Here is a 576,716-nt window from a genome sequence, read left to right on the forward strand (position 1 = left end):
ACATATTTTCCACGCATAGCACCTGTGTGCCAGGTCTCCAGCAACGCCATAAGAAGCCGAGGCTGTGTGTTCGGAAATCGACGCATCGCTTCTCCTCGCAGTAAGGAATCGACGCTACACTTCTCCTACGTGCTGCAGAACTGACACTTTCATTCCCCAGGGACTCAAGAATCGGCACATCGCTTGTGTTTTCCGACGATTCCCTCCTCTGCGACTGTTTTTTCATCCCGGATTTTGCCACATTAAAGGTACTTTGTGCTAAAATCGACACATCCATAGAGTTCTATAGACAAATGTTCCTAAACCTTTAAAAAGTGATATCTTTGCTTGTGTATTTTTGGATTTTTGTCATTTTTATCTTGCTTGGTTTAGATGAAGCTGGTGTGGTGTCTATGTGTAGTGTTTTCAGTGTGTTACTGGGTGTTTTATGTACAAATACTTTACACATTGCCTCTGATATAGGCCTGACTGCTTGTGTCAAGCTACCAAGGGGGTGAGCAGGGGTTATCTTGGGTGTGTAACTCCCTGACTAAAAGGAAGTGTCCCTACTTGGACAGGGTTCCAACCACTGCCAACTAGGGACTCCCATTTCTAACAGTTACATAATGCATCTCGGCAAATCTCCAAACGTCTTCTCTCCCCAGCCTATGGCAGCACAGGACAATAAACTTTAAACAAAATATTTCATATTAAACAACCCAGTGTAGTAACCAGCAAAGTGGGCTATAATCATAAGAAATACCATAATGGGACATGCAGAGCTGCTGAAATCCATAAACAGTTTGCCTGTTTCTCACACCTCTTCATACACCACAGTGCTAAGCACTGCCTCCCATAATATCATAATCGCACCTTGTGGTCATCACGCATACATGGAAAGTTACCACATTGGATAAAAAACAAAATCACCCTTCCAACCACACACCCTACACAGCGTAGCATGCTGCCCGGGTAGGCAAGTGCTTCAGTGCTCCACATAAGGATAGCAAGCGCTATATAAATGTTGCAATACAATATACTGTTAAGCTCTGCATCCCATAACAAGGTAACCGCAACGGATCATGCCCAACATGGAAATACTTCCTACGTCGGGTCAAAACGAGAACAAAACCCTTTTAACCACCCGCAAACGCTTCTGCACCCCAAAGAGGAGTACAGTGCGCTATGTAATACACCACAGAAGTACATATCACATTGTGCAAAGCACCATCAAAGTGTTGAAAGTAAGAGTTATCAAATTCGAGTCCAATTGAAAAGCATCAGAGACAGTTTGCACAATATTCAGACAGATTGTGGTACAGGGCTACAACATGGTTTTATATATCATTTATAATAATTTCATGTCAGAGTTACAATAAAAATCTTTATTTTTACACAGTTATATATCGAGTGTGACAGCTTGAACATAAATCACAAGGAAAAACATATACTATCAAACTCTGTTTAAAGTAGTTCCCCCAAACGCTTTGGAGCTGTCTGTCACTGGCGGATTATTAGCTCTTCGATAAACAAATAAATAGGTGATGTTCCCCCCTACAGACCGGAGACTCTCGACATCGAGACACACACACTCTCCTCCCGTGGGCCTTAGCTCTACCCACATGTCTGGGCTCTGCCTCCTCGGTGCTCTGCCCCTCTTCTCGCTCCCCTCCCATTGCCCCTCCCTCCTCTCAGCCCACCCCTTCCCCTGCCCGGGGGGCTCAGGTTGGCATGCCAATCAGCGCCCGAAGCCTGAACAGGCTTCCCTCCAGTGGACAGGTTGTAAAGGCCGGGCCGCTCACCATGCGGCCTCTCATTGAACTGGTGCTGGGCGCTGCTGCTGCTGCTGGCGCGCGCGCTGCTCCGAGCCCGGACCATGCCCGGGGGTGCCCGCCTCCTGCCCCCACTGCTGCTTCTGTCGCTGTGGCCGCTTCCGCTGCACCTTAAGGTAAGGCTGGACTCTGCCTCTCGACTCGCTGGCTCTCCTTGGGCGGGCAATAGCGGCGGCCTGGTCTGTGTTCATATGGGGGATTTCGGGACAAGGCGGGAACCTATGAAAGGCCGGTAGGGCTGGGGTGAGTGCGTCATATATGGCGCGGTACATCAGCCCTGCCTACCAGCTCATGCTGGCTGCCCAGAAATCACAACACAATGCATGCCGAATTTTTATTGGGCATACTACTTTTTATTTGTGAATCTAAACCTTAATAAACGCCCCATAGCGTACCTGCTGACTATGTGCAATGTTTATATGGTTCCTCCTCCCTACCTTTAGCGATATATATATATATCTCAAACTGCTTACTTTATTTGCTGCCTTTCATGAAAAATTCCTATCCCAGAATTAAGGTGCACAAGTCCAGTTACGCCTCTATATCTCACTAAAGGAAGGTGGTTCACCTAAATGAAGGATGTGTCTGGGCCTCACTCAGGGACCTTTGCCATCCCCCTGAGAGGGACTCCGTATCCCTCAGCGGGGAGTTTTTGCATCTCATGAAAGGAACATGCATATCCCACTGAGAGGAGCTTGTACATTCTGTTAAAGTGAGCTTGTACATCCCACCATATTCATCCCCCTGAAGGGAGTTGGTGCATCACTAGGGCATTTATGCATCCCTCTGAGGGAGATTTCGTATCCCACTGACAGGAGCTTGCATAGCTCACTGACAGGAGTTTGTGCATTTGACTGAGATGAATTTACACATCCCATGGGGCAATCTTTCACATCATAATATGGGAAGCCTACACACCCTTCTGAGGAGACCTTGCACTTGACACTGAGTGGAGCTTGCACATCCCACTGAGGTAAGGTTGCGCATCCCAACAGTGGGGCTTTTTGAACATTCCTTAATCACCCTTCTGAGTGAAGTATGCACATCCCTTAAGAGGGAGCTGGGAAATCTGGCTGACGGAAGCTTGCACATCCCAATGAGGGAAGCTTTTGCTTTCCACAAAGACGAGTGTGAAAATCCTACTGAGGAGCTAACGAATACTATTTATGGGAGCTTGTACATCCAGCTGGGAGAAGCTTATGCTTCCCAGTGAGGTGACATTATTCATTACTCATAGGCAACAAAGGTAGCTTGCACATCCAAATGAGGTGAGCTTACACATCCCTCTGAGGGGACCTTGAACGTTCAACTGAAGGGAGCTTGCACATTTCACTATTCTTTTCACTAATAAGAATCTGTGCATATGACTGAGGGGGACTTGTTCATCTGATTGAATGGAACTTATTATTTGAACTAGAGGAAGCTTGCAATATCCATTTAGGGGAGCTTGTACATCCCACTGAATGGAGTTGGATTACACTAAGCAGAGTTTTCACATACCCTTGAAGAGACCTTGCACTTCCCACTGAGGTACGCAAGCATACGCAGAGGAGGGGAGCTTGACTCAACCCATTGAGGATATTGCACATCCCACAGAGGGAAGCTTGCACATCCCACAGAGGGAAGATTGCACATCCCACAGAGGGAAGCTTGCACATCCCACAGAGGGAAGCTTGCACATCCCACAGAGGGAAGCTTGCACATCTGATAGAGGGGAGCTTGCACAACATCCCACAGAGGGAAGATTGCACATCTCACAGAGGGAAGATTGCACATCCCACAGAGGGAAGATTGCACATCCCACAGAGGGAAGCTTGCACATCTCACAGAGGGGAGCTTGCACACCACAGGGAAGGGATTTGTACATCCACTCCCTAGAGAGTAGTTTGTTCCTCCCACTTCAGGAAGCTTACACATCCAGCTGAGATGGGTTTGGGCATTGCACCATGGTAATTGTACACATCCCTCGAATCAGGATCTTGCACGTCCCAATGATGGAGCTTGTAAACGCAGAGTAAGCTTGTAGATCTCAGTGAGGGTACATTTCTTGCTTGTCACTGAAGGGGCTCTTTTGCCAAAACCCTCCTTCTTACTCTTTCTAGGATACAGCCTGATCCCAGACTCCAGATCCCCCCATTCTCCCCCCTGTTCAAATATACTTTGGGAGACTTCCATTCTCGGCCCTTTGACTTTTTAGATCAAAGCATCTGCCTGGGGGAGGAGGGTTGTGTTCCTCCAGCTGCTGTCGCCCCCTGGCCCCCGCCCTTCACCACCTCCCACCTTCTCTCCACTGCTGGTGCCTACCCCAGCTGCTGGTGATGACAGAGGGGATGAAGGCGCCATATGTGCATTCACAGCTGGGAAGGACTAACCCGTACATTCTGCACTGCTACTACAGAGGAAACCTGCGTAGTGCACCCCCAGCCACATCATGGCGGTGACGCATCCGGGATGGAGGGGAGGCAGGGGCACAATTACACTCTAACGTCGGGAATGGACTGAAGGGGGCTCACACTTAAAGCAATGGAGTTGCCTTCTAGTCAAACTTACTTGTGGGGGGGTCCTTTCCCTGTCATTGCCTGAGACAATATGTGATGAATATTTCGTTTAAAACTAGCCAGTAACATGGGTCTCAACATAAAAAGACTTAACAGCTTTTACACAGAATCCATAGAAACGGTTAGATTTTAATCAGGGCTCCCGGTTTATGATATTTATTTTTTTGGCATTTCCGACTGTATTTATCCATATTTATTTTTTGCTAATTTTATCTGTGTTTATCTATAATTATTTGGGGTTTTCTGAAAAACATGAATATGAAACTAGTATATTTCCACATTTATTAAACCAGTGAATGTACCCTCACGGCTGAATGCCTGATAGGGTTTAATAATATAAATACCCATAGTTGATACATATTTAAACTTGTATGAGCGCATGCATATTTTAGTATAAGCCTTGTCCACATGTATAGCTTTTTAAGCCTCATTAGGAAACAGTCTCTCTATTTTAACTCCCATACCTGTCAATCTGCACAGCTATTTACTTGTCAGCCATGACTGGCAGCATTTAGAACCACTCAAAAACAACATAATTTCCGTTTAAAAAAAATCCATATTTAAAAGTACAAACAGACAGGAAGATAGATGGTTTCTGTCAGTATTTATCTGTAAAAATCAGTAAAAACGAAAAACTGGAAATCTGAATTATAATGCACATTGGGTCAATAGACCAGGTAGGATGTGGAATTTCAGGTGTCTAGCCTTAGAGACTAGTAGTGGCAAAGGGTCCATTGTACTTTTATCTTCATAACAAATTTCCTACCCTTTGTGAAGCCTAAACACTTCCTTTGTGTTCTAAATGTATTATTTTTAAAATGTTTCATACCTGTGAAGAAGTCATGAAGTGTCCCGAAATGCATCAGGTATGAAGGACACAATCCGTTGGAGGCAGTTTGAAACCCCAAATGGAGAATTATTTAGAGTATATTCAGGAGCGTCATAGAACTATCACACTGGAGACACTTTTAAAGCAGTACCAGGAGGTACTGCCGCCCTTCATCAGTAGTAACAAGAGCCCACCATCAGATGCTGTTGCCCTTTACAAACACGAATTGACAAAGCCAGTAGGTCTCGCCTATGTTAGAGCTATTTGCTTTGCTAATGTAGTTTAGCCATATTGTACAGCAGCATGGCTATAAGTTAGTGGTGTGGCGTAGAGTGGAGGTGCGTAGTGTGGAGTGGTCTACAGTAGAGTTGCATAGACTAGAGTGGCGTAGAGCAGAGGGGCGAAGAGTGATGTAGATTGGAATGAAGTGGCGTATAGTGGAATGCCATAGAGTAGAGTGGCGCAGAATAGAATGGTATGGACTGCCGTTAAGTGGCATTGTGTGATGTGGAGTGATGTGGAGTGACATAGAGTGGAGTTTCATAGAATAGTGTGGCGTAGACTGGAGTGGGGTGGTATGAAGTGGAATGCCGTAGAGTAGATTGGTATAGAGTAGAGTGGCATAGACTAGAGTGGAGTGGCATTGTGGGGAATTTATTTTCTGTTTTCAATGATTCACGTGCACAACCAAAGACCAAAAAATACCCAGTCGATGGGTGTGATAAGCCTACTACGTGCTTGAAACGCCCCTCCTAATGACCTGCATTCATGTGCAGACACTTCCTAATGCATTCCCTTCCATGTGAAAACTGTTCTATTCCAGGGGCATGGATAGTAAATGAATTCAGAAGCTGAAATGCCTTAAACGTAGTTATTTATTTATCCGGTGACCATTTGCAACATGCTACATTTTGGCTCTCATAATGTTGTTTATCAGTGGTGTCCAACGTAGGTCCCGTCCACTTCTGACTTTCATGATAATGACTAAGCAAATGAGTTCGGTTGGAACTAATTGTATTTGAATGTATATTATATGGCTAAACGGAGTGTTTGGCATAGATTGGACCGTCCTGGACTTTGTTTGGAAACCATTAGTATAAATGATGGACTGTTCTTGAAATGCACTTAAAATGTGAGCCTGCCTTTCCCAGCATCGACACATACATTCAAAGCAGTGAGTTTACAAGCAAAACTAAGCAGCCTATAAGGAAAAGCAGATTAGCCTATGAAAGTGGTCTACTCGCTTGTAATTGTGTGCAGCAATGGTGTCATTTGAGCACATGGTACTTTTAAGCAAGCTTTAAAAACTGAGCCACCTCTATGTGAATGTACATATGAATTTAGCACATGAGAAGGGTGGCAAGTAGAGAAAGAGCAGATAGTACCGTCAAGGTAATATTGGCAATCGTTTGTGGAGGGTCAAATTAGTTATCTGTTCAACCATCAACATTATTAAAGGATAAAATCCGTGCAAGGGTGTATCATTTGCAAATAATCAGCCAACACCTATTTAGCTAGCGCAAAGGCCTGAAAGTGTCTTTAAAGTTTTGCTGCATCTAGTTGAATTGTTGAATGCCATTGTATGGATGAGCTATGGTTACATCCATAAGTCCTCTACTAATTGATATCACTACAAGTGATGTATAAAGAATGAATAGCTAACTACTTTCCTTTGAAATCCCCTGTATTGTGCTGTCGGTGCAGGCACCACTTGCAGCAATGTAGTGCATGGTAGGAGGGACAAACCCAGCAGAGCCATCAGTCAGCCCTTCCCATCCAACTCTCCCAAAAAAGCTCTTTATCAACTCAGATGGCCTGGCGCTGAAGCACTCTTTAACACTGTAACCTCTCATGCCCTTCCTTAATCCCTGTAAAGCCAAGCAGGGCTGAAGGATTTTTAGCATTTGTAATCAAAGTACTGTGAGAACAGCTATGAAGATGGTGGCGCAGACCAACAACAACAAGCATTGGCAAAGCCAATAGGTCTCACCTATGCAAGAGCTATTTTTTTGGCGTACTTTTTTATTGGCATTTGAGATAAACCAGAATACATCTTATTGTATTTATATACTTTCCCAGAATATTCCCCCTTGTGCTCTACTTCAACAACCGCATAGGACAAGTCGATGACTTTATTGTGGCTATCCAGGAGAGCCTGCCCAAACTCGGGCCCCTAATTGATCCCTCGGCTCACAGAACAGTCCCTATGTTGCCACCCAGTTTGGGGTTCAATCCTTATTCACACCTTCCTGTCCAGGTTCTCATCTATGCGGCTGTCTCCCATCTTCGCTACCCTCTCCTTACATGATCCTCAAGGGGGCATAGCATCTGGGGGAGCCAGTAGCTCAGCAAGCATCGCTGTCCAAGCCTGCAGGTCATCTGCCAGCTTATTATCCCGAATTTACGAATGTGGCTCTCTTTTGCCACCACCCATTTGGTCATATCTCTAATCCAGTCATTCCCTCACGGGGTGCTCAGGGACATCCAATGAATTGCCACCCTACGCTTAACTGGCCCCAGCAGTATATATTTCCCAATAAGGGTTTTCTTCTTCCGGACGGGGACCATCCTCAATAGGCACAGTTTAATCTCTCTGGGAGCAGCCCAACCCGAGGCTCTGCCCCACTCAAAGAACAGCATGGTCAGGGAGATGCCTGATCGGGGTAAATAGCATGTAATGTAATCGATGGTGAGGTACACCTAATGTACTATATTGTATTGTAGTAGTTTGAATCGTGCATTGATAGAGGTCCTCTTCACCACCTCATGAATAACCTCCCAGTCCTTATCCGAGACTGGCTCGCCCATCACCCCCTGCCACCTAACTTGAACCGGTAGGGTAGGCAACGGTATGTCTTCCTGTAATGCCCTATAAACATGTGAAATTAGTTTTCTACCCACCACCATACCGAGCCGAGTCACCAGTGTCTGTGATTCCAGGGGCTTGTCTGGAAACGAGGGCCAGATGCCCCACGCAGTGGCTGCTAATTTGGCAAATTGCAAGAACTGCCCTGTTCCCTGATTGAAGATCTCTACCGCATCTGCCAGAAAGATAAATCTGTTATTTGGATACAAGTTCCATAATGTGTCATCTGCCATCTGTCCACAGACATCGTTTGTAAGAGCCATTGGCTTTGCCAATATGTTTTAGCAATGTGGTACACCAGAGGAGCTGCTGTTCAGCACGGCAAAAAGTTAGTAGGGTAAAGGAGAGTGAAGTGGAGTGTCGTAAAGTGGAATACAGTGGAGTGTTAAGGAGTGGCGTACAGTAGAGTTGAGTGGCGTGGAGAGGAATGAAGTGGAGTGTCATGGAGTAACGTACACTGTTGTGGAGTGTCATGGAGGGAGCAGAGTGTCATGGGGTGTAAGGGCGTAGAGTGGAGTAGATTGGCATAGAGTAGAGTGGCATAGAGGTTTGTGGAGTGGTGTAGAGCAGAGTGGAGTGGTGTAGAGGGTTTTGCGTAGAGTGGAGTAGAGTGTTGTAGAGTAGCGTGGCATAAAGCGGAGAAGATTGTCATAGAGTGGAGTGGCATAAAGTGGAGTGGAGTAGTGTGTCATAGAATAGAGTGTAGTAAAGTGGCATAGAGGGAGTTGTGTAGCATGGAGTAGTGTCATAGAATGGCATAGAGTGGAGTAGAGTGCTGTGGAGTAGAATTTAGTGGAATAGAGTCATAGAGTCGAGTATGGTGGAGTATCATGGAGTGGAGTGTCGTAGAACAGTGTAGTAGAGTGACCAAGAGTGTAGGGACATAAAGTACAGTGGTGCAGAGTAGATTGATGTAGAGCACAGTGGCTTAAGAGTGCATTGGTTTTGAGTAAAGTGGTGTAGAGTGCATTGGCATAGAGTGCAGTGATGTAGAATAGTGTACAGTGCAGTGGCATAGAGTAGAACGGTGCAGAGTAGATTGCAGTGGCGTAGAGTACAATGGTATAAAGTGCGGTACAGTGAAGAGGCATAGAGTGCATTGATGCAGAGTAGAGTGGAGTAGTACAGGGCAGAGGTGTAGAGTGCAGAGGTATAGAGCGCAGTGGGGTAGAGTGCATTAGAGTGGCATCGAGTTGAGTGGTGCAGAGTAGAGTGCAGTGGCATGCAGTGTAGTTATGCAGAGTAGAGTTGTAGCATGCCGGGTCATAGATTGGTGCAGAGTAGAGTGGTGCAGAGAGGAGTGAAATAGAGTAGAGCGTCACAGAGTGCAGTGACTTAGAGTACAGTGGTGCAGAGTAGACTAGAATGGCGTAGAGTGCAGTTACGTAGAGTGCAGTGGCATAGAGTAGAATCTTGTAAAATATAGTGGCATAAAGTGCAGTGGTGCAAAGTAGTTGGCATAGGTGCAGTGGCGTAGGGTGCATTGGTTTTGAGTAAGGTGGTGGAGAGTAGTAGTAGTATACGTTATAGTGTGAGTAACTCTTTCGAAATTTCCTAGTTTTTGAGAAAATATTTTTGGACATTTCTATAGAATACTCTGTGTATTAGTGTTTAAAATGTTCTTGTCACACTGATGTGATGATTAGAAAATGGAGGTAGTATACACATTTTATTTTGTTCAATTGAGGCCAGGCCATATACTTGTGCACCAGGTTCGAATGTGAGTTTAAATGTATTATTGTGAAGGCAGCCAAAATGTCTATACCCTTCTCTGCAATATATAATTTACCTTCTATTAATTTTCCTTAATAGTTTTTTTGGAAACAAAGTATCCTAGAATGTTCAGTTTATGACCACCATAAGCACTTGGATGTACATCACTTTGAAAAGGTTTGATACCTTTTGGCCATTTGTGATAAAATGTGAGATCAGACAAAATAGTAATTTATGAGCCTGAATCCAGAAAGACTTGAAACTGTATGACATCTATTATCATATTTAATTGCATCATCTAGATGTGAAATATCTAAATTGGAACTCTTAATATCATTATCTAAATGTTCTTTCTTTATGAGAGTTACTTTTGTGCCTGTCTCTGCAAGAACTTCAACTCCTCATGAAGAGTAGTAAGCGCTATATAAATTTCAGTTTCTACTAAACATGTTCTTTCAAATCTTCATTCTTTTCTTCATTGACAATAGCTCTAACAACATTGTTCCTATTAGATTTGCAAACCCTTGCAAAACGCCTTTCTTTTCATAGTGTTTATACTACACTTAAAAAAAAATAAAAACATTATTTATTAAGTTTTAATAATAACCCCCCGCCCCAGTCCAAGCAGACAGTTCTTATTACAATTAATTCAAATCCAATAGGGCATAAAAAGATATGAATTCCCATGATTACAACGATACAATAGCTCAGTCCAGAAAAATACTAAAACAATAAATAATTAATCAAGTAAAGTGCAGATAGATCAGTTAAGCCAAGCGGCAGCCGACTCCCCGTTCTCCTCCCATTACAATCACTCTAACATCGTAGTGATCCAGTCATAAATAGGAGCCCACACCATTTGCCCTTTTTTCCTGGCTAATTTACTTTTCCGTGCAAAACTGCCATTTCGATATGATACATGGCTAACCATTGGTGGAGCTTAGGAGGAAAGTTATCCAACCAAGCCGTCGCTAAGCAAAATCTAAAAACTGTCATTGCGATTAACATTAATGCCTGTGCATAGCTTGGAACCACTTATGAACCCCAAATATAAGCTGGGGAGTAATGTAAATGTTAAGGCTATAATTTTCTCCAGAAAGTCAGTTATATCCCCTTTAAAAACCCCCAAAGCATGACATTCTTCAAACATATGTACCAAATCGGCACTATGAAGAGGACATCGGGGGTCCATTTCGCGATTCTTCCCGGGGTATTGTATACCTTAAACATTGTTTAAAAAATGCTGGGCTTACAGGTTCGCTGAAACCAAAAAAGACTTGGCAAGATCTAGACATTCACAAAAGACTCCCTTTCCTATATGCAGTTTCTCTTGCCACTCACTGTCTGTCGTGTTTATCCATATAGTCTGGCATTAAACTATTAAGAACCCAATACAATGACCCTATAGAGGTCTGCATTCCTGTTATCGCTTCCACAAGCTCTTCCCTAGAGGACCCTGTAACCCCTCCCCATTTCTTCCTGAGGAAATCACAAATCTGCAGATTCTTAAAGAATTCATTATGCTCCAGGTTAAAATTAAGGTGGAGGGTCTCAATTGTAATAAATTCAATCACATGGAAGAAATCCTCCAGCCTAAAAGGACCTTGCTCCTTCCAGCGTCCCACATGAGAATCCCAGAAGATATCTGGTAAAATACTTTTTTTTAGTAGAGGGATATAAAAATTTCACCGACTAATACCCATTTTTCTCCGGACCGCTGACCAGGTTTTATATGCACATCAAAGAGTCTTGAATCTCACCCCTTTGAAATAAACAAATTCTAGCTGCCGTAACTGGCCTCTCCATGCCTCTTCCCCAATCAACAGCTAATATGGTGTAGGGGAGTAAATTTCATTGACCACCGCCTCTTCTTTAATCCTAAAAAAGATAGCAATCTGTTGTTGGGCGGTAGCCCAGTAATAAAGTCTAAGGTTGGGAACTGCCCACTCCTCTATGTCTCTAGGAAGAGTCAGATGCTTCAACGCCCTTCTGGGCCAGGTGTAGGCCCATAAGAATCTTGAGATCATCCTGTTAATTGCTTTAAACCATTGATTTCCTACCTTGAGAGGGATGGCCCTGAAAAAGTAAAGAATTTTGGGTAAAAAATCATTTTAACTACATTACTCCTCCCTATCATACAACACTTTTTGTACTAGACTTTTTAAAAATTTAGCCTGATGTGAAATAATTCCACATCTATAACAAGTAGGTTCTTTTGTATTTGTTGCTTGAAGTAGATAGTTTAGTCATCTTCAACATGGGCGAAGTTTTTAGTCAATTCACTTTACTTGAACTTTTTTGTCGATGCATCTGGTGGTAATTTGATCCCATATGAGTCGACCTCTAATGATGCAATGTATGGATCTATGGATTCACTTGCTTGTTCTTCATGTGAAAATAACCTGTATCTGTGTAAAACCAAACGTGGTTGAGTATCAAATTGACTTTCTAATCTTTTGATTGTGTCTTGAAATTCATCCAAGGTATCATTTCCAAATGTTGCCTTGGATCCTTCTTGTTTTAAAGGAAGAGGCGGTAGATGTTCAAATACTGCTTGACTTTCAAATTTTAGATGATGCACCAACAAGTATTTTTTTCTTTCTGGATAGAATCTTAAGCCAGCAATAAATCCCAAATAGTTGTTAAATACATGGATCTAGACACTCCATTTTAACAATAGCTCGCCTGGTTCAGCTAAAAAGCGTGGAGGGCGATTTACATTTCCTTGCATTATGCTTGTTTTATTTGCTGTAGAGAAATGTGTTTAAAATGAATGAAAGCAACACAACTTGAAGGAATAGTCAATGGAGCTATTTCAAGGTGCCTGAAAAATGCTGTTAATTAAAGGCTGCTACACCATAAAAGGCAAACGTTTTTTGCATCAATTGCGGAGTATATGTAGAATTAAATTACTGCACACAGACATGACGCTCCTAATAAATGATAGTCAAAAGTAAATTTATACACTGTTTTTTAAAATTGTATTTTTATTGATCACAAATGCAGCAGATATGGCATTCCTCACTTCATAAATAAGACTTCAGATTACCAATTGATCAATTTACATACATTCAAATGCAATAATCGTGAAAATTAATAGTGATTAAATGAATCATATTTGTGAATGACGTTGCATCTAACCGGTATCTGGCTGGCTAAGAATTTGAGAAAAAATAGCAATTCATTTACAAAAGAAATCGAATACAATAATCACAAAGGTTGATAGGATACTTGTCACCAATGATTGAAAGTTGCGCCTCCTTTGTTCCACATTGGCTAGCGAAATCAAAGGTCTAATAGAATTGCCGCTTCCAACTCTTTCCCAATCTGACCAAATTGTATTAAAGCACTTATTGGCCCGACTCTCTTTGTTTACAGATTCTCATGATTCTTCACCCTAGACATTTTAACATTCCATTAGGTCATAGTGGGTATGTTTGTTGACTTCCACCTTGCTAGTATTAAGGACTTTGCCACTAATGTGGCTATGAAACATAGTTGAATGAGTTTGGTAGGGAGATTGTTTACACTCTACGGGGTGCCAAAAATGCCCGCAGTGGATCGGGGCCAATTATTCATCTCGTCTGGACTCCTATTTCATTAAAATTAGTAGACCAAAACACCCTCAGTTTAGGGCAATAAAAATTAATTGAAGCCAATCCCCAGCATCCGATCAACATCTAAAACATCTGGCGTCTTCTTTTTTGGGGGTTTAAATTTGTTAATTAATTTCTGAGTAATTAACATTATACATGTGCACATATCAGCAATATATACAGTCAGAATGCATCTGCATTTTAGGTTAAAATTATGTTGAGTAACAATACATATCATGTCTTCAGTGATGGTCTGATTACTGCATGTGATGAAGTGTCAATTGTTCATTGGTGTGTCCAACAAGATTGCACATATCTACGTGCAGCATGTATGGGGCAAGCAAGGAGGGCTAGGTGGGGGGGTGAAGTGTCAGGGGGAATGAAGGCAGGGTCAGGGTGTGAACAATATTAACTTTTGTCCAACTTGGTTATCTATTACTCCCCAGCGCTTATAGTTTGTGTTAGTGATCGGATCAGATTTATGTCCCTCCTGTTCCATCAGATGTTGTGTACTCTGGACATATATGTGTGATGTTGAGTTATTAGGTCTAGTGATGGTTTGTCTAGTGGGTCGTACTTGTGTTTCTACTATGTTTCATGGTTCGTGGTGGCTAGTGTATCACCATTGTACATGATGAGTGCCTTGGGTTCTGCATTTGCCTGCCAAGCAGTGCGGAAGTCAAGGATAATTGTGTCCCATGCAGTCGCCATCGGGTGTTTACCAATCCCCATGGTATTTTCACGATGAAGAGCAACGCTCTCTGCTTGCCTCCAAGTGGTCAATGAGTGAAACGAGGCTATCTTGGGCGGGGGCTCCGGGCGTTTCCAGCGTTTAGTGATATCTGGCTTCTACTCCATTATACATATTTTTAATCTTTAAAAATAAATAAATATTTATTAAGGTTTTAATTGTCATGACACACATATGTCATACAGTGCAGGAATATTTCCGTAATTACCGATCAGCGTGAACAGTTGTAATGATCATTGCACATTCTGTCGACATGTTACAATTCGAAACACAGTCCATGACTCTTTGAACATAACTACACAAAATAGCACCCCCTCCCTCCCCATGAACCCTCATGAAATTGCATATAGCTAGTATAAAGATACAACACACTCAGACAAAGTTCGGACTAGCAGCAACTATTTTGCATATAAAACATTTCTTATATGACCTACTTATCACGTCTTAGACACCTCCTACACAGCTAATGCCCTTTTCCAGTATATTATTGCCACCTTCAGTAATGTGGAAACGGATGGCGCGAGCACTCGACGGGCAGCAGCAGCGCATGCAGGTAGCCTCCATTCCATTCTCTCTGTCACATTTCTATTTCCTGGAGGTTGCGCCCCACTATCCAATATGCCAACCACTGCAGCTGTCCCGCGTAACAGTATGCCCTGAAATCCGGTGCGCTCATACCCCTACCCTTGCTGGACAGTTGCAGTTTGGCTAGGCCTACTCTGCGCCGACCCGGACCCCAGGTCAGCTCCACCAGTAGTGTATCCAGCAACTTGAACACGCTCATCGGAAGCACAATTGGTAGGTTCGTGAAGTAATAAAGTAACCGTGGGAGCATCACCATTTTGGTAATAGGCACTCTACCAGGCACCGAGAGGGGAAGAGACGTCCAGAACTTTATTTGACCTCTCAGTGAGTTTATCGCACGGGTTACATTGCCATCTATTACATCTACTGGTTCCCTATACATGTTGATACCCAAATACTTAATCGTAGTCGGCGCTACCCGGAATGACCACTGCCCGAATTGTATAGTGTCCTGCAGCAACCCCTCCGTAAACGCGAAGGCATCTGACTTAGTTTAATTGATAGCAAGCCCTGACAATGAGCAAAATGTTTGAAATAGGACAGGGAGGGACGAGGAGACACCACCAAGGTTTGTGAGATATAGGATAATATCGTCCGCATAGGCGGAGACAACATGCGTATCATAGCCAGTTGTAATACCCTTATGGAGCGCCAGTCTACGAGTTTTCTCCAGTAGGGGTTCCAGAGCTAACACAAAAATTAAGGGGGAGAGCGGACAGCCCTGTCTTGTGCCTCTCGCCACTGCATATTGTCACGAAATATATTGTCCTGTACGAGCTCTAGCAGTGGGATTAGTGTATAAAAGGGAGACCCATTGTATAAACACATCCGGTATCCCGAATTTCGGTAGAGTTCGGAACATGTAGTCCCACCGGAGAGAGTCAAAAGCCTGACGCATGTCTAATGAGATACACCCCTGATGTTGAGGGTGCATTCTGGAGTGCGACATAAGGTGATGCAACCATCGGATGTTATGGGCTGTACTGCGGCCCGGTACGAACCCGCACTGATCAGTGTGAATCAGTCGGGGTATGTGGCCTTGGAGCCTATTAGCTAACAATTAACTTAAAATTTTATAGTCTGTATTGAGTAATGAAAGGAGTCGATAACTTGCAATATCCTTACTGTCCCTACCCGGTTTGGGCAAAGAGACCACCAGTGCCTGAAGTGTGGTAAGTGGCAGAGAGCCAAGTTCCAGAGACTCCTGATACATTTGGCGTAGGTGCAGGACTAGCAAGGGCATATAAGTCACATAAAACTCAGCTGGCAGGCCATCCAGCCCCGGAGTCTTATTCCTGGGAAGTGCCCGGATAGCCGTTCTAATCTCTGCCTCCGTCACTGGGCTCTCGAGCTCCTTCCTGATCTCATCTGATACCTGCGGGAGGGGGAGTTCCTCGAAGAAGGAGTCAGACTTGTTCTGATCAGGCTCTGCTGGGGCGGCATATAACGTCTCATAGTATGATTGAAAGGCCACATTTATTTCTAGTTGTGTGGTTGCAAGAACACCCTCTTGTGTATTAATTTCAAGTATCGGGGCCGTCTGTGGGACGTCGCGTATTATCCTGGCCAACAATGGTCCTGTCCTATCAACCTCAGCATGCTGTTTTTGGGTATATAAGGTGTAATCTAGCACTTGTAAGTCTTCCAGCAGTTCTGCATATTGAATATTTGCGTCCTGTAATTCCTCGTTCCCCGAAGCACTCTGTACAACCTCCTGTTCTAACTCCCCGAGTTTATTCTCAACGGCTTTGAGCCGATTAAGTACAGCAGCATGGGCCCCCACCTGTGTACTAATTGCAACTCCCCGCAGCACTGTCTTAAATGCGTCCCACTCAAGCTGCCGCGTGCCGGCAGTATGTACATTCACATCAAAATAGTTAGTTATTGCTGTGGATAGCGCATCCCTGAACACCGAATCCTCTAGCAGAGTGGGCTGCAGTTTCCATGTCGGAATGGGTGTAGGCACCCTCCCCCATTTCACAACTACTTCCAACGGGTTATGATCGGAGAGGGTTTTACCTAAATATGTAGTGTCCAACACATTAGCTACCAGGGACAGCGAGCAAAAAATCCTGTCAATACGGGTGTAAAGGATACATCTTTTTAATCTTATCCGCAGTATACTATAACATCCATTTACAATAGAATGCCATGCGCTTAAAGTTAGCCGCTCGGGTGGCTTTTCCACTCATCTGGTTATAATACTTCCAATGCGCTCTACTGATATCTCTGCCTGTAATAGTTGCTATTTTACTAATATGGTCAGATACTAACTTCGGTCCTTCGTGCAGAAGTAAAAATCAATACCAATTTTCAGTCCCAGATAGGCGAGAAATTAAAAAACCCTGACATATTTTCTCTACAGCTTCATTCATTTCTGTCGAGTTACTACATTATTAATGCTGTATTTGAGTAAAACTAAAAAAAGGGTTGGCCTGATTAATGTGTTCTGCTTAATGATTCTTTGCTCTGAATTAAATTGATTGTTACGATAAAAATCTCTGAGCTGCTGAAAAACCCCAAACCTGCCCAACAACTAAGCGCGGACCGGTCAAAGCTTAGGCCAAACCCTGAACAGGAGTTAAGTTTTAACTCAGGATGAAAATACGGGACTTTATATTCATACCGGATGCAATTAAAGTGATCTACCATAATGCGGGGAGTCTTATAACTGGTTCTTTTTGGTAGTCTAGTGATCTATAAAAGAGAGACAGGATCAATTTTGGCAGCTTTTAACATATTGTTCAAATAATATTTATTCTTGCTGGATGCTTTTTTAGAGGTGAAGGTCAACCAGTTTAATAGGGTGGCTTGGTAGTAGTTTTTAAAACATGAAAGAGCCAGCCCCCCTTCCTCTTGAGTTAAGTGAAGAACTGAGAGCTTAATCCTTGGTTGGTTCTTTTGCCAGATAAATGTACATATGTCTGCATCAATAGCTTCAAAAAATGATTTAGGAATTTTGATCAAGACATTAGAAAAGGATGAGCAAATTCTTTTTTATAAGCAAAATGCGCCCTATGATTGTGAGGGGAAGTCTATCCCATTGTTGAATTCGCGGACAAGTTTTGACTAGTAGGGATCCATAATTAAGAGTGTGTAAATCGCCGTGGTTTGGGGTCACCTTCATACCCACATAGCTAATAGGTCACCCTGCTTGAAACGTCGTGCTCACGGCTGCTAGGAGTATCTCAGGGGAGCTTGTGAACAATAATCCTTCAATCTGTCTGATTGATTTTGTAGCCGCAGATAGCAACAAATTCTGCAGTTTTTTCAAAAGCACACTGGACGTTTGTCTTATTTGCAGCTAAGACTGATTCTATGTCATCAGCATACAGTTTAAGCTTAAAAGCTCCAGCAATGGGTGGACTAATGGTTTGATCCTGACGAATGGCTCAAGCTAATGGTTCTGTAAATAGTGCAAATAGAATGGGAGGCATAGGGCACCCTTGACGAGTACCACATTTGATGCATATCTCCCCAGCCAGGGAATTAATAATAATTATGGATGCTTTTGTAAAGTCCAATAACCCTGGATAAAGCACACGGAGACTGCAGCTTGAAGGTTCCACGTCTTTATTGGAGAGGGAGAGCGGAGCGCTGTGACAGGCTGCTCTCGCTAACTGTAATTCAGAGCATCCTCCATATCCACAATGCATTGCGGATGTATGACGTGGGAGGAGAACTAGAATGCAACACCTCAGCTTTGGCCCCAGAACACAATGTTTTCAGCAGGTGCAGAAAGTTTGTCGGAAATGCAAATGTATGCAGAATTGCCAATAGCTCTTCCCCTTCGACTAAATTGAATTATTTTTCTGTGACAAGCTATATAGCAGCAGCTTTAACATTCTGGTTGGAAAAAAATGTATCGCTTGCACCATATTTGTATTTGAGGAAATAAACCTCCAGGGTAAAAACCGCTATGAATGATTGACAATGTTACTAATGAGATCCTTTTAGCCAAGATCTTAGTAAATAGCTTGTAATCACTGTTGACAGTGCTTATGGGGTGGTATGAATTCGGGTGGAGCTCTGATTTATCCTTTTAGGTCTCGGCTAGCGAAGGCTGCGCTTGCGCAGTCTCGCTCGCGAGGTTTAATGATTTCAGTACGGGGCTTGAATCCGCCCCTCTTCTCCATTGGCTGGCTTCTGTGGTAAATAAATTAATTACCAGGTCTGAATTTCTATAAATTATCAATATAAATGAAATAATGAACTGAGTAGTCCGTGGTGTAAGAGTTAAATGGGCCTTTATTCATTAACTTGAGTTAAGGGAGAGCTCCTTCACCTCAGCAGGTTCAGGAGTGGTCTGACACTTTATTCACTGAATACAGTTTTTATACATTTCACATTATACATTTCACAATATATTGCAAGTCATTGGGAAGAGCCCTCCTAGTTCGTAGCAGAAAGATGTTGCAATTCAGCATTGCTCAAGGCACATAAGCAAAACACAGATAGACACGTACTTTTCAAGGAAACAGCTTGGGTTTTTGTTTATCAGAGGGTGGGGGAGCTGGTGCTTAGGTTATGAACAGACAACCTTGGAGGGAGCTGAAATATCTGACAATCTGCGGGCCTCAGTGAATGTTAGGCCAGCTGGCTTCGAAGAGATACTAGATAAGCCTTTTTTCTCTGAAAAGAGAAGGCTGGTGGGCCCTTTTTCAGAATCGGCTTAACCACAAAAATGTGTGGGTGTAACTGACCAAGAACTTGTGCAACCTGAGGAGAAACGTGAACTGGCTGATCCTGGGCAAGCTGAAGTGAATTCTAAAATGGATGCTGTATCTAAAACGGATGCTGTATAGAATTGTTTTGGAGCAGCAGAGAAAGGAAAGTGTGCGAGGGGACAGAACCGGTTAATGTGATCTTTTAATTTTTATTTTCTCACTTCCTAAACGGAGGCCAGCCATTGAAGGAGAGGGGCGTCTGTCCGTTTAAGCCCCGTCTTTTTTGGATTCGGGGGCGTGGTTTTTCGATTCTTTCTCTCCTCTGGAATGTAAACATTCCAGCCAATGGCAAGAGGAGAGAAACAAAAACACGCCCCCCCAATCCGAAAATGACACGCTGTTTCTGGGTTACAAAGTCGGCGAGCTACCTTTGCACCACGGGTCACCCACTCTTGCCCTCGCCCTCACTCGCCGTCAGGGTGTCCTCGATGAAAATCCTATAGTTCATCTCTTTTTAAGGTTCAATATTGGATTAAAAAATCGAGTCTCCAGCCCAATCGGGGCTATTGGCATGCATGACATACATATTTGTGTATGCACTCTTGCTAGTTTTCAATTTCTGTGACTCTAAGGTTTAATTGACTTGCGAATAGTACAGTTAAATCGCATCTTGACGAACGATGAGAAAAATGCGTTTTCACAGTGTTTTCCTTTCCACCTTTAGTTACCCGACTGAATGGCGTACGAATCACATTATATTTGCACAACAAAGATGGCATCTTCTTGTAGGCGAGATTAGATAAAGGGAGTGTTCTAGTGCTCGCCCCTGCGACTCGTTCCTTCACCAATATGTCCTCAAACTGTCGAGGCAGTGCGACACCAAAGTACCGTAACTAGTGCTCTGCAAAAGTGTGCGGGCTCTAAAGCCAAGACGGCGGCGCTCAGAGGCCTCTGGAAGTTGCAGGCACATTCAGGACTCCTCCAGGGGGTGCGTCCGAAGCCCCAGTTGCAGCACAGCAGGTGAAAAGCAACGGGGTGGAGAAAGTCAGGGCTACCAGAAAGGGGGATGTGGGTATCTGTAACCGAAGCGAAGCTTGCGATAAATCCGTTCCCTCACTGCAGCCAGTGTTGTGGCTAGAAGAGCTACCCATAGTGAGAGGGATGTGTGACATCTGTCATGAATGCCTCCACCAAATAAACAGTGCTGCAGGTGGTGGTTGTGAGTTTACAGGTTGTCGTACGTAGATCGTAACTGCTAAATGGTCACATGTAATGTTTGACACCATCAGCCAGACCTTACTTTTCAGCCACCATCGTTTTGCTTCCTTTTAATATTGTAAGCAAAAGCTTAAAAATCCGACGTTTAAAGTGCAATTGATTGAACTGTCAAGAATGAGCTACGGTGTCGCATATCACATGGGGCCATCTAGTGCTCTCTCCACCGTTGCAGAATCCGGGATAGGTATATCAACCACCATAGCTGTCAAGTTTCAGATTGCTTATGTGTGACATTATCATGGTTTAAGTGCTATTGTGTGTGAGATTCAAAACTTTGTGTCACACTCGCACTATGTGTGAGACTTAATTGCGATTCAAACCTTGCAGAAAATACTCTGTAAAGATAAACATCAGAAATGGCCCCACTTGGTGTCATGTGACAAGCTAGAAGTGTCTCCTTTCTTTTTAGGTCTCGGCTAGCGAAGGCTGCGCTTGCGCAGTCTCGCTCGCGAGATTTAACGATTTCAGTACGGGGCTTGAACCCGCCCCTCTTCTCCATTGGCTGGCTTCCTAAACGGAGGCCAGCCATTGGAGGAGAGGGGCGTCTGTCCGTTTAAGCCCCGTCTTTTTCGGATTCGGGGGCGTGGTTTTTTCGATTCTTTCTCTCCTCTGGAATATAAACATTCCAGCCAATGGCAAGAGGAGAGAAACAAAAACACGCCCCCCAATCCGAAAATGACACGCTGTTTCTTGGTTACAAAGTCGGCGAGCTACCTTTGCACCACGGGTCACCCACTCTTGCCCTCGCCCTCACTCGCCGTCAGGGTGTCCTCGATGAACAGCGGGAACTTCTCCTCGCTGTCCCTGCAGACTGCGACCAGGCGCGCCATCTCTCCTGCTTATTGCTGCTGCTCATCCGTTGGCAAGGAGGGGGCGGGGCCGCACTCTTGGGGAGGGTTGTATCGCCTGGGTGTCCATGCCGTGTGCCGGATGTATGCACATTGGCAGGAGGCAGCGAGGAGCAGACACAACAACATCACCCCGGTGCCTGCAGGGAGCAGCCTTCCCGCCCTGTGCTCGCTGCCAGCGAACGGCGTCATTGCAAACCAAGGGTCGGCGCCCAGACCCGGCTGGCCAGCCTCGGTGTGAGTAGCGCTTTGTGTGCATTCTTGTGTCTCAGAGCTGCCCTCTGCCATGGTTCAGGGTTGGATAGGGTGTTATTGACGGGCGGAGACAGTGGAAAAAGAGAGCGCAGCCCGTCATAGTATTCGCGGGCAGTGTCCTAACAGATTAGAGAGGTCAGATTTATGGCTGGGATGATGTAACAATCCATAGACGCCTTCTTTCGACATGAAGGCATTCAAGCGCTTTACGTGAGCTCCAGTTCGTTCCGTTACACAAGGACACATTCACTTTTGGAAGGCACGGGGAGATTTAGTGATTTGGCCAGAATCACAGGAAGTTGAGCTCACGCTGTAGCTTGAACCTGGCTCCCCAGCGCCAAGGTCAGCAGCTCTGGCCTTTACGCCACATTCCTCCAATGTTTGCAAAATACTCTCATATAGCGAGGATCAGGTCTACCAGCTGTCCGTGCAGTGATTCCGGTCATGTTGCGGCGCTCGTCGGCGGATGACGGATCTCTCTCTCATGTGAAGCGTGAATATTAAGCTGCTCATAGGACGGACTGCGGACTCGGCCCTGCTCTTATCTTGACAGCAAACAGCGGGATCATTTCTGAACACACCTCACAATGATAACACTCGCACTTCAATATTTGCGGCAGAAGTCGAATGCAGCTTTGTGTGTTCGGGGACGTGTAATGGTCGCAGTGTTTAGTTGTGTAGTTTGTAGGGCGTGGTTGATTTTGCCAACTGTAACGATATCTGCGTAAAATAAAAGAGTAAATAAGCGTACCTTTTTAGAGGTGAGCCATGAAGTTCATCGGGCGAGCAGGTCTGGCTTGTGTCTAGGAGCCAGAGCAAGCGTCGTTTATCAAAATATTCGTCATGTTAATAATGCAGCAAACGTCACGTAAAATATGCTAAAGAGTATTTCAGATTAAACCAGGTTCATTCTTGAATGCTTGTGTTTTAGATTAGTATCACTGCATTAACATCTGTTAAGTCAATGTCAAAGCAATGTCATGAGCAATACCAATAGCTCTAACTTTGACAATGCCGAGACCATTGCATTGTAAATGCTTGTTTAGTAATATAACCACTACAGAGTCGGTAAAGGTACTAGGTATAGGACACTCCTGAAGTATATGATTAAAAAGGCGGGCAAGGATGGGTGCCAGTTGCTGCGAAAACACCTTATATATTTCTGCAGGTAATCCGTCCCTTCTGCAAGCTTTAGCGTTGGGTAGTGACTTAATTGCTAGTTGTACTTCAATAGTGTTCCTGGCGTTGTTATGGAGTCAGCCTGCTCCAAGGGTAAGTTCGGAACTTGGACACCACCTAGCCATCCATTAATAACCGTGATGGAGCTATCATCGGATTCAGAATATATTCTAGCGTAATTTTGAAGAAACGTCTGAGTGACCTCAAAAGGTTGTGTACGAATTTTTCACTCAAAGGGTCGTGAGTTTTGTAATGATTTTGGCATTAGCTCTGCTCTTCGAAAACCAGGCTAATTATTTTTCCAAAAATTCATTTTCCTTGTATCTTTTCTGGAGATAAGAAGTGTGGCTCGCAATTTCTTTGGCGGTAAACAATTTCCGGGAGTTATACTTAGCTTCAGCTAACGTCATCTGTGTAGTTTTATTGGGTGCCTGTGTGTATGCTTTTGTGGCTTCCTCTAAATTCTTACATAATTTAACTCGCTGTATTTTCTCCTCCTGTTTTAGAGCAACCTGGGAGCAAATGACCTCTAAAAAACACCTTTAATGTCTACATTAAAATTCAAACATTCCTCTAGATTATTCATCATATGCATGACCCAAGAGTCATCTGTGAGGAGTACTTTATTGAAGCTCCATCTTGGTCCCTGTGCTAATGGTATAGCCAACGGTATGACTAAGTTAATCAGTGAGTGATCAGAAAATGCATTATTCAATATTACAGCATCCTCCCATGAGACTAGATGTGATATTAAATAGAAAACTAAACGTGAGGCTGTACCGTACCGTTTTGAGTTACATATATATTGACGTGTAGACCCATTTTGAGCCCGGCAAGTATCGACAAGAGCAAAGTCTTGTGTAAGATTTTGTAGAGCACGTATGGATTTGGGCTTGTTTTGATACTTATTTACGTGTGAAGTGTCTAGTAGCAAATCCTGATTTAAATTGAAATCCCCACCTACTATTAGATGACCTGTCTTTTATTGCAAAAGGGAATGAAGATCGTGTTGGAGGGAAGGGAATAGGTACTTCCCTATTTGCATTGTAACCAAACTCGATCTAGCCCCCAGATTGCGATCTACCTTGAGGACCACAGACTGGGCTGCTCGTGTGATCAGCACTGCAACTCCTCGAAGTGAAGCCTATGATGAGGCAAAGTATGCATGTTAGATATGCATAGGAATACGCGTCTGACAGCCTTTATCTTTTAGGTGCATCTCCTACAAAAGTATTATATCTGCATTTAGAGAACCAAATCAGGCTAGCATACGCTGACATTTCAATTTTTCATTTAGGCCATTCACTTTGCATGATTCAATGCTTAATTTATTACGAGACAGTGCAAAATATAGATCTGTGGCCAACTGCCTGCCGCATATTTTCCCTCTATTTTAGTCCCCAAAGCACACCAAGCGTGTGCCCCCCTTCCACCCACAGTCTGGTCCCCCACCCCTGCCCCCTTTGACCCTGGAGCCCGACCCATCCTTAGCTCCCTCCTACCCCACCTCCCCTCCCGTGAACTTCCCCTGTGCCCAACCCCCCCCATCCTCCATGCCCCCCCAAACATTGGAGTGGTGCCTTGACATGGCACCAGGAGATTGTCTAAGGCCGCCTAGAGCATCGCGCAAAAGGAAAGAAAAAAAGAGAGTAGCAAGAAATAACCAAATTCACCCTCCTAAAGAAAAGACAATATCAATACAACATGGGAAGTGACATGAGGTGCATACAATCTGAATAGGTTATTACGTTGAAATATGCATTTAGTGTTTCTGTAGTATCACAGCAGTACATTCCGTATTACTAGAGTAACTTTTACTGATACTTTAATGATTGCTTTCCCCAGTGTCGGCTCTAGTACTGACATACATGTCACCCCTTCCAAACTGACTGATAAATTAACCACAGAAAATCTCCTGCTTGTTCTACTGAATGAAACATTTGGGAACAGCCTTTAAAAAGGACTTTTAGCTAATCAAACTCTTGAATTCTTTACTACAACTCTTCAAGGAAATTCTCCTGGAATCTGATAAAGCGTTTCTTTTATGGCATTGAAGAGAGTATGCTCCTTGATCCGATAGTCCCCAGCATTTGCAAGTATCGTCCGCAGATATTACGCGATGGGAGACTGAGCTAAAGGGACACGTGTGCCCGCGCGATGGGTAAAGTCGAGTTTGTGAGTCTTTGCTTCTTGATAGACATATCTTTGCACTAGATCGGAGATGAGGCTAAGAGCTGTTTGTCCATTTTTGCGCCCTTCCGGTATGCCAATAAACCTTAGATTTGTGTGGCAGAAACTGTTTTCAGCATCATCAATTTTCATCTGTAAGCCAGCTAGCTTGGTTTAAAGTTTAACAAAAGGGAAAAACCTGCTGAGTACTTTCATCCTCTAAATCTGACACCCGCTGCCTGACCGCAGCAATATGTGTGCTTAGATTCTGCATATTATGGTTAATGAGATTCAGCTGCTGTTCTGTTTCCTTGTTAGCCTCATCCTGAAAGATCTTCATTGTTTCAAGTTTGATTAGAATTAGAAGACGTTTGGTCTATGTTGAAGTAGTACTTCTTTCTTCTACTTTGTCAGCTTGAGTTGTGTGGAGGCAGAAGAGATCGTGAAAAGAAGTCTTTGTTAGTGGAATTGCTATGTTAATACCTTGCTGATTCTCCAACACCTTTGCTGATGGTGGAGTTTGATCTGCAGTTAACACCTGCAAAGATTTAGTGTCAACGCTAAGAATATGAGGTTCAGAGTTGTTTCTGGTCTGGTCTGGTCATGCTTAAAAGTTTTATCTTTAAGTCCCAAATGAACTGCATTTTTGGGGTCTCCTTCAGCCTGGACATTGCAAACAGGGGGTGTTTGTTATACCAGTGCCTGCTGATTTGGTTGCTGACTGGAAGGCGGAACTGGGGCTGGGCTGTTTTATAGCAAAGATAAGCGATGCATTTTCTTTTACTTCCACCTCCACCGGAGTTAGGTCCGTCATTCCAAGACCGGTAGATTCACACAAAAGCCCTGCTTTTCCCTCCCCTGCTGGAGAGCAAATTGAGAATCGAGCGAGTGAGAGGGTGCTTGCATTCCAGTTGCCATGGGTGGAAACCACTGTTACTTTACTGTTTACTTGTCGATTTAGTAGATACTTCAGTAGAAGTGGAAATGTGTGATTTAATCTGGGAGTCACAAGAGATCTGCTCCATCGTATATGTTCACCCTGGTAGCCGCAAGCCGCACCCGTGACTACACCGACCGCTTCTGTAGCAACAGAGTCCTCCCTACCCTGTAGAAGCCTAGTGCGTTCCCCTGAAGGCATGCTTCAACAAGCGTTTCCCTGCAACCCACTGCCATGGCTAGTGCCAGAGGAAAGTTTCTCTCTCTCTCTCCTCTCAGTAGTAATTATTAGGCTGATTGCTTCGATGGATAGTGCCAGAGGAAAGTTTATCTCTCCCTCTCAATAGTAATTATTAGGCTGCTTTCAGCTTCCAACTTAAGATTCCAGAGTTTGTGTTTTCATAGAGCCCATTCACAGCGCTAGCAGACTACTGCCTCTTGTGAACTGACTTTGACTCACCCAGCCTTGCTTATCCTTGTCTTTGTCCGATGGTATGCAGCCTGCACTTGACAGCATGTCTGTGGTCGTCGGCAATATGGCCAGGCAAAGTTTGGCAAGGCTGGGAGGGGGAGAGGCGGGGGGGCTATTTCGGCACGGCTGCTGGTCCCGGTTTGACATGCAGAGGAATCAATATGTCCTGCAGTGGCCTGCCACTGCAGGAGTCCCTCACCAGTTAGGGAGTGCCACCGGCTCCTACTCAATCCTGTGGCGGCCAAGCGCTGCAGCACCCGCCATCTTGGATGCCTTTGGTTGCCGTCAGACATCTGAGCTGTGGAGCATGATGGGAGCTTTGTACAAGGCCTAGAAAATCTTTTTTTAATGATAAGGTGATGTGATAGCTGTGCGTGTTTGTCTAAATTGGTGACTCAAAATGCTTCCTAAATCTTTAAAGCATGGCCATGAGAGGGGTGCTGTTGATCTATATTGTTCCTGTGTGTTCTAAGACTATCAGGAAAGCGCACTGGTTTGCTGAAAACAATGTACAAAATGCTACTAGGTTTGCCGTGGGCATTCCATTCTACAATGATATAGCTGGCACAGCCTTTCTGGAGCTGCAAAGACAGTCCAGGACGCGCTGATAATGTCAGGAAGCAATATACAGGTGGGAAATAGTGCGTTCCTTTCTGTGAATGTTATGTTGATTGAGGTAGCAGAGAGGCATGTCTCTTGGCGCCATGTATATCAGTGAAAGAGAGGAGCCGCAAAGTAATTTAGCATCAGAAAAAGCAAGTAGGTAAATGCTTGATCCACCTTGATATATTCAGGTTTATAATGCGGTGCCCACGTGAACAGTTCTGTAACCTCAAAGATGATGGTAGACTTGTTAGAAATGTAAACATTGATTGGTCAAACTGAATGTCGCAAGACTGCAGGTCATCACTTTTGCATTAGAATCTTAACTAGGTGTGGTTCAGGAGATCCTCATCACCAATTTATGTTGTAAGTCAAGGAGGAGACTCCAGGAAAAGTGAAGCAGTAAATCTTTATTAAACCCCTAACTCATATGTTCTCTCTCGCCGCTCTCTTGACAGGATTCTTCAAACCTTCAATTCTTGAGAGTGAGGGTGTTATTATGACAAAGGAGCAATACAGAGAGTCCCTTGTACTGGGCAACAGACCAAAGAGCGAGGGGAAATATAACAAGCTTCCCTGGAAGGATTGAAAATTAATTTATGAAATCCCACTTGAAACTTCTACAGAACACCCCCATTACCCAGTTACAGATTGACCTTGGTTTAAAATGCATAGCCCATACTGCAAATCTAAGACCTCTTTTGTATTGGCTACACATTTGGCTAATGGACAAGTTGGATCTGTTCAGAAGTACTCTCTTACATGTAAAAGAGAAGCCTAAAGTTCTAAAGATTCTGTGGAAGAAACATGTTTTAACCTGGTTAAATATTTTGGACCTTAGGGAATTTTGGTAGAACCCAGTGTTGATTTCCTCCAATGGTGTTAGAATTGTAAAATCTAGATACTGGGAGTTTGTGTTAGAAAAAGGACTATCTAATGTACCCAGTGGGAGACTCACTGATCATTTTCTAACAATCAAAGACGACATAACATTTTAGGATTTGTGGACTATATTAATCCACCACTAGCAAGAGTCTTATATATAACATTAAGGCTTGGTGTTTTCTCAGTCGCTGATTTTGCCCATCAGTGGTCCAGTTCAATTCTTAAATCGAACTTTTGCCCTTTGTGCAATTTTAGTAAAGAAAATAATGAGCATGAATTGTTCTTCTGCAGGGAATACCAGAGACCAAAAAGTAATTGGATTGTTCCGGTATGTCTGATTATGAAATTTAATCATTATTAGCCCATGCTAGGGGTATGGAAAACTGATACAAGCTGGTCTTTGCTAGCTCATGTTTTTTATAGTCAATTTGGTAGTTAAGAGTAAAACAAATTGTTTTGAATCATGTATCTATTAACCTGGTGCACATTCTTTTAGACTGGAAATTGTAATACTAAATCAACGCTGAGGATTAAGTTATAACTATACATAGTTTTGTTTCCTTTCAGGTTTTTAAATCGTATTCTATTGTAAGTAATTTTTGAATGCGCTGAGGGATATTTAACCTGATCCAACAATAAAATTGAATTGGATTGAATGGGGTTTTATGCTTGAGGGTTTGGACATCGGCTTCCGTCAATCCCAGAGGAAGAAGGTCAGATTTATTTTATTTCATTTTATACCCTGTTGCGTTCCCTTAGTCCATCAGGACTTGGTGCAACGATGTTATGATTGCTCTAGCTCCATATTGAGAGAAGCACGTTGTTAGCAAAAAGAAGTATCTTGTGGTTTATTATACTAATGAAAGGTATGCCTCTGATTTGATTTGTTGGGAATGGGTTTCCCAGCCTGAATCTACCCATCATCCAGTGACGGCTGCTACCTGGAAGCAGCAGTGGGGCGGGGGGGATCAGGTTAAAAATAAAATCACTTACCTCCCGACCGGCCAGCTGGCCGGCCGCTGTGGTCTCCCCTGCGTCTTTTTCCTGGCTTCTTGGGGGAAACAGGAAGCACCAGGGCTCCCACGTTCCCCGCAGCCAATTACAAAGCTGTAATGCAGCCTGCATGGAGAACATGTATGTGCGCATGACAAATCACTCATGCTCACATAGGGAGTGCAAACCACTCCTTCCCCTGCTCTGAGAGCAGCCCCGTCCCACAAAGATGCAGTTACGGGAAAAAATAAAATGATAATAACCTTAAGTTATTATTTTATTTTTCCTTGTTTTACACTGCAATAAAGAGGGGGCAGCGCTCCTCCGCCTTAGCGAAGGCGCCGCCACTGCCATCACCTCCTTCATAAATAGCCAGTCCACACTGTCAGAGGCTTCATCTGAATCAAGCGCCAAAAGGGCAGGCTTCGGTTTCCAATGCTTTACCTTTTCGACATGGTGTGCTATCCGTCATAAGTTATCAAAAGTCTCTATGGCTGTCATGAAGCGTGATTGGTCTTCGTGTAGCAATGATGGGAGAATGGGGACCAGCCTTATTACTAATACCTACATGTTAGTTATCACATCCAGGTTCAGTAGTATGATCGGCCTGTAGGCTGATCATTTTGAGTGGTCTTTACCCAGTTTTGAAATTACCACGATTGTGGCAATATCCATCGTAGGAGTGACTCTACCGGTGTCTCTAAAGGACTGGAGCATTTCTTTCGGTATTGGACATAGTTTAACTGCATATAGTTCGTAGAATTCGCAACTGAAGCTATTGGGGCTGGGAGCTTTGTTTGATTTGGGTGGCGTTATATATAGCACCTTTAATTTCAGGCTCCTCAATAGGTGCCTGTAGCTGATTCTGTGCTATTTTAAAGAAAGGGCATTCCGATCAGAAATTAACTAATTGTAGCTTAAGCAGATTGCTTTGGCCCGCATAGCCTGGTGTAATAAGTTTACTTTTTCCTGTAAGTCACAAGAAATGTGGCCCTGGGAATTTTTCAGCCCTAACTAGCTGTCTTTGTTAACCTTAGCTCTAAGCCTATTGTCTAATATAGGGTGAGCCTTGTCTCTGCCTCGTACATTTTTCCTTTCAGGGTCAAAAGAGTCTTTTCTGCATTATTAATGTACAGAGTTTGACCTCTTATTGTTGTAACAAGGGACCTTAAGTCTAGTTTAGTGCTTCATTGTTTGTGATTTTCTTTAGCTGCTTTTAGATTGCTTCAAGTCGACTCTGTAGCAGTATTTTTCCCTTTTGGTCATTGCAACTAGGGCTATCAGTTTGCCTCTAATGACCATTTTAGTACCTCCTAATACATATTTGAAGAAGTATGTGTTATTTTATTTGTATCAGTGTAGAACATCTATAGCAGCAGAGATCTCTGCTCTGTTAGCTGTGTCCTGCATCAGATATTTCCCCAACCTCCATGTCCAGTCCCTGCATTTTATGTGCGCAAGACTTAAATTCTAACTATATGTGTGTGTGGTAAGAGATTGTTATGACACCTATAACAGCATCTGACACCGAGTGCATTGCTGTACTCACGATGAGGATCATTTCAATTCTGGAGTCGGATTGGTGGCCATGGGAGTAAATAGTATAAACACAGTTCCCTGGGTGCAGCACTCTCCAGGTATCAACCAGCCCCAAATCCTGGATTTGCTCTTGAACCTCTTTGGACATTTCCCTGTCAGTAAACCGAGGTGGTGCAGACCTCTCTGAAGCGCTTTGCGAGACTTTGTTGTAGTCACCTCTGAGTATTAGCAGCCCTTCTTAAAATCCCCAAAGCTTCTCTAATACCTTCCCCAGGAATCTGTTGTGTTGTTGATTTGGAGCTTATAGGGTTTCTATTGTGATCATTTCCCCTTAAAAAGTGCCTTTTATCACTGCTTACCTCCCATCTTATTCTACAAGTGCATCAAACACTATCATATCGAAAGGCTTCACCGATATTATATCCACTCCCCTTGTCGTGGTGGGCGTGTTCAAGTAGTATTGATGTTGGAATTTATTTGAATTGCCCTCTTTAATGTGTCTCTTGCAATGTCACAATTTGTGAATTATTTTCCTTTTAGAAGGGGAGTTAAGCTTTTTCTCGTTTAGCAGGAAGACCCAGAATTGTGTCCATACTGATGACTCTTCTTCTGTGGATGTGATGTGGTCTAAAACATTCCTGCCTGTGTTACCACTCATATTTTTCCCTCCTCCACCCCCAAATCTTTGCTGTCCTATATAAACAACTTGGATAAATATGTCTAATTTGTTCAGTTTCAACTAACAGCAAGAACATGGGAAGAAAAATAATGGTGGTCTCATGAGCCAGTCTGGAGATTGTAACCATTATGTTCATTTTGTTGAAGGTGTTCTGCTTTTAAGTTCTTGAATTGGTCTCCTCATGAGCCGCATGTCCTTAATTGGTTCAGGTTGGCTCTGCTGACTGGATAGAGATTATTCTGTGTTAAAAGGGCAAGTCTCTTAACCAGCTTCATTTCCTATTGTCATGTCCGTTAATCTTCACTTCACTTTGGTGTTTCTCTCCTCAGTTCACCGTCCTTGCTGTCTGCCCACTTTTCTGCTTTCCATCCAATAGCTTGAGTCCTTTGTTTGCTGTGTTAACATGGTGTTTCCTGCCAGTAGTTTGGAGGCACACCCAAAAAGATAATGTCCTATCTTCTCTCCATGTGGGGCATCTGTGAGGAGTTTCAGCATTCTTGGTTTCTTGAGTATTTGCTTGAAGCGGTCTTGCAGCAGTATAATCTTGTCTGTTCTGTAGTGAAGAGGCAAAGATTTCTGTGCTCTTTTTAGTATGGGCTCTTTAGCTGGAATGACTATGTCTTTGGGTCTGGTGTTAGCATTGGTAGTCTTTGGCCCCATCTGTGTGCTCTCAATGCCAGCAGTCACTCCCTCTTTCATTTGCAATATGAGCTGAACAGTGAGTGAACATAGGCGATTGTGTCTGTGTCTTCCGCTTCATCTGTCACATTTTTGTCTTTAATGTTGTCCCTTCGTTCCCTGCAGGTTCCTGTGTTGCCGATATCTTAATTTTGTTAGTGCTCTCTGTCTTTCCATGTGAGAGCTCTTGTATATATGTTACCACTTCAACCACTCTTGTACCAATTATTTTAATGTCTTTACTAAGACTTGGGAGTTAGCAATTGATACTCTTTTTGATGGCGCATGCGCTGTTGCTTGCAAGGCATTTTGTTTACTTTCGGAGGCTTTTAACCATTGCTTACCATGGTTGGCTTCATTATCACTCCCATTTACTTTCTTTTCTTTAGTCAGTGCATTCCAGCTTCACTTCCTCTTCTTATGTTTGGCCCTCTCCTGGAGTATGGCCCTTGTATGGCTTACTTGTCGTATCCTTCCACTGCTCATGCTTTTGACACTACTGTTTTCTTTTGGTGGCAGCACTTCATGAGTCCATGTGTTTGCACTTTCTGTTGTGTTGCTTGCTCCTCCTGGGTGGTAGTGGGGAGAGCTTACCTCAGAGTTACAGGAGTGACCTGGAAAGCTAACACAGAGACCCCAAGGGGGTGTACTCATGGTAGCGCTGATCACTGTGGACCCTGATACCTGCCGTCTGCTGTCTAGGCCACACAAGTTTGAAGGCTTCGGCCACCACCGCTCACGCTTGTTCCCTGCGGCTTGCCTGGACGGTGCTCATCTCTCCTCTTTCCACTCACAGACCTCTGGAGTAGCGCCATTTACCTGAGGTGGCCTCTCGTCTGTAGTTCCAGTCTTCCAGAGCTAAACGCAACCTCGCCTTTTGTGGGAGCTGCCATCATGTTTCCACCAGGTAGCTCCTCTCTTTGTATTTGTACTCCTGGTGGCAGTTGCCACTGTCTCATGATCATTGAAAATCGAGTATGTTCGATCTGTGGCACTTCAGCTGCCCTTTGTGAGCTTATTTTTGGAATTCAGCACCTGCTGATATCCGGGTAGTGGCAAAAGCTCCGAAGCTCACCTACCCCATATTGGCTCGCTAGCCCCCCTTTTGAAGAGCCTTTTAAATACTCTGTGCCTTTTACAAGGATTCTGGTGAATGGACATCAAAACCATCTTTGGTCTCTCAATGGTAGCTTTTCGGGTAGTACATTCTTGTGCCTCTCATAGCAATCACAAGGCACCAGATGCTGACCTTGCACCCCCCCTTTGAGGGACTGTTTGCTTGTCAGGCTTTTAGGTGGGTACTCTATGTCATGTTCGGGAGGTGGCTCCATGTGTAACTCCGTGGATCTGAAGACGATTTATAGAAAGTAAATTGAAAACTTGTAAAACATTTACAAATGTTCACAACAGTAACACAGAACACATTGGGGACTGACATAAATATGCATAATACTTTGAAGTGTAGCAACCTTGGCTGATGGCTGCTAGTTGGTAGCAAGAGAAAGACAGCTGTAGGCAAAAGCTTCAGCATGCAGAAGATCAGCAGAAGTGTCTCCTCTAATTATGTTAGGAAACAAAAGGATATATATAGAAAATGGCATCCTTGCCTTGGGCCAAGATTGTGATCAGGAAACCATTGTTGGTGTCTGCAGATAGCTGTGTCGCCATATGGATGTAATAATAAGCACATTTGTATTACGCATGTGAGAGGCCTTGCACTAATGCCAAGGCAGTGTAATATTTTTCTCAAGAAGTGTTCTGTGTCAGCAAGGCCGGTGTTTCTGCGAAATCAGTCCAAGCATCACAAATGCAAAATGTGTGTCAAACGTTAATGTGGCAAAGAGAAGGCGACTTTAGGCGTGTACATGCAAGAATTATACTATTTCCTACCGGGCCTATCTTGAGCACATCACAGATGCTTTATTTTCAAATGCTCCAAGAAATCTTTCAACTTTCAACTATTTAAAGGTGGGCCATTGCCAGATTTCACTATGGCTGTAACACCCCATGCAGCAAAGATGCCACCTTGGCTTTGAGTTGTAGACAAAAGATCTTTAATTAGTGGCAATCGTGAATATTCATCCATAATCACCAATAGATGATATCCATTGTCAAGTGGACCGAAAAAGTCAATGACTATTCACTCCCATGCATGTTTCAGGAGTTCTGACATGTTCAAGGGGTGGTGAATAGTTTTTGTAAAATGGCAGTTACAGAAATGACAGACCTTTAATTCCTTTTTAACCCTGTCATCAAGGTAAGGAAACCAAACTAGTCTTGGCGAGTTAGTTTTGTGGCAATAATTCCACGATGTCCTTAATGGGCTACCTCAATTATTTTCTGTCTCAGACTCTCTGGAATCAGGATTCTTGACTCTTGTAATATAACCCCTTCCTGATTTATGGACAGTTCATCCTTCACATTTTTGTACTTTTGATTTTCACTATCACTGGTGAGTGGTTGAGTGTGTTGGTTCCATGTCTGATGTGTAATTATATCCTTCAGCTTTAACATGTTACGTGGCAGTGACAATCTGAGCTAATGAAATGGCAGCTGGCGTATTTGATTTTACAATGATGTTGATATAGGCCTCAGCCATCTTGTAGGGAGTACCATGACCTTTTATAGGCACTCTGGAAAAGTAGTCCATAGGGTTCTGATCCTTCCCTGGATGATGAACAATGGTATTTATGATGCTCTTGTAACCGTAGTCTCCATCGTTCAATGCGAGGATGCATTTTGGACTTTGGATTTCCAAATATAGTAAATGAAGCTTCATGATCAGTTACCATCATAAAAGGTTTCCCGAAACAGGAATACATGAAAATGTTCACAAGCCCATACCAATCCTAAGCTTTCTTTCTGAGGCTGGGAGTAGGCGCGTTCTGTTTATGACAAGCTTCTACTTGCATAGGTCACAATCTTCCTTCGAGCATTTAGGTGTCCACTGTTCTTTGCATGGATAGCGCTTAACCCGAATGGGCTAGTGTCAACAACAACCTCTGTATGAAGCTTCGGATTGAAATATGCCATTTCTGTAGCATTCTAAAGGGCTTGTTTTATTTTCTTGAAGCTTTTCTCATATTCATGTGACCAATGGAATGAAACATTCTTTCTCGTAAAGTCTCTCAATGGAGCACTTATAGAGGCAAAGTCTTGTATGTATCTAGAAGAATAACTGGCCATGCCAAGAAATGAACGCACCATGGAAACATCTAGCGTGGATTCAGCATTTGACAGCACTTGTACTTTAGCAGGATCTGGTGTCATACCCCAATCAGAAAAGATATGGCCAAAGAATTTTAGCTTTGTCATATGAAACTCACACTTATCTGCATCCAAAGTGAAACCTGCTTTAGCAAGTAAATTACATACTTGTGTAGGAGCTTTAGCGTGTTCTTTTTGTGTAGCTCCGAAAAACAATATGTCATCACTGTAATTGAACGCATTCATGACAGGCTGTATTATACTCTGATTGACGTCTTAAAACACTTCTGCCTCGGATGACACACCAAAACATAGGGACTGATTTAGATCTTGGCAGATGGGTTACTCCGTCACAACGGTGACAGATATCCAGTCCACCGAAAAAGCAATTCCATAGGTAATAATGGGATTTATATTTTGGCGGATGGGATATCCGTCACTTTTGTGACTGAGTAAGCCGTCTGACAAGATCCAAATCAGGCCCTTAGTCTTTTGTATCGAAACAGACCAACATGTGTAGAAAAGGTTATAATGTACCTGCAATCTTCTTCAAGTTCTTATTTAAATCAAGTCAAGAGAATACATTTGCACCATTTAATTGCGGTATCATGTCAGCAATGTGTGGACCTGGATATCATTCTCCTTCAATTTCCTTGTTAGCTTGATGTATACCCACACATATGTTTACAGCTCCTTCACCGTCCTTTTTGGGCATTACTACTATGGAAGAAATGAAAAGCAATTTGTCTATGTCTTTGAGCAACAGGTCGGACGTCCTTATTAATATACAACTTCACTTTCATAGTCTTAAGTTTTCCCCAAACCATGAAATAACAAAGGGAACTGACTTACAATTTCTTGGTTAGCATTCATGCTGTAATTCACAAAAATCAGTCCCATATCAGCGGCTGTGCTGAAACTAAGTAGACAGGCACTGGACGCTGTGCCTTGAAGTACATGGATGGGTGCTCGTACCTTTGTTTTCTTGTGTCACTGGCGCTGGAAGTGAACCTTGACTTTTTAAGTTTAACAAAACAACAATGTCTCAACTGGATGTCATTAAAAAGACAAATTTCAAAGCAATGATGAAATCACAAGGGGAAGGAAGGGAGACCACAAAGAAATTCATGAAAAAAGTATATTGTAAGTAGTTAGAACAGCACTACGGTACAATAAAAGTACAAATGACCAAAACACACAAGTGAGCACTGGGCGTGCTAGTGATGGTGAACGGCGCAGTGAACACAATAGGTGAAGACAGCGTGAACGGCGATGAAATAATAATGACAATGTGGTCATAAGAATATAATTATATACAATCTAATTTGAACAAATTTACAAGTGACCACAGAAAAGCCAAAGTTCTTTGCTGAGGGTTGTCGACGGCGTTTCAGCCTGATTGATTTCAGGCCATCATCAGGACAATGGTCATAAATAAACGTGTGCTGTGAGGAAAGGAAAAAGAAGAGGGAGGATTTTGAGTTATCTCAAAGAGAAAGGCCCAAATAGAAACGTAACCCCAAGAATGAGGGAAAAAAGAGAAAATTACCTGGATGTAGTACAGGTAAATACGGAGAATCCAATAAAGATAAATCTGGATGCAAATCAGCGTATAATCTAAGGGGGAACAGAAGGGCGAAGGGAGCGGGATTAGTAACCAAAATCATAAGTATAATGGGAGGGGGGGGGGGGAAGGGAAAGGGGGGGGGGAAAGGGGGGGTTTGTACTTGTAGTTACCAGTAGATTAGTAATCAGGGGTAAACATCACTGGGGTCTGCAACCGGAAACCACTCGAAGTCCGGGAGCCAGGTGTAGGCATCAAAAAAGTACGTGCCTGAAGGGACGGAAGGGGAGAGAGGAATGAAGCAGAGTTTGTCTAAGATAATAAGGAGCGGAATCATAAACGGCTCCTACATTGTATAATCTTACCTCGGGGGAAGAATCAAAACTGACTTGATCGAAGGGCTGGAACAAATCTTCAAAGAATGCGGGACGGAGCGGGCGAATCAAGCGTCCATGCCGGTAGCAGCAAAACCCTTCGCAACACTATTAAGCGTCAGTTACAGCGTGTCACATGATCGGGACAAACCGGGTAGAAAGCTAGAGCTATGACTGGCGTGAGTTGAATAGTGCCCCAGGGGGTCAGTTTAGAAGAGGAGAAGAGTTGGAATGAGAAACGGGCAGGCGGGGAAAAAAACACCGAGGGTGAGCGGTTCGAGGCTGGTATTAACCGCATTGGGAGAAATAAATAGTAATGATTATTTATTTATATTGCAAGTCACAGTTAAATAAAAATTAAAATTACATTTATTAGAAAGGAGGAAGGACAAAGGAGTGGGGGTGGGGTTTGGGTGTGCTGGAAGGGGCACCAGGAACAATTTGAGAAAGGATAAGAAGGGGATGCGGGGAGGACGGGGTGGAGTGGAGGGGTTGTGTTAGTGGTGGGTTGGTAGGGAGGGGGGGGGGGAAAGAGGGTGAAAAAGGGGGGGGGGACATAGGTTTTTTTTTTGGGGTTGTTAAAAGGGGGGGGGGGAGCGGGGACAGGAAAAACAGGGTATAAATCAATTTAGGACATGATTACATCAATCTGAGATTGGATAACCAATTCAACCATAGTGACACGTTTAGAAATCATGTGTTCGGATTAATCACATACACATTAACAATCGAAATACAATAACGTCATATAATAGTAATCAAAACCAATTCTATATATGATAGAGAGAGGGGGGGGGAAAGAAGGGGCGGGGGGAAGAACAGGGAAGGGGGAGGGGGAAGAAAGAAAAATTACAACGTAAGTGAACCAGTGGGTAATTCGGAGGGCAATGGGTCATATGTTAAAAAACATGTCAGAACAAGTAATCAAAGGGGAAGTTAGGATGTGTTGGTGACTGTATTCCATTCATCCAAAGTATTCAATCCATGATTGACTGAGTCACAGCGTGCGATCCATCGGCATTCGCATTTGTTCAGCAAGAGTTGAAGATTACCCCCTCGTAGTGGGAGTATTGGGCGATCAATAACTTGCCAGGTCAAGTCGGTTTCTGAATGGTTTTTTTCTCTGGAATGTGCAACAAGAGGTGCCGTTTCGACATTGCATCGTATGCGGCTTTGATGTTGAAAAATCCGTTGTTTTACCATCTGTGTGGTTTGGCCGATGTAAAGAAGATTACACGGACAACGGATGGCATAGATAACATTGTTGGTACGACAATTGGAGAAAGTTTTCAGTTGGTATGTGTGGTCTGATGTAACAAAGTTCTTGGTGTTGTGCGTAAGATTACAGGCAGCACATGTTTGGCATTTGTAATGGCCTATAACTGGAGGAAGACCCCAGAGGGTAGTTACAGATTGGTTCTTCTTTTCTTTTATGGGCCATGTGATGGCATGGACCAATTTGTCTGACAGATTGATACCCCTTTTGTATGAAAACAGGGGGGGTTCTTTGAATTGAGCATGAGTACGAAGGGTCAACCAGTTTTTTCTTATCACTTTGCTAACCAGATTGCTTGAAGGGCTATAGTTAGAAACAAAGGGGATGCACAAATTGGTTTTTTTCTCTGAGGGGGCAAGTAGGATCTCCCTGTGGCAATACCAAGCTCGTTTTTGAGCACGAGAGACGATGCGTTTTGGATAACCTCTTGAGACCAATTTTTCAGATAGAATCGCAGCTTTCCTGAAATAGTCCTTTCGCCATTTGCAATTTCTTCGAATTCGAAGGAACTGGCCATAAGGTAAACCATCTCTTAGGCCTCTTGGGTGATAGCTGGAATACATCAAAAGGGTGTTGCGTTCTGTAGGCTTGCGATAGAGATTAGTACCTATGGAGCCTTCTTCTGCATGCAACGTAAGGTCAAGGAAGGGAAGGTCATTAGTCCTAACATCACTGGTGAATTTGAGAGGTTTTTGAGAATTATTCAGCCAAGTCATAAAGGATACAAGATGTTCATATGTACCCCGCCAAAGTAGGAGAATGTCGTCTATATAACGACGCCATAGATTGATCCTACTGAGGAAAGGATTCAAGGAAGTGAGAAAAATAGTGGTTTCCAAATGATGAACATATAGTATCGCAAAATTTGGAGCAAAACAAGCTCCCATTGCTACACCTTTAATCTGTAGAAAAAAGGTTTCTTTGTACAAAAAATAATTGTTGGTAAGTGCAATGTGTAGCAAGTCCATGAGAAAGTCTGTCGGGATGCGAGTAGGTCTAGGACGGGTGTCTAAAAGTGACCTTATGACAGTGAGGCCCTCTAAGTGGGGTATGTTGGTGTATAAAGATTCAATATCTAGACCTACCATTAGATCATGATCGCTGTCAAAGGAAAGATTCTCAATAATGTTGATTAAGTGTGTACTGTCCTTGACAAAAGTATCTGTCAAAGGAACAAAGGTTTTTAAAAAGGAATCGATATATTTTCCTAATGGCTCCAGTATGGAGCCACAATCAGACACTATTGGGCGTCCTGGGGGATTGGCAGAGTCTTTATGGACTTTGGGTAGTACATAAATGACTGGGGTGCGAGGATGTGTGTTATTTAGGAAAAGAAATTCTTTTTTGGAGATGATATCTAAGAGTAAGGCTTTTTAAGGGCATTGATGCAGCCCATGTATATACACTTTGGTTTTCTATGGCATAAGTTGTGGTCATAGAGATAATTCATTGTATTTCTCCTCAGGCATAATGTTTATCGATGCACCTCTGTCGATAATGAAAGGTGCTCTTCGAACATTGCTTCTGGAACATTTCGATGGCCATTTTGTTTTCACACTGTGACACACTTTAATTTCTCTTAGCTTTCTAAACTGTCACAAAATAGTTCTCCTCCCCAGAGGCTTTACAAATCTGTCCAAGAGTGAGACATTTACCTTCTTGTAGAAGCAAAAATCCACATCGAAAACACAACTTCTTTTTATGGGCAGACATAACCATGTGTCTTTCAGTCTTTGGCTTCATCTTACTTTTTACACTCATGACTGATTCATTATGGGCACCTCCAGTCTCCATGTTGGCAGCTTGTCTATCGGCACACTCTTCAACTCTGGCATCCATTAACACTCGCTCCAGACTAAGAGTTTCTCTCAGCATTCGTCGTCTGAATGAATCTGACAAGCATCCATCAGTAACTCTCAGATGCATAGCTTCTTCATCATTAAATTAATTGAATTTACAGTGTCTGATGAGTGTGTCAAGTCACTTCATTAATGGTTTCACCAGCTTTCTGTCTTTCCTGGTTGAAGATGTATCTTTGGTAATCAATAGCGGGCATTGGATTCAACTTGAGATTCAACACTTCTTTAATCTGAATGTATGTGACTTCTTTATCGGTTTGTGGCATTCTCTTTTTGACTTCTTTTACTCGTTCTCCAGCAAGGTTTTTGAGATATATTTGATGATCTTTTTGTTATCAGTCTTGCACTTTGTGATGTATCAAAAGCTGCTCTTTGAGAACCTGGCTGTATCTGCCTTTAGCGTTCATAATCCAGACATATGACTGTATCTTGCATAGCAGTGTGGTACCTTTAAGTATGATCTGACCAGCAAGTTCCCGGTCATCGATACGAAGATTTCTTTGCAATGCTTTCATAATTTTTAACTTCTTTACGGCAACTGGAGTTGCGCTTTGACTCCACATGCTTAAGTGTTGACTCCTCACTTCGACTGCAACCCACATGGCACGCATGAACAGTTTGCGTCGACCACAGCAAACTCTTGGAGAGCACTGTCGATCTTGGGTTTCCCCTAACTTGCCACCAATTGTAGCGTCCTCCGCAGCCTGGTACCTTCAAAAGACTACGCCACACATCGAGATTAGTAGTACACGTTTTTATTCTTCTCAGCATTATAAACAAACCTTCAGTGCATTCAACTCTAACACTTACGTCACAGTTATTACGGAGTCCATCTGGAGTCAAAAAGGTTCCATCATTTCTAATTCGTTATACACTACAGGAAGGAGCTTGATAGAGTTTGATTTATTTGTTTATCCCTATTTTCTGAATAGTATGTTGTCATATATGTACTCTGATACTTTTCATTTTGCAAACGAAAGCACCGACTGAAGTAGGAGCCTTTTTGACATAAATGTTGTATATACATGTTATGTTTTGGTTTGAATGTTTTGGTTCACGGCGCGATCATGATGTTGTAGAATAGAACATCTGATCGAGGCTGTGAGTCAAGACAAACAGTTGTGGGGAGACGACCGGAGCTCGAAGACGCGTATCCGGTGGTGCTTTCAAATTATGGAATAAACCTGCTTTTCATTCATTTTACTGGCTACTTTCCTACTTAACAGTTTGCGACAAGCTGGGGAAAGCACCACCGAACGGAACTACACGCATGAGGGATTTGTTGTTTTGTTTAAGGAATTTACTCGAGCTCGCTGCAGTTTCTGGATGTTCATTTGAGGATGCCTATTACTTGTGGTTTGTACGATTCTGCCCTGACCTAGGGAACTAGAGGAGCGGTGATCCTGCCCTGACCTAAGGAAACTGGAGGAGTGGTGTCACTAAAGTGGCGGAGTGTTTTCGACTTTTCTACCATTACGTTTTGTGGTCTACACAGTTTCCAGACCTTCCACTTCAACTACCAGCACTTTTAAAAGTATACTTCTTACTGGCGTTTGTCTTCAAGGTTCTAGGCTGCCCTGCCGTCATCTTCTGTGTGCGAAGTTGCCGACAGCGAAGTTCCATGTCCTTGTCTTGTCATCCCGCAGCCCAGTAGGATTTGTGACGTTACACGTTGCTGCGTGAGCGTGCTGCGGAAAAGAAGACATCACGTGTTAACGCTGCGTCCACGAGTCATTACGCATCAATCTGTTTTCCGTTTCCATAGCAACATTTCTCTAAGCCTTTCGTCGGGCTTGCATGTATGTGTGCTAGATTTGTGAAGGTTTTTTGCACTTGTCAACTACCGGTGAAAGCTTACTTTCGGAAATTCATTGCTGCAGTTGTCAATCATTGGTGAGATGTCACTTTCGGGAATTCATTGTACTTAACACTGTGTTTGCTGCATTTGGCAATGAATTCTATTACCAATGCTAGTTCTTTTGTTTACCTCTGGAGTTTACATGTGAAAGGATTCTTCATGAGGAAAAGATTTCATCATATTTTTACAGGGCTAAGAATGGACACTGATTTAAACTTTCTGCAACAGTGAACAATTCCCTGTTTTTGCAATCCTTTGTATCTAGACTGGAATTATTATCCAAGTAACCGTTTTTTTTGTCAGTCTTTATTGCATTTTGTTTCTTCCGTTATTTTCTTTCTTTCTCTCTTTCTTTCTCTCATTCTTTTCTCTTCATCTTCTACTGTTTTTTTCCTTTTCTTCTTCTCTATACTTCCTTCCACTATGTGCTCTCAAAGCTATTCGTTGGCTCCGCCGCAGTCTTTTTGGGCAGCGGGTAGCTCACCTTGTATGCGTTGGGCAGAATGGAAGGCATACTTCTTAAATCACATAGAAACATTAGATGTTCAAGGTAAAATGTCAGCAAGTCAAAAGAATAATATTTTCTTACATTCATTAGGTCCTGAAGGACTTAAAGCTTTCAACCATTTGCCTAGAGTAGAGAATGAAGGTGATTGGAATGTGTTTAAGAAAGCTATTTCTGATTTTGATCGCTATTTTACACCAAAAGTGTGCATTGGCATTTCTAGAAATAAATTCTTTCAGAGGAAGCAACGAATGGATGAAACTGTAGATAGTTATGTTTCTGCTCTTAAGTCTTTATCTCTTGATTGCAAATTTGGTACTCTTCAAGAAGATCTTATTAGGGACCAGGTATGCGTCTTAACAATTCCACCATTCAAGAAAGGCTTTGGGTGAATGGCGACTCGAATCTTGAGAGCATTTTAGCCATTGTAAGAAAATCGGAGCAGCGCAAAAGAAGTTAAAAGTGATACAAGTAGTCGTGGTAGTGAAACTATAGCTAAAGTGGGTAGCAAGTACATGAACAAGAGTGATGAGTTCAAAAGGAAAAGACAGTTTGACTCTAGTAAAGGGAAATTTACAGAGGCCAATAAAGAAGATTTAAGATGTTATAGATATGATAGCAGGTCACACCTCGCTAACAGCAAACTGTGCCCAGCTACTAAGCAGAAATGTGCTAATTGCGGTGTTACTGGACATTTCGCAAAGGTGTGCAAGAAAAGTAAAAATAATAAGGTGAAATGCATAGATGATAGCGATGGTAGTGAAAGTGAACAGTCTAATACTGAGTAGAAAAAAAGTAGTTCTTTTGTACTTAATATAAAAGATACCAGTCTTGCAATTCTGAACATTGTAGTATCATAGTATGATAAGAAAAAAACCTGTTTGTAACATGGTCATTGGCGGGGTGTAGATTCTGATGTAAGCTGACTCCGGATCGCCCTATTCTATTGTAACTGAGTGTGTATGGAAATCTCAATTTGCTGGAAGATTAGGAGATGATGTGGAGGTTTCAGACTCAATCCTGAGGGTTAGTCCGATGAGAGAATAGAAATTACTGGTTTTAGAACATTTAATTTTCAGATTCAAAAATGGTCAGTGTACACCCAAATTATATGTATCTAAGAAAGGTCCTTCTCCAAATTATATGTATCTAAGAAAGGTCCTTCTGTTCTGAGTTGGTTCGAGTAAGGAAAACTTGACATTATACTAAACCCAAACAGTCCTGAGCCTGTCATGGTCATGGTGACCAAAATGGTATAGGAGATCTTATGTTTAGAAAATTCCCTAGTGTTTTCAGAAGTGAAATTGGGAAGTTGGAAAGTTTCAAACATGAAATACATCTGAAAGAAAATGCATCCCCAAGATTCACAAGGCGCGCAACATTCCTATTGCAGTACGAGATAAAGTTGAAAAGGAACTTGATACTTTGGTTAGTGAAGGCATCATTAAAAAGATTGAGTCATCTGAATGGGTTTCACCCATCGTGGTGGCTAGACGTGCCATTGGCAAGATCAGACTTTGCAAGTACACCAGTTCCGTTTACCTTGCATTTCAGAAATGTTAGATACTGTTGGTGGCAAAGTTTTTTTCAACTATTGATCTGTCGGCGGCCTACCACAAGATTGAGCTACATGAAAAGAGTAAGGACCTAACAGCGTTCATTACGCCTTTTGGCTGTTTCAGATACAACAGGACCTCTTTCGGACTAGCGTCTGCTGCAGCAATTTTTCAACGCATTATGCATGATCTGTTGGGTAATTACAAAAATGCGGTGTGTTTCCAGGATGACATCCTGGTATTTAGGTGCAGCGAACAGGAGCACAACAAAGCTTTAGAGGACATCGTTAGAGTGCTTAGTGATAATGGGTTGACTATTAAGTATTCAAACTACAGGTTTGCTGTGAAATCTGTGACCTATTTGGGGTATGAGTTGTGTGAGGAAGGCATAAAACCTAAAACTGATTTAGTGGAAGCGATATGAGCTGCCCCACATCCCAAATCTAAGGATGATGTGAGATCCTTCCTAGGGTTATGTGAATTCTATTCAATATGTTCAAAAAATGTCTTGTAGGATATTTAATATTAGGCAGTTAGTGAAGAACAAGAATACGTTTGCATGGACTGATGAATGAGAGAAAGAATTCCAAGATGTTAAAAAAGCTATTTGTGAAGCCACTGCATTGTGTGGATTTGATCCATTACTCACATGCATCATAACCACAGATGCCAGCTCAAAGGGTTTGGGTGCTGTGTTGACACAAAAATCTAAATCAGGAAGGGAATTTATTATTGCGCAGGCATCCAGAGCACTCACACCTTCAGTGGACAAATATTCTACTATTGAAAGAGAGACGCTAGCATGTGTTTGGGCGCTTGAACATTTTAGAATTTTTTGTTTGGGGCAAAGAATACTTTATAAGAAGTGATCACAAACCTCTAGTGCGTTTGTTGACCACAGAAGGTATGCTCAAAGTGTCTACGTGCATAGCTCTAATGTCAATGAGGCTCCAAGATTTTGTCTACAATATTGTGTACATCCCTGGAAAAGACAATGTTACGGCTGATTTTTTATCCAGGATGCCTTTACCTATCAAAGAAGATGTCCGCAATAAATGGGATGAGTTTCAAATTGCTTTGGTGCATGATGAGGGCACTATGCCTATTGACAAAGCTGCATGGAGTGAAGGTTTTACCAAAATTGAGGTGATACAAAAGTGGAAAATAAATTTTGTGTGGATGGACTAGAAAAAATATTATTGAACCCGATCTTAAGTGTTTTTGGGAGGTAAAAGATGAGTTATCTTGCTTTGAAGGAGTGATGAGAAGAGGTGACCGGGCTATTCCCCCCAGTAGTTTGAGACACAGTATAGTTCTACATGGACATGAGGGCCACAGAGGTATCGTGAGAACTAAACAGACTGTTAAAAGAGGATTTTGGTGCCCAGGTGTTAACATTTTTGTTGAACGTGTGGTTAGGAATTGCATCACGTGTGCTAATTCTGATAAATCTCTTAAAACACTCAAGCTCAACATGGGAGAACATGTCAATCCAGAGAATCCATGGGACACCATTGCTATGGATATCATGGGTCCAGTAGGGCCTAGTTCCAAGTTTATCCTTGCTGCCATTGATATTTTGTCAATGTGGCCAGTGATCAAAATTGTAGAAAAGGTTGACACTGATGCTGTATTAATGTTTTTGGATGGGACTTTCACAGAAGAAGGTTTACCTGTGCGTCTCATCACTGACAATTGTGTTCAGTTCTTATCTGGCAAAGCTAAAAGTTATTTCAAAAGATTTGGAGTCACTCATTGTACTAAGTCCATGTACAATCCGAGTGGGAACAGGGTTATTGAGAGATTTAATAGGGTGCTTAAAAGTGCCATACAAATTGCAGATTTAGACGGTGACAAGTGGGAGTTACAAGTTTTTAAAACAGTTTGGATGTACAGAACCACTACCAATGATATGACTGGCTGTTCTCCTTATGAGGTTATGAGAGGTAGATTACCTAGGACTAAATGTAATCCCTCGTGGTTAGTGCAATCTACTTCTTCTAACTTGAATTTGGAAGTAGTTAAGGATAGGATTACTAGATCTCATGCTATTAACAAGGAGAATTTTGATAAAAAAAGGGTTCAAAATATGATCCTATTGTCAATGTGGGTATGTTGGTGAAAGTTAAAAAACCATGGAGGGTGAGAAAAGGAGAAAGTCAATAAATGGGTCTGTTTGAAGTCAAGGAGGTGCTAAAAAACTAATTGAGATTAACTGATGGCAGGGTGTGGAATTTGAGCAGAATAGCAGACAAGGATGTCTATGAGACCAATGATCAAAACATGTCTGAGGAAGATGAGCGTGGAACCGTTGATGCAAATAATTTAGTTTCACAGGATCGGTTTCGCGAGGATGAAATAGTGGGAATCCTGTTCTAGTTCCTGATGTTGGTAATGAATCTATTGATAATAAGTGTAATGAGCAAATGGGCAAACGTCCTCGGAGGAAACTAGGATGGATGTCTGAATTTGTTTCTCTTATCAAATACAAGTTTGTAAAGTGAATTTTTTGTTTTTTGTTTTATTTTTATTAAAGGGGAAGATGTGTTGTATATACATGTTATGTTTTGGTTTGAATGTTTTGGTTCACGGCATGATCATGATGTTCTAGAATAGACGTTCTGATCGAGGCTGTGAGTCAAGACAAACAGTTGTGGGGAGCCGACCGGAACTGGAAGACATTTATCTGGTGGTGCTTCCAAATGATGGAATAAATCTGCTTTTCATTCATTTTACTGGCTACTTTCCTACTCATATATATACTCCGATACTTTTCAATTTGCAAACGAAAGCACTGACTGAAGTGGGAGCCTTTTTTACATATATTACGGTTTTTGGTTCTGTTGTGAGTGTCTAGCCCACATCACCTCTTTGAGTAAGCCTTGAACTACTCTGCTGCATTGTCCTTGGGTTCAGGGACTAAAGGGGAGCACATGGTAATCCAGTTTGGAGTTCAATTGTTTGGTGAACCCAACTGTATTGTAGTAAATATCTTTCACTTGTTACAGCTGGAAACAATAGCCCATGTCTGTCGTGGCACCCATCCGAACCCAGTCTCAGTTATGTAATAGGAGGCTTTAAATCAATAAAGAAGTATGCAGCATAAAAACATAACAGTATAGTTTTATCTAACAGCATTAAAGAGGTCTCGTAATAGCATAAAATCTTAATAATAACTGCAATAACAGACTCGGGTATTTCTGAAAGATCAGTAGTTATAACCTGGTTGTTACTCTTCAACCCAGACCCAAGAGTGTTTTTATTTCATAAAATAAGAGTCTGTGATCTTAAAAGGTAGTAACAAAAAAATATGTTAGGTTCATAAAGGTCTCTTGCAAGCAAAAGCACAGGTTGGTATACAAGGCAGTTCCTAATCAGGGAAGCATCTTATTGTGGGCTAAATTTTCCATAATTTTTAGGTCTCATCTATAGATAGCTTTTAGCTATTGTAAATGTGAGGTGATGCCTATGCTCATGCGTGATGATGCTCACGCCACTGTCGCATTATGGCACATACACAGGCATGAGTGATAACACATGAGCTTATGCCTCTTCAAGCTTGTATTTATTTTTCTTTTGCCGATGGTGTTTCGCTTCAGCAAACAAGATTTTTTTTCTTTTGGTGGATGCAGAATAGCTTTGATGAAAAGCATTGATGAAGCCAAAAGGTCAGGAAACAACCTTGAAAGGCAAAAACTATTGGCTTTGCCAATACTTGTTGTAAAAGCATGCATCAGGCCCCTAAGAGCTGACCGGGTACTTTTATGTCTCACTGGCAGAGGATGTGCCCTTTTCAGAAATCTGCATATTTACCCAGTGTCTCAAAGTTTGGTAGGTGAGTCATATTTCATTTCAGCCTGTGGTAGACCTGGGCAGATTCGGTCACCCCAGGCACCCTAATATGTCACACGCTCTGCCATTACATTGTATATTGAAAATTAAGTATGCAAGAATTTTGGGAAATTAAAAAACACATTTTGGAAATTCAGAGCAAGTGTAGATGCCTAAAATAAATTTGTTTGGCTTTATTAATTAATTTATTTAGCAAAAAAATACATTTGGACCGGAAAAGACATTTTACAAGCCAAAATAGTGGTGCATACTTAAATAAGGGTTGGATAATTAACATGAAAAGATAATAAAATGCACCAGTTGTATGACTATATTTGGGAAAGACCTACAGACAGGCCTCTATAACCAATAATAACTTAATGGGTGTGAAATATAATTTTTCAACTTTTCAGAGTGAGTGTAGCAGTAATCACTCTTATCTTCTGGTTGCAAAGGATGACATTTGATTTGTTTGTTTTCGAGAGAAGGATTAGATCGCGTTATTCCGCACTTTATTCAATAGTCACCACACACCAGGCTTGGTAAAATTGTTTAAAGATCACCAGAGTGTAATACCACCTATACCAAATTTACTAATGAATCTCGTTATATGGGGCACAACATCCAGCTTTATTTACTGTCGACCATATACTTTCCTATAGTCCTTCATTTATCAGGCCATTGAAGTCCTTCATCCACTGCCCTTTGTAATGCATTTTCTGTTTTCTGGTAGTTGCCTATAAACTGTAGTATCAGCCTTTTAGTTCTAATTGTTGCCTCTATTATTTAATGTCGGTTGTCTTTCTTTCTCTTAAGTAATGTATTTAAATTACAGCAGTACATGCTGCCAGTTTATTCGAAAAGGAGACACACACAAACCAAATGTTGTCCATTCTTTGATGTTGATATAAGCAGATGATTGTTTGGCTCTACTGAAATTGAAAGAGATTGACCATGGGTGACCTTTGCCAGAAATTGCCATGCAGGAACTTATGAATGTATGTAATAAGCTCAGAAAGTTGTAGCACTCTTGCTGTCCACCAAATCCCATTGAACGCTGTAGAAGAGCAATATGAAACGTTAATAACTCATTATTAAAACTAAACAACTTACGTTACGAGAGGTGTAATTTCACACATAAGTATAACCCTGGGTGAGATTATGTCACCCACAATTACAAGTGTCTGCTGGCCCGGAATGATCACTTCTGTAAACTCCAGACACGATAATTCTGTGCCCGGAGACACCCAACCTGACTTTGATGCAGATAATGCTCCCTCCCTCCAGACAGAACCTGCCATGAAACCCCAGACCCTCATTCCAGGCACCTTCAAGCATGCCACCGTGACCCTCCTATTGACACGTCCCACCTAGTCAGAGCAGGAGGAAAATGTGACTGTTTTTTTCTCTGAGTAGAGAAAAATGTACAGTAAACGACACCAGATTTTTGGGTATTTACATAAAGTTATTCAAAAATTTGGGGAGAAATTAAAGAATAGGTGTAATATGATACAGGGCTACCCCCGCTTTCCCGCACTAAATTTGGGCCAACTCATAATGAGAGCCTTAGTGTACAGTGCATGTCTATAAGGCCACAAATAATATTAAAGTTGGTTTCTCAGTGACTGATGATATTTAGTACTCAAGAGCGTGTAATTTTATATGTGTGCTTGTCAAAGGGACTGGATGCTTCAACAATCTACTTGTCCTGTTAAAAAATCACCTTGTCCCTTTTTGGTGCCATACAGTGAGATGAGAACTTATGGCAGCATTCTTGTAATACCAGAGCTCTGATGTTAGCCTTCCTCATTACTCCAGGGCTCCTTTTAGGGTTGGGATTCTAGCAAGGATTTGATTTTGCCACATTTGTGCAAATTAACATGGTGGGACTGGAAGTAGGCAGGAGCGTTAGTTGCAGGACTAGAATGTACTTGAGTTTGTGCTCATACACTTAAACATACATGTTTAAGCTATTCAACTCTTCTCCAAAAGATTTAAATGTACTCCTGATAAGGGCAGGAGTAAAACTTCTTCCATGGTGGGAAAAAGGTAGGAGTGCACGGAAAGGGGTTTCTTCATTTTCTCTCTGGAGAAAAAGAAAAAAATAAGTCAATTTTCAATTGGTCAGCAGAGTTTTGCACAAGGAAATATCCATGTGTTTACGTGCACATGCAAAATAGAAAGTTTGAAAGGAGTACATTTTCAAAGCCTACTTCTATACATTTTTGTGAATTCCTGAAAGTCACATATGTCCACCAATGTAAGATCATAGACCTGCACATGCACTTTGTTCTAACTTTCTTTAATAAAAAGGTTCCCTAATTTATTGCCAAGTTACCCATAATGCTGCTTATAACAGTTGTGCACTGAGTCTCCATTACAAATCCTTTTCTTTCAGAATATTGCCATGCATTTCCTTAGATCACTCACTCCAATAGTAAAGGTTTAGTATTAATGAATTTTGTCATATTTTTTAATCATGCCTTAGTGGCAGGCAGTAAGTACTCTCATAGATTCATACTGTGGTACAGTAAACTGGCAGTTAAAGGAGTTGGGCCTGGCCTTCTTGCCTACTGGACAAAGTAAAGTTATTGACCCCAATCAATATGTATTTGGTGTTGGGCTAAAAGACTCCCACACCCCTGGGTCTTCGTCAGCAATAGCTCACCCTACTAGTGCCTCTCATGAATTGTGCACTAGTTTGGCAATTGATTAAGCTAACAAAATCAAAGACATTGGTAACCCTAGTTGCACCTTGCCTAGTTCGGAGCTCATGCAAAACAATTTTCAGCTCACATCATCTATAGAGAATGTAAGCCTGTGAAAACTGAAGAGCCACACGTGCCTCTAAAGACTTGTGCCCCCTAAATTATTGAAGGATGTAGTGTTTCCTTTTTATACCCACCTGAGCACCATTGTCAACTCGTTGTTTACAAATGCATGTTCCCATCAAAGTGAGGTACTAGGCTGTGGTCCTTCTGCTAATTTATAAAAACACCTCGCAGTGGCTTGGACACTGCGAACTGTTGGCCACTCTCTCAACTGCTATTGCCACTAAAAATCATGGAATGAGCATCTGGTGCCCAGCTGCAGCAGTTTGTGGAAACATGCAGCATCCTTGGTGATTTTAAGGTTAGTTGTCGCCTGGACAGTGGAACTGAGTTGGCATGTCAGTCCACAGTTCTTTCAGTGTGATACCTCCCAATACAGGAGATGTCACGGGGAAGCAGGCTCTGTGACATGGCACAGAGCCAACTCCTTAAGAGGACATGCAATACCTCTTCTTTACAGGACTTTTGAGAACTATGTTGATGTGACTTATTTTTTATCAGTGCGTGGTAAGTGTTGTCACTGAAAATGCTAGGTACTTTTCAAAGTGACACGGTCTTACAGTGCTGTTATGCTAATATTCCCCACATCATATTGCTAAGAAAGAAGTCATGGTATGCCAAGATTTTCAGACCTAGTGAAACTCATTTTGACAGTCTCAATAGCAGGGTTGGACTGGGAACAGCAACCAGCCCTGGCAGATTGCTACTCAACCGACCTTGATTGCAGGGGTTGGGGGTGTGGGGGTTAGCAAGAAGCACCACTCCCATTTTTAGGTCTCGCCTGGCGTAGACTGCGCAGACATGCACAGTCTCGCTGGCGAGATTTAATGATTTAGAGTAGCTTTCACTAGCGGGGTTTAAGCCCCGCCCCTCTTTTCCATTGGCTCACATCACCGTTTATGCTAAATGGTGGCCATTGGAAAAGAGCGTCCAGTGACGTACACTTTTCTCTTTTAGAGCCGTCCCAGTTGGACTGGCTCGGTTGACTTACGTGTGTGGTAAAAGCTTTCTTATCTTTATGGGGCCATGTGTTTCAAACACATGGCCCCATAAAGACAAGAAACCTTTCATGGCAGAAGGAAAGCAGGCCTCATGTTTATTTTTGCATCGCGCTTAAAGTGACAGCGCGATGCAAAAATAAACAGTGGCTGACTGGCGAGCGCTTTTTTTTGCGTGCGTTTTTTCCTTGTTCTCATCTAGATCTGCGTTTCTCTCATGGACTGTGTGCGCCACTCAGCCTGTTACAGGGCTCAGCACGTGCATGCAGCCTTTGCATTAATCAGAGGAACCGTGGTGTGGGAACACTTGTGAGACCAAGGATGTAAAATTAAAGACACTTTGTTTGACACGCCTGTCCTTAATGAGAATCTCGAATACTGAATTCAGGAGATGACTGTTGGCAACGCTGCATTCACTGATCGTTTCCTTACTGGCGGGGCGAATTCAGGGAGAGTTTCACAGCTGGTGGAGCTGCATTCAGTGAGTGTTTATCAGCTGATGGAACTGCGTCCGGTGTGGGTTTATCAGCTGGTGGAGCTGCATTTAGTGTGCGTATCAGTTGGTGGAGTTGCATAGGGTTGAAGTTGCCCAGTTCGAAGAGATACGTTCAGTTTCAATGTATACGTTGGGAGAGCTGTATTCAATGCATGTTTGTTATTGCAGCCCCATATACCTGGTGCTATCCACTTCCTAGAGCCGCATCCAGTGACCTTGTCCCAGTTGGTTGAGCTAAATACAGTTGGATTGACCGGATTGCCCGGTTGGCGGAGATGCATTTGATGGATGGTGCAGCCTATTCATGCTCTTGGGGTTTTCCAGTTGGTAGAGCTACAAGCTTGCTAGTTGACATGCAGAATTCGTCTGGAATTGCCCAGTTGTGGAATTGAACGTCCATTTGGGTTGGGTTGCCTAGTAGTGGAATGGTACATCCTGTTCGGCTGGGTTGTGGGGTTGTGGGGTGTGGGTGTGTGAGTGTGTGTGTGTGGGGGGGATATGCTCAGTTGCTATGATGCATTCAGTCTGTGGGAATCCCCCTTTGCGCCTCCTCTGCCAGCAGCTGGCTGCTGTACTTTCGGTGTCACTCGAGTAATCTCCGGCCCCCTCCTTGAGCCTCGCCGCTCAAGCAGGGCTGCCTCTTCTCCGAGGTAATGGCGCGCTCCTCTCCTCTATTACTGAAGCGCTGAGGAGCGCAGCCTGCAGCTGGCCCCGCTCCTGCTCACAGTTCTGTGGGCACGGGGCAGTTGCGGGCTCCACCAAGTGCTGATGGTGAAGCTGTGACAAGCCTAATTGCCTCTCCCTGCGAGGTCAGATAGGAATAAAGGGAGCCGTAGAGCGCTCAACACATCATCGGCGCCAAGATGGCATTGGATGGGCAGACGAGGCCGCCTCAGATGGTCTTGGAAAAGATCATACTGTGTGCACTGCCGCAGGGGCATGTGCTCAGCAAGACACGTCATAGGGACTGATGACTGCCCTCTGAACAGTGAGCATGTCTTGGGCCCCTCCGCAGCCAGTAGTGTAGGGATGTTCATATGTCGTTTCCACGCCAGTGGTGCAGTGTGGTACTGGGCCTACAGGCTAGCCAGCACGTGGCGTTCAGAACAGAGGCACATGGAAACATGGAGTGTACTTTACTCCATCTGGCGTGCAACTGCCAGGCAGCAGCGTCAGACGCCTTTTATTGCAATTGCGTCATAGCGCGCAAGACTAAACTATTGGCTGGACGTCGGCGGGGAAGTCTGCTTACCCCATGCGCTGGCGAGCCAATGAACATTTTTACAGTCGTCCTTAACTTTAATTAAACAATTTTTAAATATTTTTTTTACACTAAATCACAATTACTTCAGGTTTGCAAAACAGTTATGCTGATGTCTTTTAGCCCAAACAGAGCTTTTAGACAAGATAGTTATTTAGAGGGGTGGATGGCACTGGATTGCTTCGTAAAAAGGTATCTCGTGCTACAACCCTGTCCTTCAGAGTCCTGGCGAGGCAAGCTAGGTATGGCCTTCGTCGGAGGCTCAGCATGGGATGACATGGGAGGTTCCTGCCAGACTGGGGGCTTTAGGGTTCTCTGCAAAGGACAGGAAGCCACGGGGCAAGGGTGTTCATCATTAAAGTCTCTTGTAGCCCATTTAAACAAGCATTGGCATAGCCAATCGGTCTCGCCTTTGGGACCTTATAAGTGTTTAATTATCCAGCACATTATACTTGGTGCAACAACATCAACTGTTGCATGGCTAAACACTTATAAGGTCCCAAAGGCGAGACCTATTGGCTATGCACATGCTTGTTCTTACAGGGAACCAATATTGCAGCACTGCTGCAAAACCAGCCCGAGTGTCAAACCCTCCGGCCCACTGGAAAAATGCCCAGTGCCCGCTATGGCCCATCAGACCTTGCTAAATAGATGAAGTTTAAGTGGTGACTGTACATGACACCTCCAACTCCGTCAGGACAGTGAGTAGGTTAAGATAGTAACAGAGTCAGTTTACATGTCCTTATAAACCTGCTATGATTTATGCTATGCAGTGGAATATATCTACTTTCTTAGTGTAACTTCGACATGTAATTTCTTATAAACTGTGCAGGATCTCAAATAACAAATAATGGGGCACATGCAACACTGTTTTCTGCGAATCTGCCCCTTTGCGGCCGCAATTTTTAGGTCTAGGCTAGCGTGGCTGCACACATGCGCAGTTCACTCGGCGAGATTTAATGTTTTGGAGGAGTTTCAGTAAAGGGCTTTAAGGCCCGCCCCTCTTTTCTATTGGCTGGCGTCACCGTTTATGCTAAACGGTGGCCAGCCATTGGAAAAGAGCTGTGTGTGTTACCTCCCTTTGGCTTTTTCTGCCGTCCCACTTGGACGGGCTCGCCTGCTTTCCGTTCGTTGCAAACGATTTCTTATCTTTATGGGGCCATGTGTTTAAACACATGGCCCCATAAAGATCGGTGCTTGGGGGTCGGTGGGGGTGGTGTGTGTGTGGGGGGGAAGGGGGCGATGCCCATCCGTTCAGGGTCTGACAGTTTTTCTACTAATTAGGCCGATGAGATAGCTGGCGTGTTCAAGCGCCAGGTATACATCTCTCCCCCTGGAGACACGCCAATCTGGGCCTTTTCTCTGCTTAAACACTCGCCCATCCATTTCTTCTCCACTGACTCTTCCACCCGTCCCTTTAATCTCTGCTGACACTTCCACCCGTCCCTTTACGCTCCGCTGACACTTCCACCCGTTCCTTTAATCTCTGCTGACACTTCCACCCGTCCCTTTAATCTCTGCTGACACTTCCACCCGTCCCTTTACGCTCCGCTGACACTTCCACCCGTCCCTTTAAACTCTGCTGACACTTCCACCCGTCCCTTTACTCTCCCCTGACACTTCCACCCGTCCCTTTACTCTCCCCTGACACTTCCACCCGACCCTTTACTCTCCGCTGACACGACCACCCATTCCTTTAATCTCTGCTGACACTTCCACCCGTCCCTTTACTCTCTGCTGACACTTCCACAATCCCTTTTCTCTCTGCTGACACTTCCACCCATCCCTTTTATCTCTGCTGACACTTCCGCCTGTTACTTTACTCTTTGCTGACACTTCCACCAGTCCCTTTATGCTCTGCTGACACTTCCACAATCTCTTTCCTCTCTGCTGACACTTCCACCCGTCCCTTTAATCTCTGCTGACACTTCCGCCTGCTGACACTTCCGCCCGTTACTTTACAATTTGCTGACACTTCCACCCATTCCTTTACTGTCTGCTGACACTTCCACAATCCCTTTTCTCTCTGCTGACACTTTCACCCGTCCCTTTAATCTCTGCTGACACTTCCACCCGTTCCTTTACTCTCTGCTGACACTTCCACAATCCCTTTTCTCTCTGCCGACACTTACACCTGTCCGTTTAATCTCTGCTGACACTTACACCTGCCTCTTTAATCTTTGCTGACATTTCCACCCGTTCCTTTACTCTCTGCTGACACTTTCACCCTTCCCTTTACTCTCTGCTGACACTTCCACCCATCCCTTTACTCTCCGCTGACACTTCCACCCGTCACTTTGATCTCTGCTGACACTTTTACCCTTCCTTTTACTCTCCACTGACACTTCCACCCATCCCTTTAATCTCCGCTGACACTTCCACCCTTCCCTTTACTCTCTGCTGACACTTCCACCCATCCCTTTACTCTCCACTGATACTTCCACCCATCCCTTTACTCTCCGCTGACACTTCCACCTGTCACTTTAATCTCTGCTGACACTTTCACCCTTCCCTTTACTCTCTGCTGACACTTCCACCCGTCCCTTTACTCTCCGCTGACACTACCACCCGTCCCTTTATTCTCTGCTGACACTTCCACCCATCCCTTTACTCTCCGCTGACACTTCCACCCATCCCTTTACTCTCTGCTGACACTTCCACCCATCCCTTAACTCTCCGCTGACTTTTCCACCCATCCCTTTACTCTCCGCTGACACTTCCACCCGTCACTTTAATCTCTGCTGACACTTTTACCCTTCCCTTTACTTTCCGGAAGTGATACCCGGTAGATAAACTGAGGCCAGCAGGTTCGACTTATTTTATTAATTATTAATGTCGTGATGTAAGGTGTACGCTCTTGCAGTCACCCCCATAAAGTCCTTCTCTTCTTCTGTAGGCCTTCCAAAGAGGGTGTTTTTCAACTATCAATCCAATTCTTAGGTCTCATGTTACCCTAAATCTCTTGATTCTACTAAAAGTATACATATATATATATATTATACCTCCTTATAGGAGTTTTGAAGTGGATATCTATATTTATAGGTCTCTTATTGTGTCCTTCACATTTGTTCCCGCCCACCACAGCATACAGCAAGGGGCAGTGGGTCAGCCCTCTTCCGCCATTGGCTGACTTCCCTGTGAATGACTGTGTGCGGCCCTTTCAAAGGACACACCAACACACAACATAGTCCTCCAAAGTTCCACAGACAATAGCTATGAGTACTTTTTAAGAGAGTTTTTTAGGTCTCGCTGAGTCAGCGCGCATGCGCCGATCGGAGAGACTTTAGTAGGTGAGTTTTCAAAGTGCTGCTAGCTGGCGACAAGCTTGCGTTCACGCGAGCGTGCATGCGTGAACTGCCAGCCTTCAGCGCCATCTGTCTTTCCTCTTGCTTGCTCCCTGCCTCCGCCCCTCCCCCCGCTGCTGCGCGCGCATCCCTAGCGTGCTTTACCGCGTCATCGCGATTGTGATCACTTTCGCTTTCAGAGTGATCGCGATGACTTTCGCTTTTACGGCCGCGCGGCGTTACTTTTACCAATGCTTGTTAATAATGACGTGACAGCTCTGCCCGCGCAGGCGGCAGCGCCCATTGTCTGGAAGAGTCCATTATGTGCTCTGCCAGGGAAGGGCGACAGCCAGGTCAAGCCAATAGTGCTTTGGTAGTGCGCTGGGATAATGTGCCTGTTGCAGCGATCTTTGGACACACATTCAAGGTAGCTGATGGTGTTGATGCACCTGCTGCAAAATCTACCTGACTTCTACAAACCTTGGTTTAAGGCCCCTGTTGCACTGATCTAGGTGCAGCCGAGGTCACAGATACTTTCAAATTTTATTAAAACAGATTGATAAATTACAGGTCCTGGCCCTTAACCTGCCGATCGTTGTGTTTAATCCCAGTCATATAGTTAAGTGGGGTAATGCTAATGCCCCTGCTGCGGTTCGTCCATAGTTCTACTGCCATGGTATTGACTTGGCTTACTTTGTTTCAAAGGTCCATAAAGTGAGAACCATTAACTCTGGTAACATTACCGGCTATTTTCAGTGATCAGCAGAAGGGCTGTGGTGATAAATGCTACAGTTAAAAAATAAAAAGTGTTGTTTTATTTTTAGCTACTGGTCTGCAAAGTAGCCCAGTGCCATTTTTGGGGCCAGTTGAGACCCGCTTCTAAATTTGGTGACACGGAAGTTGAATCGTGTGCTTTAAATAATCTTAATGTACACTTTCCGCGTGGCAACAGGATGGACGTAAACACCAACCCGGATGTTATGAATGAAAGCAGCCATCATGCTTTGGCTCGAGCACTGCCCTTGGGCAGCATCCCTCCCTCTTACCCTCTACCCCACCCCCACTAGCCGAGTCTTGGTGCCTCAAGTAGTGGTGTAACACTCAATGTTGCCCCTCTCAACCCCGCAGAATATGGTGGTGGGGCTCCCTGAGCCTCCCACAACTCAGTGCTCTCGGGGAAACACAAGGCCAGGCTTCCTCGTGATCTGGCTGGCATCCTCATGGTCTGGTTGGCATCCTCGTGATCTGGTTGCTGGACCTCGTCCACCCACCAGCCTTGCTTGGCGAAGACGGGAGTGCACAGGGAGCGGGCGGGGGCCGGATGACAAAGCATTATTTCACCGGCACCAATAAAACACGTCCTTCGCTGTAACGCCTTTTATCCCGGTAGAAAATTTGTGGGGGTGGTAATGTGTGACCAGTGTGTGTGTGCATATTTGTTGTGCTGCATTTTATTGCGATGGAGATCGTTTATGTTGTTTTTGAGCTTTGTGGTATTTTTGTGCTCCATTATTGCAGTGTATTGTTGATGTCCTTTTTATTGTAGTTATTGTGTTACATTGTGTTTTGACTTTTGTTCTGTCGTGCCCTGCCATATTTCTGTTGTCTTGTGTTTTATGACCTTGCACTGTGTTCTGTTTTTTACTTTAGTGATGACAAAAATGCTGCTGCATTTCCAGTCAAAAGTTGCATTTTATTTTAAAGTTCCAGTAACAACAAGCATTGGCATAGCCAATAGGTCTCGCTTTTGGGACCTTATAAGTATTTAGTTATGCAGCACAATAGCCTTGGTGCAACAACATCAACTGTTGCATGGCTAAACACTTCTAAGATCCCAAAGGCGAGACCTATTGGCTATGTCAATGCTTGTTTCTTTTAGATAAAGTTTCTGCAGCTTCTCCAACAATAACGTTTTTCAAAAACCATTTCAAAACAAAACAAGCATTGGAAATTCAATAGGTCTCGCCTTTGATTAAGTTAAAGCCATTTGCTTTGCTAATGGTATTGTATAGCAAAGCAAATGGCTTTAACTTAATGAAAGGCGAGACCTATTGCATTTTTAATGCTTGTTGCATTTGGGATGCATCATCCCAAATGCAAAAATCGCTATTTAAGTAATTGCAAAATGTGCAATTACTTAAATTGCGATTGCATTTAGGGAATCGCAAATTGCGATTCCCTAAATGCAATTCAACAAAAAAAGAAATAGCGATTTCTATTTTAAGAAACGCAAATTACCATCAACTTCAAGTTGATGGTAATTTGTGAAAACTTTGAAAAATGAAAAAAAGAGCATTTTTCAAAGTCACATTTTACACACACACATGCCATTGGGGCATGTGTGTGCGCAACATGTGTGGAAATTGGAATTTCAGGGGTGAAACAGGGTATCATTTTGGAACCCTTTGCAATTTGCGAGTCACAGTTAAGGAATCACATTTTTTTTTGTGATTCCTACATGAATTGCATTTTGCGATTTCTAAATAGCGAATCGGTAAAATTCACAGCACAATGCGGGCTTGATGTATGTGCCCCAAAATATTTATTCTTTTTGCAATACATTATTTTAGCTCTCACCAATTTATAACTTATTTTTTGTTTTAGACTCTAATCTTGCATCACATTTTGAGGAATATGTAAGTCAGGGACATGAGTGTTCAGGAGGTAAACCAGCAACTCTTTAGACAGATAAAGACAAGCAAAAAAAGTATATCCATGCCAATTTTGTTAGAAGGAAACAGAAATGAGAAGCCTGGGAATTACTTTGGAGCTATCTAACCCCTCACCCCCCTCTTTTGGTGTTCTTGTGTGGTGTCTCCTTTTATATTTTTCTCCATCTGGGGTGAGTTTAGCTGATTCTTCCACTTAAAATAGGTTTTTTGACTATCTTGCATATAGCAATACACAACCTAAAAATTGTGAGTGTGTAACGTTTCCCCCTTTATTTAAGGACAAAACCGCAATTATATTAGAATTTGTTCCACCCTCTCAATATTATTTTTTGTGATAATGGACAACAGATGAAGCTATTAAATGAGTGACTGGTCTCAAAAATTAAATTATGGGATAAAATGCCAGGATCTGTCGTGAAAAGACAACAAGCATTGGCAAGGCCAATAGGTCTCGCCTATGCAAAGGTTATTGGCTTTGCCAATATGCTTTAGCCATGTTGTACAACAGCATGGCTGCTGTTCAGCAGGGCAATAAGTTAATGGATTAAAGGAGAGTGGTGTGGACAGGAGTGTTGTAGAGGGCATGCTAAAGGACAGTAGAATCACATAGAGTGGGGTAGTGTGTCATAGAATAGAGTGAAGTAAAGTGGCATAGAGTGAGAGAGTGAGTTGTGTAGAACTCCTTTAGCCTGACACACAGGACACATTGTTTAGGTTCAAGGACAACAGGTTTCATGTTTATTTTTTCCCTGAACAAAAAAGCCAAACCACCTGCAGCACAATTCTTTTGGCTGCTGGTGTACAGTACCATATTATGGATCAGAGAAAGGTGTTGTTTGTAGTTAAGTTTAATGCTTTGGTCCATAGGCTCATGCTGTTCAAACCTGTATTTATGATTCATTAATGCAAAGCCTTTATTAATAGGGTGAGTGCTCTAAGAACATGCTGTAAGCTCAGAATGCTCTACCGACAGTGGTTCCAGTATAAAAATGTGTACATACATTTGCAAAGTTTAACAATATGATACTCCGTATAACGCTCCCATAATGCAGTCTGATTAGATGGAAATATTTGCAGAAGCTTCAAAGCAATATTGATGATTATTTGCTTTTGAATTAAAACGTTCACAAAATAATGCAACGTGAAGTTTTCTGTACCATTTTTCTGAAGCTTCATTGGGTAAAATATGTTAATGCATGCTAGTATTTCCCAAAAATATTCATAATGGAAAATCAGTGTAACCACTTCCAACAAGATTATGGAAAACATAAAAATAAACAAGCACTGGCAAAGCATATAGTCCTGACGTTGGTGGTCAGCCTTTTGATTTTGTCAATGCGTGTCTTGTTTTGTCATACTGTTTGTAAATCTTTATTTTTGATTGAGCTCCTGGGCCTTCACCATTATAACAACATTCTTATAACAATATTGGCAAAAAGTAAAACTATTTTTTGGTCTCAAAAAGCACACATTGCCACAGTAGTTCCTGGCAATTAACAAAACAAAGTTGTGTGCCAATATGCTCCTTGTGAAAGAGCAGAATGCTGTCACTCGCAGTGAAATCAGCTGATAGATAAATAGACAGACAAAGTAACAGATATATAGATAGATAGATAGATTAGATAGATTAGATAGATTAGATAGATAGATAGATAGATCTTTAGTAAAAACAAAAGGTCTTGGTTAACACCGACCTAATTAGTGGCCCAATTCTTAAAGAAAGCCACAAAAGTGTACCCCACTGTACATGTCATTGCATTAGTGCAGATTTAGGACTTTCATGAATTCACAAGAATTTACAGAAGTAGGGTAGGAAATCGTACTCTTATAAAATACTTGTGAATTGCAATTTAGCACGAGTAAATATGCCCATGTAAATTGGCTCATGCGAGAATCTGTTGAGCCTTTACAAGTTTGCTTTCCCTCAAACCACTTTTGTCCCAATTTACAGAAACTGGGTATACCACGGCAATCATAACATTGGAAACTAAAATATGTGACACTGTTTAGTCAAGACTATTGAGGCAAAAAATTACTCTTAACATAGGACGAACGTTCTTTCAGAGCCTTGAGGAAGTCTGGGATGTGACGAATCACGTGTTGGCTGTTTCGTGTTCTGTATTAAGGACTGGACCACTGTCTTACAATTATAGAAACTTTAATGTTAGACTGTATCATTGATAGTCAAGTGTTTCAGTCTCTACAAATTTTATAACATTTGTTCTGCTCATTTCTGATACCAATGAAATAAATTAGTGAATGTTTTGTTAAATGAAATCTTGTGTTTCCTGTGCTAAGAGCAATTGTTTGCCTTACTAGTCTTGACTAAACAGTGTCACATAATTTAGTTTCAAATGTTATGAGTGCAGGGGTATACCCTGTTTCTGTAAACTAGCTTCACAGGTCACTTTTGGTTACCTGTGTCATTTGCACCCAAAGTAGTGGGGTGTTTTCTACCCTAAGTGGCACTACCTAGACTTTTCCATATCATTCGATTTCACCTTGTACTTGACAGTTTCTGTTATTGATGTGCGATCCCTTTATCAACCACTACCGTCTCTTCATCTGTACACTTTTGTCCCAACCATGGAAGAAGTTTTACTTCTGTACTTAAAGAAGCAAATGTCCAACCTTTCTCAACATGCGAAAAGATTAAAGAAGAACTGGTGAAAACCCCTAAAACATGCAAGTAAATATGTTCGCACAAACTCAAAAGGGCATTCCAACCATGGAACTATTGCTTATCACTACATTCAGCCCCAGTATGTAGATGTGCGGAAAGCTGGCAAAATAATAAGGGAATTGTTGGTGTTCAGACCCTACTGTAGTATGAGCCCTGGCATAATCGGAAAGGCTATTATCAGAGCTCTTTTATAATGAGATTGCTGTCATAATTTGTTGCCGCACTATGTAGCACCAAAGCAACACATGGATTTTTTTACAGGGCAAGTAGATTTATGATTCAACCTTCCCCATGGACAAGTAGATATTTTATTTTATTACACATCCCTGAGAGTTGCAAAGAGTGGAGTAGAGTGTTGCCAGAGTGTGGTGTGGCATAGAGTGAAGTAGGGTGTCATAGAGTGGTGTAGAGTTTAATGGAGTGGAACGTCATAGAGAGGAACATTGTAGAGCAAAATGGAGGTCCGTAGAGTGGAGTGACATAGAGTAGTGTGGCGTTGAGTGCAGTGGCATAAAGTGCATTGGCGCAGAGTACAGTGGTGCAGAGTATAGTGGTGCAGAGTAGAGTGCAGTGGCATAGAGTAGAGTGGTGCAAAGTAGATTGTAGTGGCACAGAGTACAGTGGCGTGGAATCAATGGTTTCAGATTAGAGTGAAGTGTTGTGGACTGGTGCAGGGTAGAGTGGAGTGGTGCAGGGTAGAGTGCAGAGATGTACAGTAGAGTGGTGTAGTGTCGTGTAGAGTGCAGTGGCATTGAATGTAATGGTGCAGAATAGATTGGAGTGGCGTGTAGATGCATAGAGTGCAGTGGCACAGAGGAGTCTGTGTGGCGCAGTGTAGAGAGCAGTATAGTAGAGTGGCGTAGAGTAGAGTGGTGCAGAGTAGAGTAAGGTGGAGCAGGGTGGAGTAGAGTAAAGTTGTGCAGAGTAGAGTAGAGCGGCGCAGAGTAGAGTAGAGCGGCGCAGAGTAGAGTAGAGCGGCGCAGAGTAGAGTAGAGCGGCGTAGAGTAGAGCAGAGCGGCGCAGAGTAGCACAGAATAGAGGGGAGTAGAGTAGAGTAAAGTAGGGTAGAGTGGCACAGAGTAGAGTAGAGCTGCAAATGGTAGAGTAGAGCAACGCAGAGTAGAGAAGAGTAGAGTGGCACAGAGTAGAGCAGTGGAGCAGAGTGGTGAAGAGTAGAGTGGCGCAGAGTAGAGTGGCTCAGAGTGGCTCAAAGTGGCTCAGAGTAGAGTTGCTCAGAGCAGAGTGGCACAGTTTATAGTGCTGCAGAGTAGAGTGGTGAGGAGTAGAGTGCAGTGGTGCAGCGAAGGATGCAGTGGTGCAGAGTAGAGCTCAGTGTTTCAGAGTAGAGTTCCAGAGTAGAGTGTTGCAGAGTAGTGCTCAATGACAATGCAAAAACAGTTTCTACTGTCTGCCTCTTGTTGTTTACCAGATAGAAATGTTGTGACCTTATCTGTGACATCCATACTAATGATTGATGTCCTGTCAAGTTTGTATCTGCAAAGAAATATAATCTATTTATGTGTTTCAGCGCAGCTGAATTGGACTAAAAACATTTTATGTTTATTTCCTGAAACTAATGTGTACTATGACCTATGTATTTCTGCAGAACCCAAAGTTTTTTTAATTTGCATTTTTAACCAATACAAAAACAACTGGCATGCCACAAATAGTCATCCACGCGTCCGAAAAACCACCCACCCCCCCACCCACCACCCACGGTAACAGCACCATGTCAATCAACCTATCGAAATCCGGCTCTGTCATAAATGACACTGTTGACAGTCCTTTTATACCCTCCCACAAGCTCCCCCCGGGTCTAGGGCCCATGTCCAGCCAAATACCTTCACGTATTACAGCCGTACCCAATAGGACCCACAGCGTACCAATCAGATCCCAGACCCCCATCAAGACCATGATACCTTCTCCATTTACCCCATACGCTGCGAAATTTCCAGGGGCAGCCTCTCGCTTTGTAGGTGACCCTTTCCGCTGCCATATACATGTCCATCCCCCTCCTCCATTCTCCCAATTGAGGGGGTGATGACGCCCCCCACACCCGTGCCATGTCCCTCTTTGCCACCCCCAGGGCCAACAGTGCGAATATCAGATGTGGGCGGCTCAGGTCTATATCATTGGTTATCCCCAGTAATACAAATTTAGGTTCCCTAGGAAGTGTTGCCTCCAGCGCCTTACTCATCTCTCCCAATATTTGTGCCCAGTAAGTGTGGATGATGGGGCAGTCCCAGATGATATGATAGAAGTCCCCCTGCGGGTGCCTACAGCGGAGACAACTGGAGTCACTGGCTAGGCCCATACGGTGTAGTCGAACCCTATCATAATATACCCTGTGTAGTATTTTGTATTGGATGAGCCGGAGGCGGGATTTAATCGCAACTTCTCTATGGTGCATCAGGGCACCCTCCCAATCTATGGTGTCCATCGTCCCCAGGTTCTGTTCCCAGGTTTCTCTCAGTTTCCCCAGGCTATCTGGCATGTTATTGTTCATGGTCTTATACGTAAAGGATACTACCTTGTTGGTTATCTGTTCTTGCAATAGGCAACCCTCTAACGGGGCATATTCTGGCAGGGGAGAGGAGATCGAGCTCTCCGCCCTCCATGCATGTCGCAATTGCGCGTATTTAAAAAACTGGGTGGGGTGCAACCCATACTCCGTTGCCAGGGTCCTAAAGGGTTTAAGATCCCCCTTCGCCACCAGATCCCCCAAAGTAGAGATTCCGATGTCATCCCCACCCTCTAAAGCCCCTGAGTTTGTCGAGCTCCTTCAACCAGGTACAGTTCCATATCAGCGTCTGTTTTGTCGGTTTATGTGTCCATCCCATTATCTTTGTTGCCCTATCCCAAACGTCTATGGTTATCTGCGTGACCGGGAGTAGTCGTCTCCTACCTGCGCCCCCATATAAATAGAACAAACAGGTACGGCGTGCCATGGTGTCCCTTTCTAACCTGTAAGTGGGATGATCAACTGGTGTATGGAGCCATTCATTCACCGGCGCCAAATGCTCTGCCCAGTAGTATGCCTCAATGTCTAGCAAAGAGATCCCTCCATTATATTGGTTTCTCTGTAACGTGTCCAGGGCTATCCTCGGTTGCTTTCCCAACCACAACAGGGAGCGCACTTCCTCATCTATCACCCTAAACGTCTGTCTAGGAAGAGGGAAGTATTCATTTTGCAGGGCACACAAGAAACGGGGCAATGTAATCATTTTGAACATTGCAGCCCGGCCAAGTATCGGTAGGGGGAGGGCTTTCCATCGGAGAGCATCGTCTGCAAAGTTTGTAACAACTAGCTGGATGTTTCTTTGATAGGAGAGGTTTCTATCTATAGTCAAATAGATCCCCAAGTACGTGAATCCTGTCTGCGTTACCTGGAGGGCCCCAGGGAGAGTGGGCCCCATCTCCTCCGGTCTTGGGCTGTACGGGATCGATTTATGCCAGTTTATCTTATAACCCGAGAAGGAGCCATATCTGCCCAGGAGCCTGAACAGTGCGGGAACCGTAATAGCCGGCTGGGCAACGTACAACAGGATATCATCCGCATAGAGTGAAAAATGTTCTTCCCCTGTGTCAGTCTGCGATATTTGGAACCCCCGTATCTCCCCTGTGTGTCTGACATCACAGGCCACTATTTCAATGGTAAGGGCGAATAATAGTGGGGATAGAGGGCAGCCCTGTCGGGTCCCCCTTTTAATAGGAAAGTAGTCAGATAACATCCCGTTCACCTTAACCCGGGCTCTGGGGTCTGCATATAGGAGTCCCACCCATTTCCTGAATTTGGGGCCATGCCAAACTTGACCAGAGCTGCCTTCAAGAAGGGACAGTGTACAGCGTCGAACGCTTTTTCAGCATCAAGGGAGAGAAACATGTGTGGGTCCTCCCGTCCCTGTACCGCCATAAGCCAGTTGTGGGTCCGTCGTAGATTCTGTCTAGTCGCCCTGTCTGGTAAGAATCCTGTCTGGTCCTGATGTACCAGGCCTGAGATTACTTGGCGCAAGCGGAGGGCCAAGATCATCGCTAGTAGCTTAACCTCCACGTTGAGGAGAGAGATTGGACGATAGGACGCGCAGTCCTCGGGGGTTTTTCCTTGTTTATATATAGGTATGATCGTGGCCATTCGAAGATCGAGCCGGAGGATACCCTCTTGGGCCGCGTCCCTAAACAGCGCTAGCAAGTGGACCGTCAGGAGATCTGCCCCCTTTTTAAAAAATTCGGCTGGGAGTCCATTCGGGCCTGGGGACTTCCCAGGGCGCTGTCTAGTTATTGCCTCTTTAATTTCAGTGACCGATATGTCGGCTTCGAGGGTCTCCTTGTCCTCGTCCGTTAAAATCAGGGTTTGAATAGTGTCCAAGTAAACCATAATCTCTTCCGGTTCACCCAAATTTCTGGCCTCGTAGAATTCCTGAAAATAGGAGGCAAACGTCAGGACTATCTGGGCATCTCCCCTCTGCGGCTGCCCCCGTCGGTCCACTATGTTTTCTATCCATCGGGTGTCCATTTCCTTACGGCTTAGCCAGACTAGGAGTTTACCAGATTTATCCCCAACGTCATATAATCTATGTAGGGTCGCCTGCACCTGTGTCTTAGCCTCATCCGTTGCTAGGGCTCTATAGTGCTGTTGTGTGTCAGTCAGACGTCGGAGGACCTGTGGGTCACGTCCCGACAGATAGCATCGTTCTAGTTTGGGTTTCCAGGGCAGTAAGTTCCTCTTGTGCTTTCCGCTTCTCCCACGATATTCGATTTTGGGCCCTATCACAGAGCACTGTCTTGTAAGCCTCCCACACTACAACGCCCGACTGCACCGATCCTACATTTTCCGCAAAATACACTTTCGTGTCAGCCCTGAGACCTCGCACTATCTCGGTATTCTGCAGATCCCAAGCCGTCAACCTCCAGTTCCCACCAATAGCCATAGGCCTCCCCCCGGACCTAACCAGAAGGGGAGAGTGGTTCGAAATCCCCCGTGCCAGGTATTCAGCCTCGCAGTCAGTCCCCGTTGCGCGCCGCGGGAGAAAGACGTAGTCCAGTCATGAGTGCACCTTATGTGCACCTGAGTTGTATGAATAGCTTCTGGTGTCCGGGTGGAGATGCTGCCACATATCTATCAGGCCCAATGTGTTCATAACCCTGACCAAATGCGTAGTCGTGGGGCCGTCAGTTCGGTTCCCTGATCGGTCCATGCTGACGGACATGACGTCGTTGAAGTCACCCCCTATAATGGGGAATGTGTCTGGTGTATCTAATAGAATATCAGTCAGTCCAGACAGGGTTCTGGCCTGTAGCTTCGGGGGGCATAAACTGAGACTATTGTGACCCTCTGCCTTCCCCATGTCCCTGACTCTCCCACATATGTCCCTTGGGGGTCCGTCCAGGTCCGTATCGCCGTAAAAGTTTTTTTTTTTATCAGAATAGCCACCCCCGTGAGCCCGTTGTGTATCCCGCATGTGCCAGTACTTTATATGCTCCTCTCGCCAGAAACCCACACTTCGTACCCTTGAGGTGGGTCTCCTGCAACAGGATGACGTCAGGGCGTACCCGTTTTATGTATGCTGACACCAGCCCTCTCTTAATTTTATCCCCTAGGCCTTTTACATTCCATGTGAGAATCCTATAGTGGTCCGTTTCCTGCCCGCCTGCGTGGGGTCTCTGTTCATTTAATGGAGCTATAGAGTGGTGTGTTCCGAGGGGGGGCAGCAGGCGAACACGTATACCTGAGCGACTATGTGACCATTATGCCAGCCACACATGAAACCCCCCCCCCCAACTGTAGAACTGGTGCAACCCTCCCAAATCCCCTCCCACCCAACCTCCCTCCCCCCCATGTCTCATCCCGGCCAGTCGCTGGGGAGTAAACCTTAGGGTGGTGGAGGTCTGTCGTCCTCCCTTACCCAACTCACGCCACAAGTTCCGACTCCTGCAGCAGCCCCAAAGTCTTTGAGTAAAAGAAGAAGATGGAGATTGAAGGAGAAAATCCAGAAAGTCAATAAAGAACACAGCTTCCAGATTGGGAGAACCGCCAAGAGTCCAAGACTTCAGCCCCTATGGGGCTATCACCTACGGCTGTGCAGGCGTCCTCTAGGTCTCCGTAGATGTCGGCAACCTGACCAAAGAAAGGAAGAGAAAGAGAGGAGTAGAGAAGGAAAAGCAAGAAAGAAAAGGGGAGATGCGTGTCCAGCATGCATGCTCCGGAATGTCAATTCAGTCCACAGCCAACCTCGCGGGCCCTTGTTCACGAGTGGGAATGCGGGGGTTCGCCCTGAGAGGCCACCGGCCTCTGTCAATGTTTCTTGTTCCATCGCCAGTATTTCAGCAGCCAAGGGGTGCATAGAGGGGCCCACCACCTCCTCTTCCCCGGAGGAAGAGATTCTGTCTTCATTTTAATTTTCGGTGTCTGGTTGGGGCAATCCAAGGGGACGGAGCGTGCGCGTGCCCGCCGAGAGTCGAGAGTCCAGTGAGCCACCACTTCGTCTTCTAAATCTGCCCATATCCTTTGGGGTATAAGGAGTCGCTTCCAGGAGGCCACCCCTACGCGTCTGCCGGGGTCTTAGTGATCTTTGCGAGTCCGGGGGCCGTCCGACTACCTCTCCCGAGGGCACCGCGCTGCGTGCCGGTGCGTCCGATCTTCCCAGTGTGGGGCGTTCCTCCAACCATTGCCAGGCCTCCTCCGGCGTCTGAAAGAAGTGGGATTTGCCCAGAAATAGCACCTTCAATTTTGCGGGGAAGAGTAACATGTCCTGAATTTTATGCTCTCGCTTTTATGGAGTCAAAAGTACGTCTCTGCTTTTGCACTTCCCGAATATAGTCCGGGAAAATCATTATGCGTGTATTCTCATGTCGGATCTCCCCAAGCTCTCTAGCTTTCCTAAGTATCAAATCTCTGACCAGAAAATTCAGAAAGCGCGCTATCACGGGCCGCGGCTGTGCCCCCGCAGGGTTCGGGCCATCAACGCCTTGTGGGCCCTCTCTATGACGAAGCAGGTAGAGAATTTGTCCGTCGGGAAGGTGCGCAGGAGGCATGAGTGCAGGAACTCAGGCATGTTCGTCCCCTCAATTCCCTCTCTAAAGCCCACAAAGTGGAGGTTGTTGCGTCGTGCTCTATTTTCCGCATCGTCCACCCACCATAGCAGGTCCTTGTGAGAGGATTGGAGTTCCTTCATACCTTTCTGCAGGTCTTATACTGAATCCTCTGCCTCGCCTAGCCGAGCCTCCGTCTCCGTGACCCTGTCCGCCAAATTCCTGAGGTCCTGTCGTAGGAGCGATACCTCTCTGCCCACTGCATCAATCTTACCCTCCAATGCCGTCCTGGATGCCTGGATCGCCTGGAGGAGGGTGTGTGTATCCGAGCTGTGGGTCGGGCGTTCCTCAGGGGGGAGGGCGATGACCTTCACATACTGGTCCATCTTGCCCTGCCGTGGCGGTTTCGGTTCTCTATCTTTACCCATAGTGGATGGCGTTGGGACCAGTGGTTGTGACTTAGCTGGGGGTGTGCAGCCTGGTCCGGCCGACCCACCCTATGGTGAATACCCCGCTCCTGATGCACAGGTGGCCCACCGTACAGGCCCGTATACAGGCGGTTTGCCTCTCCAGGGTAGTGTGTAGCGGGCGGTGCCCCGAGAGGGTCTCTCAAGGCCCGTCCCTAATTGGCACCTCGTCTGGTCCGGCTCATCACCTCAGAGGCCTACGCCCCACCAACAGTTAAGTTGCGGCCCTCTTCAGCCCTCGACCCCAGCCAGAGCCGTCCGCTCCTCCGTGACCCTCACCACCAGGCCTCCCTTGTGCACAGGCCAGGGGTCCCTGTTCCTCCCCGGCCGTCTCCTCTTGTTGCCTCCAGGGGGTAAAGAAAGAGCAAGCAGGGAGCCGGGGGGGGGGGGGACCCACCACAGCGGTGCACCGCTGGGTCTCACCACCCTGGCCCAGACACCCGGTCACCAGGCGCAGCCGATCACCATTGCTCTGTGCTTATCACTCCTCACGGAGCAGCGCTCCCCCAGAGAGTGCTCCACCGGCTGTTCCCGCACACCCGCTCTCCCAACTCCACAGCCAGATTGCCTCATGTAGCTCCGCCGCTCAGCTTGAGAGCAGTCCCCCTCGAAGGCGCACCACACGTCAGCTCTGCAGCCTCGGGCGTCTCTATAGGCCCGCGAGCTCACTCCCGGGACGTCGGATCTCCGCCGTAGCTCCTTTCACTCCCTGAGGGGAGCCCTTTCGTCCGCGGCACACTTTAGGCACAGGCAGCGCCCTCAGGGACCTTGATCCATTCAGACAGACTCTGATGGGGTACGAGGGGAACAGCCCACCTCGCCGGCTCTTGTCCTACGCAGCTCCGCCGGTGCAGCCTCGATTTCTCGGGTCCGCTCTCCGCCCCCTCAACTCCTCCGTGGCGCCATCTTGGGTCCCACTCTCGGCGGCGGAGCAGGCCAGGAGATTAGCTGCTGCAGCTCCTCCTGGGGATGTATTTTCACCGCCTCCAACTCCAGGGGTCATCCAGGACTCGACTGCAGGTGCGTGCAAAATTCTCCGGGTCGGCAGGTCACCGGAATCAATGTCGGATCAAGCTTTCAGCCAGAGCTCGGCGAAAGCACGTCTCAAACGGCCATGCTGCTGGCCACGCCCTGCAGAACCCACAATTATCTTTTTCAGCACGTCCATGTATTAGCCTAACCCGGTTCACTACTTACACAGTTCTAAAACTATCCCTTACCTGAAATGTTTGTATTGGATGTTGAAATATTTATACTTGTGTGTATGTGTCTATGAAATGTATTCCTATTATTTCCGTACATCAATAAATATATACAATGGAAATAATTAAATTTTAAGAATTTCAAACGGGTGTTCCTAGAGATTTCTCTACATAGTTGAGCAAGTTTGCCCATTTAACATCTGAGCAGTCTATTACTAAGACCTGTTTCCTGCCAGCCCTAAGACAAGAGAGATTCCCGTAACGGAGCGATTTATAAAGGTAGCGACCGGGGCTCCACCCTAAGTTAAAAGTATTTGCAATGTACCGTCTGCTTCAGGTTCTTTATGAGAAGGACCCCAAATGGATTTAACAATTTGGGCCAGAGCTGCATGTGTTAAAGATTGATCTGGGGGTATGGGTGTTTCTTGTTGTAAGTTTCTAAAAGTCATAAGGAGCTCAGTCATAAAGTTTTCTGACCTGTGTGATGGCTCCATTAAACCTTACAGAAGTTTTAGGTATTGCAATGTATGGTTACAGGTACACAATAATTATATCATAACTTTCTGGTTTTCAGTAGCTTCACTAACAAGCATAGTATCAGCCTGAAAACAGTTAAAACAAATAGTGCAGGAAAAAGGGTTTTGTTGCATTAATTTTTTTCTGGATTCACATGCTGTACAATACCCTGCCATCTAGTTGTTGGGCCCACAATCTTCTTGTTAGTCTTCTTTTTTTGTCTTTTTGGCATCGTCTGTATCCATTTGGTGCTTTGCCCGTCCTCCTATGACATTAGACGTGCACCCTGGAAGCCCCTGTGTGTGGTCGCCATCTTCAGATTTTTTTTTCTGCCTTTGGGTCTGGAAGCAAAAGCTGAAGCTCTACCTACGTCAAAGTAATCACCGAAGATAATGCGTTAGATCGTTGAAGGAATGACAGAAAAATAATAAAGAACACACGGTGAAAAATCAAAGATCACCGAAAACTTGACTAAGGATCACCGAAACAAGGAACCGGATCCTGTAAGTCGTCGACCACGCAGTTGGAGAAGGCATGGAAGGGATGGGGGAGCTACCAAGGAAAATGGAAAACAGTATCTTGAGATTCTGCCCTCAGTGCCCCCAAAAGTTTGCCCAAAAGGAAAACCATGAGGTCTTCGATCTCTGCGTACCAGAGGAACATGACACAGAGAACTATGTGCGCCCAGTGTAGACCAAAAACCCTGAAAGCAAAGGAGAGGCAGAAGCGTGAACACCAAATAACCAAGCAGAGGCAAAAGACAGTGGGCCCATCGCTGAGGGACCTCACAATGATACCTCGGCAAAAAGCACTCTGCGACCAAAGGGACTTTAAAACAAAAAGAACCCCACGGGGCCCAAAAGAGAGACACCAATGACGGATGCCCCATAGGACAACACCTTCGACATTGAAAGGCAATCGAGAGAAGGAGAGGACCAGGGAAGGCTTGGAGGTAAAAGCACGTCTTAGCCTCTGGACGCTGAAGAGCGGGCACTCTAAATTCGTGAGAAAGAAGAGAAGGCACGAGGCTGAAATGGCAGCAAACCTGCAGACAACAAAAGATTTCGAGGCTTCGATGAAAGAATTCATAATTCCCTTGAAACAACCTGGGGAAACGGGTGGGGAGGAAGATGAGCACTGAGAGATTGAGCCACCAACAACCCCTGAACCGCAAGAAGAGGAGCAGGAAATGTTTCTCTATGAGGAGGGCACGGCGGTCCAGGGGTTCTTCCAGGAGGAAAGTGGCGACGAGCAATGGCAGGACATCGAAACGGACTTACTGTAGGAGGTCGTTGATTCATATCCCTCTAGAGTAACCTTGGGGCCCGACAACATCACAATGTACAGTGCCGTGGCGCAGAGAGCAGCAGAGATGTACCCAGTACAATTAGACGAAGAGAGGACAAAGGCCTGTTTCCTCATAGAAGCACTTCTACCATCCCAGAACAAAAGCCAATACCTCCCCATGCTGCCAAGCATCCTAGGTCAAGGGAGGTAAGCCTTTAGGGAGCCAGAGTCTTGGAAGGCGGTAACACTGAGGATAGAAAAGAAGGACCCTGTCTGCTTCAAGGACAATGCAGTGGCAGACTCCGTCATTGTTGCCAAGGCAAGAAAAGGCCAAATGTTCCAACATCCACAGGATCCTGGCCGGAGAGGGAAAGCAAGAGAGCGGAAATGGTAGGCCGAAAAGTAGAAAAGGGGGCACAATGGAGGCGCGCAAACTTGAACACGCTCCTCAACTGTTATGCCCACTGCCACTGGAAAGAGGTCGGAGATTTGCTGAGACATCTCCCAGAACAGTACCTAAAGAGGGGTGGCGCACTAGTAGCAGAAGGCAGCTCAATAGCCAACACATGCATGAAGTCAGATTTAGATGCAGCACACACAGCCAGCTGACAACTGATAACAGGAACATCTATGAAAAGCCACGCCTGGCTATGTGTGTCTGGATTAAAAAAATGAGGTTCAGGCGAACATAATAAACACACCCATCTCAGGGGAGTGCCTGTTTGGACCAGCTGTGGACACTAAGTCAAATAAAAAAGGGTAATGATACCGCAAAGGCCATTGGGGCATTCCAGTTCCGTGGTCAACCAAGGAGGGGAACAACACCAGTGGGAAGGCACGCGGACCGAGTAAGCTTTCAAGGCGCAACACCACAGTCGCCTTTCCAGCATCCAGCTCCACACCAGGAAGTGCAGCACAAGTGGCAGTTCTCAATACAACAATGCCAAACCTTTAGGGGAGGGACAAAAGGAGGGGGCAACCTTCCATTGGAGCCAGCTTCTCTAACTAGTGATTCAGCTTACTAGCCACCCCTCCACATAACACCAGTGGGGGGCAGGATAAAGGCCTTCCTTAAGGAGTGGATGCGGGTCACGACAGACAAATGAATCCTCAACATCATTCAACATTCCTACTGCATAGAACTAGTAAAGATGCCACCCGGAGTCAAACCAAAGAAAAGGTCACATCAGGAGGAGTAGTGGTGTTGCAGTAAAACCAAGTGCATGAGCTACAGCAAAATAGAGAGTGTGCCCACTACAGAAATCAATTAAGGAAGCTACTCAGCATACTTCCTCGTCTCAAATCCGTAAAAAGACTAAGACCAGTCCTGGAATTTCACTTCCTAAATAAGTTCATAAAGACCCCAAAGTTGAAAATGACAAAACTGCAAGATGATATCCCACGACTGCGGGAAAATGACAATATTGCAACCATAGACCTAAAAGATGCTTACCTACACATTCCCATAAACAGCAAATTCAACGTTTATTTGCGGTTCATAATTAACAAGACACACTACCAATTCAGGGCACTCCAGTTCGGAATCAAGTCAGCACCTAGCTAGGGTATTAACAAAATGCCTAGTTGCAGTGACAGTCCACGTAGGACAGAAGGTAATACATGTTTACCTGTACCTAGACGGCTGGCTAATCAAAGCAAGCTCGTAGGTGCAGTGTGAAGAGAATCATGGACATGCTCCAAAGGCTAGGTTTAACAATTAACATTCAAAAATCCTCTGCTAAAAGAGAGAGAAAATATTTTCTTGGTACCCTCAAGAAGATTTAGGCAATCACAGACCAGGCTCGCTGCTACTCAAGGGTCAGTTTCTGACAGTGAGAACTGTGGGGAAGATGATGGGCATGATGGCTTCACGCATTCTGCTGATCCCACATGCAAGGCTACACATGAGACCACTGCAGGAGTGGATCTAGAATCAATGGTCACAGGTGATGGGGAGTTGAGACGATCTAGTGGTTGTAATGCAAAGAGTACAGGAAGACATGGTGGAATGTAGACAACATAACTGTGAGCAGGCCTTCCAAACAACCAACCCCAACAGTGACCCTCACTACAAATGTGTCCCACGTGGGGTGGGTAGCGCACATGGGAAAACATGGAGAGTCAGAGGGTTATGAAGAGTGGAAGAAGCGAACCAGCACATCACTGTCCTGGAATTATAGACAGTCTTTCTGGCCCTAAAGGATTTTCAGACACAAGAGAAGCGGAAGACAGTGCAAATCCAGATGGACAACACAACTTTGATGTTCTATCAGAACAAACAAGGAGGGACAAGATCACACACCGGATCGCAATATACCTACCTGGCATAGAGAAATGGACTTGCAGACAAACTAAGCTAACAACCATCCTTATCACTCAAATGAAATCTAAACGACACAGTGCTCCAAGAGGATTTTCGGCAGTGTGGCACAACCTGTTCGCCACCCTAGAAAATGCAAAATGCCAAGACTTTACATCCAGGCACCCACACCGCCTCTGTCATTGTAATGCCCTGTCGATAGATGGTCAGGCAAATTTCCGTTTGCTTTTCCACTGTTTTCCCTCATTCCTTTATTGATAAGTGAAAACAGTCTCAAATTACACTGCTCCTGATTGCCCACAATGGGCAAGGCAAACTTGGTTGTCAGACCTGGGGGAGATGGCACTGGGGAATGTAAAAATGGTACAAAGGAAGCACAACCTTCTCTGTATGCCGGGAGGCAAGGTCCATCATCCAGAAGCAAAAGAGCCAGAGTCAAGACACCTTGCTCCTGAAGACATAGAGTTCGAACACCTGAACCTTCCAAAGCATTTACAGGAAGTTCTAAAGGAAACACGGAGGCTAGCTTAAGGAAATGCTACATGGCACAATGGGAGAGATTTGTCCCGTGGTGCAGAGACAAGGACGGCTCCTCATCCGAATTGAACACACTACAGTGATCAGGTACCTTACTCACTGGCAGGGCAACAGCCTGATGTACGCCTCTTTAAAGGTACACTTAGCTGCAATTGTAGCCTGCACACAAGGCCACATAGGAAGGAGCATTTACCCAATGGCGGTTATCAAAAGGTTCCCGGAAGTAGCAAAAAGAATAGCTCCAACCAGATTGGCACCAACGCCAAGTTGGAAACTCAGTCTGGTACTAACCCAACTTATGAAGGAACCATTTGAACTGCTGCATAAGGTAGAACTACGGTTCCTGACTTTACAGCATGCCTTCCTAATGGCAATCACATTGCTGTGCATGGTTAACGAACTGCAGGCACTAACCACCATATATCCCTACATACAAATATGCAAGATCTCCGAAAGATCATACAGAACCAGACTATCCAACTGCTGGAATTCTTCCATCAAACAAAAACACAAGCCAAGAGAACGCTACACACGCTAAACGTGTACAGATCAGTGAGGTACTGCCTAGAACGGACGAAGGAGTTCAGAAAGGGAAACCAGCTCTTTGTATCATTTGCTATCTCGAACAGGGCTCACCAGTAACAAAGGGCTCCATTGCAAGGTGGATAGTAAAAACAATCCAATTATACTACCACAAAGCAGGTGTTCGCTTGGAGGAAAGACCCAACGAACACTCCACAAGGAAGAAAGGAGTCACTCTGGCCTTTCTAGCAAACAGTCCCATAAATGACATATTTATGGCAGCCAGAAGGTCATCAATCCACATCTTCATTAAAAACTATTGTGTGGACATCCAAACAAACTAAGAGCTGAAAGTGAGACAGAAAGTTCTGAAGTATCTGCTTCCAAGCTTAACCTCTTTTTAACACCACCTCCAAGAGAGACCTGTGAAACTGTTACAAAATCAATGCAGAGCATGCAAATCCAGAAAAGGATTGATGCTGCAAAACAAAATGATTACTTTGCAGCTTTTAGAATTTTCTGGATTCACATGCGACTCTCCACCTTCTTAGGAAATGAGGTGAGAAAAGTACCTAAAACAGAAATGAAACCAGCAAGGACAGAAGGAGTCGCCAAAAAAGGGGGGAAAAGAATCTGAAGATGGTGACCACACACACAGGCTTCTGGGGTGCACTTCTGGCATCATTAGAAGGCAGACAAAGCACCCAATGGCTACAGACGATGTCCAAAAGGGTAAACAAGCATTGGCATAGCCAATAGGTCTCGCCTTTGGGACCTTATAAGTGTTTAGCCATGCAACGGTTGATGTTGTTGCACCAAGGATATTGTGCTGCATAACTAAATACTTATAGGGTACAAAAGCGAGACCTATTGGCTATGCCAATGCTTATTGAACATTGTATCTTTCAGGAAGACTCCAGTGGCATAACAAGGATGCCATGCAAGGGTCGTGGTGCAAGCATGAGGTTAATCTGTAAAATACAGACTTCCTTTGGGTGCATTGGACCCCTCATGCCCCTTTGCCCGGGTACCACTGCGCCTGTTGCACTACTGATCGCTACTTCCCTTGAAAAATCCTCCCTTTTTTAGTATTTAGAATTTTACTCAGAGGTGGGTTCTGCCTCTGTGTACTCGGAAAACTTTCTTCACTTGTATCCCTTGAGACCAAGTTGCAAGAGATCCTTCACAAACTTCTCGGCATGGGAGTTACAGTCCTACTACAGCTCCTGCTGGCCAATATGCTAAGTCTTATCGAAGATGCCCCACGCGACACGGGTACCCTACGTGCCTGCGCAGACCCTCTGCACTGTTCACTGCTTCCATGGGGCGTACAGTGCAGGTTGCCATCTGTTGGTGCATAATTTTGAAAGTGCGCGCCGGGCCCGACTGGTACGGGGGGGGGGGGGGCAGAGAGGCTCTCTGAGACCACAACACCAGGTGTCAAGGCCCGAGAAAACCCGGGAAAAAAACTAGCATGGATGCCGAGGAGCGGCGGGTGACTATTTTCCCTTTTAATGAGCAACATTCAGTTATTTTTGCCTGAGCACGATTAGGAAAGCTAACATTTTGCACGGCAGATTACTGTTTACATACAGCTGGGGAGGGCTGCGGGCGCACCCCTCCCCCACGCAGCGGAAAAGGGAGGTCGGGCCATGGTGAGGGTAGGAAGAGACGGTAGCGAGGCCAGGGAGAGTGACCAAAGGGGGGTCGACTGGAAGAAGCACGTCAAAAAAAAGCCAGATAAGAGAGCAGGATAAAGAGAACGGACATATATGAGGAAGAGAAAAGTAGGTTGGAAGAGAAACTGCAAGGAACCCAAGACTGTAGCAGATAGGGGTGGGGGAATTCTAACAGAGAGGTTTCAGATTGCTTATGTGTGACATTTTCAGAATTTCACTGTAATAAGGAGTGACATTCAACGACTATGAGTGACACTTTCTCGCAAGCAGAATCAAGCAGTGAAGACTGTAAACAAGCGCGCGCGGCCACGCTAATTGGAAACAGATGGCCCTTGCGTGCCGCTGCTCGCTCCTGCAATGTGGATGCCGCCACAAGCACGAGTGCTTAAAAGTGCAGACCCATTCCAAAAGGTCATCTCCTAGTCAGCGCAAGCACGCTGCACTCGGCTCAACCTTAAAAAGGAAAAGAGGACCAACAAGAAGATTCTGGGCCCAGCCACTAGATGGCGAGATAATGCACAGCATGTTAATCAAGAAAATTATTCAAGCTACTCTTACTGGTAAGTATTCATTTCGTTTTTTGTGGCATTCACTGAATGCATTTTATAAAGTGGTATGGGTTGATCATATTTTAGCCAAAATGTATACAAAGAATATTCATCAAAGGCCTTTAATAAAGCCATGTGCTCAGTTGAGATAGAGCAGTATGTTCATAGAGCATTCCACACCACTAAAATACTATCAGTAACATGCCCTTTTTAAATATCTTTGACTTAACTGGTTTAGTTACTACTGATATACCAGTCTGAGATATTGGTGCTGTGATGACTTAATGGCATGATGGAACTGAGTGTTACATTGACAATGCATCCACAACAGTATCCCAAACTGAAGAACCGTTTCTGAAAAAGTCACATAAATTGCTAGCAAGGACTTTTGGATCGAATGGATGATCACTTGGTATTAAAAAACATTTTTTAACTGTAAATTCCTTTCTGCTGTTTCAAAATGGAGTGAATTCCTGACACTTGGAGGGAGCCATATTAGTGCCATGGTGTAATAAAGAAAACATTATTGCTCTTCTAATTATCACCCTTTTCCTTTCCTCTGAGATCTTTGGTAAAGAGCATGCTTGACGGAGTTGTTATGCCAGAGTTTGAACATTCCTATGACTTAAATGGGCTTTCAGCTAAGAATCTGTGAAACTGTGCAGTGTCTCTTGTATTGCACTTTTTTCAACTAATAAACAGCTTTGATAAGGTCAATCACACCCAATTATGGGCCAGATCTTGATCGAGTTCTACTGTGGGACCTGGGGACACAGCATGTATCCTGGTCGTAGAATAACATTGAAGTCCACCCATAGTAGCACGGGCATGAGATAGGGCTGTGTACTCTTCACCCTCCTGTTTATCTGTATTATATTGATTTGTAGAAAGATGGAGGAATGGAGTGTTTTCCTCCCATATTGGGGGGCAAAACCATCCAGCATTTGTTTGTCTCAGATGACATGCTGCTACTTGATGTGACATGGACTGAACTACTCAGGAATTGTGCCTCATGGAACAACTTGTCCTTAAACGGATAGATAACCAAAGCCATACAATTTGGATTTGTCAGGGTGAAATATAAATAGGTCATTGGAAGATAAGCTAGAGCCAATTGATTTAGGGCTGAATGATTGCTGTTAACAAGCGTAGTATCATTTCAGTGTAATAAGCAGCATAGTGTGAACCAGGGGGTGATTTAGAGCTTAACGGGCAAGATATTCTGTTGCAAAGGGCCGGCGTACCCTGTCCACCAATCCCCCAGTCTGTCCTCCCAATTTAGAGTCTGAATGACAGTCAGTATTCCGTCAGTGGAGCTCCTGTTGGCTATATCTATGTAATACGTTCACATATTGTCCGATGGAGTAGGGGCCGTCAGAGGAAGCACATAACACCATCACCTTATTTAGGTTGAACAGCGTTATGTGTTCTTTTCCTGCCCTGGTATTGAGCTGCAGGAAAACATAATGGCTTACATGCCTTAGGAGGAAACTCCCAAGGTGTGAGGGTCATTATTTTTTTTATTTTTTAAAACAAACTCCTGCTTAGGGCATTTGTTTTTAAAACACAAAACACCTTAGAAATGTTTGACAGTCAGCTGTCACGTTTGAAGGTACAGTCCATCAATCTTTTCCTACATTGACAGGAACCGCCATGACAGATTCTTTACCAGTCCATTTATTAGCCCATCTAATGTTAATGTGAGGTTGTGAACCTGAACCACCACTAGGGACATTGACACTTGGTTCATACCTTAAAATATAATCATAAAACTTGGATTTTTACTTATATCCTCCCAGGCCATATCTAAACCACACATCAACTGAGATTTCCCTTACGACTTGAGAGCATTGTCTCCTTTAATGTACAATTTCCAAACTCATGCCCACAATATCTTAGTAAAATTCAGCAAATGTGTTTGCCTCCATGCGATTGTCCTTTTTCCCGTCTTACTTAACTACAGCTACCCACTATGAACTAGCTTTGAAAATCCACTGCCTCTGGTCTGAACGGAGGGAAGAGGCACTCGTGGGCACGCCTAACCTGATTTGCTCAGACATTTTCATGTGATACAGATCTCTTAATGAACACATTTTTCTTCTGCTCTCTTTATTGTTGGAAGATTTGTCCAGCAAAATGTGTAGTATGAATATTTTCTTCACACGTTTAGAAAACCCTTGCACATACTTTCAAACTGGGTGGACGTGTGCTGGAGTTTTGAAAGGGCTAGGCTCCTGTCCTCTGGGAAAATGCTGTAAGTCTCTTTTTCCATTTGTAGGGATTGCCCCTTTTTGAAAGTAAAGACGTTGTTAGTTTTAAAACTTAGAACTGTAAAATGTTGTTATAGCTTCACAACAGATAATTGGTGTCTGAAATAGAGATTCATGCACAAAAGAGTTTTGTAATCACAAGGCTTGCGATTTGTAAAAATCGGTGGGTTTTTGAAGCACAGCAGAATACTTTTTTGTGATGTACACCACCACATATGCGAGTGGGAAAAACCTTTCACAAATGGAGTTCTGTGACTTACACTGACTCGCAGTTAGGAGGAGGCTAGAATCAGCAGCTCCCTCCTAATTGCAGTTCACAATATGTTTCTGTGGTTTTTGACTACTGTGTGCTCTCCCCCATCTCTTCCCAAATGGAAAATATTTTTAAAAGCAGAACCTGTCTCATTAAACAACACAGGCTGCTTAAAAATAAATATTTAAGTTAAAGCATAGCCAGAGGCCTGCTGTTCTTCATTGCAGGCTCTTAAGTTGAGGAAAGACAATAACGTCTTTGTGGTTCTACAAACTAAAGAAGGCGATACTGAAGGTCTGCTGGAGACAGTCTTGGTTAAGTATTTTATGAGTGCAAACTGAATGGCTAAGTGACGTTATTGAAACCTGACATAAGGGCCAGAGGGTATGGGGTGAACCTATTAAACTTTTGGGGGTCAACTGAATTAAAGGATCGCATTGTACCCTGAAAAGTTCATGTGTCTGTGAAGGGGGACTCACTTATAAGTTAGTTCTATCATGTTTATCTGGATCCTAATGAGTCTCCTACTGTTAAAAGCAGGGACATGGCTGTTATTTGTAATGTCTCTGGTGGCTGTAATGTGTTGCTTAAAGAATTTCCTGATGTTTTTAAGAAAGAGTTAGGATGTTTGAAAAACTATGTGCATTTGATCAGGCTCTAAGACAGAGCGGCACCGAAGGTTGCCAGAGTCAGAAATCTGCCTTTGTCGGTCAGAGAAAGTCTGAAAAAGGACCTGGGGAAGCTGTTGGATAATGGTATCATACATGAGCTTGAGGTGTCTGAAAGGGTTGTGCCCATGGTGTTGGCTCGTAAATCCAATGGGGAGGCCAGACTTTGTGTGGACTTGAGGGAGCTTAATAAGTCTGTGCTGGTGGACCATTACCCCTTACCAAACATCAATGAGAGAAAACATGTCCTTAAGGGGGCCAAGCGTTTCCCCACGTTGGATTTAAGCTCTGAGTACCACCAAATAAAATTGGATCCAACATTTGACGAGCTTACCACCTTTATCAAACTGTTTGGCACGTATAAATTCTTGAGGATGCCTTTCGGTTTAATATCTGCTGCCTCTGTGTTTCAGAGGGCAATGGAAAGACTGCTAAAGGAACCAGAATGAGTCAAATTATATCAAGACGATGTGCTCATAGTTGGTGCCGACTTGTAGGAGCATAACAGGAGATTGCATGAGGTATTGGTGAGACTGCAGAAAATGTGGGCAAGGAATTTTCCTGGTGTAATGGATGTCAAGAGGAATTTGATGATGTTAAGTCTAGTTTGGAGAACGCTGTGGATCTCGGCAGTTGATACTAATGATGAGAATATAGCAATGACTGACACCAGCTCTAAAGGTCTTGGAACTGTCTTGTTGCAGAAATCAGGCAGCAAATATAGGGCCGTTTTATTTGCCTCACAGGGTTTGACGAGAGCAGAACCCAACTATTCTGTAATAGAAAAGGAGGCTCTTGGTGATTTTTGGGCCATTAGGAAGTTAAGGAAATTTCTGTTGGGGTGCAAGTGGATTGTTTCTCTTTGAGAATTTGACTTTGTTGTGTCCTATGTACCAGGGGCTGATAATCTGCAGGCTGATTGTGTCTCACAATTGCGTTTGCAAAATAAGGATGATGAGGGAATAGATTAATATTTTGGGGGCGAAGAATTTGAGGAAGAAGGGAACGTTTGGTTGATTACAGAAGGTGTGATACAGGAGAATGAGTGGAAAAGGGAGCTTGAAAGTGACGAGTGTATGCAGAAGGTTATGAAGTCAGTGAACAATAGGTGGAGTGGTAAGGACAAAAATTATGAAAATTTTTCTGGATTCTGGCAAAATGAGTTGTCAGTAGTTGATGGTTTATTTTTGAGGGGAAGTAAGTTGGTTCCACCACAACAATTAAGGAAGAAGCTGGTAGTCTGTGCCCATACAAACCATATGGGTATCTCCAAAACTAAGGAGAGTCTTAGAGAAGCGTACCAGTGGCCGCACAACATAGCGCTTCCTCATCGACACCTCTGGGGCTTCGGAGGAGAGCTGCAGCGAACGCTCGAGCGGAGAAACAAATTAAGCTCACAGGCGCAATCACATATATTACCTTGCAACTGCTAAAATAAACGTTTTGCTTTCCTTTTATACTGTCGCTGTGCCTCTCACAAGAGTTGCCTCTCCGCTTCTTTTGCTGGGAAACTGTTCCATTTGGGCGCTTCCATCCTTCATTACCACTTGACACGATGATCGGAAGTATTCTCTCAGTAAGCCGTAGAGGGTTGTACCAGCTCGTTGCCAGTTTCAAGTTGTGGAAGGACACAAATATTTAGCGTTTCATGGATCTTCTTTAGTCAAGCATCATGGTATTGGGAGACCCCATCCACAGCGTCTGCCTCAGTCCAGCTAGGGCTTTCAACTGTCCACCCAGGCAATTCCAATAATAACATTCAGGGATGATGCACGTGTTACAGAGAAGTGCATCATCCCTTACAGAACTTTGGTAATGAATACAGGATACCACACATGCCTCCATCCCTGTGTTCGATTTTATGGCACGATATTGAAGAAAAAATATAGGGGGACCAAATCATTGAGGCCTATATATAGCGAAGAAAAATATTGTGAAGGAAAGTGTATATAGGTAGGTATTGATTGACTATTCTTGATTCCACATACCATGAAGTTATATATCTTCAAGGTTACATATATGTGAAATTAAGCATCTTAATTTTGGCCCCACAAAATTGTTTCTTCAATATTGTGGTGGTAAAACCTGTGTTTGTTGCCGATGACAGGTGGTCTCAAATAGCGGCCCGTCTAATTAACATTCATTAGGCAGGCCATTTTGCAAGTCTGTCTGAATTGACATTTTGCCATGCCAGGTAGCAAAAAGTAGGTGATCACTTTGCTACACTAATTGTGACCTGTCTGTCTGTACGTTGGGCCATTGTTTTCTGTTCATTCATCTTCAAGGATCTCATGGCTGGTTCCTGATCAGGAGAACTCTTCTCATTCTCACTGTCCCTTGGATGGATTGTTTTGACCAACTCTCAAAATGTTATAGGGTTGTCTTTTTTTCTCCTGCATGCAAAAATGTAGCATAAGTAGTTTATGTTTTGGTCCACTTCTTATGCATAGTGTGTGACTGAACCTTTCCCCATGCAATTCTACACCAATTCCCTGAAGGGTCCAAGTGGTTCTTCCAGGCCAGTCTTCAAGAACTGTCTTTGGGCTCCACCATGTGGGAGCAAAGGCACAGTCAGCTCAGAGTGGAGTCTGCTAGAGCAAGATTACACCACGCTACATTGGAACTATGTGGGGAAATGGGGGTGAAATAACCAAGGAAGAGCCACTTATGTACTACAGTGAATATTAAGGTACCTGACATCACACATTTTAACTTTAAGACTTGGACTTGAATAGGTTTCACACTTGTGTGGGCAGGGAACACTATCAAATGTCTCCAATTTGTTCTCAGTTTACTTATTTGTTTGCAGCTCAAATGATGTTCACAGCTCAAGTCTTAGCACTCTTGTCACTCATGCAACAGGCCGTACATCTAAGAGAGACAACGAAAACATGAAAAGGCCCCTCCTTAGTCAAACTATATACACGTTTTTTCCATTCACTAACCTGTGTTCACATTGTGCTTGTGCAGTCTTTTGCTTTTTTTATGTGTATGAACATTGCTACTGTTTTGTGTTCTTATTGTGTAAGGTGTCCCCTTCATGCTTGCCCTGGTGAGAACAGTTCCATGGGGTATTTTGTGTGGGTCTGCATAGTTGTTTCCAACTTCGTGTTGCATTGTAGGTCTGTGCATTGTGGTCTCCTCCTCTAATAATGATCTGGCCTTGTCAAGACAGTGGTGAGGCGTACCTTGTTGTGTATGCTGATGTGTGTATATGTGTTGCTGCTATGCACCATGTTGTGCATGGGTGTGACATGGTCGAATCTTTGATTGCTCTGTGTTCTTCTCAGGTAAGTAGTATTTTATTTTTAACTTACTTATAAATAGCTTTTGCTACTGCAGTTTGACTATTTACTATAACTGTAAATACCTGGTGAATGTTTAGCCATATAATTATACTCAGTTTATTAACCCAAACCTAAATTAGACCTGCCTTGATACAAAACTATGACCTGCAGGTTATGCACAGTGAGGTCTTCATTTGCTCCGCTAATGAACTAGATGTTATATTGAAAGAACCTTTTGCATATCACTTGGTGTGTTACATTGACATGTGTTTTCTATGGACTTTGTTGTATGGCTGTGCTTGGTGTGGGTCCCCTCACTGACCGCTCTCTGGTTTTGTCAGGACAGTAGTGAGGTGTCAGAAGATGCCGCTGCTTTGGAAGATGCTGTCTCTCCCTGGTGGTGGGGTGAATGGAGCTCATGGTCCACCTGCTCGCGAACGTGTGGCGGAGGTGTCATGTCTCAGGAGAGGCACTGCCTGCGGCAAAGGTGAGCTGGCTGGTCTGGCTTTGAAGTCATTGCGGCCTGAGCTTGGAGGGATCTGATATCAGTGTGACCTGATTCAGTCTCTCACTGTGTCCCTCATCAACCAGTCAATCTAACAAGAATGATCTCTTTCATAATTTTTTTACTCTTGAAGTCACTGTTTTCAATCGTTACCAAGCAATTCTTCCAATTGTTCTCCTGTAATAATTCCATTCATTGTCTTCCACATCACTCTGCTTCTTCCAATTACTGTCTTCCACAACACCTTCTTGTACTTCAGGCAGTCTCCCACATCACTCTGTGATTCTGTCAATCACCGCGTCCATCACCATCCTATAACTTGGCCTGTCACTGCGTCCCTTGTTAGTCCTTGATTCTATAAGTTGGTGTAACTCATCAGATAGGGATTCTGTTTGTTACTGTTTCCCTAATCATCAGGTGGATCTTCCAGTCTTTTTCATACTCACCATTGCATGTGTCTGACTTTGTTTTTCTCTGTATGTAGTGTGTGTAGGTGCACATGATTGCCTGTGTCTATTTACATATATAGTTTCCACTTAGTAGAAGTGTAGTTAAGAATAATAAAGCTATACTTTCACAGCATGAATCTTTTCTGGAGTCATATGCTGTGCATTATTCCGCAATCTAGCATTTGAGTCAGGAATGTGTCTTTCCTTCCCTTTTTTGTTTTTGTTTGTGTGTATGGGAGTTATCGATGTCGACCCCCATTTGATACCAAGTCCATCCTCCAGTGATGTCAGATGTATGCCCTGGAAGGACCTGCGGGTGGTCGCCATCTTCAGATATTTTTCCACCTTTAGATCTGGAAGCACAATTGGGATCTCTAAAAATGAAGCAAGAAAATCGAATTTTCTAGCAAAATATCGATGGAAAACGAGGATGAGTTTAAAAAAATGGTGAGATTGTCAAGTGAATTTAAAAGTACTGAAGAAAAACTAAAGTTTAGTAGGATTACATTGAATATTTGATCTAATCTATCGACCGGATGGTTTGAGAATGAGTAAAGGATATGGTGCATACATCTTTTAGATTTTGCCCAAGCTATAGACTCAGTAGCAGCTGTCCAGACTCCAAGCAACACTCTTGTGGCAGATGGGAGAGTCTTTGGTACAACACTGCCATAGAGAAGATGTGGAAGGCTCTGACGGCCCATCTCTGACCCCCTCCAATGCTTATGTCAGATCATCAGATCCCCTAAGCCTCCAATCGTTCACCACAAGCAGGTGTGCCGCCCAGTAATACCTTCTACCGGAGTCAAGCTAGCCTGGCTGATGAGGAGTGAAATCCCGAAACCGGTCCTAGGATGCTAGTTTCTAGTCCAGGGGGTACCTGGCCTGGCAGTTCAGGCTGGACTGTTCCCATAGGGAGCAGGGTCAAGACTGATTTGCATATGGCTGGGTTCAACTGGAATGGCATGGTAAGCAAAAAAAACGATGGATTTAGGCCCAGATATCTGTACTGGGGTGAATGTATGACATTGTTCTACATTCTGTCCATCAATTCTTCGTTTTGCATTTGTCACCCCGAGTGGGATGGGTATGCCCAGACGTGGGTCCTGTGCTCTCCATGCCACTGGAGTCAAGCTAGCTTGGCTGATGAGGGGTGAAACCCTGAAACCGGTCCTAGGATGTTTGTTTTCCAGTCCAGGGAGTACCTGGCCTTACAGTTCGGGCTGGACTGATTCCATAGGGAGCAGGGTCAAGACTGGTTTGCATATGGCTGGGTTCAAACTGGAATGGCATTGGGAGCAAAAATACTATGGATTTAGGCCCAGATCTCTGTACTGGGGTGAATGTTTATCCCTCCCTCGTAAACTGGTCAACAGCATTTCCCAACAGCCATATGAGGTGGCCCACCTCCCCAAAGCAGCGTATGTGTAGAGCATATTATCAAGCCCATTATCGCAATTTTAGCGGCGATAACTTTATCGCCTGTCTTGATAATATGCCCCCGAGAGCGGTGTACTCCTTACTCTGGTTAGACTTGGCTAAGTTTTTTAATAGCATATGCCAGTTTTGTGACCTGTAGCATACGGTTACTTTTCCAGGTACGGTCACATACAGCGTATTTATTCCCTGACTCATTCCAGACCACCGAGGAGCGGTGAGTTTATTTCTTTGCAATTTTGGTATTTTCGCACCGCGTATATCGTTTGAGTGCCAACGTGGGACACGCATTTTGGGAGTGGACCAGGTAATTGTGGTACCATATGTTGACTTACTATGAGGTGGCTGATCTCCACCGCTTATAGATTTGGGTTGTGACACGGTCATTTGTAATTCTGGTTGGTGTATTTTTGATCCTTGGTTGTTATTAGTATATTCTTTATACATTGGCCCCAGCTGATGGTCAGGGCTGTTATGAATTATATGGCCCGGATGGGACATGTTCAGATTGTTTCTAATAAGTGTAAGTGTATTACTTGCCACTACCTTAGATAATACCTGTTTAATTGTAAGTTTGTTGTCCATTTACCATGCATGCTAGATTGTCTCTTACAAGTTTAAGCGTATCAAGTGCCAGTACCTTATATAATATCTGGTGAATTATAGGTATGTTGCCCTTTCTCCATTTATGCAAGAGACTCATACACAAACAACATCTTACTTTTGCTGATGCAGTTACCAAGCTCTCCTCTCAATGAGCCACAGTGCCTGTTTTCTTCATGATGTGGTCTGTTAGGGTAAATTAGAGGAACTCTTTTCCCATTAGTTTTATGTTTTTAAGTCTCTTTGTCTCTGTGGAGACTACCATCCTTAACACGTTTTTAATTGTACCTTAGGTGCCCAAATCCCCCCACACAGTCCTGAGGAAGACCCCCCTGTAAGGTGGACATTTACCTACACATCTCTGGGGTTGAAACGTCAACACTTCTCTTTACGCCAGCTTTAAAACAACGGATATTTCTGTACTGCGTTTTACCAAACAGCTTGGCCAATGTTAACCATGGAATTTCTTATGCTACAGTGGCTCAAAAATAAGCCCACCTTGTATGTTCAATATGAATCATTGAATTGCACCAATTCTTTTGTCCTTCCACAACACTATAGCCCCACACAATTCACCAATTTCCCCCTACCCCTGTCCTTCCTTTCTGGGCACATTGCTAATAATAAGTGTATTCTGCATACAAATTGTGAAAATGAGGGTGTGATTAAATAACACTACTCAGTTAAATCTTTGTATGTACTGTCTTTTGATGTTGTGTTAGTTTTTCTTTATATTATTTTCCTGTGTAAATAGTGCTTACTGGGACCATCCCTTACTGTACTGTACAATACCCAGGTCCCAGTACCATTGGGTTTACCCTTTATGTAACGTTGTCAGTAGACTGGTCAGGGAAATTAGCATACCCTTTCCCACCATTCTCGCTGATATTGCTAGGACTGGACAGATGCAAAGAAGCTCAGGTGACAGTACGTATGATAGCTCCCCAATGGGCCAGACAGACATGGTTTTCAAACCTAGTGGAAACGGCACAGAGCAGAATGATGAGACTCCAAGCCCATTAGGACCTGCTCACAACACAGAGGGCTGAAGTGTACCATGCAGAACTGAGTACCTTCAGGCTAGCATGGCTCCTGAAGATATAGAGTTTGGACATCTTAGGTTGCTACAAAGGACAATGAAAGTCCTTAAAGAAGCCAAAAGGGTTTCCACAAGAAAGTGTTACATGGTCAAATAGAGCAGGTTCATTCACTAGCGCAATACAAATGGTGACACAAAGACACCTGGGTACAGGAGACTACTTTTGCCACGTAACTTACATACCTTCTAGATGAGGGACTATCCAATACCTTGCTTAAGGTACATCTCTCGGCCATGGTGGCATATTTAAAGGGTATCACAGGCAGACGTTTTTTCAGTTCACCAGTAATCAAATGGTTTCTGGAAGGGGTAAAAAGAATAACCCCTCCAAGGACAGCACTCATACCTTTATGGAACTTAAATCTGGTACTCGAACAGTTGATGAAGCCGCCCTAGTGCCATGGATAAGGCGGGACTCAAATGCTTGAGGTTTAAGACGTATTTACTCATAGCCATCTGTTGTAATGTTACTTACTGACAGTCAGCTGTGCTTAAGGTTGGTGCTGACATCCCTGTGTTCTAGAATGTGAGAGCTCTTGTGGCTCAGGCAAGAATCTAGTGGGTGAGGTACTGAAGGAGTGAGAGGCAGTTGGGTGGCTGAGCTGTTGAATCTACCTACATGTGAATAAACATCCTTGGAAGATCTACCTGCTGTCCACACTTCATTCAAGGAAGATTATACCATTTAACACTGGCGATGACTGGGAAAACAGCTCAACTCCAAATCTTCAAATATAATTGGAAGCTGCAACACGTCATCTACGAGCGGAAGTTTTGCTTGCATACCAAAATCTTGGAAGACGACTACAAGAATACATGTTTTAAATGGAATCTACGGAACGTATTCTTTCCCAAGAGTTAAAAGACTTCCCAGTAAGATTTTTTTATTCGTTGATAACGTGCGAGGCAAAACGAGCAGATGACGCGTATCTGATACTTTGACTTTCATTTCTGGGACACTCATCTGTGATGTTAAAACAAATCCTTAATTTGTTTTGATGTGGAGCGCACGGCGTATAACTTTATTTTGATTTAAAATACTTGCCGCTTTCACGCGCGTTGCCGTTGCTCCGTGAGACTCTGTGACGTGTCTTCATAATTCTGCTGCCGGCGTCACTGAAACGCAACGTAGATGAGGCGTATCACCAATCTATCACGCATGCTCACGCTCTAAACACTCAACCCTCATTGGCTGATAACCTTTTTGTTCAGTGTTCTACACGGCTTGCTACGTTTCCTGTCAACGCTGAAAGCTTCTTTATTCGCCGATCCACACGGCCTGCTACGTTTCCTAGCTACGCTGACACGCACAGTTTGTGCTTCGTTTGCGTAAATTATCCAGTTTTGAGCCGGGTGACGTCTCTTTCCTTCTATCAACATAACGCTCTAAATCTTGCTTGGCTGCCTATTTCCTAACACAGAAATGAATCATCACTCTTTGGAATGCGAAGTCATAAAGCACGATCTGTGACCACAGTTTTACGCTGACACGCACAGCTGCTCTTATTCATTGTGTGTCAACATTGTCTTCACACAGCAGTTTTAAGATTCACAGCGCTATTCATTATTGCTGTGGTATTAATTATTTTAGCGCTGACACACACAGTTATTTTTTTTTTATCTTTCCTTCCTTGTGTGTCCAGCTGATTCATCGTGACAGTGTTAGGTTCCACGTGGAGTGGGGTGGACGTCTCTTTCCTGCTACTCTTTAAGAGTTATTGTGCTATTTGTTTTAATTTTGATATTCAGTCTATTGGTGGTCATATATTGTATGTTTCAACACCACACTGACAATCGCACAGTTACTTCTCTCCATCGTGTATCAACGTGAACTCTGCAACTGCGCAAGGATTTAAGGCGCTATCTACGATTCTTGTGCTACATTTATTTTAGCGTTAGTACACATAAATCATTATTGGTCATACCTGTGTCAACACCACGTTGTTACGCATAGTTTCTGGTGATATTGTGTGTCAGTATTACATCGAAGCCTCATTGTTTCACACTGTCTATATCTTAAATGCATGTTTTACTTGTATCTTTTTAGCTATTATACTCTTCATACAGGTACAGTTATAACAAGTTTTAAATGTATTAGTTAAAACGGTCTACAGTCAAGTGGGTAATTGATTTGTTTTCAACGTTAGTTCTTAGACATGCAAAATGTTACAGCAGCCCCATTTTTCTTACAGTCTCCAGGAGATCCACCCATAAAATGGTCCAAATGGAAAAAAGTTTTCGAAAGATACGCCCGGGTTTGTGGTACTTCTCTCAGTGTAGAGAGGAAAACGGCGCTACTCATGCACTGTCTGGGATCAGAAGGCCAAGATGTGTTTGACCATCTTCCTGATGTCCCCAGCAGTGCTGCAGCCGGTTTAAATGAGTTCGAGATATGCATTTATAAACTGGATGCTCATTACTTGCAAAAGTCAGTACAATATTAGAACGTTACCATTTTGGTAGAAGGATGCAAAAGGATGGGGAAAGTATTGAGAATTATATCACTGATCTGAGACGGTTGGCGTCGACTTGCAAATTTAATACATTAATTGATGAGAGAATAAGGGACCAATTTATGTTGGGGTGTATCTCAGAAAAGGTTTGTGACAAATTGTGGCTCAAAGATGAGCCATCTCTTGACGAAGTCTTAGTAATAGCTAAAAGAATTGAACACTCTATTGAGTGTGTTAAAGAGATCAAAAAAGATCTCAATAAAGATGTGTCTTTGGTTGATACTGACACGACTTTAAATTCAAAGTCTAAGGAAACACAAATGAAAGCTCAAGTAAGAGAGAAAAAGGAAGTTAAGTCTCGTATCAAATTCAATAAGGAAAATAAATGTTACAGATGTAACAATACAGGTCATTGGGCCAATGATAAATCCTGTCCTGCGTTGAATGCTATATGCTCTTACTGTAAGAAAAAGGGACATTTTGTGATTGCTTGTAGAATCAAATCGTCTAGACAGTCTGTGAATGAGATTGGCCATGATGATCCTAATGATCAACATGATTTTGAATGTGGTCAAATCATTGTCCAAGTTGGTTGTGATGGACCGTTAGATCACATTTTTATTGAAGGTCAGAAAACCAAAGTGTTGTTTGACTCTGGTGCGAAGATTACTATTATATCTAGCAAGTTTTTCAATGATTGTCTAGTATCAAAAGTCAAGCTTCTTAAGGCTGACATTCGCCCCACAGCTTATGGTGGAGATCCCATTGAATTAAGAGGGTATTTCATGGGTTTAATTGAATATGAGGGTCGTTTCACGTCTGGCAAAGTCTATGTTTCCAAGAAGGGGGACAGTATCATCAGCTGGTGGCATCAGAAAGATCTGGGTGTCATGCTGGATCCTAACAGCATTCCTCCCATCATTCTCAAAAACAGGGAAAAAATTGAGTCTATAAATCATCACTCTTTACTTCAAACCCAATTGATAGAAGAATATCCACAAGTTTTTGGGGACAAACTGGGCTGTTTGAAAGGGTATTGTCATAAAATAAAATTGTCTCCTGGGTCTGTTCCTGTTTCGAGTAAGGTGCGTAATGTGCCGTTCGCTGTTAAGGACGAGATACTGAAAGAATTAGAGAAGCTTAAGTCACAGGGCATTATTGAGGAGGTGGAAGGAACATCCTGGTTGGCTCCGGTGGTGGCTGCAAGGAAGGCGGATGGATCTTTGAGATTATGTGTGGATCTCAGACAGCTTAACAAATGTGTGCTGGTAGATAAATACCCTCTTCCAAATATCACAGAACTGTTGAGCATGGTGAGTGGTGCCAAAATGTTTAGCACAATTGATTTAACTTCTGCGTACCATCAGATTTTGCTTGACCAGTCCTCCAGAGACCTGACGGCTTTTGTTACACCTTTTGGTACTTTTAGATTTAAAGACTTCCTTTTGGGCTTGTTTCTGCCGCTTTTGTTTTCCAATGAGTCATGGAAAGGGTTTTGGTCAATGTACCTGGTGTTGTGTCTACCAGGACGATATTTTAATCTATGGGTGTGATGAATTAGAACATGGGAAGAGAGTCCGACAGGTGTTGGACAGACTTTCTGCTCACAATCTCACAATTAAACGTGAGAAGTGTAAATTTGGACATGATAAGATTGACTATTTAGGTCACTCAATAACGGCTGAGGGTGTTGTTCCCAAGGCTGAATTGGTAAACACCATAAGAGATCTGATTTCTCCCTCTTCCAAGGAAGAACTTATGCGCTTCTTGGGGATGGCAGAATATTATAACAAATTTATCAAGAACTTTGCTGAAGCTACCTACAACATGAGAAATTTACTTAAAAAAGGGGTAAAGTTTGTGTGGGATGAGTTGTGTGAAAAAGAGTTTGAAGAAATAAAGCTCAGGTTGCAGAGTGCTCCTAATCTTCGAAACTTTGATCCCACTAAATGTTCAATCATCTCCACTGACGCAAGTCTTAGGGGTATTGGTGCTGTTTTATATCAAGGTGGTATTGAACCTGACAACATCATCATGTTTATATCAAGGTGTTTGAAGGGTGCTGAAACAAGGTATTCGGTTATTGAGGGGGAAGCCCTTGCTGTATACTGGGCAATAAAGAAATAAAAAAAAAAATCTTTGGGGAACCTCTTTTGTAGTTAGAACGGACCACAAACCTTTGTGTGAGGTGTTAACATGTAAGGGTGTTGATTCAATTTCACCAAGAATCTCCAGGTGGATTGTTGGGCTACAGGGTTTTAATTTCTCTGTCAAGCATGTTCCAGGTTCAGATAACTTTGTTGCTGATGCGCTGTCAAGACTTGTCCCAGTTAATCAACCTGGTAGTGATGTTGATTCAGAGTTTAGTCATTCTCATGATTTTGTTTGTGGTATTGATTACAAAGTAATTTCACAGGAATCTTGGTTAGACGCTTGTCGTCGAGATGAGGTTATTCAAAATGTCTTGAATCTTATTCATGATAGTTGGCATAACAAAGAACAAGGTGGCCTTTCTACAAAAGATTTTTGGTCTGTGAGAGATCAGTTGTCTTGTTGTGAAGGCATGTTGTGGAGAGGTCACAGATTGGTTCCTCCTGTGTCGTTAAGGAAAGATCTGTTGGATTTGGCTCATGAGGCACATTTGGGGATCTCTAAGACTAAGGAGAGAGTGCGTGCGACTTACTGGTGGCCTGGCATGGATATTCAGATTGAGCGTCTGGTTAGAGAATGTGTGCAGTGTTCTCTTAGTGAGAAGAGTTTGAAGATCAGGACTCAGCCTATGGAGAAAAGATCTCGTCCTTGTGGTCCTTGGAAGGACATAGCTCTTGACATTTTAGGACCCGTGCATGGCGATGGATGTGATACCTTTATTATTGTAGTGATGTACTTGTACTCCAGGTGGCCAGAAATTTCTTTTGCTAGAAACACAAATACAAATACTGTTATTGATTTTCTAAAGGGACTTATCTCTAGGGAAGGTTTACCGTTAACTATACTGACAGACAATGGTGTTCAACATGTCTCGAAAGAAATGGAAGATTTTCTTGATAATTGTGGGATTGTCCATAAGAAGTGTGCTTTATATCACCCTGAATCTAATGGCACTATCGAGAGGTTTAATAGGGTTCTTAAGGAAACTATCTCTCTGGCAAAACAGAATTGTCTTGATTGGAAAGAAGAGGTTTCCAGGTTTGTTAGTGTGTATCGTTTTGCACCTCATACCACGACTGGGAAATCTCCTTTTCATTTGTTTCGTGGGAGACAACCTGATACTTTCTTGGAACCACCTTGAGTTAACAAATTTCTCTCCGCCAAGGGTGGATTTGTTGATGAAAACTCATGGATGGAGAGGGAAGATTATAAGTGCCAGAAAAGTAAAGAAAATTATGATATGAGACATGCTGTTAAATCTACTAAGGTCTCGGTCGGTGATTTTGTGATGATTAAAAGACCTGGTTTCTGTGTTTTTGGTGCTAAATTTTCGAAACCTTTGAAAGTAATTAAGGTTTTTGACAACGCGGTGAGAACTTCAGATCATAGAATATGGAACTTAAGTCGTGTTGCTGTTTGTGATATGACTGTTCAATTTGGTGATCTTCCCCAGAATGCTGGTGACAAAAATGTCCCAGGTGTTTTAAAGAGATCTAATAGAATTTCTCGTACCCCTGCTTATTTAAGTGATTATGTAGTATAATAATGTTATGGTGTTCTTATGGGTACTTTCTGTTTTTGAATTTTTTTTTTTTGTAAAAGAGGGAGATGTGTTGTAATGTTACTTACTGACAGTCAGCTGTGCTTAAGGTTGGTGCTGACATCCCTGTGTTCTAGAATGTGAGAGCTCTTGTGGCTCAGGAAAGAATCTAGTGGGTGAGGTACTGAAGGAGTGAGAGGCAGTTGGGTGGCTGAGCTGTTGAATCTACCTACTTGTGAATAAACATCCTTGGAAGATCTACCTGCTGTCCGCACTTCATTCAAGGAAGATTATACCATTTAACACCATCACATCCTTATGAAGAGTGAGAGAGGTACAAACTTTCACCAGGCAAGAAGACACATGGACAGAGTAGTGATGAGGACAGATCCAACATTTGTTCTGAAACTAATATCAAACATCCATCTTAACCAGTCTATAGAGCTGTTCTTCCAACCCGTATTGTAAGAAGAAAGAGCACTTCATACACTGGACGTGAAGAGGGCAGTGATGTGCTACTTACAAGAAATAAAGCTATACAGAAAGGGAAGTGCTTTCTTTGTAGCAGCTAGCAAAGGTTTGCTGTTAAACAAGGGAACTGCTGCAAGGTGGTTATTCAAAAGAATCTAGATATGCTGTAAGAGAGTAAAAGTAGCTTTGCAAGAGAAACCAAGCGCGCACTCAACATGGAAGAAGGCAGCAACTTTGGCTTTCATTGTCAATGTGTCGATAATAATGTTAGCAAGGTAGCCACATGGTTGTCTGTACACTCGTTTTTCAAGCACTACTGTGCGGATGTTCAAGGTAACAAAGAAGCGCAAGTGGACAACAAGTACTCTAACATCTGTTCACAAACACACACTCAGTTTAAACCAACCTCCCGAAGGAAGGGAACACTGCTGAAAACTCTATGCGCAGCATGTGAATCCACAAAAGATTCACGCTAAAAAACGAAATGGTTCCTTACCTCAGGACGTAGTTTTGAAGCTTGAAAATGTTTCTGGATTCACATTTGACCTTCCCACGAAATGAGGTTGATTTGAAACATATATGAAGACAATAGAGACTCATCTCTGGGAAGCCAAACAACACTAGTAAATCGCAGGGGAAAAAATAAGAATCTGAAGATGGTGACCACTTGCAGGGGCTTTCATGGCAAATGTGTGACTCCATTGAAAGATGGTCACGGCACCAAATGGTGGTCGACATCAACAACACCCACACATTAACAAAAAGAAATGAACACTTGAGACCCAACCTCTAGGTGGCTGAATAATGCACAGTATGTAAATTCAGAAAGTTCTTCAAGATGCAAAACTACACCTGCAGTAGGGCAACCATTTTGTTCCATATAGATACATTCAACATTGTGGTAAGCAATATTTGGACTATAGTATTTTCGTTGGGTTGATCTATGGGGTACTCTTTAGTCTCAGTGGAAAATATGTGGGATCTAACATTGAAGCAGTTCTTTGAATTGACTGTATACCTTCTGTGAGCTTTGTCATCTGATGTCTTGCTGTTGCAGTTGCTTTTTGTTTAATGTGAGAAGTGAATTCTGTCCCCTTGTTGATAACAGTGATACTCCTCCCTGAGCTCTCAGTAGGAGGTGTGTGAGCACATTTGCGTTGTCTCGAGGTAGAAGTTTATCCTGGACGTCCGTGGATGGTGAAGAATATCCTACCCTTTCTCTTGTCTTCCCCTAGGCTTGGCGTGTCTCCAGGGTTGGACAGCTCGGTGTGCCTGGGTCAAACCAAACAGTACCAGCTGTGCCAGGAGCAGGTAAAACTGTATCTTGTACATGCATGTATTGTGGGCCACTGGCCAAAGACTGTGGTTCCTTCACCATGGGTGAAGGTGGTCTCTATATTCTTTGGGTCTGGGGCCACATGTCGTTCTCCTTGAGAGAGAGCGGACCTCCATGTTCTGGTATGCTTGTGTCTTCATTTTGTTCTGTGAAAAGGTTATTTTCTTCTCCTGTTATGGGAGGGTCATTATATAGTTTTTAGATCATGCTTTGTGATATAAGAAAACAATGCTTGATTTAAGCAAGGTATGGGTTCATTCACACCTCCAGTGATGCAGCGGGCAGCATCCTTCTGGCAAATATCCCCACCTCTTTGAGATATACGCTGAAGAGGAGGTCAGGATCAAAGAGCATTCAACTGAAAGCTTGCATTTTATTGTTGCTGTACCTGTGCCATACGAAGATGCAAAGCACCTTGGTTGAATATTATCGAGAAGTTAATTTCCATCCTTGTTATTTTTCAAGGCAAGACCTCTGGGTATCTTAGGAAGGCCCATCCTAGGCCTGCCTTACTTAAAGGATGCTTGTTACCAATACCTTTCCAAGGCCTACGGAAGGGACTATAGGCTTTATAGAATTGGTTACCTGGAAATCTGACATCAAAATTGCAGTGGGAAATCCTCCAACTCGGCAATATCAACCTCTGTAAGTAAGATTCAATTACCTTCAACCAGATAACATGCTCATCTACACTGAACCTAACCATAATACTGCCCTTTGCTTCAAATCAAGTAACCGTGATCTGATATTGCTTATCCTGAACCTGAATTAAATTAAATTATACTAAAATACAAATACATCAAATTGTATTAAATTAAATAGTATTATATTTAATTAAATAGTTTTATATTTGGTTCAGTTAGTAACCTTCACCTGTTCTCAAGGCTAAACCTTACCCAAATGATGTATTAAATGCCATTAAAATTAAATAAATACCGTTATATTAAATGAGATAATCATATTGTTACCCCAACCACCATACTAAATTAGAGCAATTGCAATAATTAACCTAAACCTCACTGCAATTCTAACTCTAACCAAAACCCTCAATAAAGTTAAATCAAAGAATAATAATTATATTAATTAAATTAGATTAAGTAATTTTAGCTTAATGCTTATGCTAACGCTAGAACATACCTTAGTCGATGTAGAGCACTCTCAGTACAAGTAGTGGTTATTCTAATGTAGTGATTCTGTGTTACGAATGAATCAGGTCTAGGTGCCCGCTCTCATCATGCTCTGTCATGCCCCCATTTGGGAGTTCAGGACATGGTCCCATCCCACTCCTTATTTCCCCACCCCTCCTCTTCTCAGTTTGCCCCCTTTTCTCCTTTCCCCCCTTAATTAATCCCATTGTCTTTTTTAATATATTTTCCATGAAAGGCTGAGGATGTTGGAATCCGTAGCAGGGCGCACACAGGCGCCCCGTTATGTAGTAGGAAGGGTAGCTGGTGGATGGGGGTCCCATCTCACCTGGGAGCATAGACTATTTGATGGACTTCATCTGATGTCAGAGAGATTGACTGGTGAGCTGTACATATAGCCAACATGAGCAAGTCCATTATGATAAAACTGACCTACAGAGAGAGTCACTAATATCAGGTATTAAGTTTACATCAAATAATAAAACATGACACAGTGCCAGACATACCGAACCCTGTTTTTGTTACAGTGCATCGAGGTAAAAATCAGCTTCATTTCAGTTTCTGTTGAAAACCCCCCAATTTAGTATTGTTTCAGTATTGTTGTCCTTCTATTTTTTAATATGTGAGGTGTAAAAACACTAATATCTCTATAACAGCCCCTTATGTTATGTTTTGAGCCTCACAACTATGTGGCTAGGTCCGTGCTACATAAATACATAAATAAAAATAGACCCGAAGATGTTGATCAACTGAGATCCATCTCGTTTCTGGCAGTTCACCTTCTTAACTCTGCCCTTCAGCACCAGGAGACTCTGAGGGGGAAAAGTTGTGTTGTGTAAATATCAACACTGATAGATACAGAAATGCATCAGTTGGAGGAGCATTGTGGCCCGGAGGTCAGCATCGTTTTGAAAAGTTACCAGCTGTTTTCCAGGTGTTAAAGAAGCAGTGGTTAGTTATGACGCTGCTCTTACCGGCCTCCTATCCACCTTTCTAGACACATATGAATCCATATTCATGATCAACAGATGTTGTGTGGATTCTGCTCAAAACATTTTTTCCCTCCAGAGAGGAGCCACTATTTCTGGGGAAGTCTCAACAGTAACCATTCTTTGTCCTTGAAAAGACGTAATTGGTTTAACAAGTTAAACCGTTTTCTATGTATGCTTAACGTGAAGATGTCCGTCACAGCAATTTCTGCTCATATCACTCACTGATTCTTCCTAATAAGTTCCTTAACACCCTGCTAGACTCATCTGTGTTCCCCAACAAATGAATCCCCACTTACCAACAATCTCTTGCATTCTGGCACACTTATCATCACTCGCTCTTCTTAGAGCTCACACACTATTTCTTTTGTTGAGTTCCAGGTCAAGACTTCTACCATGAATGAGAGGCCCCGATCCCTGTGTGAGAAATGCAGTCTATGTGAGAGGGCTGAAGCCCTGAGGGCATTAAGTGCGAGATCTTGAGTCTTAATTAAGGGGCCCAGTGGTGCGCCGGCTGAGAGGTCCTGATTTACCCCTTCAGTGAAAAGCCTCATTTTTGATTGAGAGCTCAGGAGGTGCCATACTCTATTCACTTCTAGCACCCTTGTTCTTCGGATTTTGGCCAGCGTTCTTATTGCTTGGCCCTCAACAGTGAGTAGGATGTTCTCAGTCTCCTTGTAAGAGACCCAACGCGTGTGAGCCTAGCCTCTCATTTGGCAGCCTTGCCTCTACGCTCTGACAGTGGATGTATGTGTGTTTGTTTTCTTGCAGGCATGTCCAGCGGATGCCATCAGCTTTAAGCAGCAGCAGTGTGCCTCCTTCAATGGCAAGGCCTTCGGGAAACACTACTACATCTGGACACCTCTCTATCCAGGTCAGTGCATAGCGTAGCTGTCTTTCAAGTAACCTTCTGCCCAATGCTTGATGCATGCAAGGGATCAGATGCGCAACTAGAGCCAAATTGTGTGTCTGTGTGTGTGTGTGGGGGCAGAGTGGAGATGCAGGGGCTCTTAGAAGGGGTGAAAAACAACAAAGCCTCGTTAACAAGTAAATGGTCTTTTAAAGAACTGTGAAGTACTCGGGTGCGGCTGTAATAAGACAAACGCCAGACCAGCCAGCCTACAGCAGCTCAAAAACTGTGTGTGTGCCTGGGGAGCTGTCTCAGTCCGGGCGGACACACACGACGGGGTGGGGGTGATGTAGCTCTTTTAACCCAGTGGGCGTTGCGCGCCTGCATGTGAGTGTGTGCCTGATGTGTGAATCCATGAAAGTACTAAGCGTGAATTGTGTGTATGAGTGTGTGTGCATGTCTTTTTGGATCCATGGCAGTTGAGATGACAGGATTAGAGTAGGATGTAAGTGGGGCCGCCGAGTTCACTGCTAGTCGGCCATCTTGCTGGCCACGCCCTCAACTCAAACCATTCTTGAACGACAGTTGCTTTCAGTTAAAAGCCAAATGAGCAGCACTTGCGGGATGTCTGTAAATCTAATGCTGACAACAATGCTAAACGTCATTAAGAAACTGAATATAACCAATTGGCATCCTCAATCTAAAGAGAGGACAAACGCTAAACTGAGCATTAAAAATATTGTTTTCTTCCACTAGTAATCTTGGGGTTCATCCCAGCTCACAACAGTGGCTGTTATGTCTGCGGCTGTAGGTGAGGCATCTGGAACTAGGGCTGCGAGGTCTAGGACTGTGTATGTGTGTAGTTGTTTGTGTGTGTGTGTGTGTGAGAGAGAGAGAGAGAGAGAGATAGCAATGCATCCTCTGCCTGTAACTAAGATGTCTAGGACTATGCATGTAGGGTCCAGAGCTATGGGTGTGAGTCGAGGGCTATGGCTGTGAGATCTTTGCTCCTGGAATTGAGGTGTAGGTGCCAGACCGCCAGTTTTTGCTCCTCTAAGTTCATGAATTGTGTTTCGTGACCCAGTACAGATGATTACACCAGTATCTCCAACAAGCCCTGCGACCTGCAGTGCACCACTGTGGGGGGAGAGAGGCAGCTGATGGTGCCGGCACAGGATGGCACCTCCTGCAAAGACCGTGCCTACCAAGGAGTCTGCATCAGCGGCAAGTGCGAGGTATTCAATAAGTATCCCATATGAGTGATGTCTGATTGGGAAAAAGGAAACACGCTTACTGTGGCATTAGCTCCATATTATCCAAGTAATACAGATGCTTTTTGTGGTGGTCCTCGCCAGCTGGGTTGCAAGGTCCTCATGGCTCTCAGGCATCTCACACCCTCGTAAAACCATGAAGGTACATTGTCTGTGTTTTACTTACCACCCTATTATCACCCTACATGCTGCATCTACTATCCTGGCAGCTGGATCATACCATTGTCTCAGCCTAAGGGACATGTTTACCCACTTTCCTGACTCATTTTCCATATTTCACGTGTTGCCTGGCATAATACCCAGCCTTAATTAGAACGCTGGAATGTTGAGCGCTCCATTGAAGACAACAGATTTCTCCGGGCTTCTAATGGCTGGTAGAAGCCCAGAGCATCACCATTCCAGTGGTTGTTCAAAGCAACAGCTGTTAACTAAGGCCTCACGGAGCCCAAGGGAATTTCAACCCCCTCGGGCTCCACGAGGCCTTTGTTTTACAAATTAGAACATTCTGCACTCTAGGGGCGGAATGTTCTAATAGCCTTAAAACCTTCGGCTCGGGCCTTTACACTGGAGCGGGTCTTTAATGGCCGGTAGAGCCAGAGGTCTATAAGGATATATTAATATCCTCATAAAATATCTATGCCCCACCAGCTGTTCTGGTACATTGCCCATGCCCTTATACCTCTTTTACTCTCTTTTTTCTCTCTTTTTCTTGTTACTAGCCTGTGGGATGCGATGGGAGGCTTCATTCCTCCAGGACGATGGATCGCTGTAGAGTGTGCGGCGGGGATGGCAGTGCCTGTTTCCGGGTCTCTGGCAGCTTCAGAAAGGGCATCTCACAGTTAGGTACTCAGGTTTCTATCATGGAATATGTCTGACTCCAGCATCTCCTTCTTGTCCTGTGCACACTGTTAGGAGTGGACGAGAGGAAAGAGGAAAGGTAGACACAGAGAAGGAGAAAGATAGGAGAAAGAGAAGAAAGAAAGTGAGAAAAAATTAACAGGGCCTGATGTACAAAGCCATTCCGCAGACGCAAAGCCACTGGGTTTGAAACCGCAAAATGGCTTTTTGTTTCCCAAACCCATTTTGCGATTCAGTAAGATGTTATTGAATTGTAAAATGTGCTCAGAAGCCTATAACAAATTGCTATTTAGAAGCGTCATGTTTAGGGCGTCCCACCAAATAGTGATTTATAATGCAACGTAACAGTGTTTTGTGACCAGAATCCGGTTGCAAAACATTGAAAAGTCACTGGTTCCCAAGTCGGGGGTAGTAGCTCATTCATGAATGTAAAGTAAAAGTTTGTTTGGGAATGGGCAGTGGTCCAGGGGACTACTACCAACTATTACACCCACTTTTTTTTTAAAGATACATTTTTTGTTAAATGCAGACACGTTTCATTTAAGGAAAACAGGTGGCATTTAAAGAAAAAAAGTACTTTATTGAAATGTTATCACAGACATGGTGGGCTGCTGACCTCAGCGGGACAAACGTTGAGATGATGATCTCCAGTCTTAGTGAGTACCATATATTCATGAGGTAGGAATTTTAAGAACTGACCAATTAATACTCCTGCCTGTTCTTAAAATTATATTCTCTGGTCGTAAATTGTGACCAGCATTTCGCGAAAAGTAAATTATACATCTGGCCCTAAGAGTGGGAGAGGATTGGGGGAAGGAGAAAGAGGTGGACTTAAGAGGAATGGAGAGATGAGTAAGGGTTAGGTATCGAAAGGGGATATTGAATCACTCTCTGATTGCATCATTAGTTGTGTAGGTGTGTGACTGAATGTTGTCAGTCTGTGGAAGTGTTGGGGGTGGGGAGGTTTTGGAAGCAATGGTGGTATCGTGACAGCAGTCGAGGTGTTGAAGACTGTGAAAAAGTCCTTCCATGATGTTCTGATATATGTTCCTCTCTTTGTAGGCTACGCACTGATCACCCACATCCCTGCTGGAGCGCTGGACATTCTGATCATTGAGCGCAGAAAGACCGAAAACATCTTAGGTAACCCATTGAGTGCTATGTACATGTTCTATGAAGATATTTACACTTTTAGCCATGTAACTACGCTCAGACCCCAAGATCCACACAGGCTTAGGTCTAAAGGATATAGGTAGGAGACGATTGGATAGGTTCACTAAAGGAGTAAATCGGACCTGGGGCGGATTCTCCATTAGGGCTCTGGGGCTGCGTACCCCCCCTGAAATTCATTCATATTCCAGTACAAATATTAAATAGATCGATTTATTTAGCAATACAATTGTATTTCTAAACAAATCGATGTATTTAATTCTGGGCTGTCTGTCCCAGGCTGTCTGCCCTGCCTCGCTCTGAAGCAGGAGACTGAAGCCAGGCAGTAAATCAACTTTCTGATCTGTGACGCATGAAGCAGGGCTTGTCCTAAAGCCCTTCATTGCCATTGTAGTCTATGGCAGTATCCTCTATAGGCCAGTGATGCTTTCAGTGTCATGGTTTCGGGCGTTGGAGTTCCGTCCCTGCGTGAGAGCAGCCGTCTGTCATTCACACGCATAGATCACACCTTTTCCCATTCGTCACACCTAGGACGTGTGTTTTGGTGCCTTGTTCTCAGTCATGGTAAGTTTTAGAATGGTAATCATCTGTTTTGTATATTGTGCTGAGACCCTTTGCCACGATAACCTCCCCCACTGTTACAGCCCAGGTTCTGGTTGCACAGCGCTAGCCTCCGTTAGAAGTTGAGCTGATTCATTTGTTCAAAAGATGAGCAGGCCATGGTTCTTGTTCCCTTGTGAAGTTGTTCTAGTATCCGAGGCAAGCGCAAAATGGGAGATATGTGCTTACAGTATACAGTTTTCTTCATGCCCTTAAGAACATTAATGCTAAAAACAGGGCTTGATATACAAACAATTAGTGTTAAAAACGTTAAGGCAATGCATGTCAGCGATTTAGTTTATCTCTTATTTCAAGTTTTACTTAATCTTGCCTTCCTCAAGAGTTAGCTATTTAATCATGTTGTGTTTCTGTATTTTTTTTCTGTGCATACTTTGAGTCGTTTTGGGAAAAAGGGGGTGGTGATGGACAGAGTTTCTGAATGATGCAGAATACTCTTACCAAGTCAAGAGATCATGGTTTTAATCCATCACCGTTTTTTAGCTCACTGCACCATCCCAGCTCAGAACCTGGCTACATGCAAATTAGTCTGTACCTGTCCCAGTGCATGATGGGAACAGGGCAAACCAAACTACCAAGCCAATTCTTATACTGGGAAGGAAACAAGCTTCCGGGGACCGGTTTCTGGCATCACAGCCTTCGTCGGCACGGCTTGCCTGAATCCTGATGGTGCAATGAGCAAGGGACTCGCGTCTGAGCATACCCTCCCACACTGAGTGTGGATAAAATCGATTTGGGAAAAAGGGGGTGGTGATGGACAGAGTTTCTGAATGATGCAGAATACTCTTACCAAGTCAAGAGATCATGGTTTTAATCCATCACCGTTTTTTAGCTCACTGCACCATCCCAGCTCAGAACCTGGCTACATGCAAATTAGTCTGTACCTGTCCCAGTGCATGATGGGAACAGGGCAAACCAAACTACCAAGCCAATTCTTATACTGGGAAGGAAACAAGCTTCCGGGGACCGGTTTCTGCCATCACAGCCTTCGTCGGCACGGCTTGCCTGAATCCTGATGGTGCAATGAGCAAGGGACTCACGTCTGAGCATACCCTCCCACACTGAGTGTGGATAAAATCGATTTGGGAAAAAGGGGGTGGTGATGGACAGAGTTTCTGAATGATGCAGAATACTCTTACCAAGTCAAGAGATCATGGTTTTAATCCATCACCGTTTTTTAGCTCACTGCACCATCCCAGCTCAGAACCTGGCTACATGCAAATTAGTCTGTACCTGTCCCAGTGCATGATGGGAACAGGGCAAACCAAACTACCAAGCCAATTCTTATACTGGGAAGGAAACAAGCTTCCGGGGACCGGTTTCTGGCATCACAGCCTTCGTCGGCACGGCTTGCCTGAATCCTGATGGTGCAATGAGCAAGGGACTCACGTCTGAGCATACCCTCCCACACTGAGTGTGGATAAAATCGATTTGGGAAAAAGGGGGTGGTGATGGACAGAGTTTCTGAATGATGCAGAATACTCTTACCAAGTCAAGAGATCATGGTTTTAATCCATCACCGTTTTTTAGCTCACTGCACCATCCCAGCTCAGAACCTGGCTACATGCAAATTAGTCTGTACCTGTCCCAGTGCATGATGGGAACAGGGCAAACCAAACTACCAAGCCAATTCTTATACTGGGAAGGAAACAAGCTTCCGGGGACCGGTTTCTGGCATCACAGCCTTCGTCGGCACGGCTTGCCTGAATCCTGATGGTGCAATGAGCAAGGGACTCACGTCTGAGCATACCCTCCCACACTGAGTGTGGATAAAATCGATTTGGGAAAAAGGGGGTGGTGATGGACAGAGTTTCTGAATGATGCAGAATACTCTTACCAAGTCAAGAGATCATGGTTTTAATCCATCACCGTTTTTTAGCTCACTGCACCATCCCAGCTCAGAACCTGGCTACATGCAAATTAGTCTGTACCTGTCCCAGTGCATGATGGGAACAGGGCAAACCAAACTACTAAGCCAATTCTTATACTGGGAAGGAAACAAGCTTCCGGGGACCGGTTTCTGGCATCACAGCCTTCGTCGGCACGGCTTGCATGAATCCTGATGGTGCAATGAGCAAGGGACTCACGTCTGAGCATACCCTCCCACACTGAGTGTGGATAAAATCGATTTGGGAAAAAGGGGGTGGTGATGGACAGAGTTTCTGAATGATGCAGAATACTCTTACCAAGTCAAGAGATCATGGTTTTAATCCATCACCGTTTTTTAGCTCACTGCACCATCCCAGCTCAGAACCTGGCTACATGCAAATTAGTCTGTACCTGTCCCAGTGCATGATGGGAACAGGGCAGTGTGGGAGGGTATGCTCAGACGTGAGTCCCTTGCTCATTGCACCATCAGGATTCAGGCAAGCCGGGCCGACGAAGGCTGTGATGCCAGAAACCGGTCCCCGGAAGCTTGTTTCCTTCCCAGTATAAGAATTGGCTTGGTAGTTTGGTTTGCCCTGTTCCCATCATGCACTGGGACAGGTACAGACTAATTTGCATGTAGCCAGGTTCTGAGCTGGGATGGTGCAGTGAGCTAAAAAACGGTGATGGATTAAAACCATGATCTCTTGACTTGGTAAGAGTATTCTGCATCATTCAGAAACTCTGTCCATCACCACCCCCTTTTTCCCAAATCGATTTTATCCACACTCAGTGTGGGAGGGTATGCTCAGACGTGAGTCCCTTGCTCATTGCACCATCAGGATTCAGGCAAGCCGGGCCGACGAAGGCTGTGATGCCAGAAACCGGTCCCCGGAAGCTTGTTTCCTTCCCAGTATAAGAATTGGCTTGGTAGTTTGGTTTGCCCTGTTCCCATCATGCACTGGGACAGGTACAGACTAATTTGCATGTAGCCAGGTTCTGAGCTGGGATGGTGCAGTGAGCTAAAAAACGGTGATGGATTAAAACCATGATCTCTTGACTTGGTAAGCGTATTCTGCATCATTCAGAAACTCTGTCCATCACCACCCCCTTTTTCCCAAATCGATTTTATCCAGCTCAGTGTGGGAGGGTATGCTCAGACGTGAGTCCCTTGCTCATTGCACCATCAGGATTCAGGCAAGCCGGGCCGACGAAGGCTGTGATGCCAGAAACCGGTCCCCGGAAGCTTGTTTCCTTCCCAATATAAGAATTGGCTTGGTAGTTTGGTTTGCCCTGTTCCCATCATGCACTGGGACAGGTACAGACTAATTTGCATGTAGCCAGGTTCTGAGCTGGGATGGTGCAGTGAGCTAAAAAACGGTGATGGATTAAAACCATGATCTCTTGACTTGGTAAGAGTATTCTGCATCATTCAGAAACTCTGTCCATCACCACCCCCTTTTTCCCAAATCGATTTTATCCACACTCAGTGTGGGAGGGTATGCTCAGACGTGAGTCCCGTGCTCATTGCACCATCAGGATTCAGGCAAGCCGGGCCGACGAAGGCTGTGATGCCAGAAACCGGTCCCCGGAAGCTTGTTTCCTTCCCAGTATAAGAATTGGCTTGGTAGTTTGGTTTGCCCTGTTCCCATCATGCACTGGGATAGGTACAGACTAATTTGCATGTAGCCAGGTTCTGAGCTGGGATGGTGCAGTGAGCTAAAAAACGGTGATGGATTAAAACCATGATCTCTTGACTTGGTAAGAGTATTCTGCATCATTCAGAAACTCTGTCCATCACCACCCCCTTTTTCCCAAATCGATTTTATCCACACTCAGTGTGGGAGGGTATGCTCAGACGTGAGTCCCTTGCTCATTGCACCATCAGGATTCAGGCAAGGCGGGCCGACGAAGGCTGTGATGCCAGAAACCGGTCCCCGGAAGCTTGTTTCCTTCCCAGTATAATAATTGGCTTGGTAGTTTGGTTTGCCCTGTTCCCATCATGCACTGGGACAGGTACAGACTAATTTGCATGTAGCCAGGTTCTGAGCTGGGATGGTGCAGTGAGCTAAAAAACGCTGATGGATTAAAACCATGATCTCTTGACTTGGTAAGAGTATTCTGCATCATTCAGAAACTCTGTCCATCACCACCCCCTTTTTCCCAAATCGATTTTATCCACACTCAGTGTGGGAGGGTATGCTCAGACGTGAGTCCCTTGCTCATTGCACCATCAGGATTCAGGCAAGCCGGGCCGACGAAGGCTGTGATGCCAGAAACCGGTCCCCGGAAGCTTGTTTCCTTCCCAGTATAAGAATTGGCTTGGTAGTTTGGTTTGCCCTGTTCCCATCATGCACTGGGACAGGTACAGACTAATTTGCATGTAGCCAGGTTCTGAGCTGGGATGGTGCAGTGAGCTAAAAAACGGTGATGGATTAAAACCATGATCTCTTGACTTGGTAAGAGTATTCTGCATCATTCAGAAACTCTGTCCATCACCACCCCCTTTTTCCCAAATCCATACTTTGAGTCGTGCCAGGTGTTTATGAGGGGCTTTGTTTGAGAGCTCTGAGGCTGAAGCCAGAGCAACGTGCCTGTCAGTGGGTTGGCCTCTCTGCAGAGCACACAGAACAATGGTCATGCATTCCAGTTGTAATTGCAATTCTGTGAACATGTGTGTGAAGGGGTGTACAAATGGCAAAATATTTACAGGGCAAAAGGAAATAAATTGCTCAAATGTGAGTGAGTGCAGTGTATGTTTGGAAGTGGTGAAGTGAGCGATATGCGAGGAAGTGCATTCGGGGAAGAGTGAAAATAAGTTGCTGAAGAGGAAAGCGAGGTAGTTAAACATGTGCAGATGGATGAGATGTGCATAGAAAAAAGACATACATATCTAACATAAAGCGCATATAACTGAAGGCCAAAACTCCGTCCACAGGCCTCACTACTATTAAAATTTCATAATTGAAACATTTTGAAGGTTAATTATTTATAACAAATCCTTGTTGTTACTCATTTATCTTAAACAGCTAACAACCATAGACAGAATGTGGTAAATGAAGATGAAGGGTAGCCAGTAGTAAGGTTTATTCTCAAAGTAGGAGTCTCAGGTTACAGGTAAAGAGGGTAGAAGGAAGCTACACCGGGAGCAGCATCCTTGCTGCTCAGCTCACGCACTCAACCAACACTCTCTCAAACCATGCACAAACCAGCAATCTAATTACATTACAGTTACTCTGGCTGAGCAGCAGGGGACATAACACTAAGGGGAGAATGCGTAGCATAGAAATGAAGATACCAGCCAAAGCCAATCGTACTGACAAGTTTTAGGTTAGGTCAGTTCTTGTGTTATATATCTGGATGCAATTTCATCTCAGAGAGAAACCAAACTAGCGGTTGGGTAGCACACTATGGCAATCCCCAAAATATATTTTACATGTTCCCTTTTAGAGAGCACCCACATTTTTCATCCCACTTAAAGACCTGTCTTCACATATTTCTATATGACTGATCAGCAACTGTGGATATTTGCCGGAGCCTAGTTAGAGCATTTTTTCCAAAGTTGATGCCACATGCAGTGCAAGACATGGGTAAGCACTCACTTCAACAGGCTGAAGTTGTCGCGTTGTACAATCTGCACTTACAGTAACTGTTGAACATATTAATGCAGTAAAATATAGCGCAGTTTTTAATGTGTTTAATCATTCAAGTCTATGCACCATTTGCCTGGACCCCACGTTTGTCCATTAAGCTTGCTCGTGTCGCTCACTACATAAAAGTCATACCAAACGTTTACGCCCAACAACTTTCAAATGTCACCAGCCAGCACTGGCTGTGACACTCGAGTTGTCTTGTTCTTATCCCACGCACTCTCTATGGCTTCCCTGGCGCTTACAATATCAGGAAATGGGGCCCAATATTGTAGGTGCATATCTGCTAATGCAGGTATGCCCTCACCTGTAGTATAGTGCACCCTGCCTTAGGGCTGTGAGGCCTGCTTAGAGGGCTGACATACCTATGCTATTAGGCAGTGGTAGCTGGCATGGCACCCAGGCAGGGTGCTATGTCGACTTTGTCGTTTTCTCCCTCACAGGGTCATGCAGGCTGCAAGGGCAGTGGCATTGTCCCAGTAAAGGGGGTCTCAATGGACCCTCTTCAGCCCCCAGGTCCTAGATACCATTTACTAGGGACTTACAGTGGGCAGAATTACCAATTGGGGGTTTGTTTTAGGGAAGGAGCACTGACACAGGGACCTGGTTGGCAGGGACCCTATGCACTACATTTGAAACCACATCAAAACAGGGTAAAACGTGTGGAGGGGCTAACCACGAAAAAGAGGCACTTTCTCACACTCGATGCCCACGCCGCTCATTAGAAAAGAAGAGCTAACAATGAAAGAGCGAGCTGTGACAGGAGAGCCGAGGAACTCACACTGTGAGTGGGTGATCGAGTGGTCATCAAAGATCGCCACCCAGGGTGAAAGTTTTGCACCCCTTTTGAGAAAGAGGCATGGGAAGTGGTGAAAATAAACGGGACCATGGTGTCGATGACGGAATGACAGTGATAATGGTGATCCCACATGGGAATAGGCCACAAGTGTGAATGGCCAGAGTCAGGAAGATGCTGGAGCTCACGCATGGGAGGATTCCTGCCGGAGTGATGGCTACACTCCAAGAATAGGGATTCCAGAAGACAGCCAGCCAAGGTCTAGTTGAGCACCTGTGGCCGCCCTTACCCCCTGTGAGCTAATCCCAGACATAGCCAGAGGCTGAGAGACTTTGTGTGTTGAAGACCTGTGCAGCATGCGACCGTGTGCTGAGACGACTGTATGTACCCAGAACCATGGTCATGGATGTCATCTTGTTTTATCAATTTCATATTTAGCTATTCAATGTTCCTGTCTTTCTTTTGTGAAAGGGTATAAGGGATGTAGTGAACCAGTCGGCCACTATGGTACGTTGGTTGTCGCACGCATCATGGAGGCCGGACAGAATAAATGAAGAGGCACTTGGCCACTCAAGGTCATGGTGCATGTACAGAATCCAGAGTGTGACTGTGTTTCATTGGGGGTGCGGTCAGGTATGGTAGGGGCCTAACAGAGTGTGGCACCCTGGCTTCTAACACTCCACTGACTACCATGAGACCAACTGGGTTTTTCGCCTCGCCTTTGACTACAAGAAGAACTTGAGGTATCTACGGTAAAGGCGCTGAACGTATATGAAGAAGGAGCAGCAATCTTTCTCAGAGGCAGACCCCTGACATTTTTGGAAAACGTGACCCTCTTGACATCGAAGAGGAGGAGGCAGGTCCTGCCAGGATTCTAGGGCCCAACCAGCACCTGTCTAATTGGGACACTGTCCTTGAACGTCTCTAGGGGAGTGTATCAAGATGGGGCATCCTCAGCATCGAAAAGAGCAGGGCCTCAAACAACGAAAGATCCGAGAGACCTGAGTATAATTCCAGTGAGGCAAAACCAGGGAGCAAAACCAGCATCACTAAATGCCTCCATACAGAGTCAAAGCACCGTTTTGGCTGGAGATGTGCATTAAGCCTCTTGGCGTTACTGGGAGAAGGCTTCAGAGTAGAGCAGGCCTCCGAAGAATGTCGTCAAGTCCCGTCAGTCGATGGCTCCCCCTTTACCGAAGGGTGGCAAACAACCTCAGTTGGAGCACCCATACTGCAGAAACTGGCGGGAGCTCTGAGCCTGCCAGAATTGGCTCTTTATTCACCGATAGACTGACAAAATCACTGCCAATCTACTCCCTTGGCGGCTGTTAACCACGTTTCCCCCGATTCTGAAGAATAGTAGGCTCATTTTGGAAGAAACATTTGTCTGTGACGCACCTTGACATCCCATGCCCAAGACGTATAGGAACCAACGCACAAGCCCACTACTCCGACCAAATACACCCAAGCAGTTTCCCCCACCCCTCTTCCTCCGCCCACCACTGCCATACCCATACAACCCGCCTCCTCCACCACTTCCCGAGTCACCAGAGAGATCAGGGGTCCCGTTATCAGACCCAGGAAGCCCTTATAGTCATGTAGAACTTGTTGACTCGCCCCTAGGTAATAGAGATGGGGATAACAACTGGGAGGATAATAATGTCAACCCTACCCAAACCTAGAGCCATACCAGCAAATTCTTCCCCATCAGATAATACCACAGCATATCATGCTGTGATTCAGAAGGTAGCTCACCACCATAAGGTGAATATACATATCCCACAGGAGGAGGAGGATTTTCTTGTGGAGACCCTCTCCACAACAGACTGCACAGTCCAGGTCTCCCTATGCTCAAGGGCATACTAAAATTGGCCAGGGACAACTTTAATAATACTTACATAATAATCCTTGGATTTGTATAGCGCAGCTAATCACCCGTGAGGGTCTCTAGGCTCTGTCCATAGACATGGGGATAATAAGGGGCCGATTCCGATCCGGGTCGGAAGGGCACCGAACGTGATCTGGACGGAAAAACTAAGAGCCGTACGCGTGCCGTACGTGTGTTTTCCGGCCGACTCGTACAGCTGTACGAGCGAGCAAGTACGATGCAAGCTACATGAAATTCCCCGACCGAGTCGTTTTCGGGTCCAAACCGCTCCGTACCTCTCGGTCGTAAGCTAATCGTACCATGCAATGGATGCGATTCACGACTGAGCCAGTACGATGCATGCGTCGGACAGCCTGTGCGAGCCGGAGTGTCCGGCTCGCAAATTGTCTGGGCGGTTGCCTTTGGGGGTCCGCGTCAGACCCCCTGTCACACGCAGCCCTACGACTCGGACACAGTGGGAGACCCATGGGTCCAACACAGGCATGTACGGTGCGGATGGCACCGACGCGTACCCACTGTAGGGGGTGCACTTGTCCGTGACGTACCCATTCAGTCAATGGGAGCCCATGTATGCGTTGTACGACCGGCTCCCATTGACTACTATGGGAGTCCGAACGAACCGAGTCCGGCAGCATACGGCCGCATCGCACTCGCTCGGTCGGACTGCAGGACTCCGGCTCGGTTGGAAAACAATCCGGATCTGGCTCGGTCGGAGTGCTTTCCGACCCAGATCAGAATCGGCCCCTAAGTGATCTTCACAAAATCACAGGATGTTGATCCGATGCCGAGACTCGAACCTGGATCCCCAGATTCGAAGTCGCAGCTAAAGAGGCTGTTAAATCAAGGGGTATCTCACCACAGGTTGAGAAGAAGTTCAAAGCTTTCCCCCATGACCCACTCTATATCGATTACCAGGTCCACCCATACTCCTTAGTGGTGCATACAGCACAGAATCCTGCCTCTGCACAATTCACTGGGGATGCTCCCCTGCCAGGCAAGTAAAGCAGGAGCCTTGATGCTGCTGGTAATTGTCAAATGTAAAAAGAACAATTGATGGACAGAATATTGTACAATGTCAAACATTCACCCCAGTACAGAGATCTGGGCCTAAATGCATATTTTTTTGCTGCCCATGCCATTCCAGTTTAAACCCAGCCATAAGCAAATCAGTCGTGATCATGCTCCCTAGGGGAACCGTTTAGCCCGAACTGCCAGGCCATGTGCACCCTGGACCAGAAACAAGTATCCTGGGACCGGTTTCGGGGTTTTACCCCTCATCAGCCAGGCTAGATTGACTCCAGTGGTATGGAGAGCATGGACCCACGTACAGAGATCTGGGCCTAAATCCATATTTTTTTGCTCCCCATGCCATTCCAGTTTAAACTCATCCATATGCAAATCAGTCGTGACCCTGCTTATTTCCAGTCTAGGGAGGACCTGGCTTGGCAGTTTGGGCTGGACTGTTCCCATAGGGAGCAGGGTCAAGACTGATTGTTAATATCGTTGTTAATATAATTTTCAGTAATATAGTTGTAAAATATATTGTTTTTTAATTATCTTAATGTGTTTTATCTCATATAATAATGTTATTATTCATATAGTTGTTAATAATATTTGTAAATGTAGTTTGTAATTTTAACTGATATATAATTTTTAATTGCTGAAGTGATTTATAGTGTTGTAGCGACTTGCTAGGTTTGTAGGGGTATAGGGTGGGTAGTTAATTTAGTAATAATTATTTAACAATTCATTATTACTTTATTATTAATAATGTAATTGATTATTAATTATGTAAATTTGTGTAATAATTATTTTTTGTTATATTTTAGGTACCGGATCCTGTGTTTGTAGGGGTATAGGATGGGAAGTTAATGAAGTAATATCTAATTACAAATTTATTATGAATTAATTAATTGATTATTAATTATGGAAATTGGCTAATAATTATATTTTTTGGTTATGTTTTAGGTGCAGGATGCTGGATTTGTAGGGGTATAGGGTGGGAAGTTAATTAAGTAGAAGCTAATTAATAATTAATTGTTAAATATTTAATTGACTATTAATTATGTAAATTGTGTAATAATTATATTTTAGTTGTATTTTAGGTGAGGGCTGCTCGGTTTGTAGCAGTATAGGGTTGGAAGTTAATTAGTAATTATTGATTACCAGTAGGAATAGTAAATCTTGCTCCTCCAAAGCCCAACGCTTTTCTACTGTTGCACAGAATGGTGTGGAAATAGTAATCTTACCCCTCCGAAGTCTAACGAGTTCCCTACTGTTTTTAATCGATTATTAATTATGTAAATTGTGTGATAATTATATATTTTTTATATTTTAGATGCGGCTGCTGGGTTTGTTGCAGTGTAGGGTGGGAAGTTAATTAAGCAATAATTAACAATTATTGATTTCTTAATTATTTAATTGGTCATTAATTATGTAAATTGTGTAATAACTATATTTTAGGTGTGGGCTATTGGCCTTTGTAGGGATAGTAATCAATAATTATGCAATAATTAATTAGGAAATAATTATTCATGTATTATTATTTAATTGATAATTATGTACATTACGTAATACTGATTCATTTTAGTTGCGGGTTGCTTGGATTTGTAGGGGCACAGGGTGGGATGTTAATTAAGTACAAGTTAATTAACAAATAATTATTAATTGGTTAATTAATTAGTTAATTGATTAGCTAGTATGTAAATTGTGCTATACTTTTTTATTTTACTTGTATTTTAAGTAGGTGCTGCTAGGTTTGTAAGTCTATAGTATGGGAGGTTAAGTAAGAAATTAAAAATAATAATCAATAATTAATTATTACATTGTTTATTAATCATATAAATTGTTTCATTGTTTTTTATTTTTTATATATATAATTGTTTTTCAGTTAATTTATAATGTTCATATTAAGAGTTTTTTATTTGTACTAAATTAATAGGGATATTCAAATATGTAATGTGTTTGAAGTAAAGTACTTTCCCTACTGTTGCTTAGACTAGAGTGGGAATAGTAAATTTACCCTGTTTTGTGTGGGAATAGTAAATGTAACCCCTCTGAAAGCCCATGATTTCACTACTGTTCAATTAACTGGAGTGGGAATAGTATATCTATTATCCTCAGACTCCAATACATTTCCTAATATTGGTTAACTATAACTAGTATTGTGATTTGTTTATTTTTTAAATATTATATTATTTGTTTATAGAGTGAGATAGAGTGGCGTACACTGGTACATTAAAATAAAAAAATAATTGTAACAATATTTTTTGTAACTATCTTTTTGGATTGAATTTGTTTTATGTTATATTAATATGTTAATTTGTTTAATGGTTTGCAGTTGATTGTTAGTATCTTTTTATATTTCATATATATATACATATTCACTGAAAAAACTATGGGGCAGATTTATGTTCCCTGGCGCATCCCTGCAAATCAGCATGGATACGCCAGGGAAGATGCGTCACGCGAGTTTGCCCTTGCGCCACCGCAGATGCGCCGCATTTACAATGCGGTGCATCGTGGCGCAGGGACAAGCAGATACGTGGCTCATCTGCCGGCGTAAGGTTGGCGCTGTGCTGAAGTTGCGTCGCAAGCGCGACGCAACTCCATTACTGTTCCAACCTTTCCTATCCCTAACATGGTGCGTCAAGCCTTACGCCTGCTTCAAGCAGGCGCAGGGTTTTGACGCATCAGCGTTGGGAAAGTGACTCAGTGAAATCTTATAGATTTCACTGAGTCACTTTTCAGGGGCGTTCCTGCAACGGAACGCCCCCCTTGAGTAGAAATGCCCACATGAAACCTGACGCAGGTTTCATGTGGCGCAGGGCTTTACACCGTGACGCATCTCCATAGATGCGTCACGATGTAAATGGGGCGCAACATGGCGCAGGGTTTACGCCACCGCTGCGTCACAAAAGTGACGCAATGGCGGCGTAAAAGTGGCGCAAGTCTGATATAAATCTGCCCCAATAGGTTTTAGGGGTGTTATAGTTAGCTGGACATTTCACGTGTACAAAACCATTGAAATTCCTCCGTTATAGTTAGTTCAGATAACTATAACTTGCGCGCCCGCAATGTTCGCTTACAGCATTTAATTGATGCAGGTAAAGTCCAAATGCTGTCTATTATCAGCCACTCAAATGTGCCTTACGCGTTTCGAAATGTTTTCCTCCTCAGAGGCAAAGAAGGTGGATCAAGGATCAATTAAATGCTGTAAGTGAACATTGTGGTCCGAGTGCTTCTTAAACTGGAAGGGCAACCTTGGAGCTGGATATACGTACGCGGCCGTCCTGCCTCGAAGAAGCACCACCCCGGGGTCAAAGGGGGCCACATGGTGAGATGATTATCGAACCTGGATGTGGGACCGCAGTGATGAATTGAGGTGAACTCTGAAAGCTGGGGCTTATTCAAAGTCTTAATTAATTTATTATTGTGTGCAACCATCATGGATTTAATTAGGCACTACGATTCTCAGCAAGCACTGCACAGCTCTATATAGACAGCCCATTAGGGGCGTGCGATCATTTATTTAATTGCTGGGATGAGCCGCTTTGCACACAACACCCGTGATGCCTCTGAGGAAGAAAACATTTTGAAACGCGAAAGGCAGATTCGAGTGGCTGATAATAGACAGCATTTGGACTTTACCTGCATCAATTAAATGCTGTAAGCGAACATTGTGGTCCGAGTGCTTCTTAAACTGGAAGGGCAACCTTGGAGCTGGATATATACATATATATATATATATATATATTTATTTTTTTCTGAATATATGCTTTTCATAGTAGTGAATGTAAAAAAATACCCCAAAAATGTAATATAATGTAAAATATATATTTTCTATAATAGTGTTGCATATGTGTTTGTGCGTATATTCGGATATTTTTATACATAGTTTTAAATATTATGTAAATGTATTTAATTTACATTGTATTAATGTTACATATTCAAATATTTAAGATTTCTTATTTTAAACTAAGTATGAGTATGTGTATATATATATATATATATATATATATATTAAAAATTATATTTTTGTAAGTTTTTTTAACAATATTAGTGTGAAACAATACTTTTCCTGTTCATATTTTTGTACTTTCCATTATAAGTATAGGGACACGATATTTTTGTAAACGATATTTTTGACACAATATTTTTGCCTCACTATATTGTTGTTTTTTAGGTCTCACCTACGCAGCGCGCATGCACCGCATAGGAGGGGACCTCTTGGAATCGATCAGCTTTTTTGCCCAAAAACGTGCACGCTTTGCATTGCTTTCAATTGCAACGCATGCACATTTGGCGTTTCCCTTGCGGGAGCGAGCGGCGCCATCTTTTAGCAATTGTCGCGCTCGCTCCCACAAGGTAAACGCTGTGCGGCCCTGCTCTCGTTCACACTTCCCCCACCCTTCCCACTTGTTTACCGAGCGTCAGTTAACCCGCGGGCTACGCCGAGAGTGAGACGCATTTGTTGTACTTGTTTAACAATGAGATTGACACGCTTCAATTTGCCAATCGTTAAAATCCTATGACTTGTAAATACCTGTAACATATATCTTTTTCTAAAAGCGCTATTTAAAAAAAAAAAGAAAAACCTTTTGCATCCCTATTACACTGGCTATTAAATCAGTAGCACGGAAAGGTTGCATAGTCTGTCTTCTGTTTCTATTACCATTGACAGTCACCTCGTTTGTGTCGATGATCCTCGACTACATTTATGCGCAAAGCTCTTGTTTTTCTGACCAACTTTTGTGAAAACCCTGATCCCATGATCCGAATGTTGTTATATTTCGGGAAGCAGAACTCTACATGCTACAAAATCAAGTTAAAGAGCAACTACTAATGTCCGTAAAGCATGGTAACAGGACTTGTGACATGTTAGACGGCAGCATTTTGCATTTAGTTATGTGTTTTTATATAGCGCGAACTTTACCCGAAGGTGTCAGAGCGCTTTACAATAGGACCAGTTGCATTACAAAAGGACGTGCTTAGTTAAAAAAGAAAAGTTAAATAGGCTGGTAGAAGTATGTGTTATAACGTAAAGCGCATGTACAGCTTCGGGTGTCTTGGTGTTAAATTAAATAACAGACATTGCCAATTACCCAACTCAATGCACTAAGTTTGTCAGACCTCTGAAGGATAAATGGTTAAGTGGACCCACTAGGATTCAAGCCTGTCACCATGAAGCCAAACACATTGCTCTTTGCAAGTTTAGAAAATATTCAGGTCTCTGAAGTCTCGTGTCTTAGTGTCTAGACGCACCGAAAGGTCTAACTTGCTCTCACTTATTATACATGTGCATTCTCTAAAACAACAGCCACACTCATGCCTATGTGCAGCATCCCCCGCGAATCATTTGTTAAAACACTGGTCTCAAAGGCACATATCTAATGAAGACCTGGAGTGATAAATGGACTCGGAGAGTAGACAGTTTCTGCCATAAACTGTGTTTTTCTTCACTACTACGCACAGCAGCAGACAACAGTAAACTTGGTGCAAACGGATTTCTGTGCAGGTGTCAATATAAACATTAGAATCCCGGGTACTGTGATAATATGAGTTTAATTTCCAAACGCCAGGCGAATCTGAAAAAATTATACAATGGAAGCCAAAGAGACGGCATATAAATTAAACAGAAATTGGGCTCAAAGAAGAACGAGCTATAGGATGCCACATTTCAGGACTCTGGAGGGAATACTAGGGCCTTGATTTTTCTTTTTTGTTATATCATGACTATGTTAATATTGAATTTATGAAACTATATAAGATTTCATTGCGCCAACAAATGCGACAATGAGAGCTCAGGATTTATAGTATTTCATTTTTTGTCATATTAATTGTGGAGCTGACTTGTTAAAAATCATATAAATGGCTATTATCGCCTAATGTCATTCGGATATTCAGGTTAAAAGAAGTTCCAGACGCTTTCATATCTGTAACTCAATCCGTAATCTTCGAACATGATCGCCTACACACGTTTGACACCTCAGAGGAGACTTTCCAACCCAGATCACGAAAGAGATACTGTGCCCAAGAAAGCTAAATTAAAAGAAAACAAGCATTGGCATAGCCAGTAGGTCTCGCCTTTGGAACCTTATAAGTATTTAGTTATGCAGTACAATATCCTTGGTGCAACAACATCAACTGTTGCATGTCTAAACACTTATAAGGTCCCAAAGGCAAGACCTATTGGCTATGCCAATGCTTGTGATATCATGTCAGTGATCCAAATAGAGGATGCTTGAGAAACAAGGATGCACTAAAATAGTGCTAGCTCATAAATCAGGGATATCCTATTGTCCCTTGTCTCTTTTAAACTTGGATTCCAAGTTGGCGCCGAGTAATGTAGTCGCCAATCGCCTGGTTGTGGTAGTTGATGGTTTGGCACAACCCGACCAGAATGGTTTTATTCCGGGGTATAACACATTCCTTAACCTGCATCTTTTGTTTCACATCTTGGACTGGGCGCTGTACCTGGTGACAGCTGGCTGGGTTGCATCCTTCGACGTTGAAAAAGAATTCGACACGCTTCAGTGGCCATATCTCATGGCGGTTAAAGCGAATGGGTATCAGACCGACTTTCCTTAAGTGGGTGAATCTTCTATATACCACGCCAGTCGCCTGGGGGCACACCGGAGGAGTAGTCTGACCCTCTTCTGGTTGGTAGGGGAACACAACAAGGATGCCCACTGTCCCCCATACTCATTGCCATCGTGATGGAGCCGCTGGCTTGCTTGCTTAGGGAACAAACGCCACAATGAGGCCTTACCGTACTGGGGCTCTCACAGGTTATATCACTTTACGCAGATAATGTGCTTATTTACCTGAGGGCAGAACCAGGAGTACTCCCAGAGGTAATGGCGGAGTTTGAGAACTTTGAGTGGGGATTAAGACTTTGTATTAACTGGGACTATCTTGCTTATTTTCCTTGGTGCCGCTGATGGAAACTAACAAGTGGTTCTGCCAAGAACAGGCTTGCCATCAGAATTTTATACCATTAAATATCTGGGGATCTAGGTGTATCAAAGAGAGGCTGACCTATTTGAGCGTAAACCTCAGCAAGGCAATACCTTTGATTTGCCTCTCACTCTCCTTCTGGACTGGATAGCCACTATCATCAATGGGCAGGGTTGCCATCTCTAAAATGTTAGTGCTACCCAGGCTCCTTTATTTCTTCACGGCCATTCCGAAGGTCATAGGGAAGCCCTTCTTTAGGGATCTGCAGCGTTTGTTGATGGCCTTAATATGGGGAGATAGCAGGCTTTGGGTTGCCTTGGGTAAGCTATACCCCCCCTTGGAAGAGGGTGGTTTCTGAGCTCCCAGTTATGAGCTGTATTATACGCCAGGTCAGCTGCAGTGGCCGATGCGATGGCTGGCTCGAGCCCCGCAATTGGAATACTCAGGGGTAGTGAGCAAACTTGGGGTCACCCTCTCCAGCAGGTACTGCTGGATGTCACCCCGCCCACGGTCTTTGACTGTGTGTATTACTTCTTGTAGCCCTTCAGGCTTGGGAGCAGTTTATCTGCGAAGGTGCGAAGACCCCACCATATGCCCTCAGCCCCCCTTATGGGCGGTGCCGGAATGTACCATTCTCTGTGTGATGTATCGGACCACAAACTGGGAGGCTTCAGGGATCCAGACATGGGCAGATGTGACATCGGATGGAGGGTTGCACCCCTTCGAAGAATTGGCAGATGTATATGGGCTAGGACCGGAGCAGTATGTGCGGCCCTCATAGGGGTGATGTGGAATACGTGGGGCACAAATCGCGGTATCCCGCCCACAAGGGTCTCACTGGAGACGCTGTTGATTGGAGAGAGATGTGGCAGAGCCATTACTCGTCTATATGTAGACTTGAGGCGGCACTCCGCTGGGGAGACAGGGGTGCTTAGGGACTGGTGGAGGGCTGCAGTACGCACCAATATAACGGACAAGTTATGGCTTGGCTTCCTTTAATCGGTTTAGCAGGTGGCGCGCATTGCTTAGTTTTGCCTTGTTAAACTCAGTTACCTTCACCATACCTACCTGACAGCAAAAAAAATTGGGATGATGTACAAGGGGGCGAGCAGGGAGTGTCCCAGGTGTGGGACGGCCGATGCAGTTTTTGTGCACATGGTGCGGTCGTGTTCAGTGATCTTTCACTTCTGGCTGCAAGTGACAGGGTATAACAAAGGTGACAGGGGCAAAGACAAAGGGTCTACTGCGCTTCCAGAATGTGCCCCTGGTTCTTGTGCAATGATGCATAGCTATGGAGTGGAAGTCGCCTGGGGCCCCTCTGCTGCAAGTGACACAAGGTGTAATGAAGGTGACGGGGTGTGTGTCTGCCCTCACTAGACCCCGTCCGGTGCCTGCTGGACATGGGTTATATCACTTGGAAGACAGGGTCTACTGCGCTTCCAGAATGTGGCCCGGGTTCTTGAGAATCAATGCATAGCTATGACATGGGAGCCAACCGGTGCCTCTCTTCTGCCCCGCTGTCGAACAGAGGTGAGGAAATGGGTCATGGCTGAGTTGCCTGTACACAGGGCGATGCGCGTAAGGGAAAGGGGGGTGGATCTGGTAGACCGCTGAGACATTTACCTGGAACGGTTGGAGGCGGGCTCTGATAAACGTCCCCCGTGAACACAATTATAATCCTCCTAATATTGCGTGGCTGTGGGAAGGCGCTCAGAAAACCCGATCATCTGGCCAGCACAGAGGCGCAATTAGAGCCAAATTTCGGGGGGGGGGGGGGGAGGGGCGGCTAAGACATTTTTTCAAGGGGAGGGGGCTAATTTTTCCAGCAACAGGCAGAGTTGAGCTGCAGGGGCTCTAAGAAGGGGGTGAAAAAACAACAACGCCTCATTACCAAGTAAATGGTCTTTTAAAGACCTGTGAAGTACTCGGGTGCGGCTTATGTGGAGTGGAATGGGATATTTTATTGATACAATTTATCATCTTTCTCTTTTGCTTCTGAGCTAAGTTTACAATGAACACATACGACTGTCAGCAAATTTCCTTTCTCTCTACAGCCCTGTCTGATGTAGTAGGAAACTTTTTCATCAATGGGAACACAGCTATTGATAACCCCCAGAATTTCCGTATTGCTGGAACTTTGATCAAGTACAGGCGTCCTAGTACACAGCACGCAGAAGGACTGGAGTACATCATGGCACAAGGCCCTATCAATCAGTCACTCAACGTCATGGTATGTATTTATTGTAAAGGTGCACTGAGCAAATTAATGAATACCCGTGCCTAACCTCTGATGACTATTTTTCACAGTAGTTCTTGTCTCACTTCTACACCAACTATAATGTCACTTTAATCTTTGTTTTATTCCAGTGAATTTCTAGTTTTAAAAAAAAACATAAGTTAAGGTATTAGCACCTAACCTAACTGTAACTTCATTTTAAGGTTTGGAATTTTCAGTGAATTTCTGTTTGTTTTTATCATGTTCTAAATTGTCCCAGCCCCCAACCCTGAGCAGGTGTCCATCCCCTGCTGCGCATATAGTTTGTGTACCAAAATGGTACAATTTTTAAATTAGGGAGCTGTTAACTGACTCTAAAGATATATAAGAGAGTAAACATGTGTAAAGAGGCTGCTGTACTTACACAGACGCCTCTCTCTTAAACTATTTTTAGCCCTTTTAAAAATACATTATGCTTCAAATGACTAAAAACCCATATCTCCCCTCACCTTTTAGCCGGCTGGTTTCATACCTGCATTAACATCTCTATGCTCATTCACGTCAACCTGCCCCTCAAAAAAGTCTTTAAATTGAACAGCCTTGATTTAATCAAGATGGCATTCAGGTGTGCCACACTTTTTGTACTGTATTTTGACACTATTTCTTCATTAGACCACGGTGGTGAAGTTGCAGTAGAAAACTGAGGAATCGAATGACAGAATGCTGCTGCTGTTGGAAGCACATGCTTTACTTGGAATATCAGACTTTCTTCTCACGTGGCTGAGGACGATAATGTGAGGGTATAGAAAATGTGTTCTCATTTTGGCTTCTGGAACATTTTCCTTATACTTCATGAGAAAATCATGTGAGAAAACTGTTTTCCCTCTGTTTTTCCTCAACCGTGGTTCATCAAATCCAAGAAATCACAGTAGAACAAACCACAATTCGCAAAATTAGTATGGTACCACCAACAAACAATTCATATTCTGACTAAACACTGTTATCACCCTTCATTTGTGTTCTTTTTTGTGACCCTCAAAAACAGGCTTTCACTGCAATGCATTTTAAGTCCTGTAATGGAACCTACCACATGTTACCCATGTTGCGGCCAGCCAATCAGGTGAGATCGCTCGAGACCCCCCCACACATGACCATGGGTGTCAGGATGTGACCAAACAGCCACTTAAATTTTTTTAATTCAATTTCAGGACTCAGGGACCATGTCTCTGAGTCCTGTAATGACTTTCTCAACATATTGTTCATGCTGTGGCCAGCCAATCAGGATTGACAAATCACCTTTACATTGCCAATCAGAGCCTATTTGGACACCACCCGTCAAGATATTGCTAACTATTTCTGGAGGTTAAAATCTTTATGCCCAACACGAGCACTGCATTAAATGCAATTTCTCGAAAAGGGAACAGATTTACACCAAATAATAACAAGCATTGGCATAGCCAATAGGTCTCGCATTTGGGACCTTATAAGTGTTTAGCCATGCAACAGTTGATGTTGTTGCACCAAGGATATTGTGCTGCATAATGAACTACTTATAAGGTCCCAAAAGCGAGACCTTTTGGCTATGCCAATGCTTGTTTTATGGAGGAAGAGAGTGCGATTGAGAGTGCAGCCCATGTGTTATACAAAAACAATAAGATTTTGTGCATGATACCACCGTAAACATACCACTGCCCTATTCCATTGCCCTGGCAGCTCCGATGTATTTGGAGGGGAAAAAAACGAGCAACTATAAATTAAATCACTTCAAAGCTGCCCTTGATGTGCATTGCAAAGTGAAACAGCATAAGATAAATAGACACACTCAAGTGTGACTTAGAGGCAAAAGAAAGGGAGAGACATAGGAAGGCTGACGAAGAGAGAAATTAAATCAGCCAGAAAGACCAGATGAGACAGGGAAAGACAAAAAGCATTGGCATAGCGAATAGGTCTCGCCTTTGGGACCTTATAAGTGTTTAGCCATGCAACAGTTGCATAACTAAATACTTATAAGGTCCCAAAAGCGAGACCTATTGGCTATGCAAAGCGACCATGCGGCCGCGAAAGTGATCGCGATCAAACATCAAAGCAGCCGCGCGGCCGCAAAACCGAAAGTAATCGCGGCGCGTGCGCCCGCGCACATGCACTGTGGCTCTAGGCTGGCCTGGTAGCACTTTTTGGAGCCCTCTCAATAAGTCTCGCCAGACCAGCGCATGCGCTGGGTCAGGCGAGACCTAAAAAGCAACTCCTTCTGAGTAAAGTTCTAACTTTGTGCCAAATTTGCTGTAATTCTGTTCTGCTGTTTTTCTGTATTGGAGAGCAAACTCTCCTATTGGAATTACAAAGGCAAATTGAAGTTTTGCCACCCACTCCCCCCTTATTCTTGGCCCCACTTGTAAGTGCCAAAGTGCATGAATTTGTGTTGTTTTTGGAGAGTTATTAAGAAAAGAACAATCCCTTTCCCAAGAAAATCTAACAACATTAACTATGCTGGCACTACCACCCCCATATATATACTGTGTAATTATAGTTGGTTCACACTTTGTTTTCCACAGGAAATTCTGGACAGTGCTACAGCCAAAATGGCTGAAAGGAGTTACACCAAATTCGGCAAAAAGCTAGGGGGCTTATTTATGAGCAAATACGTCACTTTTGCACCGCTGGTGCGTCACTTTTTGTGACGCACCGACGGAGTAATAAATGCACCATGTTGCGTCATATTTACAAAGTGACGCATCTAGGTAGATGTGTCACTTTGCAAACCCCTGCGCCACATTATACCTGAGACAGGTATAATGTATGCAGGGTGGGCGTTCCGATGCAAGTAAGCCTCATAGAACGCAAGTAAGCCTTCTAGAATGCACATGCGTCAATATCTTACGCCTGCCTCACAGCAGGCGTAAGACTGACGCAGGCACCTTTGAAATGGGACTTGCCCACGTTAAATGACTTTTGTGACACACTCCAGCAATGCGTCATTTTTGCGCCTACAGATACGTCAGAAATACTGACGTATCTGTAACTCCTTGTGACATGATGCGTCATACTGTAAATGTGACGCATTCAACATGTCGCAAGGTGGGCGCAATGAAAAGTGACGCATCGCTGTTTTCACGCAGCGATGCGTCACTTTTCATAAATGAGGCCCTAGATCTGTACCCGGAAAGCATACTTTTTCTGATTTGGTGTAAATCATTTCAGTAGTTTTGAAGATATTAAGGTTCGAAATGTATCTATAGTGACAGTTTGACTGAAATTCAAAAATGCAAGACTAATTGACTGAAGAGACTTTTTTGGATCAAGTGCTTTGATTGACTGGTTGCAAAATGAACAGAAATGTTGTGGCAGCCATTACAGGACTCTTGGACATGGTCCCCTATCCAGAAAATGTTTAACAAAATTCCATATCAGTGGCCATCGGGTACCCTGGCCCTTGAGGGGAGGTTCTGAGGCTTCCAGAGGGACTCGAGGACCCAAGATTAAAAATTTTTTGGGGGAGGTCTGTCAATGCAAGACCTGAGGGAGTCCCAAGGCACTCTGAGGGACCAGGAAAATAAATTACAAAAACAAAATGTGTGGTGAGAGTTTGTGGGGTGGGCACCCACAGGGGAATGGATGCAGGGCCTGGACGCAGGCGGTGGTTGTGCTCCTACGGGGGTTGGGTATCTTAATTAGATTTTGCATTAGGTTAAAACAACCTTAGAAATTCACAGAAAAAAACAAAGGTTGAAGTGATGTTTTCGTTGGGTATGGTAATAATATCTTGCATTACATAAAAACAAATAACTCAGAAATTCAGTGAAAAAAACAAAGGTTAAAGTGACATAATAGTTGAAAATATGAGTTAAAATGTAACATTGAAACACAAAAAAAACACTGAAAATCACCAGTTGAAGCTTACTGAGCTAACTAGAGCTTGTGCCCCCACCATTCTCTGCTTATGACCTCACAGGTTACATCATGCATCGCATGTTCAATGATATCATTTGTGACATCACTGATAACATCTCAAATTACATTGTTAATGCCAACATTGAGCATGGTGGGGGCACTAACAACCACCTGTACTACTAATCTGTACATCATCTATCAGCCTACTACTCACTCTACAGCAGTGCCTTGTACATCCTCTGCCAGCCCACCTGCATCTCTGCTCCAAAGGTCTGCACACTGTGTGCAAACATCCTGCGGTCCACCAACATTCTGCTCACAGATTGACAGTGTTCTCCACACCACATAGCCTACTTCTGCAGACCTCTTGCCAATTGTCTCCTCAGTGTCTTTACTTAGTGGAAATGATCTGAAAATGTGCTGCTAACATTTTGCCAATCTATGACTAGTCCTCATGCAAACTCTACAATTGCCCCACACTCACTAGTCCAAGCCATGCTCAGACACTGCCATCTTTCTTCTATACACTGTCAGCATTCTGTAAACTGCCTGCAAACCACAGCATACTCTTTGCCAGCCTCCTGTGCACCATCCTCCTCCTGTATACCGTCTGTCACACCGTTATACCTACTACCATAATTCTACACACAGTCAATCAGCATCCTTTTCACCATCTGTAGTCCTCCTACAATCCTCCTCCTCCTACAATCTACCTCTGTTTGCAAACCTTCCACACACCATTAGCATCCTCCTGCTCAGCCGCAACTACATTTCTGTGTTGTCTCTGTCAATCTGCTGCTCACCCTCTTTCACCATGACATTTCCACATCATGTGCTCTTGTAGTATTCTCTCCAGCGTTACCAGGCCTACTGTTCTGCAGAGAGCTGTGTTATGAGAGCTAGGCAGTAATGAAATAAATTGTTGCTTAGAATCACAACCACGCCATAAAATATTATGTTCTTCTGTGTCTTCCTTTTAATTTGCTATGCTTATTGATTTTTTATTTCAATAAAATATATGTTTGTGGTTTACTCTCAGTATTACAACTTCAATGGCAAATTGCCCCATATCACATATGAGTACACAGTACCTCGGATGCCAGCATCAGCGTACAACTTGGATGTACCGCAATACTCCCACCACTCAACCTCTCACCTCAATGCTGTTGACCTCGACTCGCCAGATTCTGCCAGTAGCCACAACTCCACATGGCTGTCACAGGCTGAAGCATCCCGTGGCTTCACGCAGAACGGCGACGAAGACTTCAACAGCAGGCAGTTCAACTTGGCCAACAACTCTGGAGCCACTGGAGATTGGAAATGGATAGCAGGGGAGGAGGTATTCAACAGCCGAGGCAGGAACTATCATACAAATCAAGTGGGCGAACAGGAAAAGGAGGAAGATGATCAAGAGGCAGAGGGTGGAGATGAGGATGAAGGACATTTGGGTGAGTAGCTCCTCTGAGAGTGAGGTCTGCCTTACAGAACGCGAGATGGTCTTGTGAAGTGTGCAAGCTGAATCTCTCATTTTATCGCATTTGATACTTTATTCATTGTTTTATATATTGCTCACTCTGCAGGGGGAGCAAAAAAATAAGGAACACATGGCTGAGACAGTTTGTTTACCTTCGAAAAGTTGTTAAATCAAAGTTGGTCCAAGCATGCAGAGGAAGAGTTGTGCTTTTTCAGCCTTTGTGCTGCAAGTCAGTTTTGAGGACCAACAGAAGGAAGATCTGGGGGAAGAGCATTGGCCGTGAAGGGATCTCCCTGAAATGTGAACCACATTGGCCTGTTGAAACTCCTAATTATGGGAGATCGACCTGAAGCATGTAGTATGGGAACAACAGTTTTGCTCGACAGCCAAGGCTCTGTTTTGAGCACAACATTCTGCTTGACTGGCAACCAATGGAGTGACTTTAGTGCATTTCCTGCCATTTCCGGCTTGCTTCACAAAGGAATGCTCTTTGGATCTTATTGTTGCTTTTATTTGGTAGGTCGCTATTGGCCCGACTGTAGAGTCCATCCTGGAGATGATGTGTATAAGGACCAAGTTGATCAGCTGTGACAGCATGATCCAACGTCCTTGCAAGAAAGGGAAAATATGTTTTAGTTGTATTGTTAATCTACAATACAAAAACCAAAGGAAATGATGGACGGAGTGTTGAACATTGCAAGCACTCACCCCCAGTCAACTGATCTGGGTTTAATCCATCACCGTTCTTTAGCCCACTCTGCCACCCTAGTTCAGACATGGCCAAGCTTCCTAGGACCGGTTTCTGGCATTTCAGCCGTCTTCAGCCAGGCTTGCTTGAATCCAGTGGCAAAGTGAGCAAGGGACTCACGTCTGAGAATACCCTGCCAACTTATGGCGAACAAAGCAAAAACCAAAGGAAATGATGGACAGAGTGTTGAACATTGCAAGCACTCACCTTTGATTTTGCTTTGTTCGCCATAAGTTGGCAGGGTATGCTCAGACGGGAGTCCCTTGCTCACTTTGCCACTGGATTCAAGCAAGCCTGGCTGAAGACGGCTGAAATGCCAGAAACCGGTCCTAGGAAGCTTGTTTCCGTTCCAGGGAAGACATGGCTTGGCAGTTCGGGCTGGACTGTTCCCATGAGGCACAGGGTCAGACTGATTTGCATATGGCCATGTCTGAACTGGGGTGGCAGAGTGGGCTAAAGAACGGTGATGGATTAAACCCAGATCAGTTGACTGGGGGTGAGTGCTTGCAATGTTCAACACTCCGTCCATCATTTCTTTGGTTTTGCTTTAATCTACAATACAGACAGCTGCTCATCATCAAAAGTGATTTCTAGGTTGGGAATCCATAGTAATGGCATGAAGAGTTTCTTAAAGGACAGCCAGTTGAACGAAGGGATGGTGGGATTTCCACAGTCTCAGAAACGACCTCTATTGCAGCTGCATTAAGGCATACCCAGTTATATTTCATTGTTCATTGGACATAGTGGGTCAGTACATGACATGGTACTGGTTGTCTTGTTCCTCAGCTGTACAGATGCAGATCTGATTATTGTCCATATACATGCAATAGTTGATCAGAGAAAGCAGATTCTTGGGGGATGTCGCACAGAATATTAGCAGGCTCTGTAAACAGGTCCTTATGAGTCTGACTTGAGAAGAATGAACTGAAACACAGCAGATATTTCCCCCCTGTTACTCTGTCATGCAAGGGCACGAAAATGGTGGTAGATAGTTCACTTTTTCTTGCCAGATATGAGATGTATTTTATGCAGGTTGTGAACTGATTCTCTCATGAAGATATTAGACGAGTTTCTAGTTAGCTTTTGGGTTTGTCACCTCAGTTGTGATGATAGATGGGAAAGCGGTGTCTATGGTAAAGTGTGAGGTAGATCTCTTGTTCATGGTCCGAGATGGATTTCTGGAGTGCAGTGGCATGAGATAGGTCGTTCATACAGGGAGGGATTTCGGTTCCTTGTGTAAGTTGCTTCATTAGTCTCCCATGGGATGTGTGTAATGCATCTCACATTTGGGTTTTTCATTCAAAGTGTGAAATAGTGTCTGTTATGCAGGACAAGAGACTAGTAATTTTTTCTGAAAGTATGTGATATGCCTCTAATGAATGATTCACAATAATATCTTGCAAGTCATCAAACTAGTCAGTGGTGAGCTGTGACATTGGTTAATTGTGCGTATTGAAAGATATATCTCTCTGTCTGTATAGTGCCTTGTCTTATTATTCACCTCTGACCATATTCTTGCAGAACTCCAGGTAAACCACATCCCAATGAGCACAGCCCGCCCCATGGGGCCACTGAGGTCAAGAAAGGTGGGAAGTAGCAGGATTCGGGCATCCAGACTGCGATACTTTTGGAGATTGTGTCACCGTGGTGATCGTGTTGAACTGGCTCTGTGCCGAGGTATCCAACATTTGGCATCTATTCTAGCGCGCAGGAACAGCACTGGTGGCTTTTGGGGGGCTCTTTTGGCAGGCTTGGCAGAGGAGGGAGACCTTCGTAATAGACCTGAGAAAATTAATGCCTTGGGAATGACTGGCACGGAAGACCATATTATGACTGGTGCCAAGCTGGCAGACGAAGACCATGTACCAGAGGTGTCTGAGGATATCGCCCTGATGGTGGCTGTCTCACAAGATCCAGCAGTCTCCAATGCAACGTCGAAGGTGCAGCCCTTGCAAGCCACAGATACGGACAGGTACTCATTTACAAAGTTGTATAGATATTGATGGACAAAGAGGGCTGCCAACTCCACTCTAGTGTTAATTATTGTCCTGGGTTACAGCTCAGGACGCTCACAGCCAGTTTGAAAATCTTACTTATTGACCCCTCTACTGTCCCTCCATCCTACAACAACACCACTGTAATATGTGTAACTCATCATATTTCTCACTTCTTACCCTCTTGTATGTAATGCAGACTTAAACCATAACATCCCTCTTGATATGATTTCTGAAAAAGAGTTGACAACACCTTTGTAACTCTGTTCCAGACTGCCTGTAATGTGTCTTTACCTTCTTGGGGACATGGCATCTACCACTGGACACAGTAGTATAGATGTTGTCTGCAGACTGGCATTTCAAACAGTGGCCTCCAGAACTGGGTACAGTTCTCAAGGGGAAAACTTAGGGTGAGCGTTAAAGTTTAAATTGAACTTCCCTGATTCTGCTGGTCATATGTCTCCCTTTGTATCCCAACGTTCTCCTCAGTTTCCTTTCTTCTGGTGCCATGAAATATTAAGTTCGAGGCATGTGGGCTGCTGAATTCATATCTGTGCATAGATCGCCGCCTAGTGTTGGGTCCGGATGATTGCACATTGTTGTCCTGGAAGAGTCTTCGAAGTATCACGAGATAGGTGGCTCCTCCCCTGGACTACAGTGCGCATGGGCATCCTCTCCATCCTTAGATTGTTTTTTTCCGCCATTGGGTTCGGATGTGCTTATCTTAGCTCAAGTTAGGAAACTTTAGTTTAAGGCCAAAAGGCCTTTAGATCTCGTCGGTACTGTTCCCGTTCGGTATCGACCAGTTTCTTTAGTGTTTTAGCACCTTCTTCATGCTTTTCGGATCCGCTTTGGTCCGAACATCGAACTTCGATCGACGATGGAATCGAGGACTCCCTTCAAGAATTGTCCTTTATGCCACGCGAAATACCCACACATCGACGTCCATCCGGTATGCAACAAATGTCTCTCACCGGATCACGATGAGTCGAAATGTATGGCCTGCGCCCGGTTCCGCTCGAAGAAGACTCTCCGGAATCGACGGGCAGCGAGATTGGAGGCACAGCAATCGGCGCCTGCCCCGGCCAACATCTTTAGCACCGAGGACGAAGACGCCGAGAGCGTAGAAGACGTAGACTCCAGCCACGCTTCCGAACACGACTCCCAATCGGAAGATGACGATGAGGTGATCTTTGAGGGCGAAGACGTCGTCGAAGAGGTAGGAGACTACAATGAGGCCCTTGGGGCCGAGGAAGATAGCTCCAGCGAAGAGCTAGGCCAACCCGTCGATACGGAGGCCGAGAGACTAAGTCGTCATAAGGCTCAGGTCGAGGGATCGCCTGCGGGCCTTACCCAAGATCAATCACACGGTTCTTCGGCCCCGCCTCAAGGCCCGGCCTCGGACATTTCACAGGAGCCATTATTATCGAAGACGACTGGATTCCCTTCAGTGAAACCGAAACCGTCCGTCGCACCGGTTACATCGAAACCGAAAGTGAAACAGGTTGCGATCGGATCGAAGGCCTCGAAGCCCTCCACTCCTTCGACGCCGGCAAAGGTCATCAGCACCGACCGCGCCAAAAGAGATTTCGGTGCCGAGCTCACCGCGACGGGTCCGGGCGCCGAGCCAAAGAAGAAGGCCCTCGGTCCCCACAAGGCGCCTCGGCCTATGGCACCGAAGATTACGGCCCAACCCACCAAGGTCAAGGTGGCCGACCCGTCTGCGTCGACGTCGAAGACGGCGGCGCCTGCCAAATCATCGACTCCGACGAGCGTCGATACCTCCCTTCGGATCGACGACCCAAAGACTGGAAATAAGCCGGATGCCTCTTCGACGCCTACCTCCAAGGTGCCGATCGGTTCCAAGGCGCCATCTGCGTTCACCTTGCAACAGGTCTCAGCATCGTTGCAACGCATCAGAGACCGGGCAACCCTGCACTCTACGTCGGGTCCCGAAATGCACAAGGCCGCAAAATCACACTCGGCGCCGGCGGACATCACATTTGGATTGCCGCCACCCACGGCACCGAAAATGTTTGAAATTCGGACACGTGTCCGCCAAACACAGTCCCTATCCACTGGACAAACCGATATCGAGCCTTCACAGGCACACTTTATCGACGCCGACACTGGTAGGTTGATGCTCCGCAAGCGGAAAATCACGCCAGAGAAGGGCTTGGACTCATACAAAATTCCTCTGAAACACAAATTGCCGGCAGGTTCCGAACCAGTGCTTCATGAACACTTTCAACCCTTCCATCAGGATCCTCCGTCCTTTTCTCCTACGCATTCAGAGGCAGACGCAGGAGAGGACTATATAAGGGATGATACCACCTACCCTTGGGATATCGATCCTGATGATCACTTGCAAGACCCAGATCAGGCATGGGATGACCCCACCGACCAGGGTAACGCACCAGATACTCCTGACACGCAGCTTTACAATATAAAGACATCTCCCACAGAGGACACTGCTGCCTTTAATGCCCTCATAGAACGGGCTGCTGGCAATCATGGAGTGGAACTCCATTCTGACACTGTAGAAGAAGACTTCTTAGTGGACACTTTCTCCTCCTCTGAGAAAACCGTCAAAACTCTGCCAATGTTGAAGGGAGTTCTAAAACCTGCAAAAGACATTTTTAAAGAAACAACCAGGGCACGGGTGTTGAACCCCAGAATCGAAAAGAAATACAAGCCTGCACCCGGAGACCCTATGTACATTAGGGGTCAGTTACCTTTAGACTCCATGATTGTTGCTAATGCTCGCAAACGAGCCCATTCACAAACAACGGGTGATGCTCCTCCCCCGACAAGGAGTCCAAAGTGCTGGAGACATCAGGCAAAAGGATAGCAGCGCAAGCGGCAAACATCTGGCGCATTGCCAACACACAGGCACTCCTGGCCCGTTATGATAGGTCCCACTACGACACACTAGAATCACTGCTACAACATTTGCCAGATGAATACAAAGAGGCAGCGGAGCTCCTTATCAGAGAGGGACAACTCCTTACCAATGCGTCCATCAAGTGCGCACTGGATGCAGCCGACACTGCAGCAAGGGCGATCAACACAAGCGTCATGTTGGGGAGGCACGCATGGTTGAGAATCTCAGGCTTCAAGCCTGAGATTCAGAACAATATCTTAAATCAACCGGTCAACCCGGACTATTTATTTGGCCCTGAAGTTGACACTACCCTCGAAAAAATTAAGAAAGACACTGAAACTGCAAAATCAATGGGGGCTCTGCAGTCGCAGCAGTTTCGTAGTGGCTCCTTTCGTCGCCCCGGGAATAGAGGAGCAGCTAGAGGTCAGGGGTCCCAGCAGCAGTACAATAAAGGGGGCACACAAAGTAACTATGATAAAACCACCAGAGGTGGATATCGTGGATCCAGCACCAAAGCAGAGGACAGGGGTACGGCAACACCAGGTCCTCCCCCAAAAACAAACAGTGACGCCTTCTCCCTGCCCCCTGACCACATAACACCTGTCGGGGGGAGACTCCAGTAGTTCCTGTCAGTCTGGAAAACCATCACCACAGACAGGTGGGTCAGGGACATTATCCAGTACGGTTACTGTCTAGAATTAACGTCCACTCCACCCAACATACCGCCAAAGCACCGTCCTATGTCCGTAGAGCACTTGTCATTATTGCAGCAGGAGGTACTAAGTATGCTGCAAAAAGGTGCAATAGAAGTCGTGCCTGTCAACCAACAGGGGACAGGGGTGTACTCTCTGTACTTCTTAATCCCAGAAAAGGACGGTTCTCTCAGACCTATACTAGACCTGAGACCCCTCAACCACTACATTCTATCAGAGCATTTCCATATGCTCACCCTACAGCAGGTTCTACCGCTCAGTCAGGGAGACTTCCTAGCCACACTGGACTTGAAAGATGCGTATTTCCACATACCCATACACCCATCGCACAGAAAATATCTCAGGTTCACTATTCAGGGGCATCACTATCAGTTCAAAGTTCTCCCCTTCGGAGTAACAACGGCACCCAGGGTCTTTACCAAGTGCCTAGCAACAGTGGCTGCACATCTACGGAGACAGCACATTCACGTCTTCCCTTACCTGGACGACTGGCTTGTTCAGGCAAAGCCAGCCCAGCAATGTGCCAGCCACATGTCCCTCACCATTCACCTTCTTCACAGTCTGGGATTCTCACTAAATTACCCAAAATCACATCTTCAACCCGCACACGTACGACAGTACCTGGGCGCGACCATAAACACTCTGACAGCCACAGCTCAGCCAAATTTAGTGAGGATCAACAGCATGCAACTGCTGATCACAAAGTTCAAACCTCAACCCTCCCTTCCTGCGCGCGTGTTCATGCAGTTGATAGGCATGATGGCCTCCTGCATTTTCATAGTCCCGCACGCGAGACTACATATGCGCCCGCTTCAGGAGTGCTTAGCACATCAATGGAATCAGGCTCACGGACAATTAAAAGACCTAGTGTTGGTGAGCGTTCGGGCATACAACTCTCTGCATTGGTGGAATCCACAAAACCTTTGCAAGGGCCGACCGTTCCAAGAGCCTGTTCCGCAAATAATACTGACAGCGGACGCCTCTCTCCAGGGATGGGGAGCTCATGTACTCAATTACACAGTGCAGGGACTATGGACGACACAGCAAAAGAAGATGCACATCAACATTCTGGAACTGATGGCAATCTTCCTAGCCATGAAGGCATTCAAAGTACACTTGTGCAACAAGTCGTGTTGATCCGGACGGACAACATGACTGCCATGTACTACATACAGAAGCAGGGAGGAACACACTCTCCACAGTTGTCTCATCTGGCTCAGAGCATGTGGAAATGGGCCATTCAGAGGAACATATTCCTCATGGCGGAACACCTCCCGGGCTAGGACAACCAGATGGCGGATCTGCTCAGCAGACACAGCCACCAGATGCACGAGTGGGAGCTACATCCGTCAGTACTCCAACCGTACTTCCAACAGTGGGGTCATCCAGAGATAGACCTATTCGCCACAAACGAAAATGCAAAATGCCAAAGCTTTGCTCCAGGTTCCCACATCCGCAGTCACAGGGCAATGCGATATGGATGAACTGGTCCGGCAGATTTGCGTACGCTTTTCCCCCAGCGCCATTAATACCGCTAGTGGCACACAAACTGCAACAACACTCACTGACACTCATCCTAGTTGCTCCCACATGGGCACGCCAACCATGGTACACCACCTTTCTAGAACTTTCCGTGGTGCTGCATCAAAGGCTGCGAATCAAACCCGCACTTTTAACGCAGAACCATGGCGAAATTCAGCACCCAGATCCGCAACAGCTGAACCTGGCAATCTGGCTCCTGAAGTCTTAGAGTTTGGCTACCTAAACCTGCCACCTGAATGTATGGATATCATCAAGGAGGCCAGAAGACCCACTACCAGAGCTTGCTATGCGGCTAAATGGAAGAGGTTTGTCATTTACTGCAACAACAATGACATTAACCCGCTGGACGCATCCATTCAAAACATCATCTGTTACCTCTTACACTTATACCGATGCAATCTGGCATACAACTCCATACGTATACATTTAACCGCGATAGCAGCCTATCTTCAAAACAGGCAGCACCTCTCTTTATTCAGAGTGCCTGGCATCAAAGCCTTCTTAGAGGGACTCAAACGAGTAATTCCCTCAAGACACCCACCGGCACCAGTGTGGAACCTCAATGTGGTCCTCACCAGATTAATGGGTCCACCTTTTGAACCTCTCCATTCATGTGAGATTCAATTCCTCACCTGGAAAGTAGCTTTCTTAGTGGCAATCACTTCATTAAGAAGAGTTAGTGAACTCCAGGCACTAACCATTCAAGAGCCATTCATACAGGTTCACGCAAACAGAGTTGTACTACGTACCAACCCCAAATTCATGCCTAAAGTGATATCGCAGTTCCACATGAATCAGACTATTGAACTGCCTGTTTTCTTTCCAAGTCCACAAAATGTCGCAGAGAGAATGCTCCATGCACTAGATGTAAAGAGGGCCCTCATGTACTATATCGACAGAACAAAGGATTTTAGGAAAACAAAACAACTTTTCGTTGCCTTTTCTCCACAACACAAGGGCAACGCCATTTCCAAAGCAGGGATAGCCAGATGGATCGTTAAATGTATTCAAATTTGCTATCAAAAAGCTAAACGCACATTAACGATTCCCCCACGAGCCCACTCAACACGAAAGTTAGGGGCGTCCATGGCATTCCTAGGAAACATTCCTTTACAGGAAAAATGTAGAGCAGCCACATGGTCCACTATACATACATTTACCAAACACTACTGTGTAGATGTACACTCAAAACAGCAGGCAGCTGTAGGACAGGCTGTTCTCAAAACTCTTTTTCAGACTGCTGCAGCTGGCACGGGCAGCCGCCGCTAATGGAGGGACTGCTATATAATCTATGCACAGATATGAATTCAGCAGCCCACATGCCTCGAACTGAATATGCTACTTACCAGTATGCATCTGTTCTTGGCATGTAGGGCTGCTGACATTCATATCGCCCACCCTCCTCCCCGGCGCCTGTAGCGGCTGCAGCACTCAGAATTACTGTATAGCATGGTCATCACTTACTGTATCTACTCCATCACTGCCACAATGGCGAAAAACAATCTAAGGATGGAGAGGATGCCCATGCGCACTGTAGTCCAGGGGAGGAGCCACCTATCTCGTGATACTTCGAAGACTCTTCCAGGACAACAATGTGCAATCATCCGGACCCAACACTAGGCGGCGATCTATGCACAGATATGAATGTCAGCAGCCCTACATGCCAAGAACAGATGCATACTGGTAAGTAGCATATTCAACACAATGAAGATACTATCCCCGGTCCCTTCTCCATAGTCTTCTATGTCTACCGGAGATCACCTGCACAACTGTATGACATTGCATTTGCCTAAGCTCTTTCCTAAGTATAACCTGCTGAACATATTGGGCCGGATTTACAAAGGTAAACTGAGATGAAAGTTTATCTTGATGACTTTCAGTATTCACAAAGGGCATTTTCGAGTAGTAATGTTGGTCCTTTGTGTCAGTTTAACTTAAGTTTTGGTCTCAAGTTTCACTGAGACAAAAAGTCTCGTCTCAGTTAAACTTAAGACCAAAACTTAAGTTAAACAAAGCTCTAACTTTACTACTTGTACCATAATGCAGCTCACTGAAACTTGTCTCAGCAGTGCCAAACATGATGTGCCACTGCTTCTTTTTCCTGATTCCCATTGTTGTCACTGTCACTATCTTTCATAACTCATTTAAGTGCCACATGTTCTGTGCCTGCTCTTTAGGTGTGACAAATGCAAAAACAACAGTTGATGGACAGAATGCAGAACAATGTCATACATTCACCCCAGTAAAGAGATCTGGGCCTAAATCCATCATGTTTTTTGCTCACCATGCTATTCCAGTTTGAACCCAGCCATATGCAAATCAGTCTTGACCCTGTGCCTCATGGGAACAGTCCAGCCCAAACTGCCAAGCAAGGTCCTCCCTGGACTGGAACTAAGCATCCTAGGACCGGTTTCGGGGTTTCACCCCTCTTCAGCCAGGATAGCTTGATTCCAGTGGCATGGAGAGCACGGGACTCACGTCTGAGCATACCCATCGCACTCGGGGTGACAAATGCAAAAACAACAGTTGATGGACAGAATGCAGAACAGTGTCATACATTCACCCCAGTAAAGAGATCTGGGCCTAAATCCATCGTGTTTTTTGCTCACCATGCTATTCCAGTTTGAACCCAGCCATATGCAAATCAGTCTTGACCCTGTGCCTCATGGGAACAGTCCAGCCCGAACTGCCAAGCCAGGTCCTCCCTGGACTGGAACCAAGCATCCTAGGACCGGTTTCGGGGTTTCACCCCTCTTCCGCCAGGATAGCTTGATTCCAGTGGCATAGAGAGCACGGGACTCACGTCTGAGCATACCCGTCCCACTCGGGGTGACAAATGCAAAAACAACAAAATAACAATGGATTAAACCCAGATCTGTGACTGGGGGTGAATGTTTGCCAATGTGCAACATTCCGTCCATCATCTTGTGTGTTTTGCTGTTCGCCCTATGTGGGAAGGGTATGCCCAGACGTGGGTCCCGTGCTCACTACGCCACTGGAGTCAAGCTATCCTGGCTGAAGAGGGGTGAAACCCCGAAACCGGTCCTAGGATGCTTGATTCTGGTCCAGGGAAGACATGGCTTGGCAGTTCGGGCTGGACTGTTCCCATGAGGCACAGGGTCAAGACTGATTTGCACAGGGTCAAGACTGATTTGCATATGGCCATGTCTGAACTGGGGTGGCGTGGTGAGCAAAATAACGATGGATTAAACCCAGATCTGTGACAGGGGGTGAATGTTTTGCCAATGTGCAACATTCCGTCCATCATCTTGTGTGTTTTGCTGTTTGCCCTATGTGGGAAGGGTATGCCCAGACGTGGGTCCCGTGCTCACTACGCCAATGGAGTCAAGCTATCCTGGCTGAAGAGGGGTGAAACCCCGAAACCGGTCCTAGGAGGCTTGATTCCGGTCCAGGGAAGACATGGCTTGGCAGTTCGGGCTGGATTGTTCCCATGAGGCACAGGGTCAAGACTGATTTGCATATGGCCATGTCTGAACTGGGGTGGCGTGGTGAGCAAAATAACGATGGATTAAACCCAGATCTGTGACTGGGGGTGAATGTTTTCCCAATGTACAACATTCCGTCCATCATCTTGTGTGTTTTTTCTGTTCGCCCTATGTGGGAAGGGTATGCCCAGACGTGGGTCCCGTGCTCACTACGCCACTGAAGTCAAGCTATCCTGGCTGAAGAGGGGTGAAACCCAGAAACCGGTCCTAGGATGCTTGATTCCGGTCCAGGGAAGACATGGCTTGGCAGTTCGGGCTGGACTGTTCCCATGAGGCACAGGGTCAAGACTGATTTGCATATGGCCATGTCTGAACTGGGGTGGCGTGGTGAGCAAAATAACAATGGATTAAACCCGATCTGTGACTGGGGGTGAATGTTTTGCCAATGTGCAACATTCCGTCCATCATCTTGTGTGTTTTGCTGTTCGCCCTATGTGGGAAGGGTATGCCCAGACGTGGGTCCCGTGCTCACTACGCCATTGAAGTCAAGCTATCCTGGCTGAAGAGGGGTGAAACCCCGAAACCGGTCCTAGGATGCTTGATTCCGGTGCATGGAAGACATGGCTTGGCAGTTCGGGCTGGACTGTTCCCATGAGGCACAGGGTCAAGACTGATTTGCATATGGCCATGTCTGAACTGGGGTGGCGTGGTGAGCAAAATAACGATGGATTAAACCCAGATCTGTGACTGGGGGTGAGTGTTTTGCCAATGTGCAACATTCCGTCCATCATCTTGTGTGTTTTGCTGTTCGTCCTATGTGGGAAGGGTATGCCCAGACGTGGGTCCCGTGCTCACTACGCCACTGGAGTAAAGCTTTCCTGGCTGAAGAGGGGTGAAACCCGGAAACCGGTCCTAGGATGCTTGATTCCGGTCCAGGGAAGACATGGCTTGGCAGTTCGGGCTGGACTGTTCCCATGAGGCACAGGGTCAAGACTGATTTGCATATGGCCATGTCTGAACTAGGGTGGCGTGGTGAGCAAAATAACGATGGATTAAACCCAGATCTGTGACTGGGGGTGAGTGTTTTGCCAATGTGCAACATTCCGTCCATCATCTTGTGTGTTTTGCTGTTCGTCCTATGTGGGAAGGGTATGCCCAGACGTGGGTCCCGTGCTCACTACGCCACTGGAGTAAAGCTTTCCTGGCTGAAGAGGGGTGAAACCCGGAAACCGGTCCTAGGATGCTTGATTCCGGTCCAGGGAAGACATGGCTTGGCAGTTCGGGCTGGACTGGTCCCATGAGGCACAAGGTCAAGACTGATTTGCATATGGCCATGTCTGAACTGGGGTGGCGTGGTAAGCAAAATAACGATGGATTAAACCCAGATCTGTGACTAGGGGTGAATGTTTTGCCAATGTCCAGCATTCCGTCCTTCATCTTGTGTGTTTTGCTGCTCTTTAGGTGTAGCACCCCTCGCCTGTGGTGTGCAGGTGTACTTAGTATCTTTTGCCTCACCTTTAAAAGACATCTCAGCACATTGCCGCTCTCTCTGTGCAGCAAAAGGTGTCTTAAGTGCCAGTGTTGTTACAGTTGGAGATATCTTCCTTTTCTTACCTGCCTGACCACATAATCCTACTTTAACAAGATTGCTCCAGTCATTCTTTTCTGGTAACAAGAAAAAATGTGGTAGTGCTATTTCCCTTTGTAATACCTCTTTTGTGTGAACACTTCAGTATGCCTTTCACGTTTATCGTCCTGTACTTGTTACTGTCCTCTCCTAGGTTCTGTGTGGCTGGATGTTATGTTTGATTGGCAGGGGCTTGAGGTATGGTTGTTGCGGTTTATCTATGCATTATCTTCACCACCATAGGTTCAGTTTACTGTTGCCCTGAAGTGGACCCTTATCTTTATGCCTTATAAAGGGACTATTTATCACATTTGTTAATTAGGACGTTTTTGATAAAGCCACGGCATCACTTTATGGTCTCTTCAGATCACTATTGTTACAGCTGAATTTGAGGAAGCTGAAGGTTGTGCAGTTAATGTCCACCTGAGTTGGGAACCCGTGTACAGTACCTTTCAGTCACCGCCCTCTGTCAAAATGCCAGCTTGTACTGCTCTGTTTTTTAGGAGTTCTCTGAAGTGCAGGTGGTTGTGTTCTTCCATCAGTTTAGGGATTAGGGCAGTTTTTCCCAAACCTTTTAGAACCACAAACTCCTTTTCAGAATGACAGACGTTTGTGATCCACCTAGCTTTAATGGAGATGAGGCAGGTGATTTTTTAATGTAACTAAAGCGTTGTGTGGTAGTGCACTGCCATTTACAGACAAGAGTATGTTCTATTGAAATGGTCACTAAATTTGCATGGAAATACATTTGTACTGATAAAACTATATCATGTTATGCGATCGTATGGATAAGCCTAGACCAAGATATGCAATTGATTGGGAGCAATCTATGCCTGTTGATACCCAGTGTGAAATGAATTGTAATTATAGAATCGTGAGGTTAAGCTGAGGAATCCACACTGCCATGTTCGGGCCCAGTGTATTTAATGTTATCATGGTAGACCAAATAAGAGGTTTTGTTGACTGTTACACACTGGGTGAAGCTGTCCCCTTAAAGCCTATCTCCAATTCACATGATAAAATAATAAGCAGCAATTTGTCAGAAAACATATCCTGAAATGTGACCTCTGTCTTTGACGTGCTGCAAACCTAACAAGATAAAGACATAATATAAAGGCATCTTTATTATTGCCTGGACATTCACGACCAACTAAAATCGCCTCACGACCTACCAGTGGGTTGCAGCCAACAGTTTGGGATCCACTGGATTAAGGTATTATCAAGACTTTAACCTAGAAAACACAGGGATTTGACCCTGTGGTTCTATCATTTGAAGCCTGATCATTGAATCACATTAAAGGTGTTGGATTGAAGACGTCAGGCAGGAATATTGTGGAATATCTGTTTCTGTAATTAGCATGTGCTTGCCTTAGGAGGCCTAGCGTATGGTCCACTTATTTTGAGTTTAATTCAAGCATCTTTCTGGAGCCAGTGAAGTGATCTCTAAGCCAGCTCATGTAGTCTTGCAATTGTAGGTTCAGACTAATTGTGGCTTCCCGGTTTGCAGTCTTTCACTAAGTTTCTTCTGTCGTCTTGAAAAGAGGCAGCCATAATAAAGTGGGGCAACGTACCCATGAAGGTATTTTGCTAAAGTCCCTCAAAAACCTTTACCTGTTAGTCTGAGGATTGGAATCTGTGCTGTGATGTACATCTTATGACAAACTGATGTTTGGGGACCAAATGAGTATTTACCAAAATGAAAATGAAAAAACAAAACCTGCTATTTTAGGACAATTTAGTGTGTTCTTGTGAAAACAAGCTTTCATTTAGAGGAATTTGGTTTAATTATGAAAAAAAGAAAGGCTTATATTTTAGTAAAATGCATATATATCCAGAAACTGACACACACGTGTTTAGAGAAGTTTATTTTACTTTTCCAAAATATATTTAACACTGGTATGTGAGTGATAGTTCACACTGAGTTTGGGAAACTCATTGGTGATCTTGTTTCTTTGGACTCAAACTGCACTTGCAGCTGTGGCTGTAATTTTGTGACATGTGTGGCTGCATTTCATCATCTACATTGAGAAAGATTTGCATTATTTGATGACATTATCACTACTGCTGTCGGAGCCTGGGCTTATATGATTAATGGAACTTGTCACTGCAATGTTTCTGTAACCTGAGTGATTACTCTGTGGCTTGACCCTGTAAGGTCTATGTAGCTCTGCTGTCGGCACATTGAGATTTGGTTGATTTGATTTTTTTACAGAGAGCTTGTTTGCTAACATAGGAATCTTGGTGCTAAGGAACAAGTAAAAAAGATGTTCAACCACAGAGATAGTTGTTTAGAACCTTTCTGATAGCTAAAAAGGACTGAATGTTATTAAGGTGTAGTGAGAGACTATTGCAGAAATGGGGTCCCAATAGGTAAAGAGCACGACCACTATGGCACCACTGTTTAAAAGGGGGAACAAGCTTAGGAGCTTCTTAGTGGCTCTAAGTTTTCTCTTTGGGATGTTACGAGTAAAATGTGCTGGCCAATGGGATCTTTCAGTTTGAGAAAAAATCTTATGCATCATGCGGCAAAGCCTTTGGAAAACAATTCTTTGCTTGATAGGCAACATCGTTTTAAGGAATTGGGCAAAGTGGGCACTTGCCCAGGGCCCCCACCTTCCAAGGTGCCCCATGGGAAAGTAAACTTTCACTTTATTTCACAATTGTCTATGTTCGTGGTATGTGTAGCTGTAGATACATATTCTTTGCATACTCCTGCCATCTAATTTTGGGCTCGGAAGTGTGCAACTTGTATTTCTCCAAAGAGGTCTTTCAAGTCACACGGTACAGTGACTCCTCTTAATACTGGTAGCGTGCATGGGCATTGTTTCCACTGTTAGATAGTTTTTCTCCGCTGTTGGGTTCAAACATGTCTCCACCACACCCTGGGTCGATGCCTGGCGGTATTCATTCTCTGTCCTGTTCAGTTACTCCAGACCATTATGTTAACAATTCGTGCACAGCACTCTCATCAACATTGTTGCAGTCCTTGTCAGGTTCGACGACCGGGATCTACTCGACGCCTCTCCTAGTCCTGCTCCCCCCTTCGGGGCCTGGCCCGTTGTTTTCTTCTCTGATATTGTACGGTTCATGATGGAAAGGATTCCATTACGGAACTCCCAACAGTTTCAAGCGAGGTTCCTCTGGACAGACCATCACCAAGTTTGCAACCTCTGTCTGTTTCCAGAGTACAACGAGGTCTCCTATGCTTGCCAGCCTCACTTTCTGCTGGAGGAAATCTCTGCTTTATCATCCCAATCAATGCCTTGCTCAATGACCCATTGCACACCGGCAGGGAGACTATACCCCTGACCTCTTCAGGGGTCAATATGTCAAGGGGGGAACCACGCCCTGGGCCCTCAGCCTACCAGCCCCACCTGTTCAGTCCAGAGCCCAGCTCCCACTCACACCGAAGAACCCCAGGCCCTCAAGTTCCAGCTAAGGACATCGATCATGAGTACAACATTCCTCCCTCTTCTGCCTGTTCGTCACTGAGCCGAGGCTGAGCACTGCCCTTGAGAAGGTTGGGCATCGACTCTCGAAGCCTAGAAATCAAGCTTTCGGTCCACCACTACCTGACGGTCATAGTTGGCACCGAAAACAGTCTTGAATCTGACGTCAAGCCAGCCTCTGGTACCGAAACAGCTGCTGAAGACCTGGCTCCCAGGGCCGACGACACTTGAGCGCCAGCATCCAAGGCGCCCTCAAGACTAACTTTGGCTCCGAAGTCTCCATCGGAACCCAACACTTCCTCGGCGGCGATGAACCAGAATTAGCTTTGGTGGCCGGTGCCGAAAGCTCCGTCCCCCACTGCATTCGAGGACCAAGAGCAGTCCACTCTGCAATGCCTTCAAGACGAGCTTGACGCCCAGCAGAAACGGATTCAACTCCACCCACAAACTGGAAGGATCCAAACCCAGTCTTGAAAGACTCAAACTCCCATTCCTCCCAAAATAAAGTTGACTTTTGAAGAGGCTGTTGGCCTGTCGCCTGAACTACACAGGCCAAGACCAAGAGGCACTGGGGCACCAGCCCTATACCTCGTCTACCACATCCTCCTTTTCTTTTACCTCCTCCATCCTCTTCCCCTTCTCCCCTCCTGGCATTACCGTGGCCCGAGAAGCCCCTCTACCTGAATCACCAGAGGGTTTCTCTCATTCTTCCTTTGGGGGAAGGGTAGTCCACATTACTCACTGAATCACTATGATGCTGCTTAGGATCCTCAACTACAGGGTGACCCGTGGGATAACTATGATGTCAACTTACCTGCAGATACCTATCCTGATGTTTACCCTGCCAAAACATCCCGGCATCAGGCTGCTGCCTTCCACTAGGTGATAATGCACAAGATTCAGAAGGATCAGGACTTTTTTGTGGAGACACTGTCCTCCACCCAGCGCTCCTTACAGTTCTTCTCTATAAATAATGGAATGCTTAAAACAGCTCCTGATGTGTTTAAGGAGCAGGTTAAAGTCAGAGTGATCACCTCTAGGGTGGATAAGAAATAATGCCCAGGGCACTGGAGACACACCCCACCAGATAAGGAGAGCAGGAAGATAGATGTGGCATTTAAAGGAGTGGCTGCTCAGTCTGTGACCCATTGATGCTTCGCCAACTCTGTCGGCCTGCTCTCCAGGTATGGTAGGGCACACTTGGACGAGATGGAGGAACATCTCTAACACGTCCCAGACTAGTACAAGAAATGTGGTCACAAGCTCGTTCTTAAAGGGAAACTGATTTCTAACATCACCATTTGTAGTGTCCTTAACACTGCTAACACTGCAGCGTGTGGTATAAATTACAGCGTCACACCAGGCTGTGTGTCTCAGGCTTCAAGTCAGAGGAACGGAAGGATTTGTTCAACCTGCCCTTCAATGGGGAGCACCTCTTCGGACCACAGGTTGACCAGATGCTGGAAAAAATCAAAAAGGACACGTATACCGCAGGGGTTGCATTCGGAGGTTCCAGTACAGAAGGGTGCCAAGACCACCTCGCCCAAAGCTACCACCTCCTGTCAGAGGTTGCAGCTACAGCAGAAGCCTTCACAGGGTTATTTGAGGGGAGGTTGTAGGGGAAAATACTCTTGGGGTAGAGGGAAAGATGGAGTGGCTACGGGAGCTGCCTCTGCCAAACAGTGACTCACTTTCCAATCCCCTGATCACACTACGCCTATCGGGGGAAGACTCCAGGGGTTTCTGGCAGGGTGGCAAGAGGTCACCTTAGATCAGTTGGTCCTCTGCATCATAGGGCATGGTTACTGCATGAAGTCACTGCAACCCATCAAACATCCCTGTACGAAAAACACACCTTCTCCCGTGAACATCAGTGCCTCCTCCAAGAAGAAGAAAAGGCCCTCATTCGCAAGGGAGCCATAGAGCCTGAGCTGCCACACCAAAGCAGCAAAGTAGGGTACTCCCTGTACTTCCTTATCCCAAAGAAGAACAGATCCCTATGGCTTATACGTGACCTCAGGCCTCTTAACGCATACATCCTGTCAGAGCACTTCCACATCGTCACGCTCCAGTATGTCATCCCTATACTGTAGCAAGCCGATTTTATGACTTGAAGGACGCCAACTTTCGCATCTCCATCCACCCTTCACATCGCTGGTATCTCCAGTATGTGGTACATGGCCAGCATTTTCAGTTCTAAGTGCTGCCTTTTGAAGTCACCACATGCCACAGGATATTCACAGTGTCTTCCCTTGGTAGCCACTCATCTCAGGAGGTCCGGCATCCCCGTGTTACTTAACTTGGACGACTGGCTGACGAACAACAGTGCCTGGCCCATGCTCAGGCCGCCATAGCCCTGCTGCACAATTTAGGATTTACCGTAAACAAAGTAAAGACCAACCTTTAGCCCCTCCAGGTTCAGCCATTCTTAAAGGGAGTCCTCAAGTCAGTCACAGGGAAAGCTTAACCCAGGCAAGCAAGGGCCCTAGCTTTATAGTTGTTACTGGCCCTTTTTCACTCAGCTCGCCAAATAACAGTAAGGGCGGTCATGTGCCTCCTCAGCACAATAGCCTTCTATATTACCATAGGTCTCCACTCCAGTTTACACATGCCCCTAGCTGCACGGTGGTGAGAAGCGGAGGGTCACTGGGAGGATCTAGTGTTGATTTGGGCCTTCACACATAGCCCTCTGCAGTGGTGGAACAGCAACAATCTGTTGCAAGGCCGGTCATTTCTCAAACCAGTACCGCAGGTGCCCATCACAATGGACGCTTCCCTCACCAGGTGGTGAGTGCATTTACAGGGCTTCACTGTTCAGGGTATGTGGACATTCCACCAACTGGTCTCCCACATCAACTATCTAGAGCTACTGACCATCCAGTTAGCACTCAAAGCTTTTTCCAGCCACATTCAGCACAGTGTCCTCATCTGCACAGACAAAATGATCTCCATGTATTACATTTAATAACAGGGCAGCACACACTCACCGCAGTTGTCAGTGTTAGCTCAGAACATTTGGCAGTGGGAAATTCACCACAAAGTCCATTTACTCATAGAATACTTGCCAGGAGCAGACAGCGACTTTGCAGGCCTGCTCAGCAGGATATGGAAACAAGTCTACAAGTGGGAATGCCACCTGCTAGTCCTGTTCCTGTACTTCAGTTGTTGGGGATTTTCTGACAAATCTTTTCGTCACCGCTGAAAATGCCAAATGTCCAAGCTTCATCTCCAGGCTCCCTCACCCACAGTTTAAGGGCAATGCACTATGGATGACCTGGTTGGGGCTATTTGCCAAAACTTTACCACCTCTCCCACTCCTTCCATTCATGGCTCGCAAGCTTTGGCAAACATGCCTCACTCTAATCCTAGTGGCTCCCATGTGGTGAACCAGACAACCCTGGTTCACCACTCTTCTCGAACAATCCCTCATGCCCCACGAGAGGCTGCCCAACAGCCAGACTTTCTGAACCAGAGCCCAGCCTGGCATCCGAACCCCAGGCATCTCAACCTTGTGATTCGGCATAGAAGTCCTAGAATTTGGTTACCTCAGTCTCCCTTCTGAGTGCATAATCATCCTCAAGGAGGGCACAGACCCACCATGCGGGCCTGCTATGCAGCCAAATGGAAAACATTTGTCCGTTACTGTCTCCCGAAATGGATCGACCCTTTCAAGCCGACTATTCAGAACTTAGGGCCAGATTTATATGTTGGCGGGAAGAGAACTCAGTCGCAACATCAGGTCTTGCCTACAATTCATGTTCAACTGCACTTAGCTGCAGTTGCTGCCTAACTCAAGAATGGAGAACACACTTCACTATTTAGTGTCCCTGTCATCAAGGCTTTCATGGAAGGACTTAAATGAGTCCTCCCAACCAGGGAACCTCCGCCCCCTGTCTCCAACCTCAACATTGTTCTCAGGCAACTCATGGTGGCTCTCTCTGAACACCTCCTTTCATGCCCTCTATAGTTTCTCTCCTGGAAGGTAGCTTCCCTAGTAGCCATAAACGTACTCAGGCGTGTAAGTGAGCTTCAAGCTCTTACCCTCCAGGATCCTTTCTTTCAGGTCCACAATGACAGGGTCGTCCTTTGGACAAATCCCAAATTTCTCCCTAAGGTGGTGTCTTCTTTCCACCTAAATCAAACAATTGAACTCCCTGTGTTCTTTCCACATCCCTTTCTGTTCATGGCGTAATCTTAAGGATTTTTTTTACCACTGGGCAAGACATATTTTAACTATTTTTGTGTGACCATGTTTCTGAAAGCTTTACTATAACTTAGTATTGTTTGGCACCATTTGGGTTGAAGTACCAGAAAATGAGTAATAAAAGTATTCATAGTTGTACCAAACAGGGCCCACCGAAATATGTCTTGCCCGGGGCCCATAAAATCCTTAAGATGACAATATTGACAGACAGCCAGTGCAAATGTACCATTGCCTGTGTTACAAGATGCGATTTGCACAGGTAGCTAAGTAGCTGCCCAGTGTAGTTCTGGATCCTCTGGAATTAGACAAGTGAGGTTTCCAGTGGGCTGAGGTATGGAAGGTTGCAAAAGTCAATCCTGGAAATATGTGCAAATCTTCAAAAACAGACTACAAATACAGGTTGAGGAACCTGAGTTGGTCTGGACTTTCAAGGAGTGTAAGAAAGTGCCCTCTTTCTGCATGGTTTCCCCCAAGTTTTGCTGAACTGCTGATGTACTTTGACTAGGTGTGCCCTGGGCTCCTGCCAATCAGGTATCCAGGGCCTATGTTCTTTCCCTAAAACTGCTTTGAAGACAAAACCCAATTGGCACTCTTGCCACAAGTCAACCCCTGCTAAATGGTACCACAGGTACACAGAGCCCTGTGACCAGGGAAGACTTCTAAGGGCGGCAGCACTTATTGTGCCTCACTTAGAGGCCCTGTACCTTTACACTCACACACTGCCTTTGCAGGCTGCGTGTTTTCGTGCCGAACAAAGTGAAGAGTCGACATAGGACACATCCCTGTGTGCTATGCCTACAACCCACTGCCCTGACATAGATCAGCCACCCCTCTGGCTGGGTACACAATACCAGTGGTGAGGGTACAGGTGCATGAGCCCTGTACCCCTACAGTGTCTAAGCCCATTCTTAGACATTGTAAATGCAGTAGTGCCATTAAGAGTATATGGTGCTAGGAGTTCGTCATTACAACTCCACAGTACCATAATGGCTTTACTGAAAACTGATCAGCACATTAAACCCACACTGATGCCAGTGTGGAATTTAATGAAAATGCACACAAGCTGGATCTTAGAGATGCCCCCTGAAAAAAGACCTAACACTAGTGTCCAGACTGAGTGGCTGCTCCCTAGCTGCAACCACCAGACATGTTTCTGGACCCCTGGGTCAAGAGCCTGCTGCTCTCGGGGTTCTGAAACAATGCACATCCTGGGACGAGGTGCCAAGCCTCCTCCCCCAGGAGGTGTGCCCACCTTTGCCAACCCCACCCCTCAGGTGGGGGAGGCGAGGTGAAGCACAACTCTCAGTCCCTGCCGTCTTGCAGATGGGGAGACCCAGCCAACCAGAGTGAGGCATATAACCCCTCCCCCCACTGGAGGGTGGCATAATAGGGAGTGTACCCACCCCAAGGAAGGGACCAATTGGTTCAAATCTTTTACTTACCTGTAACGCTTCTCAATTTAGTATTTAGGGGCTTACCTGAACCTTGCCTCCTCAGACAAGCAACAACAAAAAAAAAGAAGAAGAAGGACCGAACAGCCCTGCTGAAGCTGAAAAGAGGAGGATACCCACTGACTTGGCCCCAGCCCTACCGGCCTGTCCCCACCTCGAACCTGCAGAAGCGAAACTCCAGTGTGTCCTGCAGCCAGCAACCTCAAGAACCCCGAGGACCTGCCCTGCCTTCCAAAGAAAATACTTTATCTCCTGTGAACACCGGATTTGTTCACCCACAGACTCCAGCTCTGGCCAAATCCGCCAGTCTGCACCACTCTGCACCTGTCACCCACGGCCCGAGTGGCCCAACACCATGAGGAGGTCTTCTCGGCGATTCTGACCCGAGATCTGGTGATCTCTGACCTGCCTCGAATCTCACAGTGAAGCCTGCAGCCTCTTTCTGGGGGATCCCCCGACTGCGACCAGAGCTGGTAAGAGAAACCCAACGTCTAAAGACACCACTGCACCCGAAGCCCCACGGCCTTGGGTGGCCCCACTGATGGTGTCCCAGCATCCCCAGGCATCCCAACTTACCTCTCCAACCGGTGGTCACCTCCAGAAGATCTCCGTCCCCGATCCTGCAGTCTTTGTTGAAACCGGAGAATCCCCATTTCAGTCAACAGGGCGCCCGAGGCCAAAACATAACCCTGCACCCAGCCGCCCCTGCGCCACTGCAGGTGTACTTTGGGTGCTAACTCGGATCCCCCTTTGCCCTGAGCCTAACACCAGGAGCTGTGCTCCCACAACCCTGTGGCCTGCTCGTAAGCAGCCACCAACCGGACGCCCCCTATCCCCCATTGGATAACATTGGGCCTCAGCACTCTGCACGCGGCCGCCCTAGTGCTGCTGAGGGTGTAACAAGAGTGCATCCTTGACCCTGGGGAAACCCTTGTTCTAATCCCAGAAACTCAACTTCAAAGACCGAGTACTTACCTGGTAACCGTTAACTTCATTTCTCTTGTTAGGAACCTATTGACTGTTTTTTTTCTCTGAAACATTTTGTGTGGAGCTGATTTGTATGGAAACCTGAAAAATTACAATTGTGCAAAACTGATTTTACTTACCTTTCCTCCAGGAAATGTCCCAATGTGATATCTAGGCTTATCACACTGAGTAGAAAAAGTAACTTAAAAAGTAATCGAAAAAGTAACAAAAAAGTAATCTGTACAGTAATTTCACTACCTTGACTCTATTTCAAACATCTACACTTGAACTTGCATTCACTTGTAAACAATGCATAATATTTTGGTGCAAAGCAATTATTTCACTTACCTGTGCCAGGCTTGGCTTGTTTCTAGTAATAAAATACCTTAACAATATACAAACAAAATTGGTCTGAGTTCAGTCTTTGAGTGTGTGACATCATTTGCTGATTTAGTGTGTACAACAAATGCTTAACATTACCCTCTGATACAGCCTTACTGCTCGCCCACACTACCACAAATAGAGAGTAATGTGCTATCCACTTTTACCTCTGCCTACCTTTGGGGTTCCACTGGACTCTGTGCGCACTATATCTCAGTATGTACTGAGCCAGCTTCATACAGGGAGAGCTCTTTATTCAAAATAACTCCTAGGGTTTTCACTTTGGTTTACAGGGTATGGGTCTGTGCTCAGTTTGAGAGATCAAAGCAAATGGTGCTATCTCTTGCTGGTGTTTCCAAACAATAGGATCACCATTTTACTGATGTTGAGCCTGAACACTTTTTGTGGCAACCGCAGTTAAACTTCAAGCAGACAGGAAGTAAGTTTAGTGTTTTAGCCACACAATCAACTGAGTATTGGCTGCTCAAGAGATTGAGCATATTGTGCAAATCTTGCTACATAATGTTGTACTGTTGCCCCTTTCAATGTGGAGGAAGCAGAGATGAAAGAAAGTGAAATCTAGAAGTGAAGAAAAGTGCTATATATATTTTGCAAAGTGATAGGCTATTTACAATTACATCAAGAGATTTTTTGTGCTACGTGCAATCCCAGAGAGTTAGATTGACAAAATCCTGCAGATCAGCAAACGAAATGTGTGGGCTTAAATTACTTTCTTAATTTTAGTACTTTTATTGATATTTATTTATTATCTTCACAAGTGCTTTCTTTCTACCATGTTCTTGTTTTCTGTCCCTTTTCTTTCTCCCTCATGATTTGTTTTATTGTTTTTCCTTATTCACTTTCTTTTTTATTTCAAATGTTAGTAGTTTAGTAGGGATTACATAAAACATATGTAAAGACTAGGTCCATATAAATCATGTATTCATTATCCAAAATACAAATCACACAGTTATCATTTACAATATAAACAATGTAAAAGTTAGCAATTACATATCAGTCGAAATAATGTATTTTCTTTTTTCCTTTCTTTTGTTCCTTCTTTCTTTCTCTCGCCTATTTTACTATCACCCTTTATTATTGCCTTCCTTTCAGTTTTCTTTGCCTAGCATTCTATTTCTTTGCTCTTACTTTCCATCTCATATTCACCCTTTCAATTTTGCCTTCTCGCCCTACTTCGCTTCCTTTTCTGCTTCTTTTTCCTTTTAAATGATAGCCTTCCCATGTCCTCAACTACCTTTTCCCACATTGTTTGTTTTTCTTCCAGTACAACTGTCTCCCATTCAACTCTTTCTCTCATTTGTTGTCTTACTTTTCCTTTTCTGCTATTTTCTAGCTAGCTGACTAACATTATTCTCTGTCTTCATCTGTTTGTCTGTGTTTCTCTTGCTCTTTCTTTTTTTGCCTATTATCTTTCGCTGCTACCTGTTCCTTTCCTGTTTTCCTCTTTCCATCTATCTAAGATACAGTCTCCCCTTCATTCTCTGCTCCCTTTACTATACTGTCCCCCCTCCTACTCAATTTTCTCCTTCTGTATACTCTTTTGCCCACTTTCACATTCATACTTATTAAATGTAACTCGCCTGTCTCTCCAGCAATGACTTTGATGTGAATCCGCTAGGCCAAGACATCAGTGTGGCTGACATGTACCGCTGGAAAGTATCCGCATATGCTCCCTGCAGCTCTAGCTGTGCCTCAGGTAAGATTCACAGATAAGTTCCATTGCATGCCGGTGGCTTAAAACAAGGGGAGCTTCCCACCTCAGAGAAAGTGAAATACCTGCAGTTTGAGAAAGGTTGGGCTTCCTGTAAGAGCCACACCTGAGTCCCATCAAACACAAACAGCTATAGTGAGTGGACTGTCTGCATTATCTAAAGTCAACATACAAGGCCATCACACACCAACATCTCTACAGAGGGCGGTTTCTGTAATCATATAAAATCATACCAAGTCCATAGTCTGCCTGCTATAAGGACTCATACCAGTGCTCTAAAGACGGTTAGCTTCCCACTTATCCTAGGTCTACATATGGCCCCCGTCGCTCACCCACATATGTAATTGGGTGGTTATGCCAACCATCCAAGGGAGCTTCCTGTCTCAATTAAGAACATACCCCAAGTGTTCCAGAGAGGGTGGGAACTTACTCAGAGTAAGGTCAAATGCCTCCTGCTCTGAAATGGTTGGTATTCCTTCTTGTTAAGATACCTGAGAGGAACCCTATTACACCATTACTATTACTTCTCAGTTAAAGTCACACACTCCCAGTTCTGGAGGAGATGGATGTCTCACCCCAGAAAAGGTTATACCTGTGGCTAATGAAGACAACATTTCTGCCTCATGTAAGGGCACACACCTAAGCTTCCAAAGTGGGTGGTTGGAGTTTGATCATTGCTAATGTGTATTTGTTTATGTGATTTGCAGCACGCCCGCTACAAGCTGATTTGTCTCAAGGCACCTTACTGAATCCAGACGCGCTGTATCAGAGATTTTCCTCTGGGCTCTCTATGTCACTTTACCCTTGCTGCACAAGTGATTCTGGCACTCATTCAGACCATAGGCTTTGTTCCATGCCAAAACCTTTGTAGCCAAATACCTAACGCTAGCACCAGCATGGGTCCAAGTGTTTGCAGCTTTATCAAACACATTACCTTTTACCTTCTCTCACTTAATTCAAAGCTCATACTTGAGTTCACATTCAGAAGTCCCTTATGAGTTTCACTCTTGGTACTCCTCATTACCTAGATGTCTTGCATTATTACTAGTGTAGTCCAAGGCAGTGGGTAATTTTGTGGAGTATGGGCGAGTTTACCTAATACTTGATTTTCACCTGCATTTGCTACAAGAGAGAGAAAGATACTACTCAGTCAGTCAGTCAAATCACTTTATTTGATTAATTAAAATCATAAAAGTACAGTACACATTGCACAATATAATAAAATCATGTAACCCAATAAGACATATAAGCGTTTAAAAAAATAAATAAAAAAAAATAATACAACAGGATCAATTTTCTAGTGCAAAAGAGCTTAAAACACAATTAAGAATAATTTCATAAGAAATGAAGCAGAGGTTATCTATATGCTACAAAGTCATACAGATTTTAACATAGGTTTCCTTTTTTTATTAAGACGAACCGCTGCCACTAGAAAACTGGCAATGTTAAAAATCTTCCAAGGATCGTTAAGCAGTTGAAGATAAAATAAGGCTGGTCTGACCTGTAAGAAACCCTTTCCCTTTAACAGAGGAACTAAAAACCTCCTACAAATCTCACTATAATAGTCACAACACATTATGAAATGCATTGTGTCCTGTGATGAAAAATTATCACAAGGACATGGGCCTATATCCTCTGGTTTGCACCAGCCTTGCAGATTACCTAAGGAGAAATGGATTAAGTTAAAACGGAACCTTGTTAAAAGCCAACGATGAAAGGGCTTGGTAACAATTCTTAGGTAGGGCTCAATCAATGGGGAGGTTTTTAACAGAAAGTGAGCCCTAACTGAGGGTTTCAATAACTCCCTCTCCTCACGCTCCATCCTCAATAAATTCAAAAGTTGGGATTTAACCAATTTAACATCCTCTTTTTTAATCCTATCCGGGTAATCAAAAAGATCCGGGCGCCCCAATTTAGAAAACATATGCTTGACGTAGTGCAGCCATGGGATACTACTGGCTTTCTCCAGGGTAACACAGTCCCGAATGATCTGACGTTTCAGTGTTAAGTCAGCATACTACCGGGGCCAACCTCATTGAGTCTGACACTTATCCGAGCCCCAATTCCTGATGAATAGCAAAAGTTGGGGTTGATTGGGGGACCAACAAAAGGGTACGCAGACATTTATTTCCAGCTATCTGCACCCCTTCCAAGTGCTTGTAGCCCCAGATGTCAGAGCCATAGAGAGCAATAGCCAAGCATTTAGATCTATAAATATTAAGCATGGCTTCGAAAGGCCTAGTCCCCCAGACGCTGTGCGAACCCTTGAATAGCAGCCGTTGATCTTGCCACTGCATTTCTTTTGATTTTCTGTTGGGGGACCCAGGAACCTCTCTCATCAAATAGAACCCCCAGATAGGTAAAAGAGGACACACTAGACACCTCAGCTCCATTGCAATAAAAGGATTTTACTTTTCTATTTCTTCGACCCATAGACATAACGTGGGATTTTGCTATGTTTACTATTAAGTCCTAAGACTTCATATAGGCCCCAAAGGCATCCAATAGCCTCTGAAGGCCTATGGCTGTACGGGCTACTAATACAGCATCATCCGCGTATACGAGAACAGGAATACCCCTGTTCGAGGCATGTGGGCTGCTGAATTCATATCTGTGCATAGATCGCCGCCTAGTGTTGGGTCCGGATGTTTGCACGTTGTTGTCCTGGAAGAGTCTTCGAAGTATCCTGAGATAGGTGACTCCTCCCCTGGACCATAGTGCGCATGGGCATCCTCTCCATCCTCAGATTGTTTTTTTCCGCCATTGGGTTCGGATGTGCTTATCTTGACTCAAGTTAGGAAAAACTTTTTTCAGGCCAAAAGGCCTTTAGTTTGCGTCGGTACTGTTCCCGATCGGTATCGACAGTTACTTGTTAGTTTATTAACTTCAAAAACAACTTTTTCGCATCGACCATCGACGATGGAATCGAGGACACCATTCAAGCGGTGTCCTGTTTGCAATGCGAAATATCCCCATATCGACGTCCACCCGGTGTGCAACAAATGCCTTTCACCAGATCACGACGAATCCACATGTATGGCCTGTGCCCGATTCCGATCCAAGAAGACCCTTCGGAATCGAAGAGCGGCGAGACTTGAAGCGCAGCAAGCGGCACCGGTCCCGACCAACATCTTCAGCGCCGAGGACGAAGATGTAGAAGGCGTGGAGAACCTGCCCTCCAGCCCCGCTTCCGAACACGATTCCGGATCGGAAGACATCGAAGAACAACTCTTTCACAGAGATGAAGACGACACCGAGGTAGGAGACTACGATGAGGCCTTAGGGGCCGAAGAAAGTGGCTCCGGTGACGAGCAAGGCCTACCCGTACAGACGGAGGATATCCCAGTGCGTCAGTCTATGGCTCCGGTCGAGGGATCACCTTCGGGCCTTACCCAAGACCTATCTCGCGGTTCTTCGGCCCCGCCCTCGGGCCCGGCCTCGGACATTCAGCGACAGCCATTAGGACCCAAACCGGCAGGTTTTCCTTCATCGAAACCGAAACCAAAAGTCGTGTCGGTTCCACAGAAACCGAAACTGAAAGTGGTACTGGTCGGATCGAAGCCCACTACACCTTCGACGCCAGCAAAACCCGTTGGCACCGACCGCACCAAACGGGACTTCGGTGCCGAACTCGCAGCAGCAGACGTCGGCGCCGACACACGGAAAAAGGCCATCGGCACCGACAAACCGCCTCGGCACCAGGCACCGAAACAATCAGCTCCGGCCACGAAGGTCAAAATGGCCGCTGCGTCTCACACCCCTTCGAAAGCAGCACCTAAGGCACAGTCATCGACGCCGTCAACGGCTACCGCCTCTCCTCGACTCGATGACCCCGTGGCCCCGAAGAAGCCCACGCCTGCCTCTACTGAACCGCTCGGCGCCAAACAACCGTCGGCGCTCCAGGTGCGACAAGTTGCAGAATCCTTGCAACGCATCAAAGAAAAGGCAGCCCTCCAGGACACGTCGGGCCCAGAGCCGAAAAAAGCTCAAAAAGCTTCTCCAGCGACACCTCATATCACTTTTGGCCTGCCGCCATCCACGGCGCCAAAAATGTTTGAAATAAGAACTCGTGTCACCCAAACTAGGATCACACCTGCCGAACGCTCTCCTACGGAGACGTCACCATCTCACATCATCGATGCCGACACCGGCAGAATTATGCTCCACAAGCGGAGAATATCTTCCGAACACGCTTTGGACTCCTACTGGATCCCGCTGAAGAAAAAGCTGCCAGCGGATTCGGAGCCAGTTCTTTACGAACGTCTCCATACCTCCTACCCAGATCCACAGTCCTTCTCCCCGACACACTCCGACACTGACGTTTTGGAGGACTATATGGGTGACGACGTCCCCTACCCAAGAGGGATGGACCCTGAGGGCCAACAGGACCCTGACCAGGCTTGGGATGACCATGTAGACACAGGTGCACCTATGGATACACAGGACACAGGACACGCAGCTCTATGGCGCAAAAACGTCTCCCACAGAGGACACTGCCGCATTCAACGCCCTAATTGAACGTGCTGCGGAAAATCATGGTGTGCAACTCCACTCTGACACAATCGAGGACGATTTTCTAATGGATACTTTCGCATCCTCAGAAAGGAATATCAAAACTCTACCCATGCTAAAAGGTGTCCTCAAACCAGCAAAGGACATTTTCAAAGAACCCACCAGGGCAAGAGTGATAAACCCCAGGATCGACAAAAAATATAGGTCGGCGCCTGGGGACCCTACGTACATTAGAGGCCAGTTGCCTCTAGATTCCATCGTAGTCGCAAATGCTCGCAAACGGGCACACTCGCAAACAACTGGGGATGCTCCTCCCCCGGACAAAGAGTCCAAGGTGCTAGAGACCTCCGGCAAACGGGTGGCAGCCCAGGCAGCTAACATATGGCGTATTGCCAATACACAGGCGCTCCTAGCTCGCTACGATCGCGCACACTATGACACATTAGAAACCCTACTCCAACATCTCCCTGACCAATACAAAGAGGGAGCAGAGATCCTCATCAGGGAGGGACAACTCCTCACAAACGCATCCATTAAGTGTGCACTGGATGCCGCAGATACAGCTGCCAGAGCAATAAACACCAGCGTCATGCTACGACGACACGCCTGGTTACGAATCTCCGGATTCAAACCTGAGGTTCAAAATAACATTCTCAATCAGTCGGTCAACCCCGACTACTTATTCGGGCCGGAAGTTGACGCCACCCTAGAGAAAATAAAAAAGGACACAGACACTGCAAAGTCCATGGGGGCTCTCCAAACACAGACCTTTCGGAGTGGCTCCTTTCGTCGCCCCGGGAATAGAGGAGCAGGCAGAGGACAGGGGTCACAGCAAACCTACAACAAGGGCAACACACAAAGTACCTACGATAAGAACACCCGGGGTGGGTATCGTGGCTCCAGCACAAAGGGCAGAGGACGCGGATACGGCAATACCAGGTCCTCCCCCAAGAACAAACAGTGACGCCCTCTCCCTTCCTCCCGACCACATAACACCTGTCGGGGGAAGGCTACAACGGTTCCTGTCCACGTGGAACTCCATCACCACGGACAGGTGGGTCAAAGATATTATCAAACACGGTTACTGCCTAGAATTAACCTCCACTCCACCCATAATACCGCCAAAACACCGTCCTATGTCCTCAGAGCACTTAGCGCTCTTACAGCAGGAAGTACTAAGTATGCTGGAAAAATGCGCAATAGAGGTCGTACCCGTCCACGAGCAAAGCATGGGGATATACTCCCTGTACTTCTTAATACCAAAAAAGGACAGGTCACTCAGACCTATACTAGACCTGAGACCCCTCAACCGCTACATTCTGTCAGAGCATTTCCACATGCTCACCCTACAACAAGTCCTCCCGCTGCTCAAACAGGGAGACTTCCTAGCCACGCTAGATCTCAAAGACGCATATTTCCACATACCCATTCACCCCTCACACAGAAAATATCTCAGGTTCACTATTCAAGGGCAGCACTACCAATTCAAGGTTCTCCCCTTCGGCGTGACAACAGCACCCAGAGTTTTCACAAAGTGCCTAGCTACTGTGGCTGCACATCTACGGAGGCAACACATTCACGTCTACCCTTACCTGGACGACTGGCTTGTTCAGGCAAAGTCAGCCCAGCAATGTGCCAGCCACATGTCCCACACCATTCACCTTCTTCACAGTCTGGGGTTCTCACTAAATTACCCAAAATCACATCTCCAACCCGCACACGTACAACAGTACCTAGGTGCGACCATAGACACTCTGGCAGCCACAGCTCAGCCAAATTTAGTGAGGATCAACAGCATACAAATGCTGATTTCCAAGTTCAAACCACAACACTCCCTTCCTGCGCGAGTGTTCATGCAGTTGATAGGCATGATGGCCTCCTGCATCTTCATAGTCCCACACGCGAGACTACATATGCGCCCGCTTCAGGAGTGCTTAGCACGTCAATGGAATCAGGCTCACGGGCAACTGAAAGACCTAGTGTTGGTGAGCGGTCGGGCATACAACTCTCTGCATTGGTGGAACCCACAAAACCTTTGCAAGGGCCGACCGTTCCGAGAGCCTGTTCCACAAATAATACTGACAGCGGACGCGTCTCTCCAGGGATGGGGAGCTCATGTACTCAATTACACAGTGCAGGGACTATGGACAACACAACAAAAGAAGATGCACATCAACCTTCTGGAACTGATGGCAATCTTCCTAGCCATGAAGGCATTCAAAGTACATCTGTGCAACAAGGTCGTGTTGATCCGGACGGACAACATGACCGCCATGTACTACATACAAAAGCAGGGAGGAACACACTCTCCACAGTTGTCTCATCTGGCTCAGAGCATGTGGAAGTGGGCCATTCAGAGGAACATGTTCCTCATGGCGGAACACCTCCCCGGCAAGGACAACCAGATGGCGGATCTGCTCAGCAGACACAGCCACCAGATGCACGAGTGGGAGTTACACCCATCAGTACTCCAACCGTACTTCCAGCAGTGGGGTCATCCAGACATAGACCTATTCGCCACAAGCGAAAACGCAAAATGCCAAAGCTTTGCCGCCAGGTTCCCACATCCGCAGTCGCAGTGCAATGCGATATGGATGAACTGGTCCGGCAGATTTGCGTACGCTTTTCCCCCAGCACCATTGATACCGCTGGTGGCGCGCAAACTCAGACAACACTCACTGACACTCGTCCTGGTTGCTCCAACGTGGGCACGCCAACCATGGTACACCACCTTTCTCGAACTTTCCGTGGTGCCGCATCAAAGGCTGCGGATCAAACCCGCGCATTTGACGCAGAACCATGGAGAGATTCAGCACCCAGATCCGCAACAGCTGAACCTGGCAATCTGGCTCCTGAAGTCCTAGAGTTTGGCTACCTGAATCTGCCACCTGACTGTATGGACATCATTAAGGAAGCTAGAAGACCCACTACCAGAGCTTGCTATGCAGCCAAATGGAAAAGGTTCGTAATTTATTGCAATAACAATGACATAAACCCGCTAGATGCATCCATCCAAAACATAATTTGTTACCTCTTACACCTATACCGATGCAATCTGGCATACACCTCAATACGTGTCCATTTGACCGCAATATCAGCCTATCTCCAGACCAGGCAGCACCTCTCTCTATTCAGAGTGCCTGCCATCAAAGCATTCTTGGAAGGACTCAAACGAGTAATTCCTCCAAGCCACCCACCAGCTCCAATGTGGAACCTCAACTTGGTCCTCACACGCCTGATGGGTCCACCCTTCGAACCTCTACACTCATGCGAGATTCAGTTCCTCACCTGGAAAGTAGCTTTCCTAGTAGCGATCACTTCTTTGAGGAGAGTTAGTGAACTCCAGGCACTAACCATTCAAGAGCCATTCATACAGGTTCACGCAAACAGGGTTGTACTACGTACCAACCCAAAATTCATGCCCAAAGTGATCTCACAGTTCCACATGACTCAAACTATTGAACTGCCTGTTTTCTTTCAAAACCCACAAACTGTCGCAGAAAGAGCACTCCATACACTGGGTGTAAAGAGAGCCCTCATGTACTATATAGACAGGACTAAAGTCTTCAGGAAAACAAAACAACTTTTCGTTGCCTTTACCCCACACCACAAAGGTAACGCCATCTCCAAAGCAGGTATAGCCAGATGGATCGTTAAATGTATTCAAATTTGCTATCAAAAGGCTAAACGCACATTAACGATTCCCCCACGAGCCCACTCAACACGTAAGTTAGGGGCCTCCATGGCTTTCCTGGGAAACATTCCTTTGCATGATATATGTAGAGCAGCCACCTGGTCCACTACACATACATTTACCAAACACTACTGTGTAGATGTGCAATCAAAACAGCAGGCAGCTGTAGGACAGGCTGTTCTCAAAACTCTTTTTCAGACCGCTGCAGCTGGCACTGGTAGCCGCCGCTAATAGAGGGTACTGCTATATATTCTATGCACAGATATGAATTCAGCAGCCCACATGCCTCGAACTGAATATGCTACTTACCAGTATGCATCTGTTCTTGGCATGTAGGGCTGCTGACATTCATATCGCCCACCCTCTTCCCCGGCGCCTGTAGCAGCTGCAGCTCTCAGAATTACTGTATAGCATGGTCATCACTTTCTGTATCTACTCCATCACTGCCACAATGGCGAAAAACAATCTGAGGATGGAGAGGATGCCCATGCGCACTATGGTCCAGGGGAGGAGTCACCTATCTCAGGATACTTCGAAGACTCTTCCAGGACAACAACGTGCAAACATCCGGACCCAACACTAGGCGGCGATCTATGCACAGATATGAATGTCAGCAGCCCTACATGCCAAGAACAGATGCATACTGGTAAGTAGCATATTCATTCTCCTACTTGCGAGATGTCCAAACTTGCCAAGTCTAAAAACTTTTCTAAATTATTAATATAAAGGGTAAAAAGTAGTGGAACCAAAATACATCCTTGACGGACACCTCTGCCAGATTTAAAGTGCCTTGTGCATTTCCCTTCCTGGGTAACCCTAACTGTAGCCTGTGTAAATCCGCCAGGAAATATACTAAACTTGGGTCAATGCTCATACCCAGCAGAATGGACCACAACTTTGATCTGTTAACCAGATCAAAAGCCGAGGAGAGGTCCATAGAGGCCGACTGTAAAGTTCCTTCTTTAGCTATAGTATGTTTACCTATTAATAAATGTAAATTAAGGCACTGATCCATAGTACTCTTACCTTGTCTAAAACTATATTGTAGGTTCGATAAAACCTCATTTTCGTTCACCCAGTCCGTGACTTTGGCTAGGATCACTCTACCTAGGATTTTCACAGCAGAATCAGTTAGAGATATCGGTCAATAACACCGTGGATCCACTCTTGGGCCCTTTTTAAAAACTGGGATGATCGTGGCTAAAGACCATGATGTAGGGAAACCCTGGGAACTTTAGACATTAAAAACATTAGTTAATATTTTGGCCCAAAATTTTGGATTGCGTTTATACAGATCAGCAGGGACGGCATCAGGGCCAGGAGCTTTATTGCTAGACATCTGTATTATCTCCCTTTCTACATCATCCTCTACAAAGACCACAGGAGAAAAAACCCTATCAGTTTCTACACTATCGGGGGCAACCACAGTAACATTAGACCCATAAATTGTTTCAAAATGGGAAAGCCACTGGTCTTCTGTAATGTTACATTCTAGAGAGCCATTCTCTGTACCAGAGAAAAAAGGTTTATTGACAATGACCCAAAATCTAGAACTGTCCTTAAGAACTTCAACTGTTAATAGTGCGTTCCAAGCCTCCTCTTTAATCTAGTTTTTCCGTGTAGAAACAGCAATCTTATACTGTTTCCTTAACATAGCTATCTGGCCCTTTTCTCGTGGGATGTTTTTTAAGGCTTGAACCAGATTACGATGGGCCCGTGAACAGTTGTTATCAAACCACCTTTCAGCCCTAATTAATCTGGGTTTAGTTGTCATTGCCAGATCAGAGGCCACTTGACCACAAATACCTTCAAAAGCTCTAAGAACATTTACCTCTTGACTATTATCATCAAGGCATATTGCAATATTGTGTTTAGCCTTCTCACATCGGTTCGAAAAAAAGAGGTAATTTGTTAACACGCTATTAGCTCCCTCTTTCTTTCCCGTATTTCCCAGGAGGCCACATTCTTTATCTAACACAAGAATAACCGGATTGTGATCATTAAAAGGCGACAGCTTGGCATTATAAAACAGCACCTGGGATAGCATGGAGGAGGAGATAAATATATAATCTATGAGAGTGTCCCGCTCCCGCGCTTTAAAGGTAGGGATCCGGTCTGTAGAATCACTGAAACTAGGTTAAAAAAGATCTGTCCCAGCCAAAAGATCCTCCAGGGCTTCCCCCTGTTGTGTATGTTCAAAATGGGGGATCGAGGAATAGGCTGGCCCTAGATGATCATCAACCTGACAGTTCAGGTCGCACACATGAATATTAAAATCGCCCATGAGTACAATAAGATAAGAAGAAGTTTGCTTCAGCCTATATTCTTCCAGGAAAGATTTCAAATACATTAAATAATGATTTATAAAACAGCTCTCTCCTAAATTATAACAATTAACAAATAACATTTTAGGGAGGTTAGGAGTTATCAGTAGTTCTATAGCCAAGCAGTTATGAGACTCCACCTCCAACCTCCTTTGGGTCCCTATCAATTTTAACAAAAATAACATTAAAAGGCCACCCTATGCTCTACCTGCCGGAGTGGGACGTGCTGGGGAACAATACGATTTATACCTATCCATCCAGAAGTTATCTGCCTTGTCCCAGGTCTCCTGAAAACTAATTATATCATATTTTTTTTATAAAACCCAACCAATTGGGATCATCTTTCTTGCTTCTGAGACCCGCTATATTCCAGCTAATGATCTTACAATTGGGGGCTGCATCTACATCTGTTATCTGGCCATTATGGCTGTCCCCAGGAAAGCTCTCTTGACGCTGTGACATCTCCTGTGAGTCATTCGTATCTAATTGGGACAGTGGGAGGAATGTATATTTTAAGCCTAAACCACCTACTTCTTCATTCCGCACAGTGGGCAGGGATAATGATTGTGGGGCTGTTACTGGTCTCCAACTAGGCCTATCTAAGCGGTTCTCCACCTCATTATTTAAAAAGGACCGGTTACCGCCCTGATTATCCATCATCATTGGGCCGGCCCCACTTGGGGTTCTAGCATAAGTCTGTGTTCTTTTGCTGGTGGGTAGAAGAAGCCCAGGGGCAAAGCCCTGATGCCCCCTTTCCCCACCATAGAGCTGTCCCAGAACAGCCGGCCCGCTATATCCTTTTTATCAAAGTTAACGACGATACAATCGCCTTCAGCCTGTTTGGGACAGTTGCCAACCCACCCCACACATCTAGCCATTATGATATGAGATGAAACCTTGGAGTTGCCACTACAATGCTGGTCACACCAGTATTTGGTTTTTCATAACAGGTCCAGGGTAGATTCATGTTCACACTCTCTAAGTGGGGGCACCCCTATAAGGACAGCTACCAAGGGAGTGGCTTCTGGAGAGAGATTAAGTCTACTGCTGTTTAATCTAATATTCCTCTCTTGAGTACTTTGGTTCCCTCTATTAGCCGAAATCATGCCATTAGACAAAGGGCTTAAGGGTCTCTGAAGTAAGGGGAAACGTGAAGACTTCGTTGCTTGTAAGTTTCTTTATTTCGTAAAACGCAACACACCCACAACCAGGTGCCGGCGCCGCATACCAGGATCTCCGACAACTGAATAACGTTGTCAGAATCCTGGCATGTGACGTTCGGCTCCCGAACATGGAACAACACTTGTATAATTACATGTCACGCAACCAGCATCCTCGAGCCACACTACAGACACGAGGACGCTCGAGGATGCCACCACGAGCACATATTACAACTTCTCCCTCCCCACAAGGAACTAAACACAAATCAAAACTTAAACAACTATATAGAATCCATTGCAGCATAAAAGTACATGAATACGATATAACAAGGCCTACAAGAAGCTATAACTTCCAGCATCAAGACAAAATATAGTCATTCAATTTCGTGGGTAATCTCCTACAACGAACCCCCAATTCTGAAGAAGAAACACTTGCATCCGAGTTTGTAACAACGGAGTGATCGTCCACACAATGTTCCAAACTAGGAAGAATAACAGGAGATTGGATGGAAGAACTTCTAACATCAGAAGGCAAATCATGTAGTAAATGAACCCAATCAGACTCCTCTAATTCTTGACTGGATAATTTACGTAATGAATAAGCTTGAGAATCAGAAAGATGAACCAATGATCTTTTATTCCACCACCCTCTACGACCAAGTAAGGCAGATGCCTTATTGACACCAGTGACTTTCACTGGATGAGAAAATCTTGAGATTCCCTTTGGCACTTTTTTGGGATTCTTAATGAGAACCCACCCACCAACTTCTAGTTGTGAAGAATTGAAAACTTTACCTTCATCATGAACACTTTTCATAAGACTCTGTTTTTGAGCAACTCTAGCAGCTACCTCACTGTTGCAAGAATCTTTTTTATTTCTGTTAACCAACCACTTTGGACACAAGTTGGTATGTGCAGCTCTACCGCTTAGAAGCGAAAAAGGTGACACCCCAGTGGTACAATGAGGAGAGATATTGTAAGCCCATGGCTTTGCTTCAAGAATATCTTGAGTATCCTGTTGGGAGGATAGAGCTGTTTGAATGGCATCTTTAACTAACCTGTTCGCTCTTTCAACCAGACCGTTTGACGTCGGTGAGTAGAGAGCAACTTTAAAATGTGTAACATCACAATCAGTAAGAAAGGAACTGAATTTTTGAGAAATAAAATGGGTACCATTGTCTGACACTAAAACAGAAGGCGAACCTTCAAGAGAAAACACCTTCTTCAAAAATTTTATAGCATTATGAGAACTAGGAGAGTCACAAAACATGTGATAAATCCACTTAGAGTGATAATCAATCAACAATATGATGTATTTTAGATCATGTTGCAACAACTCATAAGGGCCAGAGAAATCTAAACCAACTTTTTCCCAAGGTTTAGTGGGATAAGGTACAGGATGCAGCGGAGTGTTCATGACTTTCCATTTTTTGTCTGATAATAAACACTCTGGGCATGAGTCAATGAAATGTTTAACTTGTGATTCTAAGGATGGCCACCAATAGTATAACTTGATGAGTTGAGAAGAGACATTTTTGGCTTAATACCCTCAGGGGAAAGTGTATGACCCAAATATTCTAACTGTTGTGTTGCAAATTTACATTTCTCTGTCCTGATAGTCATGCCTGCCTGTTCTAACTTGCTTAACACCGAGGATAATTTGCTCAAATGAGTATCCCAATCCTTAGCATAGACCAGAATGTCGTCTTGATAGGCTTGTACCCCAGTAATGTTCTTAAATAGATTGTCCATAATTTTTTTAAATACACTGGCTGCAGAAGCCAAACCAAAAAGTAACTTAAGATATTTAAATACACCAAACGGTGTAACGAAAGTTGTGAGTTCCTGGGAATCAGCTGTTAAGGGAACCTGATGATAAGCTGAGCGCAAATCAATGAGTGAAAAGAACTTGGCCCCTCCCAAATTTGCCAGAAGTTCATGAATCTTGGGAAGGGGATGACAGTCAATTAGAATGTTGTTATTCAAAGTGCGCAAGTCCGCACATAATCTGACCTCACCGGATTTTTTCCGGACGATAACTATGGGAGAAACCCATTCAGAGGATTCACAAGGAGCGATGACGCCATCATCACACAGTTTTTCAAGGACAGCTTTAAGTTCATCCTTAGCACTAAGAGGCAAGGGACGTACTTTATGCACAAAAGGTTGGGCATCTGACTTCAATCTAATTTGGTGTTGATACCCTTTAACGGTTCCTAACTTCTCGGAAAACAACTTTGGAAATGTATCCAACAGTTTTTTGATGTCAGAATTGTGATCAACAAGACCTAAACAATCAGTAATGGGTTGCAAATCGCTCCTAGATCCCGCAGGACTATAACCCTGAGGGGGATCTCCAAGAGCAATTGGATTGTCTGAACCTGGAATAAGATGCAAACCCATTTTGGCCAAATCTTGCCAGCCAATGATGTTACGTCCTCTAACTGCAACGTAAACTTTAGTAAAAATGGATCTTCCTAAGCATTCCAATCTGTAATTGAAATATCCCAACATGTCTATGTCAAACTCCCCGAAAGCTTTCGGATTGATGTCAGTTTGACATAGAATGATAGAACCTTTCCATTTATCATGAAACATGACATCCGATAAAATTGTTATAGGAGAACCAGAGTCTGCCATTATGGGAATTTCCACGGTACCAAAGTATGCAGTTCCTAAAGGACCTCTCACAGCGTGAGAAGTATGAATGGAATTGCATTCAATAGAAACTACTCCATTGTGCTATGCACGCGTGGGTTCGTATCCCACCCTCGTCGCCAGATGAAGTAAGGGGAAACGTGAAGACTTCGTTGCTTGTAAGTTTCTTTATTTCGTAAAACGCAACACACCCACAACCAGGTGCCGGCGCCGCATACCAGGATCTCCGACAACTGAATAACGTTGTCAGAATCCTGGCATGTGACGTTCGGCTCCCGAACATGGAACAACACTTGTATAATTACATGTCACGCAACCAGCATCCTCGAGCCACACTACAGACACGAGGACGCTCGAGGATGCCACCACGAGCACATATTACAGTCTCTCATCCCGGCTGGAGGTCCTCCCCCTGCTTGTCTCCCTGTGGTTGCATCTATAATGACCAAAAGGCTAGGTTTTATCCTATCAATTGATTGACTACCGGGGCAATCCACATTAGTATGGGAATTAGGCTGTACTTGCACTTGGGGTATTGTAGTTGAATTAGAACCCTCACATGAGATATTCGAGACCCTTAGAAAAGTTTCAATACGCTCACATTTCCTCAAAATACCCTCCACACAAGTGTTCAATGTATCAGTTATATCTTTGGCAATGCTCGTAAGTATAGATTCCAGCCGAGAACTAAATATCTCCTCCACGAATTTTTGTAGTGTCAGTTGGATGTTCATGTCCAGACCTTCAGCCTGGGTGAAAATACCCTTATTGTGTGCTTTGTCACATTTGTTTGCCTTTTTTTTCCCCTCTTTTTCCCTGGGGGACCTATACGAGCCCCTTTCACTGTCTTATCCATGGGTGGCATTTTTTCCTTATCTTCCCTATTTTCACCAACCTTACCCCTTGTCAAAGTGTCATCATGTGTTAGGTCTTCCCTCCCCATTGATGCTCTTGTTATCAGTACAGTAGGCTCCAAGGGAACAGAGATACTAGGGCTGTTGTCGATTACAGTTCGCCCCTCCTCTGAGTCTTGGCTCGCACCCAGTCCCAATTCTTTCTCTGCGTTAGCTATTTCTTTATTCAAGGCTCCCACCGCCGAAGTCAGATAGGATATAATGGAGGCAGAGTTCCTTGATATTTTTGCTTTTACACCCCCCTGGTCCCCACCAAAAGGTTGTTTCCGCGTACCCATTGCTGTTGTAGGAGATTTCAATGTTAGAGGGGTGGCCCAGCCCAGCCTTTTCCAGTCTCAGATGGGCGCAGACGGGCCCGTTCTTGGCCCGGGCTTTGCCTGCATGTGTCCCACGCTGCGGGAGCCCGGCCGTGCCTTTATGCGCCGGCTTTCGACCAGAACTGCCGCGGCTCCTGCCGCGGTGTGGCCTGGACGCTGTATTCCTCCCTGCTCCTTGGTGTGGCCAAAAGATCAAGGGTTCCCCGTGCAGCGGGAGCCCGGCCGTGCCTTTATGCTCCGGCTGGCGCCCGGAACTGATGCGGCTCCTGCCGTGGTGTGGCCTGAACGCTGTAGTCCTCCCTGCTCCTCGGTGTGGCCAAAAGATCAAGGGTTCAATGGCTTCCCGCACTGCAGGAGCCCGGCCGTGCCTTTATGCGCTGGCTGGCGTCCGGAACTGACGCGGCTCCTGCCGCGGTGTGGCCTGGACGCTGTAGTCCTCCCTGCTCCTCGGTGTGGCCAAAAGATCAAGGGTTCAAGGGCTTCCTCGTAAAATTGTTTTGTGTACTGCAAAAAATTGAAAACTTACACTAAAATGTAGGTTTGCCTTTGTAAATCAAGCCATCATCTGTGGAGCTGTTGTTTCTGTAATTCAGTCTCAAAAGCATGAGGGACCAGACCAAGTAGTCTCACTGATGGGTGGACGTGAACTTTGTGATGTATGTGGTTAGTCTCGGGTTGTGAATATATGACTTCATGAACATTTGATCTAACTGAGAGTTAGGTACTTTTTTCTCATAGATTGCAGATTGGGGCTTTGTAAACGTTAAATGATGTTCCCAGTCACACTGACCCATCAAACAGGACCTGGTTGAGAAGGCAATGGCTTGTCACAAGATCCTCTGTTTTCCCTGTATTAAAGGCCAGTTGACTGTATTTCATACAACATTGTACAATGTGATATGTTTTTTATAGGTATCTCCTGCAATCTGTCCTGCTCCATCCATGCCTTTTCTATGCAGCACAGCCACCATTGGGGTTTCATCTGAATGCAGTCCAGGTCCAGAGCCAATAGATCTTTAACAGTGGGGACAGGGCTGAGCTCTGAGGAACGTAACTGATCTGCAGGTTTCACAGAGGCGAGATGGGTTCCAGCCTACATCTATTTCTCAATTGTGATCCAGAAATCCGTCTGCAAGACAGCTGAAAACCCTCCTCAAAATCCATACACCACACAGCCCATATTACTTTTAGAATAATCAGTGGCATTGAGTTTCTAAATAAAGACTAGTCTTTAACATAAATCCAAAACTCCATGCCCATTAATATCGTCAGTTGCACCCAGTATCAGGGTGGGCTAGTCCAGTCACCAACTAGTAAAATATGGGCAGTTATTTTAGATAGATCTACACATATGGAAATAATATCCAGTAAATATAATTTTGAAGCATGAATCTTTTCTTTAATTTGATCCCGAATGCTTTTCTTTTTCCACTTTTCTTCTTTTTTTTCTTTTGCTAGGCATCAACTGTTATCATTTGGTGTTATGTCCATCCCCTTGTGACATCAGACGTGCGCCCCAGTGCCTGGTCGCCACCTTTAGATTCTTTTTTCTGCAGCTCTGTTGACTCAGAAAAAAAAGATCAATGATTTCCACCGATTGTCGAGGAAAACAGAAAAGACAGAGTATAAAGAACATCCGTCGAGGGATAAGAAAGAAAAAAATCGAAAACCACCAAAGATCACCAAACAATAGGTGGACCACGTGAACTGACCATGTGGAGGCAGAATGCACAGGCATGGGTCTAGAACCGCTGAAGGAAATGGAGAACACGTGCTCCAGCGCTGAATACCACAAATCCCCTCGCTACAGACCGGACCACTTTTCATTCACTCATTCACTGGTGGGGCCCATAACACCAAACATTCATCAATGGTCCTCGAGAGAGGGGAGTCTTTTCTTTATTCCATGCGCTGGAAGTGGGAGGAAGAGTGCACCAATCACCTGATGAGTATCGACAAGTTTATTTATACCTCCCTACCTCACCAGGATCTCAATACATGATAACCTAGCAGTTCCTCCCATACTATTGGCCATGGATCAGCCAGTTGCTGGGAATAGCAACCCTTAATTCTTCTAAACAATATACATTGAAATACTTCAAATAATAACCCGACACAGTTCTTTAAATGCAAACCATATGTTTATCTAATTTTAAGCATAAGGAAATCATATAGCATTCAATATTTAGTTCGCATATTTACCTAATCTGGCTAAATGTCGTCCTCTATGTCAATTTTGAATCTTTCGTCTCTATGCCCATAAATCAAAGGAACAGTTCATAAATTAATTGGGCATCTGATCAGTCCATCAGAGTCTCTGGCAGCAGCTGTCCAGCAGTGTCACCGTCCTCTCCGTCAGCATAACGTCAGGCTATCTGGTAAAGCGATGTGGTGCGAAGAAGTAAGCTCAAAGAGTGAAAGAGTGAAAGAGCAATGTCCTACCCTCTCTAGTCTACTTTTATAATAATTTTTTATCGGCAAATGTTTCAATATATGTTACAAAACAATTTTAATTGGTTAACCATGATCATTCTTCCTGCTTCTCATATATCAAATGTTGCATTAGATGCAGCTTCTCAAATTTTGGGTTCATTTGCAACAGTTTCTAATTCATTCAAGGCATGTTGATTCCCATGCAGGGTCGTGTCCTTTGTGTCATCAAATATAATAGTTCATAGTTTAAGTAAATCCTTTGTTTGGTGCTTGGCGCTCCTCCCAGGACGACCTTCACGGATACAGTCTGCCTGGGGTCAGGACGAGGTTATTGTTGCTCATCTTTTAGCGCAGGCGCACTTCACTCAGTGACTTTTCAGTCATGTCGGGGCATCAGAATAGGGATGGCAGCCATTTTGTGGCCACTCCAGTAAGGTCAACTTAAGCAAAGAAACACAAAACGTAATTAATACATAGAAATGACTATTAAAATGTTATTCCCTCACTAAACCCACTATGTGTATGTATTTATCTAGCCAAAAGCAACACGCATTGCAATTTATACTCACAATTTAAAGCACGACTCACAAAACACATCACAAAAGCAACATTAAACAGGCAAATTCTAAATATCTGATATTAGTATGCGTACGAAATTAGTTTACGTATCAATCAAGCCATGCAAATGCGATTCCCACGTGTATTTTCTAATTAGTAATGTTGATTAATTAAACACAGCAAACAATTAATACCATTTAATGTTAATCAGTTATTCATGTTAATTCAAAATGATGAAATGGAGGAGGTATACGTTTCTTAAGGAAAACCTCGCTCCAGCAATCCCCCCTTTGGTGATTTTATCACCACAAAACACCCAAATTTAGTACCCTTTTTCGAAGATTTGAAATGACTTCTTATTCATAGCTCAAAATTCAGTTTCTTCATATTCATCTCTTTTTACCTTCTTATACATTTTGTCTTTCCACTCATCTAAGGCTATCTCTTCAAAATCCTTTTCTGGATCTTTTCCTTTTCTCTTAAGTTTATCTCTTTTTATTGTATTATTTGTTTTCTTTTTCCTGCAACACATACACCCTAATCTTATCACTAATACTGCAACTATCACACATGTTAATGGAAACAGAATTTTACCTATAACAGTACTACCTATTTTAGTTAAGAAATGTTTAATAGCAGCCATTTTCTTTCCCATTCTTGTCCATACATTTTCAACCTCCAGTGGTACAAGTTCATCGTGCAATTCAGTAATATTTTTAATGTAAACTTTTAAATCTTTACTTTCATCTGGAATGTAAGTGCAACAATGTTGAACTTTCAGCATTCCACAGACTCCACCCTCTTTTGCCAAAAGAATGTCAAGGGCAAGTCGATTTTGCATCACCATAGGACGCATGGCAACCATTTCAGTATTAACCAATAAGAATCCATGAGCAGTGCTTGTTGACAAGCGATCCACTACTGTAGATAATCTTCTAATTTTATTTGCATTCAGAGTTATTCCCACTGCCGGTATCAATGCACAAAGGGTGTCACCCACAATTTCTGCCCTAGATTCTCTCTTTCTTCACGCTAAATGACTATTTAAACTATTTACACCTTCTTCTCTGTCCATGTGAAAGATTTTTGGAAATTCCAGGCCTACATAACATGTGCCATACCAATGGTCTGGCAAACGATAATATGCCCTGTTCCCACAGATAAAATATATTCCAGGAAATACTGGATCTCTTCCACCTTTGAATCCCCATCCACCCATGATTCGGTGTGTATCATGGCACTCACTGAAATAAGTTATCATATGCAGTTTGATTCCTTCTTATACAAAGTTTTCCTTTCTGAGGCCTGTCTAAAGCTATCGTTGGTGTTGACTCTCCTTTTGTCAGGTGTTTCTCCATTTCTATGTCCCAAGCTGTTTTCTCAACCTTTCCTTCTGTTGCCTTTTTGTGCATCTTATGCCTTCTTTCCTCAACCATGTTCAAAAATGTCTTTTCTTCTTTCTGCAAACTGCATGTCAAATTATATTTAAACACAGCTTCTGATGTTAGTTCACTAGTCTCTAGGAAAAATTCACCTAAAACCTTTGCAGGTCTTACCTTATTCAACTTATTATTAGCAGGCACTAATGCAAAAATGTTATCTACATCTGAAAAATAATACTCTAATTTCCCTATTTCATAAAATAAACTAGCTATTACACTACAGGTTATTCCATAAGTAGCTGGAAGGTGATGGTGAGTCACTCCCTCTGCCACAGAAGCAGGTAACTGCATGCAGACGTAGCAGTCCCTTACATCCATAGTCTTTACATATTCATACAATAATTTTGAAAATACATTATTAGAGAAATCATTAATAGACCTATCTTTATGCAAATGAATGTTTGTTGCTACAGTCGGTACTACCTTTGAAATTTTACCTATGTTAGTTTTGTTTTGACCATTTCCTTCTATTGTATCTATTGTGACTTTAAATGATATTACAAGAGCTAGGATGCTCCATAAAAGCATTAATAATCCTGTACAACAGCAACATGTTATACACCATCTTTTCATGAATGTACATCTACTTTTACTACCATCTGTGTTAGCCATTTTTCTAAAATAGACCGTGTCTTTTGACTTAGCCTCTTCTACTTTGTGACCAGTTTCTACCCCAAAGCTTCTAAGCTTCTACTTGGTTCTACTAATTTTCTACTTTTTCTCTTTTATTATAGTTCTCCACATCAACAGCTTCTTTGATTATTCAGTTTGGCATCTCATTGTCCTTTGCCTCCTTCACCCAATCAGGATACAGAATTTCCTGAATCTCCGCTTCTTCTTCTCCAATGTCGGACAAGAGAACTCTCAGGATTTCTGATTCTTCTTCTTCTTTAACCACTTTCAGTAAAGCCTCCTCTGGATTTCCTTGATTATCTGCCTCTTGGGATTCTTCAGGCAGGGCCACATACGTCCATTCCGGCGACTTATACTTCTGGTTAGGTTTTCTTGTTCTTCCAGATTCTTTTGTTACAACTGTTTCTTTCTCCTTTGATTTTTCCTGACTTGTGACTTCATTCACCTGTTCAGCTCTGGGTGATTTCACTCGAGACAGTCGATATCTCAGTCTTTTTATTTTGTTTGGCCAAACTTCTGGTTTTACAGTTTTTCTTACTTTACTTTCTTTAACATTCTTTTCATTATTTTCTTCTCTCCAAGCTCTCTTTCTCAGAACTCGACCTTCAGGTATTTCGTTCCCACTCTCTTCTGATTCTGTCCCAACTTGCTTTTCCTTTTCACCAGTTTCTTTATCCACCACTTGTTCTGGTTTCCCTACTTCTTTCCCTCCTCAGATCTCCGGCACGCAATCTTCCTGCTGACTACTTGTCCCTTCACCTAGCTGGATGTTGCAATTCCCTACACCTCCTCGGGGTCTTCCGCAATCTGTCCCTCTCTCTCTGTAACTGTCCCTTCCTCATTCAAATCTATTAGTTCAGGTGGAATTTATCTCAAGATTTCATCTGGGATCTGTTCCCTTTGACTTTCTTTTACTACTTCTTCTTTGTCTCTTCCTTCTTTCTTTTTAGGTTCTTTACTGGGACCTTTCTTTCTCTGCTCGTCTTCACAATCTGAGCTGTCAGAAATCTGCAATCTTCTTCTCAGAGAGACACTTCTGGGGACCAGAATCTGTTTTGGTTCGTTTTCCCCCCTTTCAGGATTTTCACGTGTTTTTGGATCTTCGTGATCTGATTCAGTACTTGACTCTGATTCGTCATAGTACTCTTTCTCCTTGCAATCCACTGGATTTGGTATTCTCAGGGTGTGGCTGGCATGGATCCAGTTTTTCAGTCCAGCACACTTCACAGCTGTCGTCGTGGTCAGAATGACTTGTCTTGGTTTTCCCAACATGGGAACCAAACAGTTTCTTCTTCTGTGGACCTTTATCCTCACCCAATCTCCTGGGCTTAGATCATGGGCTTGCTTCTTTTCAAGGGTGGTGGCATCCGCTCCAACCTGATGAAACACAGAATGAACTGCGTCAGCCAGGCCTTTACAGTACTCTAACACCATGTCATCAGAAATTGTCATCAGCTTGTTGACTGGTATATAAGCATGCCTCATCGCACGTCCCATGATTATTTCATGAGGACTGAACCCTGTAGTTCTATCTGGGGTTGCACGTATGGTCATCAAAACTAGAGGCAAGACATCAGGCCATTTCATTCCTGTGGCTAAACACATTTTCCCAATTCTGTTCTTGATTGTACCATTCATTTGTTCAACCACACCAGAAGCCTCTGGTTGGTAGGCACAGTGCAGTTTCTGTTGTACATTTAATGCTTCACTGACCAATTTCACAATCTCATTATAAAAGTGCCCTCCTCTGTCTGATTCAAGGGTCACTGGGAACCCGAACCTGGGGATGAATTCCCTCAATAGCAGCTTTGCTACTGTCAATACATCATTTCTCCTTGTCGGGTATGCTTCTACCCACCTGGAGAATAGGCAGACTATGACCAGAACGTACCTCAATCTGTTACATGTTGGCATCTCAATGAAATCTATTTGCATTCTGGTAAAAGGCCCTCCTTCTCGGCCTATAGTTCCTAGACTCACCACTGTCTTTCTCCCAGGATTGTACTGCTGACAAATTAAGCATCTCTGACATAGGCTTTCTGATATGATTCTGAATTTTGGGTTGTACCAGGTCTGCTTAAATGACCTGATCATAGCATCTCTCCCTATGTGTCCCTGGCCATGATACATCCGTGCCATGGTAGACAACATGATATCAGGCATGACTGGTCTTCCATCTCGATAGACCCACACATGATCCTTTTCTCTTGGTGCACATCCTGCTTTTACCCACTGCCTTGTTTCCTCATCTCCTGCTTTCTCCTGCAATTGTCTTACTTCTTCCCATGTCCCTACAACGTTAGTAAACATTAAGGAACAAGAAGTAATTTCCTTCTCTTTGGCTCGATTGACTGAATAATAATTTCTAGCACAGTACTGTGCCATGTCATTGGCATAACAGTTGCCGACAGTAACATAATCCTCCCCTTGGTTATGGGCAGCACATTTCACCACAGCCAATTGTTTAGGCAGCTGTATCGCCTCAATCAATTTTCCAACCACTTCAGCATTCTTTATAGGAGTTCCACTTGAGGTCAGGAAACCTCTTTGCAGCGACAACTGGCCAAAATCGTGGACAACTCCGAAGCCATACTGGCTGTCAGTTATCACAGTCACTCTTACACCTTTCCCAATTTTGCAAGCTCGAGTCAGAGCCACTAACTCTGCTACTTGGGCAGATTTTACTGCTTTCAGATAGGATGCTTCCATTACTGTGGAAACCGTACACACTGCATATGCTGCACTCAACACTCCTTCTTCTGTTCTCAAACATGACCCATCAACAAACATTACATACTCATTTTCTGCCAAAGGTACATCTTTTATGTCTGGTCGTGGTTTCGTACAATACTCAAGCACATTCAAACAATCATGATCTGCTTCATCTCTCACTTCCACATTCTCACCATCAGGTAACAACGTTGCTAGATTCACATTCACACATCTTGCAAGGCTCACATTCGTTGCACCTAATATGACTTTCTCATACTTAGTCAGCCGACTATGTGTCATATACTGAGTACGACTTCTTGTTAAAAGAATCGCCACATCATGAGGTACAAACACTTTCAAAGGATATCCCATCACGATTCCTTCACTCTGTTTCAAACTTCGACATGTTGCAGCCACTGCTTTCAGACATCCAGGTAAGCCTACAGCTACTGGGTCAAGCATCAATGAGTAATATGCAATCGGTCTCCTCAATCTTCCATGCTTCTGGATTAACACAGAAAGTGCACATCCATTTCTTTCACTGCAATATAACTCAAATTCTTTTTCATAATCGGGCATACCCAATGCTGGGGCTTCACACAATCCATCTTTCAATCGTTTGAATGCTGCCAATTCTTCCTTGTTCAATTCAAGGGGATCCTTTACATCACTCCTTGTTAGCCGTACCAGAGGTTTTGCAATCAGCGAAAAGTTGCTGATCCACTGGTGGCAGTACCCTACCATTCCCAGAAACTTTCTCAAATCTCTTTGAGTCATGGGGGCTCTCATTCCTTTTATGATTCTGATTCTGTCTTATCGTCATTTTCCTCAATCCCTTTTCAATATTATGTCCCAAATACTGTACTTCCTTCTTACAGTACTGCAGTTTGACTGGGGACACTTTTAATCCTCCATCTGCCAAGTGATTTAGTAAGGCTATAGTGTCTACCTCACAAGCTTCACGAGTTTTCGACGCCACAAGGAGGTCGTCGATGTACTGCACTAGTACTGAACTCTCGGGCATTTGCAGACTTTCTAATGACTTTTTCAACAATTGATTAAATATTGAGGGGCTTTCGGTATACCCCTGTGGGATTCGGCACCATGCCAAAATACGGTCTCCAAACCGAAATGCTAAAATTTGCTGACTGTCGTGATGCAATGGAATGGAAAAGAACGCATGGCACAAATCAATTACTGTATACCATTCTGCGTCATGGGGAATCTGATACAAAATCACTGATGGATTTGGCACAATGGGACAGCATGGTACAACAATTTTGTTTACCTTTCTCAGGTCTTGCACTATTCTGAATTTCCCATTTGGCTTTTTCAGGCCCATTATGGGTGAATTACATGGACTGCTCAATATTTCTCTCAGAATTCCTTGCTTGATCATTTTCTCAATTATTGGAGTTACTCCTTCAATTATTTCAGGTGTCAATCTGTACTGAGGAATGTTTGGATAACTCACTCCATCTTTGACAGTAATTTTCACTGGGTCTACGTTTCTCATTAGCCCTACATCTTCTCCGGTAAAATCCCAAACCTCTGCTTTTACAGACAGTTTCAATTCTCTGGGCAATTCATCTGGATTAAATACTGCATATGTTCCAATAGTTTCACATTCTCTGTTAGCTATGGTCATTTTGTACAATACATCCTCATCTGCTGTTTCAAAGGCTATTCCATCTGGAGTACAAAATATAGTGCAGTTCATCTTGCACAGTAGGTCCCTACCTAGCAAGTTCACAGGACTGGTGTCACACACCACAAAACGGTGCATGTCAGAAAATTTCCCTATACTAACCTTTACAGGTTCTGTAAGATGTGTTTTTAGCTGTTGGTTGGATACACCAACTACTTGGATTGTTTCATCCGAAAGAGGAAGGTTCTTAACATCTGCTGATCTAACAGTAGATCGAGTAGCGCCAGTGTCCACTAGGAAAATAATGTTGTCATCATTAATCTTCCCATCTACAAATGGTCCTGTCTGGTCTACTTCTAGAGTTGCGCCAAGTACGCACTCTTCTTCCTCCCTTCGGCACCGTCAATAATCCATTTCCGAATCAGTCTCATCATGTTGCAGCCAATACTGCGAAACAGTGCGAGCGCGTGATGGTTTATTTACCTGTTCTTCATTGTAGAATCCCGATTCTTTACTATACTTCTGCGAGTTTCTGTTCTGTGGTAAAGGTGGTTTTGGCACCTGGTTCTGGGAAGTAACCACCTGCTGCTGTTGCTGCAGTTGACCACCCACCTCTTTCCGCACCTGTGGATTCAACGATCGATTTTCAATATTAGTATTTGGAGGGTTCTTACACTCGGATTTCCAATGCCCTAACTCACCGCAATTGTGACATGGGAATTTCTTTTTGGCTTCCTCTATATTACCTCTCCCTTTCCCTGTACCAAATCGGGGTTTCACTCCTGGATTGTTCGCCTGTTCTACCAATTGAGCTTCCTGTCGTTCGGCTACCTTTACCTGTGCCCACATTGCATTTTCCTTCAGCTTTCGTTGTTTTGCCTCAATCTCATCACTGAAATATTTTGCATGTCTCAAAACTTCATCTATTTTCTTATTTTGCCAATCAACTGTATGCTGCTTTATCATATCACCAATTTCTGGGCGTAAACCATATACAAACCTGTATACGAAATGGCTCAAGTCTTTATCACTTAGGTTCTCGTCTCCACTGAACTGTTTAAATGCCTGAATAAGTCTCTCATAATATGCATGTACTGACTCCTTGCTTTCCTGTTGGGTCCTGTCAATTTTTACCCAATCGGTTTCTTTAGGGGGTACCTTATTTTTCAGGATCGGGAGCTCCTGTCTTAGGGTCCCTAGGATACTCTTGAGTGGGCCAATTTATCATTAGCTTACACTCTGTCCACAAATCTGCTGGTACTATTATATCGAATAGACTATTCAAATCTATCCATAATACCTTTGCCAATTTTACAAATCAGTCTACCTGCCGGTACCACTCGACGGGCTTTTCGCGTAGTCGAGGGAAATCATTTGTGAAAGACAAAATGTCCTGCCTTGTCCATGGAACATGGACATACCCTCCCCTGGAATCTCTCTCATGGGGTATTCTGTCGTCACTTTTTCTTTCTCTCTAACCGGAAATGCTGGAAATGTCTTTTCTGTGATATTATCACGTCTTTTACACCACTTGCTTCTCCATCTGTCAACATCTCCCCATTTTCTCAACAAACCAATTATGTCCTTAATTTGACCTATCCTACCTGCGGTATTCATGTTCTCTATATCCTTCTCAGGGAAATCAACTCGATAGGATTTTTGCAGTGTTTTTACTTTATCAAAATCTATTCCCATCTCATTTTCAATTTCTTCTAATCTTTCATGCAGGTTTTTCGCTCTCCAGGTTTCACTCTTGCAAAGGAACAACAATTCCTCATCCTGGTAATTTTTCAATTTCTCAGTAGGGATGGTTCCTACTATTAATTCTTCCAATACCATTCGTAAATTTGCCACATCTATTGACTGTGATTCTTGATCCTTTTTCTGTAACTCTCTGATCCATTCATTTAACTCATCTACAGAAGGTCCCACAGAATTATTTACATTATTTTGTTCTGGGGCCTTTTGTGGTTCTAATAATGTTTCCATTGTCATTCTGCTCATTTCTGCGTAAATCTGATTTACAAATGGATTAGTTGAAACATTTGGTTCAAACATATTCATTGTCGGTCCCCACGGATTGTCAATTTGACTCCGTTCAGTATTCTCAATTGTATTTTGGCCTCTGTATGGCACTGTCAAACAATGTTCAGTATCTTTCTGTTTCTCAAATATGGGCATTACCGGACCTATCGTTACTGGAACTGTTACAGCTTCTAGATTCTTGGTCAATTCTCTTATTTTCTCAGTTAATTCTAGGGTAGTTTTGGCCAGTTCTACTGAATTCTCATCATTTACCCTACTTCCTGTCTGTTTTTCTGTCTCTCTTGTAGAGTTACTTTTCCCTAGTTCTGGTGACATGGTCTCTGTTTTAATTATTCGTAACGTTTCTCTCATTGGGGCACTTGGTGTCAATGCCTCTGGTTCTGGTCGATACGGTGGTGGGTTTTTGTAAAACACTTCCTCAAGAACATCATCTTCTGATTCATTCACTTCATACCCACTCAAATCCGTATTCCGCCTTTTCTCAGTACATTTTCTCCCTTCATTCTCTCCTATCATTCTCACGGGATACATACCATCAGTCATACTTGCATTCCGCCACCTTTTCATCCTATCGTCATGTGTCTCATGTCCATATGATCTACCAAACATATATCTATAACCCCTACCACTTCTCTGTTTCTCTCGTTCATGCATCTCGTCTTCCCATTCCGTCAATGCCTCAAACTGCGTCGGTCTAGGTCTTGGTTCTAAGTTCATCATCTTGTCTCGGAGGTTTCTCAAGACAGCCAAATTAAAGGAACCATGTTCTGGAAACGCCAGGACTCCATCGTCCTTGGTGTATTTTACCCAATTGTCTAACCATATACAAGTATGGTACCCATATTTCACAATCATTGCAGATGCGGGGGTTTTCGGTGGAGGAAGTAACTGTCCTTCCCTAGTCTCAACTACTTTATCTTTCTTGAACCATCTTTGAATTTTCCCAAACCACGATTTCTTCTTCTCCGGTGGTTGGTAAAACATTTTCTCGTTTTCCGTATACCGTTTAGTCCTCTTACAATGGTACCGCTATTCTGTCCACTCACAGCGCGACTCTTACTAACACACCAATCAGGAGTGTCTACGTCACTTTTCCAATCCTCCAATCTCAGCTCGACTCTTACTAACGCACCAATCAGGGAGCGTTTACGTCACTCTGTATTCTTCCACTCCTAGCGCGGCTTTACACTAACGCACCAATCCGGAACATTTTATGCCTCCAATCTACTGTCCAATCCCAGCGCGGTCGTTCTGACGTCAGCAGCCGCTGCAGCAGCTCGCTCTGCTCTGCTCTCGTCTACCCCTCCTTTACAAGACCGCTTCGTGAACTCTCACTGTAACTTTTACGACTCGATTAGTAACAACACTAAAACATCTCCATTGTCTGCTTCGCTAACCAAAGAACAGCAAAGGACCTTTCTCACAGTATTCCGTCTGTCCCGAGAGCAGTGCTTACCTCTGCCCTACTACGGAATCGTTACTTCCGTTGATAAAGTAGAACATCCCTCTACTTCACCCTTCTAGCAAGCATTAGCTAATTGTTTCTCTGGTATTTTAGAAATAACCTAGAGTTTCGCAATCAACTCGAATGCCTTTTACATTCACACTCATTCATACAAGAAAATGTAGTACATATGCACAGAATCCTGTCTTTCCCGAGAACAGCGAACAGTCTGTCCTACTACAGAATTATAACACTCGTTAACAAAGCAGCGCTTCCTTCTACTTTGTTCTTCTAACAAGCTCAGAGAACACCTGCTACCTTTTCAGTGATAAGCGTTATCTGTATGCAAATTGGTTTCCTGGTTCTTAAAGACCAAAATTTCACAGGTAACCTTTGCTATCATACACACTTCTCCCACACAGAAAATGTCTCTAATGGCAACACACGACGATATCACCGAATCGAACCCAGACAATGCGCCGTGCAACTTCCCTTGTCACACGTTTCCCCTGTGTGCCTACAGGGCTATAACAATCCCGTTTTTCTCGAGAGCAGCATCTGCCTCTGCTCTACTACGGAACTGTTACAAACTTCCGACTCCCTACATCCCAGAAGCCGTGCAAACAACATATAACTCGACGCGACTCAACATAGAGTGTTAGTACATAAATCAATACCAATCAATAATCAATAAGCTATTTACAAGCAATCGTCGCTAAACCCAAAACAATAGCTAACCATCCTCTGCTACCAAGAAAACTGCTCCAGCGCTGAATACCACAAATCCCCTCGCTACAGACCGGACCACTTTTCAGTCACTGGTGGGGCCCATAACACCAAACATTCATCAATGGTCCTCGAGAGAGGGGAGTCTTTTCTTTATTCCGTGCGCTGGAAATGGGAGGAAGAGTGCACCTATCACCTGATGAGTATCGACAAGTTTACTTATACCTCCCTACCTCACCAGGATCTTAATACATGATAACCTAGCAGTTCCTCCCATACTATTGGCCATGGATCAGCCAGTTGCTGGGAATAGCAACCCTTAATTCTTCTAAACAATATACATTGAAATACTTCAAATAATAACCCGACACAGTTCTTTAAATGCAACCCATATGTTTATCTAATTTTAAGCATAAGGAAATCATATAGCATTCAATATTTAGTTCGCATATTTACCTAATCTGGCTAAATGTCGTCCTCTATGTCAATTTTGGATCTTTCGTCTTTATGCCCATAAATCAAAGGAACAGTTCGTAAATTAACTGGGCATCCGATCAGTCCATCAGAGTCTCTGGCAGCAGCTGTCCAGCAGTGTCACCGTCCTCTCCGTCAGCATAACGTCAGGCTATCTGGTAAAGCAATGGGGTGCGAAGAAGTAAGCTCAAAGAGTGAAAGAGTGAAAGAGCAATGTCCTACCCTCTCTAGTCTACTTTTATAAAAAAAAAATATCGGCAAATGTTTCAATACATGTTACAAAACAATTTTAATTGGTTAACCAGGATCATTCTTCATGCTTCTCATACATCAAATGTTGCATTAGATGCAGCTTCTCAAATTTTGGGTTCATTTGCAACAGTTTCTAATTAATTCAAGGCATGTTGATTCCCATGCAGGGTCGTGTCCTTTGTGCCATCAAATATAATAGTTCATAGTTTAAGTAAATCCTTTGTTTGGTGCTTGGCGCTCCTCCCAGGACGACCTTCACGGATACAGTCTGCCTGGGGTCAGGACGAGGTTATTGTTGCTCATCTTTTAGCACAGGCGCACTTCACTCAGTGACTTCTCTGTCATGTCGGGGCATCAGAATAGGGACGGCAGCCATTTTGTGGCCACTCCAGTAAGGTCAACTTAAGCAAAGAAACACAAAACGTAATTAATACATAGAAATGACTATTAAAATGTTATTCCCTCACTAAACCCACTATGTGTATGTATTTATCTAGCCAAAAGTAACACGCATTGCAATTTATACTCACAATTTAAAGCACGACTCACAAAACACATCACAAAAGCAACATTAAACAGGCAAATTCAAAATATCTGATATTAGTATGCGTACGAAATTAGTTTACGTATCAATCAAGCCATGCAAATGCGATTCCCACGTGTATTTTCTAATTAGTAATTTTGATTAATTAAACACAGCAAACAATTAATACCATTTAATGTTAATCAGTTATTCATGTTAATTCAAAATGATGAAATGGAGGAGGTACACGTTTCTTAAGGAAAACCTCGCTCCAGCACACGTCTCTAGGTTGTGCCCCAAGCACCCTGGGACAAAAGGTGAACCACGTGTGTACACCCTCTGCTTGCCAAAAGACCACAGCGCAGAGGGCTGCGAAGTGTGCACCGAGTTCCTACTGAAGATGCTAAGGACCAGGACAATGCAGAGACATGCACACTATGCCACTATTCAGGTGCAGAAGAAGAGAATCTCGTCATTGAGGGAACTCTGGTTGTCAAGCAAAGAAAAGACAACGTGAGCACCGAGGTGGTGAAGGTGGATGGATCAGATGCAGAGGGAGAGGTCATCAAGATGGAGCCAGATGTATCATTGAAAAAAGACACAAGGAGGGAGAACACTGAAAACGTCCTCAGGTAACAGTAAAAGACAGGGAGTCTCAGAGCTGAAGCCTTCAGACTCAATGTCCAACAAGACTGCCTTTGCACCAAATCCGTCTTGGACCGAAGGAAAGTCAAAACAGGAGAAGCGTCACAGGTCCCATCACAAGGACACTAGTGGAGGATGTCCCTCTGAGAAACTTTTGATGTCGAAGAATGATCGATAGCGTGAGAGGATAAAGGAGGCGGCCATTGATGCACCAGTCCAAAGAAGAGGCTGCCATTGGAGGTAGACTCCGAAGAAAGGGCACTCGAAGTGAAGCGAAAAAAAAGGAATTTCAATGTATCCCTCTGAGAAGAGGAAGAAAAGGGTGAACTCTGCTACCCTTACTTAACCAGAGCTGTTACCTCCCAATGTTGTCCTGCATCCTAGATCAGGGAAGAGAGGCCTTCAGATAACCGGCAAAATGCAAGTCTGTTTCGCCAAGGGTCAAGAACAAATACAAACACTCATCCAAGGGCCCTTGAACATCAGGAACATCAGGGTAAGGCAGCGACACATTCCATCATAGTTGCCACTGCAAGGAAAAGAGAAAGCCAATGCCCCCTCATCCACTCCACCCACTGAGAAGGAGAGCAAAAGAGTAGAGATGGTAAGCAAAAGGTGAAACCAGGAACAGCAACCCAGTGGAGGATTGGCAACTCAGATGCCTTTCTAAACCTCTAGGCTCTCTAACATTGAGAGGAATTGGGGGAGCTGATGAAGCACCTCCTGGAGCAGTCCCACTAAGAAGGGAAAACCATCCCCAGCCCATGTCTAAACTCTGCACTAAATGCCGCAGATATGCCACACAGGGACAAACCTGAGGAGAGACACCTGCCTGCAGGTGTGAGGAGAACATTATTAACACACCCTTCACAGGACAACGCCTGTTTGGTGCAGCTGCAGTAAATAAAGAAGGACAATGGTCATAGGGGCATTGCAGTTTTGAGGGCATCAGTGAGGAGGAGGAACCTCCAGGTGAAGACTAACAGGAAGAGAACGCTCCCAAGATGTACCATCACAGTTGCCTTACCAACATACAGGCCAGCAACAAGCCACAACACAGCAGTGCCTCTTCCAAACAGCCCAGAGCCAGCCTTTCGAGGTAGCGCAAGAGGAAGGGGATAACCTCTTCAAACAAGTAACTCCACACAGCAACAGCCCCACCACAAAACACCAGTCGGGCAGAGAATAGAGAGCTTCCTCTAGGAGAAGAAGAGAGTTGCATCAGAAAAGTGGATTCTAAACATCAAAGCAAAACCAAAGGGGATGATGGACGGAGTGTTGAACATTGCAAGCACTCACCCCCAGTCAACTGATCTAGGTTTAATCCATCATCATTCTTTATCTCACTCCGCCACCCCAGTTCAGACATGGCCATATGCAAATCAGTCTGACCCTGTGCCTCATGGGAACAGTCCAGTCCAAACTGCCAAGCCATGTCTTCCCTGGACCGGAAACAAGCATCCTGGGACCGGTGACTGGTGACTGGGGGTGAGTGTTTGCAATGTTCAACACTCCGTCCATCATCCCCTTTGGTTTTGCTTTGATTCTCAACATCATCCAGAACTTATAAAGATGCCCTAGACCTGAGGTCAGGCCAAAGAAAAGATCACACCAAAGAAATAATGAGATGCCTGCAACACGAGGTAGAGGAACTGTTACAGAAATGCCCACTATAAAGACCTCCCCTGCAGAAATCAGTTGGGAAAACTATTCAGCGTACTTTCTAGACCCAAAACCCCCAAAAATCACTGCAGCCAATTCTACACCTTCCTTTCCCAAACAAATTCATAAAGACACAGAATTGTAAAATGACTTCAATCGGTTTCTACCAATTCAAGGTGCTTCATTTTTGGGTCATCAGCACCCAGTGTGTTTACAAAATGTTGAGCCACCGTAGCAGCATGCCTGGGAAGAAAATGGATACACTTATATCCTTATCTAATGAAATGCCTGATGTAAGCGAGTTTGTTCTCAAAGGGTAAGAGGAGTATCAAGATGGTTATGAGCACCTTTTACCAGCTAAGGTTCACGATAAATCTAGAAAGATCATCAACACAGCCAGACAGGGACAAAAATCCTCCCAGGAGCAAGAATCAACACAGTAGAAGTGTGAGCCTTCCCTATCATCAAGAGAATCCAAGCGATAACAATACAGGTGAGCTGCTACCTCTAGGCTCAGTTTCTGACTGAGGACTGTGGGGAAAGTGATGGGCATGATGGCCTCCTGCATTCCACTGATTCCCTTTGTAAGACTGCATATTAGACTGAATCAGGAATGGATCCAAAATCAATGGTCAGAAGCAATGGGGAGTTGGAAAGATCTAGTGGTTGTAACACAAAGGGTACAGGAAGAGGTGACATGGTGGAACATGGACAACTAATAGTGGGCAGACCTTTCATACAACCAACTTGAACTGTGTCTGTCACCATGGGTGCATCCCACACGAGAATGGGAACACGCTTGGGAGAGCTCAACATCAGGGGACTATGGAAAGCAGAAGTTGTCCTGGACATGAATGTCCTGGAACTCAAGATGGTTAGCCTAGCCTTAAAGGCCTTCCAAACGCAGGTGTGAGGAGAGATGGTGCAAGTCCAAATGGACAACACAACCACAATGTCTTACCTCAGCAAATAAGGAGGGACACGATCATATGCATTGTGAAAGCTAGCCCAAGAGATTTGGAGATGTAGAAGCAGACAGACTAAGCAGATAAGCGTGTGTCTCACGAATGAGAACTAAACCTACAAGTACTTCAAAGGGTCTTCCCAAGAGTGAGGCACTTCAAAGTTAGACTTGTTTGCAACAGCAGAAAAAGCCAAATGCAAAGTCTTCGTATACAGACACCACAGCACTGCTCCCTGGGAAATGCCCTGTCGCTATGCGGGTTGAGAAAATGTGCATGCACCTTCATACTTCTGGTGATAAACAATTGCAAACAGTCACAAATTATGCTAATTTAATTGCCCCATAGTGGGCAAGGTAGACATGGTTCTCCGACATTTTGGAAACAGTGAAAGAAAACATAAAAAGACTGTCAGCTACACACAATCTGTTCTCCATGCAGGGAGGACGAGTCCACCACCTGGAACTTAACAGTTTGAGCCTAGTAGCCTGGTTCCTAAGGACATAAACATGGACAGCAAAATCTCCCAACACGATCAATGGCCATCTTAAGTGTTACAATCGTATTGCGTTTTTATAGTGGAACATGAATAAGTTACATATATCGCCCGTCCATATACCAGAACCAAACAAAATCTGTAGAACCAAGGGAATATCCCCGTTACGCTGCAGAACTGGTCAAGGAAATATTTCCCCTGTGCATCCATCAATAAATGTTAACTCATTAAACGTAAACAACCAATCTATCAATCAAGGGACATCCTAAAGGAAGCTCAAAGGCCAAGCTCAAGAACACGGTACACAGCAAAATGGAGGAGATATGTCCTGTGATGCAGAGAAAAAGAACTGTTTCAAAACAGGACAAAAGATACCACAGTGGTCAGGTACCCAATATACCTACTGGGTAAGAGTTTAACTTACTCTTCAGTAAAAGTCCACTTGATAGCAATTGTAGCCTAAACAAGTGGGCAAATGGGGAGACGTTTCTTCACAGCTACCGTGAGAGAAAGGTTTCTAGAAGGAGCAGAGAAAGTAGCACCACAGTAGTAGACCAGTTACAACACCCATGTGGAACCTCAACATGGTCCTGACTTGGCTAGTGAAGGAGCCTTTTGAACCACTCCACAAGACAGAACTCAGGTTCCTAACCTTAAAGTCGACCTTCTTAATTACTATCACATTGATGTGCTGGGTGAGTGAATTGCAAGTGCTAACCAACCAGCAACCTTATCTGCAAATATACAAGTTAAGTGTAGTAATTCGAACCAACCAACACTTCCAACCAAACGTTGATTAGCAATTTTGCGTGAATCAGACAATTCAGCTACTTACAACCTAAAGTGATAGCCCTTCATATGCTGGATGTGCACAGGGCAGTAATGAACATCCTAGAAAGTACAAAGGAAGTCAGGAAAGTATTTCTTTGTATCCTTTACACGTTCAAACCGGGCATCACCAGTAACAAAAGGTACCGTTACATGATGGATAGTCCACACAATTCAGTTATGCCACCAAAAGGGCAGTGTGCAACTAGAGAAAACACCTGAAGCACATTTCACAAGGAAAGAGAGAGCCACACCAGACTTTATAGCAAAGATTCCATAAACGACCAACTGGTCATACAATCATACATTCACAGAACACTACGGTGTGGACATTCAAGAGAAAAAAGAGCCAAAGGTGGGACAGAGAGTACCTCCAGGGGTGACCAAGGATACAACTACCAAATATGTGCACAGCATGAGAATCCAGAAAAGATTCATGCTTCAAAACAAAATGGTTACTTACCGATATGAGTAAAAATAAGGTGCAACAAAATACAACAAAAAACACAATACCCTTTCAAACACAGTAGGAAGCCAATTAGAACAAGACAAGTTGCCAAGGAGAAAAAAGAATCAGAACTTGTGACGATGCTTGTGGGTTTCCATAGCGCGGATCTGACATCACAAGGGGATTGATATATCACCAAATGGTAACATACGACACCCAGCAAAAAAGAAGAGGACTAAGAAGAATATTCCAGACCAAGCGACTAGATGACAGAATAATGCACAGTCGAACACAAAGTGCTAGGCCCAGTCCTCGAACACAAGCACCCAGGAACGGTTTCGCCCTTGTTATGGGATCTTTAGTCGGGTATAGCTTGGTTCCAGTAGCACAGGTCCAAACTGAGGTGGCATGGTGGGAGAAAAACTATGGATTGGTATGCGGCTGAAGTGATTGCCACTGGCTGAGATGAATTCAAGCATTCCATCCATCACCACGTTGTTTTTGCATTCAAGCATTCTATGTATCACCGAGTTGTTTCTGCATGCAAAAATAGACTGGCATCACTGGTGTTTGTTGAGCTCTGTGTTTCCTTTCTAATGTATGGTAGCATCGGTTTATAGATCATGTTATAATGAGGTGCATTTTCCAATTTGTAATTTTGCATTTCATGAGAAAAAAATACCAGTGTTGTGTGTCGGGGACAAATGAGCTGGTATGTTAAAATAAACGGTGTATAACCCTTTCTGTTGAGTTTTGTGTGCCCATGAAGAGAGGCACTCATTATTCTTAAAGCACTGCCTGTCTTGGCCCTCATCTTTTCCTGGCAGAGAGAGGGAGAGTGGAAGCCATCTTTGCCTCCCCTACACAAGTATCCTCGTCTTAGACTGGAACACACTCTAGAGTGATTTGTGTGGGTTTGACTTCTCACAAAAAAACAACTGCATACCATGTCCTGATGGCTCTGTGATTTGTTTCCCTGGCAGGAATCAGCTCTTCCTATGCAATGTGTGTGCGCTATGATGGCGTGGAAGTGGATGAGGCACACTGTGATTCCGTCACCCGTCCGGAGCCCACCCATGAATTCTGTTCAGGGAGAGAATGTCAGCCCAGGTGAGTGTGGAAGGAGCAGGAGTGCAAGCCTAAGTGAATGTGTAACCGGGCAGTGTTTCCGCCTAGGTGACTGTGCACGAATAGGGAGGGTTTACATGTCAGCCCACATCAGTGTGTAAGGGCAGGAGTTACATCCCAGGTGGGATTAGGAGTTGGACGTATCAGCCCCAGTGAGTGTGAGAAATAGAGATGTCAGGTCATTCAGGTATGCCAGGTAAAGCTGGGTCAGCCTTAATGGGTGAGCAAGAGTTGGGAGTGTCAACTCTGAAGAGTAGAAGTATAAGTGTAAGTGAGTGTGCACGGGACCGGTGTCGGCCACGGTGGTAACAGATTGTCAAAACACATGTTACAACCTAGGTAAGTGATTGAGAGCCTAGGTGAGAGTATTAGCTATGTGAGAGTTAGATTAGGTGACTGTGCAAGGCATGGGAGTGTCAATCAAGGTGAGATTACAAGGAGTGGGAGTGTAAGTCACTAGGTGGTGGGCATAGGAGCCTTTGTGAGAATGCAAGTAGTGGGAATGTCAGCCCAGCTAAAGATGCGAGATGTGCAGAAGCGAAAAGGGAAAAGCTATCAGATACAGTACAGCATCACCTGGTGTGATTTCCTCAAGGTAGCTGCTGGGAGAGGAGATTAGAGGCACAAAGGAGACTTTGTTTCAAGTGTTAGTGGGTTGCCTGGAGCAATGGTTGTGGAGGGGAGGAGAGACTGCAAACAGATGGAACAGGAAGGGTGGAAGTCGCAGTCAATGATGGGAAAATTGTGAGAAGATCAAGGCTTAACGAAGGGGGGACATATAAAGGAACACAGGAATAGAAAGTAGGTGCTGTTGATGTACGGAGTCAAATAGTTAATGAATTAGAAATAAATAAAGGAAAGCAGTTGGAGTAGTAAAGGATTGTTAATGGAATGAAGAAAAGAGTGACAGAACAATGGAAGTAAGGAAAGAGCAGGGTGACGAAGTGACAGATTGGCTGAGAGGGTTTAGTGCTTGCCAGTGAGGTTTCCATGAAGTTGCTGGTCAAATCCCAGTACGGGCAACTCAGCCAGTCTTAGTCCCATACTTGTTAAATTAATATCAGTTAGTTGGGTAATAATTACACTTAAATAATTATGATAGCAAGCCCTATATAAAAAAGTTATTATTACTATCTCTATTAATAAAGAAAGGGGGAATTGGGGAGACAGAAAAGTAAGAAGTGGCTTAAAGAGCAAAGTAACTGAATGAATTTGGGAGAAGGGAACACTATGGTCGTAGGAGGTAGAGTTAACTGATGTGTATCTGTACGAGGGAGGGAGGCAAAAAAGGTAGCAGGACCTGAAGGAGTGAGAGAAGTGGTGAATGGAGGAGAGATAACAGAATAAGGAAAGGAAGAAGGATGTACAGGAGAAATAATTGACAGAATCAGGGAAGGAGTGACAAGTCCATTTAGGTAACTGAATCTGGTGTTATGGAGACTATACTATACTGTAGAGGCAGCATTGGAATGAGAGGGAAGCAACAGAAACAGTATGAGAGGAGAGAATTATAGATGAAAAGGGCAAAGAAAGAGAGAAAGTGAAAGTGAAAGTGAAGAAGGAAAGGAGTGAAGAAGATATGAGCAAGGCTGCTAGATGGCCCTTTGGATGTGAGTCACTAGGGGTTATATTATGTTGCCCACACCACTGAATCCATTCCACAAGACTTCCTTTTACTAAGGAGTGTGGAAATAATTCCTGGTAGTCAGTTCCTTCGATTTCAGGACTCAAATGACCTGTCTGTTTCCTATGACAGTGGTGTTTTCTTATAGCGCTGTGGTTTCTGGAGAGTGCTTTGCCTGCAGTTCACATGGTCAATGACCCAGAGTGTTCGGGTATAGACTCGAGAATGTTTGTCTATAGATTTGGCGACATGTTGTTAGACAATCTTCTCACAAATGCACTTTTCCTTAGTGTTGGGTATGCAAAGAAATAAAGTGGACAGATTGAGTGAGTGCTGTCACTTGTGTGATTTGCACCGGGGATGTGAATCCTTCTAGTGCAGGACATTGTAGTATGCCTGCTCTTTCTGTAGTGGGGGACAAGTAAAAGTACTTGCACAAGCCTGACTCAATCACTTCTCTATGTTCGCTGGATGTGACCAGGGAGAAGAAGGAGTGTTGGTCCTCAGATATGAATGCTTTCTGTCACTTGTGGATGTGTATTCTCAGATATACTTTTTTCTCGGTCCTACTACTTCTCTTGAAGGTAATAGCTTAGATTCTAGAGGGATCATTCAGGCAGATGCATAATTTCATTGTCTTTTCTCTTCTCCCTGAAGGTGACGGATAAGATAGTGCGTGTTTTCTCAAACATATATGGCTTGTGTGACTTGGCTATTCTCCCCAGAGATGATAGCTAAGAGTGATAGTTTTCATACATGTGTTCCCCAAGTTCACTCTATCCCTGCAGATGATATTTGAGATGTTCGAGTGACATTTCTCAAACTTGCATGATTTTGCTATTGTGTCTCTTCTCTTTGGAGATGGGAGACGAGTCGTTGGAGTGAGTGCTCACGTACCTGTGGTGAAGGTGTGCAGGTCCGCAGTGTCCGCTGCTGGAAGATGATGGCGCCTGGTTTTGACAGCTCTGTCTACAATCAAGTGTGTGAAGCAGAGGACCTAGTGAGGCCCATGGAAAGGAAAGTGTGTAAGAGCAAGGCATGTGGGCCACAGTGGGAGCTCTCTGAGTGGTCAGAGGTAGGTTATTTGGCAAATTATTTTTGTGCTAGGATTCGATAAGAATCGTCCCAGGACATGTGGGTTTCACATACTTGACGTTTAATGAAGGAGACACAGTGCCTATTGCTTACAAGTCACATTTGTACACAACAGCAGAATTGAGGTTTTCCAACAATGAAAAAGATTTGACAGCTGTCCAGATGGCGATCCTAAAGGAACGTGCACTGGCGCAAGGGAAACGAGTTTGGTTGGAACACCATGTCCGGCGCTTGAAGCGGTGACAAAGGCAAGTGTACCGAACTCAAAGGCATTGCATCCATGTTGGATACAATGGGCCACATCGTTGACCTTTCCAGATATCACCTTTATTTTTGACTCTTCTTTGAGAACGCAGGACTTTTTACAGTATGAGTTTATTCATCCTCCTCCTTTGGCGATGCGCCCACTTGAGCAGTACCAATGTATCATATACACTGACGGTTCAGCGCAACTGGGTCTAAACATTCTTACTCGGCGGCCTGCGCTATAGTGGCGGGTACCATAGTGAACGGAGAGTTCAAGTCCAATGTTGTCCATACACAGGGACTAGGTGACTGTACCACCCAATTAGTCGAATTGCGCACTTTGGTACTGGCACTGGAGTTTGCAGATCCAAAAGTGACTACTCTAATTGTAAGCAATTCTTATTACTGTGTTCAGTCTTTCAATGACAACTTATTCTTTTGATCTCAAAATGACTATCGTTATTCTAAAGGCAGTGCAATTAAACATAAAATGCTTTGGGTTCGAGTTGCAGATCTTAAAGACCGTTGCCTCTCACACAAGTAATTCATCAGCGCGTAGGAGTACACGCTGTTGGCAACAGTTTGGCAGATGAAGCTGCCAAATCAGCAGTAGCCACATGTTCAGTCGCAGCAGTTACAAGATCCATGAATAAGATTGATAATGACATTTTGGCAGCAATAGCTGCTACAGAGAAGGGTGATAATTATCCGCAGGGTTTCCCTTCCAAATACTTTTATCATTCAAGTCCTGATAATGTTCCTTGCGTGAGAATTAACGACATTGGTGACAGGTTGATTCCCAACACGGACCGCAGGCCTGCACTGATAACAGCTGCACACAAAGGCCTCGGCACATGCTGGAGTGTCTGCGAGTATTTTTATTTTGCAGCAGCGTTACTGGTTGCGCGGTTTATATTATCAAACCCGTAATTACGTGCTTTCTTGTGACATTTGTCAGCATTAAACCGTCAACGGCAGCGCACCCACCACAAACACAGCTATGCATTTCTAATAAACCCTGCGGTTGTGTTTATTTTGATCACTGCGGTCCTTTTTCTTCAGATACTGCTTATAAGTTCATCTTAGTTGCAATTGATTCGTGCACACGCTTTCTTTGGGTTTGGCCACAACGTAGTACTGACGCCCGAACTGTCATCAGGGATTTGCGTGTCTTTGTGGGAATTTTTGCATGTGGCACTTTCCATTCGTACCAGGGTCCCGCGTTTGCCTCTAAGGCGTACAAGGATACCATGAGGTCTTTGGGGGTGCAGGTCAAATTTTCATCTCCATACAGGCCTGAGGGCAATTCAGTTGTGGAACGAATGAACCGTGACTTAAAGCAATACTTGACAGCTAGTGTCATTGGGACTACAACAACAGTATCTAGAGATCCAGGTTTAACCGCATCTAACACCGTGCAGGATGACACCGCCATTTAGATGGATTCTGTTAACAATACCTTGTTGTTTCCGACTGCTTCAACACAAACTGAGGAAACCGAATATGCATATCCCAATTCCATTTCATTGCCTGGCGTGCGACCTGAAGCCACTAATGAATCACGTTTTTCCTTTGACTCACATTCCATAGCATCACAGGCCCCTTCTAAATTTTGCATTTTTGTTGCCTGGTTTAAACGAACTTACTTGATTCCACCTTGGACTTACATCTGTTTGGTGCTAATCGCAATCTTTTTGTTCATGTCCATTGGTTTTGTGACTTTCTTTTTCCTTCTGATCAATGGCCACTATCTCCTGGAACGCTTTGCTGTTAAACTGGTTCATGGAACTTTGGCTCCGCACTCTTCTTCACACATCATGAAAAGAGACCAGACTTTTGTCAACATCACTGCCTGGCCAGTCATCGACGGCATTCTTTGGGATGCTGTAGATTTCCAAATCCATGCCCCTAAAGAGATAATTAATGTCCCTAATGTACTTCGTGTTTCTATGGGTGATGTCGTGAAACATAACATAAGATCTGATGATTGGGACGTACAGGCCGTGCAATCCTTGTTCGCTGATTTGAAATATTATGCTGCTTTTGATGCTGAAGATTTGTTTTTGAATACTGCAAATTATGCTGATTTGTTTTGTTTCCAACACTATGGTCATCATTATCTGCATAAAGCCAATACGTTTAGAAATGTTTTTAACTATACACAATGGGAACATTGCCCAGCTCCTTTGAAAGGCAGCTCTAATACGTTTTTGAAAAAATTCACCTATTTTACAGATTTTGACACATCTAACCCTGGTTCGTTCCATTTTAAATTGAATGTTTCCTCTAATTCTAAGGTGATGCTCACCCATACTAAATTATTATATTCTAAATCTTTATAGACGATTTAACAGTTGGGGGCTATGAGCTTTGGAAATCATCGATTGATCTTAAATCTGTCTGGGGTTCTAAATCTTGGCACGTGCAAGGCACAGAGGCATTACACCGTGCCTGCCTCATCCCAACACAGATTTTATTTCTAAATGACTCAATTTATAAAACTACCAGTTTTGGTTTGGCAACTTCTAAACAAATGAATGCCCCTGCTACCCCTGCTCTGGCTGCTTATGAGAACTGGAGCAGTTTAACTAATTATTCCATGGTCGAATTACAATCACTTTTTAAAAACAAGCATTGGCATAGCCAATAGGTCTCGCCTTTGGGACCTTATAAGTGTTTAGCCATGCAACAGTTGCATAACTAAATACTTATAAGGTCCCAAAAGCGAGACCTATTGGCTATGCAAAGCGGCGGTGCGCCCGCGAAAGTGATCGCGATCACGATCAAACATCAAAGCGAACGCGAAAGTGAAAGTAATTGCGGTAAAGCGCGGCGCGCGCTCCCGCGCACATGCACTGTAGCTCTAGGCTGGCCTGGTAGCACTTTTTGGAGCCCTCTCAATAAGTCTCGCCAGACCAGCGCATGCGCTGGGTCAGGCGAGACCTAATGACACCTTTGATCTGTCTTGTCTGGACCCCATAGGTTGGTTGGTTTGGCAGACTAGTTCAGATGCTTGTCAACTTCGTTTCCTAGCCAGGGCTCCTGGTTACACACAGGATAGGAATGATCCTCGTTTTTCAAACACCCATTCTGTTACCACATATTCGGTGGGGAAACTTTGTCAAAACCGGTTAAAACACTCGTCATTGGCTTAAGTTAAACAACATTTGTCGTTATTATCAGGTGACATTGATTTAACAGATTTTATAAAGGGACCTGCTGGTCCTAGATCAAAAAGATTTATCAATGCTACTTACAATGAAATCTGGAAACTATCCCAAATTGAAGCAGCTTCGCGTTTAAGGGCAATAGATCAGGCTGATCTTGAAAAAGTGCTTGCTGTTGTTTATAATAGTATTAACACCCTTTCTTCCCACATTTATACATTGGACCATATTGTTTCATCTGTTGTTGACATCGTACAAGAGGATGTTTCTGTTTTGTATCGTGGTCAGAATCAATTGCGTTCAGTTATGCAATTTGCCTGAACTTTACAGACTCTTAAGATGAATAAAGTTCCATGGGATTACCTGAACGCGTCATCATTATTTTTGCCATTTAACTTGACAACAAAACAACAGTTTATGTTCATGAAAGATGCTACATATTTTCTTTTGCATATTGAAAGGTTGGACCTGTTACCATTCTCTATGGCGGAAACAGACTCTGCTGTCTGGCTCCCATTTTCTTTGTTTAAATTTACCTTGTGTATGAAACACTACCCACTGGGCTGCTGTGAACCATTGGGAGGTGTGTTCTTGCACGAAGTATGGTCTCTGCCTTTCACATACAGATGCCTTAGGGATGACAAAGAACTATACCTTACTGGGGAATCATATGAAAACACATTAGGTCATTCCCTAGTATGTAAGAACATCAAATTACACAGCGCGTGTAACCTAACGGTCCCGAATCAGGCATGTGTTTTGAAGGGTACACCCGTGCCGTCTATAACCCCGACGTTCACTCTGCTTGCCAATGGTAGTTATTTGCTTTTAAATAATGAGGACTGCTGCGGCATGTTAGCCGGCATCCCTTACATAGTAACTGTTTCACAGCGTGTAGTTAGCTGTAAAAAAAGTATTTTCCCACCCCCACACGGGAGACTCAATAACTCGATTTGGCCTTCCATTCCGACCTTGAAGGCAGATTTCAATAAGTTGAGCAGAATAAGAGCATTGTTATCCCAAAAGGAAGTTTCTCTCACATCTGCCTGTGAAACTTTCGCCCTTCACGTGGCTAATACTCGTACAGAGGTCCAATCACTTCTTAATACTGACCTCCCACTACATTTCGGTGCGTTAATTCACACTATCTTCAATGCTTCTAATTCTACTAGCATTACCCATTTTCTTAAAGTTGTGGGCTCTGGGCTTGTGACCTCTTTCCAAACTATATTTGGTGTGATACCAGCTTTTATTCATTCTATTTTTTTCGGCGGCTTCCCCTTAGCTGCTGGATTCTTGCTGTTGATTTGCCTGTTACGAAATGGATGCACTTCCTGTGGTTCTGCAAGGCGAACTCTGGCTGCAGATACTCCATAGCAGCATGCTTGAATACTATGGTGCTGTGCCCTTGGCCACACTAAGCGTGGCTTATGGATTGTCTTTTCGTACTGCCTATTTCACTTGCATGCAACCTGTCTTCCACTGCTTGGATTGTCCCTTTGAATGGGCATTGGATCTTTGCCTCTCCAATCCGGCATTTCCTCCACCTAATTTTGAATTGCTGATGAGTCCCTTAGTGGCCCATGAGAAGGAATGTTCCGGTGTTGGGATTATGGCCTGCGCAGCAGCGCTGGGAGTTCTGGCTGAATGGGATGTCTTTGCAGCAGCAGATGATTTCCTACAACGTAGTTACTTTGAGTATCACGCAAGCTGTCCTTTAGTGGTGCTGGAAGCACCCGTAATTGAAGAACATATATGTTTATTCACTCTACTTAATTGGATGGCAACGCTTTTTTCTGCTGAAAACAATGACTTCCTCTTGGAGGCTATTGCAACATACTGTTCGTACACCCTGCTACATTGAATCAGCCACAGTATCCATGTTGGATTTTTTATTTTTTTTGTGTGCGCCTTTTGGGACACAAACTATTTGTTCTTCCACTTTCTTTCTCTTTCCGAATATTCCTCACAAATCAAAGGTATCACTGATACAAATGCTCTTGATTCTTGCTCAGACTTTTGAAAGCTGTGTTCTCTCTAAGACCACTGTCCCAGGGGAGGGTGTAGTGAGGATAATGACTCACCTACAGACATTGCTAAGTTAGCATAAGTTGGACGTAATTTTGCCGCTTTTGCTCACGTTACTACATGGCCCATTTCTGGTAAACACTTTGCTCGCTTGTTTTCACATGAGAACTGTCTGTATTTCATGTATTTGGTTGAACACTCTGCCCCTTGTCTGTATAGCGTGTTCATGGTACAAAAACAATGAGCTCTGTTGAATTGCTTTGGTCAGTCACACGTCCCTAGCCATAACATTTAACATGTTAACATTCAGGTTTGTCAGAGTTGGTTCAAGTCGGGAATTCCAGAGGCTAAAGATATGTTTAAAAAACTGTATGTCTGTAAATGAAATCTATCGTTTTCCATGTACTTGGTTATCAAGGGAGCTCAAATCTCAATGTATGGAAAAATGCATGACCAGCATCTGATTGCGGAGAAATTTTTGTCACTCAGGATGAATACTTGTGCTATCTCTCAAATAACTTTCAATGCCTAGACAAAGATGCCAATACAATTAGGAAGTGTTAGATATAAGAAGAGCGGTGCCTTTTGGGGCCAAAGGTCAATGTTCCAGTGCAGGCAACAATGGACAATACCAATGCTTTGTTTTCTCATGAATCAGGTTGTATCTCATTGCCTGAACCTGCTTTTTCTCATTTCCTATATATGCATCATACAACAAAATATTTGTGGACACCAGATCAGTTGATGGAAAAGAAATAATTTCTATTACTTATGGCATGAATAAGACTATCACTCTGAATTTGCACCAGACACATTAATGGCCTTTTTTATTCACAGTTGGAATGCATGTTGATTGGCAGATTGTTTCACCACAATGATTAGTGTGTGCATGAAATATTGTCTCTGGATGTTCCATTTTGTCCAGCCAACCTCAAACCAGTCAGTCAGGGATTCCTGACTCTGCCATGCTATTTCTTCACTTAAGTCTGCAGCTCATGCTAGTAATTGTCACGAAGTTTGATGCCATAACCTACCTCCTCCCAAGTTTTACTTACTTTCATGCAGTGAAACTAAGTGACATATTTACAATAGTTTGGCATAGGGCAGCGCCACAAGCCTTCTAGCTGCACTGCTCTACGTCAAAAGAAAAGGGCAGGAATGTGCTGTATATACACGATACGGAGCATTCCTGTCCTTTCTGCCCACGCAAAAACTGCAGCCGAGCACCAACGCAGGCACCCATGCACAATGGTGCAAGGGTGTCTGTCTTGTTGCATTGATTGTTTTTGTGCAGGAAGACACCATCCTGTACAAAAACAATCAAAGGAGGCGTTCTCCTCGTTCTTTGTGTGCTGCAGGATGCAGCATCTGTGGAAAGAGGGAAAAATGAGAAGAAATGTAGACATTTCTCCTCGTTACACCTGCTTTTGGAAGGCGTTAGTTTTAGCGCTGCCCCAGATTTACTCTGTTATAAATCTGGGGCAGTGTCAAAAACCATGGGTGTGGCATGGGAACAGCCACAGCAACACCCATGGAATACCCCTTCCAGGCAGGCATTGCTTTACTCCATAAATACAAGTCCATGAAAAGCCACGCAGGGTGACTTTGGGTGGCCTTGTAAATATGGGCCGGCACTTGGACTCCGGAGCGTCACAAAAGTGGCACTTGGGCGGCGTAAAAGTAACTCAGGGGCTTTGTAAATATGCCCCTAAGTTATTTCCTTTGCATCCTGCTGTCTGCCTTAAATTGTTAAGAATCCACCTATTCTCACCTTCACATCTCTTGCTACATTAATCTTCCCTTGCTTTGTGCTAGTGCTCAGCTGCTTGTGGCTCAACAGGTGCCATGAGACGGGAGGTTCGCTGCTCGGTAGAGTCCCACCTGTGTGATGAGGAGGCAAGGCCCATCAGCGAGAAGGAGTGCACAGGTCCTCCTTGCGACTGGCAGTGGACAGCATCCGACTGGGGACCGGTAAGGCTTTTTCTCTCTTAAATCTTTGTTCCTCTTTCACACAGAACAAGATGTGTATTCTCAGCAGATTATGGCTCCGCTCCGCTGATGCCAACATATAGACTTAAGAGAGGAGGCCTCTAGAACACAGCTGATCACCGCTGCGTGCATGTGTGCATGTGTGTGTGTGTATAGCTATATGTATATCCATGAACAAAATTGCAACCTAGTGGGCAGTATGGGCTAGTCAAAATTAATAAAGTTACATTGCAATCTACGCTTCATTTAATGTGTAGAAGCACAACGAAAAGTCCATGATCGTAACTTTTTGTCTATGTGATACTGCCCACTAGGGTGCAGTTGTGTATATGAATTTACTATTGATTTTAGTGTTCACTGAGCACTTTATGTTTAGGACTATTAATACCATGATTGAATTATTAATCATGGGATGAAATATGGTGCATTGGTAAATATTTGGTGCCACTACATTGATTATTATTTTTGTCGATAATTTTGCGTACTATTTTTTGTTAAATTACAAGCTCTATGTGCATATGTAGATTTAAGTATTTTTAATGTTTGTTTGAAGCAGCAAGTGGTGTTTAAAAAGCACACTTGCTATTGGTGTTGTGATTAGACACCGTTTCACTATCGCCCGTGTGAGAGCATTACTTGTCTGGTGGATCTGTGAAAATTATATATATATGTTATATATTTAGATGCTTTTACAGACAATCACTAAGAGGAAGCCTGCTACCTAAATCCTGTTAGACCCCCTCGGTCAGATAAGTAGGAACCCCTACTTGGATTTTAAAAGAACCCTAATACTCTATCACTAGTTAGTTGCTCGCTTCATCATAGGGTTCCCACCTTAGACACCTAGTGCATCTGAGTGAGCTTCGATGCCTGATTTACAGCAGAGCAGGTTATTGATATTTTTGTCAGGGATCTGGATAGTTAAAATTGCCTCAAGAATCCCTTTTAATGGAGGCGATATTTAATATTGGGAACCGTAGGTAAGGTTAAAAAAGCATTAGATGCAAAATAAGACTGTTATGGTCTCCCACATATCTGGTCTACAGGGTTCAGCTATGGTCTCAGCTGCCCCCAGGGGTCAAATGGCTTTCTTCAGAACTGAGTGATCCCTAATATCATGTGCCTCACCTATATTAGTGTACACATGTGCACTATAAATCATGAATCCGCGCAAAAATATCTTAACTTACAGTCTCTGTTATGATTCAGTACAGGATGAATGTCCTGTAAATGTAAATTGCATGTGCTTGTCCTTAGCAGCATAGAACTTCAGAAGCGGGAGGACCCTGTAGTCAAACATTCGTCAAGTTGTCTTGACCGCAATCTACTTATTTGGTATCCTCCAAGTTCTGCATGTTTTATAGCCCAGAATGCAGTAGTGTAAAGACTAGTATTTTACTGTGACGTATGGAAATTATTTCACTGGTTCTTGTAAAATATGTGTTCAAACATCCTAATTACAGCCCCATAAACAGTTTGCAAAACTTTAGCATTGCCAGGGCCACTAGGGTCACGCCACAATAAAGCACCAAATTATCTGGCAAGAAAAGACATATTATGCTAAACTATATATATGGAACATTTTCAGGCAGTATTATTTAATTCTATTTGAGCTACAAACAACATTGTTGTTGACTTCTGAAGTTTGTTCAGCACATTATGTGGCAGGTGTTATAAATCCACATTTGTGCAGGAAAGGCATCAGCTATAGAAGTTCATAATGTCGCTAGAACCATCATATCGTCAATACCCGACATCTTTCTCCTTTTAATATCCCCAACAACTCCGTCAATAAACGGATACCTTGGAGTAGTTTGGAGGACTTTTAATCTTTATGCCACCTGATCTTCTCTTAAGTGCTCCCTGAAATCCGGTCGAGCCCACCCTGGCCGTTATGAGTCAGGGTGAACCCAATGATGAAGCAAGACACTATTAGAGTGTGTGTGAGGGTTATATAAAGAAAATTAATTCTTTCCTTTCCTGCCTTTGAACAGACGGTGTAACACCTGAAGAGACATATACAGGGTGGGATACTCTTTGTACATAATGTCACTAGCCCTGATTCTTGTTTAATCAACAATCTATTAATGAAAAGTAAACAAAACCTAACCATTCTAATTCAAACAGTGGTGATTGTTTACTGCAGTGTGAATAGAACATCTGCAACAGTCTCTCCTGTCTACAGAAGAATGTGTTTTTAACAACACAGTCTTTATTATAATATTGTACATTTTTAACTACATAACTTAGATCTCAGCAGATGGGTTACTCAGTCACAACGGTGACGGATATCCCGTCCACCAAAATATAAATCCAATTCTATCTTCTGGGACTTATATTTTGGCGGACGGGATATCCGTCACCGTTTTGACAGAGTAACATGTCCGCCGAGATCTAAATCAGGCCCTTAGTATTGCTTAGTTATTTAGTTAAGAAGTCAATCAAACATTATAGTCCATTACTTCAGTTATTATTTTTGTTAACCATGGTTTAAGGGCATTCCTTCATAAAGCCACATAAAAGTGACATTGAAGTTCGTACACACCAATATTTATTAACTTCATCACTGGTGAGATCATAAAACCCAGAAGAGAACGGGCAGCACAATACTATTCTATCTTTGCTCACATATAACGCCATTCTTCTACATGGCTTCATGTCAATTCTAAAGGCTCTTTCATATTTTTACCTGAATGGGTTTGACACGCTACTGGTTCTACTTCTTAGACATATGTGTTCCCCGCAGAGAGAGCTAGGCTTTTTGTATAAGCCTTCCAGACACAATTGTACATTGTCAGCTTGTGGCTCACTCTGTGAGGGCAAAGTCTGCTACTGTTGCTTTTATCAGTAACATTTTTTGCTTGAGAGCTACAGTTCTCTGTGAGGGTCTCTGTGAACACTCTTAGCCACCATTATTGTGTGGATGTTAGTGGTAAAAACATTGGGTTTCTTTGAGTAAGCTACTAAAGTCGGTGAAGGTATGAATGCAGGGACCTTTACTGGGTAGAGAAACTAAATAAATGTACTTTTTAGTCGATCCCACTTCTAGGCACTAGAAATGTTCATTAAGTAGCGACGGTAATAATTAAGGTTGGGAGACACAGAGTTACAGTTAAGTAACTTATTCTTCTCACCAAATCAAATGGGTCACTTCTTTGTGTCCTTTTCTTGATCTGTGATGTCACCACTTATTTTCACAAATATAGTCAATAGTACAGCTCAGTAACTCCTCCTACCCTGTTTTGAGTTTTAGTATGTGCCTCTCTGACTTGACCATGTACGACCCTATGTGTTCACACTGACATCAAAGTAGTCTTGGTCTCAGATTTTCTCCCCATCTCTAGTTTTATAGCCAACTTAAAAGTAATGCATTAAAATTGTTTGGATTTACCTGCCTCATGTCTTACAAAATGCAATTTACAAACCTGTGGCGGGATACCCCGCTGTAGAAAGCTGGCCTTATATGCAGTGTACCAAGAAGAGGTACACTATGTAGAAAGTCCAGACGTCCTTTCTTGGTTTACAGGGCTTAAATCAATATACTCAAATGCTCTCCTTTGTGGTAGTGTGGGTGAGCAGTTTAGGCTTATCAGAGGGTAGTGCTAAGCATTTGTTGTACACACAGAGTCAATAAATGAGACACATACTCAAGAAGAAACTCAAGACAAATTTAGAAACACAATAGGTATTTTTATATATATTTTAACACCAAGAACTTCGTAGTTGGGTAAGTACTTTTCAAGATATGTACAGGTAAGTAAAATTGTAGCACAAAATGCTTTTTTACGTGGTAATGCTTTCCTATGGAGGAAGAAACATATACTGCATACATATTGCAAACATATTCTGGGACCCTACACCATAGGCAAAGATGGGGCTGCAGAGGAGAACTTGGGGACAAGTCCAGGAGCTCCCAACAGGGGGCTCGGTTCTTGAGTGTCCTGGGAGCAGGGGTCACACAGTTTGTTGTCATGGACCCGGGCTGAGGTGCTCGGGTACAGAGGGTTTGGTTGGCTAGGCCCCTGCTTCAATGGCACTCTTGGTTCCTGTAAGAAAGTGGCTCTGTATATACTGTATCAAAGTAGGTACAGGGTGTACAGAGTCCACAGTCCCCAGAGGTTTGGCAGAGGTTAAAGTTAGATATAACCTTACTCTCTAAAGTGGTAGCTTGGTCGAGCAGTTAGGCAGTATCAGAGGACAGTGTAAAGCATTTGTTGTACACACTCAGTCAGCAAATGGTCACACACACTCAAGAACTGAACTCTAGGCCAATTGTTTTGTATATAAAAATATATAGTTGTTTTATTTTAGAACCACAAGTAGGTATCAAAATACTTTCTCAGAATTAAATGCTCTAGTTGAATACTTTCAATTAGCAATAGACTTTTAAATGCAGTAGTTACAGTTGTTGCAATAGGCAACACAAGTTAAACACAATTATAACATTGAGCTCAATGGGGATTTTTAAGTAAAGGCAATATCAATTACTTTGCATACGTTTTTCTTACTCCGGGCTGGATCCTGGATTCAGCCCTGGTGCATCTCCTGTAAACAGTTGAAAGAAATCGTTTTTGTTACACAGGCGATTTTTAAGGAATATTTGTATGTTTGCAAAATCGACACAGAAGAGTTTCTGGTAAAAACCAGGCAATGTTATCCTATGGAGGAAAGTTTGGTTATCAGAAAATTGCAGTTATAATTGCTTTTCAGGGTCAGTGCTGGGCACCAAGATCCAGCACTGGGATCTCTCCTGGTAACAGGTGAGTAATTTCGTTTTCGTTGATCGGCTGATTTTTAGTGAATATTTTAAAGTTTCAAAACTCAACACTTAGAAGAATTTCCAAGTGAAACCAGTCAATGTTACCCTATGGAGAAAATGTAGGTTATCGGCTTTCAGGTAAGTACCCGGCTGGCAGAGTTTAGGTTCTGGGCATAGACTCGGGGGTCTCCCAGGTTCAGGTAGGTACAGTTGTTACACCCTCAGCGGCACAGGGGCAGCCGGGTGCAGAGAGAGTTAGGCCCAATGATAGCCTAAGGCAGGCAGGGGGCCTTTGGTTAGTGGCTGCTAGCAGGCAGGCAACGGGGTTGCGGGAGCTGGGCTCCTGGTCACCTACACAGGGCAAGTGGGGAAGTAGAATAGGATAGATGCTGCACTTCCAGGGGCACTCGGGCGGCTGGTTGCAGGGTGCTTTTGAGCCGTCGGGCGCTCAATGTATTTCAATGGAGAAACTGCAAGATGAACAAAGGCTGCAAGCTCGGGGATGAGATTCTTCAGGTGCGACCACCACTTCGAGAGGTAAGTTGGGAAGCTGTAGCTTAGGTAGGCACCTAGGAGTTGGGCACAGGGGGCCGCAGGGCGCCGGGTGCAGGGGTGCCTTTTGGCGTCGGGAAATCTTACCCTCTGCTGGTCGCGGTTGGAGGGGTCCCTGGTTGTGAGACTGCAGGAGTCGTCAGGAGCGTCGGGGAGGGTCCTTGGGTGCTGGATTTTTGGTCACAGTCGCCGGGGGGACGTCCTTGTGGTCTTTGCTCGGCGGGTGCAGTGTGCGCTGGATTCGCGGTTCCTGGCTGGCACCAGGGGTTGTTGCTGTTTGAACAGAATCACTGCTCATGGGAGTCCCAGTCTTTAGATGAGCAAGGCAGTCAGGTCCTCTGGGGTTTTCGAGGTTGCTGACCACTGGAGACGCCGGGGTTTAGCAGGAGCAGGTTCGAGGGTCGACAGGCCTGTAGGGCTGGAGCCAAGTCAGTTGGTGTCGTACTCTTGTTAGCGTTTTCACGGCAGGTCTTCTTTCTTCTTGTTCTTTTCTTGTTCTTCTTCTTGTTTCAAAATCGGGATCTGAGGAAGGAAGGTTCAGCGTGCCCCTAAATACTAAATTTAGGGGCGTTACAGGTATGTAGAGGTCAGGGAACAATGGGTCCCTTCCCTGGGGTGGGTACACCCCCTAGCCTGCCACTCTCCAGTGGGAGGGGGGCAGGAGCCCAGTCCTGACTGGGTAGGGCTCCCCATCCTCAAGATGGCGAGAGCTCGGAGTTGTGCTTCACCTCGCCTCCCCCACCTGAGGGGTGGGGTTGGCAGAGGCTGGCACACCCCTTTCCTCACTTGGGTTTTCCCGCCGATCTTCCCGCCAGAGTGGGGGTCAGAACCGGTGGGGCCAGTTGCTGAGTACAGCAAGTGGCCTGGAGAAGCTCACAAAGGCGGCATGCCTTTGAAGCTTCCCCTGCCCATCCTGGGGGAGGAGACCTAGCACCTCGCCCAGGATGTGCATTGTTGCAGGCCCACGAGAGCGGATGGCTCTCTACCCAGGGGTCCAGCAACATGTCTGCTGGTTGGCAGCCTAGGCAGCCTCTCAGTCAGGATGCTGGTTGTTGGTTAGGTTCAAGGGGCATCTCTACCAAACTTCTCAGTCTTCAGTGTAGCCATCATGGTGCTGTTGAGTTTGTGATGATGGCCTCCCAGCACCATATACTCTTAATGGCAGCACTGCACTTACAGTGCCCAGGAATGGACCTGGGTACTGTAGGGGTACATGGCTCATGCACCTGTACCTTCACCACTGGCATAGTGCACTCAGCTAGAGGGGTGACTGAGGTATGCCAGGGCAGTGTGTTTGTGGGCATGGCACACAGGGATGTGTGCCATGTCGACTCTCTGTTTTGTTCTGCACCAAGACACTCTGCCTGCAAAGGCAGTGTGTGTGTGTCAGGGTACAGATGTTCTTGCAGACATTGCTGCCCTGGCGCATGGAGGTCGCGCTACACGCCACCGCACCCATAGCTTGCTGGACTGGGCCTGTTTATACTCCTCATCTGTGCTCTATCTGGCGCGGCTGCCTGTGTGGTGCATTATAGCTGCATTCCTGCGGAGTTTTCTCTCTTCGGCTTGGCCTGGCAGCATTGCACTCTGCTCGACCCAGTTTGGCCCTCTATGCCGCATTTAAGGGCTGCGTAGGTGGCGAACGCTCCTATCCTGCGACTGCTGGTTCTCTTCACTTGTGTGCCACGTGTTGGAGGCGGCCTACGGTTGGTGGTTGTGGCACGGCAACACACTATCTGCTGGAGCGGTCCTCCCTCTGCGTGCCGCGGGGGTGGCATTAGTACATTTGCAGGCGAGTGCGGGTAGCACCTATTGTATTGTGGACAAATCGTGCTAGCTGTTCAGGGCCCAAAGTGTCTACTCGTGGCAGTTGAGTAATAGTGGAGGTGGCATAGGTGTCACTGCCCTGAGCTGGTCTACTGTACATTCCGCCTCTCCTCACTGGCCTGCCTCTTACTCACTATGGGGAGGGTGGATAAAACTCAGCCTCGCCTCACGTTCGAGGCACGTAAGCCCAGCAAAACACACCAAAAAGCAGCCTCTGATTCTGAGGCGGACGTCCAGGGGGATGGCCCGTCCACGCTAGATGTGACTCTTTTAGCAATGCAGAAAAAGCCTCCAATCTATAGAGGGCACTATGGCTGCCGTGAACCACAGGCTAGACCAACTCGAGAAGCAGAATACCAGAATGGGGGAGATTGAGCAGCGGGTCTCCACTCCTGAGGATGGTTTAAGTGAGGTAGCTGGCAAGGCCCTTAACATGGAGAAAGTGTTGGCGCTAATCCAGGCAAAGAACGAGGACTTAGATGCCCGGTCTCGCCGAAATAACCTTCGAATTACCAGCCTGCCGGAATCGACAAACACAGAGACGATGGAGACCTACATTGAGAACCTGATCAAAGATATCTTTGGGCCTGAGAACTTGTCCACCATGTTTATAGTAGAATGTGCACATCGCTCCCTGGCGGCGAGGCTGGTGCCAGACGCCCTCCTTTGCCCCATAATTGCCCACTTACTAAATTATAGAGACTGTGATTTTGTCTTGAGGATGGCCAGGGAGAAGGGCCCTAAGGAGCATCAAGGGAACTCTTTATCATTCTTTCCAAGACTTCACGGTCGCTGTCCAGGCTGCACGGCGGGAGTATGGAGCAGTTAAGAAATTTCTCCAATCTGAGGGTATTTCCTATGCCATGCTGTACCCTGCCCGCCTACGCATAGGCCAGGAGGGGGAGTCAAAAATCTTCTCTAAGGCAGTAATGGAACACGCTAAAAAACTGAAGCGACGGGGGTGAGAGGGCAAGTAGACACACTGGGCTCTTCTGTACATATTGCTGTCTGGTCACACCTTGCTAGCTATTATCTGTTGTTTTTATCTGCAATGCCTGTGCACTGCATGCTCACTCTTCTCTGTTGCGGTATCCGATTCCGGCGGGGATGGAGAACTCCACCCCGGATTCTGGTCCTTTAGACGGTCAGGTCCCAAATTCACATACAGTGTTGTGTCCTTCTCCCTTCTACTTTGGCACTGAGAACTTTGGGGCAGGTGGATGGTTATTGCCGTCTTCCTGTGCCTCTCCAGGTACCCGTGCTCCAGTGTTGGCTGCATATATGGCTATGGCTAGGCATTGTAATGCTTACTCGCTCTCCCTCCGGAGGGGTTCACGCTACCCGCATTCATTGTGGTCCTCGACAACCCAAACTCGCTGCCTCGTAGGGTCGGCACCAAACTTTAGAATGACTGCGTTTGATGCAATGTCTATTGATGTCTGTTCATATATCCTCGCACATCTCTTCTACCTGATCAGCCACCTCCTGCCATGTGGGAGGTTAGTAGCACTCTGGTGTTCCCCTATGGGTACTCCCCAAAGTTCTGCATATTTTGTTCTCCATGTTGGGGATTGTTACGTTCGGGACGGGATGGTTTCGGCAATGTTGGGTCGCTGAAGTGGGTGGGGGGTGGGTTGGGTGGGTTAGCAGACGTTTTCATACCGCAATTTCATTGTACCACTTCGGCCTGGTTCCAACATTATCTCTCACACTACTGATTACATCTGACTCTGCAAGTCCATGGGCAGTAACATAAAGTTCCTTACCTGGAACGTGTACGGCTTGAATAGTCCCAAGAAGATACGGTCTGTGCTAGCGCAGTTAGACAGACTGGACGTCCAGGTGGCGTTCTTGCAAGAGACGCATCTTACGCAGCATTCGGAGAAGAATGTGGGCAACCGTTGGGCTGGGCTGAGGGTTGCCTCCTCTTACTCTTCTTACGCTCTGGGAGTGATGATATTGGTGAAGAGAGGGATCCCACACACTGTGCTACACACAGAAACGGATACACAAGGCAGGGTGGCATTGGTCCATGACTACAAAACAACGAAGTCAGTGTAATATAAACAAGGCACTTTTCATCAAAAAAGGGGCACGGGTCTACGGGCTCGGAACCAACCAATATGTTGTAGAGAGGAACGCAGACCTATGAAGATGATACAAGTTATGTATAAAGCCCTCACTCACCAACCTGGTTGGTGACATGCTTCATCATCGGGCTCCACTGGGTATGGCCGAGTGCCATCCCAGTGTGCTGCAACGCCAGGTTACTGCGGAGCGGGGTTCATGTGAAGTGATAGTGAATTTAAAATTTCCAATTAAGTCAAAAAGGTCAATTTAATAATTTTGCTAATTGGAAGAATTAAAAAGGAGTGAAGGTCAAAAAATAAAAGACCTGGTTCACTCCATGGCGGTCAACATGTTTCTGCCTTAATGTGTGTTCAACAGGCTTTCATCAGGACCAGAGTGGGAGTGCAAAAGCCCCGGTGGTATGAACGCGCTAAGGTTCACCCTACCGTGGGCTACTGTGTGAAAAATATATACAGTGCAAAATCCGCCAAGTAATACCGTGGTGGAGAGGAACGAGTTTATTCTTTAATTGGAAAGACACACAAACAAAAGACAAAACATAAAAGAATTGTAAATGTAAATGGTCAACTCGTAATGAAGCGCCACTAAGTCAGGCTCAAACATAGTACTCAGATGGGAAAGTGCCAATAACAAGTACCTCAGGTGCAGTAATTGTCAGGCAAGTAACATAGGACTTCACCTGAATAGCGTGACTAATACTGTATATCGGAACATACGTGGAACGTAGACGCTATGTGAGAATCTAAAGCAAATATGGGCCGGGACACGACAATGCGTGTCCCTGTGTAATTCATAATAGACCAGAATTGCAGGGAGAATGGAGAATGAATCTTACTACGAGGCATGACCGTTCGTAGCCTCAGGGATCCCGGGGTGGGGGTGAGAGCAATATGGCACACCCTACAAAGAAGATAGAAAAAAGAGAAGACAAAACGGCCTCGAGCGGCTGAGTATAAAGCACGCTTACCGTAAAAGGCAGAAAAAACGAAGGGAAGGGGGAAGTATGTACACTCACGCCCTCGCTGCTCGGCACCCGTTTGGAACCTGCAACGCCTCAAGCCACCGGGTCCAGGAAGTGAGGAGCCCTGGCGCGGGGCACGTATAAAGGAAGTTGAGTTAACCCGATAGGCAGGCAGTGAAAAGTAAGCAGTAAGGTGATAGGGCAGACCGTCCCATGCTGTAATGTGATTAGCTGTAAAAGCCAAACACCAGCCAATGATGTAAAGGGAGAGTGAAAGTCGTCCAGGGATACTCGGCGACTCGTTTTTGGAAAAAATAGTTGCAAGAAACTTTATTAAGCGTGGGAAAAACAGACGCGGGGCTCACAAAAGTCACTAGGACCGTGGACCTAAATAAAGGGGACACACAAAAGGAAAACACAGACGGGAAGGATATGGAACATACGCTGTGTGCTCCATTGAAACTGGGGTGCCAGTAGAAAAGGGGAGACAGGAAAAACTGATGTATTGAAACTGCAGACATCAGCACCTGGAAAAAAGCAATCCAACTCAATCAGGTACAGAACGACTAAGGATTTCATTATCCAATGTGCCACCCTGGCCCTGAAAAGGAACTTCTTCGAATATCAGGGACATCTATATCTACAATCCACGGGTACTTCCATTTGGAGTACCTTTGCTCCCAGTGTGGCGGGATTGTATGTGTACAATTTCGAACAAAAATTCATTCTCCCTGATTCCAATCCACATCTATCCTCCATAGGTCTATGGAGACGATATATAGATGATGTGCTTCTTATCTGGCAAGGCGATACCAACGCCCTGAAAACCTTTCTTTGTTGGGTTAACACCTTGGATCCCAACTTGAGATTCACGTATACTTACGACCATTTTGAAGTAGTATTTCTTGATGTTCTAATCACTAAGAAACACGGATCTCTTCACACTAAGACATACTACAAACCTACCTCCAGAAATAACCTTCTTGATTTTACGAGCTTTCATCCTCGTACACTGAGGGAGAATCTACCTTATGGGCGATTTCTCCGTCTCCGGCGGAATTGCACCTCCCTGGTTGACTTCAAAAACCAATCCAGTGATTTGACTTCCAAACTGACAGCCAGAGGGTATCCCCTCCCTCTCCTCTCCAGAAGCTATAAACGGGCAAGAAACCAACCCAGAGAAGTTCTTCTGGAGGACTTTGTCAAAGATGCTACGCCCATACCACTTACATGCGTCACCACTTACAGTACCCTATCCAATGTTATGAAAAAAGCCATCAATAAACATTGGCGCATTATCAACAGCAATAATCGTAGATGGGAGAAACCGTTGTTCTCCTTTAAACGAGCACAGAGCTTGCGCAGTAGCCTGGTGCAGACACGCCCCATTACACAACCCAACACCATTCAAAGATCTATTACAGAAGCTTGGGGTCTACCAAAGATTACTGGACATTTCCCTTGCTCGGATTGCAGCATATGTCACCTGACCTCTCATACAAACAGTTTGAATCTGGAACCAGGCAGGGTCTGGACCCAAAGAGGACATACCAACTGCAATATGCCGAATGTCATCTACCTAATCACTTGCCCGTGTGGTCTACGATATGTAGGGATGACCACTAGGAAAGTTAAACTCCGAATTTGTGAACATCGGAGTAACATTAGGTGTAAGCGTATCACTACCAAACTGAGTGAACACTTCTTGTCTGTCAACCACACCACGAATGACTTAAACTGGACTGTCATTGAGGAGATCACAGCACGCAAAAACATTCAAAAAATCCTTTTTGAAAAGGAACAAAGATGGGTGTACCGTTTGGGAACCAACCTCGTGGGCCTTAATGACAATATACCATGGGTCACCATACTTTAAGTATCTACTGGCTAGTGTGTCTGTCATAGCGAGCTATCTACATCCACGCTCTCCCCGACTACTTCCGGAATTGAGTTTGACTATATTCGGTCATATGGTTTGGTTCCACTTTATATCCACTGAGTATACATCCCATACACCTGTATACCTGATTGAGTTGGATTGCTTTTTTCCAGGTGCTGATGTCTGCAGTTTCAATACATCAGTTTTTCCTGTCTCCCCTTTTCTACTGGCACCCCAGTTTCAATGGAGCACACAGCGTATGTTCCATATCCTTCCCGTCTGTGTTTTCCTTTTGTGTGTCCCCTTTATTTAGGTCCACGGTCCTAGTGACTTTTGTGAGCCCCGCGTCTGTTTTTCCCACGCTTAATAAAGTTTCTTGCAACTATTTTTTCCAAAAACGAGTCGCCGAGTATCCCTGGACGACTTTCACTCTCCCTTTACATCATTGGCTGGTGTTTGGCTTTTCCAGCCAATCACATTACAGCATGGGACGGTCTGCCCTATCACCTTACTGCTTACTTTTCATTGCCTGCCTATCGGGTTAACTCAACTTCCTTTATACGTGCCCCGCGCCAGGGCTCCTCACTTCCTGGACCCGGTGGCTTGAGGCGTTGCAGGTTCCAAACGGGTGCCGAGCAGCGAGGGCGTGAGTGTACATACTTCCCCCTTCCCTTCGTTTTTTCTGCCTTTTACGGTAAGCGTGCTTTATACTCAGCCGCTCGAGGCCGTTTTGTCTTCTCTTTTTTCTATCTTCTTTGTAGGGTGTGCCATATTGCTCTCACCCCCACCCCGGGATCCCTGAGGCTACGAACGGTCATGCCTCGTAGTAAGATTCATTCTCCATTCTCCCTGCAATTCTGGTCTATTATGAATTACACAGGGACACGCATTGTCGTGTCCCGTCCCATATTTGCTTTAGATTCTCACATAGCGTCTACGTTCCATGTATGTTCCGATATACAGTATTAGTCACGCTATTCAGGTGAAGTCCTATGTTACTTGCCTGACACCGGTATCCGGTTAATCTTAGGTGCACTGTCTTCACAATTACTGCACCTGAGGTACTTGTTATTGGCACTTTCCCATCTGAGCACTATGTTTGAGCCTGACTTAGTGGCGCTTCATTACGAGTTGACCATTTACAATTACAATTCTTTTATGTTTTGTCTTTTGTTTGTGTGTCTTTCCAATTAAAGAATAAACTCGTTCCTCTCCACCACGGTATTACTTGGCGGATTTTGCACTGTATATATTTTTCACACAGTAGCCCACGGTAGGGTGAACCTTAGCGCGTTCATACCACCGGGGCTTTTGCACTCCCACTCTGGTCCTGATGAAAGCCTGTTGAACACACATTAAGGCAGAAACATGTTGACCGCCATGGAGTGAACCAGGTCTTTTATTTTTTGACCTTCACTCCTTTTTAATTCTTCCAATTAGCAAAATTATTAAATTGACCTTTTTGACTTAATTGGAAATTTGAAATTCACTATCACTTCACATGAACCCCGCTCCGCAGTAACCTGGCTTTGCAGCACACTGGGATGGCACTCGGCCATACCCAGTGGAGCCCGATGATGAAGCATGTCACCAACCAGGTTGGTGAGTGAGGGCTTTATACATAACTTGTATCATCTTCATAGGTCTGCATTCCTCTCTACAACATATTGGTTGGTTTCGAGCCCGTAGACCCGTGCCCCTTTTTTGATGAAAAGTGCCTTGTTTATATTACACTGACTTCATTGTTTTGTAGTCTTTCCCTTGAGGGGACTGGTCGTGTTATTACCCTTCCTCTCCTGTTGTTGATTGGCATTGGTCCATGGTCACCTTGAGGGTGTGGGAGTCCTTCTGGTGAATGTCTACGGCCTAAACGTTGATGACCCCTCCTTTTTCACAGATGTTTGGCGCCGCATCTCAAAATTTCCTCTGGCTGAATTGCTCTGGGGCGGAGACTTTAACGCCTGCCTGGACGAGCAGCTCGACATGCAGGGAAGCGGGGCGACGCGACATAGCCAGGCAACTGAGGCGTGATCGGGTTTTCTAGATGCAGGGGCTATACAGGACATTTGGTGCAAGCGGCACCCGGGTATCTGCGAAAGTACATTTATATCCACGATACATGTCACATGGTCCCGCTTGGACTATTGGCTCCTTTCAGAGATTGCATGCACTTGGGTTGTGTATGTTCGCCAACTGGCCAAAACATTATCGGATCACTCCCCCGTGCTCTTGGAGATGCAGGCTCCCACCTTCGAGCGCCCCCCGTTTCAATGGGGATCGCAGCCCTCCTCACTTACAGACCAGGTGTTCAAGTGCACAGTCGGCGCGGCCATTAGTAACTAGAAAACGCTGGATAGGTAGACAGTCCTGGGGTACTGTGGGAGGCATTTAAAGTAACCATCAGAGGCGTTTGCATGGGTGCGCAGGCGGGGGTTTTGAAAGACCTCCGACGTCGAATGCAACAGTATCTCTGCTTTAGAGCGCGAGTATGCCCAAAACCCTGCCTCAACTATACTAGCTACCATACGGGAGTTGGTAACGGAATATAATGATACAGTAGACCAGGAGCTCGCACATAGGTTACAGCACTTCACTGCGCGTTAAATGATTGCCAATAGGTCGCAACCCCTCATTCCTAACCTGGTCCTCCCGAATCATTCAGGTGTTGTCCCTGCCCAGTCCACGGCGCACAATTTGCGTACTGTCTTCTCCACCCTGCATTACTTTGAGGCCGATTTTCAAGCTGGTGCTGTGTTGCTGGACGCAGCAAAAGCATTTGATTCCCTGCAATGGGAGTTTATGTTCACATTCCTACTCAGACTGGGGCTACCACCCTTTTTTCTGAAGTGGATACACCTACTATATGAGGCGCCGGCAGCGCGTGTACGGGTCAATGGATGGGTATCTACTGCGTTCCCCATTCGGCAGGGTACTCGGCAGGGCTGCCCTCTGTCACCCATGCTTTTCGCACTAGCTTTGGAGCCACTGGCTTGTAAGCTCCGCCAAAGTCACACACAGGCAGCACTCGGCTTTAGACAGCGTCCATTGGCAGTATCGATGTACGCCGATGAAATTCTTCTGTATGTCCGAGAAACCGCAACGTTTCTCCCAGGACTGCTTTGTGAATAAATCAAATTTGAACGCTTTTCAGGGCTTGGCATAGACTGGGCAAAATCGATGGTGTTCTCCCTAACGGCTGGTACACAGAGCGTCGAGCTAGACTTCCCACTAGCATGGTCACACTGACCCAGTAAAATATCTAGGGGTATGGCTTCACAGGTACCCTGAAGTTAAAATGCCAATCTTGCCCAAACTTCTTTACTTGTTCATTAATATCCCCATCCGTCGCACTCTTTCCTTCGTGTGGGGTGGCAAGAAACCTCGATGCAGCTGGGAGGTGCTGATATTACCGTTCGAGTGGGAGGCTTTGTAGCCCCAGATATGCGCTTATACTATCTCTGTGCACAGGCCCAGTTTGCACATTATTGGTTCTTCCCGCACGTAGCTATGGAAGCTGACGCTGTCCTTCCGATGGCCCTTGCTGCGACCACCTTGTCTGGTGGGGGTGGTGGACCTAGAACAGAAATCAACCCCGCACTTTGCACAGCATGGGTGTGGAAGATGCTTGCGACGTGTGCACAATTGCAGTACCTATACGCCCCAAGGTTACCGCTCGCTGCGCACCCGGATATTTCTGATGCAAAAGTGGCGGCTGCCCTTAAGATATTAGGCACGGTAGGAATAACACAATTAGGGGACCTTTATAAACAAGGCCAGTTCAGAGCGCTCTCTGACATACAGGGTGGTAGGGACCGGGGGTTGATGCTTGGGTTCACTTATGTGCGCGTGCGGCATGCGATACGGCCCATGTACCCCGATTACCCGGCAGAGCCCAAGCCGTTGTTAGCACTGCAGGCGGTGTTAGCAGGTGCGGATCGCACAGGTCTGATCACAAAATTGTATACTGCATCCCTTAGGGAAAGAGAACAGCTCGATTGCCCTTCATATAACAAATGGGTGGCGCTACTGGGGACTTCACTGTCGCCAGATATGTGGAAGTTCTGCTGTGTCCTAACTGGCCCACTAACTGCAAATTGTAACCTCCGCATCATCCATTTTAAATACCTGCACCAGATGTACTACACCCCGATGCAATTGATGCGTTTTGGTCTGCGGGAGAGCTCCTGCTGTGTTCGTTGTGGACAGGGGGATGCAGGCTTCTTGCATCTTGCATGGAATTGTAAAGCTAAATACAGTTTTTAGGGTAAGGTTACAAACATGCTTAGGAATATGGTGTCAGAACCCGTGCTACATACTCCTGAGGTTTGCCTATTAGGCTGGGTAAAGAATCTTAAACCTTGCAACCACAGACTGGTAGCTGTTTCGACCTTATTAGCTAAGGAGGCGGTGGCACAGTGCTGGGGCTCTAGACTCACCCCAACACTGAAAAAGTGGGTCCGAGATTTACTGTATTGCAAAGAGCAACTTGAGATCTATGCCGAGGAATTGCCTGAAACTTCACACCCTAAAGATTTTTGGGCTCCGCTCTCTGTGTATCTTCTTACAAACCCTGATTTACAATAGATGCTGTAATCTGATGCTCTAGATGAGCTTACTCTTGGGACAGCCATATGTTGTAATACTGCCGAATGTGATGAGCTGCTTAGTTGGGGTCACAGTATTTTTCTTTTAAGTGCCACAGGGGACAATGGGTAAGAGGGTGGTGGGGAGTTCTGAGGGCTGTTATTTTGTTCCATGGGAAACAAAAATAAACGCTTATACTATTAGTGATCATTGATGTTCGTTCTGGCCCCTTGCAGTGGACCTACTGTGTATTATACAGGCTGTTCAATAAACGAATATAAAAATAAAAAAAGAACCACTCATTGCCAACCACTGCTTGAGCAAAAACACTCCCATCGCAAACAACAGGGGCAGAGAATTAAAATAACACCACATGGGAGCCTATGTTATGTAAATTAAAATAGAAAAATAATGCGCTCCAGCACACACAGTCCAGGATATGGCATTAAGGCCTTTCTTGATAAGAGTATGTTGAAATGATCAGATCCAGTTCGCAGGCGTCAGAGTCTTCCCAAATGTTTTTACTTCGAAGATAAATTGTTCATACAGTATTTGCCCAAAACAATGCAGCTGACACGTGGAAACACATAAGTTGTGCATGTTATGGCTTCCTCAGGACCACAAGTGCGAAAGGTGTTGAACCTTTGCTAAATCCCAACCAAAACAGTGTTTGTCACACTACAGTACACTATTGTACAATTCAAAAGAATAATCCCTGAAGGATTTTTTCAAAACTCTTTGTTTAAGTCATGTGAGCTGTAGATCACAAGCTTTGCATACTCTTGCCATCTAGTGTTGGGTCCGGATGTTTGCAAGTTGTTTTTCTTCAAAGAAGTCTTTCCAGTCATGAGGTATGTGCTCCTCCTTTCGGTGATAAAGTGTATGGGCATCAACTCCATTGTTAGATTTCTCATGTTTCCTCTCGGTGCGCAATCCACTTACCCTCGATGGTATTGTTTTCGATCGCGTATTCCCTTTCTCCGCGAATCATATTTAATACAAAAAACTCTTTTCGATAGGGAAACTCGTGGAAGGCCGTCGGACCTACCCGCGTCGGTCCACCTTGCTGTCGAGGGAACTGACTCCATTCTGCCCTCGGTGCCACGCGAAGTTCCCGCACACAGACTCGCATGAAGTGTGCAACCTGTGCTTATCTCCGAAGCACAACAAACAAGACTGTGACGCATGTAAATCTTTCCGCTCCAAAAAACCACTCCGCGACCGTCCGGCTCGATGTTGCAACATGCAGAGTCAGAACACCAGCTCCATCCCGGACCTCTTCGGAGAAGATTCCGAACAAGAAACCGGCTGTGCCATAGGGGTCGAGGAAGAACTAGAGGACCCTGTCTCCGTCTCCGAGTCCTGCTCCAATGTGGATGAAGATATTCCGCAAGCTCAGTGTATCGTGGGTACCGATCCTCCTTTGCCCCAAAGTCCAACTCAGCTGAAGAAAAAGGCTCCAGTTCCACCTCTGTCTTCAGGCCCTGGTCGGCACCGAGAACATGTTTCCAATGCCCGCCTTCGGGCTCGGCACCGAAACATATGTCAAAGCCTTCCGGCTAGGGGTTGAGTCGTCCACACACAGGCACTGAGCCAAACCTTCGGGTCGAAGCCAAAACCCGTCTCGAGCCCACCTCCTTCAACTCCAAAATCGTCTTCGGGACCAAAATCCTCGGCCCCTAAGACACTGGCACCGAAAACTTTGGCGCCAAAACATAAAGATGCTCCATTACCATAGAAGGAACGCCATTTCGATGTCCTGCCTCCAAATCTGAATCCGAAACAAAAGGAACTGTACATCAATCCAAAAACTGGACATATTGCGACGAAATTGCCACTCAAACGCAAATCTGACTTAGAGGAAGCCTATCACATTCCTTTAAAGAAGAAACATGTGGGTACTAACCCTTCTCCTCCTCCTCCTCCTCCCTTACCTCTTTCCCCAGAAACACATCACTTGTTAATTACCCCTACTGATACACCACCACCATACACACCTGATGATCAGGATGACGGGGATGGGGACAATGATCCTGCAGATCCCTGAAAGGATTACAACACAGATTCTCCCACAGGTAACGATCCTGATCTTTACCCTACTAAACCTTCTCCACCAGATGACAATGTAGGCTATATAGAACTATTACGCAGAGCTGCTGATTATCAAGGGGTTTAATTACACAAAAACTCTTTAGAAGAGGATTTCTTTTTTGAAACACTTAGCAGTTCCCAACGATCCACTCACACACTCCCCATGCTCGAAGGTATGCTAAGACATGTGGATGACATATTTAAGGATCCTGTTCGGGCACGTATTCTCATCCCCAGGATAGACAAAAAGTGTAAATCTGCACCATCAGACCCAGTTTACATCAAGGGCCAGTTACCCTTAGATTCGTTAGTAGTTTCTAATGCCCGTAAACGGACCAATTCTCAAAACATCAGGAGTTGCTCCACCTCCAGACAAAAAGTCTAAGTTGATAGTCGCCTCTGGGAAAAGAATAGCCTCCCAAGCTGCATTTCCAACACCCAAGCCCTTTTAGCCAGGTACGATAGGGCGCATTGGGACGAAATGAAGCAATTGCTCCAATTCCTGCCTGATGAGCACAAGTCCAAAGCTCACGACCTAGTGCAGGAGGGAAAGCTCATCTCTAACAATTCCATTAGGTACACATTCGATGGGACAGACTCTGCAGCTAGCGCCGTCAACACCAGCGTGCTACTAAAAAGGCATGCATGGTTAAGAATTTCTGGCTTTAAACCAGAAGTTCAAGCTTCTATTCTTAACATGCCGTTTGACAAACAACACCTCTTTGGTCCTGTTGTAGACACGTCCTTAGAAAAGATGAAAAAGGACACAGACATGTCAAAATCTATGGGAGCCTTACAGTCCTCTTCTGGCCAGGGTTCTTTTCGGCACTCCTTCTAGCGTGGGGGTCCAGAAATGCCTCCTCAGACACTGCATCCACACTGCACAAGGGCAACAATCAGCCCTCTGCTTCCAAGGGTTTCTGTAGAAGTGCTATTGAGGCAACAATGGCATAGGTAGAGGTAGCACCTTCGCCACCAATGCCAAACAGTGACTTGCCTACACTCCCCCCCCAATCATTTAACATCTGTCAGGCGTCTTTAACAATTCCTACCAGTCTGGCAATCAATAACTAATGGGTGCTAGGAATTATCTGTTCTGGTTATTGCCTGGAGCTTACAGACAATCCTCCAAACATCCCTCCATGTTCACACAAAATGTCACCAGACCATTTACACCTCCTAAATAAGAGGTTCAATCTCTCCTTTTGAAGAGAGCCATAGAGCCCGTACCATTACAATATCAGGGGTCAGGCGTATACTCTGTACTTTCTCATACCCAAAAGGGACGGTTTTCTGAAACCTATTTTAGACCTCAGAGAATTAAACCTTTACATATGATCAGACCACTTTCACATGGTGATGCTTCAACAAGTGCTCCTACTGTTACAACAGGGCGACTTTATGTCTACTCTAGACTTAAAGGGCGCATATCTCCACATTCCAATACATCCCGCTCATCGCAAATTTCTCAGATATGTGGTAGCGGGGCAGCATCACCAGTTCAAAGTACTCCAATTTGGAGCCACCACTGCTCCCAGAGTCTTTACAAAATGTCTGGCAGTAGTCGCTGCTCACCTACGAAGACCACACATTCATGTCTTCCCATACTTGGACGACTGGCTCATCAAAGCCAATACGTTCCCATAGTGTCTCCAGCACACGGACATAACACTGCAGTTACTGCACCAGCTGGGGTTCACAGTCAATGTGTTGAAATCGAATCTTCAACCTTACAACACTCAAAACTATCTAGGAGCCACTTTAGATAGTCAGAAAGCTCTGGCTTTCCCCAATGCAGCCAAAATTCGCAATATCTAGGCTTTCATTCTTCACTTTCAGCCCACTCACTCACTACCAGCTCAGGTGTATATGCAGCTGCTGGAAATGATGGCCTCTTGCATCACGATTGTTCCCCATGCCAAGTTTCACATGCGTCCCCTTCAGGAGTGCTTAGCAAGTCAGTGGAGCCAGTCGCAGGGTCTCTTAACCGATCTAGTGTTGGTAAACTGCAGTATTCATCACTCTTCGCTTCTTCCTAGAGGGTCGTCTCTTTCAGGTCTTCGAAGGAGATGTGAGCTCACTACCCCAGCCCCTGGTATGCGGCGTCCCCCAGGGCTCATCATTAAGTCTGACTCTTTTTAATATATATATGGCCCCTTTGGCAGCAATCATTGCCCCATTTGGAATCCAAATGGTAACCTACGCCGACGACACCCAATTGGTCGTGACTCTTAATCAAGCAACACATCAGACTTAGGCCCTTTATTTATGCCTAACTGAGGTCTCTAAGTGGGTGAGTGCTTCCCTGTTGAAGCTCAACTGGGATAAGACTGAGATCATGATTTTGGGTAACCCCGCCCAGTGATACTGGAGTCCCTGTGGCCAGCATGCATGGGCCCACTCCCAGTTCCTAAAACTGAAATAAAGAGCCTGGGCATCTGGCTTGACCAGAACCTGTCATTCAAGGTGCAGGCATGAAAGACAGTTGCCACCTGTTTCGGCCTGCTCAGAATGGCTAGGTAAGTGCTTCCCCTTCTTCCTCCACTAGCCAAGAAAGTCCTAGTTCAATCTTTGATACTTTCAAGGATTGACTATGGCAATGCACTTTACCTAGGAGCCCCGACAGCAGTCACAACCTAACTACAAACGGTCCAAAACTGTGCAGCGAGACTGCTGCTGGGTGTATCTAATCGCACCTCAGCTAAACCTGCCATTCGCTCACTTCACTGGTTGCCGGTGAAGGAAAGAGTACATTTTAAAGCCCTCTGTATTGTTCATAAGTCCCTTCAGGGGAAAGGACCTCCATTATTTTCGTCTATGATTTTCCCATACAAAGCTAACAGGAAACTCCGTTCGGACGACCTCCACTTTCTGGCGGTCCCTAGAGTTAAGAGGGCCAGAAGCGGTGGTCGTCTTTTTTCTCTTAATGCTGCCAAACTATGGAACGCATTGCCACTCCAGCTCCGGAGGGAACCCAACCACTTAGTCTTCCAAAGACAATTAAAAACTATTCTGTTCCCCTAAGTTACCTTAGCTCCATCTGATTTGGAATGCTCAGCGCTTGGAGGACTCCGGGTAGCCATGCGCTATACAAGTGCCCTTTAATTCAGTTCAATTCAATTCTCTGCAGTGGTGGAACCCACAAAATTTGTCAAAATGACGCCCCTTCTTAGACCCTGTTCCACTGACAATACTAACAACAGATGCGTCGCTCACTGGTTGGGGAGCTAATCTCCAGAAACACACAATTCAAGGCTTGTGGAGTCAAAAGAAAAAAGCTCCCCACATAAATTATCTAGAGCTGCTAGCAGTGTTTCTAGCGCTCAAAGCCTTTCAAATTCACCTTGTAGGCAAAGCTGTCCTAGTTCACACCGACAACATGACAGCTATGTATTATATACAAAACATACACGCTCTCTCCAACTGTCACACCTAGCAAATGGGCCATACACCACAAAATCTCAGGAGTAAACAATCAGATTGCCGACCTTCTCAGCAGACAGAGGCAGCAAATCCATGAGTGGGAACTTCACCCTCAAGTTCTCCTCCTCTACTTTCAAAGTTGGGGGTTTCCTCAAATAGATCTTTTCGCCACAAACAAAAATGCAAAATGCCCAAGCTTCGCATCCAGATATCCACACCCGCTCTCCAAAGGCAATGCACTATGGATGAACTGATCAGGGATATTCGCCTATGCTTTTCCGCCTCTCCCACTCATTCCATTAGTGGTTCAGAAACTCAGGCAAGCATCCCTCACACTGATTTCAGTAGCTCCCACATGGGCCCGTCTACCTTGGTTCATGACCCTGCTGGACCTGTCAGTAGTTCCACATCAAAAGCTGCATCTCATACCAACCTCCTCACATAGAGCCATGGAGAAATCAAACACCCAGATCCCAAAGAACTGAATCTTACGATCTGGCTCCTGAAGTCATAGAGTTTGGTTATTTGAATCTTCCACCAGACTGTATGAACATTATTAGAGAGGCCAGAAGACCTACTACAAGAGCTTGTTATGCAGCTAAATGGAAGCGTTTTGTTATCTATTGTAATAATACCATCTATCCTCACGATGCTTCCGTACAAAATATCATATGTTATTTGTTACACTTGCAGCGGTCAGAATTAGCTTCCACTTCAATCCGTTTACATCTCGCTGCGATAGTGTGGAATCTGTTATGAGAGACAGTGGTCCCTACCAAGGAAACATGAAGTAATACACACAGAATTACAATCAGAGCTGTGGGGGTGTGTGTTCAAATGGAAAGAATTGTATTTAATTAAACATTCAATAAGCGCAGAAAGCATATAATATAATGCAGTGGCCAAGAAGTGGCGGGGTTGGTTAATCAACAGATTTCCAGACCTCAAGCATTTGCTTCCAAAGTGACTTTCAGTGATACATTTATTTACAACAGTCACAATGAGGAAAACATCTTATGCTCCATATAAAACATAAGCAAATGGTTGGAGTCAAGATGTAGTTGTCGATGACGTTTCGATCCCCAACAACGGTCGGGGGATCATCATCAGGACAGAAGAATCTGAATGCCTGAGAAGTAGCCTCGCCAGCACAAGAAGTGGACCGCGAGGTCAGAAGGGTCAAGGAGCAGTGTCCTGCCCATGGCGTCCGAGTGCCAGGGCTCGGGGTCATGCGGTAATATGAAGAATTCTAAAAGGGTTCAGAGTTATGCACAGTCAAGAGGGTCAAGGATCAAACTCCTACCCATGACATCCAGGTGCCGAAGCTGGGAGTCGAGCAGGATTAAGGAGAAGCCTCAAGGATCCAGAGATGCGTGGAGATAATTGCCGGTAGTCAGGGAGCGGGAGCCCAAGACCAGAAGGACAGAAAGTCAAAGCTGGGTCATCATATTCTAGGGATAAAAAAGCTCATGTGACGCTAAGTTAAAAAGAATCAGAAGCTGAATGAAGCATAAAGAAGCAAGCCTTGGCAAAGCCAGTAGTGTTCGCCTTTGGGAGCTACTGGTTTTAAGCAGGGGTGTACAGCATCCCTGGTGTTGTGCAGCATGGCTAAAGTAGAACCCCAAAAAAGGCACTATAACCCTGCAACTGTGTGATTTTGTAGACAAGCACACAGTTGCAGTGCATGCATGTGCTTGCCTGCAAGCTGAGTTGGGCCCTTTTTTTTAGTTGGATGGATAAATGTAAAAAAGTATCAGAAAAGTTTGTTTTTTTATATAAAGAAGCAGGGAAACTACATGAAGGGTTGGGAGGGGGAGAAGCAACATGGAGGGATGGAGTAGGGGGAACTACCCGGAGGGGGGCTGAAACAATACAGAGAATGCTGGTCGAGAGAAGGAACACAGAGGGTGGAGGAAGAAGTACACAACATGGTCTAGAGAGAGCAGCATGTAGTACTGGGAGTGAGAGGATAGAAGCCCAAGTACGATAAAACAACTGGAGGAGAATGACATGAGGACGAGCGCCTCACAGAGGGGGCCGAGGAGAAGCACATGTGTGAGATAGAGCAAAGCAAAGTGGATAGGGAAGAGAAACACACCAGGGAGACAGCTGGAAAGCTCATGCACTCTCATGTAGTGCTTAACCAAAAAGAAAAAAGTGCGCCTGAAAAGTAAGCAGTGGAAGGACACAGATAATAAGTACATTCTCCAGTGGAGGGATAAACACAAGAAGAGGAAGGAAAGTCCAAACAAGCTAAGGGATAAAAAGCAAGCAATTGAGAGTGGCAATAAAGCCAACCATTGGAAAGCAAGGGGCGGGAACTAAGCCCACTGTAAGCTCATAATAGGTCTTTTCGCAAACAGACAGCTTGCACTGTCCTGTAAGTGAGACCTAAAAAAGACCCCTAGGATGAAAGAAAAATACACCATATAGTATAAACCTTCAAACTCAGACTTGACTTTGAAAGGAGATTGAAATTAGAAGAAGACAAAAGATAAAGATACTCCACTACCCCTTAAGAAGAAGAATGTGTTGATGTCAACGCCAAGGAAAAGGCAGTTGACATCAAAAAATGGAAACAATGCCTTGAAGCCGAAGTAGTTCCTTTGCATTAGTTGGCATCCATGCTAAAGGTGAAATAAAACCAGAGTGGAATTGCGTCACTCTTGGGTGAGGGAGTGGCCTGGTGAGGGAGGTAGAGTTTCTGGACAGGGTCAAAACGTTCTACCAGGACCACTATAATACCAACCTATCACATCCAGAGGGAGGCGCGGATTAGTTGAAACATGCGGACTTGGATAAATTTACACTGGATTACATATAGAAGCTAGATCATCCTATAACAAAGAAGGAAATCATGAAGATGATTAAATCTCTTAAGGTCTCGAAGGCATCTGACCCTGATGGGTATACACCACTTTAAAGCATTCTGACCTAAGATTATAGACTTAATGTCCAGGTAGTTTAACTCTTTTGCTAAGTCGTCTGCAGTGATGTCAACCTGGCATCGAGATTGACTGGGGACCTTCTAAGTTAATACACCCAAACCAATCACGTTTGTTTGTAGGGTTGAGAGTGAGTAATAACATGACGAAGGTGGCAGAGGCCTAAAATGAAGGAGGTGCATTTATGCTTAGTTGTAAAAAAAAATGCCTGCAATTGGGGCTTTCCCAAAGAAGCAGTGAGGATGAGATGAGCGATGTGGGTAATTTCATTCCTGAACAAGATTCACAACCTCAACTGCGAGAGGTTAGGATTGATGCACAAGATTCTAGCTTTAAACTGATAGGTGGGGATACAAGCTTTCTCCTCTCTTCTTTGCTCTGTACATTGAGACATTGGCCCAGAGGATTCTGAACAAGCCTGGGATTGATGGGATAAACCTGGGATCCTACCTGAATATGCTCACTAAATTTGCTGATGACCTATAGTTCTAAGTGATAGGCCCCACTTTATCCCACCCGAGACTGTCGGAGAATCCTGAGAGGTTCAGTACAATCGCAGGCTTCAAGAAAAATCTGTGTAAGTCTGAAGAATCTGAACACATCCTCAGACAATCCCCATTGCTTGCGAAGAGATACAGTTTCCGCCGGGTCAAGAAATCCGTAAAGTACCCAGATATTAATATCACTTTGCATACTGGAGACTACTTCGTAGCTAATTAGCCACCTCTGTTTCAAATGATTAAAAGATGGCATGCTTAGCACCTGTCATGACTTGGGGCCCATATCAACGGTCAAGATGATGACCCTGCCAATGATTCTCTTCCTCTTCCAGGCCCTAGACATCCCTGTTCCTAGAGAATACCTGCAACTGGTTCAAAAAGCATGTTTCAAGTTATTTTGGGGGGACGGAGGAGGATGAAGTTGGGTATCAGACAGTGCTTTCTGTCCACTAAACAGGGTGGGTTTGATGGTTCAGACCTAGTTACATTCCTCAAAGTGGCTCATCTGTGATATATGTGAGAGTTATCGAGAGCTAGCAGGGAGAGACATTGGTGCCTCCTGTGCCATGTTTTGACTGCCCATTTGAATGGGGAGGTCCCATGGATCAAGTGAGAGGATAAGGACATTACTGTACAAAGTTGTGATTTTAAGAGCTAGCATACAGGTCTAGGACATAGTAAAGGATAAGTTAGTGCTGATAAGTTATCCACCCCAATTAACACCCTTATAAGTAACTCTGACTATACACCAGGGCTAGGCAGGTGAGCTTTCTGGAAATGGGAGACTAGCAGGTGCCTGAAATTGGTTGATTTATTCAGAGGATGTATGATTAAAACCTGTGAATATACACAAGAAGACTGTCTCTTAAAAGAGGGGAAGTGTTACCATTGCGCTCAGTTGAGACATTGAGATATGCACAGCACAGTAAAGCCTAGGGCATTACAGGGACTGATTCATTGTAAGAAACTCCTACAGACACATATAGACACTTGACCTCAGGTATTTACAGCATCTTGCAAGAGGTCCCTTGCAAGATGCTGAATGGTTGCAGAAGTGGATTCAATACTGCATGGGAGCGGGAATTGGGTACAACCCACTCAGATAAGGATTGGGATCACATTCTATTCGCGTAGGAGATAAAAGCATGAGAGGGAAGTAAACCAGAATCTCTGAGTGGCATTACACTCTTATCAAATTGCACACACTAACTAGGCAAAAGGCAACCTGATACTATTTTACATATTTTGTGTGAATGTTTAAAGATCTGTGCATTTTGGGCCCAGGTTTTGAACCATGCATTTCAGGTAACCGAAGTAAGATATCCAGCTCCTGCTACTCTTAGGTTGGGCACAGGAAATCATCTGTGTGGTGATTTAGCGGTACATGTAATTTGGTGATGCTGTCCTTGCTGTCAGCCAAACTCTTGCTATTATCAAGACGAAAGTAAGCTAAGCCCCCAGTGATGTTAGATTGGATTGATAGGCTGTGGTACCTGGGTAGTGACGAAAAAGGTCTCCCATGAGAGGGCTGGAACTGAGAGCATGTTCTCCAAAATCTGGTCACCATAGCTAGGATTTATTTCTAAGGAACCCTCTTGAAATATCTGACCTAGATCTTAAAGGGACTCCAAATGGGGCAGAGTCTTGTGGTTTCCAGAGGTTTACATGGTAGGGCAGTTAGCGGTGGGCTTCATTTATTGCTTGGGACTGGCAGGCAAAACTGTGTTCTTTATTTCTTATGACTATTTCGGAGAGCATCAATCTCGGGATGCGGGATGGAAAAGGGGACAGGGTATGGTTGGTTGTCTTGTCCTTTGCTGTCTCAAATATCAATAAAGGTTGTTTTGAATTGTAAAGTGCTCTTTGGGTGCTAAATATAATGCTAGATGACAAATCTGCACTGATGCTGCCCCATGGAGGCATGCATGGCTAGGAATCTCCCAAAAAAGGTCAGTGACACTCTTAGAGCTGCCCCAACATCCATAGGGGCTTTCAGCAAGGGAGCACCTCATAACCGGAAAGGTCTGGCATGCCCTCCTGACCAACAAACTTTTCAATCAAGAGAAGCCACAGGACGTCAGCACGCAGCAGCATGATGGCAGCAGGCAGCTCTGAGCTGGATGCCCTTTTTAGGTAGCAAAAGGAGCCAGGCCCCTAGAGTTTCTGGGTGGGCCAATGAATAAACCAACCCGAGATGACCCCCATTACAAAGCTTCAGTTGGGGTCAGATAGTGTGGTTTTCTGCAAGAATGGTAAAAAATAACATCCAGCAGTTTGGGTCTAAATATTGTACGTTATGGATACTGCACAGAATTAAGAGACCAGACCTCCCAATATTCAACCACAGAGACAGTCATACAAAAATGAATACTAATTTGTTTTCCATTAAGTGGAAGGACCTCTAACAAAAAGAGCAATAGAAACGGTACCAAAGGAGGAACACAATACAGGCACCCAATTTATCTCCTTGAATCCAAGCAAGACATTTTCTTTTTTTTTTTTTTTTTTTTTTTTTGAAACCGTTTATTGCAGTTTATAGAAGTTACAGGTATGGGCCTACAACCACACGGCCGGCCGCTAGAGCATCAAAAGCATATTACATACATACAACAAAAAGCTTTCTCAGCGGTGCACAGTAGGAAGACAGGAGTGATCAATGGTGCAGGCCTCACAGCTCCATGCCCACAGTACGGTTCCATTTTCTTAACGCAAAACAACGTAAACAAACCACAACCGCAAGGCAACCCTCGATCCAAAGTGACAACACGCGCTCCATAAGTGGGGGATCCAAACCAGCAGCAAAATTCTGAAGAGGGGGACGGGAGTAGATCAGGGACTGGGGGACCGCGCGCCCGCGGCCAAGGGAGGGGCGCCATCTAGGGAGACGGAGCCGGCGAGGCCGCCGGTAGCAGCGGCGGCTCACAAATACCCCCGCGGTAGGCGTTCCAGGGGCCCCAGAGTTTCATCCACGCCCCAGGCTTACCCCTCGCCACATACACCACCTTTTCACGAAACATACACCAATCCATATGCTCTTTCCAGGCCGACACCGCAGGGGGCCTCTGGGATCCCCACAATTGGGCAATATCACGCTTGGCTATCATGTATCCCAGAGTCACCCACCGCGCCTGCGGGACCGAGTAGTCATTTGGTTCCCAGACATTCAGCAAGCATCTCCTCGCTTCAGGCAGCAGCGCGACACGCGTAACCATCCGTAGAACCTCATGCACACCACGCCAGAATCGCTCCACCTTCGGGCACTCCCACAGTATATGCATGAAAGTCGCCAACGCACCACAGCCACGCTTACACATTCCATCACCGGCAAAACCCATACGTAAAAGCCTTGGCCCCGTCACGTAGACCCGGTGAAGGATCTTGAGCTGGACGAAACGAAGGCGAGCCGGGATGGCCACCTCTTTCGGAGAGGCCACCGCGGAGATCCAATCCTCGTCGTCCAGCTCCAGCCCGTCGGCAACCCAAGCCTCGCGGAGACTAGTCAGCAGACACGATCTATCGTTAATCAATTTTTTGTATATGAGGGAGATCGTGCTGTCCGGGACATGGCCATCTAGCACTCTGTCCTCCAGGGGGGAAGACTCCGGAATGGATGCAACATCCGGGAAGACGGAGCCCAGCGCATGGCGGACCTGTAGGTACCGAAAGTACTCACTGCCCTGCAGCTGAAACTCCGCCTGCAGCGTCTCAAAAGTTTTGAATCCCCCCCTCGTCCAGAGATCTCCCACCGTGCTGATTCCGATCGTGTCCCACTTCTCGAAGCCCTTCGACGTCCACAGGGAGCCCAACCTCTCAGATGCATACAGCGGAGACGCTCGGGTCAAACGGTCCTTCCACCCCATAGCTGCATTAGCCGCGTGCCAGACACGCACCATGACACGCGTCGGTCCCGTCAAACGGGAGTCGGGCGCGCCAGAGTAGAGCGCTCGATTATAATCGCCACCGGGCAGAAGCGTCCTGTCCATCTCAAATGCCGGGTTCAAGGCGGGCCCGTAAAGGCCATGATTAATTGCAGCTAGTTGGGAGGCCCAGTAATACCGTTTGATGTCCGGGAGGGCGACCCCTCCATCGTACCACGGGAGCATCAATTTAGCCAGAGCAATACGCGGCCTCCCGTCCCAGAACAGGCGCCGCTGGAGGCCCTCCACCTCGCGAAAGTAGCGTGCCGGGACCAGGTCCATGGTATTCTGGAGGGCGTAGAGGAAGCGCGGCAGGGACATCATTTTAAATAAGGCCGCTCGGCCGAGCGGCGAGAGCGGCAGACGCCGCCAGCGCACCACGTCCTCCCTCAGACGCTGGAGGGGGGGCAACAAGTTCTGCTCATAGCGGGCCTCCGGGTCAAGAGTGATATATATACCCAGGTACCGGAAACCCTGGGAGGCAATCTGGATCGGACAGTCCCGTGGCAAGACCGGGGCCTCCCCGGAAAGCACATAGACACAGGATTTCGCCCAGTTGATGACCAGGCCTGAGTTGCGACCGAAGGAGCGCAAAACATCAACCAGGACGATCAGTGACTTGCGCGGGGAGGCGAGATACAAAAGGATATCGTCAGCATAGAGGGACACGCGGTCCTCATGCTCGGGGGTCCAGCGGAGACCACGGATAGAAGGGTGCCACCGCAACCACTCCGCCAGGGGCTCCATGGCCAGGGCGAACAGGAGAGGCGACAGGGGACAACCCTGTCGCGTGCCCCGCCCCAGCGCGAATGGGGCAGATACTCGCCCATTCACCACCACCTGCGCCAACGGGCCCGAATATAGCAATTTGACCCAGCTGACGAAACCCGGGCCGAACCCAAACTTCGCCAGCATCGCCCAAATATATGGCCATTCGAGCGTATCAAACGCCATGGTGGCGTCCAAGGACGCCAGGATGGCCGGCTCCCGCACAAATGGGACACGCGCGAGCACCCCGTGTAGGCGCCGCAGATTAAGCGCCGTGTTGCGGTGTGGTATAAAGCCCGATTGGTCTTGGTGGACCAAATCGCCCACCACGCCAACCAACCGGTTGGCCAACACCTTGGCGAGGATTTTGGGCTCCGCGTTCAGAAGCGAAATCGGCCTATAGGATGTGACCCGCTCACGGGGCTTCCCCTCCTTATGGATCACCACAATTGTAGCCAGACGCTGGTCCGGCGGGAGGGAGCCCTGCGAGTGGGCCGCAAGGAACATCGCGCGCAGGTGGGGCGCCAACACATCCGGGCGTAGCTTGTATAGCTCAATGGGAATACCATTGGGGCCCATGGCCTTGCCGGATGCAACCGAGCGAATAGCCGAGGCAATTTCGTCCGAGGTGGGCGGGGCATCCAGCGAATCCCTGTCCTCCACCGTAAGGGAGGGCAGTGCGATGTCCCGAAGCAAGGCATGGGAATCTTCCTCCGAGCAGGGAGAAACCGGGGAGTAGACTTCGCGGAAATAATCCGCGAAGCAGGAGACAATGGCTTCCGGCTCAGTGACGCACACACCATCCACGCACTCAATCAGAGGCACCACGCGGCTCGCTCTTTCCCTCTTGTCCAACCACGCAATCAATTTGCCAGCCTTGTCACCCACATCATACAATCGCCCCTGCTGCTCTCTACTGAGGCCCCTGGCCGCCTCCGTGACGAGGGCCCGATAGGCCGCCTGCTTTAAGTGCAAAGCATGCAACTTGGCGTCTGTTACCCCGCTCCCCAGGTCACCCTCCAGTTCTGCAATCTCGGCCTCAACCCGGGTCACCTCCTCCCGCTCGCGCCGCCGGGCATTGGAAATAAAGGAGAGGGCCTCCCCTCTAAGAACCACCTTGAAAGCCTCCCACAGGGAGATGGCAGACGGGACCGACCCCACATTCTCATCGAAATAGCGCTGTAAGGATTTGATCAAGTCGGCACGAATGGTGGGGTCGCGCAAATACCATGCATTGATCGGGGCCACTCTGCCATCCCCCCTCGGGAAGACATCGAAATGCAACAACAATGGGGAGTGGTCTGAGATACCCCGTGCCAAATGGCGCACCTCCCCCACCCTCCCTGCCTGGGCCGCCGGGACAAGGATGTAATCAAGCCGCGAGAGGCTACCATGGGCCCCCGAGTGGAAGGTGTACTGTTGCAATACGGGATGCTTTAAGCGCCAGCAATCCACCAGGCCCAGCGTGTCTAAAAGGCCGGGCAGCCACGCCTGTGCCCGGGGGAGGTCCCTAGGGGGATGGCGATCCATAGACCCAGAGGCAACCGCGTTAAAGTCCCCTCCAACCACCAACAGGCCACCCGGAAGGTCCAGAAGGAGGCGCCCCAGGTCCGCAAATGTAGTGGCTTGTAACCCAGGCGGGACGTACACTGATATAAAGATAAACACTCTACCCTCCATTCGCCCCACCAGAACAGTGTAGCGTCCCCTCTCATCATGGCGCACCTCGTCAATCTCCAACGGGAGCGAGTTCTTGACCATAATACCCACCCCCCGCGAGCCCGAAGTGAAGCCGGAGTGGGCCGCCAAACGATATCCCCGCCGATTCATTGCATGAAAGGTGTTACCTATAAGGTGTGTCTCCTGCAGGAAGACAACATCTGGAGAAATACGTTTTAAATACTGCAGGACCACACCACGCTTAATCCTATCCCCCAGGCCGTTAACATTCCATGACAACACAATCAAATCCCTACCCCCCATCATACGTCAAAACAATCGGTCGCCCCCCACCGAGCATCTTAAAAACAACAAAACAGTTGCGGGTTTGCCTTGCGGTGCTAACAAACAACACACCCCCCCCCACCCCCCGGTCCCAACAGAACTCCCCCCTCCCTGCACCCCTGCATGAGCCCAGATAGCCCCCCCAAAGTGCAGTGTGCCTGTCGCCCCATAGCTAAGTACTAACTAGTCCCCCCGAGGAGGAGGGAAGCCCCCAGCAGACCCCACCCGACCTCCATGCAAGACATTTTCTAGATCAGTTTTTGATCTAAGAATCCTAAACAGATCATAACTCGAAATTCAAAATGACGGGCTTAGTAGAGGATATCCTGATTTTGGAAGAAGGAGACTACCTGGCATCAATAGACATCAAGGATGCCTAATTCCACCACAAAATGAACAAGGAGCACCCCTTATACCCCAGCTTTGTAATTGGGGACCCACATTATCCCAAAACTACTAACGTTTGGGATAGAGTCAGCAACATGGGTGTTCACAAAATGCCAGTGATAAATGTGCACTCAAACTTAGATTACTGGCTGATAAAGGGAATCCCTTTCCAACTGTGCCAGAACAGTACAAATGAGATTGTTCTCACCTTGTTCTTTTTAGATATCCGATTCATTACGCAAAGGTCTTCACCTTTATCTTCAACGTTTTTCTGGGGCTAAGCTCAACAAACTCAAATCAATGGGCTTTGCCATTCAGAAAAGAGTTCTGGGGTAACAGAGACAGGTTCCCCACTACTCCATATCATAGTCTGTGACAGTGAGGATGGGCATGATGCATCATGCATTCTTCTAATAGCCTTGGCGAGGTAACACAAGAGGCTTATAGAGGAGTGGCTCTTGAATCAGTGGTGACAGTCATTTGGGATTGGGAAAAGCTACTGGTTATTATGAGCAAATTACAACAGGAACTGAAATAGTGGTCAAAAGGAAAATATGAGATCCAGTCCCAGATCTGGTGTCTTCTGTGCCCCTTAGCTTCTGGCGACATTGCGTTTGGCGGCTATCAAGCCTATGCCTAACCATAGCTTTGTGTGTTTGGGTAACCCATATCCCCCCCATATATTTAATGCAAATTATTTTGGGGAGAAGGCGATCCCATGTCCAGTGACAAGTCCAGTGACTTGTATCAAACATTCCTTTACTCCCTCCAGGTTCTGCTGTATTTCTGGGCATGAATACAGTATATGGAAGAAGTACCCAGCCTGCATTTACCCTCTAAGACATTCCTGTGGTTGTTTGAGCACCATAAGAAAGTTAAAAAAAAACATTTCCTCCATAGCTTTAGGGTTACCTGTGGGGAAACGTTTTTGAGAGGCAGTTCCACAGTTCGAGATTAAATTTCAGCATTGCGGCGGCTACAATTTTAGGGGTGGCCTGTTCTAGGAAGATTTTTCTCCAAAACAATTTGGGATTTTGAAATGGTTCTGAACTTTTTGGACTTCCAGACTTTCACCAGGACCAATGCACTTGTATCCGACCAGGGCTCCATTGCGGTCGGCCTCCAGTTGTGCCTAGGTCCGGTGTACCCCTTCCACAGACTACCATTGATGCTTTGTGATTTTTTTGGGGCTGTTTTCACTTAAATCTTCATATCTCTAATGGATTTTTGTCATGTTGGTCTTATTTACCCATAACATTTGTCTCTTTAATTCTAAATTGGTTGTGGAGTTTTATTGTGGTTTGTGTGACTTTTTCTATTTTGTATGCACTGCTTAAATACTTTACACATTTCCTTTGATTTAAGCCTTTGTGCTTTGTTTCACATTATTAGGAATTGAGCACAGGTTTATTTAATTATATTTATGTGACATCCAGCAAGTGGTGGACTTATCTTTGAGGTGAACATTTGTCCAACCCAAATTAATTCACATTCCTACACTGGTCATTAGTAGACAACTTAACAAACAAACACTAATGTGTGTGGATGTTCACTCAAGAAGGGAGGACAGGAGGTGTAAACCGGTTATTTTCAATAACCAGCACTCCCCTTTTTCCACTAACACTCAGAACTGCTATGTAATCTATTCACAGTACGTGACGCTAGAGGAGATTGACATTACAAAAGAAAAATGTTAGTTGTGACTTCCCTATCCCCCCAGAGCAGAAGGGGACTTAATTAAAAAAATAACTCCGTATCATTCTGAGTCATATGGTCGACACCTTAGAAGAGCTTGAAACTAGGGGTGAGCATAACTTACTTGGATAATTACCACACTAGTTCCTTTGGGCTTAACCCATGGATAAATCTAATGCAACAGTGCCTTGAGGGGGCACGTCCGACATTAGGAGATCTGCACCTAGATGGTGCATTTGTTACTTGGTAGGAGGCACAACATCTTGTGTTTTTAGGTGTTCGCCCTATGTGGGAAGGGTATGCCCAGACGTGGGTCCCGTGCTCACTACGCCACTGGAGTCAAGCTATCCTGGCTGAAGAGGGGTGAAACCCCGAAACCGGTCCTAGGAAGCTTGTTTACGGTCCAGGGAAGACATGGCTTGACAGTTCGGGCTGGACTGTTCCCATGAGGCACAGGGTCAAGACTGATTTGCATATGGCCATGTCTGAACTGGGGTGGCGTGGTGAGCAAAATAACGATGGATTAAACCCAGATCTGTGACTGGGGGTGAATGTTTTGCCAATGTGCAAAATTCCATCCATCATCTTGTGTGTTTTACAACAGATATTGCAGCTGGGGCTGGGTAGTTTCTTTAGTAAGGAAAAGGTAACAGAATTGTGTAAGAGATTTCGACTGATTTTCCTTCTGAACCAACGGAGTCACATTCACTGGACTGATGCTAGATGCAGGGTCCAGCAAGAATATGATCATGCGCCTCAATGCAGCATTCAAGAAGGACAAAAAAAGTCAGCCGCTTAATACATGAAGCCTGTGGGATATCGATCTTTTAGATCCCCTCACAGACGGTGAGTGGACCACGACCAATGCAGGATATGACCAGCAATGGCAGATTCAAACTGGCTTACTTTTTATTATCTACATTGACTTATCTCATGCCTCAGAGAATGCATAGAATTTTCCCTGCCATACCTGACGCGTGCCCAATGTGTGGCACAAAGCAAGCAACTTTTCTTCATCTGACTTAGAGATGTAAAAGGTTGAAAAATTATTGGACAGAAGTGGTAGAGCGAATGACGGGGTAGTGACTGCGCTGCAGCTGGAGGGGGTGGGGGTGGCTACGCTGCAGTTGGAGGTGCCTCTTGGGGGTAATACCCAGGCCAAAAAAAGATTGCAAACTGTAGAATAGTTTTGCAGCCTTGGGGAAACTGCTAGCTAAGAGATGCATAGCCATACACTAGCTTTCTACAATTGCCCCAGACCCCAATCTAATAGTGCAGGCCCAGATCAGTGGGCTGTGGCAGAGGAATATAGACTGCGTCAGGTGAGAGTGGATGAGAATGCAGATCGAGACCTGAGGTTAGGGGAGGAAAAGGTCATAAGGCTGATGGCCCCTCCGTCGGACCAAAATATAATAAAGAATACCCAAGCAGATAGCTCATCAGAAGGTGGGGTCCGACCTGAGAAATGTAAGAGGAGGTGTAGATGAGTGGGGCCTTTGGAGGTAGAAGAAAGGGGATGGTATGTATTGATTTTTTTAATGGAGACTGGTAAATGTACATACACTAATCTAAGTCTTCCCCCTTCCCACTGAATAAGTTGTAATGTCAATCTACCTGGTTTAATGTTGTACACTGATGGATCTATGAGATGCTATTGAAGCTGGGTTCTGCTGTATGTTATGTATTATATTGTTATTTGAAGACAAAATAATAAATACATATTTTTTTAAAAAACATGGATGACTCTAAATCTCCCTGCTGATATTATCACCAGTGTGGCATACTCAGTTCACAGCATTGTCCTTTTGGTACAGCCTTTTGGTGGTCTCTCCCCACTTTTTCTCTTCAGCACTCATTTTCTCTTAAACTGTTGTCCTTCCTCTGCTGCTTTCTCAGGCAGCTTTACATCTGCCTGTCCATCAACTGTTGTTTTTGCATTTGTCACCCCGAGTGGGAAGGGTATGCCCAGACGTGGGTCTGGTGCTCTCCATGCCACTGGAGTCAAGCTATCCTGGCTGAAGAGGGGTGAAACCCCGAAACCGGTCCTAGGATGCTTGTTTTCAGTCCAGGGAGGACCTGGCTTGGCAGTTCGGGCTGGACTGTACCCATGAGGCACAGGGTGAAGACTGATTTACATATGGCTGGGTTCCAACTGGAACGGCATGGTGATCAAAAAAACGATGGATTTAGGCCCAGATCTCTGTACTGGGGTGAATGTATGACATTGTTCTGCATTCTGTCCATCAACTGTTGTTTTTGCATGTGTCACCCCGAGTGGGAAGAGTATGCCCGGACGTGGGTCCCGTGCTCTCCATGCCACTGAAATCAAGCTATCCTGGCTGAAGAGGGGTGAAACCCCGAAACCGGTCCTAGGATGCTTTTTTTCAGTCCAGGGAGGACATGGCTTGGCAGTTCGGGCTGGACTGTTCCCATTGGGCACAGGGTCAAGACTGATTTGCATATGGCTGGGTTCAAACTGGAACGGCATGGTGAGCAAAAAACGCTGGATTTAGGCCCAAATCTCTGTACTGGGGTGAATGTATGACATTGTTCTGCATTCTGTCCATCAACTGTTGTTTTTGCAGCCTTACGTCCCCTCCAGTTTCTAGTGGACCTCAACTTTCTTCTTCTCTCCATCCCTCTTCTTGTACGCCCGTCTCACTCTCTCTGTCAGTCCATCTCATTTCCTTTTTCTCTCTTTTGAGCCCATTCTTTGTAATCTATCTTTCTGTCTGTCTCACTTTCCCCTTGTTGTGTCACTAAGATCTCTTTTGTTTTTCTCTCTGTTCCTGGTCAGTCCATCTTTTTTAACTGTCTTAGGGCCAGATAGATGTACGATGCATTTTTGCATGCGCAAACGGGTTAGCGACCCGTTTGCGCATGCAAAAACTGTTGGGGCCATGTACAAACCCTATTTAGCGAGTCGCAATTTATTTGCGACACGCTAAATAGGAATTGCGTCTTGCAATTAGGAAGGGGCGTTCCAAGGGTGTCCCTTCCTAACTGCGACTCGCAACCCTATGTAAGAATGTTTTGCGGCCGCAAAACACTCGCAATTTACTGCCCTATATAAGAGGGTGGTAATGAAGTTGCAAATAGGAAGGGATCTCCAGGGGACCCCTTCCCCTTTGCAAATTCAGGGTGAAATATTTTTTGGGGGAAAGAAGTGGTCCCAGGGACCACAAACTGCCCTTAAAAAATGAAACTAAAACGTTTCATTTTTCTTTTTTAAAATGCATCCCGAAAATGAGCTGCATTTAAAAAAAACTGCTTTATTTAAAAGCAGTCCCAGACATTGAGGTCTGCTGAGCCCAGCAGACCACCATACCTGGGAGGGCCAGCCATTCCCAATGGGGTCGCAAATTGCATGTGCCTTATTAATATGCATGAGGCATGCAATTTGTGCCCCATTGGGCATCGCAGTCAGTGTCGCAGGCACTATTGTACATACCAATTTGCGACTCGCAAATTCTTTGGACATACATCTGGCCCTTACTCCTTTGCGTCCTGCCACCTCTCTAGTTGCCTACATGTTTCTCTCCTTCTTACTCTTTTTTAGTGCCTCATCTCTTTTCACCTCTCTCTCTCTCTCTCTCTCTCTCTCTCTCTCTCTCTCTCTCTCTCTCTCTCTCTCACACACACACACACTCATTTTCTCTCTCTCCCTCTGTCTCTCTCACTTTGTCAATTCTTTTGTCTTCGACTCTAACGCTGGTTCACATATCTCTTTTTGGCTTCTGTAGACCCTTCCAATGTCCAGTTGGTAGATGTTCCTTAAGTCAGGAGCCTGATTCTCTTTTGACATTCCAATTTTGAAGCAACAGAAAGATATTTTATTACGGAATCTATCTGAGTAAGTGGCTGGGGATAGCCAGACAAGTTGGGTGTAGATCTGTAATTTAACTTAAACTTATTTACAGTTTACTGTGTTTTTATGTGATTTAAAGGCATTGGGTTTGGTGTGAATATAATCTAAAATACTGTTTTTTGTCTTCCCAGTGCTCAGGTCCGTGTGGAGAGGGACGGATGATCCGGCATATCGATTGCAAAAATATGGAAGGAGAGGTGATTGCGAACTCTCAGTGTGACCGAGACAACAAACCACTGGCAGTTCACCCATGTGGAGGCAAACACTGCCCTGCACATTGGGTAGAGCAAGAATGGGAACAGGTAATACAAGTGATTTAGAGGCATGTAATGCACATCGAGAGAGAAGCATGTAATATAGATAGTAGATGTGTGAATGTGTCGAAGAGATAGTAAATTTTTTGGCGGAGGGATGCTCATTGAAGTTCATTCAAACTAGGATATCACTATAGACCTAGCCGCCACCAATGACAATCCATAAGATTCAGGTGTTCACTGTTCAGAAGACTTCCAAAGATGCCTTGTTTTGCTAGTGTTGGTATCCTACAGTGATACATGGCTCTTTTCTGAATTTCTCATGCGGGATATCACAAATGTATCCCTGCACACTGTGATCATCTGTTGCGCAGAGGTGACAGGGAGGAGCCGGCATCTGTTTACATGGTGGGTGACAGAAGGGAGGGGAAGCAGCACAGATGCCCTGAAAAATGCAGCTTTAGAAGTGCATTTTACTTTTAGATAAGAGGAATGTGAAGAAATGCAGAGCAGAGGCCCTATGCCAGCAAAAAGAAGCACTCTTGCCTTTAATTCAGCCTGGCCCATTGTTTCATTGCCAGATTGAGTTGTTGGTCAGCCTATCCCTTTAATAGTATTTTAAAGTAATCTTAGCATCAATATCCAAGTCCTGTCATGCCTTTGCCATTTGTGTACCACATATCCTGCTTCTGTCTTACATCCTTGTCTAGTCCACACCTTTAAATATACCCACCCAAACTGATATAGTTCTTCTGTAATGGATGTTTACTGTGTGCAGAAAATCTGTGAGACGTGTTAATATTTACATTAGACATCTGGACTCTAAAACGCAAGATGGCAGCCCTCACAGGCAAAAGGCGTGATCATACGACCCTAGAGAAGCTTGGCAGCTATACAGTTGCCTTGAGTACACTTTTTCAAACTTTCCACAGCACCAAATCCAGGTCCTTTCAAAACATCCTCTCTTTACTGCGGCCACATTCACAGTGTCACTGTTGGAACCGTATTGTCCCCTGCATGGAACCCGAATGTCCCCGGTGTGTTAAACAGTTATGTTCTCCTGCCCCGAGTACCTTATTTAATGTGAAACTGGTATCCTGACTTTTATTTTTGGCCCTAGCGTCACCCTAATTTAACGTTTGTGCAGTGGCCTAAGCCTGTACTGTCCCCGACAAGGCAAGGTGCAGGACCTGTCCTGTGACTTGAAGGGGCGCATCCAGTGTTCCCTCATAGAAGACAATTGACTACGATCCCTGTTCTGGGCTAAAAGAATATTCCGCCACTAGAGGGTAGAGTATTCTAACAAATAAAACAAAGGCCTCAGTGAGCCCGAGGCCTCCGTGAGGCCTTTGATCACAGCAACAGCTGTGAACAACCAACATTGGAATGTTGGCGTTCCGGACTTTTACCAGCCTTTAGTAGGCCTGGGCGGTAAATTTCGTTCCGCTCGCGGAATTTGCGATTTTTTGACATTTTCGCGTTCCGCAGTGAGCACGAAAATGTCAAAACTTTTGCAATCTGCCGTGAAACGGAAGTATTTTTCTTGTTTGCGCTTTAAAAATGCGTTCTCACGCGCGCGGTCACGACTTACCGGGTCTCTGCGTTCGGCAACGAGTTTTCCTATCCGTTCGCGTGCGCCACGAGATGTTGGATTGTTGGTAGCCGCTATCCCGCGAGAGTTTGCGATCGCGAACACGTCATTCGACCCGGAACAGGAAATAAGCATCGCGAGCAAGATGGCCACGCCCATTAGTGACCGCATGGGCAAGTTGGAGATATATTTCCCCGCAGGCACGCAAAAACACATCGCGAACGGGCGGGAAAAGCAATTTTCGCATGTTTGCGAAAGTTCCGTGTGCTCACAAAGATTTTGAGCAAATTCTCGATAATTTGCAAAAGTCAGTTTTGCAAATTCCGCCCACCCCTAGCCTTTAGAAGCCCGGAGCACTCCTTTGTCTTCAGTGGAGCTCCCAACATTCCAACGGTCTCATTAGTTTTCTAGTACTAGTATTTTCTAGTACTTATTATTTTCGGCAAGTGCAACAGCCTGCTTGTGGACATCTGTTAATATCCCTTTTCCTCGCCAGATAAGGCTCATAGTCTATAGGACCTCCTTCACTTTTGCAACAAAGCTTGGCGGCTCTCAGCTGAAACCAGGCGCTTGCAAGCTGTTAATAGTGTTCAAAACGGTTTATAGTGTTACCCTGCACTATCTTGTCGCCATTCTAACCTGCGACACACTCACAAGGAACTTGCGCACCTCCAGACCATCTTGTACGGCTTCCAGCGTCAAATCTCTCCCACACAGCAAGTTTGAAACCAGAGTGAAGAGCCAACTCGTGAGATCAGAGAAAAAGTGGAGCTAAAGCACTCGTTAACTTGACCACTCAGCACTCACCAACATCCTTGCACGTTGCCTCGGTTGACTAATCTGGTTTGTGTTCCACCGCCCATCATGAGATTTTCAGACGCATTCCTTTTCTGTTGCATATCTACTCAACATCTAAACCTCCTCGTGTAAAAAAGTATATATATATTCATTTGAACCAATACATACAAATACACAGTGTCCCTTTTAGTGGTGCGTAAAGAACTCCCAAAAAGTGTTGTGACTTGGGTGAATCTTTCCCCTTATGGACACAAGAGGGCAGCAGACTCTCAATTATATCTCTAAAGCGGCAAGCCTGTCCTATTCTTGTCGCTAAATGTGCTGCCCTCTCGACCTCTTCATTTTCCTCCCTTCGCTCCAGGCGCTACCCTTCTTGTTTTCCATCCCATCTCACCATGTGTTGATCACTTCTTACTTTCTCTACCCCATGGACTTATCCACAGTCTTGAACATAAACTCACTCCCCCGGTGTTTTGTAAATTCTTGTGGCGGCAACATGGCGGACCGCGGGTCTGCCCCATCCCTTCTAACCTTCACTTAACAGCTGGACATTCTTCTGTTTTGTTTCCGACCGCACCATCAGACAAGGATATCTTAAGGTTTTTGGGGCCTAGGCACACTTTTTAAACGTGTTTACATCTAATATTCAGGGATAGGGATGTGTGTTTTCAATAGTGTAAGGCAGCAGCAGCAGCTCACTGATATTACTGCAAATAATCTCTGTGACCCTCCCATTTCTCATATGTAAGGTCCTGTTTGTTCTAAAAAAATCTTTTGTATGGCGGTTGCATGAAACATAAACACATTTCTCTGCAAAATGTCTGTAATAGATTCTCGCTCATCACTCACATTAAATAAAAAGGTATTTAAATGCATCTGTTTAAGAATTATTCAAGGTCATGAGTGCAAGACTCTGCAAAACGTGAAAGGCTGGGGCTCTGGGAAGCCAGAGCCCACTTTGCCCATGCCTTAACACGTATCTGCCTTCAGGTACATTAATACTTTACAATATAGTGCATGTGTAGGTGGCGTAGATACAGCATACCATGTGTTTGTCTGCTACTAAACAAAAACATTGATTACCAAAAAATGGCTCTGTGAGTTAAATGCTGAATGCTGACATCTGGTGGGATTTGCATGTCACAAGTTTGAATCGTAACAAGGCCAAGTCGGCTTTCCATCGTTCCAAGGTCAATATGTTGGCTGCTATTAAATAGGATTATATAACGGATAAAGGACCACTTGCCGTACATTATAAGGATATTGCAAGTCACCTAGGAGTTCAATAGCCATGTAGAGGAACAACATCGAAGGTCGAGTTCCTTTACAGGGTTATGGACGCCGAAGGGTACTTTATCCCATATAATTAGGGCTCCTGGTGTTATGGTATTATTTTTTTTGACATTTCTGTCTATATTTATCTGTATTTATCCAGATTTCTTTAAAATTTTGTGTAAAATTGAAGCTGAAATTAGAATATTTACACATTTATTTAATCAATAAACATGCACTCATTCTTGAATGCCCGCCAGGTTTCAAAGCTGTGAACACTCGCAGAAAATAAAGCAATGCACTTATATGAAAATATGCAAATTTCATTATCATCCTTGTGCATATCTATTGCTGTTAAAGCCTCTTTACTAAAATTCCTTACTTTTTTAACCCCCTTACCTATCAACACAGCTTTTAGCCTGGTAGTCATGGTAGACAGTATCTAGAATTACTCAAAAAGGAACCCAATTTCCATTTTTAGCCTCATTTAAAAATGAATGCAGACAAGAAAATACATGTTTTCTGTTGTATTTATCTGTCAAAATCAGTAAAAACCACTCGCTACATACCCTCCTCTATTCCGCTCCGCTGCGACTGCTACTACCTAGTGTGACGCAACTGGTCTTTCAGATTTGGAGGCAGGCGCTGCGGAAGATGGGTTGGTGGAATCGCCTCACGGGGGAGACTCCGCTCTGGAGAAACGGGGGTCTGCCGCAGCTGGCGGCCCTCCCCGGATTTCGGGACTGGGATGCGATAGGGATTTCCACCCTGGGTGACGTTATGAGGGGGCCCATTCTGAAATCCTTCCAGGAGCTCCAGAAGGACTTTCATATGCCGCGTACCCAATTCTTTAAATACTTGCAGTTCCGGCATGCTCTTTCCCCCAGTCTGGTGGGTCTTGAGGAGTTGGACGATTTTAGTCCAATTGAGGCAAAGGTGTTCATGGGGGACCTACGAGACCACAAGATTTCGAGAATATATCAGTCCCTGGTAACTCACTGCTCCCCGTCGTTGCAGCATCTCCGTGAGGTTTGGGAGGGGGATGTGGGTCAGCTGGAGGAGGAGGACTGGACGGAGGCTCTGGCCTCGCCGCGCGGGGCGGCTGTCGCTGTGAGCCTTCGGCTCATCCAGTTTAAGTATCTGTACAGAGTCTATTTCACTAGAGTTAGGTTGTATAAGGCGGGCCTGGCGGCCTCTCCGCATTGCCTCCGTTGCCTGAATGCAGAGGGGACGCTGCTACACACGATATGGGACTGCCCTGTGTTAACTAGGTTTTGGCGGGGGGTCTTGACCTGTCTGTCAGAGGTGCTGGGTTGGGATCTCCCACGGTCCCCCAAACTGATGCTCTTGCATGTGATGGAGGATATAGGGGGCAATGTCTATAAGCGCCATCTGATGCTCCTGGGTTTTACTCTAGCCAAGCGAGATATAGCGAGGGCGTGGAAGGCGACAGCCGCACCTTCACTATCTGTCTGGAAGACCGGTCTCGATTTTTGTATGGGACTGGAGGCCCCCATCTATGTGGCACGGGGCTGCCCCCGTAAACATTATAAAATATGGAAGCGCTGGGCGGACTACAGGGGACTGGACTTAAAGCCCATATTGGAGGAATAGTTGGGTGGGTGGTGGACCATCTCCCTCTAGCTTTAAAGAGGCATGGCACACTGGAGTACCAGGCACAGCCGGGTCTGGGGGGTATGGGTCATGGACGGAACAGAATAGTAGTCGTGCATAGATCTGCTGCCTTGACTGGATGGACAGTGCGATGGGTGGGGGAGTGGGGTGGGGGGTGGTGTTATGTTTTTTTAAGGGAGGGGATTGCTTTGGTTCTGCATGTCTCTTTTGTAGTCTGTATACGATACTTCATGAGAAAAATGTCAAAACTGGTATGTTGTCTTTTGATATTGGGTGAAGTCTCTGGGTCACAGAGCTTCGCTGGATGTGTCTTTGACGAATAAAATTTGTTTACAAAAAAAAAAATCAGTAAAAACGGAAAATAGCGAGCCTTACATATAATACCTGGCACACCATCTCCTTTCCCACAAATCACCTACAACTTTGGCGCGTATCTCTTTCATATGAAAGAATGAGCATGTTTGCAAATATGACGAATACAAATAAAACCCCTAGTGCAAAATTAAACACATCAAAAACCTGGTGTATAGTTGTGGCACAGAGATATTGCAAACAGTTCAATACAAGTCAGTTAAAACAAAAGCTGCAGTAGCTTGGAATGTGTGAAACATACAGAAAGATTCTAGCTTTTCTCTAAGGAGTGCAAAAAATAAACATATTCTCTCTGCTTGTCATTGTAAGCTATTAAAATAGAGCTGGGGAAAGAAACCCATGTTCCGTTTTTGTTTCTTTAAACTGCTTTTTCAGTTATACTCAGCGACCTGACCTGCCTTTCACTCCACCACTAGCTCTGGCAGCAGGCATTGTGACGTCAGATCTCGACTGTAATAATTTATAATAGTTTAGTTATCACGCCTTTTCTTTATAATCGGCGTCTGGGTGCGTCACAAGTCGCCTATTATAAAAAGAAATCACAGACTGCCATTTATACAGGGATTACAGAATCCCATGTATTCTAGTCACTCCTATCATTAACAGCATTCCATAATGGCAGAACGGGCTAAATACCCCTATGTACCTCTTTGCCCCATTCCTCTCTGTCTCCGTTGCTAACCATGCTCTCTCTCTTTCAGTGCAATGCCAGTTGTGGACGTGGAGAGAAAACTCGCCGTGTTGTGTGTGCAGGCCTGGATCACGGGGCGTATAAAGAGTACCCCGAAGCCCGCTGTGACCTCTCCAGCAAGCCGGAGGTGCTGACTGCCTGCTTCCAGAGGCCTTGCTCCACTTGGTTTACCACCTCTTGGTCTCAGGTACTAGGCCTCGCCTATGCGTGGTGGCTGCAGGCCACTCCAAAGCTTATTAAGTTTTTTTAATGTTGTTGTAATACGCTCAGGGGACAAGTGTGTGCTACACGACAACAGGAATATTGAGGAAAGGTGGAAGGCAAGAAGGGGGGAGGGGGTGCTTAATGTCACTGGAGAGTAAATACTCAGTGGTAAAACCGGATGTTCGGATGATTCCCAAAGGATCAGGTGTGGGAGTTGTTCCAGAGATGGAATATGAGGGAGTTCCAGAGCGACGACCCTTAATGGCGTACAGCTTTCCCCCAAGCTAGTTCAGCTTCGACAGGAGCCATGTGGGCCAGTTGAAGGAGGCCACGGTCAGGCGCCTGGTCCAGTGATATGGAGGGAATAGACCTGAGATGTAGCGCTTGGTTATGGCACGCAAACGTTTGTGTAGTAGGCACAGAGTTTTGAAGGCAGCCCTTTATTCTACGGACAGCCAATGGAGCGAAGAGCAGGAGTGAAGTGGTCCAAGCCTTTAATCTAAGGATAAGGCGAGAAGCAAAGTCCTGAACTCTTGTGGCCTAGTGATTGGGCTGGATGACCCCGATGGCTGGCATAGAAGCAGTCAATATATGACAAGGCTGCTGCTTTAACATACGATCTTCAGACTGAAGTAATGGGAGAAGCGCTTGGAGGTGGAAAAACACCCGAGGGACAAAGGAATAATCTGCGTAGAAGATGACTCCCAGATTTCTGACTGAGTAAACTAGAAGGCAGGGATGAAGACCAAAGAGAGGCATCATTTGAGGCATCTTAAGGCTCTCGTGTCATTACGACTGCCTTGCTCTTTGGTGTAATAAATATTGCTCCCGATAAAAATCGACAAGATTGTCTTCAGAATTTACCAAGTGCAATAATTAGCATCTACGACAAGTTTTTTCCCCTCAAATTGGGCCATAACATGGATGTTGGTGCTTGCTGCACCAAAAGCCGCATGTCGGTGTATTTTTTCACGGCCATTTCTCCCTCTTTAAATTCCGGCCGGTGTGACCTGCCAAAATTTGACAAGAGGTGCGATTGATTAATATTGCAATTTGACTGGACCTCTTGTAATGAGGGCTTAACTGCCGAATTTGAGGGGATGTGCCTCAAATTGTGTGTGTCTGGATTTGTCACACTTGCCAAGTATTCCCCCATCTACAGCATAATTTGCAGATTTCAACAAAAAAAAGTCTTTAGCGCAGACAGCTAGAAAGTCATTTTTTAAAAACCAGCACAGAGGGCGCAAAGCGGTGGTAGACAGTCGATGAAAGCCAGCTTTCAGTGCTTGGCTGTGGTACTTAGGTGCTAAACTAGTACTAATGGGGTGAAACATTGGCCCAGACTGTGTTAATATCCAGAATTTATAGACTGGGGAAGGGCTTTTGGCTGCCGTTTGGAACAAATCCATGAATATGAATGTAATTCATACAGAGTGGAAATAATGCTTGTGACTTTTTAATTTAAAATGTTTGAATTGGTTGTTTGTGCATATTCATGTTACACCACTGGTAGTGTTCCTGGTCTTCAATTGCGTCAAGATAGCCGCCAGGGCAATGAAAAGAGTTTACTTCTCTTTTTAGGACTAATGTCTTGAATCTTTTAAAGTGTCTCTCAGTGAGATACTTGCGTTTTACATGTGTAATGTACAATGCTGCCCTGCAAGGCTGTTTCTTGATGGGAAGAGGTACTTCCAGAGGCCCAATGTCTGGACACGGAGTAAACCCACTACTAAAGAACAGTTCAGAAACCTAAGTGGAATGCGCGGAATAAAAGTGGCACAACTTTTATTTCAAGGAGTGTGCACATGTCGGCGTTTTTTCCCGGCTGAGTGAAGAAGCTATTTTACTGGGGGATTAAAAAGGAATATTGTTACTACATGTTAGTCCTGTGCTTTCATGCAAGGCAGCATCGTTATTTGTTGGTGAATACCATTTCCAATGGGACCTGGTAAATCTGTATAATTATATTTCATAAGAAACCTTTGTATGTGACAAAATAGTTAAATAATACTGCCACTGGCTGTACCGCATAATTGGCCTTTTGTTGTCACATAATGTAGGCATCCTTGCAATATAATTTGGTCTCACATTGGTGCATAACTCCAGTGGCCCTGCTTATAATTAGCCCACAATCCTCAAATCTCATACTGCTTTGTAGAGAGGTTATATATACATTATGCAGCAACCTCGAACGTCGGATTTCACAGTGCTTAGAGGTTACATACTATATATTCCGTCTGGCCTCAGACCTCATTACACTGAGAGGCCGCACATTAAACGTCATCACTTCTAAAAAAAACAGCACTTCATGAAGAGGTAGCACGTTTTATCCTCACAAATGTCATGCGTGCTGTGCCTTTTTCCTAACTTCCTGTTGCCTGATGTTCATCTCCCAACTTTATCACTCTTTCCTCGTTGCTTGTCATTCGTCACCATTCCTCATCGCTTCCCTCTCTCTCTCTTTTTCGTTCCCCACAGTGCAGTGCCACATGCGGCACTGGGCAACAGGTGCGCGAGGTCAAGTGCTACCAAGGTGAGCAGCTGGGGCAAGGCTGTGACCCGGAATCCAAACCCGAGGCGAGGCAGACGTGCGAGCTTCAGCCATGCCCAACCGAGGCACCAGGTGAGGCCATGCTTCCTTCACGGAGATGCAAGACAGGACTGGAACACCGTGTCAGGGTACCGCTGCAGGGACAGTGACGTCACTGCAAAGGGTGACACTGGGGAAGTGACATCACAGCAGAATCATGGACAAGGGTGGCGGGGCAGAAGGCAACACTGGGGACGACTGAGATCACTACTGGGGCATTAAGTAACAGACACATAGGGTCTCATTTACAATCGAATGGCGCAGCGCAGTGCCGCAAGCAATTTTGCAGTGCTGCGTCATTCTAAAAGTGCAGGAATGCGCGGTGTTTACAAGAATACGGTGCATTCCTGTTCTGACCCCTTCGCTAATAAAGCAGCCTAGCGCTAACGCAGGCTCCCTTGCACCATGTTGCCATGTAGCCTGCATTGTGGGGATGATTGATTTTGTGCAGGAAGGGACTCCTTTCTGCATAAAATCAATCAATGGAGGGGATTTCCTCCAATATGTGATGCAGAACGCCCTTTTCACGCAGTTTTCTGCATGAAAGGGGCACATTTACAAGGCCATGAAATGCCACGTAAAATGGCTTTGTGTTGCCTTGTAAATATGCTGCACACTTTGCGTCACCGGAATGTAAAAAATTGCCACTAGGGCCTCGTAAATGAGGCCAATACAGGGTTATCACTGCAGGAACACAGGTAACACTGCAGGAGCAGGTGGCGACAGTGACAGTGCTGAAGGAAAGGGGTGCTACTACAGCTTTAGTGACACCTCTGCAGGAACCCCGTTCCTCTCCAGCTTCTATATGTTGCTTAAATATTTTAGTGGGTACATGTTGATTGAGAGCCCACCTTAAGAGTTGTTGTCAGAATTTAGACTTTGAGGTTAATTTTGTATGCTAGTCTCTCTAAAGTGACAGAGGCACATAGGGCCCATGGAAAACTATGTGATTCTCGCCGTCACGATCAACAATTCTCTTTCCAATACTTTGAGCTATCGAGCTGCTGCCATTAGAATATGTTTAACCACTATGGATAATACACAAAACTGTGATGCTTCTACACTAACAGTAATTCTATATAAGCAGAAGTCAACAGGATGAACAGAGGGAAGCAACAATACTTTAAAACTGATGGATGGAATGCCTTCTTTCTCAACCACTGAGGCATAACCTATGTAAACTATAGGTATTTGTAAGAAAGTGGCTCTGTAGATACTGCACCAAAGAAAGGTTCAGTGTGCACAGAGTCCACAGTCCCCAGAGGTTTGGCAGAGGCTAAAGTTAGATATAACCTTACTCTCTAAAGTGGTAGCTTGGTCGAGCAGTAAGGCAGTATCAGAGGACAGTGTAAAGCATTTGTTGTACACACTCAGTCAGCAAATGGTCTCACACACTCAAGAACTGAACTCTAGGCCAATAGTTTTGTATATAAAAATATATAGTTGTTTTATTTTAGAACCACAAGTAGGTATCAAAATACTTTCTCAGAATGAGATGCTTTAGTTAAATACTTTCAATAAGCAACAGACTTTTAAATGCAATAGTTACAGTTGTTGCAATAGGCAATACAAGTTAAACACAATTATAACATTGAGCTCAATGGGAATTTTAAAGTAAAAGCAATACCAATTACTTTGCATAGGTTTTTCTTACTCAGGGCTGGATCCTGGATTCAGCCCTGGTGCATCTCCTGTAAACAGTTGAAAGAAATCGTTTTTGTTACACAGGCGATTTTTAAGGACTATTTGTATGTTTCAAAAATCGACACTTGGAAGAATTTCTGGCAAAAACCAGGCAATGTTATCCTATGCAGGAAAGTTTGATTATCGGATAATCACAGTTGTAATTGCTTTGTAGGGTCAGTGCTGGGCACAAAGATCCAGCACTGGGATATCTCCTGATAACAGGTGAGTAATTTCGTTTTCGTTGATCGGGTGATTTTTAGTGAATATTTCAAAGTTTCAAAACTCGACACTTAGAAGAAATTCCAAGTGAAAACCAGTCAATGTTACCCTATGGAGAAAAAGTGAGTTATCGGCTCTCAGATAAGTACTCGACTGGCAGAGTTAAGGTTCTGGGCATAGACTCAGGGGTCTCCCTGGGTCAGGTAGGTACAGTTGTTACACCCTCAGCGGCACAGGGGCAGTCGGGTGTAGCGAGAGTAGGCCCTATGTTAGCCTATGGCGGGCAGGGGGCCTTTGGTTGGTGGCTGCTTGCAGGCAGGCCACGCGGCTGTGGGAGTTGAGCTCCTGATCACTTACACAGGGCAAGTGGGGAAGTAGAATAGGATAGATGCTGCACTTCCAGGGGCACTCGGGCAGCTGGGTGCAGGGTGCTCTTGAGCCGTCGGGCGCTCAATGTATTTCAATGGGAAAGCTACAAGATGAACAAAGGCTGCAAGCTCGGGGACGGAGATTCTTCAGGTGCGACAACCACTTCGAGAGGTAAGTTGGGGAGCTGTAGGTTAGGTAGGCACCCAGGAGTTGGGCACAGGGGGCCGCAGGGCGCCAGGTGCAGGGGTGTCTTTTGGCGTTGGGAAATCTTACCCTCAGCTGGTCGCGGTTGGGATAGGTCCCTGGTTGTGAGGCTGCAGGTGTCGTCAGGCGTGTCGAGGTGGGTCCTTGGGTGCTGGATTCTTGGTCACAGTCGCCGGGGGGACGTCCTCATGGTCTTTGTTCACTCAGGCACAGGCCGGGCTCGGCAGGTGCAGAGTGTGCTGGATTCGCGGTTCCTGGCTTGGCACCAGGGGTTGTTGCTTGTTTGAGCAGAACCACTGCTCGTGGGTGTCCCAGTCTTTTAGAGGAGCAAGGCAGTCGGGTCATCTGGGGTTTTCGAGGTTGCTGACCACTGGAGACGCCGGGATTGAGCAGGATCGAGGGTCGACATGCCTGTAGGGCTGGGGCCAAGTCAGTTTGTGTCGTCCTCTTGTTAGCAGCTGCACGGCAGGTCTTCTTTCTTCTTGGTAGTTTCGGAATCGCGATCTGAGGAAGGAAGGTTCAGGGTGCCCCTAAATACTAAATTTAGGGGCGTTACAGGTAGGTAAAGGGCAGGGACCAATGGGTCCCTTCCCTGGGGTGGGTACACCCCCTATCCTGCCACTCTCCAGTGGGAGGGGGTCAGGAACCTAGTCCTGATTGGGTAGGGCCCCCATCCTCAAGATGGCGAGAGTCCTGAGTTGTGCTTCACCTCACGTCCCCACCTGAGGGGTGGGGTTGGCAGAGGCTGGCACACCCCCTTTCCTCACTTGGGTTTTCCCACCAGTCGTCCCGCCAGAGTGGGGGTCAGAACCGGTGGGGACCAGTTGCTGAGTACAGCAAGTGGTCTGAGGAGGCTCACAAAGGCAACATGCCTTTGAAGCTTCCTCTGCCCATCCTGGGGTAGGAGGCTTGGCACCTCGCCCCAGGATGTGCATTCTTGCAGGCCCACGAGAGCGGATGGCTCTCTACCCAGGGGGACCATCAACCTGTCTGCTGGGTGGCAGCCTAGGCAGCCCCTCAGTCAGGACACTGGTTGTGGGTTCGTTTCTGGGGGCAACTCTAAGTTGCCCTCTGTCATGCATTTTACATTAAATCCCACACTGGCATCAGTGTGGGTTTAATGTGCTGAGAAGTTTGATATCAAACTTCTCAGTTTTCAGTGTAGCCATTATGGTGCTGTGGAGTTCGTAATGACGACCTCCCAGCACCATATACTCTTAATGGCAGCACTGCACTTACAGTGCCCAGGAATGGACCTGGGTACTGTAGGGGTTCAGGGCTCATGCACCTGTACCTACACCACTGGCATAGTGCACCCAGCTAGAGGGGTGACTGAGTTATGCCAGGGCAGTGTGTTTGTGGGCATGGCACACAGGGATGTGTGCCATGTCGTCTCTCTGTTTTGTTCTGCAGCAAGACACTCAGCCTGCAAAGGCAGTGTGTGTGTGTGTCAGGGTACAGGGCCTCTAAGGGTGGCACAATAAGTGCTTCAGCACTTAGGGGCCTTCTCTGGTCACAGAGCCCTGGGTACCTAGGGGTACCATTTACCAGGGGCTGACGTGGCCAGAGATGCCAATTGGGTTTAAGCTTCAATACAGTTTTTAGGAAAGGAACACAGGCCCTGGGGTCCTGATTGGCAGGGGCCCAGAGCACATCAAGTCAAAGAGTATCAGTAGTCTGGCAACAAAAAAAAAGAAAGGGGGGGTGGTTTACTGCAACAGAAACCCACTTTCTCACTGTATTGCCTAGTGTTGTCCTATGGCAAATGCTCCGAGTGGATTGCAGAACTGCACCACCATGTATGTGCTTAATCATGTGTGAGTAGCACATACAAATGTCAGTGGTCCTTTAGGTGCATATTCCCATATTTTACCCATGTTGAGATGAAAAGGCCTCTGCATTGGTTATGGTCATACCCACTACCCTGAACGCCCAACTGTACTGTTGTCTGGATCCCTGATCTTGGTTGCCATATGCAAACACTGATCATGCGTGTGTGCCATGACACAGGCCTGCCTTACGGATTGCGGTCATGTTGAATCAGGAGGGGCGCCCAAACCGCTGCCTTATAGTGGTGGAAGGCTTCTGCCTTCACCAGGAGTTAAGCAGCATGAGCATCGGGGTGGCAGCATACCATGTAGTGATCAGAAGGAGTGAACAGGTCTTAAGGTCCTTTTTAGGTCGAGCCTAGCGTAAGACTGCGCACATGCGCAGTCTCGCTGGCGAGATTTAATGATTTAGGGTCAGTGTCAGTATCAGGCTTTAAGCCCCGCCCCTCTTTCCCATTTGCTGGCATCACCGCTTATGCTAAACGGCGGCCAGCCATTTGGAAAGAGCACTTGCTGACGTACAGTTTTCTCTGTTTGAGCCGTCCCACATGGACTGGCTCCCTTGACTTACTGTCGTCGCAAAAGCTTTGTTATCTTTATGGGGCCATGTGTTTCGAAACACATGGCCCCATAAAGACAAGAGATCCTCTTTCATGGACCGCGCCACGCTTGTTGGGGAGGGGGCTGAGTTGGTTTAATGTCTTTAGCTGTTCAAGAGATTGATTAACACTTTTTAAATAAAACTTTTCAACATGCTGCACAGCTGCCACAATGCTCTACACCATAGCTTAAAGAAATTGGCAAAGGCAATTGCTCTGGCTAAACACTTTTAAGGTCCCAAAGGCGAGACCTGTTGGCTATTCCAATGCTTGTTAACCTGTGTCACTGGAGTGAGGCCTACTGGCTCACTCACCTTCTTAAAGTTCTGCTGCTGTGTGGTTAACTCGCCCTTGACCGATATCAGGTATATGCACAGTGCTGTGTGGAACAGAAGTGGTGTCTGCACTGGATGTATGTGTGCCTGGGAAGGGTACAGTGCAGGGATAGAGGAGTGCTGAGCAGTATATATATGGTTAGTGCATGTACTGAGTATATTCATACATGCTGGGAATGCATTATATGAGAGATGTAGTGCTGTGCAGTGCATGCTCAGCGGAAGCATGTGCTGAGTTTTTTGTGCTTGCGAGAAATACAATACATGAAGGGTTAATGTGTTCAGCATGCGCATGGTGAGTGTGTGTGCTGACAGTGTGTGTGTCTGCAAGTAGCACACCATGGTACAATATAGAAAGGCTACTGTACTGACCATTGCACACATAATGAATTTGTGTTTCTATGATGGCACAATGCATGGAGGTAACAGAACTGGATAGTGTATGTGCTGTGGCCATACACTGAGTGCAAGTGTGTCTGTAATGGTACATTACATGAAGGACCCTGGGTTTCATTTTGGGATGCCCAGGCCTGACTGGTAAAGGGACGAGACCTAGAGGAATTCCCCCAGACAGATTTGTATATTATTGCATTCCTATGAGCTGAGTGGGGGACACTGGATTAGATAGAGAGAGAGAGAGAGAGAGAGAGAGAGAGAGAGAGAGAGAGAGACTCCCCCTGTACACTGCAAAGGGAGCTCTTTGAGTCAGTGATAGATCACAAGGAAAGGGCCTGGACACTCCTCAGGAAGGGCTGATAAGGGAATCATAAAGAGTAGGGTTGGAAGCCAAGGATTAACATTTTGATACACATATAACTGTGGCTGACATCCAGGTGTGAACTCTAGTCACTCTCATGGTCTGTGTTGTGGGACTGTCAGCTTCGGAGTCTCTCCTGCTGTGACAGGCAGCCTTTCAAGAGGAAGAATAGAGAGAAAAGCATACACTTAAAAAGAAGCAGAATCCCAACATAAACCTTCAAAGCCCCAGACCCTAAATCACATTTGGTGTCTGAAAATGGACTATAATAAAGGGTGGCTGAGACCCTAAAATTTGACATCTGCCAAGCAGCCAGATGAGCTGTGCGGGGGGGGGCTCTGCAGGACTTCTGCCTGTGACCAGGACTGGTGACCAAGGCCTGCTAATCTCCCTGCTGGGTAAGGGGACATCACCCAGAGAAAGCAAGACTATCCGCTCTGGAGCACCAGAGCCTGCCTGCTTGCCAAGACAAGTGTGCCCTGTGAGAAAGAAGATAGAATTGGAGGGAGTGAAGTCCAGTGAGGAACCCAGCCAAGCAGACTCCAGATGCGAGGTGTGAGGAGAAGGCTGCTACACCAATCAGTTTTTTCCCCTTATGCCAGCAGAGGGCCACCGGAAAGATAGTCATAAACGGAGTGCTGTGTTGGACAAGCGAAGCCGTGTGACGCCTGTTGCAACGACCCCGCAAGGCAGGAGGGGCCGCTGTGAAAGTTATTGCCGGATCAGAACCTGCAATGAGCCTAGCAGTGACCCTGTAGGCCAGGTCGGTTGTCGTGGTATGCACTACCACCTGGTGAGGGCCGTTGCCTTAGCTGGTAGCGTTACGGCTACCCTGTATGCCAGGAGGGGATACCAAATTGCTTGCAAGGAATTTGAGCGGTAACCCATGGGTCACCAGGAAGCAACAAGGATTGAGCCGGAGCTTCCCCCGTGAAACTGAGGAAGGTTCCCTGTGTACTTGGCTGCATCACCAGGACCTCGGCTGTGAGCACAGGAATCCAAGCTGACTCTGAACACAGGACCAGAGCAGTGTGAGTGCCTGTGGTCAGGGCACTCACTGGGACATTCCAAGCCTCCTCTCTGCTGTAGCAGGTAAGACTGTTTACAGGCCTATCGGGACCTAGCGGAACTTGCTGCTGAGGACAACACGGCGCCAGGACACTTTTGCCAATTTTGGAAGATTTGGAGTGGACTCTTGAGTTAAGGCCTGATAGTGAGCATCCCTGGATGCGGCCTCCAGTGGATGGGGAATAACCCCAACCACATTATGAAGAGCAGACGGCAGAGGGATTTGCTAGCCAAACACTAGAGCCTTGACTTCAAGGGGAATGTATCATTGTTTATATATGTTGTAATATTGCTTTGACTGCGTAGAGTTAGAAATAAAATACTTCTTTTTATTATAAAAATAAGTATTTGACTGGACATTCATTTAGTGACATTGCTGGACGCTTTTTGAGTTATAAGTCATGTTCATTGACCTGTATTCACACTTCCCCCGAGGAAGCCTTGGACTGCTTGACCATAGCTACCACTGAGAGTCAAGTGGTACTTGGGCCTAGTTGCTTAGGATCCATAGTTGGTCAGGCACCGGTACATCAGGAGTAAAAGGCCGCAAACCCCACGGTTAGGCCAGTAACCCTCCGTGGCTCTCAGAAAGGGGTTCTGGCAATCCACTTTTAAGTGATTAGTTGGAAATGAACTGCGAGAAATATGGTTAGTTCAAATCAATTGGTTCTAAAACCAATTTGTTTAAAAACAGATTAAATGGACAAAAACATTGAAAGCAAACACTTACAAAAAATGCCCTTGATTTAGAAACCAAATAAAATATTAATGGATGTTTGGGTTTGGAGCCAATGCAATGTTGTAAGATGAGGGCAAAGTTAGGCAGTAGGTGCTTGGCGATACAGGGGATGTAGCACATTTTAATAAGAGAAGACATTTTGTAATTTGAGCAAATTGATTCAGACTTTTAAAAATACATTTATTAAAAAATATTTCTGAGTACAGAAGCGCTCTATTAAATCTACTGATGATGTCCCATGCTGCTACTGATTTAATAGTCTGTAACAAAGAGAGTTTCTCTGAGAGCAGTTCTGTAGGCTACACCCTGTGTGTTTTTATCTTAGAAGAGCTAACCTGCTGTTCCTTTAATCATTATCAGCCCACTCAATCTCCTTTCTTTAATGTTCTTCCTTCTCACGCGATGCCTTCAGGGACTATTCCAACAGGTGGTTTTTGGATGGGGAAGAGTAAAGAAAGAAGGGGCATATTATCAAGAAACGGCATTAAAATTATCGCCGCTTTAGCGGCCGAAAACTGCAGCTAAAGCGGCGATAATGGGCTTGATAATATGCCGAAGAGAATTTCCATAGAAGCCCATGTTCTGGTGTCAACATGGGCTTCTATGGCAATTCTCTGCGGCATATTATCAAGCCCATTTAGCGGCAGTTTTCAGCCGCTAAAGCGGTGATAATTTTAACGCCGTGCTTGATAATATCCCCCAAAAAATTTTAAGGATTACTTTTAGGCCATATATTGCACTCTGGCTTCTTTTGATGACAACATACTTTGGTGTCTAAAGGCAGCTGTCCACAGTCGCCTTAGACAAGCACTGGCCCCAAAAGGCAAGGTCGCACTGTGTGAGCGGCTGGTGCATCAGCCTGATTGTAAATGGATCATATGCTAGTGTGTTATTGCCTCAAGCTAGTACCATCTTCTCCTTATGTGCATGGCTGCCAGAGTCAGACCTAATAAATGCAGAGAGGAAGCAAATATTGTTGAAATTGAAACATTTTCTCACTTGTAAATTCTGCCTTCCTCTCAGAAAATGGTGGTTATTTGTAGTTTATAAGCTGTAGATGTTGCAAATACAATGAAGGGCATTTTAGTTATATTTCACACTCAGGTTGGTTTGGAAGTGTCCGGGAAACTCAGTCATTCTTTGCCTCCCAACTAAGTTAAGCAATTTATCCATACTAAAAGCTGCCAGCTTCGCTTGTTCTCTTTGATAAACTTTAAATGTCTTTATTTCTTTCCCCGCCAGATGAAGACTGTGAGGATAAACCAACAGCAAACTGCGTGCTGGTGTTGAGAGTGAAGCTGTGCTCTCACTGGTACTATCGAAAGGCCTGCTGCCGAGCCTGCCGTGGAAAGGTTCAATAGCATCCAAGTCTAATTGCATCATCGTCTTTCCCTTGCCACGGCCCAGACTAATCCACTCTCAGTTTACGAAGGGGGTGTACTAGTGCGGTGGTGAACATGAATTCAACTCTTCAATTCTTGTCTACAGAAAGTTCTCAGTTAACTAAAGACGGCAATGGCCACTCGAACTCCATCTTTAACTGCATATTTGGAGGGCTCACAACAAGAAATAAAGAAGGGTTATAGGAGTAAGGTGCCCCTGTTTTGTTGAGCTTATGAGCCATGGTAAAGTTGGAGGGCTTTCAGAAGAACTGATGGGTCTGGTGCTATCTGAGCCCTAACTGTAGCAGTACCTGTAGACGGGTAAGAGCTCTGCGGCCTTCTTGGAATGTGATTTGTTGTCGTGTGGAAAAAAAGTTTAATTTCAGGATTATATTGTTAAACATACATTGGTGGAAACTGGATATGGATTGACTGCAGATTTTGTAGAAGCTGTATCGTTGGGAAACTTGTTCATTTTTAAATCGGGAAATTCCTGACTTTCTCCAACAACTTTTCCTGATTCTAGTGCATGTCAATGAGGGAGTTAGGACTTTATTTACAGTCGAGTGGTAATGATAAGTCCTCGTATTTCTGGAGTAATTGCAAAATCATACAGGGAATCCTAGAACCTCCTCCAGATATTGGAGTTTTTTACATTACCATCCATATCTAAATTCGGCTCTTAGGTTTTTCCTCTTATGTTCACTCCACATCTGCCTTCAAAAAAGAGGCAGAGCTCCCTTGGGCTGCAGATGTCAAGCACAGGAGAGTTCAGTCAATATGTGACAATGTAAAATGCCAATGATTTCTTTGAATTCGTTGGCGGCCTTTGGTGCTGGTCAGGAATAAGTTTGGCTTTGAAGAATGAGACTTACTCCCGGAGAATCTTGCAATGCTGCCAACATTTGTGGTGCTAACTGATCCTCAAAATGAGGGGTTGAACCTAATTGTAGTCTCATATTTTCTATATAAAATTATTTTTCTCTTGCTGTGACTCAGTATGTTTGTCTAGATGTGTTCTCTTCAGTACAAAGTTGAAATTTAAATGCTTGTTAATTGACTTTGACCCTTATATCAGTTTCTCAATCTAGCTTACAGGGGGCATGTATGATTTCTTATGCATTTGTGTATCATCCTTTAACACTGATCTACACATAACACCGTGTTCTCACTGTGGTGAAGACACAGGACTTGCAACTTCTTGCGTGGCGTAAATTATTTAATCTAGTCCATTTTCTGTTCCAGCCAAGTAGAGTTGTCTCAGCTACAGGCGTCACCATTCTCACACAAAACCCAAAGCGGTGGAACGCTAGGTTCTGCACATTGACCATTAAGTTGGTGCCTTATGCTAGTCTGGGCTTGTCAGAGGCTCGCTTCATGAGTACCGTGTCCAACTTCCCTGAGGTCATGAGGGCGCTTTGAAGCTTTCATGCAGCAAATGCTCCCAACTGTGATGAGTCTGGAATCAATACCACTTGGCACAACATCAAGGTATTTGCTTCCAATAATTCAGATGAGGTTTTCACATGCACATCACCCCCAGTTCTTTCTGTTTCATCTCCCCCATTCCCTTCAGCCTCTATGCACACTAACAAGGGTCGCTTGAGGATGGTGATGACCTGTTGAGGAAACAACTTCTAAAGCTAAATATTTTTTAGCATCCTAGATGACATGATGTGGATGGGGGTTCTTGCCTGGAATGTCCAAGGATACATTCACACCCCTTGACGCAAGGGGGCATATTAAGTGGTTATCGCCACCAAAACATCACTTTTTTTAACGTTCTGATCACGAAACTCCTTCGCCTTATTAACAAGGCGGCGTTGAGTCACTCAACATGGCTTAACACCACCTTGTAAATAATGCCCCTATTCATGCAGCACTTAGTGTGAAAGGGGCGGGCAAAGGGTGTTGCAGTCGGCCTTCCACCGCAACACCCATTGCTTTTTGACACTGACCCCCTATTTACAAGGCTGGTGTAAATATGGGACAGCGCCAAAAATAAACCCAGGGAAAACCTAGTCTTAAACTGGCGCAATGAGAAATGATAAATTAGAAAGAGCAAGTCACCATTAGCGAATGTCCATGTGCAGGAAGGTGTCCCTTCTTGCGCACAAACACTCATTAAATAATGACGAGATACAACTTCTATATGTGCTGCATTCTGTAGAACACATAGAAATTACAAATCACTATTAGTGATGGTGTATGTGCAGGTAGAGATACCTTTCGGCACACGAACAATCATTCCCTGCAACGCAGGCACCCTTGAACTATGGTGCAAGGTGTCTGCGTTGGCGCTAGGCAGCTAAATTTAGCACATGCGCTAGGGGAAACACAGGGGTGCACCATATTATTGTAAATATGGCGTAGGGGAAACAGGGGTGCACCATATTATTGTAAATATGGCGCATCCCTGTGTTTTCAGAATGTCAAAGTGCGACGTTATCAATTGTGGCGTAACGCCCGGCTCCGTCATTCTGTTGTGAATATGCACCAAGGAGTATTTTGGCCTTTTACACCCTCCAGCTGTTCTGCAAGTCACTGTCCCCATGCAGGTGCACCCTCTCTGGGTGGTTTCTATGTTCAATTAAAAGCCCAATTTCAATTCAAGATTGGGCAAGAAAATAGATGTAAATAACAGACTGGTACTTAAGCAGATAGTTTGCTTTGCTCTCCTGCCACCAGTTCATTTCTGTGTTTGGTAGTGGCCCGGATCTTTAAAGTTACTAGAACCTTGCATTTTCTGTATTTTACAGCACACATAGAAAGAGGAGAAATCTTCTCAGGATTGTTTTTGTGCGGCAAGGGGCCCCTTCCTGCACATAAACAATCCTGCTTACAACACAGGCACCATTGCACCATGGTGCAAGGAGGCCTGCGTTGGCGCTAGGCTGCCAAAAAGTTGCCAGTGCAAGGGAAAAGGACAGGAATGTGCTGCACTGGATAAATATGCTGCATTCCTGCCCTTTCCCTGTGACACAGGGCAGGCCAGCAAGGTGACTTGCTGCACTGCCCTGCGACACTAAAGTAAATACAGCCCTATGTGTATTGGTATCTGTTTTACTGTAACTCCTAGATTGCACCCAGCATTCTGTGGACTGTACCCTTGTTGATTTTTGCCATTTCCTCAAGTTCCCTTTCCATTCCAGATTCTCCTCTGGTTGAACTTACTGAGGATAGGTCTATTTGCCTCCTTTGAAACTCTGATCAAGTCTCTACCTGGAATCCTTATCCACTGCACCTCCTAGAGCTCTGCTTGGCCTCGCTTCCAGGAAGTGCTCCACAACAGAAAGTTCAAGCATTTGTGTAGAAATATTTGTGGTGGTGCAACTCATAGCAAATCTTTCGTAAATGCTACTGTGCATTGTAAGCACAATCAGTGATTATTGATGAGCAGCAATGTAATGCATCTGCCCATTGTACAGCCATAGCATTATAATGGGTAACCTTTAACTTCTCTTCCATAAATCTTCTTTTCTGCACTGGTTTTCAATTGCTGTATGGATTTATTAGGCTGCTTGGAGGCAGAGTGGCTGTCTCCTTGCAATTGATCAACATCTTCCTGCCAAAAGGGTCCTTTAGATTGTGATGCTTAGATTGTGTACTATTGACCAGAAATAGAGATAGGTTAATACATCCCAGTGTCAACTCCATACAGAAAAGTTCTGGAGGTTTTGGAAGGGAATGTGCATTATCAGTAAAACAGTGCACACCTTGTTGAGCACAGCACATCCACATTTGGTGGTGGGGGCTATGCAGCTTCTTTAACAGGGATGCACCGCTACCATATTTAGACAACTAGCTAATCAAAACCACCCTACCCTGAGACTTCACAGGGCTTCCTTTATAAGTTTCATACATTCAACACTGTTGGTGAATGCAGAAAAGTCCTTCCAAGTGCCATCACAACAAATGTCATCCATCATTGAATTGCTGGACAGTCATTTACAGATCGACTTTCATCCCACTTGTGTCCCAGCCATTCACCAGACCTAGGCTCAATTTCACAACCGGGGATTCACCATGACTTAGAGCTCCAAACGTTCTAATGAAGCTTGACCTCTACCATTCAGTTTGTCCAGCTGGTCTTCTTCAATATATTATTATTCACATGCATCTGGCGACACATTAGAACCAGAAATATGATCAAAATTCAGCTTAAATTCACGTCTATCAAGAAGTCTTTGACAAACAACTTTCTTTGATGGTCTCGTGGGAAGAGAGGATGAAAGGTGAACTTGCCAGTGGGCCTCACCTTCTCCCTCTCAAAGCCACAAATATCGATCGTCAAATTCCCTCTGCCGTACGGTTTTGGAATAGCTGTGGGTCACCTGCAACTACATGACCCATGGTCTCAAATAGACTGAGTACTAGAACTTCATCTATCTGAGATAGAAGAGTTGGGAACCTAGTGAGGAGCAGGCATGAGTCCACTCAAGACATTCTCTTGAATGGAAAAGGATCCTGCCAGGTGCAATACTGGCACTTGTGACCTGGACAAGAACACAATTGCACAGTTTGATGGTGCAATGGGTCAAGTGGGGACCTTTAACTTGTTAAAGTAGAACATTGCTACAGTGTTGTTCATAAAGACCGCTGCACTCTTGCCACGAAGAGATGCACTATCAGAAACACTGCCTTAAAATGCACAGATGCTCAGAAATATTAAGCTAATGACTTGGAAGCTGTGGGGCATATTTACACAGAAAGTGACCAAGCGTGTTGTTAAACCAAGAAGGCTATCAACACGCTCTGTCACTTTAGAAACACAGGGCTGCACCATATTTACAAAAATATGATGCAGCCCTGCGTTTTCCCCTGCGCTGGCGCTAAATTTAGCTGCCTAGCTCCAACGCAGACACCCTTGCACCATAATGCAAGGGTACCTGCGTTGAGGGGAGTGCTTGTTTATGTACAAGAAGGTGCCCTTTTCTGCACATAAACATAAATTAGAAATGGTGATTTGAAACTTCTATGTGTGCTGGTTAATGCAGCACACATAGAAGTTGCGAAATATACATTTTTTAAATGATTGTTTATGTGCAGGAAGGGCCACCTTCCTGCGCATAAACAATCAAAGGCGTTTTGCTGTTTCCATGTGTGCAGCACAACGCATCACACATGAAAACAGCAAACACTAGGAGAAATTTAAACATCCACAGCAACACCCATTGCCCTTCTCTTTCACGCTAGGTATATCTTGGGTGCCTTATATACAAGGCGGTGTTAAGCCATGTTACATAGCTTAACACTGCCTTGTAAATAAGGCGACGTGGTGGTGATAGAGGCTTGTAAATATGCTCCTGTTTTTCTTGTTGCACTCACCTCTGCTCACTAGGTTAGTGAGTTACACTGTGGGCCTCTCATTGGAGGATCGCCACCTTGAAGTGGTCAGGGAGCTTGCGTATCTCAGTGACCTGAAGAGCTTTACTGGCGAGAGGTCACCCAAGTCAGACAGGTCAACGGGTGGAGTCTAGCGCGATCCACTAGTCATCCAGGTTGGGCGGAAGGCAAACAACCTTGTCCCATAAAAAACATTTGCTATAGAGACAGCAGCAAAAATCTCTTTTATCTTCTGGGCATGTCTTCTGGGGGTGATGGACTTCCAGAGTCTCTGCATGATATGTGCATGGTTGACAGTAGTCAAAGCCACAAGGAAACTACTGACAGAATGACAGAAGTCCTGAGTGCCAAGTGAAAGACCAGAATCTGATTCTGAAACATGCGGACTGTGTATGTCACAGGAAAGCTAGCTTAAGTAACATCTGAGGTGCGGCGCTACAATCTTCCCATTCTGAGGGACAGCAAAATAGGTGGACTTGATCGGGCAGGATGAATACCACCACAGGAGAGGCGGTACTGTACTTGGGAAGCGGCAGCGACCAACATCACAAAGGAGTAGTCATCATCCTGAGCAAGAGGACAAAGCCAGCAAGATTATGAGATCCAGGTTTAAAGACACACACATCAACACCACCATTATCCTGTGCTATTCTTCAACAAATGAAGCAGAGGAAACAGTCCAGGACATATTCAACCAACAAATGGAAGCTGAGCTTGAAGCCCTGCCGAACCACAACCTAAATAATGTGATTGGAGACTTGAATGCTAAAGTGGGAAATGGCAACACAAATCATGACGTAGCTATGGGAAAGGTTAGGTTGTGGAACGATGAACAGCAATGGAAAAAGGCTGTTGGGATTTTACACCACAAATGATATGGTCATAGAAGAAACTCCCTTACCCCACCGTGATATTTACAAACTAACTTGGTGGTCACCCATTTGCAGAGACAGAAAACAGATTGAACACCTGATGATAAGCGACACCTGGTGACACTCACTGCAAGATGTCAAAGTGAGGAGGGGAGCACACATTGGCAGTAATCGCTATCTAATGACTGCTCTTATGAAACTGAAGCTCAGAAAAACAGAACGCAAAACATCAGGACAACAGCACTTCGAAGTGGCAAAATTACAGGACCGCACGACCAAGAAGGCATTTGTCTTCCAAATCAAAAACAGGTTCAAACTCCTGGAAAACACAGAAGATCAGTCTGAGCCAGCTGCAGGCATAGTCAACAGGAAATGGGAACAGGTCTCTTTAATATATGTGAAGAGCAGTGAAACATGCCTGTGGTACAAGCCCAGGAAGAGGAGAGAATTGTTAAGACGAGATTGAAGACAGGAAAGCAGGAAAAAATAAACTAATGTTGGCCAAATATGAGAGGCTGCAGGGAAGTACAAGCAACAGTACATAAAAGCAAACGGAGCAGTCAAGAGAATGACAAGAGCAGACATGCAGGAGTACATGCATAACCTTGCCAGCCAAGCAGCGCAGGCAGCTAGTAGAGGAGGACAGGGGAATGTCTTCAAGATCACAAAGGTAGTCAGTGGTAAATCTTGTGCAACATACAACACTCCTATCATGGACAATCAAAGCAGACTGCTCACAGCAGAGAAAGAGCAGGAAGCACACTGGACTGAGCACTTCAAAGACGTTTTGAACAGACCAGTACCAACAAGCGGAGTGGACATCCCAGAAGCAGAGACAGACTTGGGTGTGAACTCCGCCGCACCACAGAAAGAAGAAATAATATCTAGAGTTAGGAAAAGCTTCTGGCCAAGACAACCTAAATACAGAAATATTCAAGGCAGCCTCTGAAACATCAGCCAGGATACTCCAACCACTGTTTACATCAATGTGATAAGTAAAGAAAGTACCAGGTACCTGGAACAAAGGTATCGTAGTCAAGATTCCAAAGAAGAGAGCATTAACTCACTAACAACTGGCGTGGAATCACCCTTCTGTCAGTCCTGAGTAAAATCCTGGTGAAAATCATTTTAGAGTGCATTTCTGATGCAGTGGACAAGCAGTTAAGGAAAGAACAGCCTGGGTTCGGCAAGAACAGAGGGTGTGTTGATCAGATCCTTACTGTGAGAACTTCATGGAGCAGTGCATGGAGAGGCAGAGACAGCTATACATCCACTTCATTGATTTGGACAGAGCCTTTGACAGAATCCACCGTAAGTGCTTCTGGCATATACTGGGAGCCTATGGCTCACCGCAGAAGACAGTTCCCATTAAGAGATTCTATAATAATTTTACATTTAAGGTGAGAGATTGCCAGTATAGCTTCGAAGTCAAGACCAGTGTGAGACATGGATGAGTGATATCCGCATTGCTCTTCAAACTTGTCATCAACTGGATGATACCATGCACAGCTGAAGACCAAGCCAGAGGCATCAGATGGACCTTATTCTTTACATTGGAGGACCATGACTATGTGGCTGTACTAGCCTTGCTCTCTCACACACACCAGCATATGCAGGAAAAGACGTCTTGCCTCAATACCTATGTGCAGTGAGTGGGTCTGAAGATCAACATGAAATCAGAAGTCATGGCACTTATCAACCAAAATCCTTAACCAATCAAAGTAGATGGAGAGGACATAGCTATAAATGAAGAGTTTGTCTAACAAGGCAGTACTATCAGACATGATGGAGGGACAGGCAGTGACATCAAGAGCAGACTGAACAAGGTCAGAAATGCTTTCAGGATGTGAAACAATGTTTGGAAGTCATCTCAGTACAGCACCAACACCATGCTGCGGCTTTATCAGAGCTGTGTTCTGTCCACTCTCTTGTATAGATTAGAATGCTGATGGATGACAAAAAGCGCCATCACCGAACAGTCAACCTTCCACACCAGTAATGAGAAGAATCTTGCACATTTTGCTGGCCGTGATCCATCTCCAGCCAGGAACTACTCATTAGATGCAATCAAGAGAGCATGGATGCCACACACTTAAGTATAGGGAGTGCGGATTAGAAAACTCTGCACATAGTGCTTCATACACAAAACATTGGCGTATGGCAGCGCTGCAAGTCTTTTTGCTGCGTTGCCCTATGCCAATTTGAAAGGGCATGAATGCACCATATTTACGAGATACAGTGCATTCCTATACTTTCAGCCAGCACTGGCGCACAATTTGGGCCCTTGCGCCATCGCAGACACCCTTGCACCATGGTGCAAGAGTGTCTGCATTATTGGTAGGATTGTTTTTGTGCAGGAAGGGGCACCTTCCAGCTCAAAACAATCCAGAGAGGCGTTTTCCTCATTCCATGTGTTCTGCTTCTGCAACACACATGGAAAGAGGAAAAAACGAGGGAAATTGAAACATTTCTCCTCGTTACGCCTGCTCTGGGAGGCATAAGGTTTTGGCGCTACCCCAGGTTTGCGTGATTTTGTAAATCTGGGGCAGCGTCAAAATCCACGGGTGTTGCGTGGGAACACCCATTGCAACACCCATGGAACGCTTCCCTGACACAGAATAGGGCGATGCAGAGCTTTGCGTTGCCTTGCCTTACTCCATATCTATGAGGCCATGCAAAGCCACACAGGGTGGCTTTGCGACACCTGATAAATTTGATTGAGAGACCTGCGCCACAGGAGCATCAAAAAAAGTGACGCTCCAGCAGCGCAGGCCTCTTGTAAATAAGCCCCATAGTTTGTGAATACCGAAAAGTGGTAAACTTGCACATAAGTGCACCTTTGTGAATCAGGCCGCATGTCTTGTTCTGAGCCCTACACTATATTTAATTGAGACAATGTTTATAACACTGGTCCATCACTGAGGCCAAAGGTTTTGACAAAATGCCTAATTTATCCTGAGTTTGTGCTCCACTCATTTTACCAATACCATCCTCTGATTCAGAGAGGTTACACCCTCTATGCATCCGGCGATGTCTTAATCTTTACCTGCAGAGTAATAAGGTCAGCCATGCCTAAGGTAGGTTTATGATGATTTATGGTAGACGGCCTCCAATATTTTGATTGGTCATTGCGTGGCTGGTCTCATTTTTTTATGTCTATTTTCAAATTCCCTTGGACACTACTAAGCAGCCTTTTCGGCTACTCCACATATTCCCAGCAAACATTGCATAAATAGGTTTATTTGCTAGCCGATGTTCACCTATTACAAGAATCTGCTTGAGCTGTTGTTTAGCTTCCCTCTTCTAAACTTGTTCTGAAATGGAGGAAGCAAGGCTTAGATGTACCATTTAGTTACTCACCATGTAGGGTCTTCTACTGTTAGACTGTAATCCACCCTTTGCATATGAACCCACCCACCATCCACTCGTCTGTCTGTAACCTTACATTTAAGCGGTAAGGAAAGGTCTCTATTGAAATCAGCAAGTGCAGGAGCAGGCAGAGTCTAAGGTGACTATAAGCTGCAGCCCTGGACAATCGAACACTCTGAAGAAGAGTTCCATACAGTCAACGAGTATATGGCTCACTGGAGTGAGTAACTTCTACTCATTGAAAGGGCAGTTAGTTCTGGCCCTGTGGAGAGAGACGGCTAAAAAACTGGCACGCCATGAGTGTTCAAACAAAAGAGTTTAAGGTTTCATTTAGAGGTGGGTGGTAAAGGGGAAACCACCAAAAATGGAAGCGGTCCCACCAGACCACCTCTTGTATCCCCACATCATTTAGTATGCAGAGGATGGTGGTTTTGCTAATGGCAGAGCTGCTGTTGCGTCTAACATTGGGAAATCCCGTTTAGCAGGCTAGTAAGAATGGCATTGGGGGGAAGCCCTGTGTGAGAAGGTCCCCCAAAAGATGCTATTCCCACCAGTTTTTTAACTTCTCGGGTCGCCATGTAAACTATGGGTGTCCCAGAAAAGAGCTGCATCTTTCTACTAAGCTTTGTCACTCTGGCCTGTCCTATGCCTATCCAACCTTAATGCTGAGCTTACATCATGTATTCCTTCACACAGTTTGGTGTGCTGAAGTAAAATTACGTCACATGCAGCACACCAGTAAGGCTACTTTACTCCATTTGATGGAGAACCGAAAGGGTCAGAACCATTTTGGCTAAAAGTTGCAACGTACAGAGGAGTATCAGTGCTTATCATCCATTCTACCCGAAGGAACCCTGATGCTGCACCATGTGCGTGCATATACACATACACACAGAAAGTGTAAAAAAAAAATTCACGGAGCGTGTTCATGCAACCCAACTCTAGAAAATTGAATTTGGCGAAACTCAGTAGGTAGGGAAGGGCATTAAACATGGGGATCAACACTAAATGCACTTTTCATTCTCGTGTGGCTCTTCCAGGACTGGGCATGCCACTTGAGTGATACCAGGTCAATTTGTGTTAACTTGAGGCATCTGATGTAAGAGCCTTTATAGAAAGATACTGAAAGCATGAAGACTGTAACGACTTGGAAGACTTTCCCAATAACAACGGATAGCTTACGTTGCACTGGTAATCGTGAGCAGTTCGCCTAACTCTGTGGGCCTGATTATGAGTTTAGTTGTCATTTATTGCACATGATAAATAATGATCCCACAGGGTATGTTATTTATCATGTGCGATGACACCTATCACGAGTTTGTGGGGAATAAAATGCAGGTTTTGGTGTTTAAAGCACCAAAATCCTCATTGTACAGTAAATACCGAACAATTTCCCCTGTTAAATTTCAGCAGGTTTGGCCTGACCAAACTTAGCGACAACTGAGGTATTTGAAATACAGCCAAACTCGTAATTCCGACCCGTGCGTAAACAGGTTTACACACAGGTCGGAATTATCCGGCCCACTCATAGTCATCTAAGTCTTGCTTTTTATTGAAGTAAATTTAGTATGAGTTTTCACAAAACAAATGCACCAGATTAAAAAAAATGAATCAGGACTGGATAAAATACTCACTTTTGATAAAGATGAATGCGAGATCTGTGATCCAGAGATACTTCTGTTGTTTAAAATGCAATAACTTGGGGGCGTGGCTTGATCGGCCAGCATGGCGGACGCAGCTTAGTGAAGCTCCGTTCACCCATGCCATAATCCTTCAATTATCCGGCATTATCCTACTCTAAGATGACTCACCGAGCTTCATTGATTCCCTGAATGGTCCCGGAGCACGGCGATGCCTTCGGCTTAGCGATCAGCTGGGCGGCTGCTGAGATCCTTCCCTTCCGATGTCCGGATTACCTCATCGGCTGCTGCAGCCCGCCTGGAGCCTATGAGGCGAGATTGAGACGAGGGCCTCGGGCCTGCCATCCAGCGACCGACCCTAGTGCAGCGGAGCCTGACGATCCTGACGTGCTTCCCCCGGGGTGAGGAATAACGCGGGCGTGCAAAGAGCCAGGCCGGACCGTCCCTCCCAGCCTTGCGGCTGCCATCTTGCCGGCAAGGCCCGAGGCGCCCGCCCTTAGTGCAGCCCGGATCACTGTGGGCGCCGTGTGGTGCCCTGGAGGGACGCAACTAGCGGGACGCCCCCTGTCCCTGACTGGCTGCATGCCCGGAGAGCTGCCGAGGCGATTTTCGGGGTCGGACCGAGGCCCCCGATGGTGAGTGGCCCACAGTCTTCCCTTCCTCTCTTGGGACCAGCGGGGGATCAGCCAGGCCCTGGGGTGGAGCCGGAGACATTCAACACGCAACGGCGCCTTTGAAATAATCCTGTACCCTGCTGGGCCCACCAGGTGGTGAAGATTCAGCCTCCTACGCAAGGGCCCGGGGGGGGGGGGCTGCTGCTGAGACTGGCCAGACACACGGGACCCTTTCTCTTTACATCAGTGAGGCTTGGTGGTTTGCTTTGCCGCGCGGAGGCCTGTTGGGGACCCCCCGGATCAGGTGTGTCTGCTTGGTGAGGGAGACAGGGGCGATTGCTACCCCTCTGTAACCTGTAACCCCCCTCGGCCCGATCTCCTGGCCGCAGCCTAGGCATTTGCGGGGTTGGACCTCCCCGGTCTCGGTTCTCCTGGTGCTGTCTGGAGGAGCGGCCGCCCGCCTGGTGAGGTGGGCCCTTCGTCCCCGGTCTGCAGTCACGCATCTGGATGGGCAAGGGCGGGCTGGGTGGGGCAGTTTACCACAGCCGCCGGATGTGCTGCAGGCAGAGATGGGGGCAGCCCGGCTCCGGATAACGCTGCCCTCCTGGCGGTAATCAATAATGCCCGGGATATGTTAGATGCAAAAATCGGTGCGGTGGGGTCTGAGGTATCCTTTCTCCGCCAGGATCTCCGCAAGGCCGTTGATCGGATCACTGAGGCCGAAACGAGGGTCTCGACGGTTGAAGATTCTGTAACTTCACTTCAAAAGAAAGTCAACAAGCTGACTGTTGTTACGCAGGAGCTGGCCTCTAGAGTGGAAGACGTGGAGGGCCGCGCCCGGAGGAACAACCTTCGCTTCGTAGGCCTGACGGAGGGCTGCGAAGGAGCATCCATGACAAGCTTTATTACGAAGTGGCTCAAGGATATCCTACCTCCGGATCTGCTATCCTCTGCCTTCATAGTGGAGCGGGCCGGAAGCCGCCTCCTGGTGAGGCCCCCAGGCCTGTTATCGCCAAGATCATGAACTACGCCGACAGGGATGCTGTCCTACGCTTCGCCGGGACACACAGAGACAACTTTACATATGAATCCAACTCCATCTTGGTCTTTCCAGACTACACACGTCTGGTCCAGCAGCAGCGCCAATCTTTCACGGCCGCAAAGCACAGACTTCGAGAATTGAACATACAATATATGCTGCTTTATCCGGCCCGGTTGAGGGTAATCTATAACTCCAAGTCATATTTCTTTGATACCCCAGAGGCGGTCTTTGCATGGTCGGATGAGCGCCCACAGCTCCGAGAGAATTCCCCATCAGCCTTGGAATCAGACTCTTTCCACAGGTCCAGAACTCAGCGGCCGCGTCGCAATAAGTCCCAGTAGCGACGGGGCCCGGGGTCGGGGAGAGGTTCGCCGAGTCCAGAGAGACTGTCCTGACTCCGGACTGCTCCATTTGCCTCATAATGTTACATAGAAAATGTGCATATAGAACTGTGTTTTAGTGATGTCGTCCTCTGAGTGGGCGTGGGACCCGCTTTTCGGGCTATTAGGCATAGATCGCGTTGCACTCTCCGTTTCTTTAGGTTGAGAGGGTGGGATGGGAACCTTTGGTGTGGTATCTGGCGGCCTCCCGTTGGGGGTCCTCTGCTATCTGCGCCACGACAGATGCTCCTTGTTTTTTGGGGGGGGGGGGGGTCCGAGTTCCGGACAAGATGTTTTTTTGGGTTTATATATGGTTGCTACGTGCAGATGGTGCGCTCAGATACATATTGTCTCCTATGCAGATTCCCTAGATGTAGACACCTAACTTCTTCTTAGAGTCCAATGACGTCAGGTGAGACACATCCCCTAGGAGACTTAACAGTGGTCTCCTGGAATGTTCAGGGATTATTGAACAAGGTGAAACGGGGGGCTATCTTGCGACAGGCAGAGGTATGGGGCAGACATTCTACTCCTGCAGGAAACCCATCTACTGGGCACGAAGGCCCCTTGCCTCGCCCATTTCGGATTCCATTACATATATCACGCAGGGTTCATGAGAGGCTCCAGGGGGGTGGCAGTTCTTGTACACCGCAGAGTCCAGTTCCAATATATAGCACATAGAGCGGATCCTGGGGGCCGTTTCCTGTTTGTCACGGGTAAGGTAAATGGTGAGCAGATTACCGTTGGGAGCATTTATGCCCCCCACCTTTGGGGGCCAGTTTTATCGACACTTTGTCAGGGGCCTGGGGATCCCTCCCGACTGGGTTGACCCTGATGGGGGGCGACTGGAGTGATACCATGGGGCCTCCCAACAGACAACGCACCTCGGACACCCCTGTGACACATGGTCCGACCAAATTGTTCACCCTGGTATCGACATTAGACTGGGCTGACTTGTGGCGCGAGTTTCACCCTACCGAACAGGAATACTTATATCTGTCAGCGGTCCATGGGTCACAGTCCCGGCTAGATTACTTTTTTGTTCCCCGGGTTTTTCTTCATAGATTCTCTCAGGTGCAACACCAACCTCGTGTAGTCATGCTGCATTTCCATACTTGCTCACGCAGGCCCCCATTCCGCTGGCGTATGTCCCCTTGGCCCCTCCGCAGCCCGGCCTATCAGTAAATGCTTGCCGCAACGATCACTACATACATAGCCGACAATGGTCCCTCCGCCCCCTCAAACACGATGCTATGGGATGCCCTCAAACCGACCGTCTGGGGTGTTGACATTAGCTATCGTACACAAGAGAAACGTAGGCGACGGGAACACCTTGATACCATGGAAGCGCGCCAGGTGACTCTGTCTACCCAACTCAGTGCCAATCCCTATCCCATTATTCACCGTAATCTGCTCCTAGCACAACAAGAACTGCGTCTATACCTCCTAGGTGAAGCCAAAGAGATCTGGGAGGCATCTTGACATAGGATATATCAGTGGGGGGATAAGTCTAGTAAAATGCTACATAGACTGTGCCAAGCAGACGGCGCCCCGGCGGTCATGCCTGCGATCCAAGGTCCAGACGGGTCCCTGTACACGGCGCCGGGAGAGGTAGCGGACGAATTTGAACGACACTTTGCATCTCTCTATGCCCGCAAGGAGCTGATCCCTGCCGAACTTATAGCAGAGTTTCTCACAGACATTCCGCCTCGCCGGCTCTCAGATTCCTCGCGGGAGACCCTGGAGGCTCCCATTACGTTAGAGGAATTATCTGGTGCACTTGGTGCGATCCGGCCAGGTCGCGCCCCGGGCCCCAGTGGGTCCCCATGGAATTCCTTCGGTCCCACATGGCCTTGTTGGGACCGCACTTGTTGGCGACCATAGAGGATGCCGCGGACTTGGGAAGTCTACCCCGGGACTGGCGACATGCGGAAATAGTGCTTTTTCTAAAACCGGGCAGACCCCCGGAGGACCCATCCTCCTATCGCCCCATCTCCCTAATAAATTTCGAACCAAAGTTGCTGGGGAAAGTCCTGGCCGATCGCCTGCAGGGGTGCATCACCGACCTGATTCACCCCGATCAGTCGGGCTTTATGCCACAGAGGGCTACGAGGCATAACATCAGACGCGTGCACAACGCCATCGCAGCAGCCCCCACTCTAGGTCACCCTGCTGCCCTGTTACTAGCCGATATCGATAAGGCGTTTGACTCCCTAAGCTGGGTCTATCTTTTTAAGATGCTTGAAGCAGCCAACTTTGGGCCCCGCTTTCTGGGCATACAACCGCCTTTTGTATACGAACCCGACAGCGTCGGTCCAAATTGCTGGACACCGCTCCTGCCCTTTCCCGATCCACAGAGGCTCCCCCCAAGGCTGCCCGCTATCTCCGTTGCTGTTCGTCCTGGCGGTGGAGCCCCTGGCGGCCTGGGTACGAAGTGACCCGGTGCTTCGGGGCTTCGATTGGTCCCGATCGCGGTCAGACTGTATAGCGTTATATGCGGATGACGTTCTTTTCTTCATGACAGATCCGTAGTATTCTGGACCCCGTATCCTAGAAATCCTCCGGGTCTTTGGTAGCACTACCGGTTTGCACACCAACCCCGCCAAATCCGTCCTTTTCCCAGTGTGCGGACATCAGGACCGTGAAACATGGGCGCCGCTGCTGTCCCGGGCCACAGACGGGTTCAAGTACCTTAGGATTTACATCTCCCTAAGTCCCAATATCACCCCCTTAACGGTTAGCCTTAAAAACGAGACGGCAGTATGATCCACTCTCCCATTGTCCCTTTATGGGCGTTCGGCCATTTTCAAAATGGTGTCTTTACCGCAAATTTTGTATCACCTCCAAAATTTCCCATATCCTATCCCCCATACCTGGTTTGCACAAGTGAATGATATCCCCAAAAAATTCCTATGGGGGTGTGGGGTGGTGCTCCGCACTTGTTCCCAGTCCTCATACTGTGGTGGGATTGCGGTGGCTGACATTTATTCCTATTATGTCGCATCCCACATCCTAGCGATCAATGAACTATGGTACAATTCTCCCACAGACCCGGCGTATGCTATAGAACATGCCGCTATGGAACATGTCCCATTACTCCACTTACTGTACAGCTATACGAGGCTAGATCATCTTCCGCCGTTTGGCAGACTAGCTATTCAGCTGTGGCGGGTTAAGACCAGGCAGATGGGTTGGAAGGGGAGACTAACTTGACAATCCCCACTGTGGCAGGGCACATGTCTTAAGACTGCGACCACACCGAGAGGGTTTCGGGGTTGGGACCTGGTAGGGATCTCGACCCTAGGAGATGTCATGAGGGGTCACACATTAAAATCATTTCAACAATTACAAACGGAGTTCAGCCTTCATAGGTCGCAATTTTACAAATATTTACAGCTCTGACACGCCCTATCCCCCCAGATCAGTAATGTAGAGGCCCTGCCCGAATTCCAGCCCTTGGAGGGCCGCCTATTAATGGGGGTCCTTGGACTGCACAAAATCAGACAAATTTATCAAACCCTGACGACACCCTTCCCCCACAACTCTGTACAAGACCTGACTGGCCTGGCAGGCTGACATCCCTGAATTGACGGATGACGACTGGGCCGAGGCGATTGCCAGTCCTAGAGGCACAGCGATCTCCACACGCTACAGACTCATCCAGTTTAAATATCTGCACCGAGTCTACTACACTAGGGTATGTCTGTGGCGGATGGGGGTCATTCAGTCCCCGGTGTGCTTGCGGTGTGGCAGCGAGGAGGGGTCCTTCTTCCATACTGTATGGACCTGCACTGCTTTGCATCCCTTCTGGAACAGGATTCGTTCGTGCCTCAATGAGGTATTAGGGTGGGTGCTTCCACTGGACCCTCAGCTGTTCCTATTACATTCTACAGATGACATTGGTGGGTACCGCTATAAACAACATCTACTCTTCCTTGCTCTCACGATTGCCAAAAGAGACAGCGCAGGGTTGGAAGGCGTCATCTCCCCCAACTTTAGGTAAATGGAAGGCCGTATTAGACCAGTGCATGGGGCAGAGATAGCTGTTTTTGAAGCCCGGGGCTGCGCCCGGAAACATCGTAAAATATGGACACGCTGGGCAACTTATCGAGGAATAGACTTGCCCCCCCTGCCCGATGATGACTCATAAAGGTTGCCCCCCAACCCCTGTCCTACAACGCCTCCAACCATTGTGTTTGATTACGTTATTATTTCTTTGGGATGACTCTAGGGAACTTGCTGCATCATGTACTGTATCAGGTGATTTGACCTCTGTCTGCAAAATGTTTTTATCTTTTGTTTCCCTACATGTTTGGCAGATGTTGATTATTTTTGTGGTAATAGCTATTGCTCCACATATTGTCCACTTATTCGTTTATGCCAATGTGGGTCTTCGGCCCGATTCATTGAAAAATGACCAAATAAAATTTGTTGTTAAAAAAAAAAAATGCAATAACTTGTTCGCTTGACAACTCTACACGAGCTCCTGTTTGAAAAACCCCTTTGCCGTGTGTTTGAACGTACATTTAAAGTTTTTTCTTAGTTTAAATAAGAAAGTTCAAGATGCTCCTCCTTGTTTCTGGCAGATGTTCATCCAAACTCGCATAAGACTTGTCAGATTTTCTGGGATGAAACTGACACATGAATGTTTGCCCTAAACAGCAGTGTATGGTCAAATTACTCAATGCAATGGTCACATTAACTGGATTTACTTGTTACCTTTGTCCAAGATGGCCTCCAGAGCGCCAGGAGCACGAGATTGGCCAAATGTACCATAAGCCTTCAACCCTTGCCTTGTTTGTAACATTCCTACCTGCAGCTACCCTATTTTCCCTATTAAACGGTGGGCAGATGGTTAGTTGAGATCTGTGTCCCTTGTGGGTGAAGCCTTGGCTGATTACTTGAGTTCCCCCAGTCTCTACTGCAATGGTGTAATAAGGTTCCAGGACTTATCAGGGATTTCAGTTCTCCTCATGGACATTTCCTCCAATTCCATGATCCATTGGTATGCTTGCTGTTGACCTTTTGCCTGGGTGGACCGCAGTGCAGTGCACTATTTTACTGATGACAGCGGCTTTCTTTTCGGGTCCAGCTAGGATGACTCTGAACAAGAGAAAATTATGCTTATTGAGCAGTCAAATAAAGAAGAGAAGGTAACTTGTTATACAGTGTGATTTCTAGCAAAAAGTTTGACAATAAAGAGGTTATGTGGTATTTCTCTTTTTGTGGGAGGGGATGTGGCAGGGGTGTTGATGCTACCTCGAGTCCAGGAATACTTAAGGGGCTGGGCTGTGACTTGCATGCAACAGCACAACTTGCATCCAGGGGATCTTGTGCTGTTCACTCAACGCATACTGGTGAGATGTGTCCTTTACCCCCGATAGGTAGTGGGAAACACAGTGGGCAAGTGATGGTCTCCTTCGCCTGTTACCAAGGCAACATAAAAACTACACAGTGCAGGATGGGGTTGTTATTCAGCAGTACCTCCTTTATTAGAGACGTGGTACAGATCCTTCATAACCAAATGAGCAAGACAGGCATTGTGGGGGTTTTGAACTATGGGGTAAAAGGGAGTAGGAGAAGAGGCGAGAAAGGAGGAATAAATACAAGAAGAAGAAAAGACTGAGAGATGGGATGGGAGATGTGACCAGGAACCCAAATTGTGAAACGTTAACTATTTCATTTTCTGCTCCAATGTTGGTATATTTTCATGATAGGCCTTTAGAGAGTCGTCTCTGGCTTCAGCGCCTGATATGGGATGCTTCTAGTTCGACCAATACCCTTCTGCGGTAGCACCTGGTGCTTGATTTAGGCTCAAGTCCCTGGCAGAGCATTTAAGGACACATGAGACGTGGAGGCTGCCTTCTTTGTGAGAGGCCAGCACATAAACGCAATATACTTTGCAATGTGCCACCTCACCATCATTCTTTCAAATTTTTGCTGCCCTCGCTTCGGTGTGCCCCCTGAATAACGAATCAACAAAATCGATGGGATGCAATGTCGAAGACAGAATATTGAAAATAAAACATCATCAGGTAAGTAAGTCTTGATTTTCTATACCCAGCTCCATATATAGTTACCTATGCGGTACATATATCTTTAAGGTACGTAGATGTGGAGTTAGCAATAGTAACTATTCATCTCTATATGCACCAATCATTTGTTATTTTGACCCTCAATATTCTGTCCACGATATCAGTATGCCATGATATTGTTGTTGTCGATATTAAGTAGTGCAATCCCTGGCTCCCAGAAGCAGTCCCCATACCCAGCACCTTCACTGAAATGACCTAAGCTGCGGAGACAGCACAGCGTTTAGAACACCACCTGGGATGACATAAGTTTTAAAACAGTACTTGCTCTAGTGCCTGAATTCCATCATTCATAGTGACGCTGTAGCGCGTTCGTTTTGATGTTAAAATAATAATAACGCCACTCAATTCTGCTGTTTTCTTTATTAGTCCTGACATTAGTCAGTAAAATAAAAGACTACTACAGCCGTCAGCAGTGATATGTCAACTATTCATAATAGGGTGTTTTCCCTGCTTCCTACAACACAATTTGTTGTGATTGCGTAAGTGATCTTTAAGTAAACTGCTCATCCAAGCAATCAAGGACTGTTTTAGCATCAGATTTTCCCATATGTTTCAGGACTGTGTTATCGAATTGTATTGTACTGTTATTCACTTTATATAGCACTTACTACCCAGGATAAGGCGTTAAGTGCTTTATGGCCCAAAGTTAGTGGTTAATCCAGTGGTGATTAATTATTGTTGTTGATTTGTAGAAAACTGCTTATAGTGCCAGTAGTCAATCAAGGTGTGCAGAAGAGAGTCTGGGGACTGTGATCACAGCTGGTCATTACTAAATGTCGGTCGCCAGGTCAATAGACACAAAATTCCCTAGCCGGCAGCAATTAGATTTGCCAGTTGATGTGTTCTGGCATTTGCATTTCGGGACATTAAGAGGATGATGTACTCTTTTCATGCAACAAAGGGCAGCAAACAAAGCTGCAGCGCTGTGTTGCACGAAAGAGAGAGCAGAAATGCTCCATATTTAGAAATATAAGGAGCATTTCAGGTCTCTCCTTGTGCTGGTGCACTCTGTGCTGCCTGCCACCAACGGAGGCACCAGTGCAAGAGTGCCTGCATTATGGGCAGGATTGTTTTTGTGCACGAACGGGCACCTTCCGGCTCAAAAACAATGCTTAGAGGCTTTTTCCTCTTTCTATGTCTGCTGCAGAATGCAGCACATGTGGAAAGAGAAAATAACGAAGGGAAATAACAATATTTCGCCTCACTGGCGAAAGGCGTAGCATTTTGATGCATTCTCAGGTACTACCAGCTGTAGTAAATCTGGGAATGCTCCAAAATCCATGGGTGGATGCATGGAAATGCCCGTGCTCCACCCATGGAACTCCTCTCAAGTTGAAATGTAACGTAATGAGCAGCAAGCAGTTGTGTTGCGTCACATTTCTTTCTTTATAAAGCCATACAAATCAGGCGTTGCTTGGCTTTGTAAATTCCAATATAAGCCTTTTGTGTTGCTCTCCGTCGTCTAGGGCGACTTAAGGGTGACGCATAGGCTTAGTAAATCTAGGCCTATGTATCAATTATGATTTTTAAATTATGATGGGGGAACTAGAAGTCTTTAATTTTGCCGGATCTTTGCATTGTGAAGTCTTAAAAGCTGGTTACACAATGATGGGAGTCGTGTGGTTACAGTCAGATGACTGACTGCCCTGGCATATTGTCCCTGTCCCACATGCCACGGACACATTTTGGCAGATCTCTCGATTAAATCCTCCATTTCTCTACGCACAAAGATTAGGGAATTCGGGGTGGAGATTGGGGTGGGGACAGAGGTTGTTGCATATCAGGTTTTTGTAACACAAGCACAGTATAAGAGTCCAAGGCTGTCACCTCTTCCTGCTGGTCCCTGCGTGCACCCAAACCCACCTCCCTCACCCGATCCAATAATAATGAAAAAGGTAATGAAAACATTCCAGGCCAGCCTAGCGTCACCCCATTTTTAGTAGGAGTGGAAAAGTATGATGCTTTCCATTGTCATTTGCATCTAGGCTGTTACGTCATGGTCTTTGCATGGTCAGGCCTCACAACGCGTACTGCAGTCTTTGATCTCACTCATTTCACTCTGTTAAAACTGATGCCCCAAGTTTCTTGGAAGAGTTTCTGTTGTTTGGCACATAGATATATTATTGTTCACATACATACTCATAGCCCTCAAGAAGATATATAGAAAAGTCCCAAGTGTAAGTTGAAGAACTAGGTGACAAAACAGTAATTGCTATGTTGATTATCCCCTTCAGCTGGCAGGAGATGCAAGCATGTGAATCTATAAAAGATCCCATGCTGAAAAAAAGGTTTAAAGCTCAACATTTCCTCGCCTTCAGGATCTGAGGGCAATTGGGAAGTTCAATCCTTCTTCATAGTGTCTACATGTTCGGTCCTAGGGGTGTTCACTCTTGGGGTTTCTCATCCTGGAAGGATATCTACCCAAGTGTTACGTGGATATCCTCTTCGGTGCCCATGCTTCATGTAAATTGGTTGTTCACACCTCAGTGGTGATAGCGCTGGGGCTGGCAAAGGCCTTGCGGCTGAGAGTTGGTCGGGTCACCGACTGACTCTGAGTCCCACCCATACTGAGGAGTGGCCGAGTGTCCTTGTAGAGCGTAGGCGTATAGGTGATCCTATCCCCTCCATTGCGTACCATGTCCGCCGTCCGTATGTAAAAAGGGGAGCCGTAAGGGGAGCAGGTGGGGCAGATGTTGCGAGTAGCCTGTGGCAGGTGGTGATTTGGTTCAGTGGGTTGCTCCTGTTGCCCATCCAGGCTGTGTGCTGCACAAGGGAAGCGTGAACAGACGGCAGGATCAGGTCGCCCCTCCTCTTCCTCCTCCTCTTCGGGTTCATCTTTCTTGCAGCAGTAATACTATAGAGGACGAGAGAAACACAAACGTTTGATTAGTCTTACCAACAGTAGGTAACGAAAATTTAGTCGGGTCACAGTAACTAGGCACCCTGAGCGTACAAATGTCTGGTTTGACAAGACAAGTTCACATATGCATTCAGTGGACACACAAGCACAGTTCCCTCTAAGGTGTGCGCCTGCGCGGCCGCTCAACTTCATTCTTGATGCCGCGCAGCGATGGATTTACCGCGTGCGCACTTCTCATGTGGCAGATGACTGATAACTGCTTCTTTGTCAACATTCTGTCATAAGTTTAAGCGTGCTGGTAAATGGTTCCGCGTTAGGCCAGGTTTCCTATTATTTAAACTGTAAAGTTTCAAAGTTCAGAATGGAGAAGCAGCATGGCTAGTTTCTAAAAACATGCAAAGTGACATGTTTTAATTTCTGAATGCAGCAGTGAGATGTCAGGTTTTTCTTTGCATTGGTGATATTTCTCATTAAATAAGCTTCTCTGTAACACAAACATGCATTCTCCTGTCTTCCCTTCTAGACAGAAGCATTGTTCACTCATTTTGTATGGTTTAAGTGAAGTTTATTTAGGATTTGCAAAATAAACGGAAGAACGAGGTTACTGAGACCTTTTCAGCAGGTTGTTTTGCCTCGGGTACCCAGACAGATAGAGAGATGGATATATATGTGCAATGTCCAAAATAAAATGGTTGTTGGTAGGTTGGTTCTAAGTACTGCTGAAGACTTCGCTGCTACGTCAGTCCGGATCTGCAGCAAATCCATCTTTCCCAGCACAAAGAAAATATACTATTCTGCCAATGTATCTCCGCACTGACCAGAAGGATATCTCAATCCTACTATTGTCCCACAGGCACAGACACATAGTATACTATGAGAAGGTTCTAGAACGTGCTACTGGGTTCAGACTCAGCTCACTTCCGCAGGAAAAGTAAACTTAATACATGTGCATGTGAAATATAGCTTCTCATATATGTGATAGTCTACGTCTAGGAACTTGTACTTTCAATGATACGGTAACTGAGACCCAGTGAGGTAAAGTGACTTGCCTAGGATCACACAGTTTGGTGAAGAGGAGAATGTATGACTAAAGATAACACAAATCAGTCATAAAAAGTGAGTATGAGTGGAGGTGGAAGAGTGAATATTGGTGCATCATTGCAATTAGCTATGGTTTTTAGCATTTCACTTGGTGTATTTTCTATTTTTCTACTATTTTAAATTTGATCCTCAACCATCTGTACAACACCTGCTATCTTTAGGCTATTAGGCTATGGGGTGCTTTATAAACTATAGCATTAAAAAGGATGTATGTATATTGGTGTTTGTCATGTGTGCATAAACAGGTGTTTTTAGGGATGCACTGTGTTTCAGCCTCCAATTGTATCCAAATTACATGTGTTAAATGTGCTATGTTTGTCTACAGACCCGATATGGCAATGCCGATAGGGACTGAGGCATCAGAAGAAGAAAAAAAATACATATCTCACTACATAGATGAGATGCATGTTGTTTACACTTGCCCACATTTATTTCAAGAATGCTGATATTTGAAAGGGAGATAAAGACAAATTGTGTAAAGTGAAAGAGAGAAACGAAAGAGGAAGCCAGGTATAGCAGAAGGATACAGAAGAGGCAGAGGAACCAAAGGTGAGGAATACAGAGCACTAGGAATAAAGAATGGGAGAAATAGTAAGAAAGGAGGGAAAGACTTTGAGAGATAAAAAGGAAATGGAAAGAAGAAAAGCAGACAATCTGCTAAATGAAAACAGGCTAACACTGTGGAGCCGTATCCATGCTTCCAGTGACCTCTAGTTTACTAAACATTCTCAAAACACCTTTCACATATTCCAGTGGTCCAGCCCTACTGAGACCATTTATCATGCTGCGAGCAGTCTCTTCGAAACCTCATTGTGCAGTCCTTGCTGCAAAGATGGCTGAGAGTATGAGGCAGTCATGCCCCCATTTCTATCTGTTTGTTTAGAGCTGCCTTCTAAATCCATTCTGATTGAGTGGAAAATCCACCTTTTCCCATACCTTTTGCTCCACTGTATGCTGTGCTTATTTGAACTGATGGTTGCAGGTGGGGCCCACCAGCACTTTTGATTGGGGATCGGAACATATTTGTAGTTATCAGAATTATCAAAACAGTAACACAGGGAAAAAGAAGGAAGGAAAAGCAACATTCAAGAGTGAGATAAAGGGGTGGAGGAGGACTGTGGTAAATGAAGGAAGCATGAGGTGAATCAAGAGAAGAGAACCTTGGTATTCAGCAACCCCGACATTCAACAGTGGCACCGGTGGGCTTCTGAGGAAAAGGTGGGCACAGCACTTGTTCTTTCACAAATTAAGTAGTGCTTCTAAGTTAACATTGTAGCCATATAAGATCAGTGTTTCCAGCTAAATGTTGGTATCTCAATATGGCCTAGAAATGTGAAGTCCCACTGTATTTAAATGCCTTTAATTTTTCACAACGGTTACTGAACAAATATTCTTTAAAATGTACCTCTTACTTTCTCTAAAACCCCACATACAAGACCCCAGAAAATACCTGTAAAGTTCTTCTTAAATCTCATTAGGTTTGACCAAAGATTTATTCCTGTGTGCTTTAGACAGTATGCTTTGTCACAGATGCCCTAATTACAAAATCCTAATTCCAAGGGAAAGAAACTCTATAAAATTCTATTTAGGTTTTAACCAATATTATTTCCCAATGTAATTTGGAGTAAAGGATACTAATAATAAAAAGTAACACCAAAATATGTCTGCTTTAAAATGTTACCATACTGTGCCACTTTATTGATGGGAAACCCAGTCCCTATCCCTCTCTGTGGTAACTACTGGGGGCTGTACATCTCAAAGTGGATATTTACAATATTGATTCCGCACACAGCTAAATAAAGCGCACTAATAAACATTATGCTCCCGCACCAAGACAAAAATAATTAGAGGGAACATTGCACACAAGACTTAAATGTTTATAGAGTTGCAGACAAGTCTTGAATATACAGTTGCTAATCTTCCTGGTGAAATGGTGGGCAAATGCAAAAACAACAGTTGATGGACAGAATGCAGAACAATGTCGTACATTCACCCCAGTACAGAGATCTGGGCCTAAATCCATCATTTTTTTGCTCACCATGCCGTTCCAGTTTGAACCCAGCCATATGCAAATCAGTCTTGACCCTGTGCCTCATGGGAACAGTCCAGCCCGAACTGCCAAGCCAGGTCCTCCCTGGACTGGAAACAAGCATCCTAGGACCGGTTTCGGGGTTTCACCCCTCTTCAGTCAGGATAGTTTGATTCCAGTGGCATGGAGAGCAAGGGACCCACGGTGGACAAAGCAAGCAATAAAGAATATATTCCAAGGTCAAGAACTGTGGGCCAGAGCGTGAGTTATGCACTGTTAGTTGTAAATGTGTTGTTAGAATTGTGGTAACTCCACACTCCGCTCCAGACTGTCAGTATTGAGGCACCAAATGTGTCAGTGTTTGTTGTACGTTCAGTTGTGCAGCACACAAGTGACTGCTTCTGGTAACGAGCAGCTTAGGAAACCCATGGACAAACTTTGGCAGTACAACTGATATCATTCACTTGTTACACATAATCTAAGTGACTTCAATCCATGTCACTACAGTCATTACTCTATTAGAACATCTGTCATCTGAGGACTGACAACTTGCTCGTACCCTAAATTTAGGGCTTATTTACAAGCCCCTTTAACTGCTGGTGCAACACTTTTTTTGACGTTGCGGTGGCACAGAGTGCAGACCCATATCTTCGAGAAATTTTAATGGCCTTGTAGATAATGTGTAAGGCAACGCATTGCAAGTCGCCGCATTGTCTTACACTGTGTCAGGTGGGCATTCCACGGGTGTTGTGGGTTTTATCACGCCACACCCATGGGTTTTGACACATTCTCAGATTTACAAGGATCTGTAAACCTGGAAATGCTTCAAAACGGTATGCCTCCCCATGAAAAGCATAACAAGGAGAAATATCTTTATTTCTATTCATTCTGCAGCACACGTAGAAAGAGAAAAAATCCTCCATGGATAGTTTTTTTGCAGGAATGGACCTCTTCCTGCCAAAAAACAATCCTGCATGCAACGCAAACACATATGCACCAGGGTGTAAGGGTGCTTGTGTTGGCACTTGACACCGAATTGTGTGCCAACGCAAGGGAAAGGACAGGAATGCACCGTATTGTTGTAAATACGGCACAGAAGACTTGCGGTGCTGCCCTACGCCAAAAACTAGGAAATAAGCCCCATAATATTTAAAATGCACCAAACCACTGAGCTATTCAGCCACCAATCGAGTGCAGCCAAAAGTTTCAGTGCGGCTGGAGCCAAGATGGTCTGTATCGCTCTTGTGTAATGAGTAGCTGTGAATGGCGACCTTTGGCCAGCTTGTGGCTATGTCAGAATGTGAAACCCCCCTGAGTAGCTGTGAATGGCGACCTTTGGCCAGCTTGTGGCTATGTCAGAATGTGAAACCCCCCTGAGTAGCTGTGAATGGCGACCTTTGGCCAGCTTGTGGCTATGTCAGAATGTGAAACCCCCCTGAGTAGCTGTGAATGGCGACCTTTGGCCAGCTTGTGGCTATGTCAGAATGTGAAACCCCCCTGAGTAGCTGTGAATGGCGACCTTTGGCCAGCTTGTGGCTATGTCAGAATGTGAAACCCCTCCTTTTCAGGAGCATCTGGAACATCAGATAGTAAGTACGTTACCTATCCTGTTGTAATTAGTGTCTCGTGAAGCAGTGCCAAGAATAAAATGGACCCTAATTCCATAATTGTGCAATTAGGTGGGACTAGAGTTGTTCACATTACAGGCAACTGGTAATACACGTGGCAATTACCTCTACAACTTGTTTGCATAAATAAGGTCTATATGAGGGCATGCATCTGATGATCTATACAAGAAGGAAGAGGCATTCAATACATAACATAACAAGCACAGTACAACAGAACAAAGCTCTTTATTCCAGGAATCCATCACTTCCAGTAGAACAGGCCTAAGAGGCATTTGGCATTACAACCTATATTTTGTCTCGGAAAATGAGGTTGCTGGCTTACATTGGATGTGAAAAGTGAGGGTAGATATCTTCCTGTGTGCAGCTGAAATAAAGTGAACCACAGATATCCAAAAGGGACACAGATGGTTGTATTGACATCCAAAACATACAGAGGTTCTTATTGGTATCACTCAAATATTTTTAAATAATTAGTGAAATCGCTATCTCCAATTAATTATTGTCATCAACAAAGCAAAATGGCCAAGACTTATGTTTTGCATTTCATACTTTCACAATTTTAGAAAAATCATTCCATGTGTCACAAGTGAAAAAGGAAACTAAAACAAGAGGACAGCAGAGGAGTAAAAGGAGATTTATAAATTGTATGTTAAAAACAAACAAAGATTTCATTGAATCCAAGGGCAATAAATGCCTGCTCCTAGATGCAACAAACATGGGCTTGCTAATATGCGTTATAGAATTCCAATAGAAGCCCAGGTTAGATGTCCTGCACATCTAACCTGGCCCTCTATTGGAATTCTATAACGCATATTAGCAAGCCCATTATCACTGTTTTAGCGGCTGTTTCCTGCCGCTAAAACGGCGATAATTTTAACGCCCTCCTTGATAATATGCCCCATAGTTTGTTTGTTGTTTATGTTGTCAAAAACGTTTCGACCCTTTCCAGGGTGCAAGGGTCTCATCAGGACATTAGCAATATAGGGGCATCTGAAAGATAAATAAACTCAATTAGGATGCATATAGTGTGGTCGAAATGGCTGAAATTTGAATATTGCAAGAGTGATCACCAGCGTAAGGTGTGTACAAATGTGCAGCTGGTCTCGATAACCTAAATGGTGATACATGGATTGGTGAACAACAGAGCAGCTTATTAGATAGGGTCTACCTTCTCTCATTTTCTATGAGGCTGCACCATCAGAGCATCAGTTTTTACGACGCTCCGGTGGCACAGGGGTTTACTCCATATTTACCTAGCAGCACTAAGCCACTATGCATGGCGTAATGCTGCCTCGTAAATATTGTTCCCTTAAAGTTTTCTGCATTAAAGGGGCGTGCAGTGAGTATTGCTTTAGGCATTCTCAGCAACACCGATGGTTTTTTGACACCCCCAGATTTACAAGGAATCATAACCCTGAGGCAGCCCCAAAAACATGGCGAAACAAGGAGAAATACCTTTCTTTTTCCTCGTTTTTCCTTTTTCTATGTGTGCTGCATTCTTCAGCACATATAAAGAGTGTAAAATGCCTTTTTTGATTGATTTTGTGCACAATCATCCCTGCAGCGCAGGCACCCATGCACCATGGTGCAAAGGTGCCTGTGTTGGCGCATAGCAGTCCATTGTGCGCCAGCGCAGGCAAAAAGGATAGGAATGCGCCGTATCTGATAGATACGACACATTGCTGCCCTTTTCTTTTACTGTAGGGAAGCGCCGCAGGAAGGCCTGCGCCGCTGCCCTATAGCAAAATCTAGTAAATAAGGCCCTTAGAATGAGGAACCAAGTGACAAAGTGGTCTGTTTAACCACTTTCTGCCCTCATACCAACAAGGTCACTGCATGCATGAAAATGCTTGTGGTTTCTTCTTTACTTGGGACACATTGCATGATATTTCCTACATTCTGAAAGTATGAAATGCCTTAAACATTTTTGATGAATTCTGCATACCTGAAAATGACACAGGTGTTGGCCTTTTGGTTTGTTGATAACAGTAATTGGATGTAGTGATTTCAATCATTGAAACTATTTAAATGATGCCAATGAGAACCACTATTAGTTCAAAATAATGGTATACCCAGAATACTATGGGTCTAATGGTCTTGTTACATATATATATATATATGTATATATCCAAAACATGCAAGCAAGGCATCCTAGCAAGAATGAAGGATCGGGACATGGGTTTGTCTTAGCCTGAAGTCTCAAGGTTACAATTGAGCCATAGTTTATAGGGAAGACCACTGGTCTTTAACTCAGTGATGACTTAAACGAGCATGCAGATAGAGAACATTGGTAGGAAGGCACTTCATTAAGACAGAATTTTCCTTTAAAAAGGAAGCATACAGAATACCATGTACAACCAAGGCTAATTCCAGCGTGAGAAAGATGGGGGAAGAGAATGACCTTTTTAAATCATTGGGTTTGAACAACCTCATTATTTTTATTTTTTATCAAAGAGTTTTATATAGCGCGAACTAGACCCAAGACATCGGGTATCAGAGCGCTTTACATGAGCACCAGTTTTGTTACATGAGGACATATTAATTTTTTGTCAGGCACGGGGAGATTGAGTGATTTGCCCAGAATCACAGGATGTTTAGCGTCGTTGCTGAGACTCGAACCTGGTTCCCCAGCTTCAAGGTTGACCGCTCTAGCTGTAAGGCAACATGCTCTCCCCTAGGTCCATCAGATGACAGACTCAAAGGGACGTATTTACAAGGGGATTGTGCCACAGTAGTGTCACTTTTACCGATGTTCCGGAGGCGCAATGCCCAGCTCCATATTAACAAATCGGCAGTATGCCACTTTGGGTGGCTTAACGACGCTTTGTAAATATGGTACCCTTTCATGCAGGTATCTACGTGAAAGGGGTGTGCAATGGGTGTTGCGGTGGGCATTCCACCGGAACACCCATTCCTTTTTGACGCTGCCCCAGATTTACACGGATGTGTAAATCTGAGGCAGCGCCAAAAACTAACTCCATGAGAAAGCAGGCATTTGATTGGCGCAACGATTTGGTTTTTTTATGAGTTCGGCATTCTGCAGCAAATGTGGAAAGAGCAACATTCCTTTAAAGTTTGTTAATGTGCAGGAAGTTGTATCTTCCTGCACATAAACAATCATTCCCTGCAACACAGACACCCTTGCACCATGTCGCAAGGGTGTCTGTGTTGGTGCTAGGCAGCTTTTTTTTAGCGTTAGCGCAAGGGAAAACATTTGGGTGCACCATATTCTTGTAAATACGGAGCATCCCTGTATATTTCAAATGACACAGCGTGGCACTGCTAAATTGCTCACAGCTCCGCGCTGCATCGTTTCCTTGTACATATACTCCAAAGCGTGGCCTAGTGGTGGGAGTGCACCTGGTGGGGTAAGAAATACCAATGGCATATGAAATTCATATTAAATTGGATTTAAAATCTGAGGCAGATCACAAGACAGCATGGAGCTGGATTTGGAATTTAAAAAAATCCCAAATAATGCAGGTCCTGCATAATTACAGACTTTTTAAATAACCAATAAAGTCCTTCAATTAATAAATGAACATGGCTAGGAGTTGTGCAAGATGCGTCATACCATGAAACAAGAGATCTCATCTGAGAAAATGATTCCATGGAGCTGGTTTGTGGCAGTGATCTAGGAAAGGGTATTGGTTCATTTCTGGATAGTTCAGAACAAGAATGTGTGACAGACGAAGAGCGTTGAAATGTCGCCCGGTCCTAAGAATTGTGAAAGGAAGGAAAATCCATGGCTGGGCTGATCTTCTTCCACCTCTTGTGGGCATTTCTTTCTTTCCTGCTAACTCTCACGCTCTTCCCCTGCCCGACTGCCCTGTAGTCATACAGCTTTACAACTCAACTGCGTTACTCCAGCTGCCTCGCACTGTTGTAAAGGAAATGTCATGTGAGAATGACATGATTGCCTCTAAGGGGTGACATGTCTCCTGCCTACAGGGAGCCCTCGCTGCTTCATATGAACATGGATCCACTCCTGACAGATCTCGCTTGCAGTTTATCCTGGATTGCGTACGCTTCCAGGACTTGTCAGTCTGATTACTGTATGTTGCGTGTTCTTACTAAAAGTTGTTAGAGACACCTTCCTGCACAGCACACCTAGAAACAGCAAAAACGAGGAGAAATAAAGAAGTTTTGCCATGTTAAGACCAGGTTTTCCCTAGTCTTAATTTTGGTGCTGTCTCCTATTTATTCCACCCTTGTTAATAGGTGGCAGTGTCAAAATCAATCGGTATTGCGGCAGAACACCCACCACAACACCCATCGCCCACCCCTTTCACACTGAGTATAGTGTGAAAAGATGCCTTATTTACAAGGCGGCGTTAAGCCACGTAAGGTGGCTTAACACCGCCGTGTAAATATGGTGAAGACCCTGCCACCACAAGAACGTTGTTAAAATGACAGGGGCCTGTAAATATGCCACCTGATGATCCCAAGGTAGAAAAGAACTCCTGCCACGGTGTGTATTCCAAGAGATGGCATCCCTAATCCACCTCATGTCTTGGTTACATGTAATCTAGACATCCCTATCCACTAAAAGCGTGGGTATATGATATGCAGTAGCCTTGATTTCCATCAATTTAGGTCCTGAAGAAAGCCGGGTCAGTTGACCACATCGGTTGAAACATGTCGACCTAACGAGACAAAGTCAGGAAATAGTCAATTTTTTCAAGACTATTTGTTCTTTTAGATATGACACTTGGTCAATCCTTAATAAACATATTTTTTGCCCACGTAGTCATTTTTAATGCACATTCACATTTGAGCACTGCACATTATTAGAGTCTTCACGAGTTGGAATACACACCGTGGCAGGAGTTCTTTTCTACCTTGGGATCATCAGGTCGGGCACCCGGCAGGGCCGGCTGGCTCGATATTGTGGGCCCAGACCTTGACCCCTTAGAGTCTCAGATGACGAAGCTCCGCCAAAAAGGGTGGGCTGATGGACTCTTAACTCCAGCCAAGTGATGTATTAACTATTTGAAGAGGCTTTCATTTTTCTATGGAAGGCAAAAGTTTCATGTTCAATAACATCACTGCACTCAGCAATTCCTTTTCCAACTGTAACACAGTGAATGTAATTTACTTAATTATGTGCCCTTGCCAAAAGATCTATATTGGCCAAACCACACAAAAAGTAAAAACGAGAATTTGCCAGCATAGAAGCCGAATCAGGTGCAAAACTCCAAACGCGCCCCTCGTCGATCACTTCGGGGAAGCTAATCACCACGAAGATGACATCCGATGGACTGTTTTGAAAGTACTGAAATTACCACAACGTGGTGGTGACATGGCCCAGATGCTAAACAGAGAAGAATTGAAAGCAATTATCACTTTTGACTCAATTCGTAAAGGCCTGAACAGGACAGAAGATTGGACAACGCTGATTTAACCTTGCACTCCAAATACATAGACTTTTCTCCCTCGAACATTCTTGCTGGCTCCATTAATGTTGCAATTTACTTGTTCTAATTTTTCGCTTGCACGGTTAATATGCAAACTGATTGTTCTTTAGATTGCTTTTTAAACTGCAATTCATATTGGTTTATGCCTTCATAATCCTTAGGCTTCTCTTAAATTCTCACCATTCCCACGTGCACCCTCCAATCCATTCCAAAATGGTCCCCGTATTCACGCAATTTCTCACATTGCACCAAGCACTCCTCTTCCCATTCCAAAATGGCCCCCACTGCCCTGGTTCCACACAATCGTAGTCCTATCCTTCTTTTTACTAAACTTTGCCATCTTAACCCAGCACTTCACTCGTGTTCAATGTTGCCAGATTGGGCTATTTCCCGCACAATTGGGCGACTTTTTTCCCAGTTGTGCGGGAAAATACCATGCCTGGCGGGGGGCTACTTTTTGGGCTTGTTTTAGATGGTTGTGCGCATTTTTTTGGCCTGGGCGGGCGCCGATATTGGATGCGCATTTACTACAGCCGAGCCGACCACGAGGAGTCCGTCGCGTGAGTGCACGGGTCAATGTGGGGGTCCCCCAGGGCCGTCAATCCAGTAGCGCGCGAAAACGCTACCAATGACGGCCCTGGGAATCATTTTTTGGCCAGCCCCTGCGTGCGTGCATCACGGTGCGTGACCTCAGCGGACCATCATCCATTCAGATTCCTCACTTAAAATAATTTCCATTCCTCTCTGAGCACGGTCTTTTCGGCGGCGGCGATCTACTTGAATCGAGACTCAAGAGAGACTCTGTGACAGACTCAGTCTGAGTGTCTGTCTGCTGAGTGCTGACTCTGCTTGCTTGAGGTCGGACGACGATGAGTGACTGTGCGGAGTCACTGTCAGTGCGGGTGCAGCGTGCAGCACTTCACAGGCAGCAGTCACCGACCTCACACAGTACTGTGCAGTAGCGGCGTGCCCGCAGGCAGTGAAGACGTGTGAGACTGAGAGCAAGACAGATGACGAGTAACGACGACACGAGTCCGCAGGCCCAGCCGCCCAGGCCCACCTCGCTCCAGCGCCTCCAGCCCCAGTCACTCCGGCCCCAGCCCCCAGTCACTCCGGCCCCAGCCCCCAGTCACTCCGGCCCCAGCCCCCAGTCACTCCGGCCCCAGTCACTCAGAGTCCAGCCCCCAGGCCCGCCAGCGGCCAGGCCCAGCCACTGCCACCGTGCCTGCTGCCAGCCTGCCAGGCAGCGTTAGTGTCCAGTCTGCCAGCCACCCACCACCGGTGACCGCGTGACTCACCAGCGACCAGGTAAGTGACAGTGAGTGAGACATCATGACACACACAATCGTGTTTTAGCGGCGCGCTAGTGTGAAAGTCTTTTTTGGCACCTCTTTTTCAGCAGATACCATTGCTACCAACCTCCAACAGTGCCTTCATGTCTCTGTGTTTTGCCCCCTATCATATGCATTTCATTTGTTGTATAGCGCTATTCATATCAGTGTAGGGTGTCACACACACAATATACAGAGACAATGAATCATACAAGTATGTGTCATTCAGTCTATAGGGAATGTCACATAAGTCAATGAGGATTACAAGGTGTAGGAATTAAATGTCATCCATACTGTTGGGCAGTATATTTTAAGAGGGTTTGGGCTGGGAAAGCACAAACTCTGGATTTAAAGCATACCCAGTGGTTGGGGGTTGGCTTTACTAATAAAAATGTATATCGGACCAAACTCATTTGAACACCATTAAAATAATGAAAGACTGGGGAATTTCTAACTATATATAGTAACACAAAAAAAAGTTCTAACTATACCATCCATGTTTGTATGCAGCTCTTTGATGACAGTTCATAGGTCACTGTCCTATGTTAGGATTGTAATTTCTGAACTGCAAGTAACACAAGAATCTCTGTGACAAAGGCAGTAACCCACTGAGCTATCCAAATAAAATACAGCCTATCTGCATTTCAAAACTACAAACGGGCAAAGGGCTGCTCTCCAGCATGATCATTAATCACCAGTTCGCTGGACATTTTTTATTGTTGCCTTGCATCCATGGCCATGTTAATGATAAAAACAATTTAAATGAAGCATATGCAAAGTATGTGCCTTGCTGGGCTTGTGCAGATTTTTGAAATAAAAACAAATAGTAATACATTCGATTACCTACTCCTTGTGTCACCGCCTGATCTGATAAGCAGTTGCAGTAGTCAGGAAAGGTGAATGAGAATAAACAAACTTCTTTTCTCAAATGCTGAACAGTAATGGAAATATCCACGCAGCACAGGACGGTAGGCAAATGTTACTCGGTGTCAAATAAAGAATTTTGTTCCCTTCGCCATGCCCCTATTGTACTTGACATGGACCACCTGAGCCTAGGCCCAATAACGCATCTCCCAGAATATGAAGAAAAACAACGTTTGGAGGAACGTTTTAAATTAAAGCGCCCATTTTATATTGCCCTTCATGTCCTCACTGCGAGGGCCAAGGCTCATGTTTTGGTGGGCCAGGCTCATGTTTGGGTGGGCCTGCCCCACCCTCTAGAACCGGGCCTGGACACAATGCACGAGTTCGGAAAGCTCTGAAATGTGCCTACATGTTACAGAAATGCATTCTTTTAACTTTAAAGACATTTGATCATGTATTTGTTTGTGTCACAGAAACACGTAAACTGAAAATCTATGTTTTCGACTATTGTATTCTGAGCAGTGCCTGTTTAACATGGCAAAGTCACAGGGAGAACTGGTCTTAAAAATTAGTAGCATTAAGGCAGGTGCCCAGTTAACACCCTCACACCATCTGTATATTGAATAGAATGTATATTTGTCGTTAAAATTGGTTCTGATGTCGATTTGCGCTTAATTGGACACTTGCTAATTTGGGCTGGTTTTTGGGCTGGAACTGGTCTGATTGGGCTTATTTTGGGCTTGTATTTGAGCTGCATTGGGCTTGGGACGGGTCTAAAAATCTGGCAACACTGCTCGTGTTCTCAGTCCCCATTGTTGGCTGACCCTGCTTCATCCACACCACATTGAGACTCCTTTTGAGGTAGCGCCGAATTTACCAGCTGTCTAGCAACTCGGGACACCTTTCCCTCTCCTAATGTGCCTTTCCTTTATCCAGCTCAACTCAAGGCACACGGACAGCCATTGTAGCTGCCGTACGGACATCGCAACTGACGTGTCCTCACTTAACCCGGAGAACGGCTGTTCTCCGCCCACCGACCTTGATACACTGTCGAGGTAAGCGCGACCCTCACTCCTCACACCGTCGTTCTTCTTCTCCCCACCCCTCCCTTCTCTAAAACTGTCCCTTCCATTTAGACCTATCACGCCATTCACGGACAGCGTCCGCAGCTGTTGCCTGGACATCCCACCAGACGCGCTACTTTACCGCGGAACCTTATCGAGGTAAGCGCCACCTCTGCACAGGTCCTTAGACTCCACGCCATCCTTGATCTTCGCTAATGCACTTTCTCTACTTAGCCCTATTACGGAATCACGGACAGCCATTTGCCGCAGCTCGCAGGATATCTTACCAGACGCGCGTCCATGACAACCTCAACTAATTGTAGATCGCCTTAGCCCAGCCTACCCTCCCGGTAAGCTATCTTTCCCCTGATTTTCCACCCCCCTCCCTGCAGATAACGCCTTCCGCCCCTCGTTATCGCCCTAATTAGCTCTCTAGCTCTCCCTCAGGCACCAAGCTAAGTGTTAAGTTCCTCGCATGTACCACCTTCCCGTGCCCGGCACTGCATCCTCCCATACGACCTCCACGTCGCCTGTTGTATCGTCGCACGAACCTCAATTGACTTCAGCGACCACGTACTCTTCTCGCTCAACAGTAGGCACTTCACTAACATTCGCGGAAGACCGACATCCTTGACCAAGTTCACTGCCACGCACACGATGAAACGCATGGTCACTCATCACTGTTCGCATGTTGCACTATAAATGCAGCTCTACGTACTGGTTCTTATGCTGACATACTGAATAATGATTTTCAAACTTAATGTTGATATGTTTTCTTTCTCCCAATTTTTCCTCATTAACGTCCACAGGCTTTGTACTCATACCAGGGAATTGTTATATATCTCTTTGTCCTGATGATGATCCCAATACACTAGGAGCTAGGGATCGAAACGTCACGTCGACTTTCTAGAACAGTTCCACATGTGATCCATTGTGTAAATGTATTGTGGTAGCTGTTGGCTAGTGCCTACGTAATTTAATCAATGTATTGTAAGCCGCCTTGATCGCTCCAAAGCCCTTTTTTGCCTGTCTTGTATTGTCCCCTATTCTCTTAATTTGTTCCCCTTGGTTGAAAACTGGTACAGGCTTGTGCCTTTGTCTCATCATTTTTTCACTACCCTTAATTTTTATGCAAAAATATCAAGATTAAATGCTTCTCTGTCCGGCTGGACACAGGAGGAATTGACATAGGTCTCATTGTAGCCTAAGTGTAATTATATTACCTATTCAAGTTTATGCTAGGGACTATTGTTAACAAAATACGAATTTACCCGTGGTCCTTAGCTACCTTATCGGGTCCCCTTGTTACTTATACTGTTCATTTTGTTTACAGCATCTAGTGGCCTTCTGTTCTTCGTGATTGGACTTAACACCTTCTGTTAGTTGTTTTCTGTATCTCCTGGGGTTTGAAGGTGCTGTAGTCCCTAAACTAGTTCCCCTAGGACCCTTATATACATTGTGTGTTTGCCTGTAAATATGCCCCTACTTCTTTAAGTCCTATGTTATTAACTTCAGACTCTCACAGAGTTCTCCCATCTTCCTCCTATTTATTAAGGGACAAATTTATCATATTGTTGCATTACCCCTGTGCCACGCAACATGGTGCAAGGGCAACGCACCACTAAAGCTAGATTTATCAAGCCATGCAAGGCCACCTTGCATGGCCCAGAGTGGCTTGATAAATCTAGAGTAACGCAACACATCGCAAATTACTGTCTTGCGTTTACTCTGCCACAGGGAGACATTCCATGGGTGGAACGTGGGTGTACCCATCCATCCTCCCATGGATTTTGGAGCATTCACAGATTTACCATTACTGGTAGACCTAGGGAGGAGTCAAACGGGTATGCATCACCAGGGGAGGCGTAGCGAGGAGTAATATCATTATTTCTCCTTGTTTTTCATCTTTCTGTCTGCTGCCTTCTGCAGCACCCATAGAAAGAGGAAAATGCCTCAGAGGATTGTTTTTGTGCAGGAAGGTGCCCCTTCCCGCATAACAACAATCCTGTCTGCGATGCAAGCTCCTTTGCACCACGGCAGAAGGGTGCCTGCGTTGTCACTAGGCAGCACAGTGTATGCCAGAGCAAGGAAAAGACAGGAATGTGCCGTATCATGTTAGATACAGCACATTCCTGCCATTTCTCGCAGCACAGTGCAGCAAGGCGGCTTCTGCCCCTTAATGATTATGTGCTACCGCTAGCTGCTTTGATCTGAGCCTGCAGCTTGAAGTTCTACACATATGCTGATGGCTCCTGGCTCAAGGACCCCTGTAATGAAATGGGTTCTACCCATGTAATCTGCCTGGATTTTCCGCTTTTGATCACCTGTTTTTTGGCCTTTTTTACTGTGGGTGAGCCTCACAACTGGTGGCTCACCCACGTTACATGGACTTCCTGTGTTTACCACCAGTGTATGCCTTTTAAGATTTTGCCGCTGCGATGCAACAAGGGTAAGGGGTACTTGGCTGGTTACATGTGAACACGTGTGTTCATGCATGTGCACTTGTGTGAGGCCTGTGCATGGAAGACTACAGTTGTGTGCAGCCTGGTCACTGTGCACATAGATCCCTTTGTTACTTGCAGTTCATAAGCTGCAATCCTTCTAGCATAGCACATTGATAAGAGCGAAACAGGCCTGGGTTGCTTGTGGTGCGGTTCAGGGAGGATCTGGCCTGGCAGTTCAGATGGATGGTCCAGATTGGTCAAGGCTGATTTGCATATGGCCAGGTTCAAACTGAGGATTGGGATGTGGCCTCATGCTATCACCAGTGGCTGAGACTAATTCAAGCATCCAATCCATCAATTTGTTTTTTTGATGCCCAGCATCAAGGAGCTGAGTGCGAACGGCAAGATATGAGTTGGAACCGTATTTGTTTTCTTCTCAATCCGCAGTTGTTCGAAGGTTGCTAAAAGGTTTCCACTGAGTAATAATAAAGCCCTATTTGTAAACACAACCTCAAACACTATCTTAGTTTTAAATCCTGTGTTTCTCCTGACAATGCACTCTTAACATATACTGGCTAACAGTATGGACGCTGTGTGGCTCCTATATCTTGTAACCCCCATCCTTCTGTAACATTTCCTGTACATTGATTTACACACTTCTCTGAATTATTGTTTCCATATATTTTGTGCGTGTAATGTAAAGTGCTCTGACACCCTACATCAGAGAGAGTAGCACTATAAAAGAATTAAGTTAATTCGAAAATGCTCTTTAAATCGTAATTTTTTAAATAAGTCATACGGACAGACACATCTGAAATTCTCACAGTACATGCTTATCTTTCACATACAGAGGATAAGCAAAGACAAAAGCCTGCCTCCCAACCATAGTACTTGTGAAGTGATAGCAAGCTGGGTGTCTTTGTTTCCCCTCTGTTCCATTGGCATGCAGGATTTTGTCTCCAGGTAGATTCTAGCCAGAATGATACTTGAACAAAAGGAGGGCTAATGGTCCTTTAAATCATTCCTTTGTTGTGGGCACATCAGCTGGAGAGAAAATAAGAAACCCTTCTCACCCACTGCAGGTGGCTGTTTGGAACGGAAAAAAGCCGACTTGTGTGCGCTGCTCAATGTGTCTCCCGATCTCACCAAATTACATTGGGATAAATTTGACATATTTCACTGGGGCCAGACCTGACCTGGCTCAGTAGTAGCTTCCAGATCTGGGATCCCACTCGTTTCATCCACTGAGCGAAAATGATATAAAATTCATCCAAAATCAGGCAGCCATACTTGTTCTCAAAGTCCTGTACTTCCATACAGTATCCTGTCTACTGCATCACTTGCACTGGCTGCAAGTTCATGCCAGAGTCCATTTGAAGCTTATTTGCATTTTGCAACGTACTATTAGCTCCTCTGTCCCCACTTTCAGTTAATCACGCACTCAGCGGTACACCCCTATAAAAACACCATATAAAGGAGCGATTCTCTTACAACCACCTGCTGCTCCAGTCCTGCAGCATGGGGGAAGATCAATTTCCTACCTCTCTCCAAAAATCTGTAACAATCTCCCCCTTATAATAAGAGAAACCACATTGCATTTGGCTAATAGGAAAACACATAGGGGCTTATTTACAAACCCCTTGCGCTGTTGGTGCGTCTCTTTTTACGACGCTCCGGCAGTGCAGATTGCAGACCCATATCTATGAGGCCATGCGTGACTTTTCATGGCCTTGTAGATATGATGCCAGGCAAAGCAGCGCATGTCTCTGCGTTGCCTTAACCAGAGTCAGAGAAGCATGCCATGGGTGTTGCTGTGGGTTTTGACACATTGCCAGATTTACAAGGATCTGTAAACCTGGGAATGCGACAAAACTGTAAGTGTCCCCAGGGCAGGCGTAACGTGGAGAAATATGTTTATTTCTCCTCGTTTTTACCTCTTTCTATGTGTGCTGCAAAAAAGCGGAAAACCGCTCTTAGGATTGTTTTTATGCAGGAAAAATGCACAAAAACAATCCTGCCAACTACACAGACACCCTTGCAGCATGGTGCAAGGGTACCTGTGTTGGCACTAGGCAGCAAAAATGGCGCCAGCGCATAGGGAAAAGACAGGAATGCACTGTATATCATAAATACAGCACATTCGTGCCTTTTACTTTTGATGCCCGGCAGCGCAGCTAAGTGACTTACTGCCCTGTCCTGCATCAAAAACTTGTAAATGAGGCCCCAAATACCTACTTATTTGGGAAATTAATCTGCTAATGGGAACCCCCTTTCCATAAAGTGTCTAGAATCCTGCGGGTGTATGTTTGACTCTATAAAATGTCCATAACTTAACATAAATGCTACTCTTATCTCCTTCATGCATAACACTACAGAGTCTTAAAACATTAGGTACTCTTCTCACGACGATCTTCTGGGCTCTGTCCTTCAATCCTTCGTCGCAGTCTGTCAGTCCAGCCTTATCTATATTTTATGTACCCTGTGCTGCTCCACAGCAACCATAGTTTATTTCAGGCACTACTTCCTCGCTCGCCGCGAGCACCATGTTCACTCCTCTGGGCGCGCGGCTCCTGTGCCTCCCGCCTACAGCTTTCCTCATCTCAGCCAGTCTGTGACCTATCCGGGGGGCTCCTCTCTGGAGTATCCAGTCCTCGCTCACTGTTCTGTGTACTTACATTGAGTCACCGCATACTCGCTGAGGTGGGGGCGGGGGGCAGAGCTGGTAGTGCCCCATCTTTAGTTTCTAGCCCACCCCCACATGCTTTACAACTTGATGACAGCTGTAGTGAACAAAACAGATACTGTCCTCTCAGCCTGGGAAGAGCAATGGTGTTCCTGTTTGCATTCCACATTTTAGTTACTCTTGAATGCAAAAAGAGTATTAGGTATTTCTAGGATTTTTATTTATTTATTTTGAAGGTTTTATATAGCGCGAACAAGACCCTTGCGGGTATCAGAGCGCTTTACAAGGTGAATATAGGAAACAACCAGATATATTGTAAATAACTTAAGGTACCGTACAATCAATAGTCGTATAACCACTTATAAACATTGTTCATGTGAATTTAGCCATGAGGAGAGATTTAACTTCTTTTTTGAAAGATGCAGTAGAGGGATTCTGTCTAGTTTCAGGGGGCAGTGCATTCCAGATCCTGGGCGCCTTCCCCAAAAAGGCTCGGTTGTATGTTTTTTTCTTGCTGAATCTTTGTGGTTTCAGTAAAAGGTTAGTAGCACTTCTGGAGGATCTGTTGCCATATGAAGGCACCAATCTCTGTGCTAGATAGCTAGGTGTGTTGTGATGTATGGCTTTATGTGTCAAACATGCGATTTTTAGTTCTATTCTGGCTTCGAGGCAGAGGAGGAGCCTAGCGCGCAACCAAGATGGCCGCGTAGGTGCGAGGCTCCCGAGGACCTCCGCAACCTCCCACGACTATCCTGAATTTATCCTGTCTCGGATGAGGGGAATGTGTTGGTGAGCCTGAGCTGAGGTGGCACCCGTTTCCCGTTGTCAAATCGGACCTCGGACACCGCAGTGAGCACCGATTGAAGTCTGCGGCCTTCTCCTCGCCAGACCCCAGATTTGCGCTGAGGGGTGACCCAGTGACAAAGTGAACAACAGCGGCGGGCCGGGCCTGGCGAGTCGCGCACCCCGCGCTTTCGCTTTCGCTTTCTCACCCCCTTGCAATCACTGCAGGGTTGGGTCGCGGGGCTCTTTGTGTTGGTGTGGTCTCGCTGGGAGACTTGGCCTGCCCGCCGGCTGTGACCCACCCCGCCGATCGGGGGTGGCCCCCCCCGGAGCTTGTGGCCCTGATTGCCTGCCCTTCACGACGTGACTGGTGCGACCGGGAGACTAGTGGCCATGGCCACCAAACAAGATGGAGACCGGGCAAAGACCAAGCCGACCCGGCGTGGCACCACCCATCAGGCCAACAGTATGGACCGCTATACTCTCCAGAAGGGATCTCCCGGCGGACCGCACAAATCCCCTGAGGACCCTCCTGATGCCCCGGACCTGCCCACGGATCTGACTCTGCGGGATGTCATGGGCGCCATTGCCGAGATGAAGGCCTCGGTAGGCCAGCGGTTCGACACACTGGCACAGAAGATCGACTCGGTCCTCGTGGATGTTGGCCTGGTGAGGGCCGATCTTTCCAAGACCAACGACCGAGTTGATTCTTTGGCCCACACCGCATCGGGCCTTACTACTGATGTGGCGGCGCTACAAACAGAGGTGCGCCGGCTTAGTCAGGCGAGCGCGCTTATGGTTCGGCGCCTGGAGGACTCCGAGAGTCGGGCCCGGAGAAACAACATCCGCATCATCGGAGTACCCGAGGGACGGGAGGAAGCGGCGGCGGACCTATTTGTGGAGGACCTGATCGCTACCCATCTCCAGCCACGGGGGCTGAGTAAATTCTTCGCGGTGGAGCGGGCCCACAGAGTTCCCGGGGAAAGGCCGAAGGTCGGAGCCCCTCCGCGGCCCCTCATTGCCCGGATTTTCAACTTTCGGGACAGAGACGCTATCCTGCAAGCCTCCAGACTGTTGGGGCCGGTTAAGCTTGACAACATGGAGGTGAACTTTTATCCGGATTTCACCCCAGCGGTCCAGAAGCAGAGACTGAGCTTCCAAGGCGTCAAGCGCCGTCTTCGGGACTTGAACCTTAAATACGCAATGCTCTTCCCAGCCAAGCTGCGAGTGGAGGTAGAGGGTCGCACGCACTTTTTTGATCGCCCCGAAGCGGCCGGAGACTGGCTGGACACTCTGTCTGGGGATCGTGACCTGGGGGGCTGGGGGGGGCGGCGGGGGAAGACGGCACACTGGATCGGGACTGAGGGGGTGATGTTGGGCTTCACTCTGGACAAAAATGTTGCCACTCTCGATTAAGCATCTGTCTGTATAATTTCCCCTCCTATGGAGGTTGTGTGGGGTCTCTTGGGGGTTCTCCCTCCTCCTCTAGGGGGCTTAGCTAGTTTTTATTATATATATGGGGCGACAGGCACACTGCACGTTGGGGGGGCTGTTCGGGCTCATGCAGGGGTGCAGGGAGGGGGGAGTTTTGTTGGGGTGGGTGGGTAGGAATGGGGGGGGGTGTTGTTCGTTTTCACCACAAGGCAAAAGTATCATTGTGCTAGCTCTATAGTGCTCTCGGGGGGATGAATGGTGGCTCTTGTCTATGATGGGGGGTAGGGAACTAACTCTGTTGTCCTGGAACGTGAATGGACTGGGGGACAGGATTAAACGTGGGGTGGTCCTGCAGTTCTTGAAGCGAATCTCGCCCGATGTAGTTTTTCTGCAAGAGACACACCTCATTGGCAACTCCTTCTGCGCCATGAATCGGCGTGGCTATCGCCTAGTGGCCCATTCGGGCTTTACGTCTGGCTCAAGGGGTGTGGGCATCATGGTTAAGAACTCGCTTCCGCTGGAGATTGATGAGGTGCTCCATGACGACAGGGGACGTTACGCGGTCTTGGTGGGAAGGATGGAGGGCAAAGTGGTGGTTTTTGTGTCAGTATACGTCCCACCGGGGCTGCAGTCGACTACCTTTGCGGACCTGGGGCGCCTCCTCCTTGGCCTTCCGGGGGGGATTCTGGTGGTGGGGGGGGATTTCAATGCGGTGGTTTCCGGGACTGTGGATCGTCACCCCCCTAGGGACCTCCCCCGGGCCCAAGCGTGGCTCTCTGGTCTATTGGACACTTTGGGATTGGTGGATTGCTGGCGTTTAAAACATCCCACGCAGTTACAGTATACCTTCCATTCGGGGGCCCATGGTAGTCTCTCACGACTAGATTATGTCCTGGTCCCGGTGGCCTATGTTGGGAGGGTGGGAGAGGTGCGCCATTTGGCACGGGGTATCTCGGACCATTCCCCGCTCCTGTTACACCTGGACCTTTTTCCGAGGGGTGAGGGTAGGGTGGTCCCGATCAATCCCTGGTACTTGCGCGACCCCACTATTCGCGCTGAATTGATTAAATCCCTCCAGCGCTACTTTGACGAGAATGTGGGGTCCGTGCCTTCGGCTGTCTCACTGTGGGAGGCATTCAAGACAGTACTACGAGGAGAGGCCCTGTCCCTCATTTCCCACACCCGGAGGCGCGAGCGGGAGGAAGTGACCCGGGTGGAAGCTGAGATAGCCGAGTTGGAGGGTAATCTAGAAAGTGGGGTGACGGATGCCGTATTGCATGTCCTCCAACTCAAGCAAGCGGCCTATAGGGCCCTCGTCACGGAGGCAGCCAGGGGCCTCAGTAGAGAGCAACAGGGGAGATTGTATGATGTGGGTGATAAGGCTGGTAAATTGATTGCGTGGCTGGACAAAAAGGAGAGAGCGAGTCGTGTAGTCCCGCTGATTGAGAAAACAGACGGTGTGTGTGTTACTGAGCCGGAAGAAATTGTCTCCTGCTTCGCGGACTATTTCCGTGGGGTGTATTCCCCGGTGTCTTCCTGCTCTGAAGAGGATTCCCGTACCCTGCTCAGGGATATCGCGCTGCCTTCCCTTTCGGAGGAGGACAGAGTGTCGTTGGACGCCGCCCCAACCTCCGACGAAATCGCCCTCGCCATACGTTCGATCGCTTCCGGCAAGGCCATGGGTCCTAATGGTCTCCCCATCGAGTTGTACAAATTGAGACCGGATACGCTGGCACCACATCTCCGATCGATGTTCCTGGAGGCCCATTCGGTGGGCTCCCTCCCGCTGGACCAGCGTCTGGCTACAATCGTGGTTATCCACAAGGAGGGGAGACCTCGGGACCGGGTTACATCCTATCGGCCCATTTCGCTACTAAACGCGGAGCCTAAAATTCTCGCCAAGGTCCTGGCCAATCGGCTGGTCGGCGTGGTGGGCGAACTGGTTCACCAGGATCAGTCCGGCTTTATTCCCCATCGTAACACAGCTCTTAACTTGCGGCGTTTGCATGGGGTGCTTGCACGTGTTCAGTACATACGGGAGCCGGCCATTTTGGCATCCCTGGACGCCACCATGGCGTTTGATACGCTTGAATGGCCATACATCTGGGCGATGCTTGCGAAGTTTGGCTTTGGCGCAGGGTTCATCAGTTGGGTCAAATTGCTGTATTCGGGCCCATTGGCGCAGGTGGTGGTGAACGGTAGAGTATCGGCTCCGTTCGAGCTGGGCCGGGGCACGCGGCAGGGTTGCCCCTTATCGCCGCTCCTTTTTGCGCTTGCCTTGGAGCCCCTGGCAGAGTGGCTGCGGTGGGAGCCTTCCATCCGTGGTCTCCGTTGGACCCCCGAGCATGAGAACCGCGTATCCCTATACGCTGATGACATCCTCTTGTACCTAGCTTCCCCACGTAACTCACTGATAGTACTGGTTGATGTTTTGCATTCATTTGGTCGTAACTCCGGCCTTGTCATCAACTGGGCTAAATCATGCGTGTATGTTCTCTCTGGGGAGGCGCCCATTCTCCCGCGGGGCTGTCCGATCCAGATCGCCCCGCAGGGATTTCGGTACCTGGGTGTCTTCATTACTCTGGACCCGGAGGCCCGGTATGATCGGAACTTGCTTCCCCCCCTCCAGCGCCTGAAGGAAGATGTCACGCGCTGGCGGTGCTTGCCGCTCTCGCCGCTCGGCCGGGCGGCATTGTTTAAGATGATGTCTCTGCCGCGCTTCCTCTACGCTTTGCAGAATACTATGGACCCCGTCCCAGCGCGCTACTTCCGTGAGGTGGAGAGTTTGCAGCGCCGCCTGTTCTGGGACGGGAGGCCGCGTATCGCCCTGGCGAAGCTGACGCTCCCATGGTATGATGGCGGGATTGCCCTCCCGGATATCAAACGATACTATTGGGCCTCCCAGCTGGCTGCGATTAATCACGGCCTGTATGGGCCCGCTTTAAACCCGGCATTCGAAATGGATAAGATGCTACTCCCGGGTGGGGACTATAATCGAGCGCTCTACTCCAGCACGCCCGACGCACGGCTGACCGGCCCCACGCGTGTCATGGTGCGAGTGTGGCACGCGGCTAATGTGGCGATGGGGTGGAAGGATCGTCTGACCCGGGCGTCACCACTATACGCGTCCGAGCAGTTGGGCTCCCTGTGGACCTCGAAGGGCTTCGAGAAGTGGGACATGATAGGCATTAGCAAGGTGGGGGATCTCTGGACGAGGGGAGGATTTAAAACGTTCGAGATGCTGCAGACGGAATTCCACTTGCATGGCAGGGAGTACTTTCGGTATTTGCAGATCCGTCATGCACTGGGCTCCGTCTTCCCGGACGTTGCATCCATCCCGGAGTGTTCCCCCCTTGAGGATAGAGTGCTGGATGGACACGTTCCGGACAGCACGATCTCACTGATCTACAAAAAACTGATCAATGACCGCACGGGATTGCTGACTGCCCTTCGTGAGGCTTGGGTTGCCGATGGACTGGAGCTGGACGACGAGGACTGGACCCTTGCGGTGGCCTCCCCGAAAGAGGTGGCCATACCGGCCCGCCTTCGCTTCGTCCAGCTCAAGATACTCCACAGAGTCTACATGACGGGGCCGAGGCTTCTGCGTATGGGCTATGCTGTGGACGGGTTGTGTAAGCGTGGGTGTGGCGCTTTGGGGGACCTTTCTGCATATATTGTGGGAATGCCCGGAGGTGGAGCGATTCTGGCGTGGTGTGCATGAGGTCCTGCGTGTGGTTACGCATGTTGTGCTGCTACCCGAAGCGAGGAGATGCCTGTTGAATGTGTGGGAACCTACCGACTACTCGGCGCCACAGACGTGGTGGGTGACTCTGGGATATATGGTGGCCAAGCGTGATATTGCTCAACTGTGGGGATCTCAGAGGTCCCCGACTGTCTCGGCCTGGAAGGAACATATGGATTGGTGCATGTTTCGGGAAAAGGTGGTGTATGTTGCGAGAGGTAAGCCTGGGACATGGGTGAAAGTATGGGGCCCCTGGAACGCCTACCGCGGGGGAATCTGTACTCCACCGTTATTGCCTGATCCGTCGCCTGCCCCATCCCCGTAGCCGACCCATCTTCCCTGTTCCGGGCATTGAGTTTTACCCAGCCCTAATCCTGATCTCTTCCCCTTCTTGATACTCCTATGGATTGGTAGGGCCCCCCTCTCAGGGGAGCACATGCTGCTATTTCTGATTGTAGATTGCCTTGTGGTTTTTGTTTTTTCTGGTTGTTATTTCAGTTTAAAATGAAACCGTACAGTGGGGTCCGGATGGTGTGGCTATCAATGCTGCTAACTCCTGTGCATCTTCCTTAGCCGCAACGCGCGCTCTACAATGTGTATCATATGCTCCTTTTGTTTACTAGCGGCCGGCCGGAAGGTTGTAGGCCCATCTTTGTATATTTTTTGAGTTTTATAATAAACGGTTTAAAAAAAAAAAAAAAAAAAAAAAAAATTCGGGCTTCGAAAGGTAGCCAGTTAAGGGATCTGAGGTCCGGGGAGATGTGAGAGTTTCTTTTGGAGCCAGTAATAAGTCTAGCTGCTGCGTTGTTTGAAGCTCTTAACAGGGCCGTCGAGGATCTGGGGAGACCGCAAAGAGAGGCACACCCATATTCCACTCTTAGGATAACTAGTGCTTGTACTGCCAGCTTGAAGTCCTTTTCGGGCAGGAAGGGTTTTAGTTTTCTCAATGTGTTCATCTGAAAGTTTGCTCCTTTTGTTGCGGCGCTGATGTGTTTATGCATACTTAGGTTTCTGTCCAGCGTCACTCCCAGCAATTTCGCTGAGTCGATGATCAGAGGTTGGCAATTGAGTGCCGTTAGATGTTTCAGCCAGTCTTGAATTATGATGACTTGGGTGGGAGGAGCGAATAGGAGGAATTCGGTTTTGGTGGTATTTAGTTTTAGATGGTTTTCAGCTAGCCAGGTCTGGGTTTTCTCTAGCGTTGAGTTAAGCGATTTGATGTCTTCTAGTGAGTGGATCTTTAAATATAGTTGTGTATCATCTGCATACATGTGATACTGTACGTTAGAGGAGTTAAGAATTTCGGTGAGTGGTTCCATGAATAAGTTGGAAAGTGTAGGCGAGAGAGATGATCCCTGTGGGACTCCTAAAGTGACCAGGACGGGTTTGGACAGGGATTGATTGACCTTGAATCGCTGCGATCGGTTTTGAAGGAATGAGGTGAACCAGTATAGAACAGAACCAGATAATCCCATTCTGTGTTGCAGTAGATCTAACAAGTTGGCGTGTTTGACTGTCAAAAGCAGAAGAAAGGTCGAGCAAGATTAGCAAGCAGGCTTCATTTTGGTCAAGGATTTGTAGTGCATCATCTATTATGTGGTTCATGGCTGATTCCGTACTGTGCTCTGCCCGGAATCCGGACTAGTATTGGTTGAGGAGGTTGAAATGGTTTATGTGTTTTCCAAGCTGAGTGTGTACACATTTTTCTAATAGTTTGGCCAGGGTAGGGATGTTGGATATTGGGCGGTAGTTATTTAAGTCCACCGGGTCAGCCATTTGCTTCTTTAGGATGAGGGATACCTGCCCAGATTTAAGGATTTCGGGGATGATTCCTTGAAGGAGAGAAGTATTTATAATCTTGGTCCACAGAGGTAGTAGCAGTGGAATGAAGAATTTTATGCAGTTTGTTGAAAGAGGGTCTGAGAAGTGGTTGGCGAGATTCAAAATTATGAGCATTTTGAGTAAAGCTTCTTCACTGTAAGTTTTGAAGGAGGACCAGAAGGCATTATTTTTTAGGTTAAACTTTGTTGAACTTTGGGGTGGGACTCCTGGAAGGGATGATGAAATGTCCATGTGCTTGTCCGTGTGCGTTATTAAAACGTTGAGTAGATCCTTCTTTATGTTTTCAGTCTTCAGAGTGAAGAAGGAGGCAAATGCTTCGCAGTTGGGTAGTGAGTCTGAGTTGGGATGGGGGGGAGGGTGAGGTGCATCCTTAGATTGTGTTTTAATTAGATCGCATAGTTTTTTGGGACGATTATTGGCTTGGTCTAATTGATTACTGAAGAAGTCTGCTTTAGATCGTCTGATCTTTCTGTAGCAGGAGTTTCTCTTCAGTCTTAGCAGCTTGAGGTGGTTGGCGGATGGAGCAGATCTTCCTTTTCGCTCCATTAATCTTAGAGATCATCTGTCTTCATTGAGTCTTCCATCGTACCAGGGTTTTGAGTCTTTTGTGGAGAATCTCTTCAGTTGTAGGGGGGCAACCTTGTCTAATACTATGTTCATTGAGTGGAAGTAGTGGTTAGTAAGATCTTGAACCTCGAAAAGACCTGCTGGGGGAAGAAGCATATTGGAACTGGAGGTTGAGATTAGGTCCGCATCGATGTTTTTCAGATCCCTCTTCCAAATTTTAGTTCTTGTGGGCTGCGCAGATTTAAGTTTTACTGATTCGTTGATGAAGAAGGTGATGATGTGATGGTCAGACCAGTCACATGGTAATATCATATTGAGCTCAATGGTTTAGATTTAGAGAAGACCAAGTCAGGGATTGCGCCCTTGTCATGCTTGGGGCTGTTACAGATTTGAGTGAGGTCAAGGTCTGAGAGGCTATTGACCGCTGAATCATTGGGGTCATTCCAGTGGAGATTGAGGTCTCTGAGAAATATTTGTATTGTTGTCCGGCATTAGTGGAAACAATGTCCATGAGATGTTCGGTGAAGGTGAGGTTATTCCCTGGTGGATGGTAGAGAGTGTGTGGAGAACAAATTGGTTTGTTATTACTACTGATGTCTAAGCCTAGGTATTCACAAGAAGGGAATACTGGAGATTGGGAGCGGTTCACTGAGAGATTGTTCCGGTGTATGCAGGCAATGCCACCACCGGGCCTGTCAATTCTGTCTAGTCTGATGATATCATGGTTTGGGGGTACAAGTATTTCGAGTATGGGCATAGAGGATTCATTTAACGATGTTTCAGTCAGAATTAGAAGGTCAGGTTCATGAGTAAGTATAAGGTCGGCTAAATCAGCTGCATGTCTTGAGGCGGAGCTACAATTTAGGAGTATGCATTTCAGCTGGGGCTTGATGATGATTGTGTTGGGTTCTTGTGTGAGGGGGACTTGCCTAAGGTTACTTTCCACTATACCTCAAGGATTGTGTTTTTAGGATCTGTGGGTAATGGAAGGGATAGTTTGGATTATGGAATGTTTGTGCAAGTTGTCTGAGAGCCCTGTGTTAATGGCGGGATGCGGGAGATCATAAGAGTGTAGTAGGGAGACTAAGTCTTAATCCGATAGAGGGGTTGTCCTTCGGATTGGGCGGTTTGAGGTGTTGAGGTAAGGAACTGATCTCCATTTTGGAGGCAGCTGTTTCTGGGGGTGTGCGTGCCGCTGTTGGGTGAGTTTGGAGTAGTTAGTGTGGAAGTTTGTCCTGGTTTCATGTTCCGACCTTTTGGGCAAGGGTTGGTGAAGAATCAATTTACGCAGAGCTTGGAGGTCATCTTTAACTTGTTGTAAAGAGAGTAAAATCTCATCAAGTCTAGGGTCTGGTGTGGGTGGTAACCTGCTGGTTATGTTTCTGAAGTATTTTTCATGCAACATATTATTCATGTATAGTGCATACCGCAGGACAGTTGCCTTGACATATTTGTGTGATTTCAGGTTGAGCGTGGGTGTTTATAATGGACAACAGTTCCAAAGCGACTTCTAAGATTAAGAAATGACCTTGCTTCCGCCCCATCACACAAAATGTATATATGCACAGGCAAACAAGTACTGCCAAAGTCAATAGTTGTGGGTGTTTCTGAAGGGCAAGATTGCAAAGGTAAAGCCTGATTTCTAAGGGTAAGGAATTACACTGCATCTGCCTTATTACAGAAAAAGTTCTATATCCACATTCAAACATGTCAGATTGCACGTGTTCAGATTGTGGGTGGGTGTTTAACAACTAGCAACCATCAAGCGCTGTGGAATCAGGTTGTATGAGTTCAAGTAGTGGCTGGGTATTTATAATGTTCAACGATTGAGAGCTGTGGAGTTCAGGCCGAAGATAGTGGGGATTTCTCACAATGCACGTGGGTGGGTTATAAGGGATTCAGAATAAATGCTCATCCAATCCTTGGTTTCTCTGCAGAGGGAATAGAGCACGTTTCAGGTGTGCCAACTGTAAATGTAATTCTAAGCATAAGTGTGTGGAGGAGGTACACAACTGCCTAAATATTGATGCTGTGAAAGTTAAAGAAGAGGCAGAGCTTACAGGTGAATGGGTATGTTGAGTGTGTAGAGGCAGAGACGTTTTAAGGCATGGGCAAAGTGGGCTCTGGCCCAGGGCCCCACTCTTTCAGGGGGCCCCCTGAGAGAGCCAGATCTGTTCTGCAGAAAGTCTTGCACTGATGACATTTACTAATTCTTGAGACAGATTATTTTAAATATCATTTTCCCTTTAATTTATTTTATTGTGGGCGGTATGTGAGAGTCTGTTTCAGACATTTTGCAGAGAAATGTTGTGTTTATGTTTCATGCAGCATCCATACAAAAAACGTTCTTTTAGATCAAAACAGGACTTCACATATAAGAAATGGGCGGGTGTCACTGAGATTATTTGCAGCAATATTAGTGAGCTGCTGCTGTGTTACAATATTGAAAACACAAGTCACTGTCCCTGAATATTAGAAGTAAACACATTTAGAATTTGGACGAGTGTGCCTGTTAGTGATCTGGCTAAAGATTGCATGAAAGAGCTTAAATTTAATCATGAATTCAAAACTCTTCCCAAAATGGGCCCCCCAAAATACGTTTGGCCCAGGGCCCCCCAAATCCTTAAGATGTCCCTGTGTAGAGGTAAAAGGAAGAGATGCAAGGAAGTATGTGCGGGAGAGAGTGAAAGGAGGGTGCTCCAGATGAAAAAGATGAGCTGTTAGATATGCAGGTTGAGGTTTTCAGAAAGATACCAGGAAGAAAAGGACACAAGAGAAACACTGCAGAAGAAAGAAGTTGAAATAGAAAACTTGAGTGATTGAGAGATTCCCAAGACCACTAACTACCCCATCCACAGACTTTAGTAATGTTTATGTCAGTCTGTCTAAATATCTTTAATAACTTTGTATGGGTTTGTGTGTGCATATAGAAAAAAACAAAGGTTAAATGGACATTATAGTTATGTGAAAATGCCAGTTAAAACATACCGTTTTAAATTAACAAAACCACAGAAATTCACCAGTCATAGTCGTCTCAAGTGATTTGAACTTGTGTCCTAAAGTCACTACAACTCACGCCCCCGTCAGACACAGTGTTGTATTCAATAATGTCATTTCAGATGCTGCAGTGATGTTATAAATGATGTCAAAGAACATGTTATGATGTATTAGAACATTGGAATGTTGGGAGCTCTATTGAAAACAATGGAGTGCTCCGGGCTTATAATGGCTGGTATAAGCCCGGAGCTCCAACATTCCAATGTGTCTTTGTTCACAGCTCTGGCTGTGAACAAAGACTTCAGGGAGCCTGAGGGGATTTCAATGCCCTCGCGCTCCCTGAAGGCTTTGTTTTGTTAGAACATTCTGCCCTCTAGTGGCAGAATGTTCTAATAGCCTTATAGCCCTTCGTAGCAGGGCTATACCGGCTTTTAAAGTCCCTCTGCTTTGTTAAAATCCCTCGCCTTCGGCTCGGGCCTTAAACGCTGCAGCGGGCCTTTAACAGCCGGTATAGCCCGCTACGGCGGGCTATAAGGCTATAATATGTGAGGTAATTATCAGTGCATGGCAAGGGTGCAAGTTATTGTTAATGTAGGGATGAATTGAGATAACTACAAATTGCAAATATCAGTATTTTGTAAAAATTTTAAATGGAATGTTCTAACTGACATTTTCCTATAACTATAACACCCCTTTAATCTTTTATTATTTCAGTGAATTTCTAAGGTTTTCTTTAAAAGTAAAGAAATATGTTGATTGTCGTGCGCTGCGAGCTGACTTCGTGTTGCTACAATATAAAGGCTATTATTTTAAGTAACCCACACTTACTGACTGTTGAAGGGTCAGAACACCAACATATAAAAAGTGGGACTATTGGCTTCATCAAGGGGTCAGTATATCACAATATATAAAGTAGTCCTATTGTCCTTGTGAAGAAATCACCAATAACTATAATCAAATGCATATTCCATTAATTCACACATTGCAATGTTTAATAAATGTTATAAAGTTGTTTTTTTTTCAAACATCAACATGTCTTCATGTCTTTATTTTAACATTTTTCAGCTAAAAAAATGCAGCCATAAAAACAACCACAAGAGGGACCTTCACTCCAGCTCAAGAGTATAAAGCTCTAATTAGGAGTGCTTAATAAATATGTAAGCTCTCCTGGGGTCATCGATTTAATGACCCAGGAGACTTACTTGTATTTTTAATGTTGCTGAGGGGCTGCTGCACTCCCTGCAGCCCAGCCACAACATACAAGCAAATTGTTTGGTGGTGCCCGTACCCCTTCTGGGGCCCCACCAGGATCCCAAAAATGCAGTAAAAAAGCCCTAGTAGGGCATTATGGGGCACGCCATGCAGGAGCACTGAATATTAAATTAGCAGCTCCTGACGCTCATTTATTATTCTTGTCTTTTTCGTTTTTAGGAGTCCCAGTCCCACCTGGGACACTCACGTCTTTAATATTTGTTGGGTACCTTGTAGTTAACTCCACCTGCTCCCTACAAGCATCTGGAGGCAGCAACACTTTTTACAAAAAAAATCTAAAAACTCTAGGGAACCCCCAGGTCCACTCAGAGCACCACGTAGCATTTTTTATTGTAGGGTCTGCCAGGGGAGCACTAAGGCCCACAGTCCCCTGACTCACCTGCAAACACCCATCCCGGGTGCGCTGGGAGCTGGCATTGCTCCAACCCAGAGGAAGCAGCTTTTTTTTGTATGCTCCTGCCGGCCGGGAGCAATTCTGTGTTTACCCCCTCGCAAGAGTGCAGGCAAGAAGAAACGTTTCTGCTCCCACCTGGCGGGAGTAGCTTTCTGCACATGACACTTCCCTGTCCCTACTCTTGCTGACAGGGAAATAATGATCCCAGGAGATGAGGCCTACGTCTGCTATGGGGGATGGGGTGCAACAAAGGCTCAGCGAGGGGGGCCGCAGGCCCCTTCTACCAATCATGTTTTTCTGCCACCGAGTGATGGGGCTGCCCGGTCTATTAGAGGCTTGTGGAGGTGACTGTAAGTCAACTCCCCTTTATTTATTGTACGATCCCATGGGATGGTGTTCCTCGGGCCTGGAATTGCCCAGGGGGTGCACTGCATGCCCCCACACTAATGAATTACTATGTGTTGCCCACACCCCCCAGGCACTTGTCCACCCGAAGGCTTTCTAAAAAAAGTGTGGGACCCCATGCTTTTTAAAAAAAAAATTTACTGTGAATTCGTAGATCACGCTAATAGGCCTGGAGTCGTAGGGTATCCCTAACCTGCCCCTTTATATCTTTTTTCAACCTTTTCCTCAGGACTGGGGACTCAATCACCAAATTCAACAAGCATTTACAATGCAATGGTCTCGGCATTGTTAAAGTTAGAGCTATTGGCATTGCTCATGACATTATTTTTGTTTATGTTTTTAAAACATTTAAAGAAACGGCATTGTTATTTAAAATGTCAATAGCTTAATCACTCTCAAATGCTAGACCTATTGCATTTGCACCCACACACAGAGCCACACACACAAAGCCACCCACACACATAGAGCCACCCACACAGAGTCATATATATACACACACACACACACACACACAACAAAAACAAAGGTTAAGGAGCGAGAAAATAAATCAATTTTAAGAGAAAACAAACTTATTAAAACTATACGAAGTAATTCATTTTCGATTTTTTAAAACCGATGTAAACAAGAAGTCAAACGATTCTTAGCACCTCATAGTAACTAAAGTCATTTTGGAATTCAATGAATATCAATATTTAGTTGTTACAGACTCAATGGGGTATAAGTTAGGAGGCAGGGTTTACCATAGCGTAAACAATAATGCACAGCAGAGTTTACCCTTTTCTTACTTTTATCTGCGATTTTCAGGGAGTTTTTTTCCCCCACATCAAGCACCTTTGCAAATAACTTTAGAGGAGTGAGCAGAAAATCAAATACAGTTTTATAACCAGTGTAATTACATTTTGTAATGAAATTCAGGAGGAGCAGGAGTTATCATATGTACGGTTAAGGTATTTTAAACAAGGACATTTCTAGAAGGGTTCATAGTAGTTGACTTGGTGAGCACCCGTGCTAAAAGTAATCTGCGTGGCCCGAGAAGCAGATATATTCTTGAAGCATTGGATCTAAAAGTGAAGTGTTTCCTTTGCTTCCAACTGGTCAGAGCCCACCGGCGATAGCCCGAATATTTGAAATATGGTTAGGATGGTGAATACTGAGGCATACTGTCCGCACACGCCGACCTGCAGGACTCCAGGGGTTCAGAGGGGTTCATGCTCGCCAGACAGGTGTCAGCCCTACGACTCCACATGCATATATTTGAATGCATTTCAATAACTCACACCCTTGTAACCCCACCACCGTTTCACTGCCAGGAACTGATCCCCAATTTATGGGTTCCCGGAACATATTTTTGTTTATTTCCAGCACTGCCTATTATGCAGGCTTTAGTCAAAACGTACAATGGGGCGTTGGAATCACATTTATATAAGTTTAGGGATACGCGGTCCCCTAAAAGTTTAGGGTGGGGGGCTGCTGACGCTCTGGTGCAGGCCAGAAGGCTATAGTCGACTAAAACCAACATACTCACTAATTTCCGGTACGTTCACAAGATTCACAGGGGTCTTCTAGCTGCCTCAAACACGAACTGCAGACAGACAGGCGAAATCACATAGCGAAGAGTCAAATAGCCGGAAATCAGGATGCGCAGTAGCAAAATCCTGGGCCATAAATACAACAGGTACGGTAAAGATTGCTCTCGCGTGCTATCCCCCAAACCTCTCTACTCAATCCTAGGTACAGTCTATGGAGCAACATAGCCAATGAGCAACCAATAAACAAACTCCACTAGCCAATCGCAGCACAACAGTTATTTCAACCAATTCAAGGCCATCATTCTTTCCCGCCAGCACTAGAATATGTCTATTCCTACCTCATTGGTTACCAGTGTTTGAGTGACTGTCTGCCAGTCTGCCAGGGCATGGACATTTTCTGAAATTTAAAGAAAAGGGGTTGAAGCTTCAAATACAAATGTGTACAAACATTAGTAGCTCACACCGCGGAATCTGACATCTGGTGTACAGTTATCCATTAACCACCAGTGGGTGCACAGGGACAGGTTTATTGTTCTCTTCTGAACATGCCTAGTTAGATGACCAGCGCCTAGTAGTGCACAAAAGCGCAGAATGCATGCCGCGCATGTTGACTCAAAATTCAGCAGCCCGTATGGCAGTCAAACATAATGACACCGTGTTCTGTATCTAAGCTCTGAGATGCAATTTCCATCCCATAAAGAGCACTGAATCATCATTTTAATTGGGATATTATACTTCCATAACGCTAAAGCACTGAAATGAATCCTATTTAATCTTTCGACCTGAGATGTTAAGTTATTCCGTGTTGAAATATTCATTTTTTTTGTAGTACTGTGAAAAAAAGTACCAATGCATTTTGACTGAAGTGCTTGACCTGGAGACCGGACATCCATCCTTCTAAAGGTAGAATGCGCTCCAAGTTCAAATATTTAGGGGTGCTGCTTACGGGAGTTCTTAAGTACGAGGTATATTTAATGTAGTCGTCGATGTAAAGGCGGCCCGGTCATGTTTGTGCATTTCTGTTTTAGATAGATTGCGGGACGCCATTAGCCACAATCATCTCGCAGGCACTTATGCGCACGGCAGATAGAAGTGATACAATATTTCACTACAAATACGATGCGGTTTAACACAGGACGAGGTGAAACGTTCACAGCCCTCGAGAGCACTCTCTGAGGGTTTCCCTCTCAGCACTTCCGTCGCAGTGATGGATGCACCAGGTTCAGCAGCAGCGTGGGAATATCACATGGAACGCGGAAGGCGATCTCGCAGGAACCACACGTATTCCCGTTCCAAGATGGAGATTGTGCTGTGAACCAGGCAGGGACCTTGCCAACGGATGAGCAGCAGCAATAAGCAGGAGAGATGGCGCGCCTGGTCGCAGTCTGCAGGGACGGCGAGGAGGAGTTCCCATTCGAGAAGCGACAGATCCCGCTGTTCATCGACGACACCCTGACGGTGAGTGAGGGCGAGGGCAAGAGTGGGTGACCCGTGGTGCGAAGGTAGCTCGCCGACTTTGTAACCATCTTTCTCCGAGGTCAAGCAGAAATGCCTCGGAGAAACGCAGCGTCGTTTTCGGATTCGGGGGCACGTTTTTTCTTTCTCTCCTCTTCCCATTGGCTGGAATGTTTACATTCCAAGGGAGAGAACGAAACTAAAAAACACGCCCCCGAACCTGAAAAAGACGGGGCTTAAATGGACAGACCTCCCTCTCCTCCAATGGCTGGCCTCCGTTTAGGAAGCCAGCCAATGGAGAAGAGGGGCGGGTTCAAGCCCCATACTAGAAAACGTTAAATCTCGCCAAGCGAGACTGCGCAAGTGCAGCCTTCGCTAGCCGAGACCTAAAAATGGCACCCGTCACATCTCTGTTGACTTGGTGGCAGCCAATCCAATCTTATCTTAAGATCTGTCAGCTTCACATATTCTTCATGGCTTGAAATATCTATATTTATTTTAACCTTAATATCTCTAACACTAATTAATGGACTTACACCTAATCACAAAAAGCATGCTATCTGGACCAAGATTTAGCTTTCTGCCAAATTTGATACAATTCCGGTCAGCAGTTTTTGTGGTATCACTGTTAAGTTTTGCTGTGGAAAATGAATTAGGAAAACGCATTTTGGGACCCCCAATCCTTTTTCTTTTTCAAGCCTCGCTTGATGGATCACCCCAAAATCTTTTTGGGGGAAAGTTTAGTGAAAATACGTCAACCAGCACCAAAGTTATAAGCAAACCAAAAACGTTTTTCCTATGGAAGTGTGGCCCTAACTATACCATGGGGAAATATATATATATATATATATATATCCCAAAGAAAGTTGCTCTGAAGCAAGGACGAACTTCAGCTGCAGAGTGATTTCCAAAACCATTTATTAGCAAAAACCGGCATTTTCCATTCCGATTGCCCTTATATTTCCTGAAGCGTTTCGGAGCTCAAGGCTGCTCCTTATTCATAAGATGACGAATTTGAATGCAGTGAAAAGCTCGTTGGCGCCATTAACTGCATGCTGGTTATAATTATACATCCCTAGTGGGCCTCTCAGGTGAGTAAACTTTCAACCATGCTGGTACCTGTAGTGTCTTTTGCGAGCCTCAAATAACTCCGCAGTGGGTTCAGTGCGATTTCAATGTCTATTTTAAATTCTTTCTCCAACCCAAGTGGGACTCAGAATGCAAGTTCCTAGGTAATTATTCTTCTCTGCTGCGCCTCGAGGGTCAGAGAATTCTAAGCCTCCTGGGCCCCATGCTTTATTTCAAAGTGGTTCGTCCTCCACGGCCAGGCTGCCGTGTTAAATCCCAAAGAAAGTTGCCCTGAAGCAAGGACGAACTTCAGCTGCAGAGTGATTTCCAAAACCATTTATTAGCAAAAACCGGCATTTTCCATTCCGATTGCACGTCTATAGATAGATAGATAGATATATAGATATAGATCTATATTACCTACTGGCGGTCGCCAGTAGGTAGTTATAGTTAGGACCCTGTTTCCATAGGAAATCCGCAACATTCTATTTGGAATAACTTTGGCGCCGGTCGACGAATCCTCGCGAAATTTTCAAAATAGGTGGGGCGCTCCACTCCGCTCCTACCCTGAAAGTCTCGGGGGGATTCGTCAAGCAGGGGCCGAGAAAAAAGGGGGGTCCCAAAACACGTTTTCCCCATGCATTTTTCCATAGGACCTTTAGACACAGCTACAGCCCGAACGGCTGAACAGAATTACTTGAAATTTGGCAGAGAGGTAGCCATAAGGTCAAGGAAGTGCCTTTTGCAGGTCTGGTGTAAATCTGTTCAGTATTTCCTGAGAAAATAGCATTTAAAAGCATATATATATGTGGGCGGAGCCTAACCACACATCTCATCCTGAGATCTGATTGGCTGTCAGCACTTCATCCAAGAAGTGTTGGCAGCCATCTTGGGACCAATATACATGATAGCACCTCATTAAAAAGCATTGCAGTTAATAGAAGGTTTTAAGACTTTAGTTACATTATAAATCATTTGTTGATGGTACCATACTCATTTTAGGAATTGTGGTATGTTCTAAGGTGATTTCACCATGTGAAAAAGCCTTCTGCTGGGATATCATGATTGAGAGAAAAATATTTTCTCATGCTTTTACCACAGAGGTTTGGAAGGTGATCTATAGGCTAAATTGAGAGCTTATTTTCTGTAAATTCACATTATCTTTCTCAGTCATGTGAGAATGAAGTCTGACATTCTCAGTAAAACATGTACATCCAACAAGGGCAGAGACTGTCAGTTGATTCCTTTGTGTTCTACTGCAGCTTCCCAGAGTGTTCCAAAGAACTACTAGAGCGCTAACAGTCCTACTTATGATAAACGTATGGCACACCTGAAGCCATCTTGCTTGGATTAAAGTGGTAACTCTTAAAACATTTAATTTAAAAAGGAACAAAATGAGGGGGTTCATTGTTCCATAAAAAGTATGATTAGTGCTGCAGAAAGAAAAATTAGGGCACATTTTGAGTGACTTCTCAAATCCTCTTCTATTTCATTAAAAAATTCTGACATGCAGACTGAAACATGCACTTTCAATACCAGCAGCAGTTTTCCCTGGTGAGCAGTAGCTTTACTACAGTGATCTAATGAGCAAAAAGAGTGCTAACATTCTGAATTTATGGCAAATGTGTGACACATCTGAATGCCTTCTTGATGGAATCAAAGTAAAAAACTGAAAGTATTTCCTACTGAGGAGACTGCAGTAAATGAGGAAATTAGGAAACTTCATAACAAATAAGTCTCCCAAGATGGCCACCAGAGACAAAAGAGCCCAAATGTAGCCCAAATATCACCCAGATGTAGCCCAAGTATAGCCCAATGACAGAATGTCCCAGAATGTTCTTAAAAACAACTAGAGCGCTTACTGTCTTCATTATGACAAAAGTATGGCACACCTGAAGCCATCTTGATTGGAATAAACTGGTAACACTTAAAACATTTAATTTAAAAAGGAACACAATGAGGAGGTTCATTTTGCCATAGAAATTATGATTAATGCTGAAGAAAGAAAATGAGGGCACATTTTGAGTGACTTCTCAAATCCTCTTCTATTTCATTAAAAAATTCTGACATGCAGACTGAAACATGCACTTTTAATACCAGGAGCAGACTTCCATGGTGCAGTAGTTTTACTACAGTGATCTAATGAGCAACTAGAGTGCTAACATTCAGAATTTATGGCAAATGTGTGACATATCTGAATACCTTCATGATGGAATCAAAGTAAAAAACTGAAAGCATTTCCTACTGAGGAGACTGCAGTACATGAGGAAATTAGGAAACTTCATAACAAATAAATCTCCCAAGATGGCCACCGGAGACAAAAGAGCCCAAATGTAGCCCAAAATCACCCAGATGTAGCCCAAATATAGCCCAATGACAGAAGTGTGCAAAACACTTATTATTTTGTGTTTTTGCAGTGTTATATAGTGCAGACTTGTCAGGTATTGGAGTGCTTTACATGAGCATTGGTTACATCACACAAGAACAAATTCATTTTGGTTGTAGACATGGGGAGACTAAGTGATTTGACCAGAATCACAGAATGTCGAGCTGAAGCAGAAACTTCAACCTGGTTCCCCAGTTGCAAAGTGTGCAGTTCTGGAAGTAACACCACATCCTCTCCCCTAAGTGCAACATTTAATCAAGTGGTCAACTGGATAAAAAAACATAAAGATAACAAATAATTTGTGCTTTGTCGCTATTTGAAAACTCAGAAAATATGTCCTTATTTTAGTCTTTTAGAGCACTAACCATAATTTTGATGCCAATAAGACCCTCTCATATATGTAATTTCTAAAGGAAATGCTCTAGGTATTACAGTTTTGATTACATCAAGATGATGTCAGGCGTTCCACACTTTTGTAATAAATATAGAATGTTAGCAATCTAGTTGTTCATTAGGATACTGTTGAGAGGCAGAGGCCAGGGGCACGGACTCTGAAAATTGAAGGCAGGTAGGAGGGTGCAAAGGCAACAATTTAACCACACTGAGCAGGCAGGAAGGGCCGTGGAAGCACAACAGACTATGGAGGGCAGTGGAAAGGGGGGCAGGGGCAACAAACCAACAATACAGGACTTGCAAGAGAGGCTGTTGGAGGGAAGATCTATTACGGGTCAAGGAAGCTAGGGGCGGTCCCCAGATCCCCGGGAGCCACCACAGAACTGAGCAGGAGAGTGAGTCAGGGACAAAAGGGGCACCTTAATTTGAGCCGGGGTGCCTAGGAACGCTTGCTCCAAAAATGAAGAAAACAGACATATGAGACATGGAATTGGAGGCAGAATACAATGGCAGTTTAATGAGAAGATGCAACTTCAAAGAAACCGCAGAATAGAGACATAAAGTACAAAATACAGAATCCAGATAATCATACAGCTGTCATAATATTCTCTGTATCTCAATTAATGTACTGACAGAGAGAGAGAGAAAACACATCTATAAATGCATCATGAGAAACAAGTTACACCAAGGAAAATGTTACCTAGGAACACTCACGTTTACTCTTAGAGCAAGCATTCGTGCAATTACAATACAAAATCTTTTAAATGCAAAAGTAAAGAGAACAATGGTTAAACATAACATGACATTTCATATAGGTAAAATAGAATAAGATACTTCAAGCAAAGCAGAGCAAGACATTTTAAGCAAAGGAAGACAAGAGCTCCCAGCTCTTGGGGAAAACCTGCACTGCCTGTTAACCTACATACAGACGGCGAGGTAGTCCGTCGATATCTGTGGGTGCTCCCTTTTTATATCATTTTGTGGGCTCCTTTGCACGCTACATCTACCTACGTATGCTACCCAAAAGCTTCGTCTGCAGATTTTACCAGACATTTCGTCATTTACCCACTTAATGCTGACAATGGACTGGGTGAAAAGGTCAGTCTCTCAGGCCAATCGCTTATCGTAAGTTCCATAGAGCAAGCAGAAAATAATGGGTATTGTACGGGAATTCAATATATTCATGTATAAAATCTCCTCAGTTGTCCTAACTTGACGCTCTGCGGTTGCCACTTCCTTAAAAGCGGGAAACCTGCCCAGGAAGCAAGTACCAGTCCAGGATGCAGCCTACTGTATGTCGACAGCTTCAGGGGGATGTTGAACTTTGATACCGAGCACGGAGCACTCGGGTAGGGTGGAGGCTACTAGTTTGGATCAGAAGGCCTCGCAGACCTGCCTTCAGACTGCTATACACTAAAATTGCAGAGCTATGGCCAATTTAACAAAGAGGCCTACATATTGAACAGAAGGGCCTACACAGGGGTTTTATGCTGGCTGAGTGGTAAGGATGTCTCAGGATAATTATATAGCAACACAGGACCCGCTGGTCAATTTATTACGGCCTACAAATGCAGCTGGCAGGGCAAGGACAAGGGTCTCATACTTCAGGTGTGGACAGAACGGGCCAGGGGCCCCCTGTGATACAAAATCTACCCTCCTTCAAGGCTGTGGCAATGTAATAGACCATTGTGGGCAGAAGGAAGAGGCAATGGTAGTACAACCATACATGCCAACAGACCTGATTCAGCCAGGAAACGTCCAATGTTTTTAAGCTCAAATGGGCTTTATTTGATCTGTCTCCTGTCTACAATATCCTCTTTTTCAATGTAACTCAAAGGGGAAAATCAATACCCCAGTTTTTTTTCAAAATCTCCCTCTTACCAAGTTCAAAATGTTCGCAAGTATGGTACATTGGATCATGGAAGGAAATGGGATAGGGACATGGACTTGGATAACAGAGGACAGGAGGGACATGGAGAGGTGCACCAAACTGACCCTGCAGGGCAGGCATCAGGGTTTGCAGCAGCACAATACACCACACAGGGCATGCAGGACGGGAGTGCAGCACAACAATCCATAGAAAGCAAGAGGGAGGGGACAGGACCATGCACATGGACAACAGAGAACAGAGGGGCAAGAGGCAATGGTAGCTAGCTGACCATAATGGACAGACAGGAGAGAAAGCTGCAGCATAACAGACCATAAAGGGCAGGAGGGACGGATCAGGGGCATTACAATGGAACAGACAAGCCAGGAGGGAGGGAGTAGGGCTGGGGGCAAGGGGGCAGGGCAGGAGCAGCAAGATAGCCATGGAGGTCAGGCAGGATGGGCGCTAGAAGCAAGACACACCATGAAGAGCAACAGCGAGACTGTGATGGCATACACACAGACCATGGAGGGAAGGTGGGAGGGGGTCAGGGGCAGCTAACTGACCACACAGGGAAGGTGGGAGGGGCCATGGCAGCACAGAAGACCATGCATGGCAAGTGGGAGGGTTAGTGGCAGCACAATGGCTATGATGGGCAAGAAGGAGGGTGGAGGGGCATGCACAAAGGACGATGGAGGATAGAAGGGAGGGTCAGGACCTGTGCACAGACAAGAAAGTTCAGGGGAAGGGACCTCACAACAGACCACACGGGGCAGGCAGGAGGAGCAGTTGCAGCACAATAGACCAGGGAGGGCAGAAGGGTGTGGCAGTACAATGGACCATGTAGGACAGGAGGAAGAGGATAGGGGCATGGCATGTGGACAGGCAGGGTGGAGGTGGCAGGGACAGGTTACAGTCATCTGACAATGCTAGGCAGGTGGGAGGGGAGTGGCAGCTCAACAGAGCACTCAGAGTAGATAGGAGTGGCAGGTCCATGGGACATGGTGGGCAAAAAGGATGGAGCAGGGGCATGCACAAAGACATCGGAGGGCAGGGGGAAGGAGAATAGGGGCAGCAAGCTAAGCACAGAGTTTAAGCAGGAGGTCAATGATGGGGCATAGAATTGGGCAATGGAGGGCAGGAGGAGTGGACTGGTACATCATACTAAATTGAGGGCAGTGGCAGCACATCAGACCATGCATGGCAGGAGGGAGGAGGCTAGTCCATGGATTCACACAACAGAGGATAGGGAGGAAGGGGATAGGGCAGCAAGCTAACTGTTCAGAGAAGGCGGGTATTAGGAACTTTATTGTTTTTAAAACATTGTGTCTGTGCGAACTACTTAAAATATGAACAAGTATGCAGCATAATCTCACTTTTATTAAGGAAGAAGAGGACGTTTGTGACTGTGACTCCGGGCTCACTTGGCAGAAACACCCCCTGACCCTCCACCCCCTATCGCAAAATGTAATGCCCGTGAAAAGGGTAGGTGAACACAGTGTTATATAGAACATAGTCCTGAGAGCACGATTGAAAATGAAAACTAGATATAGTGTATGGCATAAACTATGCACCAAAAAGTGTGATATAAGATGAACCGGGCGTGAAATATAATATGCAATACATTGTGCGCAATGACAGATTCATTGGAGAGCGCAAGATAGCACAGGCACTAGCGCGTGCTATGCGATATGCGCCTTGGAGTGTAATATGCACAGGGCAGTGTTGTGTAACCTAACTAGTCTCTAAAGTTGTAATATAAAATATGTGCTGGGGAGTGTAATGTTGCATATGCACTGTGACAAAGATATGGATCCCAGATTGTAATATGTATGGCATAGCACTGTGCGTTATAACATAGGCATCGAGAAAGGCACGTTAGATGGGGCAATATAACCCGTGCGAAGACAAGTGTGGCATGACATATTCACGGGGTGGTGTTACAGTGCACATGGGCTAGAGAGTGTCATAGCATATGCACTAGCTAGTGGAATACAACACAGAGGTGTGTGGCACTCGGCAGGCAATGGTGGGTGTAACACAGCATTGGGCTCTGTCAGGAGCACGCTGTGACTCTCAAGTGATGTTCGTCCCCTTTCCAGAGAGTAAAATAAAAAGTATTACACATCCGGCAGTGGATGTGTGTTTTATTAACCGTGAGGGGGGTTTCTTGCATAGTTTTGGTCGAATTTTTGTCGAATCCCCTTTGAATGGCTTGGTGTGCATGTGTATTAAATGTGCCTGTCAATAGCTACCCATGTTTGTATAAATAAACGACAAGGGTGTCTACCAGGATTAGGCACGGTAGGGCATCAGACATGTCAGAGCTTCACTAGTGGTGTAAATACATTCCACGTGGATTCATTGCATGCATAGTCGCCTTTTAATGAATATCACGCAAATCGTCATGGTGATAGGTACGTACGGTTTGTCCAGCATGTCCTAGGTGTGTCTATAAATATATATTTTTTAAAAATAATAAAAAACAGTGGCCGGCCCTGGGGATTGGGGTAAAAAAAATATAATTAGGAGACTGGCCCTGGGGGATGGGGTCATCAGGGCCAATAAATTAGAATAAGAAGGGGAACCACACAGCCCCCCTTCTTAAAAAACTAAAATAAATAAAAGACTGGCATCGTGCCGGAGGCCATGCCCCCTCCATGCAGCACTCTGCAAACGCGCCCCCAACAGGCATCTCCAGTATGCGCCAGGGAGCTGCGCTGCAGCCAGGTGTTCTGAGGCCAAGCCCCTTTTTACACCTCTCTGCAACGCAGCTCTGTGGCACTTACTGGAGGTACCTAGTGGTCTAGTTTGACCCTAGGGACCCTTAGGATTCAAGGGGACTTAATCTCTCAACTTAGAACAGCCACAGGGCGCGTTTACACAGTGGTGAAGGGAGGGGACGGGGCCTGAGGTGACGTGTGCAAACACGCACTATGGCACGTTTTAAATTGGGGATATAATTTCCCTTCAATACTGAGGGCCCCTGGGGGCTAACTAGCCCACCAAGTGCTTCCAGTAAGCGCCACTGAGCTGCATTGCAGAGAGGTGGTCCAGGCCGTGCCACTTTTTACACCTCTCTGCAACGCAGCTCTGTGGCACTTACTGGAGGTACCTAGTGGGCTAGTTGGACCCTAGGGACCCTCAGGATTCAAATGAACTTAATCTCCCAACTAAAAATGGACACAGGGCGTGTTTACACAGTGGTGAAGGGAGGGGACGGGGCCTGAGTTAACGTGTGCAAAAACGCCCTGTGGCCTGTTTTAAGAGGTAGTTTTAATCCCCATGCCCTATTATACACTAGGGGCTTACAGAGGAGGTCATGCTAATCACAGGGGGACCCCAACGCATAATGTTCCCTAGTGTATGTAGGTGTTTTCACTGTATTCTAAGTGTCTTTTAACATAGCACTGGCTCTAGGACTGGTTAGTCAGACTCAGTTACCACCAGTATCCGTCTGAAAAAGTTGAGGGTACAGGATGATTTTGCAACAAGGCTTCTTTCTGCTCTTCTTTTTGTTCTTTCTGCACGTTATCCTTCTTCCTGCACTTATCTTCGTATTTGAGGACTTCTGTTGCTTCTTTCTGCACTTCTTTTGTTTCTTTCTGTGCATTTTTTCTTCTTTCTTCACATGTCCTATCTCTGTAGGCATAGTTAGAAATTAGCATTTAAAAAACCTTTGAAATTCACAGAAAAAACCATAGGTTTCAGGCACGTTATAGTTAGGAATTAGCATTTAAAAAACCTCAGAAATTCACTGAAAAAACCATAGGTTTCAGGGGTGTTATAGTTAGCTGGACTTTTCACTTGTACAAAACCATTGAAATTCCCCCGTTATAGTTAGTTCAGCTAACTATAACTCGCGCGCCCGCAATGCACTGCTGATGACGTCACATATTACATCACTCATGACATGGTCAGTGACATCACTCATGACATCACTGATGACATCTCAAATGACATCACTGATGACATCACTGATGACATCATCCTTGTGATCGAGTGGCAGACCTCCTCTCACCCTAATATAACCTTTGATACACACATTCAAAAATAGAGACTAAAATTTTCAAAACAATGGACATACCAATACCAGTTACAACAACCTCTTCAGTAATTCTAAGATCCACATACACATCCACTCATTCACCAACAGTCCTATACAGTCACTCATACATGTACTCACTCATCATATGTACTCATACACCTATACATCCTGTTACACAATGCCACTCATCCATAGAGTTACTCACACACATAGTCACTCATGCTAATAAAGAATCAAACATACATTTACTTGCATATACAGTTATACACACACCACCATACTTACTTCAACGGAAACTTACACATCCTTAGTCTTTTAAACAATCACTTATAGAAACACATACTTATTCATACAGGAACTCTTTCAATCTCTCACTCTCACATATACTCACATATATACACCAATAGTCACATATACTAGTTTAAAACATATGTAGTTACTCATAAAGACACTATTGAGACAGTCATTCACTCACTAACACACCCATACACACACTCATCCACCCATACAGTCCTGCACACATGTTGTGTTCAACACATACAAACAGTGAGTCACTCATTCATGCACCTATGCACTACGTAATACCCCCCACCGAACCATGCAGACACTCAGACTGATACTCAAAAAACCAACTAATAACCTATATAGACACCCATGTAGCTACTCACCAACCCATGCAGCCACTTATACACAAAGTGAGAGACTGATACAGATATTTACATATTTAAACATTACTCACTAAGCCATGTATTCACTATGATACACGTAATCAGTCAGTTACACAATCAATTTTTCAAAAACAAATCATTCATTTAGACACTTATATACCCATTTATTCTTCCATCGACCTTGAGATATACATATATAAAACATATTTAATTTTCAGAAAAACACACATTCACTGGATGATGTCATCAGTGATGTCATCAGTGATGTCATTTGAGATGTCATCAGTGATGTCATGAGTGATGTCACTGACCATGTCATGAGTGATGTAATATGTGACGTCATCAGCAGTGCATTGCGGGCGCGCGAGTTATAGTTAGCTGAACTAACTATAACGGGGGAATTTCAATGGTTTTGTACAAGTGAAAAGTCCAGCTAACTATAACACCCCTGAAACCTATGGTTTTTTCAGTGAATATATATATATTCACTGAAAAAACCATAGGTTTCACACACGTTATAGTTAGGAATTAGCATTTAAAAAACCTTGCAAATTCACTTAAAAAACCATAGGTTTCACACATGTTATAGTTAGCTGGGCATTTCCCTCGTAAAAAACCAATGAAATTCCCCCGTTATAGTTAGTGCAGGCAACTATAACTCACGCGACCGCAATCCGCTACTGATGACGTCAGATATTACATCACTGTATTTAGACACTTATTTACCCATGTCTTCTTCCATTCATCTTTAGCTATACATATATTTCATTTTTTTTTTTTTTCAGAAAGACACATATGTCATCAGTGATGTAATATCTGACGTCATCAGCAGCGGATTGCGGTCGCGTGAGTTATAGTTGCCTGCACTAACTATAACGGGGGAATTTCATTGGTTTTTTACGAGGGAAATGCCCAGCTAACTATAACATGTGTGAAACCTATGGTTTTTTAAGTGAATTTGCAAGGTTTTTTAAATGCTAATTCCTAACTATAACGTGTGTGAAACCTATGGTTTTTTCAGTGAATTTGTACGGTTTTTTAAATGCTAAGTTATGTATTTATTAATATATTTTTTTAAACAAAACTTTTTCACGGCGCGCGCACGGTGCGCTTCGCGCACCGAGCGCCCACTTTACACAGTTCGTGCCTGTGGGCACGGAGCGCTTCGCCCCCAAGGGCCAAATACATTTTTTTTTTTCGAAAAATCGCGGAGTGCGTGCACGCTGCGCGAACTTCGCAGAATTTTTTCCGTTTGGGTGGTGCGCGCAGGGTGCGCGCACTCGGCGATTTTTCGAAAAAAAAATAAAAAAAAATTTGGCCCTTGGGGGTCCTTCTGGGACCCCCTGACCACGGCTAGGGGGTCAGGAACTGTCCACCCTGCTCCCTTTTCACATTCTCCACATTTGTTTTTCACCCCCTCAGAGTGCGAGAGACAAAATGGCGGCCGACACTTCCTGGTTTCGACCGATTCGAATGTTTACTAAGATCTAACAACCAATCAGAATTGCGCTCGCGCACGGCAAGGTGCGCGCACCCAGCGCGCACGCTGCGCGCGTACAGATATATATATTGATTTAAATGCTATTTTCTCTGGAAATACTGAGCAGATTTACACCAAACCTGGAAAAGGCACTTCATGGACCTTATGGCTACCTCTCTGCCAAATTTCCCGTAATTCTGTTCAGCCGTTCGGGCTGTAGCTGCGACTAAAGTCCCTATGGAAAAATCCATGGGGAAAACGCGTTTTGGGACCCCCCCTTTTTCTCGGCCCCCGCTTGACGAATCACCCCGAGACTTTCAGGGTAGGAACGGAGCGGAGCGCCCCATTAGTTTTGAAAATTTTGCGAGGATTCGTCAATCGGCGCCAAAGTTATTCAAAATAGAATTTTGAGATTTCCTATGGAAACTCGGTCCTAACTATAACTATCTACTGGCGACCGCCAGTAGATAATATATATATATATATATATTTACCTATAGCTGCATATATATAACTTGCAAAAACTAAAGGAAATGATGGACGGAGTGTTGAACATTGCAAGTACTCACCCCCAGTCAACTGATCTGGGTTTAATCCATCACCGTTCTTTAGCCCACTCTGCCACCCCAGTTCAGACATGGCCATATGCAAATCAGTCTGACCCTGTGCCTCATGGGAACAGTCCAGCCCGAACTGCCAAGCCATGTCTTCCCTGGACCGGAAACAAGCTTCCTAGGACCGGTTTCTGGCATTTCAGCCATCTTCAGCCAGGCTTGCTTGAATCCAGTGGCAAAGTGAGCAAGGGACTCACGTCTGAGCATACCCTGCCAATTTATGGCGAACAAAGCAAGAACCAAAGGAAATGATGGACGGAGTGTTGAACATTGCAAGCACTCACCCCCAGTGGGGGTGGACTGTTCCCATGAGGCACAGGGTCAGACTGATTTGCATATGGCCATGTCTGAACTGGGGTGGCAGAGTGGGCTAAAGAACGGTGGTGGATTAAACCCAGATCAGTTGACTGGGGGTGAGTGCTTGCATTGTTCAACACTCCGTACATCATTTCCTTTGGTTTTTGCTTTGTTCACCATAAGTTGACAGGGTATGCTCAGACGTGAGTCCCTTGCTCACTTTGCCACTGGATTCAAGCAAGCCTGGCTGAAGACGGCTGAAATGCCAGAAACCGGTCCTAGGAAGCTTGTTTCCGGTCCAGGGAAGACATGGCTGGCAGTTCGGGCTGGACTGTTCCCATGAGGCACAAGGTCAGACTGATTTGCATATGGCCATGTCTGAACTGGGGTGGCAGAGTGGGCTAAAGAACGGTGATGGATTCAACCCAGATCAGTTGACTGGGGGTGAGTGCTTGCAATGTTCAACACTCCGTCCATCATTTCCTTTGGTTTTTGCTTTGTTCGCCATAAGTTGGCAGGGTATGCTCAGACGTGAGTCCCTTGCTCACTTTGCCACTGGATTCAAGCAAGCCTGGCTGAAGACGGCTGAAATGCCAGAAACCGGTCCTAGGAAGCTTGTTTCCGGTCCAGGGAAGACATGGCTTGGCAGTTCGGGCTGGACTGTTCCCATGAGGCACAGGGTCAGACTGATTTGCATATGGCCATGTCTGAACTGGGGTGACAGAGTGGGCTAAAGAACGGTGGTGGATTAAACCCAGATCAGTTGATTGGGGGTGAGTGCTTGCAATGTTCAACATTCCGTCCATCATTTCCTTTGGTTTTGCTTTGTTCGCCATAAGTTGGCAGGGTATGCTCAGACGTGAGTCCCTTGCTCACTTTGCCACTGGATTCAAGCAAGCCTGGCTGAAGACGGCTGAAATGCCAGAAACCGGTCCTAGGAAGCTTGTTTCCGGGCCAGGGAAGACATGGCTTGGCAGTTCGGGCTGGACTGTTCCCATGAGGCACAGGGTCAGACTGATTTGCATATGGCCATGTCTGAACTAGGGTGGCAGAGTGGGCTAAAGAACGGTGGTGGATTAAACCCAGATCAGTTGATTGGGGGTGAGTGCTTGCAATGTTCAACACTCCGTCCATCATTTTCTTTGGTCTTGCTATATATAACTTGCACCACTGCCGTGCACAGTTTTCTCATCAATAATTTCATTGCAAATGCTGGATTGATATTATCAACGATGTCATAGAAGATGTCATGAGTGATGTAATATGTGGGATAATTAGCAGTCCATGGCAAGAGCGAGTTATAGATACCTTATGACACGAGTTATAGTTACCAGAGCAAACTATAACTAGTGAATTTCAGTGGTTTTGTATGTTTAAAATGCAAGGTTGTCACTGAAATTATCACCTAAATAACATGTTACTTGAACCTTTGATTTTTTCAGTGAATTTATATATTTTTTTAACGCAAAGTAATATTTTGCTACCATACGATACTAAAGGCCAACCCCCCACCACACACTGCCCTGCTTCCAACTCCCAGCAGGCAGCCAAACACACTCTGCGCAGACCTTTTGGCCTATGGTCAGGCCCTGTGGACAATTACCCCACAGGCAGCCAATCCAACACTGCACATGGCTTTGGGCGTGCTCATTGGGGGGTTGGCTACAGCCAGGTCCTGTGTCCAACCCACTCGGAGACACCCAACCCCATGCAGGACAGAGACTTTGGATGTGGGCAGCAAGCATTTGGCCACAGGGCATGGCCTGCAGCCAGGTCCTTTGGCCAAGACCCCCGCAGGCAGCCAATTCAAGCTGCGCGTGGCCTTTGGCAGTGTGCCGCAGAGGTTGGCTGGGACCTGTGGTTAACCCACCTGAATGAAGCCAACCCCCCTCTGACTGCAAACCTCACACCACACACAGCCTTTGTTGGGGGCTTTGAGGGGAGTCCCAGGGCCCCCGCGGCCCCAAACAGCTCCCTGCAGGAGTGAAGGAAAGGAAACAGAAAAGAAGTCTAATCCCAGCCTGTAGGAGCATATTTAAATTTGCCACCTGCTGGGATCAGACTTGCTTTTCCTGCACACACTCCTGCTGGCAGGGAAGGCATGTTTGCTCCAGTCTGGTGGGTGATTTAAAAATGCTCTCACCAGGCGGGAGTAAGCATATGTTTCCCTACCCGCATCAGTGTGGGAAGGAAAACGTCTGTGTTCTGGGATTGGGCTCCCCGAGACACAGTAACTGAGCCAGCCCCGGTGGATGGGGTCCCCGGGGCCTTTTTAAGGTTTTTTATGGCTCAGGAAGGGGGGCATGTCCCCCTCACATTTTATTATACATTTTAACCCCAACGGACGGGGTCCCCCCCCTCATTGTTTTATTTACTCAGCCCTGTGGGATGGGGTCTCTAGGGCCTCCCCCCTCCTTGTTTTATTTACTCAGCCATATGGGATGGGGTCCCCAGGGCCCTTTTAAGGCTGGGGGAGGGGGGCCACGCGTATTATGCACTCACCGAATTTTCCCAAAAGAGTGCGCTGTATACGCATTGCTGAGTCCCAACTCCCCCACCAGGGTTAAAGTCTTCTATCTATGTTACAGATAATAAAAGCAACTGGAACCCAATGGGGGAATAGGAAGTGGGAGACACAAATCGCAGCTCCGGATCCTAGGACCCTCCTGGATGACTTTGGCCTGGAAGACACTGGGCCTCACTCCCTAGAGGATGAGAGTGTAAGATTAGGGATGTAAAACACACTAATATCCCAATCTCACCACATTTTGTAAAGGCTATACCTGTTTCCCCTCTTTCCCCGCCTTTCTGAAGATTTCCTCAAAGACGTCAAATGGAAAGTAGAGGAAGAAACAGGAAACCCTGGACAACCTGCAGGTATATGCATGAGTAGTATATCACTGATATATGATTTATAAAAGTACTAAGATGAAATGAAACAATGTACATACCACAAGGTATTCTAGAAGGCGCCTTGTACCTATATACTGGTGTCTTGTAGAAAGTAAAAAGTAGATTACAACAAACAGAAATAAAGCTTAAACATAAACTCTTATGTTTGATGAGGTATATTCATGATAAACGCCTTAGACAATATGGGAATAAGGTTACCAGTGACTCAGTAAGTTAATATCACTCACCAGTCACATATATTATGCCACATTAACATTTAGTCATTCTTTTATGGCAATAACAGTCTTGCCAACAATGTATTAAAACCTCTTGCATGCAGTAAACACAGGCATATATAAGAAATACCATATAAGGTTATCTGTGTTTTAAGGCCACAATGCAATTGTCATTTTTCTGTGTATCTGTTTGGTTGCAAAGCATGATACTGTAATGGTGCCAGCATGGAGTAAAACAAGGCTTGTCAGAGCTAGCGAGAGAAGAAACACTTCCCAACACAGATAAGTCACGCTAGCATGCGCGAGCATAGTTACCGCCTTAAAAGATAACGTTTTGTTCTGATTTCGTTTCAGGTATCAATAATGCTGTGGGAAACAAATGCGGGGAAGGATGTGGATGAAGCCCCCGAAGAACCCCAGCCAGGAACACCAAGGCAACAGGAGGTCAGGAGAGGCAATCCGGAAGCAAGTGTGGTAGAAAGCTGGAACGACAAGTATCGTTTCCGGCTTCCTCAGCATCTGAATAGGATGGCTAAGCAAGATGGCCATAGTTTTGCGATACTGGGTGAGACTTCGGCTTCCAATGCAGCGACTCTGCGTCACCGAACTGGCAGACATGACAACGCGGCCCCATTCCCTTTTATTATACATTCCGTTACCAGGGCATGGGGTCCTCGAGAACTAATTAGGCTCCAGGAGGGGGGCATTCTGTTCATTTATATACTAAGCTCCAGGATATGGGGTCCCCGAGGCCTTTTTAAAATATCGGTAAAAGGGAATGGGGTTTACGGGGCCTCTTAGAGGCTTAGGGAGGGGGGCCATGCACCCCCTCCTGTAAATTAATCAATGAATCACCCCCAGACGCTGGCCCACCCTGTTGGTTTTTTTTTATCGCGCTATTTATAAAATGTTTACCGCAACTTTGGGGATTCACTACTATTTGGCTGCAAAATTGTTTTAAAAAACTGGGCCACAGGAGGGTCCCTGTGGGACTCCACCAACAGGCCTAGGGTGTTTGGGTATCCCTTTCTCTTTTTGCTTTCTGAGTCCCGAGTCCTACGATGGCTGCCACCACTTTCTCGTTAACGTAGTGGGAGCAAATTAGATATCAGCAGGAGATCTGCCGGCTCTGTCAATCCTGTGTAGTGTATTATACACATAGTTTTTGAGCATTAAGTGCTCAAAAACTACTGAACAGAGTAACACCAAATCACAAAAAAGCACTCTGGACCAAAATCTAACTTTCTGCCAAATTTCATGTAAATCCGTTCAGTGGTTTGGGCTGCAGCTGTGTCTAAAGTTCCTATGGAAAAATGAATCGGGAAAACGCATTTTGGGACCCACCCTTGTTCTCTAATTAACGCAAGCCCCGGGGATGTGGTCCCCGCGGCCAAATATGGTTCAGAGAGGGGAAGCCATGCATTCCCCCTTCCCTATATTTTAAGTAGTGGCCCTGGGGGGATAGGGTGTGCCCAGGGCCTAATATGGCTCAGGGAGGGGGGGGTTCTACGTGGCCCCCCTGGAGTACCAGGGCCTAATAAGGCTGGGGGAGGAGGGCCATGAGGCCCCCTTCCCCTTTAAAATACATAGGTGCCCTAAGGTAATTATTACTTTCTCCCGCGCCATGCACTACTAATTATCCCACATATTACATCACTCATGATATCTTCTATGACATCATTGATAATATCACTGCAACATTTGCAGTGAAATTATTGATGAGAAAACTGTGCATGACGGTGGTGCAAGTTAGAGTTACCTTAGGGCACAAGTCATAGTTGATTGAGGTAACTATAACTATAACTGGTGAATTTCTGTGTTACGTTGTTACTGAACATTTCACTTAACTATAACGTTACTTTAACCTATATAAATATATATATTTTTTTAATATACAGAAATATATTACAAATATGCACAATCTTCACGATTGCCCTTTGTTGGTGGCCCCACCACTTTTATCTGTTTGACCTTGTATGCCCTTCTAACAATCACCTCAAGAGACCCCACTGGTTCCTGCCATTGGTTTCCCCTGCATTGTTCTCTCAGGTAAGTAGCAGGGAACTGTGCCAGCGAGATGCACTCCATGGAGCTCAAAGGAGCTGAAGTCGGCCGCTGCCACCCTCCGGGCCTCACGCATGACCCCTAAGCTCAACACTAATATACCTAACTATTAACAACATCATTCTCCCATCAATGCTTACAGACATGGTAAATAAACATCAGACCAAAGGGAAAGTGCTTCGGAGCTTCAACAAGGGGTAGAAAAGCACTATAGAAATGCAGTACAATACACGTTGGATTTTGTAACCAACACTGTGGTCAGCCTCCGACAGCACTTGTTTGCCACCTGGACAAAGTCAAAAACCCAGGATCCAAATCCTCTGCCGTTTTCGTATCTCAGTTCAAGCCTGATGGTTTTCATCATATAAACCTCTCACCACTTACTTCTGAGCAATTCACAACTTATCCACCCATCTCTCCATATCCACCCATCTTTGTATAGCACATATACTTCCACTAGGGCACCATGCTCTGCATCTGAGTACCTCCTGACTGCCAAAAACCAACACTGTGCTTCATTCCTGTTGAGATCCCTTGGCCAATGGTACCCTGTATTGGAATGCTCTGCCCCTTGAGCTACGATATCCCATTAGCGACTTTTATATTGTAAATATGCACAAATACTAAGGTTTCTTGTGTGTATTTTTTGTGTATCTGAGATTGCATATGTTCCACTACTCATCAACCACGCCCGCAAATGCTCAAAAATGTAATCCACCCAAGCTGTGAAGTCCTGTTGTGCCACATTAGTTGCTATTTATATCACTATCTCTGTGCACAGGCATAAATAAATATGCGTTGTAGTCTCACCTGTAACCTACAGTAGCAGAGAACTGCGATGATGCTCAGGAGGATGACCGTCGCAAGGATTCCACCGGTGATGACTACAGTTCCGGCTGTCATCCGACCGATTCTCCATCAAACTCTGCACCAAGGAAAGAAAAGAAAGACTGAGAGGCAGTGCCTGCGGGGTCACAATCAACCTACAGAGCTGGATACTCCATGCAGAAACAGAGCAAGTAACAAGATGAGCCTATGTTCAATGTGCATAAAGTGCCTCTTTTGTCCACACACTGTTATCACAACCAGGACCATACCTGTGACTGTAGCCACGCCAGGATTGCTGAACCTAAAGACATGGGGGCAAATGCATTATTATTTCACGCAATACAGTACACCACCCAAAGGAGCTCTGTTGCAAGAAAGGGAGAGAGCAGGACAGTGCCACATCAGCTAATAGATGGTGTTGTTGTTCTCTTCCCAAAAACTAGCACACAAGCAGGCTACCTAGCGTACGGTACTGCAAAGGTGTGTGTGGTTCTAGCATGGCTTTGGGACTGGAAGGAGACCCTTCCATGTACAAATCTGTTTGCTTAGACTAACTTAAAAACTTTTGCCACTTTGTATGTGCAAGGAGTAAAAGTTTGAAGAAAAAAAACATTTCTCCCACTTTGTGTATGCCTTCAGGAGGCATAAGGTTTGGCGCAAATCCTTGTAACTATTGTTATTGGATAGGGATTTGTCCAGCAGTGTGGGAATGCACATGTATCACCCATGCGACTCCTCCTTAACGCAAAGTAGTACAGTTTCATTCAGGCCACTTTCCAGTGCAAAGCAAGTTTTGCTCTGGAAAGTAAATAATAAATCAACACTTTGCTCCGGTTTGTGTCACTTTTGGTGGCTTTGCACCTGCATGCGTGTTGATAAAACTGTCTCATAAAATCATGATAGAAAAAACTGAGAAAAGGGGTCTTAACTAGTGTTTGGCAGTCAGGGTGCTCTGCCAAAACCCTGGTGGGGCACCCTGTCTTGTTATTCCCCCACTCTGTTTAGAGTCAGGTGAAATACTGTTTCCGATGGCTGAGCCTAAGCTGGGTTCACTGGTGAAAATCCTTGACCGATGATACTGGGCCGCCGATCAAGGGACGTCAAACCAACTGCCCTATTGAAGGTGTGCACTCCACTGTAATGTTTTCATTTTTGTGGCCACAAGGCAAAGCTTTACAGCCCAAACTCAAAATAGTTTTTCAACAACACGCTCCAGGTTTGGGAGTTTTTTTTTTTTAAACAAAAAACATAGCCTTGCGGGTGCATTGAGCATAAGACCTGCACAGCTAAGCTTCTGTACTTCAATGAGGCCGCCATGGCAGAGGCTCCGCTGAATCCACCAAAGCCTCTTCGTAACTGATAGAGATCTCTAAATATAACAGGCTGTACTCTGCCATGGCATTAGAGTATATGGTTAAACCCACCTGGCCATACGGTGCATTCCTGTCCTTTCTCCCTGTGCTGGCACTGTTTCGGGAGCCTAGCGCCATGCAGGGTGGCTATGTGTGACATCATAAATCTGATACAGAGCCCTGCGTCCCACATGTACCGATTTACGTGGTGCAAAAGTGAGGCAGGGCTCCTATAAATAGGCTCCTTAGTACCATCAGTGCATATAAACACACACTTACTGCACAGGACATTTCACACCAAACCTCATCTGTGCATGCAGACACCCAGACATAGCAAACAAAGGAACAGAGACCACATCAGTGCATTCAGCCACACACTGTTCTAACTGTGGAGAGGCATGCATACATAAACATAAGGCAGCACCTGTGCAAGAAGATAGGCGCAGTTGCAACTGCAATGAAGGAACACAAAGAAGTAACCCAGACACACAGCTACACCCCTGCTTGAAGAAACAGACCTACAACATTTACACAGTCACACCTATGCATGGAGACGCATCTACAAATGTTCAGGTAGGGTCGCAAATCTGCACGCTCAGACTCTGAGCAACACCTGTGCATGCGGTGACACTGTCATACTCATTCTCACCTGTGCATGTAAAGATGATCAGACACAACTGTGCATCTAAACTGTGAAAACAATCCATTCATCTTCCAGTGACACTCCTATATTTATTTTTTATTTATTTTATTTATTTTTTAGAGTTTTCTATAGCGCGAACAAGACCCAGGGTAGGGTATCAGAGCGCTTTACAAGGAAAGCAGCGTAAGTAAACAACATTTTACAAAACGAACAGAACAGATACAGTATCAAAGTTCTTACAAGGTTAGGTAGGTAGCAGCAATGAGCATGTAACAGTAGGAGCACGTTCGTGTATGCGTCAGTCATAGAGGCAAGGGTGTCATTAAGGGGAGTGAGGAAACAAGTTCGAAGTTGTGGACTGGTTTTGTGCCTTGTGGAATTAAGGGAGGAATTTGCTCATCAGGAATGATTTTGCTTCCCTTTTGAATAATGGTGTAGATTAGATTTTTCTGATGTGCGGAGGTAGCGAGTTCCATATTCTTGGTGCCGCTCAGGTGAATGCTCTGTCAGAAGTTTTTTTCTTGCTGAAACGAGAGGGTTTCAGGAGTAGATTGTCGGCGCTCCTCGAGTCTCTGTTTCCTCCCGACAAGGTACGTTTTTGGGATAGGTACAGGGGGGTGTTGTGGTGTAGAGCACAGCATCTTTAGTTGGATTCTGGCTTCATAGGGTAGCCAGTTCAGTGCCGTGTCAGCTTTCCTGCATATTTACATCCACATTGGTAGGGAACCATCTATATCTATAATATCTTTTACTAATGATAGCAGTTTCCCTGTGGAAGGGCACACATGGCATTTGGATGCATAAATGCGCTTTGAGCAGGATCTCACCATTGATGGATCTGGACTGGCGGCAGCACACAAAGAATATATTTAATTAAAGAGTAACATAAACAAACCTTTACTTTTCCAAGTCTGGTGCTGCATCATTCTTGTATCTCCACTGTACAAAGGTGATGGCTGTGAGTGACAGAGGTGTGTGCTGCCGTCAGAAGAGACTGAGTTGAGTAGTGTTTACAGCAGGAATCTGCAACGGTTTGCTCGTGTGCTACTGGTAGCTCTCTAGCTACCTTTAAGTAGCTCTCCTGGGTGCAGCCCAGTGAACTAACTTAAAAGACTTTGCTCGGTTGAATTATATCTATACCAAATTGAAAAGTATGTATGCAAGAAAAACATTTGAGTGTTTTCAGAATTCAGAAACTGATGTTTGTAGAAAAATGGCTGAATTTCCCAAATATATTTAAGAGGTGATATTTGAGTGATAAAAATCAAATAGTGTTGGTGAGTCTATTACTAATATGACTAACGTGGTGCTAGGGGCATTGCAGCTATGACTTTTATGAATGACCCATGTAGAGGCATTCTACATTCTATTATTAATATTACTAACGTGGTGCTAGGGGCATTGCAGCTATGACTTTTATGAATGACCCATGTAGAGGCATTCCGCGTTGAAAAAGCATGTTTTACATTACTGCTGGAAACCGTGGTGTTTGCTGCTGGTAATCTTGCACATAATGCCCACTAATGTAATCTTGTCTGATGTTGTCACTATTACATCTCTAATAATATTAGTAGCTCAGGAGCATTTTCATTGAACATCAGTAGTTCTTATTATAGAAAAGGTTGGAGACCCCTGGTTTAGAGTGAATGAACTGCTAGACCCTACTAGGCCATGAAGGGGGTATCAGTGTGACTATGCTGCCTACAGGCACCATAATATACAATCATACCTTAACAAGAAGGGTGCCCGGGCCTGTCAATGAACCAGTTTGCTTGAAGAATTTCATATTACTCTGGTGAATGGTCTTAACAGTGCTCTGATTGAGGTGGACACTAATGATTAGAGCTGAAACTCGGAAGAACTCTCCCTCCCAAACTTTGCATTTGCAGCCAATCCAGATTTTTTTGTATTATGGTATTTACATTCCTGGGATACCCAGGAGCACAGCTTTAGAATTCAAAGAAAAAACACGCAGTGGCGTGGCTACTCATGCGCGGAATCTGGAGTTGAGAGCTGCCACCTCCCCTTTGACTCAGTAGGCACCATTCCTATGCAAGGGCAGGACACTGGAGCCTGGTCACTTGAGAGAGCCTTCCCCTGGCATATCTGATGAACTTGCAGGGGCAGCTCCTCCGCAATGGGAGAGGAGCGTCGCCCCACTGGCTCAGAGCCAACAGGTGAACAATAAAACGATATACTATTTTGGTTTATTTTTCATTTGCCGGCTCTGAGCCAGCGTGTGCAGGGAGGGGCAGGGTCCATGGGAGGAGGGAGGAGGACTGGTTTGCGCACTTATAAGTGCGCATGTGTGTTTAGCCGGCCGGCTTAGGCTTGCCAAACACACATGCACACTTAGGTTTCTCCATCCGGGCTGTATTGAACAGCTGGGTTGGAGAAACAGCACAGACTCCTGTGCCTCAGCGTAACGTCAAACCAGCCCGCTCAGGCCAATCCCCATGCTGCTCTCATAGCATGAGAGAAGTACGGGGATTGCACTGGGCGTCTGTGATGCCGCCCCAGTGCCTGCTGGGACAAGGAAGCAGCAGAACGCCAAGGCACGAGGAGCGATGCCGCCGGCAGATGTAGGTAAGTGTTTTTTTTAATTATTACTCCCCCCTCCCAAGCTCACCCACGCACCTTCCACATGCCCGACCACCTCGTCATTTTACCACCCCCACCCCACTGTGATCTGGAGATTACCTTGACTGTTGCTTACGAGCAGAGAGATGCCAGAGACAGCCTGAAGCCAATAAGGTGGAGTACAACCACTAGGATTACCGCGTTCTACAGGCTCGGGCCCTGTTCCCAAAGAAGGAGTCGGGAAATCAATCGATAAGAATCCTTCCTGAAAACCTCAGATCTCTACGTTGCATCCTTCTTGTTTTGAAAGCTTGCGGACCTCACAGAAGATCTCCTACTATCGCCCACCTGAGGTAGGAAGGCTGCCACCCAGGCAGTGATCTTGTCACTCTTTAAATATGGCAACTCGGTGTATCTGGGCCTCCTCGAATTTCTTATGTCTCAATCTTAAACATTCAGAACAAGGCTGTCAGTTTAGCCCTTGGCGTCTCGTAGAGACCACTCTCTTCTACTTCTGAATCAATATACGCTGGCATCCAGTTTTTTTAAATTGGTTTTCATTACATCAAGATGCCCGTCATTGGATCTGACCAGTAGGAGTGCTATACAATGTCAAACAACTAGATTTGTTTAAACCTTACACGAGACCTCCAATCCTCTCGAATTCAGACATTAAGACTTCACATTATACAACAGGCGAACCGCTGGATATAGGTTGTTGTGCACATATTTTAACATCGTCTCATGTACTCTAGGTCTTGGACTACAACTCCCAGTACTCTTAGTAGGATCAACAAAAGCCCCCCTCCCCCCACCTAGCGTGCCATGGCTGGGCTTGCTATGAATTGGATTACAGCAATCAAGCATTTCTCCCGCCCTGGAGTCCAGAGGGCGTTGGGCAAAGTTTCATCATAACACGGTTTCTCAGTCCCTGGAAGCCTCCTGCAGTGGTCATGCGAGGCAGGGTCACAGGATAGTAGGTCACATGCGCATTTATGGGTCTATAGCGTTGTCTGTGTACTTATGGGGTATGTAGGGGCTCTTCTAACAGCAAGCCGTCTGGTTGTTTTAATTCTCCTACTAATGCCTTCCAGGTCCTGCCAGCTTCAAGGGAACCCCGACCTCGCCTGGCATCTCTGAGGCCCCCTCATAATCTGACCATCACAATACTTCCCTTCTCCAACTCTCCTACACTGGCATCCTCTTCATTATGAATGATCTTTAAGTATCTGGAGATTTTTCATAAGTTATTCATAATATAGGCGCTGCCTATCTTAAGCCACGTTTTAAGAAGTGTGTCTCCACCAGAAACCTTGTTCGGACTCTTGTCGCTAGTTAGCCATCAGACCAATTCACGAGGATAGGAGCAGAGTTAAAACCTACTCTTATTTGACAGAGAAGATTTGAAACTCGCCCCCCCCCCCTTCATTTTACTAATCAATACACTTTCTGCAGGCAACCCCCGGAGCCACGTAGATGTTCTTCTCATAAATGGGATACACCCAGTGAGAAGAAATATCATTTGGAATGGATAACAGGCAAAAGAAATGTGATACGATGACTATATGCATTAGTAAAGAAGTTGGACAATTGACATGTGCATTGCTAATGACATACGATGCAGCAGTTCCATACAATGTATATAAATACTGCTATTGTATTGACTACACATGTTCATATGTACACCCAATTACTACAAAATGCAAATAAGAATATGGTTAAATGAATAAATAAATAGGATACACCCTAGAATCTCCCTAAAGCCATGGCTCTGAGCTTGTTGGAGGAGCTGGTGCTTTTTATCACACCCAATAAAATCTGACTCACTGGGTTCGGAATTGAATTTTTTGAGTGCAATAACTAGATCCTATTTGGAGTTTCTGTGCAATAACATGCAGGTTTTGGTGCCTAGCGCACCAAACCCCACATTATGGTAACTAGCACACTGTTTTCCCCGTTAAACACCTGCAGGCTTGAACTGATGAAATTTAGCAAAGGGTGAGGCGTTTAATGCACCCGATAACTACTGAGTGCAGTAAACACCATCCAACTTGGAATTTCACTCCCTGCACAAACAGGGGTTTACACAAGGGTCAGAAAACACCAACCAACTCAGAACCAGGAGCCAGGTGTGGAAAAGCTAAATCTGCAGCTCTCACCGACAATGCAGAGCACACACACTCTCAGGGATCCGTCAGGCGCTACACGAAACTCACAGCCTCACCCTAAAAGCTCTCATTGGATGAAAGAGGCCAGTTGCTCCATCATTGGAGCAGAGGAGACTCGGAGGCAAAGTCCTGCATCCCTAACTCCTCAGTGTTGTTGGTGTTACATATTTCCTCTGATTTGGTAAACTGAGCTCCTAGCCTTTTTTCATGTACTGCAGAAATACACCAAATGTATAAGTTCAATGTTTTCTTGCTATGTCCTGTTCAGAAAAGTTTCTTATCAATGGCTTGAAGTATACTGAGGGGTGGGAGTGCAACTTGGCGGCAAAGCTAGCAGGTTTTAGATTAGGGTACTGCAGATGGACCTACACTGGTTTGGCCACACAGCATTGCATGCTTGTGCTCAGGACCCATGCACATGTTGCTTCTGACATATCTCAGGTACTGACCATGCGTGGTGGTGATGATGGTGGGCTTCACGGCTGTGACATAGATGGATAGGGCAATGTCAGAAACAGTTCCCTTAGCACAAGCATTTAAGGCTCATTTGGGTTGCCTGCCTGATCACGTTGCAGGCAGTTCATGCCAGGCCACACTCGCCTAACAGTTATTCACCATGCCTTGATTCTCAGTCATGCAACCTGCATTAACAGCAACCGGCGATGCAGGGTTGGCACCATTCACTCTCAGAGTCTTTTTATTCCCTGACTTAGAATAGGTCAGCATGGAGTGGGCAAGAAACTGTACAGTAGTTGCAATTGCATTCAATGACGGCCTATACACACTGCACCTTGTCAATCAATTGGACTAGTTGCTATGATTTACGCCGCCTATGCATGCTTCTGTCTGCTGCATCATGAACAGCAACAGAAAGGTAGTTACATAAAGGAAAAAAGATACCCAGGGGTTAATTGCCAAGGTTTTATATGGGTGCACACCAAGGCCGGACTGCGAGCCGAAACTGGCCCTGGCAAAGAGCTCAGGCGACCCCAGGTGGGGGACCCATTAGAAAGCTTTGTGCCGCTTTCTGCTTTTGTTGCAAGGGGCCAATATTGCAGCTATGCTGCTAATTTGCCCCGGTAAAAAACGGCCCCCAGGGGTCTAAAACTGGCCCCCACCCTGGCGGCCCACTGCTGAAACACCCGGTGTCCACTACGGCCAGTCTGGCCCTGGTGCACATGTGACACAAGGCACACTTAAGGCCTGATTGCAATGAAGCCACAAAAATATGAGCAAAACACTGCATGGATTTACTTAATATTAAAAAGGCTCACAGGGACAACCCAATGTTGTACAGCATCACACAGAACCCTGAGGAAATCTAGAACATAATACCTGTCTTCGAGGTGCGATAGACACACGCAATGGATTTACTTGCAGCTAACATATACATTAAATATATCCTCAGTTGTGTCCATAAAGGCTCGAAGCTAGTGAATCTTGATAAGAACAGCACGCTGAAGTAAACAGAGACACCCAGAAGTGATACAAGACAGCCTGTTCACAAGTACTTAAAAAAAATGTTTACAATTACAAATAACTGTCATAGCTACCACAATTTCAAAATTGTGCTGACTGTAATTTCTAAGTAACGTAAGGGACTATTCTTAACTTTATATTCAAGTGATTAGCACAGGATTAATTTAGAAGGGTCACATGTAAAATGTTGTGCATGTTCATGCCAAAGAAGGAGCATACTGTTGAAATAGATGACTGTGACCAGGCTTGTATTGATGTGACAGAGTTTTGCACCAAACCAAGACCAGATATTCAAGATGTATCACTCAAATTGGTTGATTTGATTTGTTGATGGTTCTAGTCTGAGATACCATCATGGGACTCTTTGAGCAGCAAATGTAGTTTGTACAAAAGCCTATATTATGGAAGCATTATATTTGTGTAATGAAACTTCATCACAAGCACAGCAGAATTGATCGCAATTACAAGAGTATGATGAGTGGCCAATAGATTGATTGCTACAATGTATACAGCTAGCCAATACAGTTTTGGAGTGGTCCATCATTTAGGCCAATTGTGGTCACAAAGGGGTTGCTTGACATCTACTGGCACCCCTCTTAGAAATGGGCCAAAAATTCGGGATTTGTTAGAGGCCCTACAAATACCAAAGAAGATTGCTGCAGTTAGAGTGTACCACACACAAGAATGGAGATGACATAGTATCAACAGGCAACAATTTTGCAGATGAGTTTGCAAAGTACTGTGCACTTGGATGAAATTAAAAATCAGAATGTGAAATGGAAAATGTCGATAGTTTCTTGTCAATGTCAGATCATTAATTTGAGGAATTGAGGGAACTGCATGATGAAGGATGAAAGGAAAAGAAGGGAAAAATCAGGATGATCAAAATACAATAAAAAAAGTTTTGGGTGTCAAGTGATAAGACCATCTGATTTCAGATGTTATTGCAGATGGTGGGATACATTAATAGGCCTACACAAGTGGTAAAATATTGGTTTGAACTACATTTAAGGGCTGAGACACTATATCAGAGATGCGTTACCTGTGGATATGTGAACACCAGTAAGAGGACAAATGTGACCATGAGTCACATAGAAAAATCTGAAGATCCTTTCACAAGATTACAAATGAATAACGTTGACATGGCCCTGTGCAATGGTTCAAATAATATCTTCTAAGTGTTATGTGTTTGTTTAATAATTGATTGGAAGAATATCGAACCAGACGATGTGATTCCCTCACTGTAGCCAAACTTTTATTGAGAGTTTATCCCTAGATTTGATTTGCAAACTCTTTTAGAATTAGATGGAGGAACTCATTAAAAAAATTAAGCTACAAGACTCCTTTGCATGGCGCTGAAAGTGGACTACAAATTCCACATTGAATCCACACATCTCACACGAAAAAAATGAAGACTGCAGATGAAGAAGTGGTGACACAAACTACTAATTCACAGAGTCAGGGTCAAGAACAACAACAACAAAACAAACAGCAAGAAATTCATACCACAAAAATTCGAACTCCGATAACCCCAAGAGAAACTCAATGTTCTCCAGCTGCAAGTTGACCAAATCATAAAACAAAAGATGATGATGATAAGGGAAGTGGTACGAATCTGACTGAAAATAGAAGCTTGATACAAGATGATTAGTCTAAAGGTGTGAGAGAAAGAAAATGAGCGTTGCAAAGAATTCACAGTTTGAAGAAAAATAAAGACAAAACAGTAACATATCTGAATGACAGTGAGTTTGAAAAGCCTGAGGTCAGGAAATCAACAATGACAGGAGTGCCAATCAATAAGCATGGAGTTCCTCAATGAGCAAAGGTTGAGCCAAAAGAAACAGACATTGATCTGAGAGACTAGCGATTTGTGTTAGGGGAACCTCCATGAATAAACATGAACTGAGAATGAAGCTGATCAACACTAAATGATCCCTGATGTAGTAATAGAACTGAATTTTGAGAAACCTTTTTTGATTGCTTCATAGTGTGCCTACACAACTCTCTTAGATTAGTGTTTTAGAGATTTTTTGTTTGTGCTCGTATTTTTAATAGTAATGCCCAATTTTGAAGAAGATTAGTTTTGTTCCTTAGATATCCAGCTGTAGATAGTTTGTACCTGCATTGAACTTCATGAACTGAATCTGCTAATTTATATGCCTGTATCTGTTTTTAGGTCTCGGCTAGCGATGGCTGCGCTTGCGCAGTCTCGCTCGCGAGAGATAATGACTTGGGAGAAGAGGGGCTTGAACCCGCCCCTCTTCTCCCCTGTTCTCCATTGGCTGGCCTAGTAAATGCTGGCCAGCCATTGGAGAAGAGGTCCAGTCACTCCAATCCTGCCCCGTCCTTTTCGGATCGGGGGGCATGTTTTTTGCGAAAAGTCTCAGGGAGGAGACAACAGCAAAACACGCCCCCGAATCCGAAAAGGACGCTCCCTTTCTCCAAGGCATTTCTGCTGTGCCTCGGAGAAAGGCGGTGGTGTGCTTCGGTGTGCTTTTTTGTTTACTTTTCTGTGACTCAGTGAGGGGCTGGGGTGACATGTATATTCTGCTGTTGAAAACTAGGTCATGCTTGCGTAGTGCTAACATTCTTCTGTGGGCGCGTTCAACCCACTACGAGTTTGATCTTGGGCAGAAGAAAGTATCCAAAGGCCACTCAAACACGATCAGTTTAATCTTGGGCTTCTCAGCGCGTCCATGGCGATCTGACTCTCGTCGCCTGCCGGACACGTGGTGTGTGTGATCCTCCTCTACGGACAGGGGCAGCTTACGATGGAGCCCTTCGGCTGCCCCCAGAACTGAGGGTCACCAAATGTACTTAAGCCACGCCCCTTCTCGCCTCGCGCAGGCGCAGACGCGTGGCTGGCCGAGGCTGACAGCGGAAGTCACATGCCGGTGCCAGTGATCCCGTGATCGGCTGGATAGAAGCAGCGGACGCCGCCGGGGCCCAGGGCAAGGCAGCTTGGAACCCGGACCCCTCACGCCGGCACTTGGCATCACTCCAGCGCCCGGCTCCGGCACTGCCTGGGCCGCCTGCAGCGGACAGCCTGGCGGACAGAGGAGCAGGCAAGTGAGGGCGTAGCGCCCAGAGGATGGAGACAGGTGTGCGAGGCGCTTGGCAGGCAAGAGCGGCGCCCAGTCTATAGGCATTGTTGTAGGCTTATTGGGGAGGAGAGGGGGTATTTTCTCTTAATAATGCACCTAACCCCGTTGGGATCTTTTTCTGTGCCCAGTGGGTAGTCGGCGTTGAGGTTACGAAAGGATACTAGCGCCTTGAAGCACAGCACGTTCCAGTCCTGCGCATTGTTTATGTCAAACTTGTTGTCCGGTGTGACACTCCAATGGGTTGAGTTGAAGTTCACGAAGACTGCAGTTCCCAGAATGCATCTTCTGGATGATGGAAAGCTCGTGTTCATAATGTCATGGAGAGGTTATTCGTACACGTGACCCAGTCCGGCATCGGGTCCAGTTAAGGATAGTTGTATGACACACCGTTCATGTTCGCGCTAGGACCTTTGTTAGCTGGATACTACCTTTGTTAGTGGAATACTGTGGGTGTTCTTGTTTGTGGTGTTTTGTGCTCACACCTCATTTTGAGGATACTTTGTGTTTTATTATAGCGCTTGTATACTTCGCACAGGTCTTTAGATCGTTTTCTTTGTGTTTAAATAGTTTGCGTGTTTTACAGCCTATTGTATGTGAGAATCATTTTGGAAGTATTTTGGTGTCGTGTGAGGGTTGGAGATATACTTAATCAGGGGAGTGGGAATCTTACAATTTCTAAAAAAAAAAAAGCATTTACAATGCAACGGTCTCGGCATTGTTTAAGTTAGAGCTATTGGCATTGCTCATGACATTATTTTTGTTTATGTTTTTGTTTTTGTTTTTAAAACATGTAAAGAAACGGCATTGTTATTTACAATGTCAATAGCTTAATCAGTGTGTGTGTAGGTGGCTCTGTGTGTGGGTGCAAATGCAATAGGTCTCGCATTTGAGAGTGATTAAGCTATTGACATTGTAAATAACAATGCCGTTTCTTTAAATGTTTTTAAAAAACAAAAACATAAACAAAAATAATGTCATGAGCAATGCCAATAGCTCTAACTTTACCAATGCCGAGACCATTGCATTGTAAATGCTTGTTATCAATTTACTTTTAAGAAACAGAAATTACTTGCATCAAATTTCAAACATTTTTGAAGAACTTCATTTTTGAATTATTGCACCTTGCTTAGAGATTTAGTTTTTGTTTTTAGAAGTTTTTTTTAGAAAGAAGATGGCTATTTAGCAAAAAAATGTTGCTTGGCTGTAAACATACGGTTTTTCATTTTAATTTTCCTAGTTTTAATAGCCATATTTGCGAGTCTGTATTTTCTGGTTGGGCTTTTTTCATATAACAAAAATGGTTAGTGAAAAGTGATTGTGGAAAGAAGAAGACACTCAGAAAAAAGAAAGAAGGAAGATATTGTACTTGATGACATAATATACTGAGTCTATGATGAGATGAAGGCCTTGCAGAAGACAGATGTGAAGAAACAGGAATTGATGGATGATTTATTGTAAAGTGTTGAATAGTGTAGTTTGTAATGATTTAAAAAAACATCAGAAAGGGAACTATCAAAGTGTTTTATTCATTATAAAATATTATTTATTTACCTGTGTTTAAGTAGAATAACTAGACTGCAAATGTGATTTTCTGGCCCTTTGCTTGTTAACTGACATCTATTGCAATGCTGTTCAAGAAAATGCGGCTTTTGTAAATTTGCACAGACAAGCTTCATATGTGTATGCTTTTTCTCTTCCGTGTTTTTCCATTTCATCAAATAGTTGAAATGGAATTCATTTTATGGTGTTGTTTTCTTTTACTGTATCTATTTGTGTGCCTCAGGAGGAAGCCATGTAGGCTATTGCTGCCCGAGCCACAAGTGTATTTCTATTCATTTTAAAATGATTTATCATTTAGTTTGCTTTAAAAGTGCAATGTAACCTCTTGTTTGCAGGGTAAAGGGGATTATTATTTATTAATTATTTAGGCATTCCTTAAAGTTATTTATTTTATGTAGCACAATTTCTAAAATGTTGATTGAATGATGTCATGTATTTTGTTGCTTCAACCCCATATTACCAGTTCACGCCATGTCCAATGCGCAGTTTTTCACTTCTGTGAAATTATAAAATGTGCCATTTATGAGATCTGTGCCAGACATTCTAGATATTCTGGAGACCTTTTACCAGACCTTCTGTTAGAGACTTTTTGATCGCTTCCACCAAGGCAGACTCCCATGAGTATGTTTACTTTATTTATGTTTAGAGACCTATTCCTTGCTTTTATACCCAGCAGACTCCCATGTAAGACTGTTATTATTTATTATTAAACTTGTGCTTTTGAACTGACAGTCTCCATCTTAGGCTGTTTGCTGATTTATCTCTTTCCTTTGACTTACAAACTGAGTAGACTGATGTTAGTTCATTATTAAACTATATTTTGATTATGGCAAATTTCCTTATGTTATGACCTGTTGCAATTTGCTTTATCTTTAATGTAACTTCTGTAATGATTCTTAATTTTGAATGAACCTTTATGGTTTTAACTTTGAGTATTTTCCTGGTTTTCTTTATGTGTACCAGAGCCCCCGTCTTTTGGATTCACACGGCCTGATCCTGTGCATCGCCCCTTTGAATTTATTAGTGCAAAGCACCAACAACAACAAGACAAGGCTGTAAAGCATGAACAATTTATTCCATCGTTGCCAATGTCATAGGGCAATGATCTCTTAATGTTGGATATTATTCCTGTTGGTCTTCATGACTACTCTCAGTTGGACAAAGAGGAAAATGAATTGACAATAAAGCTATAAAATACAATTAGGAAACTTAGAAGGGAAAATACTACATACAGTTGTCACTATGGGGACAGTTAGGGGATGAAGGTTTAATGGTATATCTATTTGGCTTTGACCATCAGTCAACCGCTGCACTAGGCTCCTCACATAACAGGTTTAAAAAAATCATTCTGTTTAGCTTCTGTTGGCATGAGGCTAATTATCACCACGTACAGTGGAAGTTCTGCACTCTATGTATTTTAAGTTAGACATTTTCTCTGAAAGGTCGACATCAAGCCCGCTTTATAAGTTGATATATACATGAATGTACAACGTCCAGCATGCGCTTAGTACACATGCAACGTTTAGCATGCGTTTAGCACGCATGCCTTCATCAGACTGTCATTAGATCGGACGTGTTGTTAGTACGCATTCGTTCTGCATGCAAGTCGTTATGATGACTTGCCTTAGAGGGGTGATGGACTTTGGAATAGGTTAATTTACTATTCCAACTCCATTCTGCGCAACAGTAGAGAAGGTATTGGACGTTAAATCAACAACATTCCACCAATGCGCCCCCTAGAAAGCAAGTCATTGTAACGACTTGCATGCTGACCGAATGGGTGCTAACGACACGTTTGTTCGATTGCCGGCGTTTTGAAAGCACAGCGTGATTCCAACTTCGTCCTAAAGGACGTTTCCCATAATACATGGAAATAATATGATTGTTTCTGAAAACAACCTTACTTGTCATCTAACCTGAATCCTGATGTAAGATGGAGCTGAAGAGGGAACTGAGATGAGGGAGGGAACTGAGATCAGTGGAGTGAAATGAGATGGAGAGTACTGAGATAGAGTAAGAGCTGAGATGCAGGAGAGGCCATAGGAGGGTACTGACATGAGGTGTGCTGAGATGGAGGTGGTAGCTGACATGGATGAAGGATTGGAACTGAGATGGAATTGGCCACCTTTGCTACTTACTCTGAAATGGCAGAATCTGCGTCACTGTCACATTGGTTGGTAAGGACATGTCCGAGGCATGAACAGAGCCATAAGTAGAACTGTTATTCGGCAAGCTGCTTCTTCCTGCAAACAGACAAAGAAAGAGAAAGGCATTTGTAATGGGTTGAACATTAAGAAGGAACAGAGAGAGAGAGATATACATGCACAAAAACCATCCAAATGAGCAGAAAATAAAAAAAATCATAGTGCATAACATGTAGCACCTTAATTTTACTCCCTGTCCGCAAAGCCAGTGACGTCAGAATTAGAATAGTTCTCCACCTGGGAGACAAAGGAATAGACATGATGTGAAAACTGAACACATTGCAAACAATTTACAGCATAATGAGGGATGCTCAATATAGTCCATTAGCACTGCCCAGCCTGGTGAACATGAACGTGGTGGCTGCAGTTGCCTTCTGAAAATCTGATGAACAGCATAGTACAGTACTCAGGGTCCTAGCAAGGGGCCAGCATGCCTTAGATGCTCCTCCTATCTCAGGTATAAAAGTTAGTTTGGAGTCACAAAAAACTTTCACATTCTTTGCAGAGGAGGCTCGTAGTAAGAGGCATCATAGAAATTTGGACTAAAAGCCAGAAATCTTTAGGAGGGTCTGGCGCAAAGATGATGACAGTTGTCTCCTAGGGATTATATTTAAGGTGATTTTGGTATCTCCACTTGTCAATCGTGATTAGGCAGTCAAAGAATTGTTCCACTGAGCCACTATTTGATCATATGCCCAGTAGAACCTTTATGTAATATTAATAATCAGAAAACGTTTAGCCTCATTGACCAAATAAGCTTAACCGTGAATTTTAAAAACTGAGTATAAGGCTGAGAATTGAGGGACATCCCAGAGTTGAGGCGTTTATGGGAATGGTGGATGAGTCATACATTGAGTCCTGCCAGCCAGTAGGACCTTGTAAGACCTAACAAACACCATTAAAGTCAACTGAGGTGGGCCTGAGGAATTCTGTGGAAATATACTTACTAGCCGCTATTACAAGGTAATCATCTACTTCCTTCATGCCCTTGTGACCGCTGCTCTACAGGGAAGTCGACATATAAACTTAAAGCGAGAATCACAGAGCCCAAGATCAATATTTGCTGCAACTACTTGACTATAAAGTTAGTGATGCACTTTATAGAGCTGAAACACACAAAGGATGATCTCCAGTGGGCAATCAGAGGAAACTGAGACAGATAAAGGCACAGGTGCTGTATAGAGGAAAGTGCAAAGATGGTTGTTCAGACTCAACACCCACATCAACAGACTTAACGATAGAATAGCATGGGGCCAAATGTAAATACATTGTAGTAACATCCACCACAGAACTGGCCTTGTGAGAGAAGTTTTCCCCCAACTCCTTACAAATTCACATTATAGGGGACTAATCCGTGAATGTGTTAGCCTGGCCATAATCTCCCAGGATATGGTCTTAAAGCGATTTGCTACGGAGATGCTTTTTGGGATAAACATCATGCAGGAAATGACATATCATTGATTATGAGATTTTCAGGAAAGGAATGACATAATTATGAATATACAATACGTGCTCCTTGTATGTTTATTAGCACAACCACTTTAATAATGTAGGATGCGAGATGATGTAGTCCACTTTGGTGTGGAATTATACAATTCACATTTATTTCTGCTTTTCTTTGTATTCAGAAAGTGGTGCTTACATAACAAAGAGCATACCCATAAATTGGAGTGGGCTTCATCTTGCATTCATGAGCCAACCATTACAGGCCTTGTGAGTTTCGGTTCCTTCATAAAGGTGAGACGGGGAACACTTTCTCTCACTATTGTACAGTGGCGGCTTATCTGCTAAGGCAAAGGAGCATCGCCGCACTGCTTTTAAACAGACTTTGTAAGTGCCCATGAATGCTTGGCCGGCCGTCTCTGTATAGCAGCCTGGGAGGAGAACATGGCCAGGCTTCCACGTCCTGTCTGAGCCCTGAACCCCAGTGCTCAGACCAATCATAATACTGCATTGCAGCTTTGTGATTGGCTATGGGGAGCCTGGATGTGCTTCCTGTTCCAGGCCGGAGCGAAGGACTACGGAGAAGACGTGATGAAAAACCAGCGAGAAGGTAAGCTTAGTCTTTTTTTTAACACTCACTTCCCCCACCCCGCCTCGCCACCCCCAAACTGTGCCAGTCGACACTGTTATTGTAGTAAGTTTGATCATTCTAGAGAGAGAACGAAGTTCATGTTTTTCGAGCAAGAGCCAGACACTTGGTCATCCTGCCCTCACCGGAGGGAATTCAGAAAAAAAAACTTTGATGAACCCCAAACACATACTTACATTTATTTTGTTTAAGGGAGGTATTAATGTTAATCCCCAGGTCATATACAATAATCCGATCATTAGGAGGAGGTGCAAGAAATTTGATACATCCAGACTAGAGTAGAACAAATACATTTTACATAAATGCTGCATCTCTTAAGAGTTATAGTGGATCCCACAGTGGTTTACGAAACCCAACCATGGTGTGAAGCTGACTACATGATGAAGCATGCTACTTTTAAGCGGGTGAGGGTTAGTCACAATATCTAGGTTTGGTATCAGCCACACTTTCGATTTTTTGTGTAATATACTTACAGAGGCTGTCAGCCAGCTCTTTTATCTATTGATCTGCTATTGTGCCATCCACATTTTTCATCTGCCCAGTAGAGCAATCAGCTTAAGCATAAGGCATTGGGTCAACCAACTTCAGCCATTAGTATTCCTCACTGTAAGTGTCAGCATTCTGTATTTTCACAAGGAGCCCATCCACATGCAAAAATGATAAGAGTACTACATTGGATGCAGATTAATTACATTTGAAAACATAACCAGTCCTTATTAAGGTTGGCGTTTTCAAAATTAAAAAAATATTCATCACACTTAACTCCTCCACTTTTAGCTATACATTGGGAGGTTTACAAGCTTGGAATCATGCCCTATGACCTGAGAGGTGTGGTCATAGCTGATCACGAAATGTCAAAAGCCCCTGCAGGAATGTGGCACGTATCGGTCAATCTTCTCAATAATTTTTGAAGCAAAAATATTAGCTAAAATCTGGTGGGGGTGAAACCTGACTTGATAAACGAAGACCAAAATCGCTTCATGCCGGAGCGAAGCAAACATCTCTGTGTGAGAAGACTGTACAGTACCTCGCGTGCTCCGAGGACTCTGGAGAGCGCAGGGCACTGATTTTGATCAACTTTGAAAAGGCTTTTGATTCAGTGCAGTTGCCTTTAATGATGTTTCTACATGAACGTATGAATATTGGTCCTCTCTTTCATAGATATAAGCAAGTTTTATACAAGGAACCATGGGCACAAGTTAGGGTAAATAGTATTTTGACCTCGCCCTTCGCTATTGAACGAGGCACAAGGCAAGGTTGCCCTCAGTCAGTCCTCCTGTTTGCCCTCATCATTGAAGCACAATACCACACTTTAGATGGGAAACTTTGAGGGAGGACAGAATATTGTTATATGCCACCAATATCTTATTCTACATCTGCGACCCAAAGAATTCCATGCCCAGATTGATGCAAAAGTTGAGAATCCAATGCGAAGCCTCTGGATTATTACCATTGATTGCACTAATTCTTCCTATGAGATGGAGCCTGGCAATTATGATAGCATCAGTATGCAGAACAACCTTAAAAGGGCCACAGAACATTTTAAATTCCTGAACATGTATATTTCCACTAATAGAGCGTGTGGGAGTTAAAAATTGCACCTCTGCTTTCTTAAGTTAAACATAATATGGAGACGTGGCACTCCTTTTACCTCAATATTGCAGGTAGACGCACACTGTTTAAAATTATCTCCCTGCCCTCCAAAATGATTCTTATGAAATCTCACTGTCCTTCTACCTCTCCCTGCCATCAGCACTTACTGGGTTTTTGGGGGTAGGTAAACATCCCTTAATTGCATTTCAGAAGTGTACTATCCCTTTACAATGACGGTCTAGGGATGGTGGACATCCACATTTATTATTGGGTTAGCCATATTGGCCCTATTACCGACTGGCTTCACGTGGACCGCGATAACCCCTGCATTACCTTAGAGTTGGATCATTTAAGATACAGTGTGATTAACCTTCTCTATAACATAATTCAACAACAAAGGAGTTCCAAAATACCTGTGCCAAATGTTGAGGCGGTTTTATAAGGAAAACTTTGCCCAAATACGGATCGGTAAATATGGGGAACTCACCACTCCTCTCCCAGTAGCAAAAAGAGTTCGACAGGGATGTGTCCTAGCCCCAACACTTTCCTGTCTTTTTATAAATGGGTTAATTGAATTGTTACATTCAGAGCAACATTTAGATGCCCCCAAACTGGCAACTCGTAAAATTCCCGCAATGATGTTTGCCAATGACACCTTGCTAATCTCTAAATCCCCCATGGGCATACAGAGGATTCTCAATCAATTTGTCCTTTTCTGTAAGGAAAGGGGTCTTGAGATTAATTCCCAAAAGACGAAGTACATGGTGTTCAACCCAGGAAAATGTACCCGACCAAATCCATGCCTGGATGGCACCCCATTAGAAAGGGTACCAGTTTTTTAGTACCTCGGCTTAACGATCACCGATAAAATGGACTGGGGGGCACAAATCAAAAAATCTAGTCTGAAACTAGCCCAGACAACGGGGGGTTTGACCAAAGTATTTCAAAACTCTAGCCACAAACCAGTTGGCCCAGTTTTGGAAATATATAAGACCCAAGCTAGAGGAGCATCTGTTTAAGGGGCGGAACTCTGGGGGCACGGTTATTCCAACAGTCTTACTCAGGCTGAAAATTCTTTTGTAAGACTACTATTCGGTCTCCCCCGCAGTTTCCCCCTAATTCCACTCAGAATAGATTTGGGGGTCAGACCAATTGCAGAGATTGTTGCCCTTAGACCCCTTGTATTCTGGCGTCGTCTTTGGGCTACCCCAGAACTGGCTAGCTTTAGAGAAGAACTAAAGGAGGTGATCAGTCTACCCGGTGCAGGAAAAATACCATGGTTAACCTCCATACGAAACATGCTTGTATCCATGGGAGTGGGTAATATGTGGTCTAGTCCAGAAACAAGTTGCCCTACTGTGTCAAAGAAGATGTTAAAGGATCTTTACAGGGAGCATAAATTGTCCATGATACATCTGGCAGACTCACCATAGCATTCCTAGAAATTAAAGACCAGTATAGATTAGAGTCGGCTCTGAATGACATCAAGCCGGCAGCGGCAAGGAAGCTATATTTGCAATTCAGGCACGGGTACTTCCCTTGCGTGCCTTTACGTCTAAATGGGCTGGTTCAGAATGCTCGGTCTGCCCAGCATGTAATAATGGAGTTGAAACAGAACAACACGTATTATTCTCTTGCCCTGGGTATGAGAAAGCTATAAAACGATGGCTTACACAGATGTTCAGAAATCTGGGAACCAGGCATTGTGTAGAGGCTTACAGGATTCTGAAATACAATGCCAGCCTACTTATAGTTTTTTCGGTCGCAGCATTCTTGTTTTCCATGTGGTGCACACGAAGAGTTTACTTAAGATGTTCCCCACTGCATTGTGATTTAATGAGCAATAGGTTGTACAGCATAAGGATGTGCAGGTTAGCCCACACATTGATTCTTTTGTTGCTCAGCCCACGATAACTCGGCTAGCATGGGTGTAGGCCATTGTTTACAGTTAATGATATAGTTTTGCACTTTTGCATTAAATATCCTGATGGTTGCTATTCATTAATCATTATGGCCCTGCTGTAACTCTAGCTGCTCATGCACAAAGCACTTTAATACAAGTTTATGCACTGTATTAATTTTATTTGCTGATAGATAATCAATGAACGTGGTTGACAAAAATCTCTTTTTAGTGTTTTTATCTGTAAATGAAACTACACAATAGACTGTGATACATGTCCACATTTATGTTTCTAGCAGTCTAGTTCCCCAGGAGATTGATGGACTTGGACAGACATAAAATGATTTTAGTTGTTTTTATATAATGTTTTAACCATGATTATATCCGTATATCGGGACTTGTATAATTGCTTTCATGGCCATTTGGCCAAAATAAAGTTTTAAAAGAAGAAAGAATTCAAAAATGTGAACTTCCCCTTCCATTGTGACGTTGCTGAAGTGCTGGCGTCAAGCACTACGTTGCATTAAGTGGGAGGGAGCCTTACCGGCAGAGACCCCGTTGTGGCTAAAACATACTATGAGACTAAAAGATTTCTATTCTTGCGATTATAATGGCATTTCCACATTAGGTGACATCTGAACTGGTGACCATATGCGGCCATGGTTATACTTAGCAGAGACTTATAACATGCATAAGTCACAGTTCTACCTGTATCTTCAACTGTGGTATGCTCTTGATGTACACAAGAGAGATATAGACACCCTCTCAGAGTTTATCCTCATGGAGGCGCAAATTACACTAGCAGCACTTGAAGGGAAGGGTATCTCCAAACTGTATCGTACATTGGTGACTATCAACCCAGATCCCCTACTAAAATGGCGGGACATATGGGTAATAGATTTCGGTCACTTAGATGAAGCAGAATGGGCAGAGGTGAAGATGACTCCGAAAGTTATAGCAGTATGTATGAGAATTAGACTTATTCAATTGAAATACCTACACAGAAGTCACTGCAACCCAACTAGACTGAATAAAATGAGTTGGTTACCAACTACCACATGGTTTGGAAGTGTCGCATTAGCCAACAATATTGTTTCTGTATACACTCAGCCTTGTCTCGAATTGGGCCAATTTTGTCCTGAATTACCCAGGACAGGGTAAAGAGGCTCTCCCAGTTCTCTTTACCCAGTCCTGCATCACTAAAAATCACCAACTATGAAGCACTCTAGAATGTTCCTTTGTTTGATGACATCTATTCAGTTTTCATATGTATTGTGGCATGATTCACTGGACAACCCCTTTAAATAGCCACAAATGCTTTGTTGATGGTTTCCGGGGCCACATCATAAACAAGATCACCGATGAAGTAAGTGATGACATCACAAGGGCATCATTTAAACCCTCACCAGTGTCATCAATGATATCTTCAATGACATCATTTAATAAGATCATTCTTTGAATCACTCAAGATGCCATACAAGTGATGCTATGTTATTGCGATTTACAAAGTGAAGAGTATGTCTGTGGTGTGGGCTTGTAGCACATATGCCATCCCTTGGGAGTCAACAAATGCTATCAATGACTGAACACACTTTCTAATAAAAAGTGGAGCTGGGCTGTCAACCCGATGACCATCTAAGGAAGAGATTCAGTAGAGACAAGACAGCCTGGTACTAGTGGTGTTTTATCCTATGAGCACTTTTGTTCCAAGCGGATGAGGCGAGGGGTGGGCTTGTGGTGTCGTTAGCGAGCACCATGAAGTTCTACTTTCTAAATACACCGGAGTAGGAGAGCCGAGCACAGAGGTCACTCTGTGTCCGTTCCTGTTAGTATAAACGCAATTGATGCCGCGGCGCGGTGAGGTCCCAGCGGCCCATTCAGTCCAGCACTGCATTAAGCAAAGAGACAGGAGATGAAGGTGATAAAGTGGTGTATGCTTCTAGCGAATATGCAGCACTTGCGTACAGTCAGGGAGGAGTATCCTCATGTTATGGGTTCCCTCAAGTTTGCATTAAAGCGTTCAGGTCACCACATTCTTTGTAGGATCCTACAAAGAGTACAAGGGCTGATACAGTGCTTAATTCGAGCCGGTGGTTGTAGGTGGGGCCACCACCACTCATTTTGGGGGACCAGCACTTATTTTTCCTCTAAAGACTGATTCAGAGCAAGAGTGAGAAATATGGAGAAAGAAGGAGATAGTAAAAACATAAAATCGGTGACAAAGAGAGAAAGCTGGGATGGAAAAGAACCTGCAAGAGTGAGAACAGGAGTAAGGGAGTGTCTGGTGGTGAATAAAAGAGTCATGAAGAGGAATCAAGACTAAGCAGCCTTGGTATTTGGCAATCCAACCTTCTATCCTGCTAGCTATGGGCTTCTGAACAAAACCTTGAGCCCGGCACTTGTTCTATTACACCTTACGTGCTGGCCTGATATAACATACTTAATGTGTAAACCCCATATATGGCAATTACACAGCATCCTCTCATGACAACAAATCATACAGATAGGAGAAGAGAATCCACAGAATCTTTCATGTTTCCACTGGTTTTATGACACTACTTTGTCAAGGTAAAAATGTAACTGCTATTCTTACCTCCATGTCTACTTACACTATACTTACCTTTCGATGTAGTGCATAAGTCGATGTAGTGGAGGCAATATTTTTGTCATGTGACATATTGCGATAAAGTACCTTTGTACTGTGCATAATGGTTGTACAACCCACATGGAATTATACATGCAATGCTGTTTAATGATACATACTGCTTGCCTCTGTATGTAGGAATCTCAATCTTGGTCTAGAAATGGTCATAAATGATGTCATCAACTGTTGGAATGGCCTGTCATGCTCTCTGGCTACTTGAAAGGGCCAGTCAGTGAGTTGCTTTTTTGGTCCACGGAACCACACACAAGGAGGTCCACCTTGCAGTGCCACAGTGCACAATAGGCCAGACCAACACTCGTCATCACTGATGCTATGAACGAGGGTGTATTGTGATGTAGCCTCAAGGGAACATGTTTTGATGAACAAAAAGAAACCGTAAAATACATATGTTAATAATTGTGACAATTACAGGATCTTATGCAGACTCATGAGTAAATGCTAAAATGGGTACAAACACCATTTGCACCTGCCGAATCCCTGCTGCTGGATGTCCCTCTCTCTCTCTCTTTCTCTCACTCTCTGGGTCTCTCTCTCACTGTCGCTCTACCTCACGCCCCTCTCTACCCCCCTCTGCTGGCATTGGCAATTGCGCCAGCATTAGCAAACCCAATAGCAGTGACCAGCCATGTTGGGTCTAGGAGCAACGTGGTGGCCATTTTGGAACTATATTTTCCCAGTTAACCCCCATGATGTATCGTGGGACAATGTGACAGTCATCATGAACTATACAAAATAACGTTCCACAATGGATGAACGTTAATTTCTATACCTCCGTGAGGCTGCCACGTAGTGTCTACATACAATGTGACGGCTACTTCCGAATTATAGAAAATGCCATTCCAAGAGGGTCTGTCAGTACTGTTGGCCTTTCCAGTGCAGGAGCCATTTCAGAAACCGTGGCAAAGCCTAAAGCGGCAGCCAACAAGCATTGACAAGGCACGGCCAATTTAATTTGCTGCAGCTTGTTGTCTTTGCTGCAATGGGATTTGGGTTTGGATATTAGTTTTGTAGCGGTTTACCAATGTGGGGCGTGGCCCTGGATGCTGATCTGGACCTTGCTTTAGGTTTTAACTAGGAGAGGTAGTAAGGTGAACTGTAACAAGTCTCTGCTATTTCCTCTTACCGACGCCACGATGCCCTTCGATACGGATTATCCCTTCGTGTGGGCGACTGAGCCCACTAGGTACCTTGGGATCTGGTTGAGTAGGGACGTCGACGAACTCTGGAGAGCCAACTTCGGCCACGCAGTGGACTGGTTGGAGTCCAAGATTTCTCTCTGGAATCGTTTATCGCCTTTTTTTAGCTGGTCGCATAGCCAGTGCCAAGATGGTGGTGCTCCCGAAGTTTTTATATTTGTTTGTCAATATCCCCATCCCCCTCACCGCTCATTTTTTCCGTAAACTCCGCTCTTTGGTGATCACTCTGATTTGGGCCGGCTGTCAACCCAGGATTGCATATAATATTTTAACCCTTCCTATGTCACGCGGTGGTCTTGGTGCCCCCGATCTCAAACTCTATGCCCTCAGCGCCCAGGCCAGTTTTCTCCACTTCTAGCTTCACCCCACTCCGTTTCAGCCCCACGTCGTGGTTGAGACTGACCTGGCTGCCCCGTGGTCAATCACTACTGCTTTGTTTGCTCCAGCGAGGCCTCCGCAGGCTGAGATCGATACGGTCGAGACCCTGCGCTGGGCTTGGGAGGGGCTCTGGAAATTCTCAAGTTCGGACATGCTCTCTGCAGCTGTGATGCCCATTGCTCAACACACAGCCTTTCCTCCTCTTCAATCTTCGGGGATGGCGAAACACGCCACTAGTCTTGGGCTCTCCACCGTGTCCGATCTCTACCCTGAGAACACATTCTACACACTTGCTGCTGACTCTGGCCCTATGGATACTTTGCTTTATTATCAGCTCCGGGCGGTCGGCAAGAAGCTCCACCCCTCTTTTCCCCAGCCTCCCTCCTCGATGGCCACTCTTAATTTCCTCTACACGTCCTCCTCCCCAAAGAAATTGGTCCCCAAAATCTACGCTTCCACACTGGCGGCTTCTTCCATCTCTACTGACAGGGCACGCGTGGCTTGAGAGGAGGATCTAGGCATCGAAATTTCCCAGGCCAATTGGCTGTATTGTTGCACTCAGATTAAACGCCTCTCCCCTAACTATCGTCTGCGCCTTATTCACTTAAAGTATCTACACAGCCTCTACCGGACCCCTGTACAATTGCACAAGATGGGACTCATTGCCAGTGACAGATGCCTGCACTGCTCTGCGCCTGCAGCCGACTTCTCACCCCTCACCTGTTTATGCCCCAGGATCTCCGCTTACTGTCGTGAGGTGTGCGCTGTCATTTCCGAGATCACCTCCTTCCCGTTCCAACCTGATCCTCTGCTTTGCCTTTTAGGCTTCATCAAATTCTGTACAGATGCCTCCCGCAAACTGATTGCTATGCTACTAGTTCTTGCGCAGCGCAGGGTCTCCATGTGCTGGGGTCGCAGGCCCGCACCGAAGGTGGCCCTTTGGCTGGAGGATGCCTCCTGTTGCCAGACTCTCCTGTCCGAATTCTCGGACCTAATGCCTGCCAGATCTCGCCCACTGGATATTTGGGGACAGCTTATCTCCTACCTCCTGAGTCACACTTCCCAGCACCCGGCGACCTCTCCCGCACTCCCCGCTGGCGATCCCGCAGCAGCCACTGGTGAAGGTCAATGAGTCGCCCACTCACTGCTCCCTTTTTCCCCCCCGACTCTCAGTGTTCCCCCCTCTCATACATGGTGCCTTGTAAGACAATTTCTCCTCATTCATTTCATTGATATTGTTCTCGGTTGTATATGTATGTGGTAGTCTTCGATCTTTTATGTCGCATCACAGTGCATATTATTTTGTCATGGTGCAACTCTGTAATTTTGTTGTGTCTAATCCTCAATAAAGGTTTTTGAAAAATCAAAAACGAAAAGAACTAGGAGAGGTAGTAGAGACTATTCAACAACTCTGCTCAGTTTATGCACTGGGCTGTTTCCCTTTCTTAAGACTCCCCCTTAGCTCGTTTCTACCCACTGGTGCTTTTCTACCCTTTAATAACCCCCAGATGCCTCCCTTTAAGACCGCAGAGGCTTAACACCAGGGACCTGCTATGCCTCTTCTGGTGCAGGCCCTGAGTGCAGCTGCTGATGTTTTATCTCATGGCACAAGCTGTGTGAGAGCTTCAGTACAGCTGTAGCATAAGCAGCCAGTGAGGCAAAGCCTCTTCTGATCTGACCTTTCCTCGTGTGAAAAGGCAGGTAGCACTGGAAGTTATTTTATTCTGTGCTTTGATTGGTAATGTAAAGCTTGCACTAGATGCAGTTTTTAAATTGTTACTACATGAAGCTTCAATATACAACATGACACACAAGACAAAACATCACATTTACCCAACATAGTACCAATATGCCTCACAGTGGCTATCTTGTTGGTCTCACAAGAACTAACTACTAAAACACTTCACCCACAAACACCCAACAAAAACATGAAACAGAACACCTTCAATACATCAAACATGACCCGTTATGCCATATTGACAGCTATCACCAGTGGCTCCAGGTTTGATGCTACACCGAGGCTGCAGTAGGCAGATGTCAGTAATATACTATGCCAAACACAAATATCGAAACAGAAGGCAGAACTCCTAACATACAACCAAGCACAGCCAAAATCACCAAATAGGTGGCTATTCTGGTGCTGAGCAATACTTGATATCAGGAAATTCCACACAAAAACTGACAGTAGAACACAGTGGACAGAAAACCTCACATAAACACACAGAATGTACTAAGAATGTACTAAGAAGGACTCTGCAGAGAACTGGGCTTTTCTTGCAGGTACCCCCCACCCCACCCCATCCCTCTACTAGTTTGCCCCCTTCTTAGCTACTAGATGCTGATTTTTGACCCTGGCTGTGCACTGAGACCTGATAACCAGACATCAGTGCCAGTGGTCCTTCCCCAAAACAAGGTGTTGTCTAATTATGCTACAATTGGCAAAGGACTCCAGGTGCCTAGAGCATGGGTACTAAAGTGGGTCACTAAGGGCTGCAGCATATCTTATACCACACTAAGGGACCCACATACCAATTCCACACAGACTGCCATTGCAGGCTGCATAACATGACATGGTGCAAACCATGGGCCTAATTTATGAGGCCCCTTGTGCCCCTGGAACGTCATATTTTTGTGACATTCCGTAGCTCAGAAGCCTGCTCCATATTTACCAGGCAGCAATAAGCCACTTTTTTTGGCTTAATGCTGTCTCGTAAATATTGTTCCCTTTAACACAGTTTTCTGCGTTAAATGGGCGTGCAATGGGTGTTTCTGGGTGGTTTCACAGCAACATCCATGGCTTTTTGACACTGCCCCAGATTTATGAGAAATCGGAACTCTGAGTCAGTGTCAAAAACGTAGGCCTCCCCAGGGAAGCCACAAGGAATAGAAATATCTATATTTCTCCTCATTTTACCTTTTTCATTCTGCAGCACACATAGAAAGAGGAAAAAGCCTGTTGTGATTGTTTTTGTGCAGGTATGTTTCCCTTTCTGCACAAAAATAATCATCCCTACAAAGCAGGCACCCTTGCACCGTAGAGCAAAGGTGCCTGGGTTGACACTCAGCAGCCCATTGTGTGCCAGTGCAGGGGATAAAGGACAGGAATGCGCCATATCTGATAGATATATAAAAAGCATTCCAGCACCTTTCCTTTTGCCGGAGGGCAGTGCAGCAGGAAGGCCTGCAGCGCCACCCTACGGCAAAACCTCATAAATGAGGCCCCAAGAATGAAAACTTGACATGACACACTCCTGTGTGTCATGCCAAAGTCACTGCATCCAATATATGTAAATTACCCCTACAGCAGCATTTGAGACCTAAGGCAGGTTGGATTGTATATTATGTGAGGACATATCTGCATGAGCAGATGTGCTCCTGAGAGGTCTAGTTCCATTACTAGATCTTACAAATGATAATGGAAGCCATTTTAAAAGCATGTGCTGGACAATGAAGAAAACATGTTTCCCAGCAACATCATGGCTTCACTGAAAAAAGGGATGTTTGGTATCAAACATCTCGAAATTAATTAAACCACACTGATGCCAGTGTTGGATTTATTAATATATGCACACAGAGGGCACCTTAGAGGTGCCCCCTGAAAACCTACCAGCTACTGGTGTGCTGACTGACTTGTTTTTGCCAGCCTGCCAAAAGAGCAGCTGGGGCTGGTCCATTGAGCTGAGGGGCCATCCGCCCCGCCTTTTGCCCCTCATAAACAGCGTCTGTCAGACTGAACAAAGGTCAACCTGAAAGACACTGTTCATTTTCAGGTCAGGTAGCCAGGAGCAAGACATACGATAAATGTGCAGGCTCCTGGCTGCCTGAGCTGAACTTTGCTGGGCTGAGGAAGTCACAGCTCATTTTTAAGCCCTGAAGCGCCCAGGGCCGAGTGTCAATCAGTGACACTTCATCACAGAGTGGGGTGGGGTCAGCAGTCTCACTGACCCCATCCCACTCATTGATGATGTTGGGACTAAGGTCAGCCAATGGGGGAAGGCAGCAGTCCCAAGCCTCCTGGGACCTCTGAGGCAGAGCTGCTGATAAGTGTATTATGTTTTTTTAAATTATGTTTGGTGCATGCATGTGTGCATGTATGAATGTTTGGCAATGAGTGTTGTGAATAGATATGTTTGTGTGTATGTGTGTGTGTGTGTGCGCGTTTGTGAATGCATGGCTGTGAGTGTGTATGTGTGCATGTGTATCCCGTCCGCCCCCTCCCTCATATAAATTACCGTCCGCCACTGCACCAGAGACAAGTTTCTGACCCCCAAGGGTGAGGGCCTTTGCTCCCAGGAGGTCAGAAACAAGCGTGTTGCGGCAGAGGGTGTTTACACCCCTCTCCCACAGGATGGTCTGCAGATTAGCATTCCAAGGAAGGGGAGATTCAAAGAGCCCACCGCCTTTGGTATGCAAATCTGGCTTCCCTCACAGGAGAGGATGCCACCCCCCTTTGCCCAGTGCCCTTTGGCACCTGGACAGGTGGGAAAATTAGCTATGCAGGAGGAGGGGTCATAATTTTCTCATGCGTAAGTCTGTTTTGTGTACTCTTAGAAATTGTTAGACCTGATGGAAGTCATCAACATAAGCCTTCAATTTCGTGGTATTCCCCATTTTTTATGATTCACCCTTAAAGGTAGCAAAGCTCATAATTCAAAAAGATTTCTTCCTGGTTAGATACTTCTTAAAGAGTCTCTCCTGTAACCTTGTAGTGAGTGCTCTAATTAAGACAAACTTTAATTATACTTGCGCTTTCTATCCTCATCGCTGGAAATCCAAACATAAAGCGCAGAATACAATCGAGTATACCTCACATGGAGTACAACTCACCAGCCTCATGAAAAGAGACCCCTCACATGGAGTGCACATCACCGGCCTCATGAAAAGACACTCACTCACATGGAGCGCACGTCACATGCCTCATGAAAAGAGAACCACTCACATGGAGTGCACATCATACAGAGTGTTTTTCTAGAATTTCTAAGATTTTTGTCCATAGCACATCCCCTCTTCTTGGGAGGTAAACCTGGGGAGAGGAGTCGGCCTAACAACTAGGGCGGTCGACCTCGGATCTGGGGACCTGGGTTTGAGTCTTGGCAACGACGCTGAACATCCTGTGACTCTGGGTAAATCACTTAATTTCTCTGTACCTAACAAAAATGAATGTGTCCTCATGTAACGCAACTGGTGCTATGTAAAGCGCTCTGATACCCGATTTGGGTCAAGTTTGCGCTATATAAAACTCTTTAAAAAAAAAAAACTAACGTTGCCTTGAATAAAAAATAAATCCAAGAATACATCATTTTACCACCCTGCAAACATTTGCATGTGCTATATTTATTGTGGATTAGTATATGAAATAATGTAGAAAACCTCTATCGAAATAGGATAGCTTGCCTGATTATAGGACACCGGCACAATTTGCCTAAAAATTTTAACCCATGCGCACATCATGATTGTTCCCGCAGGTGTTTTCCACCAGCTTAGCGATGATGTGATCATGAGGGGATTAGATGACGAATTATTGGAATGGGTGCTCCTTGTTCGCCTTCTCTCATGGACATTGGGGTGCCCTTTCTTGTTGCATTAACATCTATGATATAAACCTACTTTTCCAAAACCGACCACTTAGCCAACTGAGAGCTCACATTCCTTCTCACTATTAAACATTCTATACATTTAGCGCCCCGAACCACACTCACACTGCACCTGAAGGAGCTCCACTGGCTCCCCATTCACAAACTAGCACAATTCAAACTCCTCACCCACAGTTCAAGACATTGATAACTGGCTCAGCATACCTCAACAACTGCATCTTTTTTCACACACCTTCCAGACACCTCCGCTCATCTGGACTTCCCGATCCGGTGGTCGCAACTTATCCTACATCGTTCCTAAAGCATCGAATGACCTGCTACTACACATAAGAGCCTCCTCCTCACTTGTTAAATTCTGCAAGAAACAGAAGTCCTGGCTTTTCGAGTAGTCCCACTAGGCCCCTAAGTGTGCCTAGACTCACACCTGCACAGCACCATGATACCCTCCCGGATGATGGTGCTCTTTATAAATCTGCCTAACATAACAATATGTATGCAATTAAGGTAAGTACTCCTCCTTTCTCCATAATTTTGTCAAGAACAACAATAATCAAACCGTAGAGTAGTCTCTTTAAAAAAAAAAAAACTCAGCGCAACACCATTATCTCCGCACTGACTGAAGTGGGTATTTCAGACATCTGAAGACCAGCCAAGACCCAGACAACATCCTATCAGATCGTTTAAATGAAATTTACTAATGCACAGATCACAGACTTGTGGCTTAGGGCACAGCGATATGCTGTGCATTAAATGTGAAAGCTCTAGGAATCCAGGATAATAAATCCTGACGAAAAGTCTTGGCTATTTCCTTACTGGTTCAATTTGGAAATTAAGGTTGAAGATGAATGTCAGCAGTGTTAAAGGAATAATAGAGCTGACAAGGTGACGTTAAGCAATTCTCCTTGGTGGGATATCTCTGTGTGGTATGCATGCTAAAAAGCAAAGTCAGACTATCAATGGAACTAAATATTAATTACAAATTATTGAAAAATATATATATGCAAGTCTTGATTTTCTATAATTAAGTCCACATACATGTACCTACTCTGTACATGTAGGAGGCTGGCTTAGTATAAGGTGCTCACTTATGTAAGTGTAGCACCCTGCACTAATCCAGACAATCCTTATGATGATTTTAGTGGTCTTAGACAAACCCTTAGAAAGCTCTCCAAGTGGTAGCTGTGGAGAGCTGCCTTCAGGCTTAGTCCAGAAGGAGTGTAAAGCAGCTTGTTTTACCAGTACTATTCATTTAGTGTAGTTTAAGTGAAAAATAACCACACAGTGTAGCTATAAAAATATGTATTTATGATAAACACACACTAACACATTGCATTATCTCCTACCTGGATATTTAACCGCAATACTCACAATACTTTCGTAATAGAACACATAAGTAGCACAAATACACAGTGGTCTCCAGGGTGAGACCAAACCATATTCTAGAAAGTGGAATGCGAACCACGACCTAAGTCGAAACTGGACCCAGAAGACGTAGAAGACCCGGGTACCCAAGGAAGCACCCAACGTAAGTACCCAGGAATTCCACGGAGGCCGTGTGCAGACTCAGAACACGACAGCGTGCTCAATACAAGTCAGTGGGTAAGACGCCGTTGCAGTTTTTAAGAAGAAGGATCCTTTCCAGAGGACACTGAAGAAACTCCGTTGAAGATGGAAGGTTGGAGAGTCACCCCACTCGGGGATACCCCGGGTACCAGAATACCTACACCAGGGAAGCTGGGTGCATAGGTGCGAAGTGATGTCAGAAACCGCCGTAGACCACAATGGAGGACTTCAGTGTAGATGCCGCTGGCGAAGAAGGTAAAAGAGTACGGTGGAACTCAAAGGTGGATTCAAGATGAGAGGTACATGCAAGCAGAGAGGACTGCCACTTAGGAGCGACCAGGAGGCACGGGAGACAAGTGTCCACCGCTGTCGGATGATGCAGGACAGTTGATGGTGACCTTGGTGCTGCAGCTGTGCGGACCAGGCAATGCTGTGGAAAACCAGGAGCCGTTCACAAACTGTCCCATGTTGGATGTGAAGAGCCAGGGGTCGGTGTCCGCCAGGAACACCAACAAGCTTTGGCAATGGCAACAAACGTAGTAGACGATAAAGGTGCAGTCTCGGAACCAGCAAGGACCAAGTGACTCACAATGGGCAGGTAAGTCAGAGCAGGCCACGAGCAAGCCACTGGAGCCAAAGAAGACCCTCAAAAGGACCCTCGGGCCAAAGGCCCAGGAGTCGCAAGAGGACCTTGAGCAACTCACAAATGATGAAGGCCTATGGTGCAGAGGATGCGGGGAGGACGACGATGTTGGTAGCAAGAGATGCTTGAGGCTGGAGCTTCTTGGAGACCAAAGATCTCTGGTAAAGAGAATCAACAAGCCTTGGCAACAGCAAGTTGACACGGTGCACAGGGGTAATGCTCGAGTGGTTCCGACGAGGGATACTGGCTTCAAACTTGCTGTGAAGGCAGTGCAGGCCTCGAGGGAGTTGCAGAACCACCACCTGTGTTACTGTACCTTTAAGAGTCCACAGAAGCTAAGGGATCACAGACCAGTCAGCTTTGTTGCGGTGCCTGCAGGTGCAGGGAAGTGACTCCTTCACTTCAAGGGAGATTCCTTCGGGTGTCTTGGATGTCCACAGGCCTGTAGAAGAACCTGTATGGAGCACAGACAACGCAGAAGACTGGCAGGACAACGAGACCTGGAGCAGCAGGAGTGTTCCCAGTTGCCGTTTCCCAAAGCGAAGTCCAAAGTGCCCAGACAGTTGAAGATGAAGTGGTTTCGGATCTGAATCTTGTCCCAATCAATCAAACATTTGTAGAGCGCACTACATACCCGTGAGGGTCTCAAGGCGCTGGGGGGGGTGCTGCTACTGATCGAACAGCCAGGTCTTGAGTAGCCTCCTGAAGGTCAGCAGGTCTTGGGTCTGTCGTAGGCTCAGTGGAAGGGTGTTCCAGGTCTTGGCAGCGAGGTGGGAGAAGGATCTCCTGCTGGTGGTTGTTCTTCGGATGCACGGGACGGTGGCGAGTGCGGGGTCGGCGGAGCAGAGCTGGTGGTTGGGAATGTAGAAGGAAAGTCGTCTGTTGAGGTAGGCTGGGCCGGTCTTGTGGAGTGCCTTGTGTGCGTGAATGAGGAGCTTGAAGGATAGCCTCTTGTTGACGGGCAGCCAGTGCAGGTTTCTCAGGTGGGGGGTGATGTGGCCGTGGCGTGGTACGTCGAGGATCAGTTGTGACGAGGCGTTTTGGATGCGTTGCAGAGTCGTTTGATGAGCTTGGTTGGGGCTCCCGCGTAGAGGGCGTTTCCGTAGTCGAGTCTGCTGCTGATGAGGGCCTGGGTGACTGTTCTTCTTGTATCTGTCAGGATCCACCTGTAGATCTTGTGGAGCATGCGGAGGGTGTTGAAGCAGGAGGAGGAGACTGCGTTAACTTGCTTGGTCATGGAGAGCGTTGAGTCAAGGATGATTCCCAGGTTGCGTGCGTCGTCGGTGGGAGTCGGGCTGCCACCAGTGCCGTCGGCCAACAGGAGTCATCCCAGGCTGAAGGGTTGGAGCGGAGGATGAGGACCTCCGTTTTGTCCGTGTTCAGCTTCAGTCGGCTGATCTTCATCCAGTCGGCGACGGCCTTCATTCCTTTGTGGAGGTTGGCGGTGATGAGGTCCTTGGTGAGGGAGAGGATCAGTTGAGTGTCGTCGGCGTAGGAGATTATGTTGAAGTCATGCTGTCAGGTGACGTGTGCGAGCGGGGCCATGTAAATGTTGAACAGTGTCGGGCTGAGGGAGGATCCCTGGGGTACGCCGCAGATGATCTCGGAGGCTTCGGATCGGAATGGGGGGAGGCGGACGCTCTGGGTTCTGCAAGAGAGGAAGGAGGTGGTCCATTTCAGGGCTTTGTCTCGGATCCCTATGGCGTGGAGGCGTGCGCGTAGTGTGCGGTGGCAGACGGTGTCGAAGGCGGCGGAGCGGTCCAGGAGGATGAGGGCTGCGGTCTCACCGTTGTCCAGCAGGGTCCTGATGTCGTCAGTGGCGGTGATGAGGGCGGTCTCGGTGCTGTGGTTGCTGCAGAACCCTGACTGGGAAGGGTCCAGGATTCTGTTTTCTTCGAGGTATTGGGTTAGCTGTCTGTTGACGATCTTCTCGATGACCTTGGCCGGGAACGGGAGCAGAGAGATGGGCCGGAAGTTTTTGAGGTCTCTAGGGTCTGCCTTGGGTTTTTTGAGTAGGGCGTTGATCTCGGCGTGTTTCCAGCTCTCTGGGAAGGTCATGGTCTCGAGGGAGAGATTGATGACGTTGCGCAGGTGGGGTGCGATGGAGCTGCTGGCTTTGTTGAAGATGTGGTGCGGGAATGGGTCTGACGGGGAGTGGATTGTGGGAGAGGATTGTGCTCATGGTCTTGATGGTGTCATCAATACTCACGCTGGTCCAGGCTAGCAGGGGGCCGTGGTCGATGGTGTGCCACAACATATCTAAGGAACAACCTACAGGTAGGCCCTTAAGTTACCTAAGGAAATGATTGGGACGATTCGGGGGTCCCTTCCACAGGAGTGGCTGGACAGTAGGGAGGATACTCCCATGTCCTTTGTCCTGTTTTGTGCCAGAGCGGGAGCCAATCGCTCCCTGAACTGGTTCCAACTGTAGTATGCAAAGAGGGCACCAAATATGTCCTTCAAAGCAGTCTAGTGGCGGTGGCAAGTGCCCCCACCTGGTTGGCAGCAGCCAAAGTTTGCTATCCGGGTCTGGAAGACTGAGACCGGGAGCACTGAGGGCCTTCCGGAGGGGGCCCACAGTGCATGGAATTCCAACACGACAGGGTTCGTTACAGCCAGTTGGAGATAGCCATTGTGTAATGATGCATGGCCACTCTATGCATAGTAATGGCTGATGCACTTACAACCCGGGGAATGGACTCCGAGGATTATAGGGGTGTCCTGCTCACCCTCACATGTATAATCAAGCACCCTGCCTTCAGGATTGAAAGGCCTACCTTAGGGGTGACTTATAGGTTTTAAGTGTAGTGACCTCAGACATAAGGAAACTTATATTTTATGTAAGTGGTTCTAGCACTAGCTTACACAGGCTGCAACGGCCGGCCAGTAGTCACAGTTTGAGTGGTCTCCCATGGGTGCATAATACATCCTTCAGCCCATGGGGGACCCCTAGTGTACCTCATCCCTGGGTACCTTAGTACCATATACTAGGGACTTACAAGGGTACACCAGTAGCCAATATGGGGTGTAACTAAGTACTCACCATGTCCAATTTAGGGAAGAAGCACAGAGACTGGGGTCCTGATTAGCAGGATCCCACTCAATAGTCAGAAAAACATAATGACACCAGCAAAAAGTGGGGGTACCCATGAAAGCAGATCCTACTTTCCTACAGTCCATATATCTTCAAGGTATATAGATGTGGAATTAGGAATAGTAAATCTATACTTCCCCATATGCAATTAACTTTGGCTATTTTGCCCCTCAATATTCCTTCCTTGATATTCTTGTATGTCTTCAGGTCGATATTCAGTAGTATGGCCTTTGTGAGATATTCACTATTGGAACATGTTGAAGTGTCAATTTGGGGTCTGTCTGAACTATGGAGTTACCTGAAAATGTCTGCAAAAATCACACCTCTTATATACACTTATGGGTGAGAGGCTTTTTTGATTATGTTGTGTCTATTAAGCCTTATAGCATTGCAAATTGCAAATTTCAACAGCACAAATTCATGAAAACGCTTCTAAAAACTCCTTGTTGAGAAATGTTTCCATTCACCAAAACCTTTTCCACAACAACTGTGGTATCTGAGCATCCCTTTGCTGAACACTTTTCACTTTCAGCAACAGATCCCACCCTCATGAGACCAATGGTGGATCATGGTTAAGGAAGATACATTCAACCAACTCAATAAACAAAATATCCAATTAAAGCTAGATTCATAAGACAGACAGCTCAGCATGGCCTCGTTTTTAGTAGTTTACTCCTATAGTACTATATCTTTGGGCAAAACACTTCTCCAAACGAGTAATCCTCCTTAATTCTGAAAAAAGTAACAATATTTTGTTTCCAATCTGTCTTCACCGATATAAAGAACATACACGCAGAAAAACTTCTAAGATGATGTTTCTGGCAGATTCTCTCCTGAGTCAGCAGTGCCCTCACTATTTTGGGAAAATCACCCGTGCAGCACAATACATACTGCGAGCTGATATCTGTCACTCGTAAGAAAGGATATGTAATATTTTTTTAAACACGTTTCTTTATTAAGTATTTGAAAAATTACACCAAAAAGGTTGGCATATCTGATAATGCATACATTTTTAACATTTATACAGAGTGGGTATGATTGTGCAATGCTTCCCTTTTTCAGGGTGTTTCCGTAGTTAGTGGGTCTAATGCCTCCTTGCGCGGCTAGGGGCAGGGCATTCGGGGTGCGGTGCTTGTGGGGAGTGGGAGAGCGGGAAACAGGTCAAGATGCGCGCCTCCATCATCAGGAAAACATATGAGTCTTGGGGGCACGAGGTAGGTTGGGAATAAAAGGGGGTGGTTACTTGAGCTGAGAGAGAGCCCTTAAGAGTGTGAGCCTGTGGAGTCTGTGGAGGACTCCAGCTGTGAAATAATATATAATTATTAAATATAGAAATTGCCAGAATTGCCTCAAATTTCCTCTGGAACCTTGTCAGCGATTACATGAAAGTCTAGAAGTCTCCAAAGGAGATCCTACCACAAGCTCTCATTTGTGAATGTTTGGATCAGTCGTGCTCTTTGGCCTGGAAACTCCAAGGTCTGCAAGATTAGCTGCCGACTACAAGATGGTCGCCATAGTAAGATCTGTGTAAACACTATGGCTGAGGTGAAGGGAAAAAAAGTAAAAAGCACCTGCAGAAGAGCAACAAGGTTGGGAGGACGCCAACCATCATTGGTGTGGCAGCCCAGTGTTTCACATGCACTTTGGGAACCAGCTGCTGATGCTCTCTGTGTCCTAGTCCCCATGTCTACCGACAGGTTTCCGCACCTCAAAGTCTTGGTAACACCTAAACTGCGCAACTTGGTCTGTTTCATCCACACACTGTTACATAATTCTACTGGTCCCAGTAGCAAGTATGAATGCATGATCAATAGGACACTTGGGCGCACAATCTCAATTGATCTGCAGGACTTTTTTTGAGACCTCCATGCAGGTAATAGGGAGGGAATGGAGGGTTCCAACTTTCATCTCTCCGAAGAACTCTAACAATTAAATTGGGATGCACACCCAAGTCTGTAACATTATCACCAGCAGATCCACAGCTTTGGATGCGTTCCGCTATCCGAGTGGGGGAAGATTTAATTTGTATTTTGATGTACAAAAACACACAGAGATGATTGCTGATGGCCGTGGAATTAAGTCCTGAAAATAGGATGCACAACTCAATAACATTCTTAATATCTTTAGTTCTGTAGCTCAGTGATCTCCTAGTGTCCCGCCTAATCATTCCCTTTTGAGGCAGCCCTGAGCTTCTTTTGTGGAGTGGTGCCAATCTGCTGCATTTGTTCACAGCGTGCAGGCATAGTATACCTGATATCTGAAGAGAACCCCTCTACCTTCAAGCCCAGAGAAGATCTCTGATCTCTTGTGATTGGTGCAGTAGTAAGAAGGATTAGTTGACATGTTCCGGCTTAATGGGAGTAAGGTATTGTTTATACTTAAGTAGAATAAATTTGTTTTCTTCGGTCCCTTGTAGCATTATAGAATTGTTATATTATATTGGCATATTATACCGCACATGTACCACTCGTGTGTCCTCTTAGTGATGGGGCTCATTTCGAAAGTGCATTGTTGCATCGATCTGAATTGTTGCACCAGAGGTTACCACACAGCTTTCGGCAGTCTAGGAAGCATGCTGCCACCGACTCTGGAAAGAGGTATCGGTGGATCCTTTTTGGGATGAAGAGCCCCTCTCGGGCCACTCGAACAGTACAAAGTTTACCTCATGAACTTTCATGCAGGACACAACCATACTACCTGTCCACCCTATGACCATGTGCATGTCAGACCTCTCCCATGACAGGTACATAACAGTGTGGTGCCGCGCCCCCTCAATTACACTTCAAGCTCATGCATAATTGCAACGACAAATGCAAGGTAAGAGAAAGACTCTGGTGTCTGCACAGCATCTACACTTCCCATATAGGTGGGCATCTGCATACTCTACCATCCAAGGCACTCCGATGCAGGGCGTAGTGTGGGCTGCCAGTGCCCGGGCGGACTGTTAGTACTTCCTGCGTCCCTTCCACCAGTCCAGTATTGAGACCCTTACCCCCAAGCACATCTATTAGACTTTAAGAACATTTTAAAATGTTGCACCCCTAAGAATTTTACGCCCGGGGCAACTGCTCCTGTGGCCACACCCATGCTATGCCACTGTTCCGATGGAGCAGCATGCTACTCGTCTGAGAAGCACTTCAGCACCATACCAAGAAGCGTTGTATAAATACAACATTGGGCTCTAGTGGTTTCTCACGAAGGAAATGAGAAGAGGCACAACTAGGTACCATAGCTGTTCCACCGACCCCTCGGTTTAACCTATTTTTCCCCATTATCTTGCAACCAGGTGGGATTGGTCACAGATTATGATTGCATAGTAGACTAGGAACCAGGTTTCTGTCATGGAAATTTTGTCAGTCTTGCCCTGTGATTTGTATATGATAAAAATATCTGTTTGAGAAAGTAAGAGTTTGGCTAATCTGGGATGCACAGTACTTTTGCTCTTAAGAGCAGCGCCGAAAAAAATGCAAATCAGCCTGAGGCATGAATAGAAAACAGCAAAGAGGAGAGGAAATACATTAAGCAATCATGCCCCTACCGCACTCCTAGCACCACCCACAGATAAATGCATAGGAGCAGAAAAGGGCAATTTGGCAACAAGCCGACGCAAACCTTGAAAGCAAGCGTAATGTAAAAGGTACAAGAAGAGCAACGGAAACTCAATTTCACAGCACATGAGCACACAATTAACAAATAAACAGCTGCCGCAGCACTATAATCTAGCAGAGAATCAGCAAGCCCTCCCTCACGCAAACAAAGCAGAATTACTGTTACAGAGGGGTGTCCACAGGGACTACAGCAGCAGTAGCAAACAGGTACCCGGTGCAACATGCATTGGCAAAGCCAATAGGGCTCGCCTTTACAAGAGCTATTGGCTTAGCCAATGTGTTTTAGCCATTTTGTACAGCAGCGTGGCTGCTGTTCAGCATGGCTAAAAGTTTGTGGCCTAGAGAAGAGTGGAGTGGAGTGGAGTGGTGTAGAGTGGAGTAGAGTGGCGCAGAGTGGCGTGGCATAGAGTGTTGTGGAGTGGACTGGCATATAGTGGAGTTTCATGGAGTGTTGTAGAGTGGCATAGAGACTCAGAGTAGAGTGGAGTGTCATGGATTAGAGTGAAGTGTTGTAGAGTATAGTGTAGTGATAGTTATGTAGATTGGTGTAGCATGAAGGGGTGTAGAGTGGTAGGGCATAGCGTGGAGGGCCATATAGTGGAGGGGAGAGAAGAGGGGCATAGATTGTCGTGACATGGAGTGGAGTAGCAGGTAGTGGATGGACATAAGAGTGGCATAGCATGGAGTGGAGGAAAGTGTCATAGAGTGGCATAAAGTGCTGTAGAGTGGAGTAGAGTGTTGTACATTGGAGTAGAGTGTCATAGAGTGGAGTGGAGCAGAGTGGCGTAGAGTGGAGAAAGTGGCTTAGAGAGTCAGAGTGGAGTGGCAGAGAGTGCAGTACAGTGGCATAGAGTGGCGTGGCGTAGAGTGGAATGGAGTACTATTGTAGATTGGGGTGCTATAAAGTGTCAGAGTAGAGTGGCGTGGAATGTCTTAGAGTAGAGTGTTGTAGAGAGTTGTGGAGGGTCATAGAGTGGAGGGTCATAGAGTCTTTAAGTGGAGGGTCATAAAGTGAAGCAGAGTGGCATAGAGTGGAGTAGAGTGTTGTGTCGTAGAGTGGAGGGGTGTAGAGTGAAGGGGTGTAGAGTGTTGTGGCATGGAGAGGATTAAAGGGTTGTAGAGTGGTGTACTGCAGAGTGGAGTGCCGTAGGGTGGAGTAGATTGGAGTGGCATAGCTTAGAATGGAGTAAAGCGTCATAGGGTAGAGTGGCATAGAGTGGATTAAAGTGTCGTAGAGTGGCATAGAGTGTCATAGAGTGGAGTGTCGTAGAGTGGAGTAGAGTGTGGTGGAGTGGCGTAGAGTGCAATGAAGCAGATTGCCATGGAGTAGAGTGGAGTGGCGTAGAGTGGAGTGGGGTAGAGTGGCACAGATTGGAGTAGAGTAGAGAGGTATAGAGTGGAGTATAGAGGCATAAAGTGGAGTAAAGTGACATACAGTGGAGTAGAGTGGCATAGAGTTGAGTGATGTGGAGTGGCGTACAGTGGAGCGGCGTAGTGGAGGAGAGTAGAGTGTAATAGTGTGTTGTAGAGTGGACTGGCATAGAATGCAGTTGTGGCCGCTGGCAATAAAATGTAGTGAGGCGGCGGGGCAGCAGCAGACGGAGGGGAATTAGTAACAAAAAAACTTTGCTGATGAAGCCTGCCACTTGTGCCTCGGCGCTCCTCTGCTTCCTGTTCCCATCAGTCCCCAGGCCACCATCAGAGACTCCCAATCCAATCCCTGTGCTGCTCTCATGCTGCATGAGCGCAGCGCAGATATTTGCCTGAGTGGGCTGGTTTAATGCTCGCTCAAGCACAGGGAGTCCATGCCGTTTTTCCACCCGGCTGTGGAATGTTGCTTGGTTGGAGAAACCTAACTGCACATGTCTGTTTGGCCGGCCTAAGCCAGCCGACCAAACTGACATGCGCACTTATGAGTGCACTCCATTCCATTCCTCCTCCCTCCTATGGCCCGGCTGCTCCCTGCAAATGCTTGGCTCAGCCAGCAGCTGAAAATTAAAACGATAACTGGCTCTGAGCCAGTGGGGCAACGCTCCTCCACCATTGCGGAGGAGCTGCTGCTGGTAGAGTGTCATAGAGTGGAGTTGTGTGGAGTGGAGTATACTTGGTGTGATAGCATACTGCCATTACAGACAGCACGTTTGCAATTGAAATGACCAATGCATTTGAACAGACGTACAATTTTTCTGATAAAACTATACAGCACACAATTATAACGTGTGGAAATGGCATCACCAAGTGTATTGATTTGTTTTGATCATATTTGTTTCTCCACACTTCAGAGTTACAAAGAGTGTGCTTCATTTGTGCTTTGCTAATTCTGAAATATTTGCACAGTTCATTTATAGACATTTACATTTTGTTGTGTACTAGAAAAAATAACATTCTACAGATTTTGTCTCATATGGGTACCCAGCAAATAGAAAACTAGCCAATGTGAGTTACGAACCACAAAGCCAATGGTAAGCAATGGGCGGATGGCATTCCCAGAAAGCTTTCTGAATGTTCCCAAGATGTCTTCAGCAAACAAGGCAGCTGTGCTGTCTCATAGGTTTCAATATAACAAGCATTTGCAATGCAATAGTCTCGCATTTACGCAACTTTAAGCTATTGGCATTGTAAATGACAATGTGTTTTATTTATTTCTCAAAAACGAAAATATAAATAAAAGGCATTGTCATTTACAATGCCAATAGCCCAAGCTCGCGTAAATGCGAGACCTGTTGCATTGCAAATTCTTGTTTTAAATGCCCACCAAATAAATTTGTTTGGCATAAACTGTATGTTTATTAATTCTATTTTATTCATGTTCTAAAATGAGCTTTTTTAATGTGTATAAAGTGATGGAATTATGTATATGTGTTGATCTCGTAAGAGATCTAAAACAATTAAATAAAAATTGACTGAGAATTGACTAAAACTATTCCAACACTTTTTTCCCCAAACCACTTCAACATTCACATAAATATTTTCAATGAAAGTATTCCGGCACAGTTGTCATTTTAAATACTTCATAGCAGAGATGGGGGGGGGGGGGGGGGGGTACAAACAGCTGTCTGGTTTATTTTGGAGGGACAGCCAGTATCCCATAGCTGAGGTCAGTCCCCTAACAGGTTTGAGTCTCAGCATCGGCTCAACATTCTGTGATTCTGGACTAATCACTTAAAGAGGGAGATGGGCCATGGGGATGAGTCAAGTAGTAAGGAAGGCTCAGGGAAAGCAGTGGATATAGGTTCAAGGAGCACAGCAGTTGCTAGGCAATCTTTAGTGGCAGCCTGGGGCGTCTGGTGGATCCCCTGAGGGTATGGATCTTTCGAGCACAGGCAGCTTGGAAGGAAACAGGCAAGCGAGCATGGTATACTTTTGCTAGGGTAAATACTAATATGCACTGCTGATGCATCGAATGTGAATTGTGGCCACTACAAGATGGCCGCCTTGTTGTACGCTTTTGCGTAGTGATCCGGGTCACCAGCCCGAACCCGGAAGTACTAATGTTGAGCCGCCGGTTTAAATATCGGCCGCTCAGTCCCCGGATTGTTCCGGGAATGAGTTACCGAGTGAGCTCTTCTACCGTACGGTGAGTTGGGGTTGGCCAGCACTAATATCGCAGGCGGGTTTAGAACGCGCGGCGAAAATGATAGAGCAGTGGTGTATTTAGCTGACTGGGAAAACATGGGTGAACTTAGGTAAATAGAGTATCCCGACTAAACGGTGATCCCTGGCAAGTGTCTTTATACAAGCGGAGGCATACTGGGAAGTTTTTGTCAAGGAGTATGCGAACCATCATGTTGATAAAGTACTATTAGTCACGAGCTAATTAGGAGATCTAGGATGGTGGGGTGAACTAGATACTTGACAATCATCTTTTGATGAAAAGAGTACGAGGTTTTAATCATAGACATAACTCAGTGTCACTAACAAGTTTGCATGAGCGTTGAAATAGGGGCTTCGCCTAAAGCATTTGATTTGTCTCGACAGATGACGGTCTAAGCACCACAAAATAACGGATGTGTGTGGGCATTAGGACCAATAGAGCAACAGACAGTGCTCATTCAATACACTGACTCCGTGAGAGCTGGTATATGGGCCCTTGGCTTTCACGAGGTAATGTTCCCTGTGAAAGGGTGTGTCATGTCGGCCTGTAGGGGGGTACATTGTGGTTCCTTCATGTTATTGCCAATCTGACATGTGCTTTTTATGTTCTCTGCATACACGCAGCGATTTCTGTTTGTCAACAGATTTATTCCAGGGAGGTGATTGCAGTCCCTTGACGCCCTGATGAATTTGCCGCCAAGTTAAGTAGGCAATGAAACATGTTGGCCATTCATAAATGTGGTTTTTGAACATGACCGTGTTTTTAACCTTGGGGTGACTCACAGAGTGGAATAAAACGGGTCAGAATATAGACGTGGGTCATACCTAATCTTATCTGTAAGACCACACGGGTCTTTTTTCCAAAAAATTTTTTCTTTTGGTTTTTTTGGGCTGCCTAATATACCTCTCTTGGTGTATAAATTCTTTTACACATTCCTTTTCATTCTTTTCATGAGAAAGTCATCGAAGATGAGAAACTCGTGAGCACACTGGCGAGTACCAGCCAGCAGCTCCTCTGGTGTTGCGCACGTGAGATGCTTTCTCATTCTCCACACATTTTTTCTGACTTATGCTTTGGTTGGATTGTTCTGCACATGACGGGTTGTTTTAAATGTTAAACTTGAGCACTTGGGTTGGTATTGATAGTTCATGATACGAGCTACTTTTGAGGGTATAATAAATGTTTATATTGCCCCTCTCCCAATCCCATGTATTGTGATATAGTGCTTGATATCTCCAGGTCTTATAGTGTGTATTATTGATTGAGTGGAGGGTGGCCTGGATGATTTTTCCCTCTTAAACTCCTCTTTTGAGTATAAGCGAGCATGGTAGACAGGGTCGGACTGAGCCAGAGAATAGGCCCGGCACCAAAATAGATGGGGCCTCAAGAATCAGAGAGCTAAAAAAGTGGCCCACGTTTTCCAAATCTGAGTAGTTTTGAACTTGTAAAGACATGGTTATAAGTGTTTTGGGCAAGGTATACAAGACTGTATGGATTTTAAAAAAGCCCACAAACAGCCAAACAAATCAACCCACACACTGACCTGTCACACCAGCCCCTCGGGCACTGCCTGATTGTCCTATAGGCCAGTCCGACCCTGATGGTAGATGTGGTCAGGGTAGATCTGTTGCAGCTCTCTCTATAATGAGAGTGGTTGAGCTCAAGATGCAGTTTTGGAGAAACATGTCAGAGTAGGATTGGCAGACACTGGATGAAAGACCAGGTGATGCAGAATTGTAGGGTATGAGTGGTGTACAAGAAGATACCAACGGTGAATGGGAGCATTTGGGGCTGTACTATGATGAAGAGTTTGATGAGGAGGAAGAAGGTGAAATTGTGAAGGTTGTACTGAAGGGACCAAAAAAGAGCTGAAAATGGTGGGTTTCAGGGGTGGTGCCCTTGGGTAAAGGTAACCATAGGAAACACTGGTGCTTTACAAGTCAAGAGATGGGCAGAGGAGTGCCAGAAAACCTAATTCAAGCCAGACAAGATAAAGATGTCGAGATCAGAGGATATCAGAGTGAAGGAGAGGAGACAAGGTACGGGGAATTGGTGGTCAGCGTGGGATGTTAATGGAGCTAGGAACAGAATGGGAGCCAAGTTGAAATCAGTTGGGATAGGTCAGGAATTGGCAAGAAGTGCGGAAGAATTTGAAGACAAGCATAAGTAAAGTTGATAACAGTTTTGAAACATAGATAAAGGATACCAATACAGGGGAAAACTGAAGCGCAGCTCAGCAAAAAAAGAATTGTTTGGGTTACTTTGGAAGGGTAAATGATGGTAATAACAGGAAGAGTAAAATAATTGATAAATCAATGAATTTGCCTAATAGGGACATTACAATGACCTGGAGCATATCTGTCATCAGTGACCAAAGGCAAAATCTGAAAAGGGATGATTTTTTTTTATAGATATTTACAAATTGTTGCACAGAGGTATTCATGAGAAGGAAGGTTCAAAGGAGAAAGAGTGGGAGTTGGCAAAGAGCCCAATTAACTTACATACATGGACCTCAACGCTTCTAATTTACGCAGGCACGTATTGTGTGATATATCCAGAATGCTGTTGTTTTACTCAAGACAATTGATGAGGTTAGGGAAGCACAGATGGATTTTGGGAGTATGACATGCTGAGATATGACAAGGAATTTAGAGCTTATCCGTTACTTAATCCCGAGAAAGCTAATCGGGTGGGGTGGACAGCGAGCTATGGTTACTATGGATAGCTACTATTAGACCAGTGCCGAAGATGCAAACCGGAAGTGGTTTACCAACAATTGTTGTTGGAGCATTTACATTTTGCTTGCAGAATTTTTAGGGTAGGAAAGTTGGGTTTCTCAACATAAGGGGCTACTCCATCACAGAGTCAGGTTATCAGCAGGTTTCAGCTGATCTTCAAGTATGGAAATTCTTTTAGACACAGTTTGATGATGTTTCAAAGATGACATTTATTGATGAACTTCACCGGTAGTTGTAAACATTTTCTAACGCCGCTGGGGCAGGGGGCTTTGGGCTCTTCTGAGATGGAGTGTAGAATGATGGCTGTGGTACCAGTTAGAACAAAGACATAGTATTGCTTTCTTTGAATTTTTCCACTGGTGGTCACCTTAGTTTTGCTGGGGCATGATTTATTGGACAGTGGAACAGTGTTAGCAGTGGTCAACAGACAAAAGCCTATGGCTCTCAGAGTTCTATTTTGTGGCAAGTTTTTTATCTTAGGCTGATTAAGATTCAATATTTTGTTTAGAACCAGACATGTGCCAGGTGTAGGCAATTACTAGAGGGGCTTTCATTTTATGGTAAGAACTTTTTGGGTTATGAGCTGTGTGTGGTAGAATTGGGTAGAAGGATAGTGGTTGGATGATCGAGGGAAAACGGGGGTGCACAACGGAGGAGGCACCCAATTTCAAAGTATTCATTAAGATGGATTTCTTTGGAATTGGATAAGGGCTGCTATTAGGTTTTTAAATTGAGTTTGTTAACATCATGTTGATATCTTATTTTTTGGAGCCTTTACAAGTTGGAGGGGAAAGAACAAGGGTGTGTGCTTAATATTTGGTTGAGGCAGGCTAATACAGACCAGTGGGGCAGAGGCGTTTGGATTAGGTTGCGGGAATAACAAAGGGGAGCTCTGTGCCCAGTGGCGGTATGGAGAGCTTTGATAGATTTAAAAGGTGCAGGTATTGAGTACATTTTCTACCATCAAGATATCAGACGTATTTTTAAGGTATTCGGGATTCTTTGGTTAACACTGGGAAGATTGGGGTTGGTGCCTGAACATTTTGGTAATCATTCCTTTAAAACTTGGGCAGCCACATAGGCAGACAGTTTGGGTTTCTCGGGGTTGGAGATTCGCAGGATTGACAGGTGACGCTGTGTTTGCTGTAAGAGGTATATCAGATCTGATAAATTGTGAGATGCTGCTTGTTATGTTTCTCCTTTTGTTTGATTTGTTTTGCTGCCGGTTGTGTTCCTGGACCACTATTGTTGTAGATCACAAAGAGAGTGGATCATAGGGCATTTGTATGCATGGTCTGCTGCGAAGGAGGAACCTATAAGGCCTTGCAGATGCCTCCTCCGACTGGATTGAAGGCAGATCTTTGTTAGTGCTGGGAAAGAGTAGCATGCGGTGTTGGCAACTTTTACCATTATTGTCAATCCTGTCAGGAAAGGAAATGCCCCCATTTGTTAGACCTTGGAGAAAATTATTTGGTCCAGCTTTTTTGGATAAGCTTTCTAAAGGTGATAAAGGCTGACTTGGTGAAGATTTAGATTTTATTGTCTGGTACTAGTCTCTTATTTATGGAATTGGTTTTAGAAGGGTGCGAAGAGCTGTGATGATGCTGGTTGTTACAGAGAAAGAGTGCAGAAAAGTAAAGAAGGGGTTGAGGGTTTTCCAGCATCAATTGTTTTGGTTGGATTGTGCATACTGCAATTGAGAAGGAGGCCCACAATTTGTTTAGGTCGAGTGGTGGTGGTTGTGTTCATCTCTATTTCTTGGGCAATAAATACTACTTATTGGAGCTGAGTGAAAGAATATCTATGGTTTAAGAGAAGAAGCTCTGGAGAACAGTGAATTTTTCCAGTCACCACTGGCGCTGGTAGTTGAGGGCGCAGGAAAACACCTGTTCTCTAGGTGGCAGGAGGGGACCAGCCAATAGAGGATAATCCTGGGGTGGATCATTACAGGTTGGGCAAATCCAGCTACAGGGCAGGAGCAGCTAAGGGCATGGAATGGTTAGAACCTCTGCTCTGAGGAAGGGAAGATGGTAAAGGGTAAGATGGACAGGGAAGGGGTCAAAAGGGAGCTGAGTTTAGGCGATAGGCAAGTGGGTCAAGATGTTTAAGGGTGGGCCTTATAGGTTGTTGTTCTATATTAGTGAGATGTATACCATGTATTGAATAGTTTTTCTCTCACTGACCTGTCCTTTTAAAGCGTTCTTATTCACGAAACTGATGTTTGTGGTATATTGTGCCATTCAGCCCGATAAGGCGGAGAAGAGGCAATGTGATGTCTCCCTCCCCTGGCTGTTAGGGTGGCCTAGGTTAGGATAAGGCAGCATGCAGTGTTGGGTGAGGCTTAGGAGTAGTCACAAAGCTTACCAAGGTCGTGGATGGCCTCTTTATTGGCTCACCACACCCTGGGAGGTCGTATGAGTCTTTTGGACTCACCCAATCTATACGTTTCATTTAACAGCCTTACATATAGGGACAATGGGAAAAAAAAGGATGGTAATAGGCAGGCCTGGTGTAATTTTCTATGGTGGTGTATTTTTATTGGGGCAGGTTTACAGCAGGTTTATTTTGTCGGAGGTTTGCCATTATCGGAAGTTCCGTGGGTAGGCGGGGACCAGTCAATGAAGGATAGTTGAGGGGTGGATTGTTCCTGGCAGGCAAATCCAGCTTAAAGATGGGGGGGGGGGTCAGAAAATGATTAGAACCACTCCTCTGAGAAAGGGAAAATGATCAAGGGCAAGATGGATACAGAAGGAGTCAAGAGACAGTTAAGTTTACATGATGGTCAGAGCGGTCAAGAATTAAGGTACTTGTAGTGGGAAGGTGATAGGTTCAATGTTTTGGGAAACTCAAGGGACGTTTGTTGGGGGGCTCAAAGGACGTTTAAGGGTGGGCCTGTTAGGTGTTTGATCTATATTACTGAGGATAGGGTGTTATATAATGTATTGTACTGTTTTTACTCACTGATCTGTTTTATTAAAGTGGTCTAGTCCACTAAAATGGTATCTGCTGTAAAATTGAGCTGTAATATTGTGCTTTCCCAACTGATCAAGGAGAAAGAAGACACGTCTTCCCTTGGGCTTTTCGGGCCAGTGGCGCAATCCTATGGTGTCCATAGTAGGATAGGACAGCAGGCATTAGTGAGCAAAGCTTAGAAGTAGTCAAGAGGGGTTACCAGATTCTTAGATGGCCTCTTCATTTTGTTACCACACTCTGGGAGATCTTGTCAGTTTTTTCGACCCACACACCCAATCCATACTTTTCTTGTAGTAGCCTTAGGTTTGGGGACAGTGGTAAGAGGATAGCGGGTAGTAGTTACACCAGGACGAATTTCGTCTGCTGGTGCATTTTTCAAGGGACAGGTTCTCGGCAGGTCTATCTTGTTAGAGGGTTGCCCCAGTAGGGAGGTCTGTAGGCAGGAGGGTCCAGCCAAGGAAGGTTAGTCCAGGTCTGGTTTGCTCCTGGCAGGCAAATCAAGCTTAAGGATGGTGAAAATAGAATGGTTAGAGACTCTGCTCTGAAGATGAGGATATGGTCACGAGATGGATAAGGTAAGGGCCAAGAGGGAGCTGACTTTAGACAATGGACAAATGTGTCAAGACTTAGGAGAATTGTTACGGTGAGGTGATGATATTGGTGTTTTAGGGGCTCCAGGGAAGTTTAAGGGTAGGTCTAATTGGTTGTTGTTCTGTATTAGTTGGCTGGAGTGTTATATCATGTACTGTATTGTTATTTACTCATGGACCTGTCCTATTAAAGGGGCCTTTTCCACTAAAATGGTATCAGTGGTTACACTCTAATGTTTGGCTTAAAATAGCATGCACCTAGGGTGCCTTTGCATGATGGAGAAAGACTGTGCATTGAACACCAGAAAGTCTACTGCATGTACCTCCTACATTATCTATGCAATTATGTTATTCCTTACTGCAAGGTGGGGTCAGGGTAGGGAGGGTTGTAGGAGAAAGGCTCTCAGGTGCTAGACTGCAGCAAAAGCATTTCGGGGGGCATAATTTGGATTGTTAGCCAGACTCATGAAGTGCCATTACTTAGCTCCACATCTCAATCCATACCATGCATTTTTCTATAATGTCACTTTTAGAAAGAACATGAACATACCACACAACCACAAAACAAAACAAAAACATGATACTGAATGTCTCACCGCACAAAATTAGCATAACCAGAGTACTGAATTGTTAGCCGCGTAAACGTGTAACAAAACAAGCAGCATCACTAGGGGACTGAATCCCTTGTAACCAAAAATAACCAGCTGCACAATGAAACTAAATTCCCAGTCCTCCAGAAAAAAGCATTGCAAGTGTTTTGGGTGGGGAGAGGTCATCACTTCTGGTGGTTCCTGGGTGGACTCTTAAGATCATCTGACGCAATGGACTTTACACAGCCAACTCTTGCAGGTCACTATCCTCTTGTTGCAGGAGATTGCATACAACCTATGCCATGACCGCTGTATGCAGCGCAAGCTGTGGATTGCGTCAAACTGATCTTCAATAATTGGGTCTATCTTTGCCATGGCTGTAGGCTGATATCTTCACCCTCTGGTGGATGCAATATCATGATTGCTTATATCAGAGCATCGCATGCAGTGCTTTTATTTTCCTCATGTTTGGATCCTTATGGACCCACATAGACAGACAGACAAAAGAAGGCGGAGTCAACAATACATTAAAATGTAAAGTGCATCTATTCTATCTCTCGCAACTTTTCCTCCAACCTTATGTCTAGGTGAAGGGAACTTAAACAAAATATGACCACCACTCTGGTAACCCATATGTGATATTAATACACTTCTCACATAGGCCTCACTGCAATTCTTACACTCTTACAATCAAGGGCCCACACACAGTGTAGCATGCTACCCACTAATAGGTTTTAAAAGTGCTTCATCAGGGTTATCAAATGACATACCAGTGGAACTACAATGCAACACAACCATCAACAACCAGCAACTCCAGGAGGTTGAATGCCTCTTATTACCTCAGAAACAGCCCACGAGGGAATTCATCTCTCCTGACTAACCTTCTTCAGGAGTTAAACAGCCTGAGAGAATGGATTGTATCTGACTCTGCTCTTCTGATACTTCAGGATTACAGGGTTGAGGGTCTCTGCCATGAGCAACAAGCAGCATTAGAGAACTGAATATTTTCAGTTTTGTGACAAAGACCTCATGAGGTGAAGAAATCCCAGTTAATTCACTACACACATAACGTACACAACACCAAGTATGGTGAGTGTCGAAAAAGAGAAGGATAAAGAACTAAGAGCCTGATTTAGATTTTGACAGACGGTTTACTCCGCCACAACGGTGACCAATATCCCGTCCGCCGAAATATAAAACAAATTATATCCTATAGGGTTTATATTTCGGCAGGCGGGATATCTGTTACTGTTACTGTTGTGACGGAATAACCCGTCCACCCAAAATCTAAATCAAGCCCTAAGACAGCAAAAGTTGCCACAATTAATAACTTTTACTTATCCATACATTTCAGCCATACCTTACTCCCTACTAAAGGACCATAGAAGGATTTCCAAAAACTAAGAAACCCAGAAAGGGTGAAGCAACAAAACAAGCATTACAGAGACATCAGTATGTTTTAATCGTAGTGAACGTTCAATGTAGACCCAACGTCCAGCACATAGTGCTTGCAATAAATGTAGGGAGTCCCCCAACCATTTTTTCCATTAAAACTTTACATAGTAATAGAGCAACACCTTACATCATGAGGACAGCATGGTTACATCCTGAATATTGAATATGGCAATACAATAACACAATAACAGCATATTACATTTCATTTACATCACACATATCCACAACCGTTTTTTGACATCATACATATTACAATTTAAGACGCAGGGAAATGAAGTGATTTTCCCATGGTTACACAAAGGGCTCATTTGCAAACTTTTGATGCATGGCAGTGCAGCAGGTCTTCCTGCTGCGCTGCCTTGTGTGAGAAGTTGGCCTGGTATATGCTGTCCACTAGTTATAGTGGGCACCTTGCACCAGTCCAAACAACCCCTTATTGATGATAAGTTAAAGACAACTTTTATTGAAAGCTATCCTAGTGGTAGCTATGGAGATCAGCCTTCAGCAGCCATGAGGACCAGGAGGCTTTGAGGACGACCAGGAGCTGGATTCGAGCTGTCCCACGAAGGATGTCAAGTGCTGTGGTGTCGGTGCCCGGATTGGACCCAACAAGCCTTGGCAACAGCCACCCACACAGAAAGGAGAAAGATGCATCGGTGCAGACCAGCAAGGTCTGAGGGACTCACCACGCGGTGGGGAGTCAGGGCACATCTGGAGCAACCAGGGAAGCTCAAGGAAAATCAGAGTTGCCTTCACAGGGACCCACCAGTCGACGAACCAGGGATCGCGAAGGGACCTTGAGAGGAATCACAAAATGGCAGCCCACGGGTCACACGGGGTGACTAGGCCGTCAATCTTCGGTGGATTCTCTGCTCGGGGTGTGGGGAACAAGTAACCCAATGCACAGCTTCAGGAGAAGTCGAGAAGTCGATGCACTTGCAAATGTGCACGGTGTCCAGGGGTTCCGGTTCCATGTCACTCACGAGGGCTGCGGGTCTCAGCTTTGCTGGGGACTCGGGTCGGCCTCTGAGAAGTCTGGAAATCATATTCCTGGGCTGCAGATACTTCGGAGTCCATCTGGAGCTTTGGAGATGCAGACAGGCAATTGTTTTGTTGGTGCCTGCCAAGCAGGGGAGTCACTCCTTGACCCCAAGGGAGATTTCTTCAGTCCTCTAGTCTTGAGTAGAGCGTTGAAGTTTCAGGATTCAGTTGCAGAGTTTCGTCTAGGGATATCTAAAGTCCTGTTGACAGGAGTGCCTTACTTATACCCAAGAAAGGGGCTGGACTAACTCAGGGGACCCACCTATGGGAGGGTTTGGAAAGAGGGGTGGCTACACCCATTTCCTTTGTCCAGTTTCGCCCCACAGCAGGGGCTGGTAGCGCCTGTAGCCGGTTTGAACTGGACTATGCACAGGGACACCAAATGTGCCCCCAGTGCAGACTTCAAAGCACTCTTGGAGTGCTCCCACCCAGCCCTAATACACTAAAGCCTGTCTGGGAAGTGGTTACACCTCTCTGTGACAGGCAACCTATTGTCCGGGCCTCCCCTGCCAGAGTTTCGGTCAGCAGCAGGAGGCCAGACTCGTGTCTGTAGCTGCAGCATCCATTTTGTGATGCCAGGGCTCTTTTAAGTTGGTACCGGGTATACCGGTGCTGTAATGTCTCTCCCTCTAGAAGGGTGGGATCATACTCCAACACCAGTTACTGGTGTAGGGGTATGATTGCAAGGTGTTTGACACCAAACACAACATGTTTCCGTGCAGCCAGTCCAAAGTTAGCATTTACCGTTTACCGTTTAGTTATAATGCACTTAAGAATATATGGTCAGGCTGCACTACTGACAACCCCGGAGGATAGATTCCGAAGGCTGCAGAGGGGCTCAGCTCATGCCTGGGCACCCTCTCACATATAACCAAGCACCCTGCCTTCAGAATTGATAAGGACTGCCATAGGGGTGACTGATAGGTTTCTATGTGCAGTGATAGGTGAGATAAGGTGAACCTATATCTCTGTAAGGGGTGCATGCACCACCTTACCCAGGCTGCAGTAGCAGACCTGTGGTGTCATTTTGGAGGGCTTCCCAGGGGTGGCATCATACATGCTTCAGCCCCTGGTAGGCCTCTGGGGTACCTATGCCCTGGGTACATACTATACCATATACTAGGGACTTATAAGGGCACCTCAGAATCCAATCTGTCATGTACCTAAGGTACTAGGAATCAATTTAGAGAGGAAGCAGCTAGGCTGGGGTCCTGAATAGCAGGGCCCCAGCCAGACTAAGGTCGAAAAACAGTAAAACATCAGCAAAAAGTGGGGGATAACCATAAGAGGCAGATCCTACTCTCCTACACCGTGTGCCAAAAGAAAAGGGCAGGAATGTGCCGTATTCACAAGATACAGCGCATTCCTTTCCTTCTCTCCTGTGCCAGCGCACAAACAGCAGCCTTGTGCCAATGCAGACACCCTTGCGTCATGTTGCAAGAGTGCCTGCGTTGCGGGGATGATTGTTTTTCTGCAGGAAGGAACACCTTCCTGCACAAAAACAATCATTGAGAAAAACGAGGGGAATTAAACATATTTCTCCATCGTTGTGCCACTCCAACACCTCCCCTAGGGAGGCATAGGAATCTGAGGCATTCCCAGGTTAACAATTCCTCTTAAATCTGGGAAGTCTTCAGATTCCATGGGTGTTGTGTGGGAACACCCACAGCAACACCCATGGAACGCCCCTTTCACGCATGCAGTATTCTGCGTGAAGGTGACACATAGTTACAAGGCCATACAAAGCCACATAAAGTGGGACTACAACCCAAGTCTTAAGTTTGCAAGATCATCACCTTCGCCACTAGATCTTATCTTCTCTGATGTTAGTGTAGAGAACCACATTTCTGGGATACCAGAATGATAAACTTTTAAAAGGTCACAAGGTGGAATCCCATCTGATACAGAATAAGAAAGTAGGTTTTCGCTACTAGATTGTTCATGGAGGACCACTGTTTACTTTGTCTGAGACTGGAATCAGGTGGTCCTCTAAAACCAGAAGACTGAGGGAGGAATTAGGATCTGATAAAGAAAGAAACTACTACTCATCGTGAAGGCCTTCGCTATCTCTGGGTCCAGGAAGGCTCCTACGAAGGTCAATTGTTGGACCTGAATCAGCCACAAGTTATTTTCTGACAATAAGTCAGTCTTACAGTATTGAGTTGGCTGGGGCAGAGAGAGCTCAGGGTGTCCTGCAGCGCAAGAAGCGCTTGTCCCCAACCAGTATTAATGGAGAGGGTAGATGTGGGCCACCCCATCACCCGAGTAGACTACACCTCATTGCCATCATCTGGGGGAAGCAGCGGACGAACTAAGGTTGAAAGGGAGCTTTTACTAATAGAGAATTGCTCTAGTGACAAGCATGCGGAAATTTGTTTGGCAGTAAAAGGTGGATGATCCCATCCCGCAGAAGTTGGAATCATTCATTGTCCGTCTGAGCCTTCATGAGCTTCTCCAGAACCGGCCTGAGCCTTCATGAACCTCTACAGGACCGGTCTTGGCCTTCACAACCCTCTCCAGAACCGGGCTGGGCCTTCACAAACCTCTCCAGCACCGGTATGAGCATTCATGAACCTCTCCAGCACCGGTAAAAGCATTCATGATCCTCTCCAGAACCCATCAGGGCCTTCATGAGCCTCTCCAGAACTGGTCTGGGCCTTCAAAGTTGGGTTGGTGGGGATGTGGGGGCACTGAAAGTTATTTTTAAAAAAGCGATAGGATGCAGCAGCGCTCCATGTCACAGCGTTTCTTTTAACGTTCATCCATGTTGCACAGTACGTTTATGATCGGATGTATTATATATGTTAAAAAGTGACGTTCATCGCCATTGTGTAGTTATAGCTAGGATAGGACTTTTATGATTTTGGTAGGAAAGGAATTTTTGGTTCGCTAATAACTTTGCCGCCATTTGACAAATCTTCACGAAACATTCCGCCAAAAAGCTTAAGCTAACTTAGCTTCTTCATGAAACGCTTCAGGGTGGTCCGTCAAGCGGGGGCAAAGAAACAGGCAGGGTCCCAAAATGCATTTTCTCCATACAATTTCCCATATGGAAATTGAACAGCGCTCCAGCCAAAATGGCAGAACAGAATCACACCAAATTTGACAGAAAGCTAGATGAAGACTGGTCCCTACAAAACCCATCCAAGGTGTCCCTTCTTGGGCTCTTTCTAAGAAGCTCAACATTTGAGAGCTAAGTTGATGAAAATGTATCACTGCGCATTGACACCATATGCGTGGCTGTTTGAAAGCTGAAAGATGAGCCTACAGTGTTAAATCCCTGTAGTGAGATAAAATCCGCAAATATGACCATATACATGTTAAAATTAGGCCCTGGCGAAATTTGCATAATTTCCTTTGTGGAAATTAAGCGAATGGCCACACAAATGAAATTTAAAAAAAGCTAAATTACACATTATGTAAAATGATGATGCATTTTGCACAGTTTTTAGCATGAACTGTGCCCTCATATTTATTTTCCCCAAATAAAAAGAGTATCAATTCCCATATTAAACAAACAAGTAATTTCTGTGTCCATTGTTAGTATATTTACCAGAACAGAATCCAAATTACGCAAAGTGGTGTAATCACTGGCATTTCGCGTAATAACCGTAATGCGAAATGCCAGGCATTGTGAGAGATTACACCGGAGCAAACGCAATTTCTCCCAGGCCTAGTTAAAACAGGCCCTCCCCAGTCCTGCGCCCCACTCCACCTGCATCACCGGAAGTAAGATGGGCGGCTGTCTTGCCTGGGCTTGTTTTCAATTACTATCTGGGGGAAATAATAAGCAGCATGTATTGCCTGCAAAATGTCAGAGGGTGACCTCTACTGACCCCTCCCTGGAGGATTCTGCAAGGGAGCCATGCAGAAAGCAGCTGGTGATTGATGAGCGTGGGCCCCCCCCACGCGCCCCCACTTTCCGCAAGGCCCCTCCCCGCCCTCCTTCGCCTCCCCTTCCATCCTGGCTTCTTGCAGACCTCACTTAGTTGCAGAACTGATTTGATTTAGGCCCTAAAGAGAGCTGCGGGCAGTGATTAGCAGTCTGGAGAGAGAGGGAGGGGGCTGACAGGGAGCAGAAACGGAGGGAAGTGCAGGCAAGTGGAGGGAAGAGGCACTGAAAGGGCACGGAGGGACCCTTTAATCATGCGATAATACAATAATACAAGGTGCTTTATTGGCATGGCAAGTCGACGAGTGTTGCCAAAGTAAACACATCAACTACATTCAATGCGACCGTCTCTCGTGCCGCGGGCATGTCAGGTTCCACTCTGTCTCAAAGGCCATGTTTCATGGTACTTTATCAGCATGTGTGCAGCACACTGCAGCCACTTTATACACCATGCCTTTTTTTTTTTTTTGGGACCAGGCCTATACTTATGATTCAGACTTCTCTGATTGTAGTATGCTCTAGGGATGATTCACAGTTGTTTATGCGTTGGTGTGAGATAAATGTACTGGAGTGGCCTAAATCATGACATCGAATATGAGTCACGCATGCTTGCATTCAGGGCCGGCTTTAGCGCTGGTGGCGCCCAGTGTGCCAATCACTTTTGACGCCCCCAGCTCCCATGACCGCCTCCTCAGATTCTTTCACTACCTTGTGCAAAAGTGCTTCTCTTCTCGCCTATCATAAGATATTGCCAAGCACAGCGCCCCCCCTGAGGTCACAGCGCCCCCTTCACAGGTCAGTGCCCAGTGCGGCCGCACCTGTCGCACTGCCCTAAAGCCGGCCCTGCTTGCTTTGATGTGAGGGTACTCCACACTAGGGATGGCTGTAGCGTTGGTGGTGCCCAGTGGAGCAGTCTTTGGTGGGGGGCAGTGCAGCAAACTTTGGTGGCCACCCGGGTCCCCCACTGACCTTTTTCTCCATGGATTCCCTCACTACTATCCACCAACGGTGCCCCTTCTCTTCATAGTCATTCCTAATTTTTCAAGTCGAGCCTAAGCGGCGCATGTGCTGCTGCGAGGCATGCAGTATTGGAGTATAACTTTGAAGGCCTGCCCACTCTCCGCCCATATATATATATATTTTTTTAAACAATCTTTATTAGCTTTTTACAAATTATTTTCCCTATAACCCCCCCACCCCCCACCCACGGTCCAAGCCATTATACAGAGAAACACAACACAAGCTGGAGCAATACAGCAGTTGAGCAAAATAGACATATTAAGAAGGAAAAAAGAAAGGAAAAAGGGATGCTATAGACCGAATATCAATCAGTCTTCTCCATGGGATTCTAGCCATTCCCTCAAAGGCGCTCATATTTGCAGCCCCCTTTTACGAGCCCGAGAGCCTTTCTGAGCATAAACAGCCCTTTCAATATGGTACACCAAAATTAAGCAGCCCAGCCAATGATTAAATAGTTGAAGGAGCAGGGTCTAACCAATCTGTCGTCAAACACAGTCTGAAAACTGCCATTCCGAGAAACAAAAACATAGAATGTGCCACAGGGGAATTTTCCTGTTCATGAACCCCTAAAACAAGTAATTGTGACGTGACTGAAACCCTCAATTTCAATTTAACCTCGAAAAAATCATTTAGCTCCCGTTTTAGGCTCAATAACCCTGGACAATCTGCCAACACATGAACTAAATCGACCCCAAACAATTGACTGTGAGGACATTTTGTGCCACCAACCCCCTCCCCAACCACCTTTGCAGATTTTTGCCGGAGTTATATATAAATTAAACCAGGTCTTATAGTGTTGGATCTGCAGGCTGGCGGATAGCAGCGTTGATCGAGCTAGATCCAAAGAGAGGAGGCTATCCCTCTCAGTAACCCAAATACCTGCCTGCCAGCGGGCAACATGTTTCCCAATATCATCTCCAAACCTATCATTTATAAATCTTTCCAATCAGGGGTCCTCCTCCCCTAATCAGCTCCACCAAATCAACCTTATTAAACCCTTCACCTCCACCCTTTTTCTTCCGAACAAAATCGCTAATTTGTAAAAAATTTGAAAAATGTATTTCCTAGTGAAATTTTTCTTTTCACATCATCAAAAGTAGCAAAACCATCCTCATCAAAAAAATCGCCAAGGATACATGGGCCATTGTTCTTCCCCCACCGCTTGATGTGTGAATCATGAAATATATCTGGTAGGAGGGAGTTATCTTGGAGGGGAGTGTAAAAACAAAACCACCCAATCCCAAGTTTCTTCCGAATACTGGTCCAAACCTGGGCTACATATAGGGTCCCAAGTTTCATCCGGATACTGGTCCAAACCCGACTCCGCCCATATTTTTAATTGCCTTGTGTCATTGTCCTTCGTAAACGCTGGCTTCCCAGCCGTTACCAGGCTTGTTAGTCCCTCCTTGGGAGCGTCTTGTCTGCATTTGTTACCTCCTATAACGACTGGACCTTTTACTTGTCTTGTTACACGGTCTGCTTTATCTTGGTTGTGAACACTATTTAGTTTAATGATTTGCCCCTATACCGCCCACCATGTCGCAGCACGCCGCCCGCTTTTATTTTATTTACTAATGGCGGTCCGCTTTAACTATAGCGGACGTGTTTATTTATTTTAGCTGCGCAGTCCGCTTTAAGTATAGCGGCTGCGCTGAATTATTTAGTTATTTTTTTTGTTTACTAGCGCCCATGCGGCGCATTCACATCATGGCGGACGCGCCCCTTACTTTATACAGATTAGACAATAATGGGGTAACCCTGTGTCCCTCAGAACTTGGGTATGTATCAGTTAAACAACAAGTGGTTCTGTCTACCCGACAGAACCACTTGTTGTTTAACCCTTACTTTATAGAAGCCGGGTCTAAAGAAAGGTGCGCAGTCGCTATTAAAGTGAAAGCGCAGCATGGGCGCTTTTACCAAAAAAAAACATGTTTGTCAACTTGACAAAAAGATGCTTTTTTTGTCAAGGCGCCCCATGCCACGGTTTCACTTTAATTTCAGCCACACCCCTTTCTTTAGACGTGGCTTGTCTAAAGAAAGGGGCGTGGCCTCCATGAATGTGAACGCGCCACATGGGCGCTAGTAATTTGCAATGCAATAGGTCTCGCATTTGCGAGAATTTAAGCTATTGCATTGTAAATAGGTCAAACTCCTGTAAATGCGAGACCTATTGCATTGCAAATGCTTGTTTTTATAGTGATACTTATCTCAGTGTAGGTTGCCAAAGCGCTTTACATCACACACACATATTGTACAGAGACAATGAATCCAAGGTTTGCAAATTAGCGTATAGGAAAGGAGGGATACAAGGTGTAGTAATCGCATATCATCCGTACTACACATTGAAGGCAAAGAGTGCTTGTCTTGGACAAACACAGATTGTACTGTATTGTAATTGCATTCATATAGCGCTTACTACCCCTGATGATGCGCCGAAGCAGATGCAGAATTTAAAATCTAACGCAGTGATTGGGGTTGGCAGCACTAATAAGATTTATTACTAAGCAAAACCTTCCTTTTTAGCATAAATAATGAAAGATTTAGTGAAAAACAACAATAAGGTCCTAAAGATATGCCTTGGGATTTTTAATCAGCCGTTTTATGCTGGTTTATAGCACTCTGTGTTATATTAGAGGGATTGTAATTTACTATGACGAAAGCAGTAAACCACTGGGCTAGCCGCTTAAAATAGAAATCTGTGATCTGTTTCTCAAACGTTGTGCTTTGCAGCAGGTACCTTAGCCCTCTGTGCTTACGAGACAAAACTGCAATAGGCAAAACTCATATCTCTGCAGTAAGTACATCAATGGCCAGAGTTCATTTGACATGTTTATTATTACTTGAAAAGTGCCAACCACACGAATAACTCCTCAGCAGGTGCATTTAATGCTGTAAAATATTTTTAAATGCACCCATCCCCCGAGTGTGTCGCCTGGTTCGTCCACATTGTTCACACCACCCTAAAGCCGGCACGGCTTTGCAGTGCCCATTGTCATTATCAAGATGGACCAATCTTGCTACACGTAAAATCTGCATGCACCAGAAGTACTGTGGTGGCCATATTGGAGAGGTAATGGATGTCAAAAGAGTCCTGTGTCCATGTGAGCAGAACTTCCTTAGACAGTGTAACCGGTCGCTGAAGCCCAGTGTAGCTTATTAATCATCTAACAGAATTACACCTTTTGCCTGCAGAATTCTGGTGACCTGAGCCAGAGCTTCTGGTCTTGTCACTTGCTCAATAATTGACGGGACACGGTAAGTGCATATGCTCACACACAGTAATTAGCTGTTGCCTGACCCCGCAGTCCATCCCCGAGCAGGCTCCAGTGACATGATCTCAGAGATGCTAACTCTGAGCTGAGTGACTGCCTCTGCCTTTCTACCATAGTGAGCCAACTCCAGGGCCTGAGGCAACCAGAAGCCCCTCCTTCGACCCTTGTCTATGGGATGGTGCTGCTGAGTACGCTCTTTCTCAAAGTAGGCCCAGTCTGGCTGGACTACAGCCTTCATCAGCGTCAGCGGTGTGAAAAACTGCCTGGAGCCACCTGGCCTCTACCTGCGTCACCTCCTGCAGAACCTCTAAAAACCCACCTTTGGCTACTCCTCAAACCTACGGCTCCCATCCAGAGACATCTTAGTACTACCGCCCCAGAGGACCACTTGTTGTGCAGGCATTAGGTCAATACCCAAGACCCCTTCCTGAACACTTGCTCTCATGTACTCCCCACCTCAGACCTGCACTCCTGCCAGGGGCCATGTGGCTCTCATCCAACAAGTGTGGCTTCCCATGATGCACTGCTGCTTCTTTTGCTTTACAGATGGGCGTTTGCATTGCTACTGCACAGGCTGCACCTGTTCTATGGCAAGCGTGCTTTCACCGCTGCCTGCTTTATAGCGCTGTGTGTGTGTGTGTGTGTGTGTGTGAGAGTGTGAGTGTGTGTGTGTGTGTGCAAACGTGACGTTTGCTGCCCATGCTATGCATGTTTGTGTTGAAGCAAAACTTGCACTGCTGATGCCCATGAGGTGCCTGTTCCCAGTTTTCCCTACAGAAAGTGGAACCAGGAGCTTATATAGGTCCAACACACGTGCTCATTGTATCAGTAATCTATAGGTAAACAGAGGGCGGGGGTTCAGTTCCTCAAGATTAAGAGAGAGAGATATATTAGTGTTCCAGTTCAGGGGATGTGCTCCAATGGGAGCAAGTGCCCTTGAAGGGTGTCTTGCTTCATCATTGGGCTGGCTCCTCGTCAGGCCGGAGCTGCAATTCCCTACGGGCACCCACTAGGGGGCTCTTTGCCAGAGATCTTTTTATAGCTGTATGGTGAAGTGGGGGGGTGTGGGCTCTAATGGTGTGTGCAGACTCTACGCTGTTCCTATAACAAGCCCGCAGCACTATAATTTAAATGTTGGTGAATTTGAGTGCCTCTGTGTATCACTTAGAGCATAAAACCAGAAATGTATATGCATGCCACCCGATCTTTAATGAAGAGTTGGAAATCTAATTCTAAATGTATGTTCTATTTGTGATGTCTGTCCCCTTTTTGTGTTCCAGGTTTTTATATCCAGGTCAAGGTACAATTTTACTTTGTGACCTGATTTATGACTGATTACTTTAACACAATGCACTAATTATGGAATCTAGACATTCTGTAGGCATTGCCGCGCCGGCCCGACGAGGAGCTAGTCCAATGATGAAGCAAGACACCCTTCAGGGTGTATGAGAGCACTTGCTCCATTTGGAGCAAATCCCCTGAACTGTTCTCAGCTTACTACTGACGATTAAGAAAATAGTTTCACTGCACAAAAGCCAAAAAGATTGGTATTGTCAATGCTTGTTTACCAAAGACACTGGTCAGGCTTCATAGTTGGTTAGCGTGAAGGGTAGACACAGCCTTTCTCTTCCACACTCATGCTCAAACAAGTTTAGTGGGGATCGTATAGGCCCATGAAGGTGTTATTTTTTGGCTATTTTGGTCTACCTAAATATACAGCCCTCTTTGGCAATGATGTGATTGTTCATTGACAATGAAACCATTAGTCTCGGGTGGGAGGAGGGACTAAGCTAAAGATGGCATAGGCAATTTTGCTACTTCCCTGACATGAGTTGAATCTGAGGTGTACGAAGGAATCCCTTTTGGGCCACCTATTGAGTATAAGCAGACCTAGAGTTTTGCAGAGTTTCAATAATTACCTGACAGAGGATCTAGTTCACATTGTAATGGGGTGTATGCCCTCGGAAAATAAAAATATGCTTAAACCCCTTGTTTACAGTATGGTATAGGCCTGGTGCTGTATGCCTATTGGGTATTTCACTCCATCTTCGAAAGTGACAGTGTCCGACTGTATTGTTATAATATGGTCTGGGTCAAAATAGACGTGAATCCTGAGAGCGTGTAGATCGCCTTTGTATTAAATGTGCAAATATATTGAACCAGATATGCCTAGGACTCTTTAGTACTGGTGAGATACTTGTGCTATTTTATCTTTGTGCCACACCAATATTCTCACCAGACTGCCTGTCCCATTTTGTTTTTGTAACAAGAACAATGACCTCTCTGTACTGTGGGCAGTAGTGATCAATTTGTTTGATCACAACAGGTTTCCTGAAGATGACATGTCATGTCATGCATGGCATGCCATTTTTTTAATCTCTTTTTATTTGAATTTTGTCAAGCACCAGATACATTGCATAATGTAACGCTCTTGTCGAGTATATGGCACATATATGTTCATAACATGTCTTAAAGTTTCGGTGCCTGTCATACTTTGCTATACCCTGCAGATTCCAGCTTGTAATTGTGGTGGGCCTCAATACTCCATGGCTGAGTCCAGAGCTGGTGCAAGAGCTTGAAATACATTACTGGTGACTGACTCTAGTGCTAGCAGTAAGGCCCATGAAGAGCTCTGAAAGAAAATCACAATCTTCTCTCTCTTTTCAGGCATGTTAATGGGATGTGCTTGTGCATCTGTTCATGGTAATGCACGAATCTCATAACACAGCAAAGTGTTGTACAATTTTCATCAGTATATTATTTACTTTCAATGATGCTCGCTATGTCCGATGCTGTCAGAGGTTCTTGATAGGGTTGCGGTAGCAAAGCCTGTCTTGTTCCAGACATGTATGGTGAGAAGGTTTACATAATCCATCCGAAATACTTTTTTCTTCTGCTTCATGTCACTATCGCTCTATGCTGTTTCTGTACTCCTGGTTCCCTGGCCTATTTCATTGTGGTACCCAGGACCGGCTTTAGTGCTGGTGGCACCCAATGCGACAACCTTTGTTGCCCTAGGAAGACCTCCTTCTCCATGGATTCCCTCACAACCATCCTCCAATGGGGCCCCTCATCGCTCCATAGACCCTCTCTCAGGTGTATTTATTTAATTTCATAGTGCCACTTATCCCATGTAGGGTGTCAAAGCACTTTACATCACACACATATTATGCAGATACAATGACTCACATAAGTGTCTAAGCAAGGTCGGACTGGGAACCAAAGGCAGCCCTGGGAATTTTGTTGGACCAGCCCTCCCCCCCCCCCAAAGGGGGGGGGGGTATTTTGGGAAGGGTTTTGCAGAGCACGCCTGCTTTTATTACTGGAGGCCGATATTGCAGCACTGGTGCAAAACCGGCCCCCAGTAACAAAATCTGACCACACCCTTCCAGGCTCCCAGGGAAACGCCTGATGCCTGCTATGGCCTGTCCAGCCCTGTGTGCAAGTCAATGTATAGGAAATGGTCCAAAAGACAATGGAGACGACAAGGTGTAGGAGTCACATGTCATCCATACTGATAGACATTATTTGTTAAGAGTGCTTGGTCTGGAGAAATACAAACTCAGGATTCAAAACGTAACATAGTGGTTGGAGTTGCCTTCACTAAAAAGTATTTATTATTATCCAAAAGAACCCTATGTAGTAACCTTAGAATCACACAATTTTATACATTTTAGGCAAGAGAAGACAAATGATATCTTTGCACAATACTATGCCGGACTGTATCGAGGCCCGGCTGATTGTGATAGGACCGCAGCCCAGGGATACTTGGAAGGACTGCAGTTGCCTCACCTAGAGCCAGACAAGACGGAAGCACTGGGGTTGGATATACACCTGCAGGAAATATGGGCAGCCACCAAGCATATGGCGCGCAATAAGACCCCTGGCACTGATGGTCTGCCGGCGGAGTTTTATGCAACATATGTGGGGGAACTGGGCCCTATGCTGGTCTCACTGTACAGTGCAGCTCGTGAGGCAGGGACTCTGCTGGAAAGCACCAAAGATGCCCTCATTGTTCTGGTTTTGAAGCCGGGAAGGCAGGCACACGAACGCACAGCCTACAGGCAACTTTCCATGTTGAATATGGATTACAAAATACTAAGCAAGATCTTGGCGACCCGACTGTTGTCTCATATGACAAAGCTGGACCATCCAGATCACGCTGGGTTTATTCCTGGGCGAAATACAGCGATTAAAAGACAACGGCTCCCGGCCATTTTGGATGCAGGAGACTATGATGGCACCATAGCGGCGGTGTTCGCAGTGAATATTGAGAAGGCCTTTGACAGCCTAGAGTGGCCCTTCCTCTATGCAGTGCTGGACGTGATGGGATTGGGAGGTGGCTTCTCCATGTGGGTACAATTATTATACACCAACCCGATGGCAACAGTGCGCATGGGTAGGGTCATCTCCCCGAGTCAGGCTGTAGGGCAGGGCACACGACAGGGGAGCCCCTTATACCCGCTACTGTTCGTCCTGGCTATGGAGCCGCTGGCTTGCCGGGCGAGAAGAGAACAGGACTACAGGGGGCTGCTGACGAGAGGGACTTCGCACCATATAGCCATGCACACGGATGATCTCCTGATATTCCTCCTCGACACTGCAGGGGATTTGAAAGGGGCTCAGGCCATGTGGGAGACCTTTGGCAGTCTCTCTGGGCTGAGAGTTAACTGGCAGAAATAGAGATTGTTTCCTGTGATTCCTATTAGACCCCTGCCAATGGCGCTGGATAACCTGCAGTGGGAACTCAGCTGTCTGGCGTACCTAGGAATGACGATATATCATGAAGCAGCGGAGCTGTTGGTGGGCAATGTGGGCAGAGCGATAAGCTCTCTCCATTCTTCTATGGACTTTTGGAAGTCCCTGCTGCTGTCGGTAGGTGGTAGAATAGCCTTTCTGAAGATGGTGTCCCTGCCACGATTACTGTATTTCTTTGGAGCCCTACCAGTCTGGATCTACACTCGCAGGTCATATTGTTCCTATGGGGAATGGTCCGCAGGCGGGTGGCATTAGCCATGATGCAGTGTTCTACGACAACTGGCGGTCACAGACCTTGAAACGTACTACCTTGCAGCACAATTTAACTAGTTGATTCAATGGCTGGCAGTGGGACAGAACTCAGATAAAACACAATACCCATTCGCGCCGGCAGCTTCGGTGCAAGCAAAAATACTGTTGTGGGCACGGAGGCAAACCACGCGAGACACAATTGAAACTAAGGTGATAGCTAAATGCTGGGTTAGATATCTGCAGCATGTGGATTGTAGCGCCCCCTACTCTCCTGACCAACCCATTGCCTTGCTCCGATACCTCCTACATAGGGGAAACTGGATGGGCCTAGATGCCTGGGAGGAGGCGGGAGTGAGGACGATCTCTTTACTATAGGAATGAGAAAGCACTGGGGGTTGGGAACCGTAGAGCCTCGGGCGCAGGACTGCTGCGGATATGTCGCTCTGTCAGCGGGAAGGATAAAAACTGTCTCCTGCATATACAGAGCAATACGCCACGACGTCCAGAAACCACTGGAACGGTTGTGGCTGCAGTGGGAGGAGGATTTGGGAAGCCCGATCCCGGAGGCTGACTGGGAGACTATAGTAGAGAGAAAGCCGAAGGTGTCCCGAAATACTTGGTTTAAATTAATTAACTACTATGTGCTGCACAGAGAATACCTCACTCCGGCATGCATCAGACAGTATTTTCAAGCGGAAGCGGCAGCCTACCCCAGATGTGGGGAAAAGGAAGCGCACGTGCTGCACATGTTCTGGGACTGCCCCTCGCTGAGCACATTTTGGGGGAGGTGCTATTACAGAAAAAGAGATCCCACACACCCCAGGCCACTGTTTACTGGGTTGGTTCCCACATACAGCCAAGACAAAAACGACAGGGAAATTCCAGGACCTGGCGTTTGTACTGGCCTAACGGGAGATCACTAGGAACTTGGAGTCGACAGGAGGGCCGAGGGTGGGAACCTGGATGAAAGAGTTTGAAAAATGGGCAAGTGCAGAAGGGAGGATTCTTTTACTAGAGGCAAGGCGGGGCATTGGCACATTGCACAAAGTAAGGATGTGTAGACTACTGGTGGATGAACTAGCAGAATTTGACCGAGATGCGGAGAGGTCAGCCCCCATGAGATCTCCATCACCTGACCAGCGTAGAGAGTAGACCCAGACCGTACAAGGCGAGGGCAAAAGTAGTATCTGAACATAACCCCTGTCATAGATGATAACACGATATTGAACAATGACAGACCTTATGACTTATTCACCTGTCGGGTACGACATTACCTAGAAGCGGCTGCAACTCAAGGGGGATAGGGGTGTGCTAGAGGGCGTTGGAAGTCTACCGAGAAGTTATTAAAGGGAAGCCAGGAATATATGAATGTTACACTTGTGATTTGTTGACCTAGTTATGTAAATGATGAGCGTATTTGAAAATTCAATAAACTCTGGTTTAAAAAAAAAAGAACAAAATATGTGAGGGGACAAAAAGATTCTAAACCCCTGCCTTGCAATTTCCATGCAGGCAGCTATTTGATTCTTGTTCATAGCTCACTGTGCTATATTAGGAATGTAACTTATGAACTGCAAGTAACAAAAGGAAGTCAGTGACAACAGCAGTAACCCCCTGAGCAATCTACAAAGAATGCAATTCTTGGATCCCCATGTTACACTTTATGCAATAATTTATGATGACTCAAAACTGGGACAAGATAACACTCAGATCGCTCCATCAGATACATTAGTCACCAAAATTGGCATTTTTTATTATTGTCTGAAAATTGCTATCACAATGGTACTTGTCGCACTGCCCTAAAGCCGACACTGGTGTTGCTTTTTGTCACTCTGCTCCGGGGGCTCCAATCCATGTTCTTGGAGCAGGTTTTCCCCAGTGATGCAGTAGGTTTTGTCTACTCTGTTCTGTGTGAGTTTGCCTTTGGGATGGGTCTACATGTCATGTCATTCCCAGGCTGTGGTTGTGCTGGGGTAAATATCTACGCCATATCAGGGCTATACCATAATGGGGCAAATCAGTCTCGACCCTGCTCCAATTTGAACAGTCCAGCTCGAACTGAAAAGCCAGTTCCTCCCTGATCCGGAACACAAGCAACCCAAGACCGGTTTAACCTAAGTTATGGGATCATCCGCCAGGTACAGCTTGGTTCTAGTGACACATAGTGCCCGGGACCCACGTCTGGGCATACCAGTCCCACTTAGGGCGACAAACTAAAGTATACAAAAAAGTTATTGATGAAATGGATCTTCTGAGCACACAGTCTCAACACCTGCGGTTCCACAACTGTGGACTAGCCCTTTGACACTTCCTCTATTGCTTGTCCCAGGATGGATATTTACACAGGTGATTCTGTTATCAAAGTTCAAAGACATTGAATTTAGAAAGTTCTGATCCCTTTATTAGGCCTCTATGTATTGTTTTTCCATTCTGTGGTTGTGCGGTGAGTAAACCTCTCCAGCCTTCATTTTGCGCTTTGTATCTGTGCAGAGGTAGGTTTCTGTGGCATATCATTCCTTTCCTTAGTCTATGTTTGGCACACAGTTCCTGCCCTGTCTCTGTGCTGTGGTTGAATCCCATTGAATGCTGTTCACGAGCTGCACAGGGTAAGTCTCATTGGCATAGGTTTCCTGCTCTCTTTCGATGCAGGGATAGTTTTCTGTGGCACGTGAAGGTGTAATGTGGTATGTCTTTGCTGCATGACCAGGGCCGTAGCCACGGGGGAGCCCAGCGGGGCCCGGCACCCCTATATTTCTTCCTGGCACCCCTAAATCTGAGGCCAGAATGTTGGTAAGTCTTTATGAGATTTAAGTAGGTGTCTGTTTGCTTTTAAATTTCTTTTTAGAGAGCGATTCCTGCAAATGGTGTCCATTGCCCTTTAGTGATGCCGTAACCCCCAGACTCTATGGCGCCACGCCTTCTCTCAGGCAAGAAGGGTGAGGCTCCTGTTCAGTGGGGCTTTGTGCTGGTAACAATCAGCTCATAGGCTCCACTTCCCTCAAAAGTGCACGGAGAAGGCAGAAGCACAGTGTAGCTGTGGAGCGCTGTGCTGGCGCTAGTTGATTTACCATATTATCTTGTTTTTCTTGACTATGGCAGCAGTATTTCATGGACTCAGAGTAAAGTTGGGGCTGCAGCCTCTCCTAATAGCGATCTCTGTCCAGAACGCTCACAGAAAGGTATGAAAATGTGAGTCAGTTACACTTGAGGGAAAATGAAAATGCATGAATAATTCTCAACTAGCATTGTTGAATAATGCAACGAATAGTCGGAGTCGTGAACATGGGGTTTTGAGCGTGAAGGGAATGTTTTGTAGGGTGAGAGATGGGGTGCCATCAGTGGCAGGAAGAAATTATGAAAAGTTTAAAAAAATGCATTGTGGAAGCCCCTTGTATCTATCTAAGAAGTCACCAAGTTGCAAAAAATCAATGTCTTTAACAAATGCCATGGAAACCTTCACATTAACTATACAAACACCTGTTTCAATGAGGATGTTTGGGAGGCTAAGTGTCTGCTGCTGTAATCTGTGACTAACATACAGATCATAGATTACAATAACAGCAATGGCATTTGGTGGGTTAATGCACACGCTGCATAGATTTGAGTATCTTGAATATCAAGCTCTATTTTTTATGTTATGCATTTTATACATTGTAAAGCCAACTCGAAGGAGAGGCAAAGCACTACAGAAAAGATGTTTAGTGTCAATTCATTTTTATTTGAAGTTAGAATGGAGCAAGACCATATACAACAATCACTACAATGTACCCCAGATATATCTCTCACCTAGCCTGGCACAGAAGTTCTGTTTTTCACAAACCCAGCACTAACGCAGGATAGTAATTGCACAGTGCTCAACGTGCCGAGCCCATTACCAAAATGCTGGCACGGGAACAAAAGGCAAAAAAAGGGAGGAGGAGAGAACACAAAATCCAAGAGAGTAAGGGAAAAGGCTGAAAAGAAGGTATAAAAGGCTGGGTCAATGAGGGAGTGTAAAAGGATGGGGAAACCACATCAATATATTACCAATTTATCAGTGCTAAAAACCCACATTTCTCCCCTATTAGCCCCATATGCCTAGAAGGGGAATAAAGTGATATTGTCTAACTCAATAGCAGAACCTCTACTGCAAAATAGCCGTCTGAGTTCACCACTCCAGTACTTTTCTTGATGCTCCCTGGCCTCGTTAACAACCATCCGTCTTCCCAATCACATTTCAAAGCATGTGACCCCTAAGCAAGCTGTTTTACTGCCACAGTCTGGAGTGCATTTGTATTGGCAAATTTGTTCCAAGATATCGCCTAGCTGATATCTTGGAGCAAGAGGATCCTCCTACCTTCCATTTGCGAGCATTAATCAGAAGCACCACCTTTTTAATAAAAAGGTCATGAACGTCCTGGTTACATTGGAACACAATGACAGTACTGGCACCCCTTTCTTATGGGAAGACCACTCACCCAGAGGGGAGTCTGTACACTTTCTTGATCAGAGTACCCAGGATGGGAAAGGTACTCAGAAAACATTGCTCCTATCATTTCTATCACCGACCTTCCAACATGATATCCCAATACCCCAATGCTGGATTGGTGTATGTGATTTTCCAGTTCCTCAATCCTTTCTTCTAGCACCATCATCGCCCCAGTCACCGACTTCAAACTTATCCTACACCCCATGTGTTCCTCTAGCCTGTCCTTCTGCTCCTCTCTTTGCTGTGTTTTCATTCTTATAGCCTTCATTCGGGTATTCATTCCATTCATTTGAGGCTCAATACAATCAAATTATACCTTAGCAGCCACAGATTAATGCGTTTTCAATGATTGCGAGATTTTATAATATAGTGTATGACAGCTGGCTATCATCTCCCATCCCCTTTTTCCAGCCCGTTAAGCTGTAAAGGTATGAACTGATCCCAGTTAAATGGGTATCCACCAGATATTTCTGGAATTGACCCCCCCTCCATTGGCTGCTGGCAGTGTGTCTAAACCTAAAGCTGCACCAGCCCTTCTCTCTCACAGGTGCTATTGGTGCCTTCCGCAATGCCCTCTTATCCCAGGTTCAATCTAGCCGTCCTCACCCATTTCAAGACAGTGGACATCCAAAGCTGCAGATTTAGTAGCCTAATGTCAATCACCACACATGGCAACAGTTATTGCCATAAGAGTCTTCGTAGCCAAACAGAGAGTGATGGAAAGAGCTCCAAAAGCAGCAATTTAGCACACTGCCAGGCTCAGCCTCCCTTCAGAGACATTTGTATGTTAGTAGGACATCTCAACACCCCCAACATGGCAAATATATTTTGATACAGTTATTTAAAACATTGATAAGGCACCAAAGCACAGACAGCACTTTTCACTGTTGGGAAGTGCCAGGTTGGACGTTTGTTGAACTGTAGTGATGCCTATTTGGGACGTGCTTTAGTCTTGTGTATGATTAACCAAATTAGTGCTCTTAATCTGACCTAATCATCTAGAGGAGCGGAGACAACGGAGGGATGGTACAAATGTGATTTACATTCATGTATAGCTCCTGTTTGACAGTGTTTAGGTTGAGTGATTTGGTGCTGTGTGTGATGAGTCATTGAACGCTTCCCTTATGTGTTGTGCTTATGCATGAAGTGGAACAAAGTAGTGTCAAACATAGAAGCACATGTGGACTTTCCTACCATCCTAGTCAGAGCAAGGGTTATAGTTCTTGGTTGGGCTTCAGCACAGAGGAGAAACCCAAAGGAATGCACTGGATTCCACTGCAGTCCAAGTACGTGCCTTTTCTACCCTAACCAAAAGCAACAGAGGGCAACCTAAATGGCATCTACTGGATACAGGCAATCAAAGGAAATGGCTGGAAACACCTACTCAGGAACGACGAAGGAGTAAACAGAGTAATGCAACAGTTCACAGGCAGTCACGGCAAGCGCTTATTCAGGTCTACCTATAAGCAACATGAGGCATGCACAAGGTACAGGCAGCTCAGCAATGTACCTGAAGAGTCCATCCAGGGTGACTGTGTTGGCAATATGGCAGTGTAGTTTAAGGAATATGATTAGTAGGTTAGATAATGTGGCGGAGAAGGGGGAATTTAGGCTGGGAAAGAGAACATGAAGTAAGGGGTCTGGCCCTAATCCCTATCATAACATAAAAGGCCCAAACAGGGAAGATCCCAGAGAAGATGTCATTACCTTCCAGCCGTTCATCTGCATGACTAGGCTGGACACACTGAGAACACAATATCTCTAATTAATTTTATTGAAATATACTAGTGACTTTGTGGGTTACTGTAAATGTAAGTGGCACCTTCCTCTTTACCTTTGTTCTATCAAAGTAATAAAAACAAGCGAAACATCTTCTCTTAGAGAAGAAAGGTTGAGAACCATGTTTTTAACTCTTACAGTGCCAACAGGTATAAGTGCATGTCAATCACCACATTAATATTCCCTTTACGATGTAGGAGAGTAATGATCGGTCTGAAGGAACATTTCAACGGTTTAAGGTGATGGGTTACTGTCCCTCGACTCATGGTGATCCCAGGGGAAAATCTAACACAGACATTGCCCAACATAATGCCGAGCCCTTGAAACATTGATCACACTGCAAATATTTATTAAGAAGAAGCTGCCCATTTCCCCATGGAGATATGCAACTGTGAGTATTCCTTATTCTGTGAGACAGGATTACAACCATTATTGAGGTATGTAATGGAAATGATCATACCGCACCGCCCTATACTACTCTATTTATTATACAAAAGCAGTTTGTGGACTGCCACATCCATTCAGCAGTGTTTTGAAGAGTGGCCCTGGGACACTGACCTCTTCTCTTTGGGGCTTGAGCTGCTTGGTGATGTGAAAATGAACATGCTGTCTACAAGATAGATAATATTTGCTCATTATTACAAGACGATCAGAGATAGAGTGAAAGTGGGAATGTGATAAAAGTGTAGACAACAGGACTTTGTATTCTGTGTTTTGTTATTTAGCTTTTTGTATTAAAAAAAAAGAAATGTCTAGTATTAGCACACCAAGTACTATTGACTAAAAAGCCAGAACTGTTGGAAGATAACAGATATGCTACAGGGACACTTACACCCTCATTCTCAACTACAAGGTTTCAGATTCTCTGACCTGGAATTTTTGCATGCACCAACTCTGAATCCAATAGTTCTAGACCCAAAAACCCCATACTCAGAGACATCTTAGTACCTGTGTGCCGCTGTTATGCCTTGCCCCCACCTGTTCTTGTACTTCAGTACGGGGGTAGCAAAAAAAGGCTCCCTGCAGCTGAAATTAAATGAACTGTGCCCTCCTTCCACCCCTGCCCTCTTTCTTCAAACAATCAACATGGGCCCAAAAAAACGACTCAAAATATTCACCACCTGCTTCAAGCAGGGGGTAAATGTTTACCAGCTTGGGCCCTTTTTTTCCAGGTGGGGGGACACGCAAGATTGGGTCCATTATTACTGGGTCCACATGTTATTCCGCATTTCAGGGGGAAAAGGTGTAATCCTCATGATTTCAGGTAAGATACAGGTCGTTATCATAAATTCTGTCACCAGTATATCTCTCCATAAATAATGGGGAAGTTAGAATGAGGCCCTTAGTGGTTTCATTATTTGGAGAAGATGGGTACTTTACCAGAGGCCTGACTTAGTGATACGCACAATAGGCAAGTCAGTTTGCTGTGCATATGCCAGAGGCTGTGCACTTTGATATATCTGAGGAATGCATTCTGCTTACATATTAGATGTAGGCCTGGGCTAAATTTCCGTTCCGCTCGCGGAAATTGCGATAATTTGACATTTTCGCGTTCCGCGGAGAGCGCGAAAATGTCAAAATTTCTGCATTCCGCAGCTTAGCGATAATTTGTTTCTTGCTCGCGCTGTAAAATAATACATTCTCGCGCGCGCGCGATCGCCTTACCTGAATCCCCGCGTTCGCTGACAAGTTTTCCCGATCCGGTCGCGTTCTCCACGAGATGTTGGATTGTTGGTAGCCATTTGCGCTGTCTCGCGACAGTTCGCGCCCGCAGTAACGTCATGCGTCGCGCGATCACGTCTTTCTTCTCGCTATCATGCACCGCGAGAAGAGTGAAAACAAGATGGCCACGCCCGCGAGCAACCGCATAGTTAAGTTGGCAAGCCACGACCACGCAGAAAATACCGCGAACGGGCGGGAAAAAAACGTCCGCATCTTCGCGATATTTCCGCGTGTTTGCGGAGATTTTTAACATTTTCGCGATAATTTGCGAAAGTCGCTTTCGCAAATTCCGCCCACCCCTAACTAGATGCTGCTTATTGTGTATATTAGAGGTCCGCCTACATACTGTGAATGTGTTATAGTGCAACCTGTACCTATTGGGCAGGATGACATAACTGCTACTCAGAATCAATTCAGTGATACTAAAGTTACCACCTCCATTCACAGAGAACTCATGGGGTCACACTGCTGGTTACTGACCAAAAGTTAAGCAGATAGATTGATTTCTTTGATTCTTTTGACTGGGGTATCTCTTTGTTCGCCCTAAGTTGGCAGGGTAAAAAAAATGTAAAAAAAATAAAAGGGCATGCCCAGACGTGGGTCCCTTGCTCACTTTGCCACTGGATTCAAGATAGCCTGGCTGATGAGGGTTATGAACCCGAAACCGGTCCCAGGATGCTTGTTCCCAGTCCAGGAAAGACATGACTTGGCAGTTCGGGCTGGACTGTTCCCATGAGGCACAGGGTCTGACTGATTTGCATATGGCCATGTCTGAACTGGGGTGGTGGAGTGAGCTATAGAATGATGATGGATTAAACCCAGATCAGTTGACTGGGGGTGAGTGTTTGATTTGCTCAAATGCTCCGTCCATCATCCCCTTTGGTATCGCTTTGTTCGCCCTAAGTTGGCAGGGTATGCCCAGACGTGGGTCCCGTGTTCACTTTGCCACTGGATTCAAGATAGCCTGGCTGATGACGATTATGAACCCGAAACCGGTTCCAGGATGCTTGTCTCCGGTCCAGGGAAGACATGGCTTGGCAGTTCGGGCTGGACTGTTCCCATGAGGCACAGGGTCAGACTGATTTGCATATGGCCATGTCTGAACTGGGGTGGTGGAGTGAGCTAAAGAATGATGGTGGATTAAATCCAGATCAGTTGACTGGGGGTGAGTGTTTGATTTGCTCAAATGCTCCGGCCATCATCCCCTTTGGGATCGCTTCTTTCTTTGATGCCACACAAAGCACAAAATGAGAAATATTCGCATTTTAGTTCCCGGGCATACCAAAACAGTGCACCAGAATGGACTACAAAGTCAATAGCATTCTTCATTAATTCTGAAGACTGTAAAGATGCTTTCAGCATACCATCTAGCAAGTGACGAGGATCTCTTACAGGGAAGCTCTTCAGCTCAGGTATCGATTTTGACAGGTCATCATACAACTTTTTCATATATGTAGCTGAATTACTGCAAATACAAACAATATCACTCCAGTCTTCATTGAACTTGGTAGGAACATTTTGCACCAGCATTCGAAGTGACACTGTGTTCCACGTTTGACAAACATCTGGTGTCATGTTTTTAACCACTATCTCAGATGCTTGGTGACAATATTCTTTTCACATATACCTGTCACTACACCTTGCATTGAATGTTTAAAGCCTGGGGTGTTTGGCAATTCACCTACAATCAATAGTAACTCCGTAGAAAAGGGGGCTGATTTATCAAAGGATTTCACCCATTCTGTCTGTGGGTAAATGCGATGGCATATATTGGGAAAGATTCTTATGAAACCAGACATTTTACACCAGCCATTTTACCTATCAGTGAAATAAAATGTAGCCAAAATATCAAATATGATTTTGATATTTCCTGATTCTCTACAGTTTATATAATTACTAAATAAGACCTAAAACATGCTTCTAAACACTGCATCTTTAGACCAAAGACCACAAAACTGAAAAAAGCAGACGGAAGAAGAGACAATATTTTAGTGACATTCCTAAACAACAAAACTCAAGCAGAATAATGATAGCCCAGTCTTTCTTGCTGCTGCCTTGTATAACAAAGTTATATTGTATTGTACCCTTCAGGTAGAAATAAAAATGACTCTTTCACTCATCTTTTCCTTTCTTTGAATGGCACTTAGTTTGTGGTTGCAAAGGTGTTTTTTCAGTGTTTATTTGCTTACACTGATAATGGCTATTTTCCTTTTGGTGATGTTTTATCAGTTATTGTAGGTTTAAACCTAAAACCAGATAGCCTACTCGTAGGCATTATCTGTTAGATGAGTGTTGGAGGCAGGCAAACATCGCAGGCATTATCTGTTAGTAGGCATTGTCTGCAGGCAAAGAAGCATTGTAGACAGTCAATCAGACAGGAAGAACATGTATCAGAACAATGCGGGCTGCAGAGCTGGCTTCAACTTCCACCCAATCACTACCCTAGAATTGATAATACCAGATATTAAAACTACACCTTGATGAAATGATCGCATTACCTGGGGCAGGAGGAATTACAGTCAGTCCTGACACTGTGTATCTCAAGCTTTTAGGGTATTCTCCAGGTAGGAATTACCGCCTCAAAGGGAACTGAAATACGTATTCTTTTTGATGGTATATAAAAATATTGTGTAGTTCTGCAGGTAACATTTTTATATCTGCGTTTTTTGTTTACACCATTTCATTTTCACTCCCACAACAGCTATATTACCTGTGGTTGTTGGGGGCCCTGGCCACTCAGTGAAGGACATAGGTCAGCAGGTAGTAGCAAACAGTTTCCAGTGAGTCGTCCCTCTTAGAGTTACCAAGTCATCCCCTCAGCGGGCCCCAAATGTGCACGTTATACCTTAGTCAACTGTGCACGTGTGTGTGGTGGGGGAGGGTTACAGTCTTTACAAGTCTGTGCCAGGTTTGTTAGTGGAGTTGAAAACTGACAAACTTATGGCAGGCTTGTTACTACGGTTGAATTCTAACGAACTGGTGCCAGATTTGTGAGCATAATTAACTACTGACGAACCTGTGCCAGGCCTGTTGATGGAGTTAAATATTGGCAGAACCTCTTAGTGAGATTGAAGGCTCAATACATTTATTATATATTAAAAATGAATACCACCACTGCCTCCCTAAGTACTGACAAATACCGCCTTTATGATATATTTTTGTAGGGCCACTGGCCACTAAAACAGCGCAAGGTCGCATTTTCTTTTTTAGGTGTGAAGTATATACTCACTTATAGGGGATTTCATCTAGCCTTCTTCATCTATTGGTCTATTACTGTCTCATTCACATATTTCTTCCATCAAATACAGAACGGTCAATGACTATCTCTAGATGTTAGGTTACATCCTCTCTTGTGGTAATGTGTATTTTTAGAGACCAAAAATATTTTTACTTTTAGCCAATCTGTTTGACGAGTGACTGGCAGGTACCCCAACAATGTGAAGCGTCTTGCAAAAAATCATGCTAATACAAAACACACACTAGCAAATACAAAGGTGGCGGCCAGTGCTAGACCTATTGGCTTTGCCAGTGCCGGTTTTCAGATGTCTCCGTGCCTGGTTAAAACGGGAGCGTAGGTTATTTTTCTAAGCGTGCCTATACATTTGCCCTGATCCACTCATCTACTTTTTACTCGGGCTGGGAAGGGAAGAGAAAGTACAGTATGCAAAATTTAGAGCTACAGCTCAAACCTTTCCCGCAGACACGAGCTCAAACCGTCTGCACATTTGACAGAGCCTCTAGGTCACATTGACTCCCCTTTTTCTGTTAAAAAAACTATGTCAGACTTCCAAAATGTAGGCATTTGGTGAATGCAGGGGGCGTTGGGTGGTAGTTAGTAGTCAGTTCCCACCAGCGCCTTATGTCATCACGAGCGCCTCGACTCCCAGTATTAAGAGCTATGTTAAACAAGCATTGAAAATGCAATAGGTCTCGCCTTTGATTAAGTTAAAGCCATTTGCTTTGCTAATGGTATTGTATAGCAAAGCAAATGGCTTTAACTTAATGAAAGGCGAGACCTATTGCATTTTTATGCTTGTTTTCACTCTCTCTTCCTATCACAATATCAACCTCCCCAGTCTTTCTGTGCCTCACCTATGTCTCCCTACTTTAACTCTTATCTCAACAGCTCATCTCACTTTCTACCCTTCACAGTTTTCCTTTCTTCCCTTCTCTCACTCACCGCTCTCTTTACCTGACCCGTCTTTCCATATGCCTCTTCTTATTTGCCTCTCTTTTTCTCACAGCTCTCTTTACCTTGCATTTCTTTAAACATCTCTCACTACCACATGTATTATCTACCTTTATCTCTCCCTGCCTTTATGTCTAATTCACTTTTCTTTCTTACTTCGGTCACTGTATTTTCCACAGTGAAATGCATTCATTTAATAGTAAATATGTGCATATTTCTTATAAACTGTACAAATGAGGTTTGGGGACAAAATGTTAGCATTATCAATGATATATTTAAAGCTAATGTTTAAATGGCAATCACTGCTGCAGTCTGAGAACATAGGCTGAATGATTGATGCAACCTTTATGTATGTATGTGTATGATATTTCTGTAGCTCTGTTAGGGACCATAGACAAGCATAAAGTCAAAGAGTGATAGAAGTTGTTGGTGGGTTGTGGATGGTTAATGTATTGTGATGTAATGTTCTTTTAAGAAGTGAATCTTCAGCTCCTTCCTAATTCAAATCAGTGTTGCAGAGATCTGGGAAGGAAAAAGAAACTGTCTCCAGATCCTGGGTGCATAGATAGAAAAGCCCTGCTGCTTTTCTTTTCTTTTTTACACTTCTTAGTCTGCTATCTGGTCATGGCTGGGCTGCCAGTGGGTGATAACCACTGGAGATGGTGAGCTGATCTGCTAAATCAGTTGGGGTGTTAGTCGCGATAGCTTTGTAAATGAGGCAGCTACTTATAAAGATGGTGCGAGTCCGCAAATCGAGCCAATAGAGTTCCATCATAGTGTAGGTGATGTGATCATATTCCTTCAGGCTGTGGATGAGATTGTGCTGCAGAATGTAGGACACGTGTAAGGAGTGCCAGTGTGGTATTTCTGAGGCAGTGGAACAGAGTATTACTACTCACCCGATGTATGAGGTCGCTTTCAGTTCCACTTCAGAATCAAGAGCTGGTACCAGCTTGTCTCGTTTTCTTTACAATCTGCTCTCCAAACCTGTAAGAGCTCGTAAATTAGTAGCACTGTGTATGAGCATGTAAAACATGTGGCTCTTTTGTGTATGTTGTGAATGCATGAAATTGTGAGATGCCTGACATTTGTATTTTCCCACTCTTCAGAGACATTATCTGGCATAACCCCTCAACTCTCCAAATACTATGGAGACAGTGAGGTGTGCAAACCTTGTTTGCTTGCCTAGTGCAACGCTCTGTACTTTAAAACAGCACCAGACACAACTGTTCTGAGTTTAAACATTTTCTGTTTTCACTGCTCTCATAAAGAATGCCTTCCTCTTTTCTATCTCATGCCCTTCTACATTGATGTCTGTTATTTACATCTAGAGCACCAAGGGGATGTACTGTTTTTGTGATTTTTCAAATCTGCAAGAGCATCAGTGAGCTGAAATTACAGACACAGAGGTCTGAAAGCATATAAATGCTCAGTCCACAATGTGTTCCCATTTCTGGTGTGTGTTGTAAACCCAAGGTTGTTATTTATTGATAAGGTACATACATCTTTTCAAGCTTATAATTTTGGTCATTGGAACGTATTGGCAATGATTTGTGGAGCTGATTGAGGACTGAAATAATTGGTCATGGTCAGATTTTCTGAGGATTATCGGTGGTCACCTATTGAGTATTAGCATATCCACTAGGTCCCACTGTGATGACACTAATATGTATCAGTTGAAACCATTTATGTTTATTAAGTTCACTTGTTTTATTGTGGTATCATTAAAATCCAGTTATAGTGCACTGATGCGTTTAGTCAGAAAAGCTTTAAAATGTACTACTCCCACCTTCAGAGCGATTATCTGGCATATCCCCTACCATTACTTAGTGGACCAACAGCAACCCTACCTACAAAGTTATCTTTAACAAAATCCTTAAATCATATATAATTGAACCACGTGCCATTTGCCATTATTTCGCTCAAAATTAAATGGAAATGACCCCAAATCTACAGTAAAGCCATATTTAAATGAGATCGCCTTTAGTTATCTATTGGTATATGCCCAGCCCACTGTTTGCAATTTGTCACTCACATCCTCCAAACGCCCTCGAGGATCATACTGTAGCGAAATATACAGAATTAATATAAACTGTCTGTTTTCAAATATCACCAAAATGTAAGATTTATTTTGTAAACAGACTCTTCAGATAGAAAACTTTACTTCTCGTCAGAACCACCTCTTATTATTATGTGGGGCCATGCCCCCCAAACTTATACTTCTGGCTACGGGCATGTGCATGACCCTCCCTTTCCCGACTATCCCCTGGTGCTGCCATTCCTCTAGTCGAATCATTGGGTAATAGCTCTGAGAGGGATGTGTTGTTGCATTGGTTGTCTACAGATATCCATCCCATATGACATTTTCCAATAGTTGGGGAAGTGTTTTCGACACCCGTAGATTACAGTCAGCGTGTCACGTGGATGTTCTCTTCAATGATTTTGTGAAGTGTGCTGTGGTATTCCTTCTCAGGTCTTTGATATCTGCTGGTTGAGGCTGTGCATACCATGAGGGCTTTTGCCCTGTCTTGAAAGCAGGCTTGGGCAAATAAGCCTTCTGTCTGTAGACAAGTTTCTAGTGAGTCTCATTAGTTCTTCCTTGATGCTATCACTGAATAAAGTTGGCCCCGTTGTGGTCCACTTCCTACTGAGGGTCTTCAAAAGTGAAACTGACTCATCATTTCTTGCTGATGGAATTATCAGGTATTCCTTGTCACCGCACCTGAGATAAAGCTGCTTTTTATTAAAATGTTAATTGTTCCAATCCACCAGGAAACCACGGGGCAGATTTACAATTCCTGGCGCATCCCTGCAAATCAGCAGGGATGCGCCGGGAAACTTGCAACACGCATCACAATCCTTGCGCCACCACAGATGCGCCGCATTGTGGCGCAAGGAAATGCAGATGTGTGTCGCATCTGCCGTCGTGACGTTGGCACAGAGCTGGAGTTGTGTCGCGGGCACATTGTGCGTCACACCTTACGTCTGCTTCAAACAGGCGCAAGGTTTTGACGCAGCGGGGTCGGAAAAGTGAGAGAGTGAAATCTTGTAGATTTCACTCAAGCACTTTTCCGAGGCGTTCCTGCACCGGAACGCCCCCCCCGCGCCGGAACACCCACATGAAACCTGACGCGGGTTTCATGTGGCGCAGGGCTTTACAACGTGACGCATCTCCCTAGATGCGTCACGTTGTAAATCCCCCACAGCATGGCGCTAGCTTTATGCCTCCGCTGCGTCACATGGCGCAAAAGTGGCGCACAGGGCTTGTAAATCTGCCCCCACATGTTCTTAGCCTTTGTGCACTTGCTCTGTACCTGGGACAGTTCTGTATTCTGGTCAAGTGGTAGCATTCTCTACATTCTCTCTCTTTTGAGGACTTTTGGGCCTTCAACACACCTTGTGAGCTGCTGTGACAATGTGCTGGGTGCCATTTTGCTGCTCTAAGAATAAACTATTCCAGTTTCACCAGCATTCTCTCAAGGAGTGTTGTCGCACATGATGCTAGAGAAAGATTTCTTTTTACCTGAATTCGATTTGGTTCTTACTGTGATAGTTGCTTCTAAACGTGTTCTCTATGTTGTACTGAAGCCATTCCAGCTTTTTTCTAGTTCTAGTCTCTCAGCTTATTAGGCCAGAGGTTGAAAATGGCATATTGTTAGCGTACCAAGAACTTTCATTGCTTACAATTTGTTGGCTTCATTGTCACCCTCATTTACTTGTTTCTCATTCAATTACTTGCCTTGTTCAGCTTGTGTTTGTTCCCCCGCCAGAGCATAGCCCCTTTACTTGAGTTCTTCTACTGATCACTTTTAGTGAATTACTTCTCTTTTCGTTTAGACACTGCATGAGAATGCATATGTTTCCAGTTTTCTTCATCATGTGCTTCTCTCCACCTGCACTCTGTGTTACTCTCTCTCATCTGTGTGCTTCTCTCCCTCTTCCTGTATTGCTCTTTCTTGCCTGTGTACTTCTCTCCCTTCCCATCTGCTCCGTTTTTGCTGTCTCTCACTTGTCCCCATTGCCTGTGTTGCTCTCCCTCGTGCTGATTTTCACCTCTCCTGCTTACTTCTTATTGCTTTCCATCTCCACCCACTCCTTCCTCCGTCCCCTCCCACAGATCTATTTTGTTTTTAATCTTTACTTTTTATTTTCAGATTGTTTTGAGGAGGGCCTGACAGCAAATTGCTGCTGAGACTTTTGTTTACTAAATATAAATAAAAGTTTATTTCATGCTACTTCATTTGGATTTTTTAAAATTTACCAATGCATCTTGTATCTGTAAATAAAAAAAAGGCTGTCCACGTCATGTACATATGTTTCGATGCAGGTTTGCATGGCTACAAAATTACATGGTGCTGCCTACAGAATGATGCATGGTCAAATTATGTGTACATGTTTTAAGTCGAAACACTGTAGCCTTGCTAAAGACTTATTGCGAACATGTCAATAGTTTACCTGGAAAGCAACTCGGTCCATTGCTTTCCATTGGGTTTTTGTTTTGTCACTCTAATGTTGTTGCTTTCTATTCAATAGTTTTATTTGTTTTAGCCCATCCATCTAGTCTTAGTCTCTCCTGAGGAGTTTCCCTTCTCTCTGACCAGCTCCTGTTATCCTTCCACAAGTGTATGGTTCTGGGATTTTCAAATTGTTTTTTTTCTAGAAGCACTCCATAGCAGTGCATGCATTACCCCCGTTCTCTGTTTTGCCACTTCTCCCAGCACATTTTATTTCATAACCTTATAAAAATGAAATGTTTCCCAACTTTGCCCCTTGAGACGCTCTTGCATATCCTTTCACCTTTATACAGCTTCGCCCTACGAGTCACTCTTCTGTAACTTTGACTCCATGTTGCTCTCTGTCTTGTTCGTTTGCAGCCCTGCCACATACCACGCATCAGGCGTTAGACTAACGCATTTCAGTGTGGTGGTCCGCATCACTGCACTGAAATGCAAAGTCACACATATTTAGCTCCTCCTCGGCTGTCAAGCGGCCCGGAGCGTTGGCTGATAATAAACCATTTTTAACTAGTATCAGAGTGGCAGCAGGCGCTGTGCACTTTTCCCGACAGGCTTAGGGGCTGCCTGAGCTCTAGCGCAGCTGCTACTGCTACAATGTAACAGATGGATTGGATTCACTGCGCTGAGGTCAGGTGTGAGTCTCTGAGACTCACTGTGATAGGCGGGTGGCTCCTGGTGCAGCTGCCCGCCCCGACAGTTGAATGAGAAGGTTGGCTGCTCAGCTGGCGGCAAACATGTAGGCTAGCGCAGAGAATCGTGGCCCCCACCGGCGGCTGACTGAACCACGAACTGGTAGCTGAAGTGGTTTGTAGCTGCCCAGAAAACCTTCCTGACTGTGAAGGTATGTAGCTGAGCCAGCCGTGACCCTGAATCATAACCGGAGGCTGGCGCTGCTGCGGGCGGGGTCTGAGCTGGGTTGCGGAGCCCGTTATTAACACCAGCCATCACCAGACTGGCTCTCGCCGGCCCTCAACGCAGGAAATGCCCAGCATTGACTCTGCGGTATGATACTTTCGAAGTTTTAGGGCCCTAATGTGCTTGCACCCCCCCTCCCCCGAATGGTACGATACATTGCACTTTAATTATAGGCATGTTTCACAGCAGTGTCACGCACGCCTGCTTGTTTGCAGATAATGCACTTAATTATGGGTGCAGGTTGTTGTTTCTTGTGGCCATGTTTTAGTGCTGTGCTGCGTTTTGCCTGCATGTTTTTTTGGGATGTGACGCCGCCTTTGGGGCAGGCAGCGGGAAGATGCTGCCAGCGCTGCAGTGTCTCACAGGCAGGGCCCGTACCACAGAGCGGTGAAGTGAGCGAGCCTGACAGTAGGCCGGAAACGTGCTGCCCTTAGTTTGCAGACTCCAGGAGCTCACCCTACATCTGCAGTCTGGTTCCGAGCAAGATGGGGCAGTGCCGTGCAGAGGGTGGTTTATAGGGCCAAGCAGAGGCTCACAGCAGCTCGCCAGCCACCCCCCGGGACACATTTGTCCTCCATTGCCCTGTTTACAGAGGGCTGGTTCTTGGCCTTCTCAGGGCAGCGTTGGGGCAGACTGGACTGCAAACAAACCCAGGTAGCAGAAGTCATCGCTCACCCACATTCCTGGAGCTACCGCCTAATGGGCCACTCTCTCCAGACTCACCCCGCCGGAGAGGAGTCTGGAGCTAAAGTCTGCAGGCCTCATTCAGTGGCTCGGTGGCCTAATGGGCCACTCTCTCCAGACTCACCCCGCCGGAGAGGAGTCTGGAGCAAAAGTCTGCAGGCCTCATTCAGTGGCTCGGTGGCCTAATGGGCCACTCTCTCCAGACTCACCCCGCCTGAGAGGAGTCTGGAGCAAAAGTCTGCAGGCCTCATTCAGTGGCTCGGTGGCCTAATGGGCCACTCTCTCCAGACTCACCCCGCCTGAGAGGAGTCTGGAGCAAAAGTCTGCAGGCCTCATTCAGTGGCTCGGTGGCCTAATGGGCCACTCTCTCCAGACTCACCCCGCCTGAGAGGAGTCTGGAGCAAAAGTCTGCAGGCCTCATTCAGTGGCTCGGTGGCCTAATGGGCCACTCTCTCCAGACTCACCCCGCCTGAGAGGAGTCTGGAGCAAAAGTCTGCAGGCCTCATTCAGTGGCTCGGTGGCCTAATGGGCCACTCTCTCCAGACTCACCCCGCCTGAGAGGAGTCTGGAGCAAAAGTCTGCAGGCCTCGTTCAGTGGCTCTGAGATTAAAAGTGTTGTACACATTTCTTTGACAGAGAGGAACGTAGAAACTATAGCATTTTGCAGTAGCTGTCAACTGACATGAACCAGGATTAGTTGTGTGTAAGTGCTTTTTACTAGGTTAGTGCCCTTCCGTTTCTGTTGGTTTACAACAGTTTTAACATCGTCTTGGAGTTTCTCATTCCTCAAATGGGTGTAATTTCTGATGTTTCCCTCGTCTTTACTGCTTGATTTTGTTCGCAAGAAAATGTCACTAAGAGTTGTTGAAATGTTACTCATAATTCCACTGAAATTATGAAAATATCACACATAAGCAATCTGAAACCTTGGCAGCTATGCGTTTGCTATCTCGTGACCTAGAGGGTTGCCCCCCCCCCCCCCCCCGGGTCCAACTTGGATCAGTAAATAAAAAGAAAAACAACTCTTTCCGTATTTTAAACGCTGGCACCTGGTTGGTGTAGGTGCCTACAAAATAATGCAGCCAGCCACGTAGACATTTGTCCCTTCTTATTAGCCTTGCTGCACAGAATGCTCCACATAAGGGATGCTGTGCAGCTGAGCTAAAACTATTGTCAGAGCATTTGGTCCCAGAGGTGAGACCTACTGACTTTGCCAATGCTAATTTAATTTTTTCATGCTGTGAAGAGCCCATGGGAATCAAAGACGAGACCTATTAGCTTTGCCAGTGCTTGTGTAGTCAATACCAACTGTCTGAGTTCTCCCTTCTTCGTGCAGGTGTATGCTCACATTTGATTGGGCGAGTTGATATGGTTGGTGCTTGACTGGCATGGTAAACACTTCCTTAAATAACACAAAATATCTTGCCAGGACTGCAGTCCACTCATCTTCAAACAAGTCGGGATGTTCTTGATTCCCCATATCTTCACTATGACGATAGTGTCATACACATGTATTGCATAAATGGCGCTCTTGTTTCTTAGATCCTCATATGTATTGATAGATTTCTCATTATCACCCTTCATGCCAGTTTTGAAAGTGCCACAGAATCCTTTCTTCTGGTCAACATCATATTGTGTGTAGTAGAGGAGGCTGTTTTGCTGCTCGCTTCCGGGACATGAATCTGTATGATGCTATGTCACCTCTTCAGAGCGCACAGTCTCAGCCCCTACAGCTCCACAACGGTAGATGATCCCTTGGCAGTGGCGGCTCCTCCGCTAAGGAGGAGAAGCGTCGCCCCACTGCTCTTCCAGCAGTTAAAAAGGAAACATAAAAGATAATAACTCAACGTTATTATCATGTTATTTTTCCTACTGCAGTGGCTCAGTTTCATGCGGTCGGGCTGGCCAGAGCAGGGGGGAGGAGTGGTGGCACTCTTTGAGTGCGCATGGTGGTTTGGCTGGGCGTCTTGGGCCAGCCTAACAGTCATGCACACTTTGCAGTCACGGGTGGCATTAATCGCGGGTGGTGAAGCGGGGGGGTCGCGCGGGGCGGGGGGTTGGGCGTAAATTTAATAATTAATTTTAAAAAATGTACATGTCTGCCGTCCTAGTCCCGTGTTTTCCTGGCACTGGCTCCGGCTCCGACTCCTGCTCCTGCTCGCCTGCCTCTGGCAGATACAGGAAGCAGGCAGCCTCCCGTCCCTCCCCTAAGCCAATCACACTACTGCAATGGCAGCGTTGTGATTGGTGGGGACGCCGCCCAACCAGGGGCTTACGGGGAGGCCATTTACTCTATGTAGTCTGCATTACAGCCTGCATCGAGAAAGGGCAGAGTGCACATGACTGGTTTGGGCGTCCCCATAGGGCCGACCTAACAGTCATTTCGCCCTTAGGAGTGGGCACACCACTCCTCGCAGGCCCAGCTCTGCTTGCAGAGCAGCCCTGCCCACCCGCCCACCCTCAACCAAACCCTTCTGCTTTCTCGCAGTGCGAGAAGCAGAAACATAAAATGGTAGTTATTACCATTTTATGTTTCTGCTTCTCGCACTGCAAGAAAGCAGTGGGAAAATGCTCCTCCGCCCTAGTGGAGGAGCCGCCCCTGGCACTTTGCTTGTTCCCCAGTAGGCTGTAATGTACAAGAGGTTCAAAAGAGTGTGTTTCCTGTCTTGGTAGGATGCACACAGTGTTTGCTTAAATACCCCTCACACACCAAAAGGGCCCTTGGTGTCATGCTTCATCATAGGGGTCTTCCACCCCCGCTGTGGGATGGGGCGTGCTACGACCTGTGACTACGCGGGAGCACTGATCTTACAGTACTATGTGTTGTGTAGTGGTAGTGAGAGGAAGGGTCAAGGGTGAATGCAAGAAGTGGATTAAAAAGTACCTGGCCTCGTGGACTTAAGAAACTTTAATAGGTCAATGAGGCTGGTGCTGTTAAAAGGGGTGGTTCGGAGATGTCCACGGAGACGAGGGATGGTGTTATCTTAAAGCGAGGCAGAGTTGACTACTACAATACAGTGGCAACCCCCTTCCCACCCGTTCAAAAGGCTCATGGAGCATTGTCTCCTACACACCACAACTTACATTTTAGAAATACCGATTGGGTACTGTATAAAGTGCATGATATTTTGCATTTTTTCATAAATCTGTATATAGCACACTATTTTATCACATCTTGATAGCAACATAGTGAGTACTGAAGGGATCATTCCCAGTCCTGATCTTCATCAAGCCTTGATGCTTCGAAACATGTTGACTTGATCAGGAGTATCCACACATTACAGGCAGGACATCTCCGAACCACCCCTTTTAACAGCACCAGCCTCATTGACCTATTAAAGTTTCTTAAATTCACGAGGCCAGGTACTTTTTAATCCACTTCTTGCATTCACCCTTGACCCTTCCTCTCACTACCCCTACACCACACATAGTACTGTAAGATCAGTGCTACCGTGTAGTCACAGGTCATAGCACGCCCCATCCCGCAGCGGGGCGTGAAGACCCCTATGATGAAGCATTAAACCAAGGACCCTTTTGGTGTGTGAGGGGTATTTAAGCAAACACTGTGTGCATCCTACCAAAATAGGAAACACACTCTTTTGAACCTCCTTTGAGGTGGATCCTTATGTTTTGTTCAAGTTTCAAGAGGAGGACGTATCCACCTCCAGTGCCCATGCAGGACACTACCTCTTCACTCCCTAATCTTGTTTTTTGTGGCTGTAATGCACAGCCTGGTGAGGCTCCCAGTCACCGTCTGAGCGCCGAACCACGACGCTCAGACCAATCATCACGCTGCTGTCATGGTGACAACAACGTCATGATAGACTTAGGGAAGCCTGGGGATCCGGGTGCTCGAGACAGGAAGAAGACGAAGAGGACAGATGAGAGGTGGCAGGTGGCCGTACCCAGGTAGGTGCTTTTTTTTTTTCCTTTTCATTTCGCCAGCCCCCCACGATCCCCATCCGGTAGCAGCCGCTACTAGCCCCAGGACACTTCCATTATTGCTTGACCCGGAATGGATTTTACACAGGAGATTCTATCATCAAAGTTTAAAGATATTTCATTTACAAAGTGCTGGTCCTTCTTAGTTCCGAAATGATGATCGCCCACCGAGCATAGAATGCAATGTTCCCCCTATTGCTATGGCTGTGCTTAAATCCAAGATTCCAGAGAATCAAACTGGTCAGCAGGTTCAGGAATGTCGGAGGAATACCTTTCCTTGCTGCTGATATGATATCTTCTTTCTGTCGTTTATCTGCCTTTCCTGGAAGTTAAGAGTTTATTGATTATTTTCCCCTTTCAGGTTTTTTAACTGTTTTGCTTTCTAAGCTTCACATCTTAGCATCATTATATTTTAACTTACCACAGAACTCCAATAGCAGGACCAGCTCGGAAGAGGGTGTTCTCCAAATAGCAAGGCAGATTGTTGAGGCTGTTTCACTTTTGCTTTCCAAAGCTGTGCACAGGACCTGGATGTCCTGGCCTTGAGAGTTCTGGTTAGGTACTGCACAAGAGATTGATCATGCAAGGCAATTAAGTGCAACAGAGCTTGTTCTAATTGACGTTGACGGGGAGACCGCATCACCATGGCAAGCCTTGGTATGGATTAAGCACACTACCTTAAAGTGCAAACACACCACACAATGGGGCCAAAGGGTGACGCAACAACCAAGTTCATTTTATCAAGTCATGCAAGGACACCTTGCGTGGCCCTGCTTGGTTGATAAATCTAGCGTAACGCAGTGCAAATTGCTGCATTGTGTTACTGTGCCCGAGAGAGGCGTTCCATGGGTGAAGGGTGGGTCTTCCCACGCATCCACCAATGGGTTTTGGTGCATTCCCAGATCTACCAACATTGGTAGACCTGAGAATGGGTCAAAATGCATTGCCTCCCCAGGTGAGGTGTAACAAGTAGAACTATCTTCAATTCTCCTCCCGGAATTTGCGCCCCAAGAAGGCAGATTACTGCAAGAAAAACTCTCCAATAAAGCCATTTCATGGACGTACAAAACACTAATGAATAATATTCCTGATAAGCTGGGACTCCTTAGGGCTAATTGGGAAAAATCCACCAGACCGCTGGAGGACATTGACTGAGAGGCGTCCCTAATGCACACAAAGGAAGTGCCCATTAAGCTGTGGCTACGCCTCATACAATTTAAGATCCTCCACAGAGTATTCTTTGATAGAGTAAACCTCCATGCTATGGGTAGAGCAGAGACACCGCACTGCCTACGTTGTAAAACACTACAAGGTACATATATTCATACGCTCTGGGATTGTAGTCACATCCAAGCATACTGGAATCAGATACTGGGGGAATTAAACAGAGTGTTGGGAGCACAACTGGTGCGGGAGCCCAGGTATATCCTGCTGGGCATTCACTGAGATAGACTTACCACGTGGCAAGCTCCTATTATGCAACCTAGGGCTGATAGTGGCAAAAAGGGATATAGCCTGTCGTTGGGTTGCCCCGGATCCACCCAGACTTACCGAATGGAAGGCACACATAGATCTCTACATGGTGGCAGAAAAAGCGACGTATCTGGTCAGAGGCTGACCACAAAAGATCCCCAAAATGTCCACCACTTGGTTAAAGCACTACGGGCTAGAGATAGGAGATGAGAAAGATACACCCAGTGTAACATGATGGGACATGAGGAAAGAGAAGAGTTAGAGGAGCTCCACTTCCCTTCCCCGCTTATTATCTTACTTTGATTCCATATTTTCCAACTGTCCATCAGTTTGAGACTATGAATAACACGAATGGTGGCCCCAAGAAGGCCCAACTGGCTGTAACCCAGTTTATGTCAATGTGGTTTTATTTCAATGTCTATGTATTATTGCAATGTCATGCATCTATCCCTGTGTCTCTGATTTGCACTGTACCTGCTTTTGTAACAATAAAAACAGTAGACAAAAAAAAAAAGTGTGGCCCACATTTCTTTGCTCTCAGTTTAACAGAGCAACTGTTAAAAAAGCTGGTTGCTTACACTGTACATAGCGGGGGCTTTGGGTTCACCCGTTTACAACCATTGGCTTTCTTCAACCAGCCTCTTTCAACTTCTAGCATGAGACTTTGTCAATTATGTTTTGGCTCAGCTCAGTGGACTATTCATCTCTCTCTTAATTCTATTGTCTGTTTGGGTGTGTCCTTCCACCTGCACTCGAGTGCTTGTGTTGAATTGCATGAGGGACTACTTTACAAGCATAGCCTCCTGTGTCTGCTCCTACTGCCTCTCTTCTGTGTGTCCACTTTAATGTGCTAATTGTACAGGCATTAGCACATCAAACCAAGACCTATCGGCTTTGCCAATACTTGTATAAAGCCACCAATGGCCAAAGAACACACCTCATCATTCTGGGCAGCCATTATCGTCCATCTTTCCTTCAACATTAAAAAGGGACCTAAGGACAACTGACCTCTACAGATGAAAAATCTAAAAGGCAGACGTTTGCTTTACCATTCTCGAAGTGGTGAAAGACATTGCTGCAGTCTTGCATTATTAAAAATATATGAAGCAAGTCATCTCCAATTTTAAAAGCTTCAACATACAAGCTAGATGATTTGACGGTGCTGGAGATGCTTTCATAACCAATTACAATTTAAATTTGGAGAATTACTGCTAACAATCTGAAGAAGCTCCCCTAACAATCTACTTTTAAATGAATAAAATAGGACAACTTAGCAAAGGAATTAACTGTTGTCTTTTAGTCACATATCTGTTAATGTACCTGCACTAAAATCACTGCACCATCCCCCTCATCAAAAACAAGAGCCGGAAACATAAACACCCACTTACACAAAGGCAAAAATGCTTACAACCTCATCTCGACTGAATACATTCTGAGGCAGATCTTGCCCCTACCATTCTGTTGAAGAAAATGTTCCTTTGTCTTCTTTTGGGTCGAGTATAAAAGCAGTGGCGGCCGGCATGACGAGTGGCGGCCGGCATGACGAGTGGGGGCCTGGGTATGTTCTCCATGCAGGCTGTAATGCAGATTGCATGGAGAACAGGGAAAGTGCGCTTGACTGGTCTGGGTGGTCCGAGAGGGCCGGCCAAACAGTCATGTGTACTTAGGAGTGGGCAAACCACTCATCCCCTGCCCTGCTCCAAGAGCAGACCAGCCCCGCCCACACGCCTGCACGCAAACCAGCCCAAACATAAAATGATAACTCAAAGTTATTATAATTTTATGTTTCTACTTCGCACTGCTTGAAAGCAGTGGGGCAATGCTCCTCCGTCATAGCGGAGGAACCGCCACTGTCTAAAAGCACTTATTGACAAAAGTGGCTGGGAGACGTGCAGAATGTAGGAAAAAGGCAAAATGGACTCTTGATGAAGTTCTTCTAAAAGGTGACCTTCCTGTACGGAGCCCTCGGCAAAAGAATGAAAACCACATGGTTCGTGGATGGAAGGGACCGGCATGGGATTTCAGGTGACCTTCCGGTTCGGAGCCCTCGGCATAAGAAGAAAAACAACAGGGTTCCCTGGAAGATGCTTCTGACTTCAGATTTTTACTTCTTGGACCGTGGAGAGCCCGGACAGTGCTAGCTTGGGTCTCGCAAGGAATGGAAACATCATTGGATGTTTAATCGAGAGCAGCATCTCATGGTGACGATGAGAAATACTCCAACTAAGCAACAGAGCCGACAGAATTTCAGTGCTTTGGCAATGTGGCATATTCCCATCTGACAACAAATAATTGACCGTTCTGGGGGCTTTGCTTGCTGTTCCTGGATCTTACCTATCACCAACGGCGGTGTCCTGACGAAAGAGTATCGCAAAGTGTTTGCCACCGGGCGCCTGCTACTCCAGTGCGTTTTCAATATGGGAGCTTTGGTCACTGTGGGGGTGAGCCGCTGGCGGTGCAGCTTCTGCGGCACTACATCGCCCATAATACCCTGCGTTCTCCAACAGCTGACTGTAAACCGCATTACTTTAGGGCTACAGAGGCCAAGGGCGGGCCTGTCCGTGCCCGTCAGCGACAGGAAGAGGCAGCACTGTGCCAGGCGAGGTGGATCCTCAGGAGTGTTATGGCCAAGTGATTTCAACGTGCACCCTGAGGTCTGTTGTACTAAAAACTTTAGTGGCTTGTTATTACTGTTATTTATCTTTCTTGACGTCAGACCCTGGCCCGCTTGGGGGATTGACATAACCTGCAGGGGATGTTATATTGACTGATCCCATTTAAGACTCATTTGACTTTTGACCGATGCGAAACCTACCTGCAAAATATACTTAATAAACGTGGTTGTAATTTTGATTGTGCAATATTAGCCGATTAATAGCTAGGCATCGAACATGGGAAAAGGAAGCATCCGGGGACTGGCAATCACTGCAGACCACACGTGTTCTCCATAGTGGCCAGCTTAATGCCTGCCCACGCCCAGTGCTCCGGGCTTTTTATTTCGTTACTGGCGTGCCTTCCGCGTGGACGTAGGGCGCGTCCACTAGGCACACGCACAGGGAGAGGCTATACAAACCTCTCCTGAGACCCCCGTAGTAATGGTCGGGCCCGGCTCGGGCAACACTACAGGGACGGCAGTGACTAAATCCCCAAATAAAACTCGATCTTCTATTATGAATTATATAACGGGTGCAATGGGGGCAATAGAAAAGCAGATTCTGTGCGTGGAGGAATCACTAACTACTTGTACTGAGGGGACTTCTGGGCCTGTATTACTGAGTGAGGCGGCAGCATTAACTCCTTCCCTAAGTAACTCGCCTAGCAGGGAGAAGCTTGGTGTAAGTGAAAGGGCCAAAAGTATTCTTAACTCCACCTCACCGTGATTTATGGATCCACAACCCCCAAAAACACTGAGCACTCATGTTGCTCCTTCTATTACAACTTCAGAATTACAGGGAGGGGTGAACGGATTAATTAGGAAAATAACTGCACAGAACCCTGCATTTACAAAAAAAAAGACAATTAGAGCACCAAACAAAAAACGCCCATACCAATCCAGGACTATAAAACATTGGTGACCTCAGTGAAAGCCCTGGAAGACATGGTAAAGATTTCCTTTAATGCACTCACCAGCAGATTAAAACATATTGAGAGTATGTGTCAACATTTGTAGATCGACTGGTGTGGTCGGGGGGTGAACCATCTTTGCAATCGACATAGAGTAGGCATTTGACAGTCTCAAATGCCGGTTTTTATATGCAGATTTGGAGCATATGCGGATTGGGCCGAGCTTTTCCAAGATGAGTAAAGCTACTTTATAGGACAGTGGCGTAACGAAAATCGAGGGCCCCCCCCTGAAAGGCATGTGAAGGGGCTCCCTCCGGACTCTATCAAGAGCTCTTCAGTCGAAGTGCTGTGCTGAGGGGGCCCTCTGGAGCTTGGGGGCCCCCCGCACTGCGGCATCCTGTGTTACGCCCCTGTTATAGGAATCCCCTAGCTGGTGTGCGCACAAATCAGAGCAGTATCGGGCGGAGGGGGGGACGCGACAGGGGTGCCCCCTCTCCCTCCTTACTGTTCGCTCTAGCATTGGAGCCACTGGCATGCCTTGATTGGACAGGGGATAGATACCAAGGCCTACAGATAGGGGGACATACTCATCACAGCACTCTATGCTCATGACTTGCTATTGTTCCTGAACAATCTAGGAGGGGAACTGCGAAGGGCCAGAGAAATTATGAAATTGGCAAAAATCCAGCCACTTGTAGAGGGTAGGAACCCACCTGATGGACAGGGTGATCTCAGATGGGAGCCCCGGTGCCTGGAATACCTGGGAGTCAAGATCTACCATTCCCTAACGGACCTCCAGGAAGGGAACTTAGGAGCTGCTACAAGGTCTTTGAAGGCCTGTATGTCATTCTGGGGACTCTCCCTCTATCGGCGGCTGGTAAAATAGCGCTCCTAAAAATGGTGGCTCTCCCGAGGCTACTGTACTTCTTTACCACATTACCCCTGTGGATCCCAAGAACGCGGTTCACTGAACCGGACTCCCTCATGGTATAGTTTATTCGGTGGACGGGCCGCCGGCGGGTGGCCCTGCTGACACTGAAGCGACGGACAGGAGAGGGGGGACTCGCAGCCCCGGACTTCGAATTGTATTACCTGGCGGGACAATTACAATGGTTTACACAATGGATAGCAGGCAGACAGACGCAGAAAAGAGAGATGGGACCTATTGTCCCTGAGCTTGATGTACTTTTCCGAACACTAATGAGGGTCGGGGGAAACCACGAGAATTCACGAATGAACTACGGGTGATACGGGGCTGCTGGGGAAGGTGTCTTCAGAGAACACAAAGCTGAGTCCCCTTCGCTCCGGACCTCTCACTGACGGTAATACATACCTTACCACACGGGGGACAATGGAGGGGATTGGAGGACTGGCTACAGGTGGGAGCAACCAAGCTGGGAGACCTATACAGGGAGGGGGAGCGTCTTCCATTTGAGGAGTTCCAGGCAGAATGGAGTATACCCCAGGGTCATTTTCTGCTCTACAGAGCAATAACGGCGGCCATTTGACAGCACTGGAGGATGGGCACCTCGGAACCCACACATCACTCCACCTGTCGTTACATAGTCACGGCAGGGGGAGGATCAAGGCAGTCACATGCCTGTATAAAGCGATCAGTTATGACTCCTTACAACCCCTGACAACACTGAGAGAGCGCTGGGCAATGGACTTGGGTGTTCCTATGGAAGATATAGACTGGGGGAATACACTAGCAAGGATCCCTACGATCTCCCAATTCAAGGTAATTATTTTTTATATTCTTCCTCGGGCGTATCTCACCCCGGAACGTATTAACAAATACTTCCACAGAGAGGATGCCCATGAGGTGGAGAACTTGGGGTGGGAATGCTTCACATGCTTTGGGACTGTCAGACAGTGCTCACATACTGGCGGGAGGTCACCTCTGTAGTGGCGAAAGTAACCTAGCGGGTGGTTCCCTGCGCGCCAGCCCACTGTCTCCTTAGTCTGTTTCCACACACTTCTAAATCAAGAAATACTGACAGATTCCAGGATCTGGCCTTCATACTAGCCAAACGGGAAACCATGAGGCGCTGGAAGACACCTGAGGGATCTCGGCTAGCAGGGTGGAAGAAGGAACTGGACACGTGGGCGGGTGTGAGAGCAGAGTATTACTTAGAAATGCATGCAGGGGAATAGGCACACTTGAAAGAGCCAGAGCCTGGGAAACACTGGTAGGGAGGTTGAAAGACGTGGAGCCAAAGTCCGGCGAGTCCTCCCACTTAATGCTATCCCCGCCGGAGAGCCCAGGGCATTAGCAGCATGGAAGGAACACAAGAAAAGATCACTTAGCTGAGTGAAAGCACGATAAGGGCTTTTTAAAATATTGGAGTGGGAATACAGCAAACTGAATAGAGGCTGTAACTGGATCTGAATTGTGCCACTTCATATAATACTTAGATATGACCTGCAGTGGGGATAGGGAGGGGGGACTTTGTAACGGGAAGTCTTCCCATAAGATAAATATCAGATATATGTCAAAATATACAATTACACAAATGTATGTAACCAAAAATGATGGCAAATACATATCTAAATGTACATCGAATGACATAAAGATTAAAACAATAAAGTATGTTAAAAACTGTGTAGATCTAAAGGGGAAGGTACATTCACAACCTGACAGACACCCCCCATGGGGAGCAATATGGCAATGCGCCAGCAACTCATTGACATCACCAGACCCCACTGAGAGCTGTGTGATCGATCCCGAACACCACCCTCAGCAGCTGGACCGTCTAATGTTCCACCATTAAATATCCCACTGACTAACTTTGGGGATAATTCATTCTCAATGTCTTTACAGGTCCATGCACTAATTGATAAAAAGACCCCTAAGATTTGCGATCCCCCCACTCCTATCTTTAGCCACAAACTCTAATGAAGAACCTGATTTCAATCCTGGACTTACCCCCAGCAGCGACACCCTACATGGTTATTCTGGTGAATGTTCCTACCCTTTCCACGCCAGTAGAAGAAACTTGGGAGTCACACAGAAATAAATCTTTAAGCAGGTTAAATACCAGGGTGGGGTTTGGGGGAGCTCTCTTTGCAGATAGTAAGTTGGCAAGAGGAGTAAAATAGGTTGGAAGGGAACGTAAATCATTTCAGGGAGATTGCGTGGTGCTATCCTTCAAAACCTCAGATTTGGTTGAAAAGATTCTAAGCAAAGCCAGTGTATTTCTTTTGAATTCATACCAAATTGCAGTCTGACAACTTTGGTTTTTCCATCAACCCTCTACTCTGAGCCAAGTACATTACCAGACCGCACACCCCAATCTGGTGCAACCTTGCCCCCAGTTATACCATTCCGACTTATAATAGGTTTGACGGACTATCTTCACTCAATGGAGTGGACTGACTGATGGCCTTCATCCAGAATAGAGAGGACAATTGCGAAGGTTCATTTAAAACCTCTATTCCCAGTACGAGTGCACAGGAAGGCACAAAGGTTGATAGATGCTCATTGTCTCCAAAGATTAGCTTTAACCCTGCCTCCACGGTTAATTCAGAGGATTATACCCAGGTTAGTCCAATCACTACCTCTACTGATGCTCTATTATGGAATGTAGCTTGGTTACTTTGTATGTATAATATGAAAGAGTGGTTAGATTTTGTGTCCAGATTTCAAATTGTCTGCTTACAAGAAACCTGGAGTGTTGAACCAATACATCTTAATTGTTTCAAAACGTTTCAGACCCCGGCTGTCCCTTCTAATTGTGGCAGGCCTAAAGGTGGCCTATGTACTTTTATTTCAAACAAGATGACCTCCACTAATATTGTTGTGGTGCCAACTAAAGTTTATTATCGAATCATCTCTATTCTGATCTAATCTTGAACTATGTTGGTGATAATACATTTTTACAATAACGCTTTTAACCTGGAAATAACATCTGTCCTACGACAACTTGATACCGACCTTGAATCATTATATTCTAATGAATCCAGAGAACTGATTATTTTATAGGGGGGTGACTTTAACTTCCGATTGTGCCCCTTGACATCCAAAAAGGTCTGTGGTTTGGCCAATCCTGATAACAGTGATACAGCACATTTCTTGCATATGGATTATGGAGACCACCTTAATGAGCTACTTTTTAAATATGATTTGGCCTTTTGTACTGAATTAAGCAACCCTCAGGTTAAAGTTAACTGTACATTTAACGGGAGAGGGGACAATAGCGTAATTTATTTTTCGATGTTTCCAAACAGTTATTCTGCTCTGGTTATTAATTTTATTACACATGATATCGCAATAAGCTATCATTTTCCCCCAGAGCGTTGACCTGAACATTCTTCTTATTAACCAACAGGGGGTAAATCACAGTGTCCCAACAGTTGAGAACATTGAAAAATCCTGTTTAAATGGATCTATTCTGCGATGGTCCATGATAAATCCCAATACATTTTTAGAACAGCTAATTGCTAAACAGATCAACGCCTTTGAGATCTACTTAGATAATACTGCTGGGGCAAAAAAAAGTCATTGATGCATTTATGTCAATCACCAAGGAATCAAAGAAAGGCTAATCTTGTATCAGAAACAAGAAGTAAAGCTGAACTGAGGTTGGTTCAATTCTGCTTGCACTAGGGCCCATAAGAGATTAAGAGCAGCCCTATGCATGCAACCTAGGAACACCCAGGAAGTACCTGATTGTAGACATGCATATAGGTTAGTCTTAAAACTCCGTAAAGAAGTCTTGAAGAAGGAGGCATGGGAGAATTTACACGAGTCATGGCTTAAGAATGAGAACACGGCCTTTTGGTGTATTATCAACTCCCTTTTTTTTAAGAGAAGCAGATAGCCCCTGAATTAAGACCTCTATCACAGAGGCCGAATGGCTAGCTCACTACTCTAATCTCTACTCAAACCATGTGGAGAGCTTAATCAAACCTTCCCTACCGGCACCTACGGGCGATCCTTCCACAATGGTACTCACTCCCGAATTTACTTACCCTATTTTTACCCTTGAAGAGATCACTTCGGCCTTAAAGGCGAGTAAAGGGGGTAAAGCACCAGGTCCAGACGGCATCTCGATCGCTGTTTATAAATCTCATATTGACCCATGGGGCCCACTTTTGACACTCCTTTTTAGAGCAAGGTAACTTGTGTCTTGCATTTGTAGACTTAACATCTGCATTTGATTGTGTCACGCATGATAAACTATGGACTATCATGCTCACTTTGGGCGTGGTCACAACCATAGTTAACTTCCTTAGGCACGTGAACTTGTCCAGTAGGGTCATAGTATGCCTTGGTCTAAAAGGACAATGCTCACAGCCGTTCATCATAGAGGGAGGGGTCTGGCAAGGGTGTGTACTTGTCCCTTTTTTGTTTAATTTATATATTAATAGCCTGGGCAGGGTCCTAGCAAGTAAATATAACGATCTTCCCCATGTTGGGCACCGTCCCATACCGGACCTCCTCTATGCAGACGACGCGCTGCTTATGGCCCGCACCCTGCTTGGCTTACAGCGTTTACTCACTGAATTTGTTAAGTATATGCAAAATCTAGGTCTGGAAATTAATAAAAGTAAAACTTTTATAATGAAATCAGGTAAAGGAGTTGCAAAATGCCGTGACATTTTTATTGAGAGTACAAAAATGACTCACACATCATCCTTCTTATATCTTGGAATTTTATTTGACCAGGAGGGGAACTGGATGTGCAGTGAATTCCGGGAGGCTCCAATTTGTTAATACTATTTTGGCTCCACTTAATTTCTCTAGGAAACTGAGCAAGAAGTCACCAAGAGAGATGATGACCATAGATAAGGCCAAATGCCGGACTACCGCCATGTGTGGGTCAAAGTTGTGGGGACACGTTAACGTCAAATCACTGAAGTTGGTGGAAAATGCTTACTTAAGGAATCTTCTTGCCCTTCCTAAAAGTTGTTCCACCTTTTGTTTGTCACTTAGAAGTGGGTGCCCCCTACTTACCAAACCTGATTAAGATTCAGCCTGTCCTGCTCTGGCATAAAATCTGGCCATCTGAGTGTACAGAATTCAACCAAGATATTATAAAGGATGGTCTCAAATCCACGCACGCCTTTAAAATCCCTTGGCTCAAGTATGTCAAACATTTTTTGGCTACTATTGGCCACCTTGAGTATTTTGACCACACGGGGTCTTTGGTTAATATCCCTAGGAAAGCACTAAAATCAGAGTGCCTATCACTGCTTGAGGATTTGAGGCTGTCTACTGAAATAGTGAAACCTTTTGTACTAAAAAATTAATTAATCCTGACCACATATGACATGCAACCTTATTTAATAAACGTTCACAATACTCGGCATGGATTTGTACTGACACGATTTAGGTTGGATATTTTTCATTGCTTAACCAGTTTCCCCAACATAAATAATTGGTCACACGAGTTAGAGAACTGCCCATGTGACAATGTATCCACGCAGATTGTGCACGTTGTTCTTTTATGTAAATATTATTCAGATTTAAGGAATCGCTTAAATAAGCCACTGCTAAAGCATTTAAACATTGTGCAACGTCGACCAGCTTTTATACATTTACAATCTCTTCCAAATTTGTACTTCTGTGTTGTCCTGTCACGGTATTTATGGGCTGGTATTACCCATTGGAAGGTATTATAGTAAATCTTTTTATTCTTCTTTGTCTTCTTGATGATAGTAGGAAAATGCATTTTGTCCGGTTTATCTGAACTTAACTTGTTTTTAACATTAATTTGTAGATAGTGAATATAGTTTTTCAACCTGAACAATGTATATCATTTTTATGTACGCTTTTATGATTCATATTGTGATATCAATTAGAGCTTATTTTCGAGTTGACAAAAGAAACAAAATAGCAATTTTTGAATCACAGTATCAACAGCCCAGGGAATCCCCAGAAAAAGCGTTGGGGGAGGCAAGCTCAGTGAGCATCTACGAGACTCAAATGTTTTACGCTAATACACACGGCTCTCTTGTATCGATCGAATAGTACAAGTCTCACAAAGAATACAAATAAGTGCCTATCGGATAGTGGCGGCTCCTCCGCTACAGTGGAGGAGCGTCACCCCACTGCTTTTCGTATTGTAAATAAAATTAAAATAAAATGATAGCAACTCGATGTTATTACCACTTTATTTTTTCAACACCCTCCGCATGCTTCGCAGGATCTTCAAGTGGATCCCCACCGGAACTAGAAGGACGGTCACCCAAGCCCTCGTCAGCAGCAGACTGGACTACGGCAACGCACTCTACTCAGGAGCCCCGGCCAAACTCCTGAAACAGCTCCAACGCATCCAGAACGCCTCTGCACGCCTGATCCTCAACATCCCTCGCTGCAGCCACATCACACCCCACCTGAGAGACCTGCACTGGCTCCTCATCAACAAGAGGATAACCTTCAAGCTCCTCACCCACGCACACAAGGCACCGGACCAGCGTACCTCAACAGCCGACTCAGCTTCTACACCCCCACCCACCAGCTCCGCTCTGCAGACCGCGCCCTCGCCACCGTCCCCTGCATCCAAAGAGTGACCGCCGGCGGCAAATAATTCTCCGACCTCGCCGCCAAGACATGGAACAACCTCCCCGTCCGCCTGCGGCAGACAGAAGACCTCCTAACCTTCAGGAGACTCCTCAAGACCTGGCTCTTCGAACAGTAGCAGCGTGTCCCTCCCCCCCCCCCCCCCCCCCCCCCCGGCGCCTTGAGACCCTCACAGGTATGTAGTGCGCTCTATAAATGCCATGATTGATTGATTTTTTTCCTGCTGCGGCAGCTTTGCGGGACAGGGTGAGGCAGCTCTGCTCCCAGAGCAGGCGGAGGAGTGGTGGACACTCTGTAAGTGCGCATGAATGTTTGGCTGGCTGTCTTGGGCCGGCCAAACAGTCATGCACACTTAGCATGTTCTCCACACAGGCTGCATTACAGCCTGGGTGGAGAACATGCCCAGGCTCCCAGTCCCCATCTGAGTGCCAAACCACGACGCCCAGACCAATCACAAAGCTGCATTGTAGCATTGTGATTGGCTTAGGGGAGCTTGGGTGAGTCCTGTTCCAGCCAGACGCGGCGAGATGACGGAGGAAGTGGCAAGGAGGTAAGGTTATTTTTCTTTACCCACGCCATCAGCACTGCTATCCTCAATCCGTGTTAGCCGCCACTGCTAGCTGAGCTCATGACGACATTCTAATAAATACTCTTCAGGAGTTACAAAAAGTGAACAGTTTTCTCCTGAGCAAGCTGATTCACAACACAACAACAATGATGGGCACATTCTGTGGGCAATGCTAGCATGAGCTAGGAAACATTGCTGAAGCAGGTGACAGTTACACTAAGACAGGCAATCGCATTTCAAATTTTCTACCCTACCAAATTACTTCCTCTGTGGTATGCTTTTAATTGCTAATTTTAGTTTTAATTTTAATTGTATACTGCAATGACGTATTCAATCTGATAATCAGCCATAATCTAGCTATAATCTCCATCTTATTTTTGTGGTTAAATGAGAACTCCTGCTCCGTACTAGACCTTCTAGTTACAAAACAATTACAGAATCGTCAGGTATGTCAGCCATCACAAAGTAAGTGGAAGTGTAATTAATGAATACTACATCAATAGGGTGGCAGTTCTAGCCACAACCTAGGATACCTTTGCATGTGTCAAGTTATCACTCAACTTCTCACCCACCTAATCCATACTCTTGCACATGATCTACCACTCACCAAAAAACAACACTACAACTGTCGTCCAGCTAACAGAATATATAATGTTGAGTCTCTTGACTTTCCCAAACATCATCTTAGCTGATATCAACCTGATCAGGGAAAAACCCCAGATGGAAATACTCCACTTTGGTTAGCAACTTGCCTTACATATCCTCCAGCAACTTACCATACTCTCCACCTACACCAATGGTCACACACTCCACTGTATATTTGATGAATCCAACTGATTCAGCTGCTTGACTCCATCTCAATAGACTGGCCTGAACTACTTCCAGTCTCTTTTCACCTTTTTTCCAATTACTGCCCTACCCCCTCAAACCCACACACACACACCTCAAACTCTCCACAATAAGACGATCCTTTCACACGCTAAAAAGGAAGTCCTTGGCTGCTTTTCAATGCATATAACGCTAAAATCAAACAAAAGATTCCTCAATGAATGTCAGGATAGCTACAAAAGAATATGATTGCATCATTACAACAACTCCCGAGCAACCCAGCTCCCCTAACAACTCCTAAAAAATCCATCTGAAGCATAGTGAACCATAATTTTCTAAATAAATTGCCCAAGCCCAACGTATGCTACAAAAAATGCACCATCTCTACAGCACAATCCACTTAATCCAAGAGCACATAATCCTAGTTCCAAATCTGCTCGCCCGAAAAAACAAAAAATTTGACAAATTTCTTAAAGACTTTATTGATATGGTTTGAGTAATATGTGAAAACTTCAACATAAACACCACATCTCTAGGCTTCCCACTTTAAATGGATGAATATGTGAGCTCCTTCACGCATATCTCAACTGATGAACTAGCAAAAACTATCCAGCATCTCAAGCTTGCGAAACACTATAAGACCCCATTCCAGCTATCAAGGACAATTTTACCATCTTCCACAGGACCTAGTGCGACTTGATCAATGCCCTCTCCCCCACCCCAGACAAACACATATTCCAAACCTCACTGAAGACAAGTCTGATCACCCCAATACTCAGGGCCTGATTTAGATCTAGGCAGGCGGGTTACTCTGTCACAACAGTGATGGATATCCCTTCCGCCGAAATATAAATCCCATTATATCCTATGAGATTTATATTTCAGCGGACGGGATATCAGTCACCGTTATGGTGGAGTAACCCGTCTGCCGAGTTCTATATAAGGCCAATAATCTAGAATCAACCCAATCATTAATGAGCCAATCAACCTTCAATCTCCCTTGCCTAGGACAAGCCAGTAACAAAATGGATGCCAACTAGCCCAACACTGTCAATCCCCTAGGAGTGCTTCCTGGGTAACTATCCATCAGGTTTATGAGCGATTCAGAATTAAAAAAGTAACCATGAAAATGCTCAATGATGCATACTGTATTCTGGACTGAACTGACACTTCTTAATGGTGTTAATAGAATTATCAGCCGCCTTTGACTCGATCGAGCATGGCAGGCTACTTCAGACATTAGAACATTGCATGGGCTTCAGTGCAGACGTTCTGAGCAAGAGCATAACCTTCCTTGCCAACAGATACCTAGTGGTAGAGATTGGAGATGAAATCTTTGACCACACTGGAAATAGTATGTTGCGTCCCCCAGGCGGCACTCCTGGCTCCCGCTTCATTCAAACTCTACATTGAACCCCTATGTATGATTGTGAATACGGGTATTGATGTGCACCAATAGGTCAACAACACCCAGCTATTCCTAACAACTGTAACAGTAGAAGACATTGCCATCCTAATAAACTGCTTCTTTAATTTGCAAACCTGGATGAAGAACTTCCTTCCTCTAAACGCCCAGAAAACCATATGGCCCCTCGCCCTGACCTGGTCTCACTGAATTTGAAGGGATTCTTGCACATACACTCAGCCTCCCTGAAGTCCTTTGGATTCACTCTAGCTTTTACCATACCACTTATCCCACACATCAGCAAGTTGGCAAAAGAATTCCTTAAAGAAAGAGTACCACCTCATTCCTGCCAGGCTTTGGGAATGCCACCTGGACGCGTGCCCCCAAACGTCCACCACTCAACTGAAAGCAGACCTTCACTGAGCAGTCAGTCTTTTCCACTCAACAGGAAAATGGGATGACATCACCCTTGAACCCTTAAACTTTATGACCTACATTTACCATCCATCATGTCCAGAATGTAATTCAAAATCTGCTGTGTAATTCATGAGTACAACCCCTTTACCAAGTGACCTACTCACCATGTCTGGCACCTTGAGGAATGTCAGAAGACTCACTCATACTTGAAGTCCCTAAATTCAGAACCTCCACTGCACAAAAGCAGTCCTTGTCAGAAGCAACCAGCACTATTACCTCTAAACTAAGACAAGCATTGACAAAACCAATAAGTCTGGCTTTAAGGGGATGTTGTTTGGTAATGTGAGATAATGAACAACAATATCACAAATGGTGTAATTTAAGAAAGGCGGTTTAGACAGAGCATGTCAAAGACCATTGCAAACCGGAAAAAAGGAGAACTCTTAGTCATTGAATTTAAAGAAGTGCACAAGGCATCATATATTTACATGTAGTCAGGGACAGTTGTATCAGCACTGTGAGCAAGGTAATGCAGAAAAACAACCCGACATTGAACTTGGTGCTATAAAGTGCAAGTGGCAAAACAAGTGGCGATGCAAGTGACAATGTGTGTGACAGCGAACACGGCGCAAAGTGCAACTGTATATGTACAGTGAAGAATGGTTCAAAAATTGCTTTCAATAGATTATACAGTTATTTGGTTGAACCAAAGGAGCAATGCGCTAAGGTGTGGCGCTGAATAGTCGACGGCGTTTCGATCCTTGTCAATCAGGATCATCCTCAGGACCAGGTTGTTAATTTGAACAAGTGCTGGAGGAGTGCAACCGCGGGGGAAGAGCCAAGTGGGTCATCAATTAGTGGGCCGGTAAGAGGTCCAAGGGCCCGTGGTGTTCGAATGTCAGGGCGAGCTGGGAAAGCACGGGAAAGGGGTCAGAGCGGAGAACGGGCAGTCCTATGGAGAGGAGAAGTACACGAGTAATTAGGTACCGGTTGGGGAGCACGACCGTGCTGGAATCGCAGGTCGGAGTGTCCCAGGCGTCTCGAGGGATCCGTGCCGGTATGAGGAGCCGGTTGAGCGAGGTTGAGCAATAAATGCGGAAGACAGCGGGGGTGCCGGTGCTGGCGACTCTCCGAGGCATTACCTTGCTCACAGTGCTGATACAACTGTCCCTGACTACATGTAAATATATGATGCCTTGTGCACTTCTTTAAATTCAATGACTAAGAGTTCTCCTTTTTTCCGGTTTGCAATGGTCTTTGACATGCTCTGTCCAAACCGCCTTTCTTAAATTACACCATTTGTGATATTGTTGTTCATTATCTCATTCCACCCATATCACATCGTGGTCTATGGGTCATACTCCTGTTGTTCGTAACAAGTTTGGTAATGTGAGGCATTACAAGGAGCTAGACTGGGATGAATATGTATTTGTGTGGAAGCAAAGAACTGTAGAATAATATTGACGTAGGTTAAAAGGTCAAGTGAAAGTTGCGATGTGTAGCCAGACCTATACATCCATGTAGGTTATTAACTGCCCTCATCCCATCTGTGCTGCAGCCAGATAAAAACACCATCAATTATATAGTTATCTAAGACACTTTAATAGTATTACAATGTCACGCGGGCCTCTGAAAGTTCGAGCCTAGGCAGCTGGATAAATAAACAAAATGATCACAACTTATTTTTTGCGGATCACACTTTTGTGATCACACTTTTTAGTGGAACACAACCTCTGCCCAATCAAAACCTGTACTTCTGGCTCCCAACATGTGGGTGGAGCCAAAGCACCTTTCCTTGTGATTCTCACATAATTGTCTGGTGACAGCTGTGCTGTCAAGCCTGACCATAAAAACTGACTGCACATCTCCTCCAGAAAACAGCTCAAGAGCCATCTTTCCAGACAGTTCCTAAACTGATAATGGCCTTGGTGAACTGGGGATCTCCAGTGATTTAAAACATTGCTATGAATAAAATGTACTTCATGATTCTCTCAACAGTTGAATATTTTCACCAATCTTGGTGTAATCCTTGTTGTTAGGCCCTATTTCATTATAACCATTATAAACTAATGTGGTAACCCAATCATTGTTCGCGGACCTGGGTATCATATTGTACAGAAAAACAGTTGGTCCTAGACTAATTCAGCATGCTCATAGGTCCAAAAATAAATTGTTTGATTTGTAATAATCTAAGCTTGCATAAAGTCAGCCCAGTGTACCAAATACATGAAAACGTTTTAAGATGTGCACCTTCAAACAGAGAACACTATACACAAACCCATCGATTATTCAAGCAACTGTCTGTTTTAGTCACAGAAACGTATTCAGAAAATATACGCTTTATCCTAAAATACAGCGATAGTGGACAAGGTTGCTCCAGGGGAGAAAGTGAAGTGGTGCTCTTGTGTAAATAGATAAAAGGAGATAAAGGGGAGGAGGGGTTTCATTATAAAGCCCCCGAACACCTGCTGTTCCAGGCTCATTATATCAATGAAAAAAATATATGAATACATATATAATTGAATAAATAATTAATGAATACATGTGCAGTTAGTAACTAACTGCCCAGGTTCAGTGACAAATGATCCTGCAGGTGGACTTTACTGTCCTTGACCGCAGTTCAAATGTTAATGGCCAGCTACCTCTGACCACACGTGTGTGCTGTTGCTCTACCCCTCGTGGTGGTCCACTCCCAACCCTGCTACATAGCAAAGCTTCCGCGTGAACATTCCATGTGCCTTGAAGTTCTTGCAAATTTCCATCCATCAGGTCTCCAACACTTCACGCTCTGCGAGTTGTAACCAGTGCATCTACGCTGCTGAGGTCTCTTTGCTCATAAATAGGTGTCAGTGAACATACCCTTCTCATCTGACCTCAGAGACGGAGGAGTATGGTGTCAGGATTTGATCTCAGGTTGGGCCTTGTGAGTCAGGTCTCATTTGAAGTGTAGAATCAGGAATTTTGTTTCAGAGCTATTTATCAAGTTATGAAACGATCAGAGCCTCAGTCCTAAGTGAATGGCAATCATTAGTCAGGAATGACTAATTTCCCATGTTACACAGCTTCGGTCTCATGCTTTAGACAGCTGAGCAGTCTCTCTGGTAAAACAGTTCTCCAGGCTAAGGGTCTCATCCAGAGGGTGGCAGGCAAGTTCTCATTCTTTCTGACCATCTCAAAACATACATCCACTAGTCATGGGCAGGCTTTGGGAATGCCACCTGTTTATTTGCCCCCATACATCCACCACTCAACTCAAAGCGGTCCTTCACTCAGCAGCCAGGGTTGTCCACTCCATTGGAAATTCTTTATGCACCCCCCCCCGCCCAAACATTGTGACCTACATTGGCAATCCATCATGTCTAGCGTTCAATTCAAAATCTTTAGTGTAATTTATGAGGTCTTCCACGACTACTACCCAATGGGCCTACTCAACATCTCTGTCCACTTGAGAGCGTGCAGATGTAAGACAAGCTCATACTCTAAAACCCTAAATTCAGAACCTCCGCGGGACAAAAGCAGTCATTGTCTGGTACTACAAACTATTCCCTCCAAACTAAGAAATCTGATTGCACGTCTCCTTCAGCAGACGGCTCAAGCTCTATCTCTTCAGACAGTTCCTAAGCTCACAATAGTCTCGGTGAACTGGAGATTTCCAGTGTTTTCAAACGTTGCTGTCATGAATATTTGCTTCATGCTTCTCTCAACAGTTTAATCCTTTCCCTATCTCAATTTAATCCTTTTGCTACTCCATGTTTCATATCTTCATAGAAAGCAATCCCCTCTGTAGTTTCCCTACGCAAGCAGGGTGCTAAGGACACCTTGGTCTGGACACGAAAGCTATCTCTGGTTCAATGCACTTAAAATGGAGATGATCCTCTTTGTACTCACGCCAAGAAATGTTTCATTATGTCCAGTGGCCACCATCATTGGGGGGAAATGCTCCTAATTCCAGAAAATATTAAGAACCATGACTTCCCCTTTCCTCTCAGCTTTTTCATTTGCTTGCCCAACTTCAAAAAGCCCTTAGTGCCATGTAAGAAGGCCTTAGCGACTAACATGCAAAGAAAACAAAGTTATGGATGGAATACGTCAATTAATCTCAGCGATTGGCTATCGCTTGGGGCTGCATTCAAGTCCATTGTATTTTGCTCCTCGTGCCACTCTAGACAAAGGCCCACCTTGTGCAAATCAGTACAGACCTCGCTAAAGAGTAACCTACATTGATGATCATTTTTCCCAACCCTGGATGTCCCTCCAATACCCACCACTATGTCCGAGGATTCTACTGAAGATATGACATCTGGGTTCATAAATACCTGAATATTTTTCTGTAGGACAAGGAGAAAGTCAACCTTCACTTACAGGCTCTCTGCTCTGGTTGTTTAGGCTTGTAACCACACAACGACGCAGATTCTGAACAAAAGCGCAAGAAGAGTCTCATGCTAAAGTTTCGTGATGTGCAACATCCTTCAAGATGACACTCGGGAGGCTGAGTCAACCTAGCAGTGCTGCTCGAACCTGCCCAGTGTCATAACAAAACTTGAGGGGGCCCCCTTGCAAAGTACATGTCGGGGCCCCCCGATGCTTGGAATTCAGTTGGGAGCTCTCAGGCTAGGGACCAGTCAGTACTGGAGGTTCTCCCCCTGCCCCACGTGGAGCTCAAGCCCCCCCCCCCCTCCCACATTGTGGAGGCTTTAGTTACGGCACTGAACCTGCCACTTACTAAATTGTGCCAAGGGTCCCAAAGACTGATGTTGGCACTTCGTGGAGTTGTATCAGTGCTTAATTCGAGCCGGTGCTTTCCAGTGCTCAGCACCGGCAACTAATTATCAACACCATGCTTAGAACAGTGTACCACATGGTGGCCCTGTTCATCTACTTTAGAGATGAGCAGAACAACGGTTGTTTAGGAATACAATAAACATTAAAATTGCTAATACCTGCCTCTCCAGCCATTCCTTTAGCTTTCTGGATCTGAACTGTCGCATTTACATACGAGAGAGGTGGTTAGTAGTTGTTTTGGCAGTGATGACAAGGGCAATGGGTGGTGCAAGCTGCAGTAGCCTCCTGGTCAGAGCCCTGGCACTTAAAATTTTACAAATCAGGCACGAGCTGTATACCTGCATTAGTCAATTATTCAACCCATGCCATCAATACCAAATATTATCAATGCACAATGATATAATTCGATCAAGACTTCAAAATCACCTGTTCATCAACACTTCAGTATCATCACCTTGTCAACATCAGAAAGCAATGAAATCAATAATACATCTTAACCACCTGGTCATCAATTTCTCAATATCAGCAGCTCATCAGTACTTTAGTATCACCCCATAAATCTCATAAAATCACCCCCCCATCAAAGCTTCTTGTGACCCGCTCATCGATACTTAAAAATCTGCAGATTGTTCTACCATAACTCCATAGCACTAGTTGAACAATATCACCAAATCATTGTTCACCGGTGTTTAATTTGAGCCGATGGCTGCAAGTGGTGAGCACCCACATTACTTTTTGCGGATCAGGCCTATTTTTAGATCTTGCCTACATCACAGCGCAAGCCGTTTGGATGGGAAAGACTTACTTAAGTTGTTATGTTATGTTATCTTTATTTCTATAGCGCATGACTCACCCTGGGGCATCTCGGCGCTGCCTAGAAATAGTACCTAGAGCTGAAAGAAGCCAAAAACGGATCAGAAGCAAGATTAGAACAGAAAAACTTGTAATTGTTTCTTGAAAGTGCTGTAAATGGTGATTTTATGCAGGGCCATAGGTAATTTATTCCAGTATCTTGGGGCAAGATATGAAAACGCTTTACTCCCTATACGAGTCAGGCGAATACGGGGTACCTGTAGAAGGCCTAATGTGCTGGATCTGAGGTTTCGGCATGGTGAGTATTTTAAGAGTTTCTTTTGCAGATAATGAGAACCTCTACCTTTCAAGGCATTATAGGTAAGACATTATAGGTGAGCTTACAACAACCCACCCATTACTTACCATTGATTGGTTCTTTGTCACTCTCATCTGCCTGCTTGTTATTTGACGGCTCTGGGTATTTGTGCGCTTTATAAGATATTTCATTCATTCCTTGGTCCTGTAGTCAAATAACATTCTAACAGAATAAGCACAATTAATGCCCTTTCCCTTCGCCTCTCTCCTCTCTCTAAAGCTCATTCCCTCCTCACGCCTCTCACATCCCTACCTATCACCATCCTTCTCATCCCACTGACCCAGGAGTGTCCAAAGTGGGTCCAGAAGGACTGGTTCCATGACGGATTATCAGGATATTCAGTGATTATGTAAATAAACTCCATTTATGTTGTTTGCAGGTATGTTTACCATACATAGATATGCAGCAATACTGAATTGCATTAGGCCCTTGTGTTATCGCAAAACTTCCCTCTCCCACCATTATTCCTTCCCCCCTCCCTTTGGTTCTTTCCTGACTTCAATGGTTTCTTTTCTTTGCTCACTCGGTTTCTCTCCAGCTTTAAGTCCCTTCCATCCTCCCCTTTGCTCTGTCCTGGGCATAGCTCGGCCGGCCGCGTGCGCAGCGTGGTATCGATGCCATCACGTGCGCCGGTTCACGCTCTTCAATAATTCATCCTCCGCTCCCAGGCCAGGCCTCCCCTTCCTACCGTCAGGAGGTGCGTACAGGTGCCGCAGGGGGCCGCGCGGCGCTTCTACGGAGACGGAGATGCCGAGATGGTGCAGGCATCATCAATAAGCAATAGGAAATGCGGAAGGGATCCCGGGGGGCTGGGCAGGCAGCCAGGCGCACTGATGCCATATGACGGCTACAAATACATTACAAGCTGCGGACATGAGCGCGCATTAGCGGAGGGAACACAACATTCGAGGTGTCGGGCGGACGGACTCGCGTCAGCCGTGGGGGGGGGGGGGGGGGTCTTTGAGAACAGGGGTACTGACCTCTCACCGTGTATCATAGGATAGCGCCTTAATGTGGCTTTTACAGACATGCCTACTATACCATGCTGCCGATGAAAAATGCCTATTGGGTTATTGTAACAACAGTTAGTAGACCTTCGAGACTTTGCTGAGATAACGGTCTTAAAAATTCCAATTATCACTTCGTCTTTCTTTCTTCACACTCTATGCCTAGGAAACAAACACCTCCACTGGCGCGCCAAATAAATACAAATTGTTACCCATTCCCATTGGCCTCAGGAGGACACGTGGTTGCCTCTCACTCGGAGGTTCCTGGCTGTCTGTTCTCTAGTGCTCCTGACACTTCTTGGCAGCTGAAGGACTGCCTCCTTTTTAGATCTCACTTAAGGCAGCATATGCCCTGTCTGTTGCGACACATGTTTTTAGGTCGAGCCTGGGCAGCGCATGCGCTGCTCTGCGAGGCATGCCATATTCAGTTATACACTTGAAGCTCCACCCACTCTCTGCCCATATTTTTTATTGCTTGTATCATTGTCCTTTGTAAATGTTGGTTTCTGATTTGTTGTTAGGCTTATTAGTCCTTCCTTTATACCTCTCTGTCTTTTGTTGTTACCTCCCATTAAGACTGGCCCTTTTACATGTGTCCTAACTCAAGAGCTTTCATTAGAAGTTTCGAGAAATATTTACTTAACCTAATTGGTGGCCGCCTGAACTAGGCACTCTTCCAATGCCAACCTCAAAAGAGAATTTAGGGATATTGATGGACAGGAAGTTAAAATATAAAGGCCAAGTTAATAAGGTTACTTCCACCTCCTTTTATGTACTTAAAATCATCAAGAAAATTGAAAATTTTCTTCCTGCAGATTTCTTGAAATCTGTAGTCATTGATTTAGTGTTAACGTGACTGAACTACTGCAATGGTCAATATGTAGACCTTCCAAAGGGTCCACTAATGAAATTACAAACCCTTCACAATGCCTCTGCACTGTTTTTACAAAAAAATCCCAAATTCTCAATCGGCCAAGTTAGCCATTAGCCAACTTCATTGGCTCCCAGTTAGCTATCGTTTCGCCTGCAGAGCACTTTGCCTAGCCTACAAGGCCTTGTACGGAAAAGCTCCATCTTATTTGAAGAACAATCTAGAATGGTATATCCCTTGCAGAACCCTCTGTTCTGGCGCAGCTACACTTATAAAGGTTGCAACCTTTAAACGCGCCTCATGGGGTGGAAGAATCCTTTTCAGATCAACAGCTCTACAATGGAACCGTCTTTTATTTGAATTTAAAAAAAGCACCATCACTTTAGGTCTTTAGAAAACAGCTCAAAACCTGGCTTTTTAATCAGACATTACAATTATTCAAAATTAGGATTCTGATGGTCTCATCCTTGTTTCGCACAGCGCCAAGACGCCTTCCGGCATTCGTGCGCTTTAGAAGACCCTTCATTCATTCATTTATTAATATCGGCAAGATTCACGGCACGCCAGCAATGGCGGCTGCTTCTATGTATTAGCAGCGCGCCATGCGTGCTTTCACTGTGGCTGCCCCCCCCCCCCCCACAGCACTCGTGGGATACCATCAATGGCGGCCGCTTCTATATAGTAGCCTCGCGGCATGCGCGCTTTCACTGTGTCTTCCCCCCCAGCACTCGCAGTATGCCGGCAATGGCGGCTGCTTCTATGTATTGACAGCGCGCCATGCTCTCTTTCATTGTGGCAATACAATAAGTCTCACATTTGCGAGAGTTTGAGCTATTGGCATTGTAAATGACAATGCCTTTTATTTATGTATTGGTTTTTAAACATAAATAAAAGGCATTGTCATTTACAATGCCAGTAGCTTAGACTCTCCTAAATGCGAGACCTATTGCATTGCAAATGCTTGTTATTATTATCTTACAGTGCTCGGGCTGAGAGCCCATTTCTTGCTTGCCCTAGATTGGCTTCATTGTCACTGTCATTTGCTTGCTTCTTACTCGGTAGATGTGTGGGCTTTTCTTCCTCTTGTGTTTGTTCCACACAAAAGCATAGATGCTTGCTTTTTCAGGCACTGCTTTTTTTGTTTGTTTAAGTAATCTACACAAGTCCATGGGGCCAGAAGTACATAGACGTCCGTTTGTGATTTCCTAATAGTGATTTTTTTTTTGTTTGCTTTTAGGTAATTGCAAACAGCTATGTACAACAGTGTTAGGGGCGGCCGGCACAACTCGCGGGTGGGGGTAGGCAAGGGGGAAGGGGCTGGTGGGCTGCTTTAAAAAATAAAATAAAAAATAAAACTTACATTGCTGCTGCTGCCGGGTCCCACGTCTTTTCGCCTGCTTGCCTGTGCTCGACTCCAGGTCGGAACAGGAGGCAGGAGGCAGGCAGCCGGACTCCCACCCCTAAGCCAATCACAACGCTCCAGTGGAGCATTGTGATTGATCTGAGTGCCCTGACCCGGCGCTCAGCCAGATAGGGGTGGGCATGTTCATGGAGAACAGGGGAGTGCGCATGACTGTCTTGGGCGGCCCAAGAGGGCAGACCAAACAGTCATTGCGCACCGGAGTCTCTGCCACTCCTCTCCTGCAGCTCCGCCCGCCTCTCACGCACTGCTGCAGCAGGAGGAAAAAATAAAATGATAATAACATTCCGTTATTATCATTTTATTTTTTCCTTTCTGTGCTGTTCCTGGCAGTGGGGCGACGCTCCTCTGCCTTAGCGGAGGAGCCGCCACTGAACAGTGTGTTTTACACTGTTTGCAAAACCCAATGAGTCGCAAGGGACTTGCCTCATTAATATTCATGAGGCACGTTGCAATTTGCGACCCATTGGGAATGGTTAGCACTCACAAGGATGGTGCTTGCTGGTTTCAGCAGACCACCAGGTCTGTGACTGCTTTTTAAGTAAAGCAGTTTTTTATTTTGAAATGCAGAATGAGATGCATTTAAAAAAGAAAAATGAGAAGTTTTCTTTTCATTTTTTAAGAGTAGGCAGTGGTCTGTGGGACCACAGCTTGCTCTTACAAAATGTTGGTGCCCACATTCACAAAGGGAAAGGGGTCCCTCGGAGAATCCTTCCAGTTTGCGAATGGGTTACCACCATGAAATGAATCAAAAGATCCTCTTGAATGAAGTTCAAATGTTTATTTGAAGAATAAGATTATCCACCCATCGCACGGAGTGTCTTCTTACTCAGATGATCGAACGGCAACTGATTAATGCCATTCGAACACCCTTACAACAGCGCTCCATGCGTGAGCCACAATTCAAAAGAACATAGCAACGTGAACATTGCACTAGGCATCACGCGCCTAACATTCTTGGCATGGCGAGTGATACCAACTAAATTAATAGAACTAAATAACCCATTACATCACCTTCCCCCTTTACAGAAAACACAAAAAATACATTCAATGAAACTAAATTTACAATGCAACATGCAGAAATCGTTAAATTACTTTGTCAATATCTAACAAAATCCTCAAACTTTTTGGAGCCTTAATAGCACGGCCCCTAGAAGAGCATCCACTGTTCAGATTCTCATCAACCTGGGATGGAGTGTTATTGACAATTGGAAAAGAAAATTCTTTTTGAGATACGGGAGCCTGTGAAGATAAACTTGAGGATCCCACAGACCCTGTTGTTTCCAACTAGTGACCCCAATGAAGGTCATCCTTCATTTTCCTCTGTCTGTCTAATAAATTCCTAGCTTGGTCAGGGGAAACCTTAACAAGTTGTCTTTTGTTCCACCATCCTTTCTTTTCCACAAAAGCAGCCCCTTTGCTTACTTTACATACTCTTTCAGACCTCAAAAACTTTGATTCTCCTTTCCTTACTTTTACTAGCTTTCTAATAAGAACCCAATCGCCAACCAATACATCTTCACTCATTACATGACATTTCTTGTCAAAATTTTCTTTCAACAGTAATTGCTTAGAAATAACTCTCTTGGAAATATCTTTAACATTAATCTTTGTCTCGTTAGACTTTTCTTCAAGCAAAGATGGAAACAAGAACGTGTGGGCTTCCCTGCCTCTCAATAATGTGAAAGGAGATACTCCAGTTGTGCAGTGGGGAGAAGTGTTATAATTCCAGATTTGTTCCTCCAAAAACACATTCACATCTAATCCAGCTGACAATGCAGTCTGTATACCCTCCTTCACAATTGTATTACCTCTTTCCACCAACCTGTTGGAAGTTGGTGAGTACAAAGCTACTTTAAGATGTTTTATGTCTAGCTGCTTTAAAAATGTACACATTTTTTCAGAGACAAAATGTGTGCCATTGTCAGTTACAATGACTTTTGGGGCACCTCCAAGTGAAAATCTTTTTTTAAGAAATGTTAACGTCGACTCCGTATCAGGAGATTCGACAAAACAGTGGTACATCCACTTTGAAAAATAATCAACAGCCAATATAATGAACTTTCTGTCTTGATTAAGTACAGAATAAGGACCTGAAAAATCTAGACCAATTTTTTCCCATGGTGCCTTTGGAAATTCAGTGGGGTGCAACGGAATCTTCAAAGTACGCCAATGTTTGTCGGACAATAAACATTCTGGGCAATTATCAATGGTGGACTTAACTTGAGAATCCACCCCTGGCCACCAATAATGCTGCTTGATTTTCATAGCGGTTTTTGTGGATCCCAGGTGTCCCAGGTGAGCATTGTTTATTATTACTGGACGTAATCCAACCGGAGGAACAAATCTGTCCCCTCGGCATACAATCCCATTTTTGATAGACAATTCATTCGCCACGTGAGCAAAGGTGCGCAGATCCCCGTTCAAGCACCTTGGATCTGGCCATACACTAGTTGAATATTCAATTACTTTCTTTATCAGTGCATCCTTGTCACATGCATCCCTCCAATCATTCTCTGACAACACTGAATCATATACCTGAACAGCATCCAATGCAATGCATTCAATGTCGTCCACTAGGGAATCATCTTCATCATCTTTATCCATGAGTAACCTAGACAAGCAATCAGCTTAGAAATGTTTGCCTCCCTGAATGTGTTTTACTGAAAAGTTGAATTCCTGGAGTTTTGAAACTAGACGCAGGAGTCTAGCAGAAATACAGGAAGTATTAACTTTGTTAAATATATATATCAGTGGTTTATGGTCGGTTACCAACTCAAATCTGCATCCCCAAATGTACATCCTGAATTTGTGGACCACCCATACGCACGCCAGAGCTTCTCTCTCTATCGTACTGTACTGTTTCTCACATTGTTTGAGGGATCTAGACGTGAATGCCACTGTCTGTTCTTGCCCATCCACTCTCTGACTCAGGACTGCTCCCAAACCAGACATACTCGCATCTACTGTTATAAGGGACATACAGTCATCCCTAAAAGCATGTAAAGCCTGTGCGGACACAATCAACTTTTTGACGTTATTAAATGCAGATTCCATTTAATCATTCCACTTAAACCCGTGACCTTTTTTTAACAACTCACGCAGAGGTTCTACTGACTGAGCGTAACTAGGTACGAATTTTGCGTAATATTCGGCCAAGCCGAGGAATGAACGCAACGCGTCCTTCTCCTTCGATGCTTTTGCCTCTTCAATTGCTCTAATCACTGAAAATGTTGGTTTAATCACTTTATCGGGCACAGTATGCCCTAAATATTCAAATTCTTGTACTGCGAACTTACATTTATCTAATCTCACAGTTATCTCTTTAGACCTTAATATTGCTAGGACACGTTTTAAAATCACATCTTCAAGAGATTTAGCAAATATCAGGATATCATCCAAATATGCTTGAACTCCAACTATTCCATGGAAAAGTGTGTCCATTAATTTTTGAAACACACTCCCCGCTGATGCTAGACCAAATGGAAGACGAAGAAACTTATACGCACCAAACGGAGTCACAAATCTTGTGAGTCTTTAAATAATGAAACCTGGTGGTATGCTGACCTCAGATCAATCAATGAGAACCACTTGGCTCCCCCTAGATTTGCCAGCAGTTTGTGAATTCTGGGCAGTGGGTGGCAATCCACGATTATGTTCTTGTTGAGTGCGCGTAAGTCGGCACAAAGCCTGATCTCGACCGATTTTTTTTGTGCGACCACAATGGGAGCCACCCACTGCAAAGAATCTGGGGGGACTATAATCCCTTGGTCAGATACATTTTGTAAATTGAGTTTAAGTTCTTCTCGCACACTCATGGGGACTGAGCGAACTTTATGTGATACTGGTTGTGCTCCAGGTATCAATTTAATATGATGCTCAACACCCTTTACTTTTCCAACCTTTTAGCTAAAAACAGGTTTAAATTCATCAATGATGTCATTCTAACAATTCATGTCCCCATCCGATTCTGGAAAATCAATGTTGCAAACGGGTAATTCCCCCAACTTAATTGGGTTTTCATCTCCTGGAACTAGATACAAACCCATGCGTGCTAAATCTTTCCACCCGCATGCGCTGGTCTGGCGAGACTTATTGAGAGTGCTCCAAAAAGTGCTACGAGGCCAGCCTAGAGCTACAGTGCATGTGTGCGGGCGCGGGCCCCGTGCTTTACCGCGATTACTTTCACTTTGATGTTTGATCGCGATGGCGATCACTTTCGGCTGCTTGGCATAGCCAATAGGTCTCGCTTTTGGGACCTTATAAGTATTTAGTTATGCAACTGTTGCATGGCTAAATACTTATAAGGTCCCAAAGGCGAGACCTATTGGCCATGCCAATGCTTGTTGTCCTTGTCTCCCTCCCAAGACATTGTACAACTCCTGAAAAATATCCTAACATATCGATGTCTTTCTCACCGAAAGCTTTGGGATGTACATCAGATTTAACTAATTCTTTATCCTTCCACCATTCAAAAAATGTTGTGTCCCTCAAAATAGTAATCGGAGAGCGCGAATCCGCTATGACCTATAAAGTAATGTTATCAATTGAAGCTGAACATAAAGGGCCCTTAATACAATAACTTCCACAATCTAACGTTATAATCACATTGTTCAATGAATTGGAACATGTATCAACCTCTGTTTCTATGCTTTGAACATTGACAGTTTTCTTAGCGTTCCTGCAAACCCCTTGGAAATGACCTACTCTTCTACATACCACACAGCGTTTATTAATGGCTGGGCATCCTGGAAAATTACCTATGTGATTCCTCGAGCCACACCTATAACAAAACACAGGTTGTTTCTTTTGTATGAATTTGGTATTCTTGCTCTTAATATTAACAGCTGCTAATGAACACTCATTTTCTGAATCATTAGAGGTAATTGAATGAATCCCGGTCTTGGTATCGTCTTGCATGACCCTACTAGTAATAGTTGATCGCTCAATACTCAGGGCTAATTCAATTACCTCCGACAACAGAGGATTTTTGCAACTCAAAATACTTTCTTTGATTTTACGAGATGCGCAATTAAACACAAATTGATCCCTAATATAGTTATCTGCTAGTGGACCAAAACCACAAGTGGTAGCTAAAACCCTGAGAGCAGAAATGTACTCTTCCACTTTTTCATCTTCTTTTTGTTTGCGTTTGTAGAAGTTGTGACGTTCTAGCATAATGTTAGGTTCTTCTGCAAATTGCTTTTTAAGTCGTGCGACAGCCTCCAGATAAACATTCCATTGATTGTCCCCTGATGAGATGGTGGAGGTGGAATAGGAACAATGCTGTCAAAGATTCTTTGTGCTGCTTGACCAAGACAACCAAATAGTAAAGCAAATTTGCGTTCAGGAGAATAATTAATAGCGTCTATAAGCTACTAGGTTCTCAAAAAGTCTGAACCATTCGATCCAGATAATTGGTGGGCTGCCAGGTTTTCTAAGGAAAGGTGGAGGTTGAGTCATTTGTTGTGTATTTGTAGCCATGGTGTGATCTACAATACTGGTGGTAACGTAGAGAAAAAAAAAATATTATTGTAGTCTTTTACCACTGCAATAGCGTTTGACGTCGTGAATACTACGTTATTGTATAAATAATAATGACGTGCGTGTCGTCGGGAGGTAATCCTGTGACACGCTGAGAACAATTACTTATCAATTGCTTAGTTCGCTTTACACCATGAATATATTATGCACAGGAATGACGTGCGTGTTGCCGCAAGTAAATCGGCAACACGCAGGTAATAATAATAACAATGAGCAGTAATGACGTGCGTGTCGTCGGAAGAGGATCCACTGACACGCAGAGTAAAGAATGATTTTATCAGCCACTTGAGACGCAAACTGAACTGCTCCGATTGAGTTGCAAGCAAAGATGTCCCATTTCAAAATGGCGTCACGCATTAAAACGTTGTGACGTCAGCTGGGGCATAACAGTTCGATCTAATTGCGTATGCGCTTTAAGTCGAGGAGACTCTCGAGAGGAATGCGCGAGCAAAGCAACGCTCTGATGTAAATTTCTGTGACGTACCTTAACTGATCTTCCGGGCTGATTACTGGACCTTACCCCACATCTTCCGAAGTCCGACCATCGTTGAAAACGAAGTCCGACCACTTTTGGAAAGGTAAGAGAATGATGTCCGTCAGTCCCTTAGATGCAGCATTTCAGTGAAAGGTTGATGAAAACGCGTGGGCTGATGGGTGGAACTGTTCCCAGTCGTCGCCAAATGAAATGAATCAAAAGATCCTCTTGAATGAAGTTCAAATGTTTATTTGAAGAATAAGATTATCCATCCATCGTACGGAGCGTCCTCTTGCTCAGATGATCGAACGGCAACTGATTAATGCCATTCGAACACCCTAACAACAGCGCTCCATGCGTGAGCCACAATTCAAAAGAACATATCAACATGAACATTGCACTAGGCATCACGCGCCTAACATTCTTGGCATGGCGCGTGATACCAACTAAATTAATAGAACTAAATAACCCATTACACACCTCCTTCCCGGCGTCGGTAAAGTCTGAATGTTTTGCGACCGCATTCTGGTTGCAAAACTTACTTACATGCCCCTGCGACTCATTATTAGGAAGGGATGCCCTTAGCACGCCCCTTCCTAATAGGAATTGCAAATTCAATTTACAATTTGGTAATAGCCTACCAAATCGCAAATAGGGATTTTTTTTCAGATCGCAAAAGGCCCGATTCACGCAAGCTGAAAAAAGGCATTATACATCTGTCCCACGTGTTTTGCCGCTGTCTGTCTCTTGTGCTTCTCTCCCCCTGCCGCGCTCCGTGTTCCCCTATGGCACCTGTCTGCTTTCACCCCCCAACTCCACGTTATTCATTCATTTTTTTCTTGTTAGTTACACATCCATTTCAGATTGATAACTAATTAGAAAAAAATGTGGCTGCATCATTCTGTGGGCAAGTGCAGGCATGGTGCACGCACCTACAAAATGTCGCGTGCCAGTGTGTCAAAGGCTTAATTTCTTTCCGAATCGTTAGCCATATGGCACAGCTAAAAACATTGAAACATTGGCAAAGACTATAGGTCCCAAAACCGAGACATATTGGTTTTGTCAATGCTTGTTATTATGTGTAGTTGTCTTACTTTTTTTGTTTTAAAAAAAGCCACACATTTTTAACACATGGAATTTTCTGGGCAAGCTACCTTATTAGACCATTTTAGAGTTGAGGTTTTATAAAAAACAATGTCTTCTGTGCGACCTGCTGGCGACGCTTTTCACCATACCCTACCCTGCTCAGATGCGCCCATATCAGCGTTCAGCCTACCATAGAGTTAGGGATTTGTTTCACAGAGTAGGGTCTAGCCAAGCTGGCCTGCTCTTTATAATCTCTGATCTATCACCTCTCACGATTTGTCCACCTCAGAGTAAGAGGGCTCGCAGGTTTCAGACCTCAGAGGATTATTTCTTTCAGGAAACCTGTATCTCTTCAGTATTATTCCATACCCTTCTTGCTTTTCCCCTCTCGGGAAACACAGCACCTCAGACCCCCTCCCTCAGGGTGTGAAGGGATTAGGTTTTGGAGATCAGGACCTGGCAGAGCAGACTATTTGACTTCTCCACTTCCTGTTCCTCTTCAGCCCGGGAGGGAGACTGAGGATCAGGTTCTTAAAGGGTTTGATATTTGTGAGACAATGACTGTGGGATGCCCCTGCAGGGCATTGGCCTCACCGTTCGGTCTGTACCCCTTATTTCAAATTGGGGTTCAAGTTTTATCATCACGTTTGGGTCAGGGTTTTTAGATTTGGCTGGATGACACAGCTGTCTGCCAACCTAATGTCAACAATGCTTTAAAATATACATTGAGGCCAAGATGGCGGCAAGGTAGGACGCAGGAATCCATCCCTCTGGCTTTGCCTTCTCAAAAGCTTTGTTTTAGCCCCATCCCGGTCTTTTAGCACGCAATCCGGGACCGGAGACCGAGAGGGCCTGCCGCAGTGCCTGATGGAGTCCGCCTGCTGCCTCCGTTGATTTACCTGGCTCCATTCCTGGCTGGACGGGAGCGGGGCCTGGGCCGTGAGTGTAGGGCGCGGTGCCGCGACAGCCAACAGACCCCGGTGGAGACCGGGACAACGCTTCCCCAGAGCACTGATCTCAGGAGCGGCCCCTTCTGGTGATCTTTCGCGGCCCCCAAACGCCTTCCCTTCAGTGGCGTGCAGTGCAGCGGCGGCAGCCTCGGCCAACAATTGCGGAGCACCCGCCATTTTGTCGCCTCCACTGGCCTGACGTGGCGTGCGACAGACGAGGTTCTGCGCCACATCCTGGGTGGACGTGGTAGGAAACCGCCCAGATCTGCACCACAGAGACACGCATTGGTCTGCACCCCCGGAGCCCATAGCCTGATTTCCCCCAGCAGCAGTCCGACTCTGCAGTAACGCAGCAGACCATCCCACAACAGATGCGCTGCCACTTACAATCCTCACAGACAGCTGTAAGGAGGGCCCCGTGGCCTCCCTGCTTGGCACTTGAGCTATTTGGTCGGCTGTTGCGGCGGAGGGGGTGAGCAGTGGGACTCAGCAACCCCTGGGCACTGATCCACTCTCGACCCCCACTGGTCGGTTCCTTAGACAAATGCTGCAACCTGTGGGCGCAGCAGGCCGGCAAAGGCCTTGCCTGGCTGCGGCTTCATGCACGTGTAGCGCATACACTGAGGAGTGAGAGGGCGGCTGAGGTCGCACGGGCCTGACACAGGAGAGACCGTAGCCTGGGTACACACCTGCCTCACTGCATGAAAGCCCCTCAGCTGGATTGCCCAGTGTCAACACCAACTGTGACCTCCTACAGGCAACATCTGGCCCCATTGTTACGGACCTCCTGCAAGCGACTACGCGGGCCTGGCTTCGCACTATGTCTTCAGCCCGTGCCAAGAAGGCGAAGTCCCTTAAAGACTTACTTCTCAAACAAACTGGCGGCCGCAGCACCGCAGGTACTGCTCTTGGGGACACGAAGCAACCAGAGGCGATGGAGGGGGGTGATAGCCCGGCCACGAAGGCCTTAATGATGGAGCCGTTCACGGCCATCAAAGAAGATATCATGGACCTGAAGGGCCAGCTCGCTGCGGATCTTAAAGAAGTTCAGCGCGACCTAGACAAAGTGGGCGAAAGCGTAGCCACTCATGAAGAGCACAAACTTAGCCGGGAACATGAACTCCACCAGCTGCAGCAAGACATGATCCGGCTGCAGGAACAACACTTGGACCTGCAGGCCCATACCGAAAAATAATTTATGGATCCGAGCAGTGTCCTGGTGGGCAGAGTGAGACAACCTCAGGTCTTACGTCTTGGCCATTTTTCAACAGGTGCTAGGTGAGGAGGACACTCGGGATATTCAAATGGACGGGGTCCACCGTGTTGGCCCCTCCGCCAGACATTGTCATCTGCGTACATGAATTCCAATTTAAGGAACAAATCCTACGCAAAGCCTGAGAATCGCACCCTATCCAGTTTCAAGGTCACACCCCAGCACTCTTTCAAGACTTTGTGGCCTCCACCCTGACCAAATGGCGACAATTCAGGGCGGTCACCTCCCATCTTCGCGACAACAGGATTCCATACTCTTGAGGCCACCCCTTCCGCATCATTTGTAAGCACCAAGGTAAATTGAGACAGATCCGCTCCCTTTCCGAAGCCCTTGGTGTGCTGAGTTTGGAGCGACCCACAACCCCGGAACAGAAAGAAGGTCCTAAAAAACGCATCACCCGGAGAACCTCACGCTGGCAATTGGTTGGCAAACCGACATCTAACCTGAAGCCGGACCCAGAAACAATGGCCAAGGAGCGTGAGGCGGTCCTTTCCTCTCTCTCTCGGCTTCAGGAGTGCCCGAACACCCCCTGAGATTAAGTTGAAGCTCATCCGGGGTGGGTGTCCTGGAGAGAGGCCGGAGGGACACACGAGACTGCTCCCTGTTCCCCGCTGACGGATCGTTCACCGGTGCATCATCAGGTACTTTAGGTCGCGACTTGCTGCCAGTGCCATGACCCCATTGGGTTTTTCTTCTACTGACGGACTTGTGTCTATTGTTATTTCTGGGTTTAGGGTACAGATCGGTATTTGCTTATTTTCAGTTGTTGTTAATCTTTTTTGGGGCCTCCGTACCGGCTCAGATGCCTCTGCTTCCCCCTCACTGGTGCTTATGTGCTCTCGTTCACTCTCAGCTCCTCTTTTCAAAGTGTATCATGGCTGTGCGACAGGCACTGATTTCTGTTTCTGATGGGGAGGGATCTCAAGATTGTAAGTCTTAATGTCCAGGGCCTAAATCAACCTGTAAAGCGCTCTGCCATACTGTCCTTACTAGAGCACTCTGAAGGGGACATTTGCATGTTGCAGGAGACCCACTTGCTGTCCAAAGTCTCTGCCCGCATGCGCTCACGACGCTTTCCCCGCCAATATTGGTCCTCAGGCTCGGCGAAGACGAATGGGGTGGCCATTCTACTAAGGGCGAAATTTGAGGGAAAACTGCTTTCCACTTTCTACGAGGCAAAGGGCAGGGTTCTAGCGCTCAGGGAACAATGAGAGACCACTATGCTGTGATGAATGTATATGCACCTAATACACATCAGGAGCCATTTTTACGCCAGCACATTGCAGAGGGCTTGGCCTCCCCTGATGCTTCGATAGTGGTGGGTGGGGATCTGAACCTGGTCATGGAGAATGACTCTGATCGATCTGGCCAGCGGTTTACACAGGGGGGTGCCCTCTCCCCAGAGGGTAAACAATGGTTGGATGATAGCGGCATGTATGATGCTTGGCGGCTTAAACACCTGACTCTCAGGGACTTCACCTTCTATTCCGCAGCTCACAAAACTTATGCACGTTTGGACATGTTCCTCGTCTCCAAAGCGCATTTGCCTAGGGTTACTGATGCTTCTATAGCACCGCGCTCCATGTCCGACCATGCGCCAATTTTCATTCACATACAGCTAGAGGGGGTCGGGCACACTCCGGCTAGATGGCGTCTACGGGTGGGTCTACTGCACTTGCCTAGCAATGTAGAGAGTGTACGCGCGAAGATTACTGACTATCTGCAGTACAACGACACTGGGGATACCACATTAGCGACCATCTGGGAAACCCTCAAACTGGTTATTCGAGGAGAGTTTATGGCACTTTCCTCAGCTGACAATAAACAGCGTAAAGAAGCCCGACAGCGCTTAGAACAAGAAGTAGGAGAATTGGAGGCTATTCATAAATGTACGGGTGCCCCGAGAGTATGGAGGTCCCTGGAAAAGAAAAGACTGCTCCTTAAACCCATAGACCTGGACAGGGCAGAATATGCTGTGCTTCGCCTTCGCCAAAAGTTTTCCCTGAGTAGCGATAAATGCGGGAGGATGTTGTTGCAGTGATTACGCGCCAAAACCGTGGCAGCGGCCATACCATCCCTGAAGCGGCCTTCAGGCGAGGAAGCACATTTAGACTCCCAAATAGTAGAAGAGTTTAGGCGATTCTATCAATCCCTGTATAGCGAAGGGGTGATCAGACACTCCGAAATAGGGGCTTGCCTGGAGTCAAGCAAGTTTACACGCCTCCCAGAGGCCCAGGCAGAGCAACTAGAAGACTTCATACGTCTGGATGAGATTATATCAGCCATTTCACGTCTAAAGCTAGATAAATCCCCTGGGCCAGGTGGCTACCAGGCCTTTTCTACAAAACATTCTGTAGGGAATTGGGACCTGTCCTGATACGACTTTTCAATTCTATCCTAGACAGCGGTGCGGTCAAGGACTCCATGTCCGAAGCCGCGATATCAGTCAACCTCAAGCCTCATAAAGATCCTGGGCTTTGCAGCTCTTACCACCCTATCTCGCTGCTCAATATCCATGCAAAGCTCTTTGCGGGCATTCTGGCTGTGCACCTGGACCCCCTCATGGCAGGTCTAATTGACCCAGATCAGGCGGGATTCATCCCCTCCCGTCAAGGGGGGATAATACGAAACGCCTTCTGCATCTCATGGACAGCATACACTGATCTCATAGGGAGGCCGTGCTCCTGTCCGTGGGCGCGGAAAAAGCGTTTGACAGGGTAAGCTGGGGGTACCTGTTTGACACGCTTCAGAGCATCGGGTTTGGAACTTGCTTCATCCAATGGGTTCAATGCATTTATCCATGCCCCCCGGGCATTTGTCAGGGTGAATGGAGTGTTCTCGATCCCCTTTGTGATCGCTAGGGGCACGAGGCAGGGGTGTCCACTCTAGCCCCTCCTATTTGCCCTCTACGTGGAGCCCCTAGCTCAAAGAATACGAGATCATCCAGGCATCCAGGGTCTCCGATTATGAGGAGATACACACAAGGTGAGCCTCTACGCGGATGATGTCATCTTATCCCTCACAGAGCCCCACATGTCTCTACCTGCGCTGGTGAGCGAATTTAAGTCCTTTGGGCATGTATCGGGCTTTAAGGTCAACCTTACCAAGTCTCAGGTGCTCAACTTGTCCTCGCCCCAGGCACATGTAGAACTACTGCAAAAGAGCCTTCCCCTGCACTGGTCTAGCGACCCCGTGACCTTTTTAGGTATTCTCCTTGCCCCCTCAATCCCCCCCACGCTAGAGCTGAATTATTTGACTCTGGTGGGCCTGACTAGGAAAGCTCTGGATGGTTGGACTAAGCTTAATCTGGCATGGTTCGGGCGCATAGCTGCTGTAAAGATGACAATTTTGCTGAGGATCCTATACCTTTTCCAACCTCTGCCCCTAATGCCCCCACCCAAAGCGATGCGAGCCTTACAGCTGGCCATCAATACATTTATTTGGGGCAGCAAAAAGGCACGTCTGTCGGTCTCACAGTTGGCACGACCCAAGGGCGGGGTGAACTTACCGCTGGTCCACAGATACCTTCAGGCCACCCATCTCCGGTATGTGCTAGAGTGGAACCGCCCGCTTTCCGAAAAGCACTGGACCTTCATGGGCAGGCAGTCGCTGGAGCGAATATCTGGAGAGAGATCTGGCTTCCGCGTAAAGCATGAGCTTGGGAGAGCTACTCCTCTCCTGTAACGGCGGCCACAATGAAAGTGTGGGATGAGGTAGAGCTAAAAAGGGGCCTCACAACGTTCCCCTCCCCTATGACTCCGATGGTCAACAACCCTGACTTCCCCCCGGGCTGTAAATCCGAGATTGCTCAGCATTGGAGGGAGGCGGGTTGTAAGCGACTGGGTTACTTATTCGATCTAGACGGCATCATTCCCTTTGCATAGATACGTCAGGATTACAACCTACCACGTACAGTTAAGTTATGTTACCTACAATTACGCCACTGGGCTACCTCAGTGGCGTATCTACCGCATGCTTCTCGAAAATGTACACCCTTCGAGAGATGGGTGATGAGCAAGACCCATGATAAGCATTTGATAGCGGAACTTTATGTTCTACTTGCGCCAGGCCTGAGAGGGAGTCGCTCGAAAGGTCAGTTACATTGGGAGGCGGAATCGGGGCAGAACCTCACAGACAAGGAGTGGGACAACATTCATTATAGAGCTCACCACATTACCTTCAATACCATGGGGACTGAGTCTGCATTTAAAGTAGCGTCTTATTGGTACCTCACGCCCGCCCGTATCCATCAATGGGACAAGAACCACACAGAGAAATGCTGGCGGGGCTGTGGCTTGACCGGCTCCTTAGTACATCTTCTTTGGCACTGTCCGAAGCTAGAGCGGTTTTGGGAGCAGGTGTTAAATGACATAGATGTGGCCTTGAGACTGAGATCCCCCGCTTTCCGGCCTACACTTTATTGGGGCTTTCGAATCCCATAACGTTCCCATTGCGGCCCCTGGGTGGCAGGCAGATGGCTTTAGCATTACTCACTGCCTGCCAAGCGCTCCTGGTTCACTGGGGCACTACGACAGTCCCGGACCACACGGCATGGCTACATAGATTGTGGTCGACCCTAGCTATGGAACATCTATCCCTAGTACAGGATCATAAAGGCGAAAAGTATGTGGACTTATGGGCCCCCTTCATTTCTCTACTATCCAAAGAATTCCGAGAAGTCACCTTCCCCAAACTCTTACAAATCCTCCAGCTGATCCCTAGCGCTCAGGAACAGGTGACTATCATCTCGGAGTGTAGAGGAACTAGGGTTGCAGCCGGTGGGGATGGGACAGGATACTACCAAAGATCTGTTGGATCATGGTGCGGGTCCCCCCTTTTGTCTTTCTTTCTTTTTCTTTCTTTTCTTTCCTTGGGGTGGGAGGGGGGGGTTCTGCTCTTTTATAATTCTCCTTTTCCAATATATATTGTTTTCTTGACGGTTTTGTGTTTCTTATTTAAATTAAGGCATGTTAATAAGCGCTGCCAGCCCCCGGGTTGTAGGCACTTAAGATGTGTACACATGAATATACTATGCATCGTTTCCTAGCCGCCGGCCCCCAGGGTTGTAGGCATATGTCTATATATGTACATTGGTCTGCCTTATAAAACGAATAAAAAGATTTGTTCCATAAAATACACATTGAGTGAACTTTGGCTCCACCCAGTGGAGTATTGCTCTCCCACCTCAGTCTATTGGGTGTGTGATGTATGATCATTCTGCCTCCTAAGGAGTGCTTGTATTGCAGTGCATGTGGAGCTATTTTTCCTACCAGAAGTACACTGAAACATTACAAATTAGATTATTTATTCCATATATGCATTGTATACAGAAAACAATCGTTTTTATTTGTTTTTCACAGTAGGAGGCTGTTCTTAATGTGTCTTAATGTATTAGTCATCCCTGAAAACGCAAGCCAGACATATTGGTTTACCAGTGCTTGTTATTTGAGAAGCCAGGGCCTTCTCAGGTGGCTTAGAATTCAGGAGTGCTCCATTGAAAGCCCTAGAAACATAAGACCTCGTGTAAGTTGTGGCATTCAAGTGATTGGCCTCAATGTTGTTAAAAAGTAATACAAGCAGAACAACTGTGTGCGAGGAAGGGTTTACTGGACATGTGTCAGTCTACCTGTCAGGAGGACCTTGCATGAGAGGCCCTTTGAAAGGCAAACACTCACAGAAGTTGGCTTATGCCGAGTAGTTTGCTTCAGGGAAGCACTGAAAAGTACCAGAGCCTCGAAGTTGAAGCATGGCATTATCCAATACACCTTTTGTTGTGTGAATTATTAGAAGAAATACCATATTTTTACTAATAATTCCACCCCCCCCCCCCCCCCAAAAAAAAAAGAGGCAGGCCCATCTCACTCCCTGGATGCCATGCTTCACCATTGATGTTGCTCTTTGTCAGAAACACGTGTTGCTATCTAGCCTCATCACATGACAAGTAAGAAAACTTTCTCAGATACAATCATCAATAGACAATAACACTCGTTGAGAGCTGTGGACAAAATGTTAAACAAGAATCCATCTCATTATCCATGAAGATCGCACATGGACAGACACAATTAGAAACTTATGCAAAACAACCCTGTTGAAAACCTCACAGTGGGACAAAAAGTATCCTGACAAAGTTGCATTAAATAGAGAAAATTGGGGAATACGAATGAATCCCCTAGACAAACCAGCAATGATGCAATGACTGAACAAGCACTGGTACAGCATAGATGTCTGACCTCAAAAGGTGAGCACCAAGCCATTGGTTTTGCCGATGGATTGTTGCACTGGCAATGAGAAAAAAGAATTAAAAGATTCAAAATCTTGAAAACACCCTTACCACCCAATAACTCTACCCACCACTAAACCCTAAATATACCCTTCCTACCCTACACCCCTACCCACCCCATAACCCTAAAAATCCCTTACCACCCTATATGTATACCCACCACTAAATCCTAAAATACCCTTACCACCCTATACTCCTACCCACCCCTAAGCCGTAATTTGCATATACATAAATATATATGCAAATGATGTTTAGGCGGCCGCCCAGCTTCCGAGGAGCACCACCCCGTGAAGCAGGGGGCCACGTAGGTCTGATATTCGGGAACTGCCAGAGCCTCTGAGGAAGGGGTGGAACTCACTCTGAAATGCACCAGGCACTCATCACGGCGGAGCTGTAATTTTAATTGACATTTTGAATGCGCGCATACCTGAAATAAAGCCTGGAGCTTGGAACTCGTGTTCGGGTGCTCCTTACCCGGAGGGCAAGTGTAGAAACAATGATTAGGCGGCCGCCCAGCTGCCGAGGAGCACCACCCCGTGAAGCAGGGGGCGACGTAGGTCTGAAACTCATCGGGCCTTGTCTGTGGAACACGAGTGGAGGATTGAGCGCACATCCTCATGTCAAGGCCCACTGCGGGCTTGGAACTTTGCCAGCAATATTTCTCGTTTGACAAATTGTGGAGAAATGGTGACATTACATTGCCCATAATTCTCATTGTCAGGATGTAACTGAGAAGTCCAATCAGGACGTGCTATTTGGCATTTAAATATAGGGGAGTGTCACATTACATCCAGGGAACTGCCGGCGCCTCTGAGGAAGGGGTGGAACTCACTCTGAAATGCGTCAGGCACTCATCACGGCGGGGCTGTAATTTTAATTGACATTTTGAATGCGCGCATACCTGAAATAAAGCCTCGTGTTCGAGTGCGCCTTACCCGGAGGGCAAGCGTAAGAACGAAATATATATGTGATCAAGGCCGCATGTCTGGCGGCTGAAACGCGTCATTTGGACACTTGATGCTTGAATCAGTCATCATTTAACCCTCAACTTTGCCTTTGGAGTCTGTTTCCTGGTGTTGCGGCTTTCTTTGGATGGTGGTACCCCTGGGATCCTGCTGTGGAAAATATATATATATATATATATATATATATATAATACCCTTTCAGGCATAGAGTGACGAATAATATTTACATACATACTTACCTTAAATATACCTATCATGCTCCCTAACATCATGCATGGTAAAGACATTGCTTTGTAAAGGCATGGAAAAGGCACTGTAAAAGCTGTTTTCTACAAAGGAGTAGCCAGAGAAATAAAATACATAACCCTTTTGAACTTTATGGCTACTGCTGGGTATGTCTGCGAATCATGTGATCCAGACCCTTTAAAATGAGGTCTACAGGAATTGTTCCTGTCCCCTTAAGGAAAGTTTCCTTCCTTCCTTGAACTCTTTTCTCCTTTCTATTTTTTTTCCTTCTTTCCATTTTTCTTTTTACCTTCAAGCCGTCTTTGTCTCCTACTTTCTCTTTTCCTTACCTTTCTATCCTTGCTTGCATTCATTCCTCCCTCCGTTTGTGCTCCCACTCCATTTGCCTCTCTTATAATTTGTTTCCCTCTGTAACCAGGTTTAGTTTCTGTACCACCCTTGAGCCCCACCATACAACTGTGTCATGATATCACCCTTCTTGTAATGAGATTTACTAGCTGGTGCTTCTGACTTGAGACCTGCAAGTTACAGTTCAAAGTAAAGAAGAACCATAAAAAACGACCTACCCTGCCCCCCCCCCCCCCCCCCACACCCCCTGAAAGCTGGTTTAACAGGTGCTTTTGAGGGTTCTCTGCCTAGGTATTTACACAAATATAGGGTGAAATTATTTTTTCGGCTTGTTTGGGCAGTACCAGGTCAAACTCTTGTAGGAGTTCACAATCCTTAATGGAGTTAAGGGGAGCAAGGGTGGCCTCTTCACCTTTATGAGTTTGGGGAGGTTTAATGTAAAATATGCACGTGTGGCAAATTATACAAGTAACACTGACCCAACCGTATGTTAAATTTAAGGGCTACTTTACAAGTGTCTTTGGGGACACTAACCCATCAATTTTTCAGACAAATAGTGGTAACTTTAAGAACATTAGGCAAGTAAGATTCAAAGTCCTCTACTGCTCTTCACTACCCTGCATCAGATCATTTTCTCCTTTTCACCTCATTATCTGCTTCTCCCCACCATTGTCACAGCCTCGTCTTGTCCCATTAATCCATCCCCAGACTGTGACTCCACAGCTCTGTTCAACTCATTCTCCACTTTAACCGCACCTGTGACTCCTCTGAAGGCTTTTAGGCCGACTGAAGAGTCTCCTCAACCTTTGCTTACACCTGCCTTCTCTGCTCTCTGGACGTCTGACACCATTTCACATGCCTAAGATACAAGCAAGCAACAGACAATTATCTATTTTCGTTGCTTAATTTGTAAATAAGAAAATAAGAGCAGGTCATAAGATTTCTTGGGAGGCTGATCAAGGATTGGGTATGTACCAGGCAGGAAGACTTACCTTGGTAACTGCACCTGCAGCTCCACTACTGCTGGAGCCCCCGCCACCTCTGAGGTGTGCCATTTTTAGGTCGAGCCTAGTGCTTTAGCACATGCGCTGCTCGCTCTGGGAGGCATGCTGTAGTAGGGTTAGATGTTGAAGTGGCGTGGAAGTCCCGCCCATATTTTTCATTGGCTGTTGTCATTGTCCATGGTAAACGCTGGCTTCTAATTCAATATGAGGCTTCTTAGTCCTGCCTTGTTACTGCCCTGTCTCCTTTTGTGACAGCCCATCAGGACTGGAGTTTTACTTTCGGCGTTACACGGTCTCCTTCATTATCCGGTAAGCACTATGTTTTTTCAGTCGCCTTTGGCAATGGCGTAATCAGGGCACGCTTTTGTGATGTAATGTAATGTAAACAAAATTTATAGAGCGCACTGCAACCCATCGGGCATCCTGGCGCTAAAGAGGGAAAGACAATAATAGACAACTGTGATCTAAAACAGCTAAAGGTTAAGTTCTAGGAAAGAGCCAAGTTTTTATTTGTTTACGAAAGGGCAAAAGATCATTTATCTGTCGTTTATCTGTCGTTTATTTATCTTTATCATAGTGGCTGCTTTTTCAAGCACCGCCCACCCCCGTCGGAACCGGAAAAAGGCATTGCTTGAGCGCACATCCTCGTGGCGCCTCGCGGATTATTATTTAGGGTTCAGTGGATGGCATTTCCAGAACCCCCATCCTCTGCAGAGCTCCAACTGATGGAAACTACAAAGGGTTAACTCGACCCTAAATGGAAGATTAGGAGATTCCTCGTGAGTGTTTGAAGATGTTTTTAAACCCATTTGTATATAGTCAGGCTGAACCTCTTCCCGAGGGATGAGGTCTGGCTGATGTCTGAAATCTGAGCCCCACTCAGCCTGGCATTGACGGAGGAAGGCTTGCTGCTACCTGTGTGTGACTCACTCCTGTGCTGGCAGCATGGACCGGACTGTGTGGGCCCTGCTGCTGCTCGCCTGCCTCCAGCTACCGGGCACCGGCTCCGCCCCTCAAAGGTAACGTAACCTGGGCAATGCACCTGAGATTTATATATAAAGCGCTTAATACTAGTGTTGCAACCTGCTTTGACTATCTCCCTTGTTTTGCAGACGTGGGAGCTAAAGCCCAGTGTGATAAAGCGATTTGCCCAGGATCACATGGGGCACAGCCTGGATTACAGCCAAAGTAATCTGATTTCACATCGACGGTTTGCTCTGACCTACTCGCGCGCTGCAAAGGATTGTTTTGGTGATTTATAGAGACCGCTGTGCACTTTGTGGTTTCTAGCCGCTACATAAGTAAAGTAAATGATTTACGTTATTTATTTTGCATAGAGCTAAACGGGACTGGAAGACACTTCAAAGCAGTTTCTGGGCATGGCAACGCCGAGATGAGACACTGATAAATATTTTGAGATGAATGCATAAATCTTCCTTGGTTGCAGAGTAATTTAAATGAGAAAAACCTTTTGTATTTTATTAAAAGGAATATGCCTATTTTAACCAGTAGGTTTCCAACAAAACAACATTATTATCAGGAATCTCTAGGGAGGAGCCAAAAATGAATGGGCATACCATCTAAATTGGTGTCTCATGTATCTGAGCTACTTCGAGGCACAATAGTGCTGCGCGTGACAAATTGAAACTTTAAAATCTTCAACAAACTACCCCTTGTCTGTCTCGTCTCACCTGCCACAATTACAGAGTCTAAACATTTGAAGGCGCTACAAGCAATTTTGTGCTTAGTGCAACACTCCCCATCCCCCCACAGCAATATCCTGGAGAAATAAACAGACAAGACACCTTTTTTTTTTTTGTGGAAAAAATTTGCTGCAGGTTTATTTGCATAACAAATATGCCAACATGGTGGGTTATCTTACGGGTGATCCCAGGGCAAGCAGCCCCTCGCCGCCTGCCACCTGATGAGCCAAATTACACCGTGGCCAATCCAATCGGTGTTTGTCAGATTTGGGGGAGGGGCTAACACCTCCCACCGGTGGACCACCAGTCCACCCCATTACTCAAGCCCCCCAGAAGCTCAGGTCCACAACCGCCTGTAGGACTAACGGGGCACCGTCACTCCTCCAGGGTCCAACGCTAGGACCTCCCTGGGGATATTTGGCTTTAGCACCCTTACTGTGCTCCTGCAGAGGGTACCCTTCTGTACCTGTAGCCTCTGGATCACCCTGTAACTCCGCCTGCAACACAAAATAATAAGTTAGACAAACTCACCCCCCACCCCCTGCCTGAATGCCGGGTAAGCTGTAGGGAGGGAAACGGCATCAGGGCAGCGGAAAAAGAGGGTGCCCAGTGGGCGGGAGAGGTATATGTACCTTGCCCCCCACCCACTCCTGCCTGGAAGTGACGCGGGCATGCGGACCCTTAGGGGGTCGCAAACACTGGGCAGGTGCCTTGTGTGCCATCCTGTGGCACTAAGGGGGGCCGCCCTCTTAGGAGGGTCCCCTTCTTGGACCCGGGGCAGCCCGCAGTGTTCCGAGTTTTATGCTACAGCACGCTGAACCGCAGCAAACTTCAATGCGAGCTATCTTCAGGCAAAGTTGCATGCTCCTATCCGATGCGATGTTTCGCTTCGAGTTTATAGTGTCTTACAGCCCTCTTCAAAGCGCTTCTAATGTTTACCAGATACTTTAGACCTGGAGCACGGAAGTACATTGAATTGTCTAAGATCATAGGCATAGCTCTGTGGTTAAATCAGTATTGGTTCAGGACTTTCCGTTTCCAATCCTGGCTATCCCAGTTAACCAACAAGTGTGATCTTTGGCAAAGGAACACAACCTGCGAAAGTAACCATAAGTAGTCTTAATAAGTAGCCTCGGTCCATGTATGAAAGAGACTGGAGTCCGCTCTTTAGTGCCATATATAACAAGCATTTTCAATGCAATAGTTCTCGCATTCATGCAAGTTTGAGCTATTGACATTGTAAATGACAATGCCTTTTATTTTTGTTTTTGTTTTAAAACATAAATAAAAGACATTGTCATTTACAATGCCAATAGCTTAAACTTGCATACATGTGAGACTTATTGCAAATGCTTGTTTGGCTCTACAATCAGTCTGGCCAAAGAGCAGTAACATGCTCACCAGCCAGGAGTGTGAGCTCTAATCTTTCTTTTATTTTCATTGTTAGCGGAAATGAAAAAGGACTTCCAATACACTGAGCTGGTAAAGGATCACTGTACAGGGGTCCTTTTTCTGTTTCCGTGACCATAGTGAACATGAAAGAGGGATTGGTCTGCCTACTCTTGCTGCTGTCAATGCAGCAGCTTCAGACCAGGGCAGTAAGGGAAGTGAGAGATCCTGATCCCCTAAATGTAGGTGGTGCCTATCGTTAACCGCTGGCACACAATGAGTGCTGTTTATACTGTTTTCTGACAGCAGATGACAAGTAAGCACTCCAGCTTAAAACTGCTAAATAGACTTTTCTTCAGAAACGTGTCTGAGTCCAGGATCATGATTCTCAAAACCTGTTTGCTAACCTCAGTCACTACTTTATGCTCCTACTCCGTATCCCTCAATTATTTCTCATTCTGCAGAAAACGTTGACGCTTACTGTCCATTCTCTGCCTGAAGAAGACTCAACATCAACCTTCAGTACTTCCTACCCGTGCTTCGACTTCTTTTTTCTTTTCTCTGAAGTACTATCCATACTTTATGATTCCAGGCCTATGGTACCTCAGTTCGATGCTCTTCCGTCCTCTTAGGCCAAACCTGGCTCCTCTTTACTAGCACCTTGTTTGGTTTCTTTATTCAATATTTATCTGTCTTCTTGAATCTTTCCCTCTCCCTTTAAGGGTCCAACTCTACCATTCTCACCTAAATAAACCTTCCCTGGACCTTAATGAACTCTCTAACTTTAGACACATGTCTCTGATTCCGTTTCTTTTTAAAGTCTTGGTTCTCTCTCAACATTTAGCTTTTTTCATGTGCACAATCTTCTCCTGCACAATGAGACTTTCGCCCCGGCTTCTCCACTGTAATGGGTCTGCTTTCTGAGTCTAACTCATTTTCACTCATGCTGTAACAAACAAGCTACAATTTTAAGTCTCTATGTTCATGTTCTCTCTGATGTTCGTGACATGGTGGATCACTCAGTTCTTTTGTCCTGTTAATTACAGGCTCTCTTCGTAACAATCCGAGTGTTCCTTCTCAGTCTCTGGAGTCGCGAGTGTTCCTTCTCAGTCTCTGGAGACGCTCTTTTTTCGCATTCCATCTGTTTCAGTTTGGGTTTTCTGAAGGCTTAGTCCTCACCCTGTTTCTTTTCTCTCTGTACACTACTGCTTTGTCTACTATAATTTCTTCACAGAGGTTGGCTTCTCACTTCCATGCTGTTGATTGTCAAATATTTGCTTTCTTAATCTTCTCAGACGCCCCTCATCTTGTTTGATAGCAGTTGAAGCTTGAATGGCCTCCATTGTTTAAACTTAATCCTAATAAGACAGATATATTTTTCCATACTCGCTCTCCTCTCCTACTGCACCTCAAGTTTCTCTTCCACCTGCTAATATTCCCTGCTCTTCACCTGCCCAAAGTGTAGGATATGTTTTCGATTCTTCACTAGATTTCGCATCTCAGGTAGCCTCTGTTGTTTAAACATGTTTTTTACATCTTTCTAACATCTGCAATTTAAACCCCTTTTTCCTTTTCTTCCTTGAAGCTACTTCTTCCAACTGGTTCTGTCTTACTTTAAATAGTGGCCATCTGTGCATCTGGTTTTGTCCATATATCTAACACTTACTCTTGAATCCATTCACAGTTCTTGTGTCCATCTTTTAGTTTCCCTTCTGCTTCAACCACTTCTTACACCCGTCAACTTAATTAGCTATCATTCCATTTGCTGTGTAAATTTCGTGTGTATGCCTTGTCTTAAAATATTATAATTATTTTTTGGATTTCACCTTATATTTCCAGTTGTCCTCTTCGCTCAGCCGCCTCATGTTTGCCACCCGTATTCTCGTTTTTGCTCATTCAAGTTTTTAGCTCCTTGGTTATGGAACCAGCTTTTTCTGACTGTGAAATTTGCCCCTACTTCTACCTTAAGACCCTATTAAACACCTTATTAAATTGTTCATAGTCTTAGATCTGCCAGCAGCCATCCTGTGTTGTACTTATATTTGTAATGTTACTCTATGTTCCCACACTTTGGATAAAAGCGCTATAAAAGATCAAAAACAAAACTAAATAAGTAGAGGCCAAGTTACATAGAGGCTAGGGTGGACAGTTAATTATTTCAGAGTTAAAGGTTCATCGCGGACAACCCACGTTTTCACGTGACATAGCTCTCAAATAACCCAGGATTCAATAGCAATAGTATTTTTCATCAAATGAACTCTGGCCCTGATTTAGAGTTGGCCAGGGGACTCTGTTGAAAATGTGACGAAGTATGCTGCTCGCCGAACCCTCTGTCTGTCTTCCTCAATTAGGGTCAGTCAGACCTCAGGTATTGTGTTGATGGAGCCCTCCAACAGCCCAACAGAGCAAGAGCCATAGGAGGAAGGACATTACACATGGTGTAATGTTTCTTTTTTTCCTATCTGTCACCGCCAGGACAAATCTTGTGGTAAGCAACAGGAGAAAAAAAATCAATAATGACTCCCACGCCCTGAATGAAAACTCCCATGGTGTAGGGGTCATTACTCATTAGCTTTTTGTTTTTCAAAAACAAACTCCTGCTTTGGAAAACAGAAATAGGTCAAAGTTTGGTGTATGTCCATCAAAACCAATGGCGGACATATACCAATTTTTTTTTTACATTTTACATGCTTGCAGTTCTGTTCAATTTACAGCTCTGTCTGCTCGACAACTCTAAATGTGGCAGGTGTATTACCCTCGGGATGGCAGAGGTAACACTCACAAACACACACACCACACTCCTCCCCCCTCCCCCCATCCAACACCATAATCCATATCCGTGGAAGCTTTTCAAAGGTTTAAATAATGTTGTATCGTACCCCCCCCCCCCCCCCCCCGAAGAGGCGCTGGAGGACTTTTTTTGTAGACAAGCATTTTATCGCCACATGAACCTGACCAGGCGCGCAACACCCATTGGGCTCACCGGGCTTCAGCCCCCCCCCCCCCCCCCTCGTGTGTGACAGCCCGGCTGAGACTGCCTCGCGGGCTGGCGTCCCTCTAATTGCAGCCGCACCAGAGTACTTCACGGGTCTTTAAAAGACCATTTATTCGTTAATGAGGCTTTTGTTGTGTTTTCACCCCTTCTTACAGCCACTCTGCCAATGGGTGGAAGACTTAGCCCCCCCCGAAATCTGTTTCAGCCCCCCCCCCGAAATTTGTCTCTAGTTGCCCGCCTGAACCTGACAGATTGAGAGCTATGTGCTGCTGTAGACGCCGAGAGGCTCATTCACCAAAAATGTCATTTAGTGAGTGCTAGAATACTGATGATAAGAAAGTCTGTCGAATGATATGGGCCGTCTGCGAAACGTTCAGCTGCTGACACCAAAAGGGCATTTTCTTTTTATTAAGTAATACCAGCAAACATTTTCCGAACACTTTCGAAGGGGGGAAAGAAAACACTGCAGTCTCCCTCGGGCCGGCGGATGCATGGCGTTGCACTGCCCGCCCCCCCCCCCCCCCCCCCCCACGGCAGGGGTCACTCACATAAACGAGATGCTCTAACAGAGCTCGAACCAAATTAAGAAACGAATAAGCATCTGCGTGCCTCTGTCTGAACAAGGAAGCACGTGCCAACAATATGCAACAATATGTAACTAAAAAGAGGTAGGCTTGGTCACGTTTCAAAATGACCAATAAGCATAACGATGATGAAGCCCTGTATTCCATGCGGCATCTGCCCGTATGATGTCATCGCAGGAAATGACATCACCCAGGAAGCCTCCGCCACCACGCCTGAACTCTGGTTCCTGCTGAGGGCTACGAAAGGTGCATTACTTGTAACTGCCTGCAATCAGATGTGAAAGCACGAATGCAGGGATGCACCTTGTATCAGGGTCGGCAAACAAATGGGCGGTGCAACGATAAAGGAGAAGCTGCTCCTACTATCAGAAAGGGTTCTTGAGACCAGCGCATCCTCCACAACCTCTGTGCCAGTGCCATTGCGGGATCGTGTTCCGTGCCCATTGCTACCGGACTAAATTCACACTCAAACTCCTTTATTTACAAAATGGGTTTTCATTGTAACCGCTGCCAGATACGAGGAGCTGCCCAGTTACAGATCTCATCTCCTAACACGATTAGTGCTTGCTACCTACTTAAGTTATTTAGAAGAAACAAGGTCCCATTCAAAAATAGATACAATTTTAAATATCACAATTTTCCAATCCAATTTTTGATTGGAAAATTGTGATATTTAAAATTGTATCTATTTTTGAATGGGACCTTGTTTCTTCTAAATAACCTTGTACCCTTGGTCCCTTCTGATCAATAGGGTTTCCTTGTTTATATTTTTTGCTAGCTACTTAAGGGCATATATCGATTCTCGGTTTTGGTCCGCATCCTTTATGTGGGATGGGTATAAAGTTGCACAGATTGATGATGAGTGAAAGGAAGAGCAGTGTGGGCCGGGAAGGCAACCAAGAGTAAGTTAGAGCACGGATGATTAAACTGTGTTGAGGGTGTAATCATGTGTTTAACCTGGGACCCCAAAATACCCTCTCAGGGAAAGGAAAATGCTACTTACCCAGTAAGCATCTGTTCTTGGCATGTAGAGCTGTAGATTCATATGCTTTAGCATAGATCGCCATCTGGTGTTGGGCCCGGATGTTTGCACTTTGTTTTTCATCGAAGAAGTCTTTGTAGTCACAAGGTAGGTGACTCCTCCTTTCAGTGATGGGCATCGACTCCATCCCTAGATTGTTTTGCCATAAGGGTGATGATGGAGTTAGTAAGAGTAGAAAGTGATGTCCATGTATAGTGTATCTAAGTAAGATAATACTGCAACAGGTAAAGGTACCCGGGGAGGCGGGTGGGTGCATATGAATCTACAGCTCTACATGCCAAGAACTGATGCATACTGGGTAAGTAGCATTTTCCGTTCGAGGCATATGAGCTGTAGATCATATGCTTTAGCATAGACTATACAGCAGTTATCTCGCAAGCGGTGGCTAATCTGTATCTGTTGCAGTGGTCTGAAATAGTGGTCTTAAAACTGCCTGGCCCACACTAGCTTGATATTGTGCTAACGATTCTACACAATAATGCTTTATGAATGTGTGTGGTGTAGACCAAGTTGCAGCTTTGCAGATGTCATCTAAGGGTATGTTCCCTAAGAATGCCATAGAAGCCCCTAGTTTACGTGTAGAATGCGCTCTAGGGGGAATTGTTAAGGTGCGTTTAGCTTCAAGGTAGCATATTTGGATGCACTTAACTATCCACCGTCCAATACCTGCTTTTGAAATGGGATTGCCTTTATGTGGTGGGGAAAAAGCAAAAAAGAGAAGTTTAGTTTTCTAAAAAGATTTGGTTCTTTCAATGTAATAAAGTATTGCTCTTTCCACATCTAATGTGTGAAGAGCACGTTCTGCTACTGAGTCTGGTTGAGGAAAAAACACGGGTAACTCAACAGACTGGTTGAGATGAAAAGCAGAAACGACTTTGGGTAAACAATTTGGGTTAGTTCTAAGAACCACTTTATTTTGGTGAATTAGTAAAAATGGTTCTTGTATGGTTAGTGCCCAGAGCTCACCAACTCTTCTAAGAGATGTGATGGCTATGAGGAAGGCTATTTTCCAAGTCAGAAACTGTAGTTCGCATTTGTGCAAAGGCTCAAATGGTGGGCCCGTGAGTCTTGTAAGGACTATATTAAGATTCCACACGGGAGAAGGTGGAAGTCTAGGAGTAATGATTCTTTTGAGTCCTTCCATAAAGGCTTTGATAGCGGGTACGCGAAACAAAGACAAGTGTTGTCTGTTTTGTAGGTAAGCCACTATTGCGGCAAGATGTAATCGTATAAATGTATATGCTAAGTTAGCACGTTGTAGGTGTAACAGATAGCAAATGATGTTTTGAGTTGAAGCATCTAGCGGATTGATTTGATTTTTAGTACAATAAATTACAAATCGTTTCCATTTTGCTGCATAGCATGCTCTTGTGGTACGGCGTCTAGCCTCTTTAATAACGTTCATGCAGTCTGGTGGGAGATTAAGGTAGCAAACACAAGGAGATGATGGACGGAGTGCTGAAACTTTTCAAACAATCACCCCCAGTCACAGATCTGGATTGAATCCATCATCATTCTTTAGCTCACTTTGCCACCCCAGTTCAGAAATAGCTATATGCAAATCAGACTTGACCCTGTGCCTCATGGGGATAGTCCAGCCCGAACTGCCAGGCCATGTCTTCCCTGGACCAAAAACAAGCATCCTGGGACCGGTTTCGGGCTAACAGCCCTCTTCAGCCAGGCTAGATTGAATCCAGTGGCAAAGTGAGCAAGGGACCCACATCTGGGCATACCCTGCCAACTTAGGGCGAACAAAGCAAACACAAGGAGATGATGGATGGAGTGCTGAAACTTTTCAAACACTCACCCCCAGTCACAGATCTGGGTTGAATCCATCATCATTCTTTAGCTCACTTTGCCACCCCAGCTCAGACATTTCTATATATGAAAATCCGTCTTGACCCTGTGCCTCATGGGAACAGTCCAGACCGAACTGCCAAGCCAGGTCTTCCCTGGACCGGAAACAAGCATCCTGGGACCGGTTTCGGACTAACAGCCCTCTTCAGCCAGGCTAGCTTGAATCCAGTGGCAAAGTGAGCAAGGGACCCACGTCTGGGCATACCCTGCCAACTGAGGGCGAACAAAGCAAACACAAGGAGATGATGGACGGGTGCTGAAACTTTTCAAACACTCACCCCCAGTCACAGATCTGGGTTGAATCCATCATCATTCTTTAGCTCACTTTGCCACCCCAGTTCAGACATAGCTATATGCAAATCAGTCTTGACCCTGTGCCTCATGGGAACAGTCCAGCCCGAACTGCCAAGCCATGTCTTCCCTAGACCGGAAACAAGCATCCTGGGATCGGTTTCAGGCTAACAGCCCTCTTCAGCCAGGCTAGCTTGAATCCAGTGGCAAAGTGAGCAAGGGACCCACGTTTGGGCATACCAAGATTAAGGTAGCCAAACTCTATGATTTCATGTGCCAGATCGCAAGGTTGAGTTGACTGGGATCTGGATGTTTTATCTCTTCATTGTTCTGAGTGAGAATCTTGGGGGGGGGGGAGGTGTAACTTTGATGAGGAACTACTAATAGATCCAACAGGGTTGTGAACCAGGGTTGTGGAGCCATGTGGGAGCAACTAGGATCATTGTGAGGGAATGTTGTTTGAGCTTCCGAACCACTAATGGAATTAGCGGGGGATGTGGAAAATCATTAGCAAATTTCCCAGACTAATTCATCTATAGCGCATTGCCTTTGGACAATGGGTGTGGATACCTGGATGCAAAGTTTGGGCATTTTGCATTGAGGTGTGTGGCGAACAGATCTATTTCTGGGTAGCCCCACATCTGGAAGAATGGGAGGAGTACTTGAGGATGTAGTTCCCATTCGTGGATCTGTTGTCTTTGACGACTCAGCAAATCTGCAATCTGATTGCTTACTCCTCAGAGATGATCTGCAAGGAGATATATCTTTTGAGGTATGGCCCATCTCCTTATGCTTTGAGCTAGGTGTGAAAGCTGTAGAGAGTGTGTTCCCCCCTGTTTTGGTATGTAGTACATTGCTGTCATATTGTCTGTACGGACTAGGACAGCTTTGTCTACTATATGTAGTTGAAAAGATTTCAATGCCAGAAAAATTGCTAGCAGCTCCAGATGGTTTATGTGGAGTTGTTTGTGTTGTAGTGTCCACATTCCCTGAATGGTATGCTTTTGAAGATGAGCTCCCCAACCAGTGAGCGATGCGTCTGCTGTTAGCACTCTCTGTGGAACCGGGTCGACGAATAGCCGCCCTTTGAAAAGGTTTTGTGAATTCCACCCCTGCAGAGAGTGATGGGTGCGGCTGTCTACCAACACCAGATCGGTTAACTGACCTTGAGCCTGGTTCCACTGACGTGCTGAGCATTCCTGTAGGGGACACATTTTGAGTCTTGTGTAGGGAACAAATAGAATGCAAGAAGCCATCATTACGATCAAATTGCATGAACACTCGAGCTGGTAATGAGTGTTGGGGCTGAAATTGTGATATAAGGTTTTGCATGTTGCTTATCCTGACTAGGTTGGGGTATGCTAGAACTTTGTAAGTGTCTATTTTGGCTCCTAGGTACACTTCCCTGTTGGAGGGTTGGAGATGAGACTTGGTGAGGTTCACAGTGAATCCCAAGACATTAAGCAGCTCAACTGTTTTGTGAGTGTGGTGTTTGCAGCTGTGTTGTGACTTGGCTTTTATTAGCAGGTTGTCTACTGCCAGACACTTGGTGAAGACTCTGGGTGCTGTAGTGACCCCAAACGAAAGAACTTTGAATTGGTTATTGTCCGTCCACCACGAACCTGAGATATTTCCTGTGCACCAGGTGAATGGGAATATGGAAGTAGGGGTCCTTTAAATCCAGAGTGGAAAGAAAATCGCCTTGTTGAAGCAATGGGAGCACCTGTTGTAGGGTGACTAGGGTGACCATGTGGAAGTGGTCTGATTGAATATAGAGGTTTAGCTGTCTGAGGTCCAGTATGGGCCTGAGAGAGCCGTCCTTTTTTGGAATCAAAAAGTTTAGGGAGTACACTCCTATCCCTTGATGACATAATGGGACTGGTTCTATTGCATGTTTTTCTAACAGAGAGAGAACCTCTTGTTTTAAAAGGGGGAGGTGTTCTGGTGACATAGCACGTTCTCTTGGAAGGATAGTTGGGGGAGTGCAGGTAAGTTCCAGGCAATAACCATACTGGATAATTTGTATTACCTCCTTGTTAGTCTTCCTCGCCACGTGACTAACAAAGTGAGCTTCAGTTCCACACCAGAACCCTCCAAAGCAAAAAAGTCAGCCTCCCATGCCTCCCATCCCTTCCCGACCCAGTACACCCATGACCTCTATAAGAGGCGGGCCGGCCCAACCCATCAGCCTGTTTTTTTGTTGTGTGCTGCAGTTCCTCCTGAGTGTGTCTTCAGGTAAGTGGTCCCTGCTGTAGCTGGGACGGGGTCCCTGGTTGGTGGCCCTGCTTGAGCGGGCCCTTGGACTCTGGGGCCTTCCTCCTTCCTTCCCCCAGTGACTGGGCCGGTTAGGCTCTGCTTGAGCGAGCCACGGGTTTACAGGAGGCCGGACATGGGAGGCTGGGGCCCTTTCTGGGCCATCTCCTCTCCCCTCGTCCGTGTGGGCTGTGTGTTTGGTTATGTGTCCCTGGATGGGAGTCCCTCACTCTAGCCTAGTGGTTCGGGTCTCTGTTAGTCCTGGTCAGCTCATACCCACCCACCCCACACCCCGTGTTGCTCCTTCTGTTGCTTGGGCACCCCTGGAGGGGGATACTGGCTGTTTGTGCCTCGTTGAGGGAGATTCTGCTCTTTCCCATTTGGTGGTGCTGTGGGTCTTGTACGTGTGGTGGGACGCCCGGCGGTGCGTTCTTCGGTCACCAGGCGCTCCCCCGTTTCCCCTTTGTTGTGATCGGTCTGTTTTGGTCCGACCGTGTGGGCAATGGTATTTCCTTCATTCAGGTGGAGGAATGCTTTTGAGGGGCTAGCAGCATCTTAGGTCCGAGGCGCTCTGCCTCGATTTTGCCGATTTGAAGTCTGGTGGCTACGTGACCAGTGCGGGGCACTTACATCGCGGATGAAGCCAGTACACTGCGCGGTATTTTTACCTGCTTGTCGCCGGGGTGTGTGATTTCCGCACATGTTCTCCCGGGCGGTTTCGGCCCCTCTTGCGGGCTTTTCCATCAGCTCTTCACGGACGCTTTCCGTTCCACGTCGTTTCCTTCCCCAGAGGTGGAAGGGTTGGTGGGCGGGGCCGGGCTCGTCCCGCGGCTCTTATCTCCGGGCCAGCAGGTTGCTGGGCGGCTTCATTTTGGCTGGGTCTGTGGCTCGGTCGGTCTGTGGCTGGCTGTGGCTTCCCCTGTTTCAGCCCCAGGGGGATGGTGGCCGGCGCGGGTTTCCGCTGGGCTCCGCGTTTTTGCTTCCGGCTTCTACCCGGTTTCTGCCCGGCGGTGGAAGGCGGCTGGCACTATTGGACTTCGGTCGCATTTCGGTATCCCGGTGTGATGGCAGACAGTGTATTTAGAGTCATCTGTATGTCTTCTACAGGTCAGTGAATCTGTTCTCGGACGGTCCTATTTAATGTTCGTCCTTTCTTGGTACCTGACGGTTGGTGCGTGATATGTTACTGTCCTGCACCTGTGCTGGGATGCAAGAGTCACTCTCGCCTAATGGTTAAGGTCTTCGACTCTTACTCTGAGGATTGGGTGTTCAATCCCCGCTCTTTCCGTGTCACTGTTTGCTCAGCCTCAAGTGTAGGCAATGGTATTTCCTTCTGTAGGGTTGGGAAATATTTTTCATCGTTGTTTTTGGGGTCGTTATGTCCCTGGACTCTTTGGTGGGAACAACGTACTCTTAGTGTATGTTGTTTCATTGTGTGGATTAGCGCCTCTTTACTGCGCTGGGTCTGCGCTTGCCTCGTGGCGTTCGTAGTTTTTACTGGGAATTTGTTTCTCCTTCTGGAGGTGCACTCTACTCTTGGGTTCCCTTGTGGTTCTGGGTCTGCACTGCTTCTTGGCGCTTCTGCCGGCTCGGCGGTGTAGTGCATCTGCTGCAGGGGCCCGGCTTCCCCTCTTGCTCTCAAGTGCGTTCCCGGCGGGCCTCTCTGCCTTTTTCCTCCTGAGGTCATTCCATTAAGTGCTGTTCCGTTGGGTCTCTGTAGCCATCTGTCATTTAGCTCCGGGTGTCCCGGTTCAGGGTGTTCGCGCGCTTTCCTGTTCCACTTGTCCGTTCCCTCTGGTGTGCTCAGCGTTTTGCTGTTTGGGGACCTTCCTGGGCCTACGGCCGTACCGCCCTGAATGCGCCTGGTCTCGTCTGTTCTCGGATGTTCGACGTGGTAGGGCCTGGTTAGTCCCTGGATGGGTGGCTGCCTGGGGATTCCAGTTGCTGTGGGTTTAATATGGTGTTCCGTGCTTCTGGTGGTGCTGTGTCACTTGCCGTTGTTTATTCTAGTCTCTTCTTTCACCCTTGGCCCTGTGGGGTTTTGTCCGGAGGTTTTTCTGGCGTTTGGCGGTGTTCCACCGCACTGCGGCTTCGTTTGGTTTGCTGTGTTCATCCCATGTTTCTCCTTCCCTTCCGAGGTTTTGCCAGGCGGTCCTTCTGTCCTGTTCCGGCCTGCGCTCCTTGGTTGTGCTGGTTCTGGTCTGTTCGATCCCTGGTGGTATGTTCTCCGGGGGTGTGCCGTGCTCCCTGGCTCGGCAGGCGACTCTTGTGCCCCCTTCATGGCCATGCTTATCTTCGCTTCCTGGGGGTTGGGGCTCATTTGGTCCCTCTGTTGCCTCTCCTCCCTTCCTGGGTGGCCTCTGTCGCGGTTTCTGGGGTCCGTCCTCCTGCCGGGCCGCTCCGGTTGTCAGTCAGTGGGCTCCTCTGCTCCTGTTTGTGGTGCCGTAGCTCTTTGTTGGTTCTACTACCTTTGGGGGGTGCCTGCTTGGTCGGGACTGGGGTTCGGCGCACGCCTCTGTTGGGGTGTGCGTTTTGGCCTGTTCTTTCGGGGTCGCTTTTGGCTGTCTCGTTGGTCTTGCTCCAGTGGGTCCTGTTCTCCCGGTTCCGGTTTCGAGTGGGACTTTGGTGTTCCCCCCCACCCCCCCTGTTTTCTGTTTTCTGGTTTTTAGCTGCGTTCCTCCTGACGCCGGTCCCCCTTCCGCTGGTTTCGTTTGGCCCCCGACTGTTCGGTTTGGGGCGGTCTGCCTTGGTGGGGGGATTCGCCGGTTCCCTTGGGTGTCCCTTCTGCTCTGACTCTTGGTTAGCCGGTGGTCTTCCTGTCCTGGCCCTGTGGCCGGGCCCCCCTGAGCGCACCTGCTCTTGTCCATTCTCGGAAAGTTCCGCGGGGTATGGCCTGGTTGGCTCCGTTCTATTTCGCCTTCCCGGGTGTTGGTGGCTTTTTGCCGCCCTGTGGGGCGTGCTTGTTTCCCGGTCTGTACTGGGTCGGTTGGTTCGCCTGTTGGAGGGTTTCCCGTCTGACTTCTGTTGCCCGTTCCTTGGTTGTTGTGGGTTTTTGCACCGGCCCTGCGGGGGTTTGTTGTTGTTTCTCTGGGCGGTTTTTTCTCCTCCCTAGGTCTCCGGGGGATTGCTGGGCCTCTGGCCTTGCCCCCCTGAGTGCTTCAGTTCTTTTCTGTCTCAGTTGTTGAGCTGGGTCTTTTGTTAGGCTCTGTCTACCTTCTCGTCCTGGCCAGGGCGGGGCGTTTGTCCTATGGGTGGTACTCGCCTGGGTGCTTCTCCATTTGCATCTTCTGCTGGTGTTGTTGGACTTGGGAGCTGTTGCTCTATGGTCCGTGTTGTGATTCGGTTGACATGGGTTTTGTGTCCTGCCCCTGCCTTCTGTTTTTTGTTTGCGGCAGTGCTTTTGGGCTCAGTGGACTCATGCATCCGCTACAGGGGCCTGTGTTCGGCCTCAGGGTCACAGGTTCTGATCCCAGCGGGTCCGCTCTGCTTTTCGTCCGGCTGCGGTCGTTGGCGTGGGTACCATTGGGTTGGGTAACTTTCTACCTTCTGTTTTTCTGCACCATGTTGCCCCGTCAGGGGTGGACATGCGTTCTACGACTTCGCATGTTTTGTTTTTGTACAGGGGTGCTGGGTTTCCCGGTTCTCCTCTCCCGGGCGGGGGGGCCTTACGCTTCCGGTGTTGATTTTGTGTCCTCTTCTTCTTTGTCCCTGGTTTTTGGATCCTGGGGTCTACTGGCTCGGGGGCTCCCTGGGAGTGTTGACATGGCTTGGGCTCGTTTTCGCCCTGCTCTTCTGTCTCACCTTTGGTGTGTAATTGCCTGTGGCTTTTCTCCTCCCTGCATGTTCCTGTTCCTGGCGGTTTTTGGACCGTTCCTGGGACGGTTTGCTTGGTCCAGGTGCAGGGTGGTCTCGCGCCTCCGTGCTGCGTCCCCTTCCTGCCGGGCTTTCTGTGCTTTCTTCTACATGGGGGCCTCTGGTCCTTCGCTTCCTTTCTGGTGGCTTGGCCTTGGGCCTGGTCTTTTCCGCTCTTCGGGCTCCGTGAGCGGTCTTGTTGGTTTTCCGCTTTTTGCGGTTGACCGGTTGGGTTCTCTTGGTGACCGGGCTTCTTCGGTGTAGTTTCCGGCTCCTTCCTGAGTCTATTTTGCCTTGTGCTTGCCTGGGTTCTCTCCTTGGTGTCGCACACCTTCCGAGGGGTCCTTTGTGCGACTGGGTTCCGTGTTCCGCCTTGCTGGTGGGGTTGTGGTGTCCTTCGTTGTTCGGTTGGTGTGCTGAGTTCCTTTTGCACTCCTTTCTGTTCTTGCGGCTCCTGCCGGTCTGTTGGGTTGGGTCTGGTTCCGCTGCCCAATTCCTGTGGTGGTTTCGACTCTCTCGTGGTCGGTGGTCCACCGTGCGGTGTTGCGGTGTTTGTCTGGGTTTTTTCTCCCCTCTCGCTTTTGGCAGTCCGTTGGGAAGTCTTGGTGTGTTGGGCCGGCTTGCTGTTTTCTGTTTGGTGCCTGTTTTCTGTGGCTTATGGTTCCATGCAGTCTGGTTCCGTGCCTTCTCTGTCCTCCTTTGACCTTTGGTTGGGCAGATTTTCTGGCGGAACTTCTTGTCTGGGGGGGTCCGAAGTTTTCGGCCCTTCTGGTGTTTTTCTGTCCCGGGCTTGTTCTTCCTGCTCGTGGTTGCCTCTCTCTTGGGTGGTTTTTTTCCGCTCGTTTGGTCTGTTGGGTTTGCCCTCTCTCGTAGGTTTCCCTTCTGGTCCGTTGGTTTCTTGTGGGTTTCCATGAAGCCGCTTGGCTTTGGTATATGCTCACTTTGTTAGTCATGTGGCGAGGAAGACTAACGAGGAGGTAATGCCCCGATTACTTACCGGTAATCTTCATTACTCCGAGTATAGTCTTCCTTGCCACATGAGTTCCCATCCCTCCCTCCCTGTCTGGCTATCGGCTTCATGTTTATGCTTGGTAGTTTCAGGCTGATGGGTTGGGCCGGCCCGCCTCCTATAGAGGTCATGGGTGTACTGGGTCGGCCATTTTGGGAAGGGATGGGAGGCATGGGAGGCTGACTTTTTTTGCTTTGGAGGGTTCTGGTGTGGAGCTGAAGCTCACTTTGTTAGTCATGTGGCAAGGAAGACTATACTCGGAGTAATGAAGATTACCGGTAAGTAATCGGGGCATTACCCACTTGTCTGAGGTGATTGAATTCCAGACAGGCAGGAACTGTGAGATACGTCCCCAAACAGGTGTGGGATGATCGGGGGTAGTGGAGGAAAGTCACTGTTTATGGGCATGGGAAGTGCGGGTGGAGTTACCTCTGCCTCTTCCCTTATTATTATTTCCTCTGTAGCCTCCTCGAAAATAACCTCTGGAGGAGGTAGATTGGTTGTTATTCCTTTAAGAGGAGGAGGGATTCTCTGATGACACTGTTTTTGAGCCACCCCTGTAAAAGGAGCGGCGAAAGCAGCCCCTGTTTGAAGGAAATTGTAAGGCCCTCATGAACTTAGCAGTTTCGTTGTCTTTCTTCATTTTCTCAAGTGGAGTATCGACTGTTGGCCCGAAAAGATGTTCCTTATCAAAGGGCTGATTAAGTATGGAGGATTGGACCTTCTGCTTGAATCCAGAGATTCGAAGCCAGGCGTGCCTGAGCAGCAGTATGCTGGGGTTAATAGCCCGAGATGCTGTGTCTGCTGCATCTAGTGCACATTTTATGGAAGTGCTGGTGATACGCTTACCTTTCTAAGTGAGGTAGTTAGCTCATCAAGGCAAGTGTTGTATGAGTTTTTCCAACTCATCATAGTGAGCCCTATCGTAGCGTGCTAACGGCCCAAGCATTGCCAATACGCCAATGGTTAGCAGCCTGCGAAGCCACTCGTTTGCCTGAGGCATCAATACATTTCAACTCCTTATCAGGAGGAGGGGGCGTTGCCTGTAGTTTGAAAGATAGCTCTCTTGCGGGTGTTAGATACAAGAAGAGAGTCTCAGGGCAACTGGCCTTTTATATATGCAGGGTCTGTAGGAGCGGGCTTGTATGTTTTTATCCTCTCTAGGTGTGAGTATTCTGGCTCTAACTGGGTCTTTAAATATCTCGTCTGTGTTTTTCAACAAACCCTTGAGCATTGGCAAAGTATTAGTAGACTTTTGCGAGTGCGTAAATGTCTCCACAAGGAAATCCTCTTCTAGAGGGTCTGTATGTAGCTCCACCCCATGATATTGAGAAGTCCTATTGATAAGCTGTGCAAAGCCAATATTGTCATCAGGTGGGGAGGGTGTGGAGGGATAAAGGTCAGGGTTGTTATTTTCATCTGGATCCTTATTATGATCTTCCCAGGGGTCAGTGTCCTGTGGTATTTCTTGTGGTATATCCTGATCTTCATCCTCATCCCCATCCCCATAATCTTCATCCTGTCGGTCAGGTGAAAGTGGAGGTGGTGGTGAATTTGGTGGTGTAATCAGTAAATTGGGATTAAGAGGAGGAGAGGGAGGTATGTAAGGGGGAGAAGGGTTAGTACCCATGTCCTTTTTTTCTTCAGAGCAATAGGAGATTCCTCTGAGAGATCCAGCTTCTGTTTTTTAGGAAGAGTGTGCAGAAGGTGTCCAGTTACAGGGTCAATACTAAGTCTCTTTTGTCTGGGATCCAAAACTGTGTCTTCAAATGGAGTATCTTTCTCTTTAGGAGTAGATTGCGGCATCGAAGATTTGGGCTGAGAGTCTTCGGGCGCCGAATGACTCGAATCCGAGTGCTTAGTTTTAGCCTGTTCAGGGTGTAAAGCTTTTGGAGTGGCATGTTTCTGCTCTGAACTTTTCGGCGTGGAGGGTGTTGACTCTGAGCTTTTAGGTGGGACTCTTTCGGGTCCGAAGCTTTTGACTTGGAGGATTCAGGATCGGAGGCCTTCGGTGCCGAAGCTATAGGGTCTGGCACATGTTTTGTTTTATGTTTCGGTGCTGAAGGTATTGGTTCGGCTCCGGAATGGGGCCGGCTGGAGCCCGAGCCGGAAGGCTTGTCTTTGTTTCATAGCCGAGCTGGATGGCAGGGCATCTGAAACTTCTTTTTGGTGTCGACCCGAGCCCGAGGGTGATACCGGAGCTTTAGATTTTGGTTATGTGGGCACATGGGTATCTGTACTCATGGTACGTTGACACGGAGTGACGTAAAGGTCTTCTTCCATGTCGGAATCGGCTTTGGACACGGAGACCGGTTCTTGTTCCTCGGCTTCTGGGGCTGGACTTTAGTCTAGATCTTCACTGAAGATGTCCAGTACGGAGCCGCTGCCGCGTTGCATCTCGTGGCATCGAGCCCGACGATCACGAATGGTCTTCTTAGATCGGAATGATCGACACACTTCACAGTCCTTCTCGTTGTGTTCTGTGGATAAGCAGAGGTTGCAAACCTTGTGCAAGTCTGTGCGTGGAAACTTGGCACGACACCCAGGACATAGCTTGAAAGGAGTCTGTTGCATCGACTGCTGGTGTGGTTGGCATGGGTAGGCCCGACGGCCCACCCGAAGTTCCCGATCAAAGGTTTTTACAATTTACATGATGCTTGTCGAATGGAAAAACACGATTGAAAGACAATACCGTTGAGGGTAGAGGATTGTGTGTCGAAGGGGTTCGAAAACGATACCGAACCAGAGCGCAGCAATACACATCCGAAGCCGATGGTGGAAAAAAAAAAATCTAGAGATGGAGTCGATGCCCATGCGCACTATCACCGAAAGGAGGAGTTGCCTACCTTGTGACAACAAAGACTTCTTCGAAGAAAAACAAGTGCAAACTCCGGGCCCAACACCAGGTGGCGATCTATGCTAAAGCATATGATCTACAGCTCATATGCCTCGAACATCTGTTTCTGTCTCATATACCTTGCCTGAATTATACTACTGAATATCGACCCCCAAAATATCGCTGTACAAGAGTATCAAGGACAGAATATCGAGGGACAGAAATATAAAAAGTAAGTGCATATGGGAAGTATAGATTTACTATTTCTAACTCCACAACTACGTACCTTGAAGACATGTGCATCGCATAGATACATATTTGTGGAGTAGGGTATAGATAGAAAATCAAGAATTACCAGTCAATTTTGTTCGCAATATTTTGATATAGTGTCCCATAAATATTCAGGGGTCGTATTCGGGGTTGCACCCTTGCCTCTTGAAATTCGGCGTTTTCAGGGGCGTAGCTTCAGGTGTGTGTTTGGGGTGTTACATATCTCCTCGTAAACATATTTTCTAATAAATAGTTGAGTAAAAGTGCTTTCAGTGTGGTATGGTGAGGTGTCTGTTGGATTTTACCACAGATTTTTTCATAAACACAGACAAAAAAAGGATGCTCCCTCTTCTTCTGTTTTGAAAGTCTTCAAAAACATTGGTTATTTTTTACAAAATCTTGTGTTTTCTATTACTTAGTAACCCTACCAAGGGAAGCATGGCTAGGCGCCAATGTGGAAGGGAGCACGCTTCGGAGCTCTGGCTCCGGACTCCCGTATTTGACAGTATCTTGAGCCCCCGGCCCTCGGAAAAGCAGAGAAATCAGCGGCTGCCCACTCCGGGAAGTAGTGGGCGTGAAGTAATATGGCGATTCTCAGTGTAAAGCCGGCAACGGCTTAAGAAGAGACTGTATAGACTTACAGCGGAAAGCCGTATAGGAGGGGGGAGAAGGCATCGCGGGTTGGGCGCACGCTCAGGCCCCCATAAAAAAGAGCAGTGCGGACGGAAACCGCCGGAGAGGCCTAGCTGATGGACTGTGTTATTTGGGGGCATTACTGGCCTAAGTTGAGGATCGCCGGCTAGTGTTGGGGCCTGGAGGACGATAGGTTGTAGGGAGAGTATGGCGAGGAGCACATTAGAGAGGCCGTACCTCACCACGACATTTGAGCTGCAAAGGAGTGAGAAAAGGGAGCGCTGCCCATACAAGTGTCATTCCCTAAATTATCTAAGATGTGAGGCATGTGATGCTGGGAAGTTTGAAGTGCGGCCTGCAGATCACCTTGAGCGGCCATATTAGTAGGAGGAGGCCTACAAGCATGGACCTGCGATAAGCGGCTCAGGCGCATGACAGGACAGCGCAAAGGAGATGGGCACCTACAGGGGGCTTCCTTGGTGGAAAGTGGACCGTGAGGACCCCAAGAGCGGCCGCGAGTCCCGAAGACGGGACGACACAACACTATAAGAGAAAGTAAAACTTCGGCCAGGCGGAGAGCTTATTGTGGGATGAAGTGGTGACTGGGCGAAAGACGATAGCCCACACATGTAGACCACTAGTCTGGCTGTTTGCGGAACCAGCGGAACCAGTGGTAGCGTGGTGCTGCCAAGGCCATCAGGAACTTGACCTGGGTGGGGTGGCACACAGGAGGTGAGCTGCATACAAACCACGGCCTTCTGTGCGCTGAGCGCCCACGTGGACGATCACCCTGGGAAAAGTGGCCAGGCAAAAAGGAGAAAGCACCGTGACTGCGGGGGGAGGTGTCCCAATGGACGAAGAAGATCAGATCCTAGATGCAGAGACAGATGCTTTCACTTCGAAACTCACACTGGCAGACATAATGGAAGCTATTACGGCGTCCCGGGAAGTGCTTGAAACAAACATAGACCCATAGGCACTGATCTCAGTCTCCTGAAGGATGACCACCGCTGGCTGGCGTAAAGGGTCACTGGCATGGAAAAAGTGCTTGCAGACATCCCTACAGAGGTTACAGAACTAAAGAAATCTCTCATGGAGGTGGCGGCGAAAATTAAAATTCTGGAGCTGTGCGCAGAAGATAGCGAAGTGAGATCTCGTCGCAACAATTTGCGCATAGATGTGGTGCCTGAGAAGGAGGAAGGCTATGATATGGTGCAATACTTGGAGGACTGGATCAAGAAAAAGGTGGCACCAGAGGGACTCTCGCAGTTTTACGCAATTGAAAGGGCGAATATGGTGCCGGCCAGACTTCCCAGGCCAGGAGGCCCTCGAGACCAATCATTGCTCGCCTGCTCCATTTTTTAGATCGAGACCATATACTCAAGCAGGCTTGACAAGTGAAGAACCTACAAATCGGAAATAGCAGGGTGATGGTGTTCCCGGATTTTACCAGAGAGGTACAGCGGCAAAGATCCACGTTCCTGGCAGTGAAAAGAAAACTACGACAAATGCAGCTTTCATATGCAATGTTATTCCCTGCCAGGTCACGAGTTGTTGGGCCTTAGGGAGTGCAGTTCATCCTAATGCCACAAGAGGCCTGGGATTGGCTGGAAACTGTCCCTGGACAGAAGTCGGGAGGTAATTTGTAGAGATAAACTGCAGGAGATGGTGGAACGAGTCAGGGACAATCAAGAGCGCCGACCCCGACAGCAGCTCAAGTCGAAATGAGCACGGTCATCAGGGCGGTGGTGGAGCTTAGCCAACCAGGGTCCAGCCCTAGGTCAACGAGAAGCGACAAAGAGGATGGCCGATCAGAAATACTGAGCGTGACAGAAGACTCGGAAATGGAGATGCCTGTCCTGACACCCCACACCGCGGATGAGCTGGGTTGATCTGGGGGAACCTGGACTTTGGGACTGCAACTCTTGGCGAACTATATCCTTTTGAAGAATATATACCATACAATATATGGGGAGGCGGGCAGTGGTCGATACCTTCGGAGCATTAAAGATGAGGAGCTGAGTGGGGACCAACGGTTCTTGCATGGGGGAGGTCCGGGAGGAGGGGTTTCCGAGGCTGGGCAACAGCCACTACACCCACATAATCAATATAGTTAACAGAGTTTGGATGGGAGTGGGGTCACTTCTACCTGTCCTGGGGAAGGGGAGTTGGGTAGTTCAGTTATTTGGGGGTTGTGCAACGGGGACCAGGCGTGTCTGGGATAAGCATTTTACTAAGACTAGTACAATGGCTCTTCAATCGGACCCACCATGGATTATAACTGTATCTCCTGGAATGTACGCCGGATACACTCCATGACAAAGCGGCATAAAATACAAGCATTCCTGGTGGAAGAGGGGTGCAAATTGCATTATTGCAAGAGACGCATATAAATGCAAAAGAGGGGAGGACAACTATTTTATACGAGTTACTCAGCATTCGCCAGAGGAGTACTGGTCTGGGTGAGAGCAGGGATCCCCTTTCATGCACCAGGGAATTAGTTGACCCGAATGGGAGGTATGTGGTAGTACTGGGTAAGCTGGATGGAAGGGAAGCGATTGGGAGTATATATGCCCCAAACATAGAGCAAGCTTCATTAATGGCAGATCTCTCTAAGTCACTAGCGCATGCACTGACAGGGTTGGTACTCCTGGGTGGAGACTACAATAGTGTTGAGGATGTAGGGCTTGACAGATCTCACCCCCTCCATGACTCACCTGCTCAAAGGATGGCAAGAAGAGATTGGCTATAATTGGAAAAGAAACGGGGCCCCTGCCAACCGGATACTAAACCCAAGCAAGGAAATAACTTATTGGAAAAAGCGCAAAACACCAGGCACAGTGTATATCTAAAAATGGCATCTCAACTATAGATTCAACTGAAATGTCTATAATGGAAACAACAATACTGATACACAATAGCAATTATATATTGTTTTCATTTTAATATTCTTATATCTTTTTTGGGGTAAAAAAAATATTTTTTTTTATATACAAATAGAAAATATACAAAATATTATTACATTTGCTTTCTTTATGATATTTTGTAAACCACATCTATTCTCTTCTTTAGACACAAATTACATATCAGATGATTCAATGATTTTACATTTCAAATAACATCATCATCATAATATCAATTCATTTGGTACATCCAGAATTTTCTCTTTTTTCATTTGTCAATTCGGTCAGAGGAGATCAATGATAAAAACCAATAGATCGCAAAAAGCACAGAGACTGGCGGCTTGTTAGAAGACAACGCGTTTCGGCTAGGCCTTCGTCAGGACTCCGTCAGTGGTTTAACTAAAAAGAAATATGTTTATATATTCATGAATTTGATCTAGAGCTGATATGCCTCATTCAATAAAGAAAAATTAAAATATCAAAACTAAAGATACCCAATTGGTAGAAAGAGATGCAGTCCAAGGTTTCTGTTATCGAGTTAGGTTAAAACATAAATAGCATATGACGACTACATGTAATTAAAGAAGAGATTGGCAACAGCAATAGGGATTAATAGATTCTTGGAGGGAACAACACCCTGGGGAACGGGACTATTCGTTCTTCTCCCCTATGCATGACCTACACATCAGATTAGATGCTATTCTGTGCACGCCTGATGTACACAGGCATGTTCAGAGTAGCGAGTACCTGGCACGCACTGCTCCGAACCACAATCCTTTGCTGGTCTGCCTTAGCTGATCCAGGCTAAGAACAAATATCCCTACATGGTGCCTTAAACCAGAGGCATTGGAGGATCAGGTTTACGAGTTTGAGATCTGCACAGCCTTAGAACAATACTTCGCGGAGAATGCAGGAACGGCCTCGAATATTATGACAGAGTGTGAGGCATTCAAGGTGGTGCTTAGGGGTCGATGTATCTCTGAGGAGGTAGGAGTGAGGAGGACTCTTCTAAGGGTAACATTGAATGCAGAGCAGAGGTTGCGACAAGTTGAACGTGACAGGCAAAAAGAAAAAAAACATAGTAACCCTACTAATCTGTATTTCTATCCCTTCCCACTGCCCCTTAACCCCCTCTCATGTGAAGTGCTTAATTTGTAAAACAATAAGTGTCAGGGCCCTTGTCAGGAGGCCACTGCAGCGTGCATCACCCATTGCCCATGCCAGCGCGGCCAGTGACAGTTCTGACACAACTACTAACCATCACACTCCTACATGACAATTCAGTATGACAATTCAGACTATTCCAGTCCCCCAAAGCCATAAGAAGGGCTTGGGCAGCAGGTATTACTATTCCTAAATGTATATACAGTTAATAAACAACTATTATTGTGCTTATCTGTCGATTAGACAAGATGCACCACCATGTGGCAGACTGCAATAAGTGCTGGTGTTGACAATTAGGTGCAGGTGCCGAGCACCGGAAGTTGCCGGCTCAAATTAAGCACTGCTCATGCGTCTTAACATTAAATGCCAGCGTGATTGTTAGAAAATCTGAAGCTCACCACCACCCCCTCCCCCCCCCCCCAATCTAACTGACAAAGCTATGCTCCTGGGTGTACTTGGGGCTAAACGTCAGTGTAAAGCAAAGTGTAAAATGGAGGGAAGTGAATTTTTGCAAGCCATGGAAATATAACTAGTAAAAGAGAAATAAGAGTGATATTTTATAAATACTCAACGGCAGATGTCAGCGTTGGTTGTTGTATCTATTCCCAATGGGGCCAAATGGATTTACTCCGAGGTATTGGAGTTCGGTACATGGGGAATTGTAATGAGGCAGAGGCCCTCATTCTGAGCGCGGTCACCTCCACTGAGTTGTAGACATCCACAGCCCTTGCTGGAGGCCTAGAGCCAGGCAGACCTGCAAACTTCAATGCCAATACCGGAGGAGGTAGCTGTGCACTGGTGGAGTGCACCCCAGGAGTGACTGGATGTCTACATTATGTGCACATCGGATGTGGATGCATGCCTGTAATATATGCAATGCATAAGTGGCTGCAGGTCTGCTCTGGGCATAACACAATAATCCAGCATACCTGCATAGTACATGTCACATAAGAGTCCACATATTTACACATCACATGTGGTTGGGCACGTGCCTACTGCACACCCCAAAAGAGGCAACCAACACCAATTACGTACAACCCAACGGTAGATGCATTAATGTATTATGCACACCCCAGAGATGGCTGCATGTGTGCTCCACTCATGCACCCAAATTACTGCATGTCTGCATTTCATGCACTTTAAAATAATCTGTATGCCTACATTGTACACACACACACACACACACACACACACACACTGCACAGGTTGCTGCACATCCCTATTATGCACATGCAACAATCCTGCACATCTGCAGCATATATCCTCACACCAAGAAACTAACTGTAAACAGTAAAAGTGCTTTGGAAAGAATTAAAGAGAGTATGACATACCAGAAATGGAGGCACATCGGAGAAGCGTCTGCATGTGTACAATATATGGACGCCAGAAAACACGGAACATTTACATTATTTTACTCTTCAGAACTGTTTGCAGCTCTGCATAATAGGCACAGTGTAGTGTGAAGGTCTTCCTGCATTATGATCACCCCAGAAGTGGACATATAGCTATGTTTGGAACGCAGACTCAAAGTGGTTGCGCCTCTGTGTACGTTCACCTCAGAAACGGACATCTTTAAGTGTATTCTGATAGTGTGGTGAAAGAATCCATCACATGAAGGCTCTCCAAGATTTTTAAGGTGAATGCCACGTACATATTATGCCAAAATTCAGAAATGCAATACATTTTAAAGGTTTTTTGTGTCAAGGTGCCTACGTTTGAATGGGCACTCACTGCATAGACAAGACTTTACCGAATACACATCAATATAAGAGTCTGTGTTTGTATAGGTGAAGAGGCCAGGTCACAGAGCAAAATACACAAGTTGTCTGGAGATAATAGTTAGCACATTGCAGGCCTTAAAAAGCTGTAGGAATGTGATTCAAATTCAGTAGGAGGCTGGAGCTAGAGGTAACTAAAAAGCATAGCCTACCGCCTAAATCCGCAGGGTTAGCAACCTGTGGCTTCAAGGGTTTATCAATCCTATCTATTAAGATGGCTGGTCCTCAACTCAAACTGCAGGGGAATTTGCAAAATGGAAAATCAGTAATATATTTTGCAGCATTTTTAACCAGAGAATACGGACGTTTCCAATTGAGAGCAACATTTGAGTGAGTGAGATAGGTTCCCGCACAGAGGTTAAACAACAAGCCAGATCTTCACATTACAGACTTTAATCATCAAATTCAAATATAACAAAACCAATATAACAAGGAACCTGTTTGTTTGGTTTCTTGGCAGATAAACATAATTGCATTCAATCTAGTACCCACAACTCCAGATTGAAACAGCATTGGCAAAGCCAATAAGTCTGCCTTGCATGTGAGTCCTGACTAAAACATCAAAACCGTCTGCTGTTGTGGAAAAAACACAAACATATCGGTTTCTCTAAACAATGGACCTATGAGATGAAGAAATTACTTTGCATTTATTTAGAGTACTTTTAAGATGGTAAAATATTTTCCCGTGCATTCCAATGCAGGTACCCCATAGGAAGCACAATGATACACCAAACAGTCAATGACACAAAGTTAGAGAACAAGTACTGGCAAAGCTAATAGTTTTTGCCTCTGCAAAATCGATTGGTGTTGTCAATGCTTTTTAAATATGTTACACAGCAGCGCTAGGTGCTGTGAAGCATGTCTTAAAGTTGAAAAAAAGCAGCAGTATGATGCGGTCAACGCATAGACATGTTGCCCAGGGGAGCTAGCTGCTGTACAACATTGATTCAAGTTGTTTTTAAAAGAGCTATGACGTGGACAGAGTTGACCATGTCATAGTGCTTTCTTAACTTTAAAACATGCTGCATAGCAGCTAGCACTGCTGTGTAACATGTCTAAAAAGCATTGACAAAAGCAATTAATTTCGCAGAAGCGCAACCTATTGGCTTTGCCAATGCTTGTTGTTTTTTGCTGTTTTATGTAGCGCGAATGCCATCCAGAGATATTGGATTGCTTTATGCGAGCAGCAGTCACATTGCACACGGTCACATTCATTCATTTTTATAGGCACGGGGAGAGTAAGTGATTTGCCGCGTAAAACAACGACCAACAGAGGAGAGAGGCAGCAAAAACAACAGAGGGCGAAAAGGGGGCGGGGCAAAGTGTGACACTAGGAGGGGAAAACAACAAGTGAGAGGGTGCGGGTGGAGCAAGGCAAGCAATAACGGGAGGGTGTGGTTAGTTGGTATGGGGCAAGCAACAGGAGGTGGGGGGCCAAAAATGGTCAAGCACGGAAAGGATAATGAACAACAGGAAAGGTGAGCAGCAAGACAATGGGGGTCGCGACAAACAACGACGGAAAAACAACAGGTGGGTGGGTGCGGATAGGAAGGGCCAAGCAAGAAAGGGGAGGGTGTGGGTTAGTTTTGCCTACACCGTATCTACATAAAAATCATAAAACTATCAAAAGCCCGGAAGCTGTGAGGAGAAAAGATGGCCTTCAGATGCACTTGTATGGAGTGCTCGTTCGGAAATTAAATAAATAAGTACCTTCAGAGGGATAATCAGTGGAAGGACATTGGCCAATAGTCAGTGGCCTGTGACCGGAAGCTGTACTTGGACCAAGCTTCACTCCACGGCATGGACGGCAAAGCAGAGCAGGAAGTGAAAGCAGATGAAGTGCTGGCCAATCAGAAGCATGTAAATTAGGGTGGCGTTGGAATCAATGAATGGTAAGTCCATGTAAGTATTGTGTGGTACTAAGGCCTTTTTAAGTATTTGTTTATTGAACACAAGAGATTTTGCATGCACTGCGCAAGCTCTGTGCACGCAAAACCTATCAATGCACCTCTGAGGAGAGCAAAAACCTTCTCTATGTGTATTTTAAAGATTGTTGGTAACAATGGGTCTTGCAGACAGCTACACTCTCAAGGCTCAGAGCTAATGACCGCAAGCAGAAATAGCATAAACCATACTGAAGTCTATGTATCCCCTCAATCAGGTTTACATTGAAGACAAACATCATGCCAATGGACACTCAGGGAATCGGACAAGAGTACCGCCCGCGTCAGTTCAACTTTGCTCAAGCTTTGAATTCATGACTTGCCGACACTGTTGTAGAAGCCACAAACACCAGGTAGTCTGCTGCTTGGCTCAGAAATAAAATGTCTAGTACATACAGATGAACTGTTCAAGCTTGCTCCCATCACAGGAGGTTTCCAGGACACTGTTAGACCCGCAGAAGAACACTGCAAACCAAAACCCCTGTAAACAATCCTAAAAAGGACCAGAATGAGACCTTTTGGGGAATTGAACTGAAGAGCAACAGAAAATCATTCAGATTCTTTCCTAAAGGGACAGCGGTTGAGAAGAGCTCCAAATAATCCACTTAATGTCTCACATAAGAGAATCACATCGTGTTAAAGGAAATGTTACAAAGTCCAACTGCCTGAAAGTGTAATAAACCTTTCTTTAGATGGGACTGTTGCTGTTAATATATTGCATGGTATTGTAATGGGGGGGGGTATATATATGGTGTATATATACATATCTGTTTTATTATATATATATTATACATATATAAACACACACCCACACACCACCACAATACAAAGTAATGCAATATGATAACAGTAAAAGTCCTATCTAAAGAGGGTTTATTAGACAGTCTGGCAGTATATTATCTACTGGCAGTCGCTAGTAGATAGTTATAGTTAGGACCGTGTTTCCATAGGAAATCCGCAACATTCTATTTGGAATAACTTTGGCGCCGATTGATGAATCCTCGCGAAATTTTCAAAATAGGTGGGGCGCTCCGCTCCGCTCCTACCCTGAAAGTCTCGGGGGGATTCGTCAAGCGGGGGCTAAGAAAAAAGGGGGGTCCCAAAACACGTTTTTCCCATGCAATTTTCCATAGGGACCTTTAGTCCAAGGTACAGCCCAAACGGCTGAACAGAATTACTTTAAATTTGGCAAAGAATAGTCCTCAGGTCAGGGATGTGCCTTTTGCATATCTGGAGTCAATCTGTTCATTAGTTCCTGAGAAAATTGCAGTTAAAAGTACATACATATCTATAGCCTCGCACCGTGCGCGCACGGTGCGCGCACGGTGACGTGCGCGAGCGCAATTCTGATTGGTTGTTAGATGTCAGTAAACATTCGAATCGGTCGAAATCAGGAAGTGTCGGCCGCCATTTTGTCTCTTGCAGTCTGAGGCAGTGAAAAACAAAGGTGGAGAACGTGAAAAGGGGGCAGGGTGGACAGTTCCTGACCCCCTAGCCTTTGTCAGGGGGTCACTGAAGGACCCCCAAGGGTGAAAAAAACATTTATTTTTTTTTCCGAAAAAGCGCGGGGTGCGCGCTCCGTGCGCGCACGGCACGCACAACGCATCGTGGGCGCTCGGTCGCCCGAAGTGCACCGAGTGCCCACAGCGCGCGCACGGTGCGCGCACGGTGAAAAACCTGAAAAAAAAATATTAATAAATACATAACTTAGCATTTAAAAAACCGTACAAATTCACTTAAAAAACCATAGGTTTCACACACGTTAGAGTTAGGAATTTGCATTTAAAAAACCTTGCAAATTCACTTAAAAAACCATAGGTTTCACACATGTTATAGTTAGCTGGACATTTCCCTCGTAAAAAACAATGAAATTCCCCCGTTATAGTTAGTGCAGGCAACTATAACTCACGCGACCGCAATCCTCTGCTGATGACGTCAGATATTACATCACTGATTACATATGTGTCTTTCTGAAAAATAAATATTTGTAATATATGTATAGCTACAGATTAATGGAAGAAGACATGGGTAAATAGGTGTCTAAATACAGTGATGTAATATCTGACGTCATCAGCAGAGGATTGCGGTCGCGTGAGTTATAGTTGCCTGCACTAACTATAACAGGGGAATTTAATTGTTTTTTTACGAGGGAAATGTCCAGCTAACTATAACATGTGTGAAACCAATGGTTTTTTAAGTGAATTTGCAAGGTTTTTTAAATGCTAATTCCTAACTATAACGTGTGTGAAACCTATGTTTTTTTTAAGTGAATATATATATATATATATATATATATATATATATATATATATATATTCACTGAAAAAACCATAGGTTTCAGGGGCGTTATAGTTAGATGGACTTTTCACTCGTACAAAACCATTGAAATTCCCCCGTTATAGTTAGTTCAGCTAACTATAACTCGCACGCCCGCAATGCACTGCTGATGACGTCACATATTACATCACTCATGACATGGTCAGTGACATCACTCATGACATCACTGATGACATCTCAAATGACATCACTGATGACATCATCCAGTGAATGTGTGTTTTTCTGAAAATTACATATGTGTTATATATGTATATCTCTAGGTCGATGGAAGAATAAATGGGTATATAAGTGTCTAAATGGATGATTTGTTTTTGAAAAAATTATTGTATAACTGATTAAGTGTATCTTAGTGAATACATGGCTTAGTGAGTAATGTTTAAATATGTAAATATCTGTATCACTCTTTCACTTTGTGTATAAGTGGCTGCATGGGTTGGTGAGTAGCTACATGAGTGTCTATATAGGTTATTAGTTGTTTTTTTGAGTATCAGTATGAGTGTCTGAGTGTCTGTATGGTTCGTTGGGGGATATTACCTAGCGCATAGGTGCATGAATGAGTGACTCACTGTTTGTATGTGTTGAAGACAGCATGTGTGCAGGACTGTATGGGTGGATGAGTGTGTGCATGGGTGTGTTAGTGAGTGAATGACTGTCTCAATAGTGTCGTTATGAGTAACTACATATGTTTTAAACTAGTGTATGTGACTATTGGTGTATATAAGTGAGTATATGCGAGAGTGAGAGATTGGAAGAGTTCCTGTATGAATAAGTATGTGTTTCTATAAGTGATTGTTTAAAAGACTAAGTATGTGTAAGTTTCTGTAGAAGTAAGTGTGGTGGTGTGTGTATAACTGTATATGCAAGTAAATGGATGTTTGATACTTTATTAGCATGAGTGACTATGTGTGTGAGTAACTCTATGGATGAGTGGCGTTGTGTAACAGGATGTATAGGTGTATGAGTACATATGATGAGTGAGTACATGTATGAGTACATGTATGAGTGACTGTATAGGACTGTTGGTGAATGAGTGGATGTGTATGTGGATCTTAGAATTACTGAATAGGTTGTTGTATCTGGTATTGGTATGTCCATTGTTTTGAAAATTTTAGTTTCCATTTTTGAATGTGTGTATCAAAGGTTATATTAGGGGGAGAGGAGGTCTGCCACTCTATCACAAGGATGATGTCATCAGTGATGTCATCAGTGATGTCATTTGAGATGTCATCAGTGATGTCATGAGTGATGTCACTGACCATGTCATGAGTGATGTAATATGTGACGTCATCAGCAGTGCATTTCGGGCGTGCGAGTTATAGTTAGCTGAACTAACTATAACGGGGGAATTTCAATGGTTTTGTATGAGTCAAAAGTCCAGCTAACTATAACGCCCCTGAAACCTATGGTTTTTTCAGTGAATTTTTAAGGTTTTTTAAATGCTAATTCCTAACTATAACGTGCCTGAAACCTATGGTTTTTTCAGTGAATATATATATGTATGTATAGAGCTTTATAGCCCTGATAAGGCACGGAAGCACCTTTGCTTATTCATAGCGCACTACTCGGTGAGTGTCTTTGGAGTAAGTGTATCTGTCAGTTAGCATACATGAGTATTATTTGAACGTTGCGCATGAGGATCAGAGTTCTGCAAGCGTTTTGTCGCATGCCTATGTAATTCGTGTGATGGTAATATTTCTAGTGTTCTCAAGGGAGTAACTATCACAGCAGGAATAACGCTGGTTCCTCGATGTGTGTCAATATTGTTTTTATTGAACAGCCTTTGTTGCAGCAGTGGCTTGTCAACCAAATGGGAGTTGAATACCACAGTTTTTTTTGTTTGTTCTTTGTGTTATTTAACTGCACGTCATTCGCCTGTGTGTTTGCTGTTGTGCAGAAGATTGTAGGTTCATAGTTCCTGAAACCTTTAATGTGTTTTAGTCAACTAAACTCTGTCCCTCATCAACAGTGATATGAATTAGATGGAGGCCCTGCGATAGGTAGCATTTTAAGTGTACTGTCAGGCTTTCATCCCAGTATGCAGCATTGAGATAACAGAGTCAATCCCTTGTTTGCCAGAAATAATATTAGAGGACTCTCAGGTGTGAGTAAAAATGGCACATGGTTAGCATGAGGGAGAAATTGTAGGGGTCTTCAGGAAGATTCCCGAGTGTACATTGACCTGTAAATTCACAACAGTCAATGAGAAGTAGATATGATTTTATAGTGAAGCAGATTAAGTCACCTAGATCTGGTGACACAAGTATATTTGTTTACAAACAGGGGTGGGGAGGGAGCCCATAGTTCGGTGGGGACTGACGGCCGAGGACTATAGTATCTAGACTTCTGGAAAACACTAATTAAGTAATAGGTAGAAAGACACTGGAACAGCAACAATTCATGGAGAACTCCTCATGAAACTGAAAATACTGAAAGGTGAAACTGAGGCAGTCACTACCTTAACCATCATTCGGGGTGGACCATAGGTAGTGTGCAGCCCAAAATCCATGCAGCTGCAAGCTGCCGTATCAAGACATTATGATAAATGTACCAACGGCAGCAGGGATATCGTCCAATAGTATTTCCGCCTGGTCTCATGTACTTCTCACCCAGAATGGCCAACAGGAAAGACTCAATTCCACGTAATGGTCAAATCCCAATCAAGAGCATCGTAGAATGATATCCTCTTCTCAATACTTGGACCATCCACTGTCAATAGGTTTCTCCGCTATATTCGAGATAGTTGGAGAAAGAGTAATGGGCTGATAACAAGCTGAGTCGAAAGGATCCAGATTGGGCTTTCTGTAGTGTCATAATCATGGCTCCTTTCATCACTGAAGGAGCCTGTCCGGATGCCATAGATGTGTAGGTCTTAATGGTGACAGAAAGAGCTAAGATCGGGACCAGTAGATTAATAGCCGACACAGGACATGGATCATCAGGAGCTCCTGGTTTAACCTACGTCAACATGTCGGAGACCTCAGCTGCTGACAGTAATTGCAGCCCAAATATCTGTCCAGGCATCTTGCATAAAACACTGAAGGTGGCAGCGTTTTATGGAGGGCAGAAATACCCTAATAGATGTTCATTTATTTATTCATTTATTTAGAAAGGATTGCCTTTTACTTATCACTAGGAGTTTGCCACAGAGGGGTGTTAGTATTCTGGTGATGAGAAATTTCTAACTAGATAAAAAGTCAAATTGAAAATTTCAAAATGTAGGCAGAAAAATCTACCGATGTGTCTTAAGTAAATAAATATTTATTGTGTCACACACAGTGGATAGCTATGTGACATCGCCTGCCTCAAAATGTTGATGTGCATCATGTAAATAGGCTTTGTAGTTGTGTAACTTAGCTTTGTATCAAGTTTGCACATCTTCTAAGGTTGGTTACATACCACTTACTTTACCAAAAGATTAAATCCTCCAATGATGCCCCATTTGTGGGCAAAACTCAGAGTAGATGCTATTTACGCATCTTACACGTTCCGAACCGCGAGTTATTGGATTTTATTGGGCTCAATAAATATTGCATCTGTTCTCGAGGGCTTGCAGAAAGGAACGTTTCTCCCACCAGGAGCTTTCCTTGGTATAGTGTTTGCAATCAGTGGAAGAGCCGGCTCATGGAACTGCTCTTCATTAGAACAATCTGTAAAGGAATGTTTTCATAACATGAGCCATACATAGGCAGGGCAGTGCGGGTATGTGTTATCAAGGGAATTCTCATCTCACAAGGCCGTCTTCTGCAAAACAGAGCTTCCGGGTTCGGCCACGTGATGTTCTTACAGCTGCGATGGTTTCCGGACACATACACGCCAACATATGAGAACAGAAAAGTGTGAAATGTTGAAAAAACTGTATCCCCCCTCCCCCCCCCCCCCCCCCCCCCCCCAATTGACTTCAATTGAAGCAGAATCAAATTTCAGGCGGAAGACAGAAGAAATAAAGGATTTTTTCTTCTTAGAAACACCGGGACTCTCCCACCTACATGGGATTTCTCGGCATGTACGGATGCCTGTTGGCTAACCTTTCTGCGGTTTGCACGCCACTGCACAGCTGCCAGGGAACAGCTCCCCTGCTTCTGCGCAACTCCGTGTCAATGTTAATTAACGTGAAAGCTCCTTAAACAAAGAGCTGTGTGAATATTATTGACCCACCGCAAGGTCTTGAAACAGACCCAGGTGTACAAAGCCTCCATCCAAGCGACTGTGAGAAGAATAGAGAGAAAGGGAGTGTGCCACTGGGACCTCAGACGCTGCCCGCAGGGTGATCAATATTTAAGCCACATCCCTGCTGCTTCAAATGTGTTAATGCTGCCCTGGGACAAGGACCACATATTTAAGGAGAGAGAACAGTGATTCGACAGTGTGGGGATGTAAGGCGCTCTTAGAGGTCCTGTGAATCATCAGGACAGCTGTCTCAAGGTATCTTGGTGCCATAAGCTTGGTGCCTTTTGGATTCACTCCATCCTCTGCTTGTAGAGTAGTCTTACTGCAGGAAATGGTTGAATGAATAAAGGATTTTAGCCACTTCTGACAAGACTCGAACATAAGGCAGGTAACTCTGGATCTGATCTGTATCGTGTGACTCACTGGTCATAGCCAAAATGTCAGAACTGGATCAATCGAATAGTCCACATGGTTAGCGACATGCCACATTTCGCAAGGATCTTCCGTCTTGCGTCTTGTCTTCAACATCTACGTCAGGGGCGTCTTAAGGATTTTGGGGACCCTGAGCCAAGTATATTTTGGGGCCCCCTGTTCGTAACAGCTTTGAATTTATGATCCAATTTCAGCTCTTTCATGCCTTCTTTGGCCAGGTCACTGACAGTCCACAGGCGCACTTGTCCTTTCTCCTACGTGTGGTCCTGTTTTGCTCTAAAAGAAACGTTTTATGGCTGTTACATGAAATATAAACACGTTTCTCCGCAAAATGTCTGTATTAGACTCTCACACATCACCCACATTGAAAATAAATTAAAGTAAAACGGTATTCAAAACAACTTGTTGAAGAATGCTTCCAGGCCATCATGGAAAGCCTCTCTGCAGAGGCGAGCTGGCTCTATCGAGGGCCCCCTGGTAGGCTGCAGCCCTGTGCCAGAGCCCACTTTGCCCATGCCTTAAAGCGTCACTGATCTACGTATGCCCCTTGGTAGAGCCCATGGAGGTGCACCAGATAACTTTCCACATGTATGCCAACACTACTTAAATCCACTTCACCTTGAAAAATGGGACCAGATAATCCAACCAATATATCTTTCTGCCAGGCCTGGACCATATATTGTACCTAATAGAGGAGAGCTTCCTGGGCAAGAATGGCACAAAAACAAAGATAGAAATACTCAGAGTCCCTAAAACCAATGTGCCATTTGCATGGCCCATAAATCGAAGGTGTACTGCGCCAAAGGTCTTGCAAACCGGCACAAACTGATACCTCACTACATCTTAACCAGAGACCTGTGCTCTATGTCATAGGAAGCACTGCACGCGTCCTGATGGATACAACAGATAATACAAAATTCAGCAGCCAGACTCATACTCCACCTCCGCAGATGATCCCACATCATACCCCACCTCAAAAAGCTACACTGGCTCCCGATCCAGAAGAAAAGCCAGTTCAAGATGTTTACCCACACATGCAAAGCTCTGCACAACAAAGGACCAGCTTCCATCAACAAACGCCTCACCTTCCACAAACCAACCAGACACCTACAATCCGCCTCCCTCTTCCTCGCAGACACCCCCCGGATCCACCAAAGCAACAGCGGACGTCACTCCTTCTCACACCTGGTGGCCAAAGCTTGAAAGGACCTTTCCATTCACCTCAGGACCATCCCATCGCTCCACCAATTCAGGAAAGTACTCAAGACCTGGCTGTTCGAATAAACAGATCACCATGAAGCTAGCAGCAGCTCCAGCACCTTAGGACCCTCACGGGTGATTTGCCGCACTTCACAAATCCTTGCCTGATTGATTGTCATGTCTGCCAATTAGATAAACCAACAATCCATCAAGACAATGAAAGCAGATCACTGGGAGTGCAAGGACCAAGGCTTTCGAACCCTCTTGATCTCAACCAATGAGTTGTACCCAACCACATGCTGTTCAGAAAACTCATGAAAATTGTACACGCTTGCATCTAACTGATTGCCTAGTAACAACGCTTGCCCTATAAATATCTACCATGTTTAAACATCCCGCCCAATCGGATGCTCAACAATCCCTTTCGAACAATCAGTCTGTTCCCTCTAACTACTAGCACCCTGAAGTCCAAAGGCAACACGCAGCGCTATACAAAATTCAATAAATTAATAAATAGATTAATTAAGATAGGTCAGTGACATTTCCACCACGGGTCACTCAAAGGTTACAGTAACGCAAATGTGGTAATTTCCCTGCATTACAACACTGAAGCAAAATGTCACACAAATCCTGCCCTCTCTTAATTGAACTCTGTGAATTGTGCTCCAAATGTTTTGACAAGTCAACCTGCAGGTCGTGGCTGCCCTGCGTGGACCTATGGTGGGGTCTGATACATCATTCCAAGATGAGCCCTCCTCTGCTGGTAATCTAATAGGTTGCGGCCGGTGAAGACAAAATATCAAATCTTAGGACGGCTAACTACAGCTGTGGCTTGATGATGGAGTCTTGCTCCTGCAAGAAGGTAAAACATAATTTTAAAAGCTACCCAAGATCCGAAAGCGATGAAGCCAGCCACACATCTCTGTGTTGTATTTTAACCTCACATTACATAAGTCACCTCAGTGGCAGCCGATGGGATGTTTCGGCGTCTGTCTACAGAGCCTGTCCGGAACCAACTCATTGAGCATTATTTGTAAACAGTTCTGTCCTGGACCAATACTGAGAAGTATTATTTCATGAGGAAAATTTTCCAGGCCGTGTTGCAGAGTATCTGGGGGATGGGGGCACGGAAGCAGGGCTGTTGTGATATCTGTGAGTGATAGCAGATGGAGAGGAAGAGTTTGAAACTGCACTGCGGTGGTTGGACTAGCAAACACTTCGCATAATTAAGTCTTTCCTGGAAGTTGCAGTTTTAAGACTGAATTATCAGCAGATCAGGCTAGCTTTCCCTGTTGCTCCGATCAGGTTGTTGTCATTAAATAGAATAAGCACATTTGAATAATACATCATCTATCTGCACTGGAAGTGATATCACTGGATTTCCCATCAATCATTAGCACAGGAAGTGACATCACTGAATTTCCTATCATCCATTTGCAGAGCAAATGACACCACTCCTCCTTCCTTTCAGGTCCTACTTAATGGCTGTCACAGCTTGGACACACAGCAGACATTCCCTGCGGGCGCACTGCTGAAGTGCCGCTAGTGTGACAAAGGCAAGCCCATCTGCTCCTGTCCGTGCCTGGTCAGCACCCAGCGCCAGAAACCCTGGGCATCTCCCCTCCTGCCACCACCACACAGTGGCCCTCTGCACCCTCATTCCCGGCAGCCGCTCCACATGCAGCTGCCTCGCTGCACCACACAATATGGATGGAGCAATCTCCTGCACTTCCTGCAAGTTTCATGCACTTATCCAAACCCAACACTCATTGCATCCACACCAACAGTGCTAAACACCCTACTCTCTCAACCTCACACGGGCCTGCAATTACCCACACAAACCCTCTAAACTCACATGCATGCTTCCACCCATTCAATCACCAAACACAACACAGAGATCTGGAACCTGCGGCATAACAATGCCATAGACCTACTTTTCCTCACAGGATTCTGGCTGAATTCTGCAATGGAACCTGACACCACATCCCCCACCACCCTCCAACCCCCAGGCTACAAGATTGCCAGGCAAGACAGACTTCACAAGCCCAGAAGTGGCCTCGCAATAATCCACAAGAACACCATCAGCTGATACGTCATCCTCCAACATATAACACTGTTGTTCAAGCTCCATGTCATAGCCAACTTCACCCAAAGTGGCACTCTCATCTACAGACCACTGGGACCGCATACCAACTTCACTGACACCATCAAGGACTTTGTCGCACCATTCACCTTAGATGCAGAAATTCTATCCTAGTCGGAGACCTGAACTTCGACCTGAAAGACCACACCGGCCCCAACTCAAAAACACTCATTGAAGACCTTGGAAGCCTGGGCCTCACCCAACACGCACAGACACCTCCTGGACCAAATTTTACCACCTTTGACAATGTCTGAGTTGACTAGCCCACACCAGTCGACTGGACAGACCACGCTCTTGCGAAGTGCAGCATCCCCGTCCCGTCCAATGCACAGTCACCACCGCCAGACCAGCCTGCCGAAACTGGAACAGGATCAGTGACAAGGACTGGAACGTCGATGTCAACACCCACCAAGTCAAACACAGTGACAGCCTCCCAAAAGCCATCAAGAATGTCAACAATTGGATCGCCTCCTTCGCCAGCTCCCTGCTCCCCTTCAAACAGAGCAATACAAGATCCAGACCCCAGGCCAGCTTCTACACAGAGGAGCTCAGACTGATGAAACACCACTGCAAACAACTGAAATGCAAATGGAGAATGAGTTAGGAGAATGCAGACAATAGCACATTCTAATTCGCTCATAGAGGCTACCACCAAATGATCCCGAAAACCAAACACGCTGCTTTGGAGGACCGCATCAACAGAAGCTAAGAAATCTTTGCCATTGTGAGAGATTTCATATCACCAGCGGCCCCCTCCAACTCGATCACACTCTTGCAGGGCCTCTGCAACAATCTTTCTCAATTCTTCAAAAAAAATTCACTACCATTTACAGCAACTTGAACTAGCAACCACACCCAACAGACCTTGCTAAACACCTGCCGATCTTATCCAAAGAAACAATGCTAACCACAAGATCCGTCATCATCCCAGAATAAACCACCACGTCCATCCACTCAGGGGCCCCATTGAACCCTTGCCCTCACCACTCATTCTCCAGAGGACTGCAACATAAGAGGGCCATACTCACACCCATTCTGGGGGGCTCCACCTCTTCAGCGACATTCCCAGATGCTTGGAAACACACAACTGTTCTCCCTTTGCTGAAGAGACTCTCTGCAGATGTTTCCATGCTTGCCACCTTCAGACTAATAATCCCCCTGATAGCATTCCCAGTCAACGTCTTAGAGAAAGTCATCATTAGACATCTCACCGAATACCTCAACAACCTCCAACTCCTTGGCTCTACTCAGTCTGGCTTCAGACCCAACCACAACATGGAAACGGCTCTTATCGCCACCACAGATGACAACTGCATAACTCTAGATGGAGGGAACACGGCGGCCCTCATCCTCATGATCCTCTCTGCAGCATTTGACACAGTCTCCCACCCCATCCTCAGCCAATTCCCACACGTCATCGGAATCCAAGGATGCACACTCTGATGGATCTGTTCCTTTCTGACTGGAAGGACCCAGTCTGTCAGCCTGGCACCTTTAACCTTACATGCCCGCGACCTTATCTGCGATGTTCTGCAAGGATCCTCCCTGAGCTCGACCTTCTTCAACGCACACATGATCCCTCACGCCAGCATCATCCACTCTCACTACATCAACTTCCTCTCCTATGCTGATGACATGCAACTCATTCTCTCCCTCATGGACAAGACACCCATTACCTGGATCAAGTTCAATGCCCGCATGACTGAAATCGCCTACTGGATGAAAAACAACTTTCTAAAGCTCTACACCAACACAACCAAAATTGTGATCTTCTCAAAGAGCAAATCACCGTGGGACCACATCTTATGGCCAACAGAACTAGGACCGACTCCTATGCTCACCAAGAACCTCAGGATAATCCTCGACAACAAACTCAACATGACCGCCCAAGCCAATGCCGTCAATGTCTCGGGTTTCCTAACTCTGAAGATATTGAAGCAGATTTTTAAATGGTTCCCAATCCTGCACCTCCTGGTCACAAAAAAGCGGGACTATGGGAACTCCCTCTATGCCAGGATCAACAAAAAACAGACGGCTGTAGACAATTCAGAACTCATAGACCAGAATCACCCTCAACCTAATACGCCACACTTACATCACACCGCACCTGAAAGTGCTCCACTGGCTCCCCATTCACAAACGAGCACAATTCAGACCCCTAAGCTACACTTACAAGACACTACAAAACACTGTCCCAGCATACCTCAACAATTGAATCTGCTCTTACAAACCTTCAGGCACCTCTGCTCGTCCAGACTCCTACTTGCACACATCTTACCCATAGAGAAAATCAGATCTGGCAGTCAAGCCTACTCCTACATCCCTCCTAAAGTATGGAACGACCCGTTGATACATGTTAGAGACTCCTCCGCCCTTTTTGAATTTCGTAAGAAGCTAAAGACTCGGCTTTTCAAGTAGTCCTACTTCCTAGGTGTGGCTAGACATAACATGATAAGACAGGTTTTAAACACTCTTCGATATCATTCTAGTTTTCTCTTCTTTTCTTCAAATCAGGCAGCCATTATAGCCTACACAGTAGTTGTCTACAAATCATTAAGATCGCTGGTTTGATGTAATTCCTATATATTTTAAATCATGCACTATTACAGTTTTACTTCATTGCAGTTTTTGGCCTTAAGTTTAGGAAATATTTATGTACATAGCCACTCAGACACCTTCAGCCAGTCTTAGCGTTTTGGGCAAAAGTGCGTACTTACAAATATAGAAAGCGGAACGTTAAGTCCCACAATGCAATTTGCTCTGCTAAAAGCCCCTGCTGGCTGAAGGTTGTACATGATGTAGCCATTTGCAGCTAATCAGTCTTTCTGCCACATTATGGCCTACTTCAAGGTGCTGTTTTTGAAGAGATCAGATGCATAGGAAGTTACATTCCTCCACCATCATGACATGAGACATAGCATCGCCCTTCTCTCACTTTGGAGTGACAGCACTCATCTCACACTCTAGAGTGCGTGAAGCAAATCTGTCTCTAGAAAGTGAAGTGAGTGAACAGGATTTTCTACTTTGTCCCCTTTCCGAGGACATACATCATCTGGGATGATTTTCATTCCTACTTTCAAATAATGTGAAACCATTTTCATCTACTTCTGCCACACTGAAATCTGAAAGTGGCGGTACTCAACTTAACAAAAACCATCCTTCAGTCCATGTTTATAAAGTAACATAAATGCAATTAATGGGAGAGAGGGAGAGAGGGGTGTGTCTGTGTGTGTCTGACAAGTGGCAGTATTTCATGTAGCTGTAGCACATTTTCGAGTTGGGTTGTGGACAGCAGGATAGATGGGCTGTGGACAGTGGGATTGACGAGCAGGGGACAGCAGGATAGATGAGGTGTGGGCAGTGGTCTATGTGCGCTTTGGGGCTGCAGGACAATGGGTCGTAGACAAAAGGATAAACAAAATTCAGCGCTGTAGGATTGTTGGGTTGGGGGACTGTAGAATGACTGGATGTAAATATTGGTGCACATGTGCTGTGGGCAATAGGATAGATGAATGCTGGGACTGTAGGGTAGTATTAGTATTATAAGTTTACTGCATTAATCAAAAGATTACAGTAAAAAGATATAAAACACCACGATCAGTACAAGTATAGGGAAATCAGTCAAATAGATAATGGTATTTTAAAATCAAGTCATAAAATACAAGTTTACTTGCATCTGGACCCAGATGGATACAATTCGGAGTAGAGGCATTATATCTATATTACAGAGTTAATGATGTGTACACCTTGTCTAAAAATTTAATTTTTGCACTATTGTCCTTGAGGCTATCACGGTTTCTAGCGGTTTAAACAGTAAATCTCATTGTTTGCCCTATTGAAAATCCCTGGAAAAAGCCTTATCCTGAATACACATTTTTTGGGACAATGAACAGATGTCCAGAGACATTGGTTTGGAATCAGTATATGGGAACAGTTTGGAAAAATCTCGATACAAGTACAATCAAAGCTAAGTATAGGCATTTACATGTTTACAGAGGAGATGCTTTATAAGTTTAGCCTGAAACCAATACTAGCATTGTTATTGCACTGTTATCCGGACTCGTTCGTTGTCTGCAGCAGCCTCTACAGTTGATCTTCTTTGGCCTACTAAAAACCTATGGGAACTGAGTTTTCTTAAATACACAGATGTGGTGCAAAGGCGCAAAGTGTGCCCAAAACATGCAATTTAAGACTGTAGGATAGATGGGATGTGGGAATGGGATAAACGAGTAGTGGGACTCAAGGGGATATGAGTTTGGCTCACCAGACTAGGTGGGCGATGACACTGTAAGAGAGGCAGGCTTTGGACAGCAAGAGAGGTCAATGAGGAGCTTCACAATAGATGGACTGTGGCCATTGTGTTTATGGACTGTGGGCAGCAGGGTAGATTGACTGTGGGCCAGAAGAAGGTTGGCTATGAACCATAGGATAGACGATTGGACTACTGAATATCGACTCCCAGAATATCATAGTCTCAAGGAAGGAATATCGAGGGACAAAATATTGAAAGGTTAGTGCATACAGGGAAGAATAGATTCATAATTCCTAACTCCAGATCTACGTACCTTGATGATATATGTACCAAGCAGATACATGTATGCGGAGATAGGTTTAGAAAATGTCAACAATAATGTAATTTTAGATGTCATCAGTGATGTCATAAATGTCGTAAAACATGTCATGAGTGATGTCATAAGCAGTGCGCGGCAGGGGCATAAGTTATAGTAATTACTGCTAAATTTAACTGGTGAATAACTGTTTATTTTGGTTCAAAAAGTTAATTTGTCACTAAAAAATTCACCTACATCTAACGTTACTTCAATCTTTGGTTTCTCAGTGAATATGTGTATATATATATATATATATATATATATATATATATATATATATATATATATACCTTAAAGGTACATAGATGTGGAATTGAGAATATTAAATCTATACATAACTATACGTACTGACCTTCATGATATTTTGTTAGATGATGTTTTGGTTGCACTATTTTTGTAGATGTGGTGTTGATGTAGATGTGGTGTTGATATTCTGACATAGAACCGCACAGATGACACTAATTGTGTTTCCCACCCACTAATTTACAGTAAGAGGGCCCAGATTGTATTAGGTTTTCAGGAGTAAGACTATAGGAATAAAGCTTTATTGAGCCTTCATTCACAAAGCTATTAGCAGGGTTGTAAGATATGCCACTGAGGTGCAGGTGGCACCCAAGCCTTCAAGGGACCACCAAACCGTCAGGGGGCCACCATTCAGCCCAAGGCCAATGAATATCTGTGAGACATGCAAGACTTGGGTCCCTTGCTCACATTCTGCAGGTGGGGGTATCATTTTGTGTTACACCACTAGCTATCAGTGTATATAAGTTCAGCCTTGGTGAGTAAGAAAACTCCTTTTGATGCCAAAATCCAATTTCTTACTGACAGATCAACAAGTGATTATGGAACTTTGTTTTGCAAATGGGGTTGTTCACTTAAAAAGTCCACCTGTATTGTCACATTTTAATGTAAGCAAACCCACGGCCAGACAGCCCCTTTATTCCACCAGTAGTGGGCCGTAGCCCTTGGTTGCCAATGTTGAAAGCCCAGGGCAGCTCCTGGAGCATCTGTCCACTATTTAGAGGTCTCCAAAGTTAATTGCAGAAGGACTTCAAGAGAGACAGAAATAGAGGGAGAGAGAAGGTAGAGAGAAAACGATCACAGAGGAAAAGGGGAGAGGAGTCTATTGGTCTGTTGTTGTATCATTCACAATTTGTTCCACCCACTGCAGATTTCAGAAGGGGGCAATGGGTCTGCCTACTTCAGTCATTGACTAAGTTCACTTTGAGTGACTGCATTTAGCCTTTTCACAAGGAGCACTTCCACACACAAGGTAGTTCCCTTTGTGCTAGTGTTTTTGTTTGTTTTTACTATATGATTCCTTTTATGTTGCCTTTATTTGTAGAACCTTATGTGGTAGCAGGAGACTTTATAACAGATGTGAGCACAGGGCACATTCCAGCTTTATCAGTTCCTGTCTCTTGCCAGTGCTGTTGTAAATTATTTTTGTAGTGGTCTTTGTTTATCTGACTGCTGATTTTTCACACTGTACCAATAGCTAATGTGAACTCTGTATATAAGCTCATAAGGGGGCTCAATCTTTGCAACCATGTCTGTCATTCTTTTGTTCCTTTGTTCCTTCTTTCTTTCCTTCATTCCAATTTCTTTCCTTCTTTCTGTCCTCTCTCTGTCCTCTTTCTTTCTTCTCTTCTTTCTTCTCTTTTTCATCTCTCATTCCTTTAATTACTTTGTTGCTTCTTTCTTTCTTTCATTTTTCTTTCCTTCCTTGTTCTTTTTCCCCTTCTTTCTTTCCTTCCTCTTTATTTTATGCCTTCCACTTTCTTTCTTGCTGTCATCTTTCTTTTTTCCTTTTTTCTTCCTTTCTCTCCTTCTTTCTTGCCTGCCTTTCTTTCTATCTAACTTTTCTTCTGCTTTCTCTCTTTCTTTTTCCCTTTCTCCAGCTTTCTTTCTTCCTTTCTTTCTTTTTTGCCTTTCTCTTTCTTTGTCGACTTTCTCTTTCAATCTTTTCTTCTTTCTTTCCTTCCTTGCTTGACTTCTTTCTTAAAGGCAAGAGGCTGGCAGCAAATACCAGACTGAATAGAATTTCTAAGTCTGTGTCAGCGAAGAACTTCAAATGTTACTGAAATTGTGTGTATAACATTGGTACTTATATGTTTTTTCAGACAGATTTCATTGGTTAGTCTGCAGTTGTGTCATGCACATTTTTTTCAATCCACTCCAGCATGCATCAAGGGGCAGTGTGTTAGCCCACTTCATATATTGGCTGACTGTACTGTGACTTATGACTTGCTAACCTTTTACAAGGAGCACAGCCACACACAAAGTAGTTCCCACACACAAAGTAGTTCACTATGGCTATGTGTGCTTATTTGAGACCAAAACACAGGGGCGGCCCCACTACTGTTGGAATAATATTTTATTTTTCAAAGGTTCAGGGGATGGGTTAGGGCGGGGCAGGGCTGGAGGCACAGGGGGAGGAGTGGTATGCACACTCCAAGTGCGCATGACTGCTTGGCCAGTCGTCTTGGCCCTGGTCAAACAGTCATGCGCCCTTTGTATGTTTCCCACCAGGCTTCATTACACAGCCTGGTGGAGAACATGCCCAGGACCCCAGTCCCCATCTGAGTGCCGATCCACAGCGATCAGACCAATCACAACGCTGCATTGCAGCATTGTGATTGGCAATGGGGAGCCTGGGTGTTTTCTTGTTTCGGGAGTCATCGGCGAAGCGGAGGAGGGATGCGGCCAGCCGAAGAGGTAAGTGTTTTTCTTTTGTCCCCCCACCACCCACCTCTGCCGCCCTCCACCCTTATTCCCTGCCAGCCGCTACTACCAAAACAGCATTTTTACCTTTAGCCAATACTACTTTTAGATTGATGAGGGCCTAGTAGCTTTCAGAACAATAAAGTTTTGCAAAAAACTAAAAGAAAATTCATAAAAGACTGGCTTCCAACGCCCGGCCTATTGGCTTTGCCAATGCTTGTTGTTTGTGAAGTTATCATGTTTACGGTTTCTCAGAGTTATTTAAGCCAACAGTCAAGTCACATGATGCTGCGCCAGATACATTGTCATCCCATCAGAAGAATACGTATTTTACAAATCACCATTATCGTGAATAGCGTCTCAGTTGACGTCACAAGGCATGAGAAAGAAGGCATTACAGGCAACACTCAATATACTACAAATACCAAGAAGGCATCACAAGTGGCGCTCCATGCACTATCAAGACTGGCTTCAAAAATGAAACCGCGTGTTATATAAAGGACGATATTGCAAGCCACACCACGAGGATTGACGTCACTGTGTAATTTCAAGACTGACATAAAAAAAGAACTACTTGCAGTCAAGAATGAGATCACTCATTAGACCCTCTGGAAATAGGACGGGCGCCAGATATTACAACCAACACACTATCAGTGGCGCAGCCGGTGTGACATTGGCCCTTGTGCAAGGTAAGACATTTCCCACTGGCTGCTGTTTGAATTGCAAAATACATAAATATTCAGGGTTCAACGTCCCTCAGAATCCTGGGAGCCGGTGCCACTGCACCAGCTGTACAAATGGAAGCTACGCCCCTACACATCATTTCAAAAGTTGCATCACAAATATATAACATGGAGAATTGCATCACAAATGGTAGATTGCGATATAATAACTTCACACGTGATACGAAGACACAGCTCACAAAGGACCGCTTGTGATGAGTCTTACGCCAAAAATGGCACCGCGTAATTAAAAAAAAAATGATATTACATACAACGCGTCATATGAATAATTACTTCACAGCTGACAGTGTGTGATAAGAGTCACAACCCAATGCCATCACGTGAATGACCACCAGATGACACCACGTGCGCTATCAAGAATGACGTGACAGAGCACTTTATGTGATAACACTGATATCGCAACCCTATCACAGAGGAAGCAGGAAATACATCACAAATGCTCACAGGAGCACGGGGCGCATTGTCTATAGAATGGAGTACAATGACGCACAGACACTACTCTACACAATTGTGTACTCCACTGCGCGCACTTTGCTGAGCGTGCTACGGTGCGACTCGCCCTGTAATGGATGCTGCTGAGTGGGGCTCGCCGGTGGGGGCGCGGTGCCCTTCCAAGGAGGGTCAGCCAGCCTCTCAGACATCCATGCGTGAATGATTCACGTGTATCCCCCCTCCCGCCCCCTCCTCGCCCCGCAATACGCACACACCGAACCTGATTTCTCATCTATACTCAAAACCCTCGTGACCTTTTCCAAAGCAAGACATAAATTACTCGGAGACATGTCAATTAAGGGCTCTGCTCGGAAGGCCTCGAGCAGCCCTCTGAGCACGAGGCCCTCCATTACCGAGGCAGAGCCGCCGTTCCCCGTCCACCGACATACAGCCCAACAACCGAGGGGGCGCTAGAGGGCGAAGGCAAGAGAGGGGTGGGGCCAGACGGGAGATTCTAAAGAGCCCTGCCCAGTTGCGTAGCAGGCTGTTAGGTCCGCAGGTTCCACTGGTGCAGCAGGTGCAGTGGCACCGGGATACAGAGGCCTGAAGGTCCTACAGATTCCGGATAATTGCTGTATTCCACAGTTAAACCAGCGGACATAGGAGCCCATTCCCTTATTTGCCATATGGCACATGACACGCTGGCTATGCCACTAGTGGCCAAGAGTGCCATGGGCCATAAGGCAAGTCCCATATTCACGTGCGGAGAGTGAAAAAAGCACACCCATAGCTGTGGGGCCACAGGGCCCACACAACTGCGGCCCCTGGTGCGACTGCACCTGGTGCACCATTGACACAGGCCAGGAGGGCGCGAGGGAGAGCGATAGGAGAAGGGTCACGGACGCGCACGAGGGAGGGCGGGAGTGTGGTCGCGAGAGTATGGCGGGAGAGAGCAGGGGAGGTGAAGGGATGGAAGTCTGTGACACTTTGTGGAATGGGACAGCGTGACAGGTAGCGAGTGACGGAGAACCGTGATGGGAAGGCAGGACACACTCCTTCCTTGTGTGAGGGAGTAACAGCGAAGGGATGGAAATTGGGAGATAGCGATGGGTGGAACAAGGTGTGAGGTGAGGGACGGAGAGCGTGCCGGGCATTGGCAGCCAAGTGGCGCGAGAGGGGCGTGTGAGGAAGAAGGGCAGAGAGCGGCGATGGGGTGATAGGGAGAGAAATGGTGACAGCAAGGAAATGAATGAAGGAGAAAGCATGGCAGAGAGAGAGGACTGAGCGGAGACACGGCAGAGGAGAATGAGGGGGAATGAACAGGGAGGACGTGAAGGCTGGTGGAACATTGTCCTTGGTATAGAAGAAACACGACGAGGCAGGACATGGAATGGAGCCGAGGCTTGGCAGGAAGCTGGAGAGGGGTGAAGCACACACGGAGGTCCGAGGTAAAGGGAGTGAAGGAGAATGAACATTTTATGGAGGGAGGGGGCAAGAGGCTAATAATGGGGGTGGGGGGTCGCCTGGTAGAAAAGAGGTAGCATAACACGGAAGAAGCCTGGTAGGGAGTGGAGAGCGGGAGCATGGCAAGAGTGGTAGGGCGAGTGTGTTAAAGACCGTGTAAGGGGAGGTAGCATGATATGAAAGGGCAGGGTGGGACAGAAGGAGGGGGCGTGGCAGAGAGCACATGAGAAATATGGCAGGAGGGGAGCGGCCATGACGCAGAAGGCTCTTGGTAGATAGCTGGTACTCGAGACAGCATGGAGGGGAGGCAGTCTGCTGAAGACACATGGTGGAAGCGAGTTCACCGGTCAAATATCTCACACGGAGGCATCAACAGGGTCAAGGAGAGAGCTTCGAAGACCACAAAACACCAACAAGGTCACACATCGAGCTTTCAAGTCACTGAAACCCGAATAGGTCAAGGAGACTGGCTCCGAGAGACAAACTAACCCGTGATACCTCTTTCAGAAAGACACCAGAAGGGCTAAAGAGGTGGCTTCGGAGACACTGAAAATAGGGGTGATCGAAATTCGCACAATTTCCTGTTGCATAATTACATACAATGTTATGAAAATTACACAAAAGACAAACTCCTGGATTGTTTTGCTTTATTTTATCATGAAATGCAACCTAGCAGTTTGCATTTTGAGCGTAAAAATTTGCGGTGAATTGCATTCGTGCGTTTGAGCTCCAGCATCAGGATTTTTCACCAAATGGCAACCTAATTATGCGACTTGGTGTAATTTGAGACATTTATCATACCAAGTATAATGCAGAATTCAAAAAATTACATGAGATTACGATGATGTATTGAACAATTTCACCTGGGCCTAACCCAAGGACTGGGAAGACCAAAAAGGGGCCTTCTGAAAGGAAAATACCTAAAAACAACCAAAGGGGAAGGGTTAAACGGGACCAACAAGATCAAAGATGGACCAGCAGTGATACAAACACAAACAAGACAAAGGCAGGTCCATTTAACAAACTAAAATACCAACAAGAACAAGGGGGAAGTATATAGACACTGACATCACAAACAGGGCAAATAGTAGTCTCATAACCCCAATAAACATCACTAGAAAAGAGAGTAAACCTCAGAGGCACTCAAATATAAACAAGGCCAAAGAAGGAGTCTCTAGGGCACTGTAACACAAGAGGACATTTCAGAGACAGAGAGACCAAAAGAACCAAGGAGGGAGCTTAAGAGGCATGAAGCCACCCCATGAGACATCCTCCTGGTAATCATGAAAAGACACTTAAAGTAATCTTCTGCAAAGACACCTCGCCTTGAAACTCCACATGGCAGCCTTCCAAACTTGGAACACACATGCTTCCCAGCAACCCATGCAAAGTACCTCAGAATAGTAATTCACAACTAAATTACAATGACAGATCAAGTTAATGCAGTCTCTGTCTCCGGCTTCCACACACTCCCGATGCGCAAGAATGGCTCCCCACCAACATTTGCAGAACCATCACCCAATCCCTCATCACCAGCAAGCAGGACTACGGCAACACACTCTATGCTGGAATCAATGTTCAACTGATCAAAACTCTGCATACAGGCTCACCCTCAACCTCCCACCCCACACGGACACCACCTGCACCTCCAAGAGCTCCACTGGCTCCAATTCACATACGAGCAGTCTTCAAACTCCTCATGCACCCATCCAAAGCCAGACACAACATAGCCCCCACATACCTCATCAACTGCACAAACTTTCAAAAATCTACCAGACACCTCTGCTCAGGCGGACTCCTACTCCACACTCACCCCCCACATATCCAGAACCAGATCCCGCAGTTGTGCCTTCTACCTCGCTCCTAAAGCATGGAACGATCTGCCCCTGCACATCAGAGCCTTTTCCTCAGTTCTTGAATTCCGCTGGAAACAATATCTGGCTTGTCACTTAGCCCTGACCCTGGCTTGACCCACACACCTAATCAGGGCCGGACTGGCCGTAGCGGGCACCGGGCGATACCCCGGTCAGCCGCAGAGGTGGGGGCCGGTTTTGGGCCCCTGGGGGCCGTTCTTGTGACAGGGCCGGTTTTGCAGCATAGCTGCAAAATCGGCCCTGTAACAAAATCGACTGAAAACCGGCCCTGGCAAAGAGCTCGGCGACACCCCCAACCTCCCTGGGGAGGAGTGGCGGCTGAGCACTTTGCCAGGGCCGGTTTTGGTTCCCAGTCTGGCCCTGCACCTACTGCTTCAGTGTCAGAATACACTCCTGGGTGAATTGTGTGCTATACAAATAAACATAACATCACTTTCAGAGATACAGATAAAACACCTAAAATGACCAAGGTGAAGACACCGAAACCCAGAAACACTGAGTTAAATGCAAGATAGCCTTCAGTGCAACATCAACATTGATAAGGAGAAAGGTGTAGAGACACTGACATCACCAACAGGGCCGAGGAGAGAGTCTCATAGATCCCCCAAAACACCATAGAACCATAGGATGACCCTCAGAGGCACTAAAATATGGAGTGTTTTAAAGAAGGAGCACCAGAGGCACTAAAACACAATCAGAATCTTGAAAGTCACACAAAGTGAGGGAGCTTCACAAACAATACATGACCAAGAAGGCAATGGAGGGACCTTCAAAGATGAAAGTCAACAGGACCAAGGGGAAGTGCTGAAGATGCCAAAACTCCAACTGGACCAAGGAGGGAGCAACACAGACACTGAAACACCAACTAGACAAAGGTGGGCACCGACAGGAACAACAATGAAAGTGTAAAGAAACTAAATCACAAACAGAGCAAGGGTAGTCTTGTAGAACCCCCAAAACACTAAAGAACCAGATAGTGACCATCAGTGGCACTTCAATATCAAGGTGTTCAATGAAACACCAACAGGGAACTTCAAATACCCTAGAATCACCAAAAGGGCCAAAGAGGAAGCTACAGCAACACTTAGAAGCCAAAGAGGGCAATGGAGGAACTCTCAAAGGGTAAAAAAACAAACGAAAAAGACAAAGGTGAAGACACCAAAGCTCCAAAATGTCCACGGAGGGAGCTTCACGTGCAAAATAATCTTCAGTGAAACAACAGGGTCAAGGAGGGAGCCTCAAAGTCAATGAAACAGAAACATTCCCAAAGAGGTAACTTGAGAGATGCTGAACAAAAAAGTGAGATGCCCTTTGGTGAAACACGAAAATGGCCAAGGAAGGATCTTCCTAAACACTAACATGTAAACACAGCCAAAGATCTTACCACACACTAAAATAGAAATGGAGGGAGCATGAGCAACATTGAAACAACTACAAGGTCAATGAGGGAGCTTCAGAGACCCAAGGTAAACCATAAGATTTCGAACAGGGAAACCATTACAGGAAAGGAGGGAGCTTCAAAGACAATCAAACACCGACAGGTCAAGGAGGGAACTTTGGAAACCCTAAAATCACCATCAGTACAAGGGAGGTTACAACATACACCCAAAACATTAACAAGATCAATGCAGAAACTTCATATGCAGTGCAACAACAGGCAGTGACTTAGTAAGGGCCCATGTGCCCCACTGAAAGAAATTAAATGGCCCTATGGCTGATGTTTGTTTAAGTAAAATACAGCAATAATTAGGGGTACATGGGCTCCTCGGGCTTTAGCGCCCGGTGCAGCTGCTTCACCATTAATACCTACCACACCTGCCAGCATGGCCAAGGACGCTTAAATTACCAATAAGATCAAGGCGGGTGTGTCATAGGCACAAAACACCAGTAGTCAGTGAGTAGCTTCAGCAACAAGGACACACCAACAGGATTCCCAAGAGAGCTTCACAGACGCTGGATTACCCATGAGACACCCTGCACAGCATCCCTAATTAAACCATGAAGAGAATTTCAGAGATATTGTACTTAACAGTGAGGTACCCTTCAGTGAAGCGTGGACATATGCATGAAGAGAGGTGCAGAGACCCTGGGGCAGTTTACGAGACACCCTTCGATGACACACCAACAGGAGACAGGCAAAAGGCTTTTGAGATGCCTAGCTGATATATGAGACCTCATCCAGGGAAACATAAGCAATAGACATAAGGGAACGCTTTATACAGATTGTCCAAATCATGAGACGTCTTCCAACCAAGACAAGACCCGAAAGGACCAACGAGATTGTCTAAGAGACTCTGCGAGACACCCTTCAGGCAAACATCCACATGTCCATGAAGAGAGGTTAGGAGACAATGAGCAGCACGCTCAGAAACTCATCAAGGATGCCCTGGGCCCCAGAACAACCAGGGAAGATGAACACTTTGACTGCTGTTGGGGTACAAAATATAACAGCTATCAGGGGGCCCCTCGGGGCTCTGGACCCCGGTGCCACTGCACCTGCCGCACCATTGATAGCTACACGCCTGGACACGATCTTAAAGGGAACAACACGATGGCTTGATGAGAGCGTTTCCCCGAGCCCGTGCCTCTCCGGTCCGCAGGATGCGCGCCATGCCCTCCAATAATGGCCCTCCCACCGCAAGGGCATAGCGCAGTCTGGCAGGACATGGTCGGCGAGGGCCAGCAGCGCGCTTACCCGGGAGTCTAGGGCTTGGATGCCGGCATGGGGATGGAGGTCCGACGCGGGCCGGAGACCCCAAGGCTGGAATCCGAGCGCAGCCGAGGAGCCTGAAGATGGATCTCCGATGGGGCTGGGTGGTCTGCGGATGCAGGTCCGAGCTGGGCCGGAGGGCCAGGCACTGTCGAGCTCCAATTCCAAGGGGACTTCTGCGGGGCGGGGAGGCTGGTCGGAGCTCTCCCTGGATCAGGAACTCTCTCTAGGAGGACGAAGGAGCCGTGTGCTGCTGCCGTCCCCTCCTCCTCGCCCTCCCCTCCTCCCGCTGCTGGAGATGCTCAGCATCTGCAGAAGAGAACTTGGGCATGCAGACTGCAGCCTGGGGAGCCCACCAATCACCCCAGCGTGAGCAGCCTTCAGCGCGCGGCCTCGCATCAGCAGCAGGGACGGAAGCACCCAGGGGAGCGAGCCACGCGCCGTGCACGCATCCGTCACTGTACACACTCTGTGCACTGACGGGAAACCAAGCCCCCTCAGGGAAAGCCGCTGCACTCTGCATGCACCCGCCACTGTACACAAAACAGTGCCCTGACCGGAAACCACGCAACCTGGGGAAACGACCCCTGAAATGTGCATGCACCTGTCCGTCATGAATCCGTTAATGTACACACACGCACTGTGCACTGACAGGAAACCAAGCCACCTCGGGGAATGCCCCTGCACTCTGCATGCACCTGTCAGTCATGAATGAGTTAATGTACACACCCACTGTGCACTGACAGGAAACCACGCAACACGGGGGAAAACGACCCCTGCACTGTGCATGCACTTGTCAGTCATGAATGCGTTAATGTACACGCCCACTGTGCACTGCCAGGAAACCATGCCATCCTACACTTGACTCGCACCCGTCACTGTACAGATACCAGTCAGTGCACTGACAGGAAACTACGCAAACTGGGGAAACGACCCCCTGCACTGTGCATGCACGTCAGTCATGCATCCGTCAAACTGCACATACTCTGCCATGGCAGGAAGCCAACCAACTCTGCATCCACTCGTACACAAAACAGTGGCCTGACCGGAAACCACGCAACCCGGCGAAACGACCTCATAACTGTTCATGCACCTGTCCGTCATGAATCCGTTAATGTACATATACACACTGTGCACTGACAGGAAACCAAGCCACCTCGGGGAATACCCCTGCACTCTGCATGCACCCGTCACTGTACACAAAACAGTGCCCTGACCGGAAACCACTCAACCCGGGGAAACGACCCCTGTACTGTGCACGCACCTGTCAGTCATGAATGCGTTAATTTACACACACACTGTGCACTGCCACTGACAGGAAACCAAGCCACCTCGGGGAGAGCCCCTACACTCGAAACGCATCCGTCACTGTACACATACCAGTGCACTGACAGGAAACCATGCACAATGGGGTAACTACCCGTGAACTGTGCATGCACGCGAGTCATGCATCCGTCACACTACACATACTCTGCCCTAGCAGGAAGCCAACCAACTCGGTGAGAGCCCCTACACTCTGCATCCACTCTTACACAAAACAGTGCACTGACAGGAAACCACACAACTCGGGAAATGACCTGTCCCTGTCACCAACCGCATTGTACACACATTACACTCCAACAGACATAAAGGCAAAGATACAGGCACACGACCCTAAAATGCGAGTAATATCATGTGCGCGCACAACCCACTCTCAATGTACATATAATATAACGACACAAATCAAGGCAAAGAAAGACACATCTTAAAGGAGAGAGCCCCGACTGTGCGTGAATAGACGACTGTCAGTTCACACACGAATTGTACTCTTACTACGCAGTAAGCGCCACGCGGTGTGTATTTGTACATTTACCTGCAGTTCCTTTTACCCGCTGTACTTTACCACGCAGCTAGGCGTTTTAAAAAAAAAAAAAAACATACTTTTAATGTTATTTAAAAGCGTGGGTTAGGCGCGGGGAGAGGTAAAGGGAGGTAAGAATGCTTTTAGGGCTGGGTAGAGGTAAAGGGAGTAAGGGTGAATTTAGGGTTCAGGGGAGGTTAGAGGTGAAGGAAGGTACAGGTGTATTTAAGGTCTAACGGCGAGGAGAGGTAAACAGAGGTAGGTATACATTTAGGATTTAGAGGTGGGTAGAGGTAGACGTAAAGGGTAGTAAGGGTCAGTTCAGTTCAAAAGCTTTATTCGGTATGTAAAGTACAACCATATAAGCAGAACAAAAAAATAAAACACATAGAATACATAGCAGGCTAGGGTATCTTATACGCTGAGCACTATACAATTGTGTATTCAGTTCAGCCAGTGCCATATCAAGCTAATAGTCCATTAGAGTTATTTTGGCAAGTACAAAGTCTACACAAAATGACAAGCATATTGTAGTAATGCACAAAATACTGTGTGCAAAAAGTCATTGTTAAAGTGCAATGTGCTTCCATAAACAGCTCAAAATTAAAACTTGAAGGTTGCTAACAATACATCTTCAGTATTATTTGACAGAGTGCAAATTCCGCATAAAGTGACTAGTGCGTTACAAATATGCAGAAAGTGCTAAGTGAAGAGGTAATAACAAAGTGCAATGTGCGTCCAGAAACATCTCAAACTTTAAGAGTACATAAAGAGTACGAGCAGTGCATAAATATGCAAAGTACGCAGGACGATAAAATCTAAACAGAGCAAACTATGGACTTCCTTATATTTATACATTTTAACACATATAATGCAACAAAAAAACAGGTATCAGGGCTTTCCAAAGTTGTTAAAAGCTTCATTGCTGATTTAGTGGACCGAACCTTATATTTTAAAAAGATAGGTTTAAGATAATACTTCCTAAAATGGCAATAAAATTTGCAGAACAATAAAAAGTGACAGCAGCTTTGTTTTGAAATGTTATCACAAGGACACAGTATATTAGATTTGATTTTCATGTGCGGGAATGAGACTAAATGGGGAACGATCCCCAGCCTTAAACGGGTTAGGACAAATCGGTGAGAGTTATGAGTCACAGTTGTAAGATATGTCTGAAAACCTTTCCTTAGGTTCAAACCAATATAAGAAGCTACGGTTATTAGATTACTGGACTTACTCTCTCTAGCCGCATTCTTATATGCTAGAAACCTTAGTTTTAGATCTTTCTTTGGTATCAATGCGGCTGCTTCTGGGTTCAGACGGATATTGCAATCAAATAGAAGGTTGAACCAGTAGTAAATATAGCTCAGCCATGGTATACGTGATAAATTATCGAGGTTCAAACAATCTTTAATGATTGACTGTGTGAATATTGTCTCTGTTTTAGACCAGATGGAGCGCCAGAGTAATAATGGGCGTAATGCAGCTAGGTCCATAATGAAGTCGATACCGACTTCCATATGAGTTAACAAATTTGGAACTGAAGGGGGGGCACATAACAATTTTTTCAAAAACTTATTTTCGTCATTCTGTAAGAGATTAACAGGATGGTGGCCCCATACACCTGCCCCGTACAATGCTGATGAAACGCACCTGGCTTTATAAATGGCCAGCATTTCTTTTATCCTCTTTTGCCCTAATTTATCTGCAAATCTAAAAATACTACTGGTATTTCTGTTCATCTTCAATCTCACGTTCTCGTCCTCATAAGTCCATTTCCCGTCTCCAGAGAATGATATCCCCAGATAGCAGAAACTGTTGACCAATTGCATCTTGTCTTTATCAATGTAGAAGGTGGATTTTGATTTCACCTTCTTTCCACAAATCATAGCAAAGGTCTTGGTTTTGTTGACTACCAGTTTCCTGTCTTTAATAAATAGCACAAATCTATCTATAAGGCGTTGTAAACCAATCTGTGTTCGTGATAAAAGAACAGCGTCGTCTGCGTATAATAAAATTGGGGTGGCACTTCCGTCAATCATAGGGGCATCTGATGGCAATTTACTTAAAATCGAATCAATTTGATTAAGAAATAATGAGAATAAAAACGGCGCCAAGACGCAACCCTGACGAATCCCTCTGGCAACTTTAAAAAAGGGTGTGCATTCCCCCAAGGGGCCATAACGAACTTTACATGATAGTCCTGAATAGAGCCGTGCCAAAAAATATACGCACTCTTTTGGGGCACCAAGTTCTAACAGGATGTCCCATAAAATGTTGTGGTCTACAAGGTCAAAGGCACTACTCAGGTCTGCGAAACAGAGGAACAGATTGCCTTCCTTTGCGACAGTATATTTATGTATAAGGAGGTCAAGATTAACGCACTGCTCCAGCGTCCCCAGACCTTTTCTAAATCCATATTGTGCCTTTGATAAAATCGAATTGTCCTTGGCCCAGGTCTCAAGTCTTTTTAAAATTATTCTACTCATGATTTTTATGGACGAGTTCAGTAGGGAAATGGGGCGATAGTTGCTTGCCTCAGACTTGGAGCCTTTCTTAAAAAGGGGAATAATTATATACTGGCCCCAAGAAATCGGTATCTGGCCCTCCACTGTTGCATTAAAAAATCTGGTCAGAATGGGGGCCCACAGATGTAATTCGGATTTATATAAATCCAACGGGACCCCGTCCGGGCCAGGTGCTTTGCCACCTTTACTGTTACTTAGACCCTCGTAGACCTCATCCAGACTTATAACCAAGGGTAATCTTGGCCAAGTATAATCATTTTCCTGAGGGAGATCTAAAACTAACCTATCAGGATTAAAAATGTTTAAAAAATGATGCATCCATGAATTACAGTCTACATGAGAGGTTATTTCATGCACTGTATCATTTTTCAAGAAGGGACTGTTTATAGTTTCCCAATAAAGTTTACTATCGTTTGTGTCTGCCGCAAGGTTGAGGTTGTTCCAGGCCTCCTCTTGTAGGGCTCTTTTCCTCTTGACAAGTGATGTTTTATAATCAGCACGACAGTTTTTAATATTTGTAGGGTTTCGAGGTTTGGAGCTCAAAGCTTGTTTTAGGACATGAAGAGCCTGAGTACAACTTTTGTCGAACCAGCCCATGTTGATTTCTTTTTTCCCCTTATATGTTTTCGTGAGTAGGTTATCGATTGTTTCATTAATTGTGAGTAAGTAGTTGAGTACAATATGCAAATGCACCTCATCGCCAAGACAATAATTTATCTCCTTGCTACATTTTCTTAATACCTCCTCCAACAATTTGTGTGGAACAATCCTTGTCCATTTAATCCTCGACCCATTAGGTCTTACAGCCTCGACATGGTTAATACGATTATTGACATCCATATGTTTATTGCCCCAACAATGCAGTGATAAAGAAATGCTATTGTGATCACTTAAAGTTTGCTCATTAACACACAAATTAGAATAAGCAATATTATTAGAAAGTAAAATGTGGTCAATGTGGGAATTAGCACCTCTTCCAGTAAAAGTTGGGCAGTTAATATTTTCACTATTTTTCGTGCAACTTAACATATCCAAGTCAAACTTGGCTAACATCGTATTTAAGGCCGTGCCATAAGCGCAGTGTGGGAAATGTAGATAGTCAATTTCCTCCATATTTCCACATTCCCTTCTTAACCCACATAAATTACTCATGGCAAATGGGCAAGGGCTTATGTTGAAATCGCCCAACCAAAGGAAAATCGACTGGTAGCCTGATAATGCCTGGGTCCTCTCAATTTCCTTTTCTAACTGAATCAACATTTTACCTCTGTCAGCAGTGAATACATTATTGTAAAAATTAATCAATAGCAAATCTTTGCCTTTATCAAACTCTAGACATAATACCTGAGAATAAACATCCACTGAAATGCAACTTTTAATTTTACAAGAGTTTAGTTTAGTAGATATTAAAAGCAAAAGGCCTCCTTTAGCTCTGCCAGCAGTTGAGCTCACCGCATTCAAACTGTGTGCGGAATAGCCCTCAATAAAAATAGGCTCTTCACACCAGGTTTCCTGAAGACATATTATGTCATAACCTATATTAATAAAATCCCTCCAAAAGGGGGAGCCCAGTTTTCTGTTCAAACCTGCAATATTCCATGTAACGACACTGTAACCTAAATTTAAGTCACAGTTAACAGCTATACAATCGTGTGGTGTATCTTCAGGAGAGAATTCTGGATTTAAAAAGGTATCTGCCATGGAAGGCTTGGTTGTAGTCGAGGTCCGTTGGGGCCCAGCGATCACACTGTTAGCTTCCACTGTGTTAAGTTCAGATAAGAAGGACAATTGAACAGCCACTGCTGTACTAGGTGAATAGCAGGTAACTTGTTTATCGTGCCTCATTACTCCTTTCCGTATATTAGATCCAATGCATAATCTAGAATTTGGTGGATGATTAACCTGTGTTGGGGTTTTTGGCAGAATATGTCAATCAATATCCTCCAGGGAGTCAAAAACCTGGAATCTATTATAAGTAGGGATACGGAAATTCTGACAAGGTCTCAGGGAATTTACGGGGTCAATGTTACATGAGTAGGTGGGTTCCAGTAAATACCTATAAAAATAGCCTAGTGGTAATAATGTGATGTTAAATTCCCGAGTTGATGATAGTGGCGCATTTAAGAGTGTATTTTTGGCCCACTGACAAGTTTTAAAATTAATTATGACGCAGTCTCCCTCGAAACGTTTTCTAAGGGGGCCTATCCATCCCACTCTCTGTACTAGATTAATCTGGCTGGCCCCTTCCATAGGGAAGTTACAATTAGTAGACAACCAATGAAGGATTTTATTCTTCAATTGATCATGATTCTCCACTTGGCCATTTTTTAATTTAGGGATGTTAACCAGCACTGCTACATACGCGCTGCATTCTGGGGGCAGATTAATGCAGGGTGGGGGATTATTAGTATTTGATGGAAACGTATTTGCTTCCTTAACCTTACGAGTATGTTCTATTGGTAAGGTTGTTATATTAGGCTGCCCTCTCTGTTTCGTATTTGCTGATAAATTCCTTTCTGAAGGTAACTGCGAACTTGTGGTTAAGATACCCCGAGGTTGACTAATGGGAGGTTTAGTTGTGGGCACATTAGTTATAACGGCTTTCCCAACAGCAGTACCCTCTGATATAGCGTGTGTTTCTACGCCTACTGTTTGTGGGTCTCGCTTCCCAATTTTATCAATAGATCCTTGCAGTTTGTGGATCTCTCTGGCTAAATTATCCACTTTTTCATGTAGTGGCCTAATGAGCTCAACTAATTTATCAAAAATTGCTTCCATACTAGGGGTTTCCAGTGAAGTTTGTTTAGCCCTTGTACGTGTTGTAATCTTATTCTCAATGTTAGGTAGTTTTTTAACCTTTTTCTTTGGTAAGGTGTTCTGCTCTGAAGTTTTTTCCCGCCCCCCTTTTTGATTAACCAATGGTGATATTAACGGGGCAGGGCTATCTTCTGTAACAAACAATCTGGGGGTATTCGAAAGTTTCGATTGAGTGCTAGCATTTAAGTCCTCCCTTTCCATAGTAATTGAAGCAGTAAGTATTTCAGTATTGTGTGAGGAGTTATCACTAGGATTGCCTTGATTAGTTAGCAGTAGTGCACTTGAACTCATGGATAGTCTTTTTTCTGTCCGATCTATCTCTTGGGTAAGAGCACTAACTGCTTTTACTAAGTAAGTGTCGATGGTATTACGAGCTGAATCAGCTGATACTTTGGCTCCCCGCCTAACCATGATTAATGGAAATAAAAGGATACTCTCTTAAGTCACAATTACCACAATACACAGTTTTAAACTGGTAACCAAATGTTACTCAATACGTTACATGTCCTTTGTCCACCAATTGCCGATCCAAGGGGGGTGGCCTGACCCGACCTCCTACGCCCTCTGACGGCCGCAGACGGTCTCGCCCTTGTCCCGGGCTTCTCCCGGCGCTACCCGCGCGCGACCCGCGATGCGGGAGAGAGGCTGGAATTTATGTCGCCTCCTGGCGCGATGTTGGTGCTTCCAGGTTCCTGTCCCGGCACGCTTGGGGCGCTGGGGAATGTAGTGCCTCCACTCTGCGGCCGCGTGAGAAGGCGGTGCGGCGGCGGGAGGCAGACAACCCTCGGCTGGCACAACAACACTCGTGTGGCAGGTGAGCACTTTTGGGCTATTGGCAAACAGATTTGACCCCCGCTCCCCCGGAGAGAGGCTGGAATTTATGTCGCCTCCTGGCGCGATGTTGGTGCTTCCGGGTTCCTGTCCCGGCACGCTTGGGGCGCTGGGGAATGTAGTGCCTCCACTCTGCGGCCGCGTGAGAAGGCGGTGCGGCGGCGGGAGGCAGACAACCATCGGCTGGCACAACAACACTTGTGTGGCAGGTGAGCACTTCTGGGCTATTGGCAAGCGGATTCGACCCCCGCTCCCCCGGAGAGAGGCTGGAATTTATGTCGCCTCCTGGCGCGATGTTGGTGCTTCCAGGTTCCTGTCCCGGCACGCTTGGGGCGCTGGGGAATGTAGTGCCTCCACTCTGCGGCCGCGTGAGAAGGCGGTGCGGCGGCGGGAGGCAGACAACCCTCGGCTGGCACAACAACACTCGTGTGGCAGGTGAGCACTTTTGGGCTATTGGCAAACAGATTTGACCCCCGCTCCCCCGGAGAGAGGCTGGAATTTATGTCGCCTCCTGGCGCGATGTTGGTGCTTCCGGGTTCCTGTCCCGGCACGCTTGGGGCGCTGGGGAATGTAGTGCCTCCACTCTGCGGCCGCGTGAGAAGGCGGTGCGGCGGCGGCAGGCAGACAACCCTCGGCTGGCACAACGACACTCGTGTGGCAGGTGAGCACTTCTGGGCTATTGGCAAGCGGATTCGACCCCTGCTCCCCCGGAGAGAGGCTGGAATTTATGTCGCCTCCTGGCGCGATGTTGGTGCTTCCGGGTTCCTGTCCCGGCACGCTTGGGGCGCTGGGGAATGTAGTGCCTCCACTCTGCGGCCGCGTGAGAAGGCGGTGCGGCGGCGGGAGGCAGACAACCCTCGGCTGGCACAACAACACTCGTGTGGCAGGTGAGCACTTCTGGGCTATTGGCAAGCGGATTTACTCATCTGGTAGTAAGGGTCATTTTAGGGATAAAGAGACAAGAGATGAAAGAGGTAAAGCAAGATTAGGAGTTAAATAGGGATAAGGGGAGTTTTGGGGCTGTCTCCCTCAAAAATAAAATGTAAATATATATGTGCGAATACACAAACAGACTCACATATGTTTGTGTGTGTGTGTAAATATATATATATATAGTAATGCTAGGCAGTGCAAAGTGCTGCCTTGCGTTACTCTATGGCAGGGAGGCGTACCACGGGTGGAGTATGGGCGTTCCCATGCATCCACCAAGGGATTCTGACACATTCCCAGGTTTTACCAACATTGGCAGCCCTGAGAATGTGCCAGAATGGTATGCCCCCCCCCCCTCCAGAGGCGCAACGAGGAGAAATATCTTTAGTTCACCTCGTTGTTTCTTCTTCTTTTACGTGTGCTGCAATCTGTAGCACACTTAGAAAGAGGGAAATGCCTCTGAGGATGTTTATTGTGCAGGAAGGTGTCCCTTTCTGCACATAACAATCTTGCCTGCAACACAGACACCCTTACAGCGTGGAGCAATGATGTCTGTGTTGGCCATAGGCAGCCAAAAGTGCGCCAGCACCAGCGGTGTAACACATGACCCCAGCAGACCCCGCGGTGGTTGAGGGCCCCTGAGCTCCAGGGGGCCCCCTCAGCACAGTACTCTGGCCTGATTGCTTCTGATTAAATTCGATGCGGGGCCCTTCTGTGTACTTTGCAGGGGGGCCCTCTCAACTTCCGTTACGCCACTGGCCAGCACTAGGAAAAGACAGGACTGTGCTGTATAATGGTAAATAGTGAGTCCCTTGCTCACTTTGCCACTGGATTCAAGCAAGCCTGGCTGAAGACGGCTGAAATGCCAGAAACCGGTCCTAGGAAGCTTGTTTCCGGTCCAGGGAACGCATGGCTTGGCAGTTCGGGCTGGACTGTTCCCATGAGGCACAGGGTCAGACTGATTTGCATATGGCCATGTCTGAACTGGGGTGGCAGAGTGGGCTAAAGAACGGTGATGGATCAAACCCAGATCTGTTGACTGGGTGTGAGTGTTTGATTGGTTCTGATGCTCCGTCCATCACCACCCCCTTTTGTACCGTATAATGGTAAATACAGCACATTCCTGCCCTTTAATGCAGCGCAGCAAGATGCCTAGCTGTGTAGTGTTGTGTGACTTTTTGACAAATTTACCCCGTAATATATATCTATATATTATATAGATATATATACTATATACTTTGTCCATATTCTTCAAGCAATACTTGAATTTAAATGCACAGATGAATAAAAGGCCTACACTTATCTTAAAGATCTTCTTTGATTAAAACCAGTTTCCCCAAGCTTTTACAGTGGCCCAAGCATGCAACTAATCTGAACTTAATTATTGTTCTCCTAGACTCATGCTGCAAAAACGATATTTTGCGGTTTTTAGTGAGCTGCCCTCTGTTTTTGTCATTGGAAAAGCAGATGTACATGTGGGGCCACGAGAGGTAATAGGGGTGTTGTAGCCTCAATACGCCTATTTTTGAGAGTGCAGTGTTGCAAATTTAAGGGTGGGCGGAGTTAGCGGAGTTGGACTACGTGGAATTCCGTGTCGTTGACAAATTCCACGGAGTTTCGCTCCGCCCTGCACTCACTCACCTCACAGCCTTTTGCATTGCTCCTCCTGGCATGGCGACTCGTCGTTGTGATACTCTCGGGACAGTTTGTTGGCTTTGGCACCTGAGGGCTCTGGACATTTAATTCCCACTCCGCACAGGAGGACGTGAAGCACACTGCTTGTCTGCTTCCTGCTGCTTTTCCGGTGCCCCAGCCGTGATGTCCTCACTTCCACCCGGCGCCCGTAAACTAAGGTCACTCTAGGTTCACTTCCTTTATGCGAGCCAGAGAGCCCGAGACTTTGGAGCAGCGCGTCCTGGAGGATTTTTCTCTGCTGGCAGAAATGTTTTTTTACATGATGGCCACTCGAGCCTGTAAGATAGCACTGAGGAACTTAAAAACCGCACACTCTGTAAGCATTGGAGTCCTAAAAAAGTGTGTTGTGGTTGTGGGCAGTCGGGTGGGGAGTGACACAGTGAGGCATCATAGAAACAGGGGTACATTGGAGTCTGGCTGCTTTGAATGCTTTGAAGGCTACACTTGGCTAGACACACCGTACTATGGTCCTGCTGGAGGCCTTCCAATGCTGTTGATGGCGTGCGGGGCTGTGAGGTCAGGAAGGAGCCTGTGACCTAAGCTTGTAAAACTCCACTGGCAGTAGACGGAGTTTGCTTAACTCCGTTCTCCAAGCGGAGATGGAGTGGCAAAACTCCGCCAGCAGAGCGGAGTATACCGCCTACGGTTAGTTGCAATCTCATTGGCCAGTTATTATGAAAAAATATTTTTAAAGGTTTGGCGACCATAAATTATAAAATGGCTGCTGTTCGATTGCAGACGCTATACTCTTCTTGGGCCATTGAAAATGAGAACAACAGGTCTGGTTTTTTCTAGGGCTGCTGTCTCCAAACAGATAGAAATGCTCCAGTAAGTAAAGCACCAGTTTAGATACTACTCCTTGGATCTCTTGAACCAGCTTCCATTCTTAACCTTCAACATCAATTCAAGAATGACTATGTTGTAGTCAAATAAGACTCATACGCTAGCCAAATCATCACATGCTTCATCAACAAAATGATAATGGCTTTCATGTCCCGGACAATTTAGGTTCACTGTGAGACCCATGCCCAATGGACGTATTGCTAATCACGTGTGTGGATACCCTTAATACAGATATAACTATCATCATAGTAAATATCCAACACAATAGAGCTAAAATGGTGGGGGGGCTGATTTTAATTTGAGTCAGAAGCTCAGACCCTTAGAGGAGCGCTGCCTTAAAGAGAAGAATATCCCAGAGACCTCCTTTCCTAATCAAGCAAACATTTCGCAAAGCCATAGCATCTGGCTTTAATGTGACAGCACATGCAAACCGAGGCACATAGAAATGTATTTCCATGTGATAATACATTAAACCAGACCTATTTGATTTGTCATTACTTAGTAACAGTATGGGTGGTGGTTGATTTGTGGTAGTGAGGCATTGGTGGAGAAGGTGTTGGTGGTATCATTGGTGGTGGTATTATTTGTGGTACTGGTGGTCATGATGTTTATTTATATTTTTGTAAATCGGTTTCTTAACTTTTTATTAAACAACCGAAGAAAGTACCCTCGCAGGAGTAATAGCAATAACAATGAGTATATCCTTTTAGTTACAAGATAATATTAACCAGGCTCCAGTCCTGAATATCCGGTCACAGGGCTATCGGTATTAACAATAGCAAGACAGAAGTGTTAGCTATCCCTAAACAAAAATCCCTCCCTACCCGTTGATGTTAAGCTATACAACAGATTTTTGATGTAGAAGCTACCATAACCCACCAAGTAACAGATATTTACACATGTCCATGGCAAGGCTTAGTGTCAAATCCACTCAGGAGAGCCTCATATCAGAATAAAGCACCCTGGAATGTCTCTGTGAGAAACCAGTACAAGTGAGTCCTCTTTTGTCTAGTATAGTAGTTCCTGCTAGCGGTAAGAGTGGACCCTAGGCGAAGGAGCTAAGGAAAAGGGCTAATCACGGCGGGTGTTTGTCGTCTTTTCCTGGTCATTGTGTGTTATAGGTGGTGGTGTTGTACTGGTGATTGAATTGGTATTGGGGTGCTAGCATGGGTGATCATGGTGGTATTGCTGATGGGTGGTGGTGTTGTGGTTGTGCACTAGAGGTCTTAGTGGTGGATGTAAGGTTTTGTTGTACTGGTATTGGTGGTGGTACTGGTCGGAAAAGGGTGTTATCAGTGCGGGTGCTATTGATCTGGTGTGGTACTCATGTTATCGGTGATAGTGTGACATTGGTGGCGGTGTGGTATCGGTAGAGGTGTAAGATTAGTGGTTGTATGGTATTGGTATTCATGGTGGCGGGGTATTGGTGGTTGTATTGGTATTGGTAGTTGTGTGTTAGTGGTGGTAGTCTTGGTATTGGTGGTGGTGTATTATTGTTGGTGGTGTGGTATTGGTTCTGGTGCTGGTATACATTATGGTGGTGGTGGTATTATTGGTGATGGGGGTGGTCTTAATTGTGGTATTGGTAGTATTGGTGGTGGTATTTGCGATGTGTGGTATTGGTGATGTGTGGTAATGGTGACAGTGTGTTATTGGTTGTGGTATTCATAGTGGAAATAGTGGTGGTATTGCTCATATTGGTGAGGATGGTATTGGTTTGGGGGTGTTTGTGGTGGTGGTATTAGTCGAGGTGATGGTAATGGTAGTGTTGGTATTGCACATAGGAGATAAAGAATTGAATTTGAGGAAAAAGGGTAATGGCGGAGAGTACTTTCAGGCGCAAAATATTCCTTTATGATTAAACAATGCCATAACAATGTACAAGGAGAGAAATTAAACTCCAAAGAGCCAGTAGCATGACATATATAAAAACTCTCCCCTGGTTTCCAAGCCGAGTGTGTATGTTTTAAAAACGTAGCCATAAAAGGCCCGGCAGACAGTTAAATCTTAGGCTGAGTTTACTTTTAAAATGCAAAATATTCCCTCATGATTTGCAATAGTGTAACACCGCAGGAGAAGTAACGAAACGTGAAAAAAACAATAGCACCAGATCATAGCAAAAGCCTCCTCTGGGTGGAGCCAAAGCCAGTCTGGGTATATTTTAAATACCTGGTAGCAGAGTGTCTGGCAGACTGCTAAAGATGCCTGAGCCAGGCTTGAAACGGATAGGCAGAGAGAATTCTTAGTGGATGCTCTGCTCAGTCTGGGAATTAGGGCATTAGGTGGCAGATTCCTCTCAGAGTCTCCCATGAAGCCTACTTGTCATAACACAAGGTCATATGACACTTAGCGGGATTGCTGATCTGTAACACCCATAGGGTTTCTTTATCTTATACAGAACAGAAACTGAACATCAGCTAAAGTCATTTAAGATAAATGGTTGTAGCAGGAATGGTGGTTGTATCATCCATCTTGGGATGGGAGATGCAGAATAGAGTAAAATAAGTCATGTAAATCAAATCAACTAGCCTCTGAGTGGGGAAAAACAAAACAACTGTGCAGAACAGGGAAGAGGTGCATCAAAACATGGTGCCCACTGGAGAGCGGTGACTTCACTAAAGGCACAGAGATTCCGCCTGCAGCGTTGGGATCTTAGGTATGGTGGGCTGTCTGCAGCCTGGGCTGCGGAGGCCATTCCTCTGCTGACCTGGCAGGCTGGTGGGTCGCCCTTTAAACGCAAATAAAGCCTTTTATCTCCCTCCTATCCCCTAGGAAAAATACTCTAAGCATGAGGAATAGAAGTTCAAAGAATGCTAGTAAATGAAAACATGTAGCTCTCTAGCAATTAAAGAGTAAATCCCAAAACAATGATAATCAAGCACAGTTAATAAAAGGCATGAAGATGTCCTATAAGGTATGCAAAGCGAATAGACTAAGAGAAAAGATGGATCGAGATATCTCAGCCCTCCAAGGCAAGGATGTGCAAGAATAAGAGAAGAACATTTGGGGTATATCTCACCTCTGTTGGGTAAAAGCTACAAGCAATAGCATACCTGCGCAGGTCTGGGAAAGGCATATAGAATTTGTCTATAATATGGAGCTATCGGCACTAAATGAATTCAATAAAATGGATAATGTGCAAGCAAATTTACAAATTAGTTTTGAAAAAGTGGCTGGAGGTATTAAAGATCGTGGAATGACAGAGTAGCTGGCCTCACTAGCACCATAAAAAGATATATAAACAAGAGTGACCATTTTCGCCCTTTTTCAAATACTGTCTGCAACTGTTCCATATACGTGGAGGACATGTCAAGAGTTTCTGGGACACAATTCGGAGCGTTTAAGGCCCAGCTGAGGGTAAGGGCAATCAGAGGGTCTTTACGAGACCTCTCATGAATTCTAACGGCATACTGGTGGAGTCTGAGCACACACCAAGGGTCTCTGAGAGCAAACCTGGGTTGCTTAAACATCAGAAGGTGGTGTCTGACGACAGGCTGAGTGACAGCTCGGAGTAGCTAAATGACAAATGGAGGTTTCTAAGGGGCAAGCCGACAGCTCTCTGGGGTCAAGGGTTTCTGAGAGTGGGATGATACTCTCAGAGGATCTGTGTGTGACGAGATTCTTTTGCGTATCTCTGAACTTCTTTGAGGGAAAGCTAAGGGTGTCCATGGACCGGCTTTGGTTGCATAAAGGTGAGCTGATGATCACTCGTAACTTAAAGAGGCTGTCTGGAGACTAGCTGAGGGTCTCCATGACATTCTGAGAGTTTTGAGGCCCCGCAAGAGATGTCTATGGGTGAATGACAATCTCTAAGGACAGCTAGGGGAGTGTAAGTACCAGCTGGGAACAACTGGTGAGGGTCTCGGAAGTTTTGATGCTGCTATTTGAGGGCATGCTTGTGGTTTCTGGAGGCTTACCAAACATCTCTGAAGGCATAAGGATGGTTAATGATTAATGATGTGCTAGGGGTCTCTGTGGGGGTAAAGGAAAGCCAGGTATAACTAACTGAAGGCAGAGGGTGTTAAGGTCCAGCCAAGGCTCTTTAGGGGCTTGCTGGGGTGGGTGACTACAGGCAGTCCAATGGTATCTGAGCGGTGTTTAAGTATCTGTTGGGGGCATCTGAATGCAGGCTAAGGGTCTCCACTATTGTCAAAGGAAGATCTAGTAAAAGATGGTCAGCAGGCCGAAGGGAGGGTCAGGGGAGGGGTAAGTATTGATCAACTGAGTTGTCAGAATGCCAGCTGAGGGTTGCAGGGAATCTGCTCCCATCGTCAAAAGGTATGCGGAGAGTTTCTGGGGGACATTTAGTGATGTCAAATGACTGCTGGGGTGGAGGGCTGGTTGAGGTATCTAATGTCCCAATGGAGGTGTTTGAAAGCTAGGTGTGTTTTAAGATCTCTGGAGATGTACTGAAGATCTCTAAGAGGTGGTCTGAATTGTCTGGCGGTGGGCCCGACGAGGTATTTGAGAGTTGATTGATTATGTCTGAAAGCCAATAAAATGTCTGCGGCATTGCCGATTCTGGGACTGTACATGATAATGGTCTTTGATCCTAAGGTTCTTCAGAATTGTGAAAGACCAATTGGGTGTGTCCGATAGACAGCCAGCAGCTTTGGATAGTGAGATGAAAGGCACTGTGGGGTAATTGGAGGCGAGTGAGAGCCAGCGCTGTGAACTTTTGAGGGGGGAGAACTAGTGTTGTTTAACGACCCAGTAAGGTGTCTGGCTAGGGGCCTTTATGGGGGCGTGGGATTCCATTGGATTATTTTTCCCCATGTCAACTCTTAGGGCCCCCAGATTCATAGATCATTTTTCAGGTTCATAAGGGCAGCAACAGGTTAAAGCATAATTCATCCTTTCTCCATGACTGGATTTTTGCTGAGTAACAATGTTCCATATAATAACAAATGTTGCTTAAAATGTATCTCTGAGTTGGGCTTTGCTGAACCCTGGTCCTTTCAGTTTCACTTTCTAGCCACAGTACTGTATGAAATCCCTGCCATAGGGAAGCGTCATAGCTACACCTCTGAGGGTTGTTTGTGATTTTCCATCATGTACACCGTTTACTGAGTTTGGTTGATAATAGATAATTTCATTTTTTTCGTAAATGAATATTTTAGTGGCATCAAAGGGTAGATTTTAAAATTATTTTTGTATTTTATTTGGTGTCCAGTAACTCTCTTACTTCTGATTTTCATATTCCGTTACATGTCTTCTCTTTTTATTAGCTGTTCTGGTGCTCAGTTCGATATGGTTCATCATACATACCAACTGTCCCAATGCAGGTGAGGGAATCCCTAGTCTGTAAACTGCAAATTATGTTTTTGAGCTTTCTCCCTCTTAAAATGTCCTTGACTCCAATGCAAGTTAATGAAAGAATCAAACCCACCCCATATTTTATTCACTGCTTTTCCTTCTTAGGTGTTCCAAAATGACACCATGTGTATGAGAGCTTACGTATGTACGTATCTGCTTTGATGTCGTTTCAACATCTGTGGTCTATATAAGAAAGCGCACATACAATAACTCTTTATCGGGCACAGTCCAACCTGTCAACTGGCCTTGTTCCATGCCTGACACCATTAGCCGTTCCTGATTTTTTTTGTGCCACAATCAGTTTGCATACTACAATTTTTAAGCCATACTTAAAATGTAAAAGTGAAATAAAAAGTTTGGAAATGCACATGCAGTGGGCGAAAAAGTGGGACTGAGTGCCAAACTGACATGGTAATTAGCATGTTTCTGCAGGATCTTCTCTTCAGATATCCTTCATACCTTCAGTTATATCAGTTTGGTTTGTGTGTGCTGTGCTTTGCCATGCTGGTGGGAGCTTATCTGATAGCTGCTGCCATGTGCATAATGGGTAACACCAGATCTATTTGTAAAGCAGTGATAGGCAGTGTCTGTGGGAATAAGAGCCATCATTGTACTTCCTTAAAGAACATCTATTAACTGGATAAAAACGTTGGGCTATATTTACGCCGCATGGTGCCGCAAGTCATTTGGCTGTGCAGCGCTACTTCGGAAGCACAGTCAAGCGTCATATTTACAACAATATGACATATCCATGAGCTCTCCCCTGCACTGGCACACAATTGGCTGCCATGAGCCAACGCAGGCACCATGGTGCAAGGGTGCCTGCGCTGCAGGGATGATTGTTTTTGTGCGAGAAGGGGCACCTTCCTGCACAAAACCCATCACAAGAGGTGTTTTCCTCTTTCTATGTGTGCTGCAGAATGCAGCACACATAGAAAGTGGAAAAAACGAGGAGAAATGAAAAATAGTTCTCCTTGTTGCGCCTCCCTACGCCTCCCCTGGAGAGGCGTAGCATGCTGACGCATTCCCAGGTTTATGAAAGGTTGCAATTCTGGGAATGCGGCAAAAGCCATGGGTGTTGTGTGGGAACACCCACAGCAACACCCATGGCACACTCCTTTCATGCAAAGTGCTGCGTGAAAAGGGACCATATTTACAAGAACGCGAAAAGCCACACAGGGTGGCTTTACAAGTCCTTGTAAATATGGGGCAGCAAAATGCGCCGCTGGTGCGTCACAAAAAGTGACGAACCGGAGGCACAAGGGGCGTGTAAATATGCCCCGAAGTATTGCAAGGTAATACTGTTTGAATTGCTTGTAGATTAAGATGTCGGGTTCAGGTCTGGCACATCCATAAGTCTTAGCGTACAAGGTTGCTGTCTTACAGCTGTACGAAGAGGCACTGAATTCCAAGAAAACTGTTGAAAAACTGATTTGCATATTTTCCTTTGAACATGAGCATCCTTGCACCATTCATCCATTAACCCCTTGCACCATTCATCCATTAACCCCTTCAGTGCCCCGCCCTTTCCCCCTCCTGTGCCGGGCATTGTATTAGCGGGCGGGGTCCATGACGAGATAGTCTCGTCATGGGCACAGCGCAACCGCGCTCCATGACGAGACTATCTCGTCATGGGCATAGAAGAGGTTAAAGGTAGACTCAGGTAGTTATGTCAATACAGAATGCTCTTTCAAATCAGATGACAATTATTTTAGATAGCAGGTGTGCCAGCCAGGTTTATGTCCTTTTTTGTTTTTTAGGCCAGATTTGGTGTTTTAATAGCACTCTATATTGTTCCCTGGTCTTTATATGCTATATATTTGTGGCTGAAATTGGAAAGAAGATGCCATGGCTTAAGGAAAAATAACCTTTTGTAATAGAAGTGTCACAAGAGACCGATAAGCAACACATGTTCACAGAAAACTTACTTCAAGGAAAATTAAAGTAAAGATATACATTCGAAATTTTAATTACAAGGCAGTTTCATTGGGTAAGATGTGTTGAACGTTAAAATAGAGCAGACCATATAAATGAAGAGACTTTTGGGGTGTTTCCCAAAATGAGCAGGCCGATAAGAATTTTAAAATATGCAGCAAATAATTTCTTAAGACTATTAACATAGCAAAAGTAAAAGCAACCAATTTAGATAAATCAAGCAAGCACCTGGACCATGAAACCAAATCTGCACAAATTAATAAAGTTGGCACTAAACTACTGAATCCTGCTCTTTAGCGTTCCAAGACAATTGCTGATTCCATAGTTGCATTTGTTCAAACTAATTATTTATCTGAAATATTCCAAAACGAGCCATTAATAAAAATGCAGGTGAGGGACTTTTGCAACACTCCAACCCTCAGTTAAGTAGTATTTGTATCCTATTAGATGAATGTCATTTAATACACTCAACCCTCTGTAAATAAGCCATTATATATCTATCGTATTTTCACCCATGTATAGTGCTTACACATATGCCACTTGTCCACCTGCCCTATTTAGAGTGGGCAGACGAATGGCAAGTTTTCACTGTTCATCACCACCAGGTAAAACCAGGCGGTACAGGAAAGTGAAAACTGTCAAATGGTCCCCACGCCATGGGAGAGGTGTGGCTTTTAGGTGCATTCCCAGGTTTACTAGCTTTAGTAAATCTGGGAATGCACCAAAACCGTAGGGCGAATCCATGCAACGCCTCCTGGCTGCAAAGTAACACAAGGCAGCCTTGTGTTACTTTGTATTTACAAAACTACTCAAAGCTGCGCAAACTGGCCCTGCATGGATTAGTAAATGCAAAAATGGATTTTGTGTCAGGGCTGCACCATAAAAGTGATGTAACCTGAACAAAAACCTTACTAAATTTGCCCCTTAGAGTCACCAAGACAAAGTTCATGCCAACGTTAACATATGGAAAGGAAGAGAAACCTGGAAAATTACCTTTATGGTAAAAACCGAGGAACGTTGACATTTCTTTGGATCTGCTGAACTGTACCTCATAGACTCAAATTAGGTTAAAGGTTTGCCTAAACACAGTCACTTTGTATCAGGGCACGAGTCGGGGGTACATGCAGGTACACGGCTTCCACCCACTCTTTTCACAGGGTGGACGCTGTCCCCCATGCCAAAAAGTCGGGCCCCACAGAAATATGCTGAACGTGTCCCGGTGTAATTTTCAGACACCGGGATAAGTTCTGCAGCACCTGCAAGTTGTCTGCTTTCGATTCCCAGAAGCAACGTGCAGGTAGGAAGGAGCTTTTTAGGTCTCGCAGTCCTGTGTTGCAGCGCGCATGCGTTGCTCGCTCTGCGAGGTTTCATGTAATCAAGCAGTTTTCAGAAGTGGAGTGTAGGCCCTGCCCCTTCTTTCCATTGGCTTGCGTCATCTTTCATGCTAAACACTGGCTTTCGATTGTTAGTGAGGCTTTTTAGTCCCTCCTTGTTACCGCCCTGTCTCCTTTTGGCCCCCCCCACCCGGACTGGATCTTTTACTTGCGGCGTTATACTCTTCCTTCATTTAGTCAGTAAGCACTATGTTATGCATACTGTGGGATCCTTCGGACGCGGGCCCTGATGCTCAGCAGCGCGCCCCGGCGGCCATGTTGTTTGCTCGGGGACTCATCCCTCGGCGACTCTCCCTGCAGCCTCCTCCTCTGCCTTTTAAAACGCTATCCTTTTGCCAGTTGCTGAATTTGAGAGCTGTCTTCGCAGAGGGATCAATTTCGGCGCAGCAGAGACAAAAGGTGGGATGAAAGACAAGTCGGGGCAGGCTTCACAAAAAAGCAGTGCATCTGTAGGGGAGAGCGTGACGGAGCCGCTCCTGTGCAGAGCCACGTCGACAGGGATGGGGAAGAGACGAGACAGACTGGAGGTCTATCAGCGCCGCTGCTGAGAAATGGGTTGATAGCTCCGGTGCAGACTCTCGCCCCCTAACCTCTCCCCCATACGCTCTTCCGCCTAATGTGCACAGCACTAAGCTCCACTGGTAAGAGACTAATACTGAACCCTTCCCGTGCGGGTGGCGCATGGGCTTTCATAATCAACTCTAATGGCAGAGCAGCGCACCTCATGTTCAGAGGCCAGAGATGTGCTCCTTGGGGTCTCCCCTGCCTCTCCATCTGAGCACAGGACACTCAACATAAAATAACCACGCAGATCGCGTGAACGGGAGCAGTTGTGCACCGCTACATGAGCACCGCACACGCCGCCATGTGTGCTCCGGTGCACGCACTGAGCCCACCCCGTCCATAATCAGTAAACTAACATGCAGCCCGTGTGAACGGGAGCAGTCACCTTTTCTGTGAGCGCTGTACATGTTAACATGTGTGCTCTGGTGTATGCACCAAGCACGCCCCGTCCATAAGCAGTAAAATAATGCACAGCTCTTGTGAATAGGAGCACTTGTGCACAGCTCTATGAGCGCTGTACCGCCGCCATGTGTGCTCTGGCGCACGCACTGAGCCCACCCCGCCCATGAACAGTAAAATTACGTGCAGCCCCTATGAACGGGCACACTCATGTACTGCTCTGCGAGCGCTGTACATGCCGCCATGTGGGCTCTGGTGCACTTACCGAGCCCACCCTGCCATGAAAAAGTAATCCAGTGCCTTGTTCCCTTCTCACACAGGTTGTTTGTGTGTGGGGCAGTGGCACTTCTGACGGCGGGGGCTACCGCTGTTTAGTGCAGTTTGTGGCTGACGCTGGTGCCACCCCTAGTGATAGGAAGCTAGCTGGACTGGGGAGGGACCAGGGAGTGTGTCAAGTATGTATTTTCTGTACACACACAGCCGTGTGCATCAGTTACTACTGAGCAACAATGACGCAGTAATTCAGCCTGCCCACAGGTGTGTCTAATATATAGGACACGTATATGGTGTAGGTAAAAGTAGGGTGGTGTAATTGACTTAAATATTCAGCATGCATATGGATGTATACGACACCACCACTACCACCAACACCAACACCAACGCCAACAAAACCACCACCAGTACCACCACCAGTATCACCACCAGTACCACCAGTACCACCACCACTACCACCACCACTACTAGTACCACCAGTACCACCACTAGTACCACAAGTACCAGTCCCACCACCACCATTACCAGTACCAGTACCACCACCAACACCAGTACCACCACCAGCAACAGTACCACCACCACCAGTACCACCACTATGTACCACCACCAGTACCAGTCCACCAGTACCATCACCACTACCAACAGCACCACCACCAGTACCACCATTAGTACCAGTACTACTACCACCACCACATATACCAGTACCACCACCATCAGTACCACCACCACCAGTACCACCTGTACCACTACCAGTACCAACACACCTTAACATTCATCTTCACAAATTTGTGACTACAGGTCCGCCCCCTCAAAGGATTCTTGAAGCTTACCAGAAAATTGTCATTGTTCTAAGCAAGTAGAGGAATACAACATGTAGACCTAATTATTTTTACAGGATATTAGACACTTAATCACATCTCCCCGTATATCCCCCTAGCTGTTTTTAATACTACCAAGGGCCCAACATTAAATCCTTTAGTCAAACGGGACCAATTGGACAGTTTTTAAACTCACACTCATTCACATCGCTGCACTCTCACAAACACAAAACTAGCTCCGCTGTAATCAGGCGTCGAAGCACACCCAAGTGCACTCAGCGCCTTGGGTTGGACCCGATGATTAAGCATGCCACCAACTAGGTTGGTGGGTGAGGGTCTTCATAAAAAAAAGGTTTTTTTTTCCCAGGCACGAATATCTAGCTTCCACCCACTAACTTGTTCTCATTCATACTTACCACGATCCATCATCTAGGGCAGAAAAACGAAAGGGGTCCCAAAGCACATTTTCCCCATGTTAATTCCCATAGAGATTTTAGACACAACTACAGCCCGACTGTTCAACAAAATTACATCAAATTTACCAAAAGGTAGCTATTGGTTCACTAAGCAGTATTTTCTACACAGCTTTTCAATTTAATAAAAAAAAAAAAACTTTGTGTAACAGCTCCATACCCGCTTTCACTTTATTGTTGCCCGCACCGCTTTGCTTAAACGCTGCTCACGGTACCTAAATATGCGAGCAGCATCTAAAAAAAGCATTTGCAATGCAATAGGCCTCGCTTTTGCAACATTTTAAGCTAGTGGCATTCTAAATGACAATGCATTTATTTATGTTTTAGAATCAACACATGAATTAAAAAACTAGGTTGGTGGGTGAGGGTCTTCGTAAAAAAAGGGGGGTTTTCTCCCAGGCACGAATATCTAGCTTCCACCCACTAGCTTGTTCTCATTCATACTTACCACGATCCATCATCTAGGGCAGAAAAACAAAAGGGGTCCCAAAGCACATTTTGCCCATGTTAATTCCCATAGAGATTTTAGACACAACTACAGCCCGACTGTTCAACAAAATTACATCAAATTTACCAAAAGGTAGCTGTTGGTTCACTAAGCAGTATTTTCTACACAGCTTTTCAATTTAATAAAAAAAAAAAAAAAAGCTCCATACCCGCTTTCACTTTATTGTTGCCTGTACCCCTTTGCTTAAACGCTGCTCACGGTACTTAAATATGCGAGCAGCATAAAAAAAAAGCATTTGCAATGCAATAGGTCTCGCTTTTGCAACATTTTAAGCTAGTGGCATTCTAAATGACAATGCATTTATTTATGTTTTAGAATCAACACATAAATAAAAAAAATGGTCATATACAATGCCAATAGCTCAAACTCTTGTAAATGCAAGACCTATTGCATTGCAAATGCTTGTTTTCACCTCCAGCTGGGCCGAAGTTAAGAGGCCATCAGACCTCCTTTTGTTTGAATATCCTGACTGGAGGCGGCCTGGAACATCACACTTAAATGTAAATGCCATGGAGGGGAAGCAAAGGCACGCTGCTTCTTATCTCTTCACAGGTACTTAAGAGAGGCATGCTTTTGCCTTTGTTCAGTCCCTATATATAAGAGATGCTTGCACGCACTGTAAGAATGTCAGATATGTTTTTCTGTCCTAGTATTTACACAAATAATTTCAATAGCACTCTTTTATTTCTTTTATAGCGCTATGGAGCCCAATGCAGGGTGTCAGAGCTCTTTACATGAGACAGTGAGAGTTACAAGGTGTAGGAGCCACATGTCCTTTATACTTCACTGTGGTCTTTTAGAAGGATTACAATTTATGAACTGCAGGTAACAAAAGGATCTCTGTGTTAAAAGCTGTAACCCACTTTACTAGCTACGTAAAATAAAAATCTGTCATCTGCGTGTTAGATGATGGGCTTTGTAAGAGACACATTTACCATCTCTACTACTTCAAATCTGGGACTTCACAAAACACAGATCTCTCCAGCAAGTGCATTAACTACCAGAGTTATCTCACCATTATTACTATTCACTGGGCACCTTTACAGCAGATGCCTTAACCCAATCAAATATTTTAAAAAGAAGACTTTGCAACCAAATAAGCATAATATCTACTACCATGCTTCTCCTTGTTGCCAATTTCTTTGTTGCAGGGTTTAAAAAAAGAAATGTATTAGTTGAGGTCTAGATTTTGCGTCGGGATTGCGCCACTAATTTGGCACAACCCTAACGCCAAATTTCATTTGTTAAATCTCATAATGTGCTTAAATTTACTCATGATATGCCCGATAAACATGTGTGTGAGGTCTTAATATCTGATGTCCCTTCATGTAACTTCCAGTGAGGTCACATCCTGTGATGTCACGTGCAACGTCACGCGTTGTGACATCATGCACTGTCTGGCATGTGTCATGACTTCACTTGCATACTCTCTAACCGGGTTAGTCCCCCCACTTCTTTTTTTAGGACTTGTGCCCTGCTTTGTATAGACTCAGTTATCTATGTATATGTGTCCGTATAAAAATGCCCCTTGCTGAAACATTGTGATCTTAAACATAGACATTAAAAGAACACCCTGGGCACATTTTTTCAATTGGGGCCCAGAGAACAAGGGATATGAAAAGGGATTGGTACACAAGGCACTTTCAGTCTAAGGAGCAGATATCTCAGCAAGTGAAGAATGAATCCTTTCGGCAGGATCAAAGGGGATTTAAGGAGAAAACAACCACTGACAAAGGTGTGGCTGTGAGAAGTTGGCCTGGTATATGCTGCTCACTAATTCTAGTGATCACCTTGTACCATGCCAAACAACCCTTATGGTGGTGGTTGAAGTCAACCTTGATAGACCAGCTATCCTGGTGGTAGCGTGGACAGTGCAGTCTGCAGGCTAAACTCTTGAGGGCATGTGAAGCCAGCTGTTTTACCATATGTAACCCCCTTGAATACCAAATGAAAGGACACCACACAGATATGTATTTAAAATATATATGTATTTATTTACTTCAAAGTATCCCCTATACTCTTTATGAGCACAGAAGCACATTCGTTAAAACAAGGCAGTGTTTAAATATACAAAAATTGCACAATTATGGATTGGCCAGGTGGCCAGCTAAACCATATACTAAAATAGTGGTATGAGAACCACCAATAGAAAGGAAGGAAGGCCTAGGGCCTCGGGAATCGCTGGGACGACAAGGAGCTAACTGTAGTTAGTGACCAGGAGGCCCACAGGATGCGTGCGCAGTGTGAAAAGTTACACGCGTGCACCTATTGATTTCAATGGGTGCGTAAAAGTCACAAAGTTAAAGAAAAAGGAACCTTCCGGATGGACTAGAACCTAGCAACTTGGAACCTAGACACTAGAGATGTTTCTCTACACAGGAGCACCGGAGTGCCAGCGTTACCTCACCCACAGGAAGCGGGTGCATAGGTGTCAAAGTGCATCGGGTTTCGTCGTGCAGGTCTATGGAGCCTGAAGATGAAGATGCTGCAGGCGGCCAGGCAGGAAGAGTTCGGGTGGATCCAAGGGTGGATCTGAAGAGTAGACGACCTGTAAGCAGAGGGGACAGTCTTCACAGTCACTAGCCAGTGACCGGCGTGGAACCAGGAAGGAACCAGGCGATGTCGGGTGCCAACAGGTGAAGAAGGGAAGCTTGCCTCCGCAGCCACGTGGAAGTGAAGGGATCGACGATGACCAGGAGTCACTCACGAGCTGTCCCACAAAGGTTCTAGCTGATGGCGGTGTCGGCTTCTCGATTGGAGCAAACAGGCCTTGGCTAATGCAAGCCACGCAGGAGTCGATAAAAGCTTGGTGCTCTAACCAGCAAGGTCAGAGGGGCTACTCCTTTTTACAGGAGCAAGGGCCAGTCTGGAGCAGCCAGACCAGCAGTGCTGTTTGTAGATTTCGTCACCAAGATGGCCACTAGCCAACGGGCCAGTAACTGGGATGACGCGTCGAGTGGCAAAAAGCAAAAGGGCCCCACGCAGATCTCGTGGATGCTGGAGAGCTGATCTTTGGTGAAAATGCTGCTTGGTGTTGGGGCTTCTCAGGGCCCAAAGCACAGCATTGAGGATGCCTCAGGTGCTGCGCAGTCAGCTTCTCGTGGACGTTTCAAGATGGCCAGTCCCACGTCTTTCGGTGCCTCCACGGGTCTCTTCTTTGCAGGGACTGTGGATCTGGCTCAGAGATGTCTGGGAGTCTGGGTCTTGTCGGGCTCTGGGCTCGGTCTCCGGCGGGAGGTGGCGGCAAAGCAGTCGTCGAGTTGCTGGATTGTGCCTGTATTCACAGGGTGGTCACTCCTTGGCCACAAGGGAGATTCTCTTCAGTCTTCTGTGCAGCAGAACGTCGAAGTCCAGTAGTTCTTCTTGTTTAAGTCGAGTTTCAGGATGATCTGAAGTCTTGGGACACAGCTCCTACTCTTATTCCAAATCTAGGGGCCGGATTACCTGCTAGGTCCCTCCTCTGGGTGGGACCAGGAAGGGGGGGTGGTTACACCCCCTTTCCTTTGTCCAGTTTCGCGCCAGGACTGGGGCTGGAGAGCCCCAGCTCCGGTTTGAACTGGCATATGCACAGGGACACCTTGTGTGCCCCAGGCATGTCTCCATCTATTCAGCCCTCCCTAACCCACTACACAAAATCCTGTCTGGGGTGGTGCTAGCACCTCCCCTGGCAGGAAACCCTTTGTCCAAACCTCCCAAGCTGGAAGGACTCCCAGCAGCAGGAGGGCAGACTTGTGTCTGTGGTGGCAGCATCCATTTTGTGATGCTGAGGCTCTGTTTAACTTTACCCGGGTTTCAGGTTAGGTACATGTTGTGTCCCTCTAGAAGGGTGGAATGCTACCCCCGTCGCCAGAATTGGCGAGGGGGTAGTATTCCAAATCGTATGACACCTTACTCGACATGTTTTGATAAAGCCAAACCAAAGTTAGCATTTGACCGCGAGGTACATAATGCACTTAAGAGTATATGGTATGGCAATATCATGAAACAGCTAAAGGACGTTGTTCCGAAAGCTGCAGACAGGCTCAGCTCATGCCCGAGCACCATCTCACATGAAACCAAGCACTCTGCCTCCAGGATTGTTAAGGCCTGCTATAGGAGTGGCTGATAGGTTACCATGTGTCCATATATGTTTAGATATAGAGATACTATATCTAAGTAAGAGGTGATTACACCAACTTACCCCAGCTGAGTGATCAGCCAGTTGTGTCAAATAGTGAGGCCAGGGGTGGCATAATACATGCTGCAGCCCCTGGTAGGCCTTGGATACACCTATGCCCTGGGTACCTGGGGTACACTGTTACAGGGTCCAATAAGGTGAACCAGTTCCAATTGGTAATGCACCTAGTGTGCATTGGCATTAGTTTAGGGAGAGAGCAGCAGGGCTGTGGGTCTGATTAACAGGCCCACAGCCACACTAAGTCATAAAACCAGTGAAGCAAAAGCAAAAAGTTGGGGTGACCATAGGATAGCAGACCCTACTCTCCTACACAACCCCCCCCCCCCAAACGCAGGGACATTAGACTAACCTTGACCAGTTGTGTCTTCATGTTCTAAGTGGAAGTACCGGGAGAGACAATCTGCATTACCATGGTCAGTCCCTGGGCGGGAAATGGACCACCTGAGTAGTTTGGGGTTTTCACCCTTCATCTGATTTAGCCATAAGAGGGGCTTATGGTCGGTCTGAATCTTGAAGTGAGTCCCAAACAAGTATGGTCTCAACTTCTTCAGGGCCCACACCACAGCAAAGGCCTCCCTCTCAATAGCTGACCAACGTTTCTCTCTAGGGGTCAGCCTTCTGCTAATAAAAGCAATGGGCTGGTCTTGACCATCTACATTAAGTTGTGAAAGCACAGCTCCCACCCCCAACTCAGAAGCATCTGTTTGGACAATAAACTCTTTGGAGTAGTCAGGACTCTTCAGGATAGGTGCAGAGCACATGGCCTTCTTCAGGTCATCAAATGCCTTTTGACAGTTTACTGTCCACTGAACCTTTTTGGGCATCTTCGTGGATGTCAGATCATTAAGAGGAGTCACTATGGACCCATAGTTCTTAACAAACTTCCTGTAGTACCCAGTCAGGCCCAAGAAAGCTCTGACCTGAGTCTGGGTAGTTGGAGGGGACCAGTCCTTGATGGTCTGGATCTTACTCTCCAGTGGTTGAACCTGGCCTCCACCCACAAGGTGGCCCAAGTATACAACTTTACTCTGCCCTATCTGGCACTTAGTAGCCTTGATAGTGAGTCCTGCCTTTTGTAGGGCCTCTAGTACTTTTGTCAGGTGGATCAGGTGATCCTCCCAGGTGGAGCTAAAGACAGCAATATCATCTAGATATGCTGCACAGAAGTCATCCAACCCAGTAAGGACTTGGTTCACCAACCTTTGAAAAGTGGCAGGTGCATTCTTCAGACCAAAGGGCATCACCACACACTGGTAATGACCTCCTGGGGTTGAGAATGCTGTTTTGGCCTTAGACTCCTCAGCTAACCTGATTTGCCAATAGCCAGCTGTTAAATCAAATGTGCTCAAAAACTTGGCAGAAGCCAGTCTGTCTATGAGCTCATCTGCCCTTGGAATTGGGTGTGCATCTGTCCTGGTGACAGCATTGAGTCCTCTGTAATCCACACAGAACCTCATCTCTCTCTTTCCATCTTGGGTGTGAGGTTTGGGGACCAGAACCACTGGGCTAGCCCAGGGGCTCTCTGAAGGCTCAATGACACCTAACTCCAGCATTTTCTGCACCTCAGTCTTTATACAGTCCCTGACATGGTCAGGTTGCCTGTAAATCTTGCTTTTCACAGGAAGACTGTCACCAGTGTCCACCACATGGGTACACCAGTTAGTCTGACTGGGTGTCAAGGAGAACATATGTCTATATGACTGTAAAACTTGTCTGCAGTCATTTTGCTGATGTTCAGTGAGGCTGCCACCTAAGGCCACACCATCAACTGAGCCATCTTCAGGGTTCTGAGACAACAGGTCTGGGAGAGGGTCACTCTCTTCCTCCTGCCCCTCATCTGTAGCCATGTGCAAGCCCATGTCTGCCCTGTCGACATCTGCCTTGAGTCTGTTGACATGGAGCACCCTGTGGGGGCTCCTGGGAGTGCCTAGGTCCACCAAGTAGGTAACCTCTCCCTTCTTTTCAACAATTGTATGGGGTCCAGACCATTTGTCTTGGACTGCTGCTGGGGCCACTGGCTCCAACACCCATACCTTCTGTCCTGGCTGGTACCTAGTCAAAACAGCCTTTTGGTCATGCCAAGCTTTCTGTAATTCTTGGCTTGCCTCCAGGTTTTTGGATGCCTTCTCCATGTACTCAGCCATCCGGGAGCAGAGACCAAGTACATAGTCCACTATGTTTTGCTTAGGCTTTTTGAGAGGTAACTCCCATCCTTCCCTCACCAGACATAGGGGTCCTCTTACAGGGTGCCCAAATAACAATTCAAAGGGGCTGTAGCCAACTCCTTTTTGTGGGACCTCTCTGTAAGCAAACAGAAGGCAGGGTAGGAGGATGTCCCATCTTCGCCTGAGCTTTTCAGGTAATCCTTTGATCATACCCTTTAGGGTCTTGTTGAATCTCTCAACAAGCCCATTGCATTGTGGGTGATAAGGAGTGGTGAACTTGTAGTTAACACCACATTCCTTCCACATAGCTGTCAAGTATCCTGACATGAAGTTGGCACCCCTGTCAGATACTACCTCCTTAGGAAACCCCACTCAGGAGAAAACTCCCAGTAAGGCCCTGGCCAGAACAGGAGCTGTTGTGGTCCTAAGGGGAATTGCATCTGGATACCTGGTGGCATGATCCACTACCACCAGTATAAATCTGTGCCCAGATGCAGTGGGGGGGGGTCCATGGGACCCACAATATCAATCCCCACTCTCTCAAAGGGAACCCCCACCACAGGTAGTGGTATTAGGGGGGCCTTTGTTGTGCCACCTGGTTTGCCACTGGCTTGGCAGGTTACACAGGAGCGACAAAACTCCTTGGTATCTTCATTCATGTGAGGCCATTATATGACTCACGCCCCTGATTCTCTCCAGGTGGATAACCACGTGGACACTGATTGACAAGAAGAGAGTTGTTAGGTTCTGGGAATTGGAGTTTCATGCAATACCGGAACAAAAGGGTTTACTTGAAGGCGGCGCTCAGTGTGGGGTGGGCTTGTCAATCAGTGTCCACGTGGTTATCCACCGGGAGAGAATCAGGGGCGTGAGTCATATAATGCATCAGTTTCTAGGAGCCGATTTAGTTTAATCTAGAAGCAAACCGGGGCTGCAGCGCGGTGTGGAAATGTGCTCAGGAATGGGCTTCAGAGCGAACTCGGTTTATTTTAAAAAAAACGTGATGATGCATGTGCCACGGTAAGCGTTGTTTATGCGACTAGCCTTATGTAGCTCAGGTTGTAAGTATATGTTAGAATTAATAATCACACAAAGTACTTTGCAATAATCACGCAAAGTAGGTTTTAAGGCTCAAGGACCAAGCTCGAGGCGGTGATTGTTTTGTTAAGCATAAAGATTATACATTGCTATGACGGAATTCAGTTGAATATCTAGGCATGAGTTGTTGCATTATAAACAGAAACAGATACATTGACAAACTCTAAGCTATTGTATTAAGAGGGCATAATGATGTCATCGTTTTTCAATATTAATTTTTTTATTCCAGATACCCCTGACGAAGGGATTTTATCCCGAAATGCATTGGGTTATTTTTTTGATTTCAAAAGAATTTATTATTTTAAGGGAGTAAGAACAAGCATAGTATACAATCAAGAATGATACAAATGATATCAGCTGAAAGACATCCAACCTGATAAGATGAGAGTTAACACTAATAATTCATTACAAAGTTCATTAATCTGGAAATATCAGAGGAATGCATTAAATAAGGAAGAAACAATGGATAATCAGGAGACGTGCTTATCAAAAGTATCATCATCATATTTTAACTTGGGGATGAAGGGAAAGAAAGGAAAGAGAGCAAAGACAGAAAAAAGATAGAAGAAAAGAAGAAGAAAGACAAGACAGGATGAAAGAAGAGAAGAGGATTTCCAAAGGATTCACCCAACAACAACGACAGCATTAACCAGGCACATCAAAAGGGTATTGAGCCACCAATCCCTCTGAGGCCCTTTGCATGTACGTATCTAGAGTCCGCCACACATCATTAGATACAGACGGAGAAAGGTGAGCATGATCAACTGACGTATGAGCACTACGCAGAAAAGAAACCCATGCCCACCAAGTATGATAAGAGACTGAAGAAAAAGATTTCCACTCCATGAGAATTACTTTGACAGCAATAGTTAGTAAAAGATCCAATAGTTGTAATTCCATGGCATCTAAGGGCAACGGGACCGAGGCCGCCAACGGACCTAGAAGAATTAGTGGAAAAGAGAGTTGAAACTTAATATCAAAGATAAGCATGAGGTGTTTGTGAACTAAACCCCAAAAGGGTTGGAGAAGAGAGCAGTCAAAGAACATATGCTGGAATTCACCTGGTGCAAGACCACAACTCCAACATCGATTATCGTCCTTGAGATTTAACGCGTGTAAACGAGTGGGAGTCCAGTGAAGAAGATTAATAGAGAAAAACTTAGATTGCATTAATGAGGGGGCAATTTTATTACGAAGAGAGAGCCTACCAATATCTTGCCAAGTGTCTGAAGAAATATGATCGGTGACCATATGCTCGAAATGACGTAGCCATTTTTGCTGTGCAACAGTTTGAGTAGGAAGTGTCGAGGACGACAAAAATTTATAAATCCTAGATGCTACATGACCAGACTTAATCCATAGGTGAAAAAGCATAATCATGGGGGAAGAAGGCTGAAGCTGTATTCTAGCAAGTGCTACCTTTATCTTAAGAAAAGTATAAAAATCTAAATTAGATAAAGAAAATTGCTGGGCCAGGGTAGAGAAAGGAAGAGGGTCATTATTGGAATCATACAAATCTTTAACAAGCGAGATACCTTTCCCCGACCAATAAGACATCAAGTCTGGATCAATATTAATTTTAATTTTGGAATTGCGCCAAATGGATGACCATCGAGTTTTATGCAACGGAATCGCCACTCTCATATCAACTTTGCGAATCGCAGCAACAGTATCCAAAATAATAGATCTAGAAAATGGAATGAAAAGGGTATTCGTGGTTAAAAAAGAGGCAGTTGGAAGAGGAGAGGCCAATTCCTGTTCTATTAGCAACCAAGCTGGAACATGCATAAAGGAAGAGGAAAACCAGAGCGCACCCTGAGAGGCTAAAAAAGCAGATTGATATTTTCCCCAATCAGGAAGATTACATCCCCCCAACTCGTAGGGTTTCCTCAAAAATGTATATGCAATTCTAGCCCTTTTATTATTCCATAAGAATTTGGAGGTAATTAAATCAAGATCATGAAAGAAGGCATCAGAGAGCTTTACTGGAAGCATAGAAGAGACAAAATTAATAATAGGTGTTATCATCATTTTAAGAGTTTGGAGTCGACCCCACCAGGAGATATGCTTCGGAGACCAATTTTCTAAAAGATGTCGCACTTTAAGAATAGTTTGAGATTCATTATAAGTAACCGTGGCATAAAGGGTGGAACAAAAATAAATACCCAGATATTTTAGTTGCTTAGATTGCCACTTAAAGCCCGCCGAACCCATATGAGAGGAGAAGCAGTAAGCATTTAAGGGGAACATTTCTGTTTTATCTCTGTTCAGTGTATAACCTGAAACCTTTGAGAAAATGGAAATGATCTCAGAAATAGATGGGATAGCACGTGCAATATCATCAGAGAAAATGAGAACGTCATCAGCATAGGCAGCTACTTTTAGCTGATGGGAACCAAAAGAAAAACCCATAATGTCTGGATGTACGTCAATCAGTCTGAGAAGAGGATCAATGGACAACAAAAATAAAAGAGGAGACAAAGGACACCCTTGTCTAGTACCCTGGCAAAGGTTAAAAAAGGACGAGGTAGCCCCATTCACTCTTAAGTTAGCCCTAGGTCGGGAGTAAAGAGACATAACCATACGGATAAAAGAATCACCAAGGTTATGTGCACATAAAACAGCTCGTAAAAAAGGCCAGGAAACCTTATCAAAGGCCTTTTCAGCATCAAGGGCCAAGGCCGCCACCGGAAGATTGGATCGCTTAGCGGCACCTAGAATATGACAGAAAGTACGGATATTATCACGTGCAAGACGACCCTTTACAAAACCTGTTTGGGAAGGATGAACCAATTGAGGGATAAAGGATTCTAATCGTTTAGCTAGGATTTTAGCAAAAATCTTAGCTTCCATGTTAAGCAGGGAAATAGGACGAAAATTCTTGGGGTCTGAATGATCTTTTCCTTCTTTGGGGATTACTACAATAGTAGCATCGGCAGCAGAGCCAGACACAGAGCCATCCTTGATAAAAGTATCAAAGACCGATTGAAGTTTCGGAACAATCACAGATAGGAAGGTCTTATAAAACAAAATAGGGTACCCATCAGGACCCGGAGCCTTACCGGAACGAGTGGCTTTAATCGCGGAAATAATTTCATCAGAGGTAATCGGGGCATTTAATAAATTATTAGCATCCTCCGGTATAGCTTTCAACGGCACTGTCTTTAAAAACTCCTGGCACTGTTCAAAAGACGCCTGAGTAGAGGGGGTATATAAATTATTATAGAAATCACGAAAGACCTCAAGAATCTCTTCAGTCTGAAATTTCCTCTTACCAAGATGGTCAGTAATAGAGGAGATTTGGGAAGATTTATTAGCAGATTCCTGGAACTTTAATGTAGCTGCAAGAGTCTTGCCCGCACGATTTTTTAACAGCAGCCTCTTAGATTTCTGAGCCTGAAAACCAATATGCGCTCTCTTAGTGACAATAGTATTATACGCATATTTTAAATTCTTAATAGATTGTAAGCATGACTTATCCTTAGAATGTCGAAAAAGAGATTCCTGACGTTTAATCTCTTCTGCTAAATCCGTGAGTTCTTTTTTAATGGCAGCGTTTCTCCTGGACATACACTTAATGACCTGACCACGAAAAGTGCATTTATAAGAGTCCCAGAGAACAACAGGGGAGCTTACTGAACCAACATTCTCAAGGAAAAACGTCTCAATATCATTAGAAAACTCTCGAACCTGGGAAACATCATGTAAAATTTCCGTGTTTAGCCTCCAAGATCGAGACCTTGCCCTAGGAGCAAAAGACATTAGTGTGAAAGTTACCGCGGCATGATCTGAAACTAAAATGGGGTGAATAAGCGGAGATGCGGAAGCTTGAACAAGAGAGGAGTGAACCAGAAGATAGTCAATACGTGAGAAGGACGAATGAGGGGAAGAAAAAAAGGAGAAGTCACTGCCAGTGGGATTGTGAAGACGCCAAACATCCTGAAGATGGGTCAGAGAACACATATTAATCATTTGTTTATGTGCTTGAGGGGGACGAAAGTTAAAGGCAGAATTCCTATCCAAAATAGGATCCATTGGTAAATTAAAATCACCACCTACAACAAGATTGCCAGAATGAGGTGTGTCATTTAGTTTTTTGGTGATCGTTTTCCAAAAAGACGGATCCTCCTTGTTAGGGGCATAGATATTCATGACAAAGAGAACAGCATTACCATCGGACAACTTAGATAGTAACCAGCGTCCCTCTGTATCCTGTTCAGAGGAAACGATAGACAAACCAGAGTGTTTAGAGACTAAAGTAATTACCCCATTTCTTTTACCACAAGCATCTGAGCAAGCAACATCAGAAACCCACTCCTTCTTCAGAAATAACGCTTCCCTAACAGAGACCTTTGTCTCCTGAAAAAGGACGAGATCCGAAGAAAGAGATTTGCAATAGTCTAAAATCTTCGACCTTTTAACTGGGTGACTTAGCCCTTTGACATTAAGGGAGAGTACATTCAATCCAGACATCGACCTATTAACAGGAGAAAAAGATATTGCATAAATGATATATGAACTACAACATCCAAGAGACCTCGCCTCCAGACACTAGACATCAACACGAAACCGGGAGAATCCCAGGAGGAAATCCGAAGAGAAAAGGAAAAAAGAGATAAAAAAGAAAGCAAGAAGATAGACAGAAAAAGAGAGAGAAGGGCCAACAAGGAAGGTCTGAAAAAGACCGAATTCATACAAGGGGGGGACATGGGAAATGAGCAAAGAACCCAACATGAGGAATAGAAACCATCAGCATAAATAGCCCCAAAACAGAACATAACAGATTATGCGTTATTTTAAAAAGAAGAACTATCTAAAGAATATGAACAAGAATCAATTATCGTTCTAGAAACAGTACAACATATAAGTCCATACAGGCGACAAGTTAACCAAATTGATAAAAAGGTAACACCTAAACAGAATCATAAAAAAGTGTAAAAAGCGGAAAAAGAGAGAAAACAAATGTAAACAATAATAGCTGATGAAAAGAAAGCTAAAAGCTATCGTCCCTATTATATCGAGCCAAACCAAAGCAGACACATGAAGAGTAAGAGAAAGAATAAAGAGAAGAAATAAATTCCAAAGGATACTATATAATACATTGTGAAGAAAGTAAATGAAATAAAGAGGAGAGTGGCATATAGTAATAGATCAATATATCAAACCATGAAGTCTTATGACAGATACATAAGATAAATGAGACTATACATAAAAATGTAAAATCTATAGATAAGCTAATAGATAACTGTCCAAAAATACATAACTCTCGTTGCACTCAATTTAACTGAGAGAGGTGAGAATATCTTAAATATATGAACATGGAAGTAAAGAAACATAAACCTATCAATTACAATACAGCTATAGAATTCCGACCTAGTCGAAAAAGACACTTAATAATAATGACGAAACAAACCAATCAATGCTATAACAGTGACATAGAACTAAACACTAACTCTAACTATAGCAATTAATAAGCAACAAATACTCATCAATGAATCAAATATGTAATCAATCTATACACCAATACATTTATAAACACTAGCGTATTCCACAGATATGAGACAACCAAAGACGATGAAAGTCATACACATAACCACAATAAAAGAAAATATGAAGTCATACAATAGGATAAGAAACGGACCAGGACCTAATATGCGGAAAGACAATTTTGGACGGAAAAGGATAAAAAGGATGACAAGCGCGCAAGTGTGACGTCAAACCAACACGAAACATTACCACAAAATCTTGGAAGATTCATACAATAGAACTATCAACAATAAAAGACCGTTACACCATACCGACAAGGAGGGAACACCAACAGACGACAAAAGCACAACAAAAACAATGGACACTAAGACCACCGTGCAGAACTAAAAGAGACTAATCTCAATAGATCTGGCAAAAAAGAAAACTCATTGCAGTGTAAATAACCGCATCAGGTGCCAGAAGAACCAGGATCAAGCGAGGCCTCCATTTGAAGTTCCATCTGTAGCTCCATCTGATTATCCAAAAACGAGACCAAGTCAGCAGGTTCATCGAAGATTCTAGAGCGACCTTTAAAAGTAATGCGGAATTTTGAGGGGCCAGCAAAAGCGAAGGGGATATTCATCTCAGATAGACGCTTCCGAAGATTAAGAAAACCCTTCCTCCTTATGACCGTGTCTCTGGCAAAATCTTGAGAGATTGAAATGCGATGACCATTCCACGAAACAACTCTAACCTTCCGCATATGAGCCAGAATTTGTTCTGTATGCTGATGGCGCAGTGGCCTAAAAATTATCGCCCTAGGTTGCGTAGCAGACTTAGAACAAAAAGTGGGAACACGATGTGCACGTTCCAGCTCAAAATCTCTTTGGAAGGAAATTTGCAGTGTGGAAGGAATCCATTGATAGAGGAAATCAATCATAGAAGGCGCATCTTTCTCAACATCCTCAGGAAGACCAAAAATGCGCAGGTTAGACCTGCGGTTACGATCTTCTTGCTCAGTGAGGTCCTTCCGCAAAGCTACCATTGATCGCTCAAGTTGTGAAAGAAATCTGGACTGCTTTTGCATGGAATCCTCTGCGCCACTAATGCGTGCTTCCGTGTCCGAAACACGAAGAGACAGGGCCTTGAAGTCATTCCTGATAGCTAACACTTCCACTTGCAATAAATCTGTGTTAGTCTTGGTAGACTGCGCAATTTCATAGAACTCATTAAGGCGCGTCAGGATAGTCTCAAGAGTGGGACTGGGGTCCTTTTGCGGAGATTCAGGTGTAGGAGATAACTGTTTGGCCCTTTTAAGAGACGCTTTAGATTCCTTTGCGTCTTTAGCATTTGAAGACGGGCCCATATTCGCAGCCATAGAGCACACCACCTCAGCAGGAGTACAGTACACCACTCCAGACAGATTACGAGAAGAGAATGCCAGGTGAAGTAGGAAACCTCAATATATCATAAGGGAGCGAACAAAAATGGATAGCGCGCTCTTAGCAAGAGAACAGAAAAACAATAAAGACAGATTCCAGGGACAGGGAGAGGAGCCACCTCACGAAAATATCACACCTTGCAGGTATCAAAAGGGCTCCTTTCAACAGTCAGAAATATCCCAAAGGCAGGTAAACATTAAGCAAAGAGGCCCCACAAAATGGCCTTGACGATGCTTCTGACGAGCAAAATATCAGCAGAAAAACCAAAAAGTGTTACCAAAATAGGCAGCAAGGCAGCAGGCAAAAAAATAAAAAGCAATATAAGTTGAGGAAATAAAAGAAACGTCACCAGTTCTTGTCTATCTTCATTCCTGGGACTTCTGTGGCATTGTCGACTTCGCGCTGAGGAGAAAAGTCTCACCGATTCTGAGGAGACAAAATGGCGGCCGCTCGCGAAAACACCGAGCGCCGTCAGACAGGATCCAGAGTACGAATGCCGGCAGCCTCAGGAAGCAGGAAACCTCCTCCAAAGCACCCGTGACATGCTCATATCCATACGGCCGATATCCGCGATGACCGGGGCAGCCCAAAACAGCAGCTATTCCTCAGTCGGCTCCCGCTCAGCACGGAGCCCCTGCGCAAACCGCCATATCGTCGCGGCACGCAAGCCACGCCCCCGCATTGGGTTATTTTTAATAAAAAAGTGGCACGTGGAAACCAGAATGCTTCCTACGTTTTTTGGAATGAGTAAAATGGATTGAATAATTAAGAAGTAAAACAAGATATGGAGTAAATTATGGATAAATATACAAGTCAAGAAGTAACAAGTTTTGATTGATTGGATTCATTCTTGAACGGCTGTGCATCTTGAATTGGCACCGAACGAGGTGTCAAAGGGTTTTGTTTAAGTTGTTATGCGCGACTGGACGGAGCGCGAATCATGTTTGCACGCCAAAGTCAGTTTGAAGGAGGACACGTTTCTAGAGTACATCGGTGTGCATCTCACTATATAATGTTTATAGTTTCACTAGATACTGTCCGCCTGTGAGATTGCACCCCTGAAGAAATTGGTATGAGGACACAGAGAATAAAGGAAGCGTCATTGGAACTGAACAACAAGATTTTGAACGTAGGAGTCGGTTTTTTTCGACCACAATGGATATGCATTGACATTAATAAATAGATCAGCATTTGACATTAATCATATGTTTATTAACTGCAACCAATGTATATTTGTATACTCATGATATGTTATAAATAATACCAGTCAGCAACATGTATCATTCATTGATGATTATGCTAGTTTAATATTCGGGCTGGAAGAGAGAGACAAGACCCGAGTTGTTAGGTTCTGGGAATTGGAGTTTCATGCAATACCGGAACAAAAGGGTTTACTTGAAGGCGGTGCTCAGTGTGGGGTGGGCTTGTCAATCAGTGTCCACGTGGTTATCCACCTGGAGAGAATCAGGGGCGTGAGTCATATAATGCATCAGTTTCTAGGAGCCGATTTAGTTTAATCTAGAAGCAAACCGGGGCTGCAGCGCGGTGTGGAAATGTGCTCAGGAATGGGCTTCAGAGCGAACTCGGTTTATTTTTAAAAAACGTGATGATGCATGTGCCACGGTAAGCGTTGTTTATGCGCCTAGCCTTATGTAGCTCAGGTTGTAAGTATATGTTAGAATTAATAATCACGCAAAGTAGGTTTTAAGGCTCAAGGACCAAGCTCGAGGCGGTGATTGTTTTGTTAAGCATAAAGATTCTACATTGCTATGACGGAATTCAGTTGAATATCTAGGCATGAGTTGTTGCATTATAAACAGAAACAGATACATTGACAAACTCTAAGCTATTGTATTAAGAGGGCATAATGATGTCATCGTTTTTCAATATTAATTTTTTTATTCCAGATACCCCTGACGAAGGTATTTTATCCCGAAATGCATTGGGTTATTTTTAATAAAAAAGTGGCACGTGGAAACCAGAATGCTTCCTACGTTTTTTTGGAATGAGTAAAATGGATTGAATAATTAAGAAGTAAAACAAGATATGGAGTAAATTATGGATAAATATACAAGTCAAGAAGTAACAAGTTTTGATTGATTGGATTCATTCTTGAACGGCTGTGCATCTTGAATTGGCACCGAACGAGGTGTCAAAGGGTTTTGTTTAAGTTGTTATGCGCGACTGGACGGAGCGCGAATCATGTTTGCACGCCAAAGTCAGTTTGAAGGAGGACATGTTTCTAAAGTTCTGAGTACATCGGTGTGCATCTCACTATATAATGTTTATAGTTTCACAGACATTACACCATGGCTTTTTCTGACCTTCTTTCTTCTTCTTCTTGGAAGTTTGGGACCCATCCTCATTATTCTGTTGGGGGCCTGGTGAAGACTTCTGGTCTTTGGGTTTCTGTTCCCCACCCTTTTGGTCTGCCTTCTTCTGGTCACCGCCCTGGTTCTGGTTCTGGTTCTTTTGCTTAACCCTGGTTCAAACCTATTTGTCTGCCTTCTTTCCCAATTCTTGGGGAGAGGTCAGATCTGAGTCAATCAGGTGTTGATGCAACTGCTGGTTCTGACAATTATTTAAGATTTGCTCTCTCATAATTAGATTATACAATCCTGTGTAATCTGCAACCTTACTTCCCATCAACCAGCCCTCCAGAGCCTTAGTGGCACACTCAACAAATTCAGACCAGTCCTGAGTCTGTGTCTTCTGGGTGTCTCTGAACATTAACCTGTACTGTTCAGTGGTTAAGCCTAACCCATCAATCAGAACACTCTTCAGGACCAGGTAATTTCTATCATCCTCATCACTAACTGCGAGGAGCTTGTCTCTGCCTCTACCTTTAAAGGAGAGCCACAAGATTGCTGCCCACTGCTCCTGGGGGACCTGCTGTACTCTGCAGGCCCTCTCAAGGGCAGTTATCCATTTGTGGATGTCATCCCCAGTTTTGTAGGGGGGCACAATCTTACTCAGGTTTCTATGATCATAGGACCTGTCTTTATCCTTAGGGATATTGCTGCCACCAGTGGAATCTAATCCACTCTCTCTAGACTGTCTTGCTCTAGCAAGTTTCTCCTTAGTTAAGGCAACTTCTAGTTCTTGCCTTTGAATCCTAAGTTCAGCCTCTCTCATCTTGGCTTCATGCTCCCTTCTCTGAGGGGAAGTCATCCTCCTCTGAGCAGGGGCATGTGGCCCTTTAGATCCAGTGGAATGGTCAGACCCATTCGAACTGGATCTTCCATCCCTCTGTCTCTGGTTAAGCCTGCTTGGGGGTCTGTAGGGAGGTATCCCATTTCCAGTCTCATGTAAGCTTAAGTTAGCCTGGCTAAGTCTCCTGACTGGCACCTGGCTATGTCTACCATCTGAATCTACCTCCTCTTTATCTGCATCATCCCCCTCTGGGGTGATAGGGGCATTAGTATTATCATCTTCAGATGGGTGACCTCCATTTCCAGACCCTGTAGGGACTGAGTCAGGGGGACTTAGAGTATCAGAGTGATCTAATAGCTCTAGGAGTTGGGCTATAGTAGGGTTTTGACCCTGCTTAAGACCTCTGGTGTTACACAGCTGTCTTAGCTCCTGATAGTTTAACATAGAATATTTGGATGGTGCCTTTTGAGGGTCACTTTCAACAACTGGGAGCCCCGTGGCTCCTGCTGCTCCAGCCATTCTCTTAGTGAGGTGGATGTGTTGCAATCTACCTACACTGGTGTTTTCCTACTGTACCTTTTCTAGTTAGTTGTAGTCAGGGTGTGCTACTCCCTTTGCTCTACAACAACTAAGTTCAGTAGAACTTATGTATACTAGTCTTGTTTTTATATGTACCTAAAGGTACCTGTATGATCTTTCAAATGATATTTTCAAAGATTACAATTGGTAAAACACAGCAAGCTCAAATCCCAACCGCTGCTCACCAATGTGAGAAGTTGGCCTGGCATATGCTGCTCACTAATTCTAGTGATCACCTTGTACCATGCCAAACAACCCTTATGGTGGTGGTTGAAGTCAACCTTGATAGACCAGCTATCCTGGTGGTAGCGTGGACAGTGCAGTCTGCAGGCTAAACTCTTGAGGGCATGGGAAGCCAGCTGTTTTACCATATGTAACCCCCTTGAATACCAAATGAAAGGACACCACACAGATATATATTCAAAATATATATGTATTTATTTACTTCAAAGTATCCCCTATACTCTTTATGAGCACAGAAGCACATTCGTTAAAACAAGGCAGTGTTTAAATATACAAAAGTTGCACAATTATGGATGGGCCAGGTGGCCAGCTAAACCATATACTAAAATAGTGGTATGAGAACCACCAATAGAAAGGAAGGAAGGCCTAGGGCCTCGGGAATTGCTGGGACGACAAGGAGCTAACTGTAGTTAGCGACCAGGAGGCCCACAGGATGCATGTGCAGTGTGAAAAGTTACACGCGTGCACCTATTGATTTCAATGGGTGTGTAAAAGTCACAAAGTTAAAGAAAAAGGAACCTTCCGGATGGACTAGAACCTAGCAACTTGGAACCTAGACACTAGAGATGTTTCTCTACACAGGAGCACCGGAGTGCCAGCGTTACCTCACCAACAGGAAGTGGGTGCATAGGTGTCAAAGTGCGTCTGGTTTCGTCGTGCAGGTCTATGGAGCCTGAAGGTGAAGATGCTGCAGGCGGCCAGGCAGGAAGAGTTCGGGTGGATCCAAGGGTGGATCTGAAGAGTAGACGACCTGTAAGCAGAGGGGACAGTGTTCACAGTCACTAGCCAGTAACCGGCGTGGAACCAGGAAGGAACCAGGCGATGTCGGGTGCCAACAGGTGAAGAAGGGAAGCTTGTCTCCGCAGCCACGTGGAAGTGAAGGGATCGACGACAACCAGGAGTCACTCACGAGCTGTCCCACAAAGGCTCTAGCTGATGGCGGTGTTGGCTTCTCGATTGGAGCAAACAGGCCTTGGCTAATGCAAGCCACGCAGGAGTCGATAAAAGCTTGGTGCTCTAACCAGCAAGGTCAGAGGGGCTGCTCCTTTTTACAGGAGCAAGGGCCAGTCTGGAGCAACCAGACCAGCAGTGTTGTTTGTAGATTTCGTCGCCAAGATGGCCACTAGCCAACGGGCCAGTAACCGGGATGACGCGTCGAGTGACAAAAAGCAAAAGGGCCCCACGCAGATCTCGTGGATGCTGGAGGGCTGATCTTTGGTGCAAATGCTGCTCGGTGTTGGGGCTTCTCAGGGCCCAAAGCACAGCGTTGAGGATGCCTCAGGTGCTGCGCAGTCAGCTTCTCGTGGACGTTTTAAGATGGCCGGTCCCACGTCTCTCGGTGCCTCCACGGGTCTCTTCTTTGCAAGGGACTGTGGATCTGGCTCAGAGATGTCTGGGAGTCTGGGTCTTGTCGGGCTCTGGGCTCGGTCTCCGGCGGGAGGCGGCGGCAAAGCAGTCGTCGAGTTGCTGGATGGTGCCTGTATTCACAGGGTGGTCACTTCTTGGCCACAAGGGAGATTCTCTTCAGTCTTCTGTGCAGCAGAACGTCGAAGTCCAGTAGTTCTTCTTGTTTAAGTCGAGTTTCAGGATGATCTGAAGTCTTGGGACACAGCTCCTACTCTTATTCCAAATCTAGGGGCCGGATTACCTGCAAGGTCCCTCCTCTGGGTGGGACCAGGAAGGGGGGTGGTTACACCCCCTTTCCTTTGTCCAGTTTTGCGCCAGGACTGGGGCAGGAGAGCCCCAGCTCCGGTTTGAACTGGCATATGCACAGGGACACCTTGTGTGCCCCAGGCATGTCTCCATCTATTCAGCTCTCCCTAACCCACTACACAAAATCCTGTCTGGGGTGGTGCTAGCACCTCCCCTGGCAGGAAACCCTTTGTCCAAACCTCCCAAGCTGGAAGGACTCCCAGCAGCAGGAGGGCAGACTTGTGTCTGTGGTGGCAGCATCCATTTTTTGATGCTGAGGCTCTGTTTAACTTTACCCGGGTTTCAGGTTAGGTACATGTCGTGTCCCTCTAGAAGGGTGGAATGCTACCCCCGTCGCCAGAACTGGCGAGGGGGTAGTATTCCATATCGTATGACACCTTACTCGACATGTTTTGATAAAGCCAAACCAAAGTTAGCATTTGACCGCGAGGTACATAATGCACTAAAGAGTATATGGTATGGCAACATCATGAAACAGCTAAAGGACGTTGTTCCGAAAGCTGCAGACAGGCTCAGCTCATGCCAGAGCACCATCTCACATGAAACCAAGCACTCTGCCTCCAGGATTGTTAAGGCCTGCTATAGGAGTGGCTGATAGGTTACCATGTGTCCATATATGTTTAGATATAGAGATACTATATCTAAGTAAGAGGTGATTACACCAACTTACCCCAGCTGAGTGATCAGCCAGTTGTGTCAAATAGTGAGGCCATGCCAGGGGTGGCATAATACATGCTGCAGCCCCTGGTAGGCCTTGAATACACCTATGCCCTGGGTACCTGGGGTACACTGTTACAGGGTCCAATAAGGTGAACAAGTTCCAATTGGTAATGCACCTAGTGTGCATTGGCATTAGTTTAGGGAGAGAGCAGCAGGGCTGTGGGTCTGATTAGCAGGCCCACAGCCACATTAAGTCATAAAACCAGTGAAGCAAAAGCAAAAATTTGGGGTGACCATAGGATAGCAGACCCTACTCTCCTACAGTGGCCTTGGAAAACCTGCGTGATGTTTATATATTTTTTAATTTTTTATTGCAAAGATATGTCACAAAAAATATATATGCTCTCGAATAAATGTGGAAATGTGGTTTCAATAGACGTTCTAAATTAAAAAATATACATATAATCATCAGCTACAGTATAACAGTGTAGGTGATTCATAGCAGATGTACTTGGAACAAGTCTAGAAACCCTTTTTAGTTTTAATGTACATTACAAGGAAATATGCTTTTTATAGGTGCAAAAAGGTAATCTTGGCTGTGAATTACTATGACCTGAAGACATAATTTAAACACATAAGGATGACTAAAAATAAAAAAAGGATAAAGAATGGAAATAAAAAGCACTGGAATTGTAAACTATAGGCATACCAGCTATGGTATTGAAGTGCACTTCTTTCTAGGTGGACATGTACATCTGATGAGGAAAAAGTACATCACTGTGCTAGGGAGCCAATGGCTGAAGTGGGCTGATCGACTGCCAGTGCTGTGGTGAGTGGAAGCAACATTTGAATGACTGTTGAAACGACCAGTGGATGAAAGGCAGAGCCCAAGTCCCTGTCTGTCGGCAAATATGTATGTGCTTTTTATCTATACATATTTTAGTATAACATGAGGCTGACAAGCAGACTAAAGACCAGACCTATAGTAAACAAACATTAAACTCGTACAGCATGGGAATAGTAAAATCGTATTTGCTGGCTTCTCTGCAAATTAAATTGAAAATCAAATATTTAAGAAGGTGCTTTGGTCCGTTTTCGAAGGGGGAATTTAGGCAAGTCTGAAAGTCTCAGGCTTCGAGGACTCGATGGAGACTATGCGAATATAAAAAATAAACAATAGCTCACGTTTTATGCTGTTGCCCATCCTTAATTAGAGAAAGTGCATTTTTACTGAAGCCATTGCTTATTAAGATGGGGTTTATGATATACTAAGAGACAATGCTAATTACTGGAATAGTATAGAAGCCATATTTATTAAATATATCGATGCACTCAACGATACATTATCAGATTTTTTTTTTTTACAGAGTTTTATATAGCGCAAACTTGACTCGAATCGGGTATTAGAGCGCTTTACATAGCACCAGTTGCGTTACATGAGGACACATTCATTTTTGTCGGCACGGGGAGATTAAGTGATTTGCCCAGAATCACAGGATGTTCAGCGTCATTGTGGAGACTCAAACCCAGTTCCCATCGATTTGAGGTCCACCGCCCTAGCCATTAGGTCAACTCCTCTCCCCAATGATGAAATGAAATTGACTTTTTAAAAAACAGCTTTCAGAACTCTACCGAGCCCGCATTAACATTTCTAGATATTGTTTTGGGAGGGTGAATAGTCGTAAGGATTTAGTCTATGTTTGGCAGTAAATGTTTGACAATGCATTACCAGAGAGGCAGTGATGAGCCTAATTGTAGTGGTAACTAACAATTATTATAGCTTATGTTGTCAAGGCTGGAAGGAGCGCTTCAAAAATTACCAGACAAGTTACAAATAAGCTGGCCAAGTTATTTAGTTGCCCATTCTGTGACTAATAGTGTTTGAGTTGAGTAGGGAGATAGTTGCTAAAAAGTGTTTTTCTCTTTTTATTAGTTAATTTTCTTAATAGTTTTGTTTTTCATTGGGACATATATTGTAATGGTTTTGTTGGGTATATATTATAATGGATTTAATTAACAGCGCAACAATAAAAAATACATATCAATACATTTAAGTAGGTTTATTGTATCAGTGATTCAAGCACCCGATTGTAATGTCCTATCTAAACACAAAACGCTAATGGCCCGGATGAAGGAAGAATGCCTTTGGACAATGTTCCTTCACGCTTCAGGCTCATGGTTGGAATGAGATCTGCACTTCTTGACACTGGACACAATATTACTTGGAAGAACTTAGGGCAATGCCCACCCTTCTGAATCTGCCAGTTGTCTTAAATATGATCCACTATGAGGTCACTTAATCGAGTATGGTGGAATGTCATGCTGTGCGCCAGCTGGCCGCAAGTTTTATCTCACAGATTTGCCTAGCGGGAGACGATGGGTCCCTTGTCTCGCCGACCTACGCTCTGGTCGATTGTTCTGTACACTGAATCACTAAACTTGCTGATAGTTCAAGGCTACATCCATGAGCAGAATTCATAAAACACTTCAGCTTCATACCCCAAATACAAGCTGACAACACCTACCTGGTGTTTCACACAAGGCTGTTTAGGGTTAAGACTCACTGTGGATCCCTCGCTTCTCCAGGCATCATCCCCACCTTTCTTATGGTACTGCAGGGCAGGATGAATCCTAATATATTTGTACCCCACAGTGACATGACAGAGATCCTGCAGCTTGACTCTCTCCATTTATCTACCATGCATTTATTTCAGTCCAATACCTTAGGGGCACCTCCATCGACACTCAACAAATTCCCCAACCTGGGATCCAATTTGACAATCTTTCCTTGAAAAACAATGTTTTTCCTCTGGTCAAATCTTGCATTTATCATCTGTAAGGCAATGGGTTCTGTCCATCAAACCCACCAGAATATTTTGGCTTTTGATCACATGGTTCTTGAACTTTTTACTGTGGGTGAGCCTCACAACTGGTGACTCACCCACGGAAAACACACAGTCAATGGGCTGCACATGTTTACCGCCAGTGTCTGCCTTTTAAGATAAGGCCACTGTAATGCAGTAAGGTTAAGGGGCACCTGGCTGGTTACACATGTGCACATGTTTGAAGGCTGCACATGTGAGACTCCCGTCATGCGTAGCCCAGTAACTGGGCACAGGTAGCCTGGCGCAGAGGGAACTCTGCATAATTGGATATTGACCTGGGGTAGGCCTCATATTGTTAGTGTACACTCACAGGGAAAGTGGTTAACTGTCTTGTCTGCAGTGGCACTCCATTATACACATAGGGGAAAGACTGTCTTAGAGTGCAGCTTTGCTTCTTTGTATCAAAATGGGGCGGAACATGCATGGCAAACCCAAAAATGAGAGTTCCAATACAATATCTGTAGAGCTTATGGGTCATCCAGGATTGTCTTATTTCCCTGGCTCAGCTCAGGATCAAAGCTCAGGACATTTGTCACCCTGCTTTGCCCAATTACATTTCTCTCCAGCAGCAGGAACCAAGGCTGCCCCACACAAAGGGTGCAATTAACAGTGCTTCACTCCACACCTGAGGAAGAAAGGGGTGGGGATGAAAGATCTGCATCCATCAATTAGCTGTCACACTGAACCTAGGATGGGCCAGCCCAAGCCCATTGAACAAAGCAGGAAGTCCAGACCTCTGGAGCCAATACAGGAAGAGGCTCCTCTTTGAAGATTTGGCAGGAAAGGCCATGGCAGTGGTATCAGCGAGTATAGGAGGCGAGTCTCCCAGAGGACCGGTGACCCCTGGGTGACACCATTTTGAATTGAGCTCTCTCATGGTTGAGGTTTTCTGATGGACACTGGGACTGGAGGCAGCAGCCATGGTCAACTGGAATGAGGAACCCCCTGATGCCCAGTTAGTCTTAGGACTCTGACAACAGTTGACCCCAGGACCAGTGGGTCTCTCCCCAGGACCAGGAAAGCTGGTCTCTTTATACCACCTCAGGACTAGTTGGGGGAGAAACTGGACTTCTGCGTCTAGGAGGAGAGAAGCACCAGAGAAGAAAAAGGAGAATGGCTGGCAAAGGGAGTCAGTAGAACCAGCTCCCTGCAGATTTTACCACCTTGCAGGCCAAGAGGCCTGCGGGAAGTGCTCCAAGTGGGTATAGTTCACCACCACGAGCAAAACAAGCCCAACATGGAGAAAATAAAGGAACAACAGGGCCCAAGGTATTTCAGGACAAAGGATTTCACCTTTGACCCCCCTTCCCCCAGTGCAGTCACAGAGCATGTGGAGCTCCACTGCAGGATGACCACATTCTCCTGGGCTAGCCCAGGGCCCCAGGGTCACTGCAAGGAGTAATTTCACATTTTGAATCCGGAAGTGGGCATGCGTGGTGCCCTGTCCCTAGCATTCAGAAGGCCCGGTTATCAAAACCCCTGGGCCAGTTTATGGCCTATGATGGTGCCAAATGATGGAATAGCACAGTCACACTCCCACACAAGACCAAGAGAGAGACAGTGCCCATGATTCCCAACTCCAGGCCCCTGAAAGAGTGGAGTAGGACGGGGAAGTGCCGCCGATGGTGGTGGGGCTGCCTCGCTACCTTTACCCATGTCTGGGGGAGCAGGCAGCTGCCACAAAAGTCAAAGGGCCCACCCGCTGGAGTGGGCAGGGGAGGAAAACTGCCGGCTCCCACAGCAACATAGGGAAGTGCTGTCCATGCGGGGAGCTGGCAGGGAAGCCAGTGGGCTCCCTGCACAGCCACCAATGCTAGAGGCATACTGGGGTGCCCAAGTGGTACTGGGCACCCCAGGCAAAAAAGCAACAAAAAACATTAAAGGCAAACTGCAGCACATCTGAAGCAGCTGGAGCTGCCTCTCATTACATATACAAGCTGCAGGCGTGGGAGCGCCCCTATAAAGTCCTTTGGGACTTTTGCAATTGCCCAAGAATCCAAAGCAAGGTGGTGGCCCCGGTACAGCAGGGCTATCACCAACAATGCCAGGAGACTGTAGGGAGCTACAGGAGGGCAGCCTCTCCCCCAAAGTACTGACCCTAAGTTGGCAGGGTCTCATGAAGAAGGTCTGCCCTGGGATTCCCTTCTATAGCCAAGCACTCCCCAGGCTGGAGCGCTACAGTTGTGACTGCAGTGCTCCATAGTGGCTAATATTACGGCTGCAGATTCTGTGGCCTTAAATTCGTTAAAAAAGACACATACACACTGTACATGCCCATCTTCAAAACTGGCAACATCATCATGCAAGCCTCAGACCACCACCTCACCCTCTTTGACAAACACTTTAGTGCCGTGACGTACCAACTCTCTCTAACTTCTCCAATCCCCACCCAGACACAACTACCTGACGACCACATTCGGTCCCCTCCCCCCTAGATCTCCCTCTCCAACCCCTACACATCAACCCAGTACAGACTGTCATGCCTACTCTCCCTCTCACCCATGACCAACCGTCACCTACTCTTCTCCCCTCCTCTAACCTCACTCCTCTCACCCGTCCCCTACAACTCGTTCCTCCTGCCCCACCACTCCCGCTGCTAATCTCTCCCTCCCTGAATGGCTCCCCCTCTCATTTGGAAGATCCCCACTCACCACCTTCCTCTGCCCTGATTGACTCTACTACTAACCGTTCTCTATACACGCCTAACATCCTGCAAAACAGCCGGAAGGTCTTTCCAACGGCACCTCAAGATCCCCCTCCCCCTCCACACAATAGACGTCCTCCCAAGACAAAAACGAAACCAACTGCATACCCCCACACCCTTTCAACTGAACCCTCACCTACTCTTCTAACACAGACGCTTAGCAACATGGAGCGATATCTCTCCATTGTGACCTCTGAACTTTCAAGGCTCAGAAAGGACTACAACTCCCTCAAATCCCTGGTCCTCCCTAACTACAAGGAGGTCCCCTGTGCCTGCGCCCTAGGCATGCACCGTCCCAATAAGTGGAGAACTACACCCTCCCGTGACCGAGCTTGTAGGTCTCTGCGCACTGTGAGCGACTTATACTCCCATGACCTCAGGGACCTCTGTAATTCCTTCCTCCCTAATCTGTCGGATCACGACCTTCCCCCCAACATGCCAATATTCCCATGATCATGGGTATCAACCATATCCCATCCGCACTCCCTTCCCCCCTGTTCAACTCACCACCATCCAATGCAATACTACGTCAGATAGCCCAAATCCCCTCTCCTGCATGCTGGTAAACTGCCGCTCGGCGGTCCGACATGCGACCGAATTATCCGAAACTATACTCAGGGAAGACATTGACATCGCCTTCCTGACAGAAACCTGGTTCAAGGACCATTTAACAGCTTTTCTGGACCTAGTCATCCCACCCGGCTTCTCTATCCTCAGGAAAGATAGGCCTGTTAAGAAAGGTGGCGGTCTAGCCATTATATATAAAAACGTCCTTAATCTCTCCCTTCTAAAAGACTCCAAACCTTTGAATATCTCGGTACTGAATTCTTGATACAGGGCACGCCCCCCCATCCGAGTGCACAACATCTTCAACCGCCGGGTGAACCGCTTCTCTTTGCCGAAGAACTGTCTGACTTCATCTCACTATCCTCTCTTTCAAACTCCAAAAATCTCTTCCTAGGAGATTTTAACATCCATTGGAACAATGTAGAGGATCCCATAGTCATGCGCCTCAGTAACCTCTTAGAGATTAATGATCTCAAACAACTATGTCAACATCCAACCCACATCAAAGGAGCAACTCTTGATGCTATCATTTCTGACAGCGACCTTATGTCCCTCACCAGCATCACTCTCACTGACTGGTCGGACAACCACCTCATTCTTTTTAAGATCGTAATTAATCCCGCTCCCCCAACAAAAATCTCCAAACCCTTAAAATGGACCAGAAACCTTAGTCAAATTCCCTCAGACGTACTTGAATCTGAACTCCAAGCCCAACTCCTGCTCACCCCTCTCTCCCACAATGCCAACGAGCTCACTGGGCATTTTAACAAGACAGTCAATGAGGTGCTGGATCACTTAGCCCCTCCCAAACTAAAAAAAACAAAGAAACATCCCATCCAACTCTTGGTTCAACTCTGATCTGAATAATGAAAGACGTTCTCTTATACAGACTGAAAGAACATGGAGACAACACCCCTCTCCCTCCCATCTAGCACTCCTCAGATTAGTAAGATCGAAATACAAGAAACACATCTTCAAGGAAAAGGCTAGTTTTTTTCGCTCACAGCTTGATCGTGACAAAAATAGGCCCAGAGAACTGTTCAATATTGTTAGAAAACAAACATCATTCCCCCCCCGGTCTGATCGCCTCCTCAGAGAGATGTGCAGAAATTGCCAACTTCTTCTCTGAGAAAATCACCAAAATCGAGCAATCTTTCCTCACTGCCCCTGCCTCGCCTTCCCTTCTACCTGCGGGTGATATCTTTTCAGTCCTTCCGACCACGTCGACCCCACCCCATCATCCCAGCACTCCAACACATAGTCCTGTTTCTACCTCTCCTGATTTCTTCCCCTCCATCTTACAGCTGAAAAATAATGCCTCCTGGCAAAATTTCCATCCTGTCACTGAACAGGAAGTCCTTAACATAATCTCCAAACTTAAGCCTTCCTCGCACTCCAAAGATCCCCTCCCCCCCTAGCCTCGTCAATGACCTCAAACACATCATCGCCCCTTACTGGACTTCAATCATTAACTCCTCCTTTGCCACGGGTTGTGTCCCTGACTCTCTCCAGCTCGGTCAAATCACTCCCATCCTCAAAAACCCATCTGCCGACCCGAATGACCCTAACAACTTTCGCCCCATTTCGAACCTCCCACTGCATTCTAATGTCCTGGAAAAATGTGCTCTCCGACAACTCGACAATCACATCCACAATTTCCACCTACTTGACCCGTTGCAATCCGGTTTCAGAAAAGGATGCAGCACGGAAACAGCCTTGCTCAAGATTGTCGACGACCTCTACCGGTTCCTTGACAATGGGGAGTCCTGCCTTCTCATTCTCCTTGACCTCTCCGCTGCCTTCGATACAGTTAACCACGCCTCACTACTTAACTCACTCAAAACCAGTTTTGGCATCAACAGTCTAGCCCTCAAATGGTTCTCCTCCTTTCTCCAACGCAGAACACAACAAATCAAAATCAAGGACTGTCTCTCCAACCCCACGCCGGTGTCCCTAGGCGTACCCCATTCTCTCTCCCTCCCTCTTCAACCTCTTTATGGAACCCCTTACCCTCATTCTGAAACAAGCAGGAATTAACTACCATCTCTACGTGGACGACACCCAACTGTACTACAAGATCAAATCCCACTCCGATATTCTCCACCTTAAAAATGCCCTGAGTATGATCCAATCCTGGTTCTTCTACAATCACCTCAAACTTAACCCTAATAAAACCAAAATCATTCTCTTCTCACCCAAAACAACAAGCTCCCCATCCAAGGCTGGCTCTCTAACCTCAATGCCCTGAACTGCTCTCTCTCCTTATCTAACTCAGATAAATCACTTGGATTCAATATCGACAATAAACTCACTCTTAACAACCACATTAAGAATGCGGCTAAAGGAGCTCTCTGCACTCTCCGGCATCTTAAAAAACTCAAACCCTTCATGCCTTCTGACGACTTTAAATGGGTTGTCCAATCCCTAGTCCTCTCCAAAATAGACTATGGTAATGCTATCCTCAATGGAATCCCCAAAACACACCCTGCCCCCTCAGATCTGTGCTTAACTCCGCCGCCAGGCTAATCTCCGACTGCAAACGTTTCGACCACATCTCCCCAGCCCTCAAGGCCCTAAACTGGCTACCCGTTGAGGGAAGATCTGCATACAAGACTGCCTGCATTACACATAAAGCCCTCCACCAACAAACCCCGCTATATCTCTCCGACAAACTTGAAAAAGCAGGCTGCTCCCGGCAAACGAGAAGCTCAAATGCTCTACTTCTCGTCCCCCCCCCTATCAAATAGGAGCTCCACACAATCCCGCTCCTTCTCGAGAAACGTCCCGATCATCTGGAATGCCCTCCCCAGAGACCTGCGCTGCAACCCCTCGTACCACAGCTTTAAAAAAGACCTCAAATCCCACCTTCTCTGCAAATACTGGGGTCCGTAATCGCTGCATTCAACCCTTTATTCATCCCCTGTTATTCATTCCCCCCTGACAGTCTCTTTCTGTCCGACTCTTCTCCCCTCTCTCTCTCTCCTTGACTTTTTTCTCCACTCTATTGCTACCCTCCCTCCTTTTAACACTTACCTCTAGCTCCTCCTCAATTTCTCCCCCAAACTCGTTGCTTCCTTCTCCTCTCTTTTGCTCCCTCCCACCCTATTTCACTCGATTATTCTTCGCTTCCTCACATAACAGCCCCGATCTCTCTCTCTCCCCACTTTCCTAATTTGAACTGTGCTGCATGTTTCGGACAATGTATATTTGATCAGCCCTATCCCATTTAACTGCATAAACGAAAGCCTTGTCTCGGGTAAACAACCCTTCTTTAGCTCCCTTGCCTTTTTATTGTTTCTGTGTTAATTGTCTGTAGTGACATTTTCGTTCTACTCACAGCCATAACTGTTAGTCTATTTGCTTATTTAAGAAGTGTTTTTTGTTAAATGTGTAACGTCTGTATATTTTTTTGATCCCGATGAATCTACTGTACCGACTGGAATCTTAATGCTCATGTAAAGCACTCTGCTACCCCCGGGTCTTGAAGCGCTATATACAACTTTTCAAATAAACAAACATGTTGGGAAAGGCTTTAGTTAAAACCGTTATTCTCCATGGTCTTAAGCAATGCTTTATTCAATTATGTTATTGCCACTGAATTATTTAAAGGGTTGTTAATGCTGACAGTAATTCATGTTCCTAAGAGGCTGCAATGTTTTATTAATGATGATGTGAGTACCTTATTGCAATACCTGATTACTCATAATAACCACAGAAGAGGATGTCATGCTTTACTACTGATAATGTGGGATGTCATGCTTTATTACTGATAATGTGGGCACACAATTTTCATGCTTGACTATTCATAATAAGTGCAGAGGGAGTATGGTTACTGAGGTTAGTGATGGAATGAAGTATTATCATAACATGTGATTCTAGTCTTGAAACGTGACAATATTGACTTAATGTAAACTGACACCTCCATATATAGTAATAGGTTATAATGCACACTAAGGAGGGTGCACTGTGAATTTTAGGGTCATGACCCTTTAGGGGTCAAATGTAATGTTACCAAATTAACTTCTACCAGCCTTATGTATATTTGCAAATTACTGCGTGGTATTGAGTATTGTGTGTGTAATAAATGTACTTTTACTTTTCAAAAGAAAAAGCACAGACTGGAAAATTATTTAATGAGTGTTATTATTGCATGCAAGCGAATGGTGATTTCTAGCCCCTATCACCTCCCCTGAGTGGGACTTAGACATCTCTGCTTCGCTGCCCTGAGAGAGTCAAGTGCTACAATTGGGGTGTTTCATTCCCAGAGCAGGGTGAATGTGGACCCATTAGTTGTTAAAGCCACACAACTAATGGCCTGGTTGCTAACAACACCTAAACATGGCCAAAAATCTCACTTTGTTCCAATCCACCCACGTCACAGCCTTCCTGGTTACAGCCATTATGCTATGTCAAGTATAACCTCTCCAGTCCTTTATCTCCAAGTTACAGTCTATCGAAAATCAAGCCTCTAAACTGGTCTTTCATGTGAAAGTCATTGCAAACCCACCTCGAAAGAACCTCATAGACTTCCTGGAGAGTTGTTTGCATACTCCATAAAGACTTATGCTGTGTTCTGCTATATTTATTTGTCGTGCATTCTGCCATTGGTATGGTCTCGCTGCACAAATATTATAAAGTCTCCACCCACCTTCAGTACCAGATGATCAATAATAATCCTCTCAGAACTCTCAGATGATCTACAAACTACAGGGTCCTAAAGACAACATCAGTAAGTTTAAAGATTTGCTAGCAAGACCTAATCTTGTGGAACTATGTAACATAATGTGCATGGCATAAAGAACGCATTCCAGTGTTCAAAATCTGAAAACACATTGGCTCTACCTCACTTTTAAAATTATTCTGTATCCACTCCAGGTCGAGATTTCTTCCCCCAGCAGCACTAATTCGCAGAAGTGTCTGATTGCCATTGTCATGTGGATGACCCAAAAGTCTCTGAAAACCAATATAGACAAAACCAAGGTCTTGATTGTTGATAAGCAATTTTCTGAGTTGGCTGCCCCACATTAGTGACACATAGAATTGGGATTACACCAGTGCAGCAAGTTCGTATCCTTGGATTCTGACTTCATCAGGCTTTGACCCACTCTCTTCAGATTGATAAAATCTCCTAAATCTCTTGTCTATGTCACTTACTATTACTAAAATTCACCCTTTTCTTCCCATCTCTTTATGCCAGTTTATAGTCCGGGCGGTGGTACTCTTGCAGTTTGACTTCTGCAACTCTCTCTTATCTCAGTCTACCAGACTATGCTGTCAACCATCTCCTCCGTGTTCAACATGGTGCATTTAATTTTTCCAAGCATGCCTATATCCCCTTGTCAATTTCTTCTTTAAATTGGCTCTTTGTTTATAACATAACTCTGTTAAAAATTCTCTGTCTGGTCTACCTGGCATCTCTTGAAGAAGGTTGCCTCCAACTTCAAGATACATTTTTTCACCACCTTCCATCGCATTCCTTGCGCTCCGCCTTTCTCAGATTACTCATACTCTCCAGAATCCTTCACTCACACATTGACGGGCATCTGTTCTCCTTTTTTGCATAAAAAATCTTGAATTCGCTGCTCCTTTCCTGTACACTGGTACATTTCTCAGTAGTCTACACAGATACAGTATACCCTGCTAGGTGACAGCTGCGCTTTTTAAATAACCCCATCACCATCATTATCAGATGCGATGGAGTCTCCTACTCTTTTGCCCATCCCTTTTATTCATCCACCTTCTTTCCCTCACCATCCCCAGTCTGATCATCTCCCTGACAAGGTCCTCAGTTAGGGTGACAGATGTGCTAACCTGGAACATGTTTGTAAATGGAGCAGATGTACCAGCTTTCTAAAGAGGGTTTGCGGAGCACCAAGGGAGGCAAGTATTTGTGTGTATCAGTGCAGATTAGTCAGCACCCTGAGGCCTGCGGCAGGGACTTCCTGATAAAATATAAATGATAAAAATGTAGATTAAAAAATATAGAATGCAAAAATATCGACTCCCTATACTTAAACAGGTAAGTACAATAATATCGAAAAAAAATATTGATGTAAAAAATATAGTTGTACACAATATCGATTTATATATATATATATACATATATATATATATATATATATATATATATATAAATTTTACCGCTGATTCTTTGTGGTCTACGCTCCTTTTGTCAAAGGGATTGAAGGAACTTAAGAGGAGTTCGGGTGATATATGGAGCCGGTTTTTGTCGTCCCCGGCTCAACGCAGACCCCTTCTCACTCAGGGCAAACACACGGACAAGGAAGACAAAGTCCGGTCTCGGACGCTGAAGTTATAATCTGGGAGGATTCTCTGGAGTTTTGCCATCCAGCCGCCACCTGTAGGATCCGAAGCCAAGCTCGATGTGCGGCGTCACCGGGTTGGAGGACGCGGAGCTACGCCAGCGCATGAGTGAAGGTAGGATCAGTTCAATTTAACGTGCTGGGTGAGAAGTTTAGCAGGGACAAGTAACAAGGGAGTTACTATGTGGTGAGCAAACCGAAGTATAGAATCTCTGCTACTTTAAGTCCAACTCTATCAAGTACACATACCCCTCTAACAGCAAGATGTCAGCCGACGCGCTCCGTGATCGGGAGACGGCTGCCTTGGAAATGTTTGACGACGCCCGTAATCCCTCTGGATACATTGCAAATGAAAGCACCTCCATGAACAACGCGGGAACTGGTTTAAAAGACAAAATGCGATGCCTTGAGAAACTGATGAAAGGCGAACAGAGTAAATGGTGGGAAGCAAAGTCCCTTCAACGCTATTTGGATGTGGGAAGAATTCCACGAGGGCTAAGAATATTAACAGCCCCCAGCTATGAAACTCCTGACCCCATGATGATGAAGGAGTGGGCGGAGACCAACTTAGAATCCTCAAGAAAGCTAGTTATGATCCTGGTAAAATATGCAGAAAGCGACCGCATAAAGACACAGGAACTAATTGATAAAACCAACATAGAAATTGAAAGTTTGAACCAAAAAGATGAAGAATCTAAACTCAGAGCTGAAATGATGAAGCGCCTTCGCAAGGAGGAAGAAAAAATAAGGGAACGAAAAACCTTTAAATTCCATTGCGACAAAGTTGATTACGAATGCGGACGCATTTTCACTTTTGCGCGCAAATACGATTCCCTCAAATTCTAAGGAGACCGGAATGCAAGCGGCCAGCTCCAAAAATGTCGCAAGCACCTCCAGAACAGCAAATGAGGATCCCTACACCTCCGATCTTAGTTCAGCCATTGAAAGCGAAACTGAACAAGAATCAAGATTCACTAACCGAGCACAATCCTCGATCAAACACACTCTGGTGCAAGAAGTTGGTTTTTTATGCGAGGAACGACGTCAAACGCTTCGCCCACGGAACCAACAACAGATACAACAAGGAAGACCAATACCACCAAAAGAAGGGAGAGGCGAAATATAAGAAAATGGAAATCAAAGAAGGCAAAATACAAGGAAATGGAAGCGCACACCGCAAAAGAACTAAGTGCGCACAACAACACTGTTGTAAACCTTTCCAGTATCCAACTAACAGAAGCAGAAAAAAAGATCCTATCTCTAGGGCTGTCATACTGTCCCAAAAATCGATTTAATTATGCTTCCACCAGAATTGATGTCTTTAAAGGTATACGGAAATTATAGCTAAAAAAATTCCATTTGCTGAATAAAAAACCTGAGACACCACTACAATGTGAAAACACCACACAGGAGCTATCCATTTCGCCTCCGTTTAACCTGACAGGATCAGACATACCCATCCTCAGAGTTATGGAAGATCTAGCCCAAGTGGATTCTCAACTAGACATAACTCCGAACATCAATGACTCTGCCAATAACACTGGAAATCAGTTAAAAGGAAAAACACCATTCAAACCTAAATCTACCTTCACCCCAATATCCGTGAGAGATGCCATTGACATCTTTAATGAACAGATCACGGTTGGCATCAAATCCTTGAACTTTAAAATACAAAAATCATCTAAATACAAAATGAGCAAACATGGCATTCAATATCACCAGCTTATGAAAAAACTCAAGTCCAAGCCAGAATTGATAATTCGAAATGCAGACAAAGGGGGCAATCTGGTGATCTGGGAGAAAACTCATTATATCGAAGAAGCCATGAAACAACTATCAGACCGCTGATGCTATGGTCGGAGTGACAATATGAGTTTAAAATCAACTTACAATCTATACTACACTAAGCTACTATCCTGGAAAAGTGCGGGACTCATCTCAGCAGATGAATATAAATTCCTTAAAAATGACACTCCTACGACCCCAGTCCTGTACTTTTTACCCAAACTACACAAGGATCCAGTTCGTCCACCAGGGAGACCTATAATTTCCGCACGGAATAGTCTGATGGAAAGAACTTCACAGTACATAGACTACTTTCTACAGGAATATGTACAAGGACTACCTTCTTATCTTAAAGACACTAGTGACTTCCTCCTAAAAATTAATGATTTTGTTTGGCAAGAACAATATATACTTATGACTATGGACATCACGTCATTATATACCAGCATCAGTCAACAGGATGGGCTGAGAGCCATTCAATTTTATTTAAACAAAAGACCCCCTGAACAAGATCGACACAGTAAAATGCTTGTTCAAATGATCGATTTTTGTTTGCATAACAATATTTTTCTCTTTCAGAGTTCTCTATTTCAACAGATCCCCGGAGTAGCTATGGGGGCCAGCTTCTCACCCAGCTATGCTTGTTTGCATATGGGCTGGTGGGAGGAGTTGGTCCTCAAGAGCAAACATGAATCTATTCTCCGCAACAATGTAAAACTCTGGCTGAGATACATAGATGATTTGTTTGTTGTATGGGATGGGACAATAACAGAAGCTAATGATTTTATCAAGAACTTAAACACCAATGATCTGAACCTTGAATTTACTGCTGACATAAATCCTGAAAGAGTCATTTTCCTTGATGTGGAAGTCTACATCAAAGAGGGGTCACTGATAACAAGAGTACACAGAAAACCGACAGCGGGAAACTCTGTGTTGCATGCTTCTAGTGCCCACCCCCAACACCTGATTCAGAGTATCCCATATGGTGAGATGGTTAGGTTGCAGGGAATCTGTAGCAACCCAATTGACTTAGCTGCAGCACAACAAGCCAGTAAAGACAGATTCTTAGAGAGGGGCTACTCACAGAGTTGCATTAAAAAGGCTATTCTGAAGAGTATGAAATATACAAGGGCCCATCTGCTCCAAACCAAACCATCTCTTACTGAAACAGACCCTGTAACCCCCAACGCCGTTTCCCAAAGGGGCAACTTCAGGATGATTCTGGGCTTCAGTAACCAGGAAAAAGGGATTTATCAGATTATTAGGAGGAATTGGCCTATCCTACTTAATGATCCAGTGATAGGCCATTGCTGCCCAAAAAAACAACTATTACGTACAGTAAAGCTCCGTCAATGAAGGACACATTAGTTCAGAACAACCCCATTGACAAACCACCATCCAACTGGCTTTCCAGTAGAAAAGGTTTTACTAAATGTAAAACTTGTAAGGCATGTCAAAATGGTGTTAAAATGTCACATCTTACACCACACCTTTCAGCACACGGGAAATCAAAATTGACAAAGCCCTAACATGTAAAACAGACCATGTGATTTATGTTCTTGGATGTCCCTGTGGTTTGAAATATGTGGGCAGCACGAAACTTCAGGGACATAAAAGAATACTACAGCACATTCGGGCAATCAAAAACGCTGACCCATCATATCCAGTCGCCCGTCACTTCAAGGATAAGCATCAGTCGGATTCTAAGTTTTTAACTTTTTATTTAATTGATGCCATCCCCATTTCTAAAAGAGGTGGTGATAGAGAAAAGACACTGCGCAGACTTGAAACAAGATACATTTTGGAACTAGATTCCAAACATCCGGGAGGTCTGAACATGACTGAAGACCTCCACACTTTCCTCTAGTTCCAACAATGGCTCTACTAAATCAGTCATAGAGGTATTTGTACCTACTATAACCAGATAAATGGCCAAGACATCAGATCCTCTTGGCAGCTGAACTCCATGATCACAATTTATTAAAACCACTATGGTATATATTAAATCATGACATGT

The 576,716-nt window shown here is 45.3% G+C and overlaps 2 protein-coding genes across 10 annotated transcripts; one reads left to right on the forward strand and one right to left on the reverse strand.

Moving 5' to 3' along the window:
* Positions 1-1,713: 1,713 nt before the first annotated feature.
* On the forward strand, positions 1,714-257,168 carry LOC146833886 (ADAMTS-like protein 2). Of its 5 annotated transcripts, none has more exons than XM_085601779.1 (18): positions 1,714-1,927; positions 85,072-85,217; positions 96,674-96,749; positions 99,680-99,782; positions 100,848-100,993; positions 101,749-101,872; positions 102,950-103,030; positions 121,889-122,064; positions 126,977-127,385; positions 129,681-130,131; positions 152,430-152,533; positions 189,043-189,169; positions 191,673-191,886; positions 199,163-199,318; positions 237,719-237,889; positions 244,211-244,387; positions 246,883-247,027; positions 256,042-257,168. In XM_085601779.1, exons 1-18 carry the CDS (start codon positions 1,856-1,858, stop codon positions 256,158-256,160), a joined length of 2,997 nt encoding a protein of 998 aa, XP_085457905.1. In that variant the 5' UTR covers positions 1,714-1,855; the 3' UTR covers positions 256,161-257,168. The 5 variants fall into 5 exon arrangements, with proteins under 5 accessions (XP_085457905.1, XP_085457907.1, XP_085457910.1 ...); XM_085601781.1 differs by having other exon boundaries at positions 1,777-1,927; positions 85,077-85,217; XM_085601784.1 differs by lacking the exons at positions 1,714-1,927; positions 85,072-85,217 and having other exon boundaries at positions 96,727-96,749; positions 100,843-100,993; positions 101,749-101,867.
* Positions 257,169-274,917: 17,749 nt separating this feature from the next.
* On the reverse strand, positions 274,918-516,910 carry LOC146833887 (protein FAM163A-like). Of its 5 annotated transcripts, none has more exons than XM_085601785.1 (4): positions 516,558-516,910; positions 347,246-347,350; positions 332,204-332,318; positions 274,918-278,393 (listed from the first exon to the last, which is right to left on the reverse strand). In XM_085601785.1, exons 3-4 carry the CDS (start codon positions 332,294-332,296, stop codon positions 278,016-278,018), a joined length of 471 nt encoding a protein of 156 aa, XP_085457911.1. In that variant the 5' UTR covers positions 332,297-332,318; positions 347,246-347,350; positions 516,558-516,910; the 3' UTR covers positions 274,918-278,015. The 5 variants fall into 5 exon arrangements, with proteins under 5 accessions (XP_085457911.1, XP_085457914.1, XP_085457912.1 ...); XM_085601788.1 differs by lacking the exon at positions 516,558-516,910 and adding an exon at positions 442,289-442,375; XM_085601786.1 differs by lacking the exon at positions 516,558-516,910 and adding an exon at positions 424,318-424,450.
* Between the last annotated feature and the right edge of the window lie 59,806 nt (positions 516,911-576,716).

The sequence above is a fragment of the Triturus cristatus genome, chromosome 4_2 (assembly GCF_964204655.1).
Source record: "Triturus cristatus chromosome 4_2, aTriCri1.1, whole genome shotgun sequence".
Taxonomy (NCBI): domain Eukaryota; kingdom Metazoa; phylum Chordata; class Amphibia; order Caudata; family Salamandridae; genus Triturus; species Triturus cristatus.

What these genes read in the sequence shown, in the direction of transcription:
- LOC146833886 (XM_085601779.1), top strand. Translation starts at nt 1,856, where the DNA reads ATGCCCGGGGGTGCCCGCCTCCTGCCCCCACTGCTGCTTCTGTCGCTG. An exon ending in GCATCAGCGGCAAGTGCGAG is followed by an intron (nt 100,994 to 101,748) that starts GTATTCAATAAG and finishes TCTTGTTACTAG; the next exon opens with CCTGTGGGATGCGATGGGAG. An exon ending in CAGCATCCGACTGGGGACCG is followed by an intron (nt 199,319 to 237,718) that starts GTAAGGCTTTTT and finishes TTGTCTTCCCAG; the next exon opens with TGCTCAGGTCCGTGTGGAGA.
- LOC146833887 (XM_085601785.1), bottom strand. Translation starts at nt 332,296, where the DNA reads ATGACAGCCGGAACTGTAGTCATCACCGGTGGAATCCTTGCGACGGTC. An exon ending in TCTGCTACTGTAGGTTACAG is followed by an intron (nt 278,394 to 332,203) that starts GTGAGACTACAA and finishes CGTCCTCTATAG; the next exon opens with TATTACTGCTGCAAGAAAGA.